General features: G+C 45.8%; 4 protein-coding genes and 1 long non-coding RNA gene across 7 annotated transcripts; all 5 read left to right on the top strand.

Moving 5' to 3' along the window:
- The first annotated feature begins 9,612 nt into the window (after nt 1-9,612).
- On the top strand, nt 9,613-28,906 carry TMEM71 (transmembrane protein 71). The gene is made up of 10 exons (XM_090037718.1): nt 9,613-9,665; nt 11,109-11,172; nt 11,617-11,829; nt 14,906-15,072; nt 15,575-15,769; nt 19,074-19,149; nt 21,788-21,853; nt 22,015-22,083; nt 27,083-27,105; nt 27,711-28,906. Exons 1-9 carry the CDS (start codon nt 9,620-9,622, stop codon nt 27,087-27,089), a joined length of 903 nt encoding a protein of 300 aa, XP_089893844.1. The 5' UTR covers nt 9,613-9,619; the 3' UTR covers nt 27,090-27,105; nt 27,711-28,906.
- A 10,257-nt stretch (nt 28,907-39,163) lies between these two features.
- On the top strand, nt 39,164-115,413 carry DNAAF11 (dynein axonemal assembly factor 11). Its single transcript, XM_090037372.1, has 12 exons — nt 39,164-39,214; nt 51,886-52,053; nt 58,005-58,082; nt 67,556-67,728; nt 72,124-72,347; nt 75,790-75,981; nt 79,513-79,590; nt 84,431-84,496; nt 85,801-85,870; nt 87,348-87,443; nt 103,836-103,921; nt 115,128-115,413. The coding sequence occupies exons 1-12, from the start codon at nt 39,205-39,207 to the stop codon at nt 115,315-115,317; spliced, it is 1,431 nt and encodes a 476-aa protein (XP_089893498.1). The 5' UTR covers nt 39,164-39,204; the 3' UTR covers nt 115,318-115,413.
- Nucleotides 115,414-193,019: 77,606 nt separating this feature from the next.
- KCNQ3 (potassium voltage-gated channel subfamily Q member 3) lies at nt 193,020-463,553 on the top strand. Of its 3 annotated transcripts, XM_090040669.1 has the most exons (16): nt 193,334-193,446; nt 405,502-405,552; nt 405,662-405,752; nt 409,696-409,822; nt 412,311-412,483; nt 415,452-415,607; nt 418,957-419,067; nt 420,450-420,545; nt 423,036-423,130; nt 427,862-427,888; nt 446,084-446,271; nt 447,239-447,341; nt 449,292-449,423; nt 452,846-452,944; nt 453,792-453,876; nt 455,439-463,553. In XM_090040669.1, the coding sequence occupies exons 4-16, from the start codon at nt 409,816-409,818 to the stop codon at nt 456,171-456,173; spliced, it is 2,007 nt and encodes a 668-aa protein (XP_089896795.1). In that variant the 5' UTR covers nt 193,334-193,446; nt 405,502-405,552; nt 405,662-405,752; nt 409,696-409,815; the 3' UTR covers nt 456,174-463,553. The 3 variants fall into 3 exon arrangements, with proteins under 3 accessions (XP_089896793.1, XP_089896794.1, XP_089896795.1); XM_090040667.1 differs by lacking the exon at nt 405,502-405,552 and having other exon boundaries at nt 193,020-193,446; XM_090040668.1 differs by lacking the exons at nt 405,502-405,552; nt 427,862-427,888 and having other exon boundaries at nt 193,021-193,446.
- A 25,412-nt stretch (nt 463,554-488,965) lies between these two features.
- HHLA1 (HHLA1 neighbor of OC90) lies at nt 488,966-519,139 on the top strand. Its single transcript, XM_090037717.1, has 12 exons — nt 488,966-489,002; nt 489,689-489,772; nt 489,871-489,954; nt 491,843-491,926; nt 493,106-493,162; nt 493,280-493,366; nt 497,307-497,396; nt 499,020-499,082; nt 499,360-499,431; nt 515,554-515,707; nt 518,637-518,719; nt 519,096-519,139. Exons 1-12 carry the CDS (start codon nt 488,981-488,983, stop codon nt 519,137-519,139), a joined length of 924 nt encoding a protein of 307 aa, XP_089893843.1. The 5' UTR covers nt 488,966-488,980.
- LOC149869641 (uncharacterized) lies at nt 505,921-506,703 on the top strand. The gene is made up of 2 exons (XR_016441122.1): nt 505,921-506,353; nt 506,511-506,703. It is a non-coding gene; the product is annotated as an uncharacterized LOC149869641 (long non-coding RNA).
- Nucleotides 519,140-543,558: the final 24,419 nt, after the last annotated feature.

The raw sequence follows: 543,558 nt of genomic DNA, 5'->3' as shown, positions 1-543,558 counted from the left end.
TAGTGAGCCTACGCCAAAACTCACTGAAGTCAACAGGAGTCTTTCCAGACTTCAATAGATCAAGCTTTGTTTCACTGACATGCAAAAGCTATGATTTCTACATCAAGCCATGATGACTATATACTCTCTGCTTGCTCACTAAGGCTACAAACAGATGTTATGCTTGTCTCAAATAAACCTAGGACAAAGTGCAATCATTCAGATGTCCACATATCAGCTGCTCACTACATCCTGATTAAAAGGGCAATATGTGTCCCTGCCAAACCTGGGATATTTCTGTCCAGGACAAACACAGGCACAACTTCTCCATGGACAAACTTACAAAACACCTTTCAAAGACAAGCCTATGAACTTGACTTCATCAGCCTACTGGATACTAAAAGTCAATATAGACATGGGATTTATGACACATTACAACCTGCCTGACATCTGATTCACCAGATACCTGGCCTTTTACATTTTTCTATCCCCCTCCTTTCTCCCCCACATCACTTTTCTGCTTTCTATCTTCCTAATTTCCAGCTATTTCCTTTTTCACAAACTAGTAATAAGGGGTCTGCAGGGAGGGTGGGGGAAGGGAACAGGGAGGTTGCCCATTTGGGGGGAACACTGGGGTCTAAAAAAGCCTGGTGAGGGCTAGGGGACAGGGAAAGGAGGTAGCAATAGGGCTGAGGTGAGTGGGTGGGCTTTCCCAGGCCCACGGCTGTGCTGCAAATGTGTGCAAGCCACCAGTTCCCAAACTATAGGTCACGACCCCAAATGGGGTTGCAACATCAGCGGTTGGAAGTCACGAGATTTCTGCACCACAGTGGGGCATGGGGCTGCAGTGGGGCTGGACCAGGTCTGCATCCTCCACCTCTGCATGAGCTCTGCTCTGACCATGGCGCCTACAGGGGAGGGGATGGAGGAAGGGGAGTGGGATCCAGGCTCCATGCTCTGTTCTGGCTGCAGCAGCTGCTGCTTCCAGCTGGCAGCAGGCAGGCTTGGGCAGTGCTGGGGTGCGGGGGGAGCTGGCTCCAGGCCCTTGCTCTGGGACACCTGGGGGGAATGGGGAGTTGCAGATTAGGAGGGAGAGGCACCAGCAGGGCCAGGGGGTTGTGGGTCAGGTGTGAGGGGCACCAACAGGCCCTGGGGGCTGCAGATTGGGATTGAGAGGCACCAGGAGAGCCAGGAGGCTATGGGTCAGGAGTGAGGGGCACCTGGGGCATAGGGGGGCTGTGGGTTGAGAGTGAAGGGCCATGCTGAGGAAATGGGGTCAGAAATGGGGTCATGCTGAGGAAAAGTTTGGGAAGCACTGGTGTAAGCATTCACTAGATCAGGTTAACCCTTTATCAGTCTAAGTTAGTGCACCTCTTTAAATTAGGTATGCCATTTTTTGGTTAAATTAAACCCTCCAAATTCCTGCATTGGGCATTTAGAAACCTGAATTTCTGTTGTGAATCGTGTTTGTACATCTAACCATGCTAACACTGCATGACCCTGTGACACCCCCAAAGGGTTCTCAAGGCACCCCAGAGTACCGTGGCAGCCTGGTTGAGAATCACTAGTACACGTGTTCAACGTAGAAGTCTTGTGTTGTGTTGACAAGGTAGTTTCATAAAGAAGGGCAGACTTACGGTGGAGTATGTCATCTGTTGCATACTACAGTTGTGGCAACAGTGAATTGTATTTCTGTGAGAGGGCTTGGGGATACGTGATGTTAATTGTTTAAACTTGTCACATCCTTTTCTGGCTTTATGCTAGGTGTTATGTGCGTAGCAACTCTGTTACTGCTTCAAAACAAAGCTTTTTGCATACCGATTCTTAGGTTTGGGTTTGTTTTTCAATGATTACCCAAAATCTGAGCCCTCAGACGGGTGCGAATAGTAACAGGGACTCCCACCCCTGCTACTTGAGAGATAGGAAGCCAGCACCAAAGGGCTGCAATTATACAGGTGGCTGGGCAGCGGGTAGCTGCAGAGCTACATACAGCCAGAGAAACCCATAAGGGGTTAAAGAGCAGCAGGGGAGAAGACAATGGATGAGCCTCAGGGCTTTAATCTGCAGCACTTGAGAACACACCCAGCCCCAGCCCCAGCCCCAGCCCCAGCCCCACCCTTCTTAAAAGCTAGGTCTGGCCCCAACTCCTACTGTGGGCAGAGCTTCTGCTGTCCTGGATGGCAGCAGAGGGGAGCCCAGGCAGCACCGGTACCTGGGAATGCTGTAAGAGGAGGTAGCAGATACAGAGATGAAGTGTCTAAAGCCCTGAGGAAACCCAGAGAGGATTTAACAGGACATTGTAGCTGGCACAGAGTAACACTGGAGGACTGGACGTGGCTGGTAGGAATGGCATGAAGGCCACAGGTGCCTAGAAAGCACCCTGGAGCAGGAGAAGCTAAGACCTAAATACAGTCCTTCCAGGGGCTGGGACCCAAAAGACTGTATGGGGGCTAAAGTCAAACACCAAAGGGACTGGGCTGAACTGGGAGAAGCCTTGCCCTGGGTCAAGGACACCAGAGGGCTTGTAGAGACTTCCCTGGGCCAGAGGTGCTTTGGGGCTGGAAGAACATGAGACTGGGCCAAGGGGCCTAGAGACCCAAGAGAGAGGACTGAGGCCAAGAAAGCTGGGCCAGAACAAATGGGCTAGGGCTGGAGGCCTGCAGCCAGAATAGAGGTAGGCCAAGGCCAAGGGGCTGGGCCCCTACAGAGGCAAAGAACGTCATCAAAATAACATCCATGAGGCATAGATGTAGGGGAGTGCAGCAGGTTCTCACCCAGCTCTTTATTTTTCTTGGGATATACTCACACCCACATGGAAGACAATGTCCACAATAAAGCCAGTACTTACCAAGCCACCATACAATCAATAAAGGGTTAACTCACAGCTGAAGTCCTTCCTCAGACCTGGAGAGAGAACACCAGAGTTTGGGTCAGCTCTCCCTTTCTTGGCACCTCCTTCTTCCCTCTGTCCCCCAGCTCTACTCCCTGGGAGCTTTTAACTTCCTCCATGCCAGACATTCATTGCTCACAGCTGAGCAGGCAGGTTATCACTTTTAACCACCCACAGCTGTGCTCCTGCCACTGAACCACACACCTGGTGACACATACCACCTCCCAAGAGTAGAGTCTCTTCCCCTTCTTCAAACCCCACCCCCGCCTCAGGAGAAGAAGTTCATATTTTCATGTGCTGACCCATGGCAGTGCTGTACCATGAAATCAAAAGTTTGTGGAGACAGATACCATCTTGTCAACCAGAGACTGGCCTCTCAAATGGCATTGTCATGTTTTGTGGAATTGGGCACCTAGGAGGTAGTATCAGAAGGCCTTGACCACCCACTTAATTGCTAAGCACTCCTTTTCTATAATGGCGTATTTCTGCTCCCAGGGACAGAGTTGCCTTCTGAGATATGGAATGGGGTATTCTCCATCCTCAAACTCCTGGGAGAGTGCTACCCCTAGGTCTTGCATCTGTCTGTAATATAAATTATTTTGTCAAGTCCAAGCTGCGCAGGACCAGTGTACTGCATAGCAGTCATTTTATTGCCCCAAACATGGCCTTGCATTTAGGTGACCAGTGAATCCTCAGTTCTCCCTCTCTTGGCACCATCCTCTTCCCCCTGTCCCCCAACTCCACTACCTGGGTGCTGTTAACTTCCTCTGGGCCAGAAGCCCATTGCTTTTTGCTGGCTTCCCCCCCTCACCCAGTACACAAGTTATCGCTTTTAACCTCCCACAGCTGTGCTCCCACTGCATGTGGCTCTGTTTGTAAGTCTGACTATTGCGTTTTCAACCCGTTGGGATAGCCTTCACTGCAGATCTAGATTCCTTGGGGGGTCAGATACTTGGCCAGCCGCACATTACACAAGACTGCTTGCACCCCTATCCTTACAGTCTACACAGGCATAAAAGATCGTTCCCCAGGGAAAAACATTTTAATACCTAATATGGATTTGCCACAAGCTCCTTTCCCCGTGAAGGCTTTAATGACCAGCCTGTAGGTCCAAGCAGGGGCTCTGCGGGCACCAAACACATCCCTGTTGACTCAGACTAAAGTGTTTCAGAAGGAGAAGGCATCCCTGCAATCCCGCTGCTCCAGTCACCCAGTCAAATCTGCTCCTCAACATTCCCCAGAGCCCAAGGTAACCCTGCCCTGTTTGGTTTGATGAAAAGCCAGGGCTTTATTAAGTAAATGCTGCCTCCTGTTTTCCCTGCACCCGCAAACTTACACCACAGACAGAGTTAGGGTGGGCCTGGTAATCAACCTGCTGACAGGCAATGTTCTTGTCAATGCATCCACACTCTATCCCCCCCACTTAGATGACCTGGAGAAATTTACTGAAGGCAGTGACGCCCTGTGGATGCAGTCAGCTGAGATTGTTCTGCATGCCGTTAAAGCAGGGGTCCAAATTTGTGGCTCATTATGCAAGGGAATTCTGTCATCTGACTGCCAGTGTTCAATGGAATCAGGCCTCCCAACTCTTTAATTTCCACTGGGGACTGAATGATGAGTTAAAAGATGAGATGGTGAGGATTGAGGCCCTTGCATAAGTGGATCTATTAATGGACCTGTGTATTTGCATAGACCCATGACTGCCAGGAGGGTAGAGTGGGTGGAAACCCTCACTGAGGCCCCTTCACTCCTACCCCATGGCTCTCAGTCACTCCCAGTAGATCAGGCAACTGAGCCTATGTAGGTGGGTATAGTGCAGCCACACCTATCTGAGACAGAAAGGAGCTATGACATCATATTACTTTTTGGTCTGCACAATACCCCCACTACTTTCCAACATATTGTAAATGATATCTTTCAGGTACTTGGATGATGCTGATGATTTTTCCTGATACACAGGAATTACATGACCAACACATTTTGTACTGGAGAAATTGAGGCACCAAGGTCTCTATACCAAATTTGAAAAATGTGAGTTTGACAGGATCACCACTGAGTTTCTGAGGTATATCATCTGCCCAAAGGGGCTAAGAATGGACCCACAGAAGGTGGCTTCTGTGACCAAGTTCTGCCTTCCTGACCCGTGGGATGTATGAGGAATGCAGTGGTTCCTGGGATTTGCAAACTTCTATAGATGTTTTATCAAGGGCTTCTCCAAGCTTTTGTGCTCATCACCTGTCTACTTCTGGAGGTGGTACAATTTGCATGGACCCAAAAGGCTCCCTAGGCTCCCAGCTCATTCTTCCTATGTACCTGGTATGACATCAGCCCAAGTATCTAATTGGGGTAGCCAGGCCTCCAGCCTTTTTCTCTTCACCAATTCATTTAAAAGAACCCTCTCAGTCTAGCCAGTGAAGCCACATGTCTAATCTTTCCTGCTTACCTGACCATAACCAGTTTCTTCTTTCCAGTACACAGCGGGGGGGGGGTGCTACACAAAAGGGGCTTTCCTGCCTACACGCCGACCCATTTCTCTTCTCAAATTAACAAACAGGCAAGATACAACAGACATGACCAAATATACATATAGCACATATAAAACATAATCATATTTTGAAACTAGAACACCTTTGTAGTACGACATGGCTTGTATCTTTTTGTGTGGGTTATACTTAGATTACAAACCCTTCCTGGAAAGAAACATGCTACCCCTGCCACGCATCACAGTCCACAGGCAGGATGAATATGTGGTATGGCAGGTTCTGGACTCTAAGCAAAAGCAGGGAAAACTATTTTATGGTAGATTAGGAGGGATATGGCCCAGCAGACAGATATCAGGAGTCCCAGGAAAATGTTCACACCCCTGATTTAGAGATTTTCATTTGGCGTATCCAGGAAAGTCTGTAGTGAGTCTTTTAAGGTGCATTTCTACCTGGCCTTCTGCCTGACTTGAGACCAACATGGCTTTTGGCTAACTACCTCTCTCTGCTTTAAATCAGAGAACAATTTATAAAGCCTCCAATTGAAAATAAATGAAAAAAAAATTCTGAAAATTCAAATACACTAGAAAACAGGCAGTTTACCCAATATTAGAACACAGCCTTGAACTACGGTGTTGCTGCCAGGAAGCAGTGTAACCCTAGGCAAAATGTATTCAGATAAATGTGATTTTCATGTAAGATAACAATATCCCTTTAATACAGATTATCATGTGTTTTTAACATATACGTGCTTGGTAAAATTACAGCAATGACATTTATTCTCAGTCTGGAATTGAAACACTCTAATTAAAATAGATAATGGGTTCCTTCTGCTTTCTATTTCCTTTAAAAAGATGTGTTGCTGTAAGTTGTAAAGTTCACGCGAGCATGGAAGCATTGCTCATGTTGGGCTAAATGTAATACTTGGTGGGAGCAGCGAATTCAAGGAAGTTACAGAAGAGAACATTTAGTCCTGTTTTCAGTTTTGAGTCAAAGGTCTTTAAATGAAACTGTTCCGCCGTGTTATGCAATACAGAACCCCAGTCACCTGATTACTGCTGGGTTTTTTGTTTTTAAACTCAGAACTTGTGCTTCCAGTTTTCCTCTGCAAATTCAACAAAGGCAACTTTTTCCTTTCTTCAAGACAATAATACAGTCAATTATTAAATTGCACATTTCTCTCTATACTGCCACGCTATTCACCTGCCTTTGAAAGATAAAACCACGGAAGTCAGAAGTACTTACTGGGAGCGTCGACATGTTCACTAATGCGCTTTTGCTACTGTGCATTACACTTCATAACTCTAGTGTGAGGTACTAACTAAATGCGTGTTAGGCTGCCGTAATGTGCAACAGTGAAAGCACTCACTTTTTTAGTGACAATGCGCGGTAGCTTAATTTTACTGCACTTTAGTGTATTAGCACTTAGTAGGAGGTGGCCTTAATCCCTACAACAACCTAATTTTACGTATCCCATGTGATGGGGTTTCTAAGACTTCCTATGGAAACTATTCTAAGCCAAATCATTCTGATTTGCAAGATTTATACAAACCAAATTTATCCTCACAGTTCAAATTAGTATTGTTTTTCTTATAAGGTTTTGTGTATCAGTGAAGTATAGTCACCATGTCTCTTGCTAAAAGCTTTTCTGGCCCTGTCCAACTCTGCCCCGCTCAGCTGTGGTACCTGGGCAGGGATTTACATCATTTAGCTTTACATAAATTAGTAAAAGTATGGTATATATTTGCATTACTGTGTTATAATTATCCATTTAACATAATTATTGAAAAACAGTCACCTGCTGTTGAACTGTGAACTATGTACGGATGTTTCCTCTCTGCATCAGTGGTTTCAGATGTCTCATTAGCATCCATCTATCTTTTCAGTAAGGTGGGGTCATTCTGAAATAGGAAAGGCCTTAAATTCTCTGTACAACAGAAATGTATTAAGTGATTTGGATATAGGATTGTTAAGCGTTCACAGTCATATCTTTGTCAGTTTTACAAATAGATAAGACAAACATATTGTTTCATTTTTCTTTATGAGTATTATAGAAAAAGATGGTGTGTTTATGCCCTGTGATATAATTGGAAAGGATGGTTATTAATAGCTAGCATATCTTGCACTTTGCAACACCCTGCAGGATTGTCATTGGACTAATCTTAATCTTTAGTTTGCTCTTCAAAACGAATGCTTCTGATGTGAGGCTACTTAACAGGAAGCATGATCTCATTCTGCCTCTTTGGTTCTGACTGCACAGTATGTTTTCAAAAGGAAACGGAGGACTTGATAGTCCTGCCTTTCTGAAGACTCAGAATCATTCTGTTCCCGGAAGCTGCACAAAGAGCAAGTTACACCATGATGAAAAACTTTTTGCATATGTTTGTTAGTCTTTAACAAATCGGAGTGTTGAGGTTTGGAATATTTTACACGTTTATGTTTTGATCGTTCTCTGAACTGACACAGCTAAACCCTGGATTTCTTCATTTACGGTCAACTCTTCAAGAAACTTTGCATTTTCTTCTGAATGCTTTTATCACTACCAGCAGATAGAAAAGAGTAAAATACTCTTTTAAGAAATGACACACATGAACAAGTAAATTATTTCTCAGATATTTCTTATCTCTTGAAGAGATGAGAAAAAGATTGGTATTTGGACTCATAAAATGTTAATGGCTAGTGAGTTGTTTTGGTAGATGCCAGTGTAAATATTTACATTGCAGAGTGCAGCATGCACAGAGGTTTAGTTGCCTATGGATTGAGGGCATCATGGGTTTGCAAATTAGTTAATTTATCAGTGAGAGTGATGATTAAAATACATTGTTTTGGACCATGCATGTTTTTGTGTGTTATGAGTAAAAAGACTGGATTTTTCATACTCCGGTTCCAGTGATTCCAAAATATAGAACTGGAGAATGCTGTTGATTCATAGATATTTTATTTGAGTAATTGCTATTAAATGCTGCTAATATTCATTCCTTTTGCTTTTATCTTGGATACATTGTTTGTTCATAGTTCATTTTTTGTCATGTGTTAATTTAAAGGTTCTCTGTTGAACTAGAGGCCATGTTGCATTTGATGTTTTGGATCATAAATATAATAATTTTACTTCAAAATAACTGGAAAGTGAAAGTTAAGATATTTTGTTCTATAGCTAATACCATTGGAGTTTCAGTTCTGAATAAACGAAGAAAAGTGAAACCCAGTGAAGCATGCATACTTCCTCTAGTGTTTGTAAATAATGATAGACATTGATCTAGTCATGATTGCCAAAAGTCCAGATTACTAATGAGTCAACGTTTGCAAATTACTAATTTACATATGATAATGTAAACAGACCATTTGGTTTACTGAACTATTTGTTAATGCCATGACGGGCTTTTATAAACCTGACATTAACTTTATCTGATACAATTTGAAATTGAAAAAGCAATTCTGTATAAATTAATTGCACAGAAAAACACATTGCTTTGTAAATGTCAAATGATTTTAAGCTTTTCTTGAAGATGAGCATAAATGATAGAATATTCCCTATCTCTTCTGGTTTTTCTATGTCCATATGTTTCTCCCTCATTTCCTATTGTAAGCAGATTTATAGTGTTGCCTCATGCTGTTAAAAAGAGCTGTTGTGTCCACTTTAAGTTTTCCTCCATATCATTGTGGGATGATGTAATCCCTATCATAGTAAGTCTCTTGTGTTTGCAGGACTAAGACAACTTCCCTGAGTAAAGCTACTAACATGTCTATGTATTTGCTCAGTAGGAATCATAGTCTGTGTATCACTTTATACAGTGCACTGCATAATGAAAGCACTATTCATATGTAAGCTATTATATATAAACTTTATTTCTCATTAAGTGCTTGTTTTATGTTCTAATGAGACAATGGCATATTGTAAAGAAAATAAAGTACATGCATTACTGCATTTAGAACAACCATAAGTCCAAGCACACTATATTGCATTGATTTAAATACTATGAAAGAGGATGCATTATCAGATTATAGAGATTGCAGTTGACCAAAGAGATTTGAGGCCTGGTTCTGCACTCCTTATTCAACCAAGTTGGCATGGAAATTAATGAGTTTCACCTATGAAAGAGTTGTAAATTCACATCAGTGGAATATATCATATACAGTTGTGTTCTGTCAATATATTATTGCACCTTAGAGCTCTTCACTTTGAATAAATATCCACTTTCGTTTTCAAAAGCTTTTGCAGGTCATCTGAAATACCCGGAGTCCTGAAGGGTATGCAATACGCCTTTTCAAGATGTATCAAATATCTCATCTAATGTCAACACCAACAGCAAGTAAATGTATGATTCCCTCCACCTCAGGACTTACTGCTTAGATTTTATATTTTGAGTTATTACCGAGACCTAATAAGCACCTGTCAGGATATGTACTCTTTTTTCCAACAGAGGTTGCCCTTTAAAATGCATATGCATTTCCTCCTTTGAAACTAAGTTTTTCCCATTGGTTGAAAAGTCATAATTTTTAAAAATAAAATCAGTAGAGAAAAGAGTACTTCACTAGCTGTTAATATACATAAAATACAAATTGATGTGTAAAGCTGAATTCTGAACAACATGCCTCTGACACATGTCTGTATAAATAGCTGACTGATGTTTTAGCAGTACCCTTGTAGTCTAGTTGCTGTACTAAAGGAAACTTCTGTCAGCTGCCATCCCAAAATGTTCTGATCTTTCCTTTGCTTCATCTTGTCCAATAAACTTAAACCCCATTTTAGACCTATTTCTTTCCACTGATGAAGGCCTTGCATAACTTCAGCATGAGATGCTGAGCATAATGCTTCGGGGGTTTGCACTACCTGAATGGGAGTCGATCCTAGTTCCACATTCTCCTGTGATCATTATTCTTAAATGTTTTCCATTATCAGCATCCTTGCCGTGCCACATCTGCAGATGTCCCTTGCATAATAACACCATGTAGTGGCAATAGTGTGTCTCTTTAATGCCACCGAGAAATCACAATCAGAAAACTCCAACACTATTGTTCAAATGAATCTGTGCATATGCTGTTCACAGTGAATCAGGCATCCAAAATTACACCATTAAAATGTACCTCTTGCTTTGTGTAAGCCTGGATTTTTCTTCCCACAAGACATGAATGTGTCTTGTGGGAAGAGCATTAATGTGTGCAGAGCAGTAGTACTGGCAGGCACAGACTGTACAAAGTCTTGAATTTCTGCCGCTTTTGTTGAAATGATGCAATCCAAGCCTAAGTTGCATTAGGATTCATTTTATCTATCCACAGTCATTCTGATTTCTCTCCTTAGGTCTCTTTTCCTTTCCTTTTAAAGGAGTAAAAAAACAAACACCCCCCCCCCAAAGCCACAAACTTTCTTTAAGGCAGTAGTTCTTAACTTTTCTGGATTCGATACATCCTTCACAGGACTCAGAACAACTCTCCTTAATTTTTGTGAATTGAGTGGCACCCAAATTTCAAAAGCTAGTTTATATTTCTTTCCTCCTTACACAGGGGCTGGACAGTAGGGGTGGGGACTGTGCAGACAGCAACAAGCCTGAGCCTGGCTTATCTGCCTAACTCCTTTTAGCTTGCAGGATTCTTCAGAGGATCTGGCGACACTCCAGGGTGCCCCAGAATCCTAACGAGGAATCACTGCTCTAAGGCTTATTAAAAGTGAAAACCAGTCAGCTAGTCCAGCTATCACTGGACATGCCTGTGTAAATGCACTTCTGCTGGGATTTCTCCTTATCTGGTCTTTATCCCAACAGGTTCTTCAGAGTCTGATCAAGAAGAGCACGGGCAAAGAGTGTCCCCTGGACACATTTTGCCAAGGTACTGAGTAAAACGATCTTTGTCCCATTTCATTTTTCCTTTGTGTTTGAAAATCATTCTTTTTAATTCCCATTTAAGACTGAGGTGCCAATACTAGTCTCAAACCATGACCACCTTGCATTTAATGCATATGCTGCTCTCCGTGGCCACTTGAAACTTCACAGTTGTAGTAGACATATATATATAATTCAGATATTGTTGGACCCATGAGCTGAAGTAGAATTTCCATTGTGTGATTGCAACATAGGGGATGCAACACAGATGCTGTAATTAAACCCAAGAGAGGGCAGTGGTACATGAGTACTCCAGGTAATTTAATATCATCCTCTTTTTCTTTGGTCAAAATTCTTTTTAAACTGTATTTCTTCTGGAATCTATCATTGAATTGTGGCCTTGTACTATGTAGGCATTCACTTACCAAAATTTGTTTTCTTTCCTTCTCAGTTATGCTTATAGCTTTCTGGATAATGAAATGTCCTATGAATGTTGTTCAATAAACCCCTTGACTGGCTCTCTCTTCACGTGTCGCCGGAGTCCTCGGCTTCTTGCTAATGGCTATTACATTTTGACTGAAGACAGTTTTCTGGCAGATGAAGATGGCAACGTAACATTGACTCCATCGCAGACAAGTATAACCTACAAGGAAAACTTAGTGAAGTAAGTGAACTACATGTCTACATGTATTGGGAATTGGCTCCAATTCTGAGCTCAGCTGGAGTCAGAAAATATTTATAATGATCTATTATATTAACTTTTCTTTATTTTTACACCAATCACTTCCAGTTTTACAACTGCAACAGAACCCTCCAACCAAAGTAATTCAGAAAAATTATAGTGGTTGAAGATACTTGACTCTCATAGTCATGCCTTTAACGTTGCCAAAAAGTAACCACACAGGTATTACTGACAGTAAATATAAAAGAAAAATAGAACTACCCAAAAATTACTGCTTTTCATGCCTTGCTGCTTCTTATTTACTTAGTTTTCCAAAAGTGTTACTCTTGTGTGTACAGAAAAATAAGCGAGCACCTGAAACTGGGTATAATAATGTTAATATTTTAAGGAACAAGATTTGGGGGGTTGGCTAACCTACAAAATACAGTAATTTCTATGCTAAAATGTAGTGAACATGTAATTTTCAGTGAGTCAACATAAAAGTGTTGCTTAAGTAAAGCGTGAGCAAAAACTGAATATAATTACAGTATTTGGTCCAATAAATGGACCCTATTGTGCATATTGAAGGCCCCAAATGATGCTTACTAGAAAACATATATTATTTGATGTGAAACGTCCACCTTAGTCTGCATAACCCCTTTCATTTTCACTATTTCACTGCTACAGCTTGAAAGACTGAAAGTAATCTTTGAGCCATTTTTGGCATGACCATACCAAGTAAGTATGTAACACATATCTTTGATGCTCAGTTGTGATTGAAAATTTCCTGAGCTGCTTCTCTGGGTATGCACCTTCCTACTAATGCAATAAGAATGCTAGAGAATAAACAAAAAGCTTCTGTTTTCAGAAAGACACCAAAATACACAATTTGCCAAAGGAAGAAAGACTAGAGAGAGAGAAATAAATAATATTTTCATGCTTTCAAGAAGCATTACTGTAACAGAAATACTGTCCTGAAATCTTTATTCAAGTAAGACTTTCATTTTTCTTCAACTGAAGTGTTACCTAAGCAAGTTCCAGTTCCATAATGTCATTGCAGCTAATATTGTTCACCTGAGGATCCAAAGGCAGTTTTGAAACAAATTAATTGCAACACCCCAGTGAAAGTAGCAAGTATTTTTGGACCCATTTTAAAAGTGGGAAACTTCCATAGGGAAAGGTAATGTGTGTCTCTCTGGCATGAGTGTAGTGCTTATTAGGGGTATGCAAAGCAGGCCCTATTCGATTTGGATTCAGCCCAAATCGGCAACAGTGATTTGATTCGCTAATTCGAATCACTGTCCTGATTTGATTTAGCTGAATCCGAATCTGATGATTCAATGCTGATTCGGAGAATCAGTGATTCGGCCATAGACACAGCTTTAAATGTTTTTTCTACATACCTCGAGGTACCAGCATGGTTCGTGAATGCTGCGATGCTGGGGCAGATGGAGCATCCCACTGGACTGTGAGGTGGGGGGGCCCTCCAAGTGCCTGGTGGCAAACCAGGAAGTGGACAGGAAGTACTTCCAGTCCACATCTGGGTCTGCTGGGGAGCATGCTGGGGGGCTCCCCTGCACCCACCCAACTCCGTGATCGGCCACAGGTGGACCCCCCAGACCCAGTCACCAAGCCAGGGGGGTGCTGCAGACCCAGAAGTGGGCTGGAAGTGATTCTGGTCCACTTCCAGGTCTGCTTCCAAGTGTGCTGGGGAGCCCCCACCTCTTCTGTGGGACACTCCATGTGCCCCAGCATCTCACGAGCCACCTGCTACCTAGAGGTATGTAGAAAAAATATTTAAAGCCACGTCTATGTTTGAATCACTGAATCTCTCCGAATCAATTCAGAGGGTTCCGATTTGATTTGGAGAGATTAAAGGGTCTCCTGATTTGATCTGGATTTGGAGATTCAGCCACTCAATCAGACCAAATCTCCACTGAATCAAATCAAGGACCGAAGCTTCGCACAGCCCTAGTGTTTATATATATTTAACCCTTGCAGGCTGGCTTCCAAACTAGAAGTAGTGTCATGGGATGGGGTCCCTAAGGATGGCCATGTTACCCCTAAGACCCCTTGACCGTGCCAATTCGGCCGATGGGCACCCTTTATTCTCTCCCACCACATCTTGATATATTTTTGTAATATAGGAAGGCTGCCTTCACATCCTGTTGGACACAGTCTTGATGGATTTTCCTGAACCCCATGAGTCCCATTTCAAAATAGATGTCCCGGGACACCCCAGCCTTATGGGTTATATGCGTGGCTCCAACCACCCCTTTACCATGCCCCAAGCCTCACAGATGGTACTGATGTTGTCCGGTCTAGGCCTTGTTGTAATTTGGCCCCCTTGTCCTCCCTGGGCTCTCCGCAGCCCCGTCTTACTCTACACCTCACTGGTGCCTGGGCTCTCCACAGCTTTGCCTCGCTCTGCACCTCACTGGCACCAAGGCCTGTATGCCCCAAACACTGCACCCTCTCTGGCACCAGGGTCCCCATGCTGCAGTGGGCCCCCGACGAGGCCTCCTCCTTCCCCAAATAGTCTCACCCAAACCATCAGTGTTATAAACAGAAAACCACATGCAAGCCCCAAGGCTATAACATAACTCAAGCTGCCCGGCTATGACATAATTCCAGTCGCACAGAGCATGCTCTGTCCCTCAAAAGTACCAGAAGCTGCACTTGCAGTCAGGCCTCTCCCCTTTTCTCTAGGAGAGCTCCTTCCCCCTTGGCTGCTGGCAGAGAACTGCCTTCTGGCCTCAGGCCTGGGGTTTATATATGAGCCAGGCCCTACCCCTTCTGGTCAGGTGAGTGCTGGCAGGCATGGGCCAACTAACTCATTCTGGCTGCTCTGGGGCTCCCAACTGACTGCCAGGGCTCTCTCCCTAGCAGTTCCAGCCTTTAAAAGGAGCAGGACACCCTAGTGCCCTGTGACAGATAGCCACATTATTTAGAGTGGTACGGCATGCAAGAGTCCTGACCCTTTTCATTCCATATGCAAACCTCTAGACAATGTTCTTTTTTAGTATCTAAAACTAATTTAACAAGTCCCTTTTAAATATACAGTTTCGTTCCTTTCCAGGATATTCAGGAGAAGGAAGAAAATCCGGGATCGTTCTCTTGCTAGTCTGTTTAATCTCAGTGCCTCGCATTCATGGAGCAACAGCACAGTCCTTAGTGATATGGATTCTTCTCATATGGAAGAACCTTGGATTGATGGGTGCGGTAAACTAGATACCAGTCAGAGCTGTAACTATGGTAAGTGCCTGTTGTAAGTATAGTAATTGTGTTCCTTGTTGGAACTTGTGATGGTATAGTCTGTTAATGTTAGGAACCTTGCAAATCAGTAACTATTGTCACAGGATTTGTGCAGGAGCTCTGCTTAGATTAGCAATGCAAGGTGGGGAAATGTAACTAGAGTTTTAAATAGTAAATTGAACTGGTAGCTATAGAAGACAAAAATATCTTTCTCCATGAAGGTGAGACTTATTCAGTGTTGTTTTTCCTATTTATCAATTGATGTTTCTACCTTAAATGTTTCATAGCCTTACTTTGTTCAATGTTACGCATTTTTTTTCCTTATTCTTCATATTTCCCCTATATTTTTAAAAAATATATTGGGAATTCCAACTTCTAGCCCTCAACCATTTGAGAAAGCTCTTGTGAGTGAGTGTTCTTACTTCCTTCAAAATCTAATACTGCAACTAGTTCTTTAAACGCTTTCCTTACAGTGAATCATAAACATTTACAGCTGCCTCTCTTATAGGTGACTCTGAATTTTCTCTCAGCTGCAATTCCTGGATGTCAGAAAGGCAAACTCCAGCAGCTAAGGAACCCTCTCTCACTAAAGCTGAGACATACAGCCAGTCAAGGAAACAGTTTTATGATTCCTCTTCCTGCTCCCAGTTTATGGCAAATGAGTTTGAAGAAACTTTGGTTTATTCAAGTGAGTTAAGATTTTTCTTCATAATTTATTATTTTTAGAGACAGCTGACATTTTTTTCAAATGAAAATGTGTAAGATAAGCTTTATTCAAGACTTAAAAGAGTCCCCATTTTTATTCAATTTGAAAGTTAAAACTTCCATTTTTCCTTTCATCCTCCTTTTCATCCCTTTTACCCCTCCATTTTAATGACAAAATGGAAAAATAATAGCAGGGAAAGGGGGGACTGGGAGAAAAGGCAAACAAAGATCAAAACAAGAAATTTAAAACATCTCATTTTTGTAAAAAGTTTCAAACAAAAATCCATCCTTTATTAATCCCACTGAATGACATTTAGTTTCAAATGTTCACTTGTATCCACAAAAAACATTTACTGTTTTGAATAGACCTTATTATTTAATCATGGTAGGAATTCCTCAAAACAAGTAACAATATCATTCTCCAACATTAGTTTTCATTTTGTATACACAGATGTCAGATACGCTTTGGGCATGTCTACACGTTGCCCTAAAGATGATGTTGCTACGGCGCTGTGCTCTAAAGCATAGGACAGGAACTGCCTGTCCTGCGCCACGTGTGCAGCACACGATTAGATTTCACCACTATGTTGCCATAGTGGTGCGCTAAAATGGGAGAGCGCAGCACTATGGTGCTGATCACATGTAGACCCATGTGATCACTGCTTTGCCATAGTGCACCATACTGCAGTGTTGGGCAACCTGTAGCCGTGACCCTTTATATGCATATCAGATAAGTAGATGATATTAACTACATAATACCACACCAGTCCCATGTTGTTTATTGAACATAAGAGCATAAGAAGTGTCATGCTGGGGTAGATGAGTGGTTCATCTAATCCAGTATCCTGTCTCTGACGGGTGGCAAAATTGGATGCTTTAGACAGGGAGAGCATTGGACTGGGTGTATCTGGAGTGACCTATCCCTGTTCATTACCCTCCCTGACATCCACCAGCACTAGTTTAGAGATGCCAGAAGATACATTTCTAACTGTTCTGTTTAATAGTTATTTAATAGATCTATCATCTATGAATTTGTTTAAACCCTTTTTTGAATCTGGATGTGTTATCTGCCTCTACTACCTCCCAGGCAGTGTATTCCACAAGTTAACTACACATTACATAAAAAGTACTTTCTCCTGTTAGTTTTTAATCTGCCTCCTACTAATTTCAGTGGGTGCCCTTAGTTCTAGTATTTTGGGACTTGGTGAACAACAGTTCCCTGTTCATTTGGTCCATACCCTTCATGATTTTATAGACCTCTATCACCCTTTTTCTTTGTTAAATGAGAGTCTTCACCTTTTTTAGTTTATTATGCTATAGCAGCTGTTCCATACCCCTGATCATTTTGATTGCCTTTCTTTGTACCTTTTCCGATCTTACTACATCTCTTTTGACATGCAGAGACCAGAACTGCATACAGTATTCAAGATGTGGGTGTACCATGAATTTGTATGCTGTAATAAATGTAACATGGTACAGGTGTTGCATTGTAACAAACACAAGTTGCTTGTATATCAGTTAAGTGCCTGGTCACTTAAATGCCTTGCATCGTTCAGTCCCACTGGGCACATCTACACAAGACTCTATGCCACCATAGCCACAAGCGATGTAGCCCACTGCTACAGCAAGGTAGTATCGGCAGCAGTGAATTGTGATACCGATGCTACTGTGCAGTAGCTTATTGCTGTTGCACAGCATGGTCAGAAACGATCCATGCACCACTGAGTAATTGCGGTTATTGCGCAGTCATTTAGTAGTTTCAAGAAACAAGTACTAAATGACTGCGCAGTAAAAACTGTGCAGTTGGGGGCATGTGTAAATGCACTCACTGTCTACTTTTTTTTACCTAGCTGCATTTAATTTAATTTCAGCATTCGTGAAACTGTCTAGAAGCTGCCAATTTTAAGGATAGTTAGGCAACCTTGAAGTGACATAGTCTTGTCAGTTTCAAGGCTATTATTATGCATGTTCTCAGGAACAAGGGGCATTTATCCACATACTTTTTTGTCCCGTGACGTGCCGGAGATCCACTGCTTTGGACCAGACTCAATTAATTGAGTCTGCTCTACAGGTAAGCTGACGCACACTACGCTGCACTGTGGCAAAATGCATGTCAGCGTGTAGAAAGTGGCACCAGCATGCTTTTGAACGTAAGTACCTTCTATGAGTGTTAGCTCAAAAGCACGCTGCCACCATTTCCTCAGCACTGATGTGCATTTCGCCACTTACACAACTGCGACACTGGGCGCTTTTCAACACACCTGGTGCTGCAGTGCCTGCATGTGTAAAAATGCCCAAGGAAATTAGTCTTAAGCAAGGTATAAAAGGTTTACAGGAAGCTTTTCTCCAAGTTAAGAAGTGTTTTTTACATTACATTTGTTTAAGCGAATAACCTTTTTTAGTCACAAGGTTATGCCTTTAAACAAAGTATGTTAGAGGAGTCCTCCCAGCTCCTTAGTTAAGGTTGTGTTCATATTTGCACTTAAAATTTAACATAAAGTTTACATCTACTATAATGTAGGAACAGCATAGTATATCCTCCACAAATTCATGAAGCAGAAATCTTGGCCCTGTTTTGGTCACTGAACACAATTCCTCTTGATTTCAGTTAAGCAAATATTTCACTCTAATCCTAGAGTATAAAAAATATATTTTGACAATTCAGAAATATATTTGTGAATTTAACTGAGTAATAAACTTTTCTTGGATAGTCTAACAGATAAATGTCCAAATTTTGAGATTTGTAAATAGATTTGTTTCTGTTTGTTGTGAAATCTAAACATTTTATTTTCAAGGACATCTATTATTTTGGAATTATGAGTATTATTTATAACCATTTTTACATACATTATGCTTATTGTCACATTTGTTCAATTGAGGAAGATATAGTGGAACAATTCAGTTTTACCCAGCATTTGGAAGGAAGTTATAATTGAATAGATATAGAGTTAAGAGCTTTCAAAGAAAATGAATTTGAATGCATTGGCTAATGTACCTACATAAAGTATAGCATTTTTTTTCAGCTAGCGGGTTTGACTTAACCCCAGTTGAATGTCAGAAACTCCTATTGACCCTCCCCAATTGAAGTCAGTGCAGAAACTCCTATTACCCCATGGTGAATGTTATGTTAGAGTTGAATGAAGCATCCTTTCCCTAATAAGCACTCTATCTTATCTGAATTTCTAGTTTGCAATGTCAAAGGAGTGACAAAACTATAATGTTTTAACTCACATGTCTAGAAATGGCAGTTGTCCTGATTTTGTCCTTTTTTATTGTTTTTTCCTTAGAATCCAACACATTGAAAAATGTGTTTTATCAAATAATTATGCTGTCCATGTGTTTAATCATCTCCATTTGTGCCAGGTAATTTTGATTTCATTTTCTTTAAAATAACACTTGTTTGTGAGCTGATACATAAACATAATATTTGGAGCTAGATTTTACAGTCAGGTATACATATTTGTGAAGATATGTTTGCATGTGACTGCTTATGCAAATAAATATTACTGTGTGCAGATTGGATATTAGGATGCAGCTATGACACCTGATTGGCTCTATACAACTGTATGATTCACATGCACGTATCAGGTATTAGCAGGTATGAATTAAAGGCTCAAATATGTATTTCAAGCTATACACCTTAACCGTCCATGTCTTGCCCATGTGCTATGCAATTAATTAAATAGGAAATACCATTTTTATGTATACATTTAAAGTTTAAATGCTTTAAACTACAGGGGTGTAGGTTGTAGCCGTGTTGGTCTAAGAACATAGGTAGAAAAGCTTCTTTGGGTGAATCTGATCTCTTTTATTAGACCAACTTCAGTAGCTGGGAAAAAAAAAATTTAAGCAAGCTTTTGGGTTCAAAAACCCTTTGTCAGGCTGAGCAAGTTTCAGCAGTTGGTGTGTGCTCTTCCTGGATGGAGTGAAAAGTTTAAAAACCAGAAAGAAGCCAGAGGCTGGGCTGGTGTGCGTACAAGGTAGGCAGTCAGTGAAGATGCAGATTGAGGAGTCAATGGGTGAGAGACAGTCTGGGTGGAGGGGAGAGAAGTGGGAACCAGTGCTTTAAACTCTAATATATCTCTTTCAAATAAACTTCTATAAGAAATTATCCTCTCAGATTCAACTGGATTACATCATTAAATCTGCTTTAACCATTTATTTGAGGTTAGGCAATTCAAATACAATTAAGAAGTCTGATTTCATTAACCTAATTATAAAAGTTAGAGGGCAAGGAACAGGAAGACAAAAATTATATTTGAGGGTATTAACACACATAGTACAGCACTGACTTCCTTTAACTTGCTATATAGCCAAAGACTTTGCCTAACCACATTTGTGTTTGTAATCTATCCACAAGACAACTAAAAGTTCTTGCCTCCTCTGCTCTTCAGTGCTAAAATGCTGTTTGTTTAATTCAGTTTTTTTACTCCTTTTATTATTATAGGTGGAACATAGAACCGTAGTTATAGTTAATGATGTCAAAGATTTGGGCCCGTGGGCCATATAGGCAGTTTCAGGGAGCTGCCACGGGATGGTCAGCACTGTCCCCCCTACCCCCCACCACACACACACACAGACACACACAACCTGAGAGCCTGTGCACCCTGCAGCTCCTCCCTACCACTGCCAACAGTGCGCAGCCCCTACCACTGCCAACAGTGCGCAGCCCCAGCCCTGAGCCCAGCCTGCCCCACACCCACTCTGGACTAGCCCACCCACACTGAGCAGTGGCAGTGGTAGGCAGAAGCTGCTGCTCAATGTGGGGGCAAAGCGGGCCCTTCCTCTCACCACTGCCAGGCTCTTGTTGCAGCTGCCCAGGGCCCACACCTGAGCTGCCCTGCGGCTCCTCTGCACTGCCACCACTGCCCCACTGGATGGTCTGGAGACAGCAGTGACAGTGGTGGAGAGGAGCCTCAGGGTAGCCCAGGCACAGGCTCTGGGTGGGTGCAGCAAGAAGGGCCCGGCAGTGCTGAGCGGGAGAGCCTGCTTTTCCCCCATGATGAGCAGCAGCTTCTGCCCAGCCGCTGCCACTGCTCAGTATCGGTGGGTGAGTCTGGAGCAGGCACAGGCCAAGCCGGGTTCAGAGCTGTAAGTACAGGTTCTGGCTGGTCCATTTGGCCAGGGCAAGTCTGGAGTGGGTGTGGGGGTCAGGGCTGGGGCTGTGTGCTCTTAGTCACAGGGTGCGTGGGCTCTGGCCTGTGTGTGGGAGACGGATGCTGATCAGTCCATGACAGTTCCCCCCAAAACTGCCTATGTGGCCAACAGGCCCAAATAATTGCCTGCCCAAATCCACAAGGATCAGAACAATGAGAAAGCTGGGTCCCCAGCTGCTGCTACTCAGTTATTGACTACCGGGAAAGATCTTTTCTTCTTCATTTTGCCTTTCAAGAAGAAGGTGCATATTATATTCTGGGGTGTGTTGCATGCAAGAAAATATGGTAATTTTTTTGTAAGGCATGTTACCAATTCTGATTCACTGAAGGCTTGTCCCGGAGATGTGGGTAGTGCATGGTATAGCAAGCAGTGGCACCAACATCTTGGCCCTGTAGCTCTGATGACTGGTGTGGGGTCAGTCCACAGGCTGGATCCCAAAATTTGGGTCAATGCCTGGAGGTGGTCTACCGGTGGGATCCAGCATGCTGTTCTGACCCTGCATGCCAGCCCAACCCAGTGTGTTGGTCTGGATCAACATGCCTGAATCTAGCTATGGACCAACTCCATGTGTTAGCTTGATTTAGTGCGCAGGGTCACATTATCTGGCCCATAAGGCTCCCTATGGGTCCAGAAATTTGGCAGCAGGAGAGTGGGAATTAATGCTGCCACCATTCCCCTGCTGCCAAATTTCCCCAGCTAGGGGGAGCTCCGTGGGCTAGGTGACACAGCTCCATGGCCTGGATCTGGCCCTCAGGCTGGAGGCCGAGCACCACTCCACCAATGCATTGGCCCAGTATCTGTATATTGTATTTTCTAAATATTAAGGTTATTGTTATGGTTTCAGATGCTTCCTGGGAGGAGTCTTTGTCCATCTGCTGACCTTTTTGCTGCTGATAATTTTACTTTGTAAGTACAGACTTTCTTTATACCTCAAATAATATTTTACTGGATTCAAGGGCTGAATTCTGTCTTTAGACATGCATGTGCTAGCTGATCCAAGCTTTGCCCTCTGATGCCATAAGTTGGCATTTAGTCAGTCATTGGATCTTAAATTTAAAATGCACTGTTCTTTTGCCCCAAAGATGCTGCCATGTCACCTGTTTTCAGGCTTGTCATGTCTTTCAAAACCACCAAATTGCGGTAAGTTGTGCAAAAACTTTGCAAAATGCTGATGAATTGTTGTTTAAGAGGAAGAAAGGAGTCTGTCATTATTCCTTGTTGGCAAAGGGTGACAATGCAAGATCTGCAAATAGAGGGGAGCTGTTTTTGTAGCTGCTTTGTGTTTATACAAACTTTTCATTTGTCTGTGTACTGCCATCTTATACTGTAGGGGCTGCTCCCAAACAACCCACCTTTGGGCTAAAAAAGTCAAAGGCAGACAGCTGCAATGTTAGTCTCTCTCTCTCACCCCGCAATCACCTACGCTGGAAATCTTCAAGAGGAGACTGGACAGTCACCTTGCTGGGGTCACCTGACCCCAGTAGTCTTTCCTGCCTAGTGCAGGGGGTCTGGACCCAATGAACTTGCAAGGTCCCTTCCAGTCCCTAACAGCCTATGAATTGTGTTTGGCATTGGCTACAAAAGTGGCAGTAGCATAATAGAGCAGAACAAGTGAGCCACCAGTCCCAGCACTGACTGTGAGGGGGTGGCTGAATCTCCACCCCACCCCCCCAGCATCTTTACTACTGCCAGGCCATCGGAGCAGCCTTGCACCCAGCAGTGCATCTGGGGAGGTGGGAGGTAAGTGGAATGGCGATTTCTACCCCCGCCTCCCAGAAGTTTTTCTCACAGCAGGTGCAGCCCTGTGCCGAGCAGCATCTGAGGAGGGAGGGGGGAGCAGACAGGGTTCCAAGGGTGGCTGCGGTGGGAGCCTGGGCCAAGGGACTGCTGTGCTGGACTCTCTCTAGCCACTGCTGCTGGCCAGGCTCTCTGTACAGGGAAGGCAACATCAACTCCAGCAACAGCAGTGGCAGCAGTAGCTGAATTCTCTGTACAAGGAGCCCAAGCAAGTAAGACTTCCCTGTCCCTCACTGACCACCCCCTCGCCATCCCCAGTGGTCAGCATACCACTCCCTCTCACCCTCTCCAACCTGGATGCTAAATGAGCTTGCTACACCTCTGGAAATGGGCCTGTCTTAACTGTGCAGGCCAACATGACAGCTAGGCTTGGGACAGTGTTTTGCTTTGACTGAATACTGTAATCTGACAGATCAGAATGCATGGCATGGAAAGGAGCAGTACACGGGCTTGATGGCCTAAGCGTACAGACAGATACAACAGTTGTATTGATGTCCAGTGGTAGAGCAACAAGCTGTTATATAACTTACATCTACTTGTTCCTATGGAGAGACCGGTGTAGTAAAACCATTGTCATTTTAACCCGGCTTCATTCATAGCAGATGTAAGAGTTACATAATAAGAGCTATTGCCTGCTTCCAAGCTGCAAAACCCCCCTGTTCCCCACTTTTAAAGCAGTTAACATTTAAACCTGTTCGTAGCGTGAATAAAGACAATGGTTCTGCTAGACCAAAGGAAGGGTGTGTGTTTTTCATGAAGAAAGCTCCATGGATGTAGCTTCTGAATACGAATATGATAAGAAATGTCTGAATAATAGATTTAGGCCCCAATCCTGCAGTGCTGTGTAGATCTGTAGGTGAACTGTGACTCATTCAAGTTAAGGTACAGACAGAAGTGCATTTCCCTGGTGTAACTCATGGCACTTCCTGTGAAGTGCCATGAGTTAGGCTGACCCTCCTGACACAACAGACATTAGCTGGGGGATTGAGCTAATTTGGAGCCAATCCAGCAAGAGAGGCTGCTGGTCTGCAGCTTCTTACCCTAGCTCTGGCCTTCCCCTCTCCACAGGCTAAGGTGCGGGGCTCCAATCCACCCTCCTCCCTCCAGCACATTTGGGAACAACCCAGAATGGACCTCCCTTGCTTTATCCCCTTCCCATCCTGAGACAGCACCGGAGGCAGGGCAGGGCTGGGCTGTAGCAGCCCAGCCACTGGAGCAGACAGAAGTTAATGAAGGCACACTGCCTTGGAGCGCCTTCATTTGAACCCTCATATAATGAGACTGTAAAAAGATGTCTTATTTGAGGTGAACCTGATCATCCCAGGTTTGCTTCACAATTGGAGTGCTCTGCAGCTATGCTCTTCCATTAGAGCACAGCTGTAGAGCGCGTTCAAGGGGCTGATCATGCAACAAATGTAATTTCTCTGTGAGCCTTTAGTTGTGAGTCATTCTAGATACAAGCCTTTCAGGCTGTGTGCTCTAACACCCAGAGGGGCAGCACTGCAGCTTGGAAGAGCTATGGGTGTAAAAGGCTGTGCTGTTCATGCTTTGAGTTGAGTTAAAACCTGGGATGATCAGGATCACCTCAAATAATCTTTTTCCAGCCGAAAACTCTTAATAGGTGCTGCTGAAATTAAAAGTATTTGGGACCTTCTGGATTTTTGTGCCTGGCAAAAGAGAGGATTAAAAGGGCAATGTTTCCTTTTTTAAATCTGGGGAAGGTTCTCAATAGTGCCATGTAACATGAGGTACCAGGCAAAAATTTTACCTGTTGTAGCAAAAATACATTATGCTTGAAATTACAGAAGTGAACATTGAGACAAGATTGAAGAGGAGAGTTGAAATATGTTTGTGGGAGCTCGATGCCGAATTATATAGGACTGAATTAAGCACAGGCTCAGACCTGTTCAGTTTAAAACTTTTATTGTTTCACAAAGTCATAAACTAAAGGAGGTCTGTTGGTTCACGAGGTTCCCAAATCAACTCTCTAACCCGGAGGCTAGGTCCGGCTGCCTGATTCAGTAGTCTCAGAACTGGTCAACAGCTCATTTAAAAGGAGTCCCTTATCTTTTTTTAGGCAAAAGATACAAAACTGTCCCCATGGTGGAAGTGAGGCATCTAACATAACTTTACTATTAGTTATATATGATAACACTTATACATATGCATTTTCTAATTCTTACTTCTATTGGTTATTTAGTTAACTTATCTATATTATAATATCAGGTGATACGCTTTGTATTATAATCATTACACTTCTTACGTTAATCCTTAATGACCTTTATATTTTTTATGCTAATTTTCTATAACCTAAATACATTATTCATCTATATGTTTTGCTGGGTTTTGCAGGGTTAAAATGTCAAAACTGACATAATATGCGGTTGTTTTTTCGTCATTGCGGTTTAGCCATGCAGTTTCCTATTCTTAACAATGTAAGCGGCATGTCTGCTATTTTTATCATTGTTCAAAGGTCAGAAGTTCAGTATTTTCATCTAAGGGTCAGAAAGTGATTACCAGAATGTCAATCGCTGACTCCTCAACCTCCTTGAAGCATTCTGGGAGTTTTAGTGCATTTTTTTTTATGCTAGCCCTTGCTTAGCATAAGCACTCTCTCACAATTTTGGGAGTTCAGACTCTTCTCAAGTCTGGTAACTGGGGCATACAATAAACATGTAGGACAGAGTATGCCATTCCTCCACACACCAAATAAATAGAAATCCCATTAAACCCAATGGCACATGGGCAGTCAGTATACAGTAAGATGGGTGGTAAATTTCCAGCTCACTAGTCTGCATTAAATTTCCCATGTAGACAAACCCTGAATCATGAATAAATTTGGCATATAAGGGAAGAAATAAAATTTCAATAGCTTCCAGTGAGATTCTTCAGCTTACTGCATACCACTGAAGTTCCAGAGCCTGCTTATTTTACCTTAATTCATGCAGGATGTATCTATACATGCAATTAGCATGTAGCGAGACATTCCAGGCAGCTCATGCCAGAGTTTATTGTTCCTAGGCACTGCACTTACATGTGTGCCCAGGACTGTAGCACGTTGAGCCAGGGTGGAGCAGCCCTGGCTGGCAGAGAGCGCTGAGGGTCAGCTTGCCAGCCCAGGGCTGCTCTGACCCAGGTCAATGTGTGGCAGAGGGGCTGGGGCAGGAGGGAGCTACAGTGTGAGGCTCTTTGGCAGGCAGCCCCCACACTGTGGCACCCTCATGCCCTGCCACTATGTACATGAAGAGGCTGTGTCTTGGATGATTACACAGCCCGGTGGGTGGCAAATTGGCTAGAGGGTCGTACCCAGAGAGTGGTGGTGGACGGAGCGGTATCAACCTGGAAGGACGTGGGCAGTGGGGTCCCGCAGGGCTCAGTCCTTGGACCGATACTCTTCAACGTCTTCATCAATGTCAGACTGCAGTTGGAGTACTGCGTGCAGTTTTGGGTGCCACACTTCAAGAGGGATGTGGATAACCTGGAGAGGGTCCAGAGAAGGGCCACTCGTATGGTTAAGGGCTTGCAGGCCAAGCCCTATGAGGACAGACTAGGGCACCTGGACCTCTTTGGCCTCCGCAAGAGAAGGCTGAGAGGTGACCTTGTGGCTGCCTATAAATTCATCATGGGGGCACAGAAGGAAATTGGTGAGGCTCTGCTCACCAAGGCACCTCTGGGGGTTACAAGAAATAATGGCCATAAGATAGCAGAGAGCAGATTTAGACTGGACATTAGAAGGAACTTCTTCACAGTTAGAGTGGCCACGGTCTGGAATGGGCTCCCAAGGGAGGTGGTGCTCTCCCCTACCCTGGGGGTCTTCAAGAGGAGGTTGGATGGGCATCTGGCTGGGGTCATCTGAACCTAGCACTCTTTTTTGCCTATGCAGGGTGTCGGACTCAATGATCTTTTGAGGTCCCTTCCAACCCTAACATCTATGAATCTATACACCTGTGTTTTGCTGCACTGCTGTAACACTGTAAGATAGTACTTGTGTTGGACAGTACTATCCTAGAGCAGAGGATAGTACTGTCCAGACATACTGTAGTAGTATGTAGCCCGTCCGGACATACTGTAGCCTAATAGTGCCACACATGTAGACAGTGATGCTTACTGACTAATTAGCTCCGCAGTAGAAGTGTCTTGTGTAGATGCATCTGCTGAGAAGTACTTTACTCTGCCAAGTAGCTCTGTGGCATTGAATCAAGCTGTTTGTGTGAATAAGGTTCTCTTTAACAAAAGTAAAGGTGACAGAATGTAAGTCTGTATTTATATTGGTTATCTCAAAGAGCAGTTTCAATAAGAACAGAATAAAAACACACACTTTAATTTTGAAATTGTTTTGCAGGAAATAATTGACAGAATGAACTGGTAAGTAGAATGCTTAGTTTTGCATAAAGAAATATGACCAATTCCATAAAGCCTTATGGGATTAGGGGGAAAGGAATACTCCAGGGAAAAGTTCTGGCAACATAAAAAAAATCTCCAGCCTGATCACCTGATTCTAATTAGATCTACTCATTACTGGAATAGGGGGCCTTCCAAAAAAAGCCCATGGATTCTTGAGAAATGTTAGGTGAGTCAGTGGGCCTTGTTCTTTTAGTTAGCATTGTATTTATGTGTTAAGGAGGGTGTTGTCTTTATTGATACGCTGTATAGCCAATGTTGCATCCACTTGTGCTGAAAAGATGCTGTGAAATCCTGTGCGAGAAATGGGGTTTAAGCCTGATATTTCAGTTAAAATTATTAATTTAAATGATTAAATTCATTAATTTTTTTTCATATGATTTAGCAAAACCTGTAGAAAAATAGACCTGAATCCCAGTCACCAGGTTTATAACCTGTTTCGTCAGAAATTAGAATGCAAAAAGCTTGCCCCTTGCTTTTCCTAGAAACTTGAAAGCACATTAGTCATTTATGTACTTTTCGGTATCATTTAATTAACAATATTTATTTTCCCTCTTCCCTAAATCTAGGTTTGCTAGCACTTACGCATTATATAGCTGGACATCATCTTTCATCTGTCTCTGCAAACTTCAGCAGAATCATCAGTATCCTTAGCAGAGTGCCTGCACCTGATCTTGCAAATTGAACCATGAAGGCCAAATTCACAGCTCCTGCAGAATACTATTTGTCAGTGGGGCCCTGTTGAGCCACAGGGGTCTACCCAAGCCTTTGCAAGTACACATGTATAAGTAGGCAAATGATTATCCATCCCTGCAAATCCATTTTTTGTTAATGTCTAAACAGAGTTTGCCAGCTTTGTTTCTCTCTCCATACTACTTGTGTTAAAGTTTTATCATAATTTGAGGCCAAAGGCTACAAACAAACATCACATTTATCTCAGATTTACTATTGCATCCTGGGACAAAATGCAAGCTTACAGATGTCCAACTTCTGTATCCCAGGATAAATCCTAAAAGAGTTTCCTGGATAAAAGGTAGGGACAGTTTATCCTGGGATATTGCAAAGTATGTCTGTATAGTTATCCAAGGATAGTGTCATTTAATCTATGGAAGAAAAATGACTCAGCATTCAGCTGCTCACTAAACCCTGATCAGAAGTATGATGTGTATACACACAAATATCAGAACTTTTTTCTGCTGTGATAAACACGAGTATAGGCAGTGCCGGATTATGACATGCTGATGCCCCAAACTATGTGCAATTTAAGAGGGCCCATACAATAAAAATAATCCACGAAATTGGATTTTCATGACATTTTAAAATGAATTATTGTTATTTCTGCACAAATATATGAACTCAATATGCATAATAACCGAGGAGCCAGATATATGTATATTTTTGTCTTATTAGAACGAAAATGTCCAGGTTTTTTTGTTCTTATTTAGAGGCCCCTCATATCATGAGGCCGTGAGCTGTAGCTTAAGTAGCTTAAGCCAAAATCTGACCCTGAGCACAGGGGTAAATGCACTGTCTGTTCCTAGGCTATGTGATTTAAACTCTGATAGTGGTTCTGGATAGTGCTGAGTTAATAGATATACTTAAATCTCTTCATTGTATCATTTTTGTAAGAGCCTTTTGGTTTTTGTTTCTTTTAAATTTTCTCTTCCTACTTTTGAAGACACAAAAAGAGGAATTAAAAAAAACAAGAAAGGATACAATTTGACTGTGCCAGAAGAGTGCTTCCTGTTGGCAGAAACCAGAAGGGTAACTTTCAGGAAAGCCAGACATCAGAGGGTTGGAAGAGTAACTGAGGAGGCCAGAAGCCACTGGATTTAAGGTCCAAATAATTCTGCAGCCATAATCTTTACCGTGGGCACCTGGTGCCTTCCAAGTCTGTGAGGGCACCAGATTGCCAACGGGGGGGGGGGGAGGGGGTGGTCCCCCAGCGGCTGATCACCAAGCCAGCAGCAAAACCGGAAGTGCAAAACTTCTGGTTTTGCAGGTGGCACTTCCAGGGGGTGCCCGGGTGATCTCAGGGGGTGCACATGCACCCGCATGCACCCCCTACACGTCACCAGTGACCTTTCCTTCTAAAACACTGAGCCCTGCTTTCCCGGTTGGATATATGGAACTGCAGTGATGCTAAACATGAGTCCTTTTCCGTTACCAGCAGCTGGGAATGCTCAGAACACAAATATTAGTTAGCTAGCACAGTATAGACCTTCATTTCCTTACGCGATGTTACTGTCTACAAGCTCCCTTTACAACCCTACTTGTCTCCCGTTGTGCTAAAGTGCCATCATAGTATAATTAAGAGGGAGGGGGACAAGCAGGGTACCAGCCTTGGATGCCAACTTTCAGGGGGCACAAAAGTAACAGCTGCTCCTATTACTGGCCTCCCCCATGCACTGCCCAGCTGCACCTCTGATGGAAAGCCACAGCTACTTGTGGAAGGGCCAGTTCTTCAGGCAGGATGCAAATAGGCTGGCAAATATAGAGGAAAGATTTTCAAATCTTTGAAAAAATAAGAGGAAGTTCTGATGCAAGAAGGAGCAAGGAATAATGAAGCACTGTTAGTTGTCCATATTTTTACTGTAATCCACAGATATGGCCAGTCTCAGGCGGGATGCATGTCTCTGTGAGAGAGAAAATTCCTGAGGGTGGAAGGAAAAGCGTGGGGGAGGGAGCTAGAAGTATTTCATGTAAACAGGCTCACCTTTAAGGGACAAATACTTTCTTGTTCTTTAACAGTAACACTCAAGAAGGGGCAAGCCCAACCACAATCCCCATTGTGAGCAGCAACATGTTGTTGGTGAATGTGTAAAATACTGATATCTGTTGATTAAAATAAGCCAGGAAGTTTTAGTAAGTAAAAGAAGACAACAGGGTGTGCCTCAGGCACAGAATCCTAAAATAAAGGGAAAGTGCATTATGATAGTAGTAATAAAAATAATAGTAATAATAAAACTTGCACAAAGCTCAATATTTTTCTAGTGGTGAACTTGAGTAATTCCCTGAATATGAAATTACCTTTTTTATTTGCTTTTAACTTTTTTGAGTACTAAAATGGATATATTACTGTGTGATATTTATATGTGTTGTATATGCCTTACGTTATGCTTTATGTTATTAAGTGCACTTTATAGCTTAACAGGCACATTTCTTTTTACTGCTAAAAAATGTCTAGAAAAGATGACTGAGGAAAAGAAGGGTCTGTCCTGAGAGAGGAGATCAAAAGTATATCTTTACCACATCTACAAAATTCCTGTGATCATCAGTCAGAAATAAATCCTAGCCATTTGCTTTTGCTCAGCATGCATCTCACACTGAAACATTTTAAACAGACTCTGTCAGAAGCACCTCTGAGACGGAGATAATGAGAGGGTCCCTGGGTTTGCACCAAAAAGCAACTATGCGGTATTTTTTGGAGGGATAGGCTTATTTCTTGGCCATGTTCTGAGGATCTGGGCCACAGGGGCGGCATAGACAAACCCACAAAGAGCAGGCGTGGCTTGTTAAACTTATCGGAACAAAAGCCGTGAGCGTATAGACTGTTCTCGTCAAATACAATGGGGAAAGAGAGAGAAACACCAGGGAGGAAGAAGAGTTATTTATTTTGAAGGACAATGTTGGTATGAGCATAGGCACAGAACATAGGGGCTCGAGCACACATGGAAAAAACTTAGCAGGTGCTCAGCACCCATGAACCACATTGGGCATCCACGTTGAAATAATGCACTGCCTCTTCTGGGCATGTGCAGGACTTGGTGTATGAATACCAAAAAGAAAAGCACCCACTGGCAAAAATCAAAGTTGGTGCCTATAGGTATGAAGACAAATGGTATAAATTACCCATGAATGAATGTAAGGTGGAAATTTTAAAAAAGTTTCCAACCAATGGGGATTGAGGGGGAGGTTCTGGAGCAACTTTCTAAGACGAGTAATGAGAAAAATGTAAGTAGTTTTAAAATTTCACAGATTTCACAGACATTAGGGCTGGAAGGGACCTCGGAAGATCATCGAGTTCAGTCCCCTGCCCAAAGGGCAGGAAGTCACCTGGGGTCATAGGATCCCAGCAAGATAAGCATCCAATTTGCTCTTGAAGGCATTCAATGTGCACCATGGGGGGGCTCCTGCCTCTTGCAGGGATGGGTGCCCGCACTGCCTCATGCACCTGTGGGGTACCTTCAGCTTCAACCACCTCCACTGGCAGGCTGTTCCAGACCTTGGGGGCTCGGACAGTAAAGAAATTCTTCCTTATGTCCAGCCTGAAACGGTCTTGCAGGAGTTTGTGACCGTTCGACCTCGTCATCCCTTGGGGCGCTCTGGTGAACAAACGTTCCCCCAGATCCTGATGAGCACCTCTGATAAACTTATAGGTGGCCACCAGATCACCCCCGAGCTTGCGTTTTTCCAGGCTGAAGAGCCCCATGGCTCTCAGCCTGTCGTCGTAAGGTCTGCTTTCCTGACCTCTGATCATGCGCGTGGCTCTCCTCTGGACTCTCTCAAGCTTCTCCACATCCTTTTTGAATTGTGGAGCCCAAAACTGGATGCAGTACTGATGGTGTGTGTCTCCCTTAAGATCTTGTTTAAGGCGGAGTTTGGTACATTTTATTAACAGGATTATTTCCTGTAGTTGCCTGCAATAGCAAGCCAACTGCATTAGGTGTCGCAGGAGGCCCCCATAGTTCTATATCCCTGTGAATCTATAATTCACTTTGTATTGTTTTGCTGTATTGTATTGGAATGAAATACAATATTATGTCATATTTAATCAAGTGGGATGCAAGACTAAAGCTAACACTGTCTAACCTAGGTGCCTAAATCCACAGATAGGCTTCTAAATATAAGCAGACCAACTTTCAAAGGTGCTAAGCATCTGCAGCTTTCATCCAGAGGATATTCAAGTGTAGGGGGATTTTTAACAGTAATTCTAGTGAACTAAAAATCATGTGTTGACTGCTGGTTAGTGACCCATGTACTCTGAGATGCCTACTGTAATCTTATGTTTCTACCCCCTATACCTTGGAGGTTGGACTAGATGATCCTTGAGATCCCTTCCATCCCTATAATTCTGTGGTTCCACTTCCACTAATTGAATTTTACTGTATAAAATAAGTTTTAATTTATAAAAGTATTTAAAAACAAACCAACCTAAAAGGAATTTTTAAGATGCACGTAACAAGAAACTTATGACAAGTTGTCACTGTTGAAATCCTTGATCATCTTGTCCCTTCCTGCATTGTTATTCCTTGTTCCATATAATTTAATTTCAGGCTCAAGCCTGCAATTCTTGACAGTGCACACAGTTCTTCCCATTCTTGATGCAGTACATATCTCTGATGAAAGGAAAAGGTATTTTTTTCTATCTGCAAGGCACCATACATACCACTGGAACTGTATAGATAACAGTAGCACACAGAACCTAATGGAGCAGTAAATTCTATACCAGTACGTAACATAGGTCTATATTTTGGGTCTGGATCCTTTCATGTACATGCTAAATCTTTTATAAATGTTCATATATTTTAAGTTAAACTGCGAGTAGACATTATTTCCTCTAGTGCAGCTATGGATAGAGAAACTTGCTTCATGTCCTGGTATAGTTTGCTTGTTATGTCTTATTTAGATTGTAAGCTCCTTGGGGCAGGAACTGTTGTTTATTATCTGTTTGTACAGCACCTAGCACAAGACAGCCTGCCTTGATCGAGGCTGATGGGCATCACTGCAATGGAAACTTTAAAGAAGAATGATGGGCTGTAAAGGGACTTAATGAGAAAACTTTCAGCTCCTGAGCTGCCAGTTTCCACCAGCTGAGTTTCTACCATACAGCAGTTTAGCAACTGAGGATTGCTCATACATGTCCAATGCTGTAGGGCTTGACGTCATCATCCTTCCTCATATGAACGTTCCCATGATGGACTATAATAATATATAATATATTCAGAATACTTCTGATGGAGTGTACTGATAATGCTATAAAGCTTATTTTCTCATGCTGAAGACCGGTACCTTTATATTGCACGTTCACATATTTTAGTAAATAAACATTAATGTTTTAAACGAGAATGGTGAATTGACTCAACAGGCACCTGCTTCCTATAAGCAACTGCATGATCATATTGTTGCATCACTCTCTCTACTCCTTTTTCCCTTTTCTACTGTGTGTCGTGCTGCATGTTGTAACTTCCCTGATATTTAGACTGTCAAATCTTAAACAGTGAGAACAGTGCTGGTTTGGTCACCTCTGCAGATCCCGGTGCAGTTTAGGGTATTACATAATATTAAACAAAACAAAATAGATTTTTGCATATTTTAAAAGCAATAAACTCTCTATGAGAAAATAAGTTTATTACAAGAATATATACACAGCCTACCTGTGGTAAGCACACAGCAAGAGGCAGTCATGCTAAGGAGAATAATCCTAGCAGAATTTTCCCCCTTACACTGTTTAGAGTTACCCTTAGCAGGGGTAGTTGAGCTGGTGGTATAATTACCTGAATTCTGTCCATGCAAGTGCTTGCATCAGCTACACCATTGGAATAACAGGAAACAGCTTTAAGGAAGAGGAGGGAGCATTTCTTTAATTATTCCCTACATATTAGGTGAAAAGCTTAGAAATTTGCCTGTTTTGATCCACTGAAAGGAGTCTTGGTAAGTGGTCTGCAGCAATCTAAGATCAATCTGGCGGTCTGCAGCAATCTAAAATCAGTCTCCCCAGACTTGCATCATTTCTCCTGCCTCACAGTTCCCTCTTGAATATCCTTTAGTATCTCTTTCATTCCTCCAATTATTCCTCCCATGTCACAAGCTGAGCTGTACCTGCGTGAGCTTCTGAGTTCACACACAGGGTGACGGGACACGTGCACTGTAGACAACCTAAGATTTGGAGTTCTGCAAAAATTAGATTTTTCAGGCAGTAGAACCAAAAAGATTTTTGTTTTCACTATTTCCCCTGTAGCCCGGGTGGCTGGTACCCCCTCTTCAACTGCAGGGATGTTAGAGGGTGTGAGTGTGCCGTGGGAGTGTGGCTGCTTAGCTTAGGCCAGCTCACCTCCCTCTTTCTGCAGAGCGGAGACCAGGGACACTCAGTAATACTGAACTATTTTCAGATTTAATTTACAGTGCAATGTCTGTAAAACCTTATTGAACATATACATATAGCTGTGAACTTGTTATAGCTTCAAATTTACAAAGACAGTGAATTTTGTTAAATGTATATGCCAGCAATAACAGCTGGGTATGGCAGACAGAGGCACTATATCAGTGTAGGCCTTGATGCCCAGTGGTTTTCTTGTTACTGTACAGCCCCTACCCTCAGCAGGCCCTCCAGGCAGCAGGCAAGGGGACAGCTGACAGCAAAACACTGGTTAAAAAATATGTTGGCAGATGAAACCCAGCAGGGATGAACAATGATCTAAGTATACATAAAGGAGATTACATTAACAATGTTCAATATATAGGGATAACAAATACCATGAAAGCAATACAAAATAAGGGATGCTTTTGTAGACCCTCAGGCAACTAAACCATTAGCAGGCAAACAGGACAGTTCATGGGTGTTTCATAACACAGCACTAAAGTACACAAACTGGCAGCAAACGATACAACTTACAGACGACTCAGCAGTATAAGGAACTAAGGACAACAACAATGATACAGCAACTGTGCCCAAGGGGAAGGAATAATACAGGCGGAGAAAAACAGGTTACCATAAAGAAACACTATCACCCACAACTGGTCCACGTGGCTGGAGTGGTTCAGTGACCACGAGGCCTCCCTTAGTGAGCGGGGCCCTTCACTAGGCTCAGGGTCCCTGGGAGTTTCTCTTTTCCCCCTTCCCTGGAGACTCTTAGGTTCCCAGTTAGGATGGGCTCCTCCTCCCCTGTGGAAAACCCCATCTCTTCCCTCTCTGGGACTGCAATCCCCTTTCCGGGTAACTCATGACTCCCAGCAGCTCCAATGGCCTTGGCTCATCTCTCTTTGCAGGCTGGCCGCGGGGCTTCCTCGCTCACTGGGATGGCCGCTCCGTCCTGCGGCCGCTTGCTGCAGGAAGGCCCAAGCTGCCTCGTGCAGCCACCTGGGCCTGCCGGGCCCCGCGCACCTCTCTGCACCGTGGGGCTTCGGCCTCATGCAGGGATAGGGACTCGTGCCGCCCCGTGCAGCCATGGAGTCTTTTCTGCTCCGTCCAGGCCCCGTGCACTGCTCTGTGCTCGGTGGCGCTTCTGCCCCTCGCAGGGATGGGGGGACCCACACTGTCTTGTGCAGCCGTGGGGTCCTTTCAGCTCTCTCCAAGCCCCATGCACCGCCCTGTGCACCATGGGGGGGCTCCTGCCTCTTGCAGGGGTGGGTGCCCGCGCTGGCTCATGCACCTGTGGGGTACCTTCAGCTTCATCCGGACCACCCGGGCACTGTTCTGTGCACCGACACTGCTGCTCCCTCAGCGGCAGGGCTGGGATGTGGCTGCTTGCTGCTTCCCGCTCGGTGGAAGTGTCTTCAGGGCGCTTCAGGCGCCACGTTGGTCGGCTCCACCAGCCCTTGTGCAGCCCTTCGTCATCATCCCTTGTTGACGCCACCCATGTGCTGGGCTCGTGGGCTTTTATCCCTTCCAGAGGCTCTGCCCCCAGATTGCAAATCGAGAAATGGGGAAGCCAGAGGGGTTAGTTGCCCTTCAGGTCCTCTTCTTCACCTTGCCTCTGGGTCAGGGCAAACCTGCCTCCTGCCTTCTCCTGATCGGTGGGGAAGGGAAATGCCCCCACCAATCAGCCTGAGCCATCTAGGCTCAAGCTAACAGGCTGGGCTGCCGGTGAGGCCATCGGCCAGCCTGCCACACTCCAACCAACCGAAGGCATTTGTTTCAGTTTGATTGAGGGCATTTTAACCCTTCCTTTCAAAAAGCAGGGCATTTGGAAATGAGTGACTAGATTCACAAGGAGATGTAGGTGCCATTTACTAAACTACCAAAAAGAAAACAGTGCCCACAATACACCCATTAGTAGGGTACTCATATGGGAGACTTGTGTTCACATCATCTCTCTGCCTTATTCAGAGTAAATATTTGAACTCTTACAAGAAAGTACCCTCCTCACCTCATTGTAGATTACCTTGGGGTGAGGTTTTTTCTTGTCTTTCCTGTTAAAGTACTTCCATTTAGCATAAAATAAACTATTCTAGCATAGATAGATAGATAGATAGTGTGTATGTGGATCAACTCTTTGCTAAAAACTATTCAGCAAAACTAATTTAAAAAAAAATCATTAGCCCTACTTAGTTTTCCTTCTGCAGGAAGAAACTTCTTTTCTTGCCTGGGCAGAAGACTATGCTGAAAATAGTTATGCTGAGAATGTGTTTAAAGGTGAGTACTACCTCCGTCCACGTTGAAGTTAAGGGGATTTTTGCCATTGAGTCCAAAGGAGCCAGTTCAATGGAACTTCACCCCCGTGCAGTTTTAATTGTCAATTCTTTTTCCACTTCTGTTTGTTTGCACCAATTAGGCAGTTTTCAACTAAGAAATGAAGGATGACATCTCATTTCCTTCTGCATTGGAACGGCAATACTGGCATAGATCAAATGTTAAGTGTCTAGGCATAAATTAATTTCCTGCAGGGAGATCGGGAAGAAAATGTTCCCTGCCCTATATTGGGAATTATTTAGTGTCATTACAAATTTTAGTTTTCATTCTACCACAGCTTTAAGTAGACTCCATGCCAGAAGCTGGTTATTGGCTCATCTTGTATGTTAGGATTTTCTATATCAAATCAACACTGTCTGTATAAGAGTTCAAAATATTCAAAACATGCCTTATTTGATCTTCTAGTTCAGATAGATGGGGTGGAGGGTCCACGGGGTAGAGAAGGAAACCTTTCTGCGTACCAAAATAGCACTTTACTGGCATTTAATGTTGCACTCTAAAGGCTCTAATTAAACTCATGAACACATTTACAATCCTGTACAAATGCAGGGATATAAAAAGCCAATGCTGCTTGCAGCCTAGCTTGAAATAAAATGCAGTGAATCATTGTGATAAAAAGTAGGAAAGAAGACACGGACTAAACTACAGAGAGCAGTCTTGCCACGGAGGGGATGAAGGCCTTTCCCATCTCTATGGCTCTGGAAAGTGTAGCTCAAACCACCAGATGGTGCTGCATAACAAATTGTGTATTTCTTTATCGTCTACGGGGGTTTGTTTTGGAGCATCGTGAGAAAGGACAAACAAGGGAATTAAATTATGAATGTATAATCTTCTGCCATCTCCCTTGTATTTCATTATCTGTGCACAAATGCAAAGCAATTATACCAGTGGCTCCTTTTCTTTTACCCTCTCTGTCATTATTTCAAAACACATACAATTAGAAAGTCATATAGCCGCCAAGTTTGGGGCAGTTCCATGTGTTACAGTAGAGGCAAACTATTTAATGAGTAGATTTGCATATTGTTCATAAGTTACCTTATTTCAGTTTACAAAAACGTGGGAATTTATTGCCAGCAGATCATATTAGCTGGCAGCCTAGTGAATGAAAGGTTTACCTAAAAAAGAACCTCACGACTGTCTTTTGACAGATGCTGCCCTACCAGCAAGTTTCTGCTCTGATCTGCTCTTCCTCTCCAAAAAACCCCAAAACAAAACAAAATCAAAAAAAGCCTCAACCCAACCAAACAAAAAACTGAAAAAAAACCTTAGGCTGTTCGCTATGAGGGCCTGCTGCACAGTCATAGCTGGATAGAAAGCAGCGATAAAGTTGTTACATATTTTCAAGCACTAAGTTTAGAGATGGTTGGCTCATTTTATAGCTGGAGAGTTATTTTTATGGTGGGATAATAGCTTTGTATGTATGGCTGGACTAACTTTACTGTGCAGTTCTCCAGTGAATCAGGTGATAATTATTTTGCACTAAATTAATCGCGTAGATCACCAGTGAATTCTGTAATACATCTGACATGTAGCAGGGTGAGTCAATGCAAAAGTGACCAGCATCATCAGGGATGTTATGACAATGAGCACGGCAAAAGGATCCCTAGGATACAAATTGGCAACTAAAACTGAGGCCCAAAAAGCCGCATCCTGTAAACCCTGAATGTAAGTGGGAACAAGTTTAAGATGGACTGCATTTGAACTGGTGACCTGTAGCTGAAGAGCTCATTAGCGGTATCTAGTCTGAAAGTAATCAGGTAATTGCACAATTAAGAAAAACCCAGAGACCTGCCCTGCTACACATGGAAATCAAACCTGCCTAAAAACCAGCTTTGAGTTGTTACATATTTCCCTAACTTTAGAGCTGCTTGGCTCTTTTTCTGGCTGGAGAGTCATTTTCCCTGAGTGACAGTCACTTCACTGGTGTGGCTGGTCCACACCAATTGCACGGTTCACCCCGAATTGTGCCATACTTACTTTGCATAAGTGGCCAGTCTACATTCATTGCGCCCTTCACCCGTGAAGTGTGTGACCGTCACTTCGCACATGGGGCTGGTCCACGCTTCCACTGCCATTCACCCGTGATTTGTGCGATACTTATTTTGCATAAGTGGCCAGTCCTACTTCGCACGTGCGGCTGGCCTACATTTATTGTGCTGCTCACCAGTGAGTTGTGATCTTCGCCAGGGATCCTGGTTTTCTCCGATTTAAAAAAACAAAAAAATCCATTTTCGGTTTTTAAAGAAGTAACCCCAAATTCACATTTTTCCATGATTAAAATGAAACACCACTATACACACGCATGTATTAGTAGTGTTTCATGGGAAAATGTGGATTTGGGATTACTTTTTTAACCCCCAACGTGGGATTTTGTTCGAAATCAAAGAAGACCGGGATCCCGGCTCATCACTGTGCACATGGGCCACGTCCACGTATTGCGGGTCAGCAGTGCGGGCCGGGCCCCTTTGTGTCCGCGTCCCGCACGGGTGCTAGCTGCCGCGGGTTACAGTGCGACGCAAACCTCGCCAACCGGCACCTTGGCCCCGCCCACGACTGCCCGGGAAGGGGGCGGGGCCTTCCCACGCAGCCGCGCGCTGAGGGCCCCGCCCCCGTTGGCATGGCAGCGTCGCCCGCGTCCGTTCCAGGCGGCCATGGTGCGCGGTGAGTGAGTGTGAGTGTGTGCGAGTGTGAGTGTGTGCGCGTGTCCCGGCCCCCGCCCCGCCCCGGGACCTGCGCTGGAAACAGTGTTGCGGGGGGGGCTGCGGGGTGGGAGGTGCCTTCCCCCCCCGGTCATATCAGCGTTATATTTTATTGTATTAGTATGTCATTATAGTATAGTATAGTATAGTATAGTATATTTTACATCATTATTATAGTATGTCTTTTTATATTATATTATACCATATCATATTTTATATCTTATTATACCATAACATTTCATATCATATCATTATTATATCCTATTGTTATATTATATTATACCATATCATATTTTTATATCTTATTATATTGTACCATAACATTTCATATCATATCATTATTATATCCTATCGTTATATTATATTATACCGTATCATATTTCATATCCTATCATGGTATTAAATTACATTATATTATATTATGTCTTTATAGTACAGGCAGTCCTCGGACTTATGACACAATTGGTTCCTGAAAACCACTTCTTCAGTCAAAACGTTGTAACTCAGAACCAATTTTCTCACAAAAAACAATGTTATAAATGAGGGGTTGGTTTCTGAACCAAGGCCTGACACCTTATTTTCATAAAAAATACCCCACAATTTTGTATCCGATCAATTATAGATGAGTAATATTGCTACATTGATGTATTTATATTGTAAATACCAATCATATTGATTTGGAAGGACTTCTTTGAGGTGATTTTGCTGGACTTTTTGAAAGGTTATTGGCTGAAGCCTTCTCAGCAGTCTTGGTTGCAGGTTTTTCTGGAGTCTTGTCTGCTTTTTTAAAGAAAACGTCCAAGGAAGTTTGGCCAGGTGTTCTCCAGCTTGTTCACTGGTGTGGTGTTGCATCGGCTCAAGTGTTGTAAAGTCAAAACTGACATCATAAAGTTGAAACAGGGTGTCAATTTATAAATGTTGAAAGTGTGAAACGTTGTAACTCAAAACACTGTAGGTTGAGGACTGCCTGTATATCATTATATTATATGGTTATGTGATTGTATTATGCCATTATATTATATTGTGTCATTGTATGATGTCATCATAGTATTATTATTATGTTGTATTGTGTTATATTGTAGTTTGTAGGCAGCTGTAATTTGAAGGTGTAGCAGGGCCCTGGGTCTTTCTTAATGAATTGTGCAGTTCAGCTAGGTGCCAGGTGTTTCTTAGACACCGCTCATGGGCTCTTTGGTGGCAGGTTGCCATTTCCGATGGGTCCAGCTTCAACTTGTTCCCACTTGGGTGCACTGGCACAGCACTCCAGGCAGCTAGGTTTTTGTTTACTCCTCTGCAAGAGATCTGGGTTGAATCCTGATAATGAGGAGGTCTGAGAGAGTCTTTGTGCCTTGTGTGTGGGGTTTTTAATGCATAAAGTCAGGTATACCAAATGAATGCTCTTTCCAGTGAAGTTATATTTTTGGTTTTCGTCAACCTGAAACTGAATAACGTAGCCCTAGGGCCCTAGCATATTAACGAGCTTCTAGCTCAGGGGTGCTCAACCTCTGGCCTGCAGAGCCATGGAATCTGGCCCGTGGGGCTCCCCAAGGATGAGGAAATGTGGCCGCAAGGGAGCTGTGGCAGTTAGTAGCTCCACCCTTGCCTGCTGCCAATTCCCCAGCTCCCAACACCAAGCTCCACGCAGCTGGGATGCCTCCTCTCACCCCGCACCTTCCCTCCAGCTGGATAGGGTCCAGGCCACACTCCCTCCTCCCCTCCCCTGTGGCTGGATCAGGGCTGGGCCACCCTGCTCCCCTGCATGGGGCTGGGTCAAGCTCCCTCCACTTCCTTGCCCCAAAAGGGCCAGTTTGGAGCTGAGTCAAGCCCCCACTCCCCCGTCAGGGCTGGGTTTGGGCCAGGATGGCCCCTCTACTCCCTCTGCATGGCTGGATGGAGTCCAGCTGCAACCACCCCAGTGCTGGATTGGGACCACCAGCCTGATCTGGCCTGCAGATAGACCAGGCACTGCACATCCAACCTACTGGCCAAAAAAGCATGACTGTTGTTTTTACCTTTGAGAAAAATGTGTTGTGTTATATGTAGTGATGGACCATGGCATCTGTACCTCCTGTTTAATTCCCATGACCAGTTTGAGTCAGATTTGAGCACCTTGTTTCTTGGTGAACTCCAAATGGTAGAGACAGGCAAGCCCTGTATCCCACCTTAAGTGTCTGTGCAGTCTCTGGATTAACATGTTGCCTCAGAACAATCGTGGATAACTTGAGTTAACAGCCATTTTAGTCTTGTGTATAAATGACTATCCTGTGCCTGCTTTGATGTGAGTCAAATCTCAGCTTTATCAGCCCTGGATTAAGCCAGTCATCTGGTTTTTGGCTTCAGTAGGTGTAGACAGAAGTGACTGTTTTCTCCGATCTGGCCCCTGAAAGCACTCTGCAGCCATGACCAAACACAAGTTCATGGATGCGGAGCACTTTAAGAGGGCCTGATCCTGCGACAATCTGAACCCTCATCGCATAGTGGTGTGCCTTCAGTAACTTGTGTCTGTGTGTGCCAAGAGCAAGGCTTGGCTGACACAGCCCAGCCCTGCTCCCAGTGCTGTTTTCAGAATGGGAGGGGAAAAGGGAGTGTAGGCAGCTCCTTCTGGGGTTTGCCCAGCGGGTGCTGGAAGCTGGGGCTCCAGTCAACCTTTCCCTCCATTCTAGCATGGCTGGGGAAACCCTAGAACAGACCTCTCTCCTCTGCCTTCTCTCTCTCCCATCCTGAGACAGAACGGAAGCTGGGAGAGGAGGCAGAGCAAGGGGAAGAGGCTGCAGAGATCCTCTCTCCCTAGATTGGCTCCAAATTGGAGCTTGATCTCCCACGTTTTTGACCCAAGAGCTACATTTGGGTCAGAAAGATTAGTTTAACTCAGGGTGCTTTCTGTGAAGCATCATGAGTTAGACCTGGGACCTTCACTTCTGTCTGCGCCTAATGACTCTGAATCCTTCTTGCCAGCAGCACAGCCCACTGCCCTCAGAGGAGCAGGTCTGCCGTGGATTGGTTTTACTTAGGATTCTCAACAAAATGCTTCAGTTTAAAAAATCAAACCAACATGTCCATGAGGATATAGGCAAGGTCCTTCATTTCTGTGTGTGTCAGAAGTGCAAACTTTGGTTAACTGCATCACACAATGCAGTTTTTGCCTATTGCTTATGTTGCAACAGGCTCTGAAGGGCACAGAAACTCTTCATTTTCTGTTGTCTAATTTTAACACACTTGTGCTCTGTTTAGCGGCATGACAAGCCGCTGTCACTTTCAAGGCTTGTAAAGCAGCCTTGACCTGATTAGATCTGTTACTTTCATGGCTGCATGCTTTCATAAACACTGTGGACAAATAATTTCATCCAGGATCCTACATGCTCCTTGTCCATCTTTAAGTATCTGTGAAGTATCCAAATTAGCACTTTACTCCTGAACAGTCCAGATCATTTGAGGTAATTCCCATTTAAACTCAGGAATTGTTCTGGTCTGTTTTGATGCAAGTTAAAACCTGGGACAGTCAGCCCCATATTAAAATGATCCTCTGGTTTTTTTTAGTTTAAGAAACAAGGTAGGGTGGGAAAAGCTTAGAAGAAGGGGTTGTTCCTGTAGCTAATGAGGATTGTTTATGCTGTTTTGGGAAAAATGAATAATTATTTTTCCAGTGTCAAGGCAATGCACTTAAATGGAGTGCACTGTACTAATGGAAAACTTAAGGGAAAACGTGGCCTAAAGGCATGGCACTGACTTCTATATGTCCTTTCTTCATAAACAACAAATATTTAGAACCATATTGTAATGCAAAATGGTAAATAAAATTAGGCAGAGCCAACTGTTCATTATTTAGTAAAAAGAATAATTCCTATCTCATTTGGCCTTAAAAGTGACACTGGAACTACCAGTTGTTATGAACCAGTTTTCAGAGGTAAATGCTATGCTTGAAGTGGCAGTGCAATTGCAATATAGAGTTAAATTAAGAACAGGGCTACGGGGGATTCCAGATTTCACTATTTTCCCTTGCTTTATGATTTTTTTTCCTTCTGCTCTTGTATATCTCCAGTGCTGTTGGGCTGTCCCTCCCTTGCTGCACAGAACCAGTGGTTTGGAAAACAACACTTTCTCTCTCTGTGAAGCTGGCAGATGCATGTTTTGGGAAGGCATTGCTTTCTGCAGCAGAATAGCTGCATCTTCTGAAGGGCCGCGTCTACACAAAACACTGTGCGGTAGCCTGAGATTACTGCTCAGTAGTGTCGCATGGCAGAACCCGTGGTGTGACGCTACTGCGCAGTAGTGTCAGGACTGCTGCATAGCCAGTGCCACAAAAAAGCCATTCGTCAGCGCTACTGCACAGTAACTTGGGTTCATTGGTATGACTGCGCAGTAACTAAAGTTACTGCATGTGGCAGGGCACGGTTTGTGCCTGCCACTTCAAGGGCCTGAACCCAGCAGCTGGCAGATGCCTGATTAGGGCAGCCATTTTGGATTCAGGGCTGCCCATATAAACAGGGCATTTTGCTGCTGAAAGGCCAGGCAACAACATCGCCTGGCTGCAAGGCCACTGGTATCACTTGGAGGTAGGGGAGGAGCTGTAGGGGATGGTCCGGAGGCTCCTGGTCCTGGGCATGACCTAAAACTGCACCCTGCTGGGAGTGGGTGGCCTGGTGGGGCTCTCAGTGGTGCAGGAGCCCCTAGGAAATGCCAGGCCAGTTATTACCCCAGTGATTGGCAGGTCAGGGTGCCTTAACCCCAGCTCCCACCTTTGAATGGGTCAGGTAACAACGGAGGTAAAGGCAGCCAGGCACGGCTACGGCCACCTGAGCCCACCTGAGGAGGGAATCCCCAAGACCCCGAGTAAGGGGGACATTGTGGAGCTCCGAGTAAAGGGGGAGAAGAACTAGAGGGCTGAGGGTCTAGTACACATACAGACCCTGAGTGTTACCCTGAAAGGGGCCTGTGTGTACTTAGACCCAGTCGGCCACTACCCCGGTAAATTGGCTGGCCACTACCCCAGTGAGGGTCGTAGGAGAGGCCCAACAGACGGTACGACTGCCACTCAAGGAATGGACTAGCTAAGCCTATGGCCAAAGGGTGCCCTCTCCAAGAGGGAGCAAGGCACCATAAATTGTCGATGTGAGAGAGAGACCCTGTGAGAGTGAGGCCTGAGTGAGAAGTGGGTGGTATGACTGTGTGTGTGACTGAGGCCTGACGGCATGGTCTAAGCATGCTCTGGCTGTAGGCCGGGGGCACTGTAACATCTGGATGCCATCTGCAAGGCTTGGGCTGTAGTGTAGGGGAGGTACGGAGCTGTGGACACCTCTAAATATGGGGGTGCAGTAATGAGCAGCCTCCCATCTTATTTAACAGCATATTATTATTCCAGCAAGACGTGGCAGATGAGACCAGTGGGCAGCATGCCCAGAGGCAGGTGGGGGGCTAGCTGCAGCTCGTACCCACTTTATCACACTGCACAGTCATTTAGTTCTTGTTCATACAAGTATTAAATGACTGTGCAGTCAGTGTCTCGTGTAGACATGGCCAAGGTGTGATATAAGTTTCAGTCTTAAATGGTGCATTTACACAAGATGCTTTGAGTGCAGTAGATTAATTCTACATAGTCTACTGTGCAGTAGCATCACCTAAAAAGCATGCGCTGGCCCTACTGAACAATAGTGCTGGTTACTGTTCATTTAGTTGGTACCTGTTATTGCAGGTACTAACTAAATGCGCAGTAACCACTGCATGGTAACACATGTGTAGACGTGCACGTTGTGTAAGAAATACTACTGCTATCCAGCCTTCTCATCATCTCGGCATCTATGTGAAGGCCAATATCTCCTAGTTCTTGCTACTTTCTCAGTGCAGTGCCAAATCAGAGTGAAAAAATTCCTAGAACACCCCCTCTAATACCTTTTAGGATCATTTATTTGTTCCCCTTTGCCAACTATTGATGTTATTATTCACTATCTTCAATAGATCTTTGCCATTTCAGAACAGTACTCTTTCTTGCTAACTACCAATAAGGTTCCAATCTCCCTGGCATTATTAAGGTTGTGGGAAAAAGCATCTTTCTTTTGTCTGTCTGATCACCGGCTTTACTGACATTCTTGCATTTTCATAGATTTAATATTGTCTCCTTTTGGGTGGCTACTGAACTACCTTTTAACATAGGTTTCTCTTTGAGCTCAGGTTATTTTTTAATATAGTCAGTCTCTCTGAGAAGAACCAGAAGCCAAGGGACCTGGTTTTTTCATGCCTTGAACTTTGTGCAGTCATTTTCACTTGTGTAAAGGTAGCATAAATACTACTAAATAAGTAGTAAATACACAAGGTGTGAGGCAGCGCAGAATCAAGGTAATTATTTTCAGACTCATCATTCCCAGTTTGAATCTTCCTCTCTTCTTTAGCTTATTCATGTGTAAAAGGGGAGAGGTCCTGGAAATGGGAACGGTCACTGGTGTGGAAGCTAATATCAAAGGGGGTTTGTAGATGTGCCAGGAGGCTGCTCTGATGCGCTTTAATTACAGCACATTGGAGCAGTCTGCTTGGAGCGTGCTCCAGGCAGCCTTTGCATCTCATGTAACGGTGTCCCCGCCCCGCACTTCAGAATGGCAGTGGGGGTGCTTTAATTCAAGCTCATTGAACAAGCTTGAGTTAAAGCACCCCTGAAGCGTGGGGACACTGATACACAAGACGCTGCAAGTACCTTAATTAGAGCGGCTTTCTGAGCTGCTGTAATTAAAGCACTCCACCTCTACCCCTGGGGCACGTGTAAAAATGCCCAAAGGGTCTCATGCGCTTCAATCAGATGAGCTAGGTAATCTCTACCCCATAATTCTGAAAGAACTGGCACGTGAAATTGCAAGCCCAGTAGGAACCATTTTTTAAAGAATTATTGAGTCAGGGATGGTAATTTTATGGCTGAAGAATAATAAATGTAGCACCTAGATTAGAAGGGGAGTGGAGGAAGAGTGAGCTGAGAAATTACAGGGTCCTTAATGGGATGCAAGGCTTCAGAAAAAAAAATGGAAGGAAAATAATTAAAGGCATAGGGGGAAAGGAAAAATGGGATAAAGGGTGTTATAGTTTTGCCAGAAGCTTGACTATCCAACTAACTTTCTTTGGTAAAGTAACTGATTTAACTGATTTTTCTAGGTAAAGATAAGGTGGTAGAAATCATATATCTGAAGTTCATAATCTGAATTTCTGTGAAGCACATGGAGAAATTACTATTATTGGCAGAAGTAACGTAAGATGAATCTGGAACATCTAATAGGGAAATGCTATATTTTGCTAAAAGGAAAAGCATCAGATGGGAAGGAAGTTACTGGTAGAGTTCCTTAAGGATGAGCTTTGGCACTGGTTTTATTTAATATTTTCATTCATGTCCTTGGCACAAAAGTAGGAATTTGTTAATGAAATGTGCTGATGACACAAACTTCAGTAAAGAAGAGGACCAGGATGATATGCAGGAAGAACTGGATGGTTTTAAAAATAGACATTAATTTAAATTCAGTAATACCTGGTGCCTTTATGAAAGAGGAGGAAGACCTAGGGAGGTTACCTGTTGATTACAGAATGATTATGAGTCAGTATGACTCAGTGATGAAAAAGGGAATTGTGATTGATCTTAGGATCAAATCAGTTGAGGTATTTCCAGTGGAGACCGGGAAATGTTAATGCCATTGGACTGTTGTATATGTCTACAGTGCTGGAAACCTTATTTCAAGAAAGATTAATTTAAACTGGAACAAGTGTAGAAAGGTTTGATCATGGGACTGGAGAGGTCTGTCTTACAGGAGGACATTAGAAATTTGACTTGTTCAGCTGAGAAAGGATGTATCTGGCCTCAGAGGGGTAAACACCAAAGAGAGAAAAGTGCAGTTTATATTAAAGGATAATGTTGGCTCACAGCCAAATGGATAAAATCTGGCCATGAATCATTTTAAATTAAGAAATTAGAAGGTTTGCAACCTTGAGAGCAGCAAGGTTGTGGAACAACCTTTCAAGAAGGATTCGGGGGGCAAACATCATATTCAGACGGAGCCTAGCCAGTTTATGAAAAGGATGATGCGGTATAGTTGCCTCTGGCAAAGAAATACACTCAGTGGATGTGTCCGGATGAGTGCGCGCATGCGTTTCCCCAGGGACAAATAGCGGCGGCACATAGTTGTGCTGCTGCTTCTCGTCTTCAGGGAGTGCCCGTCATGTGCACTGTGGCACACGGCACATTGCCCCAGGTGGGGTAGGGGACTGTGGGCTGGCCACAACAGTCTTTCCTGGGGGCCTCCCAGGGCTCCAGCAGCTGCGATCTGGCAGTAGAGAGCCTGGCCAGCAGCTGGATTGTGGCTTCGGCCAGCCAGGCTCCTGTTTTGGGTGGCTCATGCTGCTGCCACGTGCACCACCCTTCTTTTTTTCTAGCATGGATTTTTTTTGACATCGGGATTCCTGGTGTCAAACTCCTACACCTTCACTCCCCACCCCCATGCTGCAAATTAGCAGCATGGGGAACGCCTGTGTGTGCGGTGTGTGGCACCATAGATGGGTCTGCGACAATGGCTACCACATGTGAACACTTGTCTAGAAAACCCCGGTGAGTCGGGAGGTACTTTCCAGTCTTGTATTTTTATGACTATACCTCTGCTGATATCCTTCTAAAAACCTGACTTGGGTAGTTTTCAACTCATGATAAACCCAATGGGTTATAGTAAATAAGAATAAGGTCTTCTGGTTTTGGAAGAAGTGTTGTCTCCAGAGTTATTCAGGAACTGAAAACCAGTACCAAATTTGATTTCCTGTTTACAGGGACAGAAGACGTAGAACTGGAAAGGACCTTTGAGGTCACTAAGTCCAGACCCCAGGTCTCACAGGCAACCACATCAAATATAATTCTGTTAATGAACTTGTCAAACTCCATTGCAATGTAGATCCTGGGGGTCTGATAGCGAGCCAGAAAATCAAAGATTCACATATGCCTCTAACCATGCGAATGAAAGAAAAACCCTCATTAAGTTTATAGTAGCTCTGTCCCTGTGGCCAGTTATTTTTGAGTATGTCTGATATTCCAGAGAGAAAATTCTCTAATATAACAGTATTGATGAAAAATAAAGCTATTTCATCCCTGTCTGCTGGTTTACAAGCTCCTCTCTTCTTTCCTGTTAGAATTGTGGGGGGGTTTTTTGGTTTTTTTCCTTGCAGGCGCCTCAGCTCAGGAAACCAATCTTTCCCCTTTCCTCTCGAAAGCACTAGACAGGCTGCAAAGTGTTGAGTGTTCAATTCCCTGCAGCAGCTCTCCAGACGTGTCTCTCAAGTGCTCCTACGGCTCCTATAGGGAATCATTTCTTCTGCTTCATAAACCTGCTCAAAAATGAAAGCCGGCAGTTTTGCCTCACTATTTGAATACACCCAGGAGGCACAAAAGAACTGTTCTAGAGAGTGCTGCTGTGAAGCATGGCACACTTTTTCCATCTGCCTTACACAGTGAAAGGGCCTAATGTAATTACCCTTAATGTTGTGCTGGGCATGTGCCAGAGAGCATAGGTGGGACAGACCTTTACATATGCACAGAGCGCTGCACTAAGGATGGCTAAGTTGCATCCTTTTGTGGAGAAGTGGGTGTGCACTACTGCACCTTAGCAGCCCCCTCTCTCCCCCTGACAATGTAGGTATGTCCTACACATTTCTTGTTACAGGGATCTGAAAATAACATAAAATATCCATTGAATCATGAGGTTGGAAGGGACCTCAAGATTCCAACCTCCTGTACGAATGCAGGACGTGTTATTCCTAAACCAGCCCAGACAGATGCCTGTCCAGCCTCTGTTATAAGGAAGTTGTTCATCATATAGTACTCGGAAATTTGCTTAAGAAAGGTATTCAGCATAATGGTTTTTAAGCCTGCATCCATTTGCCCTACCAGGATGCATTATACTAGTGCTGTCATGCTTGCTTACACTGACCTGTTTGTACTGGGAGCACAGATCTATTTTACCATTTTCCCACACACTGGCATCAAGCCTCAGTAGGATTCCTTTGTGAGCACAGTATCACCAGTATGGAAAATGGAGGAGTGCCATCTGTCCAGGGCAGGATGGAGCTACCTGTGTTAAGTATCCAAGTGATATAAAGTGGCAAGTGTAAAGTAATAATTGTAATGCATACCCTTATTGCCTGGGGTAAGCCAGCTATCAGGGGCATTCAGCATATCATTCTACAGTTAATGAAATCGCTGTGCTCATCTCTGCAGATTGCCTTTATAAACCTCTTCATCCGTATGCCAAATGGAAGCCCACAGATCAGGATTAAAGTCTCCTTCAGTAAGGGCTATTCAGCCCTGTTCATCTGTAAATAATAAGACTAAAGCAATCTATTTCCCTCTCTTCTCAAAGGGCTCTAAGTATAGGAGCTGTATTGTCTCAAATGACTTCCTGAGGCACTGATGCAACATGAGTACCAAACTGTAACAGTCCAGCCCTTGTGAATAGTGCTTCAGCTCAGCAGCAATAATAAAAATGGGCAATTTGAGCAAAACTCTGAGAGGTAAAAATTCCTGGAAAGAAAATTATTTAATTATACGGCAGGGCTGTTTTCTTTCCCTATTTACCTTTTACTTCATTTGTCCGTGGAGTGCTTTTGCAAGGTATGAGAAACTTTTTAAGAGCTAGCAATCATAAAAACACCCATTCTGATTTTTTTCGCACAGTTACCTTAAGATCAACTACACGTGCAAAGTAGCTATCACTCTATAAAAAGCTCCGAACAGCTATAAAGTTAGACCTTGAAAATGTGTATTAACTTTATAGCTGGTTGCTACTGAGGTTTAACATGCAAGTGTAGCAGGGTCTCTGCTGTGGCTGGGAGCACCACCAGCTGATGGGGCTCCAAGTTGCATGGGTGTACTATAACCAACCATGGGGGTAAGTGAAACTTTCAGGGCTGGGAGATCGTAGCAGCTGTTTTGCCCCAGGCCCAGGGGTTTTATACGCCCCCAACCCTGGGAGAATGCAGCTTGCATAGTACCCCAGCTCTGGGGGACTGTGGGGTACCCTGCAGCTGGAAGACCCCTCAACCAGCCATGGAGCTTGCTTGCTTCTTGCTGGTGCAGGGGTTCCCCTTGCACTAGCAATAAGGTGTGATGGATCAAATGTGCCATCTTAGTCACGCCTCCTGCCATGCACACATGGCGACTGTGTGGATCATGCATTAGATCCCATTGCATCATTACCTGCATGTGCAGAAGGGGCACTATAAACACCTACTTCTCCAGCCAAGCTGTATAGCAGGGAACTGAAAAATTATAAAAGAAAAGCTCATGCATTTGAAACTTATTTGTTACAGTGGGCTGGAGATGAGGTAGTATGATCTGTAGCCATGAAAAAAACACACACACTTTCATGACAGGGTTTAGGTCAGTAACATTGGACCCCTTTTATTGACTGGAAGATTGCCTGGCAAAGGTATTGTTACTTTAAATTTTAGCTGGGATGGAAAATGAGATTATTGATCGGTGAGACTATTCCAGTCATACATTGAAAGCTTTATCGGGATACACTTAAGCACTAACTTATTTACAATAATAATTATAAAGCTCACATAGCCTTGGAGTCGAGGGAGGTGGGGTCAGCTGGCCAGGTGTTGCTGCTTTCTTGGGGAGTCACAAGGGTCAAAGTTGCTCAGCAGAGTCTTGAGTGAGCCAATCTCTTGCAGCTATACAACTTGTTTTATACTACATGCTGCTAGCCAAAAATGCCATTCCATATTTAGAGACGCAGTGTTGCAAAACACCAACCCTGCCTGGGAACCCAAAACTTGCTCAACTCAGTGACATGTGCTTGCACCAATACCCTGGCCAAGCAGGGCTTGCCAGGCCTACAATATCATAATGTGGATGTTCAGAATCCTGGTCCTGCATTGGATCACTTGTACTCCAGTTAATGAACTGGTAATGCCTTGGATCAAATTTAAGAAATACCTTGGATCAAATTTAGCTCAAACATAAGCAGTAGTAATGGGGACCAGTGATGGTATTACCCAAAGCAAGAAGAAATATGTTACTGCGCTGCTTAAGAGTCTCGCTCCTGATTCCCCCTTGCTTCCCATCCCCAGCATGGCATACTAACCCCAGCGCCGTGGCACAACTTTGCTAGACAACACATTGATTGGCAGTGGAGCCAAGGGCCATGCCCACACCAGTCCTGCCCATTCCTCAGCTGGTGGTGGAAAATGACATAATGTCCTCACAGAAGCAGCCTCCTTTTATCATCCTGCTACTTGTGATCTGAGTAGGTAGCAAGAACGTAAGAGGGCATAAAGTATTTACCTACTGCCTTACACAACTGCACAAATTGGCCCACAATCTGGCATACTGAAGGCAACAGAAATTGTGCCTACTAATGCCAGGGTCATATTTGACCACTTTTAGTGTTATTTTTTTCTTTTGTTTTGAAGGTAAGGTCAATTTGTTTCTCAAAATGCTAGGTATTATGGTGGGACATACCGAGGGGTCATCTTTTACAAATTTTGTAGCAGTCGGTACTCCTGTTGGCACTTGTACTGAATGTCTCTTTATTAAGGTGGAAAAAGGGATTTAATTAACTCCTTGAGTAGATCACAAGTAGAGTAATGAAAACTAACTACCTGGAGGAAATTTTCTTGCAGTCACTGAAGATCTTGTTCGACGACGTGCAGAACATAACAACTGTGAAATTTTTTCGCTGGAAGAAATCACCTTGCATCAACAGGAAATAGAGAAAATAGAATACCTTGATAAATGGTGCAGAGACTTAAAAATCCTCTATCTTCAAAATAATTTAATTCCAAAAATTGGTAAGTGTTTTTATTTTCATTCTGTTTTATATTTAAACTGAGTTACAGGTGTGATTGTGAGGTCAGAAAATGGCTATTAGGTTTTGAGTTTAAGGTAAAAAGAACAGCAGGAAAGAGGAGGAGTGGCTAAATGACTTTGGGCTTGATCATGCCCTCTGAGCATCTTCTGTCTGTGTTGAATTCAGCAGTTGATATGGGCTCAGAATGTTACGGGTTTCAGCCCTAATATTAAAAAGCTATTTATGTAGTTAAATGCTATAGATCAAAGTTATCTTGCATTTTTACCTTTCTTGCAAAGAGAAAGCGGGTTTGTTACCCACTCTGAATTGTGGTATTAGAGAACTGGCCTCTATACACCGGTCCCTAGAAGTCCTCTACTTAAAGCATACACTTAAAAATAACTATTATGAGTCCTTAACTCCCCTAGGTGCTTCTTCTCTAGCAAGGGACCTTGTAATATGCTGGCACTTACAGCTTCCCAGAGAGTTTACTTTTAGTATATATAGATGAAAAAAATGTTATTTCAATTAATTCTCAAAAGAAATCCTCACTTTATACTGGGGAGAAACTGTCATGTTCTTCTATATAAATATAGCCCTTTGATGATAGGTGGCAAAATTTTGCCTATCCTACAAGACATAAAACTTCACAAGGCCTAGGTATACAGAGAACCTGGATATACAGAGAAGTTGTATGATGATATAGCATCAGATGTTTGCCCAGACACATCATAGATAAATATAAGGTAAAGTTCTTGTCTGGAAAAGCCTAGACTGTACAGTGATGACAGAGGAGGGAAGGAGAAGCACCAAAAGCAAGCGGCTGAGTGGTGATATTGATGCCATGTAAATTACCTTTGCCCCTCATTTTAAAAAGGAAAGTTTTCGGGTGAATAAATGATTTGCTGATCTCACAGGCAGGGGAAGAGGGGGCTGTGCGGGAGGTGTAAGGTGCCTTTAACACTTGTACACTCCCCTGTCCAGAGCTGCTCTAGTGGCGGGAGAGGTTTCCAGTGTAAGCCTGGGTACTTTCCCAGGTTGCCCCAAAGGTGACTGTGCTCTGTGCGGTGGCGCTACACCAGACTTACCACCCTCAGCTTCAACCTGGGTGCCTCTGGTGCCAGGGAGTCTTAGGAAGGCAGACTTAGGGGTGTCTTCTGTAGGCTCACGCTGGGGAAAGTAGCGGAGTGGGTGCTCTTTTATACTGCTTCAGCCCAGTGATGCCTACAGTTTTGGCCCTGAGCCCATGGACAAATGAATGGCATGGGACCCATCTGTGGGGCCAGATCAGCTTCTCCTTGCCTAGGATCAGGCCCTAGGCACCCCACATACCTGGGGGCCCCACACTGGCCCTCGTGTGCTGAGATCAGTCCCTGTGCCATCCTGTATGCCTAATCTAGTGCACAAAGCCATGGCCTGCAGGGCTCCCCATAGATCCATGGGGAGCCGGACAAGCCAGATGACATGGTGCTGAGGGCTGGATTTGGCCACTGGCCAGGGCTTGAACACCTCTGCTTCAGCCCATCCAGGAGGGCCACAGCAGGGGTGGTTGTGGTGATATTTTCACCTTCTCTGTTGCTGTCCCCGACACCTGTAAGGATTTATCTCGTTCTTCTGATAGCCCTCATGTCTCTGGAAGGTTACTGTGGAATAATCCTTCAATTAATCCTTCCGTTCACTGCAGTGATCTCATTTTTAATAAGATGCAGATTTATTCCTTAATTCATCTAAACAACTCAGAGCTAGAAATGCATGAGACTTCCAGGAATAGCTGCCACCATAGTGCAGCTGACTACCAGGCAGAGCACCTGCATATCACTTGAGAGATGCAACGCCACATGACTACTGATCAAAATAAGCAGTCTACCCAACACCTAAAATATATGATAATCTGGTCAGTTCTCAGTAAGTCTATGTTCCTAGCCTGACAGCTTGCCAAATACCATACTATTTACAATCTCCCTTTTCTATGCAAAATTGTCAGAAGTATTTATGAAAATCCAGCAGGCTTGAATAATGTAGCTGGTAAACTCCTAAGTGCTGTAGCTATTAGTTCTGGTTCTCTTCTTTTCAACACATGTATGGAAACAGCCATAAAATACCACTGGCTCAAATGCTGACAGTCTGGGGATAGCTCCCAGCTGTGCACATCCACAGGAGATGCAGAGACTCCTGTCAGTTATCAGACTACCTGCAAGAGAGAAGGTGCAGCTCAGACTGGCAGGCTCAAGAAAGCCATTCAGAAAGCTAGCTAGGAAACTGTTTTCACCCTGGAGGGATAGCATCTGGGATGACAACAAAATGGCATCTTCCTAGGGTCCTGTGAGACTTACTGCCTCATCAAGGGAGATGCATGGCAACTAAATGGCTCAGCCTTCATAATTTCAGACATTATCAGACTGATTTTTGTGACTTTACTGGATACAGTATTTACTGTAAGTTGTGGTCCTTTATCATGTTGCAGATTTTTAGTATATATTTCATACATCTTGTCTTGGCCTGCAATTTTTTTCCTTTCTTCTTTCTGGAATTGATGAAGTTCTCTTCTTTTTCCTCTTTCCCTCTCTTCTTTTCTGGTATTACTACTTTTAGTTGTTTTCTGCAAACAAAGATTTCTAGACATTGTTATACAGTGAAGACCCATTTGGATGATTTCCCTGTTGCAGTTGTTTTGTGGTGGGAAAAGAATGTTATGTTCTGGGTCCCAGACTGTTAAAGTATCTTGTGGCAGTGAAAGTCCTCATTTCTGGGATGTTCAGCATGGGAAGAAGGGTTTTTAGAATGCATTTTTCCTTGACTGACAGTTTTATACTGTTTTGCATTTAACCCACAGAATAAGCAACCCATAAGTAATAAAACTGCTAGATTTATTGAGTTAATCTTTTCTGGTTTAACTGGTTTTATCACCAGAATTTCACCACTGAATATTTGTCTTAGTGTCTCATAAAATATACATGTACGTGTGTGTGTGTACGCACGTGCACACGCGCACACACACACACGCTATGTGATTTGATTTGGTTGCTGATTTGAGTCGGAGGAGATTCGGCCTGACTCAGTGGCCGAATCTCCAAATCTGAATTGAATCGGGAGACCCCACCAGGAGATTCAATTTGGAGAAATTTAACAATTCAGCCATAGACACAGCTTTATGTGTTTTTTCTACATAACTCGAGGTACCAGGTATGGCTCGTGAACACTGAAATGGCAGAGTGAATGGAGCATCCCACGGGAGCACAGGGGGCACCCCCTAACCCTGGCTCAGCAACTGGTGCCTCCTGGGTCTGGGTGGACACTTGGGGTCCCTTTGTGGCTGATTGCCAAGCTGGGGGAGCATGGTGAGGGGTTCCTCCCATGCTCAGCAGTGGAAACCCTCGCATTCTCCTGGGACACTCCATCAGCCCCACCATCTCAGCATTCACGAGCTGTGCCCAGTACCTTGAGGCATGTAGAAAAAACATATAAAGCTGTGTCTATGGCTGAATCACTGATTCCCTGAATCAGAATCAAATCTTCAGGTTCAGATTTAGCTCAATCAAATTGGGACAGTGATCTGAATCAATTAATCGAATCACTGTCCCCCAAGTCGGGCCAAATCCAAATCCATTTCAGATACTGCCTGCTTTGCACACTCCTAACACACACACACACACACACACACACACACATACACAGTAACAGTTTTTTTTTCTTCACTTACCCATTTCTCCCATATTGCAAAAATCTATCAAGGATAATTCTTGAACATAATATTTACTATGTCCATTTTGTGTCTCAAAAGAAGCAACTGAACATCTTCTCTTGTGCCCTTTGTGTTATACTGATTTAATAGCCTTCCTGTCCAGCAAACTTCTTCCCAGGATTAATATACAAAAACACTTTCTGATTCTGTTCTCTTCTGTAAGCTCCTTTCAGAGAGCATCTCTCCTACAAATACTATGCTTAGTGAAATGCAGTAGTCTTTGGTTTGAAAAGGATAGGTTAGGTAATATAAAGAACTTACAAGGATTACACAGTGCCTCACTGCAAATAAAGGCTGTAGGGGGCTGCTACCAGTTGTCACACATCTAAATGGGACAATTTGGAATCAAAGACCGAATATTCTTAGATATAGCACTAAAATTTTTTGCTGTATACAAAAAACAACCTGCCAGCATGATGTGCATCCAAGCTGTCAATGGTCTGGACAAAGGAATGCCGTACTTCTAATTCCCCCTTTGGTTTCCATTTCAGGCTGAGAGCCATGGGACTCTTTAGCCTGGAAAAGCGCAGACTCAGGGGTGATCTGATGGCCACCTATAAGTTTATCAGGAGTGACCACCAGGATCTGGGGGAACGTTTGTTCACCAGAGCGCCCCAAGGGATGACGAGGTCGAACAGTCACAAACTCCTGCAAGACCGTTTCAGGCTGGACATAAGGAAGAATTTCTTTACTGTCCGAGCCCCCAAGGTCTGGAACAGTCTGCCAGCGGAGGTGGTTCAAGCACCTACATTGAACACCTTCAGGAGTAAATTGGATGCTTATCTTGCTGGGATCCTATGAGCCCAGCTGACTTCCTGCCTTTTGGGCAGGGGGCTGGACTCGGTGATCTCCCGAGGTCCCTTCCAGCCCTGATGTCTATGAAATCTATGAAATCATCTGATCAGAGCTAAACTCCTTTCTGAACATCTGTCTCAGCAAATGCCTAGATTTGGATCTCAACTACCTTCCTTCAATTCCTGGATAGTATAGCTTCCTGGGACCCTGCAGTTCCAGTCGTACATATTCAGACTTGTTCTTTCCTCTTGATTCTGCAAGACGCACCAGAATGTAATTTCCACTTCTTTCTCCATGGCAGGCCTCCATGCAACATGTAAGATAAGCTGTCCATTCCCAAGCTTGTTTGGTTAAGTTTTAGAACCACACAATCATCATACCCTGCAGAAGCCTTAAAGATGCATTGTGGATTACAGGATCCTCCTTGGACAAAGAATGTAACTTCTACATTTTGACAAGATCACAAAGCATTGCAACAAGACAACTCATAAATGAAATTATCATTAGATTTTTAAGATTTGCTTTCAAGGGAAATATGCATTCTGTGGGATTCATTTTCAGTCTGATGGTAGAAAAGCAGCTTAGTTCAAGATGGACTCTGATAGTCTTTAGCATTACTTACTTATTTTTTAATGAAAAAAATCATTCAGGAGTTTCTAGTGTCTTCTCATCTATCCCTCAGTATTACGTATCTAAACAAAGAACCCTGGGACCTTCAGGTGAAGCCAGCAGAGAGTTGAAATGCCACAAAGTGGAAAAGCAGATTTTTAGCAGTTTGTCTTCATGTTGTTTTATCAGCAAAACCTAAATAGGAAGACTGGTTATATTGCTTCTGGAGTGAGGGCTAGGAATAATTTACAAACAATTTTCATTCTTTCAGGTATTTTAATTCTCAAAGTTTCTTACATTAATTCTGCAAAACCTTACAGAAGAAACGTATCCTGAAAAGGAAAGATGTGTGGGTTAAGGGAACGAATCATTTTTCACAAAAGGAAACTGTTAAAATTTTCACCAATTCCAGAAAAGAGGGCAAGACAATGTGGATCTGATCCATATCTTCTTGAACAGAATGTTTCAACAGATATTTGGACCAAGCTTTTAGTTTCTGGATGATTAAGCAGCTAATTGGTGACTAGCTGTCTCTGTTCATTGTCTTTCCTATTTACTTTTTATGTTCAGTCTTCAGTGTGTTTTGTTTTCCATCCAAGGGTCATTATTTCAAGTGCATTAAAAAGTGAATATTAGTTGTATGTTAATGCTGCTGTATATTATATTCATAATAGTCAATAGTTATTCTATACTGCATTTATCTTTTAGTATTTAATTTATGAAAGTAAGTAAATGAACATACAATTTAAAAATGATTATAGTATTCCTGACAAATAGAATCAAAGTTATATTTGTATTTGTTACAGAAAATGTTAGCAAACTAAAGAAGCTTGAATATTTAAATTTAGCTTTGAACAACATTGAAAAGATTGAAAATTTGGAAGGTAAGATTTTTTTTTAAATATTTATTTTTGTTTCTTTTTTATATGGGAATACTGGGATGGATAATTAAAGATAAGGAAATCGTAGATTATCAGATATGCCCATTGACAAAGGTAATTAGTTGCTACTTAACATGAGTCTTTCTGTTAGAGACTGTTAGTATAGAAGGTGCATAAAAATGCATATAGAATCTAGCAAAAGTTCATCTGGGGTTGCTATTCTTCCTTTTTAGAGTTTTGTTAAACTATGGTGAATCTTATTCTTCCTTGTATAAACATTCTCCAACATTGCAACTGTTCTTTGACACCCTTGTTATAGACCATGGGCGTGTCCACATGAGATGCATTAATGCACAATGGCCTAATTTAATGCACATTACAGGAGTGTGTCTACATGTGCGTGCCCTTCCTGTGCATTAAAATGGCTACTCATGCCTAAATTTGATACCTGCAAATTTAGGTATCAAATTTAGGCGCGATTTAGTTATTGCACACTAACGTACGTGCAGATGCGACCCGGCACTAACTTTAGTGCTGGGTTTGCCCAGCCACTTGGGGGCTGGCCTGAGCCCAGCCCCAGGGCTCCTGGCTGGCCACCTCTCCTGCTGCAGGGCAGGGCTGCTCTGGCAGCCCCTAGCTGCAGGGTATAAAAGTGTGCAGCCATTTTGTGCCTTGAGGAACACACACCAGGAGCCTGTACAAGCCTGTTGTCATGTACAGGAGCCCAGTGGCCCTGTGTGTCTCCCTGGACAGGCCACAAGCTGCCTTTGCCTGCCTTGTCCTCCTCCTCCAGAGCTGCTGCTTGTCCATAGGCAAGTGTTGCAAAGGGCTGCAGCTTGCTGCACTCCTTGCCCAGCCCTGAGATCCCTCCAGGGCTACTGCCTGGCTGTCTCTGGCAACAGGGCCAGCACCTGCTCCTTGCCGCTGCTCACCCCGAGTGTCTCTTTGCAGGTGCTGTGGTGAAGTGCCTCTGCCATGTGGCTCTCAGTCCCTGGCCATGCCCATGTCCTGCATGCTGTTGGCAGCAGTCCAGGGACAGCCATGCAGGGCCCCAGAGACCCTGTCATCCTCATCCTCCTCCCCATTGAGTCCCAGCCCTGCCTGCTTGCGCACGCCTGTCCTGACTGCCCCCAGCTGGACCTGGGAGGAGGTGTGCAACCTCGTGGTGCTCTGGGGCTGTGCCGATGGGCACTCCTGCTCACTGCAGCACTGCCACCTAAAAGTCAAGGCCTTGCAGGCACAGTGGATGGCTGTGACCGACTTCAGTCATTGGTCCAGTCATGCCCAAAAAGCCATGGCCTTTATGCAGGAGCTGACCTGCATTTTGGTGCCCTGGGAGCCAGGCCATACCCCTGTGAGTGGCATCAGCAGGGGCAGCCTGCCTGAGCTCCCACCCTGCCCTGATGCCTTCCAACACCCTGCTCCACCCTCCTCCCTGTCTGTTGCATCCACTGGCAGCTTGGGGAGCCCTGCCCAGCAACTGCCTTGCCCTTGGCGCAGCCCCACACCCCATCATGAGGACTGGCCACCAATGATACTGGCAGCCACTAGCAGTGCCAGCTCCTCCCTGGTGGGGGGACCTTGGCCGGGTGCTGGCCCATCGTACACCACGGGCCATGGACACTGGGTGCAGCTAGTCACCCTTGCTAACAGGGAGGCCTATGCCAAGCTGCCAGCTTCACCAGCCCTGGACATATGGTAAGTCTCTGCACTGGGGGAGGGCCCTCCCAGTCCCTGTTCCTGATCCTGGCCCCAGTCACAGCCTCTGCCCCTGTTCCTGGCCCCTGCCCCCTCTCCCTCCCTGTCCCAGCTGCATTCCCTTGGCCCTGGGTTCCCCACCCCACACAGCACACAGACAAGCGGAACGCAGTTCAAAACTATTCAGCAGCCTGTGTCCCGGCAGCCAGGCAAGCACAGTCCTTTCACACTGAGGAAGGAATTGATGCCAGTGGCACTGTCCTTCTCAGCAGCAGGGGGCAGGGATGTGTAGCACTGCCACAGGTAGTCCTTCAGGCAGCAGCAGAGACTGCAGGGCAGCCCAGGCTTGCCCCCTGTGCTGTCATAGCTCAGGGTCCCAAACCAGGAGCACAGGTGTGCCTGGGGCACAAGGAGGAGCAGCAGCAGCAGGGCATAGTGGCTTGGGCACCCCTCTACCTGCACAGACAGCTCATCGTGCACTGTTCAAGGCATGGGCAGCAGGGACACACTTGGGGCACAGCAGCAGTGCAGCAGGGGGCTGGCTTCATGCTGCCTCCCTGGAGAGGCCTCCTGCAGGGATGGTGGAGGTGCAGCTAGCCCTTTGGCCCAGTTGTGCGGGAGCCCCACACACCCCAAGCCCTAGGTGCTGTGGGCTGAGTGGCAGTGCAGCAGAGTGGCTGGCCTTTAGGGAGAGAGCAGGAAGGAGTGGGGTCTGGAGCCATGGCAGCAGGTACTGCCAGCAGCTTGGCTTATCCAGCCCTGGGAAGGGTGCCTGTGCTCAGCACCCAGCAGGCTGCTGGACCCAGGGGAACAGGCTGCCTGTGGCCAGCACTCAGTGGGCCACCAGTCCCAGGGTAGTGTGAAGGGATGGGGCTTGGCCAGCAGCTGCCTGGACCCAGGCTTGGCTGGGCACCTTACTATGGTACCTCAGCACCTGTGCATGGCTCAGCCCCAATCTGAGGCCATGCATTCCACTGCCCCTGGTGCAGAGCATCTTCTATCTGAAATGCTGAAAACTCTCACAAAAGGGTCAACCCCTTGGCCTGGGGGGGAGCCCACCAGCCCCAGCAGGGATGTGGGCTCCAGGTTGTTGCCACCTGCTGCTGGAGCCACTCAGATGCAATGGCTGCACCAGCAGCGCACCAGGGTCTGGACCCACCTGCTCCAGCGACTAGTGGTGGTGGTGGAGTAGGAGGCATGGGAGCAGTCACAGGAGGCACGGGAGCAGGCCCGGAGGCCAGAGGACATTGCCCGACTGGAGGCATGGGACCGGGCACAAAAGGACTGCTGGGCCTGAATGGAAGCCCTGTAGTGGGAGCACCTAGAGCAGGTCCAGCAGCAGCAGGATGCTGACCACCAGGCCATGGACACCTTCCTGGCCCTGCCTGGAGTCCATGTACATGTCTCCCACTGCCCAGCCCCCAACCATGGCTTCACAGGGCCCCTGTGTGTCCCACCCTCTGCCCCACAGCATGCCCCCACCTGGCCTTGGGAGGAAGTCCTTGGGTGTCTCCTACTCACGAGACCCCCTGGTCTGGCCTCGGCCACCGTCCTGGGCCTGGGTATGCCACTATCCCCTGCACCAGAAGACCAAAGACCTGGCTGTACATGAGGCTGCCACCCACTGGGATCATTGCAGCCCCTAGAGCAACAAGGGAACATCCAGGGGCTGGGGTGCTAGGCACCTGCCCCAGGGCTCTGCCCCCTAGGCCCCTCAGACTCACTCCCCACTCTGGGCTTGAAGACCCAAATTATTGTATATAGTTTCCCACCTGTATATAGTTTCCCACTTGTAACCCAATTTTTTTATTGGTAGATGGGGAGGATGGAGGGGGTTCTGTTTGTTGAGGGGGTGGGGGAGGAATGGGGGTGGGTGTTGTGAAGTTAATAAAGCTTTTTATTTTGAACCTGTGCATGTCCTGAGAATGGTGCTGAGGGTGGGCAACAAGTAGTGGGGGTGTGGGTGGTGGGACAAGCAGACTGGAGTGGGGAGTGCAAGAGGTGTCCTGCAGCTGGTGCCCTAGCCCCTGCTGGTGGTTGTGTAGCTGTCCTGGGGCGTGGGCACAGAGTGTGTGGGGGGGGTGCTGCCAACAGGGCCAGCATCATGGCCAGCAGGAGCACGAGGTGTTGGTCTTTGCTGGCGCCAGGCCAGAGCAGCAGGGTGCTGGGTGTCATTGGCAGGGGCAGGGCTAGGGCCTGGAGCAGCCCTGGCATGGGGAAACAGGGTGGGCAAGGAGGGAGCTGGCTCATGCTGTCCCTGCACTAAGCATGCAGCTCCTGAGCAGGGAAGGGGCTGGCCAGGTATCAGAGTTTCCAAGATGGCTGCCAGCATGTGGCTGGAGGCTGGTGCTCCCCGCAGTGGCCACAGGGCACGTGGCAGGACTGGAGGGACTTAGGACTAACTTTAGTGCCAAGTCTCAGCATGTGTAGACACCTACCAAAAATCACTTAATGTGCATTAGCTTAATACAATAAATTTAGTCACGCTTATTTGCATGTGTAGATGCACCCCATATGTTGTTGTGCACACAGGGCGTACAATGTGATTTAAAAACAAGCCGGAATCTTATCAGGGAATAAGGCACAATGCTGCATTTATTGGAACATAAAACATGCAACGTGAAAAGAATAAAGAACAGTAAGGTTATTTGCTTCACTTGTTCTCATGCATACTCTTTTATTCATTCATCCATCCATTCATTCAAAAGAGACAAGCACGCACACGCGGAAGTTAGACAGTCCTGGAAAGGTTAAGGTGTTACCAAGTTTCAAAGTTGTTCAAGGTCAGTCTGGTTGCCGGCCAGGCTGACCGAGAGAGTTAGAGTCAGATCTCGCTGGATGCACCCAAAACTCCTTCTTGCAGGTGGAAGATACCCAAAGCCTTGTCCTTGTGTTCATTCTTTATAGTAATAGCTGTCCATACCAGCTTATGCATTCCACTGAGTTGGATACGAAGGCCATCCTTCTTGTCCCGTTGGCATGTTGGGATTGGTAGGTCATGATCTTCTCGCTTTGTGGTCTGCAATCTTTAGGGGCTGTCACTTGCAGTCTTCAGCCGTCAAGATGGAGCATGATTTCATGTTTGGTAATCCTTTACTGCTGACTCTAGGTCATTATTGACTCCATTACTGACTCCAAGATGAACATGAGCCACCAGTGCCAGACTGCAGCCATCAAGGCCAGCCATACCTTGTCACACATCTAAAGATGCATCTCAAGCCGGTCCAGAGAGGTGATACCCCCCTCTATGCGACACTGGTCAGGCCGCAGTTGGATTACTGTGTCCAGTTCTGGGCTCTGCACTTCAAAAGGGATGTGGCCAACCTGGAAAGGGTTCAGAGGAGGGTTGATTAACTGCAGAAGCTACTGAAAATGGTTAGAATTTTATAAGATCAAATTCAGGCCACAGAAATGTCTGTAGATAAATTCCAGTTCACTAGAATTATGTCTGTCTTTAGTTTTTTCCATGGGAATCTTCTATGTAGTCAGTTTGCTAGTGTTTAAGCTAGCCACTGTCAGGGAAACACGGCCCCAAGGTCACGGTGGGTCGAGGGTGGTATTGGAACAAACAGGTGGGATTAGCGGCGACGAGTTTGAGCAGTACGGGACACATGTGCGGTTTCAAAGTAAATGAGATTTATTCACTTATGCTTTGGTTGCGTAGGCAGAGCTGCTTGCTTCAGTTACAGTTACGAACAAGCAATATGAGAACAAACAACAAGGGGGTCTGTTGGCCCATGGGGTTCACGAGTAAGCCCTTGCGTTCTACCCCGAAGGATAGGGGCAGCTGCCTACTCGCTAGTCCCAGGGCTGGCCAACAGCTCATAGGTGGATAACGAATAACAAGAACAAAACTGTAACCCGTCGGAACGTCGTGACACCAGTCCAAGCGGACAACGAGTAGAGGCGATGATAGCCGATGCCGAAGTCAGAAACCTGGGATGCCGAGATGAAACCGTAATCGAAGCAAGTCGGGTTGAGCAGAATTGTAGTCAGGATCGAGAGCCAAATCAGTCCGGTAGCCGTAGGATCAAACACGAAGAAATCAAAACCGAAGAAGGATCGAATGACCGAAGGTACCGAGGGAGGAGACCAGTGGGCTGGTAAGCCCTCCTGGAGAGCAGTCCCTGCCGCCGCAGCTTCTGCTTCCAGGTAGGATCTCTCCTGACGGGACAGTCCCTGACACGTCAGCCTCTGTCCGTCGGTCGAGTGGGTCTCTCTCCTGAGGAGCAGTCCCTGCGATAGCAGCCTCTGCTCTCAGGTTCGGACAGGAGACCAGTGGGCCTAAAGCCCTCCTGAGGAGCAGTCCCTGCAGCCTCAGCCTCTGCTCTCAGGACGAATCTTTTTCTGTCAGCACCGCTGTCAGAACCCAAAACTCTCTCTCACTCTTTCTTTCGCTAAAAAAAACCAAAACCCCCTTGGGAGGGGCCCCCAAGTCTTTTATGACAACCGGGTAGCCAATCAGGTTGTCTTCTCTAAAGAAATTTCTAGTCCGATTACGTCATGTAGTCTGTAGACTGAGCATGCGTCTGGTCAGATTACTTCCTCTGCTGAGCAGAACTGAGCATGTGCGTTGTTACAAAACTAGGTCAGTTGTGACTGACAAGCCAAGGGTCGCACAGAGCATGTTGGGCATGCTGTGGAATTTTCCATAGGCCTTGTCTGCTTGTCTGCACATGATCAAACTTAACTCTTGTGTTACCAGCATACATTCAAAATTTGGTCCGGACAGCCACCTTTGAGGATACAGTGAACTAGCGATGTAATGATTTCGGCTTGTATCTTCTGAGAAAAAAAATCAACAAACTAGGAGAAGGATAATGGCAAAATAAAGTTTCTCAAATAGGTTTAGCAGAAGTCTACAGAGGCTGGCAAAATAGGGAGTAAATTATACCTTTGGCCACATATTGAGAAATTTATGTATGTTTTCATGCCAGTAAATTTTAAGCTTCTCTATCAAGTTGCAGTATTTATTACTGTAATTTGTCATTTACTTGCAAGTCAGAACCTTTGGGAGTGAGCCTTGCAAAAATTCAGCAATTTAAATCCCCATATAAATCAATTTTATTTGTTTATTCTTTCAGCTCTATCACATGCACAATCCTTGCCAAATGGACCTGCAAAGAAGTATCAGATCTGGTTATAATGAGCACAGTAACTGAGCCTGCATTGTCAGGATTGTGATTGTCTTGGTGCAAAAGGAGTTTTGAAAACTTTTTTTGTCTCCCTCTGACACATAATTCAAATTAGTTAGCTATTTTAGTTCTTACAAGAACCATTTTTTTCTTATTTATTATAGTTGAGAAATACAGTGCAGGTGGAGACATCATGACCCATTTGGGATATGAAATTCCCAATGATATTCATTCTTGTATTTCAATGTGTGATTATACTGATCCCAATGAAATTTTTATTAGACAGGCCCAAATTTCAGTTTACAGTGAAGATATTTTAGTATCCATGACTTTTTTATTTTCCCCCAGAGGTTCAGCAGCACCTTCAGACTAACTCACTCAAGGAGAAATGCCACAATGTTAAAAGTTAGCAATTTTAATTGCCATGCATATTTAATTTAGAAGTCTAGAAACTGTGAGAGAAACCCAGTTTTACTTACATGGCTCCTATATACAAATAGTATCAGCTAAGAAAAGAAGTATAAAATCATAAAGTCTGCCATTCGTTCTGACCTCCTAAGAACTCTTGTCACTCTGCCATAATTAGACCAGTATTTTTCTTGGTTTGTTTTATCCTTGAAATTATCTTAAGTTAAAATAATTCATTTTCAAAAAAGCTATGGGTTGGCATGTGTCCCTTCAAAGGCTATTTCGAAGTCTGTTCCCTGCCAGAGCCATTAGCAGTTTTTCTTTTTTTTTCCTGACCGTCTCAACAAGAGTACACAAAATACAGCTGCTTCTTCCTCTAATTAGGGTATGTGTAAATGTTACACTTACGTGAACCTAACTAGGTTAGGACAATATAAACGGTGAACTGTATATTTGTTCTGGGAGTTTAGATCAGGCAAAAATGGCTGGCCTGATCTTAGTTTGCCTAAGGAGGTGTGCTTCATAAATCAGGCTAACTTGTTCCTGATCTAACCCAATTGGAGTTTGGGGGCTGGACTCGATGATCTTCTGAGGTCCCTTCCATCCCTAATGTCTATGAAATCTATTAAAGCAACATGTATACATATTCAGAGCTCAGCCCTGGGATGGCAGAGGCCCTGGCTCTGGATGGGCACCCTCCTCGCAGATCCATCAACTGCCCCTGGACCCACAAGCCTGCCCACCTGTAACAGGAGTGCCACTTTCAGAGCCTCTCCAGACACGCGGCTCCATCCTCCTGCAATGGGCCAATCGCCCGCCCACTCTCGCCTGCCACGACTTGATCTTACTTATAATTGATGGTTGATTGGAATTAGCAGGAGGCTGCCCATTTTTGTGCACCCCAATGGCAGGGGGCGCTGCCTGTGGCTCCTTTTCCTCCCCTGCACCGCAGCCCAAGCCTCGCAGATGGTGCCTGTATGATCTAACTTGGGCCATGTTATTATGTCTCGGCCCTTCGTTTGTCCTTGGGGCTCCTCGCCACCCCTTCTCACTCTCGGGGCCCTCACCGCCCCTTCTCACTCTTGGGGCTCCTCACTGCCCCCTAACTCTGGGACTCCTTGTTGCCTCCTAGCTCTGGAGCTGGGCCAATGCACCCCGCCCCTTCCTGGGGCTTCTCTCCGTGCAGCCACCCCACAGGGCTGGGGTCAATACCCCTCAACACCGTGCCACACCGGCGCAAACAGCTATGCCTACCCGGCACCGCTCACTGTGCCCCACAGGGCACCAGGAACCCCCAGATTACTGGGGCACTCCTGTGAGGCGTCCTCTCACTCCTACAGCCTCACCCGGTCCTCTGGTACCATACAAATAAACACAAACCATAAGCCACAACATAGCAGCTTGACTGTTTGGGTCAGGGTATACATCTCACCCTACCAGAGAGAGGGAGAGCGCGAGCATGCATCAACCCCCAGCAAAGCCCAGGGGTACTCCGGCCATCAGAGTTCTCCCCTTTGTTCTGGCTGAGTTCCTCCTCCCTCGGCAGCCAGAGGGGAACTGCCCTCCTAGCCTTCTGCTTGGGCTTAAGAAGGGCTAAGCTCCGCCTCTTCCTGTCCCTAGGTTTCCCCGGTTGCTAGGGCAACCAGCACCTGCACAGTCCTGATGACTGGCAGCTGTGCTTCCCTCTTCCCAACACTAGGGGTCTCTCCTGAGCCGCTTCTGCTCCCAGTTGCAGAGCGCCTGAGAGCCCTGCGACACCACCCCACCCCACCCCTCTCATCCCCCTGGAATGGGTCCCAGAAACATCTGCACATGTCCTAAGAAAATTACTTGCAGTGACTTATTTTAACCAGTTGGGGCAGATTCAGCCAATTAAGAATTCTGCACCCAATTCTGTGTGGGTCTTATAACTCACCAATACACAGCTCAATGTAGAGAATGTGCAAGAACAGACCACCAAACATTTTTATAGGAATTTAACTAGCACTATTTTGTATATTTTTGGGTTGGTTGTGAATTTTTAGTAAAACTTCTCTCACTTCACATGCATTATGACCATCAACAAACTTAGGAACTGATAACAATTAGTTGCTGTGAATTATTCTCCCAAATCCAATCCTGAAAAACAAAGTATTGTATGCATATGTGCAAAACAAATACAGACTACAGTTCTGTCCCCAAATGCTGTAGATGTGTGCATATCATATTCAAGGTAAATAACATCTTTCCAAACAGGATGTGAAGAACTGCAGAAACTTGACCTGACAGCAAATTTCATTGGAGAACTGTCCAGTATTGAAGTCCTAAAACACAACGTGCATCTTAAAGAGCTCTTTCTGATGGGGAACCCGTGCACTGAGTTTGAAGGATACAGACAATTTGTGGTAGCAACTCTTCCTCAGCTAAAAGTATGGGTTTTTTTTTTAATGTGCTTGTATCCAGCTGAGTTGCTAAAAGTATGGCAAGCTTTTTTGATAAGAGACTATCAATTACTAGGTATATTTTTACCTGCACCTTTTAAACTCATGTCGATTTATCTTCACTGATGACTGAATATACTGATGCAAAACAAAAATAATGGTTGTGGTAAAGCCTTACTCCTTGTCTATAGGAAATTAAATTCTACTCTGAAGGAGAACCAGTCATGATTAATAATGGAGTTGCGGTGTGTCTCAACCATAATATATTTGTTAACTTTTACATTGTTTTTACTGGAGATCTTTGATCCAAGTCCTGATTCTTTCTTTTAGAGCATTTTAACTATGAGGAGGATAAATGTGCAGTAGGGTTACTACCTTTCTATAATCCATAGGAGATTTCTAAGTGAATGTCATGAAAGTAAAAGGTGCTGGATTAATAACTAGCAACTTCAATCAATTGCAAAAGCCTGCTGAAGTCAGTAGACTATAATTTGCAGACAGTCAAGCCCTGATACTGTAATATCATACATGAGACTGACAAAAGCCTGTATTAAGAGTTGACAATAATCAGAGCCACACACCACATGATGCTTACTTGTTTTGATAGCTTCATGAAGGGTAGTGCCACTGCTCTAAATTGAAGGGACTAGCACACCTGCACTGCACCCACTCTCTGACCCTTGTAGTAATTTGTTCCTGTATTTGGTCTCCTTTTTCAAGAGTTTCTCAAGCACGTGCCCGACTATGTGGAAAGACCTCGCATACGCTCCATGATGTAACTACAAGATACACTATACACATGACACTTAAGCCCAAGGCAAGCCTCACTCAGGCTGTGATAGTACCAGAATTCCCAGGTGCCTGATGAGTCTGTCTCACAACAAAAAAGAACCATATAATTTTTTCTTGTTATGAATTGTTATGTATATTTCTTTAACAAGGCAGATTCCTTTGCCGGTAGTTGTCTGCTAACTGATTGGATTTTGGAACATCCTTCAAAAGTTGTGACGTTAAGTGGTAAATTTGCTCAGCAGAGATCACTTAAGTTGTTGGAAATAAACGTTTTGTGACTATTTTTTGCATTATTCTGCATGCAAGTCAGCTTTTAAAGATAAAAATAGTGGTAACAGGTAGAAGGTGATAAAAAGAGGAGTGATATTCCTGGATTTAACTGTAAAAGGGCTTTGGATATATCACACATGTAAACTGAGTACTTGTAAGGAACAACATGAGTTTTTTGGATACACTCCTTTACGTGACAATTTAAATAGAGGCAGATCTATGTAACCTCAAGTACCAATTTAAAGGGGGGTTCTCATTGTAACTCATATAGTTTCATAGTTTGTAGGGTCGGAAGGGACCTGAGCAGATCATCTAGTCTGACCCCCTGCCATGGCAGGAAAGAGTACTGGGGTCAAATGACCCCAGACAAGGTGTTCATCTAACCTCCTCTTAAACACCCCCAGGGTAGGAGCCAGCACCACTTCTCTTGGAAGCTGGTTCCAGACCCTAGCCGCCCTGACCGTGAAGTAGCGCCTCCTGATATCTAACCTAAATCTACCCTCTGTCAGCTTGTGACCATTATTCCTGGTCACTTCTGGCGGTGCTCGGGGAAACAGTGACTTCCCCAATGCCTGCTGATCCCCCTGACCAGTTTATAACAGGCCACAAGACCCCCCTCAGCCTTCTCTTTTGGAGGCTGAACAGGTTCAGGTCCCACAGCCTGTCCTCATAGGGCCTGCCCTGTTGTCCCCTGATCATACGAGTGGCCCTCCTCTGGACCCTCTCCATGCTGTTGACATCCCTCTTGAAGTGCGGTGCCCAGCATTGGATGCAGTACTCCAGCTGCGACCTGACCAGTGCCACATAGAGGGGGAGGATCAGCTCCTTGGACCTGTTCGAGATGCATCTGTGGATGCGTGCCAAGGTGCGGTTGGCCTTCCTGACTGCCTCTCCACACTGCCGGCCCATGTTCATCTTGGAGTCAATGATGACCCCCAGATCACTTTCCACCTCCGTGCTGATAAGAGGGGAGTTCCCCAACCTGTAGGTATGGTGCCGGTTGTTCCTCCCGAGGTGCATCACCTTGCACTTGTCTGTGTTGAAACCCATCCTATTCTTGTCCACCCACCCTTGTAACCTGTCGAGGTCTGATTGTAGCCTGTTGCATCCTTCCAATGTACCCACATCCCCCCACATCTTAGTGTCATCATCAAATTTGAACAGGGTGCTTTTTACCCCCTCATCCAAATCGCTGATGAAGATGTTGAACAGTGCGGGCCCGAGGACCGAGCCCTGCGGAACCCCACTGCCCACGTCCCTCCAGGTTGAGAAGGACCCATCCACCACCACCCTCTGGGTGCGGCCCTCCAGCCAGTTGGCGACCCATTTGACTGTGTGGGTGTCTACACCACAGCCCCCCAGTTTCTTAATGAGAACAGGGTGAGAGACAGTGTCAAAAGCCTTCTGGAAGTCCTGGAAGATTATATCCACTGCTACCCCTGCGTCTAACGATCTGGTGATCTGATCGTAAAAGGCCACCAGGTTGGTCTGACAGGACCTTCCACTGATGAACCCATGTTGGTTGCCCCTAAGCATGCAGTCTCCTGCTGGCCCCTCCTGGATGTGTGCCAGCATAATTTTCTCGAACAGCTTGCCTAGGATCGAGGTGAGACTAACTGGCCTATAGTTTCCCGGGTCCTCCTTTCTGCCTTTTTTGAAGATGGGGACCACGTTGGCCCTCTTCCAGTCCTCCGGTACCTCACCAGAGCACCACGAGTGCTCGTAAAGTTGTGCCAGGGGACTTGCAATGACCTCGGCCAGTTCCTTTAGAACTCTAGAGTGGAGATCATCCAGGCCGGCTGACTTGAATACGTCCAACCCCTCCAGATGCCCTCTGGTGTGACGACCAAGTTACCCATGTCATCCTGCAAGGGCCCCACATTACCCGGGACCTTCTTTTTACCCCCTATGTATTTAAAAAAAGACTTCTTACTGTCCTTAATCTGGGAAGCTAGTCCCAGTTCCATCTCTGCCTTGGCCTTCCTAACTGCCCCCCTACATCCCCGAGCAACTACAGAATAGTCCTCCCTGGTGATGACCCCTTCTTTCCACTGGGTATAAGCCTCCTTTTTAGCAAGGAGACATTCCCGGATACTTTTGGTGAGCCACAGAGGCTTGTGTGCTCTCCTGCTCCCTTTGATCCTCATTGGGATTACCTTCCTTTGGGCTTGGAGGATCGTCTCCTTAAGGAGCGACCACTCTCCTTGGACACCTGGCTCCCCTCCCCCCCGGGACCTCAGCGCTTCTCCAACTATCCTCCTTAGCTCGTTGAAGTTTGCCATCCTAAAATCTAGGGCCGCTGCCTTACTGCATGCCTTTGCCACCTTGCGCTGGATGGTGAATTCCAGCAGGCGATGATCGCTGTCGCCCAGGTGGTCGAGCACTCGCAGCCCCCTCACCAAGTCATCACCCATGGCCAGCACTAGGTCCAACAAGGCGTCCCCCCTGGTGGGGCTGTCCACGTCCTGGGTTAGATGGAGGTCCTGCACTCTGGCCAAGAACCTGCGGGAGCGTTCAGACCTGGCTGACTGCTCTTCCCAGCAGATGTCTGGGAAATTCAGGTCCCCCATGACAACCATATCCTTAGCCTTCACTACCTCTGTGAGCTGACCCAAGAATTCCTGGTCAAGCTCTTCTCCCTGGTTGGGAGGTCTGTAGTAGACTCCCACCGTTAAGTCCCTTTCCCCTCGACTGCCCTGTACTCTAACCCAAAGCACTTCAGAGTGCCCCTCCCCTGGCTCCTTGCTAGTTATATAAACTAATGAGTTTATTCAGAAAAATGTATTATACTAGAGAACTTCTCTTGGTCCGTGGTCTACTTAAATCCCAGTTTAGGTATAGAAAGATGAACCTACCCACATCCAGGTTTAAATACAATACAATGCAAAACTTGAGTTCCTCTTCTGTCTCTCTGGTGATAATTCAGCTGTAGAGATTTGGTTGTTACAGAATTGACTCAATTTAAAATGCAGCTTCAAGCCCTGAAAAAGAAAAAGCTGTCTGCCTCTCTCAGCTATAATAGCCTCTACAGAAGTGTGTGTGTTATTTTCAGGTATGGTTCTTTGGGTAGATGTGATATCTTTTATTAGACCAACTGAGTAGCTGGAAAAAAGTTCTTAGCAAGCTTTTGGGCGCAATAGCTGATGTATGTAAACTACACAATGGTAAGTGGCAATTGAAAGTCTCAAATTTTAAACTTTCTAGTAAAGATGTTCTAATAAAAACTAGCCTTGTGCTAAGTGGCTTTTTATTTGTATGTAAAATTTTTGGTTATTTTGCCAAATTTGTCATCTTTAATTTGTTTTTTGCTCTTTTGGGAAGTACCTGGACAGTAAAGAAATAGAACGTTCTGAAAGGATTCAGGCATTGCAGAACTATGCCGAAATAAAGAAGAAAATCAGAGAGCAGGAACAGGCTTACTGCCTGAAAAGAGCCAGAGAAAAAGAAGAGGTTGTACAAAAAATGCAAGAGAAGCAGAAGAAAAAAAAAGACAAACCTAACCCTGGATTTGATAGATGCTGGTACACAGACATTGACAACACCATGTATGTGAGCTAACAACTGTCCACTTCTTTCCTCTTAGATAATTAGGAATTTTTTCTAGATATATCAGTTACTTGACACATTTTTATATGCCCCTTTTAAAATCACGTAGATTTATCTTCACTACTGATCTTACTTCCAATAATCTATTCTCTTTATACATGGACATGAAAACTGGAGAGCAACATTTTGAAATTCCCGCCTTGAATTTCTGTTTCAGTTTGTGATAGCATTAGAAAACTCTTTCTGTATTGTCTCCGTCAATGGGGTGGAAAGCTTCTTTAGAACGAGAGCATTTCATAAATGGATGTTTCCAGTTTAGTTGCCATTCATTTTGGTTCTGAACAGTAACGTTGGGTCCAAGTCCCATGGAGACAACACTGGGGAACTTCAGGCTCATAAGTTGTAATCAAATCAAAGCTTCAGTGTTCACCTCTTACACGGCCATAATTCTTTTAGAGTATAATGGCTTAGGGTCAGTTCTTAAAAAAAGGTCTCAGATGCTTCACATGGGACTTAATGTAGAATTCAGATGTCTATCAGGCTTGTGCAAAGCTTCGGTCCCTTATTTGATTTGGCTCAATTTGGTGGCTGAATCTCTGAATTCAGATTGAATCAGAGGACCCTTTAATCTCTCTGAATCGAATCAGAACCCTCCAAATTGCTTCTGAAAGATTTGGAGATTTGGACATAGAGACAGCTGTAGATGTTTTTTCTACATACCTCTAGGTACCAGGGGCTCGTGAGTGCTGCGATGCTGGGGTGCATAGAGTGTCCCACAGAAGTGCGGCGGGCTCCCCAGTCTGCTTGGCAGTAGACCCGGAAAGTCATCCAGAAGCACTTCCAGCCTACTTCTGGGTGTGCCGGGAAGCACACAGTACCGACCCCCACCCGGCTCAGTGACTGGTACCTCCTAGGTCTGGGGGGAGCACCCAAGGTCCCCCTGCGGCTGATTGCCAAGCTGGGGGGGGCTCAGGGAAGCCCCCCCGGTGTGCTGTCTGGCAGACCTGGAAGTGGACCAGAAGTACTTTCAGTCTGCTTTCAGGTTCGCTGCTGAGCACATGGAGGGCCCCCCTCCACTCTTATGGGATGCTCCATGTGCCCCAACATCACAGCATACACGAGCCTTGCCTGGTACCTTGAGGGATCTAGAAAAAACTTTTAAAGCTGTGTCTATGTCCAAATCACCATCAAATCTTCGGATTTGGCCAAATCGAATCAGAGACAGTGATCCAAATCAAGTAATCAAATCGCTGTCCCTGATTCAGGTTGAATCCAAATCAAACAGGGCCCACTTCGTACACCCCTGATACCTATGTGCAAAGCTATGATTGTGACAACCTCCATGCAGCTGCTGTCTAATCCTGAAGCTGGCTAAACTTCATAGCCATGCAGTTTTGACAATCCTTTAGGTTCCTGAAATTCTGCCTCTGGATATGCTCCTATCTAGTCCAGAGACTAGGCATTCCTCTGCCCAAGTCCTTGGGGCTTAATCCAGTTGTTCCCAAAGCACATAGCACACATCCACAGGATTGGACTCTATAAAATTCAGGGGCAACCACCACTGTCCTTGAAAACACAGACACAGGAGAAAGTGGTGGTGGTATCTCCCTTTTAGCTAATAGTTAAAGCAGGAGCTTAACTGTTAGGATACTCTCCTTGGAGATGGGAAATGTGGGTTTGCTTCACTTTAGCTTAGACAAAGAAGAGAATTGAACTTGTCTCCCATGTTCTGGGCAAGTACTTCACTAACTAGACTAAGGGTCATCAACTTTTTGATAACGATTGACTGAATTAACACAGCTTGGTCTTCTTTATGCCAGGGGCAGCAGGCTGGAAGTGGCTATCGATGGAAGGAATCACTAGATCAGTGGTTCTCAATCTCTTTTGTACCAGGACCCATTTGTTAACATCAATCGCCAGTCTGGACCCAGTGCCCCTCATTCCCGACCTGCTTCCCCCCACCCCCAGGCCCCAGCTCTCCAATATGTGGGGCAGGGGCAGGGGCTGGGTGTGGGGTGGGGGGACGGGCCCGGGCAGCCCTTTGCAGGTTTGAACTCTGCCAGCCTGCAAGAGAAGAGCCATGGTTTCCCATGTTTTTCATCTTTAAAAGAGAGTCCATTTTTAAAGTTTATTGATCCTCTTTTTAAGTTTGTTCACAACCCTTTTATATATTCCTGTGATCCAATTTTGGATCATGACCAATGGGTTCAGAAACGCTGCACTAGATGACACATTTTCCTGCAGATATGCTTGGAGGGCTGACTGAAGTCTTTCATGGGCCAGTGCTTGCCTGCAGACCCTAGACCGCTGCCCACTGAACTAGACTGTTTTGTCGTCTAGTAAAAGTGGGGCATCGGATCTCCCTTCCTGAGAAGAGTGATCCATGCTCATTTCTTTCCAAGAAAGGCTCTAGGTGCCTCTCCTCAAGAAACAGCTCCGAGCTGTATACTCCAAATGGACAGAGATACCTCTGTGCAGCCCTGAGAATGTTCTTAAATTTTGCCTGTTAAGAGCCTATCCTTAGTATTTCTCCATTGTCTAGCTGACTAAGCAGCTTGCAATGTAATAAAGTGGCTATTTTGGATGCTGTTCTGGGGAACTTTGCTCTCACCATGAAAATTTAGGCACTACCCTTTTGGTTCTGGATTCCATCCCAAAGTTCAAAGACTGAGGTGTTGCTCCTCACCTAACATTAGTAGGCTGTGTCTGCTCCCCAGGTTGTATGAGGTCACTCAGTGGTGGTTTGTGACTGACCACTACTTGCTCGATCTAAAGAGACACATTTTGGCTTAGAATTTACATAACTAACAGACATTCCCAGCACTATTTCTGTCCTTTGAGCTACTCTGTTTTAGTATTTGATTTTCTCCAACGTCATCTTTGTTACAATGTCACCCAAATTTATATCTGATGGATTAATATTAGAAGATTGATTTGATTCAGGCTGAGTCATTGATTCTAGTCCAAGAAATCAGTAAATAAACTGCAACCAATTAATTACTAATGCAAAACAGAGCGCTTAGAGCTATCAGCCATGTATTTAATTTACCCAGTATCTGGGCAGAAGATTTGAAGAGAATCTAAAGATCTAATGTAAGATTAAGGCTAGATTAGGAAATCAGTAATGTCATGTTGGTCTGCCATAAATTTGCCATAACTTAACTAATTTATGGCTAGACTTTAAAGAATCAAAATGACAAAATTGGATCAAGTACTGCAGTTTTGGGAGTCCACCAACTTCAAATATAAACAAGAAATGTAAATAAAACATTAAGAAAAGAGTAAGGTAAGCTACTTAAGTCTCTCAGGTTTCTCAGGTAGCCCAATTGTGGCAATTAATATATAACTATATAAAGTTACTTAAAGACAGTTTTGTTGCAGTAATCCATCACTGCTACTCTCCCTGTTTCATGACATGCCTCTCTATGTAATCTTTTCTAGGCCAGACCCTCTACAGGACAAAGAAAACCAGCAGCACACAGAAGAAGAAAATGAGTATCAGCAATGGGGAGCAGATGAAGACAATGAAGAGGACAGAGCATTTTGGGAAGAGCCCACACCATATACTCCGGAGTCAAGATTAGAAACTCACAGATATATTGAAGAAAAACGTAGAGCTAAAGAAGATCTAAGGTATCTGTTGGGTTTTACATATTCTCTACATTGATTTAAGGAGGAGATTTCTAAAGGCATAAAGATGAGTTAGGCACCTTTCCCCCACGCTGTAAGTCAGTGAGAAGGAGGTACATAATTCCCATTTGTTCCTTTGAAAACATTTTTGTAAAAATCTAACCAAACACTCTTATGAATAGTGCACTTTGCTTTCTTTCTTTGGATACCTAAGAATACCTTTTACTCTGCTTCTCTCAAAATAGATTTTTTTTTAAATATAATTGTTTTCTTCTTTATTCAACCCCATTTTGTATGTTTTAAAAGGTTCATTGACCTCTCATTTAATACGTTTGTTGCAGCTGAATGTATATTTGTACTGTTAAAAGCATTTACCATGAGGGTATGTGACATTACACAAATGCCCCCAAGGCTGTTCTATGAATTTTTTGCAGAAGCAGCACTTGTCTGTATAACTTGCTATACTCTACTTGCATTTCATTAAGGAAGCTTGTCCTTGAGTAACAAAAACCTGCATATTACATATGCTCTTTTGTTAGGAGACTATGTCTTAAGATATATTATTCCTGTAAAGTCTTCAAGGATTTTGAATGCCACTGGAACTCCAGATTAATAATAATCTAGCCAGATATTTCACTAGATTTTGTTTAGCAGCAGATCAAAATTTTCATATCTGGGTACTCAGAGCTGAATTCCTGTGTAGGTGCCTAAATATGAAATGTCCCAGTTTTTTAATGTTCCAAAGAAATGCAGCTCCTATTAACTTGAAAGGGATTTTGGGGGACTCAGGTTCTAGAAGTTATCTACTTTTAGGCGTCTGAATATAGATTCACCCAATTACAGGTCTCTTAAGGCCCATGCTAGCCTTACAGTGGTTACAGTGGTTCTCAGCCTTTTTAGACTCAAGGTACACCCCTTTTAAACTCAAAGCAACCCTTGGAATATGCAAGCTCTTAGACAGCAGCAGATGAGGGCTGGCTGTCCATTGAGCTGGGAAGACACATCTACAGTTGTTCAGGGAGGCACCTGACCAGAAGGGGTGGGGCGAAGGGTGTATAAACTGGTTCTGCCAGAGCAGGCAGTCTGGCCCTGATCTTTGCAGAAAAAGGAATTACTGAAAACACAGGCTGCAAAAAGAGGCGTTAGACCAAGAGGGTGCCCTGGAGGCTGGAGAACAATCAGTTGGTAGGGGGTGGGCTTGCAGCAATACAGAGATTTGAGATAGGGTTTGAGTTGTATTCTGAAGCAGTTTGTTTGTATTTCTGTTTCTGTTTTGACTGGAGGTTCGAGTGTGGCTACAGGGGCAGATTGAGCCCGTGGATGGAGTGAGTGCTTGGGAAATATGCCACATTATAAAGGGCTGAGGTCAGGGTAGAGCTTTGCAAAGGTCTGGGGCCTGGTAGGTTGTATGGGGCCAAGCTAAGAACTTGGAGATTAGATATAGCAGCCCCGCAAGAGTCAAGGACTCAGTGGACTGAAGCCAGTATACTGCCAGAGGGCCAGGGGAAGGAAACAGAGTAAGACCTGTGAGGCATGGATGTTGCTATGGGGGCTACTGGAGGCCATGATTATAGTCCCTAAGGGACATGGAGGGCTAAGAGGTCAAGTTTAGGGTCTGTAGAACTGCAAATGGTGTTGATAAAGCAGAGGAGCCCTAAGGACTCTGTTAAAGAAGAAGCACACTCTAGAGAAGGGCAGAGAGACACATTAAATCCTATGGGGAAATGGGTTTTGCTTAACACTGTTTTGCTTAGCACTCATTTTTTCCAGAACTAATTAAGAGCACTAAGCGGGGGTTGCCTGTGCTAGAGAGAAGCCCTGGGGACTGAGCCTGGGGATGGAGAAGCCCCAAGGACTGGGTCAAGAGAGAAGGTACTAAAGTAGTTATTCTGGCCTGTAGAATCAGCTTGTCAAGGTTATACTATTACCCTCAAGGCATGGCAGGCTAGAGACAGGAGGTTAGTGAGGCCGAAAACTACAACAGGCAAATTTGATAGCTAGGAACATCACCTGCTACATGTAGACCCCCCACCAAAGTCCACTATAGGTCCCCATAAACAAATCCAACTCATCTCTAACATCTAAATCTGTTTGTAATTACACATTCTTTTGTTCTGGGTGAAAGGTGTGATGCAAACATAAATTATTATCATCTGATCATTCCAATAGCAACTGTAATATCCGTCCATGTGTTCTTCCAATCCCAGTGTCACAGAATTGTAGAAAATTATGGTTGGAAGAGACTCAGGAGGTCATCTAGTCTACCCCCCTGCCCAAAGGCAGGACCATCCCCAACTAAATCTCCCAGCTAAGGCTTTGTAGAGCTGGATCTTAAAAGCCTCCAAGGACATTGTCAACCTAATGCATTTTAAGAAGGCCTAGAATTAGATCTATTTCTCCCATGAGAGAAATGTAAATCCTTTCCATCTAATATTACTAAAATTTCTAGCTGAACACAACAAAAATATGTTATCAAGAAAACTGAGAGACAAGGATTTTTGTGAATGATACCTTTTATCGGCTCAATTATACGGTTGTATTTTGAATGCTGTGCATTCTACTTCAGGTCACCTGGAGAATTCTATCCCAGCTATGTAGTTGGTCCAATTAAAAGATATCACCCACAAAAATCCCTGCCTCTTGCATATTTCCTGGACCATTGCAGCTACAGCATCACTCTGATGCTACCATCAAGCACACTAACAATTCTAGATATCTGAGTACTTCTAGATTATGTTGATGTGGCCTAAAACACCAAGGGGATTTGTATCTTGCACTTATCTAAAGGTGCCCTGCAGTTTCACTGCTGATACTTTAGTGTGGAAAGGTGTCTGAAAGCCTAATTTTATTAGTCAGGCATATGACAGCTCTTGGAGGAGTAAAGCAAAATTCAGCAAATAAATAAATCAAAATAATTTGTTAAATGTTTACCAGTATTCGCTTTGGCCATGCATCCTCCCTTTTGTGGTGCTTACTGCAAAATGTTGACCAGCCAAGTCTTTTGCCTAGCAGAAAATTTTGCTTTTGAAAAATTTTCTGAATACATTTCAGAACTTCATGCCAAAATATTTGAAGATACATTTCAAATGAATTTGAACAAACATTTGTGGCAAAAATACTTACGTAGTCATCCAACTATTGACAATACCTAATTTATGTGACCAGTTACCACTAGCAACATGCTTCCCACTTAAAATATTAGAGATCAATTAATTAATAAAATAGATTTATCAGATGCATTTTAAGAAGTTGCAATTTGCTCTTGTATATTCTGGGAAAAGAGAATAAGAATCAATGAACAAAGTCCTTATCATGAATAATTTGCTCACTTTTATGCAGGTGACAGTAATCATGCTTTTTCAGTGCAAAAGATGCAATGCATAACCTGTGATGTTAATAAAATAACTTTCCTTCTTAAAATAAGAGGTTCACCTTGTGCAAATTTATGTCATTTTTTTCTCAGCTTCACAAAAAGAATCAGAATGTAAACAATGGGAAGAAATCCTTTCTTTTGTTTCTTTCTTTTTCTTTTAGGGGACACAAGAAGAAAGAAAAGCCACCTAGGACTTTGATCACCACAGAAGGAAAAGTTCTGAATATAAATGAACCAAAGTATGTGAGAAAAAACAACTCTGAATAATTAAAATAGTGATTTCCTTTTTATAATATACTTGACCATGTAACTGGAGATATATGATAACTCATTAATACTGTATTTGTCACATTTTAAAATCCTGTGAAGCATTCTGTTCCTACTGAGGCTGGAGAGTTAACCATAGCTATATCCTGAAGCTAGGGAACTAAAGAAATCTCAATTAGTTCAAAAAGTGCTGAAGGGTATGTTATTTAGTAACTTGTTCTTTGACATCTGAAGAACTAATTTTTCCATTAAAGACATCAGATATGTTACTATTTTCCTTTCTAAGAAATGGATTATCTTCCACGGGGCAGATCTCTGGTAGTAGAAAAGAATTAATTGAAATTTGACCACTTGAAAATAACTGTGCATTAACAGCCACTTTAAATGCAAAGAGTATGTCTAACTAAAGTTTCTGGTTGAGATCATTGCATTAACTGGTAGATGGTATGGAAACCTGGCAGATCTGGACTGAGGCTGTAATGGACTTCTGTTGCAGTGTTCCTTTTCTTTGACCAAATGGGAATTGTGGTCTATAGCAAGGGAGGGAGTGAAGCTCAGAGAAAATCATTTTGGTTTTATTGATGACACAGTCACTATATGATACTGAAACGTCTTACAAAGAGTTCCCAAGGATATAAGCAGCACACTTCATTTGCAGCAGATTGCTAAGTAAATAACTTGGTGAGGGAGGGGGCCTCACCAAGGAGGAGTATACTTCCATTGCTCAAGATTGTAGGGGGGCTGTTAGGAAGGCTAAGGTGGAGATGGAACTGGGACTAGCAACCTGGATCAAAGATAGCAAGAAGTCCTTTTTTAAATACATAGGGAGTAAAAAGAAGGTACCAAGTAACGTGGGGCCTCTGCAGGACATGCTTGGTTATTCTGGTGGTAGCACCAGGCAACAAAGCTAATCTCTTTAACAGATGTTTTTCTTTCATTTTTCTGAGCAGGGACAGAGATATCTCCCCGCACTGGGAATCTGGATGGACCCAGGGGAGGTGCAGCCAGGCCCAGGGTCAGTGAGGACCTAGTCAGGGAACTTTTGGAGGGACTAGATGTGTTCAGGTCAGCAGGTCCCGACTATTTCCACCCCAGGGTGCTGAGGGAACTGGCAGAGGTCATTGCGGGACCCCTGGCACAGCTTTACGAGCACTCATGGTGCTCTGGCAAGGTGCCAGAGGACTGGAAAAGGGCCAATGTGGTTCCCATCTTCAAAAAAGGGAGGAAAGAGGACCCAGGAAATTATAGGCCCATTAGTCTTACCTCAGCCCTGGGGAAGCTCTTTGAGAAAATTATCCAGGAGCACATCTGGGAGGGAACAGCAGGGGAGATTATGCTTAGAGGCAACCAACATGGGTTCATTAAAGGCAGACCAACCTGGTGGCCTTCTACGACCAGGTCACAAAAGCCCTGGACTCAGGTGTCGCAGTGGACATAGTCTTTCTGGACTTTAGGAAGGCCTTCAACACTCTCTCACCCCATCCTCATTAAAAAATTAGGCAGCTGTGGTGTCGACACCTACAAAGTCAGATGGGTCACCAATTGGCTGGAGGGCTGCACCCAGAGAGTGGTGGTGGATGGGTTATTTTCGACCTGGAGGGATGTGGGCAATTGGGTTCCCCAGGATTTGGTCCTCGGGCCCGCACTGTTCAATATCTTCATCGGCGACTTGGAGAAGGGGTTGAAAAGCACCTTGTTCAAGTTTGCACATGACACTAAGATGTGTGGAGAAGTGAGCACACTAGAAGAGAGGGACAGGCTACAACTAGATCTGGACAGGTTACAGAGGTGGGCAGATGAGAACAGGATGGGTTTCAATATGGACAAGTGCAAGGTATTCCTCCTGGGAAACTCCCTTCTCTTCAGTGCAGAGGCAGAAAAGGATCTTGGAGTCATTGATTCCAAAATGAACACAGGCTGCCAATGTGGGGGCGCAGTCAGGAAGGCCAATCGTACCCTGTCATGCATCCACAGATGCATCTCGAGCAGGTCCAGGGAGGTGATCCTCCCCCTCTATGCGGCACTGGTCAGGCCGCAGCTGGAGTACTGCGTCCAGTTCTGGGCGCCACACTTCAAGAGGGACGTGGACAATATGGAAAGAGTTCAGAGGAGGGCCACTCGTATGATCAGGGGTCAGCAGGGCAGGCCTTATGAGGAGAGGCTACGGGACCTGAACCTGTTTAGCCTCCACAAGAGAAGGCTAAGGGGGGACCTTGTGGCCTGCTACAAACTGGTCAGGGGGGATCAGCAGGTATTGGGGGAGTCCCTGTTCCCCCGTGCGCTGCCAGGAGTGACCAGGAATAACGGTCACAAACTGGCGGAGGGTAAGTTTAGATTAGATATTAGGAGGCGCTACTTCACAGTCAGGGTGGCTAGGGCCTGGAACCAGCTTCCAGGGGAAGTGGTGCAGGCTCCTAGCCTGGGGATTTTTAAAAGGAAGTTAGATGAGCACCTTGCCGGGGTCATCTGACCCCAGTGCTCTTTCCTGCTAAGGCAGGGGGTCGGACTAGATGATCTACCTAGGTCCCTTCCGACTCTAGCTACTATGAAACTATGAAACTGCACCTTGTCATTCATCCATAGATGCATGGTCCGAGGAGGTGATCCTCCCCCTCTATGTGGCACTGGTCAGGCCGCAGCTGGAGTACTGCATCCAGTTCTGGGCGCCGCACTTCAGGAGGGATGTGGACAACATGGAGAGGGTCCAGAGGAGGCCACTCGCATGATCAGGGGCAGCAGGGCAGGCCCTATGAGGACAGGCTACGGGACCTGAACCTGTTCAGCCTCCACAAGAGAAGGCTGAGAGGGGATCTGGTGGCCACCTACAAACTTGCCAAGGGAGACCAGCAAGCAATGGAAGAGTCCCTGTTTCCCCAAACACTACCGGGAGTTACAAGGAATAACGGCCATAAGCTGACTGAGAGTAGATTCAGGCTGTACATCAGGAGGCGCTAATTCACTGTCTGGGCGGCTAGGAGCTAGAACCAACTTCCTAGGGAAGTGGTGCTTGCTCCTATCCCGGGGATCTTCAAAAGGAGGATAGACATTCACTTTGCCGGGGTTGTTTGACCCCAGTGCTCTTACCTGCCATGGCAGGGGGTCAGACTTGATGACCTGCTTAGGTCCCTTCTAACCCTACCAACTATGAAACAAGAGGTCTAGCTGTTTTTTGTGGCTTTTATTTCAAACGATGCTGCTTCTCCGCTCAGCTAGAGCTCAGTCATCAGCAATCCTAGACTTGGATAAGTGCTACTCTTTGAATTAAAGGCCTTACCAAAGAGTTGCAGTGCCTCAGTGGTCTTGTGGCTATATATCAACCCCTAACTAGTTCCTAAACCCTCAGGTTCACCTGTATAATAGTGATCTAGGTCTTCTTCATTGGAATTCACTTGCTGGGTTGACATATGGCCAGATTGTGATAAGCATTTGTGCAGATTTGTTGAATGTACACAAGAAGCTTGTATCTCCTCATTACATGGAATATGCAGTGGGCTATCACTGTGCATCTCTCGCGATGCATAGGAAAGACACACAGAGCGCGCCATTTGGGGAAGAGTTGTGTCTTCCAGAATGGATTCTTCATTGTAGAAGCCTGTTAAAGCAGAGTCGGACTTTCCTCAAATTGCTCTTGGAGGATCAACCATGTCTACATTCTTCATTAAAAAGCTGTTTCTTTGCTAACTGCTAGTTAGGTTGCCACCAAGAGAACATTCTTCTCTCTCCCCCGCCCCACAATGCTACACATACAGGGGAATTCTGCCTTTCAGAAAAGAGCCCCAGAAACATCTTCATGCCTCTTTTTCCATGAGCACGTGAGATTTGGCAATGACATTTGTCTATATTATCCTATCTGTCACCTTCCTGTCAAATGCATCCTGATGCAGACTGCTCACTGATGCAAAAATCTCTGCAGTCTGGCTGTATTAGAATAGAGAGGGCTACAAAATAAAGAATAATACTTATTGCTACATTTTGTATACTTGAGACTCATCTATAAAAATGTGACATATCTGAAACCCAGGACATCTGAGAATTTTTGATGGCCATGAACTGTATTAGGTCAAGGGAATCAGGCTGTATCATGAAATCACTCTATATTTATGACAGTATCTCACTCAGCAGTGGCTTTTATTTAGGGGCTTCCTCTATTCCATCATTTGGAAGTTTTTGCAATGGAAAAGAGAAGGTCTTCCAGATGTTTTTAGAAAAGGAAAAATTCCATAAACGTTACTATTATTAATATTATTCATTGTACTTTCCTCTTTCTGAACATCCGAGGTTCTGTCACAGCTTTAATAATCACTCAAAATCAGAGGAAATTAACAGATCACAAGCAAGGGGGATTTTCTGTTAGCTAGTATAATTTTCTGTTCCTTATTTGTAACTAACTTTGTGCAGCTGTTAGAGATGATGATATCTGAAAAAATATATGAAAATCAAGCTCTGCTCTAGACATACGTAATGCAGGTATGTGAGTGTACTGGATACAGCCACATCGTCTAATCTACAAAAGTTTTCACCAGCAGATGTCTCTCTTCCTGCATCGACAGTTGAATTAGAAAGGACCTGACCTTGCACTGTACTTTCAATTATGTTTTCGGTAAAAAAAGAACAAATGAAAAGAAAAGTAAAACAGAACCTGGTTCCAACATCAGGTGTGCATGTTTGTGTAGTTAAGTTGCAGATGTTTCTAAAAAGAGCACATGACATTGTCTAAATGATGTTTATATTAATCTAAAAAATGCCAGCAGTTGATTCGCTCCCTGCTCAAACCAATTTTATTTATGCTGAAGGTGTTTCTTGTCTTCCTAGGCTTCATTTCTCTTTGAAAGATGATGAAGAAAACAACCAATTCATCCTAGATCTTGCTGTTTACAGGTTGGCATGATTACCTATTTTATCCTCTGTTATCTGAGGGTATTTCTTGTTGCTGCCAAATTCCAATACATAGTATTACACATTAACCCTTCCCTACACGCTAGGATTTTGTGAAGGGAACAGAGGGCGGGGAAAGAAATGAAATCTACTCTCAAATCTGTGGTTGGGATTTGGGGCCTCACAGACAATGCTTCTTGCTGGACTCTTCATAATGGTTTCCCTCAGCAGTGACTTAGTAGCAGGACACAAAATCCCTAGTCTCCCTTCTACATAGGAAGTAAAGAGGACCCATTCTCTTTATCTTGTATTCATGCTCCTTCCCCTCCCTAATTGATTGAATTTTGGTAGAAAAAAGCTTGAACAGATATTACTGGTAGTTAAATAATCAGAAAGTGCTCTTTATTGGAAGATATTTTTCATTTACACTTATGGCAAGCTATCTTGCCACAAAACAGGTATATTCCAGTGTCACTGAGTTATGAAAAATGATATATTTAAGTTGTGGAAATGCTACTTTGGATTGGAGTAAGATTTGATATCTGGCAAGTTGTATTATATGCTCTTCACTGAGGAAAGCAGTCTTCACAAAATTTGAAAAAAACCATGTAAGAGGTAAAGAAGGTCTCATAGAAGAAAAATGGTGAAACAGCTGAGCTGTGCCTTCAGGGCGGGGTGTAAAGAACAATAGTGGATGGATCACTCAGTGTGTAGGAGTTGTTAATCAAGGGGGATTCTGTACAGCTTGCAAGCATTATTCAACATTACTGAAATGTGAAAATGCTGACACTAGCATTGGTGGAAGTTATTTCTGTTCATTGATTTCCTGCAGACTCAGTGCAAAAAGAATTCATATTGCAAACTTACCAATTAAGCTTTTAGAAAGGAAAGTGGCAAGATAGACGATATTAAGTTAAAAACGACCAACATTCAATAGTGAGCAAGAAACAGGAATGAAAGCTAGACAAATAGAAAAAAAACTGCCTACTTGGCATTAGGATTTCTAATTCTCAGTATTAATAGTTAGTGTTTGTATCAGAGTAGCAATCCAACACTCTAAACATATTTTGGGCTACATTTTGCTAGGCGTCCTATACAAGCATACAAGAAGATATTCTTGTCCCAAAGAGCTTAAAATCTGTACTTATTTTATATAGCTTAATTACATTAGTTACAATAAAACAAACTGCATTTTTACAAGTTGGAAAATCATCAAGAATGGGTTTTGTAGTCTTGACTGTGTTTTCCTGCCCCCGATATAGCATAAGGTAATTAATGTAAACTAAATGCGTTATTTCATTCTGCAGGCATATGGACACTTCTCTTATTGACGTTGATGTTCAGCCAACTTATATCCGAGTTATGGTGAAGGGCAAGGTCAGTATTCTCTTGTTACTTTAATTTGCAATTAACAATTCCCTTTTCTACATTGACAATTATACATTCTCATTGCTAGCTTCTGGATATGTTAAGTCCCAAACTTTCTCCCATCAAAATCAGTAGAAGAAAGCATCCAGACGAGCATAGCTATGAAGCATTTGGCATCCAGACAAGCGTGACCTGTCTGCAGCACTCAGACATTTCCCGCACTGTCTTGCAGCATGGCGGGGTGGGGTGGGGTGGGGTTGACCCTAGGGAGATCCCAGGGTCAAAAAAACCTGTGCAGAAAAAAAGTGGGACAGAACACATGGAGGCAGCATGTACCACCCAAAACCAGAGCCTAGCCAGCCAGAGTCATGCAGCTGGAGCTTCTCTGCCCCCCAGGACCCCAAGTAAGGCTGCCAGTACAGCTGCTGGCTCCAGCCTCCCTACCCCACCCAGTGTAACCTGCCCCATGCCAGAGGGTGAGCTGCGCAGGTGTTCCCCGGGGAGAACTAACAGCAGAACAAGGTGTGCTGCTGCTAGGTGTCCCCGCGAAACCAAGTGTCCACGCTAGTTTGGACGTGGCCTGAGAGGCTGATTCAGTGTCCAGTTACGTTAATCAAACTTTCTGCTGATATCAGCGGACAGTAGTTGCATCAGTGGATTGTAACTTGATATGAAAAAAAAATGCCCTAACAAAATGCCACTACATAAATTTGAGTAGGGTTCAATGGATTTATTAGTTAGAAAATAGACATATAGCTTTTTAAAATGTATTGTTCTAAGCTGTGAGTAACCACCCAGAAAAAGCTGGTTACTATTTTGCTGCTATTATCCGGGACCAGCCTATCAACTGTGGAGGTTACAAACAGGAAGAGATACAAAGCCTGATTCTTTTCTCATCTTTTTGACACCAAAATAATTTAAATTTTAAAAAGAGATAATGTTTACATTGCGCTAAAGGAGACTAGAATTAAGACCAGAATCTCTTTTACACTGGACAGAGTGTGGCAGAGATATATTCTGTTGAAAGTCATTTTAGCCACTCTTCTGTTTCCTTTGGTTTTCATTAGTTATATTGTGATAAAATTTTTGAAAAATTCCAGAGTTATTTTCAGTTTAAATAAAATGCCAGAATCCCCGCTTATAACATTCAAAATGCACAAACTGTTTCAAAATTATTACTAGAGTAGAGCTAATCTTTCTCATTTCATTCCTAATACAACTCTAGCATCCTTTTAAAGCCTTCTTTAGAAATGTTACTTTTTCCAGTGATAGCAAATAAGGAATATATGTCTACTCTACTTTTGAAGGCTGTTTAACATGTAAATCATTTATTAGGATTAGTATTACTATATATAAAATGAGAGGATTTAGGCCTATGCTTTCTGACATGATGTATGTTAGTCATATTCCTGTATGTGTTCTCTCTGGGTTAAAAAAAATGTTTTAATATGATTTAGTCTAGCCTCTTTTTCTTTTCTTTTAAAAGCCATTTCAACTTGTGCTTCCAGTAGAAGTGAAACCAGATAGTAGCTCTGCAAAGAGATCACAAACAACTGGGCATTTAGTTATCAATATGCCAAAGGTATGTAAAGTCTTTAGACAGGCAACAGATAAAGGGTCTATAAAATGGGCTATGAATCGCACTGAAACGTTGTGCTCACTCATGGATTTCAGGTCAGCATTTAAGGGCTTTCATCTTTTAAAACCAAGTCTTACATATATTAATTTTACAAGAGCTGCTTGAATGTATTTTCTTTTTCAACAAAGCCAGATTTATTTCAGATATAAATATTTTGTGAAATGCAGTATTGTAGTACCATGCGAGAACCAGAGTGTTGAAAATGACTTTAAAATTACATGTGCAAAAAGAGATAAATACTTCAGAATATATGTATGATGCATGTATTTATGTAGATACATTATGGCTCAAATAGTCTAGTTGAAGGACAGAACAGGTAAGAAGCAGTAATGTGGGTTAAAGTTACCTACTCCGCATCTTTGAGCTTAAGTTAGAGCAGCTGAAATGTAGGGCCAGTGAAGCACTAGACCAGGGACATGCAATTATTTCATCTGGAGAGCCACTTAATGAGTTTTGGTGAGCTGTTGAGGGCAGTGAGAGTAGCCCCACCCCTTGTTACCATTTTGGGACTGGAAGTCCCGCCCCCTAATGCCTGACCTTTGCCACTGGAAGTCCCTCCCCTTGCCCCAGAAGTAGTCCATTTGGGAGGGGGCTTGCCATCTTGAAAAATCAGGAAAAAAACCCCAAATAAATTAAAAAAAAATAAAACATCTACTATAATTTATTTTAATTTTATTTTAAAAAATGGTTTTCCCTGATGTATGCGTGTTTGTCTAGTGTATCTAGAGGTGATTGGATAATAGCTCAAAATAGTCTAACTCTTGTATATTGTGTGGGGGGGAAGGGGGTGTATGTGGGAGTGTGGCTGGGGAGTGGGGAAATGTCTGTGGGGTGTGTGCGTGCAGTGTGGGTATGGTGGGTGGGGTGTGTAGGGTATGTGGTTGGGGTGGGGCTGTGGGAGGGTATGAGTGTGTGGGAGTATGGTGAGGGGGGTTGCGTGAGAGGGTAGGGGGGTGTGGGGAGGGGGTCCTCGGAGTCCTTGGGGTGTATGAGTCCCTGCATATGTATGTAGTGACAGCAAGTGGGGCCAGCCTTGCCCGGCCTTATAGTGCACAGCTCCTGCACTCCCACCCCAGTCCCCAGTCACAGGTGGCAGCAGCATGTGGGGTCAAATGTACAGCCCCATAACACTCAGCTGCCACCCAAGTCCCCAGCTGCACATAGTGTCAGGGTGCGGGTCCAACCCCACCCAGCCCCATAGCACTCCCACCCCAGTCCCCAGCTGCACATGATGGCAGCATATGGGCCTAGCCCTACCTGTCCCCATAGTGCATAGCTCCTGTGCTCTCGTCCAAGTTCCCAGGTGCACATGATGGCAGGGTACAGGGCCAGCCTCACCTGGCCCCATAGCGTGCAGCTCCCCACACTCCCGCCCACTTTCCCCCAACAGGAATCCCTGACCCTGGGCCAGCAGGGCCCTTACCTGAATATCCAGTCTCGCAGGCAGGGAAACTGGAAACAGCCACAGGGTCACCAGGCAAAAGCTCTGCCAGAGGGAGGCTTCTTGTCTCTGGCACCCCTGGCTTGGGGCTAGCGGGGTGGCAGGCCAAACTCGGGGCTGTGGGGCAGGGGGGTAATTGCTTACCATCCAGTGCTGCACCTCTTGCATGGAGGTGCTGGCTTGCAGAGGGGCAGCCCAGGGCCAGGGCTTACAGCGGATTTACAGAGGAGCCCCGTGGGACAGATGGAATTGTTTGGTGGGCCGGATGCATCCCATGGGGTGTATTTTACCCACTCCAGCACTAAACACTCTGGCTATGCCCTTCTAGTTTCTGAGGTGGTGACCAAACCAGGTATGTCAGCCAGGTACAAGACAAGACTCTTTTCAAATAGAATCCCAGATGCCCAATTAGTGCAGCTTTTCTTTCCCTTTTGCACTATGATTTATGCTGAAGAGATGTTACTAGTAGCTGAAGATCTGTTTCTATATTTGATTCTTTTTAGTGATAGTGAACTGTGGTGTTAAAACAACAGTATTTTTTTAAAAGAGTTTTACCCTAACAAAGTACTTTTTAAATGTTTCTTTTTTTCCCTTCTGGTTTCATGCCTTGTGTTCAGCCTCTTTCCTTCAAGTCCCATACCATCTGTCCTCCCCTGCCTGGACAGCCTCTCATTAAATCACATTCTGTAGCTCTAACAACAAGCTTGCAGCTTCCCCAGTAGTTGGAAGCATGCCTAAATTTTCACTCTTTTGATCAAGATCCACATCTTAGCAATGTTCAGAATTCACTTGTATAAGAGTCTGGCAAAGTTCTGCTTTGTTAAATATATGTCTTTGAAATGAGTCTGACACTTGGCATCATGGTATCATAGCTAATGTTTTCTGAATGAATCTTGCATATAGTCCATTGATCCTTTCAGTCTAACTAACAGGATTCTATCCATGATTGAGTAGTGTCAGTACTTGCTCTACATTTGCAACCACGACAGCTCAACTTAAATATCCTTGTCCAGTTTGTTTGTGAGCTGTAATTGAGTAAATTAGGATGGAGCCACAAAAGGCGTGTCCACACATGTCAGCACATGCGCTTGCAGCAGCTCAAATAGAAGCAGTGCATGTTTGAGCCAGGGTTTTTTGCCTCAGCGCATGTGCCCAGACATGCACTGTGGTGTGGGGCAAATTGTGCCACTTTGGGCCAAATAAATCTGCCTGGCTCCTCCTGGATCTGCAGCCAGGGGGAGCTAGAGCCCAGGGCCAGCACCTGTGCTGTCCCCAGCAGTATAAAAAGCTGCCCTGGCAAGTAGCTCAGGGCTACTCGCTCTCAGGAGCTTCTGGGTCCCAGCCAACTGGTACCTGGGGACACTACCCCTTGTGCCAGCTGGACTGCTGAAGCAGCCCTGAGAGCTCCTTGAATTACCCACTGCAGCAGTCTGGCAGCAGTCTCCCTGAACCCTTTACCCACTGAAGCAGCCCTGAGAGCTCCCTGAACCCTTCACCCACTGCAGCAGTCTGGCAGTGGGGGCTTCTGCCTGGCTGTGACCTGCTGCACACCTGCCAGACCCAGGTGGGGACTGCACAGCCAGTAGAGACATCTGCCCCTCTGGGCCAGCTGCCAGCAGGCTGTGGTTGCAGGGTTGGCCTCTGTACAGCACTACTGCCATGTGTGCCCCCTGCCCAGCCATCTGGGCAGCTATTGCATGGAAGATGTTCCAGGTGTGGTGGCCTGCTTTCAACTGTCAAAGCATGTCCTCCTGGCCACATTTAGCCAGGAGGTCAGCCACAGCCAGATGGGCCCAAGGTGCCAGCTCTGCGCAGGCAGGGTTCTGCCACTGGCTTCCCTAGCAGGAATTCTGGTGTTCCCTATTGGAAACCTGAAAAATCCCTGATAAAAAAAATCCAAAGTCACTCTGTAAAATACCCCCAAATCCATGTTCCTCCACAATTAGAATAAAGGACCACACTCTCTCTCTCTCTCTGTGTATATATATACAGAGAGAGAGCGAGAGTGAGAGACAGAGAGACAGCAATCAGCTGGGCAATGTTTTACTGATATATCTACAGTGTTAAAGCTCTTTGGAAACCTACCAGTGTCTCTATCATCATAATAAAGTGAATTCTAAATAACTATATGTTTTGCTGCCCACCACAGGGGCCACAGGCCCCTCCCCCGCAACAGGGGCCACAGCCCCCACCCCCAGCAGGGGCCTGGAGGGGCAGCAAATGGGGGGGGGGAGACTTGGGGGGTTGAGGTGGGATGGGACTGGGTGGGGCAGCGATGGGGGGGCCTGAGGGAGCAGTTGGGGCTGGCAGGGGTTCCCCCCGTGGTCCCCCCCTCCAGTTCCCCCGCCCCCTACTTACCAGCACTGGAACCCAGGTCCAGTTCCCTGCGGCTGTCACGCTATCTGCCCTGCATGGGCAAGCAGTGTGCTTCAGCACCAGGGTGAGGGCCAGCCACAGAGACACCCTGGCTGCTACCAGAGCGTCTCTATGTTGCACCCAGCCTCTGGTTGCTTTAGGGCACAGTCTGGGACCATGCCCTGCCCTTCTTTTTTTCTGCTGCATTTTTTTTTGACCCCTAGATATCCAGTGGTCTAATTTTGCCCCTGCACTGCAAATTTGCAGTGCTGGGAACATTTTCTTGTTCCCAAATGTGCCTCTCGCAGCGTCTCAAAGGGCAGGAGCGGAGTGCAAAGGGAATCGTAGAATCAATGAGTAGGAAGGGACCTAGACAGATCATCGAGTTCCTGCCATGGGCAGGAAGGAGCACTGGGGGTGGGAGGGGTCATAAGACCCCAGCCAGGTGCCTATCCAGTCTCCTCTTGAAGGTTTCCAGGGGAGGTGAGAGCACCACCTCTCTGGGAAGCCTATTCCAGGCTCTGGACACCCTTACTGTGAAGTAGATCTTCCTAATATCTAACCTAAACCTCTCCTCCCTCAGCTTGTGGCCATTGTTCCTGGTGACTCCAAGGGGGGCCCTGGTGAACGGACTTTCCCCGAGTCCCTGCTGCTGGCCCCTGATAAGGTTGTAGGCAGCCACAAGATCCCCCCTCAGTCTCCTCTTGTGGAGAATGAAGAGATTCAGGTCCCTCAGCCTCTTCTCACAGGGCTGGCCACGGAGGCCCCCTGATCATGCGAGTGCCCCTCCTCTGGACCCTCTCCAGGTTTCCCACGATCCTCTTGATGTGCAGCGCCCAGAACTGGACACAGGACTCCAGCTGCGGCCTGACCAGCGCCGCATAGAGGGGGAGCAAGACCTCTCTGGACCTGTTAGTGATGCCCCTGTTGATGCAGGACAGGGTGCGGTTGGCTCTGCCTATTGCTTTGTCGCATTGGCGACTCATATTCATCCTGGAGTCAATCCTGACTGCAAGATCCCTCTCTGCCTCTGTGCTGCCGAGAGGGTCAGCCCCTAACCTATAACCATAATGCTGGTTCCCTCTCCCCAGGTGCAGCACCCTGCACTTGTCCTCGTTGAACCGCATCCTGTTCAGATCCTCCCACTTCTCCAACCTATCCAGGTCTGCCTGGATGCGGTCCCTGCCTGCTGGTGTATTCACTTTACCCCGCAGCTTGGTGTCATCAGCGAACTTGAACAGGGTGCTCTCCACCCCTCGTCCAGGTCGCTGATGAAGATGTTGAACAGCACCGGCCCAAGGACCGAGCCCTGGGGGACTCCTCTGCCCACACCCTCCCAGGTCGACATCGACCGTCCACCACCACCCTCTGGGTGCGCCCCTGGAGCCAGTTTGCCACCCATGTGACCATGCATTCGTCAATGCTGCAGCCCCTCAGCTCGCCCACCAGAACTGGGTGGGACGCTGTGTCGAAGGCCTTCTGGAAGTCCAAGAAGATGACATCGACTTCCTCCTTCCCATCTAAGCTCTTTGTTACCTGGTCATAGAAAGAGACCAGGTTGGTCAGGCAGGATCGGCCTGGCACAAACCCGTGTTGGTTACCCCTCAACATCACTTCCCCTGCGGGACTCTCACAAATGTGGCCCTTGATAATTTTTTCAAAGACCTTCCCCAGGATAGAAGTGAGGCTGACTGGCCTGTAGTTGCCAGGCTCTTCCTTCCTCTTTTGTCCCTGCCCCCTGCTTCCACCACCAGTACGCTTTTTTCTTTGCCCTCAGGCCAGCCTGGATATCCACACCCAGCCATGAAGTTTTCCTGGACCCTTTTCCCGCCTTCCTGTGCAGAGGAATTGCATCCTGCTGCGCCCCAGGGATAGCTTCCTTGAGGAAGGACCACCTTTCCTGGACCCCCATACTAGCTACACCCTGGGCTCCGAGTGCCTCCCTGACTACTGGGGAAGAGAGGGAAGGCTGTGATGCTAGGGGGAAACACAGAATCTGGGTTTCATACATTTCATAGGCATTAGGGCTGGCAGGGACCTTGCAAACATCATCAGGTCCAGGACCCTGCCCAAGGGGGAGGAGATCAGCTGGGGCCAGATCATACCAGCAAGATAAACATCCAGGTGTTTCTTAAAGGTGTCCAGAGTAGGTGCTTGCACCACTTCTGGGGGGAGTCTATTCCAGACTCTGAAGACTCGGACAATGAAGAAGTTTTTCCTTATGTCCAGTCTAAAACGGCCTTCCAGCAGCTTGTGACCATTAGACCTTGTCGTCCCTTGGGGTGCCCTGGTGAACAGACCAGGGCACCCCAGTTCCTGACGCACGCTCCTTATGTGCTTATAGGCTGCCACCAAATCACCCCTGAGCCTTCACTTCTCCAGGGTAAGAGTTGTCTCCTTAGGGTCTAAGAAAAGACCACAGGTTTTGGCTTATTGCTCTGTTTAGGTGTTATTTTGCACACTTGTTTTCTTTTTCTTTTTTTCTCCTGTTTGCCCCATGAAAAATAAGCTGGCTAGAAACCAGGAACACTGGCTTTGAGAAGGAAGCTGGGCAAGTGACTCATTTACAGTAGCGTGTCTGAGCTCCCTGCTCTCTCGAGCTTGGGCATCTGACTGTGATTTGAACAAGTTTGCTCATTTATGATTCCAAACACCTACTTCTGCTTCTGATGATTTGGCACCACCACCTATACTATCAGGTCCCTATGTCTATATTTTGCCAAACTGTCTAAGACAGAGCCCCTATGCAGGACATGAGAAACCCGAGTTCTAGATTCTCCTCAGCCAAGAGTGTGAGAGTCATGAGTTCAGAAGGAGACTAATTAAGAGAGAGCCTGATGTTGACTTGGTAGCTTAATGGTTATGGCAGTCCTTTGTGAAGGAGGAAACCTGGGTTCTGGTTCTTGGGGCCAGTACTCTATACATATACAGGGCTTAAAAAAACAGGAAAAAAAAATGGTAGTGGGGAGCAGAACCCATGCTTCTTCTCCCAGGGGACTGTCATGACTACTAGGCTCCAAAGGCAGGCCCCTACTTGTTTCATTTTGTGGCTCCATAAGCCATAGCTGCCCAGTAACCCAGCCTCACTAGGAAGGATGGAATTCCCTGCTACCCTCTTTGAATTTTTTTTGCACCTACTTTTTGCCTTCCTCTGAAATTGGAAATTTGGCAGTGGTTAGAGCTCAGAGGAGATTGTTTTGGGCCCAATGGTGCATTCCTAAATGATGCTGAGAAAAGCATTAGTGAGGTTAGGCAGACCACAAGCTACATTTTTTCACGCCACATAGCTGAGATCAGCAACTTCTGCAAGTACTCAGTTGATGACATATAGCATATTATACAACATCCAGAAAAAAGGTTTTTAGGAAGAGTTCATTGAAGGTTTTCTCAAGATGTGTCAGTGAAAAGGAAAGCCTAATAACCCGCCTGCACTAGATTGAAACTTTCTGTTCAAGATATACAGTTATTCCCAGAAGGAAATTAGGTATATTGCCTAGCAAATTCTTTAGGTTATTGAAATTTAAAGAATATTGTTAACCTTAAAAAACAGTCTTCTTCATGGGTTTCCTGTAATACTCTGGATAGACCTATTATTTCAGAGCAGTGGTCTAATCCAGAGCCTATTAAAGTAATTGAGTGGCTCCATTGGCTTCAGTTGGTTTTGTATAGTGCTGCAAAATCTTTCAACACTGCTCATCCAGTCTGTTCAAAGGTTCCCGTTCTTTTAAATGAAAAAAATAAATTAGCCCTTTGTTTGGTCCTTTGGTAAGCTTTTTCAACTTAGATCCTGGAGAGAATAAATTCCCCATGAAGTAAAATAAAATAAAATAAAAAGGTGATAAGATGGGGGCATTTTGTTTCCACTCACTTTTCTGGTAAATGAGAATTATTTTTCCTTACTTAGAATGCAGCCCATAAATGTTGAAAATGGATGCATTTTTAACCCTATAAAAACTAGCTGTTCTTCAAATAGCTAACAGGGAGCAATACTTCAAGGGCACAAAATCACTTGAACTGAAACAGTGAATATTTTCAAGTGAGATGTGAAAGAATAACCCAAGTGATCATTACCTCTATTGAGATGTTATGCAGACATAGATTTTGATAGTTCTTTTGTATGAAGAAGCAATCTATAATAATTAAGCAGTATGTGTGCTGGTTTCCGGAAAACACATTTGTGATATGATGGAGCTTTAGAAACTGAGACCCTCTTTGTTCTGGCATTGTCATCTTTTGGATGATTCAGGAAAATAAAAATGCTGACAGTTGTTTGAGGAGTTTTGAACCAAAATTGGCATCATAATTCAGTGGTATTTTAAAATGGCATCAATACTTCTGTCAATTAATTATTGTCAGTGGAACTGCATCTAAAAATCAGGAAATGGTAATGCCATTTTCCTATTAGGAAGTGCAGTTATGATTTAAGCTTCTGAGACATTCTGTATCATATCTTACTGCATTTAAAATACAATTCCTCCAAACAAAACTGTATGTGACTGTTTTAGGGAATAAGGGACAAAGCTAGATGATTTTGATTAATTCGTTACAAGAGAGGAAGACAAATGCATTTTGAAAAACCTTAGGAGACAAATATTATAAATTCTAGCATCTGGGAGTGAATTGACTGAACTTCAATGGATAATTGTCATTTACCAGTTTCAAGAGGTTTAGCAGTAATTTATCATTGTCATAGACATGTTGAAAATTAGGACACAGAACTGAGAGCCGTGTCCCAAAGGAAAAGATGCTGATTTCAGAGGAACTCACTCATTCTGTGGAAATCATCCTGTATAACAATTCTTAAAGAGATCTTCCCAGAACTACCCATCCTAGCTTGCAAGCAAGCACCAAACCTTGCTAAACTCATCACCTGTTATTAGACTTACTACAGCACAGAACACATGAAATGGATCCAGACCATGCCATAACAAGAAATGCAAAATCTGCCAACACACCTCCACCACCCCCACAATTGCTACATCCCACAACAGAACCATCAGCATCCCTGCATCTTTCAGCTGGTCCTCCAGAAATGTTATATATCTCATCCAATGCACCAAATGCTGCGATGGAAAATATGTAGGAGAGACCAAACAACAACTGCACACCAGAAGGAACTCACACTGGAAATCTATCAAAGACAAGAATACCCAATTACCTGTGGGGCACATATCTCACAAGAAAACCACTCTCTCTCCAATCTCTCAGTTGTAATCCGCAAAGAGAACTTACAAAACACTTGTCACAGGTGAGCCTATGAACTTCACTTCATCCATCCCCTGGATACAAAAAATCATAGACTATATATAGACATTGGATTTATGACACACAACTTTCCTATCATCTGACTTTCCAGGTACCTTTCCACTATTTACTTGCTACATTCATCTCCGCTCCACAGCCTGTCTCTCACCCACTGATTCCCCAGTTTACATCTTCACTGACTTCCTTTCTTTCCTGCATACCAGCCTCAGGTTTCTTTACTATTCATTCCATCCAGGAAGAGCACACAGCACCTGCAGATGCTTCCTCAGCCTGCTGAAGGGTTTTTAAACCCGAAAGCTTGCCAAGACAAATTTGTCCAGCTATTTAAGCTGGTCTGATAAAAGATATCGGATTTGCTCAAAGAACCTTGTCACCCTGTATAACAAGAATTCCATTGCAAGAAAACATGACTGGCCCACAAAGGTTGCTTTGCTTCAGTTACCCCATTATTTCTCAGTCATAAGTAATTTCAGTTTCTATTAGCAATTCCATTTCTAGATTCCTTTAAATGATTTTAAAATATTGCAAAGTCCTATGATTCTGAAGAGTCCAAATAATAGCCCTAGTTACAGAGTTTCAGATCAGAAGAGATCATTGTATCTTTAGTCTTCCCTCCTGTATATCACAGGTCTTACATCTCACCTAACTTTCCCTCTATTAAGAACATCTTTTACTATGTAAGGTTATCCAAGAATGGTTATACTTGCCATGTACAAGAACAAATATTAGCTGTTTTGCTTCTAGCATCAATGTCAAACGCCTTCATCCTCTTGGTATTTAAGCTTATCTATTCCACTGATATTGAGAAGTCTGAGGAAATGGTTATGGGGTACAGCAGCTTGAGATGATTAGGCAGAAAGAAGGCTGAATTTTACACCCAGATTCAGTGTCAGAGCACCTCACAGCCTGGATGCTGGCTGCCTACTGTCTATAGACAGATCTGGCTTCATGGATGTATCATACTTTTTTTTTTTGGTACCGAGTTGATTCCACTACACCTAGAACCTTGGGTGAGGTTTTCCATATAGACAACACCTACTCCCAACAGCTGTACTATTAGATACTCAGGGAATGGAAAGAGGCCAGTGGACACTGCTGTTCAAAAAGAATCTGAACCCATGTGATTAGGACACACACACCAAAAGTGGAAATTAGGTGGAGAGCACACCTGAAAACCCACACTTATTGGCAATGACCATTCTCTGTTGTTAACATGGTTCTAAACAAAGCATCTTATGTGGAAACCACCATCTAAAATAAAAGTGAGAGCCAAAGTAATGTAAAAAAAAAAAAGTGACCAAGGCCTGAACAACACTCAGATAGCAGAGTGATTAAATCTTTATAAAAGTTTAAATAGCACTCTTAAACTCAAGATAGACTGAAAAATATTACATAATGTATTCGTATTTCTCTAATTCTTCATTCAAAAGATTGTTTAAATGCTCTTGAGAATGAATCTCAGGATATATTGTGACAGTAGCAGCTATTCTGAATTACCCAATCTGATGGACCAGCCGGGATGTCAGGTTAGTGACAACTACACACTGTTGGATTGGCTAATGGGGCAGGAGAATCCTATTTAAGCCTACTTGCAACAGTTGATTTCAGGCTGGTAAACACTGAAGCCTACAGCTGTTCCTCCAAGCCCCTGATTTCAGTTCTCTGCCTGGCCTTGCCAGGCTTTCTATTACAGTTGTTAGCCCTAACCACTGGACTTGATTGCCCATACCTCAGTCTCATTACAGTATTACACTTAAATTATTTGGGACTCTCCATCAATTTCATAAGAGTCTGCTAGCTAAATATTTCTACTAAGCCTCTTCCTATCAAAAATCACAGTCTTCTGAGACCTAACTGTAGCTAGATTCCTTAAGAGTTTAATTGTCTTTCCTCCCAATTAGAAAAATTCTACCTTCCTACCACTTCCACATTGTGGTTTTGAGATTAATGTATCTGCCTTTTGAATCCATGGAAGAGTGTTTTTTATATTACCTGGGCATGGAGACTGCTTTCCTAATGGTTCTCACTTCAGCCCAAAGAGTAGGAGAGATTAAAGCGCACACAGCAGGATGGCTTTATATATTATTCCAATGTATCTTCCAACTATATTGTGTGTATATATAGCATATTCCAAGTATATACTCTTCCAACACTACTGACTCACTCCAAATTCCTTCCTAATGTTGCCTATGGCAACAAAAGGATGAAGTTACATATCTGGCAAAATTCTTTCCTAGGGTACTTTCCCTTTCCTTTTACTCCAGGGAAAAACATTTCTGTAATTCTTCTAACCTGTTTTTGGCCTTTGCTGACAGGATGAATGCTCAGCCAAGAACCTTTCTAACTATTGGTTTTTAGCATAGTCTACACTACAAAGTTTTGCTGGCATAATTACCTTGGCTAGGATAGAAATTATAGAAAAATTAGGGTTGAAAGATACCTCAGGAGGTCACATCTAATCCAACCCCTGATCAAAGCAGGACCATTTCCAACTAGATGATCCCAGCCAGGGCTTTGTCCTTAAAACCCACCAAAGATGGAGATCCTACCACGTCTCTAGGTAACCTGTTCCAGTGCTTCACCATTCTCCTAGTGAGAAAGTTTTTCCTAATATTCAACTTAAACATCCCTTGCTGCAACTTGAGACCATTGCTCCTTGTTCTGTCGTTTGCCACCACTGAGAACAGTCCAGCTCCATCCTCTTGGGAACCACCTTCAGGTAGTTGAATGCTGCTATTAACTTACCTCTCAGCATTCTCTTCTGCAGACTAAATAAACTCATTTCTCTCAGCCTCTCCTCAGAAGTCACGTGCCCCAGGCTACAAACCATTTTTGTTGCTCTCTCCAGCTTGTCTGCATCCTTTCTATGGTGGAGGACACAAAACTGAACACAGTACTCCAGAACTGGCCTCACCAGTGCTGAATGGAGTGGAATAATTATTTCCCTCGATCTGCTACCAATGCTCCTACTAATGCAGCCCAGGATGCTGTTAGCCTTCTTGATAACAAGGGCACACTGTTGACTCATATTCAGCTTATTGTCCACTGTAACCCCCAAGACCTTTTCTGTAGAGCTGCTGCTTAGCCAGTCAGTCCCCAGGCTGTACCAGTACATGGGATTGCTCTGTCTGAATTGCAGGACTTTGCACTTGCCCTTGTTGAACCTCATGAGATTTCTTTTGGCCCAATCCTCTAATCTGTCTAGGTCACTGTGAATCATAGCCCTACCCTCCAGTGTATCTACTACTCCCTCCCGCTTGGTGTCATCAGTGAACTTGCTGAAGGTGCCCTGTATGCCAAGAAGTCCTTTTTTTAATACGTAGGGGGTAAAAAGAAGGTCCCAGGTAATGTGGGGCCCTTGCAGGATGCCATGGGAAACTTGGTCATCACACCAGACGGCAAAGCTAACATGTTTAATGATTTCTTTGCCACCGTCTTCCTAAGTAGGGACCAGAACAGCCACCTCCCTGCTGGGCCCCCCTCGGGCCCCAGGGGAGGCACACCTGGGCCACGAGTTAGTGAGGATTTAATTAGGGAGCTTCTGGAGGGGTTGGACGTATTCAAGTCAGCTGGCCTGGATGATCTCCACCCTAGAGTTCTAAAGGAACTGGCCGAGGTCATTGCAAGTCCCCTGGCACAACTTTACGAGCACTCGTGGTGCTCTGGTGAGGTACCAGAGGACTGGAAGAGGGCCAACGTGGTCCCCATCTTCAAAAAAGGCAGAAAGGAGGACCTGGGAAACTATAGGCCGGTTAGTCTCACCTCAATCCTAGGCAAGCTGTTCGAGAAAATTATGCTGGCACACATCCAGGAGGGGCCAGCAGGGGACTACACGCTAGGGGCAACCAACATGGGTTCATCAGTGGCAGGTCCTGTCAGACCAACCTGGTGGCCTTTTATGACCAGATCACCAGATCATTAGATGCAGGGGTAGCAGTGGATATAATCTTCCTGGGCTTCCGGAAGGCTTTTGACACTGTCTCTCACCCTGTTTTCATTAAGAAACTGGGGGGGCTGTGGTGTAGACACCCACACAGTCAAATGGGTCGCCAACTGGCTGGTGGGCCACACCCAGAGGATGGTAGTAGATGGGTCCTTCTCAACCTGGAAGGACGTGGGCAGTGGGGTCCTGCAGGGCTCGGTCCTCGGGCCCGCACTGTTCAACATCTTCATCAGCGATTTGGATGAGGGGGTAAAAAGCACCCTGTTCAAATTTGCTGATGACACTAAGATGTGGGGGGACGTGGGTACATTGGAAGGATGCAACAGGCTACAATCAGACCTCGACAGGTTACAAGGGTGGGTGGACCAGAATAGGATGGGTTTCAACACAGACAAGTGCAAGGTGATGCACCTCGGGAGGAACAACCGGCACCATACCTACAGGTTAGGGAACTCCCCTCTTGTCAGCACGGAGGCGGAAAAGGATCTGGGGGTCATCATTGACTCCAAGATGAACATGGGCCAGCAGTGTGGGGAGGCAGTCAGGAAGGCCAACCACACCTTGTCCTGCATCCACAGATGCATCTCGAGCAGGTCCAGGGAGGTGATCCTCCCCCTCTATGCGGCACTGGTCAGGCCACAGCTGGAGTACTGCGTCCAGTTCTGGGCGCCGCACTTCAAGAGGGATGTGGACAACATGGAGAGAGTCCAGAGGAGGGCCACTCGTATGATCAGGGGACAGCAGGGCAGGCCCTATGAGGAGAGGCTACGGGACCTGAACCTGTTCAGCTTCCACAAGAGAAGGCTGAGGGGGGATCTTGTGGCCTGTTACAAACTAGTCAGGGGGGACCAGCAGGCATTGGGGGAGTCACTGTTTCCCCGAGCACTGCCAGGAGTGACCAGGAATAACGGTCACAAGCTGGCAGAGGATAGGTTTAGGTTAGATATCAGGAGGCACGACTTCATGATCAAGGCGGCTAGGGTCTGGAACCAGCTTCCAAGAGAAGTGGTGCTGGCTCCTACCCTGGGGGTGTTTAAGAGGAGGTTAGATGCACATCTTGCTGGGGTCATTTGACCCCAGTATTCTTTCCTGCCATGGCAGGGGGTCGGACTACATGATCTGCTCAAGTCCCTTCCGACCCTAGAAACTATGAAACTATCTTCCAAATAGTTAATGAACATATTGAACAAAACAGGCCTGAGGACTGACCCCGGGGCACTCCACTTGATACTGACTGCCAGCTAGACATTGATCCACTGATCCACTGATTACTACTCATTGAACCTGGCAATCCAGCCAGCTCTCTATCCACCTTACAGTCCATTCATCCAGTCCATACTTCCTTAGTTTGCTTGTAAGAATACTGTGGGAGAAGGTATCAGAAACCTTGCTGAAGTCAAGGTATATTAGATCGGCTACTTTCCCCACGTCCACAAAGGCAATCATCTCATCATAGAAGATAATCAGGTTGGTCAGACATGAGACGCCCTTGGTGAATCCAAGCCAACTGTTCCTGATCATCTTCTTCACCTCCAAGTGCTTAGAAATTGGTTTTTTGAGGATCTGTTCCATGATTTTTTGGGGGACTGAGGTGAGGCTGATTGGTCTGTAGTTCCCTGGGTCTTCCTCCTTCTCTTTCTTAAAGATGGGTTATATGTTTGCCCTTTTCCAATTGCCACGAGTTTTCAAAGATGGTAGCTAGTGGCTCTGCAGTCACACCAGCCAACTCCCTCCAGCACCTTTGGGTGCATTGCATCCAGCCCCATGGACTTGTATATGTCCAGCTTTTCTAAATAATCCCTAACCTGTTCTTTCACTACTGAGGACTCCTCAACTCCTCCCCAAACTGAGCTGCCAGGTGCAATAGTCTGGGTGCTGACCTTGCCTGTGAAGAGTGAGGTGAAAAAGGCATCAGGTACTTCAGCTGTTTCCTCATCTGTCACTAGGTTGCCTCCCCCATTCAGTAAAGGTGTCACACTTTCCGTGATCTTCCTCTTGTTGCTAATATACTCATAGAAACCTTCTTGTTACCCTTCACGTCCCTCGCTGGCTGCAACTCCAATTGTGCTTTGGCCTTCCTGACTTCATCCCTGCATGACCAAGCAATATTTTTATCTTCCTCTCAAGTTGTTTGTCTGAGCTTCCACTTCTGGTGAGCTTCCTTTTTGTGTTTAAGCTCACTGAAGAGTTCTCTGCTAAGCCAAGCTGGTCACTTGCTACATTTGCTACTCTTCTTGCACATCAGGATGGTTCGTTCCTGCACCCTCACTAAGGTTTCTTTAAAATATAGCCAGCTCTCCTGGACTCCTTTCCCCCTCAGACTGGCTTCCCACGGGATCTTCTCATAACATCATTGCCCCATGTGGTGGTATTGACAAAACACCTGATGCATTTGCAGCTATTCTGACAGATGAGAGCTTCTGTTGTCTTAGCATCTGTCATTCTGAACGTAGTGTAACTAAGCTGGTAGAAACATGGTGACATTTGTCCCACCTTCATTGCAACGCTCTGCTGATGTAGCTCTGCCAGCATGACTATAGTGGCAGCAGCTCTGTAACATGGATACGTCTTCGGCCTCTGTCGGAACTTGTTTTGAGAGACCGTATTTGTCCTTAACCTTCACGACGTATTCTGCTAGAGCTCAGGTTGCATCTCCAGCTTCCCTAAGGAGCATTGCTGTCTCACAGGTGGTTAGAGCAGCTGGACTTTAGGTCACCTCTTTACCCGGCACTATTCCTTAGTGGAGGGCTCCATTTCCTACTCCTGGTTTGGCAGAGGTGTCTTAGGGTGGAAAGAAATGTCACCTGATGTCTCATTTGTGCCACCGTAAAATTATGGTTGATGGTGCAGGACAAAGGGCGATGTGTTTCACCCTGTGAAGCAGATCAGCTGTCCTATCAGAAGATACCCAGGAAAGAGACCAGTGGACACTGCTGTTCAAAAAGAATCTGAACCCATGTGATTAGGACACGCATCAAAACTGGAATTGAAGTGGAGAGCACGTCTGAAGACCCACATTTATTGGCAATGACATTCTCCATTGTTAACATGGTTCTAAACAAAATATCTTATATGGAAACCACCACCTAAAATAGATAGCCAAAGTAATGTAAAAAAACCCAACAACTGACCAAGATCTGAACAACACTGAGATGGCAGAGTGACTACATCTTTATAAAAGTTTAAATAGCACTCGTAAACTCAAGATGGTCTGAAAAATATTACATGGTTCATGGTTCTCTAATTCTTTATTCAAAAGATTGTTTAAATGCTTCTGAGCATCAGTCTCAGGATATATTGTGACAATTATGGTTGCGTATTTTTATTTCAGGCTAAAGAAATAATTATGGCTAACCGAAAAGCACCCACTTCAGCTAAACCTTCTGACAGCAACAAATCACAAACAAATACAAAAAGGTAATTTTATTCTCTCTTTCTTTATAGCCCCTCAGGTTTATTGTTTGCATGTTAGTTCTTTACTTGCCAAAATGCTGCTGCTCAGTGAGTATATAATTGTTGAAATAAGAAAATATTGATTTCTATATAGTAAAGCTACAATAAAAGCTTTAGACTAATGGCTTGTCCAGTATTTTTTATAAAGTTATTTGCTCCAAGAGCAGAGCCAAAATAGCACTTATAATAGCCGATCATTTTTGTTCCATCAGAAGGCAGTGATTTTTTTTGTATCTACCTTACAAATCCAGTTGATTAATGGAAAACTATATAGGAGCTACAGTTGAAACATTGCATCGGTCACCACTGTTTCCTTTTCTGAGGCTGAAGGCACTAGGTTTTGGAATCCTAGAAAAGCAGAACTGGAGGTTATTTAGTGTGGCTCACTGCTCAAGGCAGGATCATCCCTGCCTCAACCATTCTAGATGAGGAATATTTAGGAAGTATGTTACCAGCAAATGATAGTATGATGATGACTTGTTACTTCAAGAGGACCAAGCCAGAGATGACATCCCTTTAATTAAAAACAATCAATCTTTTCACCAAAAAGGCAGAGGCACTCTCTCAGACAGATTTCCTTGAGTGTCTCTGGACTCAAGGAGTGTCAACAGCCAAGTCTCTTAGTTTTTCCTTAGGGTAAAAAACAACAAACCTCGCTTCTTTAGGTCCCTGACTGTTACTGCTAACTCAGCCATCTCAGATCCATGTATATCAAACAAATGTTTCCAAACCCCATGGGAACTATAAATTATCAGATGAAGATGATCATGCTCCTTAGCTTCTTTGGTTCTACTAGATATCAGTCATGATGAACAGAGTCAAAGTCCTGCACCAAGTTTGCATGCAGATTCCCAGCCATTCTCCATTTCTGTTTTCTTTTCCTCCCAGCATTAAGGTAAGGAAACTTGGTGGGTGGTAGAGAAAAGATGTGAAGTGCTGCCTTTCTATAATATCTGTTACCTGATAATCCAAAGATGCCACATGCCACAAGATTAAGAACTTGCATCCCTAGAGAGGGAAAGCAACTTGTACCCAATTATTATTTGCAAATATCAGGTTTTTTAAATGCAGATACAGATTTATCTCATTGAAAGAAAACTACATATTTTTGCCATCAAAATACTTGTATTAGAAAGAAAATACATCCCCAAAATAAAGAATGAAAGGCAGTATACAGGGATTATTAAAATAGTAAAATCTGACCCCCTGAGTTGACAAGTCATACAATAAGCATTGCTTGAGTAGCTGCTTCTTGGATTACAGGAGAACACGCATTATGGATTACACATGAGGGTCCCAATTTTCTTTGTTAAATTCTTCCTCACACATACAATCTGCTAAACAGTTTAGTCCTTCAGAAACCCATTTACTGTTATGGATTGCATTCTGCCAACCCTCACAGCCAAGAAACACCATTCATTTTCTTCCCCCGCTCACCTTTCTGTGCCTTCTTCAATCAATCCCTCTCTTCTGAAATGTCCTCTCCTTGCCAGCTTGCTACACCTCTTTCCGCTCAAGTCACAGGAACATGCTACAGTTGTTTCTACCATGTATACAATTTCTTTTCTGAGATTTTATACAAAATGATTTTATACACATCGTTTCAACACTGCTTAGACTTGTTTCGAGCTCAAAACAGCAAAATTGAAACAAAACAGAGAGCTTTGAAACAGCCTCAAAACGAAATGAGGCAAGTCGAAACAGAACGGTGCCATTTTGCACAGCCCTAGTATGCACCTGAAGCACAGCATAATGACAAAAGTAAATCTAGAATTTGGTTTGATTTTTTTTACCCCCTATTATGCTTTTAATATAATTTCTTTTTTCAAAGCGAGATTGTCATCATCACACTAATCCTTATACTGGGAAACAGAAATAAAAACTTCTGAATTAATTAGCCAAATAAGATATTTGGGGTAGGGAATGCCACAAGTGTTGTAAAATAGGCAAATAACCAGGCATAAAGAAATGATTAGACAGGAGTAATGAAATGAAAGAGAGTATTCAGAAAAGCCTGGTCTACACATAGTTCTTCTGTTGATTTAACAGTTTTGCTTAGGAATAGATTTTTTTCCCTAAAATAGGTAAATCAGTAGAACACCTACCACTATAATTACCTTTTTACTGGTATAACTACATCCCCTCCAGGGGATTGCACTGCTTTAATTATACTGGTATAGTTAGAGCAATACTGTGTAGATATGCCCTGAGACTAGAAATCTGATTTCCATTCTATTAGTGTAGCCTTTAGTAATAGTGGGTGGTTTACTGATTCATGTCCTTCTGCATTTCTTGTTTGTATATAAACATATTTTTTTCAATCACTTAATCCTTTAATGGGTTTTTAATTTCAGCCTTTGCTAGCAGACTCTCATTATAGTAACACTGTATGGTAGAACTTCTGTGGTTTTCAGTTTCAAAAAAAGTTCATGCATTAACTAACTGAGCTGAGAGAATTAGCCACATGCTAAGCATAGAGGCTTTTATTTTCAGTCCTGCTATTTTAAGTTGTTCATTTATTTTAGATTTAATACCAGCACTATATAAGAAACACCCCTGAGGCTGTCCCTGGCATGAAGATCTTATTCTAAGCCAGAGACAATGGTACTTGGTAGGTAGTTTTGATGGAGGTTACTTTGATCTAGCTTTGTTACTTTCTTGTGGACATCATGGACAGAACAGGTCTTTAAGAAAGGACTTGCTGGTCAACGGGTAAGATTCTTGTTTTGGGTGTGAAAAGTGGTTGGTTCAAATCCTAGACAAGCTGTTGTAAAAGTTGAGAATTTTCCTGTCCCTTTCATGTTATATCTGAGGACTGGACTGAGTAACACAGGAAGTCCCTTAGCCCTATGTTTGTGCAACTTGAGTGGATAGACTTGTCAAGCTGGTACGAAGAGAGCATTTCAAACAAAGAGTTTGACAGAACGAGGCACAGGAAGGTGAGCAGGGGAAAGAAAATTAATGGTGTTTGTAAGCTGTGACTGTTGGCAGTATGTGATGGAGCAGATGTAATAAGATAAACTCAGGATTTGGATAGAGTCAGCATAGGGTTGGAAGATACCTCCTGAGTCCAGTCTCCTGCTATTACAGACAGACAATCATGTCAAATTATTTTTTTCAGAAACTGCCCAAGCTTTCACCCTGCCCCCTTTCTGTCTCCCCTCCTCATTGTTTCATATCACAAACCTTGTTCCTCGAGTGCAGGGCTGCTCAACTACTGCATTTGGCCCATGAAGGGTTAAATTATGGCCCCTGGGCTCTCACTTGGCCACTGTTCCTCATCACTCTAACTGCAGCACCCATCAAGGTCTTGGGGCAGGGTGCCAGCAGGGGTGAGAGTCCTCTTGGTTGTGGGACTCCCAGCCCTAACTGGGCACAGTGCACCCCTGCCCAGCTGACAGGGCTCCCAGCTATACACGCAAATTAAAACTCAATAAAAACTCAATAAAAACCAGGTATAAAGTTAATACATGTTTTCAAGATATGCCCTGAGACTAGAAATCTGTAGCTTTTGGCAATAGCGGAGAGAAGGTAAAAATAAGCTGGTTGGAGCTTTTTATGGTATAAGTTTCATAGATTTCATAGACATCAGGGCTGGAAGGGACCTTGGGAGATCATCGAGTCCAGCCCCCTACCCAAAGGGCAGGAAGTCAGCTGGGGTCATAGGATCCCAGCAAGATAAGCATCCAATTTACTCTTGAAGGTGTTCAATGTAGGCGCTTGAACCACCTCCGCTGGCAGACTGTTCCAGACCTTGGGGGCTCGGACAGTAAAGAAATTCTTCCTTATGTCCAGCCTGAAACGGTCTTGCAGGAGTTTGTGACCGTTCGACCTAGTCATCCCTTGTGGCACTCTGGTGAACAAACGTTCCCCCAGATCCTGGTGGTCACCCCGATAAACTTACAGGTGGCCATCAGGTCACCCCTGAGCCTACGCTTTTCCAGGCTCAAGAGTCCCACGGCTCTCAGCCTGTCATCGTAAGATCTGTTTTCCTGATCTCTGATCATGCGCGTGGCTCTCCTCTGGACTCTCTCAAGCTTCTCCACATCCTTTTTGAATTGTGGAGCCCAAAACTGGACGCAGCACTCCAGCTGCGGCTTCACCAAGGCCGAGTACAAGGGGAGAATGACGTCCCGGGATTTGCTCGAGAAGCATCTATGGATGCAAGCCAGCATTTTGGTCACTTTACTAGCTGCAGCATCGCATTGCAGGCTCATGTTCATCTTGTGGTCAATGATGACCCCCAAGTCTCTTTCTTCTGTAGTGCTATCCAATGTAGCACTGCCGAGCCTATAAGGGTGCTGCAGGTTTTTCTTCCTAAGGTGCAGAACTTTGCATTTTTCGGTGTTAAACACCATCTGGTTCTCGTGTGCCCATTTGCTGAGCTTGTCCAGGTCAGCCTGAATCACCCGCCTATCTTCTGGCGTGGATGCTTTGCCCCAAAGTTTGGTGTCATCAGAGAACTTGGCCAGTCTACTTCTGACTTTAATGTCCACATCATTAATGAAGATGTTGAACAATATGGGTCCAAGGACAAAGCCTTGAGAGACCCCACTGGTCATAGGGCACCACAATGAGTGACTGCCATCAATTACAACCCTCTGGGTCTGACCACGGAGCCAATTTCCCAGCCAGCAGATCGTGGTGGAGCCAAGGCCACAACTGGCCAGTTTGGCCAAGAGGTGATCATGGGATACCAGATCAAAAGCTTTTTTGAAGTCAAGATATATGACATCAATCTCTTCTCCCTTGTCCAGGTGATAGGTCACCTGGTCGTAGAAGGAAATGAGATTGGTCAAACAAGACCTACCCACAACAAACCCGTGCTGGCTATCCCTTAGGATGTTAGCCTGGGCCAGTCCATCAAGGATGGCCTCCTTAATAAACTTTTCTAAGATCTTCCCCAGGATAGAAGTCAGGCTAATGGGCCTGTAGTTAGCCGGATCCACTCTCTTCCCTTTCTTGAAGATCGGCACTACATTGGCCTTCTTCCAGTTTTTGGGCACTACACCAGAGTGCCAGGAGTTTTCAAAGATCCGTGCCAGGAGCTGGGCTATGACGCTCACCAGCTCCTTGAGTACCCTGGGGTGCAGATTGTCAGGGCCAGCTGACTTGAAGGTATCCAGCTTCTCAAGGTGTTCCTTCACGAGGTGTAACTGGTATTCAGGTTATTATAGAAATAACCAATTAATTGCACAATATCCATAAGCGGCAGAAGGCCGGGGCTAACAGGGTTCATCCCCCCTCCCCCAACACAGGGCAGTGTGTAGGGCCTCAGGGCAGCCCAGCTGCAGGCTCTATGCAGCTGCAGCAGGGGTGAGGAGGGTGCATACACAGCCAGGATCACAGCCCAGGATTTAGATCACTGGCTTCCCAGCACAGCAGGCAAGTACCAGTTGATTCTGTGAAGGGGAAGGGGTTGTGGGGGAACAGGTTGAGGCCCCCATGATGAAGGAGGAAGTGGGGCATGAGGTGGGGCTGGGGTCAGTGGGGCCCTGGTCGGGCTGGGCGGTGGAACAATAGGAGCCTAGGCAGGTTGTCCAGAGGCGTGGGGTGCTCCTGCCACTGTGCATACCTGGTGGAGACCCAGGGGAAGACATGCCCCCTCATTTGTGCATGGGGCTCCCTGCTGTAGCTGCCCTGGGACGCCACTTGCCTGCCGCTGCTCAGCTGTGCTGTGTCCCCTGTCCACCCAGCAGCAGGACACACGTGGCCTTTTGCCACTCCTGGGGCAGCTGCAGCAGGAAGCCAAGCCAAGCACATAGCAGCAGCCACCTCCGCTCTGCGCACAGTTGGGGGGCCATGTGCCCCCTGGGCCTCCGCCAGGGTGCGCGCAGTGGCAGGAGCCCCCTACACCCCAAGATCTGCTGCCTGAGCTCCAATTGTCCTACCACCCAGCCTGGCCAGGGCCACACTGACTCCAGCCCCTGCTCCTGCCTGTGCTTCACTCTCTTCCTTACCACAGGGTCCTCAATCTGGTCCCCCCATGACTCTTTCCCCTCACCCCACCCCTTCACCCACAGACTTACTTGTGGGGGTGGGGAGGAGCACACATGGATGTAACTTAACTGCAGACTTACTTGTGGGGGAGGAGAGAGCATGCATAAATGTGCACATATGCTCAGCATCCCCCCCAAATATTTTTTTTTCTATCCACCTGTGGCAATATCTGTAATATGTAGAGTGGGGTAGACTCCAAGTTGTCTCAGCTAAGCAACTTCCTAGGTGTTTCTAATTACATTGACTATGTTTATCAAAAAGATGAGATTTGATGCAGTATTGAAAAACCAGGAAAATCAGGAAAATCTGGTATGAAGCTGACATTTGTCTTCAAACTGCCATGCCAATATTTCACTGGGCAAACTTTTTTGCAGTTGTCAAGTCAGGAGTTCAGGTAGTAGCTGTAATGTATTCTACATTAATATATTGTTTTGAGAAATCTAAAGGATTTGGTCAGAGTTACATTTGTCCTGTTCAGTATTCTTCTAACAAGAAAAGCTTTGTGGATTTTATTCTCTCACTAACTTTTGTAAATCCAAGATGCAGAAACTTTTGCAGATTTGTATTTTGATGAATCCTGTTTATGAGTGGTACTTGCAGAACAAGGTGGCCTTGGGAACAGCAGCACTTCGTTTATCACAACTTATTTGCAATGACTTACATCTTCCCTTCCTGATTATAATTTTATCCTTGAAACATGAATTCAGCTGTCATGATTAGTGCATATCATGTCCTTTTAAATGATAACCTGATTCTGAGAACTGTGGTTATTCTTTGATTTTCAGAGTATGGCCATGTAAAGTGAGTTGAAGGATTCCTATGTGCTGAAAGAGGCACCCAAGTCTCTGGTTGTTTTAAAACAAAATTATTTACCTGGCTTACTGGACAGATTTTGCCTAGGTCTCCCAGACTCAAATATTTGGGCCAGAATCTAAGATAAAAATAAAACCTTTTTTTGGTCTCAGAGCCCTAGGCTCTATAGCAGAAAATTCTGTAAACTGAGACATTTTTTCCCTATTTGGCAGAGATCAGGATTTGGTTCAACAGCACCTTTCCCAGATCAGTATTAATGATGTGCATGTTGTCTCCGGCATCAGCCTAGGGCATTGGAGTAATTGCATCTCTGGAGCTGGTGTAAGCATTGCATTCACCCCTTGAAAGGGCTAATATTACAGTGGAGCAGCCCAATAGCATGGCAGCACTTCAGAAGAAGGCAGTACCTTCAGACTGGATTATAGGTCCAAGGAGGATTCATAGAACAAGACATTGCTTTTTGATTTTTAGGCATTGCAACACTTAAGCAGTAGTGCCTGTGGGTACAATTTGGGTCTGGTCCTCAGTCTCTTTGCCTCAGAGAGATGATGACAATAGAGACGATGATCCTCCCACACTTCATGGACATGTGAGTGGTTTTTGAAGGCTAGAATGATTTCCTCAGTGGGAAGAAGAGCACATGAGCAGAAAGACAGGGACCCACTTATTTTTTCAACACGTACCTTCCTACTGCTGGTTCTCAAAGTACTTTATGTTGTGGACTAGCAGGAAGCATTTGTTGGATGATGTGTATGCTACTGATGCCTGACTTCCATGACTCATTTTCCAAATGTGCTGTTATTTCTGCCATTTAACTTGTGCATTTACATGTTTTCAGCCAGTCAAGCTATATAAACCAAGCGGTTTGTCATATTTTCATAAAGAGTAATTTGTTCAATTTCTGGCTTATCTAGAGCCATTAAAAAATGAATGTAAAATAAGTCCAATACTTAAGAAAGGAATCTTTCTCATACTATGCAAATAAAACATCCTAAGACCAACATGGTTTTACTTCTGCATTTTTAGCTTTTGCTGAGCTACTCCAAAGAATTAAATCCACACAACTGGAGTAGAGAGACAGTTCTTTGCAGGATGTGCACTTCTGGAAACCACCCAAAAGCTAGTAACAATCTGTTTCAAGGTCATGGCACATTTTGCAAGTTGCACAGGAAATGAATAATTGTATTGCCTCTCAGGGATGAACGTTTTGTAGAACATTGCCACAATGTGACTCCACTTCTGTTTCATTAAAATGTTGAATAGCATAAAGCATCTTGCCCTATAGCTAAGGAATATTCAGGGTGAAAACACAGAAGTCATCCTGTGTGCATCGCCATTACCCATAGCATTCTCCTCAAAGTGCGTGTGTGTGTGTGGGGGGGGTTGTAGCATTTGCTGTGGAAATGACTGGAGCTGGTTTTTGTCTATCCAGATTCTTAAAACAAGGAGCTAACTTCTCTGGTCTGCTGCCCTGGTGCGTAGCACAAAATAGATAAGCTGAGTGACTGCTGGAGACTTCCTTTTGCAAGAGGAATTCCTCCGGGACATAAAGCTGACAGAAGTAGAGTATTGTCCTATGCCAGCGACAGCTCCCCTCAACAGTGGTGTAGGGGTCATGTCAGGGAAAGGGAAGGACTTGCCATGAGCCTAAAATAGTGGCATTTAACTTTTTGAGACTCGAAACATCCCTGCATAATTTGTGAATTGAGTGGTACACTAAAGTATACAGTCATTTCCTTCCATATGCGCTGGGCAGTAGGGGTGGGGGATTGTCCAGGCAGGGACAAGCCTGAGCAAGGCTTATCTGCTTGTCCCCTCATACCTAACTTATCTCCTTATATCTTGTGGCACCCTTCAAAGGCACTCTGGTTGAGAATCACTGGCCTAAAATAACGAGGCATGGTGGAACAAAACTTCTTGATGTCTAAACTCCACAGGTGAAGGGATTTTGTGGTAGAACGGCTACTTAGACTCGAATCCAGTATCAAGTAACCTCAACCAGTTCCCTGACAGAAGCCTCTTCCCTTGTACTGAACAAAGTTTTATCACAGAGAAATTATCTTGGCTCTTTTTTAGGGCTGTGCAAAGCTTCGGATCATGATTTGGAGTCAGAGATGATTTGGAGGCTGAATCTATGAATCTGAATGGAATTGCTGGAAGCTTTAGGCTTTCTGAATCGATTTGGAGTTTCTGAATCGATTCAGAAAAGATTCGGAAAAGATTCAGCGATTTGGAGATTTGACCACAGGTTATAATGGGGAATAAATGAACTATCTATAACTTTGTTGTCTTTTGGCTACTTCAGATGAAACTTGCAGGGATGGTAGCCTCTGCTGAGTGCATGCCATGTACCAAGTTTCAAGGTGATAGGTTCAGGGGTTTCTGGGAAATTGCACCTCAAAGTCCTGAAAGCAAATCTCATGTCGTGTGTGTGTTAAGCCACAGTGGGGTCAAAACTGCAGGGGTGGTAGATCTTGCTGAGGCCACAAAGCCTGCCATGTTTCAAGGAGATCAGTGCAGGGGTTTGGGGGGAACTGCACCTCAAGCTGCAGACAAGCAAAACTCGTGCCATGGGTGACACTGTGTGTGTTGAGGCGCAGCAGGGTGAAGGCTGCAGGTCTGCTAGCCCCTGCTGAGACCACGAAGCTGCTAGCTGTCAAGGAGATAAATGCAGGGATTCTGGGTTCTGGGGCCCTGCACCTGTGCCTGCTGACAGGCAAAACTCATGACATAGGTGCTTGTGCAACTGTGTCTGTCTTGGGGCATGGGTGTGGGGGCAGCTGGCAGCCTTCATGGCCTCAGCAGGGGCTAGCAGACCTGCAGGTTTCACCCCGCTGTGCCTTACCACATGCAGTGTCACCCATGTCATGAGTTTTGCTTGTCCGCAGCTTGAGGTGCAGTTTCCCCAAAACCCCTGCACTTATCTCCTTGAAACTTGGCAGGCTTTGTGGCCTCAGCAAGAGCTACCATCCCTGCAGTTTTCACCCCATTGTGGCTTAGCACACATACCTATCACCTTGAAACTTGGCACGTCATGCTCTCGGCAGAGGCTGCCGTCCCTGCCGATGTCATCTGAATCAGCCAAAAGACAACAAAGTTATAGATATTTCATTGATTCCCCATTATACTCTATGGCCGAATCTCTGAATCAGCTCCGAATCGGCTCCAAATCTTCCAAAGCGATTCAGCTGAATCAAATTGGAAAAACAATTTGGATCTCTGAATTGAATCTCTGGCATCTGAATCAGCTAGATCCAAATCCAAATTGAATCCCTATTCTCACAGGCCTACTATTTTTGTGTCAAAGCATATTTCATCTGATGGTCTTCTTGGGTAACTTCTTCACCATGTAACACAGTGTTATTTTTCCCTTCACAACTTTCCTTCTTTTGCTCCAATAGGCTCTGGATTAGCTTTTAAGAACTTCTAGACAAGCGCCAAGTTTTAATTCATGTTTGCTGCCATTTCTGATGTTGCATTTAGAACAGTGGCCCACTGCAGCCTTGCAATGTGAAATGAAGCCACTATTATTAGCTGTGAAGGAGGCTGGATTCTGTTTTACCAATTAGCTACATGTCAGTATTTAAAAAATATGAACAAACAGTCACAAATTACTGGAAACAGGCTAGAAATTTTTGCTTTTCTAACCAAAGGGGTCTCCCACTCTTCCTTTAGGAAAACCCTGCAATGGAAAACATGTAAAATCTCTTCTGGTACAGCGATATAATGAGTGGATATAGACCTCTGTTGGTCATGATTTCAAAAGTGTCCCTAATCTGGACTGGATAAGCAGTTTATGCATCCTGTGAAGTTCTACAATATTGCAAGACTTGCTGGAAACCACAGTGTCAAAAAATAAATAACAAACAAATTCATGCTTCAGTTTAAATATTTAGTATTTGTTTGATTTTTTTTTTAAGTGCTATTAATTTCTGCTTCCTATTTTGCTAGGGATTTATATAGAGACCATTTAAATAACTGAAGCGAGACTGAGTTAAATGCAAACAAAAAAGAAAATTGTTGTGATCAAACTCTCTGCTACCTCAGCAGCCAGCAATTGATACCAACTATTAATCACATTATCTTGGTATAAAATACTATAGGTGTCAAAGGAATAAGCATAAAATATTTATAGACTCATAAAAAGTCTAGCTAGTAATGATTTATGTGTCCACCAGACAATAGTGAATTATCTGTGCTTTGACTCATTTTGAGTGAAGAATCCCTCTTTGGTAATAAGTTCCTTAACCCTGTTTCCATTGGAGTGAGGGGCAAAATTCCCATGGACATTACTGGAAGAAGAATGGTTCTCAAAAAGTTGCTGCTTCATTTGACGTGCTGCTCTCTTTTGTTCCAGAAGACAGCGAGTTGAGCAACTAGAAGTGGATCCTAACAAATACTCATTCCCCGATATAGCAAACATAGTCCAAGAAAAGGAGCGAACTGGACAAGGTCCTATTAGGCTTCAACAACAAAAGGCAATAGAGCCTGTTGAGAAGAGTTATACTGACTCGGTGGATGGCGAAGATGTTCCTCCCTTAATTTGAAATGTACTGAGAGGTTTTCACATTCTGTAACCTGCATTGCCTCTGAGTTAGCCTCAGCAGCTTTCTTGACTCACATAATAGAGGATCTATGTATATAATAACCTTATTGTCTACTGAAATTAAAAAATATTAGTTATTGCTATCAGTTGTTTTTGTTATATTTTTGCTGTACTTTTCTGCCTCTTTCAATTAGAAGATTAATACTTACCTTCTTGTCGCAGAGCACTCAGGTGCCCTGCACCTGAAAGCAGAAACGGCTCGGGAGAGACCCCTAGTGGTGAGAAGGGGGAGGCTCAGCTGCCAGTCACCTGGGCTGTGCAGGTGCTGGTTGCTAGGGCAACCAGTGAAACCAGCTGACAGGAAGGGGCAGGGCTTAGCCCTTCTTAAACCCAAGCAGGAGGCCAGAAGGGCAGTTCCCCTCCGGTGGCCAAGGGAGGAGGAACTCGGGTAAGACAGATGAAGGGGAGAATTCTGACAGTGGGAGTATCCCTCGGTTACTGCTGGGGTTGGGGAGGTCTGTCTCTCTCTCTGGTAGGGATTGAATCTTGTTTGACCGGACAGTCTAGCTTTTATGTTGTAGCCCAGGGGCTTTGTGTTCTTGTGTTTACTGTTTTGACCGGAGGACCGGGTGAGGCTATTAGGGGCTGGAGGAGGCCTCATAGGAGCTCCACGGTAGTGTAGGGACCCTGCCACCAGAGAGGGCGCAGTGTTTTGGGGGTGCATTGACCCCAGCCCCCAGAGCGAGAGGGGGGCAGTGAGAAGACCCAGAAGTAAAGGAGAGGGCCAAGGCATAACAGGGTCCAGGTCAAACCACATCAGTACCATCTGCGAGGCTTGGGCTGCGGTGTAGGGGAGGAAAAGGAGCCGCAGGTAGCGCCCCCTGACACCGAGTCACATAAAATGGGCAACCTCCCACTGATTACATCAATCAATTAATCAATTAAGATCAAGGCATGGCAGGTGAGTAAGCAAGAGGTTGGCCCATTACAAGAGGGCGGAGTCACTCCTAGAAAGGCTCTGATAGCAATACTCCTGTCACACTTCTCTTTTTCTAAATTGTGTGCTTGTGTCATGACAGGGTTCCAAAGGCCTCTTCAAAACTGGGATATCTCACTGTTGGCAGGATATAAACCAATAGGAAGATTGACACACTACCTCAAAGACCTCACAGTCTAATTAAAAAGATAACAAATGAGGATGGCAACAACAATTAATTATCCTATTACCTAGGATGAACCACACAGAGCTGAAGTCCCCAGGCATTTTCCAGTGCTTACTTTCTTAAGAAGGCAGCAGCAAAGAAACCTCTTGCATTGGGTGTGATGCACTTGCACTGATGTTCCTATACTCTGGGACTGAGAAGGGGTCGATGGAGCTAGCCCATCCTTCCTGCAACAGTAAATCTACCAACACAATAAACAGCTTTCAGATTGTACTTTCAGCAATATAATTACCAGTGTGCTTGAGGAGTGTGAAGGTGCCAGTCCGTAGTGATTCTGTGGGGAGGGGAAGATTACAGCTGGATAATACACCCCAGACGACCTGCCACTTCAGAAAAGTTGGGCTAAGTCAGCTAGATCTTTCCAGTGCCCTGGGTGCTCGTCTCTTTTGTCTTTCCTTGGCTTCCAGCAATTTCAGGATTTGTTGAAATTGTTGGGGTCTAATTTGCAGCTCCTCTGAGATGTGGGGGCAAAGACAATTTGGGGCATTAGGGCTTGGAGCTAGAGGGACTTGTTCCTACCCTGTCCTTCCACTGTTCTAACAACTGCAGGAGTCTCCTGATGGACTTTATTCCCAGACCCCTGTATTGCTCCCAGTAGGTTGGAACGGACTTCTTCAAAGCATAATGAATTCACTTTACTGTATCATAGTGAAACCAGGTGCAGTAACTTGACACAGCAAATTTGTGAATGCCTCTTTCACTTCTTAGTTTAGGCCAGGGGCAGGCAAAATGCAGCCTGTGGGCCGGATGTGGCCCACCAGGCCATTCTATCCGAACCACAGGGCCCCTAAAAAATTTAGAAAATTAATATTTATTTGCCTCTGGCTGCCTGTCATGCGGCCTTCAATGGCTCGCCAAACCTCAGTAAACAGCCTTCTGCCTGAAATAATTGTCTACCCCTGGTTTAGGTATTTAACATACATTCTTGTAGTAAATGCAGTTCACATTTTTTTTTATTTGCAGGTCACCTCTACTTTTAAAGCAAAAAAAAAAAGGATAAATTGAGGTGTTAAAAGGAGCTATATAATCTTGTCAGTAAGTGTCTCATAAAATGGAGATTGTCATTCTAAGGGAAACCCTAATGAATTTGTTCCAAAAAAGTGGAACTTGCTTGCTTCTGCATGGAAGTGGTGCAGAAATGGATGAAAAAGGTCTTTTGCTTTTAACACTATGAGATACTCTTCGCAAATTTAAAAAAAATCAGGACCCCCCCCTCCACCCCCCAGGGTTATTTTGTTGGTTGGGAGGGGAGTTTCTTTGATTTAGATTGGGTTGGATTTTTTTTTCTTCTTAATTTACATGTTCTCCTCTTTATGGCCAAAAATGAATGAGTGAGGTGCATTCATACCCGAACAATCAAAGAGATTTTTGAAGTGATAAATACTTTTCATTTATTTAGCAGACCAGGATTAGGTGGCTGCCTTAATATCTCCAAGAAATTCACCTGGATGGCTGACCCTGTAGTTTGTAAGCAAAGTTTTGCTTTGAACTTTTGACTGCACTGCATGTCTTTACCCGAAGTAACATAAATTGAAAATTTTGCATTTGGCTTTCCTATTAGGAGGAAAGCGATGATCTGTTTTCATGGTTAATGATGACAAAGGGCTAGATTCTGTTCTCAGATATTTGGCTATCTGTGGCTATTACTTGTGGCCTAGCAAAAGCTGCTAACTACAAGGCAGAATGTTAACCATTTTCAAGTTAGTCTGTGTGAATCTGTATACTGTAAATGAGGTGAAGCTTTAGGAACGTGGAAGATGGTACAACATGGGACAGGAAAACATACTGGAGTGTGAAAAACGACACGTAATTGGTAACAGAATCCGAGATGAACATATGTGAAAAGGTGAATGGTGATTGATGAAGAAGCTTCCAGGTTTTGGTCAAGGTCCACCCATTGACGAAAGAAGTAAAGTCAAGGTCTTGGACATAGCAAAAAGACATGTAAATGAATGAAATGCATATGCAATTTCATGTTAATGAAGTAAACAGTAAACAGAGGCAGAGCTTAAGATAAGAGAAGAAATGTGTAGAACAGAAGGAGGAGTGAGGGTGGAGTGAATGTTAATAAGCATGAACCAAAGTGTATAAATGTGGAAATAACTATTGTTCATTGCAGCTCCCTGTATTCACAGGCTGTGTCTGTGAGGGAGCTTGCCCGAAGCTGTCTCCATTCTGAATAAAGCTGTTGAGAGCAATGTATGCAAGTAGTGTTTGCTCCCTGCTTGCTCTGGCTAATGAGTAATAAGACCCATGAGCAATTAGATTGTCGTCTTCCTAGTCATTGGGCCCTGCATGGAGTCAGGGTCTAACAATGGTCTCCTGTACAGCTTTTCTTTTTTAGCCTCTGTGCACTGACCTGATTTTTCCAATCTTACCATGGATTAATCTGGGATAAAAACCTCCTAGCCCTAACATCTCTTCAGCCAGCTTTGTTTTGCTGACTGAAAGTACAAAAATAGTTTATTAAATGAAAAGATACCAATATGCTAGATAGTAGTGTTACAATGCTGATGTAGCCGCAGTGGTCCAGGGAATATGTGAAAAGCAGAATTTGTTTAGTAATATCTTTTATTGAACCAGCTACATGGCTGGAAGATGTGTCAGTCAAGCATTCTGGCAGAAAATGCCCTTTCTCAAGGCAGTATTGTCTCTGCACATTCCGAGTAATAGCCGCTGACTTTACTAACTAAAAAAAGATTGTACTATATTATACTCCTATTGAGATTACAGGACAGATCGCAGCTCTAGGGAGAAACCTGGGTTCTTCTCTGGCTTATGCAGCAAAACAAAACTGTCAACTAAGTTTGTATTGCAAAATGTTTTGTGGATGTGTGAGCTGGGAAGAACATAATTTGTTTCTTGTACCTTAGGCTGTTTTCCTGATGGGCAGGGAGGTAAGAAATCTCACTTTACTTTTAAACTAATTGTATTTGGCTTGGAATTCAGTGCAAGAGTGTGGAAGGTGTGTGCTATTTTTATGAATACTATGTGTATCTGACTGTATTCATAAGGCTTGCCATATAGGACATTGAAGATTTGCACACGTTATGGAGCTGGTGTTGCTTTATGGGTGTGGCTATGTCAGCAGAGCCCCCTCGTGGAGATGTGGCATGTGTCCGTTGAAGGGCTTTTTCTGCTGGAATAACTGTCTCCCCAAAGGAAATTAGCTCAAGCAGCAAAAGCTCTCTTCTGGTACCATAGTTGTGTCTAGACCTGTGTTTTTTTCCGTTAGAGCCTCTGGTGTGATTGGCTAGGGGTGTGATCTTTCCATCCTGAGCCCTCACACAGTGATTGACAGCATCCTTCTCTATCTGTGTGTCCAGGTGGCATAGAGTGGGCAGATTAAAGGTCAGATTGTGTCTGTGGTAAGAGTGCTGACCTACACCAGAGTGGAACACAATAGTAGAAGTAGCATGCAGCCTGTTTGAAGAGACAGTGAGGTAAACTGTTAAGCTCACCGTCCCATTGAGGTCTGATGAGATATATGTAGAGGGTGTGAGTTAATATGCCGGGTATTGTCTCTGTCGCATGGAGCTTGAGTCTGAGCAGCAAGCTGAAGGTGCGTTCATTGACCCTTCAGTATATAGAATGTGGATAACAATAATAATGAACTCCAGGCCTGTAGGAAATGTAGATGGTTGGAGGGGGAGGGAGATGTGACTGCTGTTCTCTAAAATAGGATATAGTCTTTGGCTCTAGAATTTGCCCTAGAATCTGCTGCTCGCTCCTGAACTGTGAAAGAAAAGTGTCCAGTTTACTCCCTGTCGCAGGGCACTTCAGTGACCTGCTCCTAGGAAAAGGTACAGGTGCCCGGTTGCTGGGGCACCTGCAGTTCGGTCAGCTGACCGGAAGGGAGCAGGGCCTGGCCTATATAAACAGCCTAGGCTGAGGCCAAGCAGGCAGTTCCCTGCTAACATCCAAGGGAGAAGGAGCTCTGCTGGAGTATGCAGCTTAGAGAAGCTTGATGGCCTGAACAGCTTCGGCTCAAGGATACTGGGAGGAGAAAGCCTGAGTAGGGATTTGATTGATAATTAGCTAGCTGGCTTAGAGGTTTACATTTAGCCAGGAGGCTTAGTTTGAGGTATAGCCAGTTGGCTAGTGTTATTGCGTTTGTTGTTACACTGGAGGACCAGGTGAGGCTAACAGGGGTTGGAGGAGGCCTCATAGGGGCTTGTCACAGGAGCACTTGGGTGCCCTGTTCCTGTGAAGGAATAAGGGCTGCTGAAGCTCCCTGAGACAGCACAAGTGTTGGTTGCCGGAGCAGCCAGGCAAGGCCGGGCCTTTATAAACAGCCCAAGCCAAAGCTTAGCAGCAGTTCCCTTTTGGTGACCTGAGGTGCAGGAACTCTGCAGGACAGCCAAGCAGAGCAGAGACGAGCGGTGCAGCCTGAGCACCCAAGGGGCTGCACCATGGTAAGGGTGGAGAGAACCCTGACTGAGAGGCCTTTGCAGGACAGCCAGGTGCGCCTAGATCCTATGTTATAGCCAGGAGGCTTATTGTTGCATTACAGCCGATTGGCTTATGGTTCTGTTTAGTTATTGTTATACTGGAGGACCAGGCGAGGCTGTAGGGGTGGAGGAGGCCTCATCAGGAGCTCCCCAGGGAGGTGGGGTGCTCCCAGTGCCAGAGGGGGGTGCTGTATTGCGGGGCATCTAGACCCCAGCCCCAGAAGGGGCGAACAGATTGAGGAGCCCGAGGTGGGCACGTTTAGTGAGAAGAAGCCCAGCATGGGCGTAGGTAGAAGCCCCAGGGGGGCAGGACCCAGAGAAAGGGGTCAAGGGGGCCAGGTAAGGCTAGGGCCGCCTGAGCCCCAATTAGGAAGAGTCCCTGAGGGGCTCCACAGTGGTGGGGACCCGGTGCCCGCAAGGGCACCATAGTAGGGGTGTACTACCCCAGCCCTGACAAGGTGCACAGCACCGGCAAGGGCACTGTAGTTTGGGGTGCAATACCCCAGCCCTGAGAAGGGGCAAAGAGGATTTTGGGGGCCAGGCACGGGTAAGGCCACCTGAGCCCCACTTGCAAGGAGCACCAGTGAGCAGCCCGAGGGGTTTGTGTTAGGCCCAAGTGAGGGGCACACAGGAAGAGAAGCCCAGGGTAGGGTGCTACCATAGAGACGAGCCCGGAGAGGGCGAGTCCGCAATTATAGAGAGCCCAGAGAGGGCGAGTGCATGGAGGGACAGGCCCCAGTGGGGGCATCGTCTGTATGTGGAGAGGCCCCAGGAGGGGCGAGTATATTGTGCGGACCCCAGGAGGGGGGCGGATATAGTTAGTAGGCCCGAGAGGGCTAGCGGATAGAGCGGCGCCGGTTGTGTGACAAGCCCAGGGGCGCCGGTGAAGGGGCGCCAGTTGCGTGACAAGCACAGGGGCGCTGGTGAAGGGCACATACAGGAAACTGACCAGATAACGTCCAGTACATCTGCGAGGCTTGGGGCGTGCTAAAGGGGAGGTTGGAGGCATGCATAGCCCATAAGGCCGGGGTGCACCAGGTCACTCCCTACGGAATGGGGGACAGTATAAGCATAGCACAGTGTCCAGGGTGATAAGAGGCAGCCTCCCTTCTAGAACCATATAACAACAAGACGTGGCGGGCGAGTAAGAAGGTGCTGGACCGCCTACTTGGCACGGCAGGGGGCGTTAGAGAGAGATCACGGCTGCTCCTAGGCCCCACCCTGTGACAGAGCCCCACAGCGGTGTGGGGACCCCGGTGCCAGAGAGGGCACAGCATTTAGGAGTGCACTGACCCCAGCCCTGAGAAGGGACACCGTGCACTGGGGGCCAGGTAAGGTCAAGGCCGCCTGAGCCCCACAGGAGTCATAGACCCGAGGAGGGGATTTAGGGGCCAGGTACAGCCATGACCACCTGAGCCCAAAGCTCGGAGGAAGGCCCTAGTGCAGGCGGAGCCCAGGGAGGGCGCGCAGGTGAGCAGCCCCAGGGAGGGTGCTCACTTAAGACCCCAGAGGGGAATTTGGGGGCCAGGCACAGCTACAGCCACCTGAGTCCGGATTGTGAGACAGGGCCCCAGGGCAGGCACAGTCGCAGATAAGGCCCCAGTGCGACGGACCCAGGGACCAGTGAGGTGGGGGCAATTGTGAGAGGCGCCAGTGAGGGGCGCCGGCTGCATGGCAAGCCCGGGGGGGTGCCAGTGAGGGGTGCCGGCTGCGTGACAAGCCCGGGGGGGCGCCAGTGAGGGGTGCCGGCTGCATGACAAGCCCGGGGGCGCCAGTGAGGGGTGCCGGCTGCGTGACAAGCCCGGGGGTGCCAGTGAGGGCGCGGAAAGGAAACCAATCAAACAATGTCCGGGACATCTGCGAGGCTTGGGGCGTGGTACAGGGGAGGTTGGAGCCACGCATAGCCCATAAGGCTGGGGTGCACCAAGTCAATCCATAAAGAACCAGGGGCCAGGATAAACCAGGGTACCGTGTCCAAGGGGACAAAAGGCAGCCTCCCTTATAAAATACGTAACATCAAAGATGTGGCGGGTGAGAACGAGGGTGCTTTCTCGCGAACTTGGCATGGTAGGGGCGTTAGGAGAGATCACGACCGCTCCTAGGACCCCGCGCTGTGACACTCCCCCAAAACCATTTTCTCCTGAGCCAGAAGTACAAAACAGAATTTTTTTTTTTACACCATTTCAAAGTAAAGCTCTTTTTAAATGTATCTTTTCCTACAATGTCCTTGTACAGCACATGCTAAAGTATCAAAAGGCATCCTACCAAGCTTTGTGTAGTCATAGACACTCCCTCTGCCACTGCCTCACTGAGTATATTTTAGGATGCAAGCAGTCTGCTCACCTGCTGTTTGTTTCTGATGAGGATTCCCACAGGGGTAAGCCTACAAGAAGCAAACAGAGTTCTCCTTGGTTAATGAATTGTAAGAGGAAGCCCTGAGGTAACCTGAGCATTCCCTTTGGTGACAGTACCTGTGAAAGACCAACTGTTAGCTGTCAACCTCTGCTGAGTTTGAAGTTGAAATCCCACTTCTACATTCCTGGTTATGGAAAAACACTTCCTAATGCTGTTTTCAAAGTGCATCATTTTGCATCAGGAAGTGATGCTAAGTTTTGGACAGACCCTTCAGAGGGCTTTTTTGTTTGTTTTTTCAATGTAAGAGTTTTGTACTTGGGGCTCACTCCTCAGCCACCCCTCTCCTTCACTTTGGATCACCTCTCTTAATGCTGTCCTGCCATGCCTTGATGTTCAAAATGTAAAGGAAGAAAAAAAGGGAGGTGAGATTTTCCAGTTACCCTTAGTGATCTGGATGAAAGTGAGGGTTGTCTTTACAGGGCTCTGCCTCCCCTGCACCCTACCCTTACTACACCTATGCAGGCATAGTTCCCATGTTCTTCCCTGGCTTTGCCCTTTCAATAACTGTGATGTGGCAACTGATTACAGGAGATCCTTGCCATTCACAAGGGATACATTCCAGAGATCCCAGCGAATGACAAAATCTGTGAATACTGACAGGGCTCCTTGTCAGACTGATGGAGCTGCCCATCAGGCCCCACAGCTGCCCTCTGTGTCCCTGCAGCACCTGGGGACTGACCCCTTCCCCCCAAGCACCGCCGCGGCTGCTCTGAGTGCCTCTACAGCTGCGTCCAGCAGCAGCGGCGGAGAAGATGCTGCCGCCTCCCTCCCCATCCTGGGGCTGCCCCGCAGCACCTGGGGACCGACCCCTTCCCCCGAGCACAAATGTGGCTGCCTCTGGGGGAGAAGATGCCGCTGCCATCATCACCTCCCTCCATGTCTCCAGCACTCACTCTTCACCCACCTCCTGGCCCTGCAAACCAGAGTTTGCAAATAGCAAGGGTTTCCTGTACTTTTCTAGTCTCTAACTTGCAGGAACTGGCCATTAATAGTCCAATACTTATGGGCTGCCAATCAATCTTTACTTCAATATCCAATAGGTTCACCCCCATGGAGTCTATCCATAATAGGCCCTTGTTTCTCTGGGCTACTGATTAAATATCAACATCCAATTGATTTGTCTTTACTTTATTCATCAATCAACAAACATTTCTACACTCAACTCTGTTCTTACCCTGGGTCTATTAGTTAACCAATACTGTATATTAATTAGTTAATATTTACAGTCCATCCATTTTCCTACATAGCAACATTATCTATAATTCATTAACTAACAAGTTTTTCAGTGTCTTGTCAATCACTCTTCCTAAATCTTCTTAACCTGCTCAGGGTTCAGTTAATATCTCCATCAATCCTCAATCAATCAATTTATATACATTACATCCTTGGATCGCCAGGCCCATCAAGCAGCTGCACTGCTCTGACAATAATATTCTTCTACATCTTATTAATTGACAAAGTGCATTTAAACTCTGCTTCTCATTTAAATTTACTGGGAGTGCATCCACTCAGTTCTGGACTAACTGGTGCTGGTAATTCTCTTATCCCAGCTGCAGATTCCTTACTGCCTGCCCTGTCGTAGCCTTCATTCTCCCATTACCTTGTTCTGGGTCTGTCTCCGGCTTCATGTCCCAGCTCCTCTTATAGTTTCTGTGCCTCTGCACAGGCACACATGAGCTCTGGCACTCTTGTACTTCCCCTATCCAGGGAACATCTTCATTACAGCCAGCACATCTTTACCTTCTAGCAGGGTCTCCCTTAGGCAATGGGGTCCAGCTCCAGGACCTCATGTGCCTCCTTCACCACTCACTGGATGCATGGGTCACTATGTTAGCCCCAGGCACTGCTGGCATGTCACTCTCCAGTGCTTGATCAGCCCTGCATTTCCCAGTAAGTCCTCTGCTGTGTCTGGACCTGGAAGAGCGCTCTGAACCATAAAAGGGCCCGGGGCCAGTGCCTTGTTACATTCAAACTGCTTTTTGATGAGCAGTCAACACTGGTCAGAGGAAGTTGTCAGTGTGTAAATCCCTGAGACTTCTGTAACCTTGATCGGACCACAATGAAGACCATGACCAGAGGTGTGCTGGGAGAGAGGACAGCAGCTAGGTAGTGCCTATGAGGTGGGGGTCTAAAGCGTTCTGCCTTCCCTGGTAAATAGCACCAGGTGAGTTACATGCAATATGCCAAGAAGCAGGATTCCATAGAAAGGTGCCATGAGCCGGACTGGAGCAGGTGAGGTCAGGTCTATCCTCTCACCACCATCCCCTTCTGGTTATGTGTTGTGACAGGCCAAAGAGCTTCATCCTCCAAGAAGAACTATATCTGTGCTCTAAGCACCTCCTAGGTAAGGAGTTAGGAGTAGAGTATTAGAAGAGAACTCAACATCTGGGTCTTATATAGAAGGTGACAGGGACTCCAGTGGTTAAGGTATAGAAGTTTACTGCATCCTGTTCTCTTCCTCCACCCTCCCAGCTCATACATGCTGGTCCAGTCATTATGTATCTATAAATGATATGGGAATAAATAAAGAGATTTTTTTTTCCTGTATGGGCTCAACTCGTATAGAGATTGTGGCCTGATTCAAATGGGCTACATGATGGTGACTTAATTGACTATGAAATTGCCTGCTTCCATCGCCATGGGACTGTACTATAGAACCACACCCAGCAAAATACAATATCATTTGTAAAGCATAGTGGCATGGTATCACTTTAAAAAGTGGGAGGAGGGAGCTACAGGGATCGGACTGACAGTGATTAAAGCTGGAAATGCCAACATTTTTATAGGAGTCAAGAGCTCAGTTGCTATTATTTAGTCATTACTGATTCAGATTAGTGTAGTGCCAAGCAGTGCTAGGTGTCCTACAAACACAGAACAAACAAAAAAAAGGTTCCTCCCCAAAGAGTGTACAGTATAATACAAAAGCCAAGGGCTGGATACAGATGGGAGTTTGTGGAAACAGTAAGACAATATTTGTCAGCACAACGAACAGTGCCCAGCACACCAGCCATGTAACATAGACTCCGCCTGTTATGACTTCACATTATTTTTTGTTTTTCTATCACTAGAAGTAAAATGCAACCGGAGTGAACTCACACGTTGCTCTTAGACCTGTTCTAAACAGAAGCACTTGAACCAGATTAACTGTTTTAAGAGTGAGATCTTTTTTATCCAAAGAGATACATACAGTAGTGCAATCTATGGTATGGAACTATTATATCCATGTGACCTGGTTACAAAGTGGACCAGCATCCCAGGCCATGGCTATAAATCTGCTGTCAGGGGACCCAGTTACTGGGCACGTCTACACAAGACGCTTAGCATGTGTGACAGGCTAGGTGGCAGTGACTTAGCCCAGGGGTTTTGAAGAGGTAAAAGATGATTGGAGGACTTGGGATTCCCTTTCCTCACCAATCAGGCCCCAGAGACTCACTTTCCATGTCCCCTGATTGGCCCCTTGAGTCACCTGGAGGGGCATAAAAGGGGCAGCGGCTGACTCAGGAGAGACCAGCGAGGGAAGGATCTTCAAAGAGCTGGCAAGAGCTGACCCAGCGGGGCGGCAGCAGTTGCCCCAGAAGAGCCGAAGGAGTGGGACCTGCAGGCAGCAGTGGGACCCTCAGCAGCGCGGCATGCGGCCGGCAGGAGTGACTCCCCACTGGGCTCCAGGATCCCCTGGGAGAGGCTGCGGCCAGCAGGCGAGGCTCCCCCGCTCCAGCTGGGATCTGAGCAGGGACCTGAGAGGTTCCCAGCTCTGCTCCAGCTCCTCCAGTCAGAGGCCAGGCAGCTCGACGTGGGACCGGGGCTTCAGGAAGGCCAAGACCCCTGGCAGCTGGGTGTAGTGCCATCCCTGGGGGCTGTGTGGTAGTATTTCTGCCTACCACAGGAGAGGTCTGAGTTCAAGGCCTAGCTGGGATGATTTGGGGTAAGTGAAGTAACAGAGAGGAAATTTTTGTTGCAGTGGAAAGGGGCCCTTGTGTTTTCCTCCTTTCTCCCCTTCCATGTACCTAGGCCATATATTCCTTGTCATTTGACGTTTTGTATTTTGTGCCTTTTATATTTCACCAATCAGCATTGTTTGTTCTGCTGTTTGTGTTTTATATTTTGTTAACCCTGTCTTTTGTCAACTAGATGAATATGTCTATGATTGTAAGTGTCTAACCTTTGTTGAATCCTGCCCCCTCGGGACATTGTAGTGTCCCCTATACCCCTTGGTTTATGCTGGTTATGTTCCCTCATGTTCTCTCATTAAAAGGTATATGGTTAAGTCCCATTGGTGGTCTGGCTCTGCTCTATAGGGGGAGGAGAGTCCTTACACCCCACAGCACTTGTGCACCTGCTTTGATCCCTTCAATTGGAGTACCGCCCAGGTTACACATGCATCAGCCTAATAATACTGTGCAGTAGTGTGTCACAGCAAAATCCATGCAAATAGCCTACTGCACAGTGTTATTACGTTAATGCTCAGTAAGTGTTGCTAAATAACCATGCGCTAATGCAATTGCACAGTGACTCTAGGTACTGCATATTTTGTTAGTACTTTATTAAGCAAGTACTACACTAAATGTGCAGTATCTAAGGCTCATTAATGAATGTGTAGACATGCCCATTGAGTCCCACATGTCTCCAAGCCAACTAGATTAGTAGAGAACCTCTTCAGTGTTCCTAGCCCCAGGATGCAATGGCCCGCTCACAGGCTTTGACCTCTTGACTGACTCCTTGTATTGATGTGACAGCAGTCAGGGGGCCTAAACCCTGAAGCCAGGATTTGACCTGGGGCCTACCCCAAAGCTTCACCTATGCATTCCCCAAAGCTTCACCTATGCTGGGTTCACTCTGGGTTTCCAGCTTAACCCCCTTGCAGGACAACAAGGAAGGAAGGAATTTAGCAGAGGAATTTCTGAACCCCAGTGACTTTCCTGTTATGGTGCCCAAACATTACCAATCTTTGAAAATGACAGAAGTCCCTGCTGGAATTCACCCCCCCCCCCATGGGGCTGTGGCTTGCCATATTTCAAGCTAGATGGGAAGGAGGAAGATTGAAGGGAGAAGAGGGTCTCCATCCTGTCCACTCTCTCCAGCAAACCCAATTTACATGCAACAGTGGCCTGCCCTCTACACAGAGCAGGGCACTTCTTTTAAACAGGGCATCCCTCTGTGCTGTGAGCTCACACTAAGAAGCTCCAGACCCATGAATAGTGCTATCCCCAAATAGGAGCCCATAGTGCCTTGTTAAGTTTATTCACTTTCAGAGCCTGTACACACAACATATTTGCGCTGGTGTGATTTACACTGATGATGTATGTTACAGCAGGATACAGAGAGGACAGACAAGCAGATGTCCCACAGCTGCTTCACACAGTTGTTGTTCTTAAAGTGCCTTACCACTATGTCATGGAGGAGGCGGTTTTCCTTGACCAACTGGCTACTCTAGGGTAAGTTGCAGACAAACTACATGTACACCTGTATAAGTATACCGGTATAGTTTTACTGATTTTCCTTAGGGTAATTCTACACGGTGTTCAGATATGTTACAACACCATCGGACTATATGTTTCATAGTTTCATAGTAGCTAGGGTCAGGAGAGACCTGAACAAATCATCTATCCTGACCCTCTGCCACAGGCAGGAATGAATGCTGGGTTCACAAGACCCCAGACAGAAGATCATCCAACCTCGTCTTGAATGTTATGTGTAGTCTCCTCCTTTTAGCTCCAATTTCTATGACTCACACTTTGAACTAGATTTTTTAAGACACTGAAGTATGTAAAGGCACTGATAGGAACCTAGTAGAATTGTCAGAAACATGTTGATGCTTAACTCTTTGTATCTTTAGGCATCTAGGGCATTTGTACACATACTCTGAGAATGGTGGGGGGTACTTTAATTAGTGTGGCTCCAAGAGCTACTGTAATTAAAGCACCTGGAGTGTCTCATGTATCAGCATCCCCACACTTCAAAATGGCACCAGGGGTGCTTTATCTACAGCTCATTGAAAAAGCTTTAGATAAAGTGCCCCCGCCACCATTTTGAAGTGTGCAGATGCTTATACACAAGACACTGGAAGCTGCTGGTGCACGGTAATTACCACACTCCAGCACACTTGATTAATCAAGTCTGCTCCAATGCACTGTAATTACAGAGCATTAGAGCTGCCTCGCTGCTCATGTATAGGTGCCCCTTGAGACTTTTAAAAACCTGGCTCCTCATCTACAGGAAGGAAATAGTAGGGGGTCAACTGAAATAGATTTTAAATCAGTCAGAACAAGGAGCTTCAAGTTGTGGCAAGGGAAATTTAGGTTGGATATTAGGAAAAACTTTCTCACTAGGAGGGTAGTGAAGCACTGGAACAAGTTACTCAGAGAGGTGGTGGGATCTCCATCCTTGGAGGTTTTTAAGACCCGGCTAGACAAAGCCTTGGCTGGGATGATACAGTTGGGGCTGGTCCTGCTTTGAGCAGGGGGTTGGACTAGATGTGACCTCCTGAGGTCCTTTCCAAACCTAATTTTCTCTGATTCTACGATAAATTAACTGTGACAAATGTAGAAATATTTTAATCATTTTAAACTTTCCTTAGGCAATTTAGCTTAATCTGGTAATTTAGAAATGGAAGTAAACTGATATAAGCAAGTTTAAACTTGTTTAAGCATGTCTACATGAGAGGTCTTCACTGTTTTAGCTAGATCAATTTAGCTGCACTCACAACTTCCAGCTCTATTCAAGCCTTGAGGAAAGATCTGAGTCCTCCTGAAGTTGTAAGGAAGTGGCAAAGTCCCCTTGAGATGCAGTTGATTTGTACCTGGTAAATATAGCCCTAATACCAGATCACTACATGCTAACTGCATTCAGGTGACTCGTATCCTGCAGAATGTAATTTCTCCCACTTTATCTGCTCTACTCAGGTGCTCATTACCATTTCTGTGATATGAAAGCAAGTTCTCCTTCCTTATCAGTTCTTGACAGTGGATGCTTAATAGCCTGCCGAATCAGAAATAGATTATGCTAGTGGAATCAGTGGGGTACTGAAAGGGTTTAGAAACTCACAGAAGCTTTTTAAGACTTGTTTCACAGAATCACAGAGAAGTCGGGCTGAAAGGGACCTCCAGAGGTCATCTAGTGCAACCCCCTGCCTGAGGCAGGATCTTCCCTATCCAAAACACCCATACAACCATAATCTAAACTCGACATGAAATTACCATCAACCCTGACACAACACAGATGTAACAACCTTGCCTGCCACAGGTAAAGCAGGGGAACAATGGCAGCTAATGTCCTGCTTCTCTAAAAGGTTGTCAATATATGCTCAAGAGATCTCAGGTAAAGAACCAGCTACAGAGGAAGGCAGAAACCCCCACAATCCATCTGACCATGGGGTAAAAGTCCTTCCTGACCCAAAACATGGTGAATTGTGTGACCCTGAGTAGAGGGGGGACACCCTCCATCCAGGAAACTCTGGCTTTGTCCCATGAAAAGCATTGGCACACCTAAGTCAAAATCCCCGGCCTTAGCTGTAACCCCATGCCCCTGAGAGAGGCTGAAAACCCCCCTAATACATATAGCAGAAAGGAGGAGGGTGGGCAGGGCCAACCAGCAAAGCCCAGAAGCATGGGCATTACATGGTGGAACACGCCTAGCTCATCCCTGACTGGTGGGGACCACCAACTCTTTGGATTTTTAGGGATCCATGTGTCCCTAAATTTCCCGTAGCTGATTTAGGGGCACAATGTGTGTGAATTGAATACAATATTCATCTTAATAGTTGCCGAGAGGAGACGAGAAGAATTGTGATCTCAAGTACAGCTTGTCAGTCAAATGGTCTTCCCTGAGTTATGTTGGCTGCAAAGCCTTGTCACTGAAAACCTGAGCAATATTTCCAGTTCTGCTGGTTAAGCTGAAAGGCATTTTCTCCTCTTCGCACCATTTCTGTTCATTTCAATCCTTTGAGGGCTTCAGAGACTTAAGGGTAGTTTGAGACACTGGCTGTTTAGATCAGGGTGGGATCCAGAGAGGAAAGTGAGATGACACTCTTGAGGGTGGGGGACGCTGGGTTATGGTCCCCACTGCCAGGACTGTTTATGTATTTTATATTAGATCATCATGGGGGAAAATCTATGGCACAAGGGGTTCCTCCTTCAAGGAGTGTCCTCACCACTAGACTACCAAGGAAGTGTAACCAATGGTTCTTGACATTGCTAGAGTCAGATGAGAAGGCATTTAAACAACTACTGGTAGATGTAGTGAGCTCCATATGAAAACAAAGGCTTGTCATATGGTAGAGTTTAAATACACCAGCTGCCATTTATCCTGTGTAGCAAGTCTGTTTTCTATATTAGGTTTAAGGACTAAAGCCTATTTAACCTTTACATACCTAAGTGGCACTTACGTAGCTGCATATACAGGCATACCTCAGAGATATTGCGGGTTCGGTTCCAGACCACCGCAATAAAGCAAATATCGCGAGTCACACGAATTTTTTGGTTTCCCAGTGTATATAAAAGTTATGTTTACACTATACTGTAGTCTATTAAGTATGCAATAGCATTATGTCTAAAAAAAAGTACAATACCTTAATTAAAAAATACTTTATTGCTAAAAAATGCTAACCAATAGAAAAATGGCGCCGATAGACTTGCTCGACGCAGGGTTGCCACAAACCTTCAATTTGTAAAAAATGCAATATCTGCGAAGCGCAGTAAAGCGAAGCGCAATAAAATGAGGTATGCCTGTATTCCGTTTTTGGCATTTACCTTACAGCTGGAAGTTTGTTTCCACCAGTGGTAGAATAGGATCACCCAGCTATGTACACACCTATAAGAGAGTAAACAGACCAGGACTCCCACCTTTGAGCCTAATAGTCTTGTGTGCCCACTGACATGCTCAGGGGTTGTGGGGCATATTAATTAGAGCAGTTCCCAGAGAGCTGCTCTAATTAAAATGCCTCACCATCATGTGTATTAAGTGTCCCACATTTCAAAATGGCTGTGGGGACACTTTAACTAAAGCTCACTTGAAATGCAGGATGCTTCATACACGTGACGGTGAGGCACTCTAGAGCATTCTAATTAGAACACGACAGCAGGCTCCGTTAATCTAGTCTGGTCTGATGCATGCTAACTAGAATGCATTGGTGCACATCTATAGGTACCCCTTGTGGCTAGGACACCCCAGAGCCTGCACAGCTAGAGCCTTGTGAGGATGTGCAGAAAAGTAGCCCAAAGTGAGCACACAGGTGCAAAAAGAAGTAAAGTGTGTGTAAGTGGCAAAAATGGCACTTATGCAGTTATGTAAGTGTTACTTAAATGTGTAAACATGAACTGGGATTTAGCCCTTTGTGGCGGTGTGTGGTTGCTGTTGGCCTTTCTACTTTTTGTGTTTATATTTGAGTTCTCAGGCCTTCGTAACTACAGGGAAAACAATTTCATTGGTTTCTGCCGAAGAAAGGCAATAGGAGGAGAAAATCCAATCAACAGCTTGATGTGCTTGATAATTCCAGCCCGCCATGCACAGCTTTGCTGAAGGAAGTCAGGTTCAGATGACTGGCTCAGTACAAAAAACGCTCCCTCTCCACTAAGAAACCTGCAACTTCCCTTCAAACTCTCCTATTCCCAGAATCTTCAGACCCGTTTCTTAAGAGCACTTATTGACCCCCACACAGTGTCATTCTTATACAGCTATATTGCTTCTGGCTTAGGACCTGTACAGGCCGTCTCAGCAGGGCTCCTTCCTTAACAGGTAGGCCAGAAGTATGCCAATGAGAGGCTTGTGTGAAGGCCAACTTACATTTCTGAGAATATTTAGGGCAATGTTTTACAGTGCTTAGTGATTCTGCCTGACTCTGTTTTTGGGTGCCCAACTAAAGACACCTTTAAAAGCCCAATTTTTGGAAAGCACTAAGCAACCACCTTCTGCAAACAGGCTGCTCCAAGTGTCTCGACAGAGGCACACAAAATTGCCAATCCATGTTGTAATCCCTGGCCCAACTATATGATCCTATATGGATCTCAGTGGGATGTACCAGGCAAGACAAGAGTTGATAAGGAGAGAAGGGGAGGCCTTGGTAGAGGAGGAATAAGGGCACAGAGGCCCTGGCTTTCAGAGGAGTGAGGGGCACCAGAACTTCTGGCATGACTACAAGGTGGGGGGTGCTCCAGAGCCCCTGAAATAGAGGGGGTGGGTAGGTGGAGACTCGCACAAAGCCTCCTGAGGCAAGGATGGAGGGAGCGCAGAGCCCCTGGTATGTGCAGTGTGCTCAGAAATAAAGTGGCCATCTCCCCACTCAAGGATTTTATTCTAGACTGATAAATGATACAGTGCCATTCTGAGTTTGTCACAGATTCTCTCGCTGCTCCAGCAGTATCCTTCGGGAAAGCGTGTCCTTCTAGGTCTGAACGCTCATAAACATGTGAATTCTGGTGTAAGTCTGCAACCTACTGGGTACATCTACATGAGATGCTAACTGTGCAGTAGCTGAATAATATTGCACATAGCACATCACAGCACAAACTCCGCTAATATGCTACTGCACAGTATTATTAGGCTACTGAGCACTAAAAAGTCGTTCACTAGTGCTACTGTTCAGTAGTGCCAGTTACCATGCATTAATTTACAAGTACTAAATGAATGCACAGTAACTGGATGAGTAATAGCACCGGTGAATGCCTTTTTAGGCGGCAGTAACTATGGTGCATTACTGAATGTGTAGACACACCCGCTGTCTTCTTTTTGGAGGATGTTGGTTAGCAGGAAGTGAACAAGTCCACAGTGGGTGTGTTCTTAGCTGTCATGCCTTCTGACTGACTTGGAAAGCTACCTCCCTCTTCTTATGAGTACCCGTAGAAGATGGTTGGGTATTACTGTATCGGCGGGGAGTGGCAAGCTCTCTGTATTTGTGGTAGAGGGATGGATGCAAAAGTTCTACAGCACACGCAGTCAAGCTGTTATGTCTGCCTTGTCATCTTGTATATGGAGAGATGTTTGTGTAATTGTCTGAAAAAAAAGAAACAGTCTGCTACTACAAAATGAAGGATTTCAAGTGCACAACAGGTTACGTGCTATGTGAACTGGTGATCACACGCTCATAAGTTAGCCAATTTTTAGGGGGGGCCTTTTAAATTTTGGGTGTGAATGTCTCTCTCATCAAAACCATGTCATTTATGCTATCATACAAAACAGCATTTCTCTGAAATTGAGCTCAGCAATACATAAGGCCTGAGACCCATTTTGTGCACTCTTATAATTTAGTTCAGTGAACAGTGACCTTTTTTTGATAGCTCTGCATCTTTGGTTGCAGAGCAAACAGAGGCCTCTATTTTTACTGTCCTCCAGGGTACAATGTCTATGTATACAGGCAGGTTTTTGGGGGAGAGTAGATATTTTTCTGTTTCAGTCCTGTCTAATTATTCTTAATATATGCATTTAAAATGGTAGGACATTCAACCAGGAAATGCTTATACTGAATAAAGCCATCCTAACTTCTTAAATATCCTGAAATACCCTGACTCTCTTTGTGCTTAGCATCTCAATCATCCATGACTTACTTTTTGTTTTTAAAAATTCATTTAATTTGAAAGAGGACTTAAAAATCAAATGATCCTATAAGGGGGAATCTCCCCCGCCCCCCAAAAAACAACTGTTTTCTGTCTGTGCTTAACATTCAGAAGAAATGGATAAGAAGCCACTACAACTAACCAATAATTGTGCCAAGGATCTGAATGCTGTCTGCAAAATCTAATTACATCTTGGCATATGGAGCCCCTGGCAAAATTGTCGCAATATAAATAGAGGACAAGAAAAGAATGAATTATCTCAATTTAAAAAATAATTCATAGAGCAAAAATTCTTAGTCTCATGCTGTTTGCAAGCTGTTAATATAGAACATAGAAGAGCATTTCCTAATTTAGCATTGTGCATCTTCCAGGAAATGCAGTGCTTTCAACAGTGATAAGAAGACAAAGGTAGAGGTAGTACCTATAATACCAGAACTTTTGTCAGCCTCCACTGAGTACCAAGGAAGCCAATGGCAAGGATTCAAAGCCAGGCATTCCTTGTTCAAACAGCTAAACCTCCAAAGCAGGGGCAGGCAAAATATGGCCCACGGCTGCATCCAACCCACTAGGCCAGAGGTAGGCAACGTTTTTTGGCTGGAGGGCCAAAAAACACCACAATGCCTATCTTGGAAGGTGCTGGAGTGCCAGCATGCCAGAAAAACAAAATGAGGTCAAGGGGTACATGGCAGGATGCCCTGATTGTATCCCTTGCTCCCCACCCAAAGCCTCTGCCCCCCAGCCCTGCTGCCCCATGCCCCCACCCAAAGCCCCTGCCCCTCAGCCTGGGCTCTGTGGCTGCCAGCAGTCACCCCAGGTCTGGGTAGCTGCTGGAGCCTGGGCTGCTCCCAGCAGGGCTAGCAGCATCCCAGCAAGGCTTGCAACATCCCAGCTGCCTTCTTGGAGCAGCCCAGGCTCCTGTCTGGCAGCAGCTACCCAGAGCCAGGGGAGCTGCACCCGGGAGGCTCCAAACAGCTATGCTGGGCTCCAGAGCCCAGGCATCAGCTCTGTACCAGCCTGTGTACATGTGCCTCAGAGCGGGTGGTAGGGGAAGGTCCTGAGGTAGCGCAACCCCCGTCTCTTCGCTCCTCCCAGCACAGAGATGGTGATGGGGACTGGAGCCTGGCACAGCTGTTTGCAGCCTGCCTGCTGCTTGCTGCAGCTGCCCAGTGCCCAGGCTGGATACAAACAGCTGTGCTGGGCTCTGGAGCCCCATCATGAGCTCTGTGCTGGGAGCAGGGGAGAGACCAGGGCTGTGCTGCCTCAGACCCGTCCCCCACTGCCTGCTCTGAGACACGCATGCACACACCAGTGCAGAGCTGATGCCAGGGCTCCAGAGCCTAGAACAGCTGTTTGCAGCCTCCTGGCTGAAGCTGGCCCTAGCTCTGGGTACCTGCTGCCAGCCAGGAGTCTGGGCTGCTCCCAGCAGGCAGCTGGGGTGCTGCAAGCCCTGCTGGGAGCAGCCCAGACTCCATTGCTGGCAGCAGCTACCCAGAGCCAGGGCTGGCTGTGGTGTTCCAAGCAAAATGGCATTGCATGCTGCACTTGGCATGTGTGCCAGGGGTTGCTGACCCTTGCACTAGGCCATTTTATCTGGCCCGTGGGGCCCCTGAAAAAATTAGTAAATTAATATTTATTTGCTCCTGGCTGCCTGTCAAAGCTGACAGGTGACAGGGGCAGTAGGACCCAGAGGGAGCCCTCAGCAGAATGGAGCAGCCCAGCCCTGCCCCACCCCACACGAGTTTTAGGGGTTTTAAATGAGTTTGCATTGTTACAAACTAAACCACATCCTGATGTAGTTTAGTTTGCACCATTGCAACTTGGAACAACACAGCCATTAATCTGTCAGCTCACCCCCAGCTGCAGGATAGGTAGGCAAACGCTGCCAAAAAAAAAAAAAAAAGTATTGGGTCCCTTGCCGCTTATGCCTTCAGCAGGCACCTGCAACCACCAGGACAATGACTGATAGAATAATGGAAAAATAAAACCCACCTTTTCAATTAAAAATTTGCCATTTCAATTTAGGTGGCATAGAATGCAACCCTGAAGGACTAAACCCCCGCTACATGTACAAGCGCCCCAAATGACAGGCCAGCTGTGGTTTAAAAAGGATAAGGAAAGCACTTCGACTATCAAGCCGGCTTTTCTTTAAACAACAACTTTCTTGCAGAAACCTCTAAAGCTAATTTCCACAAAAATGGAGGCTGTTTTGTCACTTGATTCACTGAAGCAGTACTTGAGCACATGCATTTGGGGAAAATAGACACACAGTATCATTTGGTAGAATTTCCTACTACAGTTCTTCTAAACATATATGCATGCTTGACGCTGACATCCTTTCTTACTATATTTGTAAATGAAGCCAAAGAAGAATACTGCATATGTCCGTGAACAGTTTTATTGGTGTTGCCACCTAGATGCTTTAATGAGGACTGAAGCAGTCACTGAGCAAATGCATACGGTGAAGTAACCCTTACCTAGAAGAAGTATCTATTTAACATTAATAAGATAGTAAAAATGGTATTAGTCTTGACAATGTGTTTTTGCTCTGTTTGGGGTTTTTTTGTGAATTTGAGTAAATGCATTTGCTGCCAGGAACGTTTGCAGAAATAGCCTTCTGCATTCTCTGTATGGTCAAACCCCAAGAGCTCAAAAATCATGAACCAGGCCGGAGGGCTCAGAAGCCAGCTGCATTTTTAAGTCTTTCTCTAACCACATAGCCTAAAATTACTTCACATTTTCTGATGAGCAGCTGAGGTTCCCACCTAGCCACGCGCTTCCAAGAACGTTACAAAGTACCAAATATTTTGCAACTGGTGATTTTAAAATCATGGGAAATGGCAACAGAGAAGTCTCCTCATGAAGAGAAACTTAATTCCAAGATAAGAGCTGTTCAAATTATTTGTTTGCAACTCAGCCCCTCCTTTGTGAAATCTTGTTTCTTGAATGTCAAGGGTAAAAAGGGGTGGGAGAGGGCAGGATTTTAGCCACCTCAGTTCAAAACTGTGATCTGAAAAGCACCTTCTCGGGTCCATCTAAAGCCGAAGGTGCCTGAGGTCACTGGGTGCCTCTCTGATGTGGCCGTCCCCCGGGCACCAGTGGCTCTGTTCCTGTTTGGGCCCAGAACTGCCTGTGTCCCAGCCATTTTCTGATAACCCTCAGTGAGATTTGGAAATTAGGCAAAGAGGTGGGAGATAGGGGTTATAGGCCTTCCTCAATCTAAAGGGGCTCAAACCCTCATTTTTCATCTTCCCAGAGAGTCCTCTAACCACTAGGCCATTATGATAAGTCACTGGCACTATCACTGGTCAGCTTTTAAGAGAAGAGTGAGCCCCACTCCACCCTTTAAAAGAATGGCTAGACATGTCTGCCCCCGAGGCAGGTTCTGGTTTAAGTGGAGAGGTGCATCTCCCTGAAGATAGACATCAGAGGTGGCAGGAATTTTTGCCCTTCCCTGTGCTTCATGTTTCCCGTTTGCTAGCCCTTGGTGTCTCCTGCGCAGCATGTGGTGATTATTTATTTTTTTAAAAGCATGCATCTGAGACACCTAACTTTTCCTATGTGCTATATATATAGATCCTATGGACCTAGTTCTGGGGCTTGGAGTCCACTCTGGGTACCAGGTAGGTGCCTTAGGCATTGCAGCACCCCAGTCCTTTAGTGGATCTAGTCCTAAATATCTGCATGGCTTCAGTCCTCGCCAGGGGTTCACAAACACTCCAGCTGCTTGGTTTCTGCTCTCTGGCATGCTCCGGCAGGGTGGGGGCACCTCAGTCGCATGGTAGTGTTTCTGCTTCAATGCTCGGTGACTGAAATGTTTGAAAAAAAAAATAAAAATCAAAGAGGTTGGGAATTTCAATTGAAAAATCAATTTGCGCAAAATTATTTGATTTCTGGGGATTTGTGAAGACTCTCAATTTTCTTCCTGGTTCGTGGGTATTAACATGCCCATGAAGAACAGAATCACTCAGAATAATGAATGTTACCTATATGAGCAGCTCTGTCCAAGACCTAGCACGTCTTCTACAGAGAAAAGAAACCATCTTATGGGTCTACTCAACTAATTGGCACAACCTGAGAATGACTTAAGGCCTGGAAAGCATGACTTGCAACCTGGGGACACAAGCAAACTGCCATGAGATAAGCTACAGTGTGAGCTTGCAGTGCTGCTTTCATTGCGAGGTGAGTTATTTTGTATTCACCATGGGTAAGAAGCATGTGTATGGACAGTGACTGCGGAGCAGGTGAGACGGTGTCAATTCACACGTTAGCTTACCTTGTAACTTTGTGATTTGTTCAGGGGCCCCTACCCTCTGACTTGAAGTGAGAGATGCAGCTTTCAGCTGAAAAAAGTCAACAGGTGACTTAGTAAGTACTTCTGGTCCGTGAGCTAGAGAGGAGAAATGAATGAGATGGGGATCCTTTAAGCAGACAAAGCAACCAAGAGCCAGTGACTAGGAGCTGAGACTAGACAAATGCAAACTGAAGCGGATGTGGAGTTTTCTTAGCAGGGAGAACAGTTAATCATTAGAACACTTCACAGATGAATCCCTCGCTGTTTGAAGTCTGCAAATCAAGAGTGGATACCTCCTTACTAGAAATCCTTTGGATCAACCACAGGCTGATTGACCTTGCTGGGTGAAATCCTGTGGCCTGTGTCAGCTGGAGGTAGGCTGGGATGGTTGTTATGGACTTCCCAGGGCCTTGAGTCTAACATCAAAGTGAGCTGCTTCAGTGTAACATCCAGAATTATTTGCCAGATTTTTTCAAATAATCACATGAACACATTGAAGCCAATTGCAACCTGTTCACAGACCATCTGAAGACCAGGAGTGAGGCTGCATTCACTGCATACATTAATTGCTGCACATCGTGTGCTCAGCTCTCTTTAAAACTGCTATCATTGTTTCTGCATTGCCTTTTTCTAACCACTTTGCATTTTCAGTCAAGGTGTTCCTTATATAAAAACTGGACCTCTGGCAGTGACAGGGACCTGACATGCATTTGCTACTGATGTCTATCAAGGTGACCTGTGTATGCATAATACATTTTGTTGCTATAATTCTATTGCTGTAGCACAGAATGAAATAATGTGACTTCTGGATGGATGCCATCTGAGGGAATATTTGACCTTAAGGTTACAGGGGCAGTGGAAAGCAGAGGCTTTTCTCCCTGTACAATGCCAGGAGCTGGAATTGCAGTGTTCATGACTTTTGAGATGCAGATGAAATTTTGGCACGGTGAGCTAAGTCAATTGTTAACTGTGAAAATGCATTTGCTTTAGCATCTATTTTTCGGTAGGGGTGGGCTAAAACCACTCGATCTCTGCCGGAGCCTTTGCCCTGCAATCCTCACACTAGCGGGTACTAGTGACTCCTACTGAAGTTCATGGGCTCAGTTATGAACTCTCTTCCAGTGCCATGCAGACAAGGTGCCTGTTCTTCAGCAGGGAGTAGAGCTGCTGCTGGGCTGCCAGTCCTTAGCCCATGCACATGAGGAAGCAGGGCCAAGGAGTTGGCAGTGCTTCAGCTCCATATTGCCCTGCTTAACATGTCAGCTCACACCATAGAGTCAGTGTGAGGGAGGAGCAGGCTGTGTCTGCAGGAGACTGGTTTAATCCACTTTCCCTCAAGCAAGGGTACAGCATAGTTTTGTGTCCCTGATAGTCAGTGTCCTGCTTTTGGGGCCTGCACAGGTATACACTGCCCCATCCTTGGTCTCAGTGAGTGAAAATCCAGACAAGCAAGAGTGGCGTCCAGGGGAGAATCAGGATGCTGAAGGTCAAGGTTTCCATCCTGCATTCCTGAGCCATCAAGTCCCTTATTTGAATCCCTTGTGGACTGCTCACTTTAGAGCATATAACCTATGGACTATGACCTCCTGTAATGTTTTCTGAAGTTGTAAGCAGGCCTGAAGCTAAGCTTCTAGATAGCACCGGACATCTCCATAGTTTCATAGTTTCATAGTAGCTAGAGTCGGAAGGGACCTAGGTAGATCATCTAGTCCGACCCCCTGCCTTAGCAGGAAAGAGCACCGGGGTCAGATGACCCCGGCAAGGTGCTCATCTAACTTCCTTTTAAAAATCCCCAGGCTCGGAGCCTGCACCACTTCCCCTGGAAGCTGGTTCCAGGCCCTAGCCACCCTGACTGTGAAGTAGCGCCTCCTAATATCTAATCTAAACTTACCCTCCGCCAGTTTGTGACCGTTATTCCTGGTCACTCCTGGCAGAGCACGGGGGAACAGGGACTCCCCCAATACCTGCTGATCCCCCCTGACCAGTTTGTAGCAGGCCACAAGGTCCCCCCTTAGCCTTCTCTTGTGGAGGCTAAACAGGTTCAGGTCCCGTAGCCTATCCTCATAAGGCCTGCCCTGCTGACCCCTGATCATACGAGTGGCCCTCCTCTGAACTCTTTCCATATTGTCCACGTCCCTCTTGAAGTGTGGCGCCCAGAACTGGACGCAGTACTCCAGCTGCGGCCTGACCAGTGCCGCATAGAGGGGGAGGATCACCTCCCTGGACCTGCTCGAGATGCATCTGTGGATGCATGATAGGGTACGATTGGCCTTCTTGACTGCCTCCCCACACTGCCGGCCCATGTTCATCGTGGAGTCAATGACGACTCCAAGATCCTTTTCCGTCTCCGTGCTGGCAAGAGGAGAGTTCCCCAACCTGTAAGTGTGGTGCCGGTTCTTCCTCCCCATGTGCAACTCCGTCTGCTCCAAGGGTGGGAAACCACTAGGTTGGGTAACAGCAAAACTAAACTGTAGTGAAAGGCTGACAGTATTCAAGTGAAGTGATACCGCATGTATCTGGAAGAGGAGGCTGTCAAAGAGGAGATGGGAAACAGGAGAGTAGAAATCACAGCCAGAGGCCTGAGATGAAGGGTCTGAAGAGAAGGGGAGAGGGTTGTTCAAGGTTGGGAGTGGGACATCTGCGCATGTGAAGATATGGGGAACAGACTATGCACGTGCTGGATCTGGAAAGGCAGACTTGAAGGAGAACTAGTTTCATATAGCTGAATGGGCCTGAGACATGGAAACTGTGTGTGTTGGTTTCAGGGTGGAGGGGTATGTCTTTTCTAGCAGCCAGTGCCAAAGTCTCACTGCTCACTTGGGCGTGGTGACCCCTTCCTCCTACCTTTGGGGAGGCAGGAATTGAGACAGAAATCCTCTTGGCACTGTTATGGATAACAATCAGCTTCATTAGCAATCTCTGCCCTAAGCAGCTCATGGGTAGGAACTGTTATTGTCTTTCTTGGGTAACTTATCACGGGTTCTTAGAACCAGACACTTGAGCTGCTTTCTGGGTCTGTCCCAGGCCAGACATGATTCTTGGCCATGGTGCTGGCCTTGCCCTTCTTGTGAACAAAGTTAAAGAAAAGTGTCTTGCTTTCTCTCTCTCTCCCCAACTAGAAAACCTTAAGGATGGGCGTTACAGGAAACCCTAGTCGTGTTACCAGAAAGCAGGCCAGTCCCTTTAAGACCAAAACTTTCCAGGCACAGCCTGCTGGCAAGGTAGGGGTTAAAAGCCTTGCTGGTTAGTCAGGTGACCAGAAGGGGGCATGCCAGAACTATAAAAACCGTGGGCTTAGCAGCAGTTTGGGGGCAGCAACCAGGGGGAAAGGAGTTTGTACATAAGAGCTCCACAGAGATGCTTGGCTGCCTGTCCAGCTGATGACTCCTAGAGAAGCTGTGGCAGCCCCACAAGGCAGAGTGTAACAGACAGTGGGAAGCAGGAGCACAGAGCCATAAAAAAACATAATCTGGCATACTGTCTTCTTTAATTTTTTTTTTTTTTTTTTTTTTTTTTTGTAGTTATAGCCCATGGACTTACTTTTTTGTATTTTGACTAGTAGACTGGTAGATTGTGGTTGAGACTGTAGGGGAGGATGAGGCCTCATTAGCACTTTAGGGCACAGTCGTAAAAGACCAAAGGGCCTAGTGCACTAGTGGTGCAACTGTATAGGGCCAGTAGCCCAGAGCTGGCTGCAGGACTTTGAAGCTGGGTCCCAGTGGGGGGATCTTGGCTAGTAACCCAACCTATAAGAAAAGGCCAAGCCTGAGGCGGCAGAAGACCCGACAACTTGGCGTCCAGGGGGCACAGGGTGAAAGGGGCCAAAAGTGAAAGCAAAAGGAGGGCCATGGGCTCAGAGAGAATTAAGGAGCTAGAGCCTCAGAGTCAAACCCTACTTGGTGGGTTTAGACTGGTAGGCCTAGCTAGATAATGATGGGTGCAAGGCCCATGGTGGCTGAGAACCCCAACACAGAAGTACAATAGGCAGTCTCCCACCTGTAAGAACATCTAATTACATCAAGACGTGGCAGGAGAGTAAAGGCAGGATACAAGATGAAAGATAGAAGTGAAACATTAAGGGACTTCAAGGGTGCCCCTCCTAGGCCACTAAAATGCTGCTGGGGAATGTCATCTTCCTTCCCTCTACTTCAGGACAGAGCCAGGCTTCATGGTGCTGCTACTGTTCTGTAGATGAAGTTTCACATCTCTACAGTGCGCTTGAGAGGCAAGAGCCCCAGCCATAAATAATGTCACAGGTGGGAGACAAATGGAAGAAAGAGAGAATCCAGTGTCATGGAAAGAGTGAGGGGAGACAGATATGAGAAAGGAGTGGGAGGAATCTCAGCAGCCATACAAGACCCAAGTGACAACTGCTTTGGACCATAGAAATCTGAGAAAATAATGTTCCATGTCTTGTCTATTTATTTAGTGTCTCTCCAGGAGTTTCTGAGGAAGTGTCAATCCCCAGCATCATTTTAAATCTGATCAGAGAAGCACGTTGCTTGTGAATTAAAACCTAGATAATTTCCCTGTCACCTGCTGCCAGCCTAAGCACTTTATTACAAGCTCATGCCACCTGCACACACCTCAGTGATCAATTTTGATGAGTAAAGTGCTTTCTTTATTACAACAACAAAGTTCAAAGACATCTCATGTTGTAGATGATAAAATTAGGGCTGTTGTGCATGGCATACAGCAATAGCAAGGGATGGAAACTCATTAAATGGGTAGATGATGATTATTCTGCTGCCTGCAGATTGTTCCAGCTAAGCAGAGCTCACCAAGGTTGCAGCTGGTGAGGTTTCCTTTTAACTCGCCTTCTGCAACAGTTACTTCCTGTGAGACTAGGTGCCTGCTTCCAGCTCTGCTGCTCTGTACAAGGTAAAGAAACAACAAAAAACACCAGGGTCTAAAATGAGCCTCTTTAACACTTGAATCCTCCACCTCTTCTTCAGCTCCAGCTCTGTGTGTCTGACCACTGCTTGCGCTGACCTTTCCTGCACTGTAATCATGCCCTGCTCCACATCAGAGTGGAGTCACATCTTTCCATCTCTTCTCAGATGCCCATTGCCTCTTACTCCATCTGCCTCCTGGCTGATTCATTCTCCAGAAAACACCACACTTCTCTTAACATCCCAGTGTACCAAGCCTGCATCTCAGTTTTGCAGAGGGTGGATCAGACTGGAATGACTTCCCAGAGGCCAAGGAAAGTGTCAGTCCATCAGTAGAAAACAGTTTTATAAAACATCAAATGAGGGGTGTTCACTTAAAGCCAACAGCCCAGCAGCCAGGGTATAAGGAAAACATTAGGAAAGTGTCAGTATTACTGCAGTGGCCGCTAGACTTTAAGAACAGGATTAAAAGAAGTGTTCTTCTCAGTAGGTGCCTCTGTCATACATGTGGACTTACCAGGCATGTCTACATGAGATGCTGACTGCACAGCAGCTGAAAAATACGATGCAGTAGCGCACCACAGCACAAACAATGCTTATACGCTACTGCACCATATTTTTAGGCTACTGCACAGTAATGTCACCTAAAATACATTTGCTGGCACTACTGTGCAGTAACTCTGGCTACTGCATGTTTATTTGGTACTTGCTAATAAGTGCACAGTATGACTGTGCAGTAGCATCTCATGTAGCCACGCCTGCTGTGTAGGGAATGTAGGAAAAGCACATGAATCAGGCAATTCTGCATTCATTGCAAACACTGTTTGGCAAATGTAATATCAGTACAAGCACCTCTGCTGGGAGAAAGAGAACACAATGAGATTTGAGGTCTTTACCCTAATAATGACAGCAAAGGTAATAAAAAGCTGGCACAAGGAACTCAGAGCCTTGTCAGCTCAGCCCCCCTTAAAAGGTAACAAAATGAGATTTAGCCTAGGACTTGCAAGCAAATATGTCTAGGGAAAAATAATCTGAAACATTGCTATTCAGTAGGAGGGAGATACTTGCAATGCAATATCTCTGAAGGAGACCTAAGGGTAATAGTGGGTAGCAAATTGGATATGAGCTTGCAACATAATATAGTAACTTAAAAAGAGTCAATCTGATTTTGGGCTGCATACACCTCTTCTTTCTATTGCAGAGTGGGTGGTGAATTCCCTCTCTGTACAGCTTTGGGAAGACAGCACCTACAATACTGTTTTCATTGGTGCTACAAAGATATTGGTAAATATCAGTTCTTCAAAGGTATTTAGACATCTTAGTTCCCATGACTTCAGTGGGACTTGGGACCAGATCCTCTAAAGGTATTCAGGCATCTCAGAAAACAAGTCAGGATCTGGATCTCTGCTGGTGCATCTTGGGGCAGAACCACTGCTGGTATGATCTGATATGACACCATTAAAGAAGCTTTTCTTGAGGATTGGTCTCACTGGTAGATTCTATGAGAATGAAAGAGATGGGGGTCCTTGGAGAATTATCAATCCTTGCTTGGATAGTCCTGCTGAGAGTGAATGAAAGGTGTTCTGATATAATGTGTGTGGGTAATTAAGTGTATATTCCAACACAGAGGTGTCAAACACGAAGCGTATAGTCCAGATGCTGGCTCACTGGTGTAGTTACGTGGCCCAGGCGATGTATCAAAGTTCTGCACAATCTGCAAACATATCCTCTTAATGTTCTAGCCCTGCTAGCTGTTGAAGATGCACATTGAGGTAACACTCATTGGGTGCATCTACACAAGATGCTTTACTGCACAGCAGACTAATTTGCTAAGCAGTAAAGCATCTACATATGCGCAGCAATTAGGGTGCAGTAAACTAATTTACTGGGCTGCCAGATCCTCCTGTCAGATACAGGTAATATCTGGCAGCGCAGTAAATTACTGGGCTTAAATGCACATGTAGACGGTGATGTGGGATTAGTTCACTTTGGCTCAAATTGAGCCAGAGTATATTCAGACACATTCATTGCATGTGTAGACATACCCACTGAGCTGAATGGGCCAGTCCAAATGGAGCTGCCACTGTGCTGTTGTCTTCCAGAGGCCGTGGAGTACATTCACCAGTCATTCTGACCTGCGGATTTTCCTGCCCTTGATATTATTATTTGTGTCCCCACAGTGCATAAGAGCTTCATTATGGAGCATAACCCCATTGCATCAGGCATAGGACAGTCCCTGCACCAAAGAGCTTATAGTCTAATTGTGTTGGGTAATGACTCTTAAGCCTAACAATGGTGTTTTAAGATATCACTAGTAAATTCTCTCTTACAGACTGTTTGATCAGATAGGTGGCAGGGTGGAAATGTAAAGTGGAGGAAGGGAGGACTGTGAAGGGAAAAGAAGGGGTGAGATGAGAGAGTCTTACATGTGACCCTATTTTCCATGGTGTGATGCCAGATGTGACCTAACAGAGTTAATATAGAAATGCCATATTCCACCTTTGAGCTTTCTGTAAACCTACTGCTGGGGCCAGTGGTGGATCTGCTCCTTTTCCTAACTTTGGGTCCCAGCTTACAGACTGCCATGAAAAAAGGAGTTTGCTTCCTCCTTTCCAGACACTAATCTGGCACCACTGTATTAGATCATTCTCTTTAGAACCTGTGATACCTCCTGGGGTTTCAAATTATTTATGTTCTTTACTCATATGCGAGGGAAAATGCTAGATTTGCTTTGGAGCCTGGAATCCTTACTTTTTACTGACTAAATGGGTGGCATGGATAGCAGCAAGGCACCTTGCTTTTGTTGATCTGCCTATCCTTGAGCTGCAGTGACCTGTTGGGGGTCCACAGGGTTTGAGGTTCCACATTCATTTAGTTTCTGGCCTGGTCCCAACCCTGCAAGCAAAGGGGATACTTGTGGAGTGAGTCTGTGACATGGACACTTGCAGAAGAGACTGGGCTGAGGTCACCAATTCCCTTCATCAGAGGCCACCAAACAACACAGTAATAAGAGCAGAAACCACATTTGCTAAAGGTCTTTCCCTGTCTTAGATAAGTCCAGTGTCAGGCTGGTTGTTCTCATCCCATTCCTCCACTAAGCAATGCAACCAGGGACAAAAAGACATTGGAGATCCTGTCTGCAAAATGTTCTTAGTGCCTTCACATGAAAAACCTGCTTAATTTTCCCCACAGGGGCAGACTAGCACGTGGAAGGCTATGACAAGGAATTCAAAGTTATGGCCAGCAGGGAGTACGAAGAAGCAGAATTTCAGTGGCATGTTCCAGAGCATCATGATATTTTTTTAGTTTTTAAAAAAAATCCCTTTAAAATGATGACTCTGATTAAATTAATATTTAATACAATTTAAATGGGGGGAAAAAGCTACTCGTGTTACCTTTGAGCTTGGTGTTTATGGCTATACTAGAGATGCCATAAAGATGGTAGTGTGACTAATACAGCAAAGTTTGGTCCTGTGGATCACTGTCCTCTGATGGAGTTGGTTGGTCTGGGATATGTCCTTTGGGCACTGTTGGAAATAAACACCTGTGATTATCCAGCCAGCCACTGAGTGTCACCTTGGTTCCACAAACCCAGCTGAACGATCATCTGTAGGGCAGACAAAAAGATGTCTAAGGATCAGTCCTTAGAGAGAGCTTGTAACAGCTAGCAGATGCAAGGCGCCTGCTTAGCCATTCACCTTCCAGCTTTCATTAGCCCACTTTAACAGCCTAGGGCTTAACCTCTGTTCTGCTGATTATTCCAGTAATGTGCAGTAGGTATCAAAACCTGAAGAACCAAGACTTCCCGGAGACACAAAGAATTCGATTCATCCCTGGTGTGAAGCCACTGGCAACCGTGTTGTTAACTTAGGGATGAATTTGACGTAGATGCTTACAGGGCTGAAATTAGGGCTTCTTTTTTGTTGACCCCTTTTTATTTAGCTGCTGTGCCTTGTAAATCCCATACCTGGTCCATGGTTTTCCCAGGTAGCCATTCTGAATATGACTTACTCTACAGAGAGGGATTTTAGCTCTGCTAATCTAAAGTGCTCTTAGCACTGGTTTATGACCCTTTGTTCTTGTAGCTGACAGCCTCAGATAGCCTTACGCCGTCTTATTGTTTCCCCTGAATGCTGACTCGACTCTAGTTCCTCTGCCCAAGGGCCAGAGCCTATGCCATCTTGGGCTCTTGCCTTTACACAGAGCACCAGTCACCTCAATGGCACAAGGTGGCTGCTGGAGCGATGTTGAGAACCCAGGCCCTGGCTGACTGACCGTAATGGGTGTGCTCACAAGCTGTACAGTCTCTCTCAGATGCTGATCTTCAGGCCCAGATGCAAAATAACGCCAAGCACAGGCTTATGCACAATTATAGGTGTAATTTCATTGCTTTCCCTAGGACTGTGCACAAGCTTATGTGTCTTTCTGAATTGGAGCTTAACCAGCTGTGGCTTTCCCTGAGCTTTTACCTAAAGAACTGTAATGTGGTTTGGCCCTGAGTACTGGATGTGCCGAAAGATGGAACAACCAAGAGAGAAAGCAATAGATCTTACTTTGTTTAATTTGACAATGCCTTAGGCTGCAGAAGCGTCCTGGGAAGGAAAGGAAGTGAAAATACCTTCCAACCGCTCAGTGCAGAACTTGAAGTTCCCTGAGTTTCTCTCTGAAGCATCTTGGTTAACTCCAACTCTGTTTCAATTTCTATAGCAGCATATTTTTCTTTTACAGAATAACACAGGTTGGAAGAAAGCACACAGCATGGGGCAAGCCAAAGAAATGGAGGGGATAAACATGCTCAAAATGCAAAGTCTAGGTACGCTGCTGCCATGGTGGCTAGAAGAGTGAGCTCCCCTATAGGGCTCAAAGTATTTATTTCTCTATCCAATTCCTCTACCTTACACATAAGTTCACTTGAAATAAGACTTTGGCCTCAAGAGGAGTCTCATCAAAGGGTCACCTGGCAAAGAGAATGCAAGGTCATAAGAGGTCACTCACCAGCCAGAAACAAGTGGACCAGGAGCAAAGGGACTTCATGGCCAGGTACAGACCTTACACTTTGACTGGTATAAGACATCGGGAAGTGGTCTATACCCATAACAGAAGTTCAGCACACACTGGCTGGTTTAAAAATGGCTAAGATTTGCCCCTCTCACTGAAGGGCAAATGTGTGTTCTGTTTGCTCCCAATCTAAACTACGCCACTTATGGAAAACTGCAGAACTTAGTTTAGTTCCACCTCAGGCTTTTGAATATCTGTACTAACCCGTGAATCGGAAAACTAGTCATGTGCAAGAGAAAGGGATCTTGGACTCCTAAGAGGACTCAGCCATTAGGACTGTGCAGAGCTTCGGTCCCTGATTGTATTTGGCAGAGATTTGTCCAGATTCAGTGGCCGAATCTCTGAATCTGAATCGAATTGGGTGACCCTTTAATCTCTCCTAATTGAATCAGAATCGGGTGGTTTCTGTGGGTTTCTCGAAAACCATCACACTGTGCTTGCTCTCTTTGAGTTGAGCACTTCTGTGCATCAGTATCTGAATTACTTGTCTGTCCCATGCTTGGCTCTCATCGCAAGTGTTAGAGACAGGGAGTGGGCAGGGACGGATGGGAAGTCATGAAAAGAAAGTCACTGGTAGCCCTCCTATGCTTGCAGCTCGCAGCACGTGGGCAAGTTCCAAACATGCTGCAGGGAGAGTTTGGGGAGGAGGGTGCTCCACCTCGGGTCCTGAAGCTCATCAGGGCTTCCAGGGACAGCCTGGACTGCCACCAAGGGCTAAACTTAGGGACTTTCAGTGTAGGGGGTAGGTGATGTGGGCTTGAAGGCAGCCATAAAGTCAACTGTAAGTAACATGGCAGCCTATGTGTCTGCTTGCTTTTCATTGGTGTGTGTTCTGAAGAGCGATGTGTAAATCTAGCTCTTCCATGGGCTTGGATGATACAAGTTAAAATACTAGGGAGTCTGTAAGAGCAGCATCCGTCATGAGGTGTGGAGGGGGGAAGGTTTTTGGAGCTGTTTAGCATTGGGATCCCCATTTCTGGGTAGAGATAACAGGGGCCTGTATGCAAACTTAAGAGCATTTGGGCCTATTTGGGGGGGAGGGAGGGGAGAGAAAGAGCACTCAGTAGTAGTGTTGCCTAGGGGATAAAGTACAAAATCAGGATCACAGAGGCATGTTGGGTAACTTGTGGCAAGTCACATCATTTCTCTGCCTCAGTAGCACCAATTTACAGATGGGGATGGAAGCAAACTGATCTCCTTTGTAAAACTCATGAGACCTGCTGACAGCAGATGCTAATAAGAATGAAGTACTATTATTATCCCTCCCTGCCATCCTGCTTTAGGGTGCTAGAATAGTTTTCCCTGAAGTAACACTCTTTGTATAGCCCTGGATTCAGTTCTCCATTCTTGTTCATTGTCTGGGCCCTGTGCTGTGAGGTTTGGCATCCTCCGCATCCTTTTCCATCCCTGTTCTCCATCATTTCTGTAATCAGGTCTTCCTCCAGCTCTGGTACCTGGTTCACTCATCAAATACCTTGACACCAAATGGAAAGACAGGTAATGCTCTCTCAGTGTAATATAGGAGTCCACAACTCATTTAAACATCAGGAAATCAATATAGATGGATATTACCATGCTTATCCCTCAACAGCACAACTTCTGAATGCTGTTTTAGTCCCTGGACAGATTGTGATGTCGTGTGTTTGACATCTATTCCTGGTGATCTGATTTGACAGATTTTCATTGCATTAAACTACAACAATTACCACTGTCAGGTCTCTGAAATACAACCCCCCCCCTCCCCAACTTCCCTCTATAGTTCAGCAGTTTAGGCTGAATAGCATTTGCTAGAGTAGAGATGTTTTTCTGGGCATTGCTGGAGTGAGGTATTGGTAAGATCTGAGACTTGGGGAAAGATGGAGTGCTGAAGGATCATTCCTTCACTGTAATGATACTGTTAAACTAAAAAGTGCTAATGGCCACCATAATGTAAGACTATAGACTATCATGGACTTCTTTAACATTAGTGGCTGTGTCAAGCACTCTTTCAGGCTGAAGGGAAGAAGCAACGTAATATGTAGTAAAGCAGTTGAAGATCATGGTGGTTTTTGCTAAACACAAATTTGCCTCATGATAGTGTCGGGGTAAACTGAACAGAATGAATCGGGCCCCAAGGTCACGGTGGACCGGGGTGGCAATCAGATATGGACAGGTGGGATTATTGGCGTAGAGTCAGGACATACGGACCCAGAGTGGATTGAAATGAAGATGGATTTATTTAACTTACGCTTCAGGCGTAGGCAGCGATGTCTTCAGTTACAGTTACAACAATAAACAACGAAGGGGTCTGTGGGCCCACGAGGTTCAGTCCAAAGACCTAGTCCCAGGGCTGGTCAACAGCTCATTAATGGGGAATACAAACAATAAAATGAAAACTGTAACTCACTGTATACGGTGAGTCGCGTGACGCCAGTCCCGCAGGACAACGGTGAGAAGTGATGTCGGAAGCTGAAGTCAAAAGCAGGTGAGTCGAGCCGAGATTGCAAACATCCAAAATCGTAGTTGATAAGTCAGTGCCAAGGTAAGTCAGAAGCCAGGTGAGCGGAGTCAAAGCCATAAGCAATACAAAATGCCAAGCGAAGGAGGCGAAGGAGGAGATCTATAGGCCCTAAAGCCTGACTGAGAGACAGTCCCTGCAGCAGCAGCCTCTGTCCTCAGCTAACGCGATCTCCCCCTGAGGGAGGGGTTCACTAAACTTTTATCTGAATTTAGTGGCCAATCAGAACCCTCTCCGCAGAGAAGTTTCTAGTCAGATTACCTCATGTCAGGTTCTGACTGAGCATGCTCTCAGTCAGGAGCTGACACAGTCTGAGCATGCGTCTGCGGGGAAAGTAGGTCAGCAATGATTGACAGGTCCGCAGGTCACCCGGGGGCAAGGGCTGGGTGAGCCTTCAAACTTTCCACTCACAGAGTCAAACCGCGCATGTCAGTCCAGCTCTTCTTCTGTGTTGGCAGCATATATTCAAAATTTTGCTCTGACAGATAGTCCGGGGGGAAGTCAAAATACTCTAGGAGACGCACAGTGCATGGTAGAAAAAGGTGTTTCCCTGCTGGCACAGCTACACCATTTCCCCTAACATTAACCAAGTGACAAAATTACTCTTTCTTTTTTCCAGCATAGTTCTATGCAGTGGGGGGTTGCTGACATAGTTATGTCAGCTAAGCTGTGTCTTTGATTGCTCTCCCCACACCTCTGGCTCTGAGCTGAAATGGCCATGCCAGTTAAACCTTAGTGTAGACTGGAGACCAACCTTGAGGCTTCCTTGATATGGTATTTTTGGTTTATCTTCTTTGCAGGATTTGATGTGGTTTCTTTTGCCACAAATCTTATCCATGACCCCATACACAGGGCATTTTCCAATGTCCATTTTTTCTCACAAGGTACCCACAAGTCTACATTTGCATTGTTTGTTTTCCCTCCCTGTGTGTTTTTGCATTTGCTTTAACACACACTTTGGTTCACCATACCTTGTTTTTATGCTTTCCCTACATTACTCAAGAATTACATGTCTGCTGTGCTCTTGCTTTCTGGCTGGGTGGCGTCATGATTGCTAATGCTTTGTAATATTGGTCTAAGGACCAATCAAGAATGGAGTTTCATTAGCTTGGCACTGTAAAAACACAAAGCAGCAGACAGTCCCTGACACAAAGACCCAACAGCTAAATGGATGAGACGGTTGGGGATATAATAGGCAAGCAGGGTGAAAAATGGGATGTCAACAAACAGCTTGTCCAGTTCTGTGATTTGTTTTTGAGGGAGTGAGGAGGTTACTGAGACTGAGGAATAAATAGATAGGGAATAGAAGGGGAGAGGGAAACAGGTTGTAGGGAGAAGGTAAAGGAGACAGAGGTGGAACAGAGAGGTGTCTTCCTAAACGAGGGGCAAGGCAAGTCTCACATTGTACAGAGGCAACAGCTGGGCGCCAGACTACCAAGCGTTGACCCTGAGATGCTGCAGAGTCACTTGGAAGGACTGGATGCGTTTAAGTCGGCAGGCTCGGATGAGCTCCATCCGAGGGTACTGAAGGCACTGGCCGATATCATTGCACAGCCAATGGCAAGAATATTTGAGCACTCGTGGCACATGGGACAGGTCCTGAAGGACTGGAAAAGGGCCAATGTGGTCCCTATTTTCAGGAAGGGGAGGAAGGAGGATCCAGGCAACTACAGGCCAGTCGGTCTCACTTCCATCCTTGGCAAAGTCTTTGAAAAGATTATTAAGGTTCATATATGTGAGAGCCCAGCAGGAAAAATTATGCTGAAGGGAAACCAGCACGGGTTCGTAGCAAGTAGATCATGCCTGACTAATCTAGTCTCTTTTTATGACCAGGTTACAAAACATCTCGACACAGGAGTAGGGGTTAATATCCTTTACTTGGACTTCAGGAAGGCCTTCGATACGGTATCCCACCCCATACTGGTGAACAAGTTAAGAGGCTGTGACTTGGATGATTACACAGTCCAGTGGGTGGCAAATTGGCTAGAGGGTCATACCAAGAGAGTGGTAGTGGATGGGTCGGTATCGACCTGAAAGGGAGTGGGTAGTGGAGTCCTGCAGGGCTCGGTCCTTGGACCAATACTCTTCAATGTCTTCTTCAGTGACTTGGATGAGGGGGTGAAGTATACTCTGTCCAAGTTTGCAAATGATACAAAACTGTGGGGAGAAGTGGACACACCAGAGGGTAGGGAACAACTACAGGCAGACCTGGACAGGTTTGACAGATGGGCAGAAAACAATAAAATGCAATTTAACAAGGAGAAATGCAAAGTGCTGCACCTAGGGAGGAGAAATGTCCAGCACATCTGCCTAGGAAATGACCTGCTCGGTAGCATGGAAGCGGAAAGGGATCTTGGAGTCCTAGTGGGCTCTAAGATGAACATGAGTCGTCAGTGTGACAAAGTCATCAGGGAAGCTAACTGCACTTTATCGTGCATCAGCAGATGCATGACAAACAGAACCAAGGAGGTGATACTTCCCCTCTGTTGGGCTCTGGTCAGACCGCAGTTGGAATACTGCATGCAGTTTTGGGCACCGCACTTCAAGAGGGTTGTGAATAACCTGGAGAGGGTCCAGAGAAGGGCCACTCGTATGGTTAAGGGCTTGCAGGCCAAGTCCTATGAGGAGAGACTAGGGCACCTGGACCTCTTTGGCCTCCGCAAGAGAAGGTTGAGAGGTGACTTTGTGGCTGCCTATAAATCCATCATGGGGGCACAGAAGGGAATTGGTGAGGCTCTACTCACCAAGGAGGCCCTGGGGGTCACAAGAAATAATGGCCATAAGGTAGCAGAGACCAGATTTAGACTGGACATTAGGAGGAACTTCTTCACAGTTAGAGTGGCCACGGTCTGGAGTGGGTTCCCAAGGGAGGTGGTGCTCTCCCCTACCCTGGGGGTGTTCAAGAGGAGGTTGGATGGGCTTCTGGCTGGGGTCATCTGAATCCAGCAATCTTTCCTGTCTATGCAGGGGGTCAGACTCGATGATCTATTGAGGTCCCTTCCAACCTTAACATCTATGAATCTATGAAAGACTTCATGTGGGCATGAGGGCTGGAGTGAAGAGTTGATTTAAGTCCACTTGGAAATGGACACATTCCTATGAAGGTACATTTACAGCACCTCATTGGTTCTCCCAGGCTAAGTACAGACAGTCAAAAAGCCTGAGGCTGAATTGAGTCAGCCTTTAAAAGTTAGTCTAAACTGCAGAGATTGAACCAATAAGCAAATGAACACATACTCACTTTTGATTCAGCAAATGAAGCCAATTGCCTGTGGTGGCTCAAGCCAGAAGCCCTGGGGATGCTAGAGCATGCCTGCCAGCCACCACCAAAGGGGAGTGAAGACAGAAGCCCTCCAAGATGTTTCCCCCTTCCCTGCTGGAGCAGAGGGGGCATGGCCAGGCCCCAGTCCCTGCTCTGCCTGGGCCAGAGGGGCGAAGGTAGTGGTAATGAATTCAGAAAAGCTTGAACAAGAATAGTTTTTTCTCTGAAAAACTATAAACTGAAGAACTATAAATACAGCATTGGCTGTGTGTTCACTTACTCTTCCTGCTGCCCCTGAGGTATCTGGGATTTGAAGTCCAGAATCAGAGCAGCAGGACTGTGCAGGCTTGCTCTTCCTGCTTCCAGGTGCCTCTGGGATTTATAGTCTGGTCACAGCCAGCAATAAGTAAGCCAGCAGGGCAGGGCAGCTCTGTACTTGGGAGATGGTGAGTTTACCCTCCTTCCTGGCCCCAGCCCCCCGCTGGGGTTTGCCTGGTGGGGGAGGGAGGGGACAGTGAGCTGGCCACTGAGCTAGCCATCACTGCTCTGGCTAGGGAGCAGAGGGGCAGGGGCAGCCCTACTCTTTGAACCAGACAGCCCAGCCCAGGACTGCAAAGCATGCTGGGATGCTGGGGGACAGTGATTTAACTTGAACCAGGAATCGGTCTGGGACAGAAGTTTCATAAACTGGTTTGACCCAGATCAGTTAAGTCTGATACTATATTCAACCAGATTTATCTTAAACCAGTTTCAGCCATTTTGAAACTGGCTTATGTGCACTGAACTTCTATTCTGTTATAGGTTTAAATCATTTTCTGATCACTTAAACTGGTTTATGTGTAACCTCTGTCCCTATGCTTGGTCTCAGATGCCTTGGGTACTACTCCCTCTATGCACATGACAAACCTGGAAATTAGGTCGTAAAACCCTGCTGAGAGTGCCCTGCCCTCTTTCTGCCACTCTCAGGGTCTGTATTGGTGTTGAATTTAGGATGCAGCAGAGCAGGAGTGGTGGGCAGAATGTGCTTCGGGGCAGAGCCTCCGATTGGCATTGTCAATGGCTAAAAGCAAAGACTGCTTCTTCAGTTGCTCCTACCAAGTGGAGACTTTAGGGCATAGATGAAATGGGGCCCCAAATTGAAGTGGTGGGTTTTAAAAATCACCACTTCAATTTAGGGCTGATTAATCCCACCATGGTGTGCACACACCCCACTGACATACCTGCCTCTTTGGTGGGGACGGGAGGCAAGTTGCTGGCAAGCAGAGCAGTCCCTGGGCTGTAGGGGAGGCTGGGGAGGTGGGACTGGTGCTTCCCTCCGCAGCAGTGGTGGGCCTCACCAGGCAGCACCTGCCCACGAGCACCTGGCTTGGGCATCCTGGGGGCACTGCAGCTGTGGAGGGAAGCCCCAGGCTCCTGTGCAGCTCAGGCAGGCAGGCAGGCTCCGGTGGGGGGAGGAGGGGAGATCAGGCTCGCTGCTTTTCTTGGACGGAGCCTGCTTTCCCGGGCTGTTACCAGGCTGCCTGCAGGGCTTCCTATAGAGCCGTGGAGCTGCATGAGGCCTGGTGCTTTGCTCCACAGCTATAGGGACAGCAAACTAAATCTCCTCAAAGGAGTTTTAGTTTGCTGAACCCCAAGTCATTTAAAGCGCATTACGCCACCAAATTTCCTACAGAAATGGGAATTAAAGCACAATACGCTGCTGAGGCATGCAAACACTGACACCATTACAGCAGTGCAAAAGCATTTAGCCCACTTTAATGTGTCATGCACACACACCTCTCGTTTCATCTACACATGGATTTTCTATTGCTTTTTCCAGAGTGCCACTTGGCAGGTAGGGTTGCCAACTCCAAAATTGTATTTTTTACTTACAATCTGTAAGCTTTTTATTGACAGTCAAATGTTATTATTGACACACTTATTATTGACATATGTTTTACATAACATAAATATAACTCTTCTGCCAAACCCCAATTAGAAAGGATGGGTTCAAATTCAAACATTTAACATCAACCTTAGTAAAAAAGTTAAAAAGTTTGTCAGTAAAAAGTTTGCAGTAAAGAAAATGTTATTGGGTTGGCAACCGTGTTTAACTGCAGCAGCTGTTTTATACTGTGTTGCCCCCGTACCCATTGCCAGGGGCTCCCTACTCACTTCCACATGCAGATGCTCCTGACTGTCCTCTGCACCATGCCACTACCTCCCCCAACCATACCCCCACTGTCCCCAGTCTCTTTGTCCCAGCATGGACCCCAAGGAAAACTTACCTGGAACCCAGCAGTCTATGATGACAGGCAACCTGGGATACAGTAGCAGCAGCAGCAGCACACAGCTGAGAGAAGACTCACTGCAATGCTTTGCACTCCCACTTGGATACCAAGTGGCACTGCTGGGCTTTATCTGTTGGTGCTTCAATCAAGCTATGGATGCTTATAAGTATTTTTATGGATTGTACTGACATTTTTAGCATTTTTTTTTTTTTTACTGATAGTCATTAAATTTACTGACAATTTGCAACCCTGGTGGCAAGGGATGGGAGATACCATGTAGGTCTTTTTCTCCTCCCTCACCTGCAAGTGTGTGTGTGAGGTTGTGTGTATGAAAGTGGGGTGGAGATTGTGGAAGAGGGCGTGGGAGAAGGTGCTAGCAAGAAAGGAGCACTTCCCAGTGCTGCAGTTTTGCTTTGGCTGCCTATGCACCTTCTCGAACCATCTCTGCCTCACTCCTCTGGACATGAGCTTGTTCACTACCTTTGTATCCTTGCATGCAGCTCTTGGTATAATTAGCGTGGTCTCCCCAAACCTTGCCCGTGACCTCTGCAACTTTTGACCCCATTAGTAATATACTGTGAATTTAGTTAATCTTTTGGGATACAGTAATGGCTCAAGTTAGTCATCTCTTGCAGTCTGGCAATGTACTGAGCTCCTTGTTTCTCCAGATTACTGATTATGCTTCTTGAAAGGATACTTTTCATTTATGATATTGTTTACTGGTTAAAAATCCTCTGACAGTGCTTGATTTTTTTTTACCTCAGTCCACCTAGGCTGCTGCCAACTTGCAAACACTGCCCATGGCAGCTAATAGTAAATCAGCTCTTACATTGCATTTGCTCTTTCTTGCAGTGATATCATTTTCCATTGTGATTTAGAGAAGGTCGAATGGCTACTCTCCTCCTCTTTCAAGCCAAACTGCATGGGGACAGGAGCTTTGCATGCTGCCATGATCATTGGTGTGTTATGCTAGGTCTGCTTTGCAGCATTCTTTGTTTCTTATTTCATATACCTGCCTAATAAAGCCAGTAGCCTAATAAAGCCATGTTCAGAAAGAGAGCGAGGACAGCATAACACCTAGGGTTTGCTACTTCCTTCATGTATACTGCGCTCTCCCATTGTCCATTTCTTGCAAGTACAGTTCTCTAACATCTTAGGCAATACTCTAAATATAAGTACACTATAAGATCCCTTATTAGGAAGCTCTCTGTCATGACGCATAACACACTGCAGGTGTCCCAGTTGCAAAGGCAGGAACTCAGATATTGGTCACAGGCTGCAGATTTTGGAGACAAAAAGCCAAGAGGGAAGCAGATTTTCTTGGTTTTCTGACAGAAGCAGAGTGAGGGAATTTCTTGGGCACACAGCTCATAGTAGTGGCAGGCTTGGAGGTTTCTGAGGCGGGAAATGGCCTTTCCACTGTGTTCAGGGAAAAGGGATCTGGTCTGCACCTTTGTAAATAAGGAAAATAAGGTGGGGGAAAAGGGAGGGAGCTGTCTTGTTTAAAACAGTGTCATCAATAGAGCACCTTCTCCATGTAACATTGCAGAACTTCCATGGGGTTGTAACCGTGCAGGTGCACAGGGAGGGACCAGCGAGTAAGATGCTGCAGCTGTAGGGGTAAGACACTTGATTGCTGTTTTTTAATATTGTTTTTTTAAAAAAAATCAGGGGTGGAAATACAAAACCTCCCCCCCACCTCTCCTGAGATTTTGTAATGAGAATTCATAGAGGTGGGTGTAGCCCATGCCATGTAAACAGACACACACCATCATTTTACAATACAAGCCTTACAGCAGGATAATGAAGCGCAATCCTTCTTTTTAATTGGAATGCTGAAACAAAATTAATCGCGAGGGTGTCTCAGATCATAAATAGCACACAGATTTGTTTAAATTTTCATGTTTAGACTGGAGCTGTCTGGGGTTTTGCTTCCCCCCCCCCGCCCTTGTTCTTAGCCTCCCTGCCAGCAGGAAAAAAATTATTTGCTAAAGTGTTTCCTTTATTTGTTCTCATACAGCAGAGTTGGAAAACAACAGGTTTATGCTTGTTGAAGTGAGGTAATTTTAAGCCCTTGAACCAAGAGCTGGCATTTCCCAACATGCTGCTCTAATGTAAAAGGTGTAGCATAGCTAGCAAGAGCCATGGAGTCAAAAGGCAAAACAAGCACTTCCGGTATGCTGGTGGGCTCCGGTAGTCCAGTGACCCCTTCCACCCTCCCCTGAAGTTAGAGAGGAGTCTTTGAAACCTGAATCTAGCTTGTTACGGACTCAATCCAAAGTCCAGTGAAGGCGGTGGTGGTCTTTCCATTGATTTGAGCGGGTTTTGGATCAGGCTCAACGTACGTACCTTTCTTGTGACTCTAGAGGTGGCTGTCATTTGGCTAAAAACATCTGAGGAGACATGTAGCTGTACCAGCAGGACCTAAATGATGGGACCGAAATGTCTATAATGTTATTTATTCAGGAAACCCAGGTGAGGGTTTCCATTCTTCACATGAAGATAGTGGAACTGGCACGGTGGACAGTGCTCCATGCCTTGGATAGCCTTGGGAATTTGGAGAATTTGAGAATTTTTAGCAAATATCACGGTCAGGTACTGTATCCTTCATGTTTTCTAATGTGGGGCCTGAAATGAACTTTGAAGTTCATGTGAATCGATGACTTCAGTAAGTTTTGGATTAGCCCCTATAGCTGCTCATGTTTCTATATGACATGTATTACAACGGTTACATCATACAAATTCAAAATAGTATGTTGTGTCCAGTTATTCAGGGTTACTCTGAAGATGCCTCAAATAAGAATCCAATTTACAAACTCGGGCTCATCCATCTGCTGTCACTTATGCCGCAGTATATTTGCTCAGGTAGCCATTATGCGACTTGCAATTGCTTTGAGATAGTGCATTCTGTCTCCTTCCTGGGAACTGGTAATCATGTTGTAGGTATACTTTGCACATTTTGGGTACAAAATGATGCTGTTTTCAGTTTCTGCATTAGCTTTCACGTGTCTGAAAAGCACAGAATAAAGGCCAGCAGAAGCTCAAGGTTTGGTAAGAGAACATTTGAAACCTGTGTTAGGGCTCTTTTTTTTTTTTACATAAAAACAAATAACTACATGAAAAGCCTACTTCTAGACAAACTTATCCTCTGACTTTACTGATGACGTAGGGGGTGAGGTCAAAGCAGGATAGATCCTAATGTCAGATACTTCACACACAGTAGCACTTTGCTTCTGGAATTCCCAGATAAAAGATGTTTTGAAAAACATACATTACTGGTGTGATTCAGGGCAGACAACTCTTTCCTTTCCATGCAGGCTCAGTGAGAGAAAAGCAAGGATAGTCCACAAACTAATATAGTAAACACAAACATCTGTCTTAGGACTGTTGATGCTGGCCTCTATATCCAACAAATGACCTGTCCTAGTGTTATGTATGAAGGTATTTCAGGGGCTGGGGTTTGTAGGTTGTAGCCGTGTTGGTCTAAGGACATAGGCGGATGAGGTTCTTTGGGTGAATCGGATATCTTTGCCTTTTCCCCAAAAATATTTTATTGAGGTTTGCTATCAAGGGCCATGCACAGCAAGCGTGTCAAGGAGGTGGAAATCAGCACATGGTTTAACAATGTAATCATGTACTATCTCATGTTGCAAGTAGGACTCCTACAAGTCTGTATAGGCCCAGATCCAACAAGTATTCAGACACTTGGAAGTTAGGTGCTGCAACCCCTCGCTTGAGTGCCTGGGCTTCAGATGGCAATCCTGAGCCCAGGGCTGAGTGTTTTAGTTCCCTGTATAGTGCATGGGGACAATTAGGGACTTCAAAAATATGATTCAAAGTACCTGCCCAGAGTGGGAGCTGTCTAGAGGTAGCCAATGGGAAACGCTAAGCACAGATGGATGAGCCTTCAGGCATACCCCTCAGGGTCTTGGGCACCTGAGTCAAGAGGGCAGGGAAGTGTTCACTGTGGGTCTGTTCTGGACCCCTCCTTTGAGGGTAGGTGCTGACAGCTGTTCTTCTAACGAGTGCAGTAGGGCTCATTGCTTCATCCTAGAGGCGGAGGAAGGGGTGGCACCTCTTAAGTGATATCTTAGTGGTAGAGCATTCGCTCAGGTAAGGCCAGATTTAAAGCCATCCTCTATCTCAAAGGGTCAAACCCCACTCTGTTCTCCTCTGAAGCGTGTTACCTGTCAGCTCTGTCTTCCTATGGGAGGCCTGGCACCCAGCTTGCTGGACTTACAACAGACTTTTTCTATTTCCCCACATATACATACCTCATTTAACCAGAACTAAGCAGAAGAAAAGTTTACTAGGCATCTTGGGCTGAACATTCCCCAGTGCTAGTATGGGAAGCCTATTTAAACTTGATTGACTAAAACTCGGCTGCCGGGTTAGGGAATGCTGAGGCAAGAAACGGAGTCAGAGTGGGTATGAGCAACATTTGAACAATGGTAAGGGTTCATCACAGAGTCCAGCCCGTTGGAGCCCTGACCACAAATGCTATCATACTTTTCCCGAGATGACTGGTGGATGTCCTCCCCACAAAGTTTATGAACAGTCATGCTAAACTGAGGCTTATTCACAACCGGTAAAAATACAAAACCCTGATGCTACAAGCCATCTGAGAAGAAACAATGAGGTATCCCATCCAGTACATCTGCTAAGAATTGCAAGCTGGCTCCTAAGTGTCTGGTTACTCCTTAACCTTATGTTTTTTCCTGGTTATTAATCAGTTTCCTGAGATGTTCCAAACCAGATAACCCCATCAATAGAAAAGACAAGTATTTACACAATTAAAAGAATGCTTTGAAGAAGCTGAACTGAGGGTATAAAAATCTGTAAAAGCAGCAAACAGTGTACTTCAAGAGAGAAATCTCCCTGGCACCATCCACTGTTGTTCTTGAGAAGCTGGAAGAAACAGATCGTCTCCCTTCAGCAATCGTGCCGAGAACATTACCTGTCAGCAAACAACCCGAGTGCCTTAGAGTGGTGACTTCCCAGCTCTCGCTCTCTCTCTCTTTCTCTTTTTCTCTCTAGGCATAGATTTCTGAACCTGGATTGTATTAGGTAAGCTTGACCTAGGTTTCCTCAAATGCTCAGTGAAACCAGGGTAATATTGTAATTGCTTTGTTTTCCCTTGCATGTCTATTACTACTAGTACCATTATCCATTTCATATACTTAGCAATAAATAACTTTTATAGTCAAACTGGTGGTACCTTCTCTACCTCTTCTTCCCCACTTGCTCTGCAGCAACACTTCTTTTACCTAAGCCAAAGATCCCTGTGAAGCCCAGAAATACTGTAGGGTCTGCTCATCAAGAGGCTACCACTACTAGGACAGATAGGACAAAAGAGTGGGACATGCTGAGTTGAAGACACATAAGGGGATCAGCTTGTATGGGCTGGTTGACCCAGTTTGGCTCAGACATGCCCTAATGAACTGAATGCTGGCCCATGAAGGTGTCAGCTGGACACCCAGCTAGATTTAGAGGTATTCTGCTTACCTGTGTGCTTGTGTCTGACTGCATTTTATTGTTACCTTAATGGACTGTTTTCTGGCATGAGGGTGTCAGCCTGTCCATACTGATCAACCTGGCCAGGTCAGGCGTGTCACGTTAATCTGTGTGTGTGTGTGTATTTGACTGATTTAGTGGCTGGAGGAACCCAGCCCCATTGAAACTGAGTCCTGCAAGATAGCTCCACTGGGGTGAGGGCTTGCAGAAGGGAGAGATACAGCTCCAAATAGAAACACAAGTAACACAAGCAGGGCTTTGATAGAATTACAAAGACTCTAGAAATGTATCCCTAATAAATAAGCGCACCCCCAAGTGATGGGCAAATCTGGTAACAGGAGAGTGCCGCAGTTACCAGGCTAGGTTGCATTGAGCGAGGGACTCTCCACCCCAACTGTTGAAACTGGGCCACTGCAGTAATGGGTGCAAGATGCATGGGCCCAGGAAGAGAGAGACAGAGAGAGTCTATTAGGGAGCCTAACTCTGTAGCTTAGTGTTTAGGCCCTCACCTGGGTTCCCAGGTCTGTTTATGCAGTGACTTCAGGAACCATTTTGCTGGACCCCAGCAGGGTTACTTGGAGCATGCTGGCTACATGAGCAGTTAGGGCCAGTTGCTCAGCCTGGAGCAGTTCTGCGCATGCACAGAAGCAGGCCTGTGGGCAGGAAGGGAACTTTCAGCTCAAGAAGCCAGGTGCCTGGGGAGCATTAGGCCTTTTCAGGGTTATGCAACTGATTAAATCTGAAACCTGAACTTTAGACTCGGTGCTAAAGTCTGACAAGGTCCTTTCTCAGGACCAAAGTCCTTTTTTCAGGTCCAGCTCTTGGTCTTTCTGTCTCTGGTTCCTTGCTTGTGAGAGGCATCTACATTACAGGGGTGTGGTGCATATAAATTCAATGGAGATAGTGAAGTGCTCAGTGTCGTGCCCCATAACGCCAGCGCACCCTTGACCTGCAAGCCTGGGTCGGCACAACCGGCTTGGCGCAAGGAGGGGGATTTATGACCAGGCAGGTGGGTGATAACGGTGAGCAGGAGTCAGTATGATTTAAACACAGCGTGATGGTTACACAGAAAAGTTTATTTTACTTAGGCTACTGATGGCTTGCAGCGTAGGGAGAGGAGCTGATTGATTCAGTTACAGCATGCAGATATCATGTTACCCAGCATTTACAGGGTGGGTAAGACAGTTGCTTCTGAGCGATTCATATAAGTCGTTGCAGTCTGCAGATTACTAAGAGCTCTTGACAAGAAAGATAACGCCAAAGATAGAGAGATAAACGGACCGGTAAGACGAGATACGCCAGAAAGATAACGCAGGCGGAGAGATGCACGATTTGTTCTTCTTGAGTGTGCTCTCTGCTCTCTGCTTTGGGCGGAAGTTCTTTCAAAGTTATACTTTTCACAGGTGACCAATCACTATACACTAATTATAAATAATTAATGAGTTGGCACTTGTGCTTTCTTTGTTTGCTCAGGTTTCATAAAAAAGGGGGGTTATTTTTACTTGGATGATACTGGTTCTGTTTGGTCACAGGATGGCACACATAGTATATTTTATTTTACAACTTTACTAAAGTCAGCTAATCTCGTTACTATAGGTACTTTATCTTTTGTGCTGGGCCGTCAAGGCCAGTTTCTGTCTTTCGTATGAAAAGCTCAAGTGATTTGAAATGAGGCACAGACAGGGGTGTGTATATGCAACACTGTTAATACAGAGGGATAAATTACAACCACAGAGTTTGTTGTGTTAGCTTCTGACCCTTTGCCATCTGACCTCTTGCCATCAGCATCTGAAATCAAAGACTTTGATCTTTGACATGCCCCCTTGCCGATGGCAACTTTTGGTGATATCGTTTAGAATTGGTTATCTTTCTCATCGAGCTCATAAACAATTGGCAAGCATGTGTATACAAAAGCAGAAAGTGTGGTTATTCGTTTCTTGATTACATGAAAAAGGCAAGAAAAGATGCATATAATAATGGTGGCCACTTACAAAATAAAAACACAAACAACTCACTATCAAACCGAACCAAACTAACCAGTACATCACACCGTGACAGATACCTTCGCTGCATTTTACGACGTGTCTTATATGCTAAGTATGCGGTCGGCTTGCCGGCGACACGGTCATAGCTATATAGATAAACAGTTCAGACTTTACTCTATTCCATCATACACATAACAAAACATTCAACTTTTCATACAAATATACACAAACTGAATATATTGGTTTTAACCAAACAGGGGTACTTAACCATAAGCACCTAATACTCTTTAACTTCCCAAATAGGTGGCCTATTCAAACATACTGGAAAATGCTTCACTTCTGAAAGTCAGGCTACTTACTGAGATGCTTAATTTATAGGGCTGAAGGCTTCAGGGTTGAGACTTTTCTTGCCACATGTCTATTAATTTAAATGGCAATACCGTGGCTGAAGTTTCTAGTTGGACTTGCAACCCTCAGCTGGGGGTGGGATTTTCCAAATATTTACATCTCATTGAAGGCCAGGGGGACATTTTGCTCATGAATTAGGTGCTCGTATTCAAAAACATTGGTATGACTCTGCTCCCCGACACGCAGCGTGGAAAAGAAACCATATTCCAGTTCCAAGCTCTGTGTGCAATCTGCTAGGCACCCATCATCCCTTTAACTTCCAAACCCCAGCACTTACTGCAGCATGCATTTATTTCAGTTCAACATATTATGCTGCAGATTAGAAAATCTGAAGGACAGCTGAAGCAATTAGGACAAATACAGGCTTTTCTGAATGGTGCATGAATGGGTAGTGTCCCATTAATGGTTTCTAAATTAATGCTCACATAATTTCCTGATTAAAACAGAAACAATTCATGGTTCAGGCACTCCTCTTTTCAGTGAATAGCCGTGCTAATAAAGAATGAAGACTTGACAGTGATAGAGATTGAACTCTTTCTTTTTTAAGCACAAAGGTCACGTATAGCTAAATAAGCTACATTGAGCGTGTCTATAAACTGCCCTGGCAGTTACTTCTGTGATGAATTGTTGGAAGCACTGTATCTAAGGCCAGATATAGCTTAGACTGTCTGGTAACTTGGTTTTTGGAAGAAAGATAGACACAAGGGCTAGCTTACAGGTAATGGTTTTTAGCGATGGACCCTGGACCAAATGGCTCTTGGGTTGAAAACTTGGGAGTCGTAGGTTAAGGATTCAAAGGGCCAAGGTCTCAATTCTGAAAAGCACTTAAACAGGGGTTTAGGTCTTATGGTAGCTGGTGGGATCTAGGTATACCTTTTTGCGGCCCTTCAGAAAGTCAATTTGCTGATTGTTCTCTAGCCCATCTCCAGTGGGGACGGAAAGGGAGCTACTATTTCACAGTGTTGCCGGCACAAGGTGCCTGAGGGAGGCAACAATTGGGTTCGTTGCCCGGTGTGCATCGCGCCAAATAAACACACTGGGGGGAGAAGTAGACAGAGTTTATTTGAGCTCAAGTAAAAGGCGCAGGGAGACTGTATAGTCTCAAATCCTGCGTGCCTAGCCCTGCAACAGTGTATTTTTATACCCTGGTCAATTTTCTGCAGTGGTTTTCCACCATCTGGCCTCCCTCTTCCTCCCCTTTCCCTCCTCCCTTCTCTCTCCGAGCAGTGCCCTTGCATTCCACAGATAACAGTTTTAGCTCGCCTGTTTTCCAGAAGGACAGGAGATTACAGGCGCCAAAGAAAGGGTTACAAAGGTTGGGCAAGGGGGGACCCTGGCTCGCCTGGGCCCAGAGCAGAGGGGCTTCATCGACACTTGTGGTCTTCCATCCCTCTGAGTTACCTAGGGTTATGCCCAGTGACACCCATGGTGCAGAGAGACCCGAGGAGCCAACAACAGTGGAGGATGTGAAATAAGGAAAAAGATAAGGAAGAAAACCCTTATCAGTTCCAATCAATTGATTAAAAGCAGTCTTTTCCACCAGACCGGCCTCCTTTTTTATTATTTGGGCTATTCAGCCTCTAAAAATGCATACATTTTATTTTTTAAAAGTTTTCAGTATCTCCTTGTCTTCCCATGGCTACTGTATTTTTTCCAGTCCCTTTTATGAAGGTAGAAGAACAGTATTTCAGCAGCAGCCATTCGAAACAGGGAACTGAGCTCACCACATGATTACTGGGGGCTGTACCAGAGAAATTAAGCTAATACTTTTATTGTAACAAGATAGCAGGGATGAGGTCAGTTCGAGGCCGCATTTTCGGAGAGATTCCTGGAAAGCCGTTTCCACTAATAATCCCAGACTCAGCAAGCAGTTAACAGGACTGTGTCTCCATTGCAGTTGTGTGCTGTGACTAGCATAGGTAGTGGTACTTTTGATTTAATGACTCACGTAACAGTGTGGGGAAGTTGTGAAAATACTGGGGACAGCTGCTGGAATAATTCATTGCCAAAGAGCCGCGGCCATTGGAAGAAGCTGTTCCAAAGCTTGTGCTACTACATCTTCACTGCCTTCAACACCTGAGACGGCAACCAGCAACACCTATATGTATGTGTTCAATGCCATCTTCTGACAGGAGTATGGCACCAGTTGGATTGAGAAAAGAAAGGAGGACAGAAGCATGGTGTCATGGAGCGGGGTGCAGGAGTGCCCGTGATCTCTCTCAAGCACCCCCTGCCGTGCCAAGTAGGCGGTCCAGCACCCTCTTACTCGCCCGCCACGTCTTGTTGTTACATGGCTCTAGAAGGGAAGCTGCCTCTTATTGCCCTGGACACTGTGCTATGATTATACTGTCCCCCGTTCCGCAGGGAGTGACCTGGTGCACCCCAGCCTTATGGGCTATGCATGCCTCCAACCTCCCCTTTAGCACGCCCCAAGCCTCGCAGATGTACCGGACGTTATCTGGTCAGTTTCCTGTATGCGCCCTTCACCGGCGCCCCGGGCTTGTCACGCAACCGGTGCCCCTTCACCGGCGCCCCGGGCTTGTCACGCAACCGGCGCCACTCTGCTAGCCCTCTCGGGCCTACTAATTATATCCGTTCCCCTCCTGGGGTCCGCTCAATATATTCGCCCCTCCTGGGGCCTCTCTATGCACAGATGGTGCCCCCCCACTGGGGCCTGTCCCTCCGCGCACTTGCCCTCTCAGGGCTCTCTATAACCGCGGACTTGCCCTTTCCGGGCTCGTCTCTATAGTAGCACCCTACTCTGGGCTTCTCTTCCCGTGTGCCCCCCTTTGGGCCTAACACAAGCCCCTCAGGCTTCTCACTGGTGCTCCTTGCAAGTGGGGCTCAGGTGGCCTTAGCTGTGCCTGGCCCCCAAAATCTTCTTTGCCCCTTCTCAGGGCATTACACCCTGAACTACAGTGCCCTCACCGGCACTGTGCACCTTGTCAGGGCTGGGGTAATACACCCCTACTACAGTGCCTCGCGGGCCTCGGGGTCTCCACCACTGTGGAGCCCCTCAGGGACTCTTCCTAATTGGGGCTCAGGCCTCCCTAGCCTTACCTGGCCCCCTTGACCCCTTTCTCTGGGTCCTGCCCCCCTGGGGCTTCTACCTACGCCCATGCTGGGCTTCCTTTCACTAAATGTGCCCTCCCCGGGCTCCTCAATCTGTTCGCCCCTTCTGGGGCCGGGGTCTAGATGTCCCCTCAATACAGCACCCCTCTCTGGCGCTGGAAGCACCCCACCTCCCTGGGGAGCTCCTGATGAGGCCTCCTTCACCCCTACAGCCTTGCCCAGTCCTCCGGTATAACAATAACTAAACAGAACCGTAAGCCAATCGACTGTAATGCAACAATAAGCCTCCTGGCTATGACATAGGATCTAGGCGCACCTAGCTCTCCTGCAGAGGCCTCTCAGTCAGGGTTCTCTCCACCCTTCCCATGGTGCAGCCCCTTGGGTGCTCAGGCTGCACTGCTCGTCTCTGCTCTGCTCTGCTTGGCTCTCCTGCAGAGCTCCTGCACCCCAGGCCGCCAGAAGGAAATTGCTGCTAGGCTTTGGCCTGGGCTGTTTATAAAGGCCTGGCCCTGCCCCCTTCTGGTCATGTGACCAGCCTGGCTGCTCCTGCAACCAACACCTGCGCTGTCTCAGGGAGCTTCAGCAGCCCTTATTCCTTCTTAGGAACAGAGCACCCAAGTGCTCCTGTGACACATGGCTTGTTCCTCTTCTGCTGAGCAATTACTGTTCGGTTGCTGCCTGTAATAGCATGCCATCTCCTGGAGGCCGGATGAAATTGCAGAATCGCCCAAAAAATGACAGTAGAGAGGACTGGAATTGGGAGCTGGGCTGGACAGGTCTTGCCTGTTCCACGAACATTTTGGATGTCTTGGTGGAGGGGAGGGAGAGGGAGGAAATTAGGCAGTTAAATAGACAAAAGGTCAACCTCTGACCTCTGCAAGTTGTAAGCATTAAAAATAGATCCGTTTTTAATGCTTTTGCGCATAAAAGAAAACTGACAGTATTTGCTTTCCAGTTTCAACATACTTCATTTTGGTCCTGAGAATTTTTGACTTCACGATTAGCTTACATTTCTGTCATCTTAAGCTAGAAAGTCTACAGTGTTCATTGAGAAAATGAAATACTTCAACAATTTCTAAATCTCTTCGAAGTTTAAAAAACAGAGTTACAAAAAACAAACTTGACCTTTGACGTTAAAAAATGTGGGGGTCGAATGATGTAACTTTTTCCAGCAACAACAAAACGTCAAAATCCCTGATTGGCTCTACTTGGATTGCCAGTATTTTTTTGCCTGCGTGAAGCAATGGGTTTATTCCCATCCGTAATAGTTTTTTGATGTCATGGCTTAGAAGAAGCAACCTTCAAAGAATTGGTCTCTGGCAGCAACATCAGGTGCTCATTTGTCTGCTGCTGCAGCAGGAAAGCTCCCGCTCACAGAACAGCCAGAAAGCTTTATAACAAAAATAGTTAAAAAAAGAAGCGGCTCTACCAACAAAGCTGGCTCCCGGCAGTGAGTGCTCTGCTGCTTAAGCTCTCTAAATATTAAATTCAGCTGGAAAGTTTAGGACTGCATCCATACCATGTGACCAAAAACAAGAGATAAGAAGTTAATGGAGGCTCAGGGAATTAAAAGAAAATGCAGTAAAACAAAGACTTTGATGTGCTGGAATATGGCACAACTGTGGTCCAAACCAGTGGTTCTTAAACTTTTTGGACTTGAGGTCCCCCTTCCTGGGTGGGGAATTGTCCAACAGGGACAAGCTTGAGCTTGGCTTATCTGCTTATCTCCTCGCACCTCGTGGCATCCTTTAAAGGATGCCTTGGCACCCTGGTTGAACGTCGTTTGTCTGAACCCAGGGTGGGCAAAATCCGGCCCATGGCCTGGACTCCATTTCCCAGCATCCCCTGTGGTGGCAGCTCCTTCTGGCTGCTGCCCCCTGCCCCATCCACCCCATGCCCAGCGCTGGGGGTGGGACCAGCACAGGGCAGCTGGGATGGAGCCATGATAGGCAGCGAGATGGGAGGGCAGGGCTAGGGGGACCTCGGGGCAGTGACAACCCTGCACTCCAGGGACCTCCCAGGGAGACCTGCTGGTAGTAGCACAGACAAGGGCTATTGGGAAATGGAGTTCAGCCACTGTCTGGCTCTGCCATTTTGTTCACCGCGATCTAAACACTTTGGAAGGCAAAGGAGGAAACTCGCTTGCAGCTGATGGCTATCGGAGAAGACAAAATCTGCATATCAATAATGGTACTGCATATAGCATAAAGGGGCAGGCTCAGGGGACTAAAAGAGGTCACCTTCAGACTCTGCCAACAACCCAAATTCTGGTTGCTATCCAAGCTCCACCTTCCCTTGTTGCCAAAATGAAATACCACTCATAGAAGTCTTGATCTTTCACTGCACAGCTCCCATGCATCCTGACAGGTCTGTCTGCAGACTCTGTGCTGCTTACTGCACAAGTGGAAACCTTTGTCATGGACATGGGACGATTTTTCAGGAAAAGGAAAGGATGGTCTCATGGCTAGGGAAGCTGAATATTATTCTGGAATGCTGGATTTGATCCTGACTTCTGTCATTAAAGGATATGCCTTTATAATGCATGGCAATATCATGCTGAGCCAGAAACACTCATGCCTACTTGACTGCCAAACCAACAGTAGCACAGCTGCATTTAGTGTGGTGCCCCGTGAGCGCCAGTAGATTCTGGGTTTCAGTGCAATAATGCAGCTATGTTACTTTTGCAATAACATAAAATTGAACGTACTTCAGTGCAATAATGCAGTTACATTACTTTTGCTTTGGGGTCATTGTGCGTGTAACAAGCAGCTCTCAGCATGGAGCTGCCTTATGCCAGAGGGACATACATGGCTTAAGTTCCTCTCCTGGGTGTTGGGTCACTTGCACTGAGCTTCTCAAAGGCAATCATTTCTATATGTATTTACCCTAGGGAACAACCAGAATGGCATGGCCAGCTGGAATTGGCCCAACCAACATTGCCAAAGAAACCTTACAGTGTTGTAAGGGCCTTACATATTCATGGGGACCCAGCCTTGAAAGGCTGGGACCTTACTACCTGGACCCAGCCTAAACCAAGAAGTCTGATGCTGGTAACGCTGTTAGGGCTGGTCAAAGTGCAGTTATAGTAGTAAGAAAATATTAATTAATCTGAACATTTTCCCAAACTTTTCTGCAACTTTTTTTGTGGAAAACTGGAAATATTTCCTTTCCAAAAATATTTTCATTTTAGAAAAAGTAATTACTGAAAATAGATTTTCCCCCCCCAAGTTACCCATATTTTTCCTATCAAAAAATGAGAAAATCAGAGTAGCACAGAATTTGTTGGCTCAAGAAGCCATTTTTGAGGGGCTGTTGGAGATGTGTGTATGAGAGGAAGGGTTTGGTTAAAAAAAAAAAATTCAGTCTGCTCCTGTAATTCTTACTGTTTCCAATTTTTTCAGCAGCTTTTGTTGTAAATGTCTCCCCCAGACCTGGCCATTATAGGTGTGTTCTGTGAGAGAGCTCCAAACTTCACTCCTGCCATACATACAGGTTGGCCAAGGGTTTTGCCTGGCCTCTCCTGAAGGAAATGTCTGGAGAAGCAAGTCCCGCCAACTCAGCAAAAGAGAAATACCTGGGAAGTGCAGTATTTAAAATGCTATTGATGAAGGGATCTCAGAACCCAAGCTGTTCCTGGCAGAGCTCTAGGTAACGTGCAATAGGATCTTGCTATTTTGGGATGTGCCTTTTCCACAGCAACTTCTGAATGAAGTCATTGAGGAGACAAAGGAAATTTAAATTCAGGCTCTGAAATGGAGCCATCTGGTGAAGATGAAACTAGGCACATGCTTTCGTTCCCTCACCTCACATTGCAGTCTCCTTTGATTCTGCATTATTGTAGCCTTCTTTTCTTTTTCGTCCTCAGTCCCTTGCAGTGGAGGATTATCGTCTTCCATGATTGTCTTATCTGTAGGTCTGAAGATGGCTGATGAGATTGACAGACTCTGCTGCAACTTGGGCACGGGTTTCTGTGTGGGGTGGGCGGCTCTGGATTCTTGCCTGGGTCCGTGATGCACTGTTTCTGCCACTCCTGGTTTTCCACCTCCTGTTGTCGTTGCAAGGTTTCAAAGTACTTACTGAGATCCTTGTAGCCTCTAGACCCTCCGCTCAGGATCAGTACCGTAGTGCTAAGTCCAAGGTAACCACTTTACTCCTGAAGCGCTGTAGGGCCCCGGCCCTGCAATGAATGAAGAGCCGGCTGTAGGATGGAGAGCCAAAGAGCCAAGGCAGACAGAGACCTGTTCTCAGCCTCAGCATACTGATGAGGCACATTCAGATGAAGCGACTTGCCCCAGGCCACCCAGGGCCAAGAGCGGAAACCGGATTTCTGGTGCACCATTCCAGTGGTTGAACCCAGGACCCTCCTCCCAAATAAATGATTGGCATGCGTCGTACTTACTTCCACGGTGCATGCTCTCTGCTTGCTTGTTATTGGATATTCTGTTTATCCGTCTGCTTTGCACATGCTTACCAAGACCGAGTCTTCATAGGAGTTATACCGAAATTATATTTGACTGTGCAAAGATAATCTGATTTCTGTTGTTTCTAATACTAGAAATATAGGGTACAGGTACACTTGCCTTGAAGTGGAAAGTTGCTGTTATAAAACAATGTACGCCTCCCCCCACCTATCCAGAAGGGCAATAGGAAAGAGCTTTTTAGCTTAAACAGCTACAGACAAAAGGCTGGGGGGGGGGGGGGGGGAATCTGCTCCCAGAGCCTTGTGGCTTTGTTCAGCTCAGCTCATCCTTTTTCTTTTACAAGAGCACACCAGTGAGATCTGCACAAAGAAGAGGAGGAGAATATCGGAGCCGAGAGAAGCCATGTGAAACTCAGAGAGAGCTTTGACCTAAAAGACTGGCTGGTGTCAACATCAAAGCGTAGTGCTTTAAAAAGCCTCCCAAGAGCTGCTTGTTAGAGATGGCTTCTGACAATAGGGAGACATCAGTGGCAGCCCTCACGTGGTGTTCAAGAGAACATTTTGTGGGGAAGGGAAGATAGTGCTCTGTTTAATGCCAGCTCGCTCTGACCTATGCTTCAAGTCCTTTGGCGGCTGGAGAAGGGAAGAAATGACACCTTGAGGAGGTCAACACAGAAATCCTGCCCCTGTTGATGTCAGTGGTGGAGAACTTCAATGGGCCAGGATTTCCCCCCATACCGTGTCGTTCCAGCACCCCCCAGAAGGAGAGGGCATGCTATAGACTGGATGTACTGGGTAACTGAATGACTTCGTAAGCCCAGAGAGACGTGGAGCCCATGGGTTTCTTGCACGTGGCTTGTAAGACTGGTTACTTCACTAAACTTGTGTTATGTCTGCATGTTCAGAGGCTGTGCGTGGGGCTTGGGCAGTGCCTTCAAGCTCCATTTTGCCATGTAGATGGGTTTTCAGTGAAGTCAATGGGAATTTGGCAGGACTCCAAGCTCTCTGATTTAAAAAATGAAGGCTACAGAGCAGATTAATACTAACTGCTGTATGACAGTATCTCAGGTCACTACATCTCATGTGTCTGTAGTAGCCTGGCCCCAACTGAACTTCAGTGTCAGAAATATGAATCCTTATCCTTCACGGTTATGATATGGGCAAGGGAATCCATGTGCAGTCATCCTCAGGGGTGAGGTGTTGGAGTGCCTGTTCCTGGGACCATTTTCATTAAAAGGCCACCACCAAACTTAAACACATGTGGCCTCCCTCCCTTTGAGGCAGTTCAGCTACTCTGCTGTTTGTCCTTCAAATTTGAAGATGACGATGGCACCACTGGTTGATTTGGTTTCTGTGGACACATGAATAGCTGATCTGGACAATTTGCGCTTTGAACCATCTATGACACACTGAGCAAGAGATGCCGGTTTGGGTTGCTTGATCAACAGTGAACCAACAGCTGTTGTGAGATTTACACTGCTTGTACTTCTGCTCTCCCTCAGCAGTTCTTCTCTGCTTAGAGATGGTAGCTGCCATCTGGATGACGCTTTGCCAAGTGGAACGATCATGAGTGAGATCTTCCCAGAACTTCGGGTCAATGTCCAAATGTTTCAAGGATGACTCAAGGGAGTCCTTGAAGCATTTCTTCTGGCCTCCCTAAGAGTGCTTTCCCTCTCTTAGCTCACCGCAAAAGATCTTCTTTTGGCATTTGCTCATCTGACATCCTGGTAACATCTGGCATTTGCTCATCTGACATCCTGGCCTGCCCATCTCTCCTGTGATTTCATCACCAGTGTGGATGGTTGGAATGTGCCTGCCCGTATGAGCACCTCAATGTCTGGGACCTTGTCTTGTCATCTTATCCTCCTCAGTTTCCTCAGACAGAAACTGGAAGTGGTTCAGCTTCATAGCATTGTGTCTGTACACCATCCATGTTTTGCATGCATACATCAGGGTTGGCAACACAGTGGCTTTGTAGACCTTCAGTTTTCTTTGTTGATCAATGTCTCTGCGCTGCTACACATTTGCATGTAGCCTGCTGAAGGCCCGCTTGCTTTAGCAAGTCTCACATTGGTTTCATCATCGATGTGAACTGCGCGTGACAGTACACTGCCGAGATAAGTGAATTTTTGCACTGCCTGGAAGGTTTGGCCTTTCACTGTGATGGGAGACTCTACGCAAGGCTTTCCTGGTACAGCCTGGTGCATCATTTCTATCTTCTTAGTGTTGATTGTGCAACCAAAGTTGTCACAAGCTGAATAGAAATGGTCCATACTCTGTTGCATATCAGACTCGGATTTGGCATTCAGGGAACGGTCATCAACAAACAGAACATTGTGAACAATCACACCTGTAACTTCGTCTTCGCTTGTAGTCTCCTCAGACTGAAGAGTTTGCCATCAGTCTGCTAACTGATGTCAATCCTAGTGTCACAGTCACAAAAGGCATCTGTAAGCATAGCAGAGAACATCATACTGAAAGGGTTGGAGCCAACACACAGCCCTTCTTGACTCCATTGGTGACTGGGAATGGTTCAGATTTCATAGATTTCATAGATGTTAGGGCTGGAAGGGACCTCGGAAGATCATCGAGTCCAGCCCCCCACCCAAAGGGCAGGAAGTCAGCTGGGGTCATAGGATCCCAGCAAGATAAGGATCCAATTTACTCTTGAAGGTGTTCAATGTAGGTGCTTGAACCACCTCCGATGGCAGACTGTTCCAGACCTTGGGGGCTGAGACAGTGAAGAAATTCTTCCTTATGTCCAGCCTGAAACGGTCTTGCAGGAGTTTGTGACCGTTCGACCTCGTCATCCCTTGGGGTACTCTGGTGAACAGATGTTCCCCCAGATCCTGGTGGTCACCCCTGATAAACTTATAGGTGGCCATCAGATCACCCCTGAGCCTGAGCTTTTCCAGGCTAAAGAGCCCCACGGCTCTCAGCCTGTCATCATAAGGTCTGTTTTCCTGACCTCTGATCATGCGCGTGGCTCTCCTCTGGACTCTCTCAAGCTTCTCCACATCCTTTTTGAATTGTGGAGCCCAAAACTGGACTCAGTACTCCAGCTGCGGCCTCACCAAGCCGAGTACAAGGGGAAAATGACGTCCTGGGATTTGCTTGAGAAGCATCTATGGATGCAAGCCAGCATTTTGGTCACTTTACTAGCTGCAGCATCGCATTGCAGGCTCATGTTCATCTTGTGGTCAATGATGACCCCCAAGTCTCTTTTTTCCGTAGTGCTAGCCAGTGTAGCACTGCCAGGCCTATAAGGATGCTGCAGGTTTTTCCTCCCAAGGTGGAGAATCTTGCATTTTTCGGTGTTAAACACCATCAGGTTCTCATCTGCCCATTTGCTGAGCCTCTCCAGGTCAGCCTGGATCACCCGCCTGTCTTTCTGGCATGGATGCTTTGCCCCAAAGTTTGGTGTCATCAGCGAACTTGGCCAGTCCACTCCTGACTCCAATGTCCACATCATTAATGAAGATGTTAAACAATATGGGTCCAAGGACAGAGCCTTGGGGGACCCCACTGGTCACAGGACACCATGTTGAGTGACTGCCATCAATTACAACCCTCTGGATCCGACCATGGAGCCAATTTCCCAGCCAGCGGATCATGGTGGACCCAAGACCACAATTGGCCAGTTTCAGCAAGAGATGATCATGGGATACCAGATTGAAGGCTTTTTTGATGTCAAAATATATGACATCAATCTCTTCTCCCTTGTCCAGGTGATAGGTCACCTGGTCATAGAAGGAAATGAGATTGGTCAAGCAAGACCCACCCACAACAAACCCATGCTGGCTGTCCCTTCGGATGTTGGCATCAGCCAGTCCATTAAGGATGGACTCTTTAATAAACTTTTCTAAGACCTTCCCCGGGATAGAAGTCAGGCTGATGGGCCTATAGTTAGCCACATCCCCTTTTCTCCCTTTCTTGAAGATAGGCACCACATTGACCTTCTTCCAGTCTTCGGGCACTACACCAGAGCACCAGGAGTTTTCAAAGATCTGTGCCAGGGGCTGGGCTATGACGCTCGCCAGCTCCTTGAGTACCCTGGGGTGCAGATTGTCAGGGCCAGCTGACCTGAAGTTATCCAGCCTCTCAAGGTGTTCCTTCATGAGGTCAGCACTGATGGAGGACAGGGGATCTCCCTCACCCAGACCTCCCTGTCCCATAGCGGGCATGGGCATCCCATGGGACTGATGAAAGACTGACACAAAGTACCCATTGAATAGGTTGGCTTTTTCCTGGGCGTCGGTTGTCAGTTGCTCCATCTGGTTCAGCAGGGGCCAATGTTGCTCTCGCTTTTCCTCCGGCTCCCCACATATCTGAAAAAGGACTTTTTATTGTCCTTGATGCTCAAAGCTAGTTGGAGTTCAGTTGCAGCCTTGGCTTTTCTGGTTTGCTCCCTGCAGGACCGGACCAGTGCAGAATAATCCTCCTTGGAGGTGAATCCCATCCTCCATCCTTTGTAGGCCTTTCTTTTTAGCCTCAGGAGGTCCGCTAGATCCCTGGAGAGCCAGGAGGCTGCTGTGCCGTCTTGCTGCCTTTCCTCCAAGATGGAATAGACTTAGCTTGTGCATTGAGGATCACTCCCTTGAGGAGCAACCACTCTTCCTGAACTCCCCTCCCCCTGGGGTCATGGTCCCTTAGGGCCTCACTGACAAGCCTCCTGAGCTTGTCAAAGTCGGCTTTCCTGAAGTCAAGGACTTCCGTGTTGCTGACTGACTTGCCAGCTTTACGGCCGATGGTGAATGTGATCAGCTTGTGGTCGATGTCACCCAGCTTCCCATCAATCCCTCGGTCACCAATTAGGTTATCCCCAGTAGCCAGTACCAGGTCGAGCAGCGCTTTGCCTCTCATTGGCCCATAGACTTCTTGAGTCATGTAGGGGTCATCCACGAATGAGAGGAAGCTTTGTGCCCGCTCAGATTTTGCTGAGTGATCCTCCCACGAGATGTCCGGGTAATTGAAATCACCCATGACAACCATGGTCCTGGAGCATGCGGCCTCAGCCAGTTCCCAGGTGAACTCCTGGTCAAGCTCAGGACTTTGGGTGGGAGGTCTGTAGTAGACTCCCACTGTTGTGTTCCCTGTGCCGTATTCCCCACAGATTTTAATCCAGAGGATTTCCAGTCGTCCACCCTGATCACCAAAATCAGCTTGCAGGGACGCGTAGCTTTCCTTAACATAGAGAACTACACCCCCGCCCCTTTTATCTACACGATCCTTCCTGTACAGGGTATAGCCATCTATACCTGAGGTCCAGTCATGGGTGGAGTCCCACCAGGTCTCCGTTATCCCTATGACATCATAATTATTTGCATTGAGCAGGAGGATGAGCTCCTCCTGCTTATTCCCCAAGCTCCTGGCATTTGTGTACAAGCAGGCAAGTGTCCCCTTGGGGGCTCTTGCCTTGCCCACAGATTGTACCAGGGCTGGGGCAGGGGTGGGCTCCCTTAAGTGCCTTGGCCTGCTGGCTTTGCAAGGGTTGCTCAGCGGGCCAGCAGTGGTGGTAGTCCCCCCATCCCCCAACAGGCTTAGTTTAAAGCCCGGTGGAGCAGGTCAGCCAATCTGGCTGAGAAGACTTCCTCCCCAGGGGAGAGAGGTGGAGGCCATCTCAGATGACTAAGTCATCCACAACATGAGTGAAAATGCCATTAAGGACTTGCCAAACCATTATCATGAATTCCTCTGGGCAACTGAATTTTGCCATGATCTTCCCAAGGCCCTCCTGACTCACTCTATCAAATGCTTTTGTCAGGTCAATGAAAGTCATATACGTGTTGGAGTTCTGTTCTTGGCATTTCTCCTGAAGTTGACGAGCTGCAAACACGATGTCTATGGTCCCATGTCCTTTCCTGAAACAACACCAATTCTCAGGCAAGATCCTTGTTCAATGTGTTGCACAAAGCGATTCAACAGAATTCTGGCAAGGATTTTACCAGCTACTGACAGCAAGGAGATGCCCTGATGGTTGCTGAAGGGTTGTGTTGCTTTTCTGCTTGTACAAGTGGATGATTCCACTTGTACTGCTGGGGTAGAACAGCTTGAGTCCACATTGACTGGAAGAGTTCAGTCAGTTTCAAAGCCATGTGTGAAGCCTGCGGCCTTGTAGACCTCTGCTGGTATTGCATCTGCTCCACCATTTGACAGCAGGTTAATTGCTTTCACAGCCTCAGTCAGCAGTGGAGAATCAGCAAGAGATATGTTAAAGTCTACTGGGGCCAGTCGATCGGTTGCTTCCTCCCTGATAAACGATTGTTGATCGAGGATGTTGTTGAAGTGCTCTGCCCATCTCTGCAGTATCTTTCCTTTATCGATGAGCAGAGTGGGACCATCAGCACTCAGTACTGGAGATGTTTCTGATGACCATGGCCCATGAGAGCATCATAGAAGTTCTTCATGTCATCTTGATGTTTACTTCTGTTGGGACCAAGAGTATTGGATGCAGCCAAGTAGACAGTCTTCGAAAGATGCCCAGTTTTCTTCGATGTTATCGGAGTTTACATCAATTGTTACTAGCGGACTGTGCAGTTCTTCAGCAAATGCCTGTTTCACATTCTCCTGTTTCAATTTGAAAACATGGAGGTTTTGGGGCGTTTTCTTGCCTTGTGGCCATCTACTAGGATAAATCTGGATATTCAGCTTGGAGACTATGAGCCGGTAGTCAGTCTAGCACTCTGCACTTCTCATAGCCGTTGTTGCTCTGACATCCTGTCTGTCTCTTCTCCTGATGATGATGTGAGCAATTAGATGCCAGTGCTTGGAGCGCGGGTGCATCCCAGACGTCTCGTTGCAGTTTGGCAGGCAGAAGACTGTGTTGATGATGAGGAGGTCATGTTCAGTGCATTGCCTCAGCAGGAGGAGCTTATTGCTGTTGCATTTCTCAGGGCCATTTTTTCCGATGATGCCTGGCCACGTCTGGCTATCTGTGCCAACTCTAGCATTAAAGTCACCGAGGCATGATGAGCTTGTCTGCCTTTGGCTACTCTAGGTGCTGCTAAGTCACCCCTGCTGAGGAAGTCCTGTACCTGAAGTCCATGAAAATCCCTCTGGAGTGTCAGCTACTGAATTTGCCGTGGGTCAGCTTGCATTGAATGCAAACTGTTTTGAAAATGTCTACACAGGGTCCCTTCCTGCTTCAACCTGTTTAAACTGTGCAAGTTGTTCTCTGTCATTGAATCATTACATTCTATGTAAGCTCTAGGAAGCAGCTGCCATTTTGAAATCTCTGGCAATACATTGGCAAATGAACTTGTGTCTAAGTGAGACTGCCTCCTTCTTCGATTAAAGTTAGGAAAAAATACTGGTGGGGAAAAAAAACCAGGGATCAAATTCCTTAGTCCCATCCTTGCAAACATACCTTCTACATAACACAAAGGCAAAGGGAAAAGCACTTTGCCAATACAGTCATTAGCAGGGCTTCTTAGAAACTTTAGACTGTCTTCTTTCCATAGCATGATCAGATTTCCAGCATTCACATTCTAATTCATTATCTTGATGATAATGGGCAGGAAATAAATGACAGACTGTCTTTAAGGAGAGAGTCTGTCCTCTGCTCCATTACATTATCCACTTAAAGGTGGCTGATAGAATATGGAAAATTATCCTAATTCGAAACCATGCCCCTAGTAGTTTTTCTCCTCAGTGTTACCAGCTTGTGATTTGACTGCAAATATCATGATTTCTGGTGCTTTACATGAAGCTTCAGCTGCTGGAGTCAAAACATTGCATGAGAGTCACAGCTTTCATTTACAAACAGAAGTAAGGGCTTAGACAAACTTACAGTAAGGTGAAAGGAATGGGAATTACTGGGTGCATCTACACGTGTGCCCGACTGTGCAGTTGTTACTGTGCAGTTGTTTAGTACTTGCTACAGCAGTAATTGCTGCAGTTGTTACTGTGCAGTCCCAATGATGCATGGATAGTTTCCGACCCTACCATGCAGTAACATCACCACCATGGTTTGCGCCTGCCGGCACTACATTGCCATTTCTCTTCCTTGTTCACCCTGACTTGTTTGTACCAGGAGTTTCAATCTCTTGTAGCGGGCAAGAAAAGCTTGAAAAAGTGAAGCAAATGCATTTTAAAGGTTTGGAAATGAGGAGAAATAAATAGTTCTCACATTTTATTTTAATGATATATCTTATGATTTTGGAATGTGTGAAGCGGGCGATTGCCGCGCGACAGGTCTGGGTTCCAGGTGCGGCCGTGGCACCCCTTTGTGGCCACACAGATCCTGCCCCAGCTCTAACTCTAGGGGCCATCACCTCCTTTACTCGCCCACCATGCCTTTGATGGTATTATGTGGAAAGGAAGGAGGCTGCTTGGGGGACCTAGAGCGAGCCTGCCATTGTTCCTATGTCAGGGTTTGGCCTTTGCGGCCTCCTCCCTTTTTGCTGTTGCCGAGCCCGCTAGCTCTAGTCCGCTGGCTGAACTGAGCTATAGGGTTCCCAGCTTTTTTCTGACCTTTCAAGGTCTTTGTCTATGTCCTCTCTTGAGCTGCTGAGCCTCCCTGGGCTCTCTCTCTCTCTGTGTATTTGGGTCCCAGGCCCCATTTCTGCCCCTCTCCATGCTTAGGGCCTCCTAACCCCGAAATCCAAGTCTGACCTTTCTTGGGCTCTGGGCTCCCAGGCCTACCTGTTCCAAAGCTGCCTTGAGAATCGCCCTTCATGGGCTCCATGAGATCACCCCCATGTGCCCCGTGCAGGAGCTATGGAATTGGTGGACCCTGGAGGTGCTCTGGGATCGCCCCTCTGGGGTACTATAGGATCACCCCTCTGGCTTGCTTGGTGCACCCCTCGCAGGTGCTATAAGATTGCCCCTCTTGGGAACTATGGGATTGCTGCGCCCCCCAGGAGCTCTGGGACCTCCAAGCCACCTCTCACAGTCCCCCCAAACCACCAGGTCAAACCGAAACCAAAGCATACAAGCCCTTCTGGCTATAACAAAACTCCTGCCCAACCCTGGGTCTTAATCAGCTGCTAGCCCTCAGCTTCCCTCGCTGTCTCCAGGCTGGGCAGGCTCAGTTTGCCTCTCACTCACAGGTACCTCTGGAAACCTCATCCCTGCTCAGCCTTCAGTCTAGATGGCCTCCTCTGGCTCTGCCTTATGTCTCTCCCAGGGCTCTCCTCTCTTCTGATCAGACGACTCCCCTGGGTTATTTGCAGGTGCTGTCTAATTAATCTCATTAACTCCTCCCTATAGCAACCCAGTCCCAACTGCACCCTGCCTATCCTGCCGGGCTCTCCCTGGGCTGCTTCTCTTCTAAAGTGGCAGAGTGCCCAGGGCGCTCTGTCACATCCTGCTCCATTTTCTTGCTAGAAATGTTTGTCTGAAACTTGTGGATCTGACAAAGTTGACTCTACAGCCTGGAAAGGTTTAAAAATTCAATGTCCATCTTATAGCTCGACAGGTTATAGGAGAATGCCACTTGTCATAGCAATGCATCTGTTCATCCAAAGATCCTATTTTAGCTGTCTTGGCATTACACTGGGAACCCTTATTCAATTGTTCATTCATTAGGCCCCTGTAATTCTGTCCTGAAAGACAGAGAATCTAGGAAGCTTTTCCCATCCTATAGGCATTGAGTTCTTTATTATCTTATGACTGGATGGAGTAAAGAAGAAAGGGGAATTTAGGACATAGGAGATTCCAGATTAAGGGTACATCTTTCTTGGAGTTTCAATTAAAAAGTTTATATTTTGCTGTGATTGTAGCTCTTTGTAGCTGATAAATAAACTGTTTCATAGATTTCATAGACATTAGGGCTGGAAGGGATCATCGAGTCCAGCCCCACACCCCATGGGCAGGAAGTCAGCAGGGATCATAGGATCCTAGCAAGATAAGCATCCAAATGCGTCTTGAAGGCGTTCAAAGTCGGTACTTGAACCACCTCCGATGGCAGGCTATTCCAAACCTTGGGAGCTCGGACAGTAATGAAATTCTTTCTTAAGTCCAGCCTGAATCGGTCATGGTGGAGTTTGTGACTGTTTGATCTTGTCATCCCTTGGGGCGCTCTGGTGAACAATCGCTCCCCCAGATCCTGGTGAGCACCCCTGATAAACTTATAGGTGGCCATCAGATCACCCCTGAGCCTACGCTTTTCCAGGCTGAAGAGCCCCATGGCCCTCAGCCTGTCGTCGTAAGGTCTGTTATCCTGACCTCTGATCATGCGCGTGGCTCTCCTCTGGACTCTCTCAAGCTTCTCCACATCCTTTTTGAATTGTGGGGCCCAAAACTGGACGCAGTACTCCAGCTGCGGCCTCACCAAGGCTGAGTACAAGGGGAGAATGACGTCCCAGGATCTGCTTGAGAAATATCTCTGGATGCAAGCCAGCATTTTGCTCACTTTACTAGCCACAGCATCACACTGAAGGCTCATGTTCACCTTGTGGTCAATCATGACCCCCAAGTCCCTTTCATCTGTAGTGCTAGCCAGCGCAGCACTACTGAGCCTATAAGCATGGTGCATGTTTTTTCTCCCAAGGTGGAGAACCTTGCATTTTTCGGTGTTGAACACCATCAGGTTCTCGTCCGCCCATTTCATGAGTCTGTCCAGATCTGCCTGGATTGCCCTCCTGCCCTCAGGTGTGGATGCTTTACCCCAGAGTTTGGTGTCGTCGGCGAACTTGGCCAGTCCGCTTCTGACACCAATGTCCACATCACTGATGAAGATGTTAAACAGTATAGCCCCTAGGTCAGAGCCTTGTAGGACCCCACTGGTCACAGCACATCACAACGATTGGCTCCTGTCAACCACCACCCTCTGAGTCCTACCGCAGAGCCAGTTCCCCAGCCAGCAGACTGTGGTGACGTCAAGGCTGCAATTAGCCAGTTTAGTCAAGAGGTGATTGTAGGATACCAGACCAAATAATCTTTTCCAAGACCTTCCCACAATAGAGGTCAGGCTGATGGGAGTTTTCCTCCCTTTCTTGAAGATAGGCACCACATTGGCCTTCTTCCAGTCTTCGGGCACTACACCAGAGTGTCAGGAGTTCTCAAAGATCTGTGCCAGGGGCTGGGCTGTGATGGCCTCTGTTGAAGAAATGGCCTCCAAATGGGGCATACCTGGGATGTGTTGCTTCTGTTCCCAGGCTGGAGAACAACCCATCAGCCCACATTAGATTCAAGGTAGCCCTTCAAAAATGCCAGCTCTTAGTTTTGCTCCTTTTTTTTGACTACAAAGAAGTTGGAACGACCACAACAGGGCAGAATGATTCTAATACTAAGAATTGGATTCGTAGCTGAAATCTCTGGGTTTATCGTGAGAGTCACGTTTGCCCACCTAACAGTGCTAACCTTTGCATGGCACCTTACAGCACGCTAAAAGGGATCTCAAGACACCCTGGGGTGCTGCAGCACCCTGGCTGAAAATCATTGACCTTAAACGTACAAAAACCAGAAGCAGAGGAAAGGATGGGAATATGATGTACAAGTGAGATATTCTGGCTTCACTAAGATTTCTGGGTAGTGACAGTGGGCTTTTCAAAATTACTCAGTGTTGGCTTGTTTTTACAGCTTACCAGGAGTCCTACAACACTTCAGCGGGCGTAGTTAGGATATTTAGTGACACTGGTCCTCACCTGGTCCATGGACCCATGGTGGTCTGTGGTAGAGATGTGCTGATTGCACCAGGTTGTGCATTCTAATATAATAAAAGCCTTAGCACTTCTGTCTGGCTGCCCGTAACGCTGCGTGGCCACCCAGTGCCGCTAGGGCAGGGGGCAGGGGAGCACAGGCAGCGCCTGCCGAATGTAGTATGTGGCTGCAGGGTGGGGCGTGTCCCCCAAGCACGTTCCCCATGTGGCACCCTGTGGCCACATGGCATGCCTCCCCTCCCTGCACTGGGAGTACCTGCCAGCTGTGGGTGGTGGGGAGCACAGGGGGTGCACTGCGTGGCTGCAGGGTACCACACGAGAAGGGGCATGTGAGGCATGGGCAGCGCCCACTGCCTTTTGCATGCAGACTGGGGCGCACCCCCCATGCCTGCTCCCTCTGAGGCACCTTGCAGCCATGTGCCAGGCCTGCACATGGGAAGGCCACACCCCAGGGCCATGCCTCACACCACATGGTTGCAGCCAGCAGGTGCTCTCCACACCTGGGCTGCATGCCATGCACCCCCCTCCCACACATCTGCGCACCACATCCCCCCACACACCCTGTGCAACACCCCAGGGCCAAGCCCCATGCCTCACAGCCTCAGCCAACAGCCATCTCCCCACCATGGCTGCTCCCCGTTCCATGCTGTGTGGCCGTGCACCCCTCCACACCCCCCCCCCCACGCCCCCTGCGTGCTCTGCACCACACCCTGGGGCCAGTCCCCATGCCACATGGCTGCAGCCACAGGCGGTCCCCATGCCACACCCCATGGCCCCCACCACAGCCTTATGCCACACCTCCCCACACACCACACAGCCACAGCTGGCAGGTGCTCCCTATGCCACACCCTGTGGCCACATGCCCCGCCCTGTGTGCAGCCATATGCCACCGCCCCACTCCGCGGCCGCGCGCCACCCCCACCACGCAGCCGCATGCCGCACCCCTCATGCGCCCTGCGCCACACCCAACTGCTCCCCATGCCACATAGCCATTGGGTGCTCACTGGGCTGTGGCCGCTCCCCATGCCACATCCTGCGGCCGTGGACTACCCCACTTCTGTGCATCCTTGTGCCATGCCCTGTCATGTGCGGAGCGGCGGGGAGTGAGGCTGGACCCAGAGCGGCAGCAGGAGGTGGGGAGCAGGGCAGGATCCAGAGCAGGAGCAGGGGGGTGGGGGAGCAGGGCAAGACCCAGAATGGCCATGGGAGCGGGGACAGCGGGGCTGGACCCAGAGCAGCAGGGGGTGGGCATGGGGCCAGATGCTGGTCTCCATCCCTGGCCCCAACGTCATTCATGGTGGGCATTTTGCTAGTACCTCTATAAAGGTTTTCAGTTAAAAGTTAGTGAGAAAGGTGCAAGATAGTTTGAGAGTTAACAGAAGTTCACTGGTGCAAACATTTAGGGATTATTGCCCTGCTGGATGGTGCACTGGCCTGCGCGGGGAAATCAATTCCCTTCTCTGTCTCACTCTTCCTTTTGAATGAAATGGGACTTATGATGTTTACTATACCATCTTTTTAAAGTACTTGAGGGCCTACTGAGAGGAAACCACTACTCACAAGTTAAATAGTACCGGTTTTACTTTGAAAATACCCTACTAAAAAGATTTCAAGTTATACTGTTGGGGATGGGTAAATGAAAGACTTCAGAGATCTGAATCTATACATCTTTCAGCCTATATAGTCTTAACCAGAGCCTGAGCAACTACTTGTGGAGAGATCTATGTATTAGCCCCATCCTTCAAATTACCTCCATTGGCCTCGATTGCTCCTGACATCTTCAATGAGGCCTCTCAGGGGGTCTGCTTATGAAAGGGTACTTTACTTGCTGCCTCGAAGCTGTTTATTGGCACTAATGATATTGACCTTTGGGAGCAGACTAGGAGTCTATAGCAACAGAACATGTGCCATTTTGCTTTTTAGTTGGAGGATGATTTTCCTTTGGCTGGGTCCTACTTTCTTTTCCTGCCAATATTCTGCTAATTATCTTCACAGGCTGGCCAACTGCAACGATTATGACACTTCAAAGGCCAGCCAGGTTTGAAAGCCATTATGGGGTGCTGGATTTTGACATAATTGAATCCTTACAAAACACATTTTTGAATGTGTGTTTATTAGTGACCAAAAGTGCCTGGCTAATGTTTTAGCGAGTGCTTCCTTCCAGAATAGTTCATCACATTTGGCAACGCATGTTGCCCCAGTCCCAGGACATCTGAATGAAATGATCCACCTGTCCATCCAAAATGCATTGTTCCTCCGCATGCATTTTTTTCACCCCTCACCTGGCCAACTGCCAGCTGACTTATCTTGCTCCTCTGGGCAGCACTCTTGATAGCTGCCCTTTGCTACAGCAGTTATGGTGGCAGGTGTCATTCTGTGGTGTGGTGGTGGAAACAGTGGCGGGTAGGTCATCTAATGCTGGGTAGATAGATCATCATCAGGTAGGTGCTGGATAGCTGCTAGAGTGAGCTATGGGTCCCTTCTGGTAAGAGTCTGGGTGGCTGCTTGGGGAATGGGCATCCTTTTGGTTCTTGAGATTCTGGTGGCTGGAGGTCTCCCTGCACTGGTGGGTAGAGGTCCTCTGTGACTGGGGTGTAATGGGTGAACAGGGCTCCCATAGCCTGGATACTGGCATTCGATAGGCTGTAAAAATGTTGTCACACTCCCTCCCAGTGAAGCAGCAGCTTTGACCCTGGTGCCTAGTGCTGCTGGTAGAGGGGATAATGCTGCCGCAGCTGTGTGGTCTGCGAGGCACTGGTAGCATTCAAAGGGAAAGGTGTTTCCTTTGTAGTAGCTGTGGTCAGAGCAAAAGCGGTTGTTGCCAGGGCATGCCACCTAGCTGAGGTGAGAAGCAGCCTGCTTGCTCCCAGCCTTGGAGAGGGCTTCCCTTGGAACAAGCAGGGCCATGCTTCCCATTGTTAAGGAGGCCTCTGCAGGAGCTCCTTTGCTGCCTGTTCCATCTTTGGAATAACATATCTGGTTCTCATCCTTCCTGGCCACACCGCTTTATTAAAATCTGGATGTTCCTGGGGAGGTTAGAAAATCCTTCTTTGGGATATACCCTCAGCTTAGCCAAATCCTTATGTGGTGTGCAGGAAGGGGCATCGTATTCACTTCCAGCCTCACATCACATCAGGGGGGACCCCTACTTGTCTATTGGCATGGGTTTGTGTTTCCCAAACCCAGAGAGCACAAGCTGGGACTGTCTTCACCAGGTCTCCCATATGTTAACAGAGGTCCCTCTGACTTCTTCTTGCAGCTTAGTTTTTTGGTAGCTGCTAGATGCAGCTTTCAAAATGAGTTTGCATGATGGGCAGTTTGCATTGGCCCCTGGCCTGAAGGATGGGTGTTGGGCAGGGACCATGCAGAATGGCTGGGCAAGGCTGTGAAAACAGTTGCTCCATCCCTGGTCCGCTAAAATGATCCAATAACTGAAGTAGGGCCGAATGCTTGAGGCTCATTGGACTGGCTTATGATAGTGTTTTAATGGGATTGAGATTCTGTGTAATGTCATGGTTTATTGATATATTTCTTTGGTCTAAGTCATAATTTCTAGAGGCTAAGATTTATTTCCTTTTCTCTTTCCAGTGGACTCCGCAGAACTAGCAGACAGGGAGTCAGCTGGAACTGGAAGCAGATATCCCAGTTTTGCTGACAGCACGAGCTGATATACCAGGTCCTGGTAGGATCAGTCTTGTGAGGAGGATCGTATGGCGGGAAAGAACTGGCATAGGTGCCTCTAGCGGTATCTCTCCTATTGCTTGTCTGGGGTGGTGTGACTGGGGCTTCCCAGGGCTCTGCCAATTACCAGTGCAAATTAGAGCAGTCTCCTGCCTAGATGCAGGATAAGGATGAAAATGAGAAGTTCATGCCAGCGACTTTTTGACCCTCCACCTAATCATGTGCTTTTCAAATGCAGCCACAGATCTGGCCTGGTGACTCTTTCTCTTCAGCTGAAGTCACTTTCTAGTGGTCAGATGGAGCCGTTTTTAGCCTGGTTACTCCTGCTCTATGTGGTCAAAACAAAATTAGCCCTATGGGCTGCCCTCCATCTAGGGCAGCACAGAGGGGCAAGGGCACGGCCTCCAGGGGGGCAGCTGAGTCTCATGCAAAGCTGGTGGAGATAAAGAGTAAGGGATGATGTCCCAGAAAGCAGTGGAGGGGACAGGATCCCTGGGATCAGGACCCTCAGCCTTGCCCAGCTACCTACCTACCCTGTAGTTTGTGAAGCTCTGTGGTTGTCTGTATCTCTGCATGCGTGCATCACAGGCTGTGGCAGAAGGAACTTTTCCTGAAGTTTGTCAGTAGTCTGAAGGCTCTCACTCCTTCCCTACCCCCTTTTTTTTCTGAGGAGCCTTGGGATTTCATGGATTTTCACTTCCAGGTGGCACAGAATTAAGGAGCATGTATGGCCATTTGCCAACTTCCTGAATACACTTCACACTACATCCTTCCTGAGTATTTTTCTGTGGGTTAAGGCCAGAAGGGACTGTTATTCTCCTCTGGTCAGACCTCCTCTGTCCTTCTAATTAAACTACAGCATATCTTTTTTTTTAAAGAAAAAAGACATGCAACATCGATTTAAAGACTTCATGTTACAGAAAGTATCACATCCCTTGGAAAATTGTTTCACTGGTAGGCTATTTATATTATCCTAGGAGCTCCAGCAGGAGCGCAGCGTCCTAGTTCCTGTACAAACAGCAAGGTCCCATGCTCTACTAAGTATAAGACACGGGATAGTTGATAAACTCCAACAGATGGAGGAGCACAAGGAAACAATGTGGCCATATTGGTTAGTGTGATGGCCCATAGGTGTAGCACACTGGCAGTTTTAACTGCTGCCAAATGTTTGGACAGTAGCGTTTTAAGGAGGGTTTGAAGGGTGATAATGTGGGCCCTTTGTGGATGCATCTGGGGAGCTCCCTCTAGGCATGAAGGGCAGTACTGGAAAATTTGGCAATCTAACAAATGGGTGATGCAGGTTGCCATCATGGGCCAAGTGGAATTGAGAGCTGATCTCTCGATACCAAGAGAGATGAAAGGCAGGTGGGGATGGCTTTGCAATTCTTTGAAAAGGAGGAGAAGCAGGTTAGGTTTAATTAAGACAGAGACGGATGAGCTAGTGGAGAAGCACAGAGAAATGGGTCAAATGGTTAAAGAAAGAACTCCCCCTGTTAAATTGCACCTTATTGCTAGTTTGAAGCTGACTAGTTTCTGTCTCCAGAAAGTGGAACTTGATGTACCTTTGTGTCCTAGGTTAAGGAGCCCTTAAGCACCAGATTTTCCCCTATGTATCATTCTTATGATTCTTTCGAGCAGTCTGTACTAACTTTTCAGCAGATATTTTAAAGTATGGACACTGAAACTGAAATGGCATTTTACTAGTGGCTTTACCAAGGCTGCAAACAGAGAATTCCACCTGTGTACTCCTAGCAATGCTTCTGACACCATCATATTTTAGCTCTCTCAACACTGCACTCTGCTAACATTGCATTTAATTGCTTGTCTGCAGGGACCCCAAAATGGTTTTGAAAGTCAGTGCTTTTCAGGGTGCAGTGCCCGCTCCTTTGTCTTTTGCTCCTGGATGACCTTGGATTTCACTATCCTGTAGCACAGAGGTACTCAATCTTTTGGCCTCTCAGGCTGGATGAGCGGTGTGCGAATGCTCCACAGGCTGGATTGGGCCCCAAACACCAGGATCAGGCTCTGTGCTACCTCTGCCAAGTTCCTTGCAGCAGCATAGGGCCCCCATCGGCCCTGTAACACCCCAGTTTGCCCAGCACAACCAAACCAGCATGCAGGGCTCCCCATGGGTCTGGAAATTTGGCAGCAGGACAGCAGCACTTATCTGCCACTGCTTTCCCCCAAGGGGAATCTCATGAGTTGGATGACACATGTTTACGGGCCAGATTTGATCTGTGAGCTGGGGGTTGAGCACCCCTGTTGTAACATTATTAGCATAGAGCTGACCAAGTGATCCAGAGCACTTTACATGCACCGTTTCTTTCTTCTTTCGTTATTATTTACAACTCCACACATCTCTACCAGCAAAAATCTTTATATTTTCTTCCAGGTTGTTGATAACATAAAATGCATTTCTGTACTGAAGCCTGTCTTAAAGACCTGCTTCTGCAGGTCTGCCCAGAAAGGATCTAGCTGATTTATAACGCCCAGCTCAAGATGTATCCAAACAACATTTTGGCTACTATGCATCTCTTTCCTTCCACCTCTGGCTGCTTTCTGTCTGACTTTGGACTGTAAGCTCCTTGGAAGAGGGATTGGAAGGAACCTAGTGTAGGACACTGGAGAATATGTCACAAATCTCTCCCCTTTGCTGCCTGATCCATGGAGGTTGAGGGTCTGTCTGAGCCCCAGTTCCTGGCTCTTTATCTCACATTGTTGAGACTGATTCTGGAGACCTCCAGCGTCAGTTGAAGAGGTTGATGTCACGCTATTACATGTTGGATGCTGCCAGAAGCATGCAATAAATAATAATAATGGAGCATAATGCCTCATCCGGCCAACTCACATCCTATAGTGCTCCATCTGGCAATGTTCCCCCTGACAGCAATGGGAGTTTTGCAGAGAGCATGTGGAGGAGCAGGGCTCTTTGTATCAGCACCACCAATGATGTTGGGACCACCCCTATCTTTGTGCCCAGTTTAAAGCCCCCCTGGAATTGTTGGCTCGACTGGTCTTAAAACACGCTTTTGTGCTGAAGTTCTTCAAAATGGCTGTCTGTGTTGTTGTTCCAGGATGTGTGCACGCGCGCGTGTATGGAAGAGGAGAAATGCTAAACTTTTTCTTGTATTAAAGTGGAGTTTTTCTTTTAAAAATGAATCGAAAAACTCTGGAAACCTTTCCCCATCAGAAAATAACAAGTTAGCGCCGGTCAGATATAGGGCTTAAATTGCTTGGTGGTCTTTCTTGCAAAATTTGTAGCTGAAATTAAATTTTGAGTTTAACATTAACAACATCTCTTTTCCTCTTGTCTGAGGTATAAAAGCCATCCGAGCTGTTAGACTTGACTATTCCTCATCCACTGCTGTTCAATGTGGGCACAACCCTCTGATAATGGAAATAATTTACCACCTGCAATGAAAATAATTTACTCTTCTCACTTGGGTAGGAACATTCACTTTTGCAACATGAAACTGATGAATTGGTCAGCAATAAATTCTTCCTTCTCCGCTTCCCATGTACGGGGGGATTGAAGGTTGACTTAGCGCTCGCTGTCAGTAGCATTCCTCTATTTTCAAAGCACGACACTATCTTGACTAATCATCATTGCTTCCCAGTGATGCCGGGAGGCACCGTTCCCATTTTACCGAGGCAGAACAGAAATTGGGAATAAATGGCTTGATTATCAGAGCTTTTCAGGTCCCAGCAGTGATTTTAGCTGTAAATGAGTTGTCCAAACAACCCCTCAAGTCATTAGCTGGGAGTGGAATATGCACATCTCTGGCTATCCCTTTCCTGCTCAGATAAGATGGGTTATTAATGTATTTGCTTTGCTTATAACAGTTTGGTGATATCAGATCATTTCATTTCCATTGCTGATCTTCAACGCGTGAAGTAATGTTGCACCTCTTCCTGCTGCCTGCTAGATATTTTTTTTAAAGCAGTTGTATTCATTTGTGTAACAACAGGTGTGGTGGCTGTGAAAGTCAAAAAGCCGATAAACCGTGTTAACATTTTATTACCTGGCTTCCACGTAGTCTCTTGCAAATTGGGGTTTGTGGCAGAGTCCTGGAGCCGGGAAGACCCGTGGGTGACACAAGAGCCCGATGGAGCAGCTCTGCGGGTCTTCCTCTCTACAACCGGCAGGGTTGGGTTGTTTCCTTTTGAAGGTCCAGATATGGAAATATGTATTATGGATTACTTTTTCCATATCTGGACCTTCAAAAAGAAACTCTACATTCTTCTTTTTGAAGTATCTATCTATCTATCTATCTATCTTTAGCTATTTCTCTGTTGTATATTGATTTTCATTACATACATATAAAAGGATCTCTATTTAGATCTATCTATCTATATAGCTATCTATCTATCTATAAAATAAAAGTATCTATATATAGAGAGAAACTCTTTGAAGGTCTCCAATATATGTGAGAGAGAGAGATATATACACATACATACACATGAAAGTATTATGCATATGGGGGAATATTAAATATTATGCATGGGGGAATATTAAATATCTGATACATTATATATATATCTGTATATCTATATAGATACAGAGAAGTATATTATCTTTATTTTCCAGTATATCATATATTTTCCCATATGTGTGTGTGTGTGTGTGTGTGTGTGTGTAGATATTATGTATGTATGTGTGTATATACCTAGGAGAATATGTATGTGAGCACACCCATGGCATCACAGCCAGTTAGGGTGGGAGGGGTCCATGCGTATATCAGTACTGGGAGCGGGGGTGCACACGCGTGTACAGTGCAGGAGAGAACAGGGGCATTCGGGTGTGAGTGCAGGTGTGAGTCTGTGTGAAAACACCCGGGGGGACGTGTGTGTGTGTGTGTGCGTGCACGCGCAGGGTGACAGGCGCCCCGCCCCCGGGCTTCCCCCGCGGGGGGAGGGGGGCACAGGCCGACCGGGGGAGGGGGGAATCCCCGGCCGCCCCCCCGCAACGCCAACGGCCGTCCGCCCCCACCTGCCGGCCACGCCCCTCTCCCCCGCGCGGCGCTGTGAGTGCCCCCCCCCCTCCGCCGCGCGGCGGGGCGGTGCCACGCCGCCATTGGCTGTCCGCGCACAAGGGGCCCCGCCCCGGGGGCTCGGCCGGGCCGGGTTCCGCGCGGTCCCGCCGCCGCCGCGCTCCCCGCCTGCCTGCCTGCCTGCCTGCGCGAGGCGGCGCGGCCTGTGGCGGCGCGGGCGCGGGCGCGGGGGGACCATGGCCCTGGGGCTGCCCGGGCTGCCGCTCCGCCAGCATGGGGCTGAAGGCGCGGCCGGCGGCGGCGGGCGGGCGCGGGCCTAGCGGCGCGGAGCCCGGCGCGGGCGCGGGCGCGGACAAGGACGGCGCGCGGCTGCTGGAGGGCGCGGGGCGGGACGGCCGCAGGAGCCCGCCCGGCCTGGCGCTGCTGGCCCGCAGCCCGCTCGGCCGCCCCGCGCCCGCCGCCGCCCACCGCGCCCGCTGCCGCCGCGCGCAGACCCTCATCTACGACGCGCTGGAGCGGCCCCGCGGCTGGGCGCTGCTCTACCACGGCCTCGTGTGAGTCCCCGCGCCGGGCGGGCGGGCGGGCGGGCGGGGGAGCGGGGCGCGGGCTGGCCCGTGCCCACCCGGGCGAGCCGCGCACCTGCGCGTCCTGCCGGAGCGGCGTCTGCCCCGGCACCTGCGCCTGCGTCCACCGTCCCGCTCGCCGCTCGCGTGCCCGCATGTACAGCTGCAGCCGTGCCTCCCCTGCCCGTAGCGTCTGCAGCCCTCAGACTTCCAGGTCTAGCAGTAGCTGTACCGGTGCGGTCTGCTTCCGCGTCTGTATGTGTAACTATAGCCGTACCTATCTCTCTCCCACCTATGGCTATCGCTGTGTCTGTACCTGCCCGGGCCAGAGCTGCACCTGGATGTACAGCTATAGCTGTGTCTATCCTGCCCATAGCCGTAGCTGCATCTGCATCTGTCGTAGCTATAGCTATATCTATCCTATCTACAGCTGTATCTATATGTCAGACCTATAGATATAGCAGTATCTGTACCTGCCCAGTCTAGATCTGGAGGGATAGTTATAGCTGTATCTGCTCTGCCTATAGTTGTAGCTGTTTCTGCACCTGTATGTATAACTAGAGCTGTATCTGTATCTATCCTACCTATAGCTGTGTCTACATCTACCATAGCTATAGCTGTAGCTTGTATCTATCTAGTCTAGTTCTGCATCTGTATGTATAGCTATAGCTGTATCTCTGCTTCCTAGAGCTGTATCTGTATGCATAGCTAGAGCTGTAGCTCTACCTATATAACTGTATCTGCAGCCACCATACCTATAGCTACAGCTGTAATTGCACCTATAGCTGTATCTACATCATGCCTACTGCTACAGCAGTGTCTGTACCTATCCAGTCTAGATCTGCATCTGGATGTATAGCTATCGCTGTATCTATCCTGCCTATAGCTGTAGCTGTATCTGCATCTATCATAGCTATAGCGACAGCTGTATCTATCTAGTCTAGATCTGCATCTGTATCTCTGTCATGCCTAGAGCTGTATCTGCATCTATAGTTGTATCTGCTTCTCTCATGCTTATAGTTATAGCAGTATCTGTATCTATCTAGTCTAGATCTGCATCTCTGTGTACAGCTACAGCCAGATCTATATGTATTGTACCTATAGCTGTTTCTGCATCTGTAGGCATATCGACACCTGTCATGCCTATAGTTATATAGCTGTATCTAAGGAATATCTGCATCTGAGGTACACTATAGATGCAGTTATAGATTAGATGGATACAGCTGTTGCTATAGATAATCTAATCTGCATCTGCATCTGTATCTTTAGGTCTAGCTGTATCTATTTCTATCATACCTATAGCTGTATCTGCATCTATAGCTATAGCAATATCTCTCATGCCTATAGCTCTAGCTGTAAATCCATCTCTCCAATCTGCAGCTGTATCTACATCAGCCTCTGCTGCCCTGAAGGGGGTGTCCAGGCTTTCCCCGAGAAGATGTGGCTTGTGCTGCTGTTTTGCTTTCTCATTCTAGGCTCTTTCAAACTTGCTCTCTGCCAGGAGAAAATAGCAAGGGGCTCAGGACTGGCTGCAGTTCTGCTGGTCTCATGGTTTTGCCAGGGTCAGGAGCTGCTAAATAGCTTCTCATTTATCTTTGGAGCCTTCATGCCATTGTACAAGTGCGTTCTCTGGGATGCACATGTTCAAACCTGGGTATTTTGTGCAAGTGGAGAAAGCCAAAGCTACAAGGGCTCATTCTAACAGATTTTCTAAGGATCAAAGTGCTGAAGGGGACACTGCCAGCTTCATTTTAGCATAACATGTTTTTCACCACGTTTCACGAACTGTTGGCACCCTGAGCCCAATAAAAATGCTACATCAGGCTCCAAAATAAAAGCAACCAGAGTTGTTTTCCAATAAACAGCCATCCTTCTGCAGTGCATGCATCGAAACCGTTGCAGCAGTAGGGACCATCAAGTCTCAGATCAAAAGCAAAACTTGACTCTAGCTGGTTTTCCTCATCCAAACTGAGAAATGTAACAAGCAGAGAACAAATAGCAATCTTTGTATTCTACCCTTTGCCATTCATAGCCTCTCAAAATCATCAGAGCTGATCTCAGTAAGAGAAACCCAAATTTGTTTACAGCATGTGTTTCTTAAATGGACAGTGTCCCTTTTAAAATGCATTTTGTTTCAGAACCTTGTCTGGATGTGCCGGCAAAACTGGGTGGAAATCAGGTGTTGGTTTTAGGAAAGGCTGTGGTGTCCACCAAACACATTCTGACTTGAGCAGAGGGTACTGAAGTTGGTTGATTTATCAGACAATGAAAGTACTCTAGTCTGTGTAGACTGCAGGCTTGTGGCTGGATACTGCCAACTCTTAATTCTGGGACTGGATTTTCCTTCTGTGAGTTCAACCCATTGAGCTTAGGGCTGTGATCCTTCACGGATGCGCCTGGGTGCTGTGCCTGAGGAAGGGGTGCAAGATCATCTTCAGTGCTGAGAAGACTCTTTGTGGTTGTACAGTGACTTACTGCTAAACCCTCCTTCCCTCCCATTACTTTATTTCTATCCTTTCCCTGATATATGTATGGTAAGGACACGCATGTGGTTTTAGGTGTCTAGTTACTAAGCCCTGGTTAATATGACATTTATTGGTTTGCTATTGCAGCTATTTTACCTTGGGAAAATGTATGACGGTCGGCATTGGGGCGTGTTCTGAATTTGGGAGAACTGCTTTCTCTGCAGGCTTTAGCCGCTCCTTTCTGCTTGGTTTTTTGTAACCAATGGATTTTGGTTTCTGAATTTGAGATGAGTGACTTTAAAACATGAGGCTTTGGGAAGCCTGTGTGCAATTACCTCCATTTTGCATGCAGTCCCGTGTCCCTAGAGTCTATCCGTCTGTGATCCAGTCTTGTTTTATTTAAACCACTTCTTAAATCCCATGCATACAGAGCTCTCTAAAAACATTAAACAAGCCTCCTGAATTACCTTCTTTGGAGGTAACACCATGTACACCAGTGACACTGTGGCAGGACTTCCAAGTGGTTATATTTAAGAGAAAATGCACCGCCAGTCAGTAGAATAGCTGTAATATCTACCATCGCTTGAATGGATGCCATATAAAGTGAAGCCCTGCAGTGGCATTTCTGAATTGATAAAAAAAATTTGGTTTATCTTTGGTGTAAAATTGAAATTATTCTGCACAAAGTGGACTTTTCATCCAAAACCTTTTCACCGGTAACCCCTTTTTCCACTGAAATGTGCGGAAAAATTTCTATTGGTGTTCTTCCATAAAGTGGTTGTGTCAGACATCTTTCCTCCCATTTACAATCCCATAACATCCCCGTGGCAGCCGTAGCAATTCCTTACTTGAGAAATGTATAGTAGGGATGTGTATTGGGTGAGGTTTTTGAAGGAGCTCAAGGAGGGGCTGACTGCATCCACAGAAGCCAGGGGTAAGACTCCCACTGATCTTAAGGGGAACAGCACTCTTGAGAATCGCATTATAGATGCCATTTCTGCTTCCTTTAATGCTGCTTAGCCATTAGAAACAGAGGGCCTATAAACACATGGCCAGGCTTGTTATCTTTGTAGTCAGCAGTTCGCCTAAGTGGCCCATCTGGCTAGTATGGTTAAGGCATTTTAGTTTCTGCAGTCAGCAGCCCACAAGGGCATCATGTGGCCAACATCATGTCCAGCCACCTTTGACTCAACAGCCCAGATGATCCATTTACTGTTAGGTTAACTAGGGACAACTGTCAGCACAAGTTCAGACGGCAGCCCAAACTTATACCTCGGGTGCCATAGCAAGGCACTTTAATCATTCTGCCATAGCTGTGATCACCACCATTAGCTCACCTTGAACTAGGGGTCATAGCTAGGTGGTCTCTGGCATGGTGGCCCCATTCAGGCTGGGCTGGTGCCTTATGATTAATGTATGGCATGAAGTTTGGCAGTGGCCATACAAAAAGTCTTAAGGACAAGGCTTTACACAGAAGTCATTAGTGCCTTGTACTTGTCATTAATTGCTGTTTAATTATGAAGACCAGTTAAAGTTATAAAAATACACCAACTGCAGAAACTTCCCAGCTTCATGAAGGGTTTTTAAACCCGAAAACTTGCTTAGATTTTTGCCCAACTACTTAAATTAGTCTAATAAAACATATCAGATTCACCCAAAAAACGTTGTCTGCATAAAAACGCAAGGAACACAATCGTTTCCCTCAGAGAGATTTCAGTGTCACTAAACCAAAATGTTGAAATGTCAGATGTCAACGCTAAAACATTCATGATATGTAAGTCTTTTGGATTCATGTTTAAGCTTTTCTCTAAAATCACAAGGACTAGAAATGTATTTAAAAAGCACCAGTTAAACAAGTAAGCAACCCCCCTCCCCTTCCTCTTCTTTGAGATTTGTCATCTAATCCATTGACTCCAGGAACTGGGCTTTTAAGACCATTACTCAATATTGAAGGATGTGGCAAACCAGCAAATTTCAAGCTGTGTTTTGATCTTCAGTAGAAACTCATGAAAGGAAAGGGAGACATTATACTGATTTTGTAAGTGTTTGTGGTTTTGAGTGCTGGAATTGTACACTCAAACAAGCTACAACAAAATTTGTAGCCATGCTCTGTTTCATTGAAAATTAGTGGAACTCAGCCCATAACTGTCCAAGTTCCATTTTTTTCAACAAACAACAACAAAAAAGGACTCGCCTCATCAGCTACTGTAAATGGCATTGTTATAGACCTGTCAGGTGCTATGTCAGTTATGAGAGGCAGCCACTGGTTGAACTGGGAACGAAACCCTCCATGTGCTTTGATCCCACTGGTTGAATAGATGTGAGCCAATTCAAGTGAAGCCACTTGAATACCACTAATGGCAAACAGGAAAGAGTTCGACACTCAAGTACCTCTCCCAGTGCTATGCACCTCTCAGGAATGACTTGGGTGTCATAGTACCTACAATCTGAGTTCGTATTCAAGGATCCATCAGGGAGAAGTTGCTGAAATTAGCATCAGGATTTTGTTCTGTGTCTCTAGCGTTGGATTCTTTCAGTCTGTAATGACACCTGAATTTTCCTGGGTGCAATCAATTTGGGCTATCTGGAGGGAAGGAGCTCTTATTCCGTACATGCGCATGGGTTTTATTGTGACTGAACCAAGAGAGGGTTTCTAGAAAAGCCCAGTGGATATCTGCACCCTCTCTGTGTTTTAATGCTTCTGTAACTCCTGAAGTAGTATTAAAAACAAATCTGGTAGAAAATTAGGGAGTTACATATTAGACCCTGCTCTCTCTCTTCTGGTATAACTCAGTCCTACCAACCTCCCACCTGTATACAAACATGTATATTTGGCATGGAAAAAACAAATATTGCTTTGGGATACGTGTGCCAAGCTTTCCTAAAGGCTGATTATTACTGTTATACACATCTTTAAACAGGATCTGCCCTTAAGTAGTTTGGATCCAATTTAGCAGCTATAAAAAACTTGTTTTAAACGAAGTCAAAGGATTGAATACTTGGGATAAGTTAGTTGATGCTCTGGTCTGAAGCAGATTGGGTCAGGAGCCATAGTGACACAGCCATGCTACTAGGGATGGTCAGATACTATCCACCTTGTAGAAAAACCTATAAATAAATAATAGTGTTTATTCCTTTTATTTAATATCTCTTCTTGTTGTGGATAGCACTTTTCAGAGAGATGAAGATATGGAGGCATTGCTTCTACAATTGCTTCTGGCAGATACAGTATTAAAAGGGATAACTTTAAATAATAATAGCTTTATAGAGAGTATGGTTCAAGAATCATTAAATATATGCTGCCTTCTGTCTCATTTTAAAACAATCCCCGGGAGGCTTATCAACATGTGTGTAGGAAGGGACACTGAAAGAGTTTTAGGCTCAGATTGACCTATTTTGGCAATGGTCCCCTTTGAAAGACCTTCCAGGCCGGATTGGAGTACTTCCTTGTGACTTAATCCAGCAAAGAATTTAAACAAGTGCTTAATTTCAATTACAAGCTAGTTCCTAGGGAAACCAATCTAAATAGAGTAGAAGTTGGTTTTCAAACTTTTCTTCATTTCTGAACTTGTAAAAAATGTCGAATGGAGGTGCAGATCCCTCTGAATTGTAAGTGTGGATATTCATATCCTTTTGATCGCAGTTGTGTTTCACAAACCTCTTAGACATAATCTGTGGACCCCAGGGAACTACTGGGGTTCCAGGTTTCAGCTGAGTAGAGCGAGGGACTTCTATTGCGCGCTGGTATAGGGAACGCTGTTGCCAGAGGCGTAGCAAGTTCTTTCGGTGCCTGGGGCAGAGGAGGGGGGTGGGATTATGCTGATCACTGGCAAGCGGCAGGGGGATGGGGGGAGCAGGTGGGAGCAGAATCTTATCTGCCCCCACTCTCTTAACTCAGACACCTGGGGACTGCTCCTGGTGCCTTGTTTGCTCCCTCCCCTACCTCCCCAGTGCAGGGCTATGCCTTTCATGGCAAAGTCTCCCAGGAGGGGAGGCATCATTCTACTTGCCTCCCTCCCCAAGTCCACCACTGGGCATAGGGCTGGGCTGAGCAGGGCTGTGCCTGCCATGGTGAAACCTCCTGGCAGAAAGGGGCCATACTAGTGCATCTCTAAGTTGGTGCCCGGCGCAAGTGCCCTGCTGGCCTCCACTTAGTTATGCTACTGGTTGTTGTTGCATTTGGGCCAGTTCCCCTGATGTTTCACTGCCAGACCTCCATGAATGCTACTAAAGAGAAGATGCTATGGGTGTCTGCACACGTGCTCTGGGGTGGGGGTCCCTTTAGAGTGGCTCTGAGAGCTGCTCTAATTAAAGCACTTACAATGTCTTGTATATTCAGCGTCCTACACTTCAAAATGGCAGCAGGGGTGCTTGAACTTAAACTTGTTTGATGAGCCTTAGTTAAATTGCCCCACCGTCATTTTGAAGCACGGGGATGCTGAATAGACATGATGTGGTGGCTGCTGGAGTGTGTTAATTAGCACACTCCAGCAGACTTGATTTAATAGCATGTGTCGGAGCAGACATCCAGCGTGTGTATAGGTGCCCTACTTTTTTCTACCTCCCCCTCGCTTTTTGCTTTTGAGGAGCCTCTCAAGGAACAGCTCTGCGGCATTTAGCAATTACTCTGATCTGGTTACTCTGCAAGCTTTGGTTAGCAGATATATATGAGCTAATGGTGGGAAAGGATCATCCCTCCAAGCCGACATAGCTCTATCAGAAACACCAAGTGCAGAAAGTAGCTTTTGTTGGATTAGTTTGTGTCATTCAGGGAGGTGGTGCATCTACACCAGATAACACAACCAGCAGGTGCTGCATCTCCAGTAGGAGGTTCAACCGACACAGTGATGCTGGCTCAGCTACAGCTGCAGAGGTGCTGTAGTGTAGGTGATCCAAGAGCCAAGTAGTGTGACTCCTTCAGAAGAGGAGGTCTCCTTCAATCCTTACCTTTGGTTCCAGCAGCTGATCGTTGCAGAACACGAGCCTCTGCACAGCACAGCAGCTGCTTCCACCTAGATCTGGAGAGGCCCTTGTAAAGATGCAGCGCCCCACAGACTTCTAGGCTGCCCCTAATGCTGCCCTCCCCAAGCATCGCTCCTAGGTATACCCACCTGGAATAAATAAGTGGGGGCACTTTAATTAAAGCTCATCAAACAAACTTTGGTTCAAGAGCCTCTGCTGCCATTTTGAAGTGTGGGATGCTGAATACACGTGATGCTCTAGGTGCTTTAATTAGAGTGGCTCAAAAGGGCTCCCACCCCACCCCAGAGCATGTGTATAGATGCCCACAGGGTCTTCACCTTAGTAGCAGTCGTGGAGGTCTGACAATGAGACATCGGGGGAACTGGACCAAATGCAGCAACAACTGTTAGCATAACCAAGTGGAGGCCAGCAGGGCACCGACTTAGAGGGCACCGGTGTCTATCTAAGTGAACAAACTGTGTACTACTTGTATGCCACCGTTTGTACGTTGTAGAATAGCTTGTGTTTACTCCTGGCTTAACCAACCTCCCTTTAATGCAGCTAATCCTGAGACATGCTAAGCACCTGACTGTGATAGGAGCCCAGCACCTCTCAGGGTGAGGCTTGCTCTTTTTGCCAGCCTCCTCCTGACTGTTTTTGTTGAACTCGATCTTAAGCTCCCTCCAGCTTGTCAATATGTTTCTGTGCAGCACTGCAGGTGTGGCTCCAGCACAGCTGCCCTAGGAAGTTTTCGAGGCTGTGACATGACACTGCTGCGTATCACCCAAGATTGTCTCTGTGATATTTCCTTACTCATCGCATAATATGCTTGTACCTTACTGGTAGCTTTGCTGTTAACTCTGCATTTCATTTGATATCTATATTTTCTGCATTACTACTTATCAATGAATATGTATTTTGAATGCCTTCTGATTAGCTGGGTTTGTCAAATGGTATCTGCGTTATTTTAGGCTCGTGTTTTGAACCTAGGTCCTTTCTATGTTTTTCCTGCTCTCAGTGGTGTCTGCAACTCCTCCTAGTTCCATATTATCTGCAAATCTCATTAGTATACAATTTGTTCACTTTGATAGATTAATGAAGTATTTAATAAAACTGGAACTAATGCAATTTCTGCAGCACTTCACTAGATACTGCACCTCGCCACTCATTTAATCCACTTTTATTTATTATTTATTTAACATTGTGAAGCCAAATTTCACTTCACGTAAGGGGGTTCGTATCCAGAATGTCCTGAATTAATATCGGGAGTAGAATATTTTGAGGCACCGACTCCATTGCTTTATCAAATCTGAACCTCAAGCATCTATTTGTGTTTCTCCCTCTATAACTAACTGTTGCATTACAGTTTTGTATTTGCTTTATTTCTAAGAGATCCATATCGACATATTCTGTATCCCAGGCTGTTTGTGTGTTTGATAATTTTTTTAGAAAATTCAGCCCATTAATGGAAATAAATCCATGGTTTTATTCCTGTCCTTTATTAAAAAAGCCAAAGAATACTGAAAGTTAAAATACCCACCTTTCCTAAATCCCATTTCTCAGACATCATGGAGAACAAAGACGGTCATCAAATATAAGTTATTTCTGACCTAAGACTGAGGACCAGCACGTGAATTACGAAGTGAAGAGTGCCTCAAAGAATTTCTTTCTGTGCCTTCAGTCAAGCATGCCCCAAACTAGTGATCTCTGTTAGGGAAGGGCTACAGCAGCAATGGGGAAGGAGGTGGTCACTTAAAGAGGCCAGCTGGAAGTCAGTGGGCACGTCTGCACAAGACACTACGGCGCAGCAGCAATGAGCAACTGCACCGTAGTTCATTGCTATCATGCCGTAGCATTCCCGGACACTTATCACGCGGTGATGGTACTGCACAGTAGCTCGTTGCTACTGCACAGAAGTGTTGGGCAAAAACCATGTGACGAAGGTACTGTGCAGTAACACTGGTCACCCTGCAGTAACAACGGCTCAGTCTGCTGCATGTGTAGATGTGACCAGTTTAAACTCGCACGGAGGATTGATCCGGTGGGTTATTCTTAGCCAGCCAAAGTCTCCTGAGCTGTGTGTTTCAAGCTTCCCTTGAAGCCTGAAACAAAGCCATCCATGTTGTGCTTCATGTTCCTCAAACCAAGCTCTTTTAGGAATCAGTTTATCTATTGCTCACCTCTCATTGTGTTTGGCTATAACTATGGACATTAGAGGTGGGACATGGTGGCAGGGGGAAGGGCTTGAAGTTGGGAACAATATTGTAGGGTGGCAGCTGGCAGACTTCTCTGCTTGGGGCTTTTGGTGCCCAGGGAAGTTTTAAATGCACCTCAGGGGAGTAGGGGAGGAGCAGATTCTGCCTCCAACCACAAAGTTGGGCAGAGCTTCTCAGCGACAGCCTAGGTCAAGCCCAGATCTGGCTTTTGGATTTTCATTGCAAGTGGCTGGTGGGTCTGGGACCATTCCCAAGGCAGGCTGTAAGGTTGCCTGTATGTAGTAATGAAGATGCATCCTCACAGGATCTTAAACCAGTAGGCAAAAGCCACCAAGGAATATCTTGGTGACTGCCCATCATGCACCTTTTCAGAGGACCTTCCTGGAGGTCCTGTTCTCGCCTGCACTGAGGAGGGAACGAAAAGAACCGCTGGCTGAAGTTGGGGGGGACCGGGTGCAGGGCGGTACTGGCAATTACTGGAGGTGGAGCTCTGCTGGCATGCCTGCATGGATGTGGCTACTCCTGTGAGCGGAGCTGGGGGAATTTTATTAACCAGGGACTTGAGTGTGTGTGTATTTATATCTACAGTGGAGTCTGATTAAAGCACCAGCTGCCTCTTAGGACCATGATTTGGGACAAGCTCAGCACAGATTCAGTGGGGAATATTGCTACCTAGCAACCCTGTTTCTTCGGCATTTGGGTTTTGACCAGGTGACCATGCTGTTGCTTAGGCTCTGACAGCCTTGCAGTCCAGCCTGCTCCAGCACATGGCTGTGGAGAGAAGGGAGGGTTGTAACAGGGAGCAAGAAGAGGAGATCAGGAATTGGAGTCCTAGGTTCAATGGCCAGTGGTGCTGCTGACTCGCCTTCATGACCTTGGCATGAAGGTTTACTTTGACTTCTGTGCATGAAGTACCTAGGACGGTGACAGTACCTGATTCCAAGAGTGTTAACTGTTACATCCTGGATCCTGCAACTTGTACAAAAGCTGGTAGACTTCTGCACCGATACAGAGCTCTTCCTATTTTGGAATTCAGGTGTTTTAGAGATGAAATAGGTAAGGGTTTCTCATAAGGTGCTTTCTGCTGTTACCTGTGCCAGGGGTGTCAAAGATATGGCCCACAGTTTGGATCCCACCTGTGGAGACGTATCATCCAGCCCCCCAGTGCTACCTACAGGTCTTAGTGACCCACAGGTGGCATGCTGGGTTCATTGGATGGCCCTGCACGCAGTGCCCACTCCAGGTCACATCCCACAGCAGCAGCCACACATCCCCCTGACCTGTATTCTGGATGTGAAATCCTGCCCTTGTTGAAGGGAACAGCAAAACTGACCTTGCCTCCAGTGGGGTTAGAATTTCACTGTATACATTTACAGTGTATTATAGTTCCCATTTTCCTTTTCCAACAGGCGGGTCTTCCTTGTGCTGATCAGAGTTAACTGGCAGCCCAGATTTTTCACTCTAGGTCTCAAGGAATTAACTTGAACCAATAATGTTTCATGTTAACAAGCTTGAGCGGGGGAAGCCTCTCCGAATCCAGGATCCATAGCATTAATCAACGTCAAGCTATTTACAATTCCATTTTAAACACGGAAGCAGATGCTGTGAATGGCACCATACGAGCCATATTTGGACTTCTCTCTCCAAATCTTACCTCATTCACGTGGTTTTTCCTCTCTATATGATAGTGCTCTTGCCTCACGCCATGTACAGTAATGCTGTCAGAGAAGTCAGTTTTGGCATGTGGGTGCTCATCCCTGTTTCCTATTGTAGTGCAGAGTGTTACCCTATTGGATGTTCTCCAGTGCAGTGCTCTGTTTGGTTTTGAATTACACCAGCCCAGGACTGTCCAACTTTCAGATACCCAGGGGCTGCATGTCGCGTGGTTGCTCCCCTCTCCCCTGTGTGGGCTGTCCGGTGTTCTCCCCTGTACAGTGCAGGCAGCCCAGCTCCTTCCTTCTCTCAGCCATACAGGCAGCCCTGCTTAGCACAGCCAGTCTGGCTCCCCCCACGTGGCTGGGGAGAGGGGGTGGAGGGTTGCTGTGCATGTAGCATATACAAAAGCAGCTGCCTCCAGAGCGGTGGCTAATTACTCTGATATAACTGGCGTGGCAGGACCCGAGGCTGCCCCAGACATAAGCGTGGCCCTGTCTTGCTACACGTCTTTTGGAGATCTTTGCAGGGTGTAATAGAGAAATTCGGAGACGGGTGCAAAGTTGTTTAGGGTGTTGGATGGAACGATGAGTAGTAGGGCAGAATGAAGAAACAAAAAATTAGACTGATCGAGTAATCTGTGATCTGTGATCACCTGTCTTCACTGAGTTACTTTACCAGCAGTTAATTGCCAATATCCTTCAGGTAAGTAGGCCTCCAGTGAATGTTTGTTCCAGGGTATGAAACATTGGTTCTTATCCTACAAAGCAGTAGAGAGCTCTTTAATTTAGCAGACAGAGGCATAACAGCATTTGGAGGTTGCAGCTAGGTAAATTCAGACGAGAGCTGTGGTGCATGTTTTTAATGGTTAGAATAGTTAACTATTGGAATGACATATAAATAACGTGTCTGTAGGACTTTGTCTTTAAATCTAGCAACCACAAAACATAGGCTTGATTCAGAAGTTGCTGGGTGAGGTCCTCTGGTGTGTGTTACAGGTCAAACATGATGGTCCCTTCCTATCTGAGAGTCTATGATGGTATGATCGATCCAACATGGTGCTCGTGCTGTGCTGTCTGTGATGCCGTCCCTGAGAAGGGAGCCAGAGGGGTGAACGCATGCAAACCAGCATTGCTAACTTCCTGTGACTTCATAATCCGGTGGAGCAGCTGCTGGAGATCTGGGTTTACCAGGTGGGGTCACCCTAGCATCTGCAGAGATGGTCACTAGACCCATCTCTAGTGATGCTGACATTGCTGGAGCACCCCCTGCAAGCTTGGAGCTGTTTGCACATTGGGTATGGGGCATGGGGCCTGGCAGGGCAGCCACTGGGGGGTCTGGGGGAGCAGGGGGTGGGGCTGGGTGGGGCAGCCATCGGGAGGCTGGGGTGGGGCATGTGCGCCTTGTGGGGGGGGGGGCATAGCTCCTGCGGGGGCCATTTGGCCCTGTGGGGGGGACTATAGCCCTTGTGTGGGGGACACAGCCCCTGTGGGAGGGCAGCAAAATTCATGAGCCATGTATTTACAGTTCACTTTATTCTTATGATAGAGACAGTGGTAGGCTTCCACATTGCTTTAACACTGTAGATATATCAATAAAACATTGCCCAGCTGATTGCTGTCTCTATTTATAGTGGTCCTTTGTTTTACTTGTGGAGGAACATGGATTTGGTGGTATTTTACAGAGTGACTTTGGAATTTTTTTATCAGGGATTTTTCAGGTTTCCCAGAATTCCTGCTAGGGAGGCCTGTGGCAGGACCCTGCCTGCTCAGTGCTGGCACCTTGGACCCATCTGGCTGTGGCTGACCTCCTGGCCAAGTGGGGCCAGGAGGATATGCTTTGACCATTCAAAGCAAGCCACCACACCCAGAACATCTTCCATGCGATAGCTGCCCAGATGGCTGTGCAGGGGGCACACATGGCAGTAGTGCTGTACAGAGGTCAACCCTGCAACCTCAGCCACTAGCAGCTGTCCCAGAGGGGCAGATGTCTCTACTGGCTGTGCAGTCCCCATCTGGGTCTGGCAGGTGCGCAGCAGGTCACAGCCAGGCAGCAGCCCCCACTGCCAGACTGCTGCAGTGGGTAAAGGGTGCAGAGAACTCTCAGGGCTGCTTCAGCAGTCCAGCTGGCACAAGGGATAGTGTCCCCTGGTACCAAATGGCTGGGCCCTAGAAGCTCCCGAGAGCGAGTAGCTGTAGGCTTCTTGCCAGGGCTGGTTTTTGTACTGCTGGGGCCAGGACAGCTTTTCATACTGCTGGGGACAGCACAGGTGCTGGGCCTCGGCTCTATCTCCCCCTGGCTGCAGATCCAGGAGGAGCCAGGCAGAGTTATTTTGCCCCAAGTGGCACAATTTCCTTCACAACAAAGTACATGTCCAAGCATGTGAGTTGAGGCAAAAAGTCCTGGCTCAAATTTGCACCGCTTCTATTTGAGCTGCTGCTCACATGTTTGCATGTGTGGATGCACCCATGATAAGTGAGCCACCCATGTGATGTTGCAGTTGGTTAAGTGAGCAAATCTCTGGCTTGCATCCATAGATGGTTCTCAAGCAAATCCCAGGATGTCATCCTCCTGCTGTACTCAGACTTGGTGAGATTGCAGCTGGAGTACTGCGTCCAGTTTTGGGCTTCGCAGTTTAAAAAGGATGTGGAGAAACTTGAGAGTCCAGAGGAGAGAGACACACATGATCGGAGGTTAGGAGAACAGGTCTTATGATGAGAGGCTGAGAGCCATGGTACTCTACAGCCTGGAAAAGCGTAGGCTCGGGGGGACCTGGTGGCTGTCTATATGTATACAAGGGGCATGCATCAGGATCTGGGGGAATGTCTGTTCACCAGCATGCCCCATGGGATTACAAGGTCAAACGGTCTCATACTCCTCCAAAACCGTTTTAGGTTGGACATAAGGAAGAACTTCTTTACTGTGTTAGTCCCCAAGGCCTAGAACAGACTGTGGCCAGAGGTGATGCAAGCACCTACTCTGGACTCCTTTAAGAAATATTTGGATGTTTATCTTGTTGGGACCCTTTGACCCCAGCTGACTTCCTGCCCCTGGCGTAGGGGGCTGAACTTGATGATCTTCCGAGGTCCCTTCCAGCCCTAATGCCTATGAAATCAATTCATGTAAAGCTGTCAGCTCTGCTAAAGGAGATTAATTAAATGTGTTGACATATTTTTGGGTGTCTATCCAGTCTCCTGGCTGCTTGGCCTGGCTTTGCTGGGACATTTCACTTGTCCAGGCTTTGCTGTGGCCAAAAGAAAACTGTTTTATAGCTCATACAGTAAAAAAATAATCAAAATCAATGCTCCACCAGAGAGAGGCAGGGGCAGTGATGAATGCAGAGAAGAGAATTTAGCATCAGTACTGAGAAGAACATGTCCAAGGGAATCCTGTGATAAAGGAGGAGAGCAGAAAGGAAATGTGTGTGGAGAGAAAGAAAGGTGTCAAAGGGAGAAAGAAGGTAGAAAAGGGATAACAGGGCTAAAAAAGGTAAAATGGGGGGTAAGAACATGCAGGTGGAGGGCTACACTTGGTTACACTGGAAAAAAGTAACTAAAAGCATTAGGTGCTGATTTCATTTCATGAGGAAAGCCTTCGCAATGCATAACTGAACAGCTCTTCCTAATCTGCTAATACGTTTGTGTGTTATGTGAGATGAGGGGGCCTTGGTCTTTGTCATCCAGTTGGCCCAGACTGGCACCCTGGTTACTCTCACCAAATTAATGGAGCTATTCTTCACACCTGCTTTACGTTGCAGGGCACACAGGTTTGTGATTGACATTTGACTGCACCCGGTTAGCAAGGAATTAGCTTGACGTACAGATTTGGTACATGTTCTTTTGCCGGCTGGCATAGGGCCCAGCACACCAACAAAACCTCGGTTACAAACCAGTCATTTGTAGGGCCTCCTTCAAGACCCTCCCCTTTATTTTCTCTTTATCCTTCTCTCAAGGAACAGGTTGTCTCCACTGAAGAGAATAAGGAAACTCCCATAATTTCAGGATTTAGCAACAGAGCTTAGAAAGGTTAAAGTCAAGAGGGAGGTAGCAGGAGAAATGAAATGTGTTGAGTTGAAGCTATGCCCCTGAAGTACAGCATTGGTTTAGTAGTGTAGATAATAAGGGACTACTAAGCCAAGTGCATAAATTGGGCATTTCTTCTGTTTTTTAGCTGTGTTTCTGTTCCTTTCCCCTGCTGCTGCTCTTTGCCTATTCCTAGGGGAGCACTGAGACCCTAGTCCTTCAGTGGGTAGCAAGTGGTCACATGGCTGCAGCTGTGACATGTCCATCAACATGTCCCATAAACTTTGACATACTTGAGGACAACAGTGTCAGCCCACCAGCATTCAAGAAGCGTCAGTCAGGTTCCCAAGCCCTCGTGCAACGGCTTCAGAATAATACGATTAAATAAATATGGTCAGGACTCTTCTTCTTTGCCTTCTGGTTTATACCTGTTTGGGGTAGACTCTGCTCACATTCCCAAGCTTTTCTTTCTAACTATACGGTCTAGGAATTTCCTTGTATTTATTTATTTTTTTCCTTTTTCATTGAAAGCCACTTGCCTCCAGAAGCTGGCGTTTTGGGGGAAAAGAAGCGACCGATCATGTGACTCAGGAGCTGGGAATACTCAGAGAAGAGAGCATAAATGTAGAGCTGACTGGAGTGGCATGGTCTGGCTGCACTGTCACTTCTGCTGCTCTCACCATTTCTCTTGTGCTACCTGTGACGGGGTCGAAACAGATGTTGTCTGGTGTCACATTTGTACCATTGTAAAAATGCTGATGGTGGCACAGACAGGGAGCAAATAGATGTTCCTACCCTTTGTTGCAGTGCTTCAGAGGCAAATCAGTGGTGCAACAAAAGGTCCTAATGGACTCTGGTACTTTTATTGGGGCGGATGTCTATTAGCTCTATGGCAGGAGAGCACAGGCAGCTTGAGCTGTCCATACTCTCCGGCCACCTTGGAGGTGCTGTGGGGACTTGAGGACCTCTCAAGCCTGAGTGCCTGCTTGGCTTTCCCTGCTGACAGATGCCCCAGGGAATCATGGGGCACCTCTCCATAAGCAGGGAAGTCAGGGTTTCCTGCTTATGGAGACTTGTTTCAGGATCCCCAGGAGCAGGGAAAGCCTGCATGGCATAAGCAGGGAAAGTCTGCATGGTCCTAGCATGGAGGCATGCGACTTGGGGAATCCCTGGTATCCCGTACCTCCATGCTAGGACCTGCATCTGGGATCTCTGGGGTGTGTCAGGGTAAACAGGGAAACCCCGACTTCCTCTGCTAACCCAGATGGGTCCCTGGAGATCCTAGAAGCGTGTCTGGGTGAGCAGGGAAACCCTGAGCGTTCCCTGCTTGCCCACATCTACCCTTGGGATCTCTGGGGGTGCATCTGGGTAACTGGGGAAACCCAGACTTCCCTTGCTTATCTGGATGGGTCCCTGGAGATCCTGGGGGTACATACAGGTAAGTAGAGAAAGCTGCATAAGCATTTTCAGGGCTTGAGGGCCCCAATCCTGCTTGGGAATTTCTGGGATTCGCGGGACCAGGTCGTCGAGCCTTGGCAGACCACAGTGCCCTCAATGGGCAAGACAAGGGGTGGTGTGTGTTTTGCCCAGTGAAGTGGATCAGCTGTGCTGCAGCATACCTGCTTTGCTCTATTCGGTGACATCCATTTCTAGCCTGTTTTCCTGTCGTACCGCATCAGAGTGCAGGGCCTGTTGTAGGTTACTGCTTTTGTTTTCTGTGCAGTCCACAGGAAACTCCCCACAACCTTTAGGCTGGATTAAGGAAAGTCAGTGGCCATGTTTCATGAATCAACCAATCTATCATGAAATCAAGCTGCTGGGGGGAGATTAGTCTGTGTTAAAGCACCTTTTTTAAACCTCTGAAGCATTTATAAAATTTATAAGGGGAAATAAAATGACTCCCTGGGGATATACATCCATGTAATAAAACAAGTACATAGTGAATGCAACGGCTAAGCCTGTGTCTGCGCGATGACCTTCAGCCAGTGTTTCCCATTTGGATACAGCAAACAAACTGAAGTGACAACTACATTATTATTTATCTGTAATGCAGAAGCACATATGGGACCCAGTCGGAGCTTGGGGATCCTATAGTGCAAGGCACTGGGTGCACACATAATGAAAAAGCTCCCCTGCTGCAAAGAGCTTGCAGTTCAGAGCTTGCAGTTAGCAGGTAGCTCCAACATATACCTGGGAAGAGCATGATTTAACAGAGGAGTGGTTTCACGTAGTAGAATAAATGGCATACCTGCTACCTGGCCAGCATGAAGGTCTTTGCATGCAGCATCGTGAAGGTGAATTTCAAGGGAGATCCAAAGGAAGTTTGTTGCTGTGGCAAGTTTTTATAGGGTGCCTTCCATGTGCAAAGCAGAAGCTGGAAGAAAATGAACTAATAGACAAGAGAGGCTGGTGCCATTGGTGGACCAGAGATGGATGATATCACCTCTGGGGCGGGACTCGGGAGAAGTGCGTTCCAGACTGGGCTCCCTGTGTAGATAAAATTGCTATGGACTCCAATGTGGTTCTGTCTGCCTAAAGGCAGAGCAGTAGACGGGCCAGTTAACAACTGCTATGTATTTATTTCCAGGACAGTGGAGATGAAATATCATTTGAGAGAAGATTCCTTCCAGTTGTTCATACGCAGCAGTTCCCTCGGTCCATCGTATACGCTTGTCCTAGGCCTCCCTCTCACTTTGTAGTGATGTTGAGTCATGTGCTCTATACCCAAAAGCCTTTTCCAGGATAACTACCCTGTAAGCGGGTCACTTATCTTGCTGCCTTTTGCAGGACAGTTAGCTCCATTATTAGTTCTTAAGGCAGGGACGGGCAGTTATTTTTGCCCATGGGCCACTTAGGCAGTTCTGGAGAGCTGCCACAGGCCAGTCAGCACCCCTTCCTCCCCCCTGCCTCCCGCAACAGCCCAAAGCCCACGTGTGACCACCAGCAGTGCACAGCACCCAGCCCACCCGGCCTTTTTAGGCAGCCCAGGCAGCGGCAACTCTTTCTGGCTGCCACTGTCCCCAGGCCCAGCCCTGCTGTACTGGCAGGGACCTGCGCGCACAGCCCTGGCCCTGGCCCACCGCGCGCCACTGCTCAGCTTGGGCGGGTGAGTCTGGACCAGGCGCAGGGTGGGCTGGGTTGGGGCTGTGCACGCAGGCTCTGGCTGGTCCAGAGCTGGTCCGCTCTGCTGGGCTGAGTCTGGAGTAGGGGCGGGGCAGGGTTGGGGTTGTGCGCGCAGGGCCCTGCCAGTACCATGGGGCTGGGGCCAGCAGTGGTGGCTGCCCAAAGGAGCTGCTGCTGCCTCCTGGGCTGCCTAGAAAGGCAGTCCAGCTGCGGAGCCACCCCAACTCCATTGCATGCCTAGGAAGTGGCAAGATGGGACGGATGGCGTCTGGGCCAGGCAGGAGCAAGGGACCTGCCGTGGGCCGGACAAAGTCCCTCTGCAGGCTGGATCTGGCCCATGGGCTGTATTTTGCCCACCCCTGTCTAAAGGGGACAGACCCTCCTGTTACACACCCTCATCGGCAATGCTTTCAGCAAAGCCGTATATTAAACTGGTGGATGGGACCACCTATTCCTGTGGCATGATACCACTCCTTCCAAGCCAGTGACCCTAGGCCCAAGATGAGATGTTGGCAGGGCAGAGTGGGGGAGCTTGGGTTGCAGTTGCTTGTACTGTGCACTGTTCTTGGGGTAGAGAAAAGCCTTTGTCTTCCAGGACTCTGTTCTGCACCTTTCATGGCCACTAAGTTCACTAGAAATTAAAAACAACTGAACTGAAAAGTGATTTGTTTTCATCTGATCATGAAGAAGGATGTGGTTAGACAATGGCCAAACTCTAGTTGAGCCAGACTCAGCTGTGCTTTGAGGTTGTCAGGGCACTATTCTGTACCACAGTCCTGTGGAAATTTCTGTAGCTTCCTTTTGCAGATTAATCTCAACAGGTCTGTGAAATACAGTCTGGGTTTCCAGTCTGAGAGTATGCTCTTGCCATGCTGATGGGTGGAGATCATCCCGGTTGATGGGAAGGGGACTCTGGGAGAAGAGTCCTAGCTTGGAAGAGTTGGAGCATCACTGAAATGAGGCATACATCACGTCCTGTTCTGCTGTCTTACGTGGTGTTGCTGTGAGCTCCTAAGCAGCCGTAGCATTTCACTCCAGCTGCTGCTGCATTTTGAGGATGTGTGAACTGAATCCGATGTCGAGTTTTCAAAGTGCCACGTGAGCCTTCTGGATGGCAGATGCTCAACATACGTCTGTTATCTCCAGTGTTGTCCTATATAAATCCAAGTGTGGTTTCAAACCAGTATGTTAAATTGATAGATGAAACCTGTTTTGCATATGTCTGCATCCCATATACAGAGCTCCTGTGTGCAATCATTACCTGTATAGGTATTGGGTTACGTCTGTCTGGCTATCTAAGGCGCCAATCTGTCCTACTGCTACTCAGTTGTTAAACAGGAATCTTGTCTGAGGGTGTTTGTTTTAAGTGGTCAAGATAGTCGTAGTGATAGGAGATTAGTCAGAAGGATAGCGAAGCAAAGCAGCGGGTTGTTTTCAAATTTTGATGATCAAAGACATAAGAGTAAGGTTTCACTAGTAACTGAAAGATGGAGTAAATCACTGAACTGTGCAAATTTACACAAAACGTGGGCGGGGAATATTGGTCTGGTGCTCATTCATTTGTCAAGCAACAAATTGGTCAAGAAGTTGGGAGCTATGAATCGTTGTTGGAGGTCAGGCAGTGAAGGAAGCTGCAGTGGTTTGGACGCATCATGAGCAGGGCAGACACCCTTGCCAACACCATAATGCAGGGCACTGTGGAAGGAAAAAAAAAAAAGAGGTAGACCCAAGAAGAGCTGGGGAACCAATATCAAGGGCTTCAATGGATGAGGCTTCAACTGACAAAGTGCACAAATTTATGGAAATTAGTAGAAACAGATGGCCCATCCCTCACCAGCTGCATGTTAAACATGCTTCTGCTGCAGGAGTGTATAGGAGCATGGTCCCTGAATTGGGCTCCCACTGTGTGAGATACAAATGCCTGAGTCCAAAGAGCTCACAGTCTATATGTAAGACGAGAGGTGGATACAGACAGATGGGGAAACCAGTAATCAAAGAGGCAGTACTGTTCATCTTGACTATTGCATACCGCTGGCCTAGCCAGTAGTGCCATGACAAAGTAGTGGCTTAAAAAACCTCTGAGATATTGTGGATGTGTGGGGGGAACTCATCCCATGTGAGAGCGGCCACACGGAAGAAAGAATAAAGTTCCTCGCTTTAAAGTGAGTGGTAGGTAAGGATGGCTAATGTCACTAGGAAGGCTGAGGTGGGAGTAGATGTATTGATGACACATAAGGGATGATTGGCAGGATAGGATAGGCCCCAAGGTGACAGCAAGTAGGTTTTTGTTTAGATTTTGGGCTCGATTGTGATTTGATTGTATGCTTTCACAAGGGAGTAATAGAGCAAGACACATGGGGCAGCTCTGGTTCCCGCCCTGCCATCTGGGGCAGCGTGATCAGCTGCCACTGCAGCAGCACTCACTTTTGCATGCCCCACTCCCCCATGGGAGTGCCTGAGGCTGCTGTCTTGGTCCCTCCGACTGCTTCAGTTACCCTGCTGATAGCAGATTGGAGAGACGGTGAAGAAGGTGGAGGGGGAAGAGTTATTGATATGGGTCTATGATAAACTAGTGTCCTTTCCAGGAAGCAAAAAGGAAGCTGCAGATTTGTGACTCAAAGGTGTATTTCTGAGTCAGAACGTCTTCCAGTGCCTACACAATGCCACTTGCCTAAAATTATGCTAAACCTAGCCAAAGATAAAGCTTCCTGTGGACACTATAATCTTTTTAGTAAAAATAATGATGTTTTCAAAATGGGACACCTGAAAACTACATCTGCTACTCAAACTTGGCTGCGAGGTGTGGAGAGACCATCATGATTAGATCTTGGATTGTGCACTTTAATAGCATAAGGATTAGTAAGAAGCTGCCATAAAGGGCAGCTCAGGTTGCAAGGTGCTTAATGAGTTGCTAAACTGCGTGCGTTTGATTGCTGGTTGGAGTGGCTCTCTGGGTCATGCTGGGACATAGGTGGCTGGGTCTGGGGCCACTTTGGGAATCAAGTTGTTGACCTGGGTCAGGATGGGTAAGCAGAATCTGAGGGATCAGCTGGGCTAGGGAGGTCAGTTAGGGACTGGAGTCTGAAAGCAATCTGAGTAAAGGGCACTGGAGGAGTAGATGGAGAGTGAGGTTACTAGCAAGCCGAGTCAGGAAGCTGAGAGATCAAGCTGAGAGCAGAATCTAGGAGCAAGCTGAAGGGAGCAGCAAAACAGTCATGGGTCAGGTAGAGCCTTACTGTTCCTGTACAGGGGTTTATATGTGGGAAGTATCCTAGGGATCAACACGTGGCTGCATAGATGGTGTCGGCAGGGTTTGGGGTTCTTTGACCATGGGGTGGTCTTCCAGGAAGTTGGACTGTTGGGAAAAGATGAGGTCTAGCTGACAAGGAGACAGAAGAATGTCTTAATGTATAGGCTTGCTAACATAGTGAGGAGGGCGATGAGCTGGGTTCAGTGGGGGATGGAGACAAAAGCCCAGAGTTAAGTAAAGATATTGGAAACCTGAATAAAAACTTAGTAAGGGGAAGCAATAACAGAAGCCTTAGCAGTTGTCTCGGATATGGCAGGCGACCAGCTTGGCTTAGCAGAGAAGTCTTCGGTGAGCTTAAACACAAAAAGGAAGCTCACAAGAAGTGGAAGTTTAGACAGATGACTAGGGAGGAGTATTAGAATATTTCTCGGGCAGGCAGGGATGATATCAGGAAGCCAAAGGGCAATTAAGGTTGCAAGGAATTCAAAGGGTAGCAAGAAGGGTTTCTACAAGTATGTCAGCAACAAGAGGAAGGTCAGGGAAAGTGTGGGTCTCTTACTGAATGGGGGAGGAACCTAGTGACTGAGGATATGGAAAAGGCTGAAGCACTCAACACCTTCTTCACCTTGGTCTTCACAGGCAGGATCAGCTCCCACACTACTGCATCCGGCAGCACAGTATGGGGAGGAGGGGAGCAGCCAACAGTGGTGAAAGAACAGATGAAGGACTATTTAGAAAAGCTGGACATGCACGAATCCATGGTGTCAGATGGGATGCACCCGAGGGTGCTGAGGGAGTTGGCTGATGTAATTGCACAGCCACTGGCCATCATCTTTGAAAACTCGTGGTGATTGGGGGAGGTCCCAGATGACTGGAAAAGGGCCAATATCGTGCCCATCTTTAAGAAAGGGACAAAGGAGGATCCAGGGAACTACAGACCAACCAGCCTCACTTCAGTCCCAGAAAATTGTGGAGCAGGTCCTCAAAAAATCCATTTCTAAGCACTTGGAGTCGAAGGAGATCAGGAACAGTCAGCATGTATTCACCAAGGGCAAGTCATGCCTGACCAACCTGATTGCCTTCTGTGATGAGCAGGGATCCTGGTTTTCCGTTTGTCACAGGAAAATGCAGTGAAACACAATTTTCTCTTTTTAAGGAGAAAAATGAAGGAAGCAGCATATTTCCTCTTGCAGGCTGGAACTCTGCCAGCTTGCAAGGGTTTGGGAGGAGGGTGATCGGGCAAAGGGTGACAGGTGCATGGTGGTGTGGGGCTCCTGGTGGTGGCGCCCAGCCTCCATACCCCACTGCCCTGCCATGCTGGCCCCTGGGAGAAGGGCAGTAGGGCGGTGACCCCCAAGCCTGCACTGGGCAGCCTGTATTCCCGCCCCCCACCCCTGCCATGGGCTCCACCCCGCTATGCCGCCCTTGTGGCAGAGGAGCTGGGCTCTGCGCTCCGCTCTGGCTGTGCCAGCTTTCGTCTCCCACAGGCAGAAGATGGGGCTTGGGTGCTGCTTGTGGAGGTCAGGGGGCTGCAGACCTGGGTCCCAGGCCCTGTAGCCTTGGCAGCTGGGGGCTGCGGGGGTTGTGGGAGGGGAGGAGGGGCACCAGCAGGGCTGGGGGGCTGTGTCTTGGGAGTGAGAGACAATGGCATGGGCAGGGCACCGGCATATAATGGGTGCTCAGTGCCACAAAGCAGTGGGGGGCGGTGGGGGGTGGAACAGCTGCAGCTGGATCTGCATCTTCATGAGTGAATGGAGCAGGTGGAGCTCTGATTTTTCCATGATAAAATCATATGCCAACATTTATAGGTATTTAGAATTTATTTTATTATAGTGATTGAGATACTGATAGGCTTTCAATTTGATTTAAAATCGTGTTCAACTGAGATATAGCTAAAATATCTAGATATAGATATATTAGATGCATCTCAGTTGAACACAATGTTTTATTGATATATTTACAAGTATGTGTGTATATAGTGGCATTGCATTTTAATCATGTAAAACATGGATTTTGGGAGTTTTAATTGGAGAATTTGTGATTTTTGAATAGAGAAAACTAGGATTCCTGATGAGGAGATAAAGTGGCTCTGTGGATACAGGGAAAGCTGTGGACGTGATGTACCTTGACTTTAGCAAAGCTTTTGATACAGTTTCTCACAGCATTCAGTTGTGGGGTCGGTTTTGATCATTAATGATCTGAAAGACGGGATGGATTGTACCCTAAGCAAGTTTGCATATGACACCCAAGCAGGGGAGTGTATTAGATATGCTGGAGGGTAGGGCTAGGATTTGGTGTGACCTCGACAAATTGGAAGATTGGACAACCCCATGCACCGGTGCAGGCTGGGGGCTGACTGGCTGGGCAGCAGCTCTGCAGAAAAGGACCCGGGGGTCACAGTGGAGAAGAAGTTGAATGTGAGCCAGCAGTGGGCCCTTGTTACCAAGAAGGCTAATGGCATCCTGGGCTTCATTCCTAGGTGCGTTGCTAGCAGATCGAGAGAAGCAATTACTCTGTTCTATCCAGCACTGGTGAGGTCACATCTGGTGTACCGTGTCCAGTTTTGGGCCCCTGCTATAGAAAGTATGTGAACAAGTTGGAGTGATTCCAGTGGAGGGCAACAGAAATGGTTTGGGGGGCTGGGGCATGGGGCTTCTGAAGAGAGGCTGATGGAACTGGGCTTATTTAGTCTGCGCAAGGAAAGAGTGAGTGGAGACTTAATAGCAACCTTCAGCTACCTAAAGGGGTGGACCTCCAAAAAGAATGGAGCTGGACTGTTCTCAGTGGTGGGAGATCAATGAACAAGTAGCAGTGGCCTCAAATTGCAGGACAAGAAGTTTAGGTTAGATATTAGGAAAAACTCTCTCACTAAGAGGGTGGAGAAGCACTGAAACGGGTTACCCAGAGAGGTGGTGGAAGCTCCATCCTTGGAGGTTTTAAGACCCTGCTAGACAAAGCTGTGGCTGGGATGATCTAGTTGGGGCCGGTCTTGTTTTGAGCGGGGGGTTGGACTAGACCTTCTGAGGTCCTTTCCAACCCCAATTTTCTATGATTCTGTGATTTGAGTGCATGCTTAGCAAAACTGTGGACGACACCACGGTGGGTGAATTTGTAGATGCACTGAGGAGCAGGGCTAGGATCCAGAATGATTTGAATAGACTTAAGAAATGGTCCAAAATCAATCAAATGAGATTCAAGAAGGACAAGTACAGAGTCCTGCACTTGGGATGGAATAATTGCATGCACAAATATAGACTGGGGAATGTCTGGCTAGGCTTCAGGTACTTCAGGGAAGGACCTGAGGATTATAGTAGACCGTAAGTTGTATATCAGCCAACAGTGTGCTCTTGTTGCAGAAAAAAACCCAGCATACTGGGCTATATGGACAAGTGTCACTTGCAAATCAAGGGAATCAAGAACAGCAGCAACAAAAAGACAGGGTTCTACCTCGGTGTCTGTGAAAAAAGCTTTCCAGATACTAAAGGCTCATCTTGAATTTGCAAACACAGATGATAGCTGTGAGACAATTGGAGCCAACCTGTGTATTCCACTGGGGCAGTAACTGAAATGCAACTACGTTAAATGTGACTTGTTAATTCTTTTACCATTTCTAGTTTGTGTTTAATTGCTGGCATTTAGATGCATCGAAGTTGGAGATACGATGAGCTGTTGGGTCTTCCGTATTCACATTGATTGTTTTTGGTACATTTAAATGGTCTTGCTAAAAGGGATGATATCCTCTGCTAGTGTGTCTGATGTACAGCAAGTAGAAAGTGGCCGGGAGCATAGTCCATCAAAGTTGTCTAACTTAGATCAGAACCATCAGGCCCATAATCGTGTGCATATCATTTATTTGCACATACTGGGGCTAGTCTGTGAGTAAGGGTCACAAGATTGTGTCCCATGGCTATATAATTTCCAACTGCATCTTTATTGATTTTGGAGCAGGCTGTTATTAACATCTATCAAATGAAAGTATATAGACCTCTTCATCTCTGTGTAGCTGGGCTTTAGGTTGTAGCTGTGTTGGTCTAAGGACATAGGCAGGCAAGTTCCTTGGGGTAGATGTGATATCTTTTATTAGCTATCATATCTACCCCATATTATAAGATACTAGATTGCACCCAAAAGCTTGCAAAGAACTTTTTTCCAACTACTCAGTCGGTCTAATAGGAGAGATCACATCTACCCAAAGAACCTTGCCTGCCCTTATCCCTGTGTAAGTTTTTTCCCCTACAGATTACCAGCTGCTCATTTGGGAATGCCCCCCCTGCAGGCCATTGTCACATTTAAGAAGTTTCTCCAGGCTAAAGCTTCTTTTTCTCCATTTTCACTGAGTTATTTTAAGTTATTAGTATATGCATTATGATTATGTCTTGAGGACCACAATATACTTGACATACAGTAGGAAGCTGTTCCTGCCCAGAGGGTTTTGCACCTTTAAATAGATGAAGCAAGCAAAGAATGTATTATTACTTCTAATTCACAGCTGGGGAATGCATGTCTTCAGTGGAGCCAGTGTAAGTGATCTATTCAAGGTCACATGGGGAATCAGTAGTAGAGCCAGAAACTGGAGCATGATCAGGATCCCAGTCTAGTTCCATACCCTGAAGAACATCCCCCCTCTAGATGCGAATCTGCAGGAGAACAGTGCCAGAAAAAGGGGGAGCAGCACCCACCAGGGAAGAGGGCCAAATATACAGGAATCAGGAGCTACCAAAGCAGGTTATGCGATATAAGCACAGATATAACATGTTATCCCCTGGCATTGATTTCAGCAAAGATGCAGGAGGGCCCTGCCTACAGAATGAGTGCCACCTGGGTTCCTCATCCAAATATGAGTCTAGTTTAACGCTGTGTAGCCTGCGGAATATGTTGTAACCACAGCACCAAGAAGATTAGTTGAGAATTTTCATGGCCATTGGACAAATAACGGAAATGAAGTTAGACTTAATATATTTACCTCTCATGCTAGGGCAATAAGAAGTTCTTGAGAAAGGAGAGAAGTATATTTACTTGGGAAATATTGTAATTTAGCACTTTTTTCCAAAAAGATTTTCTATAGGTAACTTTTTACACTGCACATGTCTTGGCATCCAAGCACCTAAACCTAGTGGGCGCATCTACACATTCATTAATGTGCTGTAATTACGGTGTGTTAAGTTTGGTACCTGTAATGACAGGTGCTAAATGCGCCATAATCGCTACTGTGCCTTAGTGCAGATGAATGTTTTTTTTAGTGATGTTAATGCACATTTGACTAATCTACTGCGCATTAGCGTGGGTTTTGCCAGCTGCGTTAATGTGCAGTTGAATTAGTCTTTTGTGCATTAAGCATCTCATGTAGATGTGCCCAGTGTAACCCAGAATACTTCTTTAAAGACTAGTTTGCTGACCACATTAGCCCTGGTAACTGGGGAAGTTCTGCTGGGCCAGGCCTCTCTCAGTCTGGTATCTTGTACTGTGTAAACCAGTACAACCTGTTCCATGGCCAGGCTGTTGGGTACTAAACTGGTGCCCCCACCTGTGCTAGCCTGAGCGAGGAAGGTGTGTGGACACCTCGCAGGACTGAAAACCAGACCTGTCAAAGAGTGGATGAGATCCCTGCAAGACAATGGCCATCCATACCTGGAGAGGAGTTGGATACCACCAGGTCACTTTGCCTGAAGAATCACCAATGATGCACAGCATCTAAGGTGTCCTAGCGCTCACAGTGGCCTCAAGACTGACTTGGCTTGAACTGGGGAAGGACTGTGAAAAATGTAGCTGCCAGACGAGAGTGAAAAGAAGAGAAATGCATTGTAACATGGTATCTCTTGCTGCTACATGCTGAGTAATTACTAGATAGATAGAAGCTGGAAACAATAGGCTATAATTGGTCTTCTGGGATTTTAATAAAACCTTTAAAGCAATTAAAGTGCTTTTATTGATAACAGATTGGGCATCTTTTGCAAAGAAGGACTTAACTGTAACAATTTTCTCCATTTAGGTGCATAAACTGCTGTTTTAAATGGTAATTATGGTTTTATGAAATGCCTTTTTTCAGCATTAGCATTAGCATGATGTACTCTGCTGCTAGAGCTGAATCTCCCAGCAGGCAAAAGAGAAGAGATGCTCATTTATGCATCTATCATAAACCACCTCCCCTTGGTGGGACAGTACTTCAGTGACAAGATTGCTGTGGTATTATCTTGGTATGGCTACAGAAGTGTGTGTGTGTGTGTGTGTGTGTGTGTGTGTGTGTGTGTGTGTGTGAGCACCTGCTCTGGACTTCTGCCAAAAGCTGCCCCCAGTTAATCTGCCTGTAAATGGGGATGTGGTTATTGAGGTCTGGGGAGTCAAAGGTGGCTGGACATTATGTAAGCCACATCACTTCCTAATGTGTTGCCTGCTATAGAAATTGATGTGCTTTATCTACGCTAGCCCAAACCTGGCCTTGTGGCAATAAATGGATTCTCTCCTTGCTTTCTATGCACTGGATAAATTCAAAGTTTGGCAAAAAGGGTGCATCCAGACGTGTGGACATTTGGTTCTCCGGGGACAAGCAGCATCAGCGCACCTTGCGCCATTGCTACTTGTCCCTGGGGAACGCCTGTGCCATGCGTGCTTTGGTGCGTGCCCTGGGTGGGGTAGGTGAGGCTTGGGCCAACACCGTGCTGGCCCTAGCAGCCTGATCTGGGGGTCTCCTGGAGCTGTAGCCACAGCGATTCTGCTGCGTGGAGCCTGGCCAGCAGGTGCAGCACGGCTCTAGGTGGCCTGGCTCTGCTTTTCAGCAGCATGCACTGGCCAAGTTTGTTTTGCACCAGTTTCTTTCTGCAGCTTTTTTTTCTTTTTTGGACCCCTGGATATCCAGGGTTCAAAAAAAAAGGTAGAAAAAAAATCCAGGGCAGCGCACACCTGGGCAGCATGCCCTTGCAGCACAGAGAACACCAGACTGTGCGGTATGTGGTGCTGCAAACGTGCTTGCAGTGCCACATACCACACGACTGTGCTCAAATGAACGTGCCCAAAGCTCTGTAGCGATTTGTGAGCTTGTTTCAAATTTTGCTCAATATCAGCTACAAAGTTACCTTAGGAGTGCCAGAAAGGATGACTAAAATGAGTGGAGGCATAAGTGAATGGATAGGAAAATCCTCTACAAAGGGTATAAGGACTATTTTGGTGGAAAGATTGTTAATTAGTGAAATGATAGTTATTTGAAGTGATTAGCATATACTATAAAAACAATGGGCCCTTTGATTAAAAAAAAAAGGGCAGAACTTTATACAAAGCAGTTCTTTCTTAATGTTTGTAAAGCGACCTTCTTCTGTGAAAGTTATAGTAGTATAGCTTAGAGTTAAGGTTGAAAAACATTCAAAACATTTGCATAATTTCAAAAATAATATATACTACTTCATCACAATCAGACCTGATCTATAGAAAATTCATATTGATCTTTCCTGTGCTGCAAAAAGTCTCTGTGTGCGTGTGAATCCTTTTGTATTGTGCATTGTATTCCCTCTGTTGCATGCATGCACTGGCGTCTTCTTTGAATGTTTGCTTCGGTGTTAAGGGTTATGTAAAAATTGTGTGCTGTCTGTCTGTTTTCTGCTGTGAATATCTGAATTTGTTCTATAGTATGTGTGTGTATGTGATCTGTCTCTGCACAGCGATAGCAGGTTGACCTCGACAGGCTCAAGAAATGGGCAGATGAGAACCTGATGGTGTTTAACACCAAAAAATGCAAGGTTCTCCACCTTGGGAGGAGAAACCAGCAGCATGCTTATAGGCTCGGCAGTGCTACGTTGGTTAGCACTACAGAAGAAAGAGACTTGGGGGTCATCATTGACCACAAGATGAACATGAGCCTGCAATGCGATGCTGCGGCTAGTAAAGTGACCAAAATGCTGGCGTGCATCCATAGATGCTTCTCAAGCAAATCTGGGGGCATCATTCTCCCCTTGTACTCGGCCTTGGTGAGGCCACAGCTGGAGTACTGCGTCCAGTTTTGGGCTCCACAATTCATAAAGGATGTGGAGAAGCTTGAGAGAGTCCAGAGAAGAGCCACGTGCGTGATCAGGAAAAGAGGTCAGGAAAGCAGACCTTATGATGACAGGCTGAGAGCCATGGGGCTCTTTAGCCTGGAAAAGTGCAGGGTCAGGAGTGATCTGATGGCCTCCTATAAGTTTATCAGGAGTGACCACCAGGATCTGGGGGAGCGTTTGTTCACCAGAGCGCCCTGAGGGATGACGAGGTCCAACGGTCATAAACTACTGTGAGACCATTTCAGGCTGGACATAAGGAAGAATTTCTTTCCTGTCCTAGCCTCCAAGGTCTGGAACAGCCTACCATCGGAGGTGGTTCAAGCACCTACATTGAACACCTTCAAGAGTAAACTGGATGCTTATCTTGCTGGGATCCTATGATCCCAGCTGACTTCCCGCCCTTTGGGCAGGGGGGCTGGACTCGATGATCTCCCGAGGTCCCTTCCAGCCCTGATGTCTATGAAATCTATGAAAGAAGGGAGGGCAGGGCAGCAGTTGCACAGCTAGCGATGTGCTGCTGTTGTGCTAAGGATGCCCTGCTCCCAGTGCTCTGTGGCTTTGATATCTTGAGAAGCTGAGACCTGAAGCCTCCTTGGAGCTGCTTTGCAGAGGCCTCATCGGACTGAATTCACCTTCCCCCTTATAACCCTGCTTAATTCTTCATGTCCTCTCAGAGCCTGTTTTATCCTGTGAGTCCAGGTCTTCATTCACTTTTTAAAATCCTTGTTATTCAGTATGTCCCCTGGATGGTACAGTAAGTCTGCCCCCCATTCTGGAAAGGGATCAAATTGGTCAGTAAGGTTATGTGCCCTCTGGCTATTACCTTACATTGCAGAATTCATCCATGTTATCTGCCAAGGTGTAATTGAGAACCACTGATGATTCACTGATGTAGCTGTCCACATTTATCGGTGTTGTTTCTGTCTGCGAGTACCCATGCAGTCACTGCGTAGATATGGTGGGGCTGGGCATGGCTTTCATAGCACTGCTTCCTGCCAGTAAAAATGCATTAATTATAGACTCCTTGATTTTTTTTTTTTTCCTTGTTTTTGTCACACCGCCACGATAGTGGCAGGGATAGGAAAAATGCCATATTATTAATTCCACAAAAATGCTATCATCCTGTTAGAGAGATTTAACAAGAGTACTGGGTGCGGCTGATGTGTCTGAAGTTGTAAAGTACAGCTTTTGGTTTCGATGCTTCACAGCTGAAGTGCTGCTTTGGTGACGGGAAAGGGATGAGAGCAAAGTGGCCCATGATAGACTGACTATCCCTTTGGTGTGAAGTAGGGGCAAGTGATTTGACGGGGATGGAAAAGAAGGAAATCCCAGGTACGTAAAAGGTGTCTAAGCTATTTTAAATCTTTTTTCTTAAAAAAACAAAACAAAACAAAAAGCTTCTGCAGTTTCCTTGGATCCCAGCAGATGATTATCTCCATCTGTTAACAACAAGTTTCAGCAGGTATCCTGTGGAGTTTCTAGACTTTAAGAAATTATCCTATTGATTGAGGTCTGTGGGAGCTTACCAAAGCTACTTGTTTTACTCTTCTCTAGCATTCCCCTCCGGTGGGCCAATTCAGTGGATAATTTTCTTGGCAGGGGTCCTGGAGCTATGAAATGGGCTGTGAAGCCATGTCTGCAAAGCCTGACTACTGTTTTTGCTGGATTTTACAGTTTTTAGAAGGGAAGAGTCAACTGGATGTTGAGAGAGATCAGCAGCAGTGGGAGGTGTCCCTCCAGTTGAAAACTCTTTTCTGCAGGAAGACCTGAATGACTCCATTGCTTACAGATCCGTGGCTGCGCAATGTGGTGAGAGGAGCAGGGAGCGCATGAGTTTTGGGTCCAGAGATCAGTTCTGCTCCCTGATGGCTTGGCTGCAGCGGAGTCGTGTTGCTGGAGCCTGCCCTGCCTGCACAGCTCTAGGATGCTCCTTCGCGGCAGGAGCAACTAATGCAGCCGTAAACTTTCCTACTGGTGCCCAGTGGATGATACCAAGACCAGGCCTGTATCCAGCTGCAACAGGCTAAACTGGCTAATTTCGAGGCAGTATTTGAGCCCTTCATACACATCAGTGAAACACTGAAGGTGGAGCATTCATAAAAATCCTGCAGTGGCTGAAATGGTTTCCACTGAAGTCAGGTGAAGCTGGATGCGCCTACACGAGATGCTTTACTGTTCATTAGACTAATCTAATGCACAGTAAAGTGTCACTGTCTACATGTATGCATCGATTATTGCACGTTAAGTTAGCTTAATGTGCTGTTTACTAGTATCTATACAAACAGGTCTGAAAAAAATGGTGCAGTAACTAATGCACTGAAGTGCACATGTAGACCCCGACTGGGAGCAATTTGCTCCTGGCTAAGCCTCCATCTACACTGGGGGCAGAGTTGGGAGGGCAAGCTGTCCCAGATCTCTGGGCAGCTCCTTCCCAGCCCTGCAGAGACTGGAGCTTGCCCTGAGCCCAGGGGTGGGAGGGAGCAGTTCTGGCTCCTGAGGCAGCTCCCAGCCATGTGGAGCTCAGGATTGCAGCCCAACTTGGTGGCATTGGCTTGCCTAGGACTGCTTTAATGAGCCTGAATTTTCTGTGCAGAAAATTCAGATGCATAAATTGCACATGTAGATGCGCCCACTGAGTCGGACATATGCCTCACGTTTTTGAAAATCTGATGTTAAGCCACCATTAAATAATCCAGTTTTGAATTTCTCTTCCCTCAGGACCTTTGGATGCTTCTTACTTCTATACTGCAGACAGCTGAGCTGGAATTTGATACTGAAGGCTTCTATTAAAATCCAAATTTTGGGCCAGATTTTTGAAGATGTTAGGTGCCAAGTCCCACTGAAATCAGTAACAGAGACAAGCCTGGTTTTTTGAAATCAATGAGAATTAGGCACTTGGGTATCTTTGAAAAATCTGGGTCTTTAGTGTTTTTCCTGATTACCAGAACTGATGGAGAAATGTCACATTTTGGCTGGGAAAGAGATGATATTTTTCAAAAATATGACTCCAACTTCTTTTACTAGCTCTGTGACTTATTCAGCTCAGTGAATTAGTGCATATGTTGCAGGCTTGAAAAGCAGCAGCTTAGCGTTGTGAGGAATGGGTCATTTCTTAGATGCTCTGGCTCTGGGGTGTGTTTCAGATGGAATGGGAGATCTCTCTCTCGTATCAGTAATTGTGGAATTGCTGCACTTTGCTGGATTTTACTAAATCCAGCCGTTCATGTGCTTGAAACAATTTAGGAAAGGGCTTAGAAAAACAGGAGTTAAGAACATGTTGAAATACTTGGCCGAATATGGTTGCACTTAAGCATAGTCTTTAAGTTAAACGTGCTTAAGTATTTTATTGAACTGGGTCCTTCACTTCTGTCTTGGGGAAGTCCTTTTTGGCTGTGTCCAGATGAGTGGTATGCGTCTGCGGCACTACGTAGCACACATTCAGGTGTTCTCTGCACTGCAGAGTAGCAGCGTGGGGAGGTCCTGGGGGTCAAAAAAAAAAACAAAAAACCCCCCCACGCAAAAAAAAAAGAAGAAAAAAGCGGGGCAGCACATGCGGGGACAGCACGTACCTCCCAAAACGAGCCCGGCCCACCGGAGCCACACTCGGGCTGCCGGTCAGACTCTGAGCAGCAGAATCACTGCTTCTGCAGCCCCAAGAAGTCCCCCAGATCCCAGGTAAGGCTGGCCTCAGCCTCCCCTCCCCTACCCAGGGTAACCTGCTGTGTGCCAGAGGGTGCGTGACACAGGTAGCAGCAGCACTACTTCTTGTCCCCCGGGGAACAAATGGCCGTGCTCATGTGGAGGTGACCTTTTGGGTGTGGTGCTAAAGCTTTCAGATTTCTGATTTTCCTCTTATTGGTACAAAACAGTAATAATCAAAAAACATAAATGGCCCCTGCGAGGGTAGCACAATGCAAACAGTTCTGCATTTACAAATATGACTTTGTAATTCCCTAGAATTTAGAAATCTTAGACTTTAATTGAAATCACAATTTGTCCCCTTGGGAGGAATGTCTTATCTGCCCCTTTAGTGAATAATTACACAAAGGTCCATAGCTCCTGGACAGGTTCAAAGAGTTCGGTGCTAGGAGATCATCCATTTTGGCTTTGTGTATATTAAAGGCCATTGAATTTTACCCAGGTATTCCTATATTAAGCCCCAAAACTTTAGTTAAGCAGCAGGATTTTGGGCTTCAACAGGTTTAACTGTTCTGTGCCTCAAGCAGGGAACAAGAGGTACTGGGGGGCTACCAGGGCCCAGGACACCCTTGGTGGCAGAGAACTGATTTAGGCAAGATATACCTGGATTGTTCTTTCAGGTGAATTGCATCCCATGTTTCAAAAGGAGAGAGAGGCCCATACCAGTTTTATCCGGGGGAAAAATTCTTTCCCAACATATTTCTCAGTTAGTGTTCCCCTGAATTTATGAGCAGGACAAACTGGAAGCCATCTAAGAAAGAGGACTCTGTGTACCATCTCGGAGCACCTGTTCACACCACCCAGTATCATTTCTCCAGCTGTGGCCAATTTCTGATGTGTCAGAGGTGCATCCCCCTTCCCCACTTCAGAATACGCCTGGCTAATTGTGCTGCAGAGGAGGACAGTCATCCTGATCCCAGCTGAAGCCCTGAAGCATGAGATGCAATCATAATCATTGTGTTAATGTCGACCTGCAAGTTTAGTGGGCAGGTTGAGGGTACAGCAGGCCAGCCTGTTCTCTCCCCATGATTTGTGAAGGAAGGGGATGAACTGGGGATTCAGATTCACCGAGTCCAAGGCCAGAAGGGCCTGACGTTATAATTCAGCCTGTCGCTAGATGAAACCATGTCTTTTGGGAAGATACATGATCTCACTATAAAGATGCCAGCATTGCTGAGGCTGTTGCTTTCCTGGGTAAGCTGGTCTAATGGTTAATTACCATCTCAGCTTGGAATTTGTGTTTTGTATCAAGGATGAATTAGTGTTGATCCAAGGGCATGAAGCTGAAACTTGTTATGGTGTTGTCAGGAAGACCAAATGTTCCCTACTCTCCAGTCTCTTTTCCAATGTAAGGACCTAAGCCCAGCAGTCAAGTTGCCTCTTTTCCTAAGGAGCCCGGACTTTTTCTCAGCTTGAATTCGGCATCGTAAGGTCTGAGCATTTTTGTGGCCTTCCTTTTGAACTGTCTTCCACATTTCTTTATTCTTCCTGAAAGCTGGATGCTAGAGCTGGACCATAGGGCTGTGGTAATAATCTGACTTGTGCTTTGCACAGAGATTTACCTTTTTTTAAACATCCAAGGATTGCATTAGACCCTTTGCCCACGGCGCTGTAGCGAGAGTTAAGCTGAGACCATTATCTCCTTCTCTGAGCTGCAGCTTTCCAGGTCTCCCAATCTGGAGGTATAACTTGCATACTGTGTTCCCAGGTGTTGCTTTGAGCTGAATTAATACCCACTTGCTGGATGGTTACTTCTCAATGAGATTTAGAACAATATGTAACTATAACCCATCTTTTTCATTATTTATTATCCCATCAATCTTCATAAAGTTTACCAGCATAGAACTGATATACTCATCTATCTAGATTGTGGGTAAAAAATATTTAAACAATGCTAGATCAGGAATGGGTTCCTACGCTTGCAGGGGGCTTTGATAGAAATAACCTCACCCATTGGTCTCTCCCCACCAAAAACTACATTTTGTGACCTAACAGTGGGCCAGTTTTAATCTATCTAATATGTGGTCTGCTAATTATGTATAATAAAAATAAAATATCTCACAGTACTATGTCAGATGCCATGAAGAAGTCCTAGTATACTACATCAGCATGATTTGCTTTTATCACACAGATCTGTAATTGTTCAACATGAAGATAAAAATCTTGTTTGATAAAACCCACCTCCCATAAAACCATGTTGACTAGCATGAATTATACTTTTAGACTCTAACTCTTTGACAGGGCCTGTGAGCTGTCCAAGTAGTTGTGACCCTGGAGGGCGTTGCTGGGTTGGGTTGGGAACACTGCTAACCCCAGCCCCTTTTACTCTACTGCAGAGGGTCAACTGAGGATCCACGCATCAGGACCCTGGCCTCCCCAGGCAGCTGACCTAAGGCTAGCCCCTAGCTTATGGGCTTGTCCCCAGGCCCTGGGCTTCCTGCCCAGATTCCAAAACCATTAACACAAATCAATAATAATAACAAATGAAAAAGATTGCTCTTATTGTCATGCTCATCGTTTGTGGTCTCTGCTGTCCACTCTCTGCTTGCGGCTTCAGCTGGGCAAGGGAAAGGCCGCCCAGAGATCATGCTGCCCAAGCATCCCTATCAGTGGCGGCATGCTCTTGACCTGGGAGACCCCCCTGCTTTGCAGCCATTCCAGGCTGCTTTAAACTCCGTAGCCCCGTGGGAGTGAGCCCTTCTGCCCTGCCCAGCTGGCCAGGCTTCCAGTTGCATGCATCTGGGGGCACTTCCCCAGCCAAGGCTGCTTGCCGCAGCTGTGCCCTCCGTACCAGCTTCTGGTTGGTCTGTGCAACCATGACACAGGTGCATCTACTGGGGAGGTGGGAACTGTCCTGAACCGGGGGCAGCTTGGACGTGCTCCTCCCTGCAGTAACTGGGCTGGGCCCTGTTACAGAACCCAGTTCCCTCATTTTACCCAGGATCACTGTCAGACTAACTGGTCTGTAGTTCTTTAAGTTAGTGGTTTTCAACCTGTGGTCTGCAGACCCCTGGGGGGGTCTGCAGACTATATCTAAGGGGTCTACAAAAGATGACTATGATCAATCATAAGTCTGTAAATACCTACACTTGCCATTCAAAGGGGCCTGCCTTTCCATTCAAAATGTTTTAGGGGTCTGCAAATGAAAAACGGTTGAAAACCATTGCTGCAAGTCATCTTGGGTTTCTCTTTGTAAATGTTGGAGTTACAGTGGTAGATAGCCAGTCATTTAGAATTTCCCCAGTTTTTCAAGGTTTATTGAAAATTAACTTTAACACTTTAGAGATCTCCTGAGCTTGTTCCTTTTAAGACTCTTGGGTGCAAGTTACCCGGGCTTGTTGGGTTTAAAATGTTTAATTTTAGCAGATGCTGCCTTGCATCCTCCGTTTGTTACAGATGGTAAAATTCTATTCCATCCACAACATCATATGGCAAGGATACATCCTCCTACTCCATTGCAAATACTGAACAGAAATATCTACTGAACATTTCTGCCTTTGCTGTATCCCCCTGTACAGTTTTACTGTCTGAATGTACCAAAGGACAACACTTGGCAATACTTAAGGTTGTTTTTATTCCTGATATGTTTGAAAAATGCTTTTGTATTGTTTTTAACTCACTTGGACATTTTCATTGATTCATTTAGCTTTCTTTATTAGTTGCCTACATTTTTAATGTGTTCGTTGCCATTTATGTCCCTTTTTTTCTATCCCTTATTTTATTCTTTTTATTATTGCATCCGCCGGTCCTCTTAACCAGGATATTTTTAACCAGTGGTGTAACCTAGGGCAGGCGAGTGGGGCATGTGCCCTGGGCACCACTTACGGGAAAGGGCACCAGAAGGATGGGGCAGAGGGTGCCTCATCCTGGGGTTTCAGCTTACCTAGCTGCTGCTTGCCTCTTTGACACATTGCTGAGGTTGGGAGTGTGCGTCATAGAGCACAAGACCTTCTGGGAATTGTAGTTTTGTAGAGCAGCAATGCAGTTTGCTTCAACCATGGGGGGAGAACTGACCCCCATTTTTTGCCACCAAAATCAACATTTTGTTTGCCCTTTGCACATGGGCTTCAGCAACAAAACAAGGGGGTAAATGTTTCCTCTCTGCAGCAGCAACCTCCATGCCACTCCAGAGAATTATGATTCCCGTAACACCGTGCACTCCCGGCCGCTGCCTGGCTGTTCCTGCCCCCGTGAGTGAAAGATAGGCAGAGGAGGGAGGAGAAGGGTAAGAGATGGCTGCCCTGGGCATACTTTTTCCATGTTACACCTCTGAGGATCCCTCCATCCAGTGCAACTTTTTCATATCAGTGGAATTTGGGGACACCTAGTAGATTGTCTTTCAATAATTCCTGGGTTGTTGTTAAAGGTGTACTCGGTCTCTGTGTTGGTCTGAGAGGAGAAGACATACCAAAAAAACTAGAACTTTTACATTGCATTTTAAATTCATGTTCCTAGGCAATTCCTTTTAAGATTTGAAAATTGGCCCTTTTAAATGCCAGGCGTTTTTGTTACTGGCTGGTGGCATATGCTGTTTGTGCAAAGGAAATGTAACCAGGTCGTGATTCTGGGTACTTGGTGATGATGCTTATGGACACTTAATTATGATTCTACGGTTGGGTGAGCAATTAGCTCTTCTTTATCAGAAGTCGGTCTAATAGTGAGTCATTCCATGTTGGAAGCAGGGTGTTTTGCATTAAGAAATTATCTGTTTTTATTCAATTTAAGGGAATTTTATTATTGTCTGCATGAGCTGTCGAGCAAATACCTACCAGGTTGGAATAGCCCATAACAACATGTTTTCTTACTGTATGTTTTGAGCATACTTAAAGATCAGGTCACTCTGGTCTGCTGTGAAATTTGGCTGTCTGTGACACCCGTGTCTCATTCTTAGTTTTGCCAGTTAGAACAGGGGTCAGCAACGTTTGCTGGCTCTGGCCTAGAATAACCCAGCTTGGGGTCAAGGTAGCCTGCCGGGAGCAGCGTGGTGAGCTTGAAGGTGCTGCTGCTAGGTATGGCGAGTTTATTATGTAGGCTTGGCCTCAGTGGCTTTTGCTTGAAGAAGGCTGTTTGTGCCCGAGAGCTTGCAAAGAACTTTTTCCCAACTATTTAGTTGGTCTAATAAAAACTATTGCATCTACCCAAAGAACCTTGTCTGCCTGCCTGTGTCCTTAGACCAACACGGCTACAACCAGCAGCCCTTCAATGCACCTTTAATTCATAGTTGACTGAAATAGAAATGTGTCTACACTGAATCAACCTAGTGATTCAATTCCTAAACCAGTATTTACCTAAAGTCCTGTTAAGTATGTAGAGATTAATAGGGTCACCCAGAGCGCCAGTGAGGACATTTCTTTGAATGCTCTTGAGTACCAGCAGGTAGCTGTAATTTACTGCTGTGTTGGCACTTTACAAGCAAAATTAGCATTGTACTCTCATGGTGTGATAAATTGGCTTAGTAATTGAGAGAGAGATTTTGGAAGTCGGGGCAGTGAAACTTGGGCACTAAACACAGCTGACTCAGGGCTCCCTTACACGTTACACTTGGCATGTGTTATATTTAGATCCTAGAAAGCATTAAAATGATTTAGAAAGTTTTATGAGCAGTTGCATGTTAAATATAGTTGCATCTAAATATAGATCCTAGTACCACATTGGAGTCTTGAACATGGACAGATCCAGGATTTTGGAAAGAAGGGTGCAGATGGTGTGGTGCATTGTCACATACAACACAACACACGTTTTTCTCTACCTAAAAATAAACTAGAAACTTCACTAATCTAAATTATTCAATTTAAGATTGAAGAAAAAAACGGTATTGGAATGTGTATTAATTTGCTATATCATATATTACATATAAAAACGCAATGAACTAGGTAAAATAATCAAAAGATATTATTTGATTTGTCCTGTAGGCTTTATAGTTAAATGTATGCCCTTTTTTCAGATTCATAAAATACAATCTAGCCTTCTTGAGTATCTTGAATTTTGGCAGTGCATCCAGTGTTTCACTGAAAGTTATTTCCACACCTGAAGTAATGTTCATCTGTTTTACCTTTTGCATACCTGAGTTAATGTTTCTAGTTGGAGTTAAAACACCGGGCTGCAGAACTGCAAAATGGAAGCTACAGTACCAGGGGCAGCAAACAGACAGCAGAATTGCAGAAGAAAGGATAATTTGAATAGTGGACCCATTAAAGACCGTTAATACCTGTGGAATGAAGAGTTTAGAAGGAATCAAGTAGATTTTAATGTGCCATGAAGTGTGTTGACTCCCTCACTGCTTCCTGAATATGGGACTGCCATATGCAGAAATGCTGCTTCCACTCTCAAGCAGTTGGTTTTAAAGTTTGAGTGGAGCAGGAATCAAAGACTGGTGCAGCTGCACCCCTCCCAGATCTGCCCCTGCTCGAACTAGCTTCTATGCAGTTCCAGGGCTGAGACGAGAAAATTTGGGTCTCAGTGCTGAGACAGCATCAGATCAGCCTCCTTGGGATCCCAGAGGTGAGATGTGAAAATGAGCAGATTTTTTTGAGTCTCACCTAGAATCTCACTGAACAGGCTCTGGTGGGCTCCCAGGGTAGAGACCCAGAAATCAGCTGATTTTTTTCAGGCCTCAGCTATGGGATTGCATTTGAGCTGGTTCAAGACTCCAGTGAGATCCCAGGTTCTGAGACCCAGAAGTCAGCTGAATTTTGGGTCTCAGTCCTAGGATCTCAGAGCTGGCTTGAAGACATCTGTGCAGTTCTGGAGCTGGGACCATCAGTGAATTGTGGGTCCCTGTCCTGGGACCACAGCTGATTTGTATCGTCTCCAGGGAGAGTCCCATGTTCAAGCAACATATGTTACCTAATACCATCAGGAGATAATCCTGTCTGGAAAAAGCATAACTTTAGTACCATACTAGAGCACTTAGCATGTTTGATCCTGCTTGGATACTAGCGTTTTAAATATGGTTAACATGTGCTAAAAGTAACGTGTAACAACCCCGTAACCCAGTACCTTGGGCCATATCATCTGGCCCGTGGTGCTCCCCCCAGGCTGTGGTCCTGAGTGCTAGATTGGGTATGTAAGGCAGTGTAGGGCCCAGTCCTGGTGAATGGGCTGGATGGGAGCAGGAAGAGATCCATGGAGCCTGATCCCAGTGTCTGGGGCTTGGCAGGGGCAGGTGGGGCCACAGGGCCCAATCTAGCCCATGGGCCAGCTTGTAGACTGCACCCCCGTTTTGTCTGCTGGGCCCAAAGGTTGAGAGCCACTGCCCTTAGCCTTGCAGCAATGCTGAAGAGTCCCCTCTTCTTTGAGGGAAGGCCTGGTGGGCATTGATTAGGTGCCTGGAGCAAGAAACGACCTACCTCCAATTGATTGTGGAGTTTAGACCTTGAGTTGATTTAGTGCCTAACTCCCATTGATTTTGATGAATATGGGATGCTGAACTAACTTTAAAAATCTAAATTACCTTTCAATTATTAAACTAAGTTTTGACTCCTAGAGAGCAGCAGTCAGGTGAAGGAGACCTTCTCTGACAGAAATATTCATCTTCAGCAGTCTCAGATATTGATGCCTTAAACATTTTGGGGAGGCAGCGTGATTGCAACCCTGGGTGAGGGCTCACAGCCTGGTGCCCTGAGTTTTGTTCCCAGCTCTGCCAGTGATCTTGGGAACATTGCTTTGCTGTTTGGTGTCTCTGTTTTCTTCTCCTGCCCTTCTCTGTTTCATTTGGGGACAAGGACAGTTTTTTACTATGTGTACCATCAACATGAGTAGACACTGTTGTAACCAAAATAATATTCCCAAGATTAGGTTCTTGTATACACTCAGGTGGATCAAGAGCAGCCGATTGCCTCCGGTGGAATTATCCCAACAACATACCGATGTCTGATATAAGTAGGACATGGCCCCCACGAAGAGGAAGTCTCATCATGATATGACTTAGGACTAATATTTTCAGCAGCCCACTGTGTGCTCTTTCCTAGTGGACTGCAGCATAGCCCATTTTGTTATCTTGGCCGTAGGCTATGAGAAACCCCATCATTTGGAAAATCAAAAGTCCGCTGTAGCCTGCAAGACTAAATAACTGTTATCAGGCTGCAGATTTGTATTTAACATCCTGGGTGCACTGATTGAATTGCATGGTTGATACGAGGTTGAAAGAGAGCTTTCCCTAGACCACGGTTTCCTTACAAATCTTGCTGATCAACAAAACAGAAAGGTAATCATCTCGGCTGCTCAGAGGTCCTGCTGCTTCACTTAATTCCTCGTCTGGTTCCACTCAGCCAAGTGTTCCCAATAATTTATTTTGTTTCCATTTCAGATGAACTAGTCTGCTTCTGGCAGCTCTTCCACCTCTATCATATGTGTATCTTAGGGACTTATATGGCCCCTCCATGGTAGCATCCGAGTGCCTCTCAATCTTGAACGTGTCCTGGGAGAAGGAAGAACAAATACACCTGTAATACATATAATGGCATTGACTTCATGTCAGAAGATCTCAAGGCTCTTTGTTAAGAAGGTTGCTATCATCGTTGTCATTTTGCAAGCGAAGTGACTTCTCCAAGGTCACCAAACACCATTAGGGGCAGGAGCAGGAGCAGGAGCAGGGGACAGAGCTCAAGGTTTCTTCCCTTCCAGAGCAGCATCTGTCTCACTCAGCCATACTCCCTTTGGGGCCAGACAGAGAGGAAGTCTTTCTATCTTTGCAGCCCAGTGGACCAACTTGAACAGCCAGGGTGGGAGGGTGCTCGCAGCTCTACCATGCCTATGGTCCGGTGCTTAGGCACTTTGCTAGGAAACAGGAGACAGTGATTTAAACCCCTTCTGGTGGGGGAGTGCCCTAGTCTTTTCTTCCCAAGTGCAGGGGGGATGGACCTGATGATCTCGTGGTCCCTTCCAGCCCCTAATATCGATGAATCTATGAATTTGCTTTTTTGGAGCTAACAGGTTGCATGGTATTTCTTCTCTCCCATCATAGCCAACGTGGGGCAGGGGTAGCATGTAAAATCTGCAAAAATAGCCTAACATTCCACTTAAGCAGCTCATTGTAACTTTGCAAGTTTACTTACCCATCTAAAAGTGGAGTTGGATTTGGACCACAGAGTGGAAGTCCACTCAAAGTCTAGTAGAGCTGGGAATTTGAAGTAGGTTTCTTGCAGCTAGCTACTCAAGCCTTCAAATAGCCTTTCGCTATGCCATGTATTACTGGCTGTAGAATAAGGTGTACAAAGCTGTATTATATATAAGTATCTTAAACTCAGCACGTATAATTGGAAAAAAAAAGATTTGGCTCCTGTTACTCCAAATGAATATTTAAAAATAGGAAATAGTTCATTAGTTGTCAGTTAATATGATGAATGTGAGATTCTATCAATTTTGGGGAGAAATGTTTCCAAATGGGCAAATTATTATTTTTAGGAATGGGTTTCCTGCACGTAGTAATGGGTAGTATTTTTTATGGTGTTTTCTCCTTTCCAGATACTTTAGAACTGTTCATTAATTAACACTCACTGCCCCTTTGGAAGTAGGCAAATAATTATTACCAATCTTGTTCTCAGGAAACAGAATGAAAGATAACATGCACGTTACTTAAATAAACTGGGCACTGGATTGAATGCTAATATGATCCATTGCAAGTGCCCTATCTGCATCTGTAAAGGAGTCCTTGCATATACAAAGAAATCATTTAAAACAATGCACAGACAGTTGCATGAATAATTATGAGTTTGACGTGTTTAAATATCGGGCTTGGTTTACAACTAAGGTTTCAACAAAGCCAGATCAAGGGCATTTAGCCATTTGTTTGCACATTTAGCATGTGATTTTTAAGTTCATGATACGTTTTAAGAAAAAAGAATCCATTTTTAATGGCTGCATAGAAATGATTTTTGCTAATAGACTCATTAAGCTCTGGATTCCGCTGAGTTAACTATATGCTTTTAAATGCGTGCGAGCATCCACTGCAGTTAGCGGGTTATATTCATGTAGCTCCAACAGGGCGAAACAATGCAGACTTTGCCCTTCTTCAACAGCGTTCACCCCACCTCTCCATTCAGGTGTGCAGACCAGCACGTTCTGCTGAAATGAATGAGCACTGCAAAAGTTTTGCCCCTCTCACGATTGGTCTTTACCTCGGTATCATCACCGTGTTCAGCTATTTGATGCGCATCCCTTGGCACCACTCTGCTGGCAGAGGGCATAGAGCACTGACAGTCTCTTTGAATTGCCTGCCACTTTTGTGAAAAGCTGCTGTTTAAGGTTTTGGTTTAAAAGTGAATTGATAAACTGTCTGAGGTTGCTTTCCAGCCTGATGAGCAGACATTTGGAAGCCATTTTTCTTTCCAGCTAATCTCACCCTTGGAAACCTCTTCCCTACCCTTCCTTTCTCCTCCCTTGGTTCCCCTAGAGAACACATTTTTTAAAGGAGGTGCTTAAGGGACAGTCACTAAAAAGTGGAAGTATCACCACTGCCTATCTGTCGTCCTCAAGACAAGGGCATTGTGTTTGTTGGCACCTTTTCTTGAACATCTTTCCTCTGCTTGTGCTGAAAAATCACCCAAAGATGGTTGTTTCACAGACTTCATTTAAAGATGTTCTTACGTGCAGTTGTGCATTCCCCAGCGGCGCTCTTGCTTGGGACCCTAGCCTTAACACAGTCTCTCTGAGTGCCCCTTGATGCCAGCCCAGGCATAACTTCTGGACTGAGGGAGACCAGGCTTTTTAGTCCTTGTGCCCCCTTGCTGTCTGTTCCTCCCTCCGAGAGCTACCGTCTGGCTTAGCTCTTGGGGAGGGCTTTCCCTCTTTAAGGGGATGCAGTCCTCCCACAGTCATATGCAGCAAAGCAGGCAGCTCTTCCACAACAGAAGCAGCATTTCATAGTTCAGGTGTGCAAACCTGTGTTGCCAGGCCTAGGCCAAATCCAAGGCAGTGTTAGAGTCGGTGAGAAGGCCAGGCTGTCTTCTCCAGAGCCTTTCAGTCTGCTTCTGTCTTCCCCGTGCATCTCTGGGAATCTCTTTTTCAAGCCAGGCTAATACAGTGGGTTTTCTTGGAGTCCCTCCTGGTGCCAGAGACAGCCGTGTGTCTCTAGGTGCTTGGGTTTGAATCCCACGATGCGTCTTAGCCTAGGTCTAACTTGACTGAAGTGGAACCACTCGGAGTGTACATCGGAGAACCTGCAAAATCAAGGCTCAACCCTCTGCGGCGTGGGGAGCTGGAGCTTGGTGGGGTCCTGAGCAGTTGTTTGTACTTCTGGAGGACCGTTATGGGGTATCTATATCTGCAAATTGTATTCTTGCCGGTCCCAATGTCTGTCAGTGGAGACAGAGCCCCACCTTCAGTCCTAAGTCCAGTTCAAGGCAACATTAACTCTTTCTTTCTTGTGGTAGAACAGGTTTCAGGGAAGTCGGGGAAACTGAGGGATGTAACATTATTGTGAAAGAAAACCCACTTTTAACTCAGAAATATTAGAAAGCAATACCAGTGTGGCACAGGTGTTTTATTGGATTGGGGTGTAGTCAGCACCTCATAGGATGGAGACCGTTACCAGTGATCCCACAAAGGAGATGATTGGGTGGTGGATCCCAGATATGTAGCCAGGTCCTATTTGGTTACAGACCTTCAAGTGAGAAACAGGGCTTTATTTATACACAGGGTCCATACAGCAGGCCTGCAAAGATTTATGCATGATATCAAAGCACTTCCTGGGCTGGGATGCCCGAGTACCAGACAGAAGACATTATCTCACCTGGCTAAGTACACTGCGAGCCATTGTGTTCACTCACAGAAAAGTATTATGTTGAGCGCAGGGGCCAATGAAAAGGTCCTGTTGGGTGATTTCTCTTTGAAGAGAAACTGTTGGCTAGAAGGCAAGTTCAACAAATGAACAACAAACTGGGTAAATCAGTTATGGCACAAGTAGCATCTTGGCTCTGGATGCCACGTATTTTATGATTCTCTAGCCACAAAGCTTCCATGCTTAGTGGACCGTTTTATAGGAATGCCTTTTGGTCCTAGCTACATTGTGCAAACTGTACAATAATCATTTGATCCTGCCTGTGCCATCCAGGGCTGGCACTTGGATCGTTCTGGCTTCTGTGAAAGCTCCTTGCTCTCCCTCCTAATTTTCCTTGCCTGCTCATTTTCTCTCTGTTGGACATGGTGCATGTTAGTCTTAACATCTGAGGCAAAATTCCCAACCAGCACATGGAAACCTACTCTGAAACTGGAGCAGGACTGGTGGGTGAGACCCAAAGGCTTTCTCCTTATCAGTGAGGACAAGCATTCTCTTGGGGTGCATTATCTATTTAAATTAAATGCTATTGTTATGTTTTATAAAATGTCTCCTATAACTGCATTTGAGCAGTTTTCCTAAAAACATCAAGTTCATGGAGCAGCAGCATTTTTTGCAATAACAATAATTAATGCTTTCTGCTTGCATGGAACCCTTTCCTCTGCCGGTCTCAGCCACATGCGTGTGTCTGTGTACTGGATTTGTGGAAAAATATGCCTGATAAACTGAGATCCTTTAGTCTCTCCCTATCTAGTTTCTTGAAAAGAGGGTTTAGCTTGCAGATCTCTGGATCGTAGATGGCAGTTCCCTGTGGAGGCAGAAGCTATTTGATAGCAGAGGCTCTTTATTCTAGCAGACAAAGGTAAAACAGGATCCACGGCTGAGAAACTGAAGTCAAAATGGAAGTAAGGCACCATTTTTTGAACAGTGTAAGTGATTAACAATTGAAGCAGGTGACTATGTGAGAAACAAGGGGATTTTTGGTATTATCTTTTATTGGAGCAACTCTAGAGTTGGGGGAGATGTTTGTTCAACGATCTTTCAGGCATTTAAGTGCACATGTAGATGTGCCCCATAACTCCAATATGGTCTACCATAACCCCCATCCCTTGCTTAGGGTTATACAGGGTGGACAGAGCTGATATTATAGTGTTCCTTTTTGGCCTTAAAATCCATTCATTTGACTTGTCTCAGATAACATTGGGAGATCATGCAGTCATAGTCCCCTGGCTCACTCCCTTGGTCTAACTTTCTGACCTCATTTTCTATATGCATCTCTTACCAGAGGTAGAAAATAAAGTCATTTGTTGTAGATGAGTTTAAATCTGAGGGGAACAGATGGGGTTTCCCTGTCGCAGGGCGTTACTAGCATTTTATGCGTGCAAAGCAGAACACCTGGAACAAATCACTAGAAACCTCTTAAAAGGCAAATGTTGTTGCAGCAGAAGTCTGTTTTATAAAACAAATAACTGTGCTAGCTATTAATTTGAGATGGTTTGGCTCTCTTTGCAAAACACATCTAGGGTTAGTTTATGCAGATTCTGAAAAGAATTAAACTCTTTACATTCATCCTCCTGGTGCGTTGGGGGTTTACTAGTTTTTAGATTAATTCATTCATTGTGAATAGTTTTACTGTGCAGGGTCTATAATGATACGAGGGCAGGGGCAAAGATTTTCAGAAATGGCTCATAACCTTAGTTGCCTTGACTTCTGCCTGCCCTGCTGGAAACTCCTCCGAGAGGCTGGATTTTCCAAGGTCAGGAGCTCGAGGGTGGCACTCCAGATCAAGTAATTTTGAAACTCTTTGCCCGTAGAGGAGAATTTAGGACTCCTGGGTTCTGTTCTGGTCTCTACCATCAACTTCTTGTGTGACCTTTGGAAGTCATTTAAGCTCTGTGCCTCAGTTTGCCCATTTGGAAAATAAATGTAATGTATGCCGATCTGTCCGTGAAGGCTGAGGCTTAGTCAGCTGTTGGCAGCTGAGAGTTGTGGTGTATTCGCTGTCGCTTGACATATTTTATGATTGGACGTCTTTGGTTATGCCGTAGCTGAAACAGAAATGAGGGCCTCAATGCAGTAATTACTAGGGGAGCATCTTTGGCCTGTTTTAGACCAGAGTCTAGTTTAAGGGATCATAATGACCCTTTCTGGGGGCTGAATGCCTGAAATAACCTGGGCTTATAAAAGTACTGTTTAGTTACCTGAATGCTTGGTGCAAACAGATGCCATCCTGCTGACAGCCCCTTGTCCATAGGTTTGTGACCTGATGTAGCTTCTACGTTTGTTGGGCAGCCCTGCTTCTGCTGTGCTGTTTCTGTTCCTTTTTTATTGTTGTGCGTCTCCGCGCCAAACACATCTCAATTCCAGTATATTGGAACAGATTGGGGTTTTGTGTGTTGTGCAAATAAGAGAGCGGCGGCAACATTGCAGACAATCAGAGCAAAACTGAACAGGGGTCTGGCTCACGAGCACTTGAAGTCACGCGCCACATTTGGGATTTTGAATGCAGTGAGGCAGGCTGCTCCAGCACGATGCATATTTTTCATACGAGCTGGAGACAGCTTTATGCTTCATGCAGGACCCCTGGCTGTTAGTGGCAGGAGGGAGCCTCAGGAAGGCTGATGTGAGCTTTTAAAGATGAATTATTTAGACTGTGACTTTCCAGCCTCCCAAGCATCTTCTGGCAAAAGTTGAAGATAAATTTGCTTGTCGCAGAAGAACCATAAACCTGTGACAAATGCTGAGGAGGTTCCCTGTGACGTGGGCTTTCCTGTTGCTCACTGCTGTAGTGTTATACAGAAACCCTTAAAGCAGATAAATGTCTCCTTTTCAAGGTACACCAAGGTGCGTGATTGCAAGGGCAGGCCTGCCCCTTGACGGGTGTCCTGCCCCCTGGTCACTATCTTGGAACCAGAAGTCCGCCCCCCCACAACAACGTGCGTTAATTTGATTTTTAAAAAAGACTTTTGTCTTGATTTATGTGTTTGTGTAGTGTACATAGTGGTGAATTGCATAACGCCTTAAAATAAAGTCTGACTTTTGTATATTGTGAGGGGGGTGCGGAGGATGTGGGGGTATGGGGTTTGTAGGGGGATGTGGGTGTGTGGGTATGAGTGCATGTGGGGTGTGGGGGTTTGGGTAGGTGGGTGGGTATGAGGTTTGGGGGTACATGGATGTGTGTGTATGTGGATGTGTGGGGTATGGGGTTTGTGGGGGTCTGTGAGTGTGTGGTGGGGGTGTCAGGAGGGTTGTGACATATAGAGGGGGAGGGTGGCTGGAGTGTGTGATGGGGTGTACATGGGGGCTGTGGGTGCATGTGTACAGTGGTGTGACAGGGGTGTGGGTGTGTTTATGGTGGGGTGTGTGTTGGCCCCCCCCCCCATTATGCACAGTCCTGCCACCAGCAGCAGCAGCAGGCAGTGAGGCCTTGGGGCACTCATGGCCCATGGCAGGTGGAGACCCTTGGTGGTGCGTGGTCCCGGTGAGCCCCAGGACTCGGCCCATGTGGCCAGGTAGGTGGAGGGGCGGAGCCTGCCCGGTTCCATAGAGCCCCTGCCAACCCAGGCTCTGCTCCTGCTGCTCCACGCTAGGCCCCTGCCACCCGGGCCCCAAGGCACTGGTGTGGGCTCCACACTCCTACCTGCCCGCTGCCACTGCCCCGCCTGCCACCACTGCCCTTCCCCTGCCGCTTCTTTTGTTTCCTGCCTCCCCTCCCTGCCCACCCCTCACTTTGGCAGCGTGTGGTTCCCAGCTGCATGGTCAGGATCACAGAACTTGGCAGGAGCCAGCCTGGCCCCTGCAGTTCCCAGCTGGCTCCTGCTGCTGCCGGCCCTGGCCCCAGGGCACTGTGCTCCTGCCCACCCCCTGCTTCCTGCCGCTGCCCTCTCCCTGCTGCTTCCTTTCCTTCCCTGCCTGCCTCCACCGCTTCCCTACCCCCACCTGCCCACGCACGCCTCCAGCAGCACGCGGTATTTGGCTGCATGGCCGGGACCACAGGACGCAGTAGGAGCCAGCCCCAGCCTGGCCCCCTTAGTTCCCAGCTGGCTCCTGCTGCACTTTGCCAGCCTGGCCATGCAGCCAGGAATTGTGCAGTGCCGGCTCTTGCTGCATTAGCGATCCTCCACCCTCGCACTCTGCCCATTCTTATCTGGGTTTGCGTGCTCAGACGGAGGAAGGGCGAGTGAACAGCCCCATGGTTGCTAGGCCAGAAGCGTCTGCTAGACAGAAGCTTGTGACTGGGGGCTAGGGGTGTGGAGGGGCCGGACGGGTCTTTCTGCTGCTGCCACCAGGTCCTGCTACTGGTGTCTCCTGCATCCTGCTGCCATTGGCTCCTTGTCATCTTTGACAGGCAGCCACAGGGAGATAATAATTCATTTTTTAAATTTCTTAGGGGCCCCAAAGGCCAGATAGAATGGCCTGTGGGGTTGTATTTTGCCCACCCCTGCTATGGCATCATATTCCCTCTGTCTGGCCCCTGTGAGTGGAGCCTGCCCATACCCAGAATAGGGCATCACTGGAGATGTGGGTTTGAATCCCCTTTGCGCTGAATTTGGGTCTCCCTTATTCTTAGGTGAAGGGCGTAGCGCTGTCACCTTCTCCTGGCTATGTTTCTGAATGAAAGTGCCCAGAGCTTGTGTTCTGTGCAGAGCTCTGCCTTGCTGGTATGGGACAAGCATGGTGGAGCACGCAAGCTGGATCAGGTCCCTGAATGCCTAGTGTGAGAATTCCCGTTAGCCTGTGATGCTAAATAGGTAGCTCTGCTTTGCTAGGATGGCAGCAGATCTGGACATGTGTTGAAGTCAAATACAGGTGTCTGGAGAATGTTTTTGGTAAAAATAGGCTTTTGTGGAGGTAGGCAAGGGTTTTGAGAATTGCACCCCTGGATGTGGGCACTTAACTTCTACCTTAACCGGTTTGTGACTAAGCCTGAGTCCACAGGACCTCAAAACTTGACTCTGAATTTCTGATCTGGTCTCCAGTTGTCTTTCCTCACACACGTCAGTGATTATTTCCACCCCCCCCAAATCGGGGATTTATTCATATTGCCTTCATAGCTCTGAGTTGTCCCAAGGCTTCGTGGCTATAAACCAGCTTTATCTATAAGTACATTTTGGACAGTTCCAACTGAGCTTCTTTCTTTTATAAGAGGAATCACTGTCTCTTCTTAAGTAATCCATTGCAAGGAGATAAATTTAATGCCTGCCTTGAGGGAAGATATCTAATAATGAATTTAATGATTGCAGATGTAAGGTAGATAAAAAGATTCTGCTTAGTTTCACATGATGTCTTCCTGCTCACGACTGAAACGAAGCGCGTAGTTGTTGCTCTGTAGAACAGAGAAGATCAACAGAAACATTGAAAGGCAGCAATTTTTGGAGAGATTTGAAAACCATTTATAAAATCTTTGCAGCCATGGGATGTGACTGAAAAACCAGCCTGGGAAGATTTAGGTTTAAATGCATGCTTGAGTCCATCCCTGTTCAGCAAAGAAGATTAAGATGGCCTTAAATCTCCCTGATTTTGGTGGAATAGTCAAAAGGACCCGAGTGACCTAGGATTATGAATACAAAAGCTGTACTCGTACTTTTTCAGTCATTTTAGTGCTTTATAAAATCCTAACTTAATTTTTAAAGCACGTTTCTGTGCATTGTTGAACTGTGGCTTGTGGGACTGGCCTGAAGTTGCACATTTTTCTTTCCTGCATTTTTCCTTCGTGTTCTCCTCTGCGTTCTATTCATCACACTTTTTCTTGGGTTGATTACGTACAATGGTCTGATAAAATATTTGCACTAAATCACCCGGCTTCTAATCCAAGTTCTACTCTGCCAAACTTCAGTGGGTGCGGGAAGTACGAGTGAAGTTTTTCAGGTTCTGGCCTTGTTTTACTCTTCAAAATATAGCTTGTTCCCATTAAGGCCCTTGGTAAAACTCTCTTTAACTCCACTTGTTAAAACATAGCCATGCGTTAATTTGTCATTAATGTCCTTTGGAAACCCTGCTGCCTGTTTGTATGTTAACACTGGATGATGCAAATTTTATACACAGCTCTGCATGATAGATGTTGTGTCTGTATTGTAATTATTTCCTGTAGTGATCTAGAGCCTGACTCGGATGGGCAGGATGGCTACTTGGAGCACTGCATCGCACTCCATCCTGCGTGGGCCTGCCAGCTGGCTGTCCCAGTGCCAGGACAGTGCAGTGCCAACAGAAAGCAGGGTGGGGGTTGGAGGCATGGGTGTAAGGGGGTGAAGGAGTCCGTGCACATGTGGCCTGGCCCCAGGCTGTGGCAGAGCGGAGTGGCATGGGATGCAGCCCTCCCTCAGGCTCCTGGTGGTGGGCAGCAGGTCAGATAGGGTCAACTGGCAGGCTGGATTTGGCCTGCAGGCCATATTTTGCCCACCCCTGCCACAGATGCTGAAGAAAATTGGTTACGTACTGTTTGTCCCATATCTATAATCTCATTTAAAAGAAAAGTGGCCTAATCTTTCAGATGTTGTAGAAAAGAAGGATTGGCAGCATTACACATCACAGTTTGCTAATAGCCATAAATTACTATTCTTATGCTTTCTTTATTGCCAATTTTGCAACAAGAGCAAACAGCCCAACAAACTGCAGTGATCTATGTTCAGCACTGCTGGCTGGTACTCACTTCTTGCTTAAACTCCATCACAGAACGGGGAGCATGGGTCCATCCCATAATCATATGGGTGACCCAGATATCCTGATGATGGTCACTTCACTGCATCTTGTTGCAGGGCCTGCGAGCCAATGAAGAAGCTGGGTGAGGCTGATTACACATCAGTAATCTCACTGAATCCCACTAGTTCTTTGGACCAGCTCTCAGTGACCATTGCAATGGTGTAAAATGTGCGTAAGTGAGAAGAAAACTGAGCCCGACAACTTTGCTCCTCCCTGCTATTTCTGGAAATTGGGAAGTTGACAGTGGGCAGTTGTTAGTTGGTTCTTTGTAACTTGCCCAAATGAGACAATAGCCAATGGGTTTTTGAGGCTATTTTTGTGATTCCATCACATTTCTCAAAATTATTTTCTTCACTTTAATTAGCATCCTGCTGGCAAAGGTGGAAGATTGCTTGATCTGTTGGCATCTCACAAAAGGCATAATAACCTCCACATATTTTCTTCTAGCAGCCTTTGAAGTTGATTTCAGGTCTCTTCAGTGCTGCATATACAATGAAGTCTTACTGTGTGGCTGTAAATAATACTATATATTGGTTATGGCAGTGATGACAAGGAGTCCAATTAAGGCAGAGTTGAATGCCTCCCAGTTTGACATATAGATCCATTTCTACTTAGTTTTAGTGGATTTAGAGATGAGTGTGAAGGACATCATTAGAAGTATTACCACTGCAATTTATTTTTGACAAGGTGTGTTTCTGGTAAACACTGATGAGTTAGCGAAATGCCTCTTTGCATTTTAGACTCCATGGGCGCATCCAGACATGCGCAGTCATGTGGTATGTGGCGCTTCAAACGCACTTGCAGCGCCACATACCGCACAGCCCAGTGTTCTCTGCGCTGCAAGGGTGTGTTGCCCATTTTTGCGGTGTGCCATGGTTTTTTCCTATGTTTTTTTTTTTGACCCCTGGATCAAAAAAACCCACTGGAAAAAAACGAAACAAAAACCAAACCAGAGCAATGCACACTGCTGAAAAGTGGAACCGGCCTGTCCAGAGCCATGCTTCACTGCCACGCAGGCTCCACATGGCAGAATCACCACAGCTACAGCCCCAGGAGGCCCCCTAGGACCTCAAGTAAGGCTGCTGATGCCCAGTGCTGGCCCCAACCACCGGTACCCCACCCAGGGTAACTTGCCGTGCACCAAAGTGCATGTGGCACAGGCATTCCCCAGGGACAAGAAGCAGCGGAACAAGGTGCACCGTTGCTGTCTGTCCCTGGGGAACCAAATGTCTGGATGCGCCCTGTGATGATGTAATTACATATATAGTGGGTCCATCTATATGTTCTGTTAACCCAATGCAATAAACTCCAGTGCAGGTTGCACTGGAGTTAGTTGCTCCTGAGCACAGTGTCTGCATGTGTGCCCAGGACTGCAGCAGTCTAAGCTAGGGTGGTCCTGGGGGCAGTGGAGGGCAGTGAAGGGGCTGCTTGGAGCAGTATCAGCAGTCCCTCAAAGTCGAGGATGATGTCCATCAGGCTTGATGGGTCCTTAGGTAACTGAGGAGCCCGATTTCTGGATACATGCATTCTTTGGCAATGGGGTCATTTTGTTGCATGGGGGGGTGGGATTTGCAGCCCTGGGTTGGACTCCTTCTCCTTCCTTCTCCTTCTACCACCGCTGCTGTTCTGCCTTAGTATTGAGTTGTTGGGCCTTGAAGTGGTGCATGCCTTAGTGGACCAGATGGTGCCACACCGAATACCCAGCAGCTTGCTCCTTCCAGCTGTTGGTGTTGATGTCTCCATGCTTGAGGGTGACCTTGAGTGTGTCTTTGTACTGTTTGCTTTGGCTGCCCTTTGAGCAGTGGCCAGTGGAGAGCTGGGAAAAGAGAATCTGGTGAGGGAGGCGGTTCTTGGATATCTGGACGCAGTGGCCCACCCATCAGAGTTGATTTCTCAAGAGGAAGGCTTTGATGCTGGTGGATGCAGCTTCATGGAGGAGACTCGCACTACTTCATGGAGGAGCTGGTCTGGTGGTCTTCCCATTTGATCCCCAGGATTCAATGCAAGCAGCTCTTGAGGGTCTTAATGTGGTGTTGGTAGATGGTCCAGGTTTCACTGCAGTAGAGGAGTGTGGTCAGCATGACAGCCTTGTAAACCAGGACCTCCATTCACTTGCAAAGGTCTCTATTTTCAAAGACACATTGTCGCAGCTTGAAGAAGGCACTGGCGCAGCTGACCCAGTGTTGGACTTCTTTACTGATGGTAGCCTGTTGAGAGAGGTGGCTGCGGAGATATGGAAAATGCTCAACGTACTCCAGAGCCTCTCCGTCTATGTAGATAGTGCAAGGGATGTTTAGCGGGCCTGGAGAGAGTTGGTGGAGAACCTTTGTCTTGGTGACCATTCAAGGACAGGCCAAGTCTGTTGTATACGAAGTGTTGCAGAGACCTAAGGTTGCTTGCACATCCTGCTCAGAGCAAGCCATCGCACAGCAGTGATCTGTAAACTGAAGGTTGTGGATGTCCTTGCTGGTCAATTTTGCTTTTACCCAGAAGTGCCCAAGATTGAAAAGCTTCCCATCCAGTTGATACTGGATACTGACACTGGATGGTGGATCATCTCAGATGAGGTTGATGATGATGGTCAGGTAGATGGTGAACAGTGTGGGGGTGATCACACAGATGCAGACCCTGGTCCAGATGCAGAAGGTGTCAGTTTCAGATCTTCCACTCAGGACAGTGGCGGTCATATCATCATGCAGGAGCCTCAGCATGGTGACAAATTTCAGCGGGCAGCCAAGGCACTGGAGGATTGTCCACAGAGATTCATGATTTAAGGAACCAAATGCCTTGGTCAGGTCAATGAAGGCAAGAAACAGTTCTTGATTTTACTCGTGATATTTTTCTTGGATCTGCCTGGCAATGAAAACCATGTCCACAGTGCCTTGGGATGGTCAGAAGCCACACTGGGTTTCTGGGAGGATGTCCTTGGTGATGGAATGAAGGTGGTTCAGGAGGATGTGGGCCAGGTTCTTACCCACAGTAGACAGTTGGGAAATCCCCCTGTTGTTCCCACAGTCATATTTGTCCCCCTTGTTGTAGATGTTCACGACGATTGTGTCTTTGAGATCCCCAGGGATGTCCTCTTCATCCCAAAGGTGGAGGATAAGCTGGTGGAGTTGTGATGTGAGCCGGAAGCTGCCAGCATGATAGACCTCTGCAGGCTTTGTTGTTTTTCATCCGTTGGATGGCCTGCTTCAGCTCTCCGACGGTTGGTGAATCACCAAGGGAATCCACCACAGGGCGTCACGGGACGGCTTGGAGGGTCTTCTCTGATATGGTGGCAGTCCCCGCACATCAGCAGCCTCTTGCCCTAGCCAGCCTTGGTCATGGTCTACACGTGCATTTTGGTGGAGCAAATTACTCCACTGTAAGATAGTACTATCCCTGATAGCAGGGTTGATTAATTTACTATGCCCTAATACTGGAGCACGTGTAGATGGTGACACTACTGCAGAGCTAATTAGTCAGCTCCACAGTAAAGCAGATGCACTCAATATGCAATAATTATAAGCCTCTCTACATCAGATTATTTCCAAAGCCCATTGCAGGCATCTTCCAGCTAATTAGCAGCTAAGAGGACAAACATTATTCTAGAATGTGCAAGCAGGTGAATATCAAGTAAGAATAATGGGTGGTATTACTATTTTATACAGGATTAGTGAGACCATTACTAGAATACTATCTCTGGTTTTGATGTACCCACTTTAAAATGGTGATTGAAAAATTGGAAAGGGTTCAGAAAATGATAATGCAAATTATTTAATATTTGGAAAATGCTCTCTGTAGTAAGAGAGCTAAGAAAAGAACTTTTTAGTTTATCCAAGAAAAGATTAAGGTAAAGATGACTTGATGATAGCCTACCAAAAACCTGGCTGTGATATAGTTTTTAGTAGTAGATTGCTCTTTCATTTAGAAAGAAGGCATAACCAGATGTAATATGTGGAAACTGAAACTGCACAAATTCAGAGTAGAAATAGGTTATTTGTTTTTTTACAGTGGGTTAAGTAACGTTGGAATATGTTAGCTAGCCATGTGGTGGACACTATCACCTGAAGTCTTTAAATCAAAACAGGATTGTGAAGTAGCTTACCTAGCCTGTTGGCTTCTGCTAGCATGTTTTGCCCCCCGAGGAGCTTCTTGTGCAGCCCGCCCAAATCAAACAGCGTTTAAACCGCAAACAAATAAACCAAACCAAAGCAAACCCTTTGCCCTGTCCTGGGCACTAGGAGGGGGAAGCCCTTTGACTCTGGGCCCAGCATATCAGCCTCACCTCTTCCTTGTAGCAAGCTGTTGTGCTCACAGCTTGCTTCTTCCTCTTCCACCTACTCTTCTGGGAATTTTTTCAAGCTCCTAATGGGAAACTCCCTGATTATCCAAATGCTTCGCAGCTGGGCTCTCTCAACAGGGCTGACTGTTTCCTATTAAAAGGACAGACAGCCCTGTTACAGGGATGCCTTTGTATATAATATGCAGTAGAATTTGTGGACTTGATGCAGAATTTATTAGCTGGGGATCTTTGGCTTATGTTATGCTGGAAGTTAAACTAAAAGGATGACAGTGGGTCCTCCTGGTCTTAAAATCTACGAAGCTATAAAAATATATTGTTTTTACTGGAGCATTATATCTCTTCCACTTCTTTAAGTGCAATGGAGTTAAACAACACTTATTGTTTTATCTGGCATTTAGCTCAGCCTGTATATGTTTCTTTCTCAGGCCTGAGCACAGGGCACTTATGCTTGAAAACTTATCTAACATTTTACCCAACTATTCAACCAGTCTAATAAAAGGTATTACAAAACAAGCCCTGCCTCAGCAGAACATTTAAGAATCAGAAACCTCTTTGGGGTTTTTTTTTTTAACCCGTAGTTTCAGAAATGAGTGTAGAAATATGAATATACAGTAGCACCACCCCATGTGTTCAGAAATTATGAATTGAAGCTTTGAAGATCATGAGAGTGGTTTTAAAATAATGAGATTATAAAAAATTAATTTAATTTTAATTGTGCCTTCTAGGCACTTGGAAGTGGTGGTAATGAAGCATATGTGTAAATACTTAAGGCAGATGGAGAACCCCTGATCAAAACTATTGTTACTGATATGACCTGCCCTTTGTACAGACCAGCTGTAGAGGTGGCAGCGACCCCAGCACTGAAGAGCTCACATTGTGATTTTGCCATGAGGGTCACACACAATCGGGAGGGGAGGAGAGGGTGGTGAGGAAAAGCAAAGATTACGGTGAGCTTGCCCAGTTGGGGGATGAGCTCAGCACCACAGTTCCTGTATATCTGTATATGTGAAAGGAGAACTGTTTGTGTTGGTAACATGGGGTGCCTGTACACAAGTGCAGAGGCTGCTCCGATGTGCTGGAATTACAGCATTGTCACCGCATGGTCATTACTGCACTCCAGCGGCCGCCCACATCTCGTGTATCGGCGTCCTGCCTTCAAAATGGTGGTGGGGGTGCTTGAATGAGCTTTAGTTCAAGTGCCCCCACTGCCATTTTGAAGTGTGGGGACACTGATACGAGACACTAGTGGTTTAATTAGAGCGGGTCTTGGAGCAACTCTAAAGTACGGCCCTTCCCACCCCAGGGTAAAAGTGCCCGAGGTGTGCAATAAGGTGAGGGTGCTGACCTGAAAAGCTGTTGGGAGGCTCTTCCCTCTAAAGGGGCGTTGCGGAAAAAGCAAATGTTAGGAGAAGGGAAATGATCTCTGTTGCTGTTCTGAAATACAGTTTTAACTTTCGGTTCCAAGGCCTGGTGTTCAAGGGGGTACACAGGGAGACTACAAGCAGACATTACTCGTGCCAGTAATCCCATTGACTGGCTGGATTCAATGTCCACTGAAGAGAATGACTGCACTTCCCCTGATTTCAGGGGTGTAAGATGAAAGTCTGGATGCCTGGGTCTGGATGCCTTGCCTCCCAGGAATGGTGATCAGTTAAGGGGCAAGATCTTGTAAAGTACCTAGGACAGAGTCTATCAAAACTTGGTATTATAGAGGACTTCAGCAAGGTACAGGCAACCCCCTCTTAACACTCTTAATTGGTTCTGGGAAAACCAAGCGTTAAGTGGAACCGCGCTAAACGAAACCCATTTCCCCATAGGGTTAAATGTAAATAGAAATAATTGGCTACTTCTGCCTCTTGCTGTAGCTTCTCACCATTGCCGCTGCCTCTCCCCACCCCTCCGCCTGCCTGCTGGCCACTGCGCCCCACGTGCCAGCCCATACCCCGTGCTCCTGTTGGCTCCGGCACCATGGGGCCCTGCACTCATGCTTCTCCCCGCTGCTGCTTCTCCCCACCACCCCTGCCCACCAGCCACTCTGACACCATGTGCTCACCCGGGCCCCCGCTCCTGCTGGCCCACCCTGGGCCCCCGCTGGCCTTGGCCCTGTGGCACCAGTGCGGGCCCTGAGCTCATGCCGCCTGCCCACTCACTGCCACTCACCGCTTCTTGCCGCTACTGCTGCTTCGCTGAGCGCTATAACGAAACTGGCTCAGCACTAAGTGAAACGAGGTATGAATTTTAAATGAGAGCTATACTGAAGTAGAACTACGTGAAACTGCGTTAAGCAGGGGCTGCCTGTACCTTTAAAGTTGATACTCCCTAGGCCTAGAGCCTCAGCTGGTGTAAATCTGCAGTGATGGCCACTACAGATGCTTCAAGATCATAAATCAGGCTCCAAAAACCAAGAGGTAAAATAATATTCATTTTAAAATTGGCTTTCTACTTTTTGAGACCTCCTGTTTTCCAGGAACTGTGACTTCAGTTGACCTGCACTTATTAACACCAGCTAAGGATCTTCCCACCATATATTTTTTTTTCTTGAACTCTATAATCTTAAAATGTGACCCCAAGTCCCAACCCTCCGGCACCAGTAGCAACATTTCAACTGACGCAGCTCAGAGCCTCAGACTACAGTGTGTAAATTGTTATTTGCAGAGGCATTTTTCTCTTTCAGATGTTTTCTGTTTTTTATAGTTTGGCCAAAACTTTCACAAGAAGTTTTGTGATACCGATTGACCTCAGCCTGGTATTTTTGGAATTAGCAATGTCATGTGGCAAAAGGAATGTTTGACAGAACATTTTGTGTCTAAGAGGGCAGAGCTCAATATTCAGCCTTGGTATCATTCTATATAATTGGCACAAAATATATTTTAAAGCTTTTCAAGCTGCACTTTATAACAGCAGCTCCCTGGAAATTGATTGTGCAATACTGCTACATGTAGGACTGAAATACTCTTGGGGAGAAATCCACCTAAGTGCACAACATCCTTTGCTGCACTTAAGCATCACACTAAAGGACTAAGTAGTCCAGTGAGTTTTGTATGGGGAACACTTCTAGTAGGCTTACATTCATCCTTAATGACCACCTTGTGGCAAGGGCAATGCTGGATGTGGAGTGTGAGAGAAGATGATTTGAGAGGTAGACATAAAAATGAATAAAGCTGCTTTGTTAAATTTTTCACCACCTTCCTTCTTTTTTGTTTTTTTTTTTTTACCTTCATGGTGATTTTTAGGTTTGTTTCAGGTTCAGTTTTGTTTACCTGAAATAAGTGGGAAGTTTTCAATTTTCACAATTACCCTTGCCCTGCATAGTCGAAAAGAATCAACAGCAGATGGGGTAGGAAAATGGAGCTTTCTTCTTGGAAATTCCAATATTATAATGCCTATTTGTATCCCCAGCAGAGTGAAAAAGTCAAAATATCAAAAACTTCTATGGAAACAACAGTTCTGAAAACCGTTGAAATCAAAAATTTCAGAACAAAAATGTTAATATTTGCATTCAAAATGCAAGAAAATATTGATTCACAATAAAAATTTCAAAATATTACTTTGGAAAATTGAAAAAGTCAAAATTGCTATTTCCCCATGAAAATATTGAGTCTGTTCCATGGAAGATGTACATTAGGACATAACCATGTTTCTGATTAACAAGTAATTTTGTTGATCTTTTTTGCACTAGATCTGCTTCACAGTCTGATGCATGGGGGTGACATGGTTTTATATTTGTTGTCATATCTATTAGCCTACTGTAAATGTGTTTGTTTATGAGGGAATAATAAAAAATGATGGACTAAATTACTGCGCAGCCCCAGTAATTGCGTTAGTCTGGATGTGAGTTTGTGCAGAGACTATACTGCCAGCAAATCAACCTTAGTTGTATGTACCTACTGCAAAGAATAATTTCTTAGATTCCTCCCAAAGGCCCTTGATTCGACATGGATAGACTTTTTAAAGCCCAAGTAGGGTACATTGATAGAATCAGGCCATGTATTTTTACCCAGTTAAGGAGTCGGGGCCAAAGCTGGGAAGTGTGAAGCCTACTCCAGGGAAGCCAATCTCAGAGCCAAGCAGGTACCACCCGGATAGTTGTCCCACTACAGGGGAAGCAAAACCAATAAACCCAGCAAAGCATGTCTCTAGAAGTTAGTGTACCCTAACAGATGGAGATTGCATGACAGCTCTTCCTTGCCCCCAAGTAATAGGCCTCTGTGCCAGTACAAATAGCTGCCCACACAGATCCCAGTGCGGCACTGTGACTTAAGGCAGTAGCATACTTTTTACACACTGAAATTCCTTGTCTCTTGAAACTCCCTCTAGTCACCATCTCCAATGTATTGCTTTAATCTGAACTCAGTAAGTGCCAAGGTAAAGGAGAAAAAGAGGTTAAAGACTTTGGGTAACAAACCTGTTGGCTAAGGCTGGGATTTTGGAAAAAGACCAGAATTTTTATGGGCACCTCAAGCCATCTATCCCTTGACAAGTGCAGCCTTGATAAGTACAGACATGACGGCTAAGTACAGACAGTAAAAAAGCCTGAGGCTGAAGCGATTCAATCTTCACAGGTTAGTCTAAACTGCACAGATTGAACCAATAAGCAAGTGAACAGACATTCACTTTTGATTCTGCAAATGTAGTCACATGCTTGCAGTGGCCCAGGCCAGAAGCTGGGGCTTACTAGAGCATGCCTCCCTGCTCGGATGGAGCAGGCAGCTTGGCCAGGGCTAGCCTGCCTGCTCTGTGATGGGCGGGGGGTTGTGGGGGAGGAGCAGAGCATCCCGGGGTGCTGGGGGACTGTAAGTTAACTTGGATCTGGAGGGGATCTGAGACAGAAGTTCAGTAAACCAATTTAACCCAAATCAGTTAAGTCTGATGCTGCATCCATCCAGGTTTACCTTAAACTGGTTTAGGCCATCTGAAAGCGGTTAATGTGCACTGAACTTCTATTGTATTACAAATTTGAACTGGTTTCCAATCACTTACAATGGTTTATGTGCAATTTCTTTCCCTAACCAAAGAGTAAAACAAAGCCAGGTTTTGTTTAGGGTCTGCTGTGGCAAAACGGGACACTAAAATGCACTCAACCTTAAGCAAGCCATTTCCTATGCGCCTTTCTCTTAGTGGCATCTTTTCCTATGAACTAATCTGACTTCTCCCCTACGCCCCAAGAGCTACTCCTGTAACCACCTGCTGTTGAAACCATTTCTAGGGCAGGGTTATCTAAAACCAAGTGAAGTTGCGAGTCCCTTCTGAATTCTAACTTCAAAACACCCAAGCTGAGATCCAGATCTCGACCATCGGTTTATAATGGGCACCCACCTCCTGTAATTACTGGGTCTCGTCTCCCAGAACAATTCTGGGCCTCATCTCCCAGAACAAGCCAATATAGGAATCCCAGGATACCGCTGGAATCGTTGTTCCTTTTCGTTACGACAACACCGTTGTGTCACGTTCCCTGTGCTCACCACAGCTCTTTTACCACCAGGATGACCTCGGTCTGCAGATTTGCTTCTGCAGTAGAGCCCCCAGCACTGCAGTGCAGAGCTCTGCCTGGTGACTTGCCAAATAGGGGTGCTGATGTAAACTTGGGTATTTATACAATTGAATGTTGTTACAGAAAGCTCTTCAGTTCTGGGGTTTACCAGCAGTCAGTGTTTCTAGACATGGATGCTCTCTGGGGTCCTAGGGTAAACTGAAAACCACAGCTAAAATAAATCATGCTAGAAGAGGCAGTGTTACCCTGTGGTTAGAGCACTAGACCAGGACCTGGAAGACCTGGTTTCCACTTTTGGCTTTGTCACTTGCTTGCCTGTTGGGAGACTTTGGGCAAGATGCTTCACCGCTCTGTGTCTCAGTTTCCCCATCTGTAAAATCAGGATAATGTTATTTCCTTTTTAAAGTGTTGTGAAATCCATTGGTGCAAAGTGCTGTATAAGAGCTAGGCCATTTTGTTATTGGGTTGTTTCTGTGCATGGAGGGCAGTCTGTTGGCTACCCTTAATGTAGTTTTTTGGCAGTTTTTACTGACGTGTAGATCGCTGTGTTGCCTTTGGCTCAGACATTGGGCCTTACAGCGTGATCCCTCAACCATTAAATTCCGGTTCCACCCCACCCCTGGAACAGCCAGCTTCCATAGGTGAGTGGTGTACGTATAGAACCGTATCACCGAATGTTGTATAATGGCTGTATATTTCTAGAAGATTTCAGCATTAGTGACTGCTGCTTCAGCAGGGTCTCATTCAGACCTCATTTTCTACGGACTCCAGTGGCCTTTGAATCGGCCCCTAAATCCCACTCATGCCCTGTTCCTGCAACTGATGGGAAAACTGCCATGGACTGAAGTGGGAGCAGGAGCTGGTTCTGTAACTGCTAATTAATGAACCAAGTCATTGCTGCTTAAAAAAAAAAACAACCAAAAAAACACAAGTCACACATTGTATTTTGGGGAGATTGCATCACCGCAGGCGGTGACAGAATGCAGTGTTTATGTGCAAAGAGTTCTGGTTCCAGCTAGACGCGAGCAGTTGGTAGGAACATTGCAGCAACAACAGTCTCTCTGAATTTCTCTCTGCTCTTATTTAAGGTATAAAATCCTCCGTAGAGCCAGGCAGACCTGGACCCTTGCTCGTTCACTTGACCTGTGGCGCTCTGTCTGCCTCTGTTTCCCTATGTATAGAACAGCAGCTACAGGGAAATAGGGAAGAATGATCTGCCGAGTGAGGATGGCTCTTCTGCGGTGCTGAACCCCTGCAAGGGATGCAGACTGGATTCGGGTGTGTAACTAAATCCAGGTTCATCATGTTTGTTAAGAACTTTGTGCTCCTTCAGTGGCAGATCTGCTTGACCTACTAGGTCCTATCCTTGGCAAATGTATCAGTGAAATCTCTGGTCCAGGCAGTTGGACGTTTTCTGCTTTTTCAAGTCATTGTAACCGTGTCAAACTTCAGAACATATGGCTGGATGGCACCTCCAGGGCCACTGAGTCCAGTCCTCTGCTTTCCTAGGCAACCACATACCCATGGATTCCCTAAAATTGCCAGTGCAGACCATCATGCATAACTACAAGGCACAGAGCCAAACCAATCCAAATCTGTAATCATTCAGTCTAAAATTCTCATGCTGGGTGTCTGCCTCTGTCTTAAAGCACACAAGTTAGCAAAAGCAGCTCAGTCCTATCTGAAAATGAGTTTAAGGGGAATACTGTTTTGCTCGTATAAAAGCCTGCATTGCATTTTTGAGGCCTGTAGTGCGAGGTCTGAGCATGTTCTGCGAATCCACCAGCTCTACTCCAAGTTGATGAGGCACCTTGTGTTATCGGACACTGTCCTGTAGATCAGTGGTGCTCAAGCTTTTGGCCCCGTGTCCAGGGGCTGGTCTAAGATCAAGCTGTGTGTGCCATGATCAGATCCCATGCACCAGGATCAGGCTGGGAACTCCCCATGAATCTTGAAACTTGGCAGCAAGGGCAAGGCCACCGGTTACTACCAAATTTTCAGACTTCTGGGGAGCCCTTTGAGCTAAGTGGGGCCAGGCAACCTGAGAGAGACTGTCACAGACATTTATGCTGAGCACATCACTGGCCATCACCGGTATGACGAGAGCCAGCCAAGATGACCTGCCAGAAGTGAGAGGAGGGGAATGCAGGGGCCAGGCTGCCATGCTTCCCTGCAGCACTCCCTGGCATGGCTGGAGGTGGCTTTTATGTCTGGGACATATTGCTGTTCCTTATATACAAGTGCCCGTATTTGGCCAAAGCAAGGATCTCTAATTCGTGCAGTCCCGGAAGAGACGGGTTGGAGTTTGGTGACCAACTCCCTGGTGAGTCTGATTTTGCTGAGCATGCTCCTTCTCAGGGTGTCAGGGGCTGAGCAGGATGTCCTTGCAGCCGCTTCTCTCGGGGCGTGCTGTGCATCGGGGACCGACGCTGAGCGCAGCATGTCTGTCCTGCGCGCTCCGCTCTCCTCTTTCTGGCACTTCAGCACAGCGGAGGAAGTGGGGCTGCCTGACTGGCACGCAGGGGGATCTGATTTGCACCCGGGCTGAGCCCTCTTCGCTGAAGCTGATGGGAACCGTGCTTTGAACAAAAGAGGCGCTCTAAAAATAGAAAAATCTGGGCCTGCGCATCTCAGATGAGGGACCCAAAATTAGCGCTCACTTTTGATCTCAACATCTGTGCTTCGGCTCCCCATGTACGAAAGGGACCTAATAATATCCCCGCTTCACTGGGGTGTTGTGAAAGTATGTGCATTGATGTTTGCGAAGCTCTCAGACATGGCAGTGATGGGTGCCAAAGAAAAGCTCGTGCGGAAATTAATCATTCTTGTTTGCAGAGTGGGGGTTGAACGGCATGCGGTAAACAAGATCTGCGGCAGCACACAAATGACAGGCATAAAACGAAACATCAAACGGCATCTCATTCATTGAATACTGTCGTTCCTGTCCACTGAATGAGACATGGGTCCTGTTTAAAAAAAACCCCTCAAAAAACCTGACCAGCTAATGAAACCTTGCATATGGGGCCTGATGGAGGTTGCATAGGTAGTTTTCCTTCCAGCAGTTTCTGTCTTTTGAGCCTCTGCAAGTGTAACAGTCTCTTAATGTCTCCATCTCTTTTTTTTGTGTAGTAATTAGACAACTTTCTGAATTACCAGGGATTTGCTAAATCAGCTGCAGTCTCAGAGTTTGGAAGTCGGTGACGGGAAAGACCAATTGTGGCTGTTCCCTTCCTGTGCAGGAATATTCTTGTTCCCTACAGTATAAATTTCTAGTTCTTTGTTGTGTCTGGGCTTTATTTTCTGGGCTTCATCTTGGCTGAGTTAAAACAAGGAAACTCTAAAATGAGTCCTTGGAGCAAGGACTGCACGGTGCCTATCACGCTGGGGCCCCATTGTTGGTTGGCACTTAAGCCCTATCCTAATAAACAGAATAATTAAAGTTCTAGTCCCACTTTGTCCCAGGTTTATTATTTTCTTGATGATCCATCTTGCCTCGGTAAAAGTCTTTCTTATTCTTGCTGCCTGGTTTCTCAGCATGCAGAGGCCTCATTTAAGAATTGGATCTTCCTGATATCTCCTAGCTACTCCAAGCCACGCACTTTTGTTTCTGTCCCGGCACTGAGACCCTTTCACTGGATGACAAAACCAAGGTGAAAGTCTGGCCTTATTAAAATGAGTAGTTTTATAGTGTTGACTTCCCTGGGATGACTGTTTCACCCACAGCGTAGTGAAACGTGTTTATCTGTAAACACAACGCTTCCATCTGCTGCGTTTTAAAAGAATTCATATATATTTTTAACTCTCGCCTCCTGAAACTGGTGCCTTTAGGTTAAGAAAACAATCCACCTTCCAGTTCCCCCTGCAGAGAGACCTATATAACGATGGGGATGTCTGCTGGAGAGCACCCAAACTCACTGCAGCTCCCAGGCCTAAAAACTGTGAGGGTTCACTGAAGGGCCCGTTCTGACACGTGCATTCGAGAGCACGGAGAGATGATTGCGCATGCATGTCTTCCAGATGGTTTTCCTAATGAGTGAGCCAGCTTTCAGTCTTGAGGAGGCATGCCCCAGTGCTAACGGTTGCTTATGGATGTTTCTGCATCGAGGCGGTCTGTGGGGAGACAGATGTGCGAGTAGAAGAGTTTGCTCTTGGGCTCCGATTAGACTTGGTTCATCATCCTCCCAGGGAAATGGCCATGGGTGATGGCTTGAAGCACACCAACCCCATTGTATGCCCAGATTCTGTTTGAAGGTTGCACTTGCTAAGAACCCCATATACAGATTGGTTTAGTTGGGAGCATAGCTGGTTGTGTGTGTTCATCTCCCATTACCATTGCTGGCAATAAGTAGAGCCACTTGTCTGATCCAGCTCCCAGTGAAGTCAGTAGAGAAACCCCACTTCAGTTAACTGGGAATTACATTGTGCCTCATGTTCCTGGTCCTGTTGCCCTAAGCAGGGAGTTCTCCGAATATCCTGCACTATAGGTTGTATGGAACGTTTTCACTGGAGACTTATTTGAGCCTTCGGTATCAACCATTTTGGTGTGCTTAGATACCAGTTTGTGTTGCCATCAAAAGTCTTGAGGTTATCTCCCTGAATCCCCATAGGATACTTTAGGAGGATGTTTTCAGAGGTACTTGTATTACATATTCCACGTCCTATCTTCTTAAATTACAGAGGGCCAGCATGGCGAGGAAAGGAAAACAATACTTATTTGCACCGATGACTATGTTGATGTTGCTGTTTTATATCTACTGTGGTAGGGCCTGGTCACCAAAGCCAGGACTCCCTTACATAAAGTGCTGTGCAGACAAATAACCCCCCAAACAGTGTGTCCCAGGGACCTTACAAACAAGAGAAAACACGAAAGGACAAGGGAGGGGACAGATAAGATAGGTGGGAGGGTAAGGCAACAAAATGAACAGTTTAGCAGAATCTGTAGTGCTCCTTATCTAAGCAATGCCAGATGGGAGCAGTTTGCTGGGATTGGGTCAGCAGTAGGTTTTAAGAGGCGTATGGGGCTGCGTGAATTTTGGTGGAGCTTTTTCCTATATGCCTAAGCTGGTAAAAAGCTGGATGATGTCTGGCCCTAGGTGTTGTTTTGCTTGGCTATTGCAAATCATTTGATTAAAAAAAACAAAGCAAGATCACTTTGATTCCATTTCTGAGTTTCATAAGTCTTACATTTAATAGTAGAAGGACATCCATGCTACATGTTATTTATTTATGGAAGGCCTTTCATCCAAATTAACTTGAATAAATAAGATCAGTGCAGAAAAAAAGCAGAGGAAATAAGATAAAAGAGGACGATCCATTATACAGAAAGGCAGAATCCAGACCAGGGCACAATTCTGATTATCTATCATGCTTACAGGCTTTGAGAGAATTCAGTATAATGAGCAAAGTCTCAGTCTGTACCACATCAGGTAGAAGGCTCATTAAAGAGAGACCGTGCCTAATCCTGCAAATGGGTTTTATGTCATAAAAATAATGGTCAAAACTTGCTAAAAGATATTTTTCTTGCACATTGAGGTTTGGATCATGACAATTTAAGCAGCATGATGTCAGAATATCAGTCAGGATATCTTAGCTCCTAATGATACATTCCTCCCTCAAAATAGTGGGATACATGAGAGTAGACATTGTGATCCTTTCAAGTAGGTTTGGACTGAAATTAGGAAGTTAGGATTGTGTTCCTGGACCTGCGACGGACTCGCCCATTAGTATTACTTACTCTGTGAATTGATTTAGTGCCTACAGGTCCTAGTCAGGGTTCGACATGTTGTACCAGATATTGTACAGACGTATAGGAAATAACCTGCTCCTATCACCAACAGTTTGGAATTGGAGACAGTTGAAGCTCTTTTTTTTTCTTTTCCTTTTTCTGGTAAACATTGACCTTTCATCAAAGAAATATATATACTGTTTTGTTAGTTGAACTCAAAAGACTCCCTGCCCCTGTTTAAAAAAAGAAATCTCTTTTGGAGGTCTGGATTTTCTGTCAAGAAAAACCCAGACGTTTTCCAGGAAAGCAATCTCCTTTTGAAGCTGAAAATCCAGTTGGCTTTTGAAAGCAATTTTGCCATCAGAAAAAGCTCTCCTTCAGCTCTAGGGTGTGGACACACGAGACACTTACTCCAGAGTATTCTCCGTTTTTACTATGGAGGAGAAGTAGAGTGGACACATTGCACCCCGCCGTTACTCTAGAGGAAATGCTATTCTCCAGCATCTAGTTATATAGGGTTGGCAAGCCAGTCAATTGACTGGATATTTTTTGACCAGTCAAAAATTATAGCCATTTTATGGAGAGTGATTTTGATATTTTTTGCAGTTTTCTTGATAGAAATATGATTTCTTAAATTGTTTTTGACACATTTCTTAATGGAAAATTGTGTTTTCTGTGTCATATTTGACTGTATTGACAATTTTTTACCCTTTTTTTGGACTGATATTTGACCGATCAATTAATCAAACTTTATTTGACCAGTTAAATACCCAGCTCTACAGTTACGCCCATGGAAGTCAGAGTACCCCTACACTAGTGTATGTACTGTGAATCTGCTACCAGTTTCGGCTGGACTGTGGGGTAGCCTTTTGCTTATAGCAGACTGCCTCTCCCGCCACCTTATAGCCAGGCGCTCTAAAAGCAATTAATCTGGGAGAGCTGGTCATGTGTCCGTTCCTTACCACAGAGTAAATTCTAGGGTAAATCACCCTGTAGTAATCATGTGTCCTCACTCTTAGGGCAACAGTTAGGATGGAAAACTAAGTTAACAGCAGGAAGTTGAGGTTTTGAAGGCATTACTTGTGTGACCTCAAGGAAATCATGCCTGTGCCTCTATAGCCATGTATATATATTGCACTTGAACTGGTATAAATGATCGTAAATCAGTCTATACTCATAACAGAACAGAAATTCGGCACGCATAGACTGGTTTAAAAATGGCAGACCCTTGTCTAAAACTTGCTCCCCCAACCAAAGGGCGAACGTGTTCTCTCTGTTACTGATCTAAACTACTCCACTCGCAGAAAACTGCGTAACTTCGATGGATTGCATCTCCGGCTTTTTAAACGCCTGTACCTAACCTAAGTCTCTGGGGAAAATGGGGATATTCATGGTACCTATCATTAGCAGAGTGTTTTGAGGCATATGGATAATAAAAGAGCTCTATGAAATGCTAAACACTCCTTACATGATTATTGTGATATAACTGCTGTTTTGTCTCATCATATGGATTTAGGTAATCCTTAGGTTTCACAGAGGTCCTAGGGGTTTGGCCTGGCATGATTTATGGTTTGTTTTACTTGTATTATTAAGATCCATTGGCGTGGAAATAGGTTATTTATTTTTTCAATGGAGTCGTTAATGCAGTGCAAGTTTTGCCAAGCAGCTGTGTTAAATGATAATATAATCCAATTCAAGATAAAATACAGGAGAGATGTCAGCACAAAATTTGTATTTATGGCTTTAAATTTAGTTTAATATGAACTCAACCATATCACTAAGATTGAGAGCTGCTACAAGACAGGAGAAGTTTGAACAAGAGATCAGTCCAATATTTGGTATATTGAGTGCCAGGCATCATTCGCTTTTCTTTAGCTGAATTATGTCTTTATTTGGTGAAGACTTTTGTCATTAAGGCAAAAATAACCCATGAGAGTTAGAAGGGAAAGAGTAGATTTTCAAACTGTGAACAATTTATGTGAGGACTGTCTGAAAAGCACCTTGCACATTATGGGTAGGACTGGAATCTAAACAGAAAATAGTAATAAACCTATTTCCATAGAAAATAGAGGTCAAACAGGTTTATATGAAGTGGATCAGCTCATCCCAGATTAGGAGTCAGTATACTGCATAGCCATGAAAAAGGAAAAGCATGTGGGGATAATACATTGTGTGTTCTGTAAAGTGACCTTCCAGGCTGGGAATCATTATATGTGCCTTATATAAGAATAAATCCTTCTAGCACCCTGTTAAGGTACAAAGTATTAATATCTCCACTTTCTCCAAAAAGAAAAAGGAACAGAGATATTGAAACCAATCTGTATAGACTGGATTGTCAAAAGACCTCATTGAACTCGATGAGAAAGTTCCCATTGACTTGACTATAGATTTAAGGATGTAGAGTTCACCACATTTTCTTGGTCAGATTTTGAAGGGAGTTCAGTGTTTTGGGTGCTGAGTATTTCTGAAATTCTAGTTCTTGGTTTGGTGCCTATATGCAAGCTCTATTTTTTTGTTCCCTATTTTAATGAGATTTAAATTCTGAAATATCAGACCCTATGTGACTTATCTTAGGTCATGTAGGAGGCAATGATAAGTATTGGGGTTATAATGTGTGTCCTGTCTCCCAGCCTGTAACCAAAAGTCTGTCCTTCTATCGCCACCCTGTCTTGCCAGGCGGATTTCATTTCTCCTCTGTTGGATCTAGTGCCTTGGGCAGACTCCAAAGCAGCAGGATGCATTTAAAGTCTTCTCTCTTCCTCTTCTAGTGACTTCATCATACATTGCTATTATTATGGTTGTGATCACTATTATTGAGAAGCGGAAGATAAGTCCTTTTCAGGGAATTGCTCTTGTATAGAGTCATGGGGTTCTCATCATGCTTTAATGACCTGTATTTCCTGTACAGCATTGCATTTCTTTTCATATGTGAATTTGCACTGAAACCACTTTCCATTAGGCTATGAAATGGGCGTCTCTCCTGAAACAAAGCAGTAACTACAGTTTCAAAGTTCCATCGTATTCTGCTTTGCTGGTTCCTTGTAATGGCCTTGCAAATGCTTTTTATTTCCACTTAGTTATCTGCCCTGCTGCATTTTGGCACAGATTTGTGAGATGGAGTACTTGCCTATTTCAGGGGCTAAAGAGGTGTGTAATGGCCTGTGGGCGGCAATAGAACTGCTTCTGGAAGAATATTCATGGTATTACTTGAATGCACCAATTATAGGCTGGGGTGGGCAAAATACAGCCTGCGGGCAAGGCATGTGGCCAAGTGGCAGGGATGGGGCTGTGGGTGGGTGGGGAGCGGCATCTGGGAGCAAGACGGGGCTGGGGAGACCACAAGATCATGGGGTGGTGACAGTGCGGGGCTGGGGCTGAGCTGTGATCCGCTCCCCACGTGCCCTTGCAACGGGTGCTGGTTGTGCAGGTAGGGGAGTGCAGAGACCAGATTGTGGCTCTGCCCTGGCCCTGCCCCGGACTCTGTGCTTTCCCTGCCCCATGATCCTAGGGTCTCCCCAGCCTTATCTACCCGTCTCACTCCTGAACACTGCTCCCTGCCCACCTCTGGCCTCATCCTACATAGGGAGCTTTGGTGAGCTGCTGCTGGGGTGTGGGGATGCTGACCCGGCCCATGACAGATTGGCAAAACTCACTATGTGGCTCACTGTGTGGCCCAAATAATCGCTCACCCCTGTTATAGAGGGACTGAAAACCAAGGATGGATGGTACAAAACTAGTGAATCTATTATTAGACCTTAAAATGACTGGCAAATGTGAATATGAGATCATTAATCATCTGGAGAACATATGTGCCTTTAAACTACACAGCAGGCATTTTATAATATCAAGGTACTGTGGCATGAATTATATGTATTCATAACACTCTGGCTTATGTGCATTGCACTGGGGAAAGCCAGAATTGTTAGGGTATGATTTTGGTTACTGCTGATACTGTTTTGTGTTTCACTTGTGTAGTTTCCACTCTTGCAATTGGTTTCTGGCTATGTGTGTTCTTGATTGCTTGTTCTTCCTCAGAAACAATGAGAATTAGTGAAAACTGGATGGGTTTATGAAAAGATGGAGATGCATGTTTTAGCATTGCTAGTCCTAGCTGCATATTGTTTCAAAATCCCCTGATGCGGATGTTACTCTCTGCAGCAGGAAGAAGTTGAAAAATGGTGATCTTGTTGGAAAAGACAACTTGGAATAGTTGTTTTTCAGGTTGTTCTGAAAAGGCATCTTTTTGCTGTTGCTGGGGCTTTTACAGTAGAAATTCTATAGAAAAGTCTTGCATTTTAAAGGATTGAGTTTTTATATTCCTGAAACCATTTTTGTTTAATTTCCTGCTTCATCCTGGTTTTTTTGATCCCTTATCGCACCTTCCCCTTTGTATCAGGTTCCATTTTTTTGTCACTAAATAACAACAAATGCTTTTATTCAAAGTTTCTGTTGGGGGGGAGGAATTTTATGGAAATTTTAGGAGAATGCATGGTACCTAACACGCTGCAGTTTGAGTATGACAGATCAGTGGGGCAGATTTGCTGGCATAAAATAATTACACAAATTTGCAGGTGCTGGATTAATAGTTTACTGCTCTGTGGGCTGAATCACAGGGAGGCTGCACCTGCAGATAACCTGCTTTTGGAGTTTATTTGCCTGAGTGCCTGCACTTCATGGCTAAGTATAGATAGTCAAGAAGCCCAAGCCTGAATCAATTCCATCTTTGTGGGTTAGACTAAACTGCATAGATTGAACTGAGAAACAAATGGATAGACATTCACTTTTGATTCTGGAAATACAGCCACATGCCTTGTGGGCCAGAAGCTGCGGCAGCACAACCTCAGGCTGCAAAGGATCCTGGGATGCTGGGGGACTTAGAGTTAACTTGAACCAGCAAGGGATCTGGGACAGAAGTTCCTTAAACCAGTTTGACCTAAACAAGGACTACAGACAGCACAGATAAACAGTGACAGAAAAGTTGGAGGGAAGCTGGGAGAGAAGCCCTCCAGGCTTTTCCTCCCTCCCTGCTGAAGATTGGGGGGGGGGGGGATGGGGCAGGGCATAGCCAGGCCCCTGCACACCACTGAGTATGACTGGGGAGGGGTGTAAACCCCCACCCTGGCCTGCACAGTCCCCAGCCAGGGTGTGCCTGGAGGAGAGGTGGGGAAGCAGCCCCTGCCAGGCCTTTCCCCATTTTTCCCTTGAGTGGTGGGGACAGGGCCATTTCTAGGGGCCAGCATCCTGAAGCAAAGGGGGGGAGGGAGGAAGGGTTCAAGCCCCCCTTTCTCCCCTGTCCCACTGACATGGACTCCAGCTAGGGTCCGCCTGGCAGGCGCAGTAGTCCCCACTCACTGTTTGAGTGGCAGGGGCAAGCCTGGCAAGGGCTGCAGTGCCGCTGCCAGGTAGACCCTGGCTGGCATCCCGTGCTTGTGGGGGAGGGGAGAGAGGGGGGATTAATGCCTCTTTCCTCCCCTACCCTTGCCTCGGGGGCCGGCCTAAGGCTGGCCCCCCGCCCCCGAGTGGGGACAAGCCTGGCAGGGACTGCAGTCCCAAGCGGGGTTTCCCACTCCCACCCACTTCTCAGCCAGCCAGAGCAGTGATAGTACTCTGGCTGCGGGGTGGAGGGACGGGGCCAACACTGCTCCACTGGAGCAGACAGCACAGGGCTGCAAAGCATTTTGGGATGCTGGGGGACTGTAAGTTAACTTAAACCAGGAAGGGGTATGGGACAGAAGTTCCTTAAACCAGTTTGACCTAAATCAGTTTAGTTTGATACTACATTCAACCAGGTTTATTTTAAACCAGTTTCAGCCATCTTGAAAGTGGTTTATGTCCACTGAACTTCTGTTCTGTTACAAGTTTGAACTGGTTTCTGATCACTTGAATCAGTTTATGTGTAACTTATGTCCCTAGCCCATCTGAGGGAAGGGGCATCTGGTTTTATAGTGGCTTTGTGGAAGTGGAAGTGGTGAGTGAGGATGCAAAGCAACAGAGATTTGACCATGTCTAAAGGTGCTAATCCAAGGAAATGGACACATTCCTTTTTCCTTGCAAGAGGTACACTGGCCACACGTCTGTACACTCACTGACTTAAGCTGGACTTAGTGCACACGAGGAATGCACGATTGGTGCCTGGTTTCTGGGCCCCATCTGTCTATTACATTGATACATTTTTGCTTCTTAGCTAGAAGGGCAAGATAGAAGCAAGTGATCGATTTGAAAAATAATAATATAGAAATCCACTCCTTTAAAAATACTGAGAAATTACACGATTGATGTAAAACTTTCTGTTTTCATAACATTTTAACCTTCTGACGTTAGGGGAAGGTCGGATTCTGATCTGATTTCCATGGTGTAGCTTCATTACTTACTTCTGATTTATATCTATGAAAGATTAGAATCCAGCTCCAGGGTTTTATAATAAAATGCTGACCCTGGCCAACTGTGGGTTGGATTAGGGGGGGTAATAAATATTGCATGAGATAGCCATACATGCAGAAATCCTTTATGGCCTGTTAATCACTTCTAACTAAGCATTGTGGGCTGTCCTACTGTTTTGTAAGCATGAAATAATTAATCAGAAAACTGATTTACTCTGAGTTTTGACAGAGCCTGAAGTGCACACAGTACTAGCAGATGCGAACAGCAAGGCTTGGAATTGCTGCATTTTCATGCTTGGATATTTGCTTATTTGAGGGGGCATGTTTCAGGGACTCCAGCCATAGTGCTGGCTCAGGGTGGAATAAAACCCCTGGTCAGCCTCCTCCCTCCCCTCCCACACTGGGCACCACCTGGTTGGGGGTCCAATGCCAGGCAAGGGGTTGGGTTTGCACCCTCTCCTCTGCCAGCCCCGAGGCTGAGGAGGGGTTTTGGCTCGGGGAATCACCCAGCTCCCACGTCTCTGCAGTGGTTGGCAAGCTAGTGCCCCTGGCCACAGGTACGGGCCACTGCAGGGGTCCGGCTGCCTTTCCAGTTTGAAAAGTGAAAGTCAGTTCAGTCTATGAGAAACCTGCAGAGACTCAATCCATTCAGCCTCAGGCCTTTTGACTGTCTGTACTTAGCCCCAAAGTGTTCATTCTGTTTTTCCTTGGAGGTGATTATACGAAGTGGTATATCTAACAGGTGTGTGTGACTTGACTGCTCACAGCAATAAATAGAGACTGATATTCAGGCTGTCAGTCTTTGCTTGTGCCTATTGTCCATGATCACAAACAGTCTGGGGTTCCTAGGTGTACAGACTTGCATGGCTGACCTCCCCTTTACGGGATAATTTCTTACTCCTACTGGTTGGTTATTGCTACCCTGCATTGTTGTGAGCAGCTGAATCTGTCTGCTTTGAATACTGTCCCTCTAAGCACATCTGATGATCAGCAGGATTTTCATAGCCAAAACAGCTGACGTGCTTCTCTTGTGAACAGGTGCCTTCATTTCATGTGCATATTACAGCCAAGCACCTGGTCTGCAATGAGCAGTTCTAGGATTAGTGGAAAGTGGAACTGTATTTCCAGCAGAAAAGCACTGCTGTGGTATCAGGTTGCTTCTTCAGTGAAACCATTTTTAATTTTAATGGAAAATGTGAGGAGATGGGGAATATCACATAGATACAGTACTTGCATTTCAGGCTTGTTTTGCTGAGTACTGTTTGCTTGTTTACCAAGGGCCTCTGCTGGTAAAATAAGCTTTATAATTAAAGCAACTGTGCTTCCTAAATGCATCACGTCGGAAATGTAAGGACCAATGGAATGAGCCTAGAAGATGGACGCTTCTTAGATTATTAAGCAGGGTTAAGAATGCATTGCAGAATGGCCCTGATTTTCTTTTCCAGGATGTTGTACTTAAACAGAAGGACTGTGCCCCAGAGTTGTCCTGTTCTTTGCTGGAGAGAGATGATTTGGGCTAGGGACAGAAGTTGCGCATAAACTGGTTTAAGTGATCAGAAACTGGTTTAAACCTGTATCAGAACAGAAGCTCAGCACCCATAAACCAGTTTCAAAATGGCTGAAACTGGTTTAAGATAAACCTGGTTGAATGTAGTATCAGACTTAACCGATTTGGGTCGAACTTGTTTATGAAAGTTCTGTCCCAGATCCCTTCCTGGTTCAAGTTAAATAGTCCCTCAGCATCCCAGCATGTTTTGCAGCCCTGGGCTGGGCTGTCTGCTCCAGAGAGCAGGGCTGGCCTGGCCCCTCTGTTTCCTAGCTGGAGCAGTGAGGGGTGTCCAATAAGGCAGCAGTGGGGGTGGGGGAAAACCCAGCTGGGGATGCAGCCCAGTCTACAGGGTGGGGACTCCCCCTGGCAAACTCCAGCTGGGGTCTAGGGCCAGGGAGGGGGATTAAACACCCTTTCCCCCACTCAAACTTACTGTTGGCTGCAACTGTGGACTACAAATCTCAGAGGCACCTGGAAGCAAAAAGAGGAAGTGCTAAGCAACCCTGCAGAGTCCTGCAGTTGTAAATCTGGACTGCAAATCCCAGGGACCTTTGGGGGGCAGGGGAGGGAGGGCAGCAGGAAGGGGAAGTGAACACAGCCAGAGAGCTGTGCTCTGGCACCCCCTTACGTCTGGCCTGAGCCACTGCAGGCATGTGGCTGCATTTCCTGAATCAAGGGTAAATGACTGTTCACTTCTGTTTCAATTTAATCTGTGCAGCTTAGACTAACCTGCAAAGACTGAATTGATTCAGCCTTGGGCTTTTTGACCATCTGTACGTAGCTTTGAAGACAGTGGTCAATCAAACTAGTTAGCAGACACAAACATCAGCACCCCATGATAGATCTGAACGGAGGTGGGGTGAAGAATAGAAGAGGGATGCATGGTGAAAGTAGGCATTGGTTTAGTTTTTCTTCCATCTACCAAGAAATTGGTCTCTTTCCTGCTGATGTGTTTATTCTCACAGTTCTCCTGCAATGTAACTTCTCTAGAAAAATTCTGACTAAAGAAATGCAACTTTGTAAACATTTCGCTGAATGTTTTAAATGTTAATGAACCAAGGTGAAGCTCCTGCTGTGGGCAGCCTACAGATAGCTGCAGAGTGTAAACACCACAGAGGAAGTGGAATTATGTGGGATAGTGCAAGGCAGTATAATTAGTAGTAATGGGGCGGGATTGCCAAAGGGAATATGTAGACTGATTGTCAGGAAATGGTTCTCAACAGTGACTAGTCTGGGGAAGAGTCTCCCAAATGCTTGAGGTATCATGGTGATAGAAAAGGTTCTTCTAAAGAAGAGGCATGCAATAACAGGAAGAGGAGCTATGTTGTCACCCACTGGGCCTCTTCCACTTCTGAATTCTGTGGATCTGATCCTGATCTCACTTAAGTGTAAATGAGATTGTAGAATGAAAGAGCTTGGTTGAAAGAATGAGGCATTGTTCAACTTGTGGAAAAGATTATGAAGGACATGGAAGCAGTCTTAAAATATCTGAAAGGCTGCCCTAAAGAAGAGAGATCATACCTTTTTTTTCTGTTGCTGGAGAGAGTGGACAAGTAGCAATGGCTTGAAGTTGCAGCCAAGTAGGTTTAGACTGGGTACGAGAAAAAATGTCTTCACTATTAGAAGAGCAAGGCAGGGGAATGGATTGAATAGGGAAGTTGTGGAACCTCCATCCTTGGAGGTGTTCAAGACAAGGTTGGGAAAGCACTGGTCAGGGCTGATCCAGGAGTCCCTATGCGTGGAGGGTGGAGAGAGCAACAGGCAGGTTCCTGCAAGGGGACTGGAAGAGATGTGCTGCATAAACTAGGTGGATGTGGAGGAGGACCATGCTCAGCAGCAGGAGAATGAAGCAGAGCTTCACAACAGGCTTAGTTTCAAAAGACAAGTAAAGGAGCTGAGTTAAGTTTATGGAAGGACTAGAGAAGGGGGAGACCTGGTTGTCCGATAGGAGGGCGCAGTGTATGGAGTTATGCTCGCTGAGCTCAGGTTGAAGAACAGAAATTCTCTTCAACCTGGGAGCGAGAGTTTAATAGAGAGCTTGTTTTTTTCTGACGGTTCTGGGCTTTGCTGCTTGCCACGTGGGGCCAAGACAGATTTTTTTCCCCTTGCTGTTGCTACAAGTATTGGGGGGTTTTTCGCCTTCCTCAGAAGCACTGGGTGTTGGCTGCAGCCAAGGCTGGGGATTTTATGGGAGTGTGCCAGTCCTCCTGCTGGGATAAAAGCCCAGAGCTTCCTGTTAGAGCATCTCACTCCTCCACTCAGGATCAGACCACTCATCATATTTGGGATCAAGAAGAAATTTTACTCCACAGTCACATTAGTATGAACAATGGGGATTTTTGCCTTCCTTTGTGGCAGGGGATGTGGATCTCTTCCTTGGACCTCTTGTGTGCAAAAGGTCCTTGCAGTGGTGGGACACTGAGAGCCCTTGTTCCCCTGCTTTACTTGTGGCAGGGTAGGGTGCTTTCTGGTGCCTTTGGGCAATATGCCTTATGTAACAGTGTTGTGTAGTTGTAGCGGTAGGTTAGGCAACAGCTTGTAGGGGATAGTTTGGGATGCTCCTGCCCTAAGTAGAGGGTTGGACTAGATGACCTCCAGAGGTCCCTTCCAGCCCTACTTTTCTACAATTCTGTGATATTTTATGACTATTTTATAGAGGGCTCTTTGTTGTAGGAGAAATAAAGGGCCTGCCTTCTCCCAAGTGCAGCTGAGGAGGTTGCCAGATTGTGTCAGAGAAGAAAAATGAACCAATATACTTAATACACTCAATTTTTAAAGGTGGAACCTAGACATAGAAAACAGATTGCATTGCAGTCTATATTAAGAAACAGATCTTATTCCCAGATCTGTGCTGCCATTGCTGATGGTACAGGGACAAGAAATAAATGCAGAAAATGAGGTCAGTCAGGTAAAAAATCAGGGTTTGATAAATGGGGGGTTGTGATAGTTATTGTACCTGCTGTATTATAAATGTGCACACTCTCAAAGCTTTGTAAAACACGGGCAAGAGCAGGGTTCCCATCCTGAAGAACTCACAAGGCCAGCTTGATGCCACAAACAGTTTATCATAACGGCTATATTGCCAAGCAGACTAACGCAAGAAATGGTTATCCAGTTCCATGGAAGATTTTGATTCTGCAAAACCAAAGGGTGCCTATACACATGCAGCAGGGAGGCTGCTCCAATGTGCTGAGCACATGATTTATTGAGTTTTCTTGAGCGTATACTTCAGCAGACTCCAGCATCACGTGCATCAGCATCTGTGTGCTGAAAAATGGTGGGGGGCACTTTCACTACAGCTCATTCAAGTGTCTAATTCAAGGGTGGGCAATTATTTTGGGCAGAGGGCCACTTACTGAGTTTTGGCAAGCCATTGAGGGCTGCATGACAGGCAACCAGGGGCAGATTAATATAAATTTTCTAAATTTTTTAGGGGCTCTGCGGGCCAGATAGAATAGCCTGGCGGGCCGCATCCAGCCCCCAGGCCACATTTGGCCACCCCTGGTCTAATTAAAGCCCCTGCGCCCCGACTCCTGGATCAGGTGTATGAATGCCCACAGTCTCTCGGAGAGACCTCACAACAGAATAGTAGCTGATTTAGTGGTCCCAGCCCTCATCTGGGCTGTGGGAGACCAGGGTATTGCTTCCTACCAAGGTCTGAAATCTCCCACATCCTAAATGGAGGCCATGACTTTAGCTCAATGAAGATTGAATTGTTTGTCCCATGCTGAACAGCTGCAGCAGAAAGGATTGAGACATAAACCCATAAGCTGGTTGGAGACCGATGTAACCACTGGCCTACTGAGTGTTTTCAGATGGGGTCCCTGCCTCTGGTTTTGACTAGGTGCTCCATTCCAGTGTGTAGTACTACATGTACATTCCTACAGTATTTTCTTTTGCTGTTGATGATGATCATTTTGGAGTAGAAATTCCTTGACCAGCTCTGCCAGCCAGTTCTCTTAGTGCAGATGCAACTTATGTGACAAAAAGTTGCTTTTTCATTATTGCTTATATTGGTTCCCTAAGAGAAATAAGCTATTGTGACAACAGCACTTCTATGGTGATATAACTGTATTTATATGGGAGCTTCTGGCAGTGTAGCAATATTGTCAAAAATCACTCCCATGAACAGGCATTGCTATCTTTATGCAGGTTTCTAGTTGGCATCTGGCAAATGCTGAGACCACGTAACCTGATAATGATACTGGGCCCTGGAGAGGTCTCTGAAAGGCTGTTATCAGCTGCTTTTCCCAATGGGAGTCTCTTCACTTTCAGCCTGTGCCTGTCTCCCTTACCCTCTGAGGAGAGGTGATCAGAATTTGGCTCTTTGTTTCTGGACAGTGCAAGCCCAGGGGAAAGTCCATTTATTCTGCCAGCTTAACAAACCTCTCTAGCAAGTGCTGCACTGCTTTCAACATGAAAACATCATGGCTTGTATAGTTTGTTTTTCTTACACCATATTGGACTTTCAATATTGTCTGTCTTCTTGTTTCTTTACTGGTAAGTAAGCATGTAGCTTCAGTGCTCATCTAGGAGGCCTGAGCTGGGAGGACAGAAACTCATTGGACAGGTGCTAGCTTTAGTTTAGTGATCCCTGAAGGCTGTGCTGTGAAAAATGATGCTTTATCACAGGCGTGGGCGAAATATGGGCTGCGGGCCAGATCCAGCCCATGGAGGGTCCCTTGGTCCCACCTGGCCCAGGTGCCATCCATCCCATGGCATGTCTTGCCACTCGCTGGGCATGCAGGACGCATGGGGCAGCCCCGCAGCTGGACTGCCTTTCTGGGAAGCCCAGGTGTCAGCGGTGGCTCCTTCCAGCTGCCACCACAGCTGGCCCCAGCACCCGCAGTACTGGTGGGGACCCATGTGCACAGCCCTGATCCCGCTCCACCCCACACACACTCCAGACTTGGCCTGGTAGAGTGGAGCAGCTCCGGGCCAGCTGGACCCCAATGGACAGCCCCAATCCAGCCCACCCTACACCTGCTCTGGACTGGCCTGCCCATGCTGAGCAGCAGCAGCAGAGGTGGTGGCTGGGCAGAAGCTGCTGTCTGGCATGGGGGAAAAGCAGCACATGCCCCCCAGTGCTGCCAGGCCCTTGCTTCAGCCACACAGAGCCTGCACCTGGGCTGCCTTGTGGTTTCTTTGCACTGCCACTGCTGCCCCGCTGAGTGCCCCGGAGGTGGCGGCAGTGGCAGCGGAGAGGAGCGGCAGGGCAGCCCGTGCACAGGCTCTGGATAGCTGCAGCAAGGAGAGCTCGGCAGCAGCGCAGGGGAGGAGCTGCTTTTCCCTTGTGCCAAGCAGCCGCTTCTGCCCGACTGCTGTTGCTGCTCATTATGGGTGGGTGAGTCTGGAGCGGGCACAGGGTGGGCTGGGTGAGGGCTGCATGTGCAGGCCCACTTGTACCGTGGGGCTGGGGCCAGTGGTGGCAGCAGCCAAAAGAAGCTGCTGCCCCTGCCTGGGCTGCCTATAGAGGCAGGGTGGGCTGGGGGTTGTGGACTGTTGGCAGTGGCACGTTGGCTCCAGGCTGCTTTGGGGGGTGGGGGGAAGGGGTGCTGACTGGCCAGCAGCAGCTCCCCAGAACTTCCTGTGTGGTCTGTGGGCAAAATTGCTCACCCCTGCTTTATCAGCATCACATCTGGCCCGTGGAGCTATGTTATCCAGCCCATGGGACTGTCTGTGGGTCCAGGAATTCGGTAGCAGGGGAGTAGTGGCAATTAACAGTTCATTGTCACTGCTCCCCCCGCTGCCAAATTTCCAAACTGTGTGTGGTGGGATTGGGCCTCGGGAGGATTAGGTACTAACTGTGTCAGCCCTGTGTAGCAGGATCAGGCCCTTGGACTGGATCCAGCCTGTGAACTGACTGGGCACCTCTCCTCTAGCCCCTGGGGCCAAAAGGTTGGGCATCACTGCATACATCTTGCATGCACGTGTGCACGCATATGAGCACACACACAAGTGCATGGACATGCACACGTGCACACCCCCTGCCCCCTTTTCAGGTGTAAGAGTGCCACCAATTTTAGCCCAGAAAAAGTGTGCCCCAGGTATCCAATGTTTGGGAAGCATCGCTTTAGTTACCGCTGCATAACTGATCACTCTACCAGAGTCAACAAAGGTACTCTGGATTTTTGTAGGGGTAACAGAAAGCAAAGTCTGGTCTTTGAAATATTATCCAGATAATAATAGCAGCTAACCAATACTTAATTCAGTAGAGATATGTTAGGCCTTTCTGTTTCCCATAACAATTAGCTGAATGAATAAATAGCTGCCTGCCCTCATGAACATAAAATCTAATATGCAATTAAAATGAAAGGCTTTCCTTTGGAGGGTGCGGGGTGCTGCAAGATAAAATTATAGGAGGGCTAGATATGAAAGCATTGTTTCTTCATGTATTTAGAAATTAGGATAATTAGAAGCAGCAAAACATAGAGCCTGCCTTTTGAAAGGGGGAAGCAATTTGGAACCCCCCTGCTAAGATCTATGTCGTTAGGAAGACCACAAGAGCAGGCTTAGGCATGTAGTGTATAGAAGGCTAATTGAGAGCACCCACTTGGATTTCCTTAATAAAATAGTGAGCATTCATTAAATAGGGACAGGAAACTCTGAGTTTGGTACTTCTGCCTTATTACTATAACAGTGGTTTCTGTACACCCCTGCTGAGATTAGGGCCCCTAGGCTCTGTACAAAATAAGAAACCAGCCCCACCCAGAGAAATGCATAAAGTGCCAGAAGTCCAGGCAGCATCCAGGTTAAGCTGACCCTGGCTGCCAGTGGCCTAACTACCCCCAGCTTGCCCAAGTTGCCTGTATGGGCATGGCTGGCTACTTTTAAGTAGCAGCTCTTTCAGAGCCCAGCAGGCTACTCAAACAGGGCAAATCTTGGCGTGCTGACTCCTTGTTTCTAGTCCCTGTCTTGGATTCCTGGTTCACTGTTTCCTGGGCCCTGCTTGTTGGCTTGCTGGCTCCATCCTGGTTCCTGACTTTAGCCATGACCCCTTGTGCTCCACAGTTCAGCCCAGATCCCCGTTCCCTGAAGTCAGAAGGGCTAGAAGCCTACTTTCTTTTTCACCTCCCTGTCCGGGGAAGACGCCTGCCTAATCTGCACAGAGCAGCCCTGTCCAGAAGGACTCCACCCGCTACCTCCCCTGTGTAAAATGAAGTTTTTTTTTCTACCTAGGAGAACTTTTACAATCTTTGAATTCTCCTCTGCCTGAAAAAGGGTATGTGTACCTGAAAGCTTACAAAGGACGATTTTTTTTTCTTTCTTTTTTGCTATTATTTGGTCTAATAAAAGATCTCATCTCTGACCCAAGAGTTTTGTTTATCTCTCTTCCTTAGACCACCACGGCTATAACATATACCCCAGAACCCTCCTTTTATTATTTTTTTAAATGAAAACTTTGATTCTCATATAATTACCTGACATTTGGCATTTTGCTGTATGGCAAATGCCAAATATCAGGAGAGTAAACTGTGGAAGTTGGTGTCTGAAAAGCTATTGAGAAGCAAAAGCTGTTCTTCTTAGTAAAAAGAACAGACTTTGCTTTTCAGTCTCGTGCATGCAGATCATGAGTTCCAGAAATTAAAAGTCATGTTTATTATATCAGTCAGTAAACACAGCCCCTTTTCTATAACTGTCCTGGAGCCCAATTCATCAAGAATTGGTGGCAGCCGCAGTATAAATTCTTATCGGCTGCTGAAGCCAAAATAATTTTGAGTATTGATTTCCATGTCTAAGTTAAACACAGATGGCAGCGTAAAGAGGTCTCGAGCAGTACATGTGTCCTTGTAAAGTTATTGGGCGTTACGAAGGTGAAGCATCTTTAGGAAGTGGGCCATCTTGGTTTAGGCCCCGAACCATGTGTTTTGAAGCCTGCTTTTTGATACTTAAGTGTCTCCAGATGGTTTTCACATATATGCTATGATTGCTTTAGTTCTGATCCATATGAATAAGCACGTACAGTTGTGCTATAGTTGACTTGGTTCTGCATTTGTTTGCAATTGCTATACTTTCCTGGTGTGTTTTTGCATTATTTTGCATCCAGTGCTGTAATTAACAGCAACTTGTAGGCAGTTCTTTGGGTTTCCTAATTGGACAATTTAATAGCTAAGAATCAGGGCATGTGAAGATGCAGCCATTCCATCACACACTGTGACCTTGGTCTTTGTCACTAATCACAAAGTGATTGTCAATAATCACTTTGTGATTAGTGACAAACTAATTTACGTCAAGCCATTTCTTGGATGAAAACCTTCCAAAGATAAGTCCTGGTACTACAGTAAGTGAGGTGGATGACTTAGTATGTGGCACTGCTTCCTGCTGTACCCATAGGACTGCTGCTTGGCTCAGTGCTCCTGAACACGCCATCTGTCTGAAGTGTCATGAAACTTGGATCCTGACGGCCCACAATTATTTTACAGAAATTCAGCTATTAACCTTAGTGCGTTGGCCACGTTCCAGGGGGCTAATAACTTTCTACTTATCTATGTTCTCCTTTTGTTTCAGTTGGAGACCGTAAAGTTGTTTGTTTCTTGGAGTATTATTGTACAGATCTAATGGCCACCATATTTCCTCCCCAGAAGTGTCTGCATTCTGTTGGTGAGGTGCAAAATGGGATTTGGCTGTATGCCCACTGAACTAAGCTGGGAGTTGTCATTCACTTTGGGTTTGGTATAGTAATTCTGCAAGACACTTTGCTTATGAAAGTTGCTATATAAAACCAGTCAGCTAAAAGGAATTAGTGCGTCCTTTCAATTGAGTTCATAGGTAGAAATACCAGTTGGCTACTTCTTAGTTCATTGACCTGATTTTTTTTTCTTTTTTTTCTTTTCTGTTGTTTGCCATTTAGCTGGAGAAATCAGTGTTGTGGCCCAATGACTCATCTGTCCAACTTTCCATTCATGGAGTTTTGCACTGCCTTAATTCTTAGGTGAGAAGCGTGTGCATGTGGCTGTGCGGCTTACTAACCTTTTTAGGTTTCTCTGTTTGAAGCTCCCATTGAACTTGGGTACAGCAAAGTCATGCGTCACGGACTAAAAAATTGTTGAGTTCCATGATTGTTTCCCTAAAGATGCCTGTGTAAAATCATGATGCCCTTCCTCAACAAGATTAAATTAAATGGCAAAGGGTTGTTGTATGGCCAAGATTTCACGCATGCGTCCTTCCTGTTACTCTATTGTGTACTATCTTGAAACTACACAGATATCACAGCAGGAGCTTCACTTTATATTGTGTCCATCTTCCTCCCTTATGGTTAAATGTCTGCTTACTCTCAATAATTCCCATAGTCTCAATAATACCCATAGTCCTAGCCTTTTAAAAGCAAGAATGCCTGGAAATAATTGCCTTGCAGGCAAACATAGTGCAGACATGAAAGTGTGAAGGGGTACACAGATGGTATTGCTTTTTTTACTTTGGAGGGTAGTGTACCTAGGTTAAGGTTGATATAACTTGATGAAGAGAAGGTTTGCTAATACTTTTTAACAAGCGCTAGAGCAGAGATGCTTAAGAGATGGAAGAGAAAAATAGGGGCTGTGTCTCGTTTGAGTGCATGGGATACTTTCAGGAACATAGGATAGAAGTGGTCAGATTTGTCTCTGGTGAAACCTCTTAATGTATTAATTCCAGTTGAGCTGAAGATGGATCTGTTCATGCCGTTTTGCAAATGATAAAGAAAACCCCCAAAACAAAACATCATTTTGAAAGGGACAACACAAATTAGGAACTTTGCCAATAAATAAACCATTGGTTTGCATCATTTGGGAACTTGGCCCAATGATTTCTCTGTCTCATTGAGCTGATCATAAATCCCTTTCCTGGTGTCTTTTTCCAAGTTTTGTAGAAAAGGCCTGCCTTGTTTTCCTGTCTCTAAAGCATTTAGAATGCTCTTTGGTGCTGAATAAATATAAAACACTCCTGGGATTTTTCTCCGTTTTCTTCAGCAATTTCACTCTAAGAACTTAAAAAAAGCCAAAGTCAGCATGCTGAACCATGTGAATCACTTAAACTGAGGCATCACATTTTTCCTTCTCTTGTAAAGTAATTTGCTCTTGAAATGTTTATAAACTTGCAGCTGCATTACCGTAACGGGATGTGGTTAGCTTTGGGAAGTGTATGTTAATCTGTATTCCTTCTGACTCAAAGAGTTTTAATTCAATTTTAGTATCATGTCTGAGGTGATGAATTTCAGTCAGGTACCTATTCAATAAGCGTTGGGGGAAGATAGATTGAGATGGGTAAAAGCAATGTGTCATCAAATGACAGGTTTTCCCCTCCACCCCACCACAATGTCAAGGACATGAAGGAAGACGTAAATTAGTTTGATTTAACGTAGCCGTAGAATAACTTTTCAGTAGGTGACTTTGAATTTACTTGGAAACAATGCAATCTATCCAAAGAGACTTTTGGCACTGGGACCATCATTGCAAGAGAAGTAGTATCAGAAATCTGAGGAAGAAGTCAACTCTAGGCATCAGCATCACCTGCAGAGGATGTTTTGCCTGGTTGATAGGGTACTTGAGGTTTTCTTTTGATGCTAAAGAGCGTGCAAGAAGGCGGACTGTAATGGTGCTAGCCAGGTCCAGTTCGCCGCTTTGCACAAATATGTTTTGTAACCTTGGGCAAGTCACTTGGGGCAAGATCCTCTTTCAACTGTTAGGCAGATGAGTGGATTTACCTACCTAAGTATGACCCTGTTCGGGCCATTGAAAAGCTGTTAATTCAACAGGTGGGTGAGTCCTCCCTGCCCCTCATTGCTTTTCTCTGACTTAGCCTTAAAGTGAAGATGACAGTGTGTTTTAAAAAGAAGATTCTTTAAGTCAGTGGTGCTCAGCCTCCAACCCAGAAGCCAAAGGCTGCCCATGGAGTCATTGCATCTGGTTCCGCACAGGTCCAGAAATGTGGTGTTGGGGGAGCAGTCGCCATTAATACGGCCACCCCATCCCCTTCCAAACTGACCAACCCCAAGCCCCACGGGCCCTGGGAGCCAGGCCAGGCCATGCTCTCCCCCCCACCTTTCCTTGTGGGGGCAGGTTGGGCCTGGGGTCATGCCCCCTCCTCCCCTACAGGGATGGGTGAAAGCCCCTCTTCCCCCCCTCTAGGGCCAGGCTCAGGCCGTGCAGCCCCCCAGCCCCTCCGCCTGGCCGGATGGTGGCTGCCATTCCAGCTGTGGGCACTGGATTGGACCCACCATCCAGGCTGTGGTTGGACCATCCAGCCTGCCACAGGAAAAGGTTGAGCACCGCTGCATTAAGGGGTTTTCAGGGACTCTACCAGGGTGGCATTACTTCTGGTCCTCAGACTTTTTGTGTCGGAGTTACAGCTGGGGGTAGTAATACATCCCTGTCTCTCAGAGGTCTTGTGAGGACAGACACATTACGTGATATCAGGTGCTTATGGGTATGAGAGTACTTCAGAGGACACTAAACTGAAAAATAATAAAAAATGATTTACGGTAGATAACTTTCCAACCAGTCTACTCCTGTAATAGTTATGTGTTTATATAGGGACATCCTGTAAACAGCAGTAAAATATATCTAGCTCTGGGGTGAAACAGGGATCATTTTGATTGTCTCACAATGGTATCCAAAACTGAGTTTTGTAGCTGAGTTTTATTAAGTAGGTTGTCATTTATTTTAAAGAAAATGTGGTTGGGAGAGACATAATTTAGTCCACCTTTACTTTAGCAAAGCCCTTGGGCATGTGCTTAAGTTCCAGTGTTTTTGGAGGCATTTCAGCACCTGCTTAAAAGCTTTGAGGGTTTGGGGCTCTAGTTGTACTGGTGAGAAAAGTACAACTACTTGCATCTCGGTTTTCTGCTCCCTGTCTTGTGGATCTGCTGCTCTGCTTTCTGCTCCCTGGCCTATCTGTCTGTCCCTTCTTGGTCTGCAGTGTGCCACACACAGAAGCTACCTTGGCCACTTGCACCAAAGGTTGGCCAGCCCTGAGCTAGTACACAGATCCTTGCCTGGGCCCGGGAGGTGGGTCATGTCCCAACAAATATCAGGGGACTGTGACCACCCTGCCCTTCCCACATTGCTAAAATCTGGTTAAGTGGAGTCAGGTGGAGAGGACTGTGGGATGGAAAATACAACTAACAGCATCAAAATGCTCCTATTTCTAAAGTGCTTTGAGATCCTTAAATGGGAGAGATTAGGTGGGAAATACTATTGATAAGTCTAATAACATTACACAGTGGGAGGTCTCTCCTCATGCCACCCCTGGCATTAAACATGTTTGATACTGAAAGAAGAAACTGCCTAATTCAAACTGATTTTCATCTTGCATTAGACTTACCCACTGGTTTTCAGTTCACGGTGTACCACATGTTTTGATCTGCATTTCCCTTTCACTTACAAACCTGCTGTTCTATTTTTTTTTTTCATTTAAAATGATTAATAGTTGAGTTTTGAACAGGGGTGAGTGCAAATGTAATACATGCTGGGATAGTTTTTAAAATGAGATTTTTCTTAATAAGTACCTGCAGATGTGGGTATTTAAATTCATGAACCAGTTATTTAGATGAGTAGTTACCTAGTCTGAGCACACAGACATGGCACCTATGTGTGCAAACAGGCATACACATAAAATGAGATGCTTTAAAAGCAATTCTACAGTGCTGCTTTATCTCTAAGGATCAGCTGACATAACCTGTGGATCAAGGACCTCAACAAGTTTTTGCTTCATGTGCCCTACAACAAGGTGTGTGGACCAACTAGCTCCTCACTGTAAAGTCATTCCAGTACGTTGTTCTTCCAGGGTTTTTTTTCACTCAGCAGTTTTTAAGAGATGGAAATTCAACTGCCAGACATGTAGGTGTTCACTTAGAAAGTTTTCTGTATCTGCTCAGCACCTTCATTGAGCCATAGAAGGGTAACCGTTGTTAAAATGAAGTTGAAAGTCTCATAGCCTTGTAATACCAAGCAAGTCTGGACTTTACATGTTGGGGTGAGCTGTTCAAAGCACTCCTGAGCCTTTAGCTATGTAGTAATTTTAATGGAAGATGTTTCTATTGTGGCTTTGAAAATCTTGGCTAGCAAACATATCTAAGTGGTGTATACAGGCAGTCCTCGACTTACAGTGGTTCGAGTTACAATGTTTTGTGCTTGCAACGCTTATAAATTGACACCCTGCTTCAACTTTATGACATCAGTTTTGACTTTACAATGCTTGAGCCGATGCCACGCCAGCGAACAGGTTCGCTGCATCACTCATCTCCCTGGAGAGCATCTGTCCAAACTTCCTTGGACACTTTTTCTTTAAGAAAGCAGATGGGACTCCAGAAAAACCTGCAGCCAAGACTCCGGAGAAGACTCCAGCCAAGAACCCTTCAAAAAGTCCAGTCACCTCAAAGAAGTCCTTCCAAATCAATATGATTGCTATTTACAATATAAATAAATTCATGTAGCTATATTACTCATCTATAATTGATCGAGTACAAAATTCTGGGGTATTTTTAGCGAAAGTAGGGTATCAGGCTTTGGTTCAGGAACCAATCCCCCGTTTATAACATTGCTTCTTATAAGAAAATTGGTTCTGAGTTGCAACATTTTGACTTAAGATGCAGTTTTCAGGAACCATTTGTGTCGTAAGTCCGAGGACTGCCTGTACTCACCTCCTGCTCTGGCTGGATCTGGACTCTGAAGCTCCTTGCAGGCTGGATCCAGCCCAGGCTGGCTCCAGTGGCAGTGACAGTAGCTTCAGATCCTGCTGCCAACACGTGTTTTGTGCTGGGGCAGAACCCCCAGCTCAGGCATAGGGCACAGGGTGGCAACAGCCCCAGGGCTGGGCCTGGCGCTGGGCATCTGGCAGCAGCAGTGAGGCTGGCAGCTGAGGAACTGGGGCCACTGTGATGGGCAGAGGAAACAAAGGGTCACCACCTTGATTGCTTCCTGCTGCCAATTGCCGTATCAGCCAGGGAAAGGCCTCTCTCCCAGCCACACTCCCCAGCTTCTGGTGACCCGACGGTAGCCTCTCAGGCCAGATACAGTAGCTTTATGGACCAGATCTGGGCCGCATGCTGTATGTTTGACATCCCTGATCTAAGATATGCAGTCCTGAATAATTAGGCTTGCTTCAGAGACAGCTGTCTCGAATGCTGCGTGGCTCTGAAATGTTTCTGTGGGAAGAGGGAGAATGGCTCCAAAACAGCAGTGCTTAATCTTTCCTGGGTGGTGGGGCTGGATGGGCAGTGCCCGGTCAGTCCATGGGCTGGATCTGTGGCTGGTGGCCCAAGTCGGGTTCCTGGAGTGGGGTGGTGAGTCTCAGTCCAGCCACGTGGAGCGTGAGAGACAGCTTGGCCCTGATCCAGTTGCATGGAGAAAGGAGACTTGGCCCAGTCCCAATCTAGCTGCACAGGGAGAGGGGCATAGCCGGGCCCTGATCTTGCTGTTATGGAGGGAGGCAGCAGGAAAGGGTGGCGGTAGTAGTGGCCACTGATCCCCCGCCACCAAATTTCCGTGGGGAGCCCCATAGGCCAGATGCAATGGCTCTGTAGGCTGCATTGCACTACAGGCTGGAGGTTGAGCACCCCTCCTCTAAAAGAATTGCATATAAAACATTAGGCCATGTTAGACTGGGAAGGGTGCTCCTTGAGGCTGTGATCTGAGGCTAGATTTCCTGCGTGACCCTGAGCCAGTTACTGTCCTTTAACTCCACATATATCACATGGAAAGACATTGGGGCTTGAGAAGAATAACAAATATATTAGTTTTTGTGAAGCACCTGTGCACAGTGGCAGTGGGACCAAAGAAGAAAGGAGAAATTTGGCCTTTAGATGCATTGTTGCAAATAGAAATTCAGTGTGACATATATATACTTTGCTTACACTTTTCCAGGAAGCAGAAGCAATTTCGTTTATCCCGGTCTTAGCTCAATGCACGCTCCTGGGTAAAGTGGAATTACTCCTGTTTAATGCGAGTCCAAATCAAGCCCCTCTTCCCCAGCAGCTTTTGTTCTCATCCTTACCTAGTAAGTTTAAGAGTAAAATTTGAGGGAGAAGGGAAGTTTTCCTGTCTCTCTCAGTGCTGGAGTTAGTCAAGCCAAGAAATTCTGGGAACAGAAGCCGTGTTCTGAATAGGAAAAGGCCTAACATATGCATACCCTGAAGAGAGCTGAGAAACCTCTTATGCCATCTGTGGAATTATTTTTCTGGGTAAACCCTCATCTCACTTCTTCTGTCAAGCTGGGTGTTGTGCCTATAAATTACTCCTTCCTCCTGACAGAACATGTTGCTGTCTTAGCTGAAAATGTCAAAGTCATTTTGCTGTCTTAACTGAAAATGTCAAAGTCATCAAACTAGGGGGAGAATGACCATTGTCCGAGGAGAAAAAATACATGGGAGAAAATGGAGCCGGTTCAGAAATTATTCCCTCCCTTCCCCTCTCCCTAAACAAGACATCATTAAAAAATTGATGGAAATGGAAAATTTTAGATTGGGCTGATTTTGGGGAGGCAAAATTTTCCAGCAACTCAAAGTGTTGTTTTGTCAGGACAAGAAACTGTAAACCTTTACTCAGCCCATCAAGAGATCCCGTGGGGAGAAACGAGCCCTCTCCTTTTGTTCCTGCTTTGCAAGGTGCTGTATATAAGCTGTTAGAGCAGTGCTGTATGTGCCAAGTGCTGCTCCTGGCGCATTTTTGAGGCCAATCCCAAGAGCTTCTTTAGACTCATAGAAATTGAGGTTTGGGAGGGACCTCTGGACGTCATCTAGTCCAACCCCCTGCTCAATGCAGGACCAGCCCCACCAAGAGCATCCCGTCCAGGGTTTTGTCAAGCTGGGCCATGCCAGAAGCAAGCCCCACGACATTTGTTTCAGCAGGTGGCATGTTAACAGTGGGGGTGAGTCGCGAGGACTTGTTTCCCAGTGGGGGGGCTTAGGATCAGCGTGGAGGTAGTATAGATGCACCCTAAGACTCCCTGAAGAAGTGGTATCTTACCTGTTTTGCGAGTGATCAACATCCCTGCTTCTTGACCTTGACTCTGGCACCAAATCCCTTTTCCTTGGTGCTATCACTTCAGGTAGCAGTTTGTGCAGGAGAAGCAAATGCTGCCTCTGAGGAAGGCTGGAGCCAGCAGAATGCATGCGATTGAACTGGGGTGAAGTGGCTGTGGTGCGAGGAACGTCTGCTTCCCACGGGACAGGCTGGCAGATAAGAAAGCTAGGGTGCAGAAGATTGCTGCATAGAGATCACCAATGGCCCTTGCACATAGGAGAGCCTTGGTGGTGATGGTGATGGTGGTGGGGGGGTCACTTTTATAAGATGCACTGATCTAACTAATGCAACATAAACTACTGCCCCATAGCATTAAAGAGGATGGATGCTCTAGGTAGTGGACGTGACCCGAAGGTCACCGCCTTCCAGCCACAACCACAGTCACAATCACTGAATTGATTCCACCAAAACCGAGGCATTTCTCAGGTTGTATATATAGTTCTTTAGCAGGAGCATCGTACTCCCAGTGAATTCCTAGCAGTCCCATAGAGACTCCACCAGTCAACCCCTCTTAAGTGCAAGGATGCATCTTATTCTTATGCAGAAGTCTTCTAGTTAATTGTTCCAGTGTCCCAGGGATCTGGGCCACATTTTTATACATGTTTTGTTCTGGATGTATAAACATCTACTAAAGAGAACTGTTCGGTGTGATTTTTCTCCATCCCCATGAGTCGATGCATATAGTTTGCATTGATGGTTGAGTAGAATGGGAGCTGCTTCAGCATCTCTATCTGGCTGTGTTCTGCGATCACTTCCTGATGTTGGAGAAAACAGGAAGACCCTGCACATACAATTTTTATCATTACCAGTAGCTCTGTGCAGTGTTTATGCTGCTATTATGTCAGACCATCTCTCTCAGGACTTGGCTGCTCACATTAGCAGTGACTACTGAAAAATGACCTGGACTAAAATAACTAAATTTGCTAAGGAAGCCGCTAAGAACTTGGGGTCATGTCCGCTGTCTAGAGCATCCATCCTCTTTAATGCTATAGGGTAGTAGTTTATGCTGCATTAGTTAGATCAATGCATCTTATAAACGTTTGTGTGCTGTGGCTGGGGGTAAGTGGGGATTGGAGTGATGGACTTGAAATGCCTCTTGACTATTCTGGGATTGAGACGGAGACAGCTTGAAGCAAAAGCTCAGAATTCAAGAGGGCTGCCCTTTCCTGATCCTATTCTACTTGCAAGAACTCTTTGCTTAGAAGCACTAGTCTTAATAACAAGTAACACCTTAAAGTGTATATATAGTCTCTCTTCCCCAGCTGCACAAGTAAGTGTACTCATCAATGCACAGGGATATCCTCATCCACCACTGAAATGAAGCCACCTGCAAGGTAAAACTTAAAAGATGTGTAACGGCACCCAGCAATACCACACAGTAGCACATTAAGGCAGAGAATGAAGAGCAGCAGCATATAGGAACAGAAATGCAGAGAGCATGTAGGTAGACTGAACATAGCTGACACCATGGGAAACATTTTTTAACTTGGGTGCTGAAACTCAGTCCCTATATAAGCTTATAAATAAGTGGCTTGGTTTTCAGAGAGTCTGAATAATTGTTTGCAACACCAGTAAATGGTGATGCTTCAGGTGAGGCACTCGGGCATGAACATTTCAGCCAAGAAATAGCACATCGCAGGGGATATTTAATATCTCTTGCAGCACTGTGCAGCCTAACCCTTTGCCCCGTGCATGTGAGGGCCTAGAGATTGTCTAATGTCATCCCTGCAGCATCTTGCAGAAGTCTTCAAGGTAAGTGTTGACTTCCCCAATCTTATTTAATTTAATCAGTCTGACAGGTGCTAAAGCTATAAAAATGCTCTCATCTTTCAATTCTGTCCTGCCTTTCAAGGTGTCAGGGCACAAGGAAAACTGTAGCTGTTGAGCGAAGTAGTTTCCAGCTTTTCATGATGAAAGAAAAGAAAATGATAAATGAGTTAATACTCTGCTTGTCGCAGGTTTATTTGCCAACCTTGCTGTTCATATGTATTTCTGCAGGCCTCTGATAATATTGTATCTGAATATTGTATTTGTTCTCTTATAGTTAAGCAAATCTGGTGTCACCTCTCTCGTGTTTTTCTTCTTCTCCATTCTTTTGATGTTGTACATGTGTACCAGTAGCAGCAATGCTTTAAAAATATGTATACTGTACTTGGTGCCATACACTAAGCTGGTTGGGGCTATACTTTTAGGGATATAAGTTTGCAAAGCAGCACATAGTTCTGATCCTACTTCCCAACATGGAGATCTCATTTATTTTTATATTTGACAATGCCCCCCCTTTTGCAGGCATGGCTATGGTTGCTATTATAATTATGGTAGTGCTTAAAGGTGCCATGTTAGAGATTGGGACTATTGCATAAAGCAGCATTGATGCAAAAGGTACAAGACTCAGGAGAGACTGGAAGGTTTAGCAGTTATTTTTTTTCAGTGATTCTGAGTGCTCTGAACAGCAGCCTCTGAGTCTGCTGTGCACTGCAAATACAGCCTGATTAAGCAGCTCCATCCTGGGGTTGCAGGAGCTAGGCTGGACTGTTCCTACCTTTCCTCCTCTCCTGGATATCAGAGCTGCAGTAGGAAATACAGTATGCCAGGGGCCATGGTCACTGCCTCCTGTGTTCAGTGTCTTCCTGCTGAGAACATGCAGGGTAGAGGAGGAGGAAGCTGTCTTCCAAGAATGCAAAAGTGAGGAGGAAGATTATCCGGATGGTCTCACTGCCCTTGCCCTGGACAGATAATGCCCAGTGCATAAATGGGGGCTGGGCCGTGAAGGGGATTGCTCCATGTAGAAGCTCCACCCAGTTGTTGGTGAAGTCGGATGCTGCGGAGTGAGCGAGTCTGGGGACTGCAAGAAGGGCATGGGAGGGCAGCTGAATATTGCCCTGCATCTGCCACATGAGTCCTCTCTGAGACTGGCCAAGGTTCACAGGTGTTCACTACCTGCGCACCTGATTTTCTGGGTACCTACTTGGAGAACCCAAATGTTTGATTTGCAGAAGGGCTGAACACTCCTACTTGCAGCTGAAGTTGGAGGGAACTGTATTCAGAACAAATGTGCTATAAAATTGCTCGGTAAACTGAAAATCTAGTCCGGGGGTAGGCAACTTTTTTGGCCAGAGTGCCGAAAAAACCACAATGCTGCCCTTGGAGGGGCCGGAGTGCTGGCATGCCAGAAAAACAAAGCTGGGGGGGAGGGGGTGTACGTGGCAGAATGCACCGCATATTAGTATATTTAATAATCGTAAATGTTGCCTTTGCTGTTGTGTTTTCCTTTTTTGTTGAGCATGTTGCAATGAGTGAGAGAGAAAAAAGAGACAAATATAAGAGAAAGAGGAGAGAGAAAAAGAAAAAGGAGAGCAGAGAGACAACCAGACACACACACTCACACAGAGAACCACATACAAACACAGAGAATCAGAACACACCCAGAACAGACATGTGCACACAAACAGCCAGAACCAGACACACGTGTGTGCACCGACAGAGGCAGACAAACACACAGAACCAGCTGCACGGGTCCACGGAGCTGGGCTCCTGGGCCACTGGACAAAGTCCAACCTGATAATGCCGTGGTCCTGCCAGAGCCTCTGTGCTTCGCCGGGGAGCCAGCCCCCAGGCTGCAGTGCAGCTGGCCGTGGCCTCGGCCTGGAGCCTGCCCATCAGCCCAACCACTCACCAACCCTGCACAGCTAAGCCTGCAAAAGGTTTGGTGCTCCTGGCAAGGGGCAGTGCCACCCTCATCCTGGTGGGGGGCTGGGCTGAGGCTGGGCTCGGAGCAAGTGGGAGTCAGGCGGGCTCAGCTGCAAGCCGTGCTGCAAGCAGCAGCTACCAGAGCCTGGACCGACTGCAACCGGGAGGCTGCAAACAGCTGCTCCGGACTCCAACATCAGCTGCATACCAGCAGGTGCACACATGGGGATAGGGCCTGAGGCATCACAGTCCTCCCGCTGTCCGCTCTGAGGTGCACATGCAGTCACTGCTGGCATGGAGCTGATGCCAGGGCCGTGGAGCCTGCTGCACCTGCCCAGAGCCCAGGCTGGCTACAAACAGCTGCGCCGGGCTCCGGAGCCCAGTCACCAGCTCTGTGCCGGCAGGTGGAGAGGCCGGGGTTACGCTGCCTCAGGGCCCTCCCCCACCGTGTGCTCTGAGGCGCACGTGCACCCGCCAGTACGGTGCCAATGCTGGATCCTGAAGCAGATGTTTGCAGCCTCCTGGCTGCAGCCGGCCCAGGCTCTGGCTAGTTGCAGTCAGCCACGGAGCCCGGGCTGCTCCCAGCAGGGCTTGCAGCCACCCAGCTGCCTGCTGGGAGCAGCCCGAGCTTCGTGGCTGGCAGCAGCTGCCTAGAGCCAGGCTGGCGGTGGCGTGCCAAGCAAAATGGCCTTGTGTGCTGTGCTCGGCACACATGCCGGGGGTTGCTGACCCCTGTTGTAGTCCGTGGCACCTCAGATATGGCCTCCAAATTTAGCAGATACTTCTGATGTTAATGTCTTTCCATCTCCTTGTCTTCGCAAGAAGAAGAATGATACAAGGAGATGGAAGATAAACTAACGTATGTAAAGTAGTCAGATACTGTAGCGGTGAGCCCCAAGGAAAAGCCCATGGGGAAATGAATAATTCTGTATTCAGAGCAGAGCTTGAGGTTATCACATACCAGACTTGTGGCCAGTATTGAGCAATGAGGATAAATGAAATATCGAGTGGCTGCTTCTGTCGCTGAATGAGGCGAGACTTCTGTGGAACGAGTTGCATGCAGTCATGTGAACAAAGAGTCGTAACGCAGACTTACATAGGAGACAAATGAAGGTTACTTGGGCACCCTTAATTCTGCCATATCTTGACTTTTGAATTCTTGACCCTGCGGCCTTACTGTTCCTTTAAAATCAGTTTTGGTTGGCATGTGTAATGACAGAAGATTAATTGGTCCTAAAAGATAATTCACAGAATCCCCTTAATGCTTCTTCACAAGATATTGTACTTCCCATGAGACAAACTTTGGTGAGAAGCAGCATTTTTCCTTTTTCGTGGTGTCACTACATGACCCATGCAGTAACGAACACTGAAATACGCCAGTCCATCTCTGTTTGCGCCAGTTGAGATTCCCCATCAGCCTCCAACCCCCGTTCATAATTCTGTCATCAAGGTTGAGCTTTGCCATGGGAAGCATCTAGAGAAAGTTAAACAAGCAAAATGAAGAAATCAGAAAAAATAAGCAACTTGCATCATGGAAATTTGTGTCCTGCAGTGCGCTAACAGCATACCAGCGTATTGATGAATTGCCAAGAAGGAGTTAGGGAGCTTTGTAAACACTCCAGATACTCATCCAGATATGGATTTCTCTCTAAAAATGAGATCTTTTCTTCTGAAGGATCTTGAGGAAAGCATTGCGTTTCTTTGCAGTGGTTCCCTTAATTCAGTCGGTCTCCTCTGAGTAAACTGCAGCTTTATGTAAATAGTGTCTAGTGTGTTATCTTCAGGTTTTTATTCCTCCGTGACTGCCCTGTTACATGAGCCAGTATCACTGTAGTATCCGAGTGAACGAGTCAGACTTTAGCCTTTGTTTTAAGTCTGATTGTAGAACCTACAATAACCATAGTAGATGTAGCGTCGCAGAATACGAATTGGGATTTTGACTGATAACTGGATGTGTCTGCAAAATCCATGGGAAGCCAAGCAACTTTCAGACCATGTTTGGAGCTAATAGAGTCTTAAACGTTCTGCTATTAACTATGAGATCTTTTTCAATACATACGGATTAGACAATCGACAGGATAGCTGTCTTTAGCAGGTATTTTTAAAATCATCTGAGGCTGGAAAGACAGGAAGAATATACTCTAATGACTTCATTATTAAATCATCCAGTTTCTTATATAGGTCCAGTTACACTGTCATCAGACTGCTTCCCTTATGATATTCATTAAATGCCATTTAAAAATGACACTGAATATGCATTTTAGCTGCAGAATGGGAGACGTCCTATGTATGCATAGGAATATAAAAAACATATAAGAAAAACAAGGGGGGCACAGTCACCTGTATATGCGAACAGTGATCAGAGTTACAAAAGATACGAACTGGACCAAATGTATCCCCACGCTTCAGAAGTTTCACAAGCTCATCCTGGCTGCCTTTGGTTAAACTTACTTTTGCTCCAGCTACTCTCTTAAATCACACCTGCAGGAACGATGCGCTGCCCTCAATTCTTGTGCTCTCAGTATTTTTAGAGTGAGCTGCTAAGCGTACTGAGTATACAGGGCTTTTTGCTTCATGCTGATTCTTGTGTGAAGGAGACCCCCACGTTGAATAAGTGCTGGAGTTTTAAAACATCATCTCATCGGTGTGATCCGATCACCTTTCTGAGTCATGTTTCAGGGGCGCAAGAATTTCTTTTTTTAAATTCCCAACTGGCTTGTACATTCTGGCCTGTGGGCAAAAAGAAGATTCTGGTGCTAGGTATATATTTTTTCTTTTTCCTCCAAGCCCTTCAAGGAGGGTGTGTGTCATTTGGCTATCTGAGGGCGGTACTGGGAAACTGAAGAGTATACGGGCCAGGAATGTATCTTTGCGTGGCATGGAGCAGACTGTTGCCATCCCAGTCATAAACCTCTGTGACCCTGACATGCCATCCTCCAGCTGACAAAGCAGAAGGCTGGGATGGTCCAGCTTAAGTGATGTGTCCCCTACCCATTGAATTGAAGCGGCAGCCATGGGCTATGTTGTAACACTATTTAGCCTCCCCTTGCAACAGTGTGCATTTTGTGTCTAAATATTATGTCAGATTATGAGCTTGGCATCTGAATCTTGAACCTTCCAGGTATCTCATGTTTTATGGAAGTATGTTGCTAAAAAAAAAAAAAAGCCACAAAAGGTTGTTTCTGTATGGTAGCTCTTTCTCCAGAAACTTTTTCTTTGGGGGCAGAGGGAGTCTTTCTTATAGTTTTAATTGGATGCGACCGAGAGAGCTGTGTGGAGCACATCACTGCAGTGCACTGATAAAAGTCTCTCCAGGATCATTTAATCTGTATTAATTTGCACTCGTTTGAACTAGGGCTGTTCATTATGGTGAACAATGAGCAGCTGGAAGCGTGTCATGCCTTATGGGATGAGAGTGGCTGGACAAGTATAGATTTGCACACATTCTATTTTTTGCTCCTAGTGAAAATAATGAAAAGGCTTCAGTGGAAAATACGTGCGAGAGGAAGAGAGCTCTCTAACCTTCCAGTCTCACATCTTCCTTTATCTAAACAAGCTGAAGCCTGCCAATTAGAACAGGAGATGAAAATAAGCTTCACAATTAGAGTAGTGCATTTTAATTAGCTGCCGTTCATGTGGTAACTGAATTGATGTCACCTTAAGCAACCGTCTTGGTTTGACTTTGAAAGGCTGATATTTTTAATTGGGGAATCTCCAGTTGGGTGCCTGTCACCATCTGGCTGTAAACAGATCCAGCATGTTTTTGCATTCATTCAGCAGGTAAATATTTCGTATGACAAGCATATGCAATTGTTGAGTATTTTTAGAAACCGATGACCAGCTCCTCAGTTGATGTAAATCAGTGTAGCTCTGTTGAAGCCAATGAGACTATGCCAGTGTGTGCCAGGTGAGGATATGACCCCGCGTGTGTTATCTGTACTGAAGAACAGCCATCCGGCTTTAAGAAAAAGTCTGAATGTGGTGGTGCCGTAACCTATAGAAAAAATACTGAAAGTTTTGTTGCTCTAATTAACTTCCATCTTAACTTCCATAGACCCTGATGCAGGTTTCATTGACACCAGTGTAACTTGAGTGGTTATTCTTGAATTACCACTCTTCAGATTACATTAGAGTTAGGTCCATATGGGGTGAGAGGTGAGGTCTGTGGAAGCCTTTCACTGTCCTTCCGGGATCAGGCCCAGTTCCCAAGAAACACATACATATGTTACGTACTTTCTCCAGCCTGGCAGCGAGGAATGTCTTAGAACAATCATTCCCTTTCTTCGTGTCTTTCCTGAGCCAGGTTTAGCCTTGTCAGAACATTTTTGCTGAGAAGGATTCCAGTTCCTGCAAGTGAATCCCCTTTCTGTTATTTTTAACATCAAGATGTCTTTTATCCTGGCTGAAGGACAACATCCCTGTCTCCTGTAGCTGCTTGAACTGCAGAAATTAGTGGTTATTAAAAGAAGTCCCACTGTAAAGTAGGACGATCACCTGTGTTGCAGTTTTAAATTCACTTTCTTATTGATTTCTGCTTTGTCCGCAACCCACATCTAATTAGAAGTATTTGATCAGTTAAAAATAGGTTTTCAAGCAGTCATTTTGCAAAAGGTTCGTGCATTATGAAACCACATACCTAATAATGTAGCATAACTGAAGTCTTGCATGGCATATCCTTTCAAAATGAGTGCTCTGTTTTTCATACTGGCATCTTTTATTCCTTTGAATTGTGTTGTATTCTCTGCTCCCTGCTGTGGAGACAGAAGTAGGTTGCACATTAAATGTAAAGACGTTTGCTGTTTCTGGCTTTGACACCAAGCCTCGTTCAGGATCCTCCATCCCGCACTCCCACTGGATCCCATTTTGGGGCTCTTCCATGTCTTGCAGTAGGCGAGCATGTTATTCCTGCTGGCGAGCGCATGAATACAGCTACCCTCCAAAGAAGGAAGGAGTGTTGTTCAGGGGTTAGAGCAGGGACTGAGCATCAGGGCAGCTGGATTGTTTCTGTTCCTGGCATTACTCGTTTGATACCATTCCCACTGAAATCAATAGGAAGGTTTTAAGGACTCCTAGACAAATCACTCAGTAAAGCCAATCAAAGAGCACAGCATAGTTGGGCTGGAGATTTGAAGGCTAGAGTGGCAAAGTGATGGGTGGAGCTCATACTAAGAACGCTTTCACAGTGCTAGTTCAACCATAGCTAATTATAAAGGGATGCTGGGAGTTCAGGAGATGTAACAGCACCAGTGCTCAGTGGACTTCTGGAGTCCAGGCTTTGAACCTCTGCATGATCCTCGTCACGATTTTCTCTTCTGGTGGCAGGGGCAGATTCTCTGCCCAGTCTGCTGAAGGGACTGGTGTGCAGGATTCCCCAGCTGGTGTAGGGCCAGTAGAGCTGGTTCCTCTGGGCTTGTCTACACTGTGGCGCTGGTGATGGATCCTGACAAGGATGGGGCTGAACCTCCCTCCTGCCCCTGCCATGTCTGTGGGCTCACTCCAACCTCAAGGGCTGCTCTGGATTTGTCCTTCTGTGTCTCCTCTCGAGTCCCCAGTATTTGGTGCGTCTTCCTGGGAACAAACCTGAGTTGTCTTGTTGGTAAACTATGTTTGGGGCATGTTGGCAGGCGGACCAGGCATGCTCGCTGGGACCTGCCACTGCCGCAGTGTAGACAAGGCCTGTGCTACGCTCCCTTCTGCACCTAGCAGGGGGCAGCATCTGGGGCATAGCGCAGTCTGGCTCTTCTCAGCCGGTGGAGAGTGCCTTAGGGGACTGTTGCCAGCTGGGGCATGGCAGAACAGCCCCTACGTGCACTAAACTGTCTCCAAAGACTTCTGGGCCAATGCGAAAGCCGTAGCCCTGTCCTAAATGGGATTCAGCAGGGAATCCAGCCCTCGCTCCCTTCCAGCCTTGTGCCCTATGCTCTTCAGCCTTGTTTTCTGTCTTCCACTTAAATGAGTAGATGTAGCAAGTTCCTGAAGTTTCCTGAGAAATCTCACAGGGGCTTGTTCATCACAAATACCAGCTGTGATGAGCACTTCAAGCTGCAGTCACCTAGGTTACACATATTACAGTTGCAAGATAATAGAGAGAGGAATATTTCAGAGTGTGAAGAACACTTGCGTTTTGAGAAACAGTGCTAACCTGACAAAGAAGGAAACAATGTGTCATGTTCTTCAGCATTAAGTGGCAAGGAGGCATTTATTAATCACTTTCTTATGAATGAATTGTGGAGACAGCCTTTATAAAGACAATGCCGGATAAGCACAAGCTATTTCCTTTGGTGAGCTCGAAGTTGCAACATTTGTTTGTTACTTTCAATTCAAAGAACAGTGATGGATGGACCTTGCTCTATATCGGGTTTGGCAATTATTTCAGCTGGAGGGCCCCTTAACGAGTTTTGGCGAGCTGTCAAGGGCTGCAGGGGTAGTCCTGCCCCTTGACAGGTGCACCACGCCCTGGTTGCTAGCTTGGTACCAGAAGTCCTGCCCCCTAACCTCCTTTGCCACCAGAGGTCCTTGCCATTGCCCTTGCCCTGGAAGTAATCCTTTCGGGAAGGAGGTTTGCCATCTTGGAACCAGAAACCCCCCCCTAAATTATATACTAAAGATCCAACATCTGCAATAACATACCTTAATTTTATTTTTAAAAGATTTTTTTTGTTCTGGTTTGTGTGCATTTGCGTCATGTATATAGAGATGATTGCAAAATAGCTCAAAATGAAGTCTTACTCCTGTATATTGGGCAGGGAGTATGGATGGGGCTGTGAGGGTGATTTGTAAGGTGTGGAGGAGGGCATGGGGATATGTGTGGATGTGGGTGGGTATGGGGTGTTTGTGGGAGTGGGTGGGTGGGTGAGTTTGGTGTTTGTGGGGTGCAGTGAGGAGGAGGGTGGCTGGGGCGAGTGTGGGTGGTGGGGTGTGCACAGGTATTAATGAGTGGGGCTGCCCTAAAGACCCGTGGGTGTGTGGTGGGGTGCATGTGGGGAGGGGTGGGGAGCTGCTGTCCCCAGCCCCGTGGTACTGGTGGGGCGAGGCGGGGCTGCGCGCGGGTCCCTGCCAGTACCGCAGGCCTGGGGCCAGCAGCTGCTGCCACCTGGGCTGCCTAGAAAGGCAGTCCAGCGCAGGGCCACCCCAGCCCCACTGCGTGTCCAGCGGGTGGCAGGATGTGCCACTGTGAGATATTGCCTGGGCCAGGTGGGACCAAGGGACCTGCTGTGGGCCAGACAAAGCCCCTCCATGGGCCGGATTTTGCCCACCACTGCTCTAAGTGGTGAGATACTTATAAAACAGTAAAAGGGAGAGTGAGGAGTTAGCCACAAACTGACCGGGGGATGGGAACAGAGCGCAAGTCTCGTGCCCCACCTAGTATGATCGCTACCCCAGCAAAAATGAAGCATTTAACATTTACAGTCCTTTGCAGTCTGTGACCTGCTCAGAAGTCTATTTCCAGAGCTGTTGGCTGGTCACACCTCTCATTTTGTTATGCAAGCAGACATCAAATTACAGTGTTGACACTGTAAGTCATTCACTTACATTATCACTTGGTAGCAGGGTGATCACCCGCTGTTCAAGGTAGTAAAGGAGAACTGTGTGGGAAAATGTAGGGCACAGCTTACTTTTCAGGGACACCACCCTGCAATGTCTTGTTTAGCTGACGCACGGTATGGGATTGTCTTTGTACAATGGTTGTTTCTTGTTTGCCCCTCTGGGCTACAGGTCACAGGTCTTTAGGTCACCAGGTCCGGTGGACAAGGGTACATCTACAGAGCTACTGCTTTTGGTTTCTTGTGTTTGCTTTCTTCCTCCTGAGGACTCCTTTCTTCCCATAGAGCTTTAAGTGCAAGGGAGAGATTGTGGTTACTTCCTATTGGCATAGTTAGCCTAGCTATCACTCTTCCCACAGTGTCCATGAGTGTCATTGATTCTGTCTCCATGGTATAATTTCTGCCTCCTTGGACCTAACAAACAGTGTTTCAGGAGTGGAAACTACCCGTAAACCAAAAACAAGATGAGAGATAACTAGTCAGGCTGCAGCACCCAAAACAGGATCTTGGGTTAGTGTGGAGCACAAGCTGAATACAAGTCACCGGTATAATATGGTTGCAAAAACTCACTGTGTGTATTAATGGGACTGTCATATGCGACTTGCAGGAATTGATTCTTCCATGCTGCCCAGTGCTGGAGTACCCTGTCCACTTTTGGGTACCCTAGTTTAAGATATGGACAAATAAAAAAGAGTTTGGAGGAGAGGAACAACAATAATGGGAGATTTGGAAAACATGATATATAAGGAAAGATTGGAGAACTGTGACTGTTGAGTTCAGAGAAAGGAAGTCTAAGGGTTGGTGTACAAAGAAGGGTGATCAGTTATTCTGTGACCGCTGGGGACAGTACAAGAAGCAGCATGCTTAAATTGTAACAAGGGAGCTTCAGGTTAGATGGAAGGAAGAACTATCCACCTCTGAGACTGGTTACAATTAGCTAAGGAGACTGGACTCTCCATCACTGGTGATGTCTAAGTGCAGGATAGTTGAACATTTTTCTGGAAGGCCTCTATCTTGAGCAAAGGGTGGGGACTCAATGGCCGTCTGAGGTCCCTGCCAGCTTTTCCCCCTATGATTCTACAATAGGACTTGCTGGTCATCCTGCATAAAAATGTGGGAGCTTTACCCTAACTTAGCATCCTTTACTTGTCACACAGGCAGTGTTGCCATCGCCATCCATTCAAAAAATCAGGAGTCAGGGCTCAGAAATCATGACATCTTTAAGAAATAATAGATGTGAAGTTCATTGTGTTTTGCTTTCTGAGCTTCTTGGATATATTTGGATTGTACTTACAAGCCAATCCATGCAGCCACAAGGCCTAGAAACTGAGATCTAGATCAGCCTTGGCGGTACCTCCCTTCTGGTGCTGCAACATCTAAAAGGGGGAAAAAGGTGCCTTATCTCAAGATGGTGGTCCAGATGGATAGGGTTGGGTGCTGTGACTCTGTAGAGGAAGGTAGGTGCTTCTGAAGGGAGACCCAGAATTCCTGCATAGTACCTAGAGCAGGGGCGGGCAATTATTTCGGGCGGAGGGCCCCTCACTGAGTTTTGGCAAGCCATTGAGGGCCACATGACAGGCAGTAGGCAGCTAAATTATTAATTTTCTAAATTTTTTAGGGGCCCCGCAGGCTGGATAGAATGGCCTGGTAGGCCGCATCTGGCCTGTGGGCGATATTTTGGCCACCCCTGGCCTAGAGCTAGGAACAAGAAACATGTAAAGGGGATGGTGAGAACCCTTGGTGCTCTCTGAAATTTAGTTATCTGACTCAGGGATGCATATTAGGCACCTCAATCAACGTGGGAGCCAAAGCACTGAGAAGGGAGGTGCCTAATTGGCCTGTGCAAAGCTTTTGCATGACAGCCTAGTGTTTCGAGCACTTGGGCAGAGGTGGATCTAGAAGCCACTTCCTGGGCGAGAGGTTTAATATGCACCCTTCATATTACGGAGGACAGTGCCCCATCTGGTGGGCTGTAGAGCCTCCTCCATCCCACTTTTGGGCCCATTGAGGAGCCAAGAGTTCAAGATTCATGGGGCTAGGAAGAGACCTAGCAGGAGGAAGCATGGCAATAGCCCAGACATGTGAACATTCCTCTGGGAGAGGGCAGTCTGGCTTCTACCTTTTGGCTTTCAGGGCTGTTTCTGGTTTTTAACCAATATACAAAATCATAAATGGTCCTGGAAGCAGGGACCAGAACCCAGGCTACCAGGTTTCCTTCCCCTGATCCCCAAAGCTGACGACCCATGACGCTGAGCTGCAGAATCGGGGACCTTTGTTCTTGTTCTCCTTCTGGCCCCATGAATCTTGCGTTTCTGGTTGCCCAAAGGCTACATTTCAACAGGAGAGATGGAGGGAGCCAGATTCAGACTATTCTATAACTTGGTGGATAGGGCAACCTCCTGAAAGGTTGGAGATAAAGACTTGAATTTCCCCAGGTTGAGACAGGCCAGGACCCCACGTCTCCTGCTTCCTGGGTGGGTGCTCTAGCCCTGAAGGTATTATGAAAAAGGTAGGAAACCCAGCCAGCGCTGATTTCTGAATGAGCATACTGGTGGGATGCTCACTCAAGAACACCTGTACTTTGAACTGAATTGGACTTCTGTCAGTGTGAATTGGATTTGCACTGTTCCTAGGGGTACTTAGTGCATCAGGGACTTAAGTGGACTTGTATTCCTTCTAGCCCTGGTCTGATTTGCAATGCAGGCTAGATAGGAGTTAGGCACACAACTACTTGAACTGAAATATGCTTCAGAGCATCCTCTGAACTATGTGTAGGGGAATGTGTGCAGGGAGGCATCTAATTTTTTTTGCCCGAGTTCTCTTTAGCTGCCTAATTCAGTGACTAGGCTGTGTCCCTTAGTTTCTGAACTGAGTTTCTCATGGAAACACGGGAGCTCAAGAGCTTGAGCTGTAAAAAAAACCCAAAACCAAATATCATGAGAATATTAACAATACTTGCAAAAGAATTTGGCAGCCATAGATAGGAAAACCAAGGCAATCCCAGGCAGTTTCTTGCAAGAACTCATGTTGGGGTGGTGTTTGGTAGTTGGTATTAAGATGCCCTACTCTTGCAAAGTAGGCCAGACACTGCAGGACCTAAGCCTCTTTAGAAGCAGATTTTTGACTGCCGTAGGACAAGTAAAAAACAGCAGATTTTGTCCCTAAAAAGTAGGGCAGTCTTGCTGTGAACAATGGCTTGTTTTATTTGAGCTGCACTATTACCAATGTTGCGAATCAGAAAATCACCTTGAGGAACAATGACGATGATGATTATATTGTTGTTGTTGTTGTAACTACAAATTATGAGACACATATTTCAATCCCCCGGCAGTCTTAGCTCTTGCTACTGATTTTAGTAATAGCCTCCAATTTTTGAGTATGTTCATCTGCATCTGTGATTAAAAATTCTCCCTTGTATGTCCACAAAATGCGATTCACCAGAATACACAGAAATCATGGCAGATCGGGACATTACTGGCAGGATGGTTGCTGTCCTTAATACTCTCTCCAGTGTGCTTCCTTGCCTAATGGGGACCCAAGCATGGGATACGATACCTAAGAACTTTCCATCGTTGCACAAAATCATTTTCCATGCAGGAAACATAAGTACTCTTGGCTTTTTTCTGTTTTTATAACTAAGATTGTAGTCTGAGCCTGTAAATATTTTTCTGTAACATTGGGTTCATGATTCTTCCTGGGCAATCTAAATACTTTTTAGCCATGAAAGTATGAGAAGCACCAAACTAGTATGCAGCATAGAAAAGGCACAGGGATTTAATCAAATTATGTCTAATGAATGGTGCCTGAAGCTGGTCTAAAAATGGTTTTCGCACAAAAAAAAGTATTCTTATTTTTATTCTTATTCTTATTTTGTGGAGAAAATAAATACCCCAACTTTTCAGGGTTTGGCAGGAAAGTGAAAAAACCTGCTGCAAAATATAGCTCAAAACAACAAACAATATTCAATACCTGGGGTTTTGGTTTTCTGACCAAAGGTCAAGAAATTTCGAGGAAAGCAGATACTTAAGGAAAACCCAGTTTTCCACTGATACAAAGTTTGGATTGAAAATTGTAAACCAGCCCGTGTGGGACATTACAGAGCTTGAAATGAGCTACATTTAAAAGATTTGCTCTCTACTGTTCCTTGTTTCAACGACTGCCTCAAGGGTTGGTAAAAAAACCCAACCGTTTGCCATCAGAACTTTGTTCCAATGGAAAACTGGGTTTTTGACTAAACAGTTTTCTTGCATAATGTGTCTGCTTAATGTATCTTCACTTACTTTGCCCATGGGGGTAATCTTTCTGGGACTTGAGTAACTGCCTATGCTAGAGTTTGGCTGTGCTGTTGAAATAGCAGTCCCTGTTCTGGCACCATGGGATTCTGCTCACTGCAAACATCTGTACAGCCATGCTGGGAATACTTTCAGGGACACTGATGATGTCCCTTTTCCTCCCAGTAGAAACAGTGAAACCGCCGTGAACGTCTGCACTTTGAACTACACTAACTATTAATGGTTTCCGTTAGGTCTCGTTAAAGTTCCATAGTCCCCATTTCCTACTGTAAGCAGGCATGTTATTTTTCCAAAATTTCCTGCCAAGATTATAGCATTTTATTACTCTCTGTTTTGCAGTGAGGAGACATGATCATGCAAAAAGGTTTCATTAAAAAGTTTAAAATGCAGGGAATGAGTTGGTTTTTTTTTAATTTTTAAATTCCACTGACGATGAGGACCCGGGGACGATTACATTAAAAAAATAAAATGCCCTAGCATGATCAGAATATTAAACTAAATATTCACTGGTGAAATCTAAATGCAGAGGAAAGATCTTTGTTTTCAACTCATTTGCTTACATTTTGCCAAGGAGCTGATACAGCCTAGTAACGTGTTTTATTAATGAATGTTGCAATTGGAAAATAAAGAAGGAATTGGGAAATGTTGGTAAGTGGGGCTATCAGGAAACTAAGATGCTATGCAACATCTTGAAAATTTCATCTGCATGACTATTACAGCATATGGGCAGAAGGTACAAAATTCAGACTGAATCCAGAGTCTCTTGTTTTGTGTGGCCCATTCTAGATTTGCAGCTCCCAACTTTTGAAGCAACTTTCCAGCAATACTAAGATCTGGGGCTCTAAGCTAATGTCAGTTCAGCTGGTACAGTGTACTCAAATTGCTTATAATACATGGTGCCTATTTCCAAGCAGTGTCCATCAGGCTGAGATAAAGTATCAATGGGCTTGGCTATTCAGGGCCCAGCATTTTGATGGCAAAAGCAAAAGTGGGGTTACACCATTAAAATCTGTAGGCACATGTTTCATAGTTTCTAGGGTCGGAAGGGACCTGAGCAGATCATCTAGTCCGAGCCCCTGCCATGGCAGGAAAGAGTACTGGGGTCAAATGACCCCAGCAAGATGTGCATCTAACCTCCTCTTAAACACCCCCAGGGTAGGAGCCTGCACCACTTCTCTTGGAAGCTGCTTCCAGACCCTAGTCGCCCTGACCGTGAAGTCGCACCGCCTGATATCTAACCTAAACCTGCCCTCTGCCAGCTCGTGACCGTTATTCCTGGTCACTCCTGGCCATGCTCGGGGGAACAGGGGCTCCCCCAATGCCTGCTGGTCCCCCCTGACTAGTTTGTAACAGGCCACCAGATCCCCCCTCAGCATTCTCTTGCAGAGGCTGAACAGGTTCAGGTCCCGTAGCCTCTCCTCGTGGGGCCTGCCCTGCTGTCCCCTGATCATGCGAGTGACCTCCTTTGGACCCTCTCCATGTTGTCCACAGCCCTCCTGAAGTGCGGCGCCCAGAACTGGACGCTGTACTCCAGCTGCGGCCTGACCAGTGCCGCATAGAGGGGGAGGATCACCTTGGACTTGCTTGAGATGCATCTGCGGATGCATGACAAGGTGCGGTTGGTTTTCCTGACCGTCCCCACACTGCCGGCCCATGTTCATCCTGCAGTCAGTGATGACCCCCGGATCCTTTTCCGCCTCCGTGCTGACAAGAGGGGAGTTCCCCAACCTGTAGGTATGGTGCCGGTTCTTCCTCCCGAAGTGCATCACTTTGCACTTGTCTGTATTGAAACCCATCCTATTCTCGTCCGCCCACCCTTGTAACCTGTCTAGGTCTGATTGTAGCCTGTTGCATTCTTCCAGTGTGCCCACGGCCCCCCACATCTTAGTGTCATCAGCAAATTTGAACAGGGTGCTTTTTACCCCCTCGTCCAAATCACTGATGAAGATGTTGAACAGTGCGGGCCTGAGGACCGAGCCTCAGCTTGGGAGAATAGGTGTATCCCTGAAAGGCACATCATCCTCCTGGATTGGAATTGGCTTTTTTCCTGGTCTACAAACAAAAATTTATGGTGGAAGTTTTGGTTACTCAAAAATGCTTCCAAATAAAAGAGGTTTAACCATTACATCAAAACATTAAAATGTTTTAAAATTTGGATCCTGAGCTGCTAACTGCAGATGCTGAATCACTGCAAATATAAAGACTCGGCGCTTTCTTGGCAAATTTCTTCTGCCTGTTGGCTTCCAAAACCAGACTATATAGCAGTTCTTTAGGCCTGTATTCAGCTCTGGAGATTATTACACAAACTGTTGCTGATAATTTCTACATTTGGCCGGGTTTTTAACTCCCCACCAACAATAACAGAAAATAAGGGCCTCATGTTCCTCCTCAATGTTCAAGTAAACGTAAGAGCCTGTTTTCTTTGAGTGGAAGGGTTGTTTAACCATGATTGTTTTAATGTATGTCATCCTGCTATTTCTTTCTGCTTTTATCTCTCATGCCTAGGATTAATTACTTTTTCAACCTTATTCTGTCCTGAAGGCTTTGCTAAGTAACCTGGTGTGTACTGTAGCCTGTCTCTCATTAAGACCATTCAGTTAATTGCTTCTGGTGAATGGTACGTGACCTCTTCCTTCTGCTTTTGAGGAACCCGTTCTCGTATCAAAATGAGAGGCCACGTTTTTGACACCTGTCCACATTCAATCTGTCGCCTGCAGGGTGTGAAAGCTTCTGAGCGAAGGCAGAACTTCTGTTTCATTGACTGTATTTTGACATCCCAGAAGGCATTTAACCTTAAACCAGCGAGTAAAAAATCGTACCTGAAAAAAATTGTCACCATGATGAATCCTGCGTGGCTTCTCCTGCACCTTAAGGCTAAGTGCAGAGGTTCAAAAAGCCCGAGGCAGAAACGGTTCAATTTTTGCAGGTTTTTCAAAGCTGGATAGCTTGAGCTGATAATGAACTGAACTGACATCCAGTGTCTGGGTGGCCAGGACTGGCCAGAAGCATGCACTAGTCCAGGCCAGCGAGAGGCTTGGGGGTGCGGGTGTGGGAAGCACCATCTGGCCCTGCTTCGCCACCTGGACTCTGCCTGGCACAGGAGAAGCCACCACCAGGGGTATTTTTGCCTCCTGCAGCCTGGCTAGCAGGGCTCCAGTCAACTCAGCCACGTCCCCTCCCCAGCCCCAGGCCTGTGCGAAGGGGTGGGGGAAACACACCGGCTTGGCCCAGCACCAGATCCCCAGGCAGGGTCTGCCCAGTATGACCGGTGGGGGCTTCTCACTCCCCTGCAGCCCAGCTCTCTAGGCTGGGATCAAGTCAGCCCTGCTCCCTCCCCAGGGCTGGGTAGAGCTGATCCTCATCTGGCTCTGCAAGGTCACAGGCAGGGGCACTGCGGAGAGGGTGGGCTGAGCCCCTGTGAGCCTGGTGAGCCAGGCTGCAGGGGAGTGAAAAGCCCCTGTTGGGTTCCCCTCCCCCACAGTGAACAGACTGTGTCTGGAGGGGTCAGTGCCCAGCTGGGCGGGTGTGTGCGCCCCTCTGCCCCTGTCCTCTCACAGACAGGAGCTGGAGATGGATCTGTTCAGGCCCACCCCCAGCCTGGCAAGCTGGGTTGCAGGGTGGTAAGAAGTCCCCAGTGGGGGCTTCCCTCCCACCTGCCCACCCCCTGCACCAGGCGGACCCTGGCTGGGAAGGGTAGGGGGGGAGCAGTGATGGGCCAGGCTGATGCATTCCCCTACTGTCCCAACTCCCCTCTTGGAGGTGGGGGGCCGAGCCAATGCCAGCCCTACTCACCTGGTTGCTGCAGGAGGTGAAAAGCCTCCATTTGCTGGGGCTTTCCTTCCCCTTATCTTTACAGACAGGGGCTTAGGAAGGCATGGGAGTCCATTCCCTTGCTTCCCGCCCCCACATCCTGGTGGGCTGACAGGTGCTGGTAGGGAGCAGAGGCTTTAGTGCCTTAGCTCTGTGATAGCTGGGGGAAAGGCTAGTCCTGCTCTGCTGGAGGAGACGGCACAGCTCAGGGCTGCAAAGCATTTTGGGATGCCGAGGGACTGTGAGTTAACTTGAATCAGGTCTGGGACACAAGTTTCATAAACCAGTTTGACCTAAATCAGTTAAGCCTGATACTAACCAGGTTTATCTTGGCCATTTTGAAAACCAGGTTTATTTATCTTGGCCATTTTGAAAGTGGCTTATGTGCATTGAATTCCTGTTCTGTTACAGGTTTAAACCAGTTTTGGATCACTTAAACCAGTTTATGTGTAACTTCTGTCCCTAGCCCAAAGGATTTTATTGACTGAATAGCTTGAAGCTGCCAAATGATTTGGCCATGCTTGGGAAAGCTGAGCTTCCTTGTGTGAGTGACCTATATGTTAGGGAACATATTTTGTGAAGGCATTCAGAGTAAATTTTGTTACCATACACTGGACAAGTTTTCCCTAGAAATTATTATTATCCACTTGATTAATTTATTAGTTTTGGTGCAGGTGGGGGCCACATGAGCTGCACTGACAGTACATCCCCTCTTCCTCCAATGCATGGGAGGTGCCAGTAGCATGCAACCGCTTTTGCACCTTGCTGGTGGTTTCTAGCCCCTCCTGCCACACAGGCTGCAGAGGCAGCATGTGGGCATTTGGGGCTTTCCCTGTCGCACAGCAGCAGGAGAGACCGTCTCTGGAGCTCTCTGCATGCCGATTGCTCGTGGACTACCAGGTGGACACCCTGCGTGCAATGCATTCGCATAACCGAAGAAGGTTAATCGGACAACTGTCCATCATCTTCAGTTTCTTTTGTGCTTCTGTCTTGAAATCAGTCATAGTGCTTAAATTCATCTGAGACTATAATGCTTCTTCTAGTATGGTCCTGAACTGTTTTCCTAGTGAACAGTACTCATTTAAAGTATGTGTGTGTTTGGAATATAGTATAAAGCAGTGGTTCTCAACCTTTTGTACCAGGACCCACTTGTAAACATTGATGGCCAGTCCCGACCCATCAATGGCGAGCCCCTCACTCCTGCCACACTGCCCTTCGTCCCCAGGCCCCAGCCCCCGCAGTGTGCGGACATGGCGGGGGGGTGGAGGAGGGGGGCCCAAACAGCCCCTTGCAGGCTGGAACTCTGCCAGTTCGCCAGGAAAAAGCCACCATTTCCCACGTTTTTTTCCTTTAAAAAAATCAATTTTTAAAATTTGTTGATTCATTTTTTTGAGTTTGTTCAGGGCCCTTTTATATATTCTTGTGACCCACAGGTTGAGAAACACTGTTAAAAGAAACACTGTGGCTATGTAAGAACCATGAGCGACGCGTGTCCCTGGTGGCTGGGGGGGGCACAGCTGCGGCAGGAGTGCGGTGGTGGCAGTGGGAGTGCACTGGCAGTAAGTGCAGAGCTCCTGCAGACGCCCCCAGCACTGCCAGGAGTGGGGAGTGGGGAAGGGTGGCAAGCACCGACCAGGGGTTGGCGACCACCCGCAGATGCCGCTGGCAGTGTCGGCGGTGGTCAGCGGGGATCGCTGACTGCCTGCAGACACTGCTGGTGGTGTCAGCAGCAGTGGGGGGTGTTGGCAAGCAGTGCCTTTTTGTAGGAGGTGCACCGCCACACTCAGGGAGTGCATGTGCACCCCCTACGCTTTGCCCCTGCTAAGAACAATACTGATTCATTAGATCTGGTTCTTGCATTTCTTGACTGTCATACGCATTTTTTTAATCTCACAGAGCTAGTGCACTTCTGAGTGACTGATCTGAATTATAGCCTTTTCATGTGTCCTTAAGACGGTGGTCGGCTTTATTCTGATCACAACATCTTTGCTGCAGGTGAGAGGGAAGAAGGTAGATGGGTCACAACTTGACTTTCAAATCTCAAGTCAACTTTGCAAGGCTAATACTTGGTAAATAGGTGCATGTGTTGTGGTGTCACTTTGCTTCTCTTTTTCTCCACTGTTTGTCCATGTCTCGTGCAAACATGTCCATGATTTGGGTCACATTGTAATAGGCTGTGTTTTCCCTTTCACAGTGCAATTGCATAGCATTCTTGTGCCAGCCACAGCATCTGTTTATATGGAGATGCAAAAATAGGACCATTTTAAAGTCTGTATTTAGCTGCCTTTGACCAGATAAACAGCTAGAAATAAGAAGAATGATCCAGTACGATGTGATTTATGCAGGTTTTTTGTATTAGGAGTAAACTCTCAGTGGAACAGGGCCATGAACCATTATTTGGGGACATGTCTTTGTGGTCATGGTTTATTCCTCATCCCACTGAAGACAATGGTGAGACTTTCAGGGACAGAAATAGAGTCTGACCCTAATTTTCCAGTTTTGAGATTCTGAAACCTTATATCTCCTTAGGAGGTTGCATGGGCTTCTGCATCATGCCGTGGTTTTGCAGCTTTGAGAGAGCTGAATTATTCTCAGATTTGGTGCAGATCTACCCAGCTGGTATAGTGGTCATCAGTCTTTTGCTGCAGTGGGCCAGAGCTTGTAACCTGGCCCGCTGCCACAGGCTGAACATCTCCACATCCCAGAGCATCCAAGCCTCCTGCTCCTATTCTTGCTGCCAAACCCTGGCCTCTGCAGTGGGACTAAGTGTAGGTCCAAGTGAGGAGCAGGCAGGGCTGTGGAGGGGTCAGGCAGCACAGCACAGCCCTTGGTTGGGTGGAACCTTTCTAGACCAGATCCAACCTCTTGGCAGGCTGGACCTGGCCTGTGGAGTGGAGATTGTCAACTGTGATATAGGAGATATAGTTTTTATTATTACAAGGCAAATACAGATAAAGATTATTAATGCCCTTGCTTAGTACTTTTATCCCCAAAGCCCATTCCCACAAGCGTCTGTGCTCCTTACAATACTGCTGTGAAGTAATTGGGGCATCACAATTTTATTCTAATTAAGTCATTTTAAAAAAAGAGACAAAATCTGAAATGGTATAAAGTTAAATAAGGCTCTGGACAATTGTACTTTTTAACCGCTTTCAGAGGGGAGAGGAAGCAAACAGGCATCAGTTGCAACAGTTGCAATGGTTTTGCTACACTTGTACCCCATACTAGCATGCAGATGTAACAGTTGCATTATAACAGCTTGTATTAGTATGAGTTAACATTGATGCAATTTTTACATCTGTCTATATCCTTAAATATTTTACCAAGCAAATGCATGCAGAGAAAAATGGCCTCCCCTCCCTATATGTGATATACAATTTCTGAAGTCATTATTTAGAATATTCTGAGTAGAGAAGGGCTCAGGATTTCATATTTATTTTACATCTGGGTAAGCCTCACTTATCTCTCTGGCACACTCTAAATGCATCACTGTTAAGCCAACATTGTTGCTGATACATTCTGAATTAATTAACACTTACTGCCATTCAAATATCATTTGATTAAGACAGCTCGCTGCTGGAGCACCCAATAAAGAGCCAGATGCGTGTCTCTCAGAAACAGGAACAAACAAGTCAAGGGGACGCAAGTTCATTCCTGAACTGCTTTGTACTGCAGTGCCAGATGTTGCTTCCTGTGCACAAGGCAGTGTTGACTCCACCGTAATCCGAAATGTATAGCAGCACAGCTATACCCAGAGGCTGGGAAGCATATGCTGCAGTACATCCTTATATAACTTTCTCCCCAGATCAGGAAGAAGATTACGACTCCTTGGGGCCAAATCTTGTTTCACCTATGAGGCTTCTAACTACCCTTAGGCACCTAAATGCAATCCTTTGTCATGCCATTTGAGTCCCCGAAAAACTTACCAGTATTTCCAACTTAGTCATTGGGATGAATTGAGGGCAAGTAGATGCATTCGTTGATTTTTTTCAGAGACTCGGACAGGATGGAACAGGGTCACATGTAGGATCTAATTGGTTGAATAGGATGTGGCTTCTTGATTCTCTGCAGGATTGCTTCAGTGCCAGTTCAACAGTGCCTTGGGCTGAATTGCAAATTATAGGGTTACAGCAAGGGGATAATACTCCAAATTGAGGATTGGATTGTGACCGCCCCCCTTACTCACATAGGTGAACAGTTTGGCTTCCAACATACCCTTGGGTACGATGCAAGTCATACTCTGCTGACTTGTGTAAGGGGTGCACAGTCTCAATCTTAGTGGGGAGTTTTGCATTTTCATCTCTGTTCTTGAGATGGGAGATGAAACCAAGGAAGGCAAGTGATTTGTTGAAACCTCAGGAAGACTTAAAGATGCCATCAGACTGGAATTGAAATTTGTTGCCTACAAGCCTACACTCCAAATCACTGGTTAGAAACCAACAGTTAATGGGCTGGATCTTACCTGTGGAGTTATTTTATCCAGCCTTTGGAAAAAGGAGGCTTCTGCAGAGTTCTGGCAATGGGGACTTCCGTGTGGGGCTACACTCAATTGGTGGCCTGGCAATGGGAAAAAGCAGTGGTAGTAGTGGGGGAAGCAGTGACTGCAACGGTGGCTGCAGCTGGCTTGCAAACAGCCCACACTCGTAGACTAGTTTGGAAGTGGCCCATGCTTGGAGCTAAGTAGCATTAAAACAATCCCCACTCTAAAATGTTGCTGACCCCAACTCTCAATTGTTCAAGGTCATGTAAGGCCAATTCCACCTGTTACATAACTTTGTTTATTAAAAAATGATAAAAGAAGGACTACATTAAGTCCAATGAGAAAAATATATTGATATCAGCTAAGGACTGTGTTGTGATCATGTTTGGTTAACAAACGGAGTAAGAAACTGGAAATCAATTGATCAAAATGGATATATTGAAAATTAGACTTAACTAATGGATGAAGTTATGGGTATGGGTATGGACTATTCTATCCATTGCCCATTTTTTTTATCCTTAATTGGACACTGGTGTTAGGAGAATAGGTAGGCTGGAAGGAGTGGGTTTTACAAGCCCCTAACAACAACTTTATTGACCAGTTCCTCAGGAGTGACCTAATCAGATGGATCTAGAGAGATGCACCCAAGTGGCATTTTACATCCACTGGCTTCAGCTAAGTTCTGAGTACTATTATTAATGTGAGATTTGTCTTGCTTCCCTTCCTTTCCTTCATATCTTCTTTTCCTTCCGTACCCGTATTTAATCTCTTCCATATCTCAGTTTATGTCCTGTTTAAAAAGAGTTTAGTTCAGTTGGCCAAGGCTGCCTTTATTGCAATGCTGCGGTGAGCCGTTGACCAAAATGCAATGTCTTAAATAACTTGACCCTGATTAAAGTTTGCCATGTCTGAGATTGGCTTTTAAGGCTTCATGTCGTGCCTCTCTTTTTCCAGTAATGTGGCTGCTAAGAGCTATCACTAGAAGGACAAGGTGCATTTTCTATCTTTTCTGTTCTTTTCTTTGTGTGTGTGTGCGCGCTTGTATTCAAGGAGGCGGGATCAGATTCCACCAACAAGGGCAACAATAGCAGTTCCAGTCATTTTGAATTCACTCGTTCTCTTCCCTTGAAAGGACAGTTAATAATATCCTTAGTACATTTAAAAAAAAATCAGCTAAGATGCATTCTTTATAAAAGATCTATCTACAGCTATAGGAAAAGGGAATAAGAGATGTTGTTAAAAATAAAATACTTATTTAATACTTCCAATTTCAAAGGATTTAAATGTTTTTGTTTTCTTTTTATCCTGTGTCTTTTAGTTAGAAATTAAAAATATTTTTAATAATCATTATTTTAGTGAGATAACGTGAGCTGAGACCTCTGTGCTCAAATCTCCAAACTTTTAACTGTTTAGTATTGTACAATAACAGGGTTGCCAACCCATGACTTTTTTTTTTTTACTGACTGGCCATCTGCAAACATTTTACTGATGACCAAACTTTTTGGCTTGCAAATGTTTTATAAAATGTAAATGGAACCCTTCTGCCAGGCCCTGGACAAGAACCAGGATCAAAATGTAGAGGTTTTTTTTTTTAGAAGAAAGGCAGGCTATCAGTCAAATATATTATCTTGAGTTGACACCCCTGCTTGACTTCAGCAGTGGTTTTACACTGTACTGTCCTCGCGCTACTCACCCTCGCACTGTGATGCCCCTGACTGTATGCCACATGGACCCCACATGGACAGCATGGACTGCTGTTTGCGTCCCTGTGACCTAGCAGTATTACAGGCAGGAGATGTGATGCAGCACCAGTGAATGGCTGGTGGGGGGCATGGAGAGAGCTACAAAGACTCCCATGAGCCACGAAACTCTGACAATAGCTCTGTATAGGATACTGCACTCCTGCTCAGACACCAGACAGCACTGCTCTGCTCTGACTGTCCTTCAACACTGCCTCCAGCTTATTTCCAACTATGAAGCTTCAGTCAAGGTCCCAAATGTTTTTTTTTATGCATAGTCCCAGTGTTTTATGGATTTTAGAAATAGGCTTTTTAGCCTTGTTTTTAATGGTAGTTGTCTACCCTGTACACTGACAGTATCATGTTATTATCTTTGACTTCCTAGGCTATCAGCATTAGCATGGTAGAACTTGGGAGTTTCCAGTGCACATCACTAGACCTATCTGGAAGAATTTTTTTTTGCCAAAATCAGTCCAATAGACATAGGCAGCAGAAAGGGGGGTTAATGGGGCTCAGCCTCCCCCCCCCCCGACACCAGAGCAGTCAAGCTGCAGGCTCCTGCAGCAGGGGGGAGGAGCGCACCAGGATCGCAGCCAGCCCAGCACAGAAAGCCAGTAAGTTTCTTTTGACTGCCTGGGCTTGGGGAAGGCAGATCAAGACCCCCCTGGTGCAGAAAGGAGCAGATTGTTCACCCCTGCCCCGCTCCCTGCTGCACTGTAGGGATTGCCCCATGACCTGGCCTGCCTGGCACCCCATTCACAGGGAATGGGGTCCCGTCTGGGCCAGGTTGCGGGGTAATGGGAGCCTGGCGGCTCATTGAGGGGAATGTTCCCCTCCCACTAGCTCACCCATGCCGTGCCCCTGGATGAGCCGCTGGGCTCTGACTGCGCCACGACCAGTCTAATCCCAACCCCATTCACAGTGAATGGGGCCCTGGCCGGGTCGTAGGACAGTCGGAGCCCGGTGGCTTCTTGAGAGCCGTGGCACAAGATAGCCAAAGTATCGGGGGGAGGCCAGCTGTGGTCCCCAATCTTTGCATGGGGCAAGGGAGGGCCGTAGCTGTGCTCTGCCTGCTCCCTGCCTCTGCACCTTGCTGCAGCCTTTGAAACCGGTGCCATGTGCCTCGCTGCCTGGCCTGCTCAGCAGTGGGATGCACATGCCGTACCATTTTCAAAGGTTGCAGTGAGGTGCGGAGGCAGAACGCAGCTGTAGCCTGCTCTTGCTCTATGCAAAGATCAGCTCCCTGGCACTGTGGTTCTCAAGGAGCCACCGACTCATCCCAGGGTGGGGTGGGCGCGGGTGTCCTGGGTACTCTGTGCCCTCTGTCCTGGCAGTGCAGCTGAGGCTGGCTTTGCTCAATGTCCACCTTACCACGGGTTTGGGACTGGGCTGGGGCTACTGCGGAGAGCCAGCCAGGAAGGGTGCGGGTCTTTGGGGGGTGGTGGATGCCAGTGCCAGGCAATGACCCCTGGCACGGGGGAGGGGACGGCTGCACGGGTGCAGTGGGCCCTGGCCCCAATCTCTGCTCAGTCCCAGTCCCAGCCTCACTCCTTTCCTCCCCCTGCATGCACCTGCGTGTTCAGCCCCCCCCCCCCCCCATTTTTGTCTCCCTATGCCAATAGGAATGATTTAAAATGAGACTTTACAGAAAGACCACTATGCCCTCAAAGTTAACCAGATTCCAGATTTACTGTGATTTCCTCCTCTTTTCTGTGCCAGTGGAGATGTTGGTGTCTGTGAGTAATGAGCTGCTACAAAGGGCTCACAGTCCATAACTTGGATGGTACCCAAGGTCATGAATAACTGATTGCTTCTCTCCCTTTCTGTGGCTAGAGCGTGGTTTCAGGTTGAAGTAACACACACACATGCATTTTTTAACCAGCAATACAGCATACGTTACCAAGAAGCCACCAAGAAGTGAAGTTTATAAGCCTGATGCAACTGCTCATGGCTGTGAAGACTTACTGATTTCAATGTGTTTTGAATCCTGTTGGACGTGAATGGGGTATGATATGACATGTGTCTAACATCATTTTCTGAGTGACATCTAATGGCTACGCTTTAGTATGAACAGATCAAAAATAGGCATAAAATATGAGCCTGTGGAATGGTGCAAAGAGAAAAAACTTCTAAAAATATGAAAGTGTTTTTATGGGAACACAGTTCACATGAGATGTATCTTGTGCATAAATCTGAAAGGCATAATGTGCTGGGTTGGTACAGAGCAGTGAATCATGCCAGCTTTCTGTGAACAGGGATGTCCGAGCCCACCTGTCTGCTCACGCTCGCAATAAAAACCTGATTTGACATCACGGCTGGGATTGGAGTTTTTCCCTCGGTTAAACGATTCTGACTGGCCAGTCTCTGGTTGCTGAGGGAACCTCTCTACTCTGGCTTTCCTTCGCCTTGTAGAAAAAAATGTAGATGTTTTTAGCACTCTAAAATTTTGCATGTACTACTTGATCATGGTGCCTGAATGTGCCCTTAAATTACTGTCTTGGGCAAGCAGATTGGTGCATCAGTTCTCATTATTTACTCTTTTTGTTACATCCCCTACCCTGTCGAAGCCCACGTAGGTCCCTATTCAATGTGGTATGCAATAACCTCTCCCCCTCTCCCCAAATTACCTCCTCTGCTGTTTCGTATCTATTTGCATATTGTGAAACAGTGACACTAGAGTCTTGTTAACACTGTTAAAAGGAGAACACGCTCTGACACTTCAGCCTGACAAAACCATTCTGCGTTTGTACACTTGACAGTCAGCCTTGATGCAAATTGCTGTTATTTTGGATGCACTCAGTGCATCTGCAGCAAAGGGAATTTTCAGGAAGAAGCTGTCACCATAAAGACAAATGGCAATGCACAGTGGCTCAGAGAAATGTTGCAGTGTGGATTGCCCAGCCCCCCTCCACCTACACACGCATGCACATATGCACACAAACTCTCCTCCTTTCCCTTCTCAGCATAGATTATTGTTAGCTGTGCGCTAACCAGGGGAACTGTAGGAGCACTTTGGGATCTCAGAACGAGCCCCGTTTATAATCTTAATGGTTTTAGGATTTTTTCTTGGCTAGTAGAGAAGGTTTTCCATATACAGCAACAGCCAAAAAAGATCTCTGATCCAACCTCCTGTGTAAGAAATTGATTTGCATTTACAGCTCATGAGCTTTAATTTTTAGCTCTCCTGGTATCCCTCTGGATTCATTGCTGTTTTTCTGGATCCATTTCTGCTGCTATTTATTTGGAAATTGCAAATCATAAGTGCTCCCCAGTACAAAAACAGCTCAGTCTAAATCCAGGTGTATTCCCAACTCACCTCTGTAAATAACAACAGTAATTTATTAAAACAAATAATTTTCAGACCTAACTGAGTTCCTACTATTTAAGTAATTTCAATTTGTTTGTTAACTTAGTCTGGACAGTAAGGCTAAATTCAGACAGTCAAAAAATATGAGGCTGAATTGATTCGGCCATTGCAGGTTAGTCTAAGCCACAGGAATTGGACTGATAAGCAAATTAACACATTCACTTCTGATTCAGAAAATGCTTGCAGTGGCTCAAGCCAGAAGCTGGGGGGGAGGGCTAGAGTACTTCTTCCAGCCTGCCAGCTGCTGCCAAAGGGAAGAGGCTGAAGCTCCAAACCTTTTCTCCTCTCCCCGCTCAAGCTCCAGCTCCTGCTCTGCCTGGGTGGGGAGAGGGCAGGGGGATAAGTAGGTAGTAGCATTGAATTGATAAAAGTTTGAACAAGAATAGTTCTTTCTCTGAAAAACTATAAACTGAAATGCAGCCTGGGCTGTGTATTCTCTTACTTCGCCTGCTGCCCCCAGGGTCTTTGGGATTTGCAGTCCACAATCAAAGCAGCAGGACTCTGCAGGGTTATTCATCGCTCCCTCTTCATGCTTCCAGGTGCCTTTGAGATTTGTAGTCCACAGTTGCATCTGGCACTTAAGTTTTATCAGGGCAACTCTGTACTCAGCGGAAGGTGAGTTTAACCCCTCCCTGGTCCCAGACCCCAGCTGGGGTTTGCCTGGGGCGGGCAGTGAGCCAGCTACTGAGGCCAGTGAACCAGCACTCACTGCTCCAGCTAGGGAGCAGAGGGACGGGGCCAGCTCTGCCCTCTAGAGTAGACAGCACAGCCCATCCTAGGGCTGCAGAATGCTGGGATGCTTGGAGGACTCTGATTCAACTAGAACCCGGAAGGGGCCTGGGACAGAAGTTTCATAAAACAGTTTGATTTAAATCAGTTAAGTCTGCTACATTCAACCAGGTTTATTTTAAACCAAGGTTCAGCCATTTTGAAACTGGCTTATGTGCATTGAACTTCTGTTCTGTTACAGGCTTAAACCAGTTTTTGATCACTTAAACCAGTATATGTGTAACTTCTGTCCCAAGCCTAAAAGCTTGTCAGCTTGTTTCTGAGAGTCAGTGTCACCATGTTTCTCAGCAGTTCCGATGCCGTAGGATAATTCTGCATTGCTTGGGATTCTAGGAGTGCAGCAGGAGGGATCAGACTTTCAAAGGAGTTAGTGCCTCTTTATCCCTATGTGCAGGGGCCAGACTTTCAACAGGGGCCGAAGCCAAGCACCCCTTTTGGCCCTTCTGGAACGAGTCTGCAGCACCGTGCACTGCCATGCACAAAAAACTGAGCTAGCTCTGAGTGAGCTAACTTCAGCACTGTAAGCAGTGTAGCACATTAGTGCAGTACTACAATCAGCCTTATATACCTAATTTCTTAGTAGGGCTAGATTGTTTACAGTGGAGGAGTGCTTCAAGAATGGATTCCTCCAGCATGCTGTATAAGCAGTGCAATCAACTCAGCGGATGCACCCTATGCAATCTGCACAGACTGGGACTGGTTCTGGGATATGCTTGCTATGGCCTTATCTCTTCCTCACCTCGCAAGATGCCGGAGAAGGCCTGGAATATAGGATTTAAAGGACCTGATGCTGTGTCTTTTTGAAGAAGGATTTTTTTAAATCTAGTTTTATAAGATTTTTAATAAACATAGTAAGTGCCTTATTTAACAAGTCAACAGATTGTTTTTTTAATACCCAAAACTGCAATTCCCAGCACATTTCAGTACACCAGGGAAATGCTTGAAAATCACAGCTTATAAAATATTTAAAAGCCTATTACCTAATCTTCTCTAGGGAATCTGATGGAGAGACAGACTCTAGCCCAGTGTCATATATTAGCTAGATTCTCTGGCTATGAGAAGCAGCTTTTCTCTTATGTCCTTTGCTTGTTGTACAGGTGTGTCCCACATGAACACAGGGGGTAGGTCTACACGTGCCGATTTAAGGTGCATGCAGGTACGCATAGCCTAAAATCACCATTTTTAAGGTGCATTAAATGCACGTGTGTAGATCCGTGCCCTTAATGCACCTTAAAAATGGTGATTTTTAGGCCATTCACACCTAAATTTGATATAAAAAAAAGAAGAAAAAAAAAAGGTATCAAATTTAGGTGCGAATAGCTGAAGCACCTTAGCACACATGTAGACCTGCTAAGGTACATTAATGCTGAGTATGTTGACTGACTTGGGCCTAACTTTAGTCCCAAGTCAGTCCGCACACTGCATTAATGTGTCTTAGCATGTGTACGTGTAGATGCATCTAAGTTGCTTTAATGCACATTAGGCAAATGGGCATTAAGTTGTTTAGGGGCAAATAAAAGAACATGTAGACATGCCCAGTGTGTCTCTTGGAGGAGGATTTGAATCTTCTGTGGACCTCTTGGAGATTTTTCCCCCCAAGAGGAGGTTAGTTCTTCTGTTGCTTCCATGGAGATGCCCTCTGAAGGGGAAATATCCCTATTTCTTGAGGTTCTGCTTTATTGTTCCCCTAGTGAAGCATCGTACAAGAGGCAAGGCACCAGGCTTAAAAGCCCGCTCAGTTCAAGGATCCACAAAACAGAAACATAGAGAAGAACCTTGAACACCCCCCCTTGAGAAAAGAGCACCTCCCAGTCTTCTTCCTCAACCACCTATTTTTTGAAAACCTAAGGAACTAGTGACCTTTTGAAAACCATGTATAACTGATGTACTTGTTAATAACTTTTTAGCCCATTTTACCTCAGCTGGTATAAGCACAGAAGGCGCAATACCTTTGACTTTAGCAAGGCTTTTGATACCATTTCCTACAACATTCTGTCAAGCAAACTAAGAAAGTATGGATGAATGGACTGTAAGGTGAATAGAAAACTGTCTGGATTGTCAGCTTCAAAGGGTAGTAATCAGTAGCTCCATGCCTGGTTGGTTCTGGGTCTAGTTTTGTTAAATATGTTCATCAGTGACCTGGACAATGAGATGGAGTGTATCCTCAGCAAGTTTGCAGGTGACACCAAGCTGGGGGGAGTAGTAGATATGCTGGAGGGTAGGGCTAGGATTCAGAGAGACGAAGAAAAATTGGAGGCTTGGAGCAAAAGAAATCGCATCGGGTTCAATATGAACAAGTCTAAAGTCCTGCACTTGGAATGGAAAAATCCTATGCACTAATACCGGCTGGGGACAGACTGGCGGGGCAGCAGCTCTGCAGAAAAGGACCTGGGGGGTTACAATGACTGAATATAAGCCAACTGTGGGCCCTTGTTTGGAAGAAAGCTAAAAGGCTTCTGGGCTGCATTAGTAGGAGTGTTGGCAGCAGATCAAGGGAAGTGATTATTCCCCTCTATTTGCCACTGGTGAGGCTACATCTGGAGTACTGTGTTCAGTTTTGAGCCCTCCACTACAGAAAATAGGTGGGCAAATTGGAGAGAGTTCAGTGGAAGGCAGTGAAAACGGTTCAGGGGCTGGGGTACATGACTTATGAGGAGAATCTGAGGGAACTGGGTTTATTTAGTCTGGAGAAGAGCAGACTGAGAGGGGATTTAACCTGAAGGGGGTTGCAAAGAGGATGGAGCTAGACTGTTCTCAGTGGTGGCAGAACAAGGAGCAATGGGCTCAAGTTGCAGCAGGGGAAGTTTAGGTTAGATATTAAAAATATCTTTCTTACTAGGAGGGTAGTAAACCACTGTAACAGGTTACCCAGAGAGGTTGTATAATTTCATCCATCCTTGGAGGTTTTTAAAACCCAGCTAGACAAAGCCTTGGCTGGGATGATCTAGTTAGGGATGGTCCTGCTTTGAGGGCTTAGATGACTTTCTGAAGTTCCTTCCAACTTTAATTTTCTTTGTTTCTCTACTAAACTGGCATGGATCTGTTGACTTCAGTAGAATAATAAAAAAGCAGGGATTGAAGGGGCCTTTAGAGGTCATGTGGTCCAACCCCGTATTCAACACAGGATCATTGCAGTCCAAACCATCCAAGACAAAGGTTTATCTAGTCAGTTTTTAGATTTCCATCCTTGGAGGTTTTTACAACCTCTCGAAGTAGTCTGTTACAATGCTCAACCACTCTCATAGTGAGAAAGTTCTTTCTAATACCCAATCTAAGCTTCCTCTTGTATTTTAAGATCATCACCCCTTGTCCTATCCCATGCAGCCATGGACAATAAACTATGTCCATTCTCTTTATAACCATGTTTCAGGTGTTTGAAAACTTATCAAATCCCCTTGCCTTCTCTTCTCCATCCTAAATAATCTCAGCTCTTTCAACCTTTCTTCATAAATCATGTTTTCTAGTCTTCTAAATTTTTGTTGCTCTTTCTTGAACTCTATCTAATTTTCCCATGTCTTTATTGAAATGCAGTGCTCCAAATTAGGCACAGATCTCCAAGGGAGGCTTCACCTATGCTGACAAGAAAGGAAGTATCATTTCCCTTCATTTGTAAGTTATGTTCCTATTAATAGACCCCAGTATGTTTTTGGCTTTTTTTTTTTTTTTTTTTTTTTTTTTTTTTTTTTTTTACAACAAGAGCACACTGTTGGTTGATGGTTCTCGGTAAACACCAGGTCATTTTCGGAAGCAGCGCAGCATGGCCAGTGTTCTCTGGCCTGTATTTGTACCTGTGATTGTTCTGTCCTCAGCTCAGGATTTTGCAGTTGCCCTTATTTTTTCAGTTAATTTTGGACCATTACTCCAGTTTACCGAGGTTATTCTGAATCCTAGTCCTACCATCCAGAATATCAGCAACTCCACCGAGCTTGGTGTCATTTACATATTTGCTAAGTGTGCACTCAGTCTCATCCTCCAAATCCTTTATGAGGATATGAAACAGTCCCAAACCCTGGACAGACCTGTGGGGAATCTTACATTATACCTCCAGCCAATTAAACATTGAGCCATTGATGACTACTCATTGAGCTCAGTGATCCAGCCTGTTATGTATTAGCCTCCAGTACTTTCGTCTTGTCTGTATTTCGTTAGTTTAGTAATGAGAATATTGTGAGGAGCCTGTCAAAAGCCTTGCTGAATCCAAGATATATCACACCTACTAATTCCTCCCCATCCACAGAGCCTGTCACCTTGTCATAGAAGGAAATTGCATTGGCCAGGCATGACTTGCTCTTGATGAACCTACGCTGGCTCTACCTCATCACTTCTTCTCCAGTTGGTTATAAGTAGATTCCTTGAAGACCTGCTTCATGATGTCTCTAAATTTTGAGTTCAGTCTAACTGAAATGCAAGTCCTCTGAAATCTCCTCCCTCCCTTGAAGGTGGGCACTTTATTTGCCCTTTTGGAGTCATCTGAGACTTCCCCATCCTAGATGTCTCAAAGATGAGCGGTCTCAGATGAACTTTCTGCCCCAGAACCTGGCTGTATTTGAGGGGACATCTTGTTCCTGTTTAATTTTGTGGAAGATTTGTCCAATCTTGGCAGCAGGATTGAAGTTCAGGCACTTCATTCCTAAATTCCTGGAGCTTTGGAGAAGCGTTTTTAGCGTTTACAATCAGCGTGGCACAAAAAAAAAGGAAGGAAAACCAAGGCACTGAATTGTTTTTAGGAAAGGAAATGATATCAGTAAAAAAAACAGAAGCTGGCTTTGAGCTTGAGAAAGTTTAGCAGGAGATTGTGGGTCATTATGGTTGTTCCTAAGAGCTAGTGGTTCTTTCATGTTGTCAACTAGTAGGTCATTATTCCAGATCCTGATACACAAGCCCGAGTGTATATTAATCACATCAAGAGAGGTACAAGGCTTGCCATACCTGACTGTTCTAATAAAAGCACAGGATTTGGCCTCAAACATAAGAGGAGTATGTCAAACCCATGGGACAGATTGCAAAGCACTGTAGGATTCTGCAGCTAATGCCAAGTCTTTCCTAGGGGGACCAGTGAAAAACCCCAATAGCACATGCACTTTTGGAGCCAGCTTTTTAAATAGTGATTTCCTTTTTATTTCAGTCAGCAGTAGGTCATTTAGATGGCTAAACAACCGACTGGCAGGAGGCCTAGTTAAAGCAGGGCTGAAAAGCAGAACTTCACATGCCTGAAAATCCGCACAGTTATGTTTCTTGCCCTTGTGTTAATGATATTAGTGGCTTTGTAATCAGAGCAGCTTGTAATGCGCAGGGAGAGAATGGAAATTGATGGCCTGCGTGCCACAGATGCATGCACGCATGCACTTCGGCTTGATCATTTCATCTGATGCATGACTGGCAGGAGGGGGAAAGAATGCAGTCTGTACCAAAATGAGAGTAGTGTTGCCACTTGTCACTGCACACATGATGCAAAGTGATGAAGCCCAGGGTGGGGAAAAAAAAGACTTCTGGGTAAAAGCCTGTTCTGGAAGCCAAAGCTTAGAGGTTCATAGGTTCATAGATTGTAGGGCTGGAAGGGACCTCGGAAGATCATCGAGTCCAGGCCCCTGCACCAAGCAGGAAAAAGATAACTGGGGGTCAGGTGACCCCAGCAAGGTAACTATCTAGTCTCCTCTTAAAGATTTCCAGGGTAGGTGATTACACAACCTCTGGAGGGAGCTTATTCCACAGTCTTGACACCCTGACTAGGAAGAAGATTTTCCTACTGTTGAACCTGAATTGGTCTTCCAGGAGTTTATGGCCATTACTCCTAGTTTTCCCCTCAGGTGCCCTGGTGAACAGTTGCTCACTGAATCCTAGATGTACTCCCCTAGTGTAGTGATAAGCTGCTACCAGGTCCCCTCTCAGCCTTGTTTTCTTCAGGCTGAAGAGTCCCAGATCCCTCAGACTTTCCTCATATGGCTTGCCATGTAAGACTCTGATCATACGGGTGACTCTTCATTGGATTCTCTCAAGCTTGTCCATGTTCTTGTTAAAGTGCAGTGCCCAGGACTGGATCAGTACTCCAGCTGCAGTCTCTCTAGTGCTGAGTACAGCAGAAGAATCACTTCCTTGGTTCTGCTGGAGATGCATCGATTGATGCATGCCAGAGGATTATTTGCCTTACTGGTTACAGCATCACGCTGCCATCTCATATTCATACTGTGGCCTATTATTACCTCCAGGTCCCTTTCATTCATGGTGCTAGTCAGTTTGGTGCTGCCAAGCCTGTAGGCATGATAGGGGGTGCTCGTCTCGAGGTGGAGCACTTTACATTTCTCAACGCTGAACTTCATCAGATTCCAATCTACCCGACTTGCTAATCTGTCCAGGTCCGCATATATCTGTCGCCCATCTTCAAACATGACCACACTTCCCCATAACTTGGTGTCATCCACAAACTTGGCCAGTGAGCTCTTCACCCCCACATCCAAATCATTAATAAAGATGTTGAAAAGTACTGGACCAAGCACAGACCCCTATGGGACACTGCTGCCCACTTCTCACCAGGATGACACCAATCAATTCACTGCGACTCTCTGGGCCCTATCCCGCAGCCAGTTTTTCACTCGCTGCAGGTTTTAATCCCAGTTTTGCCCTGGACTTCTTGTGCAATCTTAAGCAAATCACTTTAGAGTATGTCACTGCTGCTGCTGCTGCAAATAAGGTCTGTTCTTAACTCAACAGAACTGACCTTGGTTAGTGAACTCTGATTAATATAGCAGTGTACACAAGGTGGCAGGGGTTTTAACTCAGGTTCACAGCCTGAGTTCAAGCCTACAGGAGAGCTGAAGTGGAACTGCAAACCTCAGTTAAAAGTTGCCGCCTTCTCACTGTGGTTTTAGCTGGAGTTAAGAAACCTCTCACAAAATAGATCTACCTGTAGTCTGTACCTTGGTTACAAGGGGAGAATAACACTTCCCTGACTCGCTGATGTGTCAATGCTATGTTATATCTCGCTGTCATTATTTATCTGTGTGCAATGTGTATTGTGGCCGTGCCGTAGGACTCTAGCCCATGCTCTGCTGTATTAGGTGCTATAAAAACAGGACAACGAAATGCTCTTTACTTCCACTTTTCATCTCAGTTTTCAAGTGGTTAGGGCCCTTGCCTAGGGATGGGAGACTCAGATTCTAGGTTCTCCTCACCCCGAGGCAAAGGCAGGGCCAAATGCTCCTTTACCCTGAGTAGAACTGGCCCAACAGGGGAAGGTTTGGTGGGCCAGGTGGAGAGTGAGCTATAGAGTGCATCCCTTTGGGGCAGTGAGGCAGCACTTCCAAAGAAGCGCGGGGGCTCTGGCTTCTGTCCCCACTGCTGTCCGTCCATGTCATCCAATGAGTACTACATGCAAAATACTCCAAACCTATTGGGGAACAAGCAGGGACCAGGACCCTCTCCCTGTGCTTGCAGCACTTTGATGAGAATAGGAAGATGTAGTTTCAAGCCATGCCCCACCCCTGAGGCTGGACCCTGGAGAGGCATGTCGATTTAAAAGAAATGCAAACCTCTAGATCTCTGGGTTCAGAGGTGATATGTTTTATTAGACAAACTAAGAAGTTGCAAAAAAAAAAAAAATCTTTTACTGCAAGCTCTTGAGCACACATGACCTTCAGGCACAGGGAAAATTAAACGTGGTGAAAAGTCCCCACAATAAATCAAATAAACTTCATTTTTGCACAGAGGAAGCTGAAGGTAGAAGTCTGTTCCTCTGGGTCCATGAGCGTGTCTTTGTGAGTTGCTTTTTGATGTGCAGGTAAGGCAGGATTCCTTCCCTGGCGGCGGCAGGGGGCAGAAAGGCAGACAGGTGGAGAAATCTTTCTGGTTGTTCAGCAGTGAAGCTTAAAACCAAAATTGGCTAAAATCCTTTATCCTCCATGTTTCAGGGATGTATTTGGGAGCCGTGTTGGTCTGAGACAAAAAGAAGCACAAAACTCCAGAACTCTTGGTTCACAGATGATACCTGTAATTATAGCAACTAAGAAATCACCACAAAATTATCTTTTTCCTGCTACCTCACTACCGTCAGTGAACAAGGAGTCAGGCACTGCATCAAAAGCTCAGTGACTGTGGCAGGAAAAGATAATTTTTTGTGATTCCTTAGTTAGTCTAATAAAAGGTATCATCTCTGAACCGAGAGTTCTGGAGTTTTGCATTTTTTGGTCTCCGACCAACACGGCTACCAACTACATCCCTAAAACGTGTAAGTTTAAAAGGGATTTAACTACCTGTGATGGGGTTGGCTAACCCTCACATCGTAGTAGAGGAGCCAGGATGCAAGTGAAGTGAGTATCGTTTTATTTTTAGGTTTGGGCTGCTGGCGGTGTGCTCTCCTGGGGTCTATAAAGACCATAAGCTAAGGAGGGAAAATCAGTAGGTTTGAGAAGCTGGAGGAGCTCCTGGTGCCGTGCTGGACAGCTCCCCATAGTAAAGCTGCCAGGGATGGAGGTGCTGCTGTGATAATGAAAGATCAGAGCCAAGGGAAGGTTGAGAGACATTTGACGTTGGAGAGCCAAGGCAGGAGGGGCTTCTGCCCCTTTATGTTTATGGCTGACATTTGAGTAAGGCCCACTGAGCCCACGTTCAGCCATGCAGGACCCTACGCTGGGAACTGGTGGAGCAGGACAAGCCCGAGTCCTGCTACCTACCTGCAGTGAGCAAGGAGTCAGGGCGTGCGTCAAAAGCTCAGTGACTGTGACAGCAGCACAGATGTAGCTACCATAATTACCCTAGCAGGGTAAAGGAAAATGGTGGGTCTCGTATAGTTGCCAGTGTACGAGGGGGAGAGAGCCCCACATTTATCTCCTTTATAGTATCTTAGTCAAATCTTAGGTATCTAAAGCAGCTATATATTTAGTTGATTAAAAAAATAACAAAGCACCTGACCTCACACTTTAAACATGCCAGCCCTGGGAGAGATTATGTTAAATTCCCTTGTATCTATTTGCAAACACAACACAAGCCACTGTCCTCACAAATGTGCTGCACTGCCCTGGCCTCTTCCTTACACATATATCTGTGAAATTCAGGAATTAATGACCAAAATATTTTGGGCATGTTTGATGTTTGATTTGTTTCCTGGTTACTCCATCTAACAGTGAGCAATAGTGCTAGCTTTGCGTCAAAGGTAAACCCAAATTGTCCTCACACAAAAAAGCCTGGGTTTCTCGGAAGTGGTTTTACAACACTTCAGTTAAATACTGGCTGCTCTTTCTAGCCATTCATTTCCAGGTCCTTTTTATCCACTGCATATATTAAAGTAGACCATTCTGGGGCCTAAATCAGACCCCATATAAACAGGTGTCATTCCAGTGAAGCCAAGTTCAGGCATAAGGCTGAAGGCAGACTTAAGGTTAAGTACAGGAAAAGGAAGAGAGTAGGGATGCAGGGGTGAGCAGAGAATGAAGAGCTGGAGACCATGCAGAGAACAGCCCTGAAGTCTGTAAAATATGTATCGTACCATCTAGAGTGAACGCAGTAATCCTCTTAGGCTAGGTCTTCTCTGTTCCCTGTATCTGTGCTACTGGATTAATTTTACTTGATGCACTGGTTATTGGATTTAGAATATATGTAAATAAATATAATCTGACAGACAAGGCACAACAGACCAAAGCACATAGAAAAGACAAAACAAAGAGGTCTACAGCAAGCAAGATGCAGGCAATTCCTTAGGTATATACATAGAGCAGCACCCACTATTTTGTAATGGGGATGCATGAACTGTAGCTGTGCCCAGGGGAGATGATAATTGCCAGCAGTGACAAGGTAATGACCACTGACAACACTAGCAATGCAGTGAATATACTATATAGTAAACTATATAGAATTAAAATAGAGTGCTGAGTACCAGTCAACTTAGCAACCTCAGAAGCAAAAAAAAGTTGCTATTTTAGCTCACTTGAAGCTTGGAAATTAATTAGTTTAGTACTGCTTGTCACTTCAGCAGTTTCATAACAAGCTGTGTGCATATCTGCCTTTGATTCACTTTCTAATTAAACAATACGATAGAGGGGCTGAAATGGCAGAATAATCAGTTTTATATATTTGAATCTGGCACAGTTAGATGAGTAATTTCCCCAGGCCATCCATAGCCATTAAATGCAATTGTATTGATTTGATAGTGCCTGAATGGCAAGGATGAAACCTCCAGTTTCCTACTCACTATACCTACATTAGGTAAGTAGTAATCACCAGCTCAGGTCAGTAATGGGTCTCTTAGCACTTGCACTGGATTTGTTATGTTCCAGTTAGATTTAACATTGTTCTGCTTACAAGTTTTTGCTTGCATCATGCTCAAGTTATTGCTAGCTCTGACGGCCCATAGGCAATCAAGTTTATCACCTACCTCAATATGGAGGATGGCCATGTTTTAAAATAACTCCTTCCTAGTGCTCCTACGTTCCTTGTTTGATTACCATGTCATGCCTTTTCTTTGGAGTGACTATGCCTGCAACGAGAGAACTCTGCTGATGCTAGGCAGACCAGCTGGATTTCCAAGCACTCGGGTAGCCAAGGGAATCCAGCAAACATGCATGGGCTACTGGCATGTAATATCCAGAAAATAGGACTTCAGGAAGTATACGTATGTTTAGATCTTGTTGCCAACATTTAGAGAAGAGAAAAGAGCTTTATATCTAAAGGAAAGTTCTGCAAATGCAGAAAAATAAAGTTTGTTCAGAAGAAAAAAGTAGGGCTTGTAATCCAAGGTGTGATTTACTGGAATGTGCTAGGGCAGAAATGAGTAGCAAGTATTAAAGTTGTGCAATTTTAAACTGAGGTGCAATTTTAAAGTAGACTCCAATGCCATATACTCTTTGATAATGCGGAACTGTTTAAATGCCTGATGTGATTATCAACTTGAAGCCAGAGAAACAGACTGTGTGTGGAAATCAGATCTATATTATTGGTGATAAGGAGCAAAACTAAAACACAATTTCTGACCAGTCTTGTGGGCCTGATTCTCAGTGTGTTTACCAGAGCACAGCTAGAGTCTCTTTATTAAAGTCAATGGAGCCATACTGGTGCTTAGTGAAACTGAGAAGAGAATTAGGTGGTGTATTTTCTATACATTGATGGAAGGCCAAAGATTGAGCATGGGCTAAGTAAACATTGTGTACAGGATATAGGCATTGCAGGAAAATGTTTTGTGTCCAGTAGTTATTTTAAGTACAGTTCTGTGTTGCTGTATGTATTCGACTCTTGACACTCAGAGTGCACATGCAGAACGGCTTCATCACATTGTTTAGTGTCTATGCACCAACCTGTCAAGCTAGAGGTGAAGACAAGAATGATTTTTAACAACAACTTGAAGAAGAGATTGAGAGCTCACAGAAATCAGTTCCTTATAATACTTGATGACTTCAATGCAAGAGTTGGATGTAGTTTTAAGAATTGGCCTGATATTTTGGGCAAACACAGAATTGATAATATGAATGAAAATGGCCTGTGAGTATTAGGACCTTGTGCAAGTCAAAATCTATGTGTTACCAGCACCTACTTCATTAGGCAAATCACAAGAAAGACATTGTAGAAATTTCCAAGATCAGGGCAGTGGCACCAATTAGATCAAGTATTAACCAGGCATAATCCCCTGAAAGAAATCCTGCTTATGAGGTCTTATCGCAGTGCTGACTGTGACCCTGACTATGCCTTAGTCACTGCAAAGTCAGAATCAATGTAAAAAAGATCCACCCTGCCAAAACTACCAGTTGTCCTCAGATAGACATCAGCCAAACTAAAGACAGAAAAATGCAGGCAACTCAAAGAACAAGCTGTGAAAGTAAGTTTACCTAACAACTCGGTCACTGAAGCTTGGAAAAACTTAAAAACTAACATGTACAATGCTGCTGTAACAGCATTTCACAAAAAATGCACGAAAAATGCAGGATGGTGTGAAAAGCACTCTGAAACTCCTCTATCACTGGTTGAGAACAAAAGGACAGAGCTAACAACTATAAGAAATCTTTCAACACCATAACCCTGGAAAATCTGAGAAAGCCTCCTTTTGCATTTCTCTTAGAGCCTAAGAGGCATGCCAGTATTTTTGGCTGATATTTTGTGATGAAATTCTGAAAACAGCTGATGCAGGTGATGGCCTTGGGAGGTATGAAGACATCAAATGAGCAATTGGTTGAGTCAAGAAGAAAACAACTCCACTAAAAAACTTAGATGGAGATGTCATTACTGATTAACAAAAACAACTTGAGCATTGGACTGAGCAGTGTGGCATCCTATACTCCAGTGATACTGAAATTAAACATGACGAGCTTGAAGGTTTACCACAGTTTGAAGTTACGATGGATTTGGACAACAAGCCTGCATTGAATAGTTACAGAAAGCCATTAAATCGATTCCTGGGAACGAGGCATCTGGCAACAACTGGTTGCCTGCTGAATTCTACCCATGTGTCAACGGTGAATTACTTTGAAAGCTTCATGAAATTATATTGCTCTGTTAGAAAGAGAAAGTGGTCTCACAAGTTTTAAAAGATGCTTGGTTTGTACAATTATACAAACACAAAGGGGTTAGAAGTGACCGTGACAATTATAGAGGTATCTCCCTGTTGAACATCATCAGAAAAATTGTCAAGAATCTATCTTGAAAGTCAGTGTGGTTTTCACTCAGGTCGCTCCACCATTGATATGATATTTTCGGTTAAGCAATTTCAATAGAAGTGTAGAGAAAAATGAATAACACTAAACATAGCCTTCATTGATCTGATGAAGACCATCAATACAGGCAACAGACAGGGCCATTTTAGTGTTCTGAAGAGACTGGATTATTCCCCCCCCCCCCAAACTATTAAACTTAATTCACTCATTAAATCAATGGTACAAAGACAACTGTAGTGTATAAAAACAAAGAATCAAACACCTTTGACGTCAACAGAATGAAACAGGGGTGTGTCTTATCCCCCATGCTCTTTAACATCTTTTCATTCCTGCTTCTTTATTCATTCAAGGACAGCATTCACTTTTGATTCAGGAACTGCAGCCACATGCCTGCAGTGGCTCAGACCAGAAGCTAGGGGGCACTACAGCATGGCTCTCTGGCACGTAGCCACCATGGACTGTTGTGCTTGCTTCCTCTTCCTACTGCCCCTGAGATCTTTGGGATTTGCAGTCCAGAATAACAGCACCAGGACTCTGCAGGGTTGCTTGTCACTGCCTCTTCCTGCTTCCAGGTGCATCTGGGATTTGTAATCCACAGTCACAGCCAGCAGTAAGTTTTTAACAGAGCAGGGCAGCTCTGTACTTGGGGAAAGGGAACTTTAACCCCACCCCCTTCCTGACCCCAGCCCCCAGCCGCGTTTTACCAGAGTGGGCAGTCCCTGTCTCCCTTCCCCCTCAACTCTTCTCTGCTGGAGCAGACAGCCCAGCGCAGCCCAGGGCTGGAAAGCATGCTGGGATGCTGGGGGACTGTGATTTAACTTGAACCAGGAAAGGTTCTGGGACAGAAGTTTCGTGAACCGGTTTGACCCAAATCAGTTCAGTCTGTTACTACATTCAACCAGTTTTTATCTTAAACCGGTTTCAGCTATTTTGAAACTGGATTATGTACACTGAACTTCTGCTCTGTTACAGGTTTAAACCAGTTTCTGATGACTTAATCCAGTTTATATGTAACTTCTGTCCCTAGCCCAAACACCTCTATGAGGGGTGGCTTCTAAAGCCCTACAGTAGAAAGCATTCAATGACAGTGGCATGCACGCAGAAATAAAAGGTGCTCTATCAGCTTGTTTCTGCATTGCCGGTGCCCCCAAACTCTCCTTTGCTTTGAGGGGAATGCCCCCGTGCTAATAGCCCAATGGACAAGAATCTTCATTGGAAGTGCCGATGCATTTAAAACATAATTAGAAACTGTGTTTGGATCGGGTGATTTTATTTCCCTACACTTCAGTGGTTTACAGTGGTTTATTGGCTTCAGGGTGAGCTGCTGGGTATATTTCTGAAAGGGTCAGCAATGTAGCAGGGGTGAATCACTTTTATAGCTAAATTGAAGCTGGCTGCGTCCCTGGAACAATGCTTTATGGTCTTGAGAAGAGGATGGGGAATACTAGCTGTGTTCTCCTGTTAGGGATCAATCCTACACCTGTGGAAGATCCCTTGACAGTGCAGTTCAAGTAGACAAGCATGGGGCAGGCCACAGCCTGTATATTGTATCCCTTCTGAACAGTAGTAGGCAGCTGGGGAATGCCCTTGCCCTCTGACCTTTGGTGGGGGTGAAGAAGTACTCAGTCAGTGGACAGGCTGAGGAAGCCCCTGCAAAATGGCCTCATAGCTATGCTCTGCTCTGGGGAAGGAGTTTACTGCCACTACTTCCACGTCTTCCCAGTGCGGATAGTTGGCAGGACGCTGGCATGTGGATTTGGTCCTTTGGTAAAAGGTAGTAACCATCTTTCTAAAGCAAAATATCCTTTGTCCAGTGCCAACAAGCGTTCTTTCCCATCCTGTTGTTCTTGCTGTGCATTGTTCAGGTCAGGTTTCTAAATAGCTTAGGGTTGAAAACGATCAATACGTGTCACAAGCATCTTAGTAGTGTGTGACATAGGTGCGTATCATCGCAGCAGGACAAGGTTGCTTATTTGCAACCTCTCAATCTGTTGGACAGTAAGACCAGGTCTCCCAGCAGCAACTTGCTGACCCCTCGATTACCTGGAGAAACAGGTCCTGCCCGGTCACTTCTGCTTAGTGTGCGTCAAACCACAGAAATCAGGCAGTGTAGCCAGCACGAAGTAGCTCAGAACCTGGATCTCAGTGCAGCTTGCAGACTCCAGTGTGCTGCTTAGCACATACTCAAGGCTGCTCTGAGGTTCTTGCTCATATCCAGGCTGGGGTATGTGCTGAATGGGTCTTTGCTGGGGTCTTCCACACGGCTTTCTTCTCATCAGTGGTCCTGGATTTGTCATGGAGGTGGTATAGACCTGTGACTGACTCACCATTTATTCAAATTACTGTTATTCATTTAACCTTTTATCAAGCATGGCCTGCATTTGCTTTCTTTCCAACGTCAATAAAGCATCTGGGTTTTACCTACAGTGCATTCTCTGTTTCTGTAACTTAATAGCACTTATAAAATCTGCTAGGCATAGAAATTATAGATATTAATTAGAGTCATTGCCCTCTTTACCAAAAGAACTCCCAATACATGTATCTATTAATTGATCCATCTCTCCAGATGATGCCCCAGGTCCAGTTCATTTAGGGGAATACTATGTTCTTTTTTAGATGCAGTATCTTGAAATCTTGCAATATACCATTCAGTTACTGTGTCTTGCCATTGTAAGAGATGGGTTCCACACTAGATGATACAGCAGACGTATGATTTATATTGTTATACTCAATATCCCATCATGTCTTAACATAAGCTCCGCTACAATCCAGACTTGCTTTGGTCACGATAGTGTTACTTCCTATCTTTGGAGCAGAGAGGCAAGTTCCCGGGCACTGTACATACTGAACAGACAGTCCCTTCCCCAGATCTGTCGCTCATGTGAACAGACAAATACAGCAGGCAGAGAAAGGGCAGCACAAGGCAACACTGAGGTGGTTATGTTCAGTGTAATGAGCTGTCATCCCAGCACTTGTGTCAACTAGCCATTGCGGAGTTCTCTTCTTTTGCGTTCGTATGGCACCCATACTCATGGGATTCTAGTTTGGAAGGAGGGGTCTATGCATTACTGTAATTTTAATATATGAATCAGGGAACTGATACTATTAGGATCGTAGGTTGCAGCTAGGCACTTCTCAATTGTGACTTGGGTTTCTAAAATGTATCACCGTATGTATGTACTGCTTCCTGTCATGATGTGATTTTTTTTTTTTTTGGTCTGAGTTAACTTTGAAAACTTGGTTTGGCCTCCGTTGACATCAGTGGTCAAATCTCCATTGATTTAATTGGAAGCAGGATGAGACTTAACAAGGCCAGCGTGAGTGATCTTGGGTATACTGCCTGAACTGGGGTCCCATTATTGCCAGATTGCAGGTATGTAGTCTCACTGTTGACTCAGTTGTTCTTCAAGGTTCAGAGATACTGTGGATGAGCATTAGCAAACATAAAAAAACAATTCAGCTCACTTATAAAGTACAAATAAGATCCCATGTGTTCCCAGACATGGAAACAATAGATAATGTATTGTAAGCCATCTGAAACTTTAAATAAGGTAGTGCATTCTATCAATACTTGGTTTTCCAGTCCAGTAAAACACCTGGTGTCTTATTGGGTCATTAAAGCTTTCTCTTTTCTTGAGTTATTTCATTCTGGATGCATCTGAATCCTCAGAAAACCTGTGTGTTTCTTACATGCAATATATATTGACCTGTTAATCATTTAACTTGCAGAACAACTCCTTAAATACCCATCTCAGCATCAGCAGCACTTGGGTCTCTATTTTCAGCATTGAATGAGAGCACCTGAGGGAAAATAAATAATTCTGTGTAGAAAGGAAGGCATATATTTTCAAGATGAGTTAGTCCATGGCTCCCAAAGCCTTGTGCATTTTGAATAGTTTCCCTTCCAAATCCCATTAACACAAGGAGAGAGAGACTCCAGTAGACTAAATCAAAAATGGATCAGGGCCAAGATCAGTGACAGCCAAAAGTTATTGTAATCTAAAGACCTATGTAAGGCATGTGGGTCTGTTTCTAAGGATCAGTTGTAAGAACTGTGCAGTTGCCAGCCTTGTTGATAAAAAAAATAAGCCATAACTACAGATCTAGATTTAGTCTGCATATGTTCTCACCTGAGAGTTTGATTCAATCCATTGCAGACATGGGCAAACCAACCAATTTGTATTGGTATCACATACCAGTTTTGGTCCATCACTATCTGCTGACTCCTTCAGCAAATAGGCCAAGGTTGAGTGAACCTACAGCTGGCATTTCTCTCTTCCATTTATACATAGACCCCATATTTAAGAAAGGGAAAAAGGAGGATCTACAGAGAACTACAGACCAGTCAGCCTCACCTCAGTCCCTGGAAAAATCATGGACCAGATCCTCAAGGAATCCACTTCTAAACACTTGGAGGAGAAGATGATTAGGAGCCGTCAGCATGGATTCACCCAGGGCAAGTCAGGCCTCACCAACCTTATCGCCTCTATGATGATTTGACGGCCTCTGTGGATGCAGGGATATTAGTGGATGTGATATACCTTGATTTTAGCAAGGCTTTTGATACGGTCTCTCGCAACAGTCCCGCAGCCAAGCTAAGGAAGCATGGGCTGGACGAATGGACTGTAAGGTGAATTGAAAACTGGCTGGAACTTCAGGCTCAGAGGGTTGTAATCAATGACTCGATGTCTAGTTGGCACCCGGTATCAAGTGGAGTGCCCCAGGGGCTAGTCCTGGAGCCAGTTTTATTCAATATCTTCATCAACGAACTGGAAGATGGTATAGAGTGCACCCTCACCATGTTTGCAGATGACACCGAGCTGGGGGGAGTAGTAGATACCATGGAGGATAGGGCTAAGATTCAGAGTGACCTAGACAAATTGAAGGATTGGACCAAAAAAAAATCTCATGAGGTTCAACAAGGACAAGTGAAAAGTCCTGCCCCTAGGACAGAGCAGCCCCATGCACCGGTCCAAACTGGGGGCTGACTGGCTGGGCAGCAGCTCTGCAGAAAAGGACGTGGGGTCACAGTGGACAAGAAGCTGAATATGAGCCAGCAGTGCGCCCTTGTTGTCAAGAAGGCTAATGGCATCCTGGGCTGCACTGGTAGGTGTGTTGCTAGTAGGTTCAGAGAAGTGATTACTCCCCTCTATTCAGCACTGGCGAGGCCACATCTGGATTTTGGGCCCCCTGTTACAGAAAGGATGTGGAGAAATTGGAGAGAGTCCAGCAGAGGACAGCGCAAATGGTTTAGGGACTGGGGCACATAACTTATGAGGAGAGACTGAGGGAAGTGGGCTTATTCAGTATAAAGAAGAGAAGTCAGAGAGGATGTAACAGCAGCCTTCAAATACCTGAAGGGGGTCCAAAGAGAATGGAGTTGGACTGTTCTCTATGGGGGTGATGACAGAGCAAGGAGCAATGGGCTCCAGTTGCAGCAAAGGAAGTTAAGGTTGGATATTAGGAAAAAATTTCTCACTAGGAGGGTTGTAAAACACCGGAACAGGTTACACATAGAGGTTGTGGACTCTCCTTGGAGGTTTTTAAACCTCAGGTAGTCAAATCCTTGACTGGGATGATCTAGTTAGGGATGATCCTGCTTTGAGCAGGGGGTTAGACTAGATGACCTCCTGACATCCCTTCCAACCCCAATTTTCTGTGATTCTACTCTTGTTTTCATAACAGCATTAATTCCACAGTGAGGGAAATATTCTGCTGCCACGCAGGGCCTCCCTGGGGTGCCAGTCCAGCACATTTTCCTTAGTACAGAACTTCACCACAAGTCATTACAAAAATATAAAGATTCTAATGGAAATAGTTTAAAAAGTCATAAGTTAGGCCAATGATTCTCAACTTTTTTAGACTCAAGGTCCCCTTGTTAGATCCTTGGAAAATGCAAGCTCTTAGTTTTCACTTATTTTTTGACTATGGAAAAATATTAAAGAAATTCTTCTGTTGCAAAGAACTCAGAAAGATCACAACATGGCAAAATGGTGTTAACGCTATGGATTCCTATTGGAGTCTGCACGTTTATCTTGTGAACCATGTGTAGGTGTTTGCACACCTACAATTCTAATATTGCAGAGCACCCTGTCACACCGTTAAAAGGATCCCCCACAGGTACCCTCGTTGAGAGTCGCTGGCTTCAGCAACTCCCCTTCCCAGCTGTTGATACTTTTGGATCATAACCTTGTAATTGAAGAATAAGGGTGCAGGGGAACTCTAGGAAAATTGCTTATCGTACATAATTTGGCCTTTGGGGATTTTTCATGAATAATTTGATTGGGCCTATGCACCTTTCAGTAAATTGCATTAAAACATTAGAAATATTATGAGTGTTTTTAGACACCAGTATTATACTGACTTGAAGCTACTGAAAGCTCCCTGTGTTCCCTTTGATAAGCGAAAATGTAACAGGCTTGAATTGAGCCATTAGCTCCTATCATGTCAATGATCCATGGATTAAGAACTGGCACCAGAGATCATAAGAGCCGTAAAGGCACTGTAATCTATCTTGCTGGTAGTCAGAAAATATGGGTTGAAGTAGGAGACTGCAGAACAGTTGGTTGCGCATCCCAGTCTTGTGCTGTTAGGATATCATGGTGTTCCAGAGCTGGAAGACAGCGTCTCTTTAACTTAACCTTCCTATGTACCACAGACTTGATGTGCAAAGACCATTTCTTGAGAGGGAAAAGTCTCCCTGTCATAACAATGCCGTTACTTAGTTTCATAGTTTCTAGGGTCAGTAGGTGTGGATTTTCAGACTGATTCCTGCTCCAGTCAAGGAAGCTTCCACATGAGCGCAAGGGGCTACCCACATGCATCCATTTATAGGACTGGGGCTTTAATATGGAATAGGTCTGGGTAGGCCTGATGAGACTCCCTTCCCCAGTCCTGTGTAGGAGTTGGAGGCCAGCAGCATGCTGTAGAGAGAGACTGAAGAGCTGGCCACTTCTGGGACTGTCTGCTGCTAGAGCTATGGGAAGAATTAGCTAGGAGAAGTGGCCACTTGAGGTAGACCAGTACGGAGTTTCTTAGACCATGATGTTGGAAGGGACCTCAGGAAATCATCAGGTCCAGCCCCCTGCACCAAGCAGGACAGACAGCTGGGAGTCCCCAGCTCTGATCTACACCAAAGGCATTTCTGCAATTGCAACGTAGGTTTATCCAGCAAGGTAACTGTCCAGTTTGTGGATGGTTTTGTGGCTGCTGCTAGATAGTTCCCAGCATAGAGTGCGAGGCCAGGGAGGCAGCAGGACTGTAGAGTGGGGAGGAAGGACAGGGATACCATGGAGCCATGGGCCGCAGTCGTGAGCCCAGGCTGCTGAGCTGTAAGGACTGAGACGTGGAATTGAGAAGAGAAGGCTGTGAGAGAATGAAGGGAAGAAGGTGGGAGCCAAGGGCAGCAGAGAACAGAGGTCCAGAGACATGAGTCTACACAGTGCAGCCCGCTTCTCAAAGGCCACATGGGATATATTTGTGCTGGGAGAAGCCATATGTAAATGCAGGGAATCGCATGTATACTGGTCTGGATGGGATTGTGCAATCAGCCAGGGCTCTGGGTTGGAGCTTGTTGGAAATAATTGGTCCGGAGTCCGCTGTATCTTCACCTGTACTAGAATGCTAGGAGGAGCTGATGACCCAGATGTGTGATAAAGCGTAAAGGGAATGGTTGTATATGGAAAACTCGGTAAATGCCAAATAGCCAATGGCAGACCCATTGTATAAGATTGTTGAAGCATTATGGATGCACAGCGCCCTATATGGAATTGCTGAGACAGCGAGGGCCAAAGTTGAAGTAGGCTGTTGGAAGGGTCATAGAGTGCTCAGGCTGGCATCTCTGAGGCATGGTGGGTAGTAGGGAGGATGGGATACCTTGCCTGGAAAAAGGCAAGAGTGGAGGTGCAGAGCAAGTGCAGGTGTTCAGAGAGATGTGACTAAGAGTGTCACCGGAGAATGGCACAACTGACTGGGAGACCTCTCCAAAGAAAGGAAACCTCAAGGTGTGGCAGGTAGCACTCGACGAGGGGTTCTTGGCCTTGGCTCTAGGCCAGATAAATCCAGACATCCTCCAGTGTTCACAAAGTTCTGTGGTCTTTTAACACCCTGATCTCAGACCTTTCCTGCAGAGGAGACGCTTGGGCTTCTGCTCTGTATCAGCAAAGTTGATGCTTTGTTTGCTTTGCAGTTTGTATTTTAATAGTAGCTGAAATCTGATTCCTGTTTTGACCTGTTTTGAGCTATTTTTGTCTTCCAGTCTTGTCTTTCCCCTTGTTCTGTGTGTTCTTTTGCAGCAAGCAGTCTGTAGGCAGTTCTACCAACTCATTCCTGCATTTCTCTCCTGTTTGAAGCCATAGGTCTACTACTGCTCCAAAGTCTTTTCAGCTCTTTCAGCATCTTTTGTACTAGTTACCATTTACTTGCTTGCACTTTTTTAATCAGGTGTTTTTCACCTTGTATGCATGTCTGTAAGGGGAGAAGAGAAATGCCTTCTAACATTTTGGGGCAGTTCCATTGTTCATCTTTGTGATCATACATTCATAGCCATACATTTGCTGGCTGGAGAAGATCATCTAGTCTAATGCCCAGCATAATACTGTTGGTTGAATTTTCTCTACTACTTCTTGCATCAAATCCTTAACTAGTCAGGGAATGATTGGGGTTAGGGGCAGTAGTGAGCCTATGCAGTAGCCTATATTACAAGAGCAGCAGCCAGGGAATTTTTAAGTCCCTGAAGCAAGTAAAAATCCCTCCTCCCTACTCCCCCATGTGTAGCGGGACGTCCCCTCTCATCCCCTTCCCTCTCCCCCCACCCACTGCTGGCATGGAGGGGAAGCTCCAGAGATACTTCTGCCTGATCCAGCCTGGGCTGCATGTGGTGTCAGGCTCAGGCAGGGACAGTGGCAGTAGTGGTAGGTCCCTCCTCCTTGCCTGGTCCCCCCTGAGGTGTTCCCTGCCATCCTGGGAGTAAGCAATGTCTCTAGCCAAACCTGGCTCCACATGCAGCCTGGGGGGAGTGAGACAGATGTGGCTCTAGATCCTAGATCCTGCTCTTTCTTCCCCGCCACCCTCTCCTCCAACCCTGGGTCAGCTGGGGACAGTGGCAGTGGCATCCAGGGGAGGAGATGGGAGGAGAGGGGACATGCAACTGAGCACAGAAGGGAAGAGAGGTAGAAGGGATAATTTTTACCTCTTGAAAGACTTAAAAAAAAATTCGCCCACCCCCTTTTATGAAATTCTGGATCCACCCTGTAATAAGTGCATTCCCTTCTGCCTTCCCCTGTGGGAACACAGTCATCGCACAGTCATACTCCCTCTTGCCTTTCCAGTCCCGTGGTTCTTTCATTCCTGGTGCCCAGCGCCCCAGGTTCAGTGTGGTGGGTCAAGAGCCCCGTACACTCAGCAGCCCAATGTCATGGCTTTTGGCTGCGGAGTGGGCGTTGGTCATTTGAAATGCCTCAAGCTGAGTTGAACTTAGGACCCCCTTTCACCATTGGGCTATTGTGCACAAAGTGGGCACCACCATTATTTGGGAGTGAAAATGACTGCGTGGGCTGTACTTTGTACCAAACTGAGTTCATCTCTAAGGGTGAATTAGGCACGGCGCCCCCTTTAGATATTCTGGATCCTGATATGATGGCAGTGCTTGCTGTGCAGCCCTGAATCAGGGCTCATAACACTGAGGAGGACAGGAATTCGGACACAGCCCTGGGTCTAGCGTTTCCTGTGTAGTGCCTCTATGTGTCTCCTAGCTGAGCACACAGATGCTCTGTATCTACCCTTTGAAAGTGGCCAACTGTTTCCACTGACTCTATAGTGAGCTTTGGTGCTCAACCCATTACGTTTGGAGTTTCAATTTCCCACAGGGGACAAAACACCTATATTTGGCATTACAGGAAATGGAGATGCCTATGGGACAACTTGAATCTGCTTCTGAATGTGTTCTCCAAAATCATACAAGGACTTTGTGAAGATGCCGGACATTGAACCCAGCCTTGCATGGCTGGGCCAATCTTCCCCCTTCGATGAGACTTTCAAAGCTGCTTAAAGGATTTAGGTGATAGATACCTTTGGAGATCTCAGCTGGTGTTAGAGGGGGAGAAAGGCTTAAACTAGTGGTGCCCAGCTCATCCATCCCTGCAGGCTGGATGAGTGGCATGGGGCCAGTCTGCAAGCTGGATACAGAGCACAGGGCTGCATCATCTGGTCTCTGGGGCTGGAATTTAGTAATGGCAGCATTAAACGTGGCAGCTCCTGGAACCATGACAGCTGCCGTTCCTGTCAATGCCAAATTTTTGGCCCTATGGGCAGCCCTGGGGACCAGATACAGTTTCGTGTTCTGGATCTGGCCTGCAAGGGTTTCAAAACAAGCAACAATAGAGTTGATTACTGCAGCTCCAGGAACCATGGCAATTAACCCTGCTACCGCTTGTCATCCCCGCCCCCTGCAATTCCTGGACCTGTGGGGAACCCTGTGTGCTGGATGATATGGCTCTGCCAGCCTGATTCAGCCCACGGGCCATAACATAGTCACCTTTGTCTTAAACAGTTACTTCTGTATCCTTGAATAAAAAATGGAGGAGTATTGAGAATGAAAGAGAGGACCCTTAAGTCCTGATAAATAAGAGAAACTACGATGAGGTTGCAACTGAATTAAAAACTAAAATTAAACTGAATAATGCATACTCTTCAACTTCATTTTGCTCTTATTAAGGCAGAAAATTGAACCAGGCAAGCACTCAAATAATTAAATAGAAATATTTAAATATGCATGAACAGTATCTCATTTAAACGTATGTTACTTCCATAGCAGCAGACATGAGTTAGAAGCAGAGCTCCTAAAAATGAAGTCTTCCTCATTCCTAAAAAGACCTGAAAAGTTTCTAAGAACTTAGCACAGAAGCAGAACTTTGAGATCTGTGCTCTTCACAAAGCTATAGACAGCGCTTCTAGAGACGTTACTGGAGAATAGTCATTTGTTTTTTCTCTTATAATCCACAGAACGGTCACCCGACATGCAGGCGCACTGAGGATAAAGCTACGTTGCAACTGCAGAAATGACTTGCGTGTAGATCAGAGCTAGGCTGGTCAAACTGGAGAATGCATCCTGACTTGGAATCTTGATTTTTACAAATCTTGTCATGCCGCTCCTTCAGGTCTCTTTTTGTATGCTCTTTAAATTATGTTGCTCTTAGGCTGTAGACAGAGTAACAGTTAGCCACAGGATAAAAGCTAGGTAGGTTAGGCACTGGTACCCTACAACTTAATGGACTAAACTAATCCCTGGTGAGCTCTTGGCTTGTTTGATTAGACTGCAATAGCATTTGAGCTTGCTTAATTATCTACACTGCACTGCAGGGGAATGGCTGCATTTAGGCAGAGCCTAAATCAAGTAATTTATGCCCAGAATTCAGGCTTTGAAAATGAAGATTTCCGCAAGCATATATGTCCAATTCCGTAGCTCACTCTTGAGACTGCATCCTACAGTCTGTCCATAAGAACTTGAAATGAAACCAGTATATGTTTTTCAGACAGTTTTCAGACAAATGTGTCCATTCCATGGAGTTTTTCCAACTTGTTTTTAGATCTTGCATCTATCCCAAATACTCTTCCTCCCTTCAGATTTATATACCTCATTCTGAGTGCTTGCCTTAGGAGCATAGATTTATAGGAAAGTAGGGATGGAAGGGACTCCACAAGGTCATCTAGCCCCGCCACCTCCTCAAAGCAGGATCATCCCTGCTAAACCATCCCAGCCAAGTGTCTGTCGAACACACTTCTGAAAGTTTCCAAGAACAGAGATTACACAGCTTCTCCAGGCAGCCTGATCCAATGCCGTCCACGCTCATAGTCAGAAAGTTCTTTCTAATCTCCAGCCTAAATTTCTCTTGCTGCAACTTGAGGCCATTGTTCCTAATCCTTTCTGCTATGGCCACAGAGAAAAACCGATCTCCATCCTCTCGCTATAATCACCCTTCAGGTATTTTGAAGTCTGTTATCATATCCTCTCTCAGTCCTCTCTTCTCCAGGCTCCTAGCTCTTTCACCCTTTCCTCATAAACCATGTCTCCCAGGCCCCTCTCTTCTTTTTTTTTTTGCCCTGCAATGTATTCTTTTCCAAACCTTTCATACTCTTCTTGAAGTGTGGGGCTCAGAACTGGACACAGGACTGCAGTAAGCTGCACCAGTGCTGAATAGATTGGCAGAATCCATTGTCCTTGATTTGCGTGTGACACTCCTATTAATGCAATCCAGGACAGTGTTGGAGTTTTGTTGGGTTTTTTTGCAAAAAGAGCATGCTGTTGTCTTATATTCAGGTTACGGTCCACCGTAGCCCCACTTTTCTGTAGTGCTGCAGTCTAGCCAATTTTTCCCTAGTCTATATTCATGCATGCAATTATTGTCCCACGTGCAGGACTTTGCATTTGTCTTTGTTGAATCTCATCTCATTGATTGCAGACCATTTCTCCAATCTGTCCAGGTCATTGTGGATCCTAGTCCTGCCTCTGGAGTGTCCACAGTTCCACCCAACTTGGTGTCATCCGCAAATTTGCTGAGCGTGCACTTGATCCCATCATCAAAATTACTAATGAATCTGGAAATGTTGAACAATGCTGGACCCAGGACAGACCCCTGGGAACCCTGCTTGATACCTACTCCCAAATGGATATTGAGCCACTGATGACTACTTGCCGAGTACAATGATCCAACCAGCATCCACATTACAGTACTTTTTTTTAGTCTGCAATTCCTCAGTTTGTTAATGCAAATGTTGTGAGAGTGTCAAAAGCCTTGCTAAAATCAAGATATACTATGTCTACTGTTCTTGCCTCATCTATAGAACCTGTTGCTTTATAGTTTCATAGTAGCTAGAGTCGGAAGGGACCTAGGTAGATCATCTAGTCCGACCCCCTGCCTTGGCAGGAAAGAGCACCGGGGTCAGATGACCCCGGCAAGGTGCTCATCTAACTTCCTTTTAAAAATCCCCAGGCTAGGAGACCTGCACCACTTCCCCTGGAAGCTGGTTCCAGGCCCTAGCCGCCCTGACTGTGAAGTAGCGCCTCCTAATATCTAATCTAAACTTACCCTCCGCCAGCTTGTGACCGTTATTCCTGGTCACTCCTGGCAGCGCACGGGGGAACAGGGACTCCCCCAATACCTGCTGATCCCCCCTGACCAGTTTGTAGCAGGCCACAAGGTCCCCCCTTAACCTTCTCTTGTGGAGGCTAAACAGGTTCAGGTCCCGTAGCCTCTCCTCATAAGGCTTGCCCTGCTGACCCTTGATCATACGAGTGGCCCTCCTCTGAACTCTTTCCATATCGTCCACGTCCCTCTTGAAGTGTGGCGCCCAGAACTGGACGCAGTACTCCAGCTGCGGCCTGACCAGTGCCGCATAGAGGGGGAGGATCACCTCCCTGGACCTGCTCGAGATGCATCTGTGGATGCATGACAGGGTACGGTTGGCCTTCTTGACTGCCTCCCCACACTGCCGGCCCATGTTCATCGTGGAGTCAATGACAACTCCAAGATCCTTTTCCGTCTCCGTGCTGGCAAGAGGGGAGTTCCCCAACCTGTAAGTGTGGTGCCGGTTCTTCCTCCCCAGGTGCAACACCTTGCACTTATCAGTGTTAAACCCCATCCTATTCTCATCCGCCCACCGTTGCAACCTGTCAAGGTCAGCTTGTAGCCTATTGCACCCTTCTAGTGCGCCCACATCCCCCCACATCTTAGTGTCATCAGCAAACTTGAACAGGGTGCTTTCTACCCCGTCATCCAAGTCACTGATGAAGATGTTGAACAGTGAAAGAAATCAAATTGGTCAGACATGACTTGCTCTTGGTGAATCAGTCTGGCTGTTCCTGATCACCTTGTACTCCTGTAGGTACTTCACAATGGATTTCTTGAGGACCTGTTCCATGATCTTTCCGGGCATAGAGGTCAGGCTGACTGGTCTGTAGTTCTCCAGATACTCCCTCTTCCCACTCTTAAAGATCGATATTATATTTTCCAGTCATTTAGGACTTCACCCAATCTCCATAAGTTCTGAAAAAGGATGGGCAATGGCTCCAAAATTATCTCAGCAAAGTCCTTAAGTACCTGAGGGTGCTCCCCATCCAGCCCTGCCAACTTGCAAGCATCTAGCTTCTCTAAGTAACCTGTTCTACCATTGCAATAGACCGTTTGTCTCCTTCCCTATCTCTGCTGCCAACTGCACTCTTCATCTGGTAGCTGCCCCTATTTGTGAATACTGAAGTAAAAGGGGTATTACAGACTTCAGCCTTTATTGCACTATCCATAACTAGACTGCATTCCTTGCTAGCTGAATCTCATATTGTCCCTTAGCCTTCCTAATTTTCTCCCTGCTTGCCTGTGCCATACTTTTATACTTTTTTTAGTACTATGACCAAGTTTCCACTTTCTGTGGGATTACTTTTTAAGTTTCAACTCATTGAAAAGACTGGTGTTTAGCCAGGCTGGTCTTCTGCTGTACTTCCCATTCTTCTGTCTCATTAAGATAGCTTGCTCTTGCATGCTTAAAAGGCCCCCCTTAAAGTACAGCCAACTTTCCTGGACTCCTCTTCCCTTCAGACTCACCTCCGAAGCAATCTTGCCCACCAGGTCCCTTTGTTTGTCAAAGTTTGTTTTTTTTGAAGTCCAGTGTCCTTATTCTCATTCTCTTCTTCCTTCTCCTTTTTAAGTTCTTGTAGCTCATCTGTACCTTTCACTAATTCATGCCTTGGAATTCTCTCACATTTTTAGCCAAGAAATGCTCTGGGGTAGGCACTGAAGGATTTGCTGGGTAACCAGAATTTGCCATTTGTCACTGTTACTTCTGAAGGTACCAGGAGAAGTGCACTGCACTGGTTCACATTTGGAAGCCTTTCTTTGCAACCAGAAGGGATGTTAAAAAAATCTTATATAAATACTAACAAAAATGGAGCAGAGAACTTGTAACACCAGAAATCAGCAGGGAGATCTTGTGTCTTTGAGATGCAAAGAAGTTCTACCCGCATTGGATTCAGGTGTCCCTGCTGACTCGGGACTAAATAGGAGAAGTCTTGTCCAATTTCAGATTGGTGAATCTGAAACTGTCAACCTAAGAGAAGTGAAGCTTTTAGCAAGCTCTCTTCAGTCCAAGGAAAAATGAAGTAGGAGACAGTTTATCTGGGACTTTTGATAAAGCATGGCACAAAGGAAAGATACACTGTGTAACAGTACCTAGACACAGCTAAATAAAGCATTGGGTTGGCTGTAGAAACCAGAGGACTGATAAAGATGTGGATCACTTGATAGGAAGGAGGTGAAAGGTGGAGCATCATGCTAACTGATGTTGGGTCTCATTTGTCTTGTGTTCTGTACCAAAGGTCTGTTGCTAATGATATGGAGAAGGACAGGTTAGCCACAGCAAAAGACAGACTAGAGGTAAGCGGGCCAGTTGGGATTAACTAATAGTTTCTGAAACCTTAGGGGTAAATTATGGGTGAAGTGTATAGTCTTTCTTCCAACTTTTCCTATCACAAAGGATACCATTAGTTCTAGTGGTGTTGTGCCTTGTAAGAACATTAACCCTATAGGACTGTTTTTTATCAGGTTGAAGAAGGTCTGGTAACATGAAGGATTTGCTGTGACATTATAGTTTCATAGTTTCTAGGGTCAAAAGGGAGCTGAACAGATCATCAGTCTGACCCCCTGCCCTGGGCAGGAACAAGTGCTGGGATCATAATACCCCAGCCAGATATCTATCCAACCTCCTCTTGAAGACCCCTAGGGTAGGGGAGAGCACCACCTCCCTTGGGAGCCCATTCCAGAGCCCGGCAGTCCTAACTGTAAAGTAATGTCTCCTGATATCAAGCCTGAATCTGCTCTCAACCAGTTTGTGGCCAGGAGAGCAGAGCCTCACCTATTTTCTGCTGGTCCCCCAGATGAGTTTATAGATGGCCACCAGACCTCTCTCAGTCTTCTCTTGTGGAGGCTTAACAGGTTCAGGCCCTTTAGCCTCTCCTCGTAGGGCCTACCCTGCTGCCCCTTGACCATGCGAGTGGCCTCCTCTGGACCCTCTCAATGCTAGCCACATCCCTCTTGAAGTGAAGCACCCAGAACTGGACGCAGTACTCCAGCTGCGGCCTGACCAGTGCCGCATAGAGGAGAGGATCACCTCCCTGGACCTGCTTGTGATGCATCTGCAGATGCATGATTATGGTAGATACTAGCTAATTGCCCATCAAGCATGATGGGTTTCAGGTAGTGTTTCCATGCCTCTCCCGCTCACCCTTTGCAGCTGGCCATTTAAAGACTTCCTCTGCCACCATCACTGCCTCCTCCAGCCTCTGGCACGGGTGCTCCCTCCCTCTGCCCACCTCCACCTCGCAGCAGGACTTCCCCCTGGCTCTCCTCCCCTCCCCGCTCCCCTTCCTCCTTCGCTCGCCATCACCTCCCCCTCCCTGCCGGCTGTTGTCAGGGCCAGGGTCGGGGGGTGCCGCCACTGTGACCCCTCCCTCCCTCCTTCCCTCTCTGCCACCCAGCCCTGACAACAGCTGCCACTGTGACTCCCCCCCGCACACACCTTCGCCTCCCACTGCCCCATGCCCCCCCAGGCCCACGCAACCTCCCTCCCTCCCCACCACCTCCCCCTCCCTTCCGGCTGTTTCTAATGTGTGGAAAAGGGGCAGAGGGAGCTGCCGCACTGGAGGTTCGAGGAGCAGGCAGCACAGGTGAAGGAGGTCCCATTTTTCCTCAGCTGGCCTTGCAACTAATCTCAATTTTTTTATTTCTAATGTGTGGAAAAAGGGGTGGAGGGAGCTATGCACTGAAGGAGGCAGTCGTGATGGAGGGGCTCCCATTTTTCCTGAGCTGGACCCGCCCTTTGCCTGGTGCCCACTCGGCCCGCAGAACCAATTGCTGCCTGCCCTCTCGATGGCACATGCACGCTTGGCCAAAAGTGTTACAGACAGACAGATAGACTAAGCCCTTTCTTATATTAGAATTAGTCTGATCTATAGGAACAGATACAAATTTGAAAGTAGATTAACATTATGCGTAGCATTGTTTAGATCCTAGAATATTTCTTAGGTACAAAGGTACTTAAATTTTAAATGCTTTTGAGTCTGATTTCTCACTCATTCTCTGACTGATGATGGCATAAACCCAATGAAGAGCCCAACACACACGCTAACAATCAAGAGAACGAAGATGTCAAACTCTGACAGTGCAATGCAAAGCAGAACAAGTGGAACATGGGGAAATACCTGGAGACAGCCACAGCCGGAATGGCATTTCATTTGAATTTATCTGAGAAACAACACTTTAGCCCCCAAAACTAGAAAAATCTCACTTCATCAGGCCAGCTGTCTTTGGAGACAGGATCAGAGTTTTTAAAATCCTCTGTGGAAAAAAATCTCCATTTTCTTATCCCAGAGGCATAAATTATGGATGGAAACACGGTGTGTGGGGGTTTTCTTTTTCTTTTACAGGGTGTTTCATCAAAATGGAGTCTTCCTAAAAGGAAATATGCCACCTGTCCATTCAGAAGTACCTATTTTGAATATATTAAATCATTTTCTTTTCAGAAGATGATCTCCACGCAGGCTTCTGTTTCCCCTTGGCGTCCTGGAAGTAGCCAGACTTAAAATTAGGACATTGGTCGATATGCTTTTCTCCATTAATTTGTGATAAGAATCAGAAAAACATTGCAGGCAGAGATGGAAAAGGCCTCATAGATAATTTATCCCTTGTGGGGCTGGTCATGGTGATGATTTGTTCAGTCGAGTTTTAAATGTTCCAACTGCAGAGACGTCCGTAAAGAGATTATTGCAGAATCCAAGGACTGCACGCCCTCAGGAAGCTTTCCTGATATTTTGCCCATAATTCTTATTTTCATTTTGTTTGCTTCTAGTTTTGTCTCTTTGTCAGTTTAAAAAAAATTCCCAACTTTCCTTGGTGCTCTCTTTATTTTTTTTCCTTTGTTCAACAAGCCTGAGTATAAAGGAACAGGTCATGGCTAAACTCACTTCTGGCTTAGGCTAGTTTCTGCCAATGTGAACAAGATGCCAGGCTCCTGGTGGCAAGGAGGCTATCAGGGAGGGGATACAGGACTGCAGAGTTGCTGGGGCCTTCTCTCTGATGGGGAACCCATTCAAGAGGCAAGCACAGCTAGAAATGGGAGGAAAGGGCCAAGGGAGAGACACTGTAATTCGGCATACTTGAAGATCGTAGCTAATGTCAGCTATTATGGCTCCACTGACATATTGGATGTGACTAGTTGACAATCTACATTTGTCTAAACCTCTTTGGTGGAAACTATAGCTCCCCTTAGAGTGGGGATGGGCAAAATGTGGCCCAGGGGCCAGATGCAGCCCGCCAGGCCATTCAATCTGGCCCGCGGGGCCCTTACAAAATTTAGAAAATTAATATTTATCTGTCCCTGGCTGCCTATCACGCAGCCCCCAACGGCTTGCCAACACTCAGTAAACGACCCTCCGCCCAAATTAATTGCCCACCCCTGCCTTGGAGGATGATGATGTGTTCTTTGGTGCACCCTTGCTGGGCCATATTATCCCTTGCTTTATTACTCTGGAAAAATGTTGTTAAAGGCTCCAGTGGGTACTTTCTGAAGGTTGGAGTAGGTACCGATAAACTGGGTGCCTTCCCATCTTCCACAGTTAATGCCTGTTCAGGCTTCAGGCTTAGTTGTCTGATTGAAAATGACTGAGACCCAGTTCTCCCAATGTCTAAAACAAATTATGCCCTTCTGTTTCCTGTTTCCCGGTAATTGATAGTTCCAGAGGTGGACATCTTATTTATTTTGCTCTTTTCATCTGCTGCTTTCATTTCTTTCGTCTAAAGTCCGTTTCACACTGGGGAAACTCAGCATGATGAAGTGTCTGGGATCCTTAGACCGTGAGGCGATTCACTTCATTCCTCTGTAAAAAAAAAAAAAAAAAAAAAAAAGGAAGAAAAATAGGAAACAACCCACGCAGCTGTCAGAGTCCATAAACAGAGCTGAGAATTATTACCAGTCTGAATCTTCATCAGAAATTGAATCCCTGTTAATGCTTTTGACTTGGAATACGGGACTCATTCTGCAGCTGCTCCACGTGCGACTCTCCGCCTGATAACGGCGGACAGTTTTGTATGTACAAGATTTAATCCACTGGTCACAAGTGTAATGCTCCTACTGCAAAGAGCTTTTTTTTTTTTTTTTTTTTAAACTGAAGAGTCTTCTGAATATAGGAGTGAGTTTAAGACTCCCAAGTTAGAGCCTCAGAAGGGGCAAAAACATGGGACTGTTTTAGGGCTTGTCAACAGGCTCTGTTGCCCCGGGCACCACCTGGGATAACAGCCACAAATTGATTGAGAGCAGATTCAGGCTTGATATCAGGAGACATTACTTTACGGTTAGGGCTGCTGGGCTCTGGAATGGGCTCCCAGGGGAGGTGGTGCTCTCCCCTACCTTGGGGGTCTTCAAGAGGAGGTTGGATAGATATCTGGCTGGGGTATTATGATCCCAGCACTTGTTCCTTCCCAGGGCAGGGGAGCAGACTTGATGGTCTGTTCAGGTCCCTTCTGACCCTAGAAACTATGAAACAGATGCAGAGAGACCTATGAGATATTTGGGACTTCTCAACTTTTGAGATATTTGGGACTTCTCAACTTTTGAGATATTTGGGACTTCTATCTTTCCCATAGGAGAGAGGACTCCCAACTAGATCACAGCTATTTTGATAAGGCAAAACTGGCAATGACATTTAATATTTATATAGTAGTTGGAAGGTGCCAAGTACTGGAAATGCAAACATTTTTTCATGGTTCTGAAAATCAGAACTGAAAACATTATAATAAACGTCACCTGCCACTAAGTTGGAAGACAATTTAGAAATGTTATGTCTGTATAAGAGGTGGTAATATTGCTACCTCTTTGACATACCTACTTAAAACCTAATCTGGTTTAGACTAGGAAAAAATATTGAATGGGTCCTTTCCAGTATTTGCTGGTATTATGAAATATAGCTCGAGTTGTACACTATTGCAGCTGCCCATGCTGATGTGATCCAAACATTTTTTTAGATAAAATTCTGCTGCTCCATTATTAGGTTAGAAAACAGAAGAAAAGAGAAATATCTGCAAATAAAAATAAATACTGAAACCCAACAGGAGGGAAGGCAGTTCTCATAATCTGCAAGCTCAGGTTTCTACAAGTGATGGTGGCTGCAGATTAGGAAAACAGAGAGAGGTTCAGTGTATTGGGCCGATACTGGAAGCCCTTAGCACAGATTCAAAGTGCTTGACAAAGATGCTGGATTTCTCCAGTTTTGATTAAAATGCAGTCATTCCTTGTTCATTTTCAACAGTCCTCCTTCAGTGCTGCACACATAAGTAGTCCTAAAGAGAGGAGACCTACACAGAAATGAAAGGGAAGTGCTGGTTTGTGATTTTAAACTTGCAGTTGTCTCACTCTTCTGGGAATACTGATAGCAAACAAACAAGTAGGGGACAATGGTGCAGCAAGATTTTTAACAGCCAAGTCTTGTACCCGTGGTGAGCCACACTGAAATGCAGGGCTTCCATGCAAGGGCCGAAGCCTTCTGTATGGATTTGATGGCAGTCGTAGCTTCTCTTTTCCATCTAGATGGTGAGGTTTCCAACTGCACGTTGAAGGCTTTGTATGAAAGTCTGAGCTGTAGTTTTTTTTTCTTTCTCTGTTTCTGCTTTTAGTCAGTTAAGGGACTGACTGTTAACCTGACAAATTTAAGGGGAAAAACTGCTAAATAAACAGTCTTTTTTATCAGCAATATCATTTCCTTTCTGGAAGGATTTAATGTGCAAAAAAGGAAGCACATTCCTATGCAACTCAGTGAAGATATCTCATTGTATTGATCCTCATGCAAAATGTTAAATAGTTTCATAGTTTCATAGTTGGTAGGGCCGTAAGGGACCTGAGCAGATCATCTAGTCCGAGCCCCTGCCATGGCAGGAAGGAGTACTGGGGTCAAACGACCCCAGCAAGATGTTCATCTAACCTCCTCTTAAACACCCCCAGGGTAGGAGCCTGCACCACTTCTCTTGGAAGTTGGTTCCAGACCCTAGCCGCCCTGACCATGAAGTAGCGCCTCCTGATGTCTAACCTAAACCTACCCTCTGCCAGCTTGTGACGGTTATTCCTGGTCACTCCTGGCGGTGCTCGGGGGAACAGGGACTCCCCCAATGCCTGCTGGTCCCCTCGGACTAGTTTGTAACAGGCCACAAGATCCCCCCTCAGCCTTCTCTTGTGGAGGCTGAACAGGTTCAGGTCCCTCAGCCTCTCCTCGTAGGGCCTGCTCTGCTGCCCCTGACCATGCGAGTGGCCTCCTCTGGACCCTCTCCATGCTGTCCACATCCCTTTTGGAGTGTGGCGCCCAGAACTGGACCCAGTACTCCAGCTGCGACCTGACCAGTGCCGCATAGAGGGGGAGGATCACCTCCCTGGACCTGCTCGAGATGCATCGGTGGATGCATGACAAGGTACAGTTGGCCTTCCTGACTGCTTCCCCACACTGCCGGCCCATGTTCATCCTGGCATCAGTGATGACTCCAAGATCCTTTTCTGCCTCTGCACTGATGAGAAAGGAGTTCCCCAGCCTGTAGGTATGGTGCTGGTTCTTCCTCCCCAGGTGCAGCGCCTTGCACTTGTCGGTGTTGAATCCCATCCTATTCTCATCCGCCCACCCCGTAACCTGTCTAGGTCCGATTGCAGCCTATTCTTCCCTTCTAGCATACCCACATCCTCCCACATCTTAGTGTCATCAGCAAATTTGAACAGGGTGCTTTTTACCCCCTCGTCCAAGTCACTGATGAAGATGTTGAACAGTGCGGGCCTGAGCACTGAGCCCTGGGGGACCCCACTGCCCACGTCCTTCCACGTTGAATATGACCCGTCCACCACCACTCTCTGGGTGTGGCCCTCCAGCCAGTCATTTAAATCCAGAATTTAATTTGCTTATATTTTCCAAGAATGATATTCCCACGTTGCTTTAGGTAATATATTCAGGAAACACTTATTTCTTAAGATAAAAGACCAGCAAAATACCAAAGAAATTTGGTGTTTTATTTATAATTATATTCAAGTATCCAGTATTTTTACAAATAATTACTACAGCTTGAAAAGAGCTCCTGTCATGGGAACCAAAATTTAACGTTTCTTCCTCTTCTCAATTTTCTTCTACTGTCAGCTGCTTTTCTTATAAAGGTCTCTTTGTCCTGAAGGAGCTAAGATAGCTTTGTAATCACAGAGCTGAGACAAGTTTTTTTTTTTTGTTAAAGCAGCTCTGCCTTTCAACGTAAATAGGTAACAGTTGCTGGAAATGATTGCTTAATTCATCTCGCCCGTCGTTTTTAGTCATTTTGGCTGTGTTATTAGAGGGACTGAAGTTATCAGACTTACATGACGTTCCATCTGTCAACACTAATGGACACTAATAAAGTCCTGAAATAGTGTCTCGGTTTTTGAAATGGGGTTGACAGACTCGTTACGTGTGTTACATGCTGCAGAATTAGAAATGGCAGCTACTTTAAGTTTTGTTTTTAAAACCTTGAGAAGTTTGGGGTGTTTCACAGTTCTGAAAGGATTAGCCTTTTTTTTTTTCCAGAAAGGATAATCTGAGATGTAATGAGAAATATGAATTAGAAATGAGAACTAGGAGCTTTCAAAGGAATTAAACCCCCTCAATGCTAGAGGCATATGCCGACCTCTAACTATTCCTGTCTGCCTGGTAAGGCAGAAGGGTGAGAAAGCTGGAGGTCTAACACAATGCTTGAATGGCAAATAGTTACAGACTTGAATATGCATTCCCTTTTTGCATAAATGACAACACATGTGAAGCGAAGCCTCTCTTGGGATTGGGGGTGGGATGGAGGTCGCAAGGATGAGAGCCTAACTGAAGTGTATTTGGCAATACAAAAACTCAAAAAGAAACACTGTGTTGTTGTTAGGCTGTGCGCGACAGCTTCAGCTGCACGCTGCCTCTTCTGTACAAATAAGGCCCGTTTTTGATTTCTGTGAAATACCATGAATCACTCCAGGGTTGTCCAGCCTCTGAGTGGTTAGGGACTGCATGCTGCTTGGGCCACACACCGCCCAGTGCCATCCCCTCCACTTCACCAGGCCATATTGTCCCCCCCCCCACATGTGCACCATGTGGACCCCCAGTATTCAGAGCAGCATTGTAGGGACATGGCTGGGTGCCCAAAGCAGCTTTTTTTTCCTCTTTCCCATTACACCACTGGCCCATAGACTTTGGTGGCAGCAGCAGGAGAGCAGTAGGAGCAGTGCCTGGACTAGTAGCCTGGGGGGCCATATATTAACCCCTCAGTGCCTGTATGTGGCCCACAGCTCTGCACTACTCAATGTAAGCATTACCATGTATTAAATATAAACAAATTGGATCCTTACTGGAAAGATGCCTATGTTTTACCTACAGCTTCTCTTCATCTTCTAAGCTTCTACCACTTCCTGAGTCCCCATTCCCCCTAGGCCTCTGTCCACGACCATCTCTCCTGAAACAGCTCCTCTTCTCAGGTCTTGCTGAAGGACACATCTTAGTAGTTATCATAGATCCACCCCGGAAAAATGTAAAAGCCCTGAATCTAATGTGCAAAACAGAAGCACATTTTCCCCTAAGCAAAGAGTTTCTTTCTTACCTGCTTATCTTCCCAACTTCCCAAATCAGAAGTTTTAGGCTGTGAGGAAGGGCCATGCACAGTGCAGCATGTGGTAGGTAGGAGGGAGTTTCTGACCCATAAGCGGGGGTGACAGCACACAAGTCTCATAGATTCATATCTTCACCTTAGCTGACCGTTTGCTATTATTCCATGCATGTTTCTCCAATAGCCCAAAATCCTTAGTTACTTTTCCAGTTCTGTTAGTCAGTTCAGTCTGAAGGTCATGATTCCTGCTGATCGTAGAACCCAAATAGCAAAGACTGTCAACGGCACCAAGAGATGTATCCTCCGGAGTGATGTCAGGTATTGGTTCTTTCATTTCTTAGTACATGATCACAGTCTTCTTGAGATGAATTGCCATCCCAAAGCTCTTGCACGATTCAAAAAATCTGCCCAAGAGATTTTTCATGGAAGATTCAACCAAGGCCATGTCATCCGCCAACAGGAAGTCTCTCAGAACCAGTTCTTTCACCTTGGTTTTCACTCTGAACCTTGGAGTACTGAAGAAGCCTCCATCTAGTCTTGTTCAAAGATAAGAAGGTAAGAAGGACCTTTAAGGCATGCAGATGCTATAGTGAGGAAAGCCGTATAGACTAATCAACTTCTTGACTTATTTTTCCTCCTTGAAGGTCTGAATACTCTGTAGGACGAAAATTTCTTCTCCAGGGCATCTACTTTCAGCAATCTCCATGTGATTTTCCTGGGAATTAATTTTTTGGCCTTTCCTTCTATTCCACCTCCTAGCGGGGCTGATATTCTGTCGGGTATTGTATCATTACTTCTTCGGGCTCAAAGATTCCAACGTGACTAATTTCCTTGGTTAAGTTACCAGACTCTCTGGTAGCAGTTGACAAGCCATAATGTAGCTTAGATACTTTCTCTAAATCCATGCCCCAACCCTTTCAGCCTTGTCTTTCTCCATTATAGCAGTAGCTGAATAAAAGTTACTTTACTTTGACTACTGCAGTGGTTCGCAACCTTTTCAGACTAGAAAAACACATAGACTCCAGGCACCCCTTGATAGACTCGAGGTACCACTCGGAAGATGCCAGCTCTCAATTTTCACCTGTTTTTTTTTCTTTTAACGTAGAAAAATCCTAGAGCAATTCTTCTGTTACAAAGAACACACAAGGCCGCAACGGGTCAGAATGTCTATAATACTGTGGATTCGTATTTGAAATCTCTGAGTTTGTCTTGTGAATCAGATCATGTTTGTACATCTAACAGTCCTAACATTGTGCAGCATGCTTGAAATGATCTTAAGACCGCGCGCAGTGCTGTGGCACCCTGTTTGAGAATCGCAGGAATGGAAAAGAAAGTGAAATGGGTGTTACAAATTTAGAATAAGAGCTTCTGAGCCTCTTACTTCTAGATCCTTTCTCTTTCAGTTCTAAAAGATGATTTAGTTAGTTAGAATAATAAAACATCTAAAACTACCTGCAAGGGCATTACACACAAATTGGTCGCTGCTACCACTCACTGTCATTTCAGAATGAACGAAGCTGTGGTTGCCGCGTTTGATGCTGAGCCCAGTGGTCTCGGTTTGTGTTATGCATGCTCTAATCACACCTGCTGGGGTCTCCTCAGGGGTTTAGGCACAAGGCCATGGGATTTGTGACTCCCCAAAGCCCTTAGGAATGAGAGGTGTGCTGAGATGGTCAGCTCTGCCCCAGCGGTGGCATCTCAGCATGCTCAGTAGCAGAACGTGGGGTGCCCAGGGAACTTCAGCTTAGAGAGAGTTTACATGTGTACAGACCGCCAGGCGTCAGCGTGGTTAGGTGGGGTTAATGTGGATCACCTTCTAGGACTTGGGTGCCTAAATTCTGCCAAAGTCTCACTTTAGGTACCTAAGTACTTTTTTGGATCAGGGCCTGTCTCTCTGCTTGAACGGCACATTACAAATGAATAATAAATGTATCTTCTGAACAGCCTCGTGAGAGCAGGAAGTATTTCTGACACCATTCTACAGTTGGGTGACTTGGGTACAGAGGACATAAAGTTCTGCTTCAGCAAAATACTTAGCCACAAACCTTAGTCCATCCCTATTCTGAAAAGTACTTAAACTCATGCTTACCTTTAAGCACATGCATTAAGTCAAGGAACTTAGGTATATAAAGTTAAGTGTGTGCTTCACAGGATGGGCGGTCAGATAACTCGCCTTTAGACACATAGGAAGTCTGTATTAGAGCCAGAAAGTGCTGTGTTGCAGTCCTCTGCTATTGTCACAAGATCACCCCTTCTTAACCTACTAGGTTTTTGCGATCTCTCTTTTCTCAGATTCTGTGAGAAGATGATTTTGTCCACTTCCCTGATGATGGCCAGTTGCTCTCTGCAGCATTATTGAGTGCATTGGGATAAGCTTGAAATATTTTTTGGAAATCTGTTTCTCTTTACTGAACCAGACTGTCTTGCATTTTTGTATGAGAATGGGACGCATTCACTTTCCCAGGCTTTCAGAATGCAACTTTCAAGGCTTTGGAGGCCAGCATCACTTTTCCCCCACTGTGAGTATCTGTGAGGCGTGTGGCTCAATCCAGTTCTTACAAGGCAGAAGGCAAACTGTTAGTAGTGGAAGTCTCCAGAATTATTTCACATCATGATTCATTCCTGTATTCCTACTCTCTGACTTCTGCTAAAGTACCATGAGAATGGATTAAACTCCCCCCCCCATTTTATACATCTTAAGCTTTTCTATAGCAGCTAGCACTGTATTGTACAAGTACTGTATTATGAAACACTCCTATAAAATTTATAGTGTTTGTAGCCCAATAGATGTGGTAGTGAACAAAATAGTCGGTGGACATCCATGTGTAGAGAGACAGATGAGTACGCACATGCGTTTCCCCAGGGACAAACAGCAGCAGCACATAGTTGTGCCGCTGCTACTTGTCCCTGGAGAATGCTTGTGCACGTGCGCTTTGGCACATAGCAAGTTGCCCCAGGTGGGGTAGGGGAGGCTGAGGCCAGCACTTCGGCTGGCCGCAGCAGCCTCACTCGGCATCCTGGGGGCTTCCTGGGGCTGATCCAGTGGTGCCACCTTGCTTTTTTAAGGTACAGGTTGTTTTGACACTGGGATCTCCCAGTGTCAAAAAACCCCCTCCAGGCTGCAAATTAGCAGCGCAGTGAATGCCTGCATGTGCAGTTAATGCAGTTTGCAGCACCACGGATGGATCTGCTCTGCTGCATAGCACACGCACATGCTTGTCTGGACATGCCTCATGGTTGCTAATCTTAACTATATTGTGGTTTGCCAGGTATATCCTTCATTTTGACCCAACTACAGCAGATTGTCAATGAGCTCTTGCAAAAAAGTGAGGCATGACTTGAGTGGAAAACCTTTAACCTTTATGCAGAAAGTAGTGTTTATAATTCAGTAGGAGGTGCTGTTCTTTTTGAGTCTGTGTCAGTATATTTGGGAGACAGTGATACTGCCCATGCTATTTTTCAGCTGAGATGTAAAACTGGTATCTTGGCATTAAAGATCCCAAGACATTTTTTCACCAGAGAGAGACTTGGCGTCATAGCCAGATTCAGATATCTTGATGAATGGGCATGATACAAATGCAGTGGGTAGTCCTAAAGTCTTTTATTTTTTTCCCTTTTGCAATTTGGTTAAGTCATTTATGATATCTATGACATTCCCAGTAGCAGGAATGGGGAATACCATCATCTTGAAGGAGAAAGGAAAACAGCAATTTTTGGAAGGGTTTCCAACGTACATGCATAGTAACAGATTAAGCGATCTACGTTCCCCCATAGTGTCAACTGGATATGTTTCTGTTCACTTCCTGCTTTGAAATCACCATGCTGCGTTGCTATGCAGAACTGTCATTTTCCTCTGAAGTGGTAAATATAGCAATTACCATATAGACGGATAAACAGAAAAGCACTTTGGGATGGATGGCATTTTATGGATATGAAGTGTCTGTTTTATATGTACAGCTCTTCATAACAGCCTTAGGATATACAAAATTAAAGCACAATATAGACAGTTCCTAAGGACTGTATTCACAAGCTGAAACTAGTCACCTTTACCCTGGCCATTAGTGCACATTTGTACAATAAGTGGTTCCACTTCTTGTAGGAAAGGGGTGCAGTTGTTACTTGGGTTCTCTTTTTGCATGCGTGCATACCGTTGTTTTGTGCAGCACAAATAATTGAGCGTCAATGAAGACGTCACTTGCGTTCGCTAGCTTGCAGCACTTTGCTAGCGTTAGCCAAGCAAAGAACGAAGTAGAGGCCCTTGATTATTTTAACACTGACTGATCCAACCTTGGTCTGCCCTCAGCAGCTTCCCAAGCCAAAAGTAGCAGTATATAACTTGGGGTTGGGATCTATTTCGACTGGGTGCTATTGAAAAATCATTCCTTTTTGGTGTTAGGGACCCCTCTTAGTATCACAGTAAAGTCCACAGCATAACGGGGTCCCTGACACCAAAAAAGGCATGGTATTTTTAATGCAAAAGATTTAAAACCTAAGCTCTTTCCCCAAATGTGTTCCCATGCTGACTGAAAATAGGCAGCCCTTTAGAGAAGAAAAATAGGCTAGTACTGATACAATTGCTTTGATAGGCATCTCTAGCATAAATGAATGCTCACTAGAAATAGATCCAAATTGCCTGGAGAACTGGAAGTTCTTATAACTCTGCTTTTCAATGCAGCCAGAGTGGGGTGAGCAAGAGGTCTCTTTCTTGTCTTTCATCCTGGTACCCATTCAAGCTGCTCTCTTGTGCAGTAGTGCTCTTTTTCTTAAGTTTATCTTGAGGTCTTGCTGCCAGTGCTGTTCTGGTTTTTCCACTAGCCTTCTGCTGTGTCTCTAGTCTTTCCACTGTCTCTCCCATAAACATGCACCTACCCTGCCACCAAGTACAAGCCAGTCAAATGCCTTTACCCACGCAGCTGCAGACCCAGTTTCTTGACCCCTGGTACCCTAGATAAACTTCTGTGGCACATAGAGGGGCGATGGGCTTTATAGCCATGGGCCAGCATGAGAAAGGAACTTCTCAGCTCAATGGGTTTCCCTGCTTGAACCGCACAACCCAGTGCAATGGGGCCCATACTTCTCTGTGTGTTATTTTCTTCTTTCTCCCTTTCTCTCAGTTTTTCAGGGTTGTTCTAACCACAATGCCTCCATCCTTAAAAAGAAAAAAATGTGTAAGTCACAAAACCTAATGCAAATTAAAATTCCTTCCCACTTTATACATCAAGAAGATTATTGTTAGTGATTGGAGAATAGGGACTAGCCCAGATGGTAATGCTAGCTCCTACACTGGGGGTCAGAAACGGACACCTTGCAGGCTGAGTGTGCCCACCCCGAGCCACTAGATCAGCCTGTAAAGCCGGAGGTTTTACTTATGCCTGTTCTCCAAGCTTTGGTCCAAAGCAGGCCTGGTGGATTTGGCGGTGCATCAGCATCAGGGGGCTTTGTTAACATCTGTGCTAGAGCCAGGCAACCGGGAGCTATGTCTGTGCTGCCACTACTTCCCCTAGCCCTCTGTTCCCCGTTGCAGCATGGGTGCAGCTTCCAGCAGGTGGAGAGCTGCACTGGGTCTGGGCACCATGGGGAGAGGAGGAGGGGGAGCAGGGTAAGCAGCAATGTGGATGCAGCTTGCAGATACCTGGGGCCAGTGCAGCTCCTCACTGGCTGGAAGCTGGGCTTGCACCATAGCGAGGGAGCCATAAACCAGTTTCAAAACGGCTGAAATAGGTTTGCGAGAAACCTGGTTAAATGTAGAATCAGACTTAAATGATTTGGCTCAAACTGGTTTATGCAATGTCTGTCCCAGACCCCTTGCTGGTTTAAGATGAACCAGAGACCCCCAGCATCCCGGCATGCTCTCTGGGCTGGGAGGGGTCTCTGCTCCAGCGCAGCCAGGCTGGCTCTGCCCCTCTGCTCCCCAGCCGGAGCAGGGACAGGCAGGTTCAGGGGTCTGGCCAGAGAGGGGTTTAATCCCCCGCCCTGTGCCACTGGCAGGGATCTGAGCAGGGTTTGTGGGTTGCTTCCTCCTCCTTATGCAGCACGGGGCACCTCCCCGGGCAGGGAGCGAGTACTGTGGTGGCAGCTGGCAGACCCGGCTGCCAGTGGGGGTAGAGGGGAAGTAACTCTCCTCCCTGCCCCCCTCTGCCTCAGGGGCCAGAAGGACAGGAAGCAACTGGCAGACCCCACTCAAGGAGTGGGGAGTAAAACCCCTCTTTGGCCAGTTCAGCCCAGGTTGGCCACCCCCCTCCTCCCCCACCCCCGCAGCACAGCTTCTCTGCAGCCGAGAGCCCGCCGGTGCCTGGCCTGGCATGCGCCTGCGTTGCCTTCGTCCGAAGCAAATGCTTGTCCTGTTCCAGACCAGTTCAGCCTAGGCAGGTTAGACTGACCTGCAAAGGTTGAATCAATTCAGGCTCCAGCTTTTTGAATGCTTGTCCTTAGCCTATAGGTGTAATATTGGTTAAGGGTGGTGCTTTATGCAAATATAAGTCTCACGAGACTATCGTTCCTTTATAGTGTAACTTATATTCTCCCATTATTGTGCATTATTTGCTTAGGAACATAGAAGGTGTTTTCTTACTAAGCCAAAACGGAAAGGGACATACAAAGATCATTGTGGGCGGATGGATTGATTATGAAAATGTTAAAAAAATCAGCAGGCTTGTTCGGTTGGGAGTTGTAGACACTATTCTGTATCTGTGGGAACTCACTGAGTCTTGTTGCAGGGGGGTTGCATCACCAAGCTTGTTGAGCCGTTAACTAGACAGAAACCTTAGCATGGGTTGTCTCTGGGTCTTTGTATTGATTGCAGCTGCCTTGCAGTTGAAGGTGATCTTGTTATCTTTGAAAGGCCTATACAAGATGCCCTCCACCAATTGCCGGTTATAAAAACTCTTCCTGTTCCTGTACCAAACTGTAATGCCATTTGGGAAGTACCATCTGCAGGGGCCTCAGGTTTCGTCGAGCAGACACCTGATCTGTATACTTCTTAAAATCAGGTGACATGCAGCTGGCTTTCTGGATGTGTAACTCCAACTGTGGTCACTGTGAAAGGACATAATAATCTGTTCTCCTTTGGAAAAGTCAGTGGCAAACTTTCGATCCTATTGGTCAGTTTGCATTAAAATTTCCAGGACTTTCTTCACAAGAAAAAGATCTAGGTTATAAAACAAGTGGAAAAAAAAGGAAGGCTGAGAGTCTCCTTTGTTTTTTGTAGGAACATAGTTGGAGGGAAGAGAGGCTCTGTGCCAACACTACCCTTAGTTTGTATCCCATTATCCCTCTCTGCCAACAGGCCCAGTTTTATATCTTTCACAATGACCATGAATTGCAGATCAACACCATTAAACCGCAGGTTTTGGAATACAGCATTCACGGGGGAACGCCAGCTGCTGATCTGATCCAAGCTTGTCGGCTTCACTCATTTCTTTTTGTTCCAGAGGGATTAATCTCACTATACATATATACTTTGATTTGTTCTTGTATTTAACATAGTGTGCTGCCTTCCTGCCAGGTGTGCCAGAAATTAGCCCTGCACCCTCCCCAAGTGCCACTGTGAACCCCTTTCCCGACCCAGTCTGCTGCTCTGCATTCTGCTCCCTGCTCTGCCTGCCACTGCTGTCTGCCTCCCTGATCTGTCATGTGTCACACACACAGGCTGCCTGTGCCACCTATAGCGAACATGCCACAGGTTGGCCATCCCTGGTGTACTTTACAGCATCAAGCATCATAGGCTAAAGGATACTAGATCCCTGGAATATGACATGTAGAGCCTGGTGGGCTGCACTGCATTTGAGCAAGCACTTTGTGGATTGTTTAGCATGAATCCCTACAATCGGTGAAGGCTCCTAACGTGGTTGACCTCAGTGGTTCTCAACCATTTTTGGAGCTGGACCCATCTATAAACATCGATGGCCACTCCCAACCCAGTAAATAGTTTAAGTAGAAAACAGCCCCCTGGCCTTGCTGGTGTCCTTCACTCCAGCCCCGCTGCCCCCCAGTATGTGGGTCAGGGAGTGGGTGTGTGGGACATGCCAGCCTGCAAGGAAAAACCCACAGTTTCCATTGTTTTTCTCCTTTAAAGGAGAATCCATTTTTAAAGTTCATTCACAACCCGTTCATATATTCTTGTGACCCACTTCTGGGGTTGAGAAATGCTGGTTTACCTGACAGTAATGGGTCTCTTTCAGTCCTGAGTATTCTCCTTGGAAGTCAGGAGTCAGGTCCCCAACAATCCCAAGATTGACCTAAAAACCCATAGAATGATTTAAGGGGCTCTCAGCAAAGCTGATGCTTTTCTGTACTCCCAAAATCCTTCCCAGATGCATGCAGCACCTTTTACCTTGCTTTCCAGCAGAGCTTCCCAGTGACCAGCCCAGCTTCCTGATGCAATGCCAAGATAGCTCTACTATCACATGACCTATTTTGGAAATCTGTGGCTAGGGACGGAAATTATACATAAACCAGTTTAAGTAATCAGAAATTGGTTTAAACCTGTAACGGAACAGAACTTCAGTGCATATAAACCAGTTTCAAAATGGCTGAAACTTGTTGAAGATTAACTTGGTTGAATGTAGTCCCAGACGTAACTGATTTGGGTCAAACCAGTTTATGAAACTTCTGTCCCATATCCCTTCCTGGTTGAAGTTAAATTACAGTCCCCCAACATCCCAGTGTACTTTCCAGCCCTGGGCTGGGCTGTCTGCTCCAGCAGGGAAGGGTTTGTGGGGGGAGGCAGGGACTGCCCACCTCCAGGCAAATCCCAGCTGGGGTCTGGGGCCACGGAGAGGAAGTAAACTTTCCTCCCCCTGAGTACAGAGCTGCCCTGCCTTACACTGTTAAAAACATACTGTTAAAAACATACAAATCCCAGAGGGACCTGGAAGCAGGAAGAAGTGACAAACAACCCTTCAGAGTCCTACTGCTGTAATTGTGCAAATCCCAGAGACCTTGAGAGCAGCAGAAACAGGAAGCAACACACACAGCCCATACTGGCTATGTTCCAGAGGGCCATGCTTTAGTGCCCCTCAGCTTCTGGTGTGAGCCATTACAGGTATGTGGCTGAAGTTCCTGAATCAAGAGTGAATGTCTGTCCAGTTGTTTCTCAGTTTAATCTCTGTAGTTTAGACTAACCTGCAAGGACTGAAATGATTCAGCCTTGGGTTTTTTGACTGTCTGTATGTAGCCTTGAAATTGATGTAGTTCACCCCCATGGCCCTCTATCCTTTTTCAGGCAACAGGATTTAGGACCCAACAAAGTACAGTCTCTGATAGTTATAGACAGGGTGTGGATCTAGATCGTGGCAGCAGCTGGGAATTTAAATGAGTAATGTCATAAAACAAGCCGCTTAACTTTCCTTTTCCTCTGTTTCTGTTTGCAGTGATAATCTCTTTCTGATGCATATCACAAAGTTCTTGTGACTTTTGAATTATTTCAGGTCCTGAACAAGAAATTGCTGTTTTTACATTAGAATTGATAAAATCAGGATGAAGTTTGACCCCTTGGCTTCACATCTTGGAATCTAGATATTCATCAGTGGAAAAATTTGCAAAGCGTGCTAGCATTGTGTCACATGGAACATTAACTGAGCTTTGTGAACATACTGAATTTGCAGCAAAAAAAAGATTGTACAGCTTTATTTTTATGCTTCTGATCTAAAAATAGTCATTCAAGGCTGTTGTTAGGGCTAAGTACAGACAGTCAAAAAGCCTGAGGCTGAATCAATTCAGTCTTTGCAGGTTACTCTGAGCTTCAGAGATTAAACTAAGAAACGACTGGACAGACATTCACTTTTGATTCAGGAGCTGCAGCCACATGCCTGCAGTGGCTCAGGCCAAAAGCCGGGGGGTACTAGAGCATAGCACTCTGGCATGTAGCCAGCATGGGCTGTGTGTTTGCTTCCTCTTCCTACTGCTCTCGAGGTCTCTGGGATTTGCAGTTCGCAATCACAGCAGCAGGACACTGCAGGTTACTCATCACTTCCTCTTCCTGCTTCCAGGTGCTTCTGGGATTTTGGATCCACAGTTGCAGCCAGGGTAGGGCAGGGCATCTGTGTAATCGGAGGGGAGGGAAGTTTAACCCCCTCCCTGGCCCCAGACCCCAGCCAGGGTTTGCCTGGGGGTGGGGAGACCCTGCCTCTCTTCTCTCTGTCTGCCCCCCGCCAACCCTTCTCTGCTGGAGCCCAGCCCATTGCTGGAAAGCATGCTGGGATGCTGGGGGACTGTGATTTAACTTGAACGAGGAAGGAGTCTGGGACAGAAGTTTCATAAACTGGTTTGACCCAAATCAGTTAGGTCTGATACCACATTCAACCAGGTTTATCTTAAACCAGTTTCAGCCATTTTGAAACTGGTTTAAGCGAACTGAATATCTGTTCTGTTACAGGTTTAAACCAGTTTTTGATCGCTTAAACAGGTTTATGTGTATTTCTGTCCCTAGCCCTTAGGGTTAATGGCAGTTTTGTGCTGAGAAAGCCTCTCTGAAAGACAGACAAGCTGCTTTACCTTACCATATGATAACATTCATTATTTTCTAGTTCCTGCTGTGATTGTCACTACTCAAACTTGAACAAATGAACTGAAACCACATTTGCATCACAACGATAAATATGAGGGAGATTGTGGTGCTGCGTGCAATGGAGAGCTTAAGAAATGACATAATTAAACTCTTCTTTAGAGGAAAAAGAGAATTTTTTGTTAAAAAATACAACTTAAGAAAGCTTGAAAGGATAATGAAGGCTGGGACTCTACAACCAAAAATTATAGGTCATGTAGAACAAATGCTAGAAGATAAGAATATAGCAGAGTAAGTGACAAAAACCCCATTCCTTAACACCAAGTTAACTTTTCTATGCGGTGTTTGTGGACTGGATTCTTCAAAATTCTAATATTGGACAATATGAAAATAAAGAATTAAGGTATTTCTACTCTTACTGTCTGAAAATTAAGAAAAACAGTTTATCTGTTCATGCAACCTTTACTCTGCCCCTGATAGGTGGCAGTAGTTAATGGGAATTAGCTGACAGCACTCCAGTTACATTCACTTGTGTTGCACATAGCTGTGTTGAATGGTGAAGGGATTAGTTGGAGTATCTTGGAAGAACCGATTGTGATAAGAGGTGATTTGAGGGGCCGGGGGGGGGTCCTCTGTCAGGTGCAGTTCCCTCTGCCCAGCCTTTCAGGTGTGAGCAAAAGGAGGTTTTGGTTGAGACCATGAGAGACCATGGGCACCTCGTATCAATACTGAATGATGTAGGTTGTGTCAGGACGGGGGGGGGGGGTTGACATGGGAGATGGATATGGAAAGTAAGGGTTAGGTGACATCATGCATTAAAATAAAACAATTCTAAAGTATAGCAGATGTTTCAGAAGGCTCCGAGCAAGCAATCTTTACTGTGTTTAAAGAAGCGTGCATATTTGCATTCTTTGTTATTAAACTTGCTAGGGTTTTTCAAAGGGAGAATGAGCTGTCTTGTAAGAGTTAGTGACCATTTCTGAAGTCATAGTTATTATTTAAGTTGGCATCTGAGACACACCTGTGGCTAGATAAAATAAAAGATGCCTTGTAATTCCTATGTGCTCCTATCTCTACACTTTCTTAGAGTAAAATGGGGATTATTGGCATGTGTTTAAAAGGTTTGGCGTATGTAGCTGCTAAGAGAAATCACAGGTATCTTCTATGACTCAGTCTCAGTGGTTTTATTACATGAGATACGAGATAACCATGAGAAAAGACCGGTATGTGTTTCTGTTTCTGTATCCATTGCCTCATCTGCCCCTACCACATCATATTTACTCTCTTCTTTCTACCTCATTGAGCCATTAGCATGCTGAAACCCATTAAAATATTTAAAAAGTAGCTCCTTGCTGTCTGGCATCCTCTTTACCTGTGAACATCTGCAAAGGTAGCAGCTTAGTGAAGGCCTGCATGTTCCCTTTGTTAGGTAGTCCAAGTGATAGATGCTACTAGTCATTACACCAGCAGGACTCCCCCAAACCTCACTTTTGTCAGACCTTCTAGCTATATCTAAAGCCTTGGAAAACAAGGCCTGCTTCAGACTAGCCCCTGGGAAGTCCCCTCCCCCCCAACAAACATTTGAGAGTGTTATATGCCTTAACTGCATTGGCTTTTTAAAGGTTTGAATTATGTTACCTAAAAAGGCACCTCCCAAGATAGTGATTCACATGGGAAGCTGATGGGATTGGAGTCCACTAGAGGGGCAAGGTCCTAGGAACCTTGGGGGGGAAAAGACCCTGGAGAAACGGAGCCACTCCAGAAAATAATAAGCAGCAGGAATCAGATACTTCTAGAGGAACAGGGCCCTGAGAGAGAGAGAACAGATTGTGGGGCTGACAGCCACCCCTGTTCCTAATCCTCTCTACCTATCCTTCCACCCTCCATGTTCCACCTAATATACTCATTGCTCCTTATCCAAGCTCCTTTTCTATTATGTATATGGCACATTTTCATTTATACCTTACCCCATTTCTTCCCACCATTCAGTTTTTTAAATCCTTTCCTGGCCAGTGTTCCTTCTCCTGGAAATACTGGTCATGCACTGCCGTGCAACATATGTTCTTTTCATGCATTTAACCGTGATGGGGGAGGTTTGCTTTCATAGACTTTCAGGTCAGAAGGTACCATTCTGGTCTGTTAGTTTGCCCTGAATAATGCAGTTTTGCCCAGTAGTTCAGTAATCAGTCCCATAACTTCAGGCTGAGCCAGAGCATGTCCTGTATAAAGACATTCCAATTTTATTTTTAAAACACTTGAAGCGATAGGGAATTCATTTTGCCCATAAATAAATTGTGAGAGGCGAGGATTTTTGGGGAATCTTTCATTGGCTCAACTACATGGTTGAAGTAAAGTTAGGCAAGCTTTCAAATATAAATCATTCTTCATTAGGTAAAGTCTTTCATTACCTGAGGGAAAATATCTTGCATACCTTGTCAAATCTTGTCAAACCTTGTTCCAAGCATACAGTTGGTCCAATACAAGACATCATCCCACCCCCTGCTAAGAACCCTTGCCCTTTGTGTAATTCCTCGACCACCATCGCTGCAGCATCACTCTGCCACCACCTAAATAAGTTGTCTTATGACTAAATATGGTTCTTGAAATAGAAGGGAGAAGTCTTCCATTATTCCTGGCTACAGCTGCTCAACAGCTGAGAAAAGAAGTGTCTAATTTTAGCATCTGAATTTGAAAATGTTGGCCTCTGCGATTCACCAACGGAAACCCAGTGCCCAGTGAATCACTGACAGAAATGGGAACACAATCCTGAAGTCCTGGCACTCAGCCCAATGCTAAATCCATGAGATCACAAATGTCACCTTAGAGGACATGAATATTAAAATTAAGATCTCACATCCTCTACTGCCCCCGGTCCTGTGGCTGTCTTGGCTACTGGATTGTTACTGATGAGCTGTTCCTGACTGTGATGGAGACGAAATGACAATGCTGTTTCCTCACAAATCCCCAAATACCTGCCAGCTCTGACGTGCTGAAGGCAAATTCCCTTACCAAATATTGGTGTTGGCCAGGACCCCCAGGTTCTGTTCCCTTGGAGAGAAATCCTGAGTTCCTTGTTTAGGTTTGACTTAACCATTTTGTGGGCAAAGGGCAAAGCCTACAAAGGGTGTTTGTGTTCAGCATTGCCATTGCTGCATCTTGGGATTCATAGTGGTGCCTGGGCTCAGATGTGTGCACACTGCATTGAGAGCCTGTCTCCAGGACTGGGTCTGTAGTTGTGAATCCTGAATGGAGAAAGGTCTACCAGGGTAGAGGGCAGGGCCTCTTGCCAGCCAGAAGTTAAGCACCTAGGTCTCGCCGAGCAATGGTGCTTTGATTGCACCTCTCCCTCTTTACCTTTTCTTAGTGGCTAGTCACCTTGCATCAGGAGAGCAACATGCCTACAAGTCTGATCTGCGAAAGCCAACACGCTGAAGGGCAAGCCACCAAAATTAGCCAACAAGAGGGACCTGGGGAGGTCTAAATTCCACTAGTCTTCGGGACATAGGTGCATCGTTCCTGGCAAGAGGAAGATATCCTTCTCCGCTCACAGTTCACAACTGTGAATGCCTTTCCTCCAGACGGGCACTGGGAATAAATTGGTCCTTTTCCCATACAAAATGCAGAAGGGAGAAATTGTCCCTCTTGTTACTTGGAAGTCCAGCGGCCAGAGTATGTATCTGGGACCTGAGGGAGCCTGTTTAAATACTTCCGTGTTGTTCTGCTACAACGGTGATGCTATATGAAACAGGTTTGTGTCAGAGTTTCTGGGCATGGCTGTACAAAGTCAGATCATGCGAGGCGACAGCGCTATGAAAATATACCGCACCCACTTGCTCCCCTTCGGTGTGATCCAAATGTTGAAAACATGTAATGTAGCCATGTCCTGGTCTTCCTTCGGGTGCTCCCAGTGCTAGTCTCAGTCTCAAGAACACTTATTTGAGCAGCACTGTATGTACCCAGCAATGCTGTAATGGCAGCAACAGTCATTTTTCCAGCATTTGGTGCACATGGAGTGGGAGGAAGTGGGCCGAGTGTTTCTGTTCATGGCAGTGCTTCCTAGCACAGTCAAAAGGTGTATAGATGTGCCCTTTGGCTCCAAGTGTTGCTTCTTGAACAGTGCTTGGTACCAAGGGTAAATTATACTAAAAGCAATGCCTTACAAGTGGACAAAAGGAATGTTAAAATCTCTCGAGAGCTGAAACCCTCTGGGAATGTGGAGGGCAAAGAAGATGGTTTAATCAGTGCCCCATTCTGTATCTTCAAGCAATAGGGATCATCACACAGATCTTTTTTCTGAGGAGAGGGGTTGTTACAGTCCTTTAACTCAGGCAGAACATATGGCTAATGGGCAGATCCAGAGGGGATGCAATGCCAGTAATATACTTTGGGTCCATGGGCCGTGGGCCTAATCCAACATGCAGTGCTGATCTGGGGTACAGGGTGGCTGGGACCCAAACCAGTGAATGGGGCCAACCTAGCCAGCACCTGATCCAGCAGGTGCATAGCAGTGGCCCAGTGCATGGTCCTGGCTCCATGAACCAAAAAGAGGTCCTGGCACCATGCATCACATTGGGCGCTGGCTCTGGCCTCATGCTCCAGATCAGACCTATGGTTCCAACTCCACGACCAGGACCACATTATCTGGCCCTCAGCCCTGCTTGAAAATTTGGTAGAAATGGGAGCATTATTTGTTAACACTCCCCTGCTGCCAAATTTCTAGATCTGTGGGGACACGTGCAAGCTGGATGACCTGGCTCCATGAGCCAGAGCTGGCCCACAGGCTGAAGGATGATAATACCTAAATAAATGCTTGCTGGAATATTCAACTAGTGCTTTTTGGATTTGAAATGTCATGAACAAACCTGGGTTATTTTTTTGCATGCGACCTAGAAAGTGCTCCGGAGGACACACAGTTAAAACGGATCAACTTGTAAGAAAACACGCAGGCCAAGGCATTTTACCAGGAGCTAAGTCTGGTTCAGTTTTATGACAAACATGTTGTGTGCGTTGTGCACCCCTGCCCGTTGGTGGCAATATTCCCCCTTGGGTTTATCTTCTGTTGCTCTTTCCAATTATACTAGAAAAGCCTTAAGTTAGGCATTTTGTTAGTACGGTTAAGGTGACTGCTCCATTCCCCGATCTCACCTCAATGGGACTAACCCCTGCAGTACCCAAAACAATTCTTCCCTGAAACCAACCCTGCAATATGTAAATATGGATGATGCATGGCTTCTCGATTCAGAAATATGTATATGTGAGAGCCTTCTCTACAGTGAATATAAACAAGGCTAAGTTAAGATCTAGGCTGGCAGGCGATCATCTTCATGTGGTTCTCCATATTGCTATGTCAAGCATTGAACCAAGATAGCAGCACATGGTATCTGAGAAAAATCAGAGGCACAAATCTCACTCAATAAAAACTGAGGTATGAGACTTTTGCTCTTTTTTCCCAACATAATGTATTTTAATGTCATTTCTATAATTTTTATGTGGTATCATTTGTAAAGACTTGCCAAGCTAATTACAGCTGTTGAACTTAAGGCTTCATTTGTTATTATCTGATCAATCTAGAAATCCAGGTAATAGTAAAAGAAAAAATAAAGTTAAAAAATTATTTTATTCTGTATTTTCTGTTTTTACCTTAATTAAAGTGTAATGTTTTTTAAATAGTGCCAGAATGTGGCCCACCGCCCAGGACTGCCCCTTTGAAATGGTCCTTTAAGAGCAAAACTTTGGAAACCCCTGTTACAGGAAGAATTAATAGAATTGCTATCTCTGTTTTGAAGGAGACTTTCTGAATTGCCCAGTGAATGATACAGGAGACTGTGGGAGAGAACAGAAGACAGAATGATCTGTAGACAGAAGGAAGAGCAGATGGGGGGAAAACCTGAGTTTCACACCAACGCTAGGAAGAGGCAGATCTGCATGAATGGAGAGTTCTTGCTTAGAAGAACTGATAGGCCTGTCACCAGGACCGAGATACCGAACAGAAGGGTTTGTTGTCTGTCAGGAGCAAAGGTTGGAGATTTGGACTGAGACTGAAAATAATTCAGATGGAAGCAGGTTAAAATCTACTGACTGTTGTTCACGTCAGGCCAGATTTCCACTGTGATAGGTTGAGAATGACTATGAGGAGCTGGGGAAGATGCTCAGAAAAGCAGACATTTAGGTGATCTTCAGTGCGGTAAGTCCGATTTCTAAAGGAGGATGGCAAAGTTAGGAACAACAATAACAACTCTGTATCAGCAAATGACTCAAGGATTGCAACCATTGGGAGAGTTTTTGTGATTTTTGACCACTGTGAGACAATCCCGAAAGAAGGATTCTTGTTGGTGGATAATTACATGGGCACCAATCTTTGGGGATCAAGGCTGATAATGGTGGATAGAGTTTAAAACCAAGTGATGTTTTAATATATCAAAAGGGTGAAATCAGGTGATTGAGGAGTAGTAGGCACCGTGGAATGCCAGAGGGTAGGCTTGTGAATATTATGGGAGAGGCAGTTACCATATTGGTGGGAACAGCAGTGGGGAGATGATGCAGTTAACAAAAGGCTTACACCCAGTAGAGCTAAAACTTTTTGTGAGACCACATTTGGGTGGGGGTCACAGATTCCACTTAACACTTACTAAGTACAGTTAAACATAAGCAGAGTTATGTTCAAGTAGTGATACCACCCTAGCACCTACTAACTTTACTAGATCACAATATTCCAATGATTTCCAACTGTTGCAAGTGAACATATGACAGGGCCCTTTTCTAAATTAACTCGAGACTGAGCAACAAAATGGTGGAAGTAGAACTACTGGTGCAGGATATAAAACCATCAAGTATAGCAATAACACAGATATGGTAAAATAGCTATCGTGATGCAATAGAGACAGTGAAGCGCATATGCTACTTGGAAAAAGTAAAAATAAAGGTAATAGTGGATGGCAAGGTAACAGCAGGATAATGCTATAGACTGAAAAGTAATAGGAAGTGATCAGATGGATACAATGGAATTGCTCTGAATCAAAATCTTCGGGGAGGCATTGTAGAAGACGTTTTCTTTGGCGAAGTGAGGCGACGAGAAAGGATGGTAGGGGTTGGCTCTAGACTCAGGGTGAGATTTAGATATGGATAAAGATTTCTGTAATGTAAGAATGGTAAATACTGCCATAAATTGTGGAATTACAGAAAATTTTAGCTTCCTATAGACTAGAGAACAAATAGTGACGATACTAGAAGAACCTAAGTCGTCCTGGGTGTGATAGCTGGGAAATTTCCTTGGCAACAAAAGTTGATGCTATTTCAGACCAGGCCAGATCCTATTTCACCTATGAGTCTATTCCTACCCGGTTAGGTAACTGAAAAACAGTTAATGTAAAAGATGGGTCCTTCTCCTACCTGTTGCTTTTTCGACTTTTTTTTGATCAGCAAAAAAAAAAAAAAAAAAAAAAAAAAGCTATATCTTGGAGTCCAGAAAGTTCAGGGGTTAAGTGGGAATTGCCAGAGATCAGCTTGTGTTAGACTGCAAAGGAGATTTAAACATGGTAAGAGTTTCTGTCAGCCACAGAGAGAAAGAGAATAAAAAAGTGGGGACTCTATAGAGTGAAGACAGAGTCAAAGTGAGGGTCCCGTAAATGTTGACAGGACCTGGTGGGTATTTGCAGGACTGCTGTAAATGGGTTCTGCTCTTCCCTGCCAGGTAGGTCCCACAGGGCAGTGATGAGTGATTGCTCATTTTCAGGATCTTTCCTGTGGGGTCTCCCAGGACTGCATCTTATCTCCCTTCCTGTTCACTGTATATACAAAGCCACCGGGTGAGATTTGTTTAGAGATTTGGAGTGAGTGCTGATAATACCTAGCTCTACCTCTCCTCTTCTGACCCTGGCCCCCCAGTTTCAAGCCTTCTCCAGTACCTGGCTGCAGTTGGAGGCTGGATCCGGGTGAATCAATTGAAACTCAATCCAGACAAGATGGAGAGATGGTGGTGGGCAGACCTTGTGACCCAGGGGAGATTGGGACACTTACTATTAATGGGGTTCAACCTCCTCTTGTCGGCAGAGCTTGACTTGCATAGGTGCCAACAATCTGCAACTCTCAGCTGCTATGTCTAGATTAGGGAAATGGCGCTTAGCAAAACTCAGCCTGTTGGCTCACAGTAAGGTGATCTGGACCTCGGGTAGACTAGTCAAGCTGTGTCTAAAGGTTGCTCTGCGATGTGGGGACTGCATAGCCAGGTTGCATGGGAGACCTCAGATAGGAGTCTGTTGAAAAAGGGGACTGTTCCTTCATGGGGCTTCAGGGCAGAACAATTGTGCCCTCTCTTAAAGAAGGAGCCTATGGTGGCACATGGGAGGGCAACAAAGGATCCCTTATAGTCCAGCATTGGGTTATTCTCTCCTGGCACCTTTCATGTCCCTTCAGGGATGGGAGGGACAACATCTTTCTCGTAGACAAAATATTTGTGTTGGTGCATCATAAAATCACAGAGATGTGGGGGTACTGTCATCTTTAATAAGCTTTCAGAAGTCTGTTGGAACCAGTTGTTTTGTGCAAAGTTAACAGTACTGGGCAGGTGGTATTCAGACACCAAATGAGGCTGAACTTCCCCGCACCTCTGCTCCAAATGAGTTCTGAGCAATGCAAGAGGCAGGTAGGTGACAAAAATGGCCAGCCATCGTGTTTCATAGGAAGTGGAAAATGAAGATGTGGTGGTGGCACTTAAAGAAGCCTGGAGAATGGAGGAAATGGCATAGGACAAGGGTTTTCAGACTTTTTTAAATAAGTGTACCGCCAGTGGCTGGACGTGGAGCGGAGGGGAGTGGCCAGGCACAGAACGGAGGGTAAGGGGGTGCGTGGCCGGACACGGAGCGGTGGCAGCAGGGGGTGCTGGACGGTGACAGCAAATGCCGTGTGCAAGCTTCCCCCCACCCCGCGTCCGGCCGGAGGGACACTGCTGCTTTCGCCCCCGGCCCTGCTCCCAAGAGGCGGCCGCACGGGGCGGTGGGTGGCGGCGCTCCGTCTCTGTCCACCCACGCGTACCACCTAGGGCCTTCCCAGGTACCCCCAGTTGACAACCCCTGGCATAGGGCCTACATACTTAAAGGACCACCTTCTCCCTTATCCCCACTGCAGTCCCAAACCGACCTCCTGCACGTACCATCAATCAGTGCAGCAAATCCTTTTAGTAAAAATGTGTGGGAGGTTGTTCGAGGCCAGCGGTGTTCAACCTGTTCCCCCAGCGGGCCAGGTCGGCAGTGCCTGGTCCGACCATGGGCCACATGGTAGTTCCAGTCCAGCACCCACGGTTGGCTCAGCAGGCACCATCTGCCCAAGCCAGAGCAGTGCGGGGCAGCTTAGCCCCAGCCCCGCACTGCGCTGGGGGAAGGGGGCTTCACTCGGCCCTGAGGGTGGGGAGAAGGGACATAACCTGGTCCCTCAGCCTCCCCGTCCAGGGAAAAGGGTGCATGGCCCAGGTCGGCGGGGTGGGGGGAAGGGGCCATGGCACAGCCTCACAAAGGGGGAAGGGGAGAAGGTGCGGCACAGCCCTAACCCGGCCCCATGGACCCCCTAAGGGAAAGGGGACAGCGGCTGTGGCCTATGAGGGAAAAGGAAGTGTTGCCTAGCCCCAGCCCAGTGCCAGAGGAAAAAGGCTGTGCATCTGGTCATGTTGGGAAAGGGGGTGTCTTGCAGTCTCACGGGGGGGGTGGGAGCGAGTCACAGCTGGACAAGGTTATAATTTTAGTAAAGGGTGTGGACAGAGGTAATGCTTGAGGTGCTACTGAGTGAAACGTGCTTGGATATGTTTAATAAAGCAATAAATTGAGCTGGGGGGGGACACACATAAGTACAGCCCTTGTGGCATTTGCCTCTTGGAACATATCAAAACACTGCAGCCTCCTTTAGTGCCAGCCGAGCGGGGCTAGAGGAGCCTGCAGCAACCTACAGGTCTGCTTCCCTCTCCCTGCACGAGGAGGGGAGGCAGAGGGGAGCGGAGCGAGAGGTAAGCAGGAGTGGAAGATGGGGTGATGGGACTGCCAGGATCCTGCTTTTCCAGCCCCAAATCCCCCAAATCTCTTATCTTCCCCTGGATCTGACACCATGAGGAGCAGTGGGGAGAGCTGTGCAAGTCAGCAGAGGTCTGGCAGGCAGGCATGGGGTATGTGGGAGTAAGCCCCCACTTCGCTATGTCCCTTGTCCCCATGCGCATGTAACAAAGTGAAACGCTCCAAAACAGAGCCTTGTGCGTACGCTTGGCCCTTCGCAGTGTTGCAAAGGTTGTTTGTAACGTTTCAGTTTTTCCTTCTGTCCACACCGTAACTCAGCTCTGGGAGGGTGAACGGGATTTTTCCCCCAGGTGAGCAGGCTGTCAACACACTCACTACCTGAGTGAAGGTACAAAGGTCCTTTCTCTAAAACATTCCTTATTTATACAGCTCCATCGAGTCCTCTCTTTAACTGTCTCTTCTTGTTTTCACACCTTCCTAAAATAGCGCAGCGTGCTCTTTATGCTTTTGCCCACCCTTGAGCACAGAGTAGGCATCTGAGCTGTGTGCAGTACTATCTAGGTCCTTATCTGGAGTTAATTTACAGTTAATTTTAAGACCCATCCGTGAATATTAATAGTCTAAATTGTGCTATTAAATATGCATTGCATTGGGAAATGGAATTCAGTGCAACCTGTCACCCAATGGTGCTGATATATAGCATCATCCCAAAGTTGTATGTAATCTTCTGCAAGGCTGATTAATTTAAAGAAGGGTGTCTGAAAGGGGGGAGGTGGATTAGCTTGATAGATGTTGCGTCTAATGTAGTGCACCAACTAGGCAGAAGCCAGAATCTTAGCAGGGCCTCCTAAATGCTAGCCAGTTTCTGCATACCCCATCTCTAGAAATGAGCTTGTATCCAAAAAGTAAGGGATTGATTGCTTCCCCAGTGCTGATTTGTCTCTGGCTTGACCCTACAGTGAGGTCCCAGCTCTGTGTTTTGCAATAACTCAGCCTATTGCCATGTACATGACTGGCATTGTCACAAATTTAGCTGGTGACTTCACTGGGTGATCAGACAGCAGAGGGAAATGGGCAGTGAAGGAGAATGGCCTTGATTAACTACAAATCACTAGAGCAATTAGAGAACGTGAGTAGACTGTGAAGGGTGCAGGGAGCCAGGTTTCAGTTTGATAGATCTGCTAGTTTCTATTCCTGATTCAAAAGGCATATTTTCGATGCCTGTCCTCTTTTTTTGTCATTACTCTACTTATGGGAAGTCTGGCTAAAGATATCTTTTGAAATATTGAAGGCACATAAAACATGTGTGATTCATTTAGCCTAGTAGGTCACAGACCTGGCAGCTATGACTTGAGTTGGGTGATCTTCAGTGACTCATGCTAAAGAAAGCAGATACATAATTCTCAAAATATCCACTGAAGTCAGAAGAAATCTTTCTGTTGCGTCCAGGGGGAAAAGGGGGTTAAATAAGAAGGAGCAGGAAGTCCCCCCTCTGCTCTGAGCCTTGTTGAAGTAGCGCTTTCTCACACCTCCACCTATTCATAGACTGATTTGTTGGGAGAGAACTCCCTGTCCTGTTCCACCAGATCATGCCGTTATTGACTGGTGAACATACTCCAGCCATATCCCCCACCATCTAATGCTGACCACACAACGGATGCCATCTTTTTTAATACTGAGTTATGTCCGTATCTGGCTCAGGTTGTGGCATTTGTTTTTGGATACATCTGATATCTGCCCAAAGTCAGTAGGGTATGGAGGGGAAAACCTTTAAAAAAAAAAGAGAGAGGAATAGTACCATTTCAGATCATATTTCAGATCGTAGGAATGAAATGACTGCTGAGGTTGAGAGCCATTGCCAAGAGCATGTTTTATGAAATGCCTAACCAGACCTAAGCAAGATCCACATACTATAAAATAAACCCATGGAGAAGGGGTGGTACTCTGAGGAAAGCAGCAAAATAAGGCCAGTAGTAAACCACTATAAAAACTCTGTTTGCAGAAAGAGGTGCATGCCTGCGTCTCTCACATGGGGGTGTTATCACTTTTTTCATGAATACTAATCATACTCTACAGCAGTTTTCACCCAAGGATCTCAAAGCAGTTGACACACATTAATTAACCCAAGGCTAAGAATACCTGGGTGAGGTAGGTAAGCATTGCATCTCTTTAACACACAGGCAAATTACAGTACAAGCAGGTTAAGTGGCTCGTCTAGGGTCATGTAGCAAATCAGGGAAGGAACTGCAGAGCGGAACGTGGAGTCCCGACTCCTACTTCCCTCCTTGATATGCTCGCTCTAGATAATCAGTAATTTGACACTGAGACAGCCCATCCAGGCAGTTAGGAAAGGCATGACAATATAAGGGCAGAAAGGGAATCTCTTGAACAAAATGGTGCTACAGCTGGTGATGATGCTTGTTCCCTATTATCTTAGCATGCAGCACTCAGAACCTGCATGGTCAAACCAAAGACACACGCTCAGCCCGTCCACTTAAGTAGCAGTAGTGTCCAGCTGTGCAATGATTGAGGTTGCTGTAGCCATGGATCCCTTATTGCTGTTAACACTTGTTTAAGTGGTCTTATTAGCAATGAGAATCCTCCTAAAAGTAGTGGATGTTGGTTATGAGAGTGGGCAAAGATTTTTTTTTTCCATAGTAACCAGCAGTAAAATGAATTAGTTCAGGTTCCCCAGCAATTTTTCTTCTTGGCTGCCATTTCCTGCAACCAGACATAGCTTCCTGTCTCTGCATTAACAAAAACATTATGTGTAGTAACTGATACTTAGCCTAAAGGGATTTAATTTCCAGATGTTAAATTATAAACATTAGTTTGGATTAAGTGAGAACCTGTGACATGCAGGTAATTATAATTGCACACATTTTACAGCTGGGTAAACTGAGGCTAAGAGAAGAATAGTGGCTTCTTTGTTCACACAGGTATACGTGACACATTAGAGAGAGAATCCACTAGTCCTATCTCCCTGGTCCATGCGCTAATACTAGATGTCACTTCCAGGCAACATCTGTAGGAAAGGCCTAATATTTTATACTAAAAATTGAATTCCTCCCCACTGAACCTGGCAGCTCATATACTCACTGTGCTTTTATAGGATAAGATTACTACAGACCAAAGCATACCAATAATGTAGTTGTAATTCACAAGGACATTGCTCTGGAAAATGACACAGATCCATTGTCTATGATGTATCAGCATGAACAATATCAACGTAGACCAAGTGTGGTCTAGCTGAGTCTGAAATTTCTGATCAAATCTTAGGTATGAAGTCACCATGACTATGGACCTAGTTTCTGTTACAGTAAAGAAGTCTGAGTCTGACAATTATGTTTTAGGGGAAAAGTGGATCATTATTATGACTCTGTGCAAGGAGTGCTTCAGTCCATGGTCACCCACCAGGCAGCAGACTGAATTCCCCATGCTACAGCATGAAAAAGGATGACACCTCTTCCAGTCTGGTGTGCTGCCCCCAGGGGCATTCTCATCAAATCCCCAGTGGTTTGCACTGCTGTGTAGCTCCCTAGGTGCAGTCTAGGGCAGCGGTTCCCAAACTCTGACAGATTGTGCACCACCGATTTAAAATGATGCAAGCTTAAATACCAGCAGCAGATTTTTCAGTTCAACCTTAAGTACTACCAGCAAATTTTTGTCATATAAAGTAATTATAATAAATCTGTTACTGCGCACCACTGACAGGTTGTCTATGTACCACTGGTGAGATTGAGAACCACTGGCCTAGTGCATAAATCCACAATCCAGCTAATAAGCCCCCCAAAAGTGCTGTGGTGGTTTACAAAGAAATTAAAATGCTGCTGACTTAAGTGAAATCGCTGACACCCTGTATATTGCTGTTGGTGTTGAAACTGCATTTGTTCTGATTTTTTTCTTATTCTGTTTCGACATGGGTTAATGCAGGGACAGGCAATTATTTGGGCCTGCGGGCCACCTAGGCAGTTCTGGGGAACGGTTGCAGGCTGATCAGGACCCTCCCCCCCGCCACAGTCTGGAGCCCTGTGCACCCTGCGGCTCCTCCCCACCACTGCCACCAGGGCCCAGCAACAGCTGAGCACACAGCCCCCCCACATCTGTTCCAGACTTGCCTCAGCTGGAGCAGACCAGGTCCAGACCAGCTGGGACCCATATGCACAGCCCCGACCCGAACCCAAACCCAAACCCACCCCATGTCAGCTCTGGACCTCCTGCCCATGATGAGCAGCAGCAGCAGTGGTGGTGGCTGGGCAGAAGCTGCTGCTGGGCACAGGGGAAAAGCATCTGCCTCCCGCTCCACTACTGGGCTCTTCTTGCTGTGGCCGCCCAGAGCCCACGCTCCGGCTGTCCTGCGGCTCCTCTCCACTGCTACCGCTGCCCGGAGGTGGCACTGGTGGTGGTGGTGGTGACATTAGCAGAGAGGAGCTGCAGGGCGGCCTGCATTGGTAATGCGTAGGGGATGCACGCGGGCTCATGTGCACCCCCTTGAAACACCATCCGTGAAACTGGAAGTGCTGGTGGAAGTGCACTTCTGCTTTCGCCACTGGCTTGGCGACTGGCTGCTGGGGAACACCCGTCAGCGAGCTGGTACCCCCCCAGACTCGGGAGGCACTAGTCACCTGTGGCAGCCCAGGTGCAGACTCTGGGTGGCCACAACAAGAAGGACCCAGCAGCAGTGAGGGGGAGGTGGCTGCTTTTCCCCGACGCTGAGCAGCAGCTTCTGCCTGACCACTACCGGGTGGCGTGGGCACGGGTCCTGGCTGGTCTGGATCAGGTCTGGACGGGGCATGAGGCCAGGGCTGTGCATGCGGGTCCATGCCAGTAACGTGGGGCTGGGGCCAGCAGCACTGGCAGCCTGAAGGAGCCATCGCTGCCTGGGCTGCCTAGAAATACAGTCTAGCCATGGAGCCACCCCAGCCCTGCTGCGATCCTGGGGGCAGCGAGACGCGTGGCGGGATGCGTCATGGGCTTCGTGGCACCTGGGCCACGCAGGACCGAGCGACCTGCCAGATCTGGCCTACGGGCTCTGTTTTGCCCAGCCCTGGGCCAAATGCCACAACTTTGAAAGAGACTTTTTAAAAAACAGTATAAATGTAAATACAAGTCTAAAAGTGTCCAAAAGAATGTGATGAGGTGACCTTTTGAGAGTTGCGTTTTAGCATTAATAACAGCTGAGGACATTGGAGGTAAGAAGGTGTCACCATCAGAACAATACTGAATGTTTTTCAAACCCTGGGCAGCTTTTGGAGCATCAAATTAATTCTCCAAATGGTGGTCATTTTATATCTAATCAAATGTTAATCACTGAAGAAGAATAGAGGTGACCTTCTTTGAAACTGATGCTCCAGTGTTGGTTGCTTTTCCTGGTTTCTGGGCTAACCATAGGGAATATTTCTGGTATTTGTATCAGCTGTAAACCATCAAAATCAATGGAATTATATCAAGGCCCCAAAATCATTGGAGGTTATGTTGCCTGAAGACCAAGGCAGGGCATCAGGAATGATTCAGTTTGGATTTTTATTACCCTCTCACTCGTTGGCTTTCAATAAATCACATAACAGCTCTGTTCTTTGCTTTACACATTTAAAATGAGTATAAAATACCATAAATATTTCTACCTCTCAGACTGAAATCAGAGCAATTGCAATAGAAAAGCCCTAGTGACCAGAATATCTCTAAAGTGATTTTATTCTCTGAAGCTTTGTGTCTCTGTGCATTTTGGTTCAAATGTCATAAAACAGCTCATAGAATAAGTTTGTGACATTGAAGCAGGGTTGAATTGGATACGTTCTTTCTTTATAAACCTGATTATTTAAAACAAGCCATTCTTGCCATTGCAGCGTGATGGTTCATATGGCCAGAATAGTACAGAGGAAGGTATATATTGAATTCTGTATTCTGTATCTGTTGTTATTACCTGTTTGTTCATACAGGAGACAAAAGTGTGCTAGACATATAGCCAGTCCAAACAGCTCTGAAGAACTTTGCCTTGTAGACAAGGCAACAACCACTTACAAGACACAAATAGTGAAGTTGGACATGGATAAATGAAATCTCAGGGTTTGGCAAAGTAAAAACACTCACCCATATAAAGCTACATTGGACTGGCAGAATGCAATTAATTTTGTGCATGCTTTAGGTTGGAGGGAAATCCATCTATTTGTGTTTTTGTTTTAAATTTTTAAGCTCTTCATTTTGCTTATAGTATAGTTTGCTCTGTCAAAAGAAAGATCAGATCCTGCTGTATCATCTCTTCACCATACCAACCTCTGCAATACAAATTTGAAACATTTCAACTTGGCTTCTGAAGTCTTACTGCTCAGACATTGCCCTGCCTCTTCCCAGGATGATATGGTATTGTGAAGGCTTTCTAAGCAACCTGTCCTAGTCCCAATAGTGGATTAGAAAAACAATGACATTTCATCATTAGACAATGAGAGTCATTTCTTTGAGGCCATGATATGCCCTTGGCCTTTGCCTCTCAAAGGCTGAGAAGCTCACAACGTATTCTCTGTTGGCAACAGTGGTAACCTTGCAAGCACTTATGGAAGGTGTTGAATTTCTATATTCCATTGCATGGCTATTATTTATTAATGCCTTAGACCTCGATTGATGATGTATCATCGGATTTAACCTGAAATCAGATATGCGGACACGCAGCGCATCCCTCTTGCTCCTGAGTGTCAATAAAATACTGTAACCTGAAGATGAAAATGGGTTCGTGTTACCTGACCTGAATTCCAGTCCACCAGGATTTTTGGCATATAGATTTCTCCACAAGGATCTGAACGACTGTGACCCACGTGAGCGCTGTAGCTGATGGCAGAGGGATCTTTACAGATGTTTCACATTGAAGTCCTACCTGGGTCTGGTTTAAAAGTGAAGAATAAATAGAATATCCTTTTAAAGGAGTTCAGGAAACAGTTTGATGTTTTTTAAACATTTATGTCAGGTTTGCTAACTAACATGAGGAAAGAGCCATCAATAGGACCCTTTTATTTTTGCCAGTGTTGAATTTCAAAAAAGACAAATTCTGCGCCTCTGAATAATACTCCTGTTGTATAGCGGCAGTGAGGTCGGCAGAAGCAGCAAGATGAAAACAAAATGATGGGTAATTCCCGGGGAAACTTCTAACCAGTTTAGCCTTGGCAAAACTGAAAGGCAAAACTACTAAATAATATTTTGCCTGTTTCCCAAGAGTGCATTTTTATTTGGTTTCTTAAATCTGACTACTTGCCGATGTATTAAAATCCCTGTTAGGCCTGCAGCTTAAAGATAACATAAAGTGAATCCTAAACACAGTTACAGGTTTCCTGCCTGAGATGGTATTAAGAGCTGTCATCATTTTCTTGGTTATGACTGTGACTAGTATGTAATGTTTTATACACAGCAGCCTCCAGACAAAGCCCTCAGCTAAAAGGATTTAAAGCTGACTGATAAACTGAAGTTAGGAGAGTGGTCAGAGAAATAAACCCCAAGTGGCAAGATACCTCAGGGAAATAGCCTTCCTTAGGAGGAATGAAGGCAGACATCTGCTGGGGTTAAAAGCCCCTGCCAGTACATCTAAGAGGTCTGGCCTGATGCTGGATCCTGCTGGAGGGTAAAACTTGCATGTTCATCCGCTCACAATATCACCCTGCCTCTCTCTCCCTTCAATGGGTAGAGTTTGGTCAACCATGGCTGAGGGTCCGTGTGTGTGGATGGCCCTTAACAGGAATTATTTGCAACCTGAGTTCTAGGTACTGGAGAGAACGTGGGCTTTCCTTATGTTGAGAGCATCTGTGATGCCTTCACATTTATACTCACATGGGCACTTTGGATCCATGCTGGACTTAGCTTTGGACCCATGATGTTGAATGGGAGCTTTACCTGAGTAAGGACCATGTGGTTGTACACGTTTCCAGGCCCCCTGGAAGGTAGGCCCGAGGCAATAAGGATTTTGGGGAGGCAGAGAAGACCCAATTTCATCGGATGCTGTCTAGATATCAGAGCAACACTTAGAAGGTATGGTAATAAGAAAGGGTCAGTTAGTTAAACCATGCAACCCTCCCATGAGAAATGAATGTAGTAAGTCACAGTGCAATTACAACAGATTTTTCAACCATGTCTGTGGGATTTACACAGAAAATCCCATCCTAAAGGACTTTCTTAAGTTCAGGGAGAGGGAGTGAAACTCAGGAATGATGAACTCTGGCTGTAACCCAAGACGCACTGTGTCATGTGCCACTAAAATTGATCCTTTTCTTGCTGGCTACTTGAGTCTGGTATTTCATTTGTGGCAAGCGTGTTGCTACCAGCTCAGTCTATAAAACCTTCTCAGTTGTTGGCTGTCAGTTAACATTCATTTTCCCCTCAACTCTTCATTTTGCCTGTCATGTATTGGCTGAATTCAGGCATTGAGTTGACAAGCTCGGGACAAGCCAGCAGACATTTTCAACTGAGTCTCTGTAAACTGACTGGTCATTCTGTAAAGAAGTCGCTTTGTATTGATGGGACTGGCTAAAGGGAATAGGGATGGAGTTGTCCCCTAGTATGCTTTGTTGGGGGACTTGCCAAACCATTGCATGTTAAAAAAACAAACCAACAACCCCCCTCTTGCCCCCCCCATAAAAATAGTTTGGATTTCTGGATTTTTTTTTCCTGTATTCCCAGCCAAATTAGCCAATTACATTCCAAATCAGGCCCTACTACTGGAAAGCGTCCTCCACCCCCATCTGGGGCTTCAGATAATCCCAAAACCTTTGGCAGGCATCCTACTTGCAGGCCCAAGCCCCCAGGAGCAAGCTCAGAAGTCTCCCATTTCCATACAGTGGGCATAAAGCCAAGGTTAACCATGCATCACCTATGCAGGGCCTATCCCATGCCAGCAGAGCCGTCTTTCCCAGGTGCGACTAAGAAGCCACTGTGGTGATCGCAGTATTTCCCCTAGGTTAAGTATAGGACTACACTTGATCTGAGCCTTCAGCTACTCTACATTTACATTTATATTGAAGTCAGAACAGAACTTGGCAATATTCTTGTTGTTTGGCTTGCAGTATACCAGAGCCTTTTCAAAAAGGGGCTAGATAGGCATCTGGCTTGGGTAGTTTAGGACTAGTGCACCCAGCATTTGTGCACAAGGTTGGACTAGCTGACAGCTGAATTCCCTGGTAAGTCCCTATGAGTCTATGAACACATCAAATTCAAAACCCTGTTTTTAGTATTAAACCCATTCCAGTAGAAACCTCCGGTTGGAAATGTTAGCGTTTAGAGCAGTAGGAGCTTTGATCTTGCCTGCTGCTGTGCATCCTGATTCAGCAAAGCATTTAAAGACCCACTTATGTACTTTTGCTGAAGCAGAACCATGGGGATAAAGGATGGGGCTATGGTAACAGCTCTGTCGTGGAACTTGAGAGATGTGGTTCCCTGCCACATGCTGGGCAGCCTTACATCTGTCCTTGGTTGCCCATTAACAATTGAGAAATACCAAGGTGTTAACCGTTCTAGAAAGGAATTTATAAGGCTGTCATGTTACTTTAAAGGCCTGGTTAGTGTCCAATAGACTCTAATGAAAATCTTGAGTCATATGACCCAGGATCTCAAGTTCATTCAATAAGAGAATATAGAGACTGTTGCTTTAAGGTGTTGGGGCAAATATTCAGGCAGCTTCTAGCTCCTATATGTCTCTCAGACCAGCATTTAAGCTCTCCTATCCTATTGTGCTACCACTACTCCTGAAATGACTAGTCCCGCTGATTTCTGATGCTGATGTGTTTTCTGATTTGGGGCAAGATGCCCTATGTCATAATTACTCCATCTGTACAAAGCAGCATAAGAATATCTACCAGAGAGGGTTTCATGAGGCTTTATTAAGAGTCATGTTTTAAGGGGTCAGAAGAGTGCTATAGTTTTTACCTTAGACTTGAGAGTATATAGGAAAATATGGACTCTTCCTGAAATTAGAAAGCCATCCTGAACATACAGTGCTGCTTTGTGGTATCTCTATTCTACAGGTTGGTCTACCTCTCTTCTTTCAGGAAGAGCAAGGTTGTGGAGTCATTGTAGGTAAGACCTTCCACCACTGAATAGGAGTCCCACTGCAGCTTCTTGTGCCATAGGGCATACAGATTTTGCATAAAGACGCCTGCCATACTGGCTTTAAATAATTCCCATTATCATTCATCAGCAACATGTCCCAAAATATTTTTACAAAGTGGTAACAATTCCACATTTGGACTTGTATAATAATTTTAGGTCTTATGGCCTCATCGATTCATATCCAGCTGCTCCTGTTTGCAATTTGGATCTAGATACTTCTCTTTAATATTAGGAAAGTAAAGCTAAAAGGGTTTCCAGGCCACCAAATCTGTGTTCATAGACAATCATTTATTCAAAGACTCCTACGAGCGGTCCACTGCAGCCCTTTAGATATCCAGAGTCACAAAATACCTTGTGAAATTGCAAGCAGAAACACCTGGGGCCAAGGAAGGGGTTGCCAGTGTTCACTGTGGATGAAGGGAAGAGTTTGTCTTTGGAGTATACTTTTATTCTCAAAGCAGCAGAGTTTAGGATACATCTGTTGTTCTAAAACCAGCCCTGCTTTTGGTGGAAAAATAGGCTTCCATTAGGTCTGCTGCCCAGTGCTTTCCTGCTAACCAGAGTGGCAGCCCCCAACACTTCCCATGTATAGAATTACTTCACTCTAAATTCAACCCCTTTTCAGTGGTAATTGTCTGGCTGCTTGTCTTCTGAAGCTATTTCACCAACTCGTTCTTGAGAGAGGTGCTGGAGCCTCATCTGTGCAGCCTTCGAAACTTCGCCCAGCCAAAAACATTCACATACTGTTCATATTTTCAGTCATCTTTCATGCTCCAGTTTGAAGTAATGCATTTGCAATGGTCTGTAATTGATGATTGCATCTTATATGACTAGCTAGAAATTCCTTGAGTGCTTTTAAAGACGCGAGTAATGATGCTAGTGAGGAGAACTGAGAAATACAACATAATGTTTTTCTTCAAAAGATAATGAAGATTTGGGGTCGTTTTTTACCCAATTTGTAAAAATGACACGTTTTTAAAACCTGCTTCAGTAATGGTTGAACTATGCAAAAAAACCTGTAGTTTAACAGGGTTCCTAACTCATTTGTAAGATGAAACACAGATAATCTGTAACTACAATTTTCAGCACAGTCCACAAAACACAAGGTAGTCCTCTCTTCCTTAACGGGCACTGGTGAGATTGCAACCCTGGTGAAAACAGAAGAAAATTCAGTCTGATTAATTTTTTAATCCCCCCAAGGGTGACATCACAACAAGGTCTACAGCCTGGAGCAGCTCAGATGAGTAATGGATGTGAATCATTCGCTTTAAATTTTTCAAAACCTGCTGCAAAACCAGGATGAGAAAACAATGCTACTATTTTTAGAACTGGATAATAAAGGTGAAATATCAAGGACTTGCTGCACAGTAAAGTTTCTGTAGGGTCAGAATCCTTGCAGATCACCATCACCACGACAAAATACCCTTTACTACATCCCTAACCGATCCTACCTGCTTCCAAGTGCTTTATTGCAATAGTTGTTTTTTCCTATTTTCTACAGTTCTGTCTATGGGAAGATGGCGATGCAGGGGCATTAATTAAGGGGCAACATTTCTGGCTTTCTGCAGTCCAAGCCATTACAACTTAGGGGTTTTCCTTAAAGTTGTAACATCTTTCCTTAAATTGCTTTGTCAGAGGCATTTCTCCCTGTCTTGTTCATTGGAGCCATGGGCACGTGGAATTGATGAAAGGGAAATCCTTGAGTTGATAGCTGATAGGTGAAAAAAAAGAGTAGAAAAGCACACAGCAGGTTGTCTTGAGCTCAGTACCTCATGCTGCTATATTTAGGACTACCCTTCCCAAAGGTGAACGGGCACTAGATGTACTTTGGTCATTGAAAGACTTTGTATAGAGTGTAAAGGTATCTCAGCAGCCAGATTTTCCTGCCCGTTCTCCACATTCCTGTTTCCGTTCTGATCCACCTGCCTGCTCCTTTGGGCTCTGCTCCAGCACCATGCATTGGGAGATTTGCCACTGACTTTAGGTATGGGATCAAACTCTTAATTCTTTTTCTTAATTTCCCCAATTTTTTTCAGTGTGAAATTCCCTGATTCACCGATATTCTTCTTTTCTTAGAGAGAGAGAAAGGTCGGGGGGGGGGGGAGAGATTAACAAGAACCACTTCAAGAAACCCATGGGTAATCTGATATTGTCAGATTTTTTTCAAGCGTTCTGGAAAATCCTCTTTCTGATACAGCTGATGAACAAGAAAGTTCAGATATACCAGCTGTGTCAGAAATAACAAGCTATTGCCTGTAGGATGTTTAGATGCCAAGAAATATATTTAGACAGATGCATATATATACACACATGAATACACTTCATTGTAAATTATCTACCTGTGTATTTCTTTAAACTGATATCAAGTTTCACATTAACTAAACTTTGTGCGTGCCCGAAATAATTAAAAGTGCTAAATTTAAAATTTCTTAATAAAACCATCCAGGCTATGTAGCAATGATGCAAAAAGCAGCTAGGATGCATATTTTTTGAGTGCCATCTACTGGCACCTTACTTATTAACAACCCACTAATAATAGATGCAGATAGAGCAGTCTTTTAATGATACCCATTTTAAGCAATCGCTTTCATTTTTAATGAAACATTAAATGGGTTAACATTTATCATGGGGTTAACTAAAGTCATTGCTCTGAGCCAGTATTTAGCTTAGGCTGTATCTGTTTCTTTCCTAGACCTGAGTTAAGGTCATTTTCTCTCCCAACTACAATATTGGTCCCGATAAAAAAAGACAACCTCACCTTGCAACACCTGCTTCTTGGACTCACTTTCCACTTTTAATATGCTTTTCATGTGCCAGTTTAATTTTCTATAATATTTTTCAATTGCAGAAAGAGAAGTTCTCTTTATTCATCATAGTATAGTTTAATTCAGCAAGGAAATGTCCATGACTGCTTCCATTAACATACCTCTCTGGGTCTATAGCTCTGGGAAACAGGAAAAACAAGGTAGGGAATAGAAAGTATGGCCTCAGTAGATATTAGAAGCAATATCTATGTATATCTAACTGAGGAAGCTGTAGGTCCTTTGGCTGCTGTAAATTGCCATTGTTCCTGTTAAGTACTGACTTCCCTTGAGAAAGACATCCATGTTCTTTGCTCAGGAAACCAACATCAGCACCATGCTACCAATTTGAGTAACTATTAGTTATATTGCATCTTCAATTTCTGTTGAATATTATAGAGGTGGCCATGGGGAGATTACACTGTTGAGTAGCCTACAACTTAGCTTGCAAGTTAGGATACTAACCTGAACAGAAAATTCAGAGGTGGCATTAATAGGTATTCTTTTTTTTTTGGTAACAGGTGAAGATTGGTGTCCATGCTGGTACCATTAGATCTGTCAGATGCCTTCTGTACCCTTTGCCACAAAGCTGTTTTCACCTCTGTACGGATTGCAATGACTCCATTTTTATCTAGCTGAGGCTAGAAGAGGTACCACCAGATGCTCAGATAGCAATATCCATATAACCTCTTTAATCTCAACCTGATCTGTGGAACAGTTGATTTTGCTCAGTTAGTATGCTGCCAATTCAAGTTCCACAGGCTTCTATCTTGTTTCCTATTCAGTATGTGTATAGAGTGATTTGGAGGTATGGGATTTGCAATAGATTAATGCAGGAGTAATTGAGAACAGCATTTGGCCCATCTACTTGCAAGATACAGTGGAGCCAGGCTTGTAAGTTTATAGTATTGTACAGAGCCCTTGAAAAGGTATCTATATTTAGTCTGAGCTGGGACTCGGGAGTAGATGACAGAAAATGTACGACCTGGTATACTTGTAATTTTATCTTAACAATTAGCAACATTAGACAAAGCAAACTCTCAGTGTAAGCCCAAGCTATTTAGCTCGCTGCCCTGTGTAAGCAACTGAAGAAGAGCTAATATCCCCTGAATTTAATTTCCCTTTAGCTGATGCTGCTTGTCTCTTCTGTTAACATCTGACCCATAAGCTTGGACTCTGGGACACCAACTATCTGGCAGGATTGCTACTAAATGGATTTTGAATCCAGGACTTGCTGGACCTGAGGTATTGGAAGTGTGCTTTTCAGCTAGTGTTGAAAAGGTCAGAACTGCAATAAGGAACAAGTGGGTGGATTTGTAATGGTCAGCGTGCTCTGTGATTTCTGATCTATGGAACTAATAAAAGCTGAGTTGAATGACCAAACAATAATTTCAGGAGCTGAGAAAACAGATTATTTTTTGTATTAGCTTGTGGGCCCTGAAATTCCAGTCTATTTTTAAAACCTTCAAAGATTGTGTTAAAAAGAGAGTGGAAGAGAAGTTAGATGGGTGGAGTCAAGTCTTGGGGTGAAGTGAAACGAAACAGTTGAATGTGTAAGTTGGCCATTATGTTTTTCAGCTCCAGTGATTGAGTGGCTTTTGGCGAGGCCACAAGTGCTTTTTGACTTGGTACAGCATGAGGCAGAGGAAGGGCTGTCTTACCAGACGGACCGTGTTGCAGAATTCACTGTGTAAACATTTGGTTACAAGGGCTTTACGGGCGTATCTGTGACCTTTCCTCAAGGAGACCACGTAGTACTCCCAACTGCAAAGGAAGAGCACAAGTACTTTCAAGAGTCTGGTGCATGATAGATTTCCCAGTTAGCTCCATAACTCAAATACAGATGTAATTATGTGCTTTCTATTAGGGGCATGTTGAACCATTTGGTGTTAGATAAACAACCTCCGACTTCTCATTGCAGCTGTTTAGTTTGCACTTAATGTGGGGACCTCAAGATGTGTTTAATAACCTTAAAAGCAAGCTCATTCTTAATGGGCTTATTTTTATAATGTTATAGTTATGGAAATAGCTTAAGTAATTTCAAGTGCTGTAGTCTCCATTAAGATCTTTAAAATGTTATCCTTGCAAATAATTAATTTACCCTGGTTTTTACCACAACCAAGAGTGCATTGGCAGAATAATTGAGTCTTACCATGGATCCAGAGGCATGATGCTGAGCTTTGTCTGGACTCATGCTGATGACTGACAGCAGTTGACCTAGCTATAAATAGGTGCATGGTTCATGATGGTGAATCAAAGGTGGGAAGATGTGATGCTAGATACTGTCTTTTTGTATATTGGTCGCTATAGAAATTGGAGTGCCATAACTGTGTTCATGAAATGGGTCCCTAGGCTCAGAACAGACGGTTGACTTTGATTTACCACAAACGCATGGATAATTTTAATTAACAACTAATCTGGTGCTGTTGATACCCATCATTTTATTGCATGGCTGTTTGTTTTTTAATCTTCAGGCCCCAGTTCTTACAGGCATCGGATCACATGAGACTCTTCATTTTTATTAAACAATGCAAGTACTTTACTTCACTGGTTGTGAAGAAAAGCTGGCAGACACGAGCTCCAGTGACTCAAAAATAAGTAGGCTAAAAGTCTGGCATCACAGCCAAGGTTCAGACATCCACATCAGACAGGTGCCATTTACTTCTGTGTCATGTTTATCCATCCCTCTGAAGAAGAGGGGATATCAGGGATTAAGCTCATGGTGTCTTTTCAGCAAAATACCATGTCAGATAATCTGACCCTTGGTCTCATATGCTTTTGGCCTAATTTTTGTTGAACAGAGAACAGTTGAACACATTCATGAAAAACACTAAGGCCCTCATTCAATAGAAATACTCCTCTTGATTAAAGTGGGCTTGGTTTCAGATTCTAGACGATTACCTACATCTTAAAAATGGAAGGTCAGTAGTACAAAACAGGACTGTTAACAGAGGTGTAAAGTCAAGTCTACTTGGTTGTGTAGATTCGTGTTTACCTTCCCACAACCACAACAGAAAACAGGAGGCGGATGGTGGAAGAAGGGCAACCTGTGTGGATTGTTCTACCTGCAACCAAGGTTTCATGTCAAACTCAAGCATTCCTCGGGACCAAACCTCTGAGGTTTTACATGTTGTCCATCACTAGTTCTCATCCACCAGATTTAACATTAACCTTCAGCTGGTTCTTGAACAGACAGACCACAGCAAATCTAGGTCAGAAGTACTGAGGAGGAAGTGTACATCGTACCATCTTGGCAACAGTTTGTGCCTTCATTTTAAAGAAGCAACCAGCATTAAAAGCCATGTCTGTGTAATGACATACCCAAAGTCAACTTCCATATGACATTAGAAACTCAAGAAACTGAAGGGATCAGCTGAATCCACCTCTCTCTCTCAGGAGAAAATTATTCCTCATTGCCCATTTGCCAATGTTTTGTCCAGTGTTGTGTTAAATTTATCACAACTTCCCTTGAGAGATTACTGTCAAGGAATGCGGAAGGGAAAAGATTGACGTCCTATGTTCTATAATGACCTCTAGAAAAAGAATATAGTACAAAGATGAGGAGTTAGTAAGTCTGTATATGGAAACAATGGGCTTAATTCTCCATCCTGGTCAGGCCACTTTACACTCCTATACCAGCCACTTCTACATCCTTGCCATAAAAGTATGATAAGGAAGGGCCTAGATGCAATTCAGGTACAGGAAAGGCATGACAGGGCTCAGCTTCACTATCCCTGATCTTCCATGACTTCAAGGGACTTTATTTCAGCCTTGGCAACTCTCAGCATTAGAGCAGGTCCTTTATGCTCTAACACTGGAGTCAAAGGGTTTTGAACCATTCAATCGTGACTGACTTCTTATGACCATCTGCTATATCTGACTGCAAGGCAGTGGAGAATTGCTCCCAGATGTACGTCATATGGGTGAACAGATAAGTTGTGGACATGACGTTGCAAATTTGAAAGATGCAAACAACAAAGAGGGAGAGGAATTGTTTGTGATGCAGAAAGAGAGATGGTACAACTTCCTCACGTTCAACTTAAATAACTTCCTAGAGTAACTTCCTATAGTGTAATCCATAGTGAAATGGTTCAAGCTCCAGTGGTTTTGCTTGGGGGTTTAGAGTGGATCACAAACTGAATGTAAACCAAGTATGTGATGTCATTGCACATCGTGTTCTGATATAACTATAGGAGTGTTGGATGTAAGATACAAAAGGTGATTATCACATTTACTGGGCTTTGACGTGAATTCAGATGGAATAATGTCCCTAATTTTGGGTACCAAACTTCAAGAAAGATGCAAACAAACTGGAGGGAATTCAGAGACAGGAATAAGACTCATAAAGGGTAAGTTTAGAAAACCTGTCCATGTGGAACAGTTGAAGTAATTGCATATGGGTAGTCTAGAAAACAAGGTTGAGGGGAAATGTGTAAATCTTGCATCGACACCTAGAAAACAGATCAATTGTTCTTCATTGCCAGCCAGTAGTGGGAGAACAACAAGCAATCAACTTAATGTGTGCCAAAGAAGATTTCAGCTCGATATTAGGAAAAAATGCAAACTATTACAGTGGTAGCCAGTGCCAGAGTTTCATTTATATGTATGGTAAGATTTCCCTCCTTGGTGGTTTTCTTTAGAAAAAGTTTAGAAAAATACCTATTAATGATCTAGTAAAACCTGATCTTGCCTCAGTGCAGGGGGGCAGACTAGAGAGTCTCTTGAGGTCCCTTCCAGCCTTACATTCCTATGAGGCTATGGGCTAGGTGACCCAATAGGCTTATTGCTAGTTTAAGGGAATCAATCCAGATCTTCCAGGAAAATGTTTTGTTTCCAACAGCAGCATACATAATGATTGGCAAAGCTATAGGATTAAATGCTGATTAGTGCTGTGCATTGTTGCTAAGGTGAATGTCAGCTACATAATATACGCCAAGAGATATGAATCAGTTCTATGGATGTGAGAAGTATGCCACTGCCAAATGCATGATGGTTGTGTAAGGACCCAATACAAATACTTGATAGGAAAGGAAAGCATTAATGATGATGAGAAAAAGGCAAGACGAGGGTTGGCAGCAAATTACATATGGATTACCATGCCATTTTTGCCTTTATACACCAAGGCGTCACATCGTGAAGCAGGAGATAAGAGCAACTCAATCAAGAGGTGGTGAGGGACCTGAAAGGTCATCTAATCTAACTCCCAACATCAGTGATTAAACTGTACCCAGAGGAGCCACTGCAGTCCCAAGGAAGTAGCCACAAGCACAGTGGAAACTCTGGGAACAACAGATGGGAACAGCAACCATAACAACAATGTTTATAAGTCTTGGGGGTGGACTATCGAGGACAAATATAAGAAAACAAAGGGCTAGAAACTGTGTCATAGGAAACAAGCCTGTACTGATAGGCTGATGGTCTAGAGCAGAGGAGCTCAATCCCTGGCTTGTGGGCCAGATCCAGCCCATGGCACCATGTCATTCAGTCCATGGGGCTCCCACCAGGTCCAGAAATGGTGGGGCCACTACTCCACTGCCAAATTTCCAGACCGATGGGGAACCCTGGGCCCTGCGCACTGGATCAAGTGACGGATCCCAGTGCACAAGGCTGGGCAGGGGTGGTGCTGGGCCCCAGGACCAAATCCCAGCATGGGGGGTGGTGCTGGATCCCAGGGCCTAAACCTGTTGCAGGATGCCATGAGGGAGGGCGCTGGGTCCCCAGGGCCCAATCACAGTGTGGGTGATGGGAGGGGGTGGTGCCAGGCTCCCAGGGCCAAATTCCAGTGTGCAGGTGCAGGAAGGAGTTGGTGTTGGGCTCCAAGGCATGATTCTGGCATGTGGGGCCCAATCCAGCCCACAGACCAGCTCCACACCATCATCTGACCCATGGTGCCAAAAGGTTGAGCACCACTGGTCCAGAAGACCTCATATGAGTACAAGATGTCAATGATTTGAATACTAAACCTCATCAAAACACTCAGTGATGAGGCTCTGGCTAAGTTTTGAGCCTGAGAATCTCAGTGGTGAGGTACATACTGAAATGCTTTGCTAGACTGGGTTCTAGCTACACAACTTCTCGTGTTCATGTTGTAAGTATATATAATGATTCCACATTCTCCATTGTTTAGGACAGCAGGATTGACTTATTGCAGCTCTTGCCTTTAAAAAACAAAATGAGCAAAAAAAGAAAAGTAAGAAAATGCCATGTTGTAACATTGTTTTCTGCTGGAAGTTTGATAGAATTGTCTTCATTTGAAACTGTCATGTTAAACAGGGATAAGACAATCTGAGATATTAGCATGTCAGTTGAGCAAATGGAGGCATTGTCTATTATGTCAAACAGCGTTGTTACAGATGCTGCTAAAATGTTTCAGGAATAAATCAGGGTGCTCTGGTGAAAGCTGATAATCTCCTCCAAGAACTTCAGCTGCAGACTTCAAATAAAATATTGCCTGCTTACAGATCATCCTGACTTTTCAAATGCTGATTAATTGCTTATGGTAATGCAGAACGGAAGAAATACTTTAAATTCAAGTCAGATTTCCATAGGTTCAATACCCCGTGTTATTTGCTTGGATGAATGAATCAAAGTTCAGAATATATGAAGACCCCAGAATTGCTTATCTAAGGTTCACCTTCAAAGAGGATATGATTCATCTGCCATTTTAACACCGCTCGTAATTCACTATCAAATGTGGATGAGAGGTGAGAAGGGAACATATCTGCATGTTATCAAAACTGTTCTTCAGCAATCCCTGAGCTGGTCTGTACCTACAGGAGGTCGCAGGTGGGATGGGGAAGGGGATTTGCAAGGGAGCAGCTCTTCTCAATCCAATTGAATGGGATGATTCCTGAATTCACAGAAATAGTCCTTTATTTTATGGTCCACTTGGATCATGTTTGAGTGATCCAAGGTGGCATTGGAAGCACAAGAAAAAACCTTGTCCTGTTGTCCTTCTCTGAAACGGTCTTTGCCAACGAATGTTGCCTCCAGGTAATGCTTTGCTGCATGGTGCATGGACCGTTAAGAGTTGTGAATTTGTTTTCTGACTAACATTTCCAAGCTGTAAACCATTTCTTATCTGTGGAGTGTACTGCAATGACAGTCTGAGATCAAGAACGGTTGAAAAAAGCAGTGTCAGGTTAAATTAACCTCAAAGTCTAGTTTACTTTTGATTGTAGGTTGACACATTTTATCTGCATTGGTTTGTTAGCAAGATGGTGTTATGGGCCAGATCCTCAGCTGGTATAAATGTTTAGCTCTTTTATGCTTTTCATGGCAAACCCAATGGAGTGAAAAAACTAGTTAAATCATCTCTTTTGTTTCACTTTCTCCTTCCCTTCATGCAAGGTCATGGTAGCACATCTGCTGGAGGGAATCTCAAAAGTCTTTTGGTATTCTGTGAGAAAGGTGCTTTTTTCCCTGCCAAGTAACATAGGTTTGTATTACAGTGCCACTGTGTCTCTAAGCGGCTACTAGCTATGAATTGAGGTTGACTGGGCAGAATTAATGTGCAGCGCTGCCGGAAAAACAAGGAGGGATAAATGACTATCATGTTAAGTCATTTTGAGTGAGTCCATCTAAGAGAAATGGCTGTGGTTAAAAGACAGCCAGGTATGTTTGGGAGTGGGGGGGACTGTGTTCCTCCAATATGGAACTGCCTGTTGTAGCTGAATCACCAGGACTGCTTCTGTTCTAGCAGGCCCTGGAAACTAGGCTGGTGGGCAAGGTCAACCATAGAAACATTCAGATGTCCTTAGGCCTCATTGGCATTTTTCACAGCCCCATGAGAAATGACAATTCGGCCCAAATCATCATCTCCTCCTGCTGAAGGTCCCTCTGCAGAACAGTTTTTATGGAGCACACGGAAGGGGGAAGAAACCATAGACCTGGCTAATCTCTCTTTTCAGCATCCCAGGTTCTAGATCAGGGGCCAGCACTTATTTCAGCTGGAGGTCCACTTAATGAGTTTTGGTGAGCTGTCGAGGTCTGCAAGGGTGGTCCTGCCCCCTGGTCTCCATCTTGGGGCTGGAAGTGCTGCCCTTAACCTCTGATGTTTGCCACCGGAAATCCTTCCCCTTGCCCTTGGAAGTACTCCTTTTGGGAAGGGGGTTTGCATCTTGGAACCAGAAAAGAAAAAAAACAAATGTACTAAAAATCAAACATCCATAATAATATATTTTAATTTTATTCAAAAAAAATTTTGTCCTGATATGTTTATGTTTTTGCTGTATATATAGAAGTGATTGAATAATAGCTCAACATGAAGTCTTACTCGTGTATCTTATGGGGATGTTGTGGGGTATGGGTGGGTGCGTATGGGGTTTGTTGGGGAGCTGTGGGTGTGTATGCATGTGGGGGAAAGTATGGGGGTATGTGTCAATATATATGGTGGGTATGGGGGGTTTGTGAGGATGTGTGGGTGTGTGCATGGGTGGGTATGGGGTTTGTGGAGGGATGTGAGGTGTATGGAGGGGAGGGTGGCTGGGTGTGTGTGTGGTTGCATGTGTGGTGTATGCATGTAGCAGTGAGTGGGGATCCCCCAGAGGTGTGCAAGTATGAGTGTGGGGGGAGGGTGTGGGTGGGTACAGTGTTTGTGGGGTGTGTGATTGTGTGTGGGGGAGGGTATGGTAGTGGGGTCTGCAGGGGGAGGGTTTGAGGGTATGTGGGGTGTGCACGGGAGCCCCTGCATTCACACCCCTGAGCTGGTCAGCCCTCACCTCTGCCCTGCAACAGCCCAGAGCCCTTGCACTCTGCGATGCCTCCCCCGTCACTACCTGTACCTGCTCTGCACTGCCCAGCCATGGCACATCTTGTTGCCCCTGGGCATGAAGCAGGGCTAGGGCAGCTCCTTCCAGCTGCCACCAGTGGTGTCCCCAGCCACACGGTAGTGGTGGGGACCAGCACGCACAGCCCCAACCCCGCGCGCCCCATGCCAGCTCCAGGCTCACCTGTCTGGATTGAGCAGCAGCAGCAGCAGCTGCGCAGAAACTGCTGTTCAGCATTGGGGGAAAGCTCAGAGGCAGCAGTGATGGAGCTGTAGGACAGCCTGGTGCAGTGCAGGCTCCAGGCAGCTGCATCAAAAACTGCCCAGCAGTGGTGAGGGGGAGGGGGCTGCTTTCCCCCCATGCCAAGCAACAGTTTCTGCCAGGTGCCACCACTGCTGCTGCTGCTGAACCTGGAAAGGTGAGCCTGGAGCAGGCGCTGGGACCCAGGCTCAGCAGCGGCAGCACAGGAAAGAAACTTCTGCTCATCACAGGGTAAAATCACCTATCTCCCTGCCCCCACTGCCACTTCCTGGTACAGCCACCCAGAGCCCATGCAGGGCTGCCCTGCATCTGCTCTGTGCTGCCACCGCTGCCCTGCTGGGCAGCCCAGAGGCAATGGCAAAGTTGCTACACCTGCAAGCATCGGCAGTGGCAAGAGGGAGGAGCCATTATTTCCGCACACTGAGCAGCAGTGTCTGTCCCACACTGCCACTGCTCAGCCCAGATGGGCAAACCCTTTGCTGGCGCGGGGCATCCGGGGTCAGGGCTGTGTGTGCTGGTCCCCACCGCGGAGCTGGGGGCAGCAGCAGCGGCAGTCCAGCTGCAGAGCTGCCCCAGCCCGGCTGTATGCTCGGGGGCGGCAGGATGCTTCTCGGCCAGGCAGAACCAAGGGACCTGCCACAGGCTGCACAAAGCCATATTTTGCCCACCCCTGCTCTAGAAGCATATTGTGGATTTCACCGTTTAAAAACACGCTTAGAATTTACTCCGTGCATAGTGGATTATGAAATCTTTTTAGCATGTGGCCTTGGTGCAAAGGAACAGTCAGATAAGGCGTTTCCTGAGCTACAGTTTACTTTCTTTTCTTGGCACTCCCCTTAAATGTTAACGGTTTGGCCAACATAAATCTGCCTCTTAAGTGTGAATTTCCTTCATTATGTGGATTTGTGTTTGGAAAGCTTGGCCTTTGCATATACAACCATTTTTCCTGCACAGTCTATAAAGTCCCATGGCTTCTGACTTCCCCTGTAGCTGTTCCTCCTTGGATTTCAGGGTGGCTTCACACCGGTGTGTGAATCTACTGACTGTGGGATGAGGGTCATAGTTAGTTTTTCCCCCTTGCTTGTTTGGAGATCCTCCGTGTCAGGGCAAAGAGGGGTAGTGTGGTGAGAAGAGAAACGTGTAATTCTGAAGCACAAAGTGCATCCAGGCAGGGCAGAGACCTGAAGTGACTTTCTACTTGCTCTTTGAAATTGGCTCCTTTAATATCATCAGGAAGCCTTTCATTATTGCCTACAGAGAACGGTCCTGGACTGTGTCAGACCCACACTTTCATTGTCATCGTTAGAAATTCATATACCACTTTTCCCAGCTTCTGCTCACTGTGACAGTAAGGGCTCAGGTCTAGCATACCTACCAGATAATTTCTGTGATAAAAGAGAATTTTTTTCAAGTGGAACAAAGATTTTGCTCTTCAATCCATGTGCTTTCAAGTGATCTCGAGAGAGGGAGAGTAGGAAACAACTAAAGGCCGCCGACCAGATGAAACATCTGGGATGTTGTTTCCTCTCTTGATCTTATCCAGAACATGAGAATACCTTCCTCTCCCTCTCACCTTCCAACCTCATGGTGAAGGGGGAGCAGTGGGAAAGGTCTACAGAGGAATGGCCAGGAAGAAGTAATAGGCTTGATAGGATTTCACTAGGTTCACGGTCAGACCCTGGGGCCTTTTCAGTCTCTTAGCAGGACAATGTGTGGTATGAAGAAACCTTCAGGAAGATTTTTCCTTTCATGGGTTTTAATCTGGGCAGGACTGAGTCACGTGTTGATGGCAGGCCCTGTTACATAACCAAAACTTAGATTCAATTTGCTGTACAGTGGGGAGACCCAATACTGTTTGGAGGAATAGAGGTCCAGTTTCATTTGACCTCCCATGTTTTTGTCCTCACACAAAAGGATTACAGCATGTTAGTAACCACACTAACCTGGGGAAATTCAACCTCAAACCAAGTCAGATTTGGTGACTGCTGAATTTCATGATTAACCCTTTTCTGAAATCCATTTCCCTTCATGCTGCTGTGGACAGGGCTGCAAGTCAATACTTTCCTGAATACACTTTGTTTTCAGTTGTACTACCCCCTCTTGTTCATCCAGGCTAAGTACAGACAGTCAAAAAGCTGAATTAGATGTTTACCTCTGATTCAGGAAATGCAGCCACATGCCTGCAGTGGCTCAGGCCAGAAGCCGGGGGGAGGCACTAGAGTACGGCTCTCTGGCATGTACCCAGCACAGGCTGTGTGTTTGCTTCCTCTTTTTTGCTGCCCCCAAGGTCTCTGGGATTTGCAGTCCAAAATCACAGCAACAGGATTCTGTAGGGATGCTAATCAGTTCCTCTCCCTGCTTCCAGGTGCCTCTGGGATTTGTAGTCCATAGTCACAGCCAGCAATAAGTTTGAGTGGTGGCCTTCCTTGGCCCCAGACCTCAGCTAGGGTTTGCCGGGAGGGGATGGGGGGGTCAGTCCCCCTGTCTCCCCGCCCCCCTCCCAGTAGACTGGGCTGCATTCCCAGCTGGGCAGACAGCACAGCCCAGCCCAGGGCTGGAAAACATGCTGGGATGCTAAGTGATTTAACTTGAACCAGGGAGGGGTCTGGGACAGAAGTTTCATAAACTGGTTTGACTCAAGTCAGTTGAGTCTGATAATGATACTACGTTCAACAAGGTTTATCTTCCAGCCATTCTACAAAGTTTGTGTGCACTGAGCTTCTGTTCTGTTACAGGTTTAAACCACTTTCTAATTACTTAAACTGGTTTATGTGTAATGTCTGTCCCTAGCCCAAGACAGTTGCAGGCCTCCAAAGGAAACATATACCCTGGGGCAGATACACCAGCCATAGGAGGCAAAGTCCAGCTGCAAGCTAGAGTCCAGTTTTTTACACAAATAAAATTCAGACTTCAAGAGCAAAGCAACTCAGAGGACTTTCGGGCTTTCAGCAGACTGGGAGTGAAGGGAACACAATCACTCCCACCAGTTTCCCCTTGGATTCTGTATGGACACAGCAGAATGCCTCTGTATAATAGTATGGTAGTCTAGGCTTCTTGCAGTCTTTTCCCATGAGGATTTTAAGCCTAACCCTTGGGACACAAGTCAGGAGACTGGTAGTGCCAAAAGCACTTCTTATTTTCAAAGTTGAAAAAACCAGCTCTTTTGCACTTGCATCCCAGAGAACCAGACAGATAAGTCAGGCCACTCTTTGCAAAGGTCCCCTTGCACTGACAGTCCAGAAGGATGGTGTTTGAGCAGCCTGATACTGCCGGCCCGACACATTTTGAACCAGCTTACCAGACTCTTAAGGGAAATCTGCAGTGGTGTTGCTGTGGGCATTGATGCCAAAACCTTTTAAGAACGTGTCTGAAGGAGAGGGAGGAGGAGGAGGTGTCACTAGTCAGTAAGCTGCCTCTCGGCTTGTATGTGAGGGTACATAGGAAACCTCTGACTTCAAAGCTGCTCCTACAAGATTGACTTTAAAGAGCATAGATTTCTTCTACCAGTCTTGCCGTCTCCCAAACAGGGAAGCTTATACATTTTCTTAAAGCTGTTCAGCCTGGGAAAACAGAGAAATCCAATTTTGACAAACTCCAGGCAGGGCAGAGACTAGAGCAGAAAAACACAAAATCCACGCTGACCCTCTGCCATTTTGCAAAGCAGGACATTACAGACAAGGAGCTGGGCCTCCACAGAGGATAACTTCCTTGTTAAGCCTCAATAGATCCGTGGTCATTTGCTTAGCTGCTCCTCGGTAGCTTAACCCTGAAAAGACCTTTCAAAGTTACAGACTCTGCTTATTTTTAGATGCAAGTGTATCTGTAATGATACCTCTGGTTGGATTGTCTGTGGAGCTGGAACTAATGGTGGATCAGGCCCTTGGGCTTTGAGCCATCAATAACCTCATTAACCATTAAGGACACATCAACCCCACTGCTGCAGTCTGTTGCAGCTGGAAAAGTCTGCAATGTCCTTATCTATCACCCTCCCTTGCATGCTGCAACCACAGAAAAGTGCAAGCAGGCCTCTCTGGGGTTGTCCCCAGCAGCCGCTCTCAAACATAGCAAAGACGGAGCTCTTGGCAGTGGCTGCAGAAGGACATAACGGAGCAGTCTTGCTGGCACATCTTCAGTTTTGGAGTACAGGAGCAAGAGCAGATGGGTAGGTGTGCTCAGTGCCATCCTGGCCAGAACTTAGTGCTGTCCTGGTGTAGACGTGCCCTGAATGCAGTCTAGCTATTAGGGGCTGGTGCCCACCGTGGCTTAGCCTGAGTTGAGTTTGCGTTCTGTCCTTTGCTGAATGGCCAGTAGGGTTGGTAAGGGAAAACGGAGTCTCACATCTAGGTTTGAATCCAAGGGGAGGTAGTTAAAGAACCAAAACCAACTGGGTGGCGTATCAGGGCCTGCAAGAACACAGTGGCGCTGAGTCTCAGCTCCCATTCTGGACTCGCACTGTCTCGTAAGTGGCTGGAGGAAATCTCTTGTAGTCTCAGTTTCCCCTTTGGAGAGAGATATTGGCCCTGGCCTGCTTCAGCAAACAAGCTGGAGTTCTGGGTTTTTTCTGCCACCCAGGAGCACAACGAGACGCCTGGGGTACCAGCCATGGCATCACTTAGAGAAGGCAGAGGGATGGCAGTCACTACCACCGCTAGCCCAGGTGCCACTATTGCAACAGCTGGCCTGACCTCTGCCACTGCTGCCACCCAGGGCTCAGACCCTGGTAGGAATGCCTCTGCTTCCACCTCACCAACTGGTGAGGTGCCTTTTGGGCATTTTCAGGCATGAAAAGTAGCCCGAGGATAGCAAGCGGGACACCAGCCCTGGCTGCTGCCTAGCGGAGGGGATGCCAGAATGGAAAGGTGGGGGGCACCTCGCCTTGCCATCTCCCCCTCCCCACTTCGGTTCCTCTTGCACTTTCTGTCTCCAACCTCTGCAGCAAGTAGTGGCAGCAGCACAGGAGCATGTGTCCGCGAGTGAAGGGCATTCTGGGAAACGTTCTGTAGAGCCGCTGCAGAGCTCACTGCTGCTTGAGGAAAATGCTGGCTGTTATGTTTGCTGCTGAAATCAGAAGGGTTTTTTTGTCCACTTGATGTGGGGGTCTGTGGCAAAAAAATGAGCTGGCGTCTCCTCTCAGGAGCAGCAAACTTGAGCCACTGCTTCTGCATGGCCCCACTGCAGGAGGCTCCAGAGCCGGGGTGCAGGGGGGGAGGACGGCCCCAGCTGCATTCCTGGCCAGTTGTGCCTCTGGAGGTAAGGCTAAGGATCACCTAGGCATGAGTTCAGGTCTCTTATTATCCCTTCCTCAAGGGGCCATGTGTGGTGAACACACCAATGAAGCATACACCGTTGCGTCTTACGCTGTATATTAAGAATCCACTGCTGTACCTGGGTTTTCAATCCGGCATTTCTGTCTCATCCTCATTCTATGGAGACATTCAGTAGTGAATCCTCCAGAGAGCTGTGAGTGTGAGTACTAGCACAGGTGACTGCGGTGCCCAAGACCTGAATCTCTCTGGTGCATGAGAGACCCTTCCCCACCTTTACCTGCACCATGCCAGGTTGTCCATTTTCCAGTTTCTCCAGGACCTACTGCTGAGATCCTGGCTACATTTCTCTCCATTGCTCTTTCTGTTCACTCTTCCCTTCTTTGGCACAGTCTCAGCCTTCTTCTGAAATTAATCACGAGCTTTGCTCGTTCCTAGGACAGCCACATCCAGAAACACAAACTTCCAGAAAACCTCGGGTCACTTGGTGCCTCCACTTGCAATTACTGACTGTACAAGCTTATGTCAAAAGTGGGGAGGAAGAGGAAGGATTCGTCATTATGCTACATTCAGAGATAAAAAATCCCTAATGAGGTGTGAAAGCAAAAAGACCTTAAAACTTTCTGGTTCCCTTGACTTACATATATCTATGGTGGTCATCTACACTTAAAAAAATACTGCTTTAAAAAACAGGTCAGATCTCTAGCACTCATTTCTCCCATGCAGAAAACCCATAAGCGTTATTTGAGGAGAGCTAAGCACAGGAGACTGATAAAGCAGGCAGATTCACTCCCAGAAGGGCTGCCCTTCTCTGCTTGTATTACCTTCCCAAAAGGACTTCTAGGAATCAGTCTGCCCTCTACTTGTCTCTTCTTGTGTGCTTGGTGCACTGCTGTGACAACATAATACAAATGGAGGGGGGCGACTCGTGTAGTTTAGGCTAGAAGCAGAGAATCATAACATGGAACCTCAAGGTCCCTACATGAATGTACGAACACGACTCGTCGGCCATCCCTGAGCAATGATTATCCAGACTCGTCTTAAAAATCTCTAGTGAAGGAGTGTCCACAACTGCCCTGGGCAGTCTGTTTCACTGCCTCACTAGTCTAATGGTAAGGCAGTTTTTCCTGATCCCTAACTGAAATACACTTCCTTTCCATATAAAACTATTGCTTTGTGTTCTTCCCTCTGTGGCAAGGAAGATTAGTTCATGGGATCATAGAATAGTCTGGCTGTGTGGATGTGGGGAGAGTAGTAGAGATGATTATCTTGACTTCAGCAAGGCTTTTGATACCGTCTCCCACAACATTCTTGCAGGCAAGCTAAGGAAGTACAGGCTGGATGAACGGACTGTAATGTGGATAGAAAACTGGCTGGAGCACTGGTTACTCCTCAGAGTGTAGTAATCAATAGCTTGATGTCTAGTTGGAGCCAGTGTTAAGTGGAGTGCCCCAGGGGTCGGTCCTGGGGCCAGTTTTGTTCAGTATCTTCATTGATGTGGAAGGTGGGATGGAGGGCACCATTAACATGTTTGCAGATGACACCAAGTTGGTGGAAGTAATAGATACACTGGAGGGTAGGGCTAGGATTCAGAGAGACCTAGAGAAATTGGAGGATTGGATCAAAAGAAATCTTGTGGGGTTCAATAATGACAAGTGCAAAGTCCTGCACTGAAGACGGAAGAATCCCATGCACCAGTACAGACGGGGGACCAATTGGCTAAACAGCAGCTCTGCAGAAAAGGACCTGGGGGTTGCAGAGGACAAAAAGCTGAATGTGAGCCAGCAGTGTGACCTTGCTTGGAAGAAGGCTAATGGCATACAGGGCTGCATTGGTTGGAGCATTGCCAGCAAATCAAGGGAAGTGATTATTCCCATCTGTTTGGCACTGGTGGGGTCACATCTGGAGTCCTGTGTTTAGTTTTGGGCCCCCCACTATAGAAGGGGTGTGGACAAGTTGGAGAGAGTCCAGCAGAGGGCAAGGAAAATGGTTGGGGGGCTGGGGGACATGACTTCTGAGGAGAGACTGAGAGAAGTGGGTTTATTTAGTTTAGAGAAGAGAAGACTGAGGGGATTTAAAGGCAGCCTTCAACTACCTGAAGGGGGGTTCAAAAGAGGATGGAGCTGGACTGTTCTTAGTGGGGGCAGATGACAGAACAAGGAGCAACGGTCTCAAGTTGCAGCAAGGAAAGTTTAGGTTGGGTATTAGAAAAAACTTTCTCATGAGGAGGGTAGTAAAGCACTGGGACAGGTTACTGACAGAAGTGGTGGGATCTCCATCCTTGGAGGTTTTTAAGACGCTGCTAGACAAAGCCTTGGCTGGGATGATCTAGTTGGGGACGGTCCTGCTATGAGCAGGGGTTGGACTGCACGACCTCCTGAGGTCCCTTCCAACCCTAACTTTCTGTGATTCTGTGGTTGTATGACAGTGACCAACAGGACTATCCATTAATCCAGGAGAAGGAAGCTTGACCAGGAACTTCTCTTTAACTGTGAGGCTTTTGCCCTTTCCCTGGGCAACATCCAGTGACTTCTTGGAGCTGTGTGTATGGTCCATGGTTCTTTCCTCAGTGTCCCAACATGGTCTGTCACTCATGTTGACCATGTCATCTAGCTTCATTCTCATCTTTCTCTTATTATTCATTTATTTCATTCGCCACAACCAGCTGATTGATTTCTAAGTTCGGCAGCTTTTGTTGCTTTCATGGTTCTGCTATGTTTCCCAGTTGTCAAGTATATTGTGTCTCTAGTTGACTGATCAGTACAGTGGAAAAAGTATTTCAGAGAGCTGGATCCCTTCCCTCTGTGGAGGTTCAGCACCCTCCAGTGCTTAAAATAAAGGTAGCACTTGAGAGGAAATGCAATAAAAAACATTATTTTGGTTGATCTTCAATATAGGCCTGGTATTCCTTGGTTTTTCAGGGTCAAATCTTAGCAAAATCTTTCTGCAACAGTGATTTCCCCTGAATATTTTATCAACTGTTTAATTCACTCTTCTGTAGATTTAATCCTTTCTTCCTGATCTCCTCCACTCTGTCTCTTCCTCAGCTCTGCTGCTCAGTCCACTCCCAGTCTCCTTGCCTTCCCAACCCAAGACCCCACCACCAAACTCTTCATTTCCATCTCCAAGTCCCAATTTCCTGGGCCAAACATTTCCATTTCTTTAGGTACCTCTTTGCTCCTTCCCTGATCTACCTGTTCTCTACTTCTTTCTGTCCTTGTCATGATTCTCTGTCTTCACTGTCTCCCAATCTCAACCTCCCTCCTCAGACTGTTTTATCTCCGTATTTTTTGCGTTGGATCCAGGCTCTTTGTCCAGTCAATCTCAGTTCTTCCATAGTTTTCCATCAAATAGAAAGCAAATGAAAACTCTACTCTTCCAAAGTCTTCTAACCACGTCAAAAGCTATACACCTTCCCAGGGTCAAACCTTGCTCCTTAGCATGGAGAGAGAGATTTTAGTGCTTCAAAAAGCAAATGTTGCCAGAATGATTTAATGCAGGTAAAGCAACATACCTGTCTCTGATCTCATTCTCAGCAAGGGCTGAACTGTCTGAGATGGGCTTGTCCAGCTTCAGGCAATTTTCTTGACATGGAAAACATCAGCTCAAACAGTTTTTAAATTGGGTAAAGTTATCAGCAACAGCCCAAGGAAGTGCCAAGCAACTTTAATAATAAGCAGCATTACCCGCTGTCGCACCCTTGATGCCAGTGCACCCTTAACCTGTGAGCCTGGTCAGCACGACCGGCTTGGCGCGAGGAGGGGGATTTATAACTGGACAGGCGGGTGATAATGGTGAGCAGGAGTCAGAGGATTTAAACACAGCGTATTGGTTACACAGAAAGTTTATTTTACTTACGCTACTGATGTGATGCAGCATAGGCAGAGGAGTTGATTTATTCAGTTACAGCATGCAGATATCATGTTACCCAGCATTTACAGGGTGGGTAAGAGAGTTGCTTCTGAGCGATTCACATAAGCCATTGCAGTCTGCAGATTACCGAGAGCTCTTGATAAGAAAGATAACGAGAGAGATAGAGAGATAGACGGGCCGGCAAGACGGGGGTACGCCAAAAAGATACGTAGGCAGAGAGATAATATCTGTGCACGATCTGTTCTTCTTGAGTGTATATGCAGTTCTCTGCTTTGGGCGGAAGTTCTTTCAAAGTTATACTTGGCAAAGGTGACCAATTACTATACACCAGGCATGAATAATTAACGAGTTGGCACTTGTGCTTTCTTTGTTTGGTCAAGTTTCATAAAAAGGGGAGTTATTTTTTGCTTGGGTGGTACTGGTTCTGTTTGGTCACAGGATGGGGCGCGTAGTATATTACTTTAATTTTACAACTTCATTAAATTAGTTTCATTTTTATCTGGTCACCATGGGTACCGATATCTTTTTTTGACGTCACGGTACCAAGCTGCAATTTGTCCAAGGTTAGTGTCTCTCTCTCGTGTGGGAACTCAAGTGAAATGAGGCACAGACAGGGGTGTGTATATGCAGCACTGTTAATACAGAGGGATAAATTACAATTACAGAGTTTGTTGTGTTAGCTTCTGACCTTTTGCCATCTGACCTTTTGCCATCGGCATCTGAAATCAAAGACTTTGATCTGTGACATGCCCCCTTGCTGATGGCAGCTTTTGGTGACATCGTTTAGAATTGGTTATCTTTCTCATTGAGCTCATAAACAATTGGCAAGTGTGTGTATACAAAAGTAAAAAGCATGGTTATTCATTTCTTGATTACATAAAAAAGGCAAGGAAAGATACATAACATTACTAAGATGCAATGAAAATGCTTATAAAGCAAAAACATAAACAACTCACTACCAAACTGAACCAAATTAACTAGCACATCACACCGTGACAGACACCTTTCCTGCATTTCACGTCGTGTCTTACATGCGGTCGGTGTGCCGGCCACACAGTCATAAACAATTCAGACCTTGCTCTATCCCATCATACACATAACAAAACCTTCAACTTTTCATACAAATATATGGCCATTTAGATATAGGTATATACACAATAGTGTTGATAGTGAAAGGTAATTTTAAAATATCCGCTGAAGGGAGGTTAAAATGCAAGAGGTTAAGATAGCAAAATGTGAAAATACTAGACTGTGGTCAACTAAGATGAGTGACGATGCCGGTGTCCGTTGTTGTCATGAGTCTTGGGAAATAGAGCCGGTAGTCCACTGTTGCGTTTCCGGTGTCTTCGAAGTTGTGGCATTCGGTAGTGGAAACAGCTAGTAGAGTCAGGAACACCCGCTGCACCTATAATATTGTTGATTGAAATGAAATCAGTAAATCAGGTCAGTACCACGCCAGGGTAAAAAGACTCTTTCATTGTTTGGAATCCATAAAGAAATTCATTAAGAAAAATCCTCAGGGAGCTGTGTAGCACCTTCTGCCACAAAAACCATATTGAGGAAAAGAGAGAAATAGAGAACTCAGGAAAGCCAGGGAAAAGGCTGGGAATGATGTCTGTCAGCCCTGTTTCAGCTCTGCAGAGCACAGCTGGGGAAGGTAATGTCTCTGCAGGCTACTGGAAGAGATGACGGTATGGGCCACCGTATGGGTGGTGATGTTTGGGGGAAGTCTCTGCACTGATTTTATTGTAGGGGGCAAATTCATTCCCCAACCAGGTCCCGAGGGAATGTCATGTTTCTTTTTATATGCATCTGATGGGGCCAACACCAAGTGGGGAGCAGAACTTGTGGGTAAAGGAGAACGTTGACACAAGAAAATGAGGTATAAACTGGCCAGGAAGACATTCAGGTTGGAGAGATGAAGATGTTTCTGAATATCAGAGCTGCGAGGTCCGGGAGCAGCCTTCCAATGGGAGCAGGGAGGACAAAAATCTAACTAAATCTAAGGTAGAGTGTGAGCAGCTTGTGAACCAGGTCTGTTTGACATGGGTGCCTGCAGTAGTTGGGGACTGGGGTCAATGCCTCCAGAGGGTCCTTTGTGCTTCTGTCCTAGCCAGGATGCTTTGGCATGGCTTCCAAGCACAAGAGATTTCATTGTTGTTGGAACGGGGGTGGTTTAGGGCCTTCTTGCCTTACAAAGTAGCCAGTGCACCTTGACTGATAACCATCTCCCTTGCTGCAGGCAGTTTTGAATACAGTGAGCCTGGAAACTCCTTTGTGAGATGGTTCAATGTGGTTATTTCAGATGTACCAGCAGTGAGAGTTAAAGTTGCCCTGTTTCTCATCTGTCACAAAACTCAATTTCCTGTTGCCATATTGATAACGTCTGAGTGATCAAAGTGACCTGGAAAGAAAGATTTTCTTTGGAGCCATTCTGTTCACATAGCCTGGAACTAATATTAGCAGCTTTTTAACATAAATCAAGCACGTCAAGGAGCAGAACTTTGTCTTCAGGATTGTTCCCATCTCTAACCCCTTATTTTTCCTTATCTGCACAAAATAATAGGGAGAGAGAGCACTAGAGTATTCCCTAAAGTTGGTTTGGTGCCAAAATTCCCGGCATATGGAACCGTTCATGCTGCGTTTCTGGTTTTCAGTGTGTGCTGAATAGATTTTCTTTGCTGTTATGGCAGTGCCATCTCATTATTAATTATTGGCATATGCCATTCTAAAATGCCCATCATGGGGGTGACACCTATGCATCCTGCGTACAGTCAGTGCAGACGGGAGGTAATTTCCATAAAAGAAATGTCTGTGAACATAGGAATGCTAGACTTGAGGGACTATCAAGCTCACTGCATTCAGCCCCTTGCCATCATGCAGTCACATCTTAAAATCCCTTTCGTGACCATAACAATATTCTCTTCCTCCTCTCTTCTCCTCCCATTGAACTTCTGACATTGTAGTGACGGCCAGAGGCTTTTATGAAATTAAGTAATATTAATGAATAAATAAAATTCTCTTCACCCTCTCCACACTGTGGGTCCTTTTCAACAGCAGGACCCTACGGCTCTGGGATGTACCCAGCACCATGCCTCATTTAGCAGTATGGGAAGAGCAAAGTGGTCCTAATCCCCCTGACACCTCTTTGTGACTCCCCAGGTTCAGAACCTTTGATCTCAATGAGAGCCCATCCCACACTGCTCACTGATGGTAAGTAGCAACCCCTTTAAGGCCTCTGCGTGGGATGCTAGGTGGTCCCTTTTTAAACAAGTAGATTCAGAGGTAACAATGCTCTGTTTTCTCCTTTTATTCGTTCCAGGTTTCTCATAGTTTTGGGCTGTTTGATCTTAGCTGTCCTAACAACTTTCAAAGAATACGAGACTGTTTCAGGAGACTGGCTGCTGCTGTTGGTAAGTTGACCGAGATTATAATGGCACCCTTTACCCATCCAGCAGGGACAAAGGCTCAGCACCATCAGAGCTTGGTGGCCTGCATGCAGCTACTGTGTTTTTGTGTACTGAGAGTCCGATACATGGCCACCACTACATAAAAGATCTAATGTTGGGAATAAAAGCATATGGTGAGTGGGGAAAAAAATGCTGAGTCCTGCGGTGTTAAAGTGGGATTTCATGTCATAGATCTAACTTCTCCCACTGGACATTGTTGTGGGAGTAATGAGAGCAATTCAGTGGGAGCAATGGTCAGTGCTGAGCACTTTTGAAAATCCAGCTTTTAAGGTCAGTCCACATGTTACCTTTTGCAGCATTCTCTGGAGTCCACGCTTTTGTTAAAGGGATGGCACCAACTTCAAAATCACACTTCCTCCTGAAAAATAGTGCTCCTGGCTAATGCTGTACATTGCAGTTAAGGTGACTTTCCTTGAAAGAATTTGGAGAAAATAAAGCCTTCTCCCTCTGCTTTTCACCCTGTTTGTTTAAGGCATGGAGGATAGGTCCGAGTTGCTCTCTAAGCCAGTTTCCCCTGTTGTTAATGTAGGTTTTTCACACTGCAGAAAATGAGACAAAAATATTACAAAAACGCATAAGTATTTGCTAGTGATTCCCAGGCATGTGACATAACAAATATGCATTTACTTCATATTGTGAAATGGTCTTGGCTTCAAGCTTGTGAAATCACTTTAACAAAAAGTGTTGTTTTCTCTGTAGCCAGACTCCTGCCATCTATGTGTGAACCAAGAACTAAGTTAACCCACCCTTGCATTAAATTATCTCCAGGCAAATTATAGAGCAATGGCAAGGCTGAGAAGTCTCTTTCAGCCTCTCCATTTATCCCACTGATATGTGAATCCTGGCGTAAAACGCTAACCTCCTGAACGGTGATCCCTTTTGTTTCTTTACAATTTAGGAAAAGATAGCCTTGAAAGGTTTTAAGGCCTCTTAGGCCCAACAGTCCAATGAACAGAAAAAGACAGAGCAAGTAGAGCGGGACCATGATGTGCTGTTGATCCTGTCTATCCTGCTATCCCATTGTCCATCAGTAGGCAGCCCCCAGAATACTGCAGAGTAAAGTGACAGGTACAGTGTTGCTTTCAGGGGCATCTGAGGGTTTACAGCCAGATACTAATCAACTTCTAAGGCACCTCCACTTAGGCATCACAGCACCTAGAATTTAGACACACAAGGCGTGATCCAGATCAAAAGAGTTAGGTACCAGGGCATTCTGTACAGTTATTGGGGATGCCAAAGTGTCTCCCAAGGGCCATCCAGGTTGCCTGGTTGTCAGCAGGAAGGCATCTACGTGCAGCCCATGTTAAAGCATACTACTCCTAAGAAAAGAAAAGCAAGTGTCGACATACAGAATGGGAGATAATGGGCTAGGCAGTGTCACTGCCTGCCAGCAAGAATAGCAGCAGTCTTGGTACTGATTAGGGCTCAGCTAGAGTATTGGTTCTAGTCCAGAGCAACACAGTTTTAGGAAGGAGGTAGAGAAACTGGAGAGGATCCCGAGTGAGTGACAGTGATGATGAAGAGTTGGGGAATGATCTGTCAGAGAAAAGGTATGAACCCAGTATGTGTAGTCTGTAGAAAAAGGGATTAAGAGGGCACATAATAGCAGTTTTGAAATATTAGAAAGGCTGCTAGAAAGAAGAAAGAACCACTGGTCTCCCTTACCACAGAGCACAGAACATGGTTTAAACGATAGCAACTAAATCTTAGGAAAGACTTCCTAACTGCAGGAACCATTAGGCAGTGGAATACACTGCCCAAGGGAGTAGAGGCATCTCCTTCACTGGGAGTTTTCAAGAAGAGGCTACATAAGTGTCTGTCTGGGGTGGATTAGAAACAACCCATTCTCCATCTGTTCAGGGTTTGGCTTAGAAGACCCTTGAGGTCTCTTCCAGCCCCATGAGTCTAGCCAACAGGGGGGAAGACACAGGGATTTGTCTCTATTCCTCTCCTCCCTGGAGCTTTAGCTGCTGATTCAGGGCTGCAATGGCAGCATTTCCATGGTGCCAGGACCCAGAGTGCTCAGTGCTGACATTCCTGTATGAACCACAACACTGACAGATAGCAGCACTGAATTTCTTGTAAAGCACAGCACCCTCCATTCACTGTTGCACCCGAAGATGGTACTGCTGCACACCTTTTGTCCACCAGCTTTGTGGTTACAACACTCACCTAGGAATTGGGATCTCTGGCTTCTTGGCCTGTCTTGCACTGAGAGGATGCATATATACATGCATACATTAGGATGTGGGCAAGGCTGGCCAGGAGTCCTTCCATTCCTCTGGTTGGAGAAGCCCCACTGGGCAGCCATAAGTACAAGACTCACAAGACCAGAAAGAGAGCAAGCAAGTGGGAGCGTAACTGTGGCTAAGTGGAGACCTGGGTTCAGGCCCCTTTTGCCACCGGTATTTTTGTTTCGTTTAAATCAACAACTTCAAACAATGACCTCTATTAATTTAAACCAATGACCATCTGACTTCAGATTCATATAGTTCATTTAGCCATCCAATTTCAAACACACTTCCTTGGTGTCTGCCTGAAAACGGGACAGAATGATCATATGCTCAAAGTGACAGGTGTTTCAAACAGGACAGTCTCAGCAAAACTGGGACGTGTGGTCACTCGAAACCATTTGAGTGCTTTTGAACTCATGCTGTGCCTTAAGACAAGGTGCCTAGGACTTCCTATACAGGGATGCTTTCAGGCTAAAATGGAAGTGGCCCATGAATCTAGTGGCCTACATGGTTATGTAGTGGCTGAAAGGGAACAGTTAGGACCGTCTTTGTGATTAAGGTGCCAAAATTATCCTAAACTCCTGTGTAGGGACCAGTTAGGGTCTGGCCCTTGCCCTTTTACATCAGAACTGTCCAATTTGTAAGGGCTGCACAATGCACAGACGGTGCCGGCATGAGCCCCAGGTCCCCAGAACCACACGACACGGGAACAGCTCCCTCCCACCCCTGCTTCACCACACCAATGCCCTTCCCATTTCACTGTAGCTTCACAACCCCACCCTACCCCATCCCCTGGGCTTGGAGCAAGGGGTCCATAGACCCTGGCTGCTGCTGTAGCCTGAGCTTGGCAGGAGCTCAAGGGCTGCAAATCAACCCCTTGCGGGTTGCATACAGTCCTGCTTTTGCATTATGACATCGCTGACGCAGTAGGACTATCTCCACCTCCTCCATGCTGAGTCTTCCAGCTTTGGCAAACTACAAGCTTGAAGAGATTTAATTTTCAGTCTCCTTTCTGAGTGATGGATAACTGCCTGGCCCCTAGGAGGTTAGAAGGAGTTTGTGTTTGTTGGTTCATGCCAGAAAGGCGCCTAAGCCACAACTGCAGATGCACATACCTCCATAAATTTCAGTCTCATTTGGGATCCCAACTTTCCGGCCAAGGCCCATCTATATACGGTTCAGAAAGCCCAACGTGTTTTTCTTACTCAATACAGACAGTTTGTGTCATATCTTCAAAAGAGTTCAGATCCTTGACCTAAGTGCTCAGTGTCCCACACCTCTGAGCACAAAGAAGTCTCATCTTCTCTCGTGTTGAGGACAATGGGAAAGTCCTCATCTCCTCTCTTGTCCATACACACACTTTGAACACGTTGGAAAATGTACCCTCTGTCTCCTCCCTCCCGTAGAGAACAATAGAAAAGTCTCCCTCTTCCTCGGCTGAGCACAACAGAGAATTCCTGCTCTTCCTATATTGCAAACCATGTAAGATGATGGATGCTGAGTTGCTTTTTTAAATACATTTATATATATTATTGTCCTGTTTCTTACACGTGCAGACATGAACATGATGTTTGATTCTACAGGCTTGACATGTCTAGAAGTACTGCAGTACTTGTGATGTGCCTCAAAAATATAACTTGTGTCTGATGCAGGAGACATTCGCCATCTTCATCTTTGGAGCAGAGTTTGCCTTAAGAATCTGGGCTGCTGGCTGTTGCTGTCGGTACAAAGGATGGAGGGGGAGACTCAAATTTGCCAGGAAGCCTTTGTGTATGCTGGGTAGGCACAAATTCTTTCTTATTCTCTATGTATGTATCTCGCTGGGTCACATATAGTAGATCTTCCCTAAAAATCCCCCAGTAAAAGCCAAGGGTAAAAGCTGTAGACATTCAGCCCCCAATCCACGGTAGACGTTCCACGGTGTTTAGAAATAATTATTAAGTGCCTAAAAACAAAGATTTGTTTGAGAAATCTTTCTGATGCTGACTGAGATGTTCTCCTGGATCACAATCATTTTAATTCACATGGTAGTTAAGTTAGAAAATGGCACATAAAAATGGCATGTCTTTACTCAATATGTCTGTTCTCCATGTGTCTTTGAACTCATTCTGAAGGCTTTATTGATTTAAAAGGCTTGATTTGTAATCCAGTCTACTTGATAAAAAAACACTGGACTTGGGAGCAGGAGCCGCTGGGAGGCTTCACACCCAAGCTTTGTCTAAGTTTCTGAGTAATGTTTCTAATGTATAGGTTTTCCAGTTCATCCAAGCAGCTAAAACTCTTGTCCAGGTTCGCCTTATCTCGTAACTCCATTCCTCTAACATTCTTTCCTCTTGCCTGGACATGCTGTTATGCCTCACCGACAGCTACACTGGATCTTGCTTCAAAGATCATCTTCCCAGCCCATCATGTGGATCAGGTTCCCCTTCTCTATCATGTAAAATTCAAGTTGCTTGTCTTTGCTTTCAAGGCCCATCACAACCTAGCTCTACCCTCCCTATCATGTTGAAAGGTCAGCTCCCACCATGTTCTCCAAACCCCTCCTTTGCCATGGTTCCTACAAGAAATGTAATGACCTTTAGGTTGCTCACATGCTAGGATTATTTTCTGTCATACTGGCCATTATCATCCTGTTGTTTCTTTGTGCTCCTTTGTCCAGCTGCATTCATCTCTTATCTTACACATAGATTGTAAACTCTTCAAATCTTTTTGACCTCTGATGGCATAGCACCTCACATAGTAGGGTCCTGGTCCAGGACTAAGGCTCTTGCAAATAAATAACTAATAATTGTTTCTCTCCTGTCTTGTATCCATCTTATTTTTCAGAATGTAAACTCTTCTGGACAGGGGTTAGAATTCGCAATGTATTTCTGCAGCAACTCCCATGTTTGCATTGCATTTGTGGCTGCGTTGTTACTGTGGTACAGTTGCAACCACTTTTTATAAGCCAGCTGGGCTTTGTTGTGTCTTATTCATCTGCAATGAAGTTGTCATCTGCACTGGAAGAACAACATCTCTACTGATAATGATATAAGGAACCCAGTTGGATTTTTTAAAATAATCTCTTGATTTGTAAATTATGTGGGTTTGTTTTCAATCTATTGAGAGAAAATGAATAGGAAACCCACATAGTGTGACATCACAGGCTTTTCTTTATTACAAATGAAGTCTTAAGATCAAGTGGCTAAGAGCTATGAGTTCATTTCTGAAATTGCTACTTATAGTTTCATAGTTTCTAGGGTCGGAAGGGACCTGAGTAGATCATCTAGTCCGACCCCCTGCCATGGCAGGAAGGAGTACTGGGGTCAAACGACCCCAGCAAGGTGTTCATCTAGCCTCCTCTTAAAGACCCCCAGGGTAGGAGCCAGCACCACTTCTCTTGGTGGTGGTTAGGAGGAGTTTGTGTTTGTTGGTTCATGCCAGAAAGGTGCCTAACACCACTACTTGTTTCCATTTGGATAATTTTGGGCTCAGAAAGATCCACCAGTAAGAAAGCAGTCTGCATTTCACTCCTCTTTGGTCCCTGTGATACCCTTATGACACTAACCTGAGCAGTCAGCCAGTTTGCCAAAACCCAGGGAACACCATCAGGAAAAGAGGAGTTTCTTATCCAATAACCATTTTGTGTTTAGTATTTCTTCTTGTTCAATACAACCCACTCATGGGATATCTCAATATTGGTTGTTTTTCTCTTTGATGTATGAGCCTGCATTTAAATATCTTTGGTTCCTCTCACTAAATGAGCTCACAAAGGGGTATCGCAGGGGGGTTGCAAAGAGGATGAAGTTGCAAAGAGGATGTTCTCAGTGATGGCAGATAAGAAAACAAGGAGCAATGGTCTCAAGCTGCAGCAAGGGAAGTTCAGTTTAGATATAAGGAAAAATGTTCCCACTAGGAGGGTAGTAAAGCACTGAAACAGGCTACCTAGAGAGGCTGTGAAATCTCCATCCTTAGAGTTTTTAAGACTGGCTTGACAAAGGCTTGGTTGGGATGATATAGTTGGGGATGGTCTTGCTCTGTGTAACCCTAATTTTCTATATTTGCATGTCAACTGGGTGATCTGTAGATTACTTGAATCCCAGATTTGTCCTATCCATGCCACAGGCTGTGCTTGAGACAGGAGTATATCTTTCATTGGCTACAGAACTCATTCATTACTGGGCTTGAGGTCTTCCCAGCGAATGTTATAACACAAATCCATGGAATTTAGCAGCAGGGAATGGAGACACTCTTATGGCAAGATTTTTTAATATATTTTGTTTTGCAGATATCTTTGTGTTGATTGCCTCGGTACCAGTGGTAGCCGTTGGAAACCAAGGCAATGTTCTGGCTACATCCCTCAGAAGTCTGCGCTTCCTTCAGATTCTCCGGATGCTCCGAATGGACAGAAGGGGTGGCACTTGGAAGCTTTTGGGATCTGCCATTTGTGCACATAGCAAAGTAAGTGAGAGACTTGATGGACAATGCAACTAGAGTGGGGAAAAGCAAAGGCCTTTCTGTGCTAAAGCTGAAGCCTGGAAGTCAAAGTACATGAGTCTTTTGCACAACTCAAACACAGACCTGCTCAGGGGTGGGTCCGGAGGGGGTGCAGTGGCACAAGCCCACCCCCTTTTCTGACCATATCACAGAAGCAGTATTCAGGGACTTTTAAATGACCCTCACAGGTAAGAATGCTCCTCCCTTCTCTCCTTGCTCAGAGGCACATCCCCTCCTCTTCTCCTCGCATTGCCCTAATGCATGGCCTGCTCCCTGTGGGAACTGGCACTATGGGGTCCTATACCTGTCTCACTTCTCCCTCGCTGGGCTGTAGCAGGTGGGCAGAAGGTCTGGGCACCCCAAGTCGTGTTGAGTTGTATTTATTGATTTTCACTTCTGCAGTTCCCAGACAGGTCAGGGTCTTAACATGTCAGATATTGTTCAGACATATAGTGTAAGCTAGTTCTGGCCTCTGACCAACTCACAACCTTATCTGAAAATCAAGCTAAGGTTTTTAGTTTTTGCCTAAATATAGATTTGGGTGCCTGTTTTTTAACAGCTAAGTTTGAAAATATCAGGAACCATTTGCCCATCAGTAAGATGGTTATAATCCTTCCTCACAGCGGGGTATCAAACCCAGAGAAAGGCCTGAGTGCTTGAAGTACAGGCCTAGGGTCCTCTACTCCAGGGCTCATTTGATGATACCAGAATCCTAGTTTTCTTATAAAAGAGCCCCTTAAGTTTCTTGTCCTTAGGATTGTGAAGAACAGGTCAGAAATGTGATTCAAGTGTAGCTGATGCAGTGACATCCCACACATTTTAATAGCTTGTCAGCTTCAAGATGCACTAGTGTTGATCCTTCACTGTCACACCAGCAGAGAGAGGGCTCTCTCTGCCACAGTATTCTTGATTAAGTGGAATTGCACTAAAGCATTTGCTAGAGATGCGTCCATTTTTGTCAAGCTTGCATTGGGAGTGTGCAAGAGAGAAAAACAAGGTTCTTTGGGTAGGTGTGATATCTTTTATTAGACTAACTAAATAGTTGGAAAAATTATTCTTTGCAAGCTTTCAGGCACAAACACCCTTCTTTAGGCATAGAGAGAGCCTGTTGGTGTTTTTTATGGTCTCCTAGGTAGAATAGAAGCCAATATGCACGTCTGGGAAAATGCAAATGTGTGGCAGTGGGGATCAGAGGTAATGGGAAACAATCGGTGTGAGACAGGTAGGTATGGGAAGATGTGGGGAAGGGGGAATGTGGAACTAGTGAGATTGGAGAGCTGAGAGATTGGAGAGAACGGTTGTCTTGTGAGAACTGTGCGCCGCACAAGTGCATCTCACAGCTCTAATCCTCAAAGGAAATTTACACAACACCTTTAGTAGGCAAGCCTATGAACTTCATTTCATAAATCTACTGGACACAAAAAATAATGGACTAAATAGAGACATTGGATTATAACCTGCCTAACATCTAATAACTCCAGATAACGTGTCTGCATTTTACCAGCTACGTTCTGTCACCTGTTCAACATTTCCCCTTCCCCCGCCCCACCTACCTGTCTCACACCTGTGGTCTTCCACCCCTCTGATCCTCACTGCCACATATTTGCATTTTGCATATTGGCTTCTCTTCTGCCCAGGAGAGCACCCATAGACACAAAACACCCATAGACTCTCTCTATGCCTGAAGAAGGGTGTGTATGCCCGACAGTGTGCAAAGAACATTTTTTCCAACTATTTACAGTAAAATCCCTGTTATCCGGCATTTGAGTAACTGGAACACTCTATTAACTGGAATTTACAGCTGGCCAGCCTGACGCAGGCGGGGAGGCTGGAGCTTGCATGCGGCGGCTGCTGCCACCACCCACTACCCTGTGCTGCAGCTGTTCTGCGCACAGCCCCCACCCTCCGCCCCCGACTCTGTCTGGCTGAAAACCGCCAGCCTCAAGTAGCCAGCATTTCTAGATACCCAGCACCCCCCATTCCCCACTTGTGCCAGATGGCCTAATAAAAGATATCCCATTTGCCCAAAGAACCTTGTCTGCCTATCTCCTTAGGCCATGGCTACTTCCAACACCCCTGAGAGGAGAGAGACTGTATTACTTGCTAGTGATGAGTGGTCTGGAATGTAGAAGACCCAGACTCATTTCCCTGCTCTGCCTGGTCCAGAGTGATGGGGGTTAAAACACTGTCCCTTGCGACAGAAGAGGAAACTTGAGCCCACATTTGGCCACATGCTCTCATAGCAAGGAGCTCAGGTATTGATTAAAACATTGTATTTTTCTGAATATCTGAAAGTTCCTCTCTTGTTTCAATAAAGAAAGAAAATATTCTTCCAGAACCTCAGGTTGCCACATAACAGAAATGGTCATTTCCCCTTCAGCTCCAGCTTTATCCTGTGTTGTAGCAGAAGAGTAATGTGCAGAGGCTGACAGAGGTACCTTGACTGCTGTGGTAACTATGTGGGCAAGGTGGGGCTTCCTTCCCTTCGCCCTGCCTCTGCAGGGGCAGAGAAGGTCCCTGCTGTTGATTTGGGAAGGTAGAGATGGCCCCAGAGGACTGCCCCAACTTGAAGGGAAGTAAGCGTTGTGTTCCAGGTAAAGGCATGGGGTGCAAAGCCATGGTGCAGGGATATGATCCCTGTGCTACGATGGGTTTAGGTCATAAATCCAGCTTTGGGCAAAACTGTTTGCAGACTGCTTTAAGATCTTCAGGGCAAGGTGTTGTGTATGGGCTAATTAGTGTTGCATCTCTGCAGTGTTTCCCGATCAGTGCTGTGCTGTGCCGGTTATGGACTCTGATCAAAGCAGCAGTGACAGTCCGAGCTATTATACCCTGTGCTTCTCATCTCTCTTGCTGCTTGACTTGCAGTGCTGCCACAGCAGAAGCTGAAGCTGTTTTCTGTTTCCTCAATGTCCGTCTGTTTCTATTTCAGGAACTCATCACTGCCTGGTACATTGGGTTCCTGACACTTATCCTCTCCTCGTTTCTTGTTTATCTGGTTGAAAAAGATGTGCCTGAAAAGGATGCTAATGGAGTCGAGATGAAAGAAGAGTTTGAAACATATGCAGATGCACTGTGGTGGGGGCTAGTAAGTAGTTGGAGACATTCTTACGTCTTGGTTGAACAGAAAGGAAGCCATGTGGTTTATGTCAGAGAGGAACGGGAAGCACTAGAGGTAACATTTTCCAAAGCGATTTAGGCACCCCTTAGCCTAAGCCCTATTTATTTTCAATCCTACATAAACTTGCAGGTGCCTAAATCACTTTTGAAAGTGAGATTTGGGCTCATTCATCGATTTAGGTGAGATTCACAAAGGAACGGAGGCACTGAAGCCTAGGAAAGCCATTTACAGAAACTTGGCCTAGCTCCCTTTTTAGCATTCAAGATGCCCTAAATGGCAAAATTTTTACCAGGAAACCTACTGAGGTGTCTTAGCATTTGTCGAGATGGGCTGTCACCTATGGAAATACATGCCTTGAACCAGTATGCCTACTCTCCAAGGTGCCAGCTTGCCCTCCCTTCTGCTTGACTTGGGACTAACATGGCTAAACACCTCTCTCTAGATGTCTGGAGAGCAGTGAGCACGTAGGTCTAGAGCATGCTTGTCCAACATATGGCCCGCAGGCCACCATGTGGCCCACCAAGGCATTTTCTGAGGCCCACAGTGCTGCGACGCAAAACGAAAGTAGATTTCATAGATTTCATAGACATTAGGGCTGGAAGGGACCTCGGGAGATCATCGAGTCCAGCCCCCTGCCCAAAGGGCAGAAGTCAGCTGGGGTCATAGGATCCCAGCAAGATAAGCATCCAATTTACTCTTGAAGGTGTTCCATGTAGGTGCTTGAACCACCTCCGCTGGCAGGCTGTTTCAGCCCTTGGGGGCTCGGACAGTAAAAAAAACACGGTTTACTTTCATTCCCACCCCTTGTCCCTCCCCCAGGCCCTCAGCAGCTTCCTAATGGCTGCTGAAGAGCTGGGGAAGGGACAAGGTTTCCACACGCACCGCGTCAGCTTGACGTTGCCGACACGGTGCATGTGGGAAGAGGAGTAGCCGTGGGCCGCTCGGGACAGGATGAGCCCATCCGGAGCGGTAGGGGCTCAGCTGCACTTTCCCTCTACCTGCGCTGGTCAGTCGGGAGCGGCACATGGCTCCGCCGCCACTTCTGCTGGCCACTGCCAACCCGGGCGGGCTCCTCCCATCCCCAGCAGCACGTGGAAAGCCAGCTTCAGCTGCGTGCTGCTCCGGATGGGACAGACCTACTCGGGTCGGCACCAGCCAGCAGAAGTGGCGGCAGAGCTGCGTGCTGCTCCCGACTGACCAGCACGGGTAGAGGGAAAGTGCAGCTGAGCCCCTGCTGCTCCGGCTGGGCTCATCCTGAGGTTCATTTAATGTTTGTGAAATGCTTGGAGAGCCCCACGTAGATGCACTGCATAGAAATGCAAAATGTATTTTGACTTATTTGGTTAGCACCTTGGGCTGAGATTTTCAAAGCTGAGTCAAAAGGCCAACTTCCATTAAAATGAATGGGATTTAGAGGGCTCCAAATCTTTTATGCCAACTTTGTAACATGCCTATCTACTCCTTTTTGCAAATCACAGCCATAGTTTGGAAGCTCAGCCAAAGAACGTAAGAGCTTCTGAACATGCGAACATAAAAAGTGCCATGCTTGGTCAGCCCCATGGTCCATCTAGCTCAGTATCCTGTCCTGAACACTGGCAGAGGTGGATGCTATACAGGGAGAGTTTTGAACTGGTTAGGCCCATTTCATTGTCACTTCCTGCAACTTCATTGGTGTCACAGGTCACGTGACATCACTTCCTGATGTGATACCACTTCCTGTGAGGTCTTTGAATATGGCTCACCGGCCACCTGGGTGATAAAAAGTTCGTGATCCAGCCCCACATTCAAAAAGGTTGGACGCCCCTGGTCTAGAGTATGTAGATGCTGCCATCTTGGCTGAGTTGAGCTCTCTAGGCATCTGTCTCACACTTAAAAGACCAGTCAAGATTCACAAAGTGAGGGATCCTCGGATGGATTTGATCTCCTAGGTATTGCCCTGAGCGCGTCTAACACCAATGGACACCACAGAGTTCAGCACCCACAGTCAACCGGTGTATCGGTGCCACTCACCTCTCGTACACGAGTTTAGTGCTCAGAGTGCTCGCACAAGGAATGGAGACCCCGAGTTATGGGCCTCCCACCGCTAGGAAGGATTCAAAACCACATTTCCCACTTCTGAAAAACAGTTAATGACTCTTCAGTGAAAAACAAAAAAACACTCCTGCGGGCTCCCTCTTGCTTGCTTTTGCTCCGGCCCCAGAAATTCTCTACTCCTGGCTTCTCAGTGCCCCAACCCAGCTTCAGCCAGAAGGACGGAGACTAATCGGCCCCCTGCCTCAGCTTTGTCTCTACCTTGGGGGTTAGGTACTCTTCTGAGAGCTTGGAGATATGGGTTTGAACCCTCCGCAGGCTCTGGAAGGCATAGAAACCAGATTGCCCACGTCCTGGGTGGAGCTAGGAGGCTATTATAGAAAAGGTCTGCAGCAACCGTGTTGTGAAAGAAAAGAGTGAGCTAGTCGTCTTTACACCAGGGGACAGCATGGACACCTGAGTCTAGTAAGGCTTTGGGGGTGTAAATGTCAGTCTCCTGTAGGCACCTTACCCCAGCCTTGCTGGTAGGCACCTGAGTATGGAGGAAGACAGGACCTCTATTATCCCTTCCACTTTGGTTTTTCTCTTAGCTGTCTTGGGCTCTCCACTCACTGTGCTGGCTTTATTATGAGGTTTCTTGCTGGTGCCTGGCACGCCCCATTTAAAGTGGAGAACTTAGACGTCACCCTGGGTTCCTAAATCCCACTCCCAGAACCAGATGCCTAACTTTTAGGTGAGGGAACAGTCCAAGGACATGTTTTCTAAATGCTGTCCTTATGTGTTTTTTGGAAACTTTACCCCAGACTTGGGGTTTGTTTACACCCGATCAGTAATTCACAACATTTCTGGGGTGAAATACCGCTCTACACTGCTGCAATACTGTTTGATGGGTATTAACAACAGTAACATGGTGGCGCTACAACCACAGTCTTCAACAGCCTGAAAAATATTGTACAATTACTCTTCTTTGCTTTGTCCTCCTTGTCTTCCATCCATCCTTACCCTTTCCTTCTTCTGCTTCCCCATTCCTTTCTCCCACACGCCCTCTAAAACTTTGCCGCAGACCTCCGGCAGCACATATAACCCATTTTGAGGAAGTTTGCACTGCAACAGCCTGTTTCTATTGGTAGGTCCGCAGCACCCCCTAGTGGGGACACAGAAGGCCAAAGCAAAGACAAATAATTTGGAAATGCAGGAGTGATAGGAAAGCATAAAAAAAAGAGCTCGTCCCCCTTGCCAATTTGCTCGGTCTTTCTTATGAAAGGCGAACCCATTCTCTCCACAGATTACGCTAGCTACAATTGGCTACGGTGACAAGACCCCCAAAACGTGGGAAGGACGGCTAATAGCGGCCACATTCTCTCTCATTGGAGTTTCATTTTTTGCTCTTCCAGCTGTAAGTACCATCTTTCTTTTGTTGTGACACAGCCAAAATCATGTAAAAGGAAAAGCAGTAGCCCCCTTCCTGCCAAGGGAGTCTGCGATTTGGTGGCTCCCAAGTGGATTACTGTGCACATTCACACTTGGTGTAGAAAAAGCAGCCTATTACTCCCTGATGACTAAATTAATATTGAGCCAAATATGAATTACCCCTGCATGCTGTTTGGCTGTTTCAGAGCTAAGCCCATACACAGGAAGATTACATTCATTTTTTGTAACAGACCTGAAATTTGAATACAGATTTCCCACAAGGTTCATGGTAAAATTGTCAACAGCATCCCAATTTCTTAGGAAACTAAGAGATGTGACTTAGGTCACTTAGGGTGCCTGTAGACATGTGGGACACCTGCTCCGATGTGTTGTAATTACAGCGTGTTGGAGCAGGCTCGATTAACTGTGTGGTCCAGCAGCCTCTGTCTCTCATGTATTCAGCATCCCCATGCTTCAGAATGGCAGCTGGGGGGCTTTAACTAAAAATCACTCAACGAGCTTTAATTTAAAGCATCCCCACTGCCATTTTGAAGCATGGGATGCTGAATACATGAGACACTGCAGGCACTTTAATCCGAGCAGCTTCCAAGAGCCATTCTAATTAAAACACCCTCCCCACATCCCCGGAGCACATGTAATGATGCCTTTAAGCACTTGGAAATCTTCATTTCATTGAAAAATGCGGCCTTCATCTACTGGGTCTGGATTGGATTCAAGGGGTAGTTTTGCATTTAGTATCTAACTCCCACAGATTGCCACAGGAATTTTGTGTCTTAAAATATTTTAAATGATCCCTTGGTCACTTTTGAAAAGGGAACAGGCCCTCCCAAGCTACTTTGGCATGTCTGAAAAAGCCACCCTCGCCCATAAGCTTCTCAGGGGTCTTGGTCCAAGATTTGGTTGAGCTTGGGCCTGGGCTCTGAAGCAAACATTTCCAAGTTCAGAGTTTGGGATGGGTTTCCCTTTGTCCCAAAATTGAAAAGAAATTCATAGGAAGGGGCAACTTTGTGTTCCAAAATCCAGAATATGGTTTCATACCTCCCTTGGGAGGGAAACACAGCAGCTGGACACCGACCCCGTAGGAAGGCAGTAGACGTTCTTTTTCAGGAGTTTGTAATGAAACCATGTGACACGTGGATTGGGGGCACGGGGAGGCACAGGGCTGTTTGACCAAGTGCTCTGACACCCTGTGAGCAGAGCTGTCAGAGAGGTAAATACCACCCCGTGCATCCACACCGAGCGAACTGTCCCTTGCATGCGTTTCAGAAGAGTTGTCCTCATGTTCTCTGCTGTTCTTGTGTTTTCAATGAAATGATACCTGAAGTCTGTGACCATCATTGCTTTCAGGGCATCCTGGGTTCAGGGCTGGCTCTTAAAGTCCAAGAACAACATCGGCAGAAACATTTTGAGAAAAGAAGAAAGCCAGCGGCAGAACTTATACAGGTTTGGATTCTCTCAGTTGTCATCTAGAAATCATACCGTGTATTATAGGTGCTATAAAATGCAAGAGTGAATTCCTGCTTGACAGCCTCATTTCCCATTGCAGTACCTTACACATTTTAAGTTTTATAAGCAAAAAATAGACCTTTGAAGTCAGTCTAGAATGATTCCATGATCCTTTCTAGCCTTAAAATACATTAATCAGAGTTCACAAAACACCCAGCCCTGTTACAGCAAAGGCATCTTTATTATAACTTCATGGATTCAACATGTAAGCAGTCACATTGCTGAAATTTTCTTGGAAAACAAAGACAAAATCTTTACTCTGTGGCACAAAATCACCAAAAACAGAATTAATTTTTTTTTGTGTTTTATTTTGTGCAATGAGGAAATCCCATTCAAAATCTAGGTTTCACCATTTTCCTTGAGGCTTAGTACAGGCAGTCAAAAAGCCCAAGGCTGAATTGATTCAGTCTTTGCAGGTTAGTCTAAACTGCACAGATTAAACTGAAACAGAAGTGAACAGACATTCACCTTTGATTCAGGAAATGCAGCCACATGCCTGCAGTGGCTCAGGCCAGAAGCCGCTGGGCACTACTAAAGCATGGCTCTTTCGCAGGTAACAGCATGGGCTGTGTGTTCACTTCCTTTTACTGCTGCCCCTGTGGTCTCTGGGATTTGTAGTCCAAAATCACAGCAGCAGGGCTTTGCAGGATTGCGCATCACTTCCTTTTCCTGCTTCTAGGTGTCTCTGGGATTTGTAGTCTACAGTTGCAACCAGCAGTAGATTTGAGCGGGGGAAGGGGTATTTAACACCCCCTCCCCAGTGCCTCGGGGGGCAACCCCCCCCTCCCCCCAATCCTTGTCAGCCAGCCCTTACTGCTCCAGCTAGGGAGCAGAGGAGCAGGGCCAGCAGATTACAAAGCCCAGCCCAGGGCTGCAAAACTTGAACCAGGTAGGGGTCTTGGACAGAAGCTTCATAAACCAGTTTGACCCAAATCAGTTAAGTCTGATGCTATATTCAACCAGGTTTATCTTAAACCAGTTTCAGCCATTTTGAAACTGGTTTATGTGCACTGAACTTCTGTTCTGTTTCAAGTTTAACCTAGTTTCTGATCACTTAAACCAGTTTATGTGTAACTTCTATCTCTAGCCGAAGAGGCTATTCCACATGTAAATAAGAGTGAAACTCAACAGTGCAGAGAATACTGTTAAAGGGAGACTATTGTTTGATTGAAAGGGGACAAAACTTAATGTATGTTCTTGGAAAAGAGCACTGAAGAAAAAGGAGCTAGTGCACACGGTTTGCAAAGGCAAGAATTGAGCCCTTAATACTTCCTTTGATTGTGACATATGCAACTATAAAAAAAAATCTTACGTTCTGATCAGAAGTACATTGAAGTCAGTGGAAAGGTTCCCACTAGCTCCACTGGGCTTTGGATCACAGCCTTAGTCTTTATTTCATAAAACTGAGCATCAAGTTGACAGCATGAGAGCTAACCAGTTTGACCAACATTATTACCCTCTCTATCTCCTTTGTATCATGGTCTGAATAAAATTAAGTCAATGGTAAAACTTTTCCAGTGGGATCAGAATGATTGTCTTAAAAAATAGTGGTAGTTCTGGGTGCCCAGGATCTCCCAGAATCAGACCAATTTGCAATTTCTGTCCAAAACCCCTACCTGGTTCAAGTTTTGCAGCCCTGGGCTGGGCTTTGTAATATGCTGGCCCCACTCCTCTGCTCCCTAGCTGGAGCAGTAAGGGCTGGCTGACAAGGATTTTTTTGGGGGGGCTGCCCCCCGAGGCAAGCCCCAGCTGGTTTCTAGGACCGTGGGGGGGATGTTAAACACCCCTTCCCCCGCTCAAATTTACTGCTGGTTGCAACTGTAGACTACAAATCCCAGAGACACCTAGAAGCAGGAAAAGGAAGTGATGCACAATCCTGCAAAGCCCTGCTGCTGTGATTTGGGACTACAAATCCCAGAGACCTGCGTACGCATTATCCCTGTGTACCAATGTTGCTAATGAAATTCTAACATTGCTCTGCAAAACTTTCCCCACTGGTACATGGAGCAGATTACTGCCTCCTAGCCCTAGATCATCCACATTCTCAGATTGAATGGAGGACGTTTTTACAAACCAGAAGCACTTTTTCAGACTTCAAAATAAAACAAGATTGGTAAAATATAACCTTCTTTAGCTGTTTGAAAACAATGGGCAACACACAGTAGCTTTCCATGTTTGTCCCAAGGAGGAATTTTTGAGTACCACTGTCCTGAACATCTTTTTCTGTCATCTTTATGTGAACCCTGGCACCATCTAGTGGCAACTTTCAATATTGCTATATAATAATCCAATACAGAAACTCACTTACCATGTGCTCTGTCCTTTTCATTGAAAGAAAGTGGAAGCTTAACTAGCTACATTCACTTTTAAGCAAAAGTAAACCTTGTTTTTCCAGATAATAACACTATCTCATCTTGTGTTATTCAGGCTGCCTGGAGATACTATGCTACTAACCCTAACAGGATTGATTTAGTCGCTACCTGGAGGTTTTATGAATCAGTTGTATCATTTCCATTTTTCAGGTAAGTCTGTAGAATCCCAGACCGGGCAGGGGGCGTGAAACGTATGTAGATAAGTCAGCGATTTTTCCGCATTGCTGATGTAAGTCAAGGGAGCGTCATCAGTCGCAGTTTAGAGTGGAGTTTTAGATCAAAGGACTTCTGATGTACAAGCTAGTTTCAACGTCAGCCTTGTATTGCTCACCAATTTACCTTTTTATTGTTCTACTGCAAATCATTTAATGTGCATTGATCTCTTGATGCTAAGGATGGTAATGCAGTTCCCTAGAGGCCAGAAAGATAATTGTAAAGTCCTATCGGTGTTGATAAGTAGGTACTTATCACTGGGGAAACAGTCTTACATTTCTGTTTTCAGATTAGCAGTCTGTTCTCCTGGCTCTCATCAAATATTGGGGTCTGTAATCTTTATTACATAGTAAAAGTGCGACTGACAGGGTGGGAGAACTGGATTTTCATATAGGAGAGATTACTTCAATAAAATAGCAACATTCCTTGGAAATGAATATGCAAAAATAGCTTTAGAGATTAAATTAATGTGTAGCGGTAATGAAAAAAGCAAGTGTCAAAGCACCACCCTTTTTTTGGAATTTATAGTGCATTTTTCATGCTGCTGCAAAGCAATGTACTTGTAAAGTTCAGCAATGTGGGTATGAACATGTTAGCATGTGAACATAACCCAAACATACAATACACAAGCATGCGCGCACACATTTTGCCAGTCTATGACAGTCTAATTCCTGAATGTCTCCCAAATTCTATTTATCTAGTTTATATTGGCCAAAAAAGTTTTATTTTCATTAGCCTCTCAGAGGCACTACAATTATGGGAAAGTAAGCTGGATCCTGTTCTGTTTTGACTATTTTAGAAGCTGTCTACTGAAGAACTCATCTCCCATTTCAGAGTCTCAGTTTAGTTTGCCAAGTCAGCAATTAGAAAACCAGTTTTGGTTTTGTAAGATGGGTACCTTTGATGCTGAAATCAAGTAGAGAAAATGCCTGTGGAATATCCAAGTTCCATTTTAGCTTGTCTCCTAATTTTTAACTTTGATGTGGACCTCCAATTCACTGAGCTTATGAGCCAGAGAAAGATGTCAGTTTAAGTAGACATATTATAGATTTTGCACATAATGTTTCTTTTTCAGAAGAAAAGATGTTCAATAAGTCTATAAAGATGTTCTTTTTGGACTCCGCCCCAGCACGGTAGATTCCCTTATTTTAGAGGCTATTCAACAGAAATGATTAGGTGGAAAGAGGAAGGCTTCACATGAACACATTAAAATAGACTGAACTGGGAGAGAAGTTTGTTTTAAGGTGACGTGGTTGAGATGCAATGCTAATGAAAATAATAATTAAGGTCAAAGCAACTGACTTGGAAGCCATACCAAAATGGAGTGCTGTTCTTCTTAAATTCTTGTACTGAACCTATCACAGTGATGTTGAGCTTGACCTCAGCTAAGTGAAAGAGATTGGGACATTTATGCTTACCTATTTAAAGGAACTCTGTAATGTATGTGTCCTTTAGACATTATCTAGAGGCATTAAAACAAATCTTCTCTTTAGAAAATTGTCCCAATTAGGCGATGGGAAACTTGGTCGTCACACCAGACGGCAAAGCTAACATGTTTAACGATTTCTTTGCCGCCGTCTTCCTAAGTAGGGGCCAGAACACCCACCTCCCTGCTGGGCACACCTGGGCCACGGGTTAGCGAGGATTTAGTTAGGGAGCTTCTGGAGGGGTTGGACGTATTCAAGTCAGCCGGCCCGGATGATCTCTACCCTAGAGTTCTAAAGGAACTGGCCGAGGTCATTGCAAGTCCCCTGGCACAACTTTACAAGCACTCGTGGTGCTCTGGTGAGGTACCGGAGGACTGGAAGAGGGCCAGCATGGTCCCCATCTTCAGAAAAGGCAGGAAGGAAGACCCGGGAAACTATAGGCCGGTTAGTCTCACCTCGATCCTAGGCAAGCTGTTCGAGAAAATTCTGCTGGCACACATCCAGGAGGGGCCAGCAGGGGACTGCGTGCTTAGGGGCAACCAACATGGATTCATCAGTGGCAGGTCTTGTCAGACCAACCAGGTGGCCTTTTATGATCAGATCACCAGATCATTAGATGCAGGGGTAGCAGTGGATATAGTCTTCCTGGGCTTCTGGCTTTTGACACTGTCTCTCACCCCGTTCTCATTAAGAAACTGGGGGGCTGTGGTGTAGACACCCACACAGTCAAATGGGTCGCCAACTGGCTGGAGGGCCGCACCCAGAGGGTGGTAGTGGATGGGTCCTTCTCAACCTGGAAGGACGTGGGCAGTGGGGTTCTGCAGGGCTCGGTCCTCGGGCCCGCACTGTTCAACATCTTCATCAGCGATTTGGATGAGGGGGTAAAAAGCACCCTGTTCAAATTTGCTGATGACACTAAGATGTGGGGGGACGTGGGTACATTGGAAGGATGCAACAGGCTACAATCAGACCTAGACAGGTTACAAGGGTGGGCGGACGAGAATAGGATGGGATTCAACACAGACAAGAGCAAGGTGATGCACCTCGGGAGGAACAACCGGCACCATACCTACAGGTTGGGGAACTCCCCTCTTGTCAGCACAGAGGCGGAAAAGGATCTTGGGGTCATCATTGACTCCAAGATGAACATGGGCCGGCAGTGTGGGGAGGCAGTCAGGAAGGCCAACCGCACCTTGGCATGCATCCACAGATGCATCTCGAGCAGGTCCAAGGAGGTGATCCTCCCCCTCTATGCGGCACTGGTCAGGCTGCAGTTGGAGTACTGCGTCCAGTTCTGGGTGCCGCACTTCAAGACGAATGTGGACACCATGGAGAGGGTCCAGAGGAGGCCGCTCGTATGATCAGGGGACAGCAGGGCAGGCCCTATGAGGAGAGGCGACGGGACCTGAACCTGTTCAGCCTCCACAAGAGAAGGCTGAGGGGGGATCTTGTGGCCTGTTACAAACTAGTCAGGGGGATCAGCAGACGTTGGGGGAGTCACTGTTCCCCCGAGCACTGCCAGGAGTGACCAGAAATAACGGTCACAAGCTGGCAGAGGGTAGGTTTAGGTTAGATATCAGGAGGCGCTACTTCACAGTCAGGGCAGCTAGGGTCTGGAACCAGCTTCCAAGAGAAGTGGTGCAGGCTCCTACCCTGGGGGTGTTTAAGAGGAGGTTAGATGCACATCTTGCTGGGGTCATTTGACCCCAGTACTCTTTCCTGCCATGGCAGGGGGTCGGACTAGATGATCTGCCCAGGTCCCTTCCCACCCTAGAAACTATGAAACAGGTAGCATTGCAAGCATCAGTTAAGTGGACTCTTACACACGCATGCACATACACACACATATACACACATCTGTATATATGTCTAAACCCTTCGGTTAGGGTCAAATAGGTAGTGTTTTTTTAGGGTCAGTGTTGTAGAGTCTGAGTTTCTTAATTGGGAGACTTCCAGGTGGGAGCTTTCTTTCCTTTTCTTTCCTTTTTCTTTTCTTTTGCCTTCTGACTATTTGATCTTCTAGCATCCATTTTAAGCATAGTGCCAAGGCCACCAACCGTCAACCTTTCAAAAAGTAGTAAAAGTGCTCAAGATGTAGGCCTGAGCTACCTTGTGCCTCAGTTGCCCTTCCTATAAAGTGGGAATAATGCTCTTTCCTCAGTTTGTGATTTATAAATTAAAAGTGATGTAACTTTGCTAAGCATTATCGTTATTGTCCACTTTGTATACCTGAGTAGAAGCTAGGACTCGGTGGCACCTTAGAGACTAACTACTAAAGAGAAGCATGAGATTTCATAGGCAACAACCTGCTTTGTCGGATGCTACAAATCTTTCTAACATGGCTAACCTCCCTTGTTTCTATACCCAGCAATGCGCCATTGCTTCTACTGTGGACACGTTTTAAAATGATTCTGTTTTTATTACTGATTTCAGAAAAATTCTGTGTACTTAAAATACCAATAGTGCTTGGTATCATTCTCTGAGTATTTCTGAAAATTAGTTGGGAGACAGCATATATTTTTCCTTCTCAACTTGTTGGTTTCAAATGTGAAACAAATCATATTTCCAGTAGTGAAAGAATAACTCACAGTTTCGTGTAATCTCAAAATCTTTCTTCAGGATTGGTCATGAATGTATTACAAACTTAATATTCAAGGAGGAAAAATACCCAGAAGTCTTTATTTAGGGCTTAGTTAATTTCTCTGCTTTTCTTAACCGCCCTGCTACTCTAAACAAACTTTCGATACTCTTCACTAACATAGTCAAACCATTTCCCCAGGGGTTACTGACCTCAGCTTCTCGTTCAGTGTGTGACGTCTCAGCTCTCTCATTAGAGCAGTTGAATATCCTCAGTTTGGACTCAGCGGTGGAGTTGCTAGTTTTTTCATCCATTTAAGTTTTGATGGGCGATAACTAGTTTGAAATAAAATGTCCAACTTAATAGGTGCTCTGCAGGTCATTGGAACGTGTTCAGGAGACCTGTCTGCTCATTTGAGGGCTGGAAGCTAGGGGGTTACAGGCTGGTTTCAGGAGCTCACATCTACCTTCCTTTTTATGGCTAGTTAGGGAAGAATTGCTACAGCTCTTTTCTGCTGTGATGCAGGGTCACAGAATAGAAAGGGCAAGACCCGCTGCTCTACAGCATTTCTAGCAAAAAAAACCCCAACCCATTCTGAATTTAACACACACTTTTTCTCTCCTTGCTTTTTCTTATTGCTTTCCCTTTCCTGTCCTCTAAAAGAAAGGAGCAATTGGATGGTACTGCAAGGTATGTAACTGTTACTATTATCATTGCTTTAATTAAATTGTTGAAGGATGAGTTATAGTTCACCTTTCACCTGTCTGCTTACATGCCATGAACTGAATACGCTACTTAAAATAATGAACAGATAAATATTAAATAAAACCATTTGCCCATCTTATGTTCTGCTTGATATCTTTATTCTTTTATTTAATAATGAGTCCAAGATGCAAACATCTAAGTTACTGCTGACTGTAATAAGTCTAAAAACTGCTCGTCTACAAAGAAGACCTAAGTAGACTTGTGTTACACTCCACAGTCACAGTTGGGGCATTTGGCTTGTGACTGGGAGAATTTGAGGGTTCTCAATATTTTAGCATTGACGGATGAGCTCTGAGCAAAGCATTTTCTTGACATCGTGGATCAGGACTGTTGGAATTCACTGTGTTCACAAGCTTTTGGAGAGCAAGTGTGGTGTATTGTTAGGATGGCAATTCAGGATAACCAAGCTCTTTGGCAGTCCTAAAAAGAGCATCCCGCTGATCCCAGGGTCTTTTCTAAAACTCACAGGGGTCAGTGGAAAGACTGCCCTTCATTTTGGTGGACAATGGGAGAGCCTCCATGTGAAGCAAAGCTAGTTTCTTCAACACCTGTGTACAGTCATGATATTAGAGAGTCACATTATGTCCCGGAGGTCACTCTAAGTCAAACACCAGCTCCATAAAGACACTGATAAGCCACAAATACACTAGGCAAACATTTTCAAAAGTGCCTGTCAATTTGACTCTGCGGCTTACATTTCTAAAGCTGCTCAGCTGTCACTGATACCCATCGGTCTTACTGAAGTTCAGCTGGCAGCAAGATCCTCAGAGGACTTGGGTGCCCTCATGAACCTTTTCTAACTTGAATAAATAATTAAATATTCTCTGGTTCAAAGGATGAGATAGTGCGGGATCGTTTGTGTGTAAGTGTGACTTTATAGCTCAGGGGTTTGGACGTTGGCTCAGGAAGAGGCGATTTGGGTTGCAGGCTCTGCCTCGGGGAATATTTAAGTCCATTATGCAGTGTGGTTGAGAGATCCCCACCCAGATTAGCTCGTGGTTTCAACACACTCCTGGGTGGTGAGTGAGGTGGGTCCAAGTCCTCTCAGGTACAGGAGGGGTTTAAATTTCAGTGTCCTGCATCCTTGCTAGCTCTATTCACTTAGCTATTGGAGGAAAGGGTGCCCTTGCCATCTCAATCATCCGCTAGATACCAGGGTATGAATCCTGATGGAGATACGGCTTAAGGAAGCACCAACCACCTTGGCACTGTCCAGATTCTGGCCATTTGGGGCATGCTTAGCTGCAGAAATGTAGAAAATTTTACCGACAGAAACATAGATGCCTGGACTCTAAGTACTGCAGGCACCTCCATGATCACGTCAGAGCTGACATGCCCAATCTTGGGCATCGCAACTGGCAGTTAGGCACCTTAAGTCTTTTTGTGAATCTAGACCTAGGTTTTTCAGGGTATGTCTATACCACGTCAGTGTGGTGCCAGAGATGCTGTGAGAGCTGTTGTGCCAGCTCCGCACACACGCTACCTCCCAAACTGGCAGCAGCACAGCGCCGTGCGTGTCCCTCCGTGCCTGCACCGCTCAGGCCTTCAGGACTCAGCACTGCACAAAGGCAGCTACAAAGTGTGTGGCTTGGGAGGATGCGGCATACTGGGTCAGCGTAGACTTCTCCTTTAACTCACAGGCATGATTTGAAAGTTGCACCTGGGGATGCCTTGTTTCTCTGGCCAGTGAATTATCCTTGCTTTGAAAGGCAGGATAATGACTGATTTGGCATTTGTTACTGCCAGGAAGCTTATAGAAATGAGGACTGGGTCAAAGCAGTTAAACACTCTCTGGAGAAGTAGACTGGAGGTGGCCATGGCTGTTGTTGGTTTGGGTTGTTAAGGGTTCTTTTTTATTATAATTTGTGCAATCCAAAATGCTAAGTTGCTCTTCTTCCTAATTAGATTTAATAAAGAGAATAGTGCCTATTTCCTTTAATATTCCTTTGGAACAAGTGGATAATCAAGTCGTGCCTTCCTAGTACAGTCAGCACATTCTGCCTCCGGTTCCTGGCACCGGTAAAACGCTTACTGGGAAAGTGGTAGCAACAGAGTGCTGATCTGTATGTTGGAGAGCAAAGTGAGCAGGAGCCAAGCCGTAGCTCCCCCAGAGGGAATACAGCATAATGCAACTACTTTATAGATTAAAGCAGAGCCCTGGCTTTATGGTGAGCTCATATATGGCCCCAGCCTTGCCACTATTGAAGTCGACAGCAAAGCTCCGTAGGATTTCAGTGGCAGTAGGACCGGGCCCCCTGACATCATTTCAGCATCACCTTTTTTTCATTTTCATGAAAAGAGGAACTTGAGTCAGGCTGAGGAGTGTGTAAGCTGAGAGCCCTGGAATCGAGGATAGGATAGCAGTTTGATTTGACTCTGTGGCTAGACTATTTGGGAAAGACCCAGGGAAGTGACGGAGTGAGACGGTCCAATACAGCGTTGAGGATGCCTAGAATATAGTGAGAGAAGGTTGATATAATTTTATAAAGTGGCATCCCAAAATGTTACTGGTTTTGACCTTCCCCCTAGGTTAAAACCAGGCAGTTATGTGGTATGGTTGGATGAAGAGCAGATCTGGCTTTGATTTAAGTCTCAGACCCATGGTGGTCGTTCCTGATGCAGTCAGATTGCTTGGATGCACATTGCTACTGGTGCTATATTCAGAACAGTTCCTCCGCCCTGTATTTTATGCATCTATACAGTCCAGGATGGGCCTTAATCTTTATTCATTAGTCAGGATTTCCCCAGGTCACAGCTTTGTGCCAGGAGTCCTGCTCACTTGCTTTGCCTTCCTTAGCACCTGAAGTACTGAGTTTTTAGTGACTGGTGAGCATGTTGTCACACAGAAGTTTTGCTCTAGAAAGAAGTGATCACTTCCTCTTCTTTTTTCTGCGCAGCCTGGCTCCCTGCCAGGATGCTCTGCAGGGCCTCTTCCTTCCCCGAGAGCACGCCCCCAGGGGACAGCACTCGGGGGCGCATTTGCAGTTGACATTCTGTATCCCCTTCAACTGGCATTTATTCATTTGACAAATGTTTTCAAAACCGTCTGCTAATGCTCTGTGAGGTTTTGCTATAGGTAATGCACCCTTTATTTTCCCCACAAAGGTGTCATCCACATTAGCAGGCAGCAGACATGACGTGGGTGTCACGTGCTCCGCAGTGGTATGCCCTGGCACGTGGCTGAAGTGGTGGAGACGAGCTTGTAGAGTTTTTAGCCCAGTCTGTACTCAAAGTCAGTAAGAGTTCTGGCTAACTAGGGAGCCTTGTCCAGTGGCTGGACTGTGGGGTTGGCTCTCACCAGACCCAGACTCTTTCTCAGGTTTTATTACCGCGTGGCTGTGAACAGATCACTTCTATTTTCGTATTTCCATAATAGAGTTGATAATTATCTTGCCTCTGTGGAATGTGTTTTGAGGCCCTTGGAGGACAAGAACTATGTAGGTTTCCTTCTTATGTCACTATACAAGATTGAATATAATGCAATGTATTTTTGTGTTGCCAGTAATAATAAGATAACAAAAATAAAATGAAGCTTTGTGAAGGGAGTTGGGAAATGGCTCTGTCAGCACTTCGTATTAATGGACCTTGAGAAAACAGAAAGGGGTAAAAAGTCGATCTCTGATCTGCGCACTACATTAAATAAATGAACGGCAGTTTCCATTCTTTTTCATGCAGCTTTTCATGGATAACCATTAACCTCTCATCTTAATAACTTCTTCTTCACTTTACAGTAATGTCATGTTTAGTAGGGAGTCATTCTTTGGATCAAGCCTCACCAGAAAACTTAGGTATATACCTTCAAGTAATAACTGAGCCTTTCTCTTTTCATATATGCTGCATGCCATCCTCTGCCTGCACTTTTTTTTACCACAGTAGTTCATCTAACAAAAAGGAGGGGCGGTGAGGGAGGAAAGCTACTATCTAGTATATAATTTGGCAATATTTGAAACGGGTAAGGGAGGTTAAGTGGCCTGAAACATAAAGCATTGGCCTGGGGCTCAAGAAACTTGAGTTCTGCTCCTGGCTCTGTCAATGGCCTGCAGTTTGCCTGCTCTGCTTCAGTTTGCCCCATGTTTAACATGGGAATAATGATACAATCTCCTCTGTAAAGCACTTTAAGATCTACTGAGGAAAAAGGTCATACAAGACCAACATCTTGTTGCGGTATATCTACCATCTTGTCTTATCCAATGTGAGTAATTTTGCATACGAGTTCAATGAGACTACACACTTGTGGGTGTATTTGCAGAGCCCCAACGTCTTGGGTCAGATTCAGCAAGGTCCCTAACCATGTACCACTCCTTTAAGGATATAAGTTAAACATGCTTAAGCACCCTACTGCACTGTGGCCACTGACTGTAAACACTTACATACTGCCCTCCTGCAAATGGACAGTGGGTGCCATTGAATGTAGATAATAGGTGCTTAGATGCATCATTATGGAAACTGATTTTTTCCCTAAACTGTAACTCGTATTTTTATCCCCCCACAATGTTTTCATATCATTCTGCTGTAACTCATTGCCATCATTCTCTCTCCATTCCCCAAGCATAATAAAATAATCTATAGACAACTTACCCTTTTTTTGACTTCCTCAACACCTCCCAAAAGGGCTTAGTATCTTGCAGGGAGATTGGTCCATAGGGTGCAAATGAAGGATTTGTAAGGTACTAGCTTTGTGCATGAATGAAGTTGCTCTGTAGAAGCTGAGATACCAAGAGGATGAGGAACTTACTATAACTGCTAGTAGGAGCCCAAAGAAGTCATTTGTATCTCCAAAGTTAGAAGCCTGCAAATTCGGCAAAAGGGTCACCGTTCTGCTCCTGGCTCCTCCACTGTAGATGTGATTTGTCAATGGCAGAAGTTATAGCTAATGATTCTAAGGCCGAGCATAGGTTTTCTTCTAAATTTCGGGCTTCTGTAGAGTAGCGATGCTTAACTTCTGGAAAGGGGAGGGTTGATTGGCTAATGTCTGAAGTGCTTTGGAAACCTAAAGCATGAGTTACATGCACAGTCATGAAGACAGTATATAGAACGCCTTCATCTGCAATACACTGGATGGATTTATGGAGGTTAGGATTTTCAGTGTTGGCCCATTGATGTCAATAGCCTGTTGATTTCAATGGGAGTCAGGGAAAAGCTGAATAACACTACAAATCTTACCTTGTTGTCTCTCTACTATAACAGGTTTGATTCCTCAGGTCTAAACTCACTCATATAACTACAAATGCTAATGTAGTAAAAAGTGGAGAAAAGCATGGATGCTTTTGGCTCCATTGCCTTGAGGCAACCGAAGAATTTAGAAAATAAGACTGCAAAAACGATTTAAAACATAAATATCTTTTGTGGGGGCAAGAGGGATGATCCTAAATATAAGGGATGGAATTCGGTTAGCCACCATTCAGGATCAGCTCTATTTTTCTTCTCGCATAAGTATTTTTTGATGAGACAAAAAGCACAGAGGAGAGTGCCTGACTTGCATGATGGGATGACAGTGCATTATTCTCTTGCATGATAGTTTCTGGAGCTGTTTTTCTAGTTCAGTGGTTCCCACTCTTTTTGGGCAAGTGTAAAATAGCTGCAGCAGCAATCTTCACTTCCCCCTGTGTCTAGCAACCAAATTTTGCTCTCAGATACTCTAGTGGAGGTTGAAAGCAAGAATAGGAAGATAGAATATTTCCTCTACTTCTGAATTAAACACTGGGTCCTTTGTGCTAAGCTTCTCTATACTACATCTGCCTACCTCCCATGCAAAACAGGCTTTTAGGGAGCAACTTGCAGCACGACAGCCATCTGAGGGGAAAGAGAGCTTCCCAAATACCCTGAATTACCAGAAGATTTAAATCTATTAGTAGGTGGGAACCACTGCCCTAGTCATGATCATGAAGAACGATGTGATTTCCGCATGCCTTAATACCTTGATACTCCCCCATGCGCATGCTGTTTTCATGAAGGAGATTGTGTAATACAATCAATGTTTCCAAGGCCTTTTTTTGAATAGATCCACAGTTTATCAGCTGGAACTGAGAATGTTGCCCACTGTTTTTCTGAAGACAGTTAACCATTTATCAAGAAATCTGGAGCCCTTTAGTACACAATGGACTATGCAGATTGAGTGGCATTTCTGTCGGAGAGAACGGGCAAATGATTTCCTGAATATTGTACTGCTGTGCCTACCGCACTTTCCAGTATTTGCGTTGTAACTGTAGTCTTTTACAGTGAGTCTGACCATTTAGGGGGAGGATTCTTCTTCAGCATTTCACTTACCACATCTAAAATACTGGGGAAAGAAGCAAAATGGAGAACTTAATAATAAACTCCAGGGGCAGTATTCTGCTTATAAATTCATGTGCCTCAAAGGTAGAATGTTTCCCTTGAAGGAAATCTGGAAGGCATTTTGGATCGTATTATTTAACATAACTAAGAAACAGAAAACTTTTATGGACATATGCAGTTGGAATTATCTTAGCAAAGAGGAAGCTCAGTGTGCTGAATGAAAGGGGATATTTTGATACAGGGATTCCTAGCCTGAAACTTCAAACCAATCCTGAGATAAGTCTTCTGATTTCTTTGTAGGATGGTTCTGTCCCAATATGCTTCCAAGAGAACACTCTTGTACACTCATGCAGTGTCACTAGTGCTTCCTGCTGCTCTATTGGGGAAGATGGTGGCTCTTAGGAGTTCACTGAACACAAATCCAAGATGAACACGGGCCGGCAGTGTGGGGAGGCAGTCAGAAAGGCCAACCGTACCTTGTCATTCATCCACAGATGCATCATGAGCAGGTCCAAGGAGGTGATCCTCCCCCTCTATGCGGCACTGGTCAGGCCACAGCTGGAGTACTGCGTCCAGTTCTGGGCGCCGCACTTCAGGGATGTGGACAGCATGGAGAGGGTCCAGAGGAGGCCACTCGTATGATCAGCGGACAACAGGGCAGGCCCTATGAGGAGAGGCTGCGGGACCTGAACCTGTTCAGCCTCCACAAGAGAAGGCTGAGGGGGGATCTTGTGGCCTGTTATAAACTAGTCAGGGGGGACCAGCAGGCATTGGGGGAGTCCCTGTTCCCCCGAGCACTGCCGGGGTGACCAGGAATAATGGTCACAAGCTGGCAGAGGGTAGGTTTAGGCTAGATATCAGGAGGCGCTACTTCATGGTCAGTGCGTCTAGGATCTGGAATCAACTTCCAAGCGAAGTGGTGCTGGCTCCTACCCTTGGGGTCTTTAAGAGGAGGTTAGATGAACACCTTGCTGGGGTCGTTTGGCTCCAATACTCCTTCCTGCCATGGCAGGGGGTCGGACTCGAAGATCTACTCAGGTCCCTTCCGACCCTAGAAACTATGAAACTTTGAGAGTCTAATGGTCCAGCTGCAACATTTACCTCTTTCCATAGCTTTGAATAAATAATGTTTCTGTCTGCATACTGTTGATAATAATAGAGCTTTTGTCTTTATTAAAAGGGATTCCCAATTTACAGTATACACTATTCTAATTGTAATGTGTTCATTTTGGAGAGTTACAAGAAGCCCATCCAGTATCTGGATAGGCCTGAGGAGTGAAGCTGGGGGAGACCAAAGGCCATATATAACCAACATGCAGCTCATGCCCAGTTCTAAAGCAGTTTCCCTCCTCGCCTTGAGACCTGCATGGACATTAAAGGAAGTACTCCACTCTCACTCCCTGCCACATGCTACTTCAGTAGCTAGCACCCAAGAAAACACTCAGTCTGACTAAATCAAAATTAAAAAGTTCTGGAAACCAGACCAACTCAAACTAAAAGTGGGCCACTGAGTACCCCTGTGCCTTAAGAACATCTCAGGCTGAGTTTTCTTGTTTGGATCCATCTTTATTGAAACCTTCAGCTGACAGCTTAGGCCCCTGAATTCTTCAAATTAGACAGCAAAAACCTTATTTAGGTGTCTGAACTTGTGGTCAGGTTTTCAGAGCAGCTGAGTATGCAAGCTCATGAGATCTGTACGTGCTCTGTACCACTTGAGCCAAGGCGAGTTATTCAGATTCCTAACTTCACTCATCACGTCAACATTTTGATCCCTGTTGCTACTGCAAAGCCTTGCTTGCATAGCTGGATCTTAAGACATTTGTTCTCTACATCAAAAGTGTCCAAAACCTTCTTCCTTCTTACCTCTCTGTGGTCACTCAGCCTATGCTGCTGGTAACACTCTTCCTGCATTTCCAACCCCACCTCTGTGCCATCTTTCATTTGTTCCCTACTCACAAATTCCTCCTTGCAGGGGACTGCTATGATGCCATCCTCTTCTTTGTATCCCATCTCTATGCAGATTTGGTGCTTCAAAAAAAGAGTTATGAAACAGCTTAAAAATATCCCAACTTTTAGCAATTTCTTCCTTTTTGCAGAATCATAGGTTGTTATTGTGACTGGACAACTGGATGTTAGCAGTTATTAAACAGGGTTAATGGATTAAACAGGGTTAATGGATTCAACTACAGTCTATGCTAACTTTACCCTAATACCTGGTCCCGTCATAGAATCATAGAAAATTAGAGTTGGAAGGGACCTTGTCCAACCTCCTGCTCAAAGCAGCACCATCCCCAACTAGATCATCCTAGCCAAGGCTTTGTCTACCTGGGTCTTAAAAACTTGTGCCAATGTTTTACTACCCTCCTAGTGAAAAAATATTTCCTAATATCTAACCTAACTTCCCTTGCTGCAACTTGAGCCCATTGCTCCTTGTTCTGTCATCTGCCCCCACTGAGAACGGTCCAGCTCCATCCTCTTTGGACGCCACTTCAGGTAGTTGAAGGCTGCTATTGAATCCCTCCCTGTCATCTCTTCTGTAGACTGAATAAGCCCAGTTCCCTCAGCCTTTCCTCAGAAGTCATGTGCCCCAGCTCCCAAAACATTTTTGTTGCTCTCTGCTGGATTCTCTCCAATTTGTCCACACCCTTTCTGTAGTGGGGCCCAAAACTGGACACAGTACTCCAGATGTGGCCTCACCAGTGCTGAATAGAGGGGACTAATCACTTCCTGTGATCTGACAACGCTCCTACTGATGCAGCCCAGTATGTGTGTTAGCTTTCTTGGCAACAAGGGCACACTGTTGGCTCATATTCAGCTTTTTGTCCACTGTGACCCCCAGATCCTTTTCTGCCGAGCTGCTGCTCAGCCAGTCACCCCCAGCCTGGACTGGTGCATGGGATTGCTCTGTCCTAAGGGCAGGACTTTGCACTTGGCCTTGTTGAACCTCATGAGAGTCCTTTTGGCTCAGTCCTCCACTCTGAATGCCTTATCCTCCAGCATATCTACTACTCCCCCCAGCTTGGTGTCACCTGCAAACTTGCTGAGGATATCCTCTATGCCATCTTCCATTGATGAAGACATTGAACAAAACCAGCCCCTGGACTGACCCCTTGGGCACTCCACTTAATACCACCTGCCAACTGGTATTGATTACTACTCTGAGCTCCGTGCTCCAGCCAGTTTTCTATCCACCTTACAGTCCATTCATCCAGCCTGTACTTCCTTAGTTTGCCTGCGAGAATGTTGTGGGAGACGGTATCAAAAGCCTTGCTAAAATCAGGGTAAAATCAGACTCCCCTCATCCACAGAGCCTGTCACCTTGTCATAGAAGACAATCACGTTGATCAGACATGACTTTCATTTGGTGAATCCATGCTGACTGTTCTTAATCACCTCCGCTTGCTTAGGAATGGATTCCTTGAGGATCTGCTCCATGATTTTCCAGTGAAGTGAAGCTGACTGTTCTGTAGTTCCCTGGATCTTCCTTTTTCCCTTTCTTAAATATGGGCACTATGTTTGCCCTTTTCCCATCATCCAGGACCTCCCCTGATGGCCATGAATTTTCAAATATGATGCCCAGTGGCTCTGCAGTCTCATCAGTCAACTCCCTTAGTACCCTTGGATGCATCCCATCCAGCCCCTTGAATTTTTATACATCCAGCTTTTCTAAATAGTCCCTAACCTGTTCTTTTGCCACTGTTGGCTGCTCCCCTCCTTCCCAACTGTGCTGCCTGCCTGGAATAGTCTCGGAGCTGACCTTGCCTGTGAAGACTGAGGCAAAAAAGGCATTGAGTGCTTCAGCCTCTTCTACATCCTCTATCACAAGGATGCCTCCCCCATTCAGTAAATGACCCACACTTTCCCTGATCCTCCTTTTGCTACTGACATACTTGTGGAAACCCTTCTTGTTACCCTTCACGTCCCTTGCTGGCTGCCTCTCCAGTTGCGCCTAGGCTTTCTTGATTTCATCCCTGCATGCCCAGTCAGTGCTTTTATACTCCTCCCTATTTATTTGTCCACGTTTCCACTTCCTATAAGCTTCCTTTTTGGGACTCTTACTGAAGAGTTCCCTGCTAAGCCAAGCTGGTCTTCTGCCACACTTGCTAGCCATCCTGCACATTGGGATGGTTTGCTTCTGCGCTCTCAGTAAGGTTTCTTTAAAGTACAGCCAACTCTCCTGGACTCCTCTCCCCCTCAGACTGGCTTCCCAGGGGATCCTGCCCATGAGTTCCCTGAGCAAGTCGAGGTCTGCTTTTCTGAAGTCCAGGGTCCTTACTCTGCTGCTCTCCTTCCTTCCTTTCCTCAGGATCCTGAACTCAATGATCTCATGGTCATTGCTGCCCAAGCTGTCATTCACTACTACATTCCCCACCAATTCTTTTCTATTTGTGAACAGAAGGTCAAGAAGAGCACGACCCCTAGTTAGCCTCTTCAACACTTGCACCAGGAAGTTGTCCCCAACTCTCCAAAAACTTCCTGGATTGCCAGTGCACTGCTTTATTGCCCTCCCAGAAGATGTCAGGGTGATTGGAGTCCCCCATGGGAACCAGGGCTTATGATTGGGAAACTTCTGCTAGCTGTATGAAGAAAGCCTCATCCACCACTTCCTCCTGGTCTGGTGGTCTATCACCCTTATTGCTCTCCACTCTTACCTTAATCCAGAGACTTTAAGCAGGCCTATCTCCAGTTTCATACTGGAGCTCTGAGAAATCAAATGGCTCTTTTAAATAATTTGTAACTCTTCCTCCTCTTCTCCCCTGCCTGTCCTTCCTGAACGGTTTATACCTATCCAAGACAGTGTTCCAGTCATGCAGGTTAGCCCACCAAGTCTGTATTATTCCAATCACGTCATGATTCGTTGACTCTGCAAGGACTTCCAGTTCCTCCTGCTTGTTTCCCAGGCTCCCGGCATTTGTGTACAGACACCAAGGTAACTAGTTGATTGCCCTGATTTCTCAGAAAGAAGGAGACCACCTCCCCTGTTACCCCCTCCCGCTTGCTCTTCTTCCAGGCCTCCTGCTTCCCCACTTACTCAGGGCTTCGGTATCTATCCCCTGGCAGACCTAGTTTAAAGCCCTCCTCACTAGGTTAGTGAGCCTGTCTTTGAAGATGCTCTTCCCTCTCTTTGTCAGGTGGATCCCATCTCTTCCCAGGGGTCATCCCCTTGATGACCCCTTCACACGGCTGCCTGCTGCAGGCAGATGCGTGACCAAAATGGGACCTTCTGAGAACACGGGTTCTAGTCCCGCTACTTCCCTGTTCCGAAAAACGAGGGGAGGCTGTGCCCCGTACAAGGTTTCAGACAACTTAAGTTCATTCATTGAGACAGGTTTGGATCTCAGCCCTCTCATCTATTTCTTTCCTAGATCCTATGAACTGAGTGGCAGTTCTTATCTTGCAGGACATGTATTTGCAGGGGGCAGTCCACACAGTTCAAAGCAAATGTCTGTGCTTCACATGTAAGAGCCACCACAACCAGTTCTCAATGGACCCAGCCGTGTTTACCTAATGCCCGGTGGTATTGAGACTCAGGGTATACCCTTGGCATAGCAACCAGTGGATCTCAGATCATTCTTTTTGCCTGGTTACCAAAGATGTTCAAAAGGTCAGTTTGCTCTTTGTCTTGTGCCTGGGTCTCAAAACTTACTTGAGAAAAGTCACACATTGCCTTTTCTCACTCAGTATAACATATAGGAGCAAGTTTGGACTCTGTATCAGCCAGGCCATAACTTTCTCAGGAGAAATTTAGCATGATGGCTCAGCTCATTACAAGCCTCTGCTCCGAGACAAAGATCTCATTTCACTGGATCACGTAGCAGCTTGCACTGGTGTACTGCGTGTGTGAGATTATGCTGTTGCTCCTTTTCGAAGGGAATGATCCATTTATTTCTAGTGAAGAAGGAATCACTTCTTGCTTGTGACTTGAATATAGTATTGATGACCTACCAGAACTCCCTTTTTGAACCTTTATCATTCTGTTCTGTGGCACCTTCCTCTGCAGAGACGCCTTTCCAGGGGCTATAACTTATACCTGTAGAACAAGTAGCAGTCTGTGATGACAGATTAGTTTTACACTGTTTTTACAGGGTCAGTTATGCTTATACACACACGTGACATTTCTTCCCCAGATAAGTCGACATATTTGTCCACATCAATTTATACACTTCCCTGAACTTCTTCCCTCCAAATTAGACTAATTTAATAATCTGGAAATACTGACAGCCTTGCCATTCTACCCATCTAGAAGAAAACTCTTTTTAAAAATGGCTCAGCTTTTTCATAATGCTTAGTGGTAAATCAGACGGCTGGATACGTCTGCCCCCAAAATACATTAAAATCTCTTATTCTGTGATAAAGTTTCCCTGTTAGAGGAAACCTAGGTGCCAGGTAACATCTCTATTATATCTTGTAGCCCTATATCAGAAATTCATAGGGCTGCTGAATGGAGCTCTATAATATTTTTATATTTTACTAAACATGAGTCCTTCCAGCCAGCTTCTAGATCAGATGGCCAGTTTGGAAGAACAGTCCTATAATCTTTATTTCAGTAGTTTGGCAACAGTTGATCAAATGCATGCGGTTGGGTGAGCATAGACAAAGGCCTGAAGAAGAAAGGTGATATTTTACTCACCTTGCAGTAAATGGAGGTCTTCAAGGCAGCCTTCTCCATACAGATCCCATGAGCTGCCCTTCTTCCTCAGTGATATAGATTCCTTCTACATCGTATTGAACTTTGGTGGCAGCTGGAGCTGCTTTCCCCTATGTGCCCTCCATGGATAAGGGTAGCAGTGAAGGCATACAGCACATACGTATAGTCTCCAAGCAAGACTGCTAACTAAATGATTCAGGGCTCATATGAATGGGATGCTCATACCTGTACTGGAATCTGTATAGACACCTGAGTCTCAGACAACTTCACTTGCTGTGCGGTAAGCACCTTCTGATTTAGTCACCAGCTCTTTTTTGTCTCTAGCAAAATCCACTTCCTGAATGCTTCCCTTCTTATCTGAAGCATTGCTTTTAGATTCTGCAGTGAAATCCAGACATTTATCACCGCCATTCAAGCAAGGCCACACCATACACATTTCAGAAGTCAGTAGGAAATGATCATGTTAACAGAAAAACAGTTGTGTAGCCATTCATTTAAACTCTGCAATATCAGGATATGGCTTTGCATAGAGAGAGTATATTTAGCCCTACAGTGGGGTTTCAATTAGCCTAGCTCCCCCAGCTCAGCCTGCAATCAGTCCTTTAAACCCTTTAATCTGGTCCCAGCAATGCAGTCTTTCCGTGGGCCCCGCAGTGCAGGCGCAGATGCCCTGAGTTCTCCTAGGGCTCAGCTGAAGCAGAAGCAATCCAAAATAGTTTCATAGTTTCATAGTTTGTAGGGTCGGAAGGGACCCTACAGATCATCTAGTCAGACCCCCTGCCATGGCAGGAAAGGGTACTGGGGTCAAACGACCCCAGCAAGGTGTTCATCTAACCTCCTCTTAAACACCCTCAGGGTAGGAGCCTGCACCACTTCTCTTGGAAGCTGGTTCCAGACCCTAGCCGCCCTGACCGTGAAGTAGCGACTCCTGATGTCTAACCTAAACCTACCCTCTGCCAGCTCGTGACCATTATTCGGGGGAACAGTGACTCCCCCAGTGCCTGCTGATCCCCCCTGACTAGTTTATAACAGGCCACAAGATCCCCCCTCAGCCTTCTCTTGTGGAGGCTGAACAGGTTCAGGTCCCGCAGCCTGTCCTCATAGGGCCTGCCCTATTGTCCCCTGATCATACGAGTGGCCTCCTCTGGACCCTCTCCATGCTGTCCACATCCCTCTTGAAGTGCGGCGCCCAGAATTGGACGCAGTACTCCAGCTGCGGCCTGACCAGTGCCGCATAGAGGGGGAGGATCTCCTCCTTGGACCTGCTCAAGATGCATCTGTGGATGCATGCCAAGGTGCGGTTGGCCTTCCTGACTGCCGGCCCATGTTCATCTTGGAGTCAATGATGACCCCAAGATCCTTTTCCGCCTCCGTGCTGACAAGAGGGGAGTTCCCCAACCTGTAGGTATGGTGCCGGTTGTTCCTCCCGAGGTGCATCACCTTACACTTGTCTGTGTTGAAACACATCCTATTCTCATCCGCCCACCCTTGTAACCTGTCTAGGTCCGACTGTAGCCTGTTGCTTCCTTCCAGTGTGCCCACGTCCCCACACATCTTAGTGTCATCAGCAAATTTGAACAGGGTGCTTTTTACCCCCTCGTCCAAATCGCTGATGAAGATGTTGAACAGTGCGGGCCCAAGGACCGAGCCCTGGGGACCCCACTGCCCACATCCTTCCAGGTTGAGAAGGACCCATCCACCACCACCCTCTGGGTGCGGCCCTCCAGCCAGTTGGCGACCCATGTGACTGTGTGGGTGTCTACACCACAGCCCCCCAGTTTCTTGATGAGAATGGGGTGAGAGACAGTGTCAAAAGCCTTCCGGAAGTCCAGGAAGACTATATCCACTGCTACCCCTGTGTCTAATGATCTGGTAATCTGATCGTAAAAGGCCACCAGGTTGGTCTGACAGGACCTTCCACTGATGAACCCATGTTGGTTGCCCCTAATCATGCAGTCTCCTGCTGGCCCCTCCTGGATGTGTGCCAGCATAATTTTCTCGAACAGCTTGCCTAGGATCGAGGTGAGACTAACCGGCCTATAGTTTCCCGGGTCCTCCTTCCTGCCTTTTTTGAAGATGGGGACCACGTTGGCCCTCTTCCAGTCCTCCGGTACCTCACCAGAGCACCACGAGTGCTTGTAAAGTTGTGCCAGGGGACTTGCAATGACCTCGGCCAGTTCCTTTAGAACTCCAGGGTGGAGATCATCCGGGCCAGCTGACTTGAATACGTCCTGCCCCTCCAGAAGTTCCCTAACTAAATCCTTGCTAACCCGTGGCCCAGGTGTGCCTCCCCCGGGGCCTGAGGGGGGCCCAGCAGGGAGATGGCTGTTCTGGTCTCTACTTAGGAAGACGGAGGCAAAGAAATTGTTAAACATGTTAGCTTTGCCATCTGGTGTGACGACCAAGTTTCCCACGGCGTCCTGCAAGGGCCCCACATTACCCGGGACCTTCTTTTTACCCACTATGTATTTAAAAAAGGACTTCTTATTGTCCTTAATCTGGGAAGCCAGTCCCAGTTCCATCTCTGCCTTGGCCTTCCTAACTGCCCCCCTACATCCCCGAGCAACTGCAGAATAGCCCTCCCTGGTGGTGACCCCTTCTTTCCACTGGGTGTAAGCCTCCTTTTTAGCAAGGAGACATTCCCGGATTCTTTTGGTGAGCCACAGAGGCTTGTGTGCTCTCCTGCTCCCTTTGATCCTCGTTGGGATTACCTTCCTTTGGGCGTGGAGGATCATCTCCTTAAGGAGCGACCACTCTCCTTGGACACCTGGCTCCCCTCCCCCCCCGGGACCTCAGCGCTTCTCCAACTATCCTCCTTAGCTCATTGAAGTTTGCCATCCTAAAATCTAGGGCCGCTGCCTTACTGCATGCCTTTGCTGCCTTGCGCTGGATGGTGAATTCCAGCAGGCGATGATCGCTGTCGCCCAGGTGGTCGAGCACTCGCAGCCCCCTCACCAGGTCATCACCCATGGCCAGCACTAGGTTCAACAAGGTGTCCCCCCTGCTGGGGCTGTGCACCTCCTGGGTTAGATGGAGGTCCTGCACTCTGGCCAAGAACCTACGTGAGCGGTCAGACCTGGCTGACTGCTCTTCCCAGCAGATGTCCGGGAAATTCAGGTCCCCCATGACAACCACTTCCTTAGCCTTCACTACCTCTGTGAGCTGACCCAAGAATTCCTGGTCAAGCTCTTCTCCCTGGTTGGGAGGTCTGTAGTAGGCTCCCACCGTTAAGTCCCTTTCCCCTCAACTGCCTTGTACTCTAACCCAAAGCACTTCAGAGTGCCCCTCCCCTGGCCCCTCCCCTGGCTCCTTGCTAATTAACGTGGATGTGTATTCCTCCTTAATATAGAGCGCCACGCCCCACCCCTCTGAACACATCTGAACTCCAGTCCCAGCAGCACAGCCTTTTCTGGGCCCAACACCACAAGCTTTAAAGCCCTAGGTTAATCTGTACCACAGAGCTCAGCAGAAAATATAAAGCAGGTCAGAACGCACACCCACAGGCACGGGTTAGTTCTCACCCTGAAATCTTCCTCCTTCCTTGGAGGAGTCCTTGCTCTTCACACAACCATTCCCCTCCCCAAGTCTTCCTCTTCTCACTTCCTCTTCCTGCCTTTATTTCCAGTCAGCCCTCATTATTGGTTGATTGCCCTTAGGCAGGCTGGCTAATTGATCCAGGCTGCAAGCCTGCAACCTGTTACAAGCCTTTTCGCAGTAGGATGGGTGGGCAAAATGGTGGATCTGCCCAGTGGCTGGACTCCATTTCCCATCAGCCCCTGCCCATGACACTGCAGCCAGTTTCCATGGAGACCCCAGAAGCAGTGGCATTGTGGTGGGGCCAGGGCTTTCATGGAGACCAGCCCCAGCAGCACGGGCAGGGCACACAGCTGCATGGGGAGCTGCTCCGCAGCCGGGGCTGGGAACTTGCAGTGGTGCCAGCGTGGTCCAGAGCCAGGGCAGAGCCATGATCCTCTGCCTGCACACCCCTGCCTGCATGCCACAAGATCCCAGCCCCAGAGCAGCTCCCCACCCTGCCAGTGCTTCTGGGAGTGTCTCCACGGAAACCATGGCCCCACACTATCATGGCCCTGCCACTGCTGGGGTCTCCATGGAAACTGGCCACAGCAACATCGGAAGGAGCTGCTGGGAAATGGAGTCCACCACAGGCCTGATCTGGCCCATGGGCCTCACTTTGCCTGCCCCTGCATTAGGGAACTACCCCATGTACATATCAATTGTATCATAAAAACTAAACACACACATACCCGTATAGCAAATGATGTATCGTTAAGTTCAATGCTCTGCATTTTTCCACAATCCACCTTATTTTGATTATTCCAGTAAGACATCCCTCTAGTGTTTTTTCAGTGAAAACATGGTGTGGCAGATAACTTTGTGCTGCCATAAGAGTGCTAGTAACTTGCTTGAATATCAGTGTTGTCATTTGGTACCAGTAAGGTTACTATGAAAGCATGCTCCTAGAAAGATAAAATATTGAAAGTCATTACTGTCACAAGAGGGCAATGAGATGGAGTATGAGAGAGCTGAAAGGTACTGAAATATTTTAAATGCTCTTTTAGGCAAACAGAAGATCATCCCCCATAAGTTTTCCAACTGTGAATTGGGTGGAATTGACTGGTGGTGAGAAGTGGGTGTCCTGGTATGCCATGTACTGAGCAGTTGCGTAGGAAAGAGCGTTTTTGTATTCTCCAGTGTTTTGCCGATAACTTATTTTTAGTTCACAGCACATTAGAGCTTCTCTCATTCATAGTTGTGCACAAGTTATTCATGTAATAATCTACCACTGACCCAGCACTTAGAGGGCACTGAACTGGAAAAACTAAGGTTCCTTCTCATCGGACAATGTTACTGACTAAATATTGGCATTTGTCTTTTTAATGATGAAGCTGGCACTTCAGACACGCTAATGGAGCAGAAGCAACGTGGCGCATTTGATGGAAATCTTAGTAAGGCCTTATAGTAACATGTGCAGCATTTATATTACAGTGCTTATAAAACCTATCAATTCTTAATGAGCTTAGTTGCTGATGGCAAAGATATTGATGCATTCCCATAGCCTCAGCTATCCTAAATAGCTTTTCAAGTTCTGATATATTAAAAGCAACATGAAAGCAAGTTAAAAGTCTGTAACTGCATTAAAGGAGGAAAAATGATTCCTTTTGCTTATTTTGTAGCCAAAAGCTGGGTCTCTTGGATCGGGTTCGTGGTACCAATACTAAAGGAAAGCTATTTACCCCTCTGAATGTAGATGCCATTGAAGAAAGTCCTTCTAAAGAGCCTAAGAATGTTGGCTTGAATAATAAGGAACGTTTCCGCACTGCATTCCGAATGAAAGCATACGCTTTTTGGCAAAGCTCAGAAGGTAGCACATCTCTGTTGATTTCTTTTACCCCCTCAAGTTCTTCACTACGTTCCCATTTTTGTTTGGTTTTTTTCCCTTCCACCTCTTTTTTGAAGTTTCATGACTTTCAAAATAACATGCTACATCATTAAAAATAATTGGACATACACAACTACTCCATGCCCATACATGGAGAATTTACTGACCATTTGGGGAAGACCTTGAAAATAATCCCGCGTTTGAGCCGAACGTCTCTCCACATAAGACGCATGGGTTACTTAAAACTAACAATGCGCCATATTGATGTATGTGCAGTTGAATCCACTTGAAGTGAAGGTGGGCATTGGAGAACCTGGGCCAATGAATCTAAGTGTATCTAGGAGGATCTAGTGGGATCTAGTTAACACGATTTACTTTCTGTCAGTTTCCTAGGATGCATCCACACATGCACGTTAATACTCAGTAGACTATTTTACTGCACATAAAAGCATCACATAAAAAAATTACATTATGCTAATTCACAGGAAAATAGTCTGCTGCACATTAAGCATCACTAAAAAGTGTGCATATGTGCTACTGTGTGTTAGTGCAGCCTAACGTGCATTCATTTAGTACCTTACATTGGAGATACTAAATTTAGTGCATGTTAGAAAAGGCGCATAAATGCATATGTAGACATGCCCCTGTAGTCTTTATTTAGACTCATGCTAAGCTTACTTAAAAGAATCCTTTAGACGCCCATCAATTCACCAAAATGTAGGACACCCAGCCCCTCAGGCATCATGTGTAAGTTTGGTCCATGGAGTCTCAGCTGATGTGACTTGCCTGCCAGTGGGCCAGAAGAGAGAAGTATAACAAGAAAAGGAGCTTACAGGAGACTACAAGATCATGTAAATTAAAGTAGGGGTCATGTTACTTAGTATCCATCTGATGTAACCTGTACGTTGTGGCCAGATTTTTGCACATATGTGTTTGGCCTGCTTTACAGAGGCAGGAACGGGGGACCCCATGCAAGAAGATAGGGGTGACAGTAATGAATTCCTCATGGAAGATATGATCCCCACTTTGAAAACAGTCATCCGAGCTGTCAGGTATATTTTCTTTTACTGACTTCAATATTTTGTTTTGACTTTACGTGTTTGAACTACAGGAGATCACTACTACACCACTGTTTCTGTGCTGTTCACTGTCAGTGGTTCTTTTAAGTGGAGCAGGAGGATAGATAATAGAAAAGAAATAGCCAAAGGTGGTCAAAAGTCTTCTGTTGGAAAATGCAAATTCAGTTAAACCAAAACATTTTGCAGAAACATAGCAATTTCCCAGGTTTGTTTGTGTTGGGTTATGCAAACCGTCTGTTCATTCTCATTGACGTGACACACTTTGGTGAGGTTGGAATTTGCATTTTGCAGTTGACCTGGACCTTCTGTCTTTTACTTCTTTGTTTTTACAGTTAAATAGACCCAGGACCTACCCTTGGGCAGAGTCCAATTTGCAATGAGACACCCAGTGCTTAGCAGTGCAAAAAGGATTGATTCCCTAGAGGCCAAGAGCTAATGGGCAATTCCATGACTCAATAATACATAATATGGATCAACAATGAATTAGCTCAGTGACTGCCACTTCCTCCCCACTCTAAACATTTCTGCACAAATCTTCTCAGGAAATGCTCCTGAAGGTGCAGTGGCATCTATTTTCCATGTACTTGTATTCACTGTTGACAGCTGTTTATTTCTCATAACAGTGCTGTTATTTTCTATGGAAAATCCACATAGCAGCAGGCATTTGAGTGCTCCAGGACCTGTAGTACATCTACCACCTAGAGACTCTTCAAGTAGGATGGCCCCATTTCTTGAAACAACCTGGCAACTAGAGCAGAAAGCCTGATCGCTATGTTCAGAAATTGTTCTTAAGTGATGAGTATACCAGATCAGTGAACAGACAGGGTGCCTCACCTAAAACTTTGACTCAAAGTTGACTCAAACTTTGATTTTAAATCTGTGTTGTCATAGGAAAGGAAAGGCCGCATTGTAAGTTATGCTACTGTCCTTTTGGAAGCCTGTATTTTCAAGTATGTTCTTTAACACCTCTAACAGCCCTGGCTACTGTATAGCCAAGAAACCTGATGGTTTGTTATTCTTTCTCTAAAGTAAAGTTAGTCCATATTTGCTGAAGCAATAGATTTAAAAGGAAAATTCTCTACGCGTAACTTTTCTTTCACAACTTCTCACATTGCACCTCTCACAAAATAGATGTGTAAGTTCATTTAGCTGCCACGAGTACTTGAAATTTGTGGACACAAAATTGGGGACCAGTTTGAATCCAACTAACATGCATCTTTTAAAAGATGTATTTATTCATTGTTTTACATCCATTTTTTTCATTGTCTCTTGGGTGGACAGTAACCCAATGGTTACATTGTCTGCATGGTATATACACAGAAAATTAAATTAGCATCTTTCTTTCCTGCCCCATGTCTTGTACAACTGAAATTAATTGGTACAGATTAAGGTTAGTTAATTTCTGTTTAAGTTAAATCAGATGTGAATCTAATTATTTTTCTACACTGTTTACACAGAAATTAAATGTTAACTGGAAGTAATTCATTTATAAGAAGTTTCTTGAGTCCTAATCAAATAATATTGGAAATTGATATGCAAATCAGGTTTGAAGTCATTTCATGATACTTTTTACAAATTGTCTACTGTACTTCAGTTGTGCAGCATTTAGATACAGGTCTGATTTTTGGGGACTTTGTCCAATCATGGTCATACCGGAGAAAAGGAAAACCATTATGTATTTTTCATACATAATGAAGAAAAATCTAACCTACTAATGATGCATAAAAAAATACAAAATGTATTTGTAATGAGATGTAGTGTTTGATATTCCCTGCATTTCACTTTTTTGGAATGAAATCGTATTGTTTGTTCAATCCTCCATCATCCATAGAATGGTTATTGGTTGCTTGGCGGGACCGTCATTAGAATTGACCATTGTGCAATTTATATTAGAGGCCAGTAATTGTTCTGTTTACTGTACAGAATACTACAATTTCGTCTCTACAAAAAAAAATTCAAGGAAACTTTGAGGCCTTATGATGTAAAGGATGTGATAGAGCAATATTCAGCAGGGCACCTTGACATGCTTTCCAGAATAAAATACCTGCAGACAAGGTAAGATTGCTCATCATAAAATTGGGAAACTGCAGCCTTGGCAACCTTATGGTCCAATGGCTGGGGAACTGGCTTCGTGGTTGGACCTAGAGAATGATAGTTGATAGAACCAAGTCAACATGGTGCATGGTGACCAGTGGCATCCCCCAGGGCTCAGTACTCAGACCAGTACTCTTTAATATATTCATAAATGATCTGGATTCAGGTGTCAGAAGCAGATGGCTAAGTTTGCAGATGACAACAAATTACAGGGAAGTGCGGTCACACTAGGGGATGGGCTGGCAATTCAGGCCGACCTAGACAGGCTCGCAAGGTGAGCAGAGAAAAACTTGATGACATTCAACACAGAGAAATGCAAGGTGCTCCACCTTGGGACAAAAAACCCACATCATGCTTATAGGCTCAGCAGTGCTACACTCACTGGCACCACAACCAAAAGAGATTTGGGGCTCATGATTGACTGCCAGATGAACATGAGCCACCAATATGATGCTGCAGTCGGCAAAGCAAATAAAACTGGCTTGCATCTACCGATGCATCTCAATCAAGACCCAAGAAGTCATCCTCCTGCTTTACTCAGCCTTGGTGAGGCCTCAGCTGGAGTACTACATCAAATTCTGGGCTCTGTACTTCAGAAAGGATGTGGAGAAGCTTCAGAGAATCCAAAGGAGAGCCACGGGCATGATCAGAGGGCAAGAGAACAGGCTTTATGAGGAGAAACTGAGAGGCATGGGACTCTTCAGCCTGGAGAACTGGAGGCTCAGGTGGGACTTGGTGTCAGCCTAGAAGTATATAAGGAGTGTGCATCAAGAACTGGGAGAACAACTGTTCACTAGAGCACCCCAAAGGAAGGCAAGGTCTAATGGTCACAAACTACTGGAAGATCATTTTAGACTGGACATAAGGAAAAACTTCTTTATCATCCAAGTTGCCAGAGTCTGGAATTGACTCCCCACATAAGTGGTGCAAGCACCTACTCTGAATATATTTAAGAAATGCCTGGATGTTTATCTTCCTGGGGTGATCTGATCCGAACTGACTTCCTGCCCCTTGGGTAGGGGGCTGGACCCGATTGATGTTGCGAGGTCCCTTCCAGCTGTAATGTTTATGAAATCTATGAGAACATAAGAAGTGCCAAACTGGGCCAAACCAATGGTACATCTAAACCAGTGTCTCCTCTCCGCCAGCAGCACAAGTGGATGTTATATAGGGAGAGCATCAAACCAGATATCTCTAAGGTTAATTATCCCCTATTCAATACTCTCTCTAGCATTGGGCTGCCAAAGGAAACATCCCCAGCCATTCTGTTTAACAGCTATTAATAGATCTATCATCCATGAACTTTTCCAGTCCCTGTTTGAACCTGGCTATGCTATCTGCTGCCACTACCTCCTGTGGCAATTAGTTTTACAAATTAATTACTATGGCTGTGCAAAGCTTTGGGTGCTGATTCAACTTAGAGGAGATTCGGTCCAATTTGGCAGCCAAATCTCTGAATCTGAATTGAATCAGAAGACCAATAAAAAGGTCCAAATGGATTCAAAGCTTTCTGAATTGATTGAGAAAAGATTTGGAGACCTTTGGAGATTTAGGCAGTCCCCACTCACTGCTGCAGGGAGCTGGACCTGGACTCTATGCTGGTAATTTGGGGGTGGGGGAGGGGGAAGAGGACCATGGGGGGACCCCCACCAGGCCACATCCCCTGCCTGCTCCCCCAGCCCACCTGAGCACCCCCTCGACCCCCACCCACTCTCCCAACCCCCCCATGGCTACCCCACCTGCCCCAGCTCCTGACTCAAAAAAAAAAAAGCCCCCACTCACCAACTGTTGCCAGGCAAGGGGGTGATCCTCACTGGCCCCCGCTTCCCTTGTGCTGCAGGGGGGGCTCTGCTGCGAGCCTCCCAACCCCCCCCCACTTCCCCAGCCCCGCCCCCCGCCCAGGGCTACCTTGCCCACCCAGCTCCCAGTTCATTTAAAAAAAAAACAAACCCACACTCACCAGCTGCTGCAGTGACCTCGGGGCTTCTGAGGGCTTGTGATAGAGTCCCCCATGCAGCACAGGGCAGTGGGGATTACCCCCTGACCTGGCAGGAGCAAGTGAGTGGGGGATTTTTTTTTTTTTTTAAAGAGCTGGGAGCTGGGACGGGCAGGGCAGTCATTGATGGAGCTGGGAGAGTAGGTAGGGGATGGAGCCTGTCCAATTGGGAGATTTGACTGATTCGGCAGTGGCTGAATTGCCGAGTCAGATTCGGCCAGATCAATTCGGGACATTGATTCGAATCACCGAATTGAATCACTGTCCCCTGAGTCAGCCAAATTGAAAGCGAATACTAGCTGCTTTGCACAGGCCTATTAACTACACATTGCTTTAAAAAGCTCTTTCTCTTGTTAGTTTTAAACCTGCCACCTACTAATTTCAGTGGGTGCCTCCTGATTCTAGTATTCTGGGACTTTGTGAACAACAGTTCACTTGGTCCGTACCATGGCTTTTCCAGGTTTCTGTCATGTCCCCAGTTAGCTGGTTGGAATGTGTTAAATGTAATATTTGTGTTTAATGGCAGGGAAATGTAATTGCTGTGTTTATATACTAGACCAGTGGTGCCCAAACGTCCAGCCCCAATTCCTTGATGAGTGGTGCAGGGGTCAGTCTGTAGACCAGATTCTGCATTGGGTCAGGATTTTGGATCGCGTGGGACACGATTCACCCTGCTGGCCTGACCCTGCCACCCAGATCCAGCCGCACACCAGCCTGACCCTGCACACCTAGATTTGGCTGCACTGCAGCAGTCCCATGCACTAGCCTGATCTAGTGTGCCAGGCCAAGTTATATAGCCTATAAGGCTCCCCCTGGGTCCAGAAACTTGCCAGCAGTGTAGTGGCAGCTAGCACTGCCCCAATCTGCCGCCACCAAATTTGTGGACCTAGGAGGAGCCCTTCGGGCTGGATCACACAGGTCCCGGGGTTAGGGTGGAGCAGTGCCATGCTGGACAATTCAGAATCAGTCGACAAGCTGTGCAGAAACACAGGAACAAATGTGGTTCCTTCACACAATATTTCAGCTTTCCAGGTGGCTTTGAAGGAAGGTTAGCACAAGGCTATAACCAGTTTATCAGTTCATCCTTGAGAAACAGAAATGTGGCATTGTCTCCTTTGAAAAGGAAAAAGAAGCAAATTGTTCTTATAATTGCATGTGAAGAGAGTATTGTCTAGACATTATGGTAAGGAAGTGGGGCTCTCAGTGTTGCCATTTTCTTGCTGTGTAACCAGGCGCAAGCGTGTCATTCCTAGTCTGTTGCCTTCACTCTCCATCATGGTATTCTTACAGTATTGTTTGCTGCAGAGATAAGTTGTCGATCTCATTTCTTGTAAGTATTTATAGACCTTATGCACTTGTGTCATGTCCCCCTCCTCTCTTTTTCCAGAGTAGATATGATTTTTACACCTGGACCACCATCTACTCCCAAGCATAAGAAATCCCAAAAAGGAGGAGCTTTTTCTTACCCTTCACAACAGTCTCCCAGGTGAAATTATTTTACTTAATGTTTCTCATAAACTGCAACAGAAATAATATGTCCATGTACCCTGAAAACTTTACTTCGTTCACATAGCCAGTGTGCTACCACATTAACGGATGAATGCCAGATTTCCTTTACTTCCCATTTTCCCTCATTTCTCTACATGAGTCATCCTATTCTGTTACCCTTGTGTCAGACCTTCAAGTACTTGTACGTGCCATCATAACCTCCTCGGCAGTTATTTAACAACCTTCTCTTCCCCTCATTTAGCCATTGTCTGATGAAGTTCAGAGTCTTTGGGCTGCAAACTTTTGGCTGATTTAAATTGCATATTGATTAAACATTTGTTTAATTTAAATGCCCAAAGATGGAGATAGCAAAACAAGGGTCTGATATATTATGATAAAGAGATACTATTTTATACAGATGGACAGAAAAATGTGTTTCCAGCCCACAGAAATGTGGCTTCAAAAAATTTTCCCACCTTAAATAAGGCCATCAAAAACTTGAAAATTGCCCAAAGCAAAATTCAGAAACAATGTCCTGTCTAGGTTAATCAAAGTATTTTATTTTAGTTTTGATTTTTTTTAATAATTAAGTTTTGATCCAAAAAGTCATTTCAGGCCGGAAAAGCAGAAATGTTAATCTTGAAATTGTCCTGACAAGATGTTTGGACTGTCATTTGTGTGTATGCAGTGCCTCACACTGTCACATTTTGGCCCATTACTGGGATTCCAAGAAGTTACCACGATAAAACAGTACTCATTTTGCAATTAAACTTTGATCCTATGACATTATACAAATGTAATAAAACGGAACATAAAATACTAATGGGACTGTTGATTCTTTTTAGAAATGATCCATATGTAGCCAAAGCATCCACAGTAGATACTGAAGACCAAAGCATGATGGGCAAATTTGTTAAAGTTGAAAGACAGGTAAGTATTTTCAAGATAGAGGGACATTCATATTAGTTTTCCATTAATTTGTTTAAATTGCTGACAATTGTGTATTTTGCAAACTAATTACTGCATCTTCCTCTCATTTAGCAAGATGGGCATGTGCCATGAATTTTCAGAACAGATTTCCAGCATCCCCAAAGTCCAATTGTGTTCATACCTGTGTCTCCATTGCTTGGAGGCTATCCCAGCACTGGCTGCACTGGCTGTGCTTGATGCTTGTTTTGCTGCACCAAATATATAAAAAGGATGCACTTGATGAGTGCAAATTGTGACAGCCTGCATGCCTATAATTCAGTTGTCTGTGCAAATTGCAGTACATGCAGTTCTAAATATATATGTTTGGGTACACATAAGGTGGAGAACTTGTTTGGTTATGATGGGGTTAATTTTCTGGATGTAGAAGTGTGGATGTACAGATAGCTTTCACAAAGATGGAAGTCACGGCTGAGACATAGCCATGACTTGGCAGGAGTTGCTAAGGTGAGTTAGAGGCTATTTCATCAGCTGTGGCTAGATCAGTCTGTGGCCTTTCTGTCATGGTCACCAACAAAGGTTATGCTGGCCTTAGTGATAAAGGCACTAGGCTGTTCTGGGAATTGGACTGAAGCTTCCAAATGGCCATAAATCATAACAGCTTTTGATCTTTGAACACTAATCATAGACTCGTAGAAAAGTTGGGCCCTGTTTGGCAACCAGCAAAGCCCAGAAGCATGGGAAATACTAAACCCCCTCCATTTGCTTCTGCAGCCTAGGGCCAGCAAGCATAACTCCGAACATCTTACAGGATGGCCAGAACTCCTCTTTCTGTATCCCCTCCATAATCTTATCCCAGCCCTTTAATCTTTCATAAGCCAGTTGTGGAGCTCTGCTTCAGGCTCTTGCTGCTGAGTGTGGTCACCTCCAATATCCACCTGCTTTAGATGGTGCAGCTCTTCTTCTTCTCTCCTAGGAACCTGTACGGGACGAGGCTTCTGGCCGTCTAACTGTTGCTCTTTATATCACTACTCCAGTCACTGGAGGCTGGTCTTGACCTATTAAACTGGAACAGGTGTCATCCTCACCTTTCTCCACAAACTAGATCTGAACCAATGGCTTCCTTACAGGCCAGATCCATAGGTGGTAGGAGCGTGGAGTTAACACCACTGTCACTCACCCCACTACCACTGACACGTGTCCCCCAACAGGGCCACAGACCCTGAATTTTGGCATCGGGCCCTGCCCAAAAATTCCCACCCCTCTTGGGATCCCTACAAGCTACACAACAAACCCATATATTTATCACCCTTGAACCAGAAGAAAACCCACAAAAGAGGAAAATGCCTATTTTCTTCCTGCTCATATAGTGAAATAAAAAAAGGTCAAGTTCAAGCTGAGACACTTTGCAACCAAGGACCTGAGGAAACACCTTATAGTTCTCTTGCTTTTGTGATAAATTACAAGTGGTGGGAAAATATATTGTAGAGATAACTGCTGTCTGTCGTACTGAATCCCCAGCTGCAGATCACTTCCAGTCCCTCATTGGTATTGGTGTTTTTCAGGTTCACGACATGGGGAAGAAACTGGATTTTCTAGTAGACATGCACATGCATCATATGGAGCAGCTGCAAGTCCAGGTCACTGAGTTAACGCCATTGAAGGAGGCCATCTCTCCAGCAGAGAAGAAAGAGGAAAACAGATATTCTGAATTGAAAAGCATCCTTTACAAATATACTGAGCCTTGCACTCAAGAAACTCCTTATACTTTCCACCAGGTTCCAGTAAACAAAGTCAGCCCATATGGTTTCTTAGCACAGGATCCGATGAATTATTCGCGATCTTTGTCATCGCGGGGACAGAACTCTGGGAAATCGCAAGCCACACCCTCTTCCACGTCACATGCCGAGAGGCCAACAGTTTTGCCTATACTCACATTGATGGACTCCCAGGTTAGCTACCCGTCCCCCGGAGACCAGCAGAGCCCCTACTCAGACAGGATTTCTCCAAGGCAGAAAAGGAGCTTGACAAGAGACAGTGACACCCCGTTATCCCTTCTCTCAGTCAACCATGAAGAGCTCGAACGCTCACCAAGTGGCTTCAGTATCTCCCAAGACAAAGACGACTTCCTTTTTGGTCCGAATGGGGGATCAGCATGGATGCGAGAGAAACGCTATCTAGCCGAGGGCGAGACGGACACAGATACTGACCCTTTTACACCAAGTGGCTCCATGCCTCTGTCTTCAACAGGGGATGGGATTTCAGATTCAATATGGACCCCTTCAAACAAGCCGGTTTAATAGAGGGGAGGGGTCACTGGTCGACTTCTCCGTGTAATGTAAACACACTTTGTATATCTCACCTACTATACACCCAAAGCTTACTTGTTCAAAGCACCAATGGCTGCATAAGATGCATGTGATATTAGTGGTAGTCATTCTGCACCATTTCATACAATTTACTAATGCAGTTTTTTTCATGCTACCAAAACTAAGGAGTTTAGTTTTGAGCATGGTTTGCATGACGTTACCCTATATAAATGGTACAGGTAAGTTCTTCTCTGATACATATCTATCTGATGTTCTTCAATATAATGATGGTCAGATCAATGACAGGTGAGATGTGATGGTTCATGCTACTTTTTATAAACAGAGCAACAAAGTAAAAATAGTTTCAGGAGCAAAGTTCCTTTGTGAGAAGGAAAAATCTAAATTGTCTTCTCTCTGGCAGCACCGTCATTTCCAATGCTAGTGAATCATTTTCCACCCAAATTAGACAAACGCATCTGCAATTTCAAGTAGGGGAAAGCTGGAATCAAAATTTGTGATCTCTATTACATGATTTCTCCTGTCACCTCTAATGCCAATATTACAGTATCAAATACAGTGTAAAATAGAAATGAGGGGTAAAATTTGAGATTTTCAAAACCACTTGGGGGAACTAGATACCTGTTTCTTTAATACCACATATCAACATAAATCCTCTTGACTACTACTTGGAAATTTCCACCACAAGTTATATAATTGCCACCAGTGTGAGTACAATCAATCTGATTTTATAGCAAATTGTTTGCTAATTCTATTTATTTGTAATGAAACCAAGCTTCCCACGGATATTGATAAACACCCCCCCCCAAAACAAGCGATCATGCAGGGGACCCCTGGGTTCTGTTCTTAGTTCTTTTACTAACTCGGCTGATGTTAGGTAAGTCACGTATCGGTGCCTCAGTTTCCCAATCTGTAAAATGGGAATTTTACTTCCCTACCTCACATGAGGGTTGTGAGGCTCAATTCACTTATGTTTCATACAGCGTGTTGAGATCCTCAGATGAAAGGCACATTAGGAATGCGAGTGTTGCTATGCTGTGCTGTCCGGTGGGACTTCTGCCTACAGGGCGTTGGCAGGACACAGCCTAGTAGTCCTAGTGCAAATGGAGCAATCTAAATACATGTACATCAGACATACTTCATGCCCGGTTTGTGGACCCAGCCCAGATCAATACAGATGAACCTCCATTTCACAACCCCATCTTAGATAACTCTGCTGGGCACTGCAGTTTCTTGCAAGGGAAGTGGGAAAAGAATCCTGCCCACAAACCCACGGGGCAGCAATGGAGGTGCTTTTTCAAGCCTGTTTTAGCCTAATGGATGGGATCACCTCTACAAAAGGTAGGAGTATCCCTACAGATAACCTAGACTTGGTCTACCCAACCACACCTACCCTGCAGGGGTACAAGATCTCCTAAAAAACCAAGATCCAAATGGCAAAGGGTTTGTGAACCCCAAATACAGCTGCTCACCAGACCCTCCTTGCTTCTCTGCATTTTGCCTTTCCTCCTCATGTTGCAGAGCTATGCATGCTCCATGACTTCAAACACAAGGGTAATAGCAGCAGGAGGTGCTCCTGTGCTGACTAGGTATGTTGAGTTTGGAGAAAAGAAGATGGTGAGGACATGGTAGCAGTTTTCAAATATTTGAAAGGCTGCCCTAAAGAAGAAGAGCAAATATTGTCCCTTGCCACAGAGCTCAGGACAGGAGTGAATGGGTTTCTGCAGCAAAACACTTGTGTGAAAATTAAATGGAAAGTTTTTCATCTACGTCCATGATTAATACTATTGAACTGGTTTGCAGATGTATAGAATTATTTACAGTAGAAACACACCAGGTTTTCTTGATGTTCAAAGTACATGGATTTCAATTTGGGTTGTGAATGCTCATTTTTTCTGAAAACCAGGCCACGTGTTTAGAGAACTGAGTAACTGAAAACTGAGGCAAGCGTATGGAAAATTTGGGTCTGAATGTCTCCACTGACTGCAGATGGTGAAATGCACCTCTGTGTCCCCTCATTTTTCCCACTCCCACCCCAACCTCATCCTTCTGCATTGAAGTTCAGGCTTTAAAAGCTACAATTCAGCTCTAAATTTGTATGGTAACATAATGTGACAAGTTTTCCAGTATTAACTCTAGATAAATATTTTAAAAGTTACTATTTTTTTCAAGTTACAGTATTCTTTAAAAAATAGATTGTGAAATAGTGTATAGTATGCTCAGAAAAAAAACAACAGGGGAGGAAATAAAATAAACACTATTATTTTAATGGTACATTATATGAAGGACACAAGAAGTCAGGGTAGTAGTTTGATTCAGCCAGTACTAGATAACTGTATAAACATGCAGCCATAAAGAATGGGGTGAAAAATGACTGATTATCCCACAATGTCTGTACTTAATAGCTGAATTGCCTTAAAGTGAACATTTACTACTGGGCTGTGAGCACTGATTTGCCACATGTAGCATCAGGGAATTTCATTGATTCAAAGGTGAAAACAATGGATAGGGTCAGAATTGGGAGCTATTCTACTACACTGACACAATGAAATATTTAATGATATGCTTAAGGTCAAATGAGGTTGGGCTGCTTTTCTTAATTTTTTTATGTCAATTAGATGTAAGTATCAGCAGGGCACAACTGCTGGGATCCCCTACAGTCCACAGAACTGACATCACTGTCTTACATAGGAGAGCAAGGAAAAGCCCAAGTTCTGTGTCATGGGGAATGGTGAGCTCATTTCAGTGTTTATGTTGTCTAAGGGTAGAGAAAGACGTCACAGTTGCATCATGGTTAAATGATCCTGGTATAATCTTACTAGTATAAACTTACTATGTAACTGTTAAATTCACAGGCTTCTGTAGTCACACAAGGGTGGCAGAAGAGCTGCAACTTTAACCCAGTTTTATCCAGGATTGAAATTCCAGCCATGTAGCTCACTTGTGAACCTACAATCGCATGCAACTAATTTTTCCTTTTCAAAGTGGCTGGAAGTCATGTCTCCCATAGCATAGGATGCCACAATAACCTGACACAGATCGCTCCTCCCTTTGGAGAAGTCATCTATGCTGACGCCCTCTGCACAGAGCAGCAGCTGGGTTGAGAGTGTGGATACATCCCTGCTGCTTTTGCATCCTCAACATGCATCTCCCTGCACTCAGCCCTCCAAGAAAGCCTGAATCAAGCCTGAGGGTTGATCACATCATTGCAGGTATTTTAAAATAGCAGGTTTGTAGAACATGCGTCAAAATAAGAATGAGTCAGTCAGCCAGGAGAGGGATGCCATATGGGGCCTGACAACATTATGATAGCATAATTCCCAAATTGAACAGGACCAGTTACTCTGAAAACGACCTTCTACCCCATCCTTAGACCCTTCCTTGATCTTTAGCCAAGCAAATTCCTGTTGAAGTTGTTGGGAACTTGCCTAAGCAAAGCCTGAGGAAAATTTGGGTAAGGAGCTCAGGAACTGGCCAACATGTGGTCCTGTTATATTTTAGACTGCACAACTATCATCCAATTCTTTCAGGATACTGTGACAGGAAATTAAAGATAGTGAACTAATAATTCAAGAAGAAATAGTGATTTTGTCAGCTGAACCAGAAATCTGGTTATTTATTCATTGGGCATAATAACTCTAGTTATTTATTCGTTACTTTTCCCCCTCTGAGTAGACGTGTATCCAACCTTTCTGTATTTTCCATGTGTTGCCGTATGGGACTGAACAAAGTTCCCAAAGCCATGCATGCTCAAACATTCAAATTTGCATCTTGGGACCATCTGAATATTAAGGCAACTTGGAAGTAGGCTGCAGAAAAACTTCACTACTATGGCCCAGCTTTTGAGAGGTCAGTGGGGACCTACTTTACTATCAGTGGGGGTAAGTAACTAAATACCTTGGACCTAAATGGATCTACATGCTTGCTGAGTGTTATGTGGTATGTACATTATAAGCCAGAACCTGTGTGGGTGTAAATCAGCATCTTTCCATCAAACTAGGCCCACTCTGGTTTACACAGGTGGAGGAGTTGGCCTTGTGAATCACAGCATCCTCCAAAAATGTGCCTCCAAGTTCTAGGTATAGAGTCTGACTTTCTTTTTTATAGATGGGCATTTTAGTGTGTTCCCCGGGACAGTGACAATCTACCTGATTGCTGTCTGTATGTTAGCAGTGTAAACACGGAGTTCCATATGGAGCATATACAAGGAGAGGAATTTGGGAATCTGGTTCAAAGCCTGTGAAAATTTAGACTGACATATTGTTTACTAATGAATGATATCGTTAGACACAGGGCGCAGATCCACATTGGACCTACATTTAAGCATGCCAGAGCCTAAAACCTAGGGGTGGCTATATATGTGCTATGACGCGTGTTGGGGGGGGCATTGGAGCAGTTCCCAGAGAGCCACTCCAATTAAAATGATGCAGCATCACATGTATTAAGCCCCCAGACATTTAAAAATGGCCACAGGATGGTTTAACTGCGGCTAAAAGTTAAAGCACCCCAGTGGCCATTTTTAAACTCATGCGGGCTTATGCACATGATGCTGCAGTGATGCTAGAGCGTTCTAATTAGAACATGGAGCAGACTCGATTAATTGAGTCTGCTTCGACGTGTTTTAATAAGAATGCATCAGAGCATGTGTATAGCCTTGGCATGAAAAGCAATCACTTTGACCATGTTTAGGCACCCTATACAGTCAAGGCAAAGGGTCTGGCACCTCCGTTGATTGAGAAAGTCAGAGAGGCCCTGAGAAGTCAGACACAGCCAGAGAAACAAGAAAATAGGTTTCAAATCCCTCCAGGCTGAGGCAAAGCTAGAACCCAGGCCTGCCTCTTCCTGTGACTGCTCAACCCACTAGATGATGGGTCAAGAGATTTGAATGCTGCCACAATCATCGCAGTTGAGTTGAGTTCAGCACTATTGATGCAAATTAAGTGTGTGGAGAATGCCTAATAGATCAAGTATTACTAGGTCCTCCTTGGCATCAATCTGGTTCACAACAGGAGTTGCTCAAGCTGGATCATTTCTAGGCAGGCTCAGATGGTAGACACCCTGGGAACTCGGCAGTCCAAAATGGAAGCATTACTAGAATTTAGGCACCAGAATTTAGGGTTCATCACCAGTGGAACCGGGTCAAACTGCGTCACTTTTAGTGACTTAGGGGCTGAAAACCTGCCTAGGTCCTGTTTAGGTGCCTCTGAGATCAATCTGGATGGCAGCCAAGCTTGTATTCCTTTGACTATAATCAAATGAAGCTAATAGCTGCAATTTGTGCACTTAAGAAAGTGACTTGGTATTTGGGCAAAGTGAAATAAAGATTATTAGCCTGTATTAACACAATTCTTTGAAAGTCAGGATCTGCATTGTACAAATGGTTTGCTGCATGCTCTGGGAAGCATGGTTCAGCATTTCATCTGACGGCAATGTCTAGGTCAACATTAATTTTTATACCATCTTGCATTAGCACATGGCATTTCAGTTTCAGTGCTAGCAATTCCAGTAAGGGCAGACCTTCCTAATGTCTGGGGTGACACTGACTCTTTGTTTACACATCATTAACCTTTAAATAGGATAAAATCATTGTTAATCTGCTTAATTTTAAAAGGATTAAATTAACTTGACATAGGATGAATGCACTCTTTGCTGACTCTTAACAACCGCTGGAGATCAGCCATATATTTCAGGGCTGGAAAATACATTCTGTGATGTGAATGGCATCCTAGCCTTCTCATAATTAGCAAGTACTTAGGCATTTGGTCCATAAAGTCAGTGACAAATCTTATATTGATTTTTATTTAACTGGGAGCAAAGGCAGGTCCTAACCCTTTCTTTTTTTAAAAAATATGTATATGTGGATATATTTGGATTCATTACAGAAATGATCATTCCAAAAAGCAAATGATCAGCTCACTTTTTTGTATTAGTTATGTTTTTATACTGATTCTTTCTGTGTAACAAGTTGAGCACATGTATAGGTTTTGGGAAAGGCTAGTCTATGTTTACATTGTGTGGCTCTCCTCTCAGCTTTATTTTATACCCTCTGATTTTTCTCTACATTAAAACTGAAGGTGTTTCATTATTGCAGATGCACATGTCAAGAGTAAATGTCCAGTTTTATCTAATCCAGTTATATGGGTCCATTTACAGAATTGTTCCTTTAAGAAAAATCTATTGAAACAATGAGTGTTGTCCATTCTTATGCTTGATCCTGTAGTGGTTTGGCATGTACAATTCCTAGAGAAGTTAGTAGGAATTTAGCATGTGAAAGGACTCCAGGATCTCTCCCTAAAACACCTTTGGTTTACGTATGCTTTGCTCTTGTCTAGACCTTTGCTGCATTGTTTAAGAGGGAATGGTTGGAACGTTCTGTTGCTGCAAACTGCTCTGTTCTTCGTCCTTCTCCTGGTCCAGGTCCCTGCAAGCTAATTTGTTCCTGGACTGTATGAACCCTGACTTGGGTTTCATCTACTTGCGGATCGCTTTGCAGGGTCAGTGCCTACAGCTGCCAGACAGTGCAAATTAAGGAGCAAATTCAGCCTCTTTTGCAGCTCCACGGATAACTGTGGAGTTGTACCTGTTATAGCAGATCTGATTTGCTCCTGCAATTGCAGCAGAATAACCAGATCTCATGTCCTTACACACCGCGCACTCCCGCTGACTTGACCTGGAGTTTCAAGCGTGTAAGGGATGTGGGTACCGCCTCAACAGTCGCTAATGACTTCAGAGTGGTCTCAGTTTTGAGGAGCCTGACCTAAGGCACCTTGGAGGGGCTTGATTTTTCTGAGGAGGGGTGTGCAGCACTTCTAAAAATCAGACCCTTTTAAAGGAGTTTTTCATTGGGTGTCTCAAAGAGACATGAGGATCCCGCCAGCACCAATCACATTTGACAATGTAGGCTGTAGAGCCTGATCCTCACCAGTCAGCTTTTAACTATTTCCACTGCCATTAAGTGAAGCAAAACAGTGGAAGTGAGAGCCTATTTCCATCTTAAGGGTAGGTTACGACTTGAGGTTATATAGCCAACTGCATTTTGTTTTCTAGTTTAGGCATTTGGTTATTACTAGTATTTGTGCCTTGCTCACTGAAATTTTCTCCATGCTACAAAGATGCTTTTCAGATTCTGGCTGACAAGGGAACACAACTTTTCTACAAGTGGCCTTTAGTGCTCTTTATAATATTATTTATTGTAATTTTTAAACTGTACCTGTAATTTATATTCTGGCACTGTCCAATATTTGAACAACTTTAATATGTTTATTTCAATATATTATGCAAACAATACTTCTTAACTGATTTTTTTATGTTCTGTCTTTAAAAACTGCACCACTTATTAATAAATAGAAATTTCAATTATGATGTGGCAGAAGTTTCATTTCATCATATAGTCTGGGTCATATCAGTGCAGATCTGATGGGTATGGGCCCAATTGTGCCCCCAGCGAAGTCAGTAGCAAAAATAATGCTGACTTCATCTGTGTGGCATTGAACAGAGTACAAATAATGGATTTTATCCTGCTGCACTGATATACAAGTTTCTTGCTCATTCATGTAGTTTCTTTTGGTTCATTGTTATGTTTCTTTAATGGTAAGATTGAAGAATGGTGTGTTAGGAATTAAAGTGTGTTAAATTAATGGTGCGTTAGGAATTAAAATGAGAAAACCATACGTGCAAATAGGGGTATGAATCTCCTAAAATATAGTCAAATTGCACAAAATAAGTAATGCCCCTGGAGGCCTCACGTTGAATTGGTATGGATGAGTTTTGTAAGGAAGGCATTTATCTGCTGGTTACAGCAAGTCAAAGGAATGGACCTGGAAATCAGACTTCCTGGGCTCTGTTCCTAATTCTCCCACGGACTCAAAGTGTAGTCTGGGATAAATCACTTAATCCGGTCTGCATAATTAGTCTCACTTGTAAAATTAGCAGACTGCCACATGCCCACGTCACAGCAGTGTTGTGAGGAATGATTTTGGAAGTCTTTGCTGCCCCCAGAGGAAAAGCAGAATAGCTGCACAGAGTGATTTTGTTGCTAATTTGCCTAAAGTTCGGCCTGATGTTTGATTCATTTTGTCATTACCTTTCAGTTCAAGCTTTTTCATGCCTTTTTTTAAAATCATTTTTAATTACCATTCATACTTTGGTTGGGTTCGGTGGGGGGACGTGATTTGGTTTTGCTTTTTGCATGTAACTGGCTGGTTAGGAAATGTTCATGTTTCACTGGGTAACTTAGAGAGCTTTCGCTAGGTATGCCTCCTGCCATGTTTGTTCCCGAACACTGGAACCAGTTTTCCCAGAGATCAGGCTGGTTACCAGTGGGAAGACCTGGTTTTTTACTTTCATTGACAAAAAAAAAGTTATTAGCAAGGAGCATCACTTGACAAGGTATCAGTGCCTCATAAATGCCTATTGAGTACTGTAATTTCAGACAGAGTCGAGAGGTTGAATCATTTGTTTTAATAAGGCTTATAGAGAGAGAACTACATAAAACCTCTTCTCCTGGAAAATTGACTACTGGTGTCTCATCTCTTGAGAGCCTGGAGTAGCTAAGGTGGTTTCACCTGCCACGGGAGCTCTGGCAACCAACAGACTGTTCAAACTTGAAAAGTAGCATTAAAATCTGCCGTGATTGTTTTGCTAACAATGTGTGGGGTCTCATTCAGATCTCACATACACACTGGTGTATAAATCAGGAGTCATTCATCCAGCAAAAAAGCTATCCCAGTATCAAATCTATTTAAGTAATAGCAGGCTCAAGCTACCATTCGGTGAATTTTTCAAGGGTTTTTTTTAATGAAACTGCAAGTCCTCTGGAACGTTTTTAATCATTTCTTTTAGATTAGACGTTCCAAAGAGAACTACAGCTCTTACCCCATACTAATATATGCATTTTTATTTCACTTTCTGGATTTCTTTCAAGATGACTGCAATACCGTATTGAATACATTAAACCCTTTGCATAGAATCTGCTGACATTACCGTGACTTGCCGAGCAACCGTGTCAGTGCAGAAAGCAGCATGAAGTGGAAAGAGAAATGTGCAGCAGATTCCACTGCAGGGACTTGCACACGATGGCAGGGATCCCATTTCAATGGAAACGGCACAGCCGCAGTTGTGAGTTATTAATCTACTGGTCACCTGCACTGGAGCCCTGCACCTTTTCCCAGGCCATGATCCACATACATATGCTTGCAGTAAGCAGTAATCTGCTTGAGTAAGCAGATTTTACTCAAGGCATTGGAGTGCTGCTAGGGTGAATGTGGTTCATCTAGCTGAAAAACAGTTCTGGCAAGGAATAACACTCAGATTCACAGAGAAGTAGGGCTGAAAAGAACCTACAGAGGCATTTAGGCCAACCCTGCTCAAGAAAGGGGCATCCCTATCTGAATCAAGAAGATAAGGAACTCATATTCTGGTTTTGGAGAGATCCAGAAAGCCTCTCACTACTAATAGTTCTCCCTATGCTTCTGCCCAAACACCATCAAGGAAGCTGTCCGAGGTGTGGAACCGCATGAGGAGTTAATTTTTTCCCACTTTCTCAGAAGCAAAGCAATTGGACACGCTGAGCACACCTACATGTTCATTAATGCACAGTGGTTACTGCACGTTTAATTTAGTACTTGTATAATCAAGTACTAAATAAATACACAGCAACCAGAGTTACTGCACAGTAGCACCAGCAAATAGCTTTTTAATAATACTACTGAGCAATAGACTAATTTCATAGATTGCATAGACATTAGGGCTGGAAGGGACCTTGGAAGGTCAGCGTCCAGCCCCCTGCCCCAGGGGCAGGAAGTCAGCTGGGGCCATAGGATCCCAGCAAGATAAACATCCAATTTACTCTTGAAGGTGTTCAAAGTAGGTGCTTGAACCACCTCCAATGGCAGGCTGTTCCAGACCTTGGGGGCTTGGACAGTAAAGAAGATCTTCCTTTTGTCCAGCCTGTAACAGTCATAGAGGATTTTATGAATGTTAGACCTTGCCATCCCTCGGGATGCTCTGGTGAACAAACGTTCCCCCAGATCCTGGTGGTCACCCTGATAAACTTATAGGCGGCCCCCAGGTCACCCCTGAGCCTGCGCTTTTCCAGGCTAAAGAGTCCCATGGCTCTCAACCTGTCGTCTTAAGGTTTGTCTTCCTGACCTCTGATCATGCGCGTGGCTCTCCTCTGGACTCTCTCAAGCTTCTCCACATCCGTTTTGAATTGTGGAGCCCAAAACTGGACACAGTACTCCAGCTGCGGCCTCACCAGGGCTGAGTACAAGGGGAGAATGAAATCCTGGGATTTGCTTAAGAAGCATCTATGGATGCAAGGCAGCGTTTTGCTCACTTTACTAGTCACACTGTCACATCACAGGCTCGTGTTCATCTTGTGGTTGATCATGACCCCCAAGTCCCTTTCATCTGTAGTGCTAGCCAGCATAGCACTGCTGAGCCTATAAGGATGCTGCAGGTTTTTCCTCCCAAGGTGGAGAACCTTGCATTTTTCGGTGTGAAACGCCATTATGTTCTCATCCGCCCATTTCATGAGCCTGTCCAGGTCAGCCTGGATTGCCCTCCTGTCCTCATGTGCGGATGCTTTGCTCCAGAGTTTGGTGTCGTTGGCGAACTTGGCCAGTCCACTTCTGACACCAATGTCCACATCATTAATGAAGGTGTTAAATAGTATAGGCCCAAGGACAGAGCCTTGAGGGACCCCACTTGTCACAGGGCACCATGACAATTGACTTCTGTCAGCCACCACCCTCTGGGTCCGACCACGGAGCCAATTCCCCAGCCAGCAGATCATGGTGAGGCCGAGGCCTCCGTTGGCCAGTTTTGCTGGGAGGTGATCATGGGATATCAGACTGAAGCCTTTTTAAAAGTCAAGATATATGACATCAATCTCTTCCCCCTTGTCCAGGTGACAGGTCACCTGGTCGTAGAAGGAAATGAGATTCGTCAAACAAGACCTACCCACAACAAACCCATGCTGGGTATTCCTCAGGATGTTGCCATCGGCCAGTCTGTTAAGAATGACCTTTTTGATAATCTTTCCTAAGACCTTCCCCAGAATAGAGGTCAGGCTGATGGGCCTGTAGTTTGATGGATCCACTTCCCTCTCTTTCTTGAAGATAGGCACCACATTGCCCTTCTTCCAGTCTTCGGGCACTACACCAGAGCACCAGGAGCTCTCTAAGATCCGTGCCAGGGGCTGGGCTATGATGCTTGCCAACTCCTTGAGTACCCTGGGGTGTGGATTGTCAGGGCCAGCTGACTTGAAGATGTCCAACCTCTCAAGGTGTTCCTTCACGAGGTCAGCATTGATGGAGGGTAAAGAATCACTCTCACACAGGTGTTCCCGTCCTGTAATGGGCAGGGGCAGCCCTTGGGACTGGTGAAAAACTGGTGCAAAGTACCCATTTAGCAAGTTGGCATTTTCCTGGGCATTGGTTGTCAGTTGTCCCATCTGGGTCCAATGTTGTCCTTGCTTTTCCTCCAGCTCCCCACATATCTAATAATATGGTGCAGTAGCATATTAACACTGTCTATGCTGTGATGCACTACTGCACCATGTTATTAGGCTATTGTGCATTAAACGTCTCATGTCAATTAGGCTACTGTGCATTAAGCATCTCGTGTAGATATGCCAACTGATCTTCCCATGACTGTCTGGACTGCTTGATTTTCTGGCTCTGCTCTCAGTCTCATGGACATTCACAACAAGGTTGAACGCAGCACTAAAGAAGTATTATTGAAGGGGTGAGGGGTCAAAATCTTTACTAGAACAAAAGCTGGATTGCTAGGACTTTTCCTTTTGTAATGACTACCTAGGACTTTATGGATTTTCCATCCCCTAATCTCTGTACTCCCTTAAAACATAGAGGAGGCAAATATTAGCGAGTAAGCTAACTAGTATCATATGGGCTCACACTGATGTACAGCTGAAATGCTACACTGAATAGTACTGTGCTGAAGTAAAGGAAGAAAACAGATTAGCATCCAGGTGCTAGATTCATCCCATAAAGTCATCCCATAAATTCAGTCCCCTGAATTTGCAACTGCATTGTGCAAGATGGAAAAAGTCATTTGGGGGCTAATACTAAAGCAAATGTGGTCAACCCACATTTCTGAAGCAGTTTTATCTGACTAATGATTATAGAGAGGCATATCCCAATAACTATCCTGATACTCAAGGCCACACGTTCCTTCTGAGACTGTCTGAAAACAATGTCCCATGGGCATCTTTACATAGCCTGCTGACCACCTTCGGAAAAAGTTTTGATCCAGCCACCTGAGCAGCCTCACATGTCTCTCAGGAGAACCGGATTTTTTGTTGTCCCGGTCCTCCATTGGTGAGGGGGTGCGTGTGTGTGTCGGCACGTGTGCGCTCATGTGCGTGTGCTTGTGTCTTCCCTAGAGCCATTGTCAGGCTTTTCTGAGAGCAAACCTTACCTTCCTCACTTCCATGTGCCTTCTTCACAGCTAGCACAATGGGAGGCTCTTTTCCAGTGTCCTATGATCTGGTGCAGAAGCCTGACCTGCAGGGGTACGTGATTCAGATGATGTGGATAAAAAAAACCTGAGAAGCAAACCATCCTTGTTTTCCATACCGAAGAGAGTTTTTGCCAACAAGTATGGAAGAAATGGTTTATGTGTCATTCCCACCTCAGTAGCTACAGCTCTGGGCCTTGCGGCAGCATGCACTTTTGATCAACTTCCACAGTGCGTGTGGGGTTTTTGTCCCATCCGCTTCCCCTGCTGCTGGGCCTTTTACCTTCTTGGCCCTGTCAGCAATGAAAGGATAACAGTTAGACGTCTGGAGGCAAAAATAGTATAATCGTAAGTACTAGTATTATTTAGTATTATTTGATATTCTAGATCATGTTCTATATTTATATGCCATCTACAAAATAATGTGTGTGTGCGCGCATGCTTATTTTTACCGGAAGCATTAAAAATAAATAAATAGATGAACTTTTCAGACCTTTTCAGGAGGCTTGGTACAATTCTGAGTAAAGATTTCATTAGAACAGAATAAAGGAGAACTGTACTAAAAAACATTGGCTATGCACGTGGAGAGGGTGCATGCAGGTGCATGTGCCTCCCCTGGGATCAGCCGTGCACCCCCTGGAAGTGCCAGCCGTGAAACCGGAAGTGCCAGCAGTCAATGATCAGGCACTGGGGGAATCCCCCCATCGGTGATCTGGTCCCCCCCAGACTTGGGAGGCATCAGTCGTCCAAGATAAAAAAGGTATTTCTTTTTTAGAGAAAAATATAGTATTTAAAAATCTCAGGTCTAAATTATTGCAAAATATATACAGACTTAGTAGCAATCATGAAAGGGTAACATTTACTACATCCTACTTTTTAAGGACCAAAATATATTTTTATGTACTTGGTAACTTTCTAAATCAAGAGGAATAAAGAGTTGTTACTGCATTTATGTAAAATCATGTATTTTTACAGAAAATTATGCTTTTATGCAGTTATGCAATTCTAAATCTATATTCTAAATTCAATTCTAATTAAAGTCTTAATGACAGAGAAATAAAATGCTAAGATGTATAAATTGGATCATAAGCATTAGAGAAATACATGCTCTTAATGAAGCTGCTACATTCCTAAACAAAGTCTATTAAATAATTGCACAAAGTCCCAATGAGAGAGGACTAGAGGAGAAATGTTATATATATATATATATACTTGTGTACTTAAAAGGGAAAATGTATGTTTTATGTACTTTGTACCCTGCTATAAAAAGTCTATTTAAAAATAGTAGAAAGTCTGAGTAATAGTAATAAAGGGACTGTTAAGACATATCTGTAATCATGCATATTAGAGAAAAAACATTTTTATATAGTTAGTATTCTAATATAATAAAACCCGTAGCACTTCCACGTGTGTGTCTGTCTGTTCATAACGCTCTGGGCCAACTGCACATGTGCTGCCCACAGGGCGGGTGGCAATTGGCCCAGAGCGTTAGGGACAGATAGACATGCAGACAGGAGGAGGGGGAGGCAACTGGGGGCCAGACAAGGCTATGGGGGCAGGGCGTGCAGCGAAGCCCTACCTCCCATGGCCGTGACCCCTGCCCACTGCCTTTGGCAGCAGCTGCATGCCCCATGGCTGCATGTCCCACCCCCCGCAGCCATGGTCAAGGGATGTGGGGTGCACGGTTGTGGGGCTGCTCCTTGCGCTATGCGGCTGCAGCTGGCGGGTGCTCCCTGCACCGTGGCCACTCCCCATGCCACGCCCCATGGCCATGTGCCACCCTCCCTATGCAGCCACATGTCCTGTCCCCCCATGCACCCCGCGCCACAGCCTGGAGCGTCTCCGTGTGCCACGCAGCTGGCAAGCGCTCCCCACACCATGGCCACTCACCGCACCATGCCCCCCCAGCCACATGCCACCCCCATGTGTCACGCTGCCCTGTGTGGCTTGCGCCATACCCCAGGGCCACTCCCTTCACCACGTGCCTGCAGTTGGCAGGCGCTTCTCATGCTGTGGTCGTGCCCCGCAGCCACATGCCCACCCCCCACGTGCACCCGCATGCCACACCCTCCCACACACCCTGTGCCACACCTCGGGGCCACTCCCCATGCCACGCAGCGCTTGAGCACAGCCTGCACCATGGCCGCTCCCTGTGCCATGCATTGGGGCCGTATGCTACCCTACCCCTGCGCAGCCACATGCCACCCCTCCTTGCACATGGAGCAGCCAGGATGGGGGTGGAGCAGGGCTGGTCCCAGAGTGGAGGTGGGAGGGTGCGGAGCAGAGATGGATCTGGAGCAACGGGGGGAGGGGGTGGGGCCAGACCCTCGTCTCCGTCCTTGCCCCCCCCATCATTCATGACATGCATTTTGCTTGTATTTCTAAATAAAGTCTATTAAACAACTGCACGATGCTGCAAAGTGTTAGTGAGAGAAAACACAACTTAGACAATGCAGCTTAGAGGGGAAAAAAACACACCAAGATCCAAAAGTTTCCCTCCTGAATTTCTTAAACATGCAATCAAACCAACTTTTATATGCCATTATTATGAACCAACTCAAGTGTGCTTTCAAATTATTTTTACTTTATTTTATATAGACAGGTAGGTAGCCACATTAGTCTGAAGTCAGGCAGAAGCCAGGGGGGAGGGGTACCTTATATTTTAAGTAAATATGTTATAACTCATAAATTGAGTTTAAATTGATAATTAAATTAATAAATTACATAGTTTCATAGTTTCATAGTAGCTAGAGTCGGAAGGGACCTAGGTAGATCATCTAGTCCGACCCCCTGCCTTGGCAGGAAAGAGCACCGGGGTCAGATGACCCCGGCAAGGTGCTCATCTAACTTCCTTTTAAAAATCCCCAGGCTAGGAGCCTGCACCACTTCCCCTGGAAGCTGGTTCCAGGCCCTAGCCGCCCTGACTGTGAAATAGCGCCTCCTAATATCTAATCTAAACTTACCCTCCGCCAGCTTGTGACCGTTATTCCTGGTCACTCCTGGCAGCGCACGGGGGAACAGGGACTCCCCCAATACCTGCCTGCTGATCCCCCCTGACCAGTTTGTAGCAGGCCACAAGGTCCCCCCTTAACCTTCTCTTGTGGAGGCTAAACAGGTTCAGGTCCCGTAGCCTCTCCTCATAAGGCCTGCCCTGCTGACCCTTGATCATACGAGTGGCCCTCCTCTGAACTCTTTCCATATCGTCCACGTCCCTCTTGAAGTGTGGCACCCAGAACTGGACGCAGTACTCCAGCTGCGGCCTGACCAGTGCTGCATAGAGGGGGAGGATCACCTCCCTGGACCTGCTCGAGATGCATCTGTGGATGCATGACAGGGTACGGTTGGCCTTCCTGACTGCCTCCCCACACTGCCGGCGCATGTTCATCGTGGAGTCAATGACGACTCCAAGATCCTTTTCTGTCTCCGTGCTGGCAAGAGGGGAGTTCCCCAACCTGTAAGTGTGGTGCCGGTTCTTCCTCCCCATGTGCAACACCTTGCACTTATCAGTGTTAAACCCCATCCTATTCTCATCCGCCCACCGTTGCAACCTGTCAAGGTCAGCTTGTAGCCTATTGCACCCTTCTAGTGCACCCACATCCCCCCACATCTTAGTGTCATCAGCAAACTTGAACAGGGTGCTTTCTACCCCCTCATCCAAGTCACTGATGAAGATGTTGAACAGTGCGGGCCCGAGGACCGAGCCCTGCGGAACCCCACTGCCCACGTCCTTCCAGGTCGAGAAGAACCCATCCACTACCACCCTCTGGGCGCGGCCCTCCAACCAGTTGGCGACCCATTTGACCGTGTGGGCATCGACACCACAGTCTCCCAGCTTTTTGATGAGGACAGGGTGAGAGACAGTGTCGAAAGCCCTTCCGGAAGTCCAGAAAGACTACATCCACAGCAACCCCTGCGTCTAATGATTTGGTGACCTGATCGTAAAAGGCCACCAGGTTGGTCTGACAAGACCTGCCACTGATGAACCCATGTTGGTTGCCCCTGAGCATGCATTCCCCCGCAAGGCCCTCCTGGATGTGTGCCAGGATAATTTTTTCAAAGAGCTTACCCGGGATTGAGGTCAGACTAACTGGCCTGTAATTTCCCGGGTCCTCTTTTTTTCCCTTTTTGTAGATAGGGACCACATTGGCCCTCTTCCAGTCCTCCGGCACCTCGCCAGAGCACCACGAGTGCTCATAGAGCCGCGCCAGGGGTCCCGCAATGACCTCGGCCAGTTCCTGTAGAACCCTAGGGTGAAGATCGTCCGGACCAGCGGACTTGAACACGTCCAGCCTCTCCAGAAGTACCCTAACTAACTCCTCGCTAACCCCTGGCCCAGGCGTGTCTCTCCCGGGGCCTGAGGGGGGCCAAGCAGGGAGGTGGCTGAACTGGTCCCTACTTAGGAAGACAGAGGCAAAGAAATCGTTAAATATGTTAGCTTTATCATCTGGCGTGATGACTAAGTTGCCCATCGTGTCCTGCAGGGGCCCCACATTACCCGGGACCCTCTTTACATTGGTCTATAAACTGTCACCCTGCCCTGTCTTCATATTGTTTTGTAGGTAAGTCATTCACACAAAGGGCTGTAAGTTGTGTTTGTTAGCTTGTAACACTGAACCATTGAGGGATGATGCCATGTTTAAACTGTTCCAAATGCCTAAGGAAAAGGAGGCTGAGGGCTTCCCACCCTCTCAATCAAGTTTAGACAGTTTAGAGATCACACATCCTACATTTAGGATTGACCAGTTGACCCGCAAGGTCCCTCCCAACCCTGTGGGTCTCTGATTTCTCACACACAGACCAACAGCAGCAATATTCACCCATATTTCTCACCCTCTCCCCATAGTCACTTAAGCACCCATTCAATCCAAAATCAATGATATTGCATTAATAAGGTTTGGCTTTATTACATGCTTAATGAATTTGAAAGGAGGATGTACAGGGGTGGGTCCTGGTGCTCTGTTTGTGGGGAGGAAAGGGCATGTGATCCCTTTTTTTGCTGCTGGCCCTTTCTTAGGAGCGTGGGACATGAAGCATAGATGTACTCCTCTTGAAACAGAGAGCATCACCCTCATTAAGACACAGATGAAGCCTAAAAGGTATACTCCTGAGAAAGCTGAACAGAGCTTGGAGTGAGAACACAGCCGTGCTCCTAATAACACTCCCTGTGTCAAAGTCCTCGCAGAACAATACCACGCTCCAGCCATTACCTGAGCATCACTCTACAGCAGGGCAGAGCTAAAATGGCAAAGCTCAGAGATGAAACAGGGCACGAGGTTTCTCCTGCTGAAAGTCAAATGATCTTCCCATCCGGACATCAAACGATTTGGAATGGATCCCAGAACACACATTTTTTTTCTCTGTTATGCTAGGCTTTGTCAGTCAGTATCGTGGGCGCTTTCATCCTCACCTGCTTTGATGAGCTATTGAACAAGGCTCAACAGCAATAAAAATCTGTGGGGTTAAGTCTAATCCTGTCAACAAAAGGCACTTCCAAATTATCCAGGCTGCCACAGTTCGTGACAGTTGACAAGAAGACCTTTTATTACATAGGTGACTTACCCAGCTAATGGGTCCGAACTCTTGAGCTGTAATGAAATGTCATTGAAACGTGCTGTTCCAAAGCCAAACCACGCAACGGAGAGAGAGAAATGCACAGCAAACTTTGTGGCCGTGTGTGTGCGATACCGGCCTGGGATTTCAATGACCGATCCAGATCCCAAGTCTCTGCTCTTCTTGACTCGGAGCAGAATTCTTAACTCAGATCACGCTGAATCAGGCAGAGCAAGGTCTGGAGAAACACCCTCCACACACAACTCTTCTTCCCCAAGGGCAAACACATTTACCATGCCAGGCAGCCATGCCTTCAAACAAGATCCATGCCTCCTCTTCAGCCAGAAGCAGTGTGGTCATGCTGGAATAGACTGCCGCCGGAGGCAGTTCAAGCACCCACTTCGAACGCCTTCAAGACACATTCGGATGCTTATCTTGCTGGGATCCTATGATCCCTGCTGACTGCCTGCCTCTGGGGCAGAGGGCTGGACTCGACAATTCTCCAGGGTCCCTTCCAGCCCAAATGTCTATGAAATCTATGAAAGAGGTGCTGGGTACGGCTAATTAGCACTAGTGAATTTGGTGAGTATCCCTTAGGTTTTTATTTGGCCAAGTGATGCCACATCTGAACATGTCTGAAGTCTGGATCTGTATCCAAACCCAAGTCCTGACTTTATCCCTAATAGCTGTCATAGCAGGAAATGTTTCGGGCAGCTTGTACAACTGAAGTATACACAATCTGTTACTTATCTTCTTATACACGTGTTTATATGCAGGGTGGCAGAAAGAAAAATGTCAACCTCACTGATGTGACAGGCTGGCTGGCAGTGACCTGGCCCAGGGGTTTGGAAAGGGTAAAAGATGATGGGAGGACTTGGGAATTCCCTTTCCTCACCAATCTGGTAATGATTTGGCCCAGGGGTTTTGAAGGGGTAAAAGATGGTTGGAGGACTTGGGATTCCCTTTCCGCACCAATCAGGCTCCGAGAGACTCACCCTCCATGTCCCCTGATTGACCCCTTGGGTTACCTAGAGGGGATAAAAGGGGCTGTGTGGCTGACTCAGGGAGACCAGTGAGGGACCACAAGGAAGGAGCTTCAAAGAGCTGGCAAGAGCTGAGCCAGCGGGGTGGGAGCAGTGCCCCAGAAGAGCCTGAAGCAGTGGGACCTGCAGGCAGCAGTGGGACCCTCAGCAGCGCGGCGTGCAGCCGGCAGGAGAGGCTCCCGCTGGGCTCCAGGATCCCCTGGGAGAGGCTGCGGCCAGCAGGCGAGGCTCCCTCGCTCCAGCCGGGATCTGAGCAGGGACCCGAGAGGTTTCCAGCCCTGCTCCCAGCTCCTCCAGTCAGAGGCCAGGCAGCTCGATGTGGGACCGGGGCTTCAGGAAGGCCAAGACCCCTGGCAGCTGGGTGCAGTGCCAGCCCTGGGGGCTGTGTGGTAATACTTCTGCCTATGATGTGGGAGGTTCAAGTCCCACCTGGGGTGACTTGGGTTGAGTGAAGTAACAGGGAGACACTCTTGTTGCAGCACAAAGGGGTCATAGTGTTTTCCCCCTTTCTCCCCCTTCAGGTACCTAGGCCCTATATTCCTTGTCATTTGACATTTTGTATTTTGTGCCTTTTATATTTCACCAACCAGCATTGTTTGTTCTGCACAAGCGCTGTGGGAGGTTGTAGGGACTCTCCTCCCCCTATAGAGCAGAGCCAGACCAATGGGATCTTAACCATATACCTTTTAATGAGGCAACATGAGGGAACATAACCAGCATAAACCAGGGGGTATAGGGGACACTACAACGCCCCGAGGGGGCAGGATTGAACAAAGGTTAGACACTTACAATCATAGACATATTCATCCAGTTGACAAAAGACAGGGTTAACAAAATATAAAACATAAACAGCAGAACAAACAATGCTGGTTGGTGAAATATAAAAGGCACAAAATACAAAATGTCAAATGACAAGGAACATATGGCCTAGGTACCTGGAGGGGGAGAAAGGGGGAAAACACAATGACCCCTTTCCACTGCAACAAGAGTTTCTCCCTGTTACTTCACTCAGCCCAAGTCACCCCAGGTGACACTGCCCGTCACACTGGCAAGGAGCACCGATTAAAAAAAAAAAAGAAAAATCTGTTCCAGCTGACAAGCCTAGTGAATGCAAACTCTTGCCTTGAAAACTGGAAAAGGACGACTCTTTGCATTCCCCAGACTTTGGATATAGTTGAGAGGTCCACGGCCTAATGTGATCATAGAATTTCACTTCATTTTCCTTTCCTCTCTTTGCATGTCTTTGCATGCCTTTCTCAATAGGTCTTGCAGTGTTCGGGGTAGCGTAGTGATGCTCTGCTTCTTGACATCTGCTCTGGCTCCTGCTAAAGCAGTTCATTTGGGTCAGTGTGTGTGCTCAGTTTAGGCAGGGCTGCATCCTCTGATTCCAATGGAGTCATTCTAGATTATCCCTGGCATAAATGGCAATGGCATTTGACCCATCCTTTCCTATAAATGACTTGCCTTTTAGCTAACAATGAGCATCATTCAGCATCGTCATCATTCCCTCATGTAGTCATAGCCACTCTCAAAATTTGTCTCTTCCCTCATCACAATCGAAACAAAGGCCAGGTCATTTTCTGTAACAGCCATCATTTTGTTTCATCCAGCCGTCTATAGTTGAGATGCATTTGAAGTCTCCTACAGCCTTCTGCTCCATCCACTCAACAGTATCTATTATTGAGAACAATATTAGACTTTCCAAGGGGCTAGAGTCACTCTTTGCAAATGTGACATTAGCCTAATTACACTGAAAGGACCTGTCCCTTTAAAGGGGAAAAAACTCCTTGTTTTTCAGTGCAAGTAATTACTGCCAAAAGTCATTTCTCATCCTAACCTGGATTGCTGCTAAGCCGTTCCACTTAGGGGTTCGATTCAATACATACCACAGGCACTTTCTTCACATGCGTTGCACTTAGTTGAGTTTTCTTTAGGAGTGCAGTGACATTTTCACAGGATTTTTGAGGTAAGCTTATCAAATCCGTTCACTCACAAACTCTTATCTTTCACTAAGGGTTTACTGAAGCAGCGTGTGATAACCTCAGGTCTATTTAAACTCTCTGAACTTAATCTCCTTATTGTGAGAAGCCAGGTAAGTCGATATTAAAAGATTGTGAGATATTTGAAAAGTGAGTCGTTTCAAATGTTGCTTGTACATTGCGATACCAAGAAGGAGCCGCTCTTTGTACAACCTAGAATTGTGGGAAGGAAAAGGTATTGGGATGAATGTTTATAGTATGTTTTTTTCTTCTATTCTGACATTGTTGAAAGTGTAAACTTTCTGAAAGACCAAGTGCTATTAGAAATTCAATTGAGATCATTCAGAATATTTCTTTGGGCCTGTTTTTGAAATATCCTTAACACCTTTCGATTTTGGATCCGATGAGAGAAAGATAGAATTAGTATTCAAGGGCTTTCCCTTCTCGCGTCTGCAGTCTCCTAACCCCAGCTCTGCTCTGTTTAGCACTGTATGTAAGGGAAAACCCCGTGGGTATAGGATTACACTCCTTTTGTGTTTTAAACATGAAAACACTTAAGCTTCGTGGTTACTTAAAGTGAATGCAAATGAAGCTGAGCTAATAAATATGTTCGCTCAAGAACTTTATCGACCTGCAGGAATGAAGAAGTACTGGATCTCAGATCTTCATGGTCGCATAAGTGTAACGCATGATGGATAAGGTTGTTCCCCACACTATTGTACTGAGTCAGGCTTTGAAACAATCATTTGGGTTAAAATCTCAGCTGCTATGCAAGTGTGTTGGTTATATGGTTCAAGCTTTATGTGTGACAAGGCACTATTAAGAATAAGACTAATTTGAAACAAATGTGTGAGCTGAATTAGCATATCAGATTGCTTTTGAGTCAGCATTTGTGAATAAAAGCTTGACTCTGCACCCGTGTGTGAAAAATAGTCTACTCAGGATTTGAGTACATATAATAACCATTTGAGTGCAAATCAGACCATTTTGGGGGGGGAGCAATTTTGTTTGTGTGTTTTTAGCTCACTTATTCCTGTGGGTGTTTTACTTCTTTCTTTGATTCATGTGAAATTGTGGAAGGGCAAGAGCTGTTCACAGTCCGCTTCTAGAGTTGCGGATTTATATTCAGGGAAAAAGCCGTATTTTCTAAAACTGCACCTGAAAATACAATGTTGACTTCTGTGAAGGTCAACGAATGAGCAAAATAAAGCAGCATTTTATTCAACATTGAACAGCTTCAGGAGAACTTGAGAGCATCGCTCACTCCCCAGAATAGTGTCTAGCCCAGTGGTTTGGGTATACATTTCCCTGGAGGAGGCAGATGTGTGTTCAAGTCCCTCAAGCCCAGCATGATTTAAATCTGGGTTTCCAACATCCCAGTTGAGTGCTTGAATCCTTGATTATTGGCTGGAAGATGCATATAGCGCTGCCACAAAGGTAGCTCAATCCAGGAGAAGGCTTAGAAACCCGCATAGAGGAATGCCCGGAGTTGGGGCAGAAGGCAAGGGTGGCCACTTTTGATGCCAGCCTTTCCTTTTCCTTATTATTTACTATTCTGTAGTTTAAGTAGCTTCCTCTTCCACATGCTGGCTGCTGTGAATCCCATATAATGCCTATAGTAGTAAGGGTTATGCTGGGGTGTGGTGACAAAGTATCTAAGGTGTTTTGCTATGGTTTTGGAAGTGTGTTTTTGGACCTACTCTGGACTTGTACCGAAGGCTGACCTCTCTTCCCCCCATCAGCCCAGCTGTAAATGAGCATTTGGTCATTCCTGCTGGCAAATCTGATGCCAGCCACTTTGTTGCAGTCATTAGCAACAGGACCTGTCATGCTTTAATAGGTTCGTGGAGTAGGCTGTGAGGCTTGGGTGGGCCTTTGACTTGACCAAGAGTTGTGCTCATATGGCTAGAAAAGAAATTCTATGGGCAGTTGCTGTTCAAAAGCAGAACTTGTTCCATAAAATGCTCCTTCATCTACAAAAGAAGGTGCGACCATTTGAAATGTATCATTGGCCACACTGGAAATACAGGTTACTTGGCACAGCCAATAATCGTGGCAGGTGTTAGTTATTCAGTCTTGCCCTCCACCCCCTCAAGACCTGAGAGAGAGGGATGAAGGACCACCCTATAACTGAGGAAAATGAATTATGAAGATAAGTGTAGGACTATGGGAATATAACTGGTTATGGTATAATGATAAAAGTTATCATTTAGAGTTGCTCCCTAATTTAGAAGACGATACGGGGATTGGACGATGGCCCTTTGATTAGGAAGTAACCAGTTAATTAGAGACAAACAAAGGGTCAAAAGACATTGTGTACTGGTCCACACATTAAAGCGTGTTGCTTTTCTCATTCGTTGTACGCCTGTGCTCATTGAACCTGACGATCAGCACAGTGAGGTTGGGAGACAGGCAGATGTGGAGCTGAAGGGGCACAAGGGACACAGAATAAAGTCCAAATGATGGGGCTTGGGGGCAGCTAGAAATCTCGCACCATCAGACAGCATTCAGACAAATCTGCGTGCCTTGATCTCAGTGGGGTCCTTCCACGGGAGCACCTGCAGCAGGGGCCAGACTCACCTCTGCTATAAACAAAGGAGAGTGGCAGCAGTGTAATTGCCCCTACAGAAGCACTAGGAGGGGGTATCGGCTGCAAGCCAGGCTGGGTCTGAAATGCTGTGTAGATGTGCAGTTGCCGGATGTGGACATACCTTACCTAGCACTAATCCAGGAAGTTTAGGCTCCAGCACAGGGACTACAAGCCTGCCTGCAACAGTGGGCATAGCTGCGGTGGCTGATGCTGATGCTGCCACACTGCTTTTTGTTCGTAGTGTGGGCCTATGGGTGGACAAATACCTTCAAAACTGCATCTGGCTCATCATAACATCTGTGACCAACAGAAATGCCAGTGTCATGATGATAAATGACACTCCTCAACACATTGGCTTCTTGTGCATATTGAGAGCCAGGTCTCATAACTTTTAGGATATATCCGTATTGTGCAAGCCAGCACCGTGCAGAGACACGTACGCTACCTCTAGAACTAGAAACCATAGAGCTGTTGTCATGTGGTGTCACTCTGGCTAATTAGCTTGACTGATGTTGATAAGAGGCTTGAGTTTTATTCCACAATTAGACCAGAAATGTAAGCATGAACTCCGCGTGCCCCCAGAGGCTGGTGGGGGCACGACGAGCTCCCACAGGGAGTGGCGGTGCTGTTGGCAGCAGGACCGTGGTGCAGGCAAGTGGGGAGCTGCCACAGGCAGCCGTAGCACTGTCAGCAGCGGGGGGGGAGGGTGAGCACTGACCAGTTGTTGGTGGCGGACAGTGGTGATCGCAGACCACCTGCAGACACTGCCGGTAGTGCTGGCAGTGAGCGGTGGACTGGTGAGCAGCGACTGCCCACAGGCACCACCGACAGTATCACTAGTGCCTTTTCACAGGGGGGGTGCACCGCCATGCTCAGGTGGTGCATGTGCACCCACATGCACCCCCTACATGTCACCAATGTAAGCATTTTGCTTGCTTACTTCTTTGGGGCAAAGGAGAGTCTTGCATGAGCATATGATTCAAGGATCTGTAAGAAAAAATACATTATCATGACCACTGGTGGTACTAAAACTAGCAAATGCCTTGGATGCCCTTAGACTCACTAGAGCTGTGTTTTCTTTCTCCTAAAATAGTGGAAGCTGGTGGAAGTACGATTCCAAAATGCCCTGGGTCCACCCCCACGTGCCTGTTAAGCTGAGCATAGGATGTCTGTGCCTTCTCCTCATCTGGAACTTGGGTGAGTGGAATGGCTCTGAAACCTGACCTTCTCCAACAACTTGTTCTCACATATGAATAGGGTGATTTCCTTCCTGATCTCTTGGGAGTTGCTATAGCAGCATCCAGAATGGCTTTTTCCACCACCCTCACAGCCCAAAAGGTACATCAACCTGCTTTCACCTGCAGCATCTAAGGGAGTTATTCAATGCCGAGCCAAGTCCAAGGGATCAATTATTTCACTCCTTTTTTTGCTTATGTATTGAGGGGATGAAAGTGCAGTGTTAAGCAGCAGATCAGACTTGATTGTTATGAGGGTATCTTCTGAACTTTCAGTCTGTGAAATTATTCTAGAGTAGGATTTTATATCCGGAGTTTGTTTTGTACCTTACAAATGATTACATTAACCATGATCAATGGAGCATTAGCTCTAAGGTTGTTTTTATACTTAAAGATAAAAAACGATCTCTTTGGGATATAGCCTGCTTTCATTGGAGGGGAAGTCAAGGATGGAAAGTCATTGTTAAGTATGGTTTCTGTAATAGCAAGCATAGTTTACCCTGCATCTTGTCCAGGGGTAACTGGTACCTCCTAAGTTTGAGGGGGCACAATTTGTGGGTGGGCTTGGAGGCATGCCAAAAGCCACATATCCACTCCTATACTTCTGTGCTGTGGCTTAGTGCCCTGCCCCAAACATGTTGCCAGCTTTCACAGCAAAAAACCTGCCCCATCCTGAGTGGTGCTGAGTCAGGGCCCAATTTTGGGGGGGCATGTTCCCCCCCCCCCGTGATCACCCTACCAGTCGCCTGTGATCTTGTCTTTTTTCTGTATAATGTTGGGTTGCTTATTCATCTCTGTCGCAAATGTGTTTGAATGGAACATACTTGGTTCCCTGCTGAAGTCAATGACAAACTTTGCTGTGCATTTGCAATCAGTTCCCCTCCTCCTATGCCCTATATGATCTCTAGTGGGGGTCGGTGCTAACACAGGGTCACAGTAGTGGGGTGCAAGAAAGTAAAGGAACAGTTCCCCCCCAAAATTGTATGCACAGTGGAAGGGGATAAGGGGATGCTGAAGAGAGGTGATTACCCATCCTGAACTTTCCAGAATACATTTTAGAGTCATGTTGCTAAGAGCTCCCTGAACCAGAACTTTTATCCCACATTTGGAAAAAACTAGTCCTGAATCAGCTCTTGGCAGCATCCTGGTGCATGTGATGAGAGGAGAAACACGATGCTGCCACATGTTCACAACTTCTACTTCGGCAAGAAGCCAGTGCTACTGCCTGAGCCAGAAGCCATATAGGCAGACTCACACAGGGTGTGCCAGGCCTACTGACACTAATTAGTTCACTCATAGCACTACGCTAATCCTGCTACATTAACGGAACTGGAATTGCCATATACAAGGTTCTGCAACCTATGGCCTGTGGCCTGATTTCAGCCAGCCAAGCCAGTCTGTCCAGCCTACAATACTCAGTGATCAGCAACATTTGGCTGTGGGGCAGTTCAGTGGCATTTTGGGGGGCATTCTGCATTGTTCAGTGGTAGCCAGGTTGTGTGCAGGAATTCAGCGCTGGGGAGCAGTGCTGGCACCTGGGTCAGAAGCGCTGGCTTGGCTTGGCCCAAGCTACGTTACTTCAACTTCTACCTCTCACTCTGAAAATGTTGCTGACCCCCAATGTAAATGCCTTCTGGTTCTGAAGCCTGTGACATGAGTTTTGCTCCATCTGGATGGGTCAATTTAGCCTTTACCCTGCAGGCTGCTGGTTCAAGTTTGGCTTTGATTGGTAATAAGCAAAAAATGTTACTATCTAAACAATTTTTGGTACTCATGACTGACTTCACTCTGATTCCAGAGGGTGAGGTGATAACACTGCTTAGCATAGCAAGGAGACCAGAGACCAAAGGAAGATGGAGCTAGACTGGCCTCAGTGGTGGCAGATAACAGAAGAAGGAGCAATGGGCTCAAGTTGCAGCAAGGGAAGTTTAGGTTAGATGATAGGAAAAAAAACCTTTCTCATTAGGAGGGTAGTACCACACTGAAACAGGTTACCCAAAGCGGTTGTGGCATCTCCATCCTTGGAGGTTTTTAAGACTTGGCTAGACAGAGCTTTGGCTGGGAAGATCTAGTTGGGGAAAGGCCTGCTTTGAGCAGGGGGTTGATATAGATGACAATATATAGATGACCTCCTGATGTTCCTTCTACCTCAAGTTTCTACGATTCTGTGATTTCGGTAGCTAGCAGTGGTCCTGCCAAAATCAGGGCACAGCACAAGATGCCCTAGGTAACAAGGCCATCAATTTCAGTCATGCAAATGGAACAAGCCTTTTGCCTATGAAATGCTACCTGAAAAGTCATACTGAAAACAAACTAAGCCTGCTATTGTGCTGGGCTCTCTGAATACTCTGGATCTCTCTGTTAGCACCTAATTAAAGCAAGTCAACTTGGATTTCAACATCCTGATAACAGCTGTGAATTAATCAAGCACCTGTCTGCACTGTCTGTCAGCTGTTTGAACATTTAACAGTCTCCACAGCACTCCCTCTAGCAGAGGGCGGCAACTTAGGCCCTGTGGGTCTGAAGCAATATGATGTGGCCTGCAGTAGAGTTTCCTGCAGCTGGTGGGGCATCTGGGGGTTCATGATATTGCATCCCAGTAACCCTGGTCCCCTCATCTGCATCACCCCCCAACCCCCACCCCACCATGGGAGATGCTGCTGCTGCTGCTGTTGCTGTGTGGAGGTTTCAGCACAGCCAGGAGATGAGGTGTTAATGAAGGCCCCCTACTGCCTTTCTTGTCCCTATATTGACCTTTACTGATTGCCACTCTTGACAAGGAGCTGGCAGCTCCAGTAGGGGTGGTAGAGGTTCCCTATGCCTGTAGTGGCTCAGGCCAGAGGCTGGAGGAAGGAGGTGGGAAATGCTAGAGCAGCCCTCCCTTCCCTTTGACAGTGCTGAGCTGAGGGGGGACATGGCCAGCTACTGCATTAACCCTTAGTCTGCTGGCCACCCTGACACCTCCCCCAGCACCAATAATATCTCTCATGGGGTAGAGGAGGCACAAGGCTGATGGGGGATCGGGGCTAAACTGGATGGTGCACCAGGGGTGGCTTGGCCAGTGAGGGGGAGGATTGGTAACCTGTGGAGCCAGTCAGGTCACAAGCAGCAGCCTGCAGTTGTTGAAAGGTTACGGCCCCCTGTGGCAGACTAAGCATAATCTGCTGAATACTATAATGTGTTGATGATCAGTCTATAGCGCAGCTGGGGCTGAGGGCAGTGGGGAGGTTTTTGCTGCTCCAGGGAAGCTCTGACTTGATGTTTTGCCTGCATGATCTCTCCACTCAAAGCTCCCCAAGCTGGGTGAGGGGCTTAAAATTTGCTGGCTACTGGGCATATAAGCCAATTTCCCGGTTGCCAAATAAACTTGCTGTACATGAGAATTAACATTTGCTGGGCCAGACCATAGGTTCATTTAGCCCAATATTGTCTCACATGGTGGCATAGATTATAAAAGAAGACAGGATGCAGAGAAAAATGCATTGCAGCTGTCTGGGCTATTCATGATCTGTAAATAGCTATGAGGCCCATTTCCCCAGAGCTGTCATACCCACCTTTTCACACAATCATTTTTCATTTGTGTTTTGTATTGCTTTAGTGCTTCAAGGGTCCCGCTGAGATGAGATCCCTATTGTGCTGGTCCCTGTTCAAACATGTGGTAAAAGAGAATCCTTGTCTGGGAGAATTAACAACTTAGGATCATAAGGAAGTAGGGCTGGGAAGTTCCCCATGAGGTCCGCTAGTTTAGCCCCTACAGAAGGCAGGATCATCCCTGACTAAACCATCCCAGTCAAGTGTCTTCTCTCCTTTTAAATAAAGAGAGAAAGGGTGGGAGGGAAATGTCCATTATGCTGACAGGGAAATGAGGCACAGAGAGACTAAGCGGTTACAAAGGGAGTCAGTGGCAAAGTCAAGAACTAAGCTTAGATATTGTCCTCAAACTTTTTAGATCCAAATCCCCGCCTCATTAGACTTGCGGTGGCCTTCAGAGAATGCTGGTTATTAGTTTTCACTTGTATTGTTATACAGGTTTTCCTCGATTTATGCGGTACATGCATTCCCGGAGAATGGCACATAAATCAAATTTGCCTAAAGCAAACCCAGTTTATAATGTAACAAATTGGGATAGTCTCCCATGGCAGTAGGGGAGGGAGGGAGACTGGGACTAGGGAAGGGGCGGGGGGAGGGACTGCATCAAAGCAGTGGGAACTGTGAGTGGGTGCAGGATGGGGGGTGTAGGATGAGGGGGGCCTGGCTCTTGCTGCTATGCACCCCCTGGGAGGGTTGTGGGCTGGGGGGCTGCGCTGGGCTCCGCTGTTGTCCCACGTACAGATCTTGAGGTCCATGCTCCCCTGGGAAGAGCCTGATGCGGCCTTCCCGGGGGGCACATAGCAGCAAGAGCCATGCCCCTTGGCCTGCACCCCCCCGCTTCATCCCCGCCTTCTTGTGCTCCATACCCACTCACAGTTCCTGCTGTCTTGCTGCCTGCTGCAGTCCGAGGCCTCTGCTTCTCCCCACTCACACCACTCCCTGTTTCAGTGGCTGTAGGAGCAGCTGATGCCAGCTGCCTGTAATCGCTGGGCTGCACTGTGCCCCGAACCTCCCAGGGCTCTGCTTTTCTCCACTCACCCCAGCTGCTGCAACAGACCTGGGAGCAGCCAACACCTGAACCACAGCATGGCACAGCCCAGGTGCTGGGGTGAGTGGGGACAAGTGGACCCCAATCACATAAGAGTGAGTTTACCTCACATATAAGGAATATGGAGTGGAAAAAGGGTGATTGCATAAGAGTGGATTTGCATATATGGAACCTGCATAAATCGAGGGAAACCTGTAACAGAAAAATAATGGAGCAATTCTTCTGTTGCAAAGAACTCAAAGCACAGCAGGGAAAATATAACCCTGTGGATTCCTGTTTGAAACATCTGGATTTATCTTGTGAAACATGGTTGCACACCTAACGGTGCTAACATAGTATGGCACCCCACAGCACCCCTGCAAGGATCTTGAGGCACCCCAGGGTGCTGCAGCACCCTGGTTGAGAATCACAGGCCTAGATATTCTAGTCCCAATCCAAAGTCTTGCCTGGAACACTATCTTGTGGAAGCCACAATATATATAATACTGTGTTTTGAATAATCACTGTGCTCACAGCTGTTGCTGCTTGCACCAGGCCTTATGTGTTTTCCTTTGTGTATTATAGCTAATGGCCATTTTAGAGATTGGCTATTTTAGAGAATGGCCATTTTAGGTATGGCTGATGGCCCTTACAAACTGGTTCTAAATTTCTACAGTACCGTGTAGTCATTGTCTTCCCTTGAGTCCTGTTAATGGGATTAACACATTTGTGCCAAGGGCCTAATTCTGCACCACTGGAGCCCAAGGATGTTGTGCTGCTGAGTTCACTGAGGGGCAGGCTCAGAGCTAAGGGAGAGAGAACCTTATTCCTTCACTTGCTTTGTGTGTGCATGTGCTCTGCTGTTGCAAAGGATCCTTGGTGGGTCTGTGGGATGGATTAGATTCTAGTACTCATGTCCACCCACTTCACAACCATAATGTATCACAACAGCCAAGAAACCATGGCTGGGAGAGCCCCTGTATGTCATTCCAGTGTGAGGGTTGTTTCTGAGAGACTTTCCTTTTTTACAGCTGCCTGCCTAAAAGGAGAAAGCAAAAAGGAAAAGAAAGTGGCTGTGCTTGCTACTGCAGGTAAAGGCTGGTACTTGGCTTCTCGTACGCACACGCATGTGTATGTGTTAAAGCTGTGCTGGAAGAACATGATGTAGCCCTTTAGATAGTATCTTACAGACATTCACAAAGCATGAACTGAATTGATTCAATCTTTGCAGGTTAATCTAACCTGGCTAAGATCAACTGGCTTGTAACCATGCAGACATGCCCCCTGGACTGAAGAAATGCAGGCACATGCCTGTAGTGGCTCAGGCGGGGGGAGGGGGGTGGGCGCTAGAGTAGCTCTCCCTTCCTTTTCATAGTGATGGGCTGAGGGGGGACATGGCCAGGCCCTGGCAGAACACTCTGATTAGGAAGGGGTTCATCCCACCTAACTGCTGATAACAGAGCACGGAGTTACACAGCAAGGAGTTACACAGGGAGTTGTTAGTATTTATCAGCACATTAAAAAACCCAGCATCCTTCAAGCTCTTCTTAAACAACTTTTTTCTGAGGAAGGAATGCAGGGACATTACCAGCTACCTGTTGATTAGCTCCAAAAAGCCCTAAGCGGATATTGTCCTGTTTGTCTTTGTCCTGTCTCCCACAGCACAGACAGTATCCACTATGTGGTATGCTAACTAATGCTGAGAGGTGTCTGTAAGGAAAGGGGAGGGGGAATGCCTGCTTGACCAGGGAGTAGTGAGGGGCAGGAGGGGGAGAAGGAGGAAGCCAGGCAGACCCCGGACCTGCAGTCTCAGCCAGGGAGCAGAGGGAAGGGGCCAGCTCTGCTGGGCTGGAGCAGAGAGGAGAGCCCTGCCCAGGGTTGCAAATCATCTGGGATGCTGGAGGACTCTGTTTTAACTTAAACCAGGGACAGGTCTAGGACAGACACTGCATAAGCCAGTTTGACCCAAATCAGTTAAGTGTGACACTACATTCAACAAGGTTTATCTCAAACCGGTTTCAGCCATTTTCAAACTGGTTTATGTGCATTGAACAACTGTTCTGTTTCTGATCACTTAAACTAGTTTATGTGTAATGTCTGTCCCTAGAGCTGACAAGCGGACTACTCTTCAGTAAATGCCACAGCCAGGCATCTCCCTCCACAGCTGCTCTTCTCATCAGCACCCACTGGAAAGGACTCCATTTCAGTCCCGATGTCTAACTCTCTTTCAAACCCACAACTGCCCCTCAGAGCTACCGGTTTGGGTTCATGTTAGGAGAAACTGCTTCTACTGGCCGGAGGCCTCATGGCCACCCAACTTCCAGAAGCCATCTCACTAACCTCAGATAGATTCCCATGAGAGAGGAGCACATGGTGCAGACCCTCTGTCTCCCTTTTGAGCTTGGCAGCTGCCCTGTACAAATTACAGCATGCCCATTGTCCTATTTATTCAGTAGAGGGTGGTTGGATTTTATACTGCTGCTTATCAGAGTCGAGTCTGAGGTCTGTTTTGTTCAGAACCGGTCAAAAACTGTAAATGATTGTCCCGGAAAATCCAACATTTTTTCCCCATTTTTTCCCAGCCTTAATTTTTCAGCCTTCTCTTCCTCTCTGCCTCCCTTTCTGCATTATTTTGTTTGAACAGAACAAGCAATTTTTCTGCTAAAGTTTCCATTGAAACAACTGTGAAATAAAAAAACTATTTTCAAATAAAAGAGCTTGACCTGCTCTAGTTAGATTATTCTGCAGGCACGGAGAAAAACAGCTGAAGCTTCATCCCGGCTCTGTGGACCAGTGACAGCTGGAAATCTCAGCAGAGAAGCTATCCACATGAGTTCATCGTTGGGGGCATCTGCTCCAATGTCACGTTCATGCAAATACCGGTTGCCCATCGCTAGGGGGCTGCAAAGCTTCAAGTCTTTGCTGCAGCTGCCTGGTTGCTTAGTAGAGCCAGGAGCATCTCTAATAAGTGAGTGCATAGATAATGCCCTATGTGAGTTTTGACCCCATGCTGCCTCTGCCGCTCATTTCACTCGCACATCTCCCCATCACTCGTTTTCCAGCCCTAATGAGCAACCTTCATCATTTCATTTTCCCCCCTGGACTTTAGCTTTTTGTTGAATAAATTCCATCAAGTCTTTTGAAGCCGTACACGTGTGTTGAGCAAACAGCAACTTCCTGCCACTGTCATACATTTGGTGGTTCAGAAAAGCCTTTTTTTTTCCAGAGGTGCCTGCTAAATCAGTTGACCTGACTGCGATTAACCTGACGGAACTAGTGAATGGCATGTTAAATACGGCTTTTAAAGGTAATTTTCCTTTGGTGCCGCAAATGGAAACGAAAGGCCATGTGGCTTCTCAGTTCCATGCTGAATGAAATAAAGAACAAAAGATGATAGGGTCAAAAAAGAACATCAGATGTGCAATATGTACTATATACCTAGTAAATAATACAGATGGTATTTGGAATAAAGTATCTTTTTGGTATGGGTAGCTGAAATACCAAATCATTGAAATACCAAACCTCCTGAAACAGCAAACCGGTTCTGCCTGTATTAAGAGAAAAACTTAGAACTGTGTGTGTGTGTGTGTGTGTGTGCGCGTGTGTGTGTCTTGAGGAAGATCTCTTTATTTACTATACTTCCATTTTATTCCTTCCCATCCTTCATCTGTTTTTGTTGTTTGGTTTTGTTTTATATCATTTCCTTTTTCTTTCTATTCTGTAATTTTTGTCCTGGGTTATTGCTGTTGTTCTTTTTTTGGTGATTTAATTTTGTTTCTCTAGAATTGCAAGTGGTGATTTTTAAAAATTATTTTTGTGAGATTGCCATCAAAAGAGATTCAAATACCTGTCAGCTGCCTCTGGTGTTTGTATAGCGCTGTGGGCTGCAAGCACCTTTGAGTGTGCTTGAAATATATTCATGGCCCTGTTAGATCAGACCCGGTAGGTTTCTAGCCTATATCCTGGTACGTTAATAGCAATGTATCTTTGCAGGTACCAAAAAATTCTTCTCTCTGCTAAGCATTACATCTTACAGCTCATTTGCCTTCCACAAAGTTTCAGTCCTCATCTATAACAGTAGGTACCATCTCATCTTACTTTATGCCCCCGTGCATTTTCTTAGAATACACAGGCGAGTCCAGCCAGATTTCAGTCTTCACTGTCTCTATTTGCAGTTTCCAACCTGAAAATTGTTGACCCCAGCAAGTTCCCTATGAGGTATTGCTATTGTTTAAACAACATGACAAACGACTTAACAGGTGAGTGTAAATGCACGGATTACATTTGAGTGAGTTTCAGCCAAACTGTTTCCATTTGAGCTGCAGATTGTGGGTTGCTGTCCCGCAACCTTTGCTCACAGAAGTACCATAGTCTCACTGAAATCAATTCTTGGTACCTAGGGTGAGTGGCTGTTATGAAGCAATGGAGAGACAGAGTGGGCTGACTGGGGGTATTACACAGGAAGTGCATTGATGCCACAAGAAGTCCATGATGCCATGGGGCCATTGCTATTCTACTATTTGCTTCTGGTGGCACCATGTTCAAGACACGTTCCAAACTCTCCAGAAGGCTGGTGTGTGCCTTGAGGAGCTCCTCCCAGAAACAGGAGGAGCTACAAAGACATGTTAGGGGCAGAAGAAGAGAGAAATAATTAAAGATGATGGATTGTGCAGGCAATCCTGTGTTTCTGCACTTTCTCTCACTGATTTCCTCAAACCAAGTTACACGGTTGCACTGTAATGTGTGGAAAGGCTGCTCAACTGATCTTACAGAGCAGGCTCTGTGTCTTCACTGTGGCCAGAAGGAATAACTGCAGTATGTGCAGGTACAAATGAACTAGCTTTAATCTATATAGTGCAATGTGGGTGAGAATACCAGTTACGATATCATGATGAAGGTCTCAGCACCTGGCAATATCAGCCTGCCAGCAATCCAATCTACCTCCTGGCTAGTTAGCCAATATGGACTCCACCCCACTGCTTTTACCGTAGGTGGTGCCTGAGCTAGCTAAATGAATAGTGTTTTGGGTAGGGCTAGACAATCAGGACTCATAGTAGAGATAATATCTTTTATTAGACCAACAAGATTTTTTGCAAAACAAATTTTTTATTTGCAAGCTTTTGGGCACAAACACCCTTCATCAGGCATCGGAGAAAAGATTGTCAGTCTTCTCCTGGGTAGGGTTACATGTTCAGCATTCACACTTTTGACTGCCCTGCAGATACATCCCTTATGTTACTTTGCCTTCAGTGTAGCAGGCCAGGAAAGACTATATATAGCTAAAGTGCCACTGGAACGCCCAAAATAAGATTTAACCAGAGAATATTGCCCTCTATGAAATAGTTACCCACCAAGGATTATGCTTCTTAATAGATCTACCAATAAGGGTGTGGGTCTCAGCTCAGCAATGTGTTTAAGCCTGCTCTTACTCCTATACCTAGGTAGCAAAATACTTAACACATTCTTCATTTTAAACACATTGGGTACATCTATACAAGATGCTTTAGTGTGCATTAGACTAATCTACACCATCTACAAGTGTGCAGCAATTACTGCACAGTACATTAGTTTAACACACTGTTTTTTAGTACCTGTAGGTACAGGTACTAGAAATTGGTATATTAAGCAAATGCACTGAAGCGCATGTGTAGACGTTGACCCGGAGCAAATTGCTCCCCACCAGAGTGGACAGCGGGGGGGTATAGCGGGTGGGGAAACCTGCCCAGCTTGGCTGGCTCAGAGCCATGTAGAGATTAGGATGGGTCCTAGTCTTCATGTGGCTGGGAGGCAGCTGCCCAGCAGCTGGGACAGCTCTCCCCTGTCCCAGGGAGATCAGGACCAGTCCCATACCCCCTGCCAGCCTGGAGCTGGCACCTGAGGAAGCCTGGATCCTGGCTGCTACAGAGGGGCAGAGCAAATTTGCTCCCAAAGGGTGTACATTCAGATGCATGCACGGCTGCAGTTTAATGCGCCTGAATTTTCTATGCAGAAAATTCAGGAGAATTAATTGCACATGTAGATGCGCCCACTGTCATATACCATCAAAGCAAAAGGCAAAGCATGTGGCTAAAAAAATTAAGCACACACATAAGATGCTTTGCTGAATGTGTGCCTTGGACTATAAACCTGCTCTGGTTTGTTTCCTAGATTTTACAGCCTTACTCGTTGACATTATTGGGAACTCTACCAGTTACCTCACAGAAATTTTCAAATCGACTTCCATCCTCTCAGGTTTGCATGTCTTCTTCTCTCCTTATACCATTCACTGCTGGTGCACAAGACAGGCACATTATAATCACCACTGGGACACAGGCATTGAAAAGCCTCATATCCGTACTCCTTCTTCAGCACTCCCAAAATAAGGGATGCAACTATAAAAATCTTGTACTTCAAGTATTTTTGAAAAATATTTTAATATTTATTTGATCAGTCAATTAATTATTGTCAGACAGAGTTGTCTTTTTGTAAACATACTCATTAAAGGCCAGATTAGGATTCTTATAGTCTGGCTAAGTGAAATATTTCACAAATAGGCCTAAGAGCCAACTTCATGAGCAGCCATCAGTGGGACCAGGTAGCATGCCTGAGTGTATGTAGAGGTATAAAATATTTAGTTCTGTGACAGACCTGCTGAGTGATTATGGTCAAGTTTCTCTCTCCCCCTTCTCTATCCCTCAGTTTTTCCATCTGTGAAATGGAGATAACAATACTGTTCTACCTAGTGGAGTACCATGGGCCAGATAGAAAACAGGACTTAAGTGGACTTTGGGAATTTAGCTCTGAAACTGTGACTGCCAAAGCTACACTTAGCATAAACTCATAGGCAGTTCTGCCTTCTGGATGTGCTCAATAATGTCCCAATCTCAGTAGTTTAATGCTAGCTCTCATCTCAGGCCTCTTTGGATCCAGGAGTGAGGAAGAGATTGCGGTGCTGTCACATGCCTTTTTTATATTTAGTAATTAGTGCACTTACCTATTGTATGAAAGACTTGGGCTCAACCTCTTCTCAGCCTGAGAGTTTTCAAACCCAAATCTCCACGTCCCAGGAAAGGGCCCATGGGCACAGAAGGTGAGCAAGCAAAACGGTACCTTGCTTTATGGCCTAGTACATAGGGTACTTTGCTTGGGAGGGGAGTGCCCTGTGTTTTGATGCCTGCTCCCAGAACTGGTTGCGCATTTTCCATTGTGCATCCACTGGATAAAAGCCAGAAATGATCCAGGGAGTAAGGAGCAGTACCCCAGAGCCCATCTCTCAGGTGAGTGCTCTAACCACTAGCCTGCAGAGTCGTGCCTTTTGCTTACAGCCGTATGTGCCTGTTAGGTTTAGTCAGTGCTCTCAGCTCCTTAAAAGACTCCAATATAGTGAAAGCTGATGATAAAGCATTTGTGTTACATTTGTTTGCCTTTCAGTGAGTCAGAGCAACAATTCAGACTGTATCTATATCTGTGTGATGACAGGCCAAACAGGTAAATGTACAAATTACACCTCCAGAGCATATCATCCTTCACATCCACCGAGCTGACTCCTACAAAGCGCGACTGCGTTAATCCTGCCTTGTTATTTTTGAGCATTTGTCTTCCCAGGCAGGAATCTGTCTGACTTCTGGGAAATGATAGAGAAGTCTCCTGTTATTAATTACACGTTTTCCAGTAATGCGTCTGCTGACCTGGGTAAGTGCGTCTTGAAGGAATAAATGAAAGGAAAAAAAAATGTTGCCCAGATACCAATTGTAATGAATGAAGTCATTTACCTGTCTGTGTTTATTACCACCTGGTAACTGCAGAAACAGGGTAAGCATACACTGGATCACTGACATGTGATCCATTGAATCTTAAGAAAGATTCAATCTCTACTGAATGCAGATTTTTCATTGATTTCATAAAGGGTCTGGCCTCTGTCCTGATCTGAAGTGTATTTAATGGAAGATCAGTGAGAATCTTCCATTAAATGAACCAGGTGCTAACCAGAAGCAGAACTCTTTGATTTCCTTCCAAGCTGTAGATGCCAAGGCATCTCATTGAATTTGACTCGGCAGCACTACTTTGATCAGGAATTTGCTCCCAGGAAGCACAAATAATTAGAAACTGAGGGGGGGGGGGAGGAGGGGAACTGATTAGACGAACAGCTGATGCATTCCTGCTGGACTTTGATCCAAAGTGGTTCTTATAAGATTGAGATCAGGAGTTGGTGACCTGGGAAAGAAAGCTGGTGGGGAATCAGAACAGTGGTAAATTAAATCATAGTGGCAAATTATCCCATAAGCAAATTAACTAGAGTTTACTGAATTGAAGCAATGTCAAATGGTCAAGTGGCTGTATGACACCTTGATACCATGTCTGGAGTCAGACGAGGAACATTTTTTCTTGTGCATACCATGTAACTCTCTCTGATAGTGGATGTAGTCATGACTCTATGAGCCGGGTCTTCTTTAGATATTTGTAAGGCCTTGGAGGTGGATGAGAAGTGAAGGAACTAGGCCTTGGGATCCTTTCTGAGAGCATCTCATGGTGATCCTGTCAGTAACAATCTCTCCTTATGAAGATAAGTAGATGTTATTTTGGGTTTAGTGCATCTGTGAAATTTGGAAGAGATCTGTTTTCATGTTATAGATAGGCATCTGAGCAGGTAAATCTAAGTGAATCCCCCTCTACCTCTCAAAATTAATACTGATTTAAAAATATGGGTGCCTATACACATGCTGTGACGTGTTCTGATTAGGACACGTCAGAGTAGACTTGATTAATTGAGTGCTGCAGCATCTCATGTATTCAGCATCCCACATTTCAAAATGGCAGTGGAGTCCAGCAAGCTTTAGTTAAAGTGCCCCTGCCACCATTTTGGAGTGCAGGATGCTGAATACACGAGAAGCTGTGGGCATTTTAATTAGAGTGTGTCCAGAAGTGGGGCAGCTCCTGCCCAGCCTCGGGCTGTGTAGGGAAGCAGAGAGCTCCTGTGATGAGCTGGGACCTGAGCAGTGCTGGGACAGGGGGCAGGGCAGAGAGCTACCCCATCCCCAGCACTCAGCTCCTGGATCATGGGGGTAGCCAGGAGCTGAAAAGCACCAGAATCAGGGGCTTTCTCCATCCCCTGTGGCCCCCTAGCAGCTAACTGAGAGCAAATTTGTATCTCTAGCAGTAGATACTGCACAGTAGCCCATGTGTAGACAGTGACTGGGAACAAATTTGCTCCCAGTCAGCATCTACACAAGTGCTACTGTGCAGTATCTATTGTATGTGCAGGTAATAGCTAACAGCACAGTAGACTAATTTACTGCACAGTAAATGGTGTGCACGTGTAGTTGCTGATGCTTTATTGCACAGTCGATTAGTCTACTGCAGGGGTGGGCAAAAGACAGCCTGCAGGCTGGATCTGGCCCATCAGGGGCCCCTAAAAATTTTAGAAAATTAATATTTATCTGACCCTGGCTCCTGTCAAAGATGACAAAAGCCAAGGGCAGGGGGAGCTACAGCAGGCTCCTGCAGCAGCAGGGCCCACTCAGCCCAGCCCCTCCCTGCACTGCCAGCCCCCAGCTGGAAGCCTCTGGCTAGCAAGGGCTTCTGGCCTGGTGCCATGGGGCTGTTCAAGCCTGCACCAGCATGGGAAATTCAGGTAAGAAAGGGGGGAGGGGAGGGGAGGCAGGGGAGGACTGTGGGGATCTCCCCAGTCCTCAGAGCTGGTCCAGCTCCTGCCACAGTTCAGCCATGCAGCTGGGAGCCAACAGGTGGGCAGGAAAGTAGTGGCAGGGTCAGGGGGCAGTGGAAGTGAGTGGTGTGAGGAAGCACAGGGACTGTGCACCCAACTGGACTGAGCAACAGCAGCAGGGAACGAACTGGTGCTCAGAGTGGGTAAAAAGTGCCCCCCACCTCCCCGTGGCTGGTGCTTCCTGCTGCAGCCACTCGCAGCCCATGTGGGGCTGTTCTGCCTCTCCGCCTCATCACCTCTGGTCTGTGGGGCAGTGGTGGTAATGGAGAGCAGGCACAGGCAGCCCTGCACAGGCCCTGAGTGGCTGCAGCACAGGGTGCTGGCCACAAGCTGGGGGGGAGCGGCTGCTTTTCTCCCATGTTGCACACCAGTTCGTTGCCCACCACCACTTCTAATCTGGGCCTTGCGTCAGCTCTGGGCTTAGCTGTTTGGGCTGAGCAGCAGCAGCAGCTGGGCAGAAACTGCTGCTCAGCACAGAGGAAAGGAGTCCCTCTGCTCGCCGCCGCTGGGCAGTGTTTGCTGTGGCTGCCCACCCAGCGCCCACACTGTGCGAGGCTGTGGTGCAGCTGCCTACCTGTTGGCTGCTTCACCGCTGCCTCTGTGCTGCCCTGAGGCTGCGCCACATGGCCAATGCTACCACACTTTTCCCCCCACTCTGAGCACCAGTTCACTCTCCGCTACTGCTGCTCAGTCCAGACAGGTGAGCGTGGGGCATGTGGGGTCGGGGCTGTGTGCTGGCCCCTGCCTGTACCGCAGGGCTGGGGCAGGGGCACTGGGAGTGAGCAGGTGCATGGAAGCCAATCCCAGCTGGCAGGGGCTCTATGGACCTGGGCCAGCCCCCTGCTCTTCCTGCTGGTGCAGCCCACCTCCACAGATCCCTGCCAACCCACACCCTGTGCTCCTACTGCCCCAGTCTGGGCCCCACCAGCGCTGGCCCTGGGACACTGGTGCAGGCCCATGCTTCTGCTGACTTTCACTTCCCCCTCCCACCGCTTTCCTACATGGCTCCCATACCCACATCCATACCCACACACATACATCCCCACAAACCCCCATATGCAATCACATCAGCATATACAGCACAAATGCACATAAATCAGGGCAAAAATATATTTTTAAATTAAATTAAAATATATTATTATGGGTGTTTGATTTTTCCCCCCCCTAAGATGGCAAACCCTCTTCCCCAAAGGAGTACTTCCAGGGGCAAAAGGAGGGACTTCCGGTGACAAAAGACAGAAGTTAGGCGTGGGACTTCTGGTCCCAGTATGGCAACCAGGGGGGTTGGGCACCTGTCAAGGGGCGGGGCTACCCATGCGGCCCTCAACAGCTTGCCAAAACTCGGTAAGTGACCTTCTGCCCAAAATAATTGCCTGTCCCCCGTCTATTGCATAGTACAATGTGTCACGTAGACACATCCCTTAAATACCAAAAGCAAAGACTAGTTCCACCTTTGATTTATAGGTGCAACTACACAAGCTTCCAGCAGTAATAAACTATTACAACTATTCACATAAGGGATAAGAACACTAGAGAGGTACTGGACATTTTGGGGCAGTATGCTCCCCAGCCTTCACAGCAAAGTGGAGCTAAACCTGATCTATTGACCCTATGCTGCTCTTGTTGACTTGGTTTACTTCCTGGAGTGTGACAGGTACTAGACATGCAGTCAATGGGAGTTTTACCTGGCAGGTTAACATTCAAAGCACATGGATAAAGAATGCTTGGAATTGTATTTTTCCTGTTCAAAACCCAAACCCATGCATATATCTTCTAGTATGGTTTCTTTTTATAAGAAAAAATGATGGTTGCATTTTTTTTTATGTGAGCAACAGATCTAAATCTGTTTGTTTCTTAATCTTGACCAGGCCATGAATACAACTAACTCTAACTTTTCATAACTTTTAGATATAGACTCCATTCTCCCCAGTTTAATGACCTTACAAGACACTGGCAAGACCATGGATGAACCTGCAGAAGAGATGTGGACATTTAAAAGTGCGCAAGTATCCTAGAGCTAATTAATGCATGTCACTGGCAGACTAATTGAAATGCGGGGATTTAGTGCTTTGCTGCATGCGCACTATGTTCGTGCAGCAGTTCAAGATGTGTAGTGGAAGAGAGTCTTGCCTTAAAGAGACAAATATGTAAATTGGAGAAAAAATATAGCTCCATCTAATAATGCACTCAATCACTGGGGCTTAGAAGGTCCCTGGAAGTTGGCACATGGTCCAGGGGTTTTTTTTAATATCATAATTTTTGGCAGAAGAAATGTCTTAAGGCATGTACTTGAGAAAATACAATAGTCTGGCACATGACAGAATGGAAAATGTTCAAAACACACTCAGAAGCCCTCATTTTGTTTCCTGTTTTTCCTATCTTTGGCATCTATTTGACCCCATCATATCCGAGTGCTCATGTGTTGTTGTCCCCTAGAGTGAAACATTTTCATCCTTCTGACTGTTTTGCTACTCAGTCATATTTCTGTCAAATTATAGAACAAAGTCCGGTCAGCGGACACAACCCACCTTATCCCTTATGATTCTCTAGCTACAAGGATGCCTGAGTGGGCACATACTGTTCCTTTGAAAGGAGATGAAATCCTACCCACAAAATTTCCCACATGGCCAAAGACTGCTGGTTTGAAAGGATCCAGATTTCCATCCTTGCAAATGCTGTCGTGGGCACAGCTGGATGTCTCCAAAGGACATGGCACTGTAGGACAGTATCTGACTCCTGGGAGAAGCTATCCTATGTCATCTCAAATGCAGCCAACACCAAGTGAGTACAGGCCAGAGGTTCAGATCATGCTCTTTAATGATTAGGGACCTGTAGATATAAATAATCCAGGTGATTCACTCATGTTAAATCCAGGTGATTCACTCATTAATTAAATTAAACTCACTCATGTTAAGTGGGTCGGAAGGGACCCACTGAGGTCCCTTCCAACCCTAGAATCGATGACTCTATCACTTGTCTCATTAATCTGGATAAACATCTTTATAATCGCTGTTTTTCTAGCATCGGGAGGACCTTCACCAGCATCCCCTACCTCTGCAGAACAAAAGCAAGGCATGCCAAAACCTCAGCCATACTCTAGTGAGTAGATAATGATGGTGATGATGATGCTGTTATTGTGGGGGAGCTACACAAATAATGGAGACTATCCTAAAGGTGTTTATCCAGCCAGGGCACCTGCTCCAGTCTCCTACTTTCTTCACACACCCCTAAACACCGAGCTATTGTGACCCCCTTTCTGCTGTTCTCCATTTCTAATGCCCAAGCTTTCTGCCTCAGCATCATCACCCACTTCTTCATCCTACCCCCATCCACTCCTGAATACAGTATTTTGTGGGTCTACAAATACCTCTGGACTTGTCAACTAGGGATAACAACACACACATTTATTTTCACCCTTCAGTTGCACTGCTATTGCCCCTTCCTCCCCCCTGCCCTTTCTCCATCTCCTATGTTTTGAATGCTATCTAATCTGACAACATATTTTAGGGAAGGGACCTGTCCTTTTTATCTGCCTGCAAAGCACCTACCAGGTTCTTGGCAGGGTGCAGATAAATAATTAACATAAATTATACTAAAATGGGCTTGTTTCTGTCCCCATAGCTGGAATATGGACAGAGTCAGCACCTCTAGAAATAACCACAGCGACTGCAGGAAGAGAGTCAGGTAAAAGTATTTCTTATTCAAGAGTGTGGTTGCTTTGAGGCACCTAGTGCAAAATGCTGACCGACACATTTATGATATAGGAATTAATTGAGTTGAGGGTGTATGCGTGTGCATGAGCAAGTGATCTCTTGAGATCAGCACATATATTAATGCGTGTATGCGAACATACCTCTGTATTTTTATGTGGGCTCTGATCTCAACAGATCAGCTTTCATGAACCTCCAATGCATTTCTATTAAAAGGCATGTTATACTCTCTTCATCCCCTTTACAAACAGATTTCCTTTCACCCGTACTATCTACCCCTGTCTACAAGCCTGAAGTGTTCCCCAAACTGCATACAGCTTCCAGTAAGTACCTGAACCTTTTGCAGGCAAAATATATAGTATAACCTCAAAGATTATGTGCTTTGTATGTTTCATATCTTTGCACACTTAAGTATATGAAGGGGACAATCATATTAGTTCATAAGCCAGACAAAGAAGTCCAATGTAAAAAAGATATTGCTAGCACTGTCATACGTGTTGTATGTTTTAGTTTAATAAGGGATAATTTCAGAAAGAATCTGAAAATTGCCTTTAGTCAAAAAGAATATATCATATTTTACATATACTTTTAGTAAAAATAAACTTATTAGTCAACCCCTGATATTGTAAATATTTCATAAAATCTATGGAGAGAATATCAAGACTGATTACCAGTCTCATCATAAACTTTAGGATGTGACTAGGCTTCTTTAGCAATGAAGGAGGTCCATGTCATTTTGAGAAGAGCTCAGCTCTCACATGGGCACTATTCAAGTGGCCATATATTCAGAAGATCTCACTATGTTCAACACAGGCTGGGTGTGTAGGTCTGGCCATAGGAGTCATAACAGGATGCTAAGTGCTTTTGAAAATCTGGGGCCATTTGGGTGCCAGAAAGGGACTCATTTTAAAAGTCTTCTCATTTTCATTGCCGAGCGATTGAAAATCTGGGCCCAATCCTCATTAACCCAAATTTACAAATTAGAAGAAGGCAGAAGGCAGGGCAGGGTGACCCTTAAAGGCTGGTTCAGAGAAGCATGAGCTTTCATAAGCAACATCCTACTTCATCAGCTGCTAAGTAGACTCAGTATGGATCTCAGTAGCAAGTTGTGACTGTCCCAAAGCGAAACCTCAGTTTGCCACGCTGGTGAACTGAAGCCTGAGATATAATTCAGGGAGCAGCCAGAAACTTGTTTATGGAAACAGCAGGCTGTCAGTAATACAGGAAATCTAAACTGATGGTTGCCAATGTTTGGCTTAGTGTAGAAACAAACATTGTTCAAAGTGTGGACATCCGTATACATCGTATTAAATGCTTATATGGGAAGACACTACAGTGGTAGTGTGAGCACTGAAGTAGAAAAGAAAAAGCAACTGTGGGCCATATGTTGCCATTACACATTAAGCATACTTCTGGTCGGCTTCAGTAACAGATCGGTATAAAGGCACATCTCTCAAAATACCAACCTGAACTCATAATAATCCTAAAGGCACAAGTCACTTCAGTTAACATCCAGCTCCACTGCAGAAAGCTCATTCTTCAGGCGCCGCTCTACCTCTGCCTCCCACCGTGTGTGTCTGGAGTCAAACGTTTCCCAAGTTCCAAGATGCTTTTGGATCCAGGGTTTAATGAGGCCCATCTTAGAGACAGACCCAAGTTGTGAACCTTACATCTGGACCTTTGCTTACTTGAAGTTCATGGCGGGGGGGGGGGAGAGGGGGGGAAAGTGCATTGTATGCCAACCCTGCCAGCCAGAGCCCTCCCGAACCCCTCATGTCACTATAGCGTGCTCCTTCACCGCAGAAAGAGCCAGGTCCTTCAGTCAGTCCAGCTGCCTCGCGCTGCTGAGCCGGTGACCTCATAAACTCTTGTGTTTTTTATCCTTGTCTGTATTGTAAACTAGCCATACAAGAAATGTAAAACAATGAAAATGAGATTAAGAAAACAAGTTTTAATAGTAATAATACAATAAAATGAACACCAGATCTTGAAGCTTTGTACTCAGTTGCAGGGTATGTGTGGGTTTGTCCCCTTTGGTTCCACATTTAGACCCCAAAATATATAGTTAGTGGGTGTGTTTAGCCGTGTACTTTAATGCGCATTAGCCTATTTTAATGAGCATGAAAGCTCATGAAAGTTCCTATGCTCTTTAGCTAATGTGCATTAAAACAGGCGAAAGCATATGTTTCTAGTAGCTCACAATGGAGGCACTAGATTTAATGAGCATTACCTAAAGCACATTAATTAACATGTAGACATGCCCAGTAAGTCCGACTTGAGTCTCCTAGCTGAGTTAAACCATATGGAAGCTGAGAGTAATCAGCCTGAAGGTGATTTTCTCAACAAAAGTTATGAGCGGCCAAGCTGAAAGGTCACTGAGATTTGGTTTGGGTAATGGCACAAGAATTTAAATAGCGTTTAACTTTAGCAAAGGTGGCACCTCCTGCAGTGAAATGCATTCTCTTTGGTTTGGTTTGGTTTGGCTTGGTGTAGGCAGGGATTCAATTACGTGGGGCGTGAGCCCACCCCTGCCCCATAAGAGACGAGGGGTCCCCATAAGACATCAGAACCCCACCATGGGCTGCTCAGCCCCCGGCCCGCCCCATGCCTTTCTAAGCAAGCCTGAGTCAAAGTGTAATGCAAGCCCTGTGTGTACATAAATGATTACTTCCCTAGCTATAACCTGGAATAAAAGTAATAATCTTTTATTTAACTTTGTATGTTTATTTAAAAGGATTAATCTGCTACTAACGGCAATCAGAATCGGAGATCCCAATGTTACAGGCAGCTTTAAAATCTGAGCCTCAGTCGAACTTTTTTCTTTCCCATACAAAGCACCTTTCTGTGAGCTAACATTGAGCTGAGTCCTTTCATGATACCTGATTCTTGCACCTTGACTTTCAGCCTGAAGCCTCCCCAAAGGGCTCACTCCACCCTCGCCCTGACCTAGGACCTGCTGCAGGACAGATCCCCTCCCTGCTCGTGCCGTCAGCCCGGTCCTGGGGTGAGGGGGAAGGGAGGCAGGTGCTCTCAGCTGTGCTTCATAGATTTGGGACTCCTTTTTTTTCATATGCCCCATTTTCTGCCTATTTCAAGTCAAACACCTCAAAATATTGTACATGATTCATACTAATGCAACTTCGTTCATGCTGATCATCTGCCCATCAGGCAATACAGCTGTCAGGCTGCAGACCAGCAGGAGATCTACCTCTCCTCCCCACCTCCATCTCCCGCTTCCTCGAACCAGCTGGGCGCCTGCCCACCCTCCAGCCCCCTCTGGTACTGTGCCTTCCTTTCCTTTCTATGCTTTCTGGTGTTGCTAGTACTCGTTATGACCCGCACATCCCCCAATCATTCCTGACTCCTTCACCCTCCACGGTGCTATCTCCTCTCTCCCTGAACTGTATTAGCTAAAAGCCGGGAGGGACAGTGTGAGCATTTAATTATTTCACTTCATTCACCCTGAACAGTGCACAGTCTATTGTTAACTGTTCCCCCAAGAAATAAAGCACACTTTCAATTGGGGTGTCTGCTAATTCGCAGTGATCGGAGTCCCCTAATGAAGATTTGCACTCCTGAAGCTGCGTCTCCCTGCCCTGCTTTAGTCCATATCTGTCTCTGCTTTTCAGTCACCAGCTCCTGAGCCAGGAGCTACGGGAGCCTTCTCTGTGACTCTGCTCCAAGGTGTCTGTTCCCCTTTGGACAATGGTGCCTGTCAATAAAGGATCACAATTGGATCCCCAGTTGTCCTCGCTCTTAAACTTCACCTCTGTTTTGATTCCCTGGTGGTGGTTGGATAGGCAGCTAGTTCTCCCTAGCCCTTGAAGTTTAGTCCTCATTGGAAGGGCAGAACTTCCCCTGCCCTAATCTGCAGGAAATAGCAGCATCCCCCTTCCCCATAGCCAATCTCCAGCACTTCCTCCAGCTTATAAGCATGGTTCCTTAGTGGGTTCCAGATGTCATCATCCAGGGGCACAGCCTGATCTTTGGTGTGTTTAACTTGACCGAATGCCCCTTGAAATAACAGAATTTTGGAAGTATTGTGAAGTAAAAGCCACTGAATGAGGTTGGTGCAGAAGCCTGTGTGAGGTGCCCTGCTAATTCGCTCTATTTTCTTGTAAGAACAGCAAGGGAGAACAGCTTTGCGAACACAGCAAATACTGTCCCTCCCTTTGTGTGGTCCGTGCTCATGCTGTGTCAGGATGCTGCTTGTGCTGCTGCAGATTGTGCATCCCCTGAAGACCTCGGGGGGGCAAGACCTACTGACAAAAACTGAGCTAAATTAGCTCAATTTAATACCTACAGGGCACATCTACACATGCAATTAATGCAACTGAATAAACTACAGTGCAATTTGCATCAGAGTAAACTAATCCAGACATCACTGTCTACATGTCAGTTTAACTGCAGTAATTTACTTTGCCATCGGATAGTATTTGCGTCTGATGGGACTATCTGACAGCTCAGTAAATTAGATTACTCCAGCCTAATTGCTGCACCTCTGTAGACAGTGACACTCTACTGCACAGCAAATTAGTCTGCTGGTCAGTAAAGCTCATGTGTAGACAGAACCACAGAGAACCTCCTTGTGCTTGTGATAATGGTATAAGCCTACCTCCCATGTCATATCCCCTAGGCCTTACACAAGATCCCAATTTTCCCAGCTCTTCTTTAGCACAGCTCAGCCCATGTTACTGAGCAAAACACTTTGCCTAAATGAAACTGTGTGTTATATTCCATGGACATCTTGGCCTGTCCTGTATGTTGTGCCTGTTAGCCATCCTAAAGCATTTTTGACCAGCATGGCACCATCTTGTGCTCAGTGTGCCTGTCCCCATTACTTCCTTTTCTGAGAGCACTGCGCTTCTTGTACTGTTATCTTATTATTCTACGCTCTCCAGTTTATTTGGACCCATGGGCCAGGAGCCTCACCTCCAGCAGCAGGGTGCTGGCTTCTCAGTGCAGTTGCTGGCCTGCCGTGCTGGTGCAGCTCCAGATCCCAGGAGGTGAATCCCCATCCCTCCCATCCCATGTCTGCTGCAGCTGGTTTGAGTTGCCAGCCGTGACAGAAGACCTCAAATTTGGCAGGAGGTAAGAGGGTGGGGAGGGGGTGAACAGACAGCCAAGTTTGCCCCCCGGGTCCTGGAGCCACGTCAACACAGCAGCTCCTGCAGCAATGCAGGCCACAACTGAACCCTTTGCTGGCTGCATGCAACTCATGGGCCACCCCTTGGACAGGCCTATTCTAAACCAGCTGGTACCAGCCCTAACAATTAACCATGTGATGAATCTGTACTGCTGTTCTCCACTGTAAGCGTGAGTAAGCAGTTCTTGCTATCAATCAGGCCTACAGTTGTCAATGCTTCAGGAAAGCCTGAGGCGTCTACTAATCCGTGCTTGTACAACCCCAAGCTCCCGTATGGTCCGCAGGAACTAAGCACGTCTATCTCACTTAGTTGATGCGAGGATGCAATGAGTTCATGCTCAGCACCTTGGACTGATGTCAAAGGACAGGTCTTGATGAGGATCTTGCCTGGGCTGATCTCATAGCAGAAGAGTGTGCAAGGTGACTTACTCGCAGCAATGCCCTGAGTGATGATCTCAGCTCTTTCTGAGCTGGAAGAACAAACTGGAGCGTCGCCAGGGGTTCAGGAGGGCTCAAGCTGGGGGCTGATTTCAAGGCGGGAGCCTCCGGGCACACTCACCTTGCACACAAACCTGCTAGAGTGGTAGCAGGTCTTAGGCCTGCTTGGAGTTCTGGGATCAGCCTGAAAAGGATTTTAAGATGCGGTCTCTGTGACTTGGTTAACTTGTGCTGAAGCCCAGCACTAGTACTTGTGCAGTTCCTGGTCTGCTTTCTCTAGTCCTGTGGGCTTGAGTCCTATGACCTTGGCAGGCTGCGGTCTGAGGTTTCCAGATTAATAGGGAGCTCTGAATGGAAGACGATGAAGGGGATCCTGATACTTCTCCCCTTCCCCAAAGCACTCCTCTCATTGGTATCCAGTGCTCTTTACTAGGATCCACAGGGTCACAAGCAGGGTAAAGGGTCATTGTGTCAGGAGGACTCAATGTCTGTCATTTAGTAGAAAGAAATACCGTGTCTGGTGCATGTCCTAGGATATCATGACTTCTGACAGTTTAGTATGAAACCAATGGGGAAAGCCACAATTTTTCGACCTTGTTAAAGAAAGTCACAGTAGTTGGAAACAGGCTTCTAATGACTCTGAATAAAAGAAGACCTTCTGTGATAACTTCTGGGTCAAAGCTGGGAAAGCAATATGAAAAACCAACAGTGTCGCTAGCAGTCTTTCCTCCCCCCACCCGAGTGAAAACCCTACTTCTTTGTGGCCTTTTTGTGCTAGAGGAGAGAAGATTGCATGAGAGAAGACTGGCAGATTGACTTTGGTATGAAAGTATCTCCAAAGCAGCATGCTCAGTGCACACACAAGTATATTTGGGGTAGTTGTTTTAAAGCAGTCCATGAATTCTTTGCCCAGGGACAGCTTCTAGGACATAGACATGAGACTCTGGCTCAGATCTGCTTGTCCAGCTCACCCCAAGCACAATGGCATTTTTAATTGAAGAAATCTCTTGAGCATAATTATAGCAACCAATACTAACTTCTGCCTGCCTGCTGTCAATTCACAAGTCCTTATCTGTGTGTGCATGCATGCATATGCCTGGCACAGCTTCCCAGTGCTGCTCTCCAGCTGGCTTTGAGCAGGAACAATCATGTTATCTCCAAGCATGCCTCGATGAGTCTGTTTGGGATTATGACCCGTGTTCTGCACTCTTAGCCATTCTTCACACTTTGCTGTGACTTTGTCAATACACTTTTAATCCCTATTTTTTTTTTTTAAATGAGAACATTAACATTTTTTTCCAAAAAAACCTTAAAGTATTAGACCAGAAGATAGAGCTAGCTGGCGTGTCTTTGTCAGATGGATGTGAATTCTTTCCGCAAACTATGCCTATTTATAGCTTGGAATTGAAAATGTCAGCCACGAGAAGCCGTGGAACCAGATTGTCAGCAGCAATTAGGCATAAAAACCAAACCAACAGACAATCTGAAGCAAAGCAGACAATGACAAAAAGAAAGGACAGCACATTACTGCCTGGGGCACTTGGAAATCTGCACCCGGAGGCTCTAGTGAGACAGACCCACAAAGAACAGACTGATTGACTGCCTGGCATCAGGGGAGAGCTGCTGGATATGGGCTCCCTTCAAAACACAAATCAAGGAAGGTAGGCAGCCAATTATCTTGCCTCGTTCTCTCTCGTTTTTCTTTCTCTTACATATATGCAGAGAATGTGCGGTATTCCTTATAGCACATACTGTTTGCCATTGGAAATTAAGCTAAACATAACCCAAGAGATTAATTTTGGTTTCTTTGTATTTAAGGTGGTGGGATGTGATGAGTCTAGGAAGAATCAGAGGCTCATGCCTGGATGGAGACCTGAGGAGTGTGCTACAGTACTTCTCTGCCAAGAAATGATTTGGTAACAAACTGTGATGACCTGGTAGTTGTCTATTCTGTCTTGTTTGGTTCAGCTCAGGCTGGTGCTGGGCCTAAATAAAGGCAACCGGAGTGAAAGTTCTTTGCCTCTTATTGGACTTGCAGTGTTCGGGGTGCAAGGCACGAAACGTATAGGTTTTTTTCTCTGTGCAAACCCATTGATGCTTGAGATCGGGACTTGGGCCTCTCGGTGAAGTCTGGTTTTCTTTAGAAGCTCAGACTGGAGCTGGCTAAATGCTTCTTTCCCAGCTAATGGAAGTAGAGAGATTTGGCCTGGCTAGGTACTTTACTGGCATCTCATGAGATGTTGTTAGGGATCCGTAGTGCTCCAGAGACCTTTATCTGAAATCTCAACCTACTAATTCCAACAACCCTGTCCTGTGCAAAGTTGTGAATATTGGCATGTGATAAGACAGGGCCACGTCCCCCCTAAGAGCATGGGGCAGGCAGTGATTGGGGCCGGGGCCGGGAAAAGATGCTCAGCTGGTAAGGGGGGGCATTTACTCAGGGAGGGGAGCAAAGGGGTGCAGGATGCGGGCGCGGCAGTGCTGGGAGCAGGGGCTATGCCCTGATGCCTCCTTCCTGTGCCAGCTGGGCAAAGGCAGGAAAGCAGAGCCCCCAGACCTCCCACTGCTGGGGCAGAGGCAGGAACAGCTGGTGGAGCTGTGGGAGAAGCCCCCATGGTTGCTCTGCCCAGCTCCGTCCCCTCCAGCCCAGCCTCCCAGCACTTAAAAAATAAATAAAAGCCCCTCACTCACCAGCTCTGGAAGCAGTGATTGGGGTCTCTGGGTGCTCATGGCAGACCCCCCACTGTACAGTGTGGGGCAGTGGGGATCACCCCCCATGCTTGGCACCCACGTGGCAGCTGGCCCATGGTGCAGGTGCAGCGCGGCTCAGCAGGGCGCCATGCACCGGCTGCAGGAGCGGTGACTGGGGCCTCTGGGCACTCGTGGCAGAGTGCCCCATGCAGTGCGGGGCAGCGGGGAGCAGCAGGGATCCCCCCCCCCCCGCCTGGCACCCGCCCCGCAGCTGTTGCATCGAGCGGGTGCAGCACAGCTCGGCAGAGCCTGGCAGCGCTCAGCCCCAGCGACCCCAGCTCCCAGGCAGCACGCGGCACCCTGCTGAGATGTGCTGCATCCGTGCCACGGGGTTACCTGCCACACAGGTGCCAAGCAGGTGGGGGGCGGTGATTCCTACACTGTGCAGGGGAGGCTCTGCCATGAGGCCTAATCGCCGCTCCTGCTACCAGTGAGTATGGGGCTTTTTTTTTTTTAGTGCTGGGACTAGGCTGGGGCTGGGCAGGGCATGGGGACTTCTCCCATGGCTCCCTCGCCTGGCGAGAGGCAGGTACAGCCAGAGCAGCCACAGGAGAACCGTCTGTCTCGCCCCTTCCCTCTGTCTCCGTCTCTCCCTTGCCTCTATCTCTGTCTATGTCTCCTCCGCTGTCCAGAGGCAAAACCTGCCAGTGGCATCCATAGTTGACACCACTGCCCTCCCAGCATGGGGGAAGCTCACGCCTGAAGCCCTGATGCCACTGGCATCAGGTGTGGACCCAGGCAGGAGCTGTTGCTGCACCAGGTAGGCAGTGGCGTCGGTTGTGACTGCTGGCAGATTCTGCATCCGGGCTCCTGAACCTACCCGCAGCATCCACAACCGATGCCGCTGCCCACCTGCTGTGCTAGAAGCCCTGCCCAGGTCCGCAGCCTAATGCTGCTGGGTGGAAGCAGGCCCACTCACCGTCCCAGCACCACGCAGTGGCTGGAGCCACCAGCCACCCGTGGGCCAGATTAGTTGGCGGCCATCTACCCGTGGGCTGGATCAAATCTGTTGGCAGCCTGGATCTGGCCCGCAGGCCATATTTTACCCACTCCTGCTTTTGGGGATGGAGTGCAGGCAAATATTGAAGTACTCTGACATTAATCTAACCTCCCTGTGGGTAGGTAAGCAGCACTTATACAGAGTTAGCTGTGTCAGTAGCATTTTGGGGCACTTGCACAGATTTTGGCAGCTGCACCCTTTTACACAACTGTCCTTGTCCTTCTGCATATGCACATACTACTTACGATCTGCGTAATACAGAAAATACTTGGCCACCTTGGAAACAGGCTTGGAGAGCCTCATCAGGATGATGTTGTATATGTATTACAAAACATCATCAATCACTAACTTTAACATTGCTTTCAATTTCCATTTGGAGGTTAGAATTCAAAACCAGCATTATGCCATGACCAGTAATTGACATAAAGGGTAATTTATTAGAGCAATCTATGGTAAATTTTCAGGGACTTAAATTAATTTTCAGCTGGATTAATCTATAGAAAATGGATGCAGAAATGCAGTAGGGTTTCCATAAATAAGTTTCTATTGACACAATACTGCCTATGAGAGCTAGTGGTTGCATCTCGGTTTTGACATTGTTTTCTCCCACTCGGGACATGCTAAGTTTTTCCAGGTCTCAGGAAAGTCTGGGAGTTTGGGAGGCTGAGACTGTCTGTCTGTCTTTATGCAACAGGCTCTATTTTTACTACTAGCTTGGCAAGCTCCAAAAGGAGAAGAAATAGTTTTGTAGCCATTCTTTCAAGTTGACAGCAACTTGATTTTCCTTCTGCCCGTGAATACCATTTTATATTAAACTTCATGTCAGCACTAGGCGACTCAGGCGTATTTCAACAGAACTTCATTAATCCAAGTTTAACCTTCATAACCTCTCCTATCGTATAACATAAAATCACCAAACCCATAAAGTATGTAAGACATTTGGCCCTGAAAATGCAATCAACCTGTCCCAGGGGATTATGTAAGGAAGCTTAGAGAGAGAGAGAAAAGGTAGGATCCTTGGCTATACAAGTGTAAATCCAGAGCAACCCCTTTGAAGATAATTGTCTTTTGCAGTGTCACTATGCCCCCAGCAGATGCTCCATCCACATCACTGCTTCTGTTATACCGTCTGCATGGAGCCCCTCCCAGGCTGCTCCAAATAATTCCCAGAGAGGAAGCAGGGTATGACCTCCCACAAAATGGTCCACCTTCAACCCTCCATATCCATGGCAATTAGGGTCCATGTCTGCCATATTGGATTCAATCTTCCAGCATTGTCTCCCTGCTCTCTGAAGCTTTCCTAAGACTTCCTGGGCCATAGTACTATATAGCAGTCCTCTCCCACCAAGGAGGCACTGCATTGGAAATGTAACACAGTTTAGGCCACTGTTACAGTCTCAGAGGAATGTTTTTGGGATGGGAGGGAGAGGGGACTGGACAGTATGATCCTGGCCCATTCTCTCCCAACCAGCTTCTGCAATCTGTTCTTCCTTTGTAATCTTCCACAAAGACCCTTGCTATCTCCCAGAGAGACTTCTGCAAGGCTCCAGCCAGGGGGAAGAGTACCAGAGGGAGAGAGAGGGCACATCTACACATGCCAAAGGAGAGAGGGTGCATCTACATGTGCAATTAATGTATCTGAATTTTCTGTGCAGATAATTCAGGGTCATTAAAGTGCTCCCAGGCGCACATGTACACATGCACCCATGTCGAAAGCAAACTGAGCCTGACGGGAGCAGCCCTGTCCTGCTCTGCCCATCTGAAGCAGCCAGGGGGAGCTCCAGGCTCCCCAGGTGCCAGGCCTGGGCTGACAGGGGGTACAGGGGAGGGTGGAAGGAGCTATCCCCAGCTCTGGGGACAGGTCCCAGCCATGCACAGCTCAGAATTGCAGCCTGGTTCAGCAGTGCTCCATAGCCAAGCGGCAGCAATGTCCTGATTCTCTCCTTGTTTTGCTTGCAGGGGGTTGAGGAGGCCAGGATGAACTTTCTGGATCAGTCTGTCATCAAGAAAAGTAAGGAGGTACTGCCTGCTCAGCAGCATTGGGCCTTGCTGTGGTGTCTGGGGCCAGTTCTCAGCGAGCACCATCCTCTGTGCCCTGGGGTTGCTCTGCCTGCCATGGCACTTGGCCAGGAGAAGAGTTGAGATGAGCTGGGATCCCCCAGCCCATGCTCTGGCTCTTGCCCAGTGCCAATGGGAGGTGGAAGCTCAGCAGTGCCAGGACCAGGAGGACCTGCTTCTCCTTCCATGCAGAGGAAGATGGGGCATCTGGGGGTGCTGTGCTGTGGCGTGCCATGGGGTTTAGGCTGAAGTATCCTGGCTCATAGCTGCCTTCCCTCTGGCAGTGCCTTGGGCAGAGCAACCCCAAGATGCAGTGGATGGCACTCATCAAGAGCCAGCCCCAGACACTGGAGCAGGGACCAAGGCTGCTGAGTGGGTGGACGCCTCCTTACTTTTCTTGATAACAAACTGATCAAGCAAATTCATCCCGGCTTTCTCCACTGTCTGCAAGCAAAGTCTGGGGAGAGATCAGGACAGTGCTGCTGCTCAGCCATGGAGCATTGCCCCAAATCAGGCTGTGATCCCCAGCTCCATGCGGCTGGGAGCTGCCCCCAGAGCTAAAGGCAGCTCCCACCCCCTGTCAGCATCTACATGTGCACTTCGATGCATTAGTTTTTTTCCTAGTACCTGTAGGTATTGGTACTAGCAAATGGCACGTTAGACTGATCCAATGTGCAGCAAATGCCATCTGTAGATGGTGATGTTTTACCATGCATTAGATTAGGCTAATGTGCAGTAAAGTGTCTCATGTAGACACACTCAGAGAAGAATGATCCCAGCCCATGGGATAGCGTGTGCGAAATTCTAATTACATGAGGCTGCACGACAGAGGGGAACATGCATGGGTCCCCTTGCACTCCCTCCCTCTCCCTCTGTCACTTGCGCGCACGCACACACACACACACACACTTTATGTACATTAATGCTACAATGCTAATGTACACTTTATGTACATTAATGCTACACACACACACACACACACACACACACACTTTATGTACATTATGTAGCATTTCTGTCTACAAATGATTGTGAGCATTTTCTGGTCCTATTTGGGCTGTAATCATTAAAAATCCCCAGGTATGTTGTGCTATAAATACATATGTAAATGCTAGTATTTTTGTCAACTTCCAGCTTGCATTATGTTGTCTTGCTTATGCCACAACCCTCTGCAATTCTATCCAGAGACAGTATGCTTCATTTCAAGGTTGAGGGATGTGACCCATGTGTAAAGAATGTGTTTATCAGTTGTACATTTTTTGGCTGTAAATACGCACAAAATTGACAGAATTGTTATCCAAACCACCGCTCTCTCTCTGTGACTGCCATATAGCTTTGCTGCCCACGTTTTTCTTAATGCAGTCATAGTCAGTTGTGCTCACTTAAAGGAAAATGTCTGTCTCTTCGAAGCTGGGCTCCGCTGTTCCTGCTGGGCAGAATCCAGGACAATAGTGCAGAAGAGACTTGATGTGTACAAAGATACAGGGCTGATTCTGCTGGCTTTCATTCTGGAAATACTTCCCAGGCAGCAGAGCAAAGAGCAGCTGTGAAACACAAGAGTGACCTTCTTCTCCTACTTGGGCTGGCTGCAATGATTTTTATTCGTGAGCTTCCACATGGAGAAGATTAGAGCCTTTCTCTGCCTGACATAAGGGAACAGTTGGTACCAAAAGAGCAGGAGATGGGACAACATGAGTTTTTAGAGCATCAAAGATTAACAGGCTCAATGTGAACTGTTGGCACTGCAGCAATTCGCCTTTTGTAAGCTAACCACCTGCCCCCTACTTATTCCTTCATCAGCAACACTTAGTGAAAGATAATTAGCTGTGCAGTGCACACAGAACAGCATGGTTACCTCCATTTCCTTCTGTCAGCAAGGGGCAGAGAAGATGGTCAGGCCATATCTGATTCCCAATCTCAGTCATTCTATTATCAAATATCTGGCTAGATTCTTTTTAATGAGAAGTCTGACCCTCTCCATCCATATACAGAAATGATTAAGAGATTGGCCTTAAAAAAACTCAGTGTGCGAAGAAATAGGTTCATAGATATAGTAATAGTTACAAAAAAGACTGATCATACAGTATCCAGACCCCCAAAAATGTCCCACAAAGCTCCTTTTAATTTAAAGTTACCCGCAGACAACATGACATATCTGTAGGGTAAATTGTCCACTGCCTCAGCATGAAGATCACATTGGTTGAAAATATTTTGCTGTAATTACCACAAAGTTAGGATGACCTATAAAGTCACAAGTTTTAGCCTCTCAGCCTCATGGGTTAATGTGGCTAGGACCTTTCCAACCATTTTGCAATGCAAACTGTCTATTGTGGAATTCATCTGAAGCGTGCATGTCCACATTTACTCTTGTTATCACAGAAAGTTACTTAGGTAGCTGCTACATCAGAAATTTTCTCACTCATCTCAAATGATCCAAAAATATCAGTTAAAACATGAGAGTGAAGATTAAAATAAAGGGATGAAAGTTTCCTACTATCCAAGCTCACCCAGGTATGGATGGGAAAATGGCTTTGAAGCAAAGACCAAACACGTGGACCTTGAATAAGAGGGAATGACAGACTCGATTAAAATGCCATTTATTTATGGGCACTATTTTGTGATAAAAGGAATATCAGAGGTGCAGGATATCATCCAGGGCCAAAAGTATGAACTGTTTCACAAAAGCTGCAAAGACTGTATACTAGGAATCTGCAAACTAAAGGAACGCTCGTGCCATAATATGTGACCTTCACTTTAGGCAGCCAAAATCCTGACTGGGTGTGCAGGCTAAACAGACTATGGACACAGTTTTGTGTATACATACAAACTATATGAATTGCTTCCGAACTGCTGCTCTTTGTAAAAGAAAAATTATGAGCCTTTGTTCTTTGTCTAACGGTCACCAAGCAAATCCCCCTCAATTCTGTTGTCTCATGGGAATTATTTTATTGGTAGGATATTTTCAACATTTATTGAGGAAAGCACTAGATCCTTAAAATAGATTTAGGTGGGATTTAGGCCTAACTGTCTCTGTAGGCACCTCTCAGGAGATGCCTTACAAGCAAGGCAGCTGTGTCTAAACTTGAGATCCTTATAATTACAGTCCAGTGGCCTAAGTTTGTCTATAAGCACTGAAGTTTTTGACACTAAAATTCCCTAAGCACATACTAAGTCTACTCCTACTTTGAAGCATCTCAGTCTTGGCAGGGCTGAGCAGCTCTGTGTCTATCTCACCCCTTGGCCCCCCAAAACAGTGCTCCCGTACCTATCTTGCACGTGGAGCTGTCTCCAGGGGGCTTTCTCTGAACACAGAGATGGTTTGCAACTGCTGTCTTTTATCTAGTTCAAGCACCTACCTTGAATGCCTTTAAGAGACATTTGGATGTCTATCTTGCTGGGATCCTATGATCCCAGCTGAATTCCTGCCCCTGAGGCAGGGGGCTGGACTCGATGATCTTCCAAAGTCTCTTCCAGCCCTGATGTCTATGAAATTTATGAAATCTAACTCAGTGCAAGGTCTAATAAAGGACTTAGTAACTGAAAGTTAGGCCTGTAGAGTAGAAACTGCCACATTGTATAAAGTGCCTAAGAATTAAATATCCATAGTCATCAAATAAAATATAGAAACAGGCCTAGCAGCAGGGACCAGAAGTCAGGGCCCCTTCCTTCAAGGTGAGTGCCTATACTGCTGGGCTACAGAGTCCTGCGCTCTCTTCTTTGGTCTCTTTGAATCCTGGATGCTTCTCTGCACAGTGATACAGCTTCAGGAGGAGGGTGGAAGGTGGCTCCAACCGCCCAGTGTTTAACCTGGCTGCTAGAGCACTCCCCTGGGGCAGGGGCTTGAACTCCACCTGGGTCAGAAAGGAATTGGACCTGGGGCTTCCACTTTTTGGAAGAGTGCTCTAACCACTAGGCAGTTATACAAAGCTGGAGATTGACACCAACCCCGATGTAGGTACTCTATGGATCTCCCCATCCCACACGTTTTTAGGTAGGCTCTGGGAATGCCTGGTGGATTGGGCCACTCAGGGAGCTTACGTAGAGGACCTAACAGAGCTTAAGCTTAAGCAGAGGACCGTTTGGCTTGTCCTAGGCTTAGCCATGGGCTACGTGCCAAGCTCTTCAGCTTCTTCAAGACCAGGTCAGTTCTGAGCATGCACCGAGGCTCCTGGTTAAATCTAATCCGCTCTATTCAGCACTGGCAGGGTGTCCCCTGGAGTCCTGTGTCCAGTTTTGGGCCTCATATTTTAAGAAGGACTTGGACAGTTTGCATAGTGTTAGCTCAGGCAAACAAAAATGATCAGGGGCCTTGGAGACCAGACTTATGAGAAAAGGCTGAAAGAGCGAGGGTTATTTAGTCTAGAGAAGAGAAGGCTGAGAGGGGATTTGATAACAGTCTTCAAATACCAGGAGGTTGATGACAGAGAGGATGGAGATGGCCCCTTTCCGCTCTATAATCAGCCTCCTGGTATTTGTGACTTCAGGGGAAAAGGTTGTTTAAGAACTGGACGGTGGGTGCACTCATATCCGCTGAAATACTGTCAAGAATGTATTGCTATCACTGATCTGCCAACAGTATCAGGATTTGGAAAGAGGTTTCCAAAACTGCTAGGATACTTAATGCCCATTAAAAAAGAATAAGACTCAAGTGTCCAAATGTCAAAAAATCCCTATCTTAGTCTGTTACAGTAAAGCAGTACTAAATCTTAAAATACACTTATTGATGATGCTATGTGCAACCAAGTAAGATCTCTAAGAGTATTCCTTAGGGTTGTGCTAAATAAATGTAGTGCCGATTTAAACAACAACAGTAATGGTCTGAATGCTATACTCCCTGTTTTGAACTTTGATCTCATACAAACTTCATCCCCCCGACTTGTGTTTTGTTTCTCCACCCCCTCTCCACTGCAGCTTTCTGTTTTACAGACATGTATCTATGCCATTTATTGTAATCAACTTGTCAGTGACCATCTTTCCTGTTGCCTAACTATGTCAAAAGAAAGGTTTTCTTCCAGGCAAGTACTTGCATTAGTTCAGTTATATCTTTTCTAGGATGTCCACAGACCCTTAAAGCATCACCAGTGACCTCCCCTCCTGTTACCGTTTTGGTACAAAAGATAAATCCTTGTGTGATGGAGCTGTGTAGATTTTTTCAGCAGTGCCTCTGTGTTAGTCAAAGAAGATATCCAAGGCAAGAATCCATGAGGTAAATCTTTCATTGGTTTCATCATTCTTTACCCACTTGACACATCCTCTGGTGCTCTTTCAAATGATGGTAATATACTGCTCAGTAAGCGGTGTCTACATGTGCAGCCATTAAAGGACAGTAACGCTGTGTGTGGACTGACTTGGGACTAAAGTTGGTCCCAAGTCAGTCCACACACACAGTGTTACTGCTCAGTAAGCCATCTACACACGTGCAACTGTATATTTCACAGTAACTAATCTGGCATAAATGTGATACCCCGAAAGATTGCTAGCATAAGTCACCATAGTTACTGCGCAGTACGGGTATGCACATGTAGATGTATTACCCAGTAATTTTTGCACAGTAACCTAAATTACTGAGCAGTAAACGTGCACGTGTAGATGCGCCCTGTATGTTTGGCTCCATAGAACCTCACAATCAAGTATGTGGGTAGGATTTGTTTTAGGGAAGCATTATTTTTAGTCTAGGATCCACTTTGACCATTGGGTATCTTTAAGTCTGAGAAGAAGGCATGTTTCTCAGGGTCATTGAGGTAAAGGCACTTATTGAAGCGGACTATTTCACTGGGGCAGGGTTCTCCTGGCAGGTCTGTTTTGTTCATTATAACAGTCCACATTCCAGTTTGGCAGAACGCCCACCTATCTCTACTTCTTTGATCCTGGGCAGGTTTCACCCCCTTTATCCTCTCTAGGCCCAAGGAAGAGAGTAGACACAAAAAGATGAAAGTGCTTTGTAGCACTTTAACACCTCAGCAACACCAGTGTATAAATGCAGCTGAAAATGTTGCTAAAGAAACTATCCTATTCAGCTCATACCTTTTCAGTTTGATCACCTTACAAGTTTATTTGCTTACAAAACCTAGTAACTAACTCACAAATACAGGAAAATGTAAAGATTTTTGGTCTTTTTGGATAGGGACAGATATTCAAAAAGCCTGAATTGATTCAATCTTTGCAGGCTAAACCAGTTTGTATCCCCACAGATATCCCAGAAATGCAGGCATATGCCTGCAGTGGCTCAGGCTAGAAGCCGGGGGCGCTAGAGTAGCCCTCCCTTCCCTTCTATAGTGCTGAGCTAAGGGGGGGCTTGGCCAGGCTCTGATTAGGGAGGGTTCCCCCACTCCCAGCCAGCCCAGCAGGGAAATGATAACACAGTGTCTATCACCCCTAACTCAATGTTTATCACCCCATTAAGAAAACAGGGACATTACCAGCTACCTCTTGATTCTGCTTTTGTCCCATCTGCCACAGCACAAACCGTAGCCAGGATGTGGTCTGCTAGCTAATGCTGAGAGGTGTCTGTGTAAGGCAGAGGAGAGGGGGCAATTCCTGCTTAGCAGGGAGTGGGAAGGGCATGGGGGGAGCAGGGGCAAGCCAGGCAGATGGCTGCAATCTCTGCTGGAGCCGCAGCCAGGGAGCAGAGGGGAGGCGTCCCACCTGTTGTGGAGCAGGGAACCCCGCCCAGCCCAGAGAGCATGCCAGGAAGATGGGGGAGTCCAATTTAACTTAAACCAGCAATGGGTCTGGGACAGACATTGCATAAACTGGTTTGATCCAAATTGGTGAAGTCTGATACTACACTCAACCAGGTTTATCTCCAACCGGTTTCAGCCATTTTCAAACTGGTTTGTGCGCACTGAACATCTGGTTTCTTACACGTTTAAACCAGTGTCTGATCACTTAAACCAGTTTATGTTTAATGTCTGTTCCTCACCTTTGAGATAGACATACAACTCGCAGGACTTTTGCTTATGTCATTTGCATTTCAGCATTGTTGAAGTGCTAGCTTGGGGTTTTTCCTGAGCCATCACGTTCCTTTGAAAACCACTCTTTTAGGTGGACTTTATGGATGAAGTTTTCAAACACATTCAGCACCGTCCTATGTGTAAGAGTTAAACTGACACCTCAATAACTCCAGAGTTACAACTACATTAAGCACTTTCAAACACTGTTCTCTCAATACCCAACTGCTTAAATACATCTAGAGCTATTGATGGGTCCATGTGAATAGGATGTTCTTGCCCTGATTGACTTATATTAATCACTGTTCCTAAAACAGGTATTGGAATAAGCACCATAATTGCTTAAGATAAGAGAACATCATTATTTGAGAGGAAATGCTATACTGAAACAACTAAATTGGTAACTTCCTCACACAGGCACCAGGAATGAGAGTGAAGAAAAGAAGAAATAGCATTTAGAAATTAGTACTAAATATATTATATTCAATTCAGCATTTGTTTGATCTAAAGCCCATAGAAATTACAAGAAAACTTTGCATTGAGTTTGGTGAGCTTTAGGTCAGTCCTTGCTCCCAAACTGGTCTGATGTTGATGACTTTATACGTTTCACTGGATAACACTCTTCTAATATGACTAGTTACAGACTGGTTCATTATGGGACAGATCTGCACCGGAAGTAAATATGCATAGATCTTTTGACTCAGTGGGATTTAGCATGTATGTAAGTCTGCCCCTTTAAAAAAAGAATGCATACAGCAGGCCCAGTCCAGTCACCACTGGCTAGGTGCGGTTATAATTTAGAAAGAACAGACATTACAAGAAGTGTTTGATCTCAGATTAAAATAGACAGTCTTCCCACAGGCAAAACTCCCACTGCAGTTAATGGGAGTTTTCCCTTCTCAAAACTGTGGATTGGGCTCCAAATGTCCAAATGGATAAATGTGTCATGGGGCAATATCTGATCTGTCCTTCACCACTTCTAACCAGGGAATTAAGCAAGAGAACCTGGGAATTCTGTATCATTAATTCAGATGCGCAGTGATAAGAAAGAGATCAGAATTCAATCTTGATTTCCACGAAATGCATTTTGTGTATCTGAACTAAAACATTACCAGGATAAAGTGTCTATATAAATTTACAGTAAATGGAAGGATATGATTCCCCTAATTTTGACTACCTCCTTAGGTACTGTATTGAATACTATTCCTGGTTCTTGAAAAATGCCACTTTTATCTGTGCAAGGGTCAAAAGAATGGCTTACTCAAACAGTAAGTAAACTTTCCAGTTATATTTTCTGTAATCTATTGAACATGTGTGACAAATGTTTAAAAACAGAATAGGCCAGATTGTCATCTCGTGTAAATCAGTGTAGCTCCATTGACCACACAGAGTTGTGTCCAATGACAGTAGCTGAAATCAATCCCAATAAAACGTACAGGTGATTTAAAGATGATTTAAACAATGTAAAGATCATTAACAAGATGCTTTAATCTCTAGAGCATAATTAGGAGTTTTTTGCCAATAGCTATCTCACCTGATGTGGTTCTTTTAAGAAATAAAAAAGCTCTAATTAAACTTAAGAGATACTTTTAAAATTTTGCATGTGAAGTATATTCTGAGTGTACTTTTCCTTTGTTCTTCCAGCGTTAAAGCAAAAATGCCTTGCAAACATCTGTAAATCTATCTAAAGCACTGAGGAAATGTACTGCAAATAAGAAGAGCTTTAGGAGACTTTCTCCATTTCCCAATATAAAACAAAGCCAGTGACGATGGGTTATTTACAAATATTTGCATCAAGATAAGATGTTAATCTGATGCTCTCTAGTGATTATTTCCCTCCAAGGCATTGTATAAATGATGTATATAAACAAGTGAAATTTTAGCAATGAATTTAATCGTAATCACATATTTTTAAAGGATTTCCAACTGTACTTCATAAAAGATATTCATAAAGTCCATTAATGCATGCAAACAGGTTTTTGTTAGCTTTGTCTAAAAGATGCATTAAAGAGGTCATAACAACAAATAAATATAAAATAGCCTGAAAGAAAATCTTAAAGACATTTAAGTGGTGAAGTGTGTTTCATGATCTTTAATCTATTGGGATTGTTCCTTGCTCCACCTCAATAGCTCGCTCTTATTCTGTACTGTGCCCTAGTGATGGAGAAAAAGGCACAATCACATCTTTTACACTAGAAGTGTTCATATCTACCGTCCATGAGCTGCATCTAGACCAGCTCATGAAGACTGATGTCATCCCTGTCCTATGCAAGCCACCTCCAGTTCTGCTGTATAATTTCTAGAGAAGTGAATGCCAACTTGAATAGAAGGAATAGTAACTAGGCAAAAATCATGCAATTATTTGTTGTGTTATGTTGTAACACTTCAATGCTTCTGTATATCAGTGTGTCAACAAACTACCAACATTTCAAACCAGGATAAAGTAGTTTCCCCATTACTATGTACAAAATGTTTTAATAAAGAGAAACAGAGCGTCACATTGGGGACTTCTGGCCTGTACAGAAAACTCGAAGATATTACTGATTCTTTTCTTCCAAAACATGCATTTACCATAGTAACAGCATAATGCAAGGGCTAAGTTTTCAGGCATATCGAAGGGCCAGGGGAACTGGCATCAGTTATAACCGCAACTCTTATTACAAATCAGGCCATTGGGAGAAATACGGACTTCGTATGGACCGGTGTAAGCAGACCTGGAATTGTGGGAATGGCATTGCTGTCAGAGCTGGTCTGAGGATGCCTTTTGTCTTTTGCAGAATAGGCTCCATTTAAGTTCACTCCATAAACTCCACAAAAATCTTTTCAAAAACTGAACATACGCATTTTTTTAAAAAACAAACAAACAAAACCTTAGTTTCCAAGAAGATTTGGGCTCTCTGTTTCCATTTCTTGCCCTCTACCTTTTTTCCTCTCTTTTTCTGAAAAATAAGTGGGGGAGGAATAATGGCAGGAAGGGGTCTGAAGAGAAAAGAGAAACAGAAAAGTAGAAACTAAATGTCTAAAGAAGTCTAAATCATGGCTATGATTTATTGTTTTGTTTTGAAATAGAAGCCATTTGCTCATGAAAAATATTCTCAGTAGTCGATCAGCTTTAGTCTGTGCCGTTGATCTGTTTGTTCAATGCAGCTTTTGTACTTGTTAGAAAGTAATGGCTTTTCTTTCTCTCCTGTCAACCTTAGCTCTATGGCTTCAGGAAGGGTTATAGAATTACTGTATGTTTATACGCGATAATTAAAGAGTGTTACATAGTTAGGGGTGTCTTGTGAAATGATCTGATACTGAATAATGATAGAGGTCTTGAGTTACTGCCTGCTCATTACAGTTGTTTAAGACCCGCATTTGGCTTACTCAGGAAGGTTATAAAAATGTATGAGATGGAAAAGCAACTGAATGACAGAGGAAAGGAAAAAAAGCAAGATTCCCTGTCTAAATGAATACACTGATTGAAGTCACAAGAGAACATTTATCCTATTCTATGTGCTCCTGCCAACAACTGAGCTCCCCGGGAAGAAGTCCACGTGTGCTGACGGTGTGCCCAAGCCCAGCAGGTCCCCCGAGCACTCCTCCTTTTCATCATTATTCACCCCTCAAGTTCATGCTGTATTACAAGACTGAGTCTTTCCATTATGCTCCTATAGTGAGCTACCATCACTTACCATGCTATTGAGCTGGCTGGGGACCGAGATGGAAGTGCCAGTGTCCAAGGGGCAGTGCAAACAAAATATTCTTATTTTTATCATTTCTGATGGATTCGACAGAGTTGGGAGCAAACAAATCTAGTGTATCTTAATGGTTTTCCCCAGAAGCTGCTCTCCTTTTCTTTTATCGAGAAAAGTCAGAATTGAACCATCGTGGGCCAGCTGTAATCTTTAGACTCTTAATGCTGCCTTAGTACAGATGTTGACCCATGCCCTTACCATAAGTACCTTGAGGTCTATTCCAGTCCCTCCTTCCTCCTCGCGCTAAACCAGGGACCGCTCCCTCAGCTGGCTCAGACTCCTGGAATAGTCTGGTCAGAAGTGACCCTTGGATCATCTAGTCCAGGGGTGGCCAAACCGCAGCTTTGAAGCCGCATGCGGCTCGCCAGCATAGTACTTGCGGCTGTCTGGAAATTGGCCGAAGTCCCGCTCACTTCTCCCTGAGGTGGCTGCGGGGGGACAGCGCAACTGGGCACTTCCTGCTGCTCCACCTTTCCCCGTGGGGAGCCCACCCTCCTCCCTCCTTCTCTTCCTCCAGGACTGCCCGCTCAGGTGTGGGCTGCTAGGGTGGGGGCTGCCCCCGTGCTGCTTACCTCGGGGTGGGGAAAGGGGGAAGGGGAGGGAAAGAAAGGGTGCGGGGGTGGGTCACCTCCACTTGGGGCCACTCAGCAACCCCCTCCCCCCGGCTGTCTGGCTCTTGAACTTCAGTGGAGGATCAGATGTGGCTCCGCGGGTGAGTGACTCTGGCCACCTGTAACTAGTCCAACCTTTTGCAAAGATACGGGATGTGCTGGTTCTCCACCGTCCCAGACAAATACTTATCCAGCCCCTTCTTGAAAACCTCCAAGGAAGAAGATTCTGCAACGTCCAGAAAAGCTTATTCCATTGTCTGACTATTCTTAGGACATTTCCCCTGAGATTTAATGCAACACAACTTTTCTGCAGTTTAAATCTGCCCGGCCTTCTGTGGGAAGGGAGAACATTTTTTGTCCATCTGCTTTATGACAGTTTATGCATGCATACATTAGCACAGCTGTATTGGAGTTAATGGATCGCCACAAGGATACTTCTTTTGTTTGCTGAATTTCAGCCTAGAAGGTCATCGGCTTCTCTGGTCTCACAGTGAAACATCTGTTTTGATTCTAGATCATTGAGATACGTGGACAGAAGGGATATTTTCCTCCAGCTGCAGCAGAGCTTGGGGTTGAGGTAGGAGGAATTGAATTGAGAACTGAGGTACTGACCTGAGGAATTGAAGTGAGAATTGAGGAATTGAGGTAGGAGGAACTTGCTGATGGTGAGGTGGTGGAATATAGAGAGAGGTTGTAGAAGCTTCATCCCCAAGAGCAGGTTGGACAGACGCTTGGCTGGGATCACTTGGCCGCTGCTCAAGGGAGGATCATACCTGACTGTGACTAGATGACCTTGTACAGTCCCTTCCACCATGACTTTCCTATGATCTCTTACTCTCCTCTTTTGCTCATGACCTAGAATCTGCTAATTCAAGGAGAATCATGATAGCCGGAGAATGCAAACTGACATATTTCAGTGGAGGTGAAGGAACAGTGCTATGAATCTTAGCTCTGGTCGCTTCAATAATGCAGGGTTGGCCACAGTTGTGTGGCTTGGACAGTCTTACTGCTTGATCTATAGAAGTCAGGAATTTGCCTCAGTCCAGTCCACACTGTCTTTCAGAGATTTCATAGACATTAGGGCTGGAAGGGACCTTGTAGATCATCAAGTCGAGCCCCCTGCCCCAGGGTCAGGAAGTCAGCTGGGGAAAAGGATCCCAGCAAGATAAGCATCCAAACACTTCTTGAATGAGTCCAGAGTAGGTGCCTGCACCACTTCTGGAGGCAGTCTATTCCAGGCCTTGGGGACTTGGACAGTAAAGAAGTTTTTCCTTATGTCCAGCCTAAAACGGTCTTGGAGGAGTTTATGACCATTGTTCCTTGTTATCCCTTGGGGTGCTCTGGTGATCGTTCCCCCAGATCCTGATGCACTTGTGTACTTATAGGGAGCCACCAGGTCCCCCCGAGCCTGCACTTTTCCAGGCTGAAGAGTCCCATGGCTCTCAGCCTCTCTTCATAAGGCCTGTTATCTTGCCCTCTGATCATGTGCGTGTCTCTCCTCTGGACTCTCTCAAGCTTCTCCATATCCTTCTTGAATTGCAGAGCCCAGAATTGGATGCAGTACTCCAGCTGTGGCCTCACCAAGTTCAAGTACAGTGTGGAGGATGACATCCTGGGATTTACTTGAGAAGCATCTATGGATGCAAGCCAGAGTTTTGTTTGCTTTCCCAGCTGCAACATTGCATTGGTGGCTCATGTTCATCTTGTGGTCAATTATGACCCCCAAGTCTCTTTCAGCAGTGGTGCTAGCAAGTGTAGCACTGCCTAGCCTATAAGCATGCGGTGGGTTTTTTTTCCCAAGGTGGAGTTCCTTGTATTTTTCGGTATTGAACATCATCAGGTTTATATCTGCTTACTTACTAAGCTTATCCAAGTCAGCCTGAATTGCTAGCCTATCTTCAAGTGTGGACGCTATGCTCCAAAGTTTAGTGTTATCAGTGAACTTGGCCAGTGGGCTTCTGACACCAATGTCCACATCGTTGATAAAGATGTGAAAGAGAACTGGTCCAAGGACAAAGCCTTGGGGGATGCCACTGGTCATGGAGAGCCATAATGATTCACTACCAGTGACCTCTACTCTCTGGGTCTGACCTCAGAGCCAATTCCCCAGCCATCGGACTGTGATGTAGCTCAGACCACAGTTAGCCAATTTTTCCATGAGGAGATCAAGCTCAAAGGCTTTTTTAAAGTTCAGATATATGATAAGTCACTTGGTCATAGAAGGAGATGAGCTTGGATAGGCAAGACCTACCTGCGACAAACCCGTGCTGGCTGTCCCTCAGGATGTTGCCATCAGCCAGCTTATCCAGAAGGGTCTCTTTGATAATTTTTTTTCAGAATCTCACTGGGGACTGAGGTCAAGTTGATTGGTTTGTAATTCCCAGGATCTACTTTCTGCCCTTTCTTGAAGATGGGCATTACAATGGCCTTCTTCCAGTCTTCGGGTACTTCACCTGAGCACCACGAGTATTCAAATCTTTTTGCCAATGGTTGGGCTATGACTTCTGCCAGCTCCTTGAGTACTCTAGGGTGTAATCTGACAGGACCAGCTGACTTGAAGTTGATCCTTTACAAGGGCTACACTGATGCTGGGTATAAATACACCCTCACCCCTGCAGTCCTGCATCATGCTAGGCAGGGTGGTCCCTTTGGGCTGATGAACGACTGATGCGAAGTACCCAGTAAGCAGGTTGACTTTTTCCTGGGTATTGGTTGTCCCATTTGGTTCAACAGGGGTCCAATGTCACCCTTGCTTTTTTTCCTACTCCCCACATATCTGAAAAAGGACTTTTTATTGTCCTTGATATGTCTTTGTCTGTCATGAACCTCATCCTGTGTTAAGTTTTCTTCAGGATGAAGGCCAGGGGCTGGGAAATGTCTAACCTAACTGGACTTCGATCCTTTTTTGCCTTGTATATGTAGAGTAAGACTCTGAATTGGCTCTGGGAGTAAAAAGAGGGTGTGCAGTGGCAAGGTTGCTCTGGATTTCTTGGCTTTCTGAAGACTCAAACTGCCTCCAGCTACCAAACTGAGACCTCTCTTGTCATCAGTCTCAACCCCAGACATACTCATTTACTGACTTCCACAATGAACCAACTTGCACCCTGCTTTCATTAAAATTGTGCATCTGAAACAAACAACTATTTTCCTTTGCTGATGGTGTCTTTGTAGAGCATTTTTATAGCTAAAAGGAGCTCCTTTTAAATTAGGAGAGGGCCTCATCCAAAAGCCGCTGAAGTCAATAGGAACCTTTCCATTGACTTCATTAGCCTTTGGATTACACCCATAGAGAATAGCATGCAGTCCTGTGGGATGCCAGACCTTCAAGTGCTGTATAAGTTTTCACTCATCTTTCATCAGCAAATGCTACCTCTTATTAAGATATTAAGGCCATACTCACATGACCCAGAGATACTGTGAAAGACAAGCAACAGTGAAAGGATTGTCGTTTAATTACAGCAGCACAGTATTAAGTCAAGTTACAGCAGAGAGAATGCACCTGTAGAAAGGCCTCTTAATATAGATCCTTTACATGTCCAAGCCTATATTATTAAGTTGCACTGTAGGCATATTGACCTCCAGAAATCTCATGAAAGGATTAATTAATAAATGTTGAAGTAGGGTTGATAAAGAAATGATCACATGGGTAAGGTACACATCCAAGGGGTATAAATCACTTAGCACTGACCTTGTTGAAATCCATTTGTCCTCCATCCAACTGCTTTTGAATAATATTCTTCAAGGTAAGTTCTTTTCCATATGCGCTTTATTGCAAAAGAATCATAGAACAAGAGAAAACAAGTTAGCATAAAGCTATTTAAGACAGTAGGAAGAGCAGAGTAACAAAAAAAAGGAGGGAACAAAGATTCAAAATGCTGCAGTGGACCAAAATTATAACCCCTGTTGTACGTATCCATTCATGGTGTAATCAGTTATCAAGATGATTTAATGAATGTGATTGGTAGCCTTATGTCAGTGTTCAGTATCGTATGTTGTTGTTAGAGAAAGAGATAATAAACAATAAATACGCATTTGCAAAATGCTAAGTAATTGCTCCTTCGCTAATCTAAACAACTTGCAGTGTCTGATTTAGAAAAGTGAGATCTGGGATATACTGCACCTGGAGACAGAAACGGATTTCATTTACGCTGCTGTATCTCCTTTGTCTGTAGTGGGGATTTAATACTTACTCACAGCAGTGTAAGTAAGATGAGAATCAGACCAAGAAGATCAACATGCAAAATAATTTTTCTGAATATGAAAAGTTTTCGTATGCTAGATCAACATGTTTGTACAAATTACAGTTAAGGTTTGAATAGAAGATGGGCCGGGCTCTTCACAGATGTAACCAAGTTAGCTACATTGATAGCAACAGAGCAGATGATTTGGTCAATACATATAATTTATATAACGTTTCAAAATATCCATATTTAAAAGAGGTATCAGTTATTGGTTAAATGTTCTTTTAAATCATTAAAGAAATTAAAGCTAATTGCAGAGTGAAAATAAAATAGGTGTTAACCTCAATATTTTGTTGTTAACTGTAGTCTCCCCCTTTATTGTAGTTTGTGGACTCGGCTCAGATGCTATCCTAACAAATATGGTTGTTTGATTTAAATAGTAAGAGTGCATATTACAAACTGAGACACATGCAAAGCTCCTTGTTGCAACACAACTCCTCTTTTGTGCACTCACAAAACTAGGGATAATCCCACAACAGAGAAAGAAATCTGATCAGGATACCCCAGTAATTGAGTCATAGCAATGACTGCTATTAACTAATCACTAATGTCTTCTCAGTCTTATTTTATATAAAATAAACATCCTACATAACATTTTACTCGCTCACCAGGCAAGAATTTCTGCCGTGTGACAATTTCCATTCTTTGGATTAAAAGATGATTGTAATTCTGCTGATGACTATATTGATGGTGTTACATAGTGGTAAGTGACTTTGTATTTTTATTACTATTTAACATTTACATCTACTATTTATCATTTAAACAAGCCTCTGAATTTTTGCCCTATACCATACATGAAAGTACTTCAATAGGCATAAACAAGCAACAGTAAAACATTTTATTTAGGATTAGAAAAGGAAGGTAAGATTAGAGTGATGCAAGGAACTTTTAAAATGAGTTTGTAATACATGCAAAAAATGGAAACCTCGCTTCCCATAACATTTTTCTCATTAAAAAAAATCCTTCAAGCTATTTACGTAGCAGAAGTCCCAAAATATAAAAAAGGTATTGTGGTCCTTGGACAAGTCCATGTTGTTTAAATGCGGTTGACTATTCAGTGAGTTTCTTAAATACAGTTGAGGTTTGGCCAATAAACTATCCTCTTGATCCTCTATTTTGAGTGTAATATTGTACCTTTTTCACATACCTTTTTCGCTCTGGTCATTATGTATCATTAGAAACAACTCAGCATTTGAATGCAAAATCAAATACAGCATTGACTTCTTATAGCTCCACTATTGCACTTCTTTAATTTCCAGGGGATTTCATAGAGTGTAAATCAGTACAGAATTATGCCAGTGCAGAATTTAATATAGTAATCAAGCTTTATTCCTATCAGTCCATTAGAACCTCATTGTCTTCTGTTTTCTAGTACTAGAAAGCATAGAGATAGCTACCAGATAGTATTTGCTTTAGAAAAGCGGAGTGCATATAATATCAATCCAATATGATGTAAAACAGAGTTTACTTCTGGGTCAAACTAATGCTAGAGATTTTAAGATGCACAAGTTTTTATAAGAATAAATCCAAGAGTCTGCCATTTAAGTGCTTAAACATGATTTTTTTTAAATGAATAACATTAGGATAAGGATGTCCAAAGAAGCCTCAGTTCAAAAGATTAAGTCATTGTTGGCAATGCAACTTCTTAAATTCCTTCAGAAATACCAGATTTAAACACCCAGATTTGGAAATTTTGGCCCCTAGTTTTTCTGGTTCTGGAGAAGATTATTGGTTTCTTTTCTTCCTAGTCTTATGGGATAAATAAAGATGATCTTCACTCCCTGAGATATAAGTAAGTATTTGAAGGTGAGCTGGCAGCTCTGAGAAGTTGCTCTCAGTTTGTTCAATGGATTTGGCTGCACTTTGGGATTCACTCCTCTATCTTCCCCCTGAAATTTTTTTTTAGTAGTTTTAAGTATTTGTGCTACAACCCCTGTCCCAGACAACTTTAAAATTGCTGTGTTTTAAAAAGACAGGTTGAGAGCACGTTCACTCTCACTGCTGGGTTTCATTCAGGTAACTCTTCATGAAAGCATCATCACAATAGCATTGCTGCATAAAGAAGGGCAACATTGCCTCTGGCATGTAAAAAAGGGTGTTGTGGAAAAAGCAGACTTTTGGATGAGGCACAGAACTGGAAACCACTAGGCTTTTTTTATCATACAAATTCCTGGGTAACTCTGGGCAAATCATTTTATTGCTCACAACTATCTATAAAATAGCAGTATGAACATTACCAACTTCACAGAGTTGTTTGGATGTTTAATGGTTCAACGTTGCTGAAGCAGGTATTCCTTAGCCGGATGGGAAATGAAGTATTAGGATTAACACACACCGAAATGATCTCAGCCAAACAATTAATGGTTTATCCAGGAAACCCTGTCTTGCGTTTTTTCCCCCCTTAAGAACCAAACCTTTGCTTGCCTACATGAATGATGCGCTATGTCTGGAAGAAACGTATACTGTTACTTGCACAAATAAAATCTACATGTGCTTCAAGCCTACTTTTGACCCACAATTATTTATTTGGGCAAACACCTGCCCAGGCTAAACTCGTTCTCTGAAGACTTTTAGAAAAAGGAAAACTAAGAAACATCCCATGAAAACGTCCATATAACTAGATGTATATAAAAAGACACTCTGGTTGGAGGTGTATAGGAGGTTTCAGTTATTCCCATAATTTAAGACTACTACCAAAAGTAGGAACTGAATTTGAAGTCTGTCTATATATACATATAAGTACACATCTGAACAAGCTTGGATATAGGAAATGTTTGTGTTGGTCTGAAACAGAGGATTAAAGCTCATTTAAATAAATCATCATTTACCTTGACAGCATGAAAAGCTGGGACATAATCAAGGAGTTGAACAATCTTCACAGTTGCCCTGATTTTGCAAATTAGTGATGTCAAAGGGGTTCTGCCCAGTCAGGGTTTCATTGCAAGGATTCAGCTATACAGTGAATAAACCAGAATAACTACTTGCTGTTGGAATATAAACTGTTTAGGGTAGGATTATCATTTACTCTGTGTGTGATGAGCATGTAGCAGCATGGGGACCCTGTTCAATTTCTTGTAAGAGAAATAATATTAATTCTTGTAAGTGCAGATATTAAATAGCAAATAACATGAAACAAATACCTCTGCCTATGAAAGAGGGCCTTAATTTGTCAACTAAATTATTCACTACAAAATCCCTGACCACGCCCATGTGCTAAAGAGCATATGTGAAATTTACTTGCAACATGTATTTAACGGCAAAAAAATAAAGATGTGGTAACTGCAACTGCAAAAAATGAATGGACAGCCAACACTGCCCATTAATACAGACTCACTGGAAATGGGAAATGGCCTGAGCAGTTGCAAAAAGAAGAGGAAACACATGGACTTGCGAGTGGCTGACATTGTTATATAGCCTTTCCTCCAACAGGTGATAGATATTATTGTTTTGATTAGTTTTATGCAAATTGAACTTGTTCTCAAGAATTAAGTCAAATGCGAACTATTCTGGAGAAATCTTCATCTCTATAAACGAGTTTAGTGACTTCCTCACCCCTTGCACTAGGTCCATACTTCCAGAATCAGGTTCATGGATTTGGACTGGGATTTCCAAAGGAACAGCAAGCCCTAGAACAACCATAGTCCTTGAAAGAGCATGGGAGTTTGGCACCTAAGTCCTCTGGGTTCCTCTGAAAACCCCGCTTAGACCATTTAAGTGGGATTTTCAACAGCACGTACAATGACTCAAAAGCCCATGAGATGTAGGCACTTTTGAATGTTTTACCCACTGGGGAGGTAAAACAGCAAAGCCCTCAAGAAAGCTCTGCTGATGTTACCAGCTGAAAATCCGGCCCAGTGTCAGACACAAGGAAAGGAAAGGACGTCTACCATTGGGAAGGGCGCCGGGGTGTGATTTACCAATTGGTGATAGCTGTGCTTGAGTGAGGGCTGCACATTTGTGGCTTATATACCTGTTTGGCATTAAATAACCCTGTCAACCCCACCTGCCCCATTGCTGGGGCTTTGCTCTGTAAACTGAGCTCCTCACAGCTCCTGAGGTTTCATTGTGGTTTTTTGTCCGCAAGAGCTGCCATTGGTCTGTTTGGTGAGGAGTGACCAGCTCCATGCAAAGCTGCCGCAAGGAATGAGATTCCTTCCGGCTTGTTGTTCTTCCAAAACACAGCCCCTGGGACTCAGAGGAATTTAGGGAGTCCCCGATATCTTTAGACCTTGTTACATACTAATTTTAGGCAGCTCCTGGAGCTCTTAACCCCTGGATTGGCCACATATTGACACCTGGAACTAGCTTTAACCACACTTCTATGTGGCTTAAAGTTATGCCACTCCAGGGCAGGTTTATCTCTCTTAACCCCTGGATTGGCCACATATTGACACCTGGAACTAGCTTTAACCACACTTCTATGTGGCTTAAAGTTATGCCACTCCAGGGCAGGTTTATCTCTGATCTGTGTTACCCAGCTCGTTTTCCATTACTGTGTGGCCACTCCTCATAGATGAGCTGCCCATGTTGCAGTCCTCCATCATCCCAGGATGCAGCATCCCCTCCCCCACCCTTCTCTTCTGTATGGACAAACTTTCCAGCCCCATGAACTCTACTGCCCAGAGGGTAATTCTGGTGCCACACCAAATCCCCCTTCTGTCCCTGGGGGGTGTACCTTCCCACCTGCAGGGGTGCAGGCCCATACAAACAGCCTGCAGAGCATATGCACAGCTGGCCAGGTCGCAGGGCCTGGACAGGTCCAGAAGTGGGGTCTAGGGGGGGTGGAGGGGAACAAGGTAGGGGGCCAGATTGGGTCCCCATGAGCTAGGGCTTCCTTCCCAGGGCAAGGGCGGCAACTCCCTCAAAAGCACCTTCCCTCAATGCTCCCGCCTCCCAGCCACCCCAGGAAACATAACCAGCACCACCCACATGCCAACCCTGTGTTCCAAATTGTTAAAATATGAGGCCTTCATTAATTTACTTCCTCCTTATTTCTTATTATTTTTTTACTTCTGTTTATTTTGTCCTTCAGTAGCTGACTTCTCTTCCTCTTCCCTCATTTCCTTTCCACCATGTATTTCATCACCCACCCCCACCCCGTTAACCCTCTGCCTCCCATCTTAATGTTCCTGCCCCCACCCCAACCCCTCTCTCAGATCCCCTCCCCACTAGATCAGGGATAGAAACCTGCCCTGGTTCACCAACCCTAGGTGAAACTCACGGCTGGAAACGGTAGTAGAAACTCACGGCTGGAGCGCTTAGTATGGCCCTTGCTTGCCAGCCCTCTAGTGGCAAGTCACCAGCTGTGCAGGTGAGGGACAGTCACCAGCTGTGCAGGTGAGGGACAGTCAGAGAAGGTCTTTAGCCTTAAGGTGTAACTGCTCCAAACTTGAGCCGGCACGGACAGGGTGCTTTACTGGGAAGTTGACTAATTAGCTCCGCAGTAAAGCATCACCGTCTACACATGTGCTGGCATTAGGACACAGTAAATGGATTAGCTCCACCATAGGATAGTACTGTCAGGGACAGTACAGCAAATGCTCCGTTATCTGGCATCCATGGGAAATGGGGGGTGCCAGATAACTAAATGTGCCGGTTATCTGAGAGGCATCTTTGCCTGGTTGGGCAAAGATGCCTCTCCTGCCGTGTCCAGTGCATCCACATCTCAGATTAACTGTGCTGCCTCTCCCGCCCCTCCCCTGGTGTCAGGGTGCTGGGGGAAAGGGAGGTGGGGCTTTGTGCAGGCTGCTTTACTCTGCAGAGGCTGCTTTCCCCCAAGTTGTGGGATTCGACAAAACCGGAAGTCCCACTTCCAGATTTGCTTGTGTTGCGTCGATTGGCATCAACTGGCATGCTGGTTAATAGAGCATGCTGGTTAATGAAGTCCTGGTTAACGTGGCCTTTACTGTACTAGCTTATGGTGGAGTACTCTACTGTGCTGAAATGCACATGTAGATGGTCTGGGGGTATAAATTGTGCCTGGTAAGCCCAGCCAGCCAAAGGCCTGCTCCACCCTGGGTGCATGTGGAGACGCTCCACCCAAAAGCAGTTTACTCCAGCTCAGAGTGCTCCAGTGCCCACACTGAAGAAGCTGACTGTATGGCATTGAACCCCCCCTTTACTAGGGGGAATGCACACTAAACCCCAAGAAATAAGATCGATGTGACGTATTTGAGCTCATGTGAATGAGACGTATGTCAGTGTGACTTAATGCGTCCTCTGCCATATATCTAACATCCAGTAAAATCATGTATATTTGAAAAAGGATCCCTCTTCTCCTGGTTATTGATCTAATCATACTCATTTCCATGAAATAGTGCAATTAGAAAAAAATAATTGTCATCTGTTTTCCAGGATGCTGGTAAGGTGCTTCCATGTCTAGATGGTGGAAGAAAGGGGGAAATAATTCCAAAGGTCAATTGTTCTCTGTGGACGAAAACCACGTGAATTTAGCCTGGACTTGATTTGTTTTCACGCCTCACTTTATCTCAGTGAAACTTGTTACACTACCAAATCTCAGGAGAGTTATCAAGTTAAGTTGGACATAACTCAAAAGATGCTCTTGCTTTATCAAGAAAGAATTAATAAGTAAACTTTCTGAACAAGGGTTCAGGGATCTTATATATGGATTTAGGCACATAAGTAAAAGTGAACAGTCACCAGTTCCTAATGGCTTCAGCTCTAAACATGTCTTGTTTAATTCCCAAAATATACAGGTAGTTTTCTATAAAAAAACAACAATATAATATTACTAGCAAATTGCCTGTCAAGAAAGATGGGGGGAGGGTGGGGATGGAGCCCCGCATCCAGCCCCAAGCCCCCTCCCACAGCTCCGAGTCTGCTTCTCCCCCACCCACTGTTGCTGCAGGTCTTGCCCATTCCCTCCTCTCCCCTGTTGTTCTGTGCCTGGCCCTGCTCCACCCCACCACCACTCTGGGGCTGGCCCTGCTCCTGTTACACAGATAACAGATCTGAATATAACAGCTGGAGCGGGATGAACAGATGCATCTGTGCTCTGATGAAACCGCAGTAGAGAAAGAGACTCACCCCGCTCCAGCTGTTATCTTCGAATCTGCTATCTTCAAATCATCATCTACTCAATAAGCCTGGGTTGGCCAGCCTGGGCTGATATTGAGCAACTATTGCTGGTAACTATATCTGGTATATATGTGGATGAAATGGTTGTTTTGTGTATGTGTATGCCTGTGTGTAATGATGTGTATGATGATTTGTGTGTATTTGTATGAATGGTGTGCCCGAACCTGTATGTCTAACTCGCGTGATCAATAAATGTGGCACCTTGCCTTATCCCCCTTTATAAAGTCTTGCTCATGATTTGAGCAATTGGGAATTTGTGTAACACTCCAACACCAATCTCTCCCGCCACTTCAGGTCCAGCCCCGCTTCACCCCCACTCCTCCCCCCTCCCCACTCTGCATCCAGCCCTGTTTCACCACCCTGCTCTGCATGCACCTGCTCTGTGTCCGCCTTCCTCCCTGCCCACTGTTTCCCCCTTTCTGCCGGCTGTTCTGGCACCACACTGCCACCACCGTGATCCCCCCTTCACTTTCAGGCAGGGAGGTAAGGGGGAAGCCCCACTGCTCAGGTGGCCCGGGCATGTTCTCCACCACCGAACTTCCCCAGCAGTGGTGCAAACTTGAGCCCATGCAGCCCAGGCTGCGCAGCCAATCATGCGCAGTTGCGCAAAGGCATTGCGGACAGACAGACACACAGATAGACAGACTAAACCTTTTATTATATTAGAATACTGTGCTATGTTACATATAATACATATCATACCATACATATTATAACATATGAGACAATGTAGCATATTCTACTGTATCATAATAGAGTATTCTTGGGTGTATGTTAAACAGAGCTGAAATCTGGGTTTGCTTTGGTCAGGTGTCAGCGATATTAAAGAGCTCCTATACACAAGCAGGGAGCCTGCTCTGATGTGCTGTAATTCCAGTGTGTCGGAGCAGACTTGATTAATTGAATCTGCTGGAGGGTGGAAATTACTGCACTCCACCAGCCTCCGGTGTCACATATATCAGCATCCCCATGCTGAAAAGTGACAGTGGGGTGTTTTAAAGCTCATTTGATGAGCTTTAATTCAAAGCTCCCCACTGCCATTTTTCAGCATGGGAACACTGATACACATGATGCTCCAGGTGCTTTTAATTAGCATGGCTCTTGGAGAGGGGTGGTGCATGGCTGTGGGGTGTGTTGTGGGGAGTGGCCACAACATGGGGAGCACCTGCCAGCTGCAGCCATGTGGCATGGAGAATGCCCCCGGGGTGTGGCACAGGGTGCACGGGGGGGGGGGGTGCGTAACACATGGCTGCATGTTGCATGGCCATGGGGCATGGCATAGGGGAGTGGCCATGGCACAGGGAGCACCCAATGGCTATGGCACAGGGAGCAGCCCTGGGGTGTGGCAAAGGGCACATGGAGGGAGGGTGCTTGGAGCAGGGCATGGCATGGGGAGAGGTCATTGCAGGGGGAGCACCCACCAGCTGTGGCCACATGGTGTGTGGTGCACCCTGGGGGTGTGTCACAGGGTGCATGGGGGTATGGTGCATGGCCATGGGGCATTACATGGGGAACATCCATGTTGTGGGGAGTGCCCACTATCTACAGCTGTGTGTCGTGGGGCACAGCCCTGGGGTGTGGTGCAGGGAATGCAATGGCAAGGTGTGTGGCATGCAACCACAGGGTGCTATGCAGGAAGTAGGCATGGGGGACATGGCCTGACCCGCGGCTGTGTCCTACAGCTGGTGGGCACTTCCTGTGCCCCCCTGTGCCTACTCCCCTCCTGGCACCCTGTGGCCACGCGTCTGCATGCCATGTTCCCCCCCACACACACCCCCCCTGCATGCCCTGTGGCCACAGCCAGCAGGTGCCCCATGTGCACGGCGACATGGCACATGGCCATGTGGGGGGGCATGGCTTGCGGCCATGTGGGGGGGTATGGTGCACGGGGATTATGGTGCACCGGGGGCATGACATGTGGATGCTGGGTGCTACTTGGGGAGTGGGAGCTGGGGGCGTGCCCTGCTCCATGGCCACATGCTACCAAAAATGGGCACTGCCTTCACCCCTCTGCCCTCTCCCCTTGTAGCACCATGTGGCTATGCGCAAGGCCCCCCATCCCATGGAGGCGCATCCTCTATGCTGGCTCTGCTTGCGGTACCCTGCAGCCATGCATGCCAGAGCCTTTCTGTATACCATGCTCCTCCCTGTGCACCCTGCAGCCGCAACCAGTGGGCACTCTCTGTGCCGGGGAGCATAGCTTGTGGCTGCACAGAGGGGAGGGGGTTGGGCATTGCACATGGGGGTTTGGCATTCTGAAATCCTGGGATTCTGCAGTTTTGCATTCTGGGAGAGGGCATGGGAGGCATGGCCCACCCTGGGGCACTGTGGTGCAGCCAATTGCCGCTGCCTGTGCCCCCCTGCCCACTCCCAGCACAACACACTGCAGCTGTGTGCCAGACCCCCTCTCCCCCCATGGCCACACCACACCTCCCTGCATGGTCACAAGTCACAGCTTCCCGTGCGGTGGCCCGTGCGGGATGCCCCCCGCATGACCGGTCCTCCTGTGGTGCCCCTCAGTGGGGAGGACAGCCTGGCCCTGACCACCTCTACCTCCGCCTCTGCCTGCCTGTAAGGCTCTGGGCGGTGCATGCGCAGTTGGCCCAGAGCATTATAATCAGACAGATACACAGATGGACATGCTACAGCTTTATTATATTAGATAAGGGCACCACAGTGATGCAGGAATGTATTCTAGATGTTTGAGTGTACCCCTTGTCTTAGATGTTACCTGTTTTCCATAAAACTCAAAATTATTTTGACCCCGCCTGAAAAGATCCTTCTGACCCTGGATTCAAAGCACTTTAAGGAAGTGTAATATCTTTCCTGTTCTGTGATTCTAGCCAGAAGTTTGCCTGTGCCTTATGATGCAAGGATTTGTTAGATGATCTCATTATTTAGACCGCAAAATTTCAAGCCCAGGATCTTTTTCATATTTTGAACACCAGTGCAGAAGATACCATAATAAAAAGGGCCCAGTTTAAAAAGGGCCCGGCAATGGCAGAAGCCACACTCAAGTCCTGGCTCCAGTGCGAGATGGACGGGTGCAAGCCCATTGCACCCTTGTGAGCCCAGAGACCCCCAAGAGAACCCAGGATCCCCGATGAGCCTGGCCTGCCCACGGGTAAGCAGGGGCCTGTGGTGGGAGGGATGTAGTGCAGCTGCAAGGAGGTAGGTGAGTGGAGCGGAGGAGAGTTTAGTCCCACCTCAGCTCCTACTTTGCCCAGTCCCCCAGGGAGCCACATGACTGGAGCCTCATGAACAGGATGAGCAAACAGGCGTGCTTCTGGTCCTGGCACGCAGGTGTAGCATGGGAGTTTGCACAGGAGGGTGACAGGAGGGCCCTAGGGAAGGAAATCCCATTAGTAGCTGGCCTACCAGCGGCACAATGCGAATGGGCACACGTTGCACCCCGAGGGTCCTCTCAGAGTTTGCGGCCTCCCTCTCTGGCACTTTGGCAGCCTCCACCCAGATGAAGCCCATGGTTCTGGGCTCCACGCAGATGGATCCCCTGGTTCTTGGCTGCGGGGGCTGCCTGGCACATTTCCAGGCTCATGGGACTGGAAGCATGACAATCTTGCAAGGTTTGCTACACTTTGGAGTCTCTGGGGCACCAGATAGAGGAGCTCCAGGCTGCAGTCCAGAGACAGCATGCCATCAGGGATGGTGAGCTGGAGATAGACTCCTACTGCCAGGCCCTTCACCCCCTGGAGGCAGAGGGTAGACCAAGGTCACCTTCCCGGACAAGGGAGAACTGAGGGATCTCCCATACTGTCCAACCAGGGGGTTGGATCAAGGTGGTCAAGGGCCCCAAGACCCACCACACCAATGTCCCCACCCCTCTGGGGCTTTCCAACAGGCATGAAACTCTTGCAGCCCCAGTAGAGCCTGCAGAGATGTCAGCTCCTGCAAGCAAGGGAGGATCACCCATCCCTACTCTCTCTAAGATGAAACGCAGAGTGATCGTCATGGGAGACTCCCTCCTGAGGGGAACTGAAGGGGCAATCTGCCGCCCTGACCCCCTAGCCTGGAGGTTCTGCTACTTCCCAGGGGCCCACATCTGGGACATAGCAGAGAGGATCCCAAAGATTATCTGGCCCTCCAACTACTACCCTATGCTCCTTATCCGTGTGGGCATGAATGACACGGCTCAGAGCAATCCCAGCTGGGTCATGAGACTACAGGATTCTGGGAGTGGGACTTAGGGGGGTTGGGGGGTGCAGGTGGTCTTTTCTTTGCTCCTCCCAGTTGTGGGTCATGGGCTGAGGAGGGAGAGACGGGTCAAGGTAGTCAACCAAAGACTGTGGTGCTGGTGTCATCTTGAAGGCTTTAGCTTCCATGATCACAGTCCGCTCTTTGGTGAGAGAGGCAGTGGTCTTCTGGGAAGAGACAGCCTCCATCTCACTCCACTGAGCAGGAGGCTCTTCTCAGCCAGACTTGCTGACCTGCTTGACCGGGCTTTAAACTGAGCCCACCAGGGGATGCAGGGAGTACCGCCACTTCAAGCCCACTGGGCAGCTTTTGTAAACCCAGCAGACCAAGGCACTCAAGGGAACCCACCCCTGCCCCATCCCCAGAGAGATCCGTAAGGAAGGCAAGGGCCCCCAGTGGGACACTTATGTGCCTGCACACCAATGCCAGGAGCTTGGGGAAGAAACAGGAGGAACTGGTTCTCTTGGTAAATAAAAAGGATTACGATCTCATAGGGATAACAGAGACCTGGTGGGACTCCACCTATGACTGGGCCGCAGGTATAGATGGTTATACCTTCTACAGAAGAAATCATGTGGAAAAAGGGGGTGGGGATAGCTCTCTATGTCAAGGAAAGCTACACATCCCTGCAAGCTGACATTGGCACCCAGGGGGGATGATTGGAGACTCTCTGGGTCAAAATCTGTGGTGAGCAAGGCATAGGGGACACAATGCTAGGAGCCTACTACAGACCTCCTAGCCAGGATCAAGAGATTGACCGGGAATTTGCCAGGGAACTGGCTGATACTGCGTGCTCCCGGTGCATGATTGTCATGGGAAACTTCAATTACCCAGACATCTCACAGGAAGGACACTCGGCCAGATCCAGACTGTCACAAAGGTTCCTCATGCGTGTGGATGACCTCTATCTGACTGAAGAAGTCTATGGACCAACAGGAGGCAAAGTGCTGCTTGACCTGGTACTGGCAATGGGGGATGACTTAATCAGCGATCTAACGATCGAAGGGAAGCTGGGAGACAGCAACCTTGAGCTGATCACCTTCACCATCCACCGTAAAGCTGGCAAGTCAGTCAGCAAAGCAGAAGTCCTCAACTTCAGGAAAGCCAACTTTCACAAGATCAGGAGGTTGTTGATGAGGCCCTAAGGGACCACGACCCAAAGGGGAGGAGAGCTCAGGATGAGTGGTTGCTACTCAAGGGAGTGATCCTGAAAGCACAAGCAATGTCTATCCTGTCTTGGAGGAAAGGCAGCAAAAGGGCACAGCAGCCCGCTTGGCTCTGCAGGAAACTAGTGGACCTCCTGCATCTAAAAAGGAAGGCTTATAATGGATGGAAGACTGGATCTACCTCAAAGGGGAGTACTCTGCACTGGTATGGGAGCAAACCAGGAAAGCCAAGGCTGCAACTGAACTCCAACTGGCTACACGTATCAAGGACAATAAAAAATCCTTTTTAGATATGTGGGGAGCTGGAGGAAAAGCAAAGGCAACATTGGACCCCTCCTAAACCATATGGGTCAACTGACAACAGACACCCAGGAAAAAATGAACCTGCTTAATGCGTATTTTGTGTCATTTTTTCACCAGCCCCAAGGGACGGCCCTGCTCAATAATGGTACGGGATGGCCAGGGCGAGGGAGAATTGTTACCCTTTATCAATGATGACCACATGAAGGAACACCTTATAGATTCATAGATTCATAGGTGCTAGGGTCAGAAGGGACCTCAATAGATCATCGAGTCCGACCCCCTGCATAAGCAGGAAAGAGTGCTGGGCCTACATTACCCCAGCTAGATACACATCCAACCTTCTCTTGAATACCCCCAGGGTAGGGGAGAGCACCACCTCCCTTGGGAGCCCGTTCCAGACCTTGGCCACTCGAACTGTGAAGAAGTTCCTCCTAATATCCAATCTAAATCTGCTCTCTTCTAGCTTGTGGCCATTATTTCTTGTAACCCCCGGGGGCGCCTTGGTGAATAAATACTCACCAATTCCCTTCTGTGCCCCCCTGATGAACTTATAGGCAGCCACCAGGTCGCTTCTCAACCTTCTCTTGCGGAGGCTGAAAAGGTCCAGTTTCTCTAATCTCTCCTCGTAGGGCTTGGCCTGCAGGCCCTTAACCATACGAGTGGCCCTTCTCTGGACCCTCTCCAGGTTATCCACATCCTTCTTGAAGTGCGGCGCCCAGAATTGCACGCAGTACTCCAGCTGCGGTCTGACCAGCGCCCGATAGAGGGGAAGTATCACCTCCTTGGACCTATTTGTCATGCATCTGCTGATGCACGATAAAGTGCCATTGGCTTTTCTGATGGTTTCGTCACACTGCCGACTCATGTTCATCTTGGAGTCCATTAGGACTCCAAGATCCCTTTCCACTTCTGTGCCACCCAGCAGGTCATTTCCTAGGCTGTAGGTGTGCTGGACATTTTTCCTCCCTAGATGCAGCACTTTGCATTTCTCCTTGTTGAACTGCATTCTGTTGTTTTCTGCCCACTTGTCTAACCTGTCCAGGTCTGCTTGCAGCTGCTCCCTGCCCTCCGGCATGTCCACTTCGCCCCATAGCTTAGTGTCATCTGCAAACTTGGACAGAGTACATTTCACCCCCTCGTCCAAGTCGCTGATGAAGACATTAAAGAGTATCGGTCCAAGCACCGAGCCCTGCGGGACCCCACTGCCCACACCCTTCCAGGTCGAAACCGACCCATCCACCACGACTCTCTGGGTGCGACCCTCCAGCCAATTCTCCACCCACCGGACTGTGCAGTCATCCAAGTCACAGCCCCTTAACTTGTTCACCAGTATGGGGTGGGATACCGTATCAAAGGCCTTCCTGAAGTCCAAGTATACGACATCCACCCCTCCTCCTGCGTCGAGGCGTTTTGTGACCTGGTCATAAAAAGAGACTAGATTGGTCAGGCACGATCTGCCTGCCACGAACCCGTGCTGGTTTCCCCTCAGCATAATTTGTCCTGCCGGGCTCTCACAAATGTGAGCCTTGATGATTTTTTCAAAGACTTTGCCAAGGATGGAGGTGAGACTAACTGGCCTATAGTTGCCCGGGTCCTCCTTCCTCCCCTTCTTGAAAATGGGAACCACATTGGCCCTTTTCCAGTCCTCCGGGACTTGATCCGTGCACCACGAGCGTTCAAATATTCCCGCCAGTGGTTCTGCAATGATGTCGGCCAGTGCCTTCAGTACCCTCGGATGGAGCTCATCCGGGCCTGCCGACTTAAAGGCATCCAGTTCTTCCAAGTGACCCTGCACCACCTCAGGGTCCACGCATGGAAGTCTGGTGCCTTGCTGCTGCCTCCCTACACTCCCAGTGAGAGACTTGTCATGCCTCTCGCTTAGGAACACTAAGGCGAAGAACTCGTTGAGGAGTTCAGCCTTGTCCCCTCTGTCCGTCACCAATTGTTTCTGCCCATTTAGCAGGAGTCCTATTCCTCCCTGGGCCTTCCTTTTACTCCCTATATATCTAAAAAACAATTTCTTATTGTCTTTTACTTGGGTTGCCATCCTCAGCTCCATGGTAGCTTTGGCCTGTCTAACTGCCTCCCTACAAGCACGAGCAGAAGAGGTATATTCCTCTTTGGTGATCTCTCCCTGTTTCCACTTTTTATGTGCTCCCCTTTTGGCCCTTAGTCTGCCCTGGATTTCTCTGGTCAGCCAGGGAAGCCTCCTGGCCCCTTTCCCTCTCTTACCTCTCACGGGGATCGTCTCGCTTTGTGCTCGAAGGATAGTTTCCTTAAGGCACAGCCACCCTTCTTGGGCTCCCATCATTTCAAAACTACTACTCTGCAGTGCGTCCTTCACTTGTGAGGCTGCACACCTTCAAGTCAGCTTACACCCCAGGGTACTTAAGGAGCTGGCAGGCATCATAGCTCAGCCCCTGGCATGGATCTTAAAGAATTTGTGGCGCTCAGGCGAAGTGCCCAAAAATTGGAAAAAAGCCAACGTGGTGCCTATCTTCAAGAAAGGGAGGAAAGTAGATCTGGGAAACTACAGGTCTATTAGCCTGACCTCTATCCTGAGGAAGATCTTGGAAAAAATCATCATCAAAATCATTCTTGATAAACTGGCTGAAGGCAACTTCCTGAGGGACAGCCAGCATGGGTTCGTTGTGAGTAGGTCTTGCCTGACCAATCGCATCTTCTTCTATGACCAGGTGGCATATCACCTGGATAAGGGAGAAGAGATTGACGTCATATATCTTGATTTTAAAAAAGACTTCAATCTGACGTCCCATGATCATCTCATAGAAAAACTGGCCAACTGTGGCCTCGGCTACATCACAGTCTGCTGGCTGGGGAACTGGCTCTGAGGTCGGACCCAGAGAGTGGTAGCTGATAGAAGTCAATCACTGTGGCACGCCGTGACCAATGGGGTCCCCCAGTGCTCTATTCTTGGGCCTATTCTTTTCAACATCTTAATTAGCGATGTGGACATCGGTATCAAAAGTGGACTTGCTAAGTTGACTGATGACACCAAACTTTGGGGTAAAGCATCTACACCCAAGGACAGGAGGGTGATCCAAGCTGACCTTGAAAGGCTTGGGAAATGGGCGGATGAGAACCTGATGGCCTTCAACACTGAAAAATGCAAGGTTCTCCACCTTGGGAAGAAAAACCCGCAGCATAATTATAGGCTTGGCAGTGCTATGCTTCACCACAACTGAAAGGGACTTGGGGGTCACTATTGACCACAAGATGAAAATGAACCTTCAATGTGGTATTCCAGCTGGCAAAGTGAGCAAAACTCTAGCTTGCATCCATAGATACTTCTCTAGCAAATCTCAGGATGTTGTCCTCCCGCTGTACTCGGCCTTGGTGAGGCCGCAGCCGGAATACTGCATCCAATTCTGGGCTCCACAATTCAAGAAGGATGTCAGGAAGCTTGATAGAGTCCAGAGGAGAGCCATATGCATGATCGGAGGGCAAGAGAATAGGCTTTATGACAAGAGGCTGAGAGCCATGGGACTCTTCAGCCTGGAAAAGCTCAGGCTCACGGGGGGACCTGGTGGCTGCCTATAAGTATATCAGGGGCGAGCATCAGGATCTGGGGGAATGCCTGTTCACCAGAGCACCCCAAGGGATGACAAGGTCAAATGGTCACAAACTCTTCCAAGACCGCTTCAGGCTGGACATAAAGAAACATGTCTTTACTGTCTGAGCCCCCGAGGCCTGGAACAGACTGCCCCCAGAGGTGGTGGAAGCACCTACTCTGGACTCCTTTAAGAAGCATTTGGACATTTATCTTGCTGGGATCCTTTGACCCCAGCTGACTTCCTGCCCTTAGGGAAGGGGGCTGGACTCGATGATCTTCTGAGGTCCCTTCCAGCCCTAATGTCTATGAAATCTATGAAATGGGTTGGTTTTACCATGACAAATCCCATGTGATTCCCTTGCAGATTCAGGTGGCTGTGTTACTTCAGAACTATTGTCCCTATTGAGAAAAATGGCTTTGGCCACAACAATATCTTGGGAATAGGATGTAACATAGCTTTGGTAGGAAGAAAATTACCTGGTTTTACCTGGGACCTGATTGTGTCTTGGAAACGGTATTTTTTAAAAGAAAAAAGAAGTGCGTGTAAAAAAGTGCCTTAGCATAAGGAAATATTTAAAAAACAAGTGATTTAGAAGCTACCATCCCATTTTCAAAAGCACTTAGACACTTATCCAAATAAAAAGGAGAAATAGGATAGAAAGGATGGCCAGCAGAAATCAGGTCAACCCATCTAAAATGCTTGAACTCTGAGGCAGGGACTGTTTTTTTCTGTATGTTTGTACAATATCTAGCATAATGGAACTGCAGCTGGTTTTACATAGGGATCCACCATAGTAATAATAAAAAATAAAATGTAATGCGGGGTTTGGAAAATAAACACACAGAGCAAAATAAGCCCCATGGAAACAATGAGAAACGTACCAAGTAGGAAGCCCATCTGATTGCTGCGACACATTACTATCTACCTAAGAACAGGCAAAGTAGCCTGGTATGCTGTTGAAGTGGTACACTGATGTTGTAAAAGTGATGTTTGTTTTGAACTGGGTCTGGTGTAATAGGAGTTGTATTCATCGAACACCACAGTGGCTCCTATCAGACTGAATTTTAGTAGGAAAGCTCATGGGGCACTTGGAAGTGAATTTGGATATTCAAGCCCAGAGGACAAAGGCAGGCAGAGGTTCTGAGTTAAAATGGGTAGCAC

This window comes from Crocodylus siamensis, chromosome 3 (genome assembly GCF_052110815.1).
Source record: "Crocodylus siamensis isolate JL-2025a chromosome 3, ASM5211081v1, whole genome shotgun sequence".
NCBI classification, from domain to species: domain Eukaryota; kingdom Metazoa; phylum Chordata; order Crocodylia; family Crocodylidae; genus Crocodylus; species Crocodylus siamensis.
Note: the sequence above shows the minus strand (reverse complement) of the source record. Positions and strands in the feature narration are given on the sequence as shown.

What these genes read in the sequence shown, in the direction of transcription:
- KCNQ3 (XM_090040667.1), top strand. Translation starts at nt 193,166, where the DNA reads ATGGGGCTGAAGGCGCGGCCGGCGGCGGCGGGCGGGCGCGGGCCTAGC. An exon ending in CCATTTGTGCACATAGCAAA is followed by an intron (nt 412,484 to 415,451) that starts GTAAGTGAGAGA and finishes TTTCTATTTCAG; the next exon opens with GAACTCATCACTGCCTGGTA. An exon ending in GTATCATTTCCATTTTTCAG is followed by an intron (nt 423,131 to 427,861) that starts GTAAGTCTGTAG and finishes GTCCTCTAAAAG; the next exon opens with AAAGGAGCAATTGGATGGTA.
- DNAAF11 (XM_090037372.1), top strand. An exon ending in ACAGACATTGACAACACCAT is followed by an intron (nt 72,348 to 75,789) that starts GTATGTGAGCTA and finishes AATCTTTTCTAG; the next exon opens with GCCAGACCCTCTACAGGACA. An exon ending in CTGAATATAAATGAACCAAA is followed by an intron (nt 79,591 to 84,430) that starts GTATGTGAGAAA and finishes TTGTCTTCCTAG; the next exon opens with GCTTCATTTCTCTTTGAAAG.
- HHLA1 (XM_090037717.1), top strand. Translation starts at nt 488,981, where the DNA reads ATGTTAAATACGGCTTTTAAAG. An exon ending in CATGACAAACGACTTAACAG is followed by an intron (nt 489,955 to 491,842) that starts GTGAGTGTAAAT and finishes TTTGTTTCCTAG; the next exon opens with ATTTTACAGCCTTACTCGTT. An exon ending in CAAACTGCATACAGCTTCCA is followed by an intron (nt 499,432 to 515,553) that starts GTAAGTACCTGA and finishes TATCTTTTCTAG; the next exon opens with GATGTCCACAGACCCTTAAA.
- TMEM71 (XM_090037718.1), top strand. Translation starts at nt 9,620, where the DNA reads ATGTATCAAATATCTCATCTAATGTCAACACCAACAGCAAGTAAAT. An exon ending in CCTGGACACATTTTGCCAAG is followed by an intron (nt 11,173 to 11,616) that starts GTACTGAGTAAA and finishes TTTCCTTCTCAG; the next exon opens with TTATGCTTATAGCTTTCTGG. An exon ending in ATCATCTCCATTTGTGCCAG is followed by an intron (nt 19,150 to 21,787) that starts GTAATTTTGATT and finishes TTATGGTTTCAG; the next exon opens with ATGCTTCCTGGGAGGAGTCT.